This window comes from Cupressus sempervirens, chromosome 1, assembly GCF_028749045.1.
Source record: "Cupressus sempervirens isolate cs-2001-9-10 chromosome 1, ASM2874904v1, whole genome shotgun sequence".
NCBI classification, from domain to species: Eukaryota; Viridiplantae; Streptophyta; class Pinopsida; order Cupressales; family Cupressaceae; genus Cupressus; species Cupressus sempervirens.
The window spans coordinates 297,434,057-298,010,772 of record NC_143118.1 but is presented as its reverse complement, the minus strand read 5'-3'; the positions used below and the strand labels follow the sequence as shown (position 1 = coordinate 298,010,772).

Below are 576,716 nucleotides of genomic sequence, written 5' to 3'. Positions count from 1 at the left end.
ATGTTCTCTAACACCTTCTTTACATTTTCCATTTTGGTTGCTAGATCAACCTATCTAAATGCAATGACTCTAGATATCTTCTCCAAAACCTTGGTATGAAACTTCCTTTTAGACCATTCTAATAATTTGGCATGTGTGTCTAGGTCTTCATCCTTAATTTTGTCCACAATGCTGACAAGTTTCTCTATAATAGGCTTATCTTCATTTATTTCTGGGAGGCTGAAAGCATCAATAAATATGTCTTTGATTTCATGCAAAACTTTATTTTGATTTAAGTTCCCTCCTTAATATTTCTTGCCTCTTCTTCCTTTGTAGAGTGTCTTGAAGAATGCTCACTTCTTCAATAGTGATTGTATTCAAATCAAACTTTGGTAGCTCAATCACCTTATCTAAGCTTACATCTTCAAATGATGTAACATCAACACTCTTGGGTGTGTTGGATCTTGGCCTTGATATTTACAGTGGAGTATCCTATGTACTTAGCCTCTAAAGAGCTTGACTATTGATAGGAGATGTAGAGACAACTAAAGTTACTAGTGTCTATATGGAAATTTTATCCTCAGATGCAGTAGTCAACTTATAATCTTCAGTATTTTCTCCTTCTTGTTGAACTTCACACAATGATGGTGGAATAGGTATAGGACTTGCTTTCTTACCCTTGTTTTCTTCTATTCCATCCTTATCAACAATCACTATGGCTAGTAAACTTGAACCATGTAGGCTTGGCAATGATGTAGTTGTCAATTGTGCCTCTACCTCTTTTCTCTGAATGACAAATATTGGCATTGTAGATGGTGTTTTTGTTGTAACATATTTCCATTCAAGGTTTACACTTTGATCTGGATGTAGATCTGATGATTCCTTTCCCTTTACCTATGTAGCTTGTGGGGGCACATTCGATGTAACTTGTTGCTCCTCCCCTGTAGATACAACTTCTACCTTTTGAATCTCATCCACTCTCACCAATATTGGATTACTACATAGAATTGTTGTATTAGTAGAGTCTTGTAGTATTTTTGTCAAAACATCCTTAGTTTTTAAGGCCCCTTCCCTAGTACCTTACTAAAAACCCTAAATGTTATGGATATGATTAGGATTTAGAAAGAGCAAGGACATTAGATGATATGTTTTAGTTTCTTGTGAAGAGGATGTGAAGTATATATATAGTTATCCTTACATCTTATGATAAAATGAGGGTAAGAAGGTTTTAGAATTTATGTATGTCATGATGAGCAATAATTTACTTACCAATAATAAATTACAATATGTTGTCGGAGATGGATATAGATTTTTGTTATTGCTAGGTTAAATAACCTACTTAGTTGTATTAGTTTGATGAGTTAAGACCATATGGAATAAAGGTTCAAAATGTCATAACCTAGAAACTAGGTCAATGGATTCATGATATTTTATGGTCCATTAGGATAATGAAGTATTTAAGAAAGATGAATCAGTAGCACCCTTGTAAGAATTACCAATAGTGTAGATGGAAATTGTTATGAAAATTGGATAAGGGTCTACATGGTATAACTCAGTATGATGTAGTTGTAATAAGCCAATTATTGTGAAAGTAGTATTAGATGGGTATGTTGTGGTGAATGATATGTAAGATTTGATGTCTCATATAGATATAATATATTGACTAACAAATGTAATGGTTTTATTCTATGGTTGATTTTGAAACTATGAGACATGACTATGCAAACATTTTGTTTCTTGGACAAGGTATTACCTCATAATGATAATGAGATACTGTTAGCAATGAAACTATATTTAACTAAATCATGGATATTAGTTGTGATTTTTACATTTTGATGATTTTGACCTAAAATATGTGTTCAAAACTAAATTTCATGTTGGATGATTTAACAGTAAAGATTCAACATTTCATCATTATGATAGGAAATTGATTATGATGTGGTTCAAAATGTTAGTTGATCATTTGATTAGATATTAATTTCAATATGTAGATTCTAATATTTTAATGCTTTAAAAATTTTATATGAAAATGGTTAGAGAATGAAAATTTATTATGACATTAAGGTGAATTATTTGTTATACATACAATTTATATGATTTTTTTCATTGGGCTACTAATGTTTGAGTTTAGTGTGTAGGCAATTGAACCATGGAATTATTTGGGGAAACAAGGTCCATACTCATGTGAACATGGTTTAGCCAAGGTGAATCTTTGGGAGATTCAAAAGCCTCATTAAGATGTGTTTCATTTCATAAATATAAGCTTGCATGTGTGTGGAAAATTTAAATTCATGAGTAAGTAGGGACATGTTATTGTGATGTGTAATGTGTTTTAATGTGTCACTTGACACTTGTAATTTTTCATGTGTTGATGACATGTCACCTAGGGGTTTGGTCATGGTTATACTTAACCTTAAACTAATTTACCTTTCATAAGATAAAGGAAAACCACTTGGAGAAAGGATAGGATGGGTCACCATCAAGGGGAAATTTCGAATTTAAACTTGACAAGGACTTTAGAGAGTCAATAGGTGGTCCCAAAGTGCCCTTTTTGTGAAAATAAGCTGCCCATATGTTAGCATAACATGTTAGGGGTCTAAATTTGACCATTTTAGTGCTTAGCTAGCCTAGGGTGAGGCCTTAACCAATGCATTCCTCCATCAATTCGAAAATTGAGTTGCACCATGAGTTCATCCCGATCTTCCCACTTAGTCAAAAGTAACAAATTTGGTAGGGACATAGTTGTAAGAGACAATGGCTTGATGTTTTTGCCAAAAAGAGATAGTGGATGAGTCTTTTTAGTGGACGTGGAAAAAATAGTGAAGTGTTCATCCACTCTCTAAGTTTAGAGATAGATAAGGTTTTTGAAAAGGAGTCTAAGGAGAAGGGAGCTCTTCATCAACTATTATTGCCTTTATCTTGGACCAAGGTTGGTGCTCAAACCATGACCATCTTTTGCATTTGCATAATGATGTTGAAAGCATGTATTGTTGTTGTGGATTCATGTATTGTCATTGTGAATCCTTGTATTGTGTTGTGATGGTATGATTGTGATTTGTGTTACATTTATTTTTCTTGGTTTCCTTCTTGATATCCTTTATTTTGTTTTGGGATGTTGAATTGTAAATGGGCGTGAAGGCTTCACTCACCCTTGGGAGGGAAGAGATGCCTTGGGTGAAGGGGTTAATTGGGCTCAACATTTAAGTTGAGAGATTTTCCTCTTGGAGAGGGTTTTGTTGTTCATGGAGTATGGGCTCCATTGAAGCCATATGCCTTGTTGTTATTATGGAAGGTATAAGTGTATTGATGTGATGAGGAGGATGTATTTTGATAGCCTTGAAGAGGCATTATGCAATTGTAAATGTATATGTGTATATGGATATGGCATTCTCCTCTTTGGAGAGCCCACCTTCACCCATTGTTTCATGATTCCAATGGTGAATCATTGTGTTAAACCTTGGAGGGTTGTAAATGTCTTGTGATAATGTGTTTGCATGCATTCTGAAATGTTTGATTGCAGCCCCATTTGAGCCTTGTTTCCCATGATTGGTGGGTGGCTTCTTAGAAGCCTATATGGGAGGTGAGCCTCCATGGTTCTTGTGTAAATGTTTTGCAGGTTCTGTGCTTTTGGATCTATGAAGGCAATGAGAAAATTTTCCTTGCATTAGTGAAGCAAAAGTTGTGACAATGTGAAAAGTATCTGGAAGGAGCATTCTTTTTTCCTTCAAGCTATTATGCATTGAGTTGTGATAACAAGGACTCCATTGTTGTTTTATAAAATGTGTTGTAAAGGAGGATGTTCATTTAAATGTGTATTATTGTGAATATAGTCTTGTGAAAATGGACAAAGGAATTTGGGATATGATTATAAGTATTTGTATTGTGAGATTTAATGTTATGCATTTAGTTGTATTAAAATAGAAGGATTGACTTATCATAGAAGATTTAATATTATAGTTGCATTAAAATGGAAGGATTTACTTATCCTAATGGACATAAATGAGATGTAAATGTGATTCATTGTAACAGCCATTATTTTAATACTTAAGGAATTATCTAGTTGAGTTCATAGTTGATCTTGTTCAAAAGTATTACAAGGGTTGGATTCATAGTTGCAAATAATTAGTGTGTACAAATTCTTAAGGTTCAATGGTTAATCTTAAATTATTTCAATAGGCTCCAATAGATTTTTCAATTGATGCATTTACTAGAATGTTAGTATTAACATGGAACTCAATAACATAACCACATTTCATGACACAATACTTTAAGTAAGGAAAATACACTAAGTAGAAGTTATTGCACAAGAATATATGAGAAAACAAAACAAAGTCTAGAAGTGAGCATTTTGCTCTCTAGATTTTGTATGGGGATGAGAAAAATACACTGTCAAATATAGTCCACTAAGATATTCAAAAGCAATATTCCTCAAAACCTTCAAAATAAGAAGTCAATAAAATGATAAAAGCTCTTGAGAATAAAATCTAAACAATTACCTTAAAATATATTGATATGATATGATATGCATGTGAAGACTCATGATAGTGATGTACCTAATAAAGTGACCTAACAATCATGTTTTAAAAAAAATATTAAAAAATAAAATTTTATATAGTATCTATGCCTAAGCGATATCACTATCAAGGGGGTTACATACCCTTTTAACCAAAACATAGACATTAAATAATTAAGGTTGATCTCGGGAGAGGGGCCCCTTTGGGGTTGATGACCCCTCTCCACACATTTAACACCTTACTTGGGTGGCACAAGGGTCATGTAGGGAGAGTAGAAGGGACATAAACTCTGCCACACCTCCACCTCACCTCGGTTAGCGCATAATAGGGACCCCAAACCTATCAACTTCCTCTCTCCATTCACCAACACCACCACTTCATGATCTCACAATCCCATGCAGGCCACCACTCAAGATGTTTTGGTTTTGGGAAGATAAGTGTGTTTTAAGAGTACAAGGGTGGGGAGAGTACATGAGTGGGCAGTGCTTGGGGGAAGCACTAGGAAGTATGCAAGTGGAGTGGGAGATTAGTTAAGTTGTTAGGGGAAAGTGAGATTGAAGTTTTCGAGAGTTAGTGGTTAGGATAGTTAATAGTCGAGTGGAGTGTAAGGTAGTTAGGAAATTTAAGAGTTAGAATAGACTTAGTTTATTAAATTGACAATCACATGTGTTCATGGGAATTACATTGAGATTGGTGTAGGTCTTTAGTTAGTATTAGTAATAAAATGATTTTTGGTTAGGAGTAGTAGATATTATGTTATATAGTGTATACATTTTTATATTATATAAGTACAATAATTTAGTATAATTATTTCATACCTTAATTTATAAGTTAATGCTCTTAAGGTATATGTAATGTGTTGAAATTGATTATAGGTGTAAATGATGAATTAACTATCTTAGGTTATTTAATATATACAATTGATCCTCATTAGTTAGTTTTACTTTGGGGTATATTGAAATTTAGTTAGTAAATAACCTCCACAACATAGTTAGTAGGTTATTAGTGTGACTAAAGTTTTATTAAATGATAAAGTGTAAGTGTATTAGTATTGGTTGACATTAGTAGTACATAATTAAGGGTCAATAGTTCCATAGTAGCATAAGGGTTTATATTTTATTATCATAAGGTAATAATTAATCTATATACTAAGGGTGTAATACTATAATTGTATGCAAATACTTTACATGCCAATAACCTATGATATCCATACCTAGAAATTGTAAGAGTTCATTTAAACATCCTTTGGAAATATGGAATTTTGGAATTCATAAATAATGAATTGAGGTTTCCTTATGAATGTTGGAAACATTTATATGTACTAGAATGAATATGATTATCTATCCTCGATACATCACCATGATTATGTTTTTAACCTATAAAAAGACTTGATACCTCCCCCCCCCCCATTTATGAATACAATATCACTTATCAACACATGTGCAACAAGGCCTCGAGAAAAACCTATTACTCTGGAATTAATTATAATCTAGCCCATGTGTCATAACCTAAACTCTAATAAATGATATAAGATCTCCCGTTAAATTATCTATATAGTAATATTAAAGTATCGAATGAGAAAATCATCTAACAATGCCACAAAGCTATTCAATAACCTGGTTGTAACATGGACATGTCAATATGTGATACCTTAAGTTTAGATTATTTTTATTTTTATATTTAAAAAAATTTGTGTTTTGCCCTGTAATTTTGGACATGACACAATCAAAGGATTTAAATTCTATGATGTAGTATCAAGAACATCATTGGTGCTCACTGAGTCTTCTTGACTCTCTTGGTCATCATGTGGGGGATGAGCCCTCAGTACTTGTACATCCTATTGCTCTTCTCCAATTGTGGTTTCCTTTATTATTCCTTGAGTTCCCTCCATATTACCTTCATTGACTAGGTTCTCTTTTTTAGTATTTACTACTTCTTGCTCACCTTTCTCAATTGTTGCTTTAGTGAATAACCCATAAATAGATTTCCAAATTGATGTACTCTTGGTTACCACATCTTCTATTTTCTTCTTTAAAATATGGAATGCTCAGTATTTGGGATAAATTTCCCCTTTGTGCTTCTCCATTGACTTGGCAATCATCTGTTTATCCAATTCAAGCATCACTTGGGCTAAAGTAGTTTCTCTAATTTGTCTTTCAGTATTTAAACTGAATTGCCACTTTTGCTCAACTCTTTCATATAAACTCTTTGGTAATGAGTTGGAAATATCTAGAAGAGTGGGCTTAAATATTACCATCATTTCATACATGGCCTCCTCTATATTATTTTTCTCTACACTTCCTAAGTTATCAAAATCAACATGTGTGAAACTTGAGAAATATGCATTGATCTTAATATTTTCACACAAGTTATCAATCTCAAAAGAGGGATTGTGGCTTACCACTTTGCATTGACTCAAGTCATCAGACTCTATCTTCTCCTCATATGTATCCTCTTGTGGCTTGTATTTATTCCTCGATCTCTTGAAAGTCTTTTGATCAAGTTGGCTTGGCTCTACTATGACATTAGCTCTTTTCCCTTTAGGCTTTGCAACTTCTTTAGCTTGTGTAGTGGCTGCCCTAGTGCTTGACCTAGTTAAAGGTATAGTTGGCTTTTATTGTGACTGCTTCACAATATTATTTGGTTTCTCTAGTACCTATTTCTTTGCTTTCCTCTTCTTCTTGGCAACCTTAGGTTCTTCCTTGGCTTCTTCTTCCTCGGCACCTTCTAGATTAGCATCTTCACTCAAACCTTGTGTAAGTTCCAAAGGTCCTTGACCTTGTGCTTCTTCTTCTTATTCTTATTTTGCTTCCTCACCTCCTTCACCAAACTTCTCTTTAAGCTTCTTCACTATCTTTTTCTTCTTTCTTATTACTAAGGTAGTTTGTAAATTCATTTTTATTCTTGATTTAGCCTCATCATAGTTTCTGACGGATGTAGCATCCTTGTCAGTTTTCTTGGCCAATAGAGTTGTGATGCCTAAAGAGGCTTCATCCACATTAATTTCATATGGAAATGGTTTTAACTATCTAACCTTGGGTATTATAGCTTGTACATATGTGTAATCTTCATCAACTAGGAAACACGTATCATTGTAATGTTGTTCTACTAATGATATAGGAATCCTCAATCTTTGCTTTGTGGATTTCTTGAAATCCTCAAAATAGCTAGTCATTACTTACTCAAAATTATCTCCAAGTTGCTCAATGAACTCTATTATCTATTGGGATAGTGATCTATTTGTATTCCAAGCTATTTTACTAAAAGTGGGGAATGTATTTTGCACATAGAAAAATATGCAAACAATCAAACAACCAAACTTACAATATGCACTTTTAGCCTTCCTGATGAATTCCATATTTTCTAACAATTATTGAAGTTACAACTCAGCTAGGTCATAAGAATGGTCTCTCTTACAATTTTATAACCTAAATCAACTACCATATAGGAAACATATTCAGTCGGCTTGACTGAAAGAATTTGACCTATATCTCTGATTGCAAAGGCTACCAAGGGGTCTAAAATTGTATCAATTAACATCCCTTGCTTGTTCCATATAGCACATGTGTTCTTCTCAATCACCTTCTTTGCATCATTCCACATGCTCTTTGGTCTATCAAGGGTATGGTAAGCTGATAGTAATTCTAATTGGTCCATTTTCTAACCAAATTTGATTGTCATGTATACAAGTCAACACAATTTTGATCCCTTTAGTTTTAAAAGCTTGAGGAAAGTCAAGGGCATGTGTCAACCCTTTTTGCTTGACAATCTTATTTTACTCTTTCAAAACTCCATTGTCACATAACTTCTAGTAGGTTTCTCTAATCTCCGTGTCTCCAATTTCTCCAATCTTTCTAGTGTAGCAACATCTCACATCTTGAATCATTAAGACCTTTGGTGGTATCATGGATAATGCACCAAATGAGTCTCCCTTGTATGCAATCTTAGGAATTTCTTAGAATGGGGGTTGTCTCACATCATTACTAATTAATAGAACATTGAAAACTTTCTTCCCCTCTTTCCAAACTATTGTAGAAGAGCTAGCTACCATTTTGACTTCCTAGGATTTGTGAAAAACAAAATAGCCTAACTTAGCACAAGTTAAATACTTCTCAAATATGATGGATGATGTTGAGTATTTCTTGAATCTTGTTTGCAAATACTTGAATCACCTTTTTCAATTCACTTTCATTCTCTGCATGCTCTCCAAACTCTAGTAGGTGCAAATGAGTCAAAATTTGACTATATAACCCTTCAAATTAAGCATTAATTGCTTAGTGCTTACATTGTTGTAAACTCGACTATCATAGGATTTTCAACATGCTTGGCTAACATAGTGAGCTCAACTCACACTACCATATCTACACTACTCAACAACAGCTACAATTCCTTTGATGCTCGGCAACAACTATAATTCTTTCCATGCTCAGTAACAACATACAAAACAACAAAATGATAGATTTTCTATTGGTTCTAATCACTTCATTTCATCATAATTCATGCTAAAATGATCTTTTCATATCTTATATATTTGGAACTAATGCATAATTTAACTTTTCAAATGTCAATTCCACACATACCTTTGATTTCCTAGTTGGGGTTGATGTGATCACCTAATCCATTGGATGAAGTGACCTCATCTACATTTGATGTGCTATAATCTTCCATATTTTTCCATGTCTTATTCATTTGTATCTTCACATTTTTAGCATCAACCTTTCCTTTTCCTTTGTTGCCTTCATTTCCCCGTGTAGGTGACCGAGTTGGACAGTTTTTGCTAACATGACCAGTCTTAAGACAACTAAAGAAAACAATCTCATTCAACCATATATTGTATTTACCTCTAAAATGTGTTCTTATGAAATTTTCAAAAATGAGACCATATTCTTGGCAATAGTGACAATTGTACCTTGTGTTGTAATCCCAATCATAAGAGTTTCCATTGTGGTGTACTTTTGTATGTTTGTTTGATGTGCACTTGGATTTAGATTTGCATTCATATGCCTTGTGTCCATACTTTTGATAGTTCTAACAATAACCTTCAAATCTTTGAGTGTTGGTGGTCTTGGTCATGCATTCATGTGCCTAATGTCCTTGCTTCTTGTAGTTGTGACAGTGTCCTTTGAATTTCTTCTTAGGGTTCTGATTTCAAGTATTGCTCCTACAAAAATTTGTTGTATGAACCAATTTTCCATACTGATGACAAGTGGGTTTGTTGTACTTTCCTTTATTGTTCCTTTATTCACCAATTTTAGATGATTCTCCTTTTTTAGTTGTGGAATACCCTAAACCAGCAATGTATTTCTTTGGCCTTAGTATCTCCATTGGATTCTCAAAGTACTTGATGGCTTCACTAGGAATGTTAAGCTTTTCCTTCTTAGCCTTCAATTCATTCTACAGTAGGGTATTTTTTGTTTCCAAAGTTTTAATTTCAATGTCTTTCCTATTCAGTTCTTGATTTGCAATCATCAGTTGATTCATTGTATCCAATTGCATGTTTGCAAGCTTTTGCACATCTAATGTCTCCTCTTCAAGTTTGTTAGCTAGTAGTCTTTTATCTTCTTCAATCATGGCTATGTTTTCTTTATCTTTCTTTTTCAGTTCAGCTATCTCACACAACAATATTGATTTAACTTCTTGTTTTATTTTCAGGTTCCTGACTTCTTCACTTAGGGCATTGTTCTTTTCCATTAGATCTATAATCGTTGCATCAAACTCTTCTAAGTTTTCATCTTTAAATAATGTAGTTGTTCCTACTTCTTGATATTGATTGTCATCTTATTGAATAAATATCTCCTTCTTTCTCTCCAATGAATTATGCAGTTCATCTCTTGCCTCCTTGAGTTGATGTGGGGCAAGCTATATTTCAATCTTCTGGTTCTCAATAGTCTTTCCCAACTTGTAGACTTCCATCTTCAAGACCTTACCTCCAAATCTATGAAACTTTCCTTTTTAGAGAACAAAAATCTGATAATAATTGTTGGAAATAACAATGGGAAAGTAAGTTCTGAGAGGGGAGAGTGAATCAACACTTAAAACCTTTTCCTCTAAAGCATATCACCAACATCCATCTCATAACTTAACATATAAATTGAAATAACTTAACATGCATCACATCCATAGCATAAAGTAAATAACACATAACACAATAAATTGGTAACCCATAAACCCTCCAATGAGAAGGTAAAACTGGGGTGGGGATGACACCCACAAATCTTCACTATGCAGTTGACAATTGTGGCCAATTATGGCTACAAATTTTTGATCATAAACTATAATCTACCTTGTAAGGGGTCTTTTTTTTTAAAGGCTTACAAAGATTGTTAGGTCTCAGCTTGATAAAGGATTTCAACTTACAATTAAGTAAGAACTCAGTTAAGAGATTTACAATAGCCTATTAGGACTACTCAGTTAAGATATTGACTCTACATCACCTATTAGAATGATTCAACACCTAATCTTTAGTTAGCACCTTACTTCTTGATATTAGATATCATCTTTGCTAATTATTTCTTGATCCTTCTGATTAGATTTATCCTTTCTAAACCTGTCATTGGTTGTCTATGTTTCTCTTAGACTGGTTCTACTTTTCATAACTCTATCATAGCTATCATAGCCACCATGAATGTCTTATCAACTCTTAGCATTCATCTCCTTATGCATCCTTAAACTCTCTAAGGTTTTTTCTTTCTTAAACAAACATAGGTGGAGATGGGTTAGGTTATAATCAACAGTTTTGGTTGATCCTTATTGCCACCTTATGTTTCCCTTAATCTAATTGGTTTCATGTATTGCATAGGGATTCATAATATGACTCCATACTTATCTCTTATTATCATAAATTAATCATTATGTCAGCTAAAAATGGTTTACATAGGATTTTGTACCATAAAAAACAACTATACCAAAAATTGTTCACTCGGCATCCAAAGGATTTGATGCTCGACCTTCGTTGTGCTCTGAATGATGTAACTCAACTTCTATAGAACTTGGCACTAATTGTTACTTGGCACTTGAATCACTAGGCACTTGAGTGACTCAACATATACTATCTACTTGGCACATACTAGTGCTCAACACATACTAGTAATTGACACTTACTAGTCATATTACTTTGCATGTAATGTTTGGAAACTTATGCTCAACATGCTTTGATCACTCGGATCACACTTATTTCTCAGCTCACTCTGATCACTCGACATGAAGTATGTGTTAGGAATATATAGTCTACTAATATAACTGGGGGGGTGAATCAATTATCCAACTATTATCACAAACATTAACCTTAAACAAACTTAACCATGTTAGTAATATAAATTGAAACCACAACAAGATACTCATACATAATTAACAGCAAATATGTTAACTAGGGAAACCCCTGATTAGAGGGAAAAACCTTGTGGGGATGGCACTCATAAGATAATGTTCTAATATAAATATTCCTTATTAGAGGATAGACCCTATTAGAAGTATGTTACAACATTCAATACATGAGTCCCTATTAGGAGACTTTGAATCCTTGTTAGGAGATTCCAACCTTGTTAGGAGTTGTGCCAACCCTGTTAGGAGTTGTGGAAGATAGCTGGACCTTCTGCCCAAACAACGTCAAGGTTAAGATCAAAGAACCCACTGTCCAAATGATCTGTGTTTTATTCCTTGTAGAATAATAGAACTAAAATTTACTTCCTTCCTCTATCTCTATCCTATCAACTAGACTCCTACTCCTTCAGATCTTGTAACCAGATCTCATTATGTGTATCCAATGTTCCCTTGGATCACTTCCACACATTTAGCAAGCATTCTACTTCTTCTTACATTGTGCACTAATACTTCACATTCCACTTGATCCTCTAAATCCAAGTCTCATTACAAATAAAGAAAACAACTTTCCTTTATACCATATCTTCATAATAATTCCTTGAGTTGGCCTTGAGGATTTCTTGATTAATTAAAATAAGATAATTAATTAATTCACAATTGTAAACAATATTGTCAACTCACAGTCTATACAAAACTTCATACATGTGAAACCACATCTTGCGCACATGTTGTCATCACCGCACAATTTTCCTCTATCACTATTATTTGCGCATCACCTTCATTACATCTTAGATGAAAGATAGTGATAGATCATAAGAACTTTGTTTTCCAATGCTTTGTTTCTGCACTGCTTCTAGTAAAACAAGTGTAACTTCCATAAAACATCAAATTAGACTTGGTCCTTTAAACCACATTAGACAACCTTAGGAACATGTCCTCCATTTGCATCATCTAAAACTTCCTTAGCTTCTACACATCTTAAGATTACTGACAATTATTCTTCCAGTCCGAATAGAATTATTGTTATATTGACATAAATGGAAAATATAGTCATGAATTCAACATATCAATACTCTATAGTTCTTAGGAAACTCCCCAAATGTAGTATCATCAGCATTCATGCTAAAAATCTCCCCATTTGGCATTGATGGCAACATAGATGAAACATCTAAGTTCCAAGAATACCAAACTATACTCTATTGTTGTCATCTTGTCAAATCCTCTTCATCAATCTAAAATCTTCTAGAACATTTTATTGTTCTTCTTCTTCTTTTAGGATCAGCAACAATTATTCATAGTAAAAAAGTTCCAATACTTTCTAGCTACATTTGTGCACTTACACATCCTTTTGCACACTTGCATATTCTTATGTGTACTTACACATCCTTCTATGCAGTTACATGAATCTTTCTAAATTTTCCTAAAGAGATAACTCTTTCGCATTGCCATCTCAATAGGTGCTTCTCTTCTTATTGCTCATGTACATTCTCTCCCCCATTGACATCAATGTTAAAGGTGTTAATCATAATGTCAATTGTAACATACCAATTTCTAATCAGTTTCTCAAATCATCAACTAGCCCGAGTGTCCAAAGGCATTGTTCAATACCAAATATCAATTACCAAGATTCCTTCATGTTTCAATACATATCAAATACTCCCTCATACAGGAAGCATCAACATTCAGTCTAGTCTAACTATAGTACTCTATAATACTAGACTGATGCACTCCTTGCATCAACTAATTTGAAGTAGGTAGGGGCATAACCCCTAGCATACCTCTTAGGTACTCAAAAGTATCTTTAGGCAAAGACTTCATAAAGATATCTGCAATTTGATCTTTAGTTCTTACATACTCTAACCTTATTTCTTTCTTTGTTTCCATCTCTCTCAAAACATGATACTTTATGGATATGTGCTTTTTCTTAGAATGTAATACTAGATTCTTAGACATACCTACTATACTTGTGTTATCAAAATAAATGATAATAGGTTTTGTAAAATCAATTCCAATATCCTTAAATATTTGCTTCATCCACATAACTTGATTACAATTATTTTTTGTTGCAAAATACTCTGACTCAGCTATACTCTGATATATACAATCTTGTTTCTTGCTCAACCATGAAACCAATCTTCCTCCAAGAAAGAATGCTCCACCACTACTGCTCTTTCTGGCATCTATACTACCTACCCAATCTACATCAGTATATGTGCATAAGGTAAAATCACTTGATCTATCATACCATATTCCATAATCAAATGTACCCATCAAATATCTAAATATCCTCTTTACTTCTGCATAATGATACTCTTTTGCATTAGCTTGAGATATTGCTACAATCCCAACTGCATTTGCTATATCTAGTTTGGTGTGAGTAAGATATTGCAATCCTCTAATCATAGATCTATACTTCTTCTACTCAATTGTAGGTGTCTCATCTTTACTGGATAACTTGTGACCAATTATCATGGGTGTACCAATAGATTTGCAACTTTCCAAACCAAATATTTTCAAAAAATCTTTTAGATATTTAGTTTGTGAAATAAATATCCCATATTTGTTTTGTGCAATCTGTAATCCTAGGATAAACCTCATTTCTCCTATCATGCTCATTTCAAATTCATTTTTCATATATTCGAAAAACTTGTCACTTTCTTCATCATTTCCTCCAAATATTATGTCATCCACAAATATTACAATGATAAATAGGCCATCCTCATTTTTCCTCAAGTACAAATTACCATCTATTGTACCTTTGATAAATCCAAGCTTTGATAAATATCTATCCAACCTTGCATACTAGGTTCTAGGTGCTTGCTTTAGACCATATAGTGCTTTCTTTAGTCTACATACAAAATATTTATCTTCTGTCAGAGGGAATCCATCAAGTTTCTCAATGTAGACTTCTTCTTCAAGTTCTCCATTAAGAAAAATTGACTTGACATCCATCTATTGAACCTTGAAATTCTTGCTTGCTACATAAGCCAATAACATCCTTACTGTTTCCATTCTTGTCATGGGTGCATAGATTTCTTCATAATCTATGCCTTCTTGTTGTGAGTAACCTTTACAAACAAGTATGGCCTTGTTTCTGACAACTTCTCCTTGCTCATTCATCTTATATCTGAATACCCATTTGGTTCCTATCACATTCTTCTCTTTAGGTCTAGGAACTAATTCCCATGTCTCATTCTTCTCAATCTAATCTAGTTCTTCTTTCATAGCTTGCATCCACTGATCATCCTTACATGCCTCATTTGTGCTCTTAGGTTCCACTTTAGAAATTTGACACAATTCCTCAGTCACTCTATTCCTTGTCATCACACCTTTATCCTTGCTCCCAATTATCTGCTATGAAGGGTGATTCTTTGTCATGTTTTTGCTGGAAGTAGGAGTTGACATCTCAACTCTAATCTCTTCCCTAGGTTCAGATCTCTAATCTTCTCTATGCTCAATAGATACATCATTCTACAAGTCATTGTTAGTCTCAAAAAGAACTTTAGCATTCTATCTAACAATTCCAAAATTATCCTCTCCTTCATAATCATCAATAATAGTTACCAAGGCTATATCTTCTAATACATACTCTTTCTTAGCCAATTTAAGCTCATTATCCTTATCATCATGATCATTCAAGAATCTTTCCATACTTTCTTTAAATTCTTCATCTTCATCAGAAAGAAAACTCTTTCTATATTTTATTACTCTCTTAGGACAACTAAATGAAAAATGACCAAACTCTTTACATCTCCAACAACAAAAAAATTCCATACCTTCTAGCTCCCTTTTCATAAGCAGATTAATACCTTCCTTGATCTTCATGTCTTCTTTGGATCTAGATCTATCTTTACTTGTGCCTCTACCTAGAAGCTCAATGCTCAATTCTATACACAATTATGATCTCTCACTAAGAAACTTCATCTTCTTGGTGAAAAAGTTTCCTCCATAAGACTTAGGAGTATTCTTTCTAAAATAACTCACCACTAATCTCCCAAAGCTATTAAGCCTTATCTTCAAGGACCTCATACTATGATACCAATTGTTAGAATATATAGTTCACTAATATAACTGAGAGGGGGGGTGAATCAGTTATCCAACTATTATCAAAAACATTAACCTTAAACAAACTTAACCATGTGAGTAATATAAAAAAACAACAAGATACTCATACACAATTAACACTAGATATGTTAACTAGGGAAACCCTTGATCAGAGGGAAAACCATGGTGGGGATGGCACCCAGAAGGTGATGTACTAATATAAATATTCCTTGTTAGAGGATAGACCCTATTAGGAGTTTGTTACAACATTCAATACATATGACTCCCTGGTAGGAGACTTTGAATCCCTGTTAGGTGATTCCAACCCTATTAGGAGTTGTGGAAAATAGCTAGATCAACTGCCCAAATAGCTTTAAGGTTAAGATCAAAGAGCCCACTATCCAAATGATCTTAGTATTATTCCTTGTAGAATAATAGAACTAAAATGTACTTCCTATATCTCTGTCATGTCAACTGGACTTCTTCTCCTTCAGATCTTGTAATCAGATCTCATACTGCACATCTAATGATCCCTTGGTTGCTTACACACATTCAGCAAGCATTCTAATTCTTCTTACACTATGCACTAATACTTTGCATTCCACTTGATCCTCTAAATCCAAGTCTCATTACAAATAAAGAAAACAACTTTCCTTCATACTATATCTTCATAATAATTCCTTGATTTGGCCTTGAGGCTTCCCCAATTAATTGTAAACAACACTTTTGGCTCATAGTCTATATAAAACTTCATACATATGAAACCACATCTTGCACACACGCTATCATCACCACACAATCATGATCCTCTATCATTTTTATCTGCACATCGCCTTCATTACATCTCAGATGAAAGATAGTGATAGATCATCATAACTCTATTTTCCAATGCTCTATTTCTACGCTACTTCTAGTAAAACAAGTGTAACTTTCATACAACATCAAATCAGACTTAGTCCTTTAAACCACATCATCAAAACAACCTCAGGAACATGTCCTCTACTACACATCATCTGAAACTTCCTTAATTTTTGCACATCTTAATATTACTGACTGATATTCTTCTAGTCCTAGTAGAATTACTACTATGTTGACATAAATGATAAATATAGTCATGAATGCAACATATCTATACTCTACAATGCTTAGGATACTCCCACAATGTAGTATCATCAGCATTCATGCTAACACTATGCACTGCAATTCTACTAGATAATGACTAAGTGTTTTGTCACTACCTTGTCAAAACCAAAATGAGATCAACAAATGGGAGGTAATTATGAGCAAGCAAAATAAGAAATTGTAAAATACATGACCTCAATGCCCAGCCAAGAAAAATAAAGCAAGGACTTAGGGGAAAAAATCCCTATAATTCAAGCACAAGTAGAAGAAAAGGTTAAAGGAGCACCATCAACAATAGCAACTACATACACAATGATGAGAGAGGTAGTGACCACTCTACATGTAACCATTGTCACTAACACTATGCAAGTTGAAAGTACAAGAATTACCTTGGACACAGTAGAGGATCCACTCAAGGATAGTGGACCATCCATTGTTGACAATTTGGTGGATTATACTAGTTCTAAGGATTAAGAAGAGGAAAAGAGGAAGAAAGAAGAGGAGGAAAGAAAGAAAGATGCAATGAAAAAGAAGAGGTTAGAAGAAAGAAGAATAGAGAAGAAGAAAAGATAAGAAAAGAAGAAGAGAAGAAGAAAGTAAAAGAAGAGAAGAAGAAGAAGAAGAAGAAAAGAGGAAGGAAGAAGAAATAAAAAGAAGAAAAGGAAGAAGAGGATAAAGAGAACAAGAAAGAGGAAGAAAAGAAAAAGAAAGAGGAAGCCAAGAAAATAAAGGAAAGTGAACCTAGCTCTTCTAGGTCACCACTTGAATCTTCATTGGAATTTTTTTTAGGGAATAAGTCAGATGATCATGATCAAGTTGAATTGATCTCATTGCTCAGCAAGTTGTTGGAGAGGAATAAGAAGGTGAAGAGTCTAGAGAAAAAAATGGAAGAAGTATCAGAAAAGCTATAACATGTCATATTAGCTAAGGTGATAGAAGCAAATCCCCAAGAATGAGCAAGGAAATTGGTCAAAGCTTTCAACAATGAGTTCACCCAATTATCAGAAATAGCTTATACACAAGCATAGGCAAAGCATGATGCAAGGTTATTTGATACAATATGTACAATTATCAGAAATGACCTCGAAAAATTTGATACCTGTATGAAGCAACTAAGAAGATGCTTAATAAAAGGAAGGAAGTGGTATGGACAGAGTACCATGTCATAAAATTATGTTAGAGACATGAATAACAAGCTGAATGGAAAATAGAATGAATTGCAGAATCTGGTAAATAGAATGAATAACAAGCTGAATGGAAAATAGAATGAATTTGCAGAATTGTAGAATGAATTGAATGAATACTCGTATAACCCTTGATTACTAAGATAACACCTAAAATTAAATATTGGCAATCTACAAGAATAGTTGGATGAATGTCTCACAGCAAAGACATCATATAAAAAGTTCATTTATTTAGATCTTAATGTAGTACAAGTAGTTTCATATGGACTATGCATCTAATTAGTGTATTTGAGGTAGTTAAGGACACTTGGAAAAAAAAAAATTTAGAACCCAAAGATAAACTTCATACATTGCATCTCTAGGATAACAAACTCAATATGAAAAGAAAGGTAATGCAATTTTGGCATGTATTTAAAATTTTATGGCTTTGCCATTGATGTAAAAGAGAGAGAAAGAGATAGGGAAAATTTTATGTATATATATGTAAGGGGGAGTAGTGTAGAAAGTTGTAGTTAAGAGATATCACATGAATTTATATTATAATTAGGAGATATAAGGAAAGATGGTATATTAAATGATGATCCACAGTTTTGAAATTTGAAAAGGCCACAATTTTTTAAGTTTTGTTTTGGGACTTAGCCAATTTTCCCATATGTTGTCATTAATGCCAAAGAGCGAAATCACTTACAATTTGGCTAGGTTAGTAGACATAATGTTATCATGTATGGAAACATATAAGTCATGTGGAGTTAGCATATTATAAGAATGAAGTTTTAGGATGTATACATAGAAAATTGTCTAAGTGTTATGCAGTTCATCTAACTGAATAGTTAAAGTTTTGATCAATGCAATTTAGAGAAGCAATATTGACACGTATGGAGTTAGGTAGGACTAAAAAAGACTATGATGATGATGATGTGTATAGAGTTATAATAGTTTTACCAGTTGTAGTTGTACAAGCATAACAGAGCATGATAAGGAAATAAGTATTTTGGGTTAAGGAATTATTTTGTTTACCAAAATAATTACTTAACTAATTAGGTACAACATCCTAGATGTTAATGTAGAAGTTGATGATGAACAAATAGATAGATTCTTGGATATCTTGCATGCAAATAACTTGTTACAAGGAAGAAAGAAATGTAGAGAGAGAGAAGGGTTTCCTCGATAAACAAGAAGATTGAATTTACTTGTGCAAAATAGAATGAATGAATTTACAACCGATCAATCCTTATAAAGGAGATAAAAACCCTAAAAGGGAAACTCTAAGAGGTAAATGATATTTAATAATTACTAATTATTTATTAAATGGAAATGCAAGGTGCATAAACTAAAATCTTTAGACTTGGGTAAAGGTAATTTAATAAATGAAATTTAATTAACTTTTTACTCTAACACCCCCCTTTAAGATGAGCAAAAATGTAGCTACAAACAATGCAAAGAAAACTACAATGCAATGCTGAAAGAAAACTTGGGTCTCGAAAACAAGGCCTGATGAGGTACCCAATCACAACCAAGTCTCTATGAAATGAAGAAATAGAGAAAACCTAGTGGGAAAAACCCTACTTCAAAAAGAAATAGAAAAGGATGCACAAATGAAACATCTCAAGAGATTCTCTCAAGACCATAAGTACAATGAAAACCCCCATGATAGAAGCTTGAGACTCCATAACCTCCCCAGAATGGCAGAACCCCTCTATCAATGAAAATCCCAATGTGGCTCCAATCTGAAGGAAACAAAGGAAGTGGGAAAGGATGATAAAACCCATGTATGTAAGGTGCAACTGGAAGCCCTATATGATGCTCAAAGGAGAATCCATGAGAATACTGAAATAAAATCTCCAATGGAGGTAGGATAATAGGTGTGTTAAATCTATCATGTGAGAGGTGTTATATTGTGGTGAGTGATTAGGAAAGTATTGTACAAAAAAAAAATTGGGTTGTGGCCAACATGGTAGCCGACATATTATGGCCGACATATGGCCGACATGTTATAACCCTAAAGCAGTTTAATACTTGTATAAAAGGGCTTAGGGTTGGGTATTTTTCATTATGTTGTGATGCGAAATTGGTTCTTGCGGCGGTATTGAGCTATAAGGGATTACGGATTGTAATCAGGTTGTAATCACTGGATTGTAATAAGATCAAACTTGTTGTTTGGTGGACATAGCCCAAGGATTGGGTGAACCATGTTAAATCTTAGTGCCTTGTGTTCATTTATGTGTGTTCTATTATTTTTTGTTATTGGTTATATTTGCATGTACTTTTTATTTATGTCCGTAGTTTATCCTAACAAGAGGAGATGTGTATCCTCTAATATATCCTTAATAACTATAGTAGGTGGCTCAATGATTGGAGCTCCAATGGTAGGAAATGTTGAAGAGTAATCATGTACAAGAGATGGAATCTAAATAGGAGGTGGAGGTTTAGAAGCAAAAGCATTGATCTCAGGAAGAACACATAATTTCAAGTTACCTAACTTCACCTCAGTAGTCTCTCATGAAGAAGAAGAGTGAGTCTCCAATAGTGGAGATGGTGGACCAATATGATCAGAGTATACTCAGGAAGAATGATCAACCATCCCTATAGAAATAATATCACTTGTCTAACTATCTTTGATGTGTACTAAATCTTGTGCAAACTCAACTATCTTCCCTATGCCACTGTGTGTAATCTGATAAATAGAGAGAAGGTTAGAGGACAAAGATGGAACACAAAGTACATCATGGAATGTACCATCATCAATTCCAATAGAACCTTTCCCAAATATAGTCATAACAGTGTCATTCCCCATCAAAATGTGTGGAGTAGGAAAAGCCTCAAAAGAAGAGAACAAATCCTGAGAAGATGCCATATGGTGTGAAGCACCTGAATCTAGTAACCATCTAGAAGAATGTGGAATAGTAGCTACACAGTGCATGGACCTTTCCTATATCTTTAACATCTAACTGAAATGGTGATGATGAAGATGATGTGTGAGAAGTAGAAGGAATATCAATGTTGCTCTTTTGAAGGAGAGTTATGAAATCTGAAACATGTTTGACATAGCCATCTAACTTCTTCTCATAGCAATGTGACTCATCATGATTAGGCTTATTATAATAAGCACACTTCATTTTTTTGGCTTTGGTTTATCCCCTTTAGGAGGAGGTGGCCCTGATGAACTGTGAGTGCTAGAATCAATCTAAGACTTTGTAGAATCAGATTTTTATATCTTCTCCTTTGTCCCTGAATATGGTCAAGCTACCAATGCATAAGTTTGTGAGCCTATGAGAGAATAAAACTAAGAGAGCTTAGCCTTCTCTTGAGTCAAAAGATCACAAAAAATCTCAAAGGATGGCATGGTAAATCTATTACCCAAAGCATCTTTAGTGGAATAAGAGTTAGAAGCAAAAATCTGAAAGTTTCCATGAAGCTTACAAAGAATCAGGTAGATACACTTAGCGTCAATCTTGGTTTTCCCACAACCTTGTAATAAAGATCTCTATTAATTAAACTTCATCAAGAAGTCCTCAATGGAAGTAAAAGAATTAGGTACAAGAGAGGTAAGATATGCCTCAGTCCAAAGTGTCCATAACTCATTCACTGTACCAAACAAGCCTTCAAGCTTGGTCCACATAGCTTGAGGGGTATTGTGCCCATCAAGATGAAATTGAACACTATCATATACCTATAAATAAATCAACCCCATTGCCTCATCCATCTTTTTCCTATGTTGCATGATCTCAAAAGGCCTTTGTAAAACTAGTTTCATTACATCTAAAAAAGACCTCAACCCTTTTGACCAAAGAAGTTGTGTCATCAAGGTCTTCCATGTGTGATAGTTATGAGGGGTCAAAAGTTCTAGATAAGAAGATATCTTGACCATTATTTTAGAATGTTTTGGATTATTATTTTTAAATTTTCTAGTTTACTGATGTAAATAACAAAAAAAAATACAAAACACCCCCACAATAAATAAAAATTGAACCCCAACTACTAGAAGGAATGCGTAAACAAGAAGAGAGAAAAAATACTTTAGTTTAGAATTACATGTACCTCTAAAGAATACTAACAAAAAATATTAGATAATCTAGAGAGGGATTGGGAAGATCTTTCTGCCACTTTTTTTGCATCGAAAAATGGAGCTATAACGAACAAGTTACGCCCCTCAAAAGAATGAAGACATCATGGGACTTCAAGCATAAAAAATAGGTACCAAACTAGAAAAAAATGTCAAAAATTACCTACACCATCACCTGCATCTCTAGATCAGCTTTCTAGCACTTCTTTTGGATCGAAAAAATACCCTTGTATGCTCAAGTTAGAGGTAAACAACCGACAAGGCCCCCATAGCAAAAAATATTTGCAAAACCCTTTTGAAAAATTGAACAGGGGTTGAAACTTAATGCCCCCCACCCCCACCATATGACTGTAGGTTAGTGGTGGAGGCTAGGTGGAGCATGAGTAGCGCATAGCTAGCCATGGTCGTAGGAGCAGCTCTACGGTGGCATGCGAGTGAGGTAGCTAGAGAGCGGCACTGCACCAGCCGAAGGGCGGCTCTTGGGTGGCGCGATGGCAGCCGCTTGGTGGCACATTTTTTTATAACATGTCATGTTATTTTAAAATGCATTTTTTTAATTTTTTATTTTTGTGATTTTTCACAAAAAAAACCTTGATTCATGTGCCAAGGGTCGTATAGCCCTAGTAGGCAAAAAAATTTGCCTCAGAATGAAATGTTGGCCAAAATCAACATATTTTATATGAAAATGGGGGTTTTGATGCCTTAGGAATCCAATTGTGAGGTATGTTTGGCCTCAAAGTGCTTTGAAAATTAGAGACCCCCTATTTTCACAAAAAATACCAGATCCGTTACGTCTAACCTATTAGAATTCTTTAGAATAACAGAGAGGGGGGTAAATTAATTATCCAAGGTCCAAATGTATAGATAAAGCTTTTTAGTACTTAACAAATACATGTACATGCATTAATCATCCAATATCTCAAACCATAGTATATTATTGTCCTAGGTCAAATGAACTTTGCCTAAATGTAAACATGAAATACCACAAAATCATTCACACAATTTGACACAAGGATTTTATGTGGAAACCCAATTTAGGAAAACCACCAATAACATGCTACCAATTTTCATTCTTTTAAAGTGAGTTCTATGAGGAGACAACCCTATTAAAGGTTACAATGCACACTACTAAATGTGACCTTGATTAAAGCATTTCAATCACCTTATTAGGAGTGAGCCTTATTAGATGACTTTAGAACATTCTATTAGAATGTCACCCTTATAAAGGATTTACTCATAACTGCTAGGTCAACCTTAATCCAAAGGATTTATCCAAATTGATACAATTATTAGAAAGTAATAGTGTGATTTGATCTAATAACAAAACAACTCACTTGTAGATTACATATCTCTTGTTCAATCCTCCATGCTGCTTGGCATTCAATCTCCTTCATCTCTAATAGCTTGTTCACTCTTCAAGCCTTCACCTCCTTAAGCCTTCTTGATTAGTATGCCAACTACAGGTTTATCCCTTCGGCCACCAAATGAAGCAATAGCTCAAGACTCCTTGTCTATATCTAGTTTGCACTATGACACTTCACTTCTAGCATGTTATCTCCTTATATAGATAATTTAGATCTTTTGTTGCTTCACCATAATTTTCCATCTTAGGGTTAGGTTAGATTCATCAAATCTACCCTCTTTTCCATTTTGTTCCCTTCTAGAAACTTCCTTACAATCCTTTTCAAATTCATCTTCAAATGGTTTATCTTGAATTTTGTGCCACCACTCATCATACTTACCTTCCACACACTTCACACAATTCATGAAATAAACTGTGTCAGCTTAGATTTGTCAAATCTTTGATCAAACTTATTTTATTGGCAATCAAGAATAACATGTTGTTTGCTCGACAATAACTATCTTCTTATGCTCAGTCAACACTAGGTTGTGTGACATACTCTAAGTCTTACTAGTGCTTGACACATATTAAACTTGCTTGACTCAGCACCTACTAGATTTCTCTATTCTTGGCACATACTAAATTTGCTTCACTCAACTTCAACTAACTTTTTTCTCACCCTACACTAACTTTCTTGGCTTCCACTATTTGCTCAGTCAGGCTTAGCAGATACTTTTTTTTTCTTATTCTTCTTCATGTCTTTTCCAAGTATCCTTTCATTATAGCCTTAAGTAGATAAAGAATACACTATATCATCAAAGTATTGCTTGGTCTTAGTGCTTCTTTTATGCACCATATAACTCAACCTTTCTCTAGATACTCTTGTTATCCTTTCTTTTCAAATCCTCTTCATCAATCAATCAAATAATAGCATTCAAACCAAATCAGCAATTGTCTCACCAACAACTAGTATGTTTAACATTAGTAACAAAATAATGATTGTTCCATAATAGGATTCATCAATATTCCTCATTTCTATACTTCAACAATCTTCTTCATTTCAACAAAACCCTCATTCTTCTTTTTCTTCAAACAAGAACAGTCAACCATAGGAAAGGCTCTAACACCATGTAGAATTTTATGATGAACAAATTCATAGATCCCTGGATATCTTGCATGCAATTAACCTGTTACAAGGAAGAAAGAAAGGCAAAGAGAGAGAGAAGGGTTTTCTTGATAAACAAGAAGATTGAATTTACTTGTGCAAAACATAATGAATGAATTTACAACCGATCAATCCTTATAAATGAGATTGAAACCCTAAAAGGGAAACCCTAAGATGTAAATGACATTAATAATTACCAATTAATTATTAAATTGAAATGCAAGGCACATAAAGTGAAATATTAAGAAGGGAGGAAAGGTAATTTAATAAATTAAATTAAATAATCCTTTTACTCTAATAGTTAACCCTAAGATAGCGGAAGTCAATTTTGTATTTTGATAAGTGCAATAAAGGTGTGAAGGCCGACAAAGCATATATTTGTGAAATTGAAATGTATAAAGGAAAGATTGAAAATGTGAAGTTAAGTGTAACGTTTTTTTGTGATTGAATATGATGCAAATTATAATGTATTATTAGAGGAATGTGTTTTGTGATAAAGTTTTTTGAAGAGAAACATAGGCAATATCAGATATGGAAGATATTAGTAGCATTGCGAAGATTTTTGTATCAAGCTTTTGTATTGAAGAACTTTATTGCACATTGCATGTTTGGGAAGTGGAGTCATCTTGCATACATTTGTAAATTGTATAACAACTCCTAATAGGGTTGAGGATTCTAACAAGGCCTAAGTCTTCTAACAAGGACCGAGACACTATGCAAATGTAATAGACTCCTAACAGGATTAATATCTTTAACTAGATACTTTTAATTAGTGGATCATTTTGTGGGTACCATCCCCACCAGGGTTTTCCCTTGGTCAGGGTTTCTCTAGTTAACAAAATATGGTGTTATGAGTTACTTTATTTCATGGTTATGTTTATTTTTCAGCATAGGTTACTTTCATATGCAAGTTATAAAGTGGTTAATGATATCTAGTTTTGGGCAAAAAAATTTGAAATATTGATTCACCCCCCAACCACCCCCCCCCCCCCCCCCCCCCCCCTTCCCCGCCTCTCAATATTTCCTATTTCCAACAAGAATAGAATCATGTCACTTCATGATTTTATTATTAGTAAATTATATATTTGGTCATTTTACTTCATTGATCTCCATGGTGCACACATTCTAATATTTATTCCTTGAATTTCCTTTTCTAGATTAGGTTTACATATTTGTATCTTGCTTGTATTTATACTTGGGGTCAAATTTAAGGAATCCACAAAAAATGTAAGATTGGGGTCTCATGCTCTAGACCTTTTGTATTAGTGGATTTTACTATATCTACTTGGTGGGTTTGATCTCCTCCTCTCAATTTCCAATTATAAACAGGAAGTAATCACCATTTTCATGTTTAAATTTTGGTGAACCTAACTTCTCATATATCCATTTTCTTTTAGTCTTAGATTGTCTTTCTAATATAGATCTACTTTGTTCCATTTTATATCTTAGTTTTATTTTTCATTATTTTTTCATCATTGTATGAATTAATTCATCAATTACATTTTAGTGAGCTTGTACCATTCATGCATTTTATACCTTTTGTATGGCTAGTTAGATCTTACATGTATTTCACTAATTTTTTAACTTTCATGTTTCTTGAGTTTTCCTCTTTCTTCATTGTAAAAATTATTGTCTTCTACTTTATCTCATATCATTATCATCCAACAAAATAACAAAAAATTATCATTTTTGGCATTTTTCATGGGGTCATTCAATGTTTCATTTTCATGCATATTATGATTGCTTAGTCCTTAATTTCAGTGATAATTATACTATTTTCACTCTAAAAATTAATTCTACCCATGAGGAAAAATTATCAAAAGAAGATTCCATTAACATTCCTTTAAAGAATATCCCTCTAAAGAGTAAGATCTTGAAGGATAATTTAGACACTTCTTCTAAAATGTACCTCTCGCATGAATAAACTTAAGAGATAAATTCTTTACCTTTCTTTCTTATTGTCTTACTTCTAAGGATCAAATTTGTGTGATTAATGATAATTCCCATCCTAAAGTGTGTCTTATTCAGTACAAGATTCCTCCACTAAATGATTCTCCTATATGGGATAAATCATTGGACCAGGACATCGATTACTCACTTCCTCACGAAGAACATTTGATAAAATAATATGATATATTGGTTGACATTTCTTATATAGATGACAGATTCATATACAATGGTAACCCTTTTCCTAAAGCATATCCCACTTATGAGGTTATTTTAGAGAAATAAGAGGATATTATTAATGCTTTTCTTAATATTACCTTACCTTCTTTTAACACTCCTTCTAGGGATAAAGTACTAAAGTATATTCATCATCCATTTTCTAAGGATATCTTGTGTAAAAAGGGTTATGTCATTCCTAAACTAATGAAGAACCACTAGCTTGGTCGATTCAATGTTATTTTTAATGCTCAACCTATCATACCTAGTACACCATTGGTAACTATTAATGGATGTACTTAATAAAATACATCTCAAACATCTAACAACCCTATGGTTAGTATTAAATTTTATCTTCAACAATCCTCTCAAACTTTCACTAAACCTAAGATCATAGTTAAAGGATACGATCAACAAGGTTCCTTTCAAAAAAATCCACTTATACCTAAGAAAATAAAATCCAAGGAGTCCTTTGGAGTGCTTTAAAGAACATAATTACACAAGAAACAATCCTCAACCTTCCAATATTTCTTCTACTCCAGCTTTCTAACCCATGCTTCCAACTCAACCACCTAATTAGCACAATATCAATTTCTTTATTCTATGCATACATGTTTCTCATGTCCGCACTCTTTTTGTGTTTACTCAAGATGATTTACCTTCTAAAATAGGTTAAGACCAACATGATTCCCTAATGTTTTCTATCCTTATTAATAGTAATTGCATTAATGAGACCTTAATTGATACTAGTTTAGGAGTTGATATTTGTAGCATTAAAACTTGTTTCATGAAATAAAGGATGAAATTTCAACTAGAAAACCTTATCCTATTCCTATTTGTGCCTCTTATAATGTCACAAAAAAATTTTTGGGTGTTCTCATTTTTCTTATTCAAATAGGCCTTGTTATTTTGCCTACACCTATTAATGTTATGCCTAGACCTATTCACTATAATTTTATTTTAGGGTGACCATGGTTATATTCCATGCATGTTGTTCCCTCAACTCTTCATCATAATGTAAATTTAATCTATAAAAAATCATGTACACAGTATTTAGTTAACAAATGAAATCACTTTAATAGAGTGTAGGCCTCCACTTGTCACAATATAGCATTCAAATATGTGCATGGGAGAAGGAGGATCTACAACTATGATTCCTTCCTAAATCCAAATTATATTTTCAAGACCAAAATGAATGAAGGGATGCCAATGATGAACTTTGAATTGTGGAAAGGAATTCAATTAAAGGAAATACTCTTTATCCCATGTGTGTGATAATGTGTATGCAAAATTGAACTAATTGACTAAGTAATGTAAATCTAGATGTCAAATGTATACAATTGGCCTAATTAAGATACAAGTTTATGTTAAAATTATGAATTAAAATAAAAGATAGATGGCTCACCTTGAAATATGAATAGGAAAGTATTTTTTCATTTGAAAAGTTTGGATATCGACCTTTCACTAAAAATCAGATCGTAGATCTCTAAATAGAATAGAAAACTAAGAGAACCCCAAAAACTATTTTTTCAATTAAAGCTTAGAGAATAGGTCAACCTTTTGGAAATTATTTTAGATGCTTTTCCACAAATTCATCATCTTTTTTATGCACTATAACTAGGTTAGCACAATTTTTTTAGAAAGCTTTCAAGGAGTTATTTCTAAATCTACAATCATAAATTTGCTAACGTACTCCTACACAAAATAAATTTGAATTTTTGTTTTTGGGTGGATGAGGGCTTACCTTGATCAAGCCCTAAATTAAGGGATCAGCCTTGAATTGTATTTTAAATGTAATAATAAAGGAAATTCTAACATGTAGGATTATTGAATATGTTAAATGAAATATATAATTACCTTTATAAATGTAATTGAATTTGATATGTGATCAAGTATGTAAATGAAATAGCCTTGACTCAATGAACCAAAAGGAAATCAAAGAATCCAAAACCTCATGGATGGGAATGTATGTTACATTCCATGGTCAGAGATAGAAGAACTTTGAATGATGAATCTCCTCATTTGAATCCAAACTCCACTACTACCTTGAATTATGAAGCTTGATGCAAAGAGTAAATACTTGAACTTGATAGATATTTATGCATACTTGCTTTCTTTCTTGAATGTCATTATTTGGTTACTTGATGTATTGTGGATGTGTGATGTGAAGATGAAGCCTCCTTATATACTATATTTCATGCAATAAAACAATACAAGCTGACTGAGAATCATATAATTAATAATTGGAACCCTGAGACATTTCAAGCCTTGTGCCCCATAATCAATTGACCTCTTCCTAAATAGTTCAACTTGAGGTCAGCCTATTCCAAAATAGGTCAACTTGAATTTGACCTATTCTAGAATAGGTTAACCTATTTGACATATTCCTAGAGAAGAGGAGGGGAAGGGCATCCAAAACTCTTGGAGGAAGTGCAGATAGCATTGGCAAATAATGTAACCACCGAAAGATATGACCAAAAAGGTGATAATGCAACATTTAAAGGCCTAGATCAAAAGGTGAAAGATTATCTATAAGCATGATATGGATTACAGGAGGAAAAGGAGAAACCAAAACCACACTAAGGAGGGATAAAAGGTCTCAAAATGAAGTGCATCCATTTTAAGATGGTACACACACTTCTTCTTGATGATCAACTTAATGCTTGTTTGTGAACTAAATACGATTCCAATAACATATTTAAAGATTCCCCTTTAGATGTTTATTATGGGTCATTTTTATTGCATGAATACAATATTTTTAATGACAACATGAGATCTTTTATAGAACTTTATATGTCATTCATTCCACTTGATTCGCAAACTAATTCAACTCATACTTTAGAACATGATTTAGATGTATGCAACAAAATATTTAGAATAGTGAGGAACCTAATGAAGAATCTAGTTTTGAATCTCCTTCCTTGTCCACATCCTATTCTTTATATATATCTACACTTTATTAAGATATCTTTTTCCCTAAACTTTTGTGTGCTAGGTGATTACTAGACCTAAATGCAAAAATAATACATTAACAATCTTATGAATCTCCCTTTTTCCATCTATCAAAATTATAATGATTACTCAACTAGTTAATGTCAAGCTTTACAATATAAAATTAAACAATCCATTGATACTAATATAATTCACATAACTGGGCACATTGAGTTATATTTTGATCCTAAATTATTTGGATAATATCTAAATCCCTATTATGTTTTTGATAAGATAAATTGGTTTTATAGGGATCCTAAAACCCAAAAGTAGCTACATAAACATGCTTGAAAATAAGCAATAGAATCCCAGCTAGAATAAAACAATTCTAATGGCTGATAATAAGCACAAGGCCTAGCCAACAATAGAGACCAACGGAAAGGCCAAAAAAACAAATTGTCTTTAACATAACTTAGCAAAAGCTAAAACCAAAAGCCAAAAAAGAAACAGCCAAATAACAAAAAGACAGAACAAGAGGGCTACTCTTCATTCTTCCTCTCAAGATCCTACATGGTCTAGGTAGCCTCATAAATCTTCTAGTGCTCCTTGAACATCTGCTACTGGGCTTTTTGCGTATCCTAGTCCAAGCTAGTAAAGGTGATATCAGTGGCCATATCTTCATCAGACCTAGCTCTACCTCTGTCCTTTCCATCCTCACCTACCAATAGGCCTCTACCTTTGAGCACATCAATTAATGAGAGAATATTATCATTGATCGAATTGATGAGAGAGATCATTTGGCTAGCCAAGTTGTGATTGTATTTTTCCAGATTCTTAGTTCTCCTCTCAGCCAGACTGACTCTCTCCTCCTAATCCTCCTAGTTCTCATTATCTGTATTCTTCTTGCTACCCTCCAACTAACTAACCTTCTCTAACCTCTTCCAACTCATGGTATAGCCACTTGATTGATCTAAAATTATCAATCATATTATTACGAGCATTGTTCAAAAGATTCATTCCTGTCTCCCTAGCATTATTAGTGATTGCCAAAATAGCAAGGTCAATGAGCTCTTCAAGACAGGGCTATTCTTGGTTATCCACCAAAATCTAAGGATTCATAGCTTCTCTAAAAATTATCATCATCACAATCCTAACATTGAAATTCCCCCAAGATTTTCTCCTATTTTTGAAAAGCACTTCCCCCTCTTTACCACTAGTATCAGCCTTTTCCTTATCCTCAGGATGAGATTGAGGATGAACAAGGGAGAGAGGGAGAATCATAACATCCAGCCCCTGATTCGTAGCCCTCTCATCATCTGCATCATCCCTCTTATGTTTCTTCCCTGCATGTTCTTCCATTTTCCCCTCTTTCATCTCCTTGCCCTCCTCATTAGAAGCCATGTCCTCTCATCCTCATTATAATCCATATAATCTTTACCAAAGATTTGGCCATGGTCCCTTGGGGTCTTTCTTCTTGGGTTTATAACAGAGGGTGATTTCTCAACTTGACCCTTAATTTTCTTACTAGAAGAAAAATTCCCCTCCCCCTCTGAGCTTATGCTCTGAATGTCATTAGAATAAAAAAAGTAGCTAGAGCTACCATTTTCATCCTTTGCTTCCAACAAGGGAATGGTTCTAACTATTTGAGCTTTGAAGTGCTTGTGGATTAGAAACAACAATCCCTCATGAAGAGCAGGGTTGACAGTAGGTTTCTTCTTAAAACTTCAAAGTTAATAAATAGTAAGGGAAAGAAATTTTACTATCATGGAAAAAATGATTAAGAAGAATGAAATGATGGGTTCTTACTTGATCAAACCTAGGGTCTAGAGTAATATATTCAATGACAGCATGCAAAACATACCTCCAGAGCTTCTTGATGGATTCCATAACATAAAATGTCTCACTTTTAACTAGTTCATTCATTTCTTCAGTGCTCTTCACAAAATCCTTCACTACATTGGTAGACAGTTTTTTATCCCTCTAAAACTTGAAAACCTCCATCAGAATCTATGTAACCATAGCTACAACCTCCTCTGTGATCATAAACAAGACACCATTCACCTTTACCTTGCCATCTTTCCACTAATTCACCATGTTGTTGGTGACCTCAAGATCAAACCCATGATAAATCCCTATTAAGTTGCTCTATCATGTAATATTGTTATTCTATCCTTTGGGGTCTCATTGTTTTGCATGGTCTACTTTGTGAGTATCATAATAGGTCCTCTTTTCCCTTTCTTATACACTTGAAGAGAAATGACATCATATCCATCCCTCTCTCATTCTCTCAAGGATCCATGTTTCCCTTGGTTAAATGTTATTTGTTTATCATGTGACATTGAATATTACATCATTTGAAATTTTCTTAAAATAGTGCTTATCATTCACAATTATCCCTTTTCACTTCTTGCTTGGTATTGCATTGCCCTCTTCCCTTCCATGGCCTCATAGGACTTGTGACCTGTGTGGATTGGATTAGGTGTTTCTTATGAATACTATCTTAATGTAAAAATTGTGTTATCCTTGTTCATATCTTACTTAAGATTTCAAAATAAGCACTTACTTTTCCATCTTAAGGAGGGGGGAATCCAAATTCTCCTTATTTCATATATTTGTGTTCCTTTCAAGCATGAAATATAGAGTAAACTATCATAACACTATTGATCTCTAAGCCTAAATTTCATATTATTATCCAAACACTTAGTCATTTACTAGGCAAGGATGTAACGTCATCACTATGACTAAGTCATCTAGTAAAGGTCAAAGACTTATTTATTTTGAATTACATGTTAAGAAAGTCAAAGATTATTGAGCATCCCCAGTTAAGGTCAAGCATATATATAAGTTGAGCATACACAATTTAAATCGAGTAAATTGGAAGACAGTTTTTGTCAAGTAAACAGAAAAGATCAAGTGTTAGAAGATAAGTGTCAGCATGAATGTTAGTAACAACCAAGCATAAGAACATTTAGATGCCAAGAAAGCCAATTTTTTCATATGAGTTTGTAATCACACAGACACCTATGAAAACCATTTTTGGCTAACTTCTATATACATTAAATGATTGTAGATATAGTTAAGATATATTTTATGCATCTTTACAGGAGGAATTAATCCTGAGAAAAGGAAATCACCCAATCAAAAAATTAGAAGAGAAACAACAAAAGAGATGAATTGTGCCCTATCATCAATTCCACCCATATTTTTGACTATACAGGATATTAGAGCCTATTATATGTGCAAAATAGGAGAAATTGGAGATTTTGAGATAAGAGTAGCTTATGAGAAGCTATGCAGCAATGAAGTACTAAAGGATGAATACAAGATCATAGCTAAGAAAGGGCTTACCCATGCCTTAGGTTTTCTTAAAATTTTCAAGGTTGAGTGGATAAAGATTGACCTAACTTGTATTCATGATATGTAGGTAAGGTTAGAAGGAGGCCCAATCAAAATTAAAAAGGCCATAATATGCCAAGTTACTGGATACCCTACCTTGGACAGACTGAAGAGCATAAGGAGCACTGCATGAAATGAAATTGACAAATCAACCAAAGTAAAGTGGAATGTCAAGGGGTGTGAATTGATGGGATTGAAGAACCTGTGATTGAATTTATAGTACATGAGATAGCACACAAATTCTACCAATCCAGCAGATTGAACAGTGTGTCATGCGTTGTAGTATACCTAGGCTACAAAATTGTTAAAAAGGAACATACTTATGATCTTGTCGAGATGCAACTACAACAACTGGTAGAGAATTTGGGAGCAATTCAAAATTCTAAGAATACATCATGTAAGTTTGGATCTTTGTTAATTTGTAAATTCTTTTATGTATAGAATTATTTTCCTACCATTAGTACTATAGTGTGGGATAGGAACAAGATAGCTATGGAATAGATAAATGAATTGATAAATCAATTGAGAGAGAATTTTAAAGAAATTATGGTAACTACTTTAAGGAATTCAAAAGAAAAAGGAAAAATTGAATGAGGATTCCCAAATCTATTGTAGATAGATACTTTGATGAGATATATTTTATGGTAGACACAGATTTTGTTTATGCATAGGTAGTGCTACCTAGAATTGCATGGTTAAGACATATGTATTATGAGGTTAATGTTGATGAATTCATAGCAGTAGTAATTTCACTTTTATCAAAATATATTGATGTAAATATCGATCCATTCAACAAATATGACTAGATAAAGGATCGAATGAATGTGGAGTCAAGTGAGCCCAAGACAAAAGGAAAAGGAAGAAGAAGATTCTTAAGGATAAGGATGATGAAGAAGAAAAAGAATTTGAGAGAATACTTGAACTCAAGGAAGGAAAAGGCAAAGAGCTAGTTGTTGTTGAGCCTAAGGCAACTAAGCAAAAGAAAGTGATAATTGTTGACCCCAAGTTTAAAGTTGATCTTAGGAAAAGTGCGCAAAAGGTTGCTACACCTCAGGAGCCTAAAAGGAAAATTATAATGAGATCAAAAATAGCCCAGCCCCCATCTATTAAAACAAAAGGAAGTCATGCAAAGAGGAAACAAGCCAATGCACCTAAGCAAAACATTCCTAAAAGGCTAAAGAGAAAATTAGTTGAAGTAGAGGAGGAAGAAGATGATGAAGAGACCAAGTTTGATGATCTAATAAAATTATAGATTGTGTCAAGACCACTTCCTATATTTTTTGATAAGGTATGTCAATAGATCACTAAACTTGCAAGCTTGACAAGATTCAAAGACATCAATTTTGATTCCTTAAATAAAGAAGATCAAGAAAAACTTGAAAAAACTTTAATAAAAATGATGATACAATTTAAGACTACACCTATAGAGCTGGAAAAAGGCATTCCAAAGAATTTGTACAATAAGGTTGATGCTAAGTGGAAGTGGGCATTATCTACTAAGAGACAGATCAGGGAGACCACCTTAGCACAAACAATGCTAGACTTAGGTAAGACACATATTTCTATTGCCGTAAAATATTTTGTGAAGAAGTTCATGCCAAAAGAAAGGGCATATAAAATTTTGATGAATAAATCTCATAAATTTGAGCAAGCGAGTATTAGTGTATGGAGAGAAGCATTTGAACTTCTTAATCCATCAATGAATAAAGGAGATGAAGAGGTAGAGGAAGAAGGTGAAGTAAATAAAGAAGAAGAGGATGATGCAGAAGAAGTTCTAAAACTCATTGAGGAAATAAAGAAACTTATAGAAGGGTGTGAACAACAAGATGTTGTCACCATTGAAGACATTCCAAATTCATCACCACATGATCAGAATGTGTTAACATAAGAAGACAAACAAAATGTTGAGCCTGACATATCTCTACCCAGCACCAATTGAATATTGTTACAAATCATACATTATACAAGCATTGAAAGTACAAAGACTAATAGTTTTGAAGTTACATTATTCATTAACGATAAAAGTGTCGAGCAATAAGGCAAGGCTATAATTTTGTTTCCACAATTTAATTGTATGCCTATGTCTTAGACTAAAGTGAAGATTGCAAAAGTTAAGAAAACAAAGTCAACATAAGAGAATGATAAATCAAAAGAGCAAGAAGTTACACAAGCTATTATACAGTTTTTGAGTACAAATCCATTAGACCCATTAACTAGAACACCTAAATAGTAGGTGACGCCCACTATAGAGGAGGAGGAGCAAGTCTCTAGATTGATTGAAAAGGGAAAACAATTGCAAATATCACTACCTAGTGATATAACCCCATGATCTTATATTATGACTCAGTCAGAAGAAATGACAAATGAGTGAGTAAGTCTAGATGAGATAATTGCTTTTCCCATGCATGACTTAAACAATTTGACATTGGAGTAAATATAGGAGCTGCAAAATTTGCTAAGTCGTAAGGCAAAGCAAGAATAGTTAAGGAGAGAGCACAAAAAGAAACAAGTATTACATACTATTAAAGATATTTTTGTAGATGCATTTGGCATAATTGGCATCAAATTTTGGATTAGTTAGTGCACATAATTCATAAAGTTCAATCAAAAGGCATTAAGACTAATGAAAAATTGATGCAATGGTTTGAAAGAATATTTGAGCACAAAGTTTTGGAGAAAGTCTCTAGAAAACTTGTACATATATGAGCAGAACTTTCTAATTTTGTCACATAGCTAGAAGTAGTTTTGAAGACTATTCATACTTTGTATATGAAACTTTGTGATGTTGAGTTCTTCACATTGGAGAATCAATGATCTATTGATTTAATAAATGTTAACATGAGGGCATGTATAGTTTCATTGGGCAATAATGTAAGTTTGAGGTCACCCTCATATAGTAAGTTAACATTTGGATAGTAGAGGTTAGTCAAGCTCATAGCTTGAATTAGTGACATGAGAAATAAACTGATATTAATTTAATTCCATATGCTACCACATTTAGAAATTATTCAGAAGGAATTGTCTATAGCACAAAATATCATGAAGAAAGACACACATTTCTCAAATATTGAAAGCCTAATTGATCTAGCTGTCAAGCTAGAAATTCAAATTCAAGTTTTGGAGAAACTAAAGGAGCAGTGGAATAAAGGCAAACCCCAATCCTTAAGTGACAAAAACAAGGGAGAAATAAGTCAAATAAAAGGGGAAATAAGAGAAAATAAGAGTATTAGAAAGAAATAAGCGGAAATATAACAAGGAAAAATATTAGAACTCGTAAACAAATTCATCACAGATTCATTAGATGGAAAAGTATCACTAAATCAAGATTGCAGATCCAAATTATAGTCTTAGAGGGAGTATTATAGAATGAAATGATAATTCATGAAAAAGTATTTTTGCCACTAATGTCAAAAGGGGAGATTTTTGATCTCTAAGCCTGAGTTGCCTATTAGTGTCCAAACACTTAGTCATTTATTAAGTAAGGATGAAAGGTCATCACTACGACTAAGTCATCTAGTAAAGGTCCGAAGACTTGTTTATTTTTCATTACATGTCGAGCAAGTTAGAGATTTTTGAGCATCCTTAGTTGAGACTAAGCACGTATATAAATTGAGTATACACAATTTAAACTGAGTAAATTGAAAGACATTTTTTTCCAAGTAAACAAAAAAGATAAAATGTGGAGAAGTTGAGTGCTAGCATGAATGTTAGTAATAACAAAGCATCAGAATATTTAGATGTCAAGCAAACCAATTTTTTCATATGAGTTTGTAATCATATAGACACCTATGAAAAACATTTTTGGAAAACTTCTATATACATTTAAGAATTGTAGAGATAGCTAAGATGGATTTTACGGGTCTTTATAGGAGGAATTAATCCCAAGAAAAGGAAATGAACCAATCTGAAAATTAGAAGAGAAACAGAAAAAGAGATGAATTGTGAACCATTGATTATGATCTAGAAATTTTGAATATTGTCTATTTAAAGAGGGTTCTAACCCTAGGGTCATAGAGGAGAAGAAATAAGAGAAGTGTGTGTGTATGTGTGTGTGTGTGTGTGTGTGTGTGTGTGTGTGTGTGTGTGTGTGTGTGTGTGTGTGAATGGATGAATGCGCAAGTGAAGAAGCAAACAAGGATAGAAAAAAGAAAGAAATGATAATTCTGAAAGGAAGTTAGATAGAGCAATTCAACAAGTGAACAATAGAATGAAAATATCAGATTAAGAGATTAGATTGAGACATTGAATAGAGGAGATCCAAAATCATTTTTCAGAGAAAATTGAAGGTCAAGTACTGAATTATTTTTAATAGATTGAGTCAGGGTAAATCTCTTAATTGAGTGATCTTAATACATTTATGTAAATATTATAATAGATTCCTTACTTGATTGTAAGTGTAAAATCCTTTAACAAGGTAAGACCTAATAGTCTTAGAGCTTCTAACAAGGCATACCCCTCACAAGATAGATCATGTTTTATGATCAAATATTGTAACCCTAATAAGTTAACTTTATTGTTTCAATAGTGAAGATTTATAGGTTTCATCCCCACCCAAGTTTTACCTTCACATTGAAGTGTTTCTAGGTAACCAAATCATTTGTGTTATGTGGTGAACCCTTTTCATGGATGTGATTTTTTCATTTACATCTCAGCATTACATTTTTTATGTTAGATCTAAGATATGAGATGTATTAGGTGTGAAATAAGTAATTTGTTTTTACAAGAAAAAGTTTAAGATCTTGATTAATCCTTCCCCCCCCCCCCCCCCCCTATTGGTATCTTTTTTCCCATTAGACCCTTCCAACAAACACAACTTTCTTGGGATAGTTACTCTCCCTTTTTACATATTTAGGATTGGTTGAGTAGTATAACACAATTTTCTATACTATTTGACCTATCTTAGCATTTTCAATCCTCATGGTGATAGATTTATTGTTCTTTTCTATGGGCATACACATGCACACAAATATACTAGAAGGTGCAAAGTTGTATAGGATTTACTACCAGGAACACAGCCCCTCTAGACCATTTGATCATATCTTTTGTTTTCATAGTATTGACTATTAGGAACACAAACCTGTTAGACTACTCAATCTCACCCCCTTTATAGGATTGACTATTGGCCATAAAAATATGCTAGAGTATTCAATGCTATCCTTTTGGTATTTCAAAGTAAGACACATAAATATTATTGGAAAATATAATCTCATTACCATTTCTCTCTCTCTCTCTTTTACTCTCATGGTAGCAGATATACATCATGGAATTTACATTACCTTTGGTGATGCTCTTATTTTTCCTATGTGATCATTTATTCTCTTGCAATAGGTATACAAACATAATATTAGTAGGCGAGGCATTTCTTAGTTGAGAACTCTTTCATAACGGAGCTTTTTTAAGCATTAATTACATCTCTTTTTTTTTTTCATGCTCTTGTTTATGAATGTCAAGTTAGGATCCTTAGTTTTGGGTCTAATTTCCTTAGGTTGGGTGATGTCCTATCTCTTTTCAATTTATTTCCTTATTCATCATCTATAATATTCTCTCTCTTCCTTTATCATGCTTATGACTTGTTGCATATTCTTGCTAAATTGAGGGATAAATGTACCATCTCAAAACAAAAATAACTTTATCTTAAGACCTTATATCCCTTCTTAGCATGGTTTGGTACATTAGGACCTCCTTTTATATTTAGTCACTTAATTCAAAGTCCTTTCTTCTTCTAACCTTGCTCAAAAATCTATATTGGCACAAATTCCCATGATTCTCTTTTCATTTATCCTCTCAACCACATAAATCATGGTTTGAATGAATTTTTTACCATTTTCCCCACATATGTGACTATTTTTTCTTGATCTAGAAATATTTATTAGATTCAAGGCCCATTTTTGCACCTGTTCACCTCCAGGTTGAAGACTACATCATCCCTCTCCTTGGGTAAGGGGTGATGTTGTCTCTTACCTAGGTTATTAAGGATGAACTTTTCCATTACATGGGTAATTTTCCCAAGGAAATCTTTCTTGATGTTAAATATTCATTTTTTCCACCTTTTAGAGTTGGCCCTTCTTAGTGTTTATTTCAAAATTTTGATAAGATATGGCATTGTCTCCTCATTTGGGAATCTGCTAGCATCCATTATCATCCATTTTCATTCATACTATATAAAATATATCCATGTTCAAGCTCTCAAGAAAGTGTGTTCAAGGAATTTCAAGAAAGCAATGCATTCTTCATTCAAGTATTTAAGCTATTCATCCCTCATCATGTTGATTTAATATTGGTTTTGACAAATGAGTATCTATACACTTAAGTCATCTACTTAGTTCATATCGAACAAGTAACATATGTCAAGCATAACATATAAGATAGAGCATGTCGAGTAAAAAATGAGTGTCGAGCCACTCAAGTGCCGAGTCACTCACATGTCAAGTAGATAGTATGTGTTGAGTGATTCAAGTGTCAAGCAAGAAGTGCATGCCGAGTGATAGCATTGAAGCTATTGTTAGTGTTGAGCACTAGGGACTTCAAATTTCGAGTAATATAGTTTTGACATAGTTGTTTGTATTGGCACAAACTACTATGTAAATCATTCTTGAGCTGACTTAAGTATTGTTTTACGATCTTTTATTGATAAGAATGAATCTTAAGTGAGAATCCCTATGTATTACATGCATCCGATCAAAAAAAGAGAAGGTTTAAGCATCAAAATGGGTGAATCACTATCGTTGATTCATACCTAACCCTAAATCACTTAGGTCTTCTTAAGGAAGATAAACCCAAAACTCTAACATGAATGTGGAGGAGAATTGAAGAAAGTTTGCATGTGAAAATAGAGCATTCATTGTGATTAAATTGTTATGAATTGAGTTACATTGCAGAATCAGTTAGAAGGAGAATAGAGGAAAAGAATTAGAGGACAATAGAGGTACATCTGATTAGAAATGATCAAGTACACATCAGTGTAGAGGTGATCTAACATCAAGCAACAGAGTGCTAACCAAAGGATCATTCTTGAGATATTTTAATAGGTGAATTAGTAAATCTCTTAATAGAGTAGTTTTAACAAGTTTTTGCAAATCCTTTAACAAGGTACTTACTTCATTGTAAGTTAAATTCCTCCTACTAGGAACACTTTTAGCAAGGTGTTTAAATCCATTAACAGTGTAAGATCTAACAATCTTGTAAGCCTTTAACAAGGTAGACCTTTCACAAGGTAGATCATGTTTCATGGTCAAACATTGTAACCTTCATTAGATACATTTATTACTACATAGTGAAGATTTTTGGGTGTCGTCCCCACCCCAATTTTACCTTCTCCTTGGAGGGTTTCTGGGTAACCAAATATCTTGTGTCATACATATGTTGAATATTTACTTTCATGCTATGAATGTATATGTTTAATTTAGTATTTCAATTTATATGCATAGACTGTGAGATGGATGTATGGTGAATAGTTTTAGAGGTTGAAAGTTTTAAGTGCTAATTAAACCCCCTCCCCCCCTCGCAAAGTTTAATTTCCTATTGTATTTCCAACAATTGGTATCACAATATAGTTCTCTGAAAGAAAAGCTTTGCAACTTTGAGGAAACATCTTGGAGATGGAAGTCTAAAAATTGGGAAAGACTATTGAGAACCAGACAATTGAAATACAACTTGCCCTATATCAGCTGAATGAAGCAAGAGATGAGTTAAAGAGATCATTAAAGAGAAGGAAGGAAATTCCTATCCAAGAGAATGACACACAATACCAAGAGATTGACACTATTGAATTATTTGTAAATGGAAACTCTAATGAATTTGATGCAGCAGTTGCAAATTTGATGGAAAATAATGGAACCCTAACTGAAGAGGTCGAAAATCTAAATAGAGAACAAAATATCCAATCAATATTGATAAGTGAAGTGATCGAGAAAAAAAGGAAAGTTGAAGAGGAAAAAGTCATGATTGAAGATGACAAAAGGATTTTGACTAATAGACTGGAAGAGAAAACATTAGAGGTAACTAAGATTGATAACATGCACTTGGAAACTTTGGGTCAAATGATGACTACAAATCATGAACTAAATGCAAAGGATATTGAGATCACAACACTAAAGTTGCAGAATGAACAACTAAGAAATGACCTGAAAAGAGAAAAGGAGTTTGTTGATAGTTTCAACAAAACTAGTGAAGCCATCAAATACTTTGAACAATTAATGAGATCCCATAGATCCAACAATGATACTTCTTGATTGGGATACACTAGTACTAAAGAAGGAGAATCATCTAAAAGTGGAAAAGAGAGAAATAACAAAGGTAAGAACTCAAAACCTACTTGTCATAATTGTGGTAAGTTAGGTCATACTACTAATGTTTGCAAAATCAAGACTGCAAATCATAATTCTAACTAGAAATTCATGCGTCATTGCCATAAATGTAACAAACAAGGACATCAAAAACATGAATGTAGAACCAAGACCATAATCTCACAAAGATTTGAAGGATACTGCTATAACTATCAGAAGTATGGACATAGAGCATATGAATGTAGATCCAAGCCTAAAAGGTCATTGAACAAGTAGAAAAAGGTAAGGCATAATGACAACTCTTATAATTGGGATTATAATACAAGGTATACTTGTCATTACTGTCAAGAGTATGGACATGTTGTTGAAAATTGCATAAGAACGCATTTTAGAGTGACTATAGTAGATGGTTGGGTCAAACCACATGTTTTAGTTGTTTGAAGACTGGTCACATAAGCAAAAATTGTCCAACAAGGTCAAAGGCACCAAACAGTGAGTTCAGAAAAGGCAAAGAAAAGGTAGATGTTGAGAATGTCAAAGATGAAATGAACCAAACATGGAAGAGAAAAGAAGATTGCAACACATCAAGTGTAAAAGGGATCACTTCACCCAATGGATCAAGTGATCACACCTCCTCAAATTAAGAAATCAAGAGGTAAGTGGGACTTATATCTAAAAGGATATACTTTACATCAGTTCCAAGGATTTAGTTCTTAAAATATTACATATGCATGAAGAAAGATACAAAGTGTTGTTAAGAATCAAGAAGAAATATTTAAATTTTGTTAATTTTCATGTTACTTCCAAGCATGAAAAGTTTCACTATGGGTGCCAAGTGAAATGATTATTTGATGCTTAGCTATCAAATTGTTAGTGTTGATTGAGCATGTAGTCATTTTTGAGTGGAAAGGAAACTTCATGGAAGCTGAGTGAGTCAAAATCTTTATTGAAGCCAAGCCTATAGTTGTATAAGCACTAAGCATTAACTGCAAGGTTTTAAGGTCTATAGATCAATTTCTACTCATTTGACATCATTCAAATATAAAGGAGAGCATGAAGAGCTAAAGATGAACCAGAGAAGTTGTTTTGAGCTTTTGTAAATAGATTCAATAGTCTCTCGACACCATCACTACAGATTCATAAAGGTATTTATCGAGTGTCGAGCTACGTAGTTTGAATTTTTGCAAAACCTAGTTTTATGAAATGGCATCTAGTTCTTTAGCAGCCAAAGTTGTAGAGGGAAAGGAAGTTTGAAATGTTTAATTGATAAGTAATGAGATTAAAGAACCTAATTCTAGAGCTACTCGTGACATAGCTTATAAACAAGATCCATCTAGTGCATTGTTAATGATACCACCGCAAGTCTTAATGATACAAGATGTTAGATGTTGCTATACATGTAAGGTTGGAAAAATAGGAGACATGGAAATTAGGGAGACATATGGGAAATTGTGTGAAAACTAAGTGTTGAGGGAGGAATTCAAAATTGTTGAGAAGAAAGGGTTAACCCATGCCCTAGATTTTCCCAACGTCTTCAAGACAAAATGGATAAAGATAGTTTTGAGCAAGATACATGAAAATTTTGTATGGTTAGAGAATGGACTAGTGAAAATCACCAAGAAAATTATACATAGAGTTATAGGTTATCCAACCCTAAATCGGTCAAAGACATTGAAAAGTGAAGAAAAAGAGGTAATGGAAAGGAATACAAGGGTTGTATGGAATAAACAAGGGATGAAAATAGATACAATCATAGATCCCTTAATTGCTTTTGTAGTAAGGGTTATAGTACATAAGTTTTATCAATCCAACATGCCTAACAGTGTTCCATGTATTGCAGTGGATACAAGATAGTGAAGAAAGATCATACTTATGATATTGATGAGTTTCAGTTGCAACAATTGACCAAGAATTTGGGAGCCATAAGGAAAACCAAAAGTGAATAATTCAAATTTGGATCTATTCTTGTATGTATATTCTTTTATGTACATAATACATTTCCTACTTTTGGTAAAGTTGAATGGAAGGTAAACAAACCTATTGCAGTGCAAATAGGTGAATTTATTGAGCAACTAGGTGATAATTTTGAGTCAGTCATGACAAGCTACTTTGAGGACTTCAAGAAGAAAATGAAGAAAAGATTGAAGATACCAGTTTCACTAGTAGAGAAAAAATTTTATGATGTTTGCTTCCTAGTTGACACTGAGTATACATATGTCCAGGCAGCAGTTCCTAGAGTTAGATTGTTAAGGCCATTGGGATATGAAGCCTCTGTAGCAATAATAAAATCACTTGCAGAAGAAGTGAACAAGGAGGCTCCACTTTTTGGAACTACGATATGGCCAAGTCAAAAATCACAATGGACTTGAAGACTACTTTAGTCATTAGAAAGAAGAATAAGGTGGTAAAGAAACTGAAAGATAAATTAGGTGAAGGGGTAGAAGAAGAAGATGATGATGACGATGAAGAAGAAGAAGAAGAGAATGCACCTATCCAAGCACCACATTTCATCACCCAAGGTCAAGGAGAGGACCAACAAGAAAAGAAAGTAGAAACTATAGAAGGTGCTAAGTGAGAAGAATTTGATCAAGCACTTACTTTGTGAGAATCTTGTACTAGTGAGTATTGATGAGATTGAGAAGCAAAATAAGCTATCTATAGGGGAGGAAGTACATTAAAAAATTACATCTTTAGCCCCTCCTCAATTCACAATGATACAACCAACATTACCCCTTGTGGTATATCAAAGGAAGGAGATAGCTACTTCTACCATTAGTACATTGGCACAAAGTACTCCAGTCTTAGTCACTATAGAGGAAAGTGTACATGACAAGGGTGAGACAAATAGAGAGCTGAAAGTTGAGATAGAAAAGAATGAAGAAACTCAAGTTCAAATAGGTTAGGTAGACACTCCTACACCTACAACACATACTTGTTGGAATTCTTTAGAATAACTAAGAGCAGGGGTGAATTAGTAATCCAAGGTCTAGATGTATAAATAAAACTTTGCACAGATTAATGAACCCATAAAATATTTATCCTCATGCATGCGTCCATAAGATTATGCAATCACTTAAAACTTGTAGGTTACATTCAAATCAACTTGCAAATATGTAAACATGAAACATAACAGAATCATCAACACACATGACACAATGATTTTCGTGGAAACCCAATTTGGGGAAAAACACCAGTAACATGCTACTCTTTTTACTCTTTTGAAGTGATGTTCTATAAAAGGCCAACCCTATTAAAGGTTAAAATATACACTCTTAAATGTGACCCTGTTAAAGGATTTTAATCACCCTATTAGGAGTGAGCTTTGTTAGAGGACTTTAGACCATTCACTTGGAATGTCACTCAGTTAAAGGATTTACAAATGACTATTAGGTCAACCTTAATCCAAAGGATTTACTCTAGACAGATACAATTGTTAGAGAGTACCAGTAAGGCTTGATCTAATACAATTTACAACTTTATTTGTAGATTATAGATCTCTATTTAGTCCTCCATTCTGCTTGGCTTTCACTCATTGCAGCTCTGATAGCTTGTTCACCCTTCAAGCATTCATCTCCTTAAGCCTTCTTGCTTAACATGCCATTGTAGACTCTTCTCTTAGGTCACTTGATGAAGAAAAACCCTTTGACTCCTCTTCCTTAGGTTCTCACACATGACAACCTTGCTTCATGACCAGCCATTCCTATAAATAGGAAATTAAGATTTTTTGCCATTCATTCTCCATCATCCAATTTAGGGTTTGGATGGATTATGTAGGATACAAAGTATCTACCTCATATTCCATATCTCTTCTAGAAACTTCTCCTAGAATCCACTTTGAATTCACCTAAAAATGGTTTACCTTGAATTTTGTGCCACCAGCTCATCATCCTTATCTTCCACTTGGTTTACACAATCCAAGAAAACAAACTTGTTGACTCAAATTCATCGAATCCATGATCTTTAAAATAATGCAGCAGCTCGACATTATCTGTAGGGCCCATTTGTCGTTGCACCAAAAGCCATGACTGTTAGTGAACATGGAACACCACATAATTAACCACCTGTGGGCAGGGGAGCGCGTCGCATCACCCAACAATCTCCCCCTTAATGCGCATACCAGGTGCTTACGCGGATCGGGAAGGCACCAGGGAGATTTGAACCCATGACCAAGCCAAAACCAGGCTCTGATACCAATTGTAGGGCCCATTTGCCGTTGCACCAAAAGCCATGACTGTTAGTGAACATGGAACAATACATAATTAACCACTTGTGGGTAGGGGAGCGCGTCGCATCACCCAACATTATCAACCTTTTGATGCTCGACACACACTGTGTTACTCGACATCCTCTATAAAATCACTCAACATGAACTAAAGTTTACTAGTGCTTGGCATCAACTAAACTTTACTCGGCATCAACTGTCTTGCTTTTACTCTACTCCAACTAATTTTTTGCTCAGTACCTACTATCCACTCGATCAAGCTTAGTAGACAAACTTTGTATAACTTGTTCTTCTAATATTTCTTAGTGTAGCCAACATTTGTAACCTTAAGTAGATTATCAATAGATCATGTTATCACTGGCTTAACTGATTATTGTACTTCATTACATAATCATAACTCAACCTTTCCTCTAGGTGCTATTGTTACATCTTTTGATCAAATTCTCTTCATCAATCAACTGAGTGATTGTGCTTAAATCTTATAAGTAGTTATCTTACCAACAAATAGAAGGTTTGACATTAATGACAAAACAATGATTGAAACACATAGTCTTCTTCATTAATCTCTCAACAAACTCCCTCTTTGATTAGCTTCTTCAATCTATTCTCAACAATCTCATTCTTTGGCATTGATGGCAAACCAAACTGATCAACCAAATCAATCAAACGATGAAAATTAGCTTGTTCAACCAAACTAACTAGGTTAAAATAGTAAGACAATACCAAAAAGAAAATTTCTCCCTCTATCAGCAACTTCCATCTTCTGATTAGATTACAAAAACTCTTTCTTATATCTCCCACTTACTAGGTAGATTAGGATTTCTCCCTCTTTCTTATATTCTTTGCTATATCCCTCATCATACATGTGTTCCTTTCTTATCAGCAATTATCTCCCTCTAAGATTAGTAACCTTCTTCAACATTTTGACAACAATCTCTTGATATCTCCATCTAATATACTGGCTTGATCAGCAAAATATCTCCCTCTTTGACAACAATGCCAAAGACATATCATCTTTACATGTACATATAAACTTTTTTAGTTTCTCCAATTTCTTCAATTTCTCCCTTTGTCACCTTGCATGTGACTGATTTGTAGTTCCAATACTTTGATTACTTTAGGCAACTCCTATAGTAAGATCCACTACATCAATTTGTAACATATGAACATTAGCTTGTTTGATGCAGGGCACTCCTCTTGTTACTTAGATAGCCTTTGATAGGGGTATCACCCCTAATTTACCTCTTAGATACTCATGAGCATCCTTAGGTAATGCTTTTGTGAAGATATTAGCAATTTTCTCCTTTGTGTTAACATATTCCATCTTCACCTCTTTATCTTGAACTAATTCTTTCAAGTAATGATACTTGATTGCAATGTGCTTAGTCTTTGTGTTCATCACTGGATTCTTTGATATATTGATAGAACTTGTATTATCACAATAAAGTGTCACTAGTTTTGTGATCTCTTCCTTCATTCTTTTGAATAACTATTTGATCCACACAATGTTTGTAAAATTATAGTAGCAGCAACATATTCAACTTCAACAGTAGATTGTGAGGTGCAGTTTTGTTTCTTGCTAGTCCATGTAACTAGCCTTTTGCCTAAGAAAAATGCTCCTCCACTGGTGGTCTTTTTGTCATCAATGTTTCCAGTCCAATCAGCATCAGTGTAGGTTCTCAATTCAAATTTTTCATTCTTCTTATAGTATAGACCAAACTCTTATGTTCCTTTTAGATATCTCATTATTCTCTTCACAGCCATTAAATAATTCTCCCTAGGATTAGTAAAGAATCTTGAAACTATCCCTATAAATAATGCAATGTCAAGTCTACTATGTACTACATATTGTAATTTACCAATCATAGACCTGTATAATGTTTGATTCACCTCAGTTGAATCATCATTCTTTGACAACTTGTGTTCTATCACCGTAGGTGTACTTACTAGTTTGGAAGTTTTCAATATTTCCTTGACATAATTTGACTGAGTGATGTATATACCATATTTCATCTAATATACTTGCAAACCTACAAAGAACTTGATCTCTCCAAACATAGACATCTCAAATTCTTGCTTCATCTAATTTGCAAAATATTTACATAAAACATCTTAACCTTCAAATATGATATCATCAACAAATATTTCAGATAACAAAATACCTTTTCCTTTCTCTATCTTCATGTACAAATTTGTGTTATCATTAGTCCTTTCAAATCCAATCTTCCCAAGATAATTATGAAGTCTCTCATACCATGCTCTTGGTGCTTGTTTCAAACTATATAGAGCTTTGTGTAGTCTACATACCATGTTCTTATTGTTAACATTAACAAATCCTTCTAGCTATTCTATATAAACTTCTTCCTCTAATATGCCATTCAGAAATGCAAATTTAACATCCATTTGATAAACTTTGAAACCTTTATATGTAGAATAAGCAAGTAGAGTTCTTACTCGTTCCAATCTTGCAACAGGGGCAAATGCCTCTCCATAGTCAATTCCTTCTTCTTGTGCATATCCCTTGCAAATTAATCTTACTTTTTTCCTTGTGACTTCACCATTTTCATCTAGCTTGTTTCTAAATACCCAGTTGGTGCTAATCACATTTTTTTCCTTCTAGTCTAGAAACTAGACTCCATGTTTTGTTCTTCTCAATTTGTCTAATCTCTTCTTCCATGGCTTTACTCCAGTCAACATCTTCTAATGCATCTCTTACTAATTTTAGTCCATTCATGCTTAGCAAACATGTATCACTTTTGAATCTGTTTCTTGTCATTGGCCTAGCATCTTTATCTTCAATGATTTGAGTAGCAAGATGATGTCTTTGACATATTTGGACAATCCTGGCTCAACTCTTATTTCTTCATTTTGTCTTTTAGCTTTAGAATCACTGTGTACATCTCTGTCAGGTATCTAAGCTTCTCTTTCATGTACACCAACTTTAGAATTAGAATGTGCACCCACTCCATTATGTAACTCGGCATTTAAATATAGCTCAGTTCCTGAATGCAACTCAACACTCATAGGATGTGACTCAACAATCATTGAAACTTGTTGCTAGTTTGTAGCTTAATTTGTAGCATCTTCTTTAGTAGGCATACCTTTATAAACGTATACAAATAATTTGTATTATTTTGGTTCTTTCATAGGTTCAACCTCATGTACTTATGTATATTTATGAAATTTCACATTTGCACTTTCCCCAACTTTGTTAGTGCTAGTATTCAAACACTTATAAGCTTTACTTCTTATGGAGTATCCAAGGAATATACCTTCTTCACTTTTTGCATCAAGTTTTCCATTCCTAAAATCTTTAAGAATGTAACATTTTCTCCAAATACCTTAAAATATTTTACATTGGGTGGGTGTCCATACGAAAGTTCAAAAGGTGTAGAATGAGTACCTTTCTTGACTTACACACTCAAAAGATTATAGTTTAGTCCTTCAACACAGTAAGCATTGTCACATAGAATCTTGTATGTGAGCTTGATAGAACCTTTTCCTTTTATCAAACATGGTGCATCATTACCAAATTTTACACTATTTCCTTCATAACAATTTAAGGTAATGAACTTACTTTTGTCTCCAGTCATATAATGTGAGCACCCACTATCAATGATCCATTTATCATTTTTGTTCACACAAGTCACAAGTGTAGTTGCCTCATCTTCATCAGATTCATCCTTCATTGCAACATACACCACTTCATCATCATGTTCATCAAATTCATCCTTTGTTTCCTCTTTAGCAATGTAGTGTGACTTCTCACCTTTATCTTTGTAATCTTTGTTGTCATCTTCTCTTTTGTGTTTCTACTTGTCACCACCTCTATAGTTCTTCTTCTGTGTACATCTTGCAGCAATATGACCAACCTCATTGCAATTGAAACAAATGATAGGTAACTTTCCTTTACCTTTGTGGAATCTTCTTGCCAATTTCTAGTTGTTCAAAATCTTTCTCATTTGTATCACTGTCACTAGACATATGTCATCTTTCTCTTCTTCTTCTACTTCACCTCATCAAAATCTTTCAATAACAACTTAGCTTTGAAAGTAGATTTAATACTCTCAGGTTTGTAATTATCAAAGTTAGATAGCTAAAAAGCAATGAGCCTACCTACCAGACCTTGAAGGGTTAGATTATTTCTTGGTATACATCTCAGTTCTTGAATTGCAGAAACTCTAATAGCCTAAATAGGTAGTAGTGTTCTTAAAAATTTGCTTAGCACAGTGTTATCTTTAATTTGACCAATAGCTCCTTTTATTGCATTAACAACTTCTTTTATCCTAGCAACATATTGAGCAATATTCTCACCTCTTTCCATTCTCATATCATCAAACTTACCTTTGAGACTTTCATCTTTGACTCTTTGAACATTTGTATCTCCTCCATAGATAGTGGTTAGGGTATCCCACATTTTATTTTTAGTTTCAAGACCTTTGATATCATCAAATTAAACATAGCTTAGGGCAGAGGCAATCTCCAACATTATCTGATTGCGTTCTTTCTTCTTCTTCATATCCTCAATAGTTAGGGCTCCAATTGGGTCAACATGCTCCACTGAAATGGTAGATTGTGCATGATCTGTAAGTCCTCCAAGGTGTAGCTTTATCAAACTTTGTCATGCAGGAAAGTTACCTCTATTGAGCTTGGGTACATCTCTTTTCAACATCTTGATCTTTGTGCTTCTAGTACCTTCAAACTAGTCCTCTTAAGAAGATGGCTCTGATACCATTGTTGGAATTCTTTAGAATAATATGGGGGGTGAATCAGTTATCCAAGGTCCAGATGTATAAATAAAACTTTTCACAGCTTAGTGAAGCCATAAAACATTTATCCTCATGCATGCATCCATATGATTATGAAATCACTTAAAACTTGTAGAAATGTAAACATGAAACATAACATAATCATCAACACACATGACAATGATTTCCATGGAAACCCAATTTGGGAAAAACCACCAATAACATGCTACTATTTTCACTCTTTTGAAGTGATGCCCTATGAAAGGCCAACCCTGTTAAAGGTTACAATACACACTGTTAAATGTGACCATGTTAAAGGATTTTAATCACCCTATTAGGAGTGAGCCTTGGTAGAGGGCTTTAGACCATTCACTTGGAATGTCACCTGGTTAAAGGATTTACAAATGATTGTTAGGTCAACCTTAATCCAAAAGATTTACCCTAGACTGATACAGTTATTAGAGAGTACCAATATGGCTTGATCTGATACAACTTACAACTTCATTTGTAGATTATAGATCTCTATTCAATCCTCCATTCTACTTGGTTTTCACTCATTGTAGCTCTAATAGCTTGTTCACCCTTCAAGCATTCATCTCCTTAAGCCTTCTTGCTTAACATGCCATTGTAGACTCTTCTCTTAGGTCACTTGATAAAGAAAAATCCTTTGACTCCTTGTCTTCCTTAGGTTCTCGCACATGACAATCTTGCTTCATGACCAACCATTCCTATAAATAGAAAATTAAGATCTTTTTCCATTCATTCTCCATCATCTAATTTAGGGTTTGGATGGATCAGGTAGGATACAATGTATCTACCCCATATTCCATATCTCTTCTAGAAACTTCTCCTAGAATCCACTTTGAATTCACCTAAAAATGGTTTACCTTGAATTTTGTGCCACCAGCTCATCATCCTTATCTCCCACCTGGTTCACACAATCCAAGAAAATAAACTTTTCAGCTCAGACTCATTGAATCCATGATCTTTAAAATAATGTAGCAGCTCGGCATTATCAACCTTCTGATGCTCAGCACACATTGTGTTACTTGGCATCCTCTATAAAATCACTCAACATGAACTAAATTTTACTGGTGCTTGGCATCAACTAAAATTTAACCAGCATCAACTACCTTGCTCAACATCCACTAGAATTTTCTTTTATGACTCTCCAACTGATTTTTTGCTTGACTTGTACTAACTTTTCTCGGCACCTACTATCCACTCAGTCAAGCTTAGCAGACAAAATTTTTATAACTTGTTCTTCTAATCTTTCTTAGTGTAGCCAACATTTGTAACCTTAAGTAGATTATCAATAGATCATGTTATCACTGTCTTAATTGATTATTGTACTTTATTACATAATCATAACTCAACCTTTCCTCTAGGTTCTATTGTTACATCTTTTGATCAAATCCTCTTCATCAATCAACTAAGTGATAGTACTTAGATCTTACAAGTAGTTGTCTTACCAAAAAATAGTAGGTTTGACATTAGTGACAAAACAATGATTAAAACGCATAGTCTTCTTCAACAATCTCTCTCAAAAAACTCCCTCTTTGATTAGCTTCTTCAATCTATTCTCAACAATACTCAAGGTGTTACATATAATATAGATTAAGAGAAGGACATGACTGAAGAGTAAAGTTTGATAATAGAGCTAGAGGAGCAATTAGTAATACAAACATTGGTAAAATTACCAAAATCTACCACTCCTTCTAGTCAAGCTCTTCAGAGGCCAAGTATAGAAGCTACACCATTACAATCCTCAAGGTTGAGTCCAAGTACATCCAAGGAAGCTAAAGTTACATCACTTGTTGATGTAAACTTGGATTAAGTAATTGAGTTGCCCAAATTTGATTATGTACCTCTTACTATTGAGCAGATGGGCATACTCCAGGAGCCCCTAGCAAAGAAGAAAAATCAAGAATTACTCAGATAGGAGCATAGGTAGAAGCAAGATTTGATTGATATCAAAAACATTTTTATTGATGCATTCAGTCTACCAACTCCAGAGGAAAAAAAAAGTTAATCATAGAATAGTTAACCAGCTTACTGGAGAAGCTGAATGACATAGACCTAGATTCTAATGTCAAATTACTTGATTTGTCTAAGAGAAAGTTCCAACATAAGGTTGATGAAAAGATATCAAGTGTTATTACATTGACACAAGTTGAATTAGCAACCAAAATAGACAATGTGAAGAAGACACTAGAGAATTTTTTCTCTTTGTATAACAAATTGAATAATACTACACTCTTGAAGTTAGAATTCATATCCTAAACTTGGAGAGCATTATGCAAACATCTAGCATAACTCTACCAAAATCTCCAGCCCAAAATGAGAAACACTTTAGCACCCTCTTATAATCCCAAAGTCAGTTAGCAACATTACATGTAGATGAAGCCAACATCAGGGCTAAACTGATATGTGTCCAATCTACATTGACTCCACACATGGAGATACTGCACAAGGAACTATCCTATATTGAAATGCTTATGAAGAAAGATACTCATCTTTCTACACATGAAGGCTTAGTTTTGTTAGCAGGAATGTTGATACTATGAAGACTGTGTTTTTCATTGATGACAACATAGTATTAAGTTTGATAGTGCATCAAACTATGATGTTATTCTTAAGGACAATACATTATGTATCTGCATATGCAAAGTTACTTTGACACATTATAGTATGTATTGGACACATGGCCAAGTGTGCAGAACCTGAATCGACAACGTAGAAAAGATATGATTGATATATAGAGAATTGTATGGAAATAGAGTTTTAGGAATGCAGTTCCTATTTTTTGATTGCTATAGTTTACCAATGATGTAGTGAAGGCTTCCACAGTGAACTGGAAATATTTTACTGACCATTGATGACATCAGAAACTGCTCATGTATAGAAGTTTCACGTGTGAAAGTTTGTGTATAACTCTAAGTTGACAACATTAATTAAATTTGTATTTCATTTAATTAACATATGTTAATGAAGTATGGAGCTGACTGAAGGATTTTTTATTGAGCACGATATAAAGGAAAGATGTTTGTCATATTTTTTATGTGGTTTGGATATTATGAGAGCAAAGAAGACTTGCAAATTATCAAGTAGCAAAGCTAAGCATTTTATCAATGCATGTAAGTGAACTTAAGGGTCATTGTTGCTGAGTGTAGAGTTCTAGATCTGATTACATGATCTAAAGGTGAAGAAGTTTGAATTATTGGATAGAGGAAGAATCAAAAGATTGTTCCACATCTATTATTCCAAAAGGAATGGTACCGAGGTCAATTGGATAGTGGGTTCGTTGATTTGATCCTGAAGTTGTTTGGATAGTGGGTTCAGTTGCTTTCTACAACTCCCAACAGGGTTGGAATCTCCTAACAGAGATTCAAAGTCTCCTAACAAGGACTCTTTGTGTAGACACCTAAAAATCCTTTAGAAAATTAAATATTTTTATTTTTTGAGAAAAGTTCTTGATGACATCATCATTTATTAATTATTTATTTATTTAATTAATTAATTAATTTTTATGTCATTAAATCCCTTTATCTTAATTAAAAATATTTAATTAAGGAATCCCTCCCAAAAATGTTTAAATCTTATTTAAATATTATTTTCTTGTTTATTAATTATTTAATTAATAAATTGACCAAAAAATTCAAAATAAATAATTTATTTATTTTTTGCCCAAAACTTGGCCAATTTCCTTAAGACCACTAACCTCTTCCAAAATCTTCTAATCCTTCTTTAATTTCAATTAAAGGCTAATCCCATCATTTCCTACCCCTAATCCCAACTCAAAATATTTAATTAAGATTAAATATTAATCCTCATGTTTATTAAAAATCTTTTAATAAATATCTCCTCAACCCAAACCCTTGAAATAAATAAAACTTTATTTATTTCCTAAAAACCTTATTTATCCTCATCCTAGAAAGTTCTAGACTCTTCTAGAAAGTCTTCATCCTCATCCAAAGCTTAGAATCTTCTAGAAGATGTCAATCCTTATCTTTAATCCTAATCCTAATCCCCTCCTAACCTTGTCACATTCCCTAAACATGGGTTAAGACTTGCTAACCCAAGCCAAAGTTAACAAATATCTCCTCCTTCACCCACCCTCATTAAATGCCATCCACTTGCCCATCTCTAACATCCCTAATCTAATCCTAAGGCATCTCTAATCCTACCCTTAATCATTTGCACAATCCTAAACAAGCTTAAGACTTTCCTAAGCCAAGCCAAAGTCTATCCCCTCAAAATATACCAACCATAAAACTTTATGAAGCGCACAAAGCGATAAATGACTCTTACAAGCCCATTCATTGCTCTTACAAGCCATTATGAGGGTCTTTATGAGCTTTGAGCCTCCTTTGTTGACCCCTCAACCCCTCTTGCTCTAACCAATGACCTTGTGACATGTGTCACTCCTTGATTGGCTATAGAGAAGCACAATCTATGTGCTCTCCTCTCATTCAATCTAAACCTTCCATAAGCTTTCTCTCATCCTTGCATCCTAGCCCTTGATCCCTCAAGCCCTTTTCCTATTTAAGGAATCCTCTCCCAAGCCATTTTAACACAATCTAGAAAGTAAAGCCATAATGCCATTTTGAGAAGCCATTTTTACATCAAATCCATTCACCAAAATCTATCAAAAATCTTTCATTGAAGCTCATTTGAGCATTTGAGCATACATACATAATCAAGCCATCTTAGCTATTAGACACACCTCTACATCAAGTGATCATCCTCATTGAGAGAGCCTATCCATGGCTCATATTCTCATTTGAGGACTTCACTTTGTCTCTCATGAAGTTATGTTAAATTAGTATGAAAATATTTTTTATTATTTTAATTTAGTGTTTCTAACATACTAAAGTAGCATATACATTTTGGTACACCCGGTGGGACCCCGCATGGGTCATCTTTATTAGCTTTTTTAGTCAAATTTGTATGTCATTTGCTAATTTTGGCTAATTTTTCTTTTTTTTTTGATTGGTAGGATTGTATAAATTGGTTTTGCAGGTCCACATGAGCATGAAGAAGACAAAGGAACTCATAGTCTATCTCATAGTGTTTGCAGATTTTTCAAGCTTATAGGTGGACAGAGCACTTGGAATTCTTCTTCCTCTTCTTGTCTATATTCTTCTTCTATTCTGTCTACTTCTTCTTGAGGGATCTTGGCCTTTTTTTTTAAAGAAGCAAAATCATACACACTTTTTTTAAAGTTCCTAAAATGAACCCCCAAATCATACTTAAATCCATTAAAAACTAAAAATTTGCAAAAAAAAAAAAAAAAAATCTTTTAACAAGTGAAACTAAACCAATCCAATCATTTGCATCCTTGCAACATCAAGGTTTTAGATGCATTCATGCAAAGTTAAGAACACTTCATTTTTGAAAATTTAAAAAGAACTTCAAGTTTCCATTTCAAAAGGTTCAAAATCAACACTAAGTGCACACTAAAATCTAAATCAAACTCAAAGCATTAATCAAGGATAAAATGAACCTCATTTGCAAATATTTTTAAAGTTTTTTTTAAAATCTCATGAAAACTAAGAGTCCTAAATGGTTGCCAAAATTATCCTAAAAGCTTTGTTATTTGTTCCAAACAAATGTCTTGTTGCAAAATCTTGAATGTTTCCTAGGTTTTTCATGCATCAAAACAATCTAGGAATATCATTTTTTTAGGCTTAAAACATGCAAACTAGAACACAAAATCTTGAATGAAAACCAAAGTCCAAAGAGTCATTTTCACTTTTGAGTCCAAAAAAATCTTGAATGATCTAAGGTTAAAACAAAGCACTTCAAAGTTCTTAAAACAACATGCAAAATCTCAATCTTGAATTCTCAAAGGAAAAAACTTGAATGTTTAATCACTTGTCTTTGAATGCATGTTGCTAAAATCACTCTTGAGTGCCATGGATTAAAATCAAGTTCATTTTTTTTATGAATGCATGATTAAAACAAAAAATCCAATCTTGAATGCCATAGATCAAATAATAATCTTTTGGGGCATAAAAAGAATCCACATTTTAGAAACTTTCTAAGTTATAAAAACAAATAAAGACACTTTGAGTAAATTTGTTGTTGGAATCACCCTCTTTAATCACCCATCATTCTAACCATTGGTTGCAATATCAGCGCCATATATGGGGATGGGTCTACCTAAGAAGGTGTTAAGTGCTCCACAAAAATCAAATTCCACTCACTTGAGTTTTTATTGGTTTTTCTAAGATAGAAAATTTTTTGAATGCACATTAGTCTCTCTAACACTTCATTTGGGCATAAAAATTGAACAAATCTTGACATGGAGGGCCTCCGGGCATGCGCTTGAAATCAAGTTTTACACACATCTTTGTTTTGGGCTTAAAACAAACTCACACTCAATCTTGAATGTCTTAAAGAAAATCAATTGATACTTGACATGGAGGGCCTCTGGGCACACAAGTTTACTTTTTTTTTACCTTAAATCTTCTTGGTGCATTCATTCTTCGATCACTTCTCTTTTGTTGGTGCATTTCAAATTGAAATTGAACCTTTGCATCTTAAATCACGTGTGTTTTCAAAAGGTCTAGATCAAAAAACTTAAGCATCAATTGGAAAAGAACTCTATCTTTTAGCCCAAGATCATCCAAGTATTCTCTCCCCTTGTCGTCTTTCGAGGCCATCTTGGGTGCATAAGATCAGGATCCAAAATCTTGTCTTAGCTTTTAGGAGGCCTTCTTGGGGATTTCATCACCCCTTGGGATGACCTCAACTCCAGCATTCCAGCGGAGTATAAAGATCGAGAGGTGAATCCAATGACACCTCTCTTGGGATCAAAATTATGTCACTCGGGCTAAGCCTCAAGGAACTTTATACCATTGAGAAGTGAAAGAGGAGAAGTGGGTTACCACTCCTCTCGGCTATGTGACATCTTTTTGGTTTCATCTACGAATTTGGGCCTCACGTACCTTGCGTATATCGAGGACTCCCTAGCTAAAATATATTTTATCCTTGTAGAAAGCTTCCTAGGATGTTGGTGTGTTTTGACATGCTTGCTCCAAACTTTTGTCTACTTGTTTGTTTATAGCTTTTCAATGACTGTTTGCCAACTTTGGTCAAAATCTCAGAAAAGCAAAAATCTCTTAGCTTAAGGCATACTTAGCATAGTCACTGCCTCATCAAAAAATCATCCAAGCTCCCCCGCCACAATCGAATCTATCTAGTTCTTTGCTTTAGAACAATCCCAAATCCAAAGTCCATCCAAATCATCCCCCCAACCAGCTAGCAACCCAATCCAAAATCACCCAAGCCTTTAAGAAATTGTTGTTACTCTGCCAAAGTTTGCTATCCAATCAATCTATCCAAATCCCTCAATCTCCCCAAGGTTATCCCTTTCACAGAGCTTTGTCTAGGGTAATATAGCTTTGTCACTTGTCATCCCTCATCACCTTAAGCTAAAGGTTGGGATCCACAAGTGGTCAATCTCGTGTCATGCCCATAGGATCATTTGTCTATCCTCAAGTTGACACCAAAAGCCACCAATCCTCCACATAGGAAAGCAAAACTCTCACTTTTTGATAGCATACCCTTGAAGTCTTCCATCCACAGGAAAGCCAAAAATCTCTAGCAAATCCTCCTTAGGTTTGTCATGTAGCTTTGACTCTCCCTAGGAAATCTTTCATCAGCCAATCCAAAATCTATGCTTAATCCAAATCCAACCATGAGCTTCTATGTTCATCCATATGCAAGACCCCATCCCCATCCAACTCATCATCAAAACATGAAATCCCTACCCTATCATGATGAGTTTGGTCGCATTGTCCTTTCTCCTGCTACATCCTATTCCAATGATGATGAAAATCTTGTTGACTATGACAGGTATCTTGAGAGCCTTAGATTCCTTCTGCCAACCATCCCCCAAAATCCAAGCATTCCTCCAAACTATCTATTCATGCCATCTCATATCCTAGCTTCTCCTCCATCACCTAATCAACCAAGCTTCCAATCTTCCACCCCCATCACACTAGCTATTCCTGTCAATACACCACCTCCACCTTCGACACACGAGTCTCCCAAGAATCTCCTAGAGGAAATATAAGAAAAGCCACCTCCAACAGTCGATAAGCCATGTCATCTAATCCGACCATGTGAAGTAGTAAGTGATGAAGCTTCCCCATCTATAATATCACCTCCATCTCCCATAGCTATCATCCCCATACCATCCATCAAATTGCTTAAAATCCTTCCACTTCCCGCAAGCATCAAAATCCCACCACCTATCAAATCCCTCCAAATCCTATCCACATCACCTCCAAGCATTTCCCAAATCTCCCATAATGACCCTTATGCATCCATCTTCTACTCACCCATCTCCACTACCAAATCTCCCATCTATCCATCAGCTACCTTTGAAGAATCCATCCCTTCACCTCCTATCGCACCATCCACTCCAATCCAAACCTATCAAGATCCTGCCCAAAAGCATGTTGACATCCCCCAAAGCATAAATGAAGATATCATCGTACCATGTCTTCCATCCATGGTGCAGCCACCATCCCCTCCATCTCCAAAACCTCAAGCCATACCTCCTCTACTGCAAGATATCTTTTCATCCCATTAGCTAAATCAAGATCCTATCCTACCATCTCCTCCACTCCATGCTTCCATCTTACCACCTATCCAAGCTATTCCACTATCTATAATCTACCCTCTTGGTTCACTTACATTCATCCATGGTGGACCCCTCTCAGCAGAAGAATTAAGAACAGTATCTCCCCATTGTAGTACATCTAATAAAGCACTTCTACCACTTTTTACAAGCAAAAAGTTTCCTCAGCTCGTTCAAATGCTCAATCGATGGCATTATCAAGGTCAAGGTTTAGGACCATAAGAGCAAGGAATCAGAAAGCCTATTATTGCACAAAAGAATCCAAGATTTCATGGTCTTGGATATGTATCCAAAGGCTCACCATCTAAAAGTGTTGGTACATGCCATCCCCAAACCAAGCCTACCTCCAGGCCCACCATGCCAGCCTCCCATCACTCCTTCAAGAAATCTTATGTCATCCCCCCTCCACCATCTTTGCAACCCAAAACAACCTACCATATCCCCCCTTCATTCGCTAAATCCATTTTGGGTCCCTATGTCCCAAAATCTACCATTCTCCATCCTCCTATCAGCCATCATAAAAATCCTATTCCCTCCATTCCTACGCAAGATCAAAAAAGGTACATATCGGGGCACATCATCCATCATCATCCCCCTACATGCTCTTCCATATCCTTTCCATCTCACAAAGCTTCTCCTAACCATCTTCCCAAAGCTTACCACAGCAATGTGAATGCCAACTTCAAAATGCATAAAGCTAAAAATCCACATCCTAGGCAATCATATGTCTATTCTAAAAGACATACTCCAAAAAGGAAAAATTCAATCAAAGAATGCAAAACAATGCAAAAGCCTATGAAAAGAAAATCCAAAACCATGTGGATCCCAAAGAAAAAAGTTGAAACCCAATGCATAATGGAATCCACCATTGCTAATCCCCCATCCAGTGACTCATGAGCCCCATCTCCTAACTCCATCTTGGGTGCCTATATCCCCAAGTGCGCTTCCACAAATCCTCCATCAAGCCCGCATCTACCATTTATCCCCCATATGCTCTTTTCACACCCGTCCCAACATGTGCCAATGTTGATCCTACAAGCATCCCCATCTCATGCTCCTTTCCAGCCTTTTCATCCCTCCATCTCCTACCATCAATCCCATCTAATCCGATCTATTGCATAAATCACACATTCGGTGTACCAACAGCTAGCAACAAAATTGAATAGTCCAATAGCCAGTGAAAAATCCCAAAAAAGCCAAAAATAGCTGAAGAAAGCCAAAATCATTCCAGCTAAGTCCAAAGTCAAAAAGTCAAAAAAAAAAAAATAAAGCATCCATTGGTGAAAACTTGGCAATTCAAGCGCCTTGGACAAGTACCATGAAGAAAACTTGGCAAACAAGCGTCATGCGTAATCCAGCCATCCCCAGCTTAACCTATCATCCTCATGCTTTTGGTCACATCTTGCCATCTAGCTCCATCTTCCAATTTATCCACCTATCTTTCATCCTCCATCTTTTATCTATCACTATCCACTTATCTTCTGCAACCTCACCCCATCATTCTAGCTATCATCTATCTCCCTAATGCCTTTAGCTTTTCCATCCTAGCTTCAATCCTATCACATCCATCATAAGAGTTCCTTTTGCATGTCATCTTCTGATTGGGGTACTGTATTCCTTGGAGATCTTGTCTTCTCCATCCTCCCTTGTCATTGGTATCTCGCTCTAGGCTATACTCATGCAATCCAATGTCATCCTCTCATTTGCCATTCACTCTAGCGCCATCTATCAGCTCAGCTACCACCAACCTTAGCATTGTCCCCATCCTTGGTCATACATCTATCATCATCATTAGATGCATCCTACCAAATCCATATCTTCCATTATCACATCATCCTTAGCTTCTGCATCTTGCACCAACTTGAGCCATCCCGCTATCTTATCATCCAGAGCTTCTGTACAGCTTGTAAATAATCTTGTATCCAACGCTTGTATCATACCTTGTATCATAGCTTGTATATCCAATCTTTTCCAAAACAACTTGTACGTTTGTACCATATCTTGGTCCATCAGCTTGTACATCCTCTTTAGCTTAGTACCATTGTATCTATTCAACTTTTGTGTCAGTTCATCCTTGATCAACATCTTGCACACATCACACAAATCTTGGTTAGCTATTCCAATACATCCTTTAGCTAGATCTCCTGTCACCAAAGTGTTATCTTTCTTAGTTCAGCTTGCCAGATGCATCACTCATCCAAATCCACCAGCTTAGGTGCTCTCTGATAGATCCTTGCAGGATATAGCTTTTCTCATGTCTGATCTTGGTCCGTTAGTACCTCATCTTACCCATCTCATTGGCAAATGGTTCTCTTTTGGATTTTCGCTTTCTTTTGATTTGAAATCTTCCCTTTTGGGTCTTGAAGTATCTTTTCCAAGAAATCTCCTTGTTCTCTCCTCATGGTTGCCACGATCTTCCATATCATGGTATGCTACGAATGGGGCACTCTAAGCATACGATTTTGATCAAGTCTTTCATTTGTTTCTTTTTTGCTTGTAGGTTACCTAGTGTTAGTTCCACGTTGTTTCCTCTGGGTTTCATGTGTGATGCTAGGGCAATCCTTGTGTGTTTGTTTTGAGTCAATCCATCAGTCCTTTGGATAGTTGGTGACATGGCCTTGATGTTCTTGGTAACCTTGGAAATTAACCAACAGTTCTGTAGCAAATCTAGTGCTCAACTACATGGTGGTACTTCTCTTTGAAGTATCCCCCTACTCAAAAAGCTTCAATGGAATCCCTTCATCTCCATTATCCCCCATCCATATCTAGCATCTATCTCTCCTACCCCATCTTATGCATCAGTATCTCTTTGAATCAATCTTCACTTTTAGCTTTAGGGATCCACAATCCTAGTCTTAGGGATCCAATCAATCCACCAAGCCTCATCTTTCGAGATCCACAATCCTAGTCCTAGGGATCTCTGACACCCATCTTCCATCAATCTAACTCTTTAAAATCCTGTTGCCTCAGCTTTATCTCATCCCATCATCCCTTCCCTTATCCTGGATTCCTTTTTATGGCGCTCCACTCCTTTATCCTCCATCTCCCCTGAAGTCTTAAGCTTATTTACTCTTGTGCCTCTGATTCTCCCTTTCTCATTCTCCCATAGTGAGAGTTTGAGCTAATTCAACCCCTTCTCTTTGCTAATCTGAGTCTCCTTGCTCATCTCAAATTCTTGTATTTTTCAAGAAACCGTCGAGCCTCGCTTTCTCCCCGTCGCCTTCTTGAGGGGGCATCTCGCAGTCCATTCTCTCCTCTTCTGCTCTAGCCTTGGGCATCTTATTTTGTTATCTTTGATGCCATGCCACTTGCGGCATCACATCAAAGAGGGGCAAAATGTAGACACCTAAAAATCCTTTAAAAAATAAAATATTTTTATTTTCTGAAAAAAGTCCCTGATGACATCATCATTTATTAATTAATTATTTATTTTATTTATTTATTTATTTTTATGTCATTAAATCCCTTTATCTTAATTAAAAATATTTAATTAAGGAATCCCTCCCAAAAATGTTTAAATCTTATTTAAACATTATTTCCTTATTTATTAATTATTTAATTAATCAATTGACCAAAAATCCCAAAATAAATTATTTATTTATTTTTTGCCCAAAACTTGGCCAATTTCCTTAAGACCACTAACCTCTTCCAAAATCTTCTAATCCTTCTTTAATTTTGATTAAAGGCTAATCCCATCATTTCCTACCCCTAATCCCAACTCAAAATATTTAGTTAAGATTAAATATTAATCCTCATGTTTATTAAAAATATTTTAACAAATATCTCCCCAACCCAAACCCTTGGAATAAATAAAATTTTATTTATTTCCTAAAAATCTTATTTATCCTCATCCTAGGAAGTTCTAGACGCTTCTAGAAAGTCTCCATCCTCATCCAAAGCCTAGACTCTTCTAGAAGATGTCAATCCTTATCTTTAATCCTAATCCTAATCCCCTCCTAACCTTGTCACATTCCCTAAACATGGGTTAAGACTTGCTAACCCAAGCCAAAGTTAACAACTATCTCCTCCTTCACCCACCCTCATTAAATGTCATCCACTTGCCCATCTCTAACATCCCTAATCTAATCCTAAGGCATCTCTAATCCTACCCTTAATCATTTGCACAATCCTAAACAAGCTTAAGACTTTCCTAAGCCAAGCCAAAGTCTGTCCCCTCAAAATATCCCAACCATAAAATTTTATGAAGCCCACAAAGCCATAAATGACTCTTACAAGCCCATTCATTGCTCTTACAAGCCATTATGAGGGTCTTTATGAGCTTTGAGCCTCCTTTGTTGACCCCTCAACCCCTCTTGCTCTAACCAATGACCCTGTGACATGTGTCACTCCTTGATTGGCTGTAAGGAAGCACAATCCATGTGCTCTCCTCTCATTCAATCTAAACCTTCCATAAGCTTTCTCTCATCCTTGCATCCTAGCCCTTGATCCCTCAAGCCCTTTTCCTATTTAAGGAATCCTCTCCCAAGCCATTTTAACACAATGTAGAAAGTAAAGCCATAATGCCATTTTGAGAAGCCATTTTTACATCAAATCCATTCACCAAAATCTATCAAAAATCCTCCATTGAAGCCCATTTGATCATTTGAGCATACATACATAATCAATCCATCTTAGCTATTAGACACACCTCTACATCAAGTGATCATCCTCATTGAGAGAGCCTATCCATGGCTCATATTCTCATTTGAGGACTTCACTTTGTCTCTCATGAAGTTATGTTAAATTAGTATGAAAATGCTTTTGATTGTTTTAATTTAGTGTTTCTAACATACTAAAGTAGCATATACACTTTGTACTAAATGTTATAATAGACTCCTAATAGAGTTCATCCTCTAACAAAGAATATTTATATTAGTACATCATCTTGTGGGCATCATTTCCATCAAGTTTTTCCTCTGATCAAGGGTTTCCCTAGTCAACATATCTGGTATAATTGTTGTGTGCATCTTATGGTGTTGTTTACTTTGGTTAAGTTTGTTTAAAGAGAATAAATGTTTTAATTGTTGAATAACTAATTCACCCCACCCCCCTCTCAGTTATCTCGGTGGACTATTGTTTCTAACAATTGGTATTAGAGCATCAGGTCCTTGAAGAAAAAGTTTAATAACTTTGGGAGATCCATGACGAACATGTTTAGAAAGGAAAGTCTAAAATTTGATGGCACAAATTATGATAGCTAGAAGGATAAAATGAAGACTCATCTCATGTGCATGGGTCCAGGATATTGGCTAGTAACCCAAGCATCTAAAAACATTGGAAAAGAAGACAATCTTGAAAGATGCACTGAGGAACAAAGAGAAGTATTTATGTGCAACATAAGGGCAAGAGAAGCAATATTGACAGCTCTACTTGAAATTGAGTATAATGAGGTAAAACAACTCAAAACATCTCATGAAATTTTGAAAACCTTAGAAGCTAATTATGAGAGTGATACACATGCAAAAAGAGTTAGATTACAAAATCTATATTTCACATTCCAAGATGCTAGAATGATGGAAGATGAATCTGTTAGAAGCTATATTGGTAGAATATCTGAGATTGTTGTAGGATTCATATCTCTTGGTGGAAAGAAATCTAATGATGTAGTAATATGGAAGACCTTGAAAAGTCTGACACCACCTTTCAAGACAATAACATGGATGATTTGAGTGATGATACCCTGTACTACTAATTTCACCAAGGAAACATTGCTTGGTAGATTGGAAGCTAAAGAATTGAATCTGAAAGAATCTACAGAATTAGCAAAATTTGAGACAGCATTTAGTCCATTGAACATTAAACTTGGTCTAGAAAGGAACACAAAAATGCAAGGAGACATTGCTAAGATGGTAAGAATATCTTTAAATGTTGGACATGTAATTAATATGGTCATTATGCATCTAAGTGTCCTAAAAGAGAAAGAAAGTTTAAGGGAAGATTCAAATCTAGAAGACCTATAAATTTTCTATATGCTAATGAATAAGAAGAAGAAGAATCTAATCAAAAAAAAAGTGAAGATGAATTAGGTTTCATAGCTATAAATGAGGATGATCTTAAGAGAGAAATTAGAGAAGAAAGTGCATTGATTTCACAAGTTGAAAAGAAAGATTGGATCATTGATAGTGGTTGTTTACACCACATGACTGGTGATATGAGAAAATTTGCCAAATTCAAAAGCCATGATGGAGGAATTGTCAGAGTAGGGAGCAATACAACCTGTCACATTACAGGAATTGGATCTATCACACTTGATGGTAAAACAAATACTGATGATGTTTATTTGGTTGATGGACTAAAACATAATTTGTTGAGTGTTGGATAGCTTATGGACAAAGGTTTCCAATTGTAGTTTGGTAATGACACATGTATCATCAAAGACAAAGCAAGAAAATTTCTTGGTACTGGCATAAGAACTAGAGGTAATGTTTTTCAGTTAAACACCACTAAAATAATATTTTTAGTAGATAAAGTTGACAACAATTGGTTATGGCATAGAAGATTTGTCACATAAACTTTGACAACATTGTGAAAGCTAGTAATATATTTTTTGTAAGAGATCTACCTAAAATCACTAAACCTACTGACATTGTCTATAAGGAATGTATCTTGGCTAAATAGAAGAAAGTCTTATTTCCTAGCAAGTAGTTTAGTACTACACAAAAGTTGGAATTCATCCACATTGATTTAAGTGGTCCCTCAAGAACAAGAGGATTCTATGGAGAAAGGTATTTTATGATTTTTTTTGACAATTTTCCTAGAATGATGTGGGTAACTTTTCTTAAAGAAAAATCAGAAACATTTGAGAAATTTAGAATATTCAAGAACAGAGTAGAGAATGAATCTAGAGTTAAAATCAAAAGCCTAAGATCTAACAGAGGAGGAGAATTCACTTCTAGAGAATTTAATATCTGATGTGAAGAGCATGGAATCAAAAGACAACTATCTTTACCCCCATACACCCAAGTAGAATGGGATTGTTGAAAGAAGAAATAGATCACTTGTTGAAGTAGCAAGAGCTATGTTATTCAAAAATGATGTATCAAAGACATTTTGGAGAGAAGCATTCAATATGGTAGTATACACTCTAAACAGAGTTCAAATCAGAAAAGGTATGGAGAAAACACCTTATGAGATATGGTTTGGATACTCACCATCAATCAAATATTTCAAAATATTTGGAAGCAAATGTTACGTCAAAAGAGATGATGATGTTGATAAGTTTGACCCAAGGAGTGATGAAGTTTTGTTTCTTGCTTATTCATTGAAAAGTAAAGCTTATAGATATTTCAACTATAGAACAAAAACTATAGTAGAATATGCAAATGTGAGAATAGATGAAAAGTTTGGTACCAAGGAGAAAGTGATGAATTATGACTCTAATGGAGATGATTACTCTTGGATGAACAATAGATTAAATGAATTATTTCTTAAGACTAACAATGACTTGTAGAATAATGTGCAAACTGAAGAAGTTAGAGAAGAATAGAATGCATCTCCTAAAATAAGATTTGAAGTAGTAACTCCCACCCCAAATAGAAATTTGATAAGAAATTATCTTGTTGATCAAATAATAGGAAGTAAAGAAAAAGGCATAATATGACAAGGAGCATAATCAATGAAGAACTATGCCTAATATCTCAAGCAGAACCAACGAACATAGATGAAGCATTCAAGGATGATCATTGGGTAAAAGAAATGAAAGAAGAACTTCAGAAAATAACAAAGAATGACACATGGGAACTAGTCCCTAGACCTAAGGACAAAAATGTGATTGGCACAAAATGGGTATTCAGAAACAAAATGAATGAACAAATAGAGGTAATAAGAAATAAAGCAAGATTGGTATGCAAAGGCTATTCTTAGCAAGAAGGAATTGACTATGAGGAAACATATGCACCTATAGCAAGAATGGAAGCAGTCAGAATGTTCCTGGCATATGCAGCAAATAAGAATTTCAAGGTATATCAGATGGATGTTAAGTCAGCATTCTTGAATGGAGAACTTGAAGAAAAAGTTTATATTGAGCAGCCAGAAGATTTTCCTTTGACAAAAGAAAAGGATATGGTTTGCAGATTAAAGAAAGCCCTGTATGGATTAAAGAAAGCACCTAGAACCTGGTACCCAAGGTTAGATAAATACTTAGCAAAGCTTGGTTTTTCTAAAGGAATAGTAGACAGTAACTTGTACTTGAAACAAATAGAAGATGGTTTGTTAATAATCATTGTATTTGTTGATGATATCATTTTTGGAGGAAATGATGAAACCAGTAACAAATTCTCAGAAGATATAAAGAATGAGTATGATAGGAGAAATAAAATTCTTCTTAGGTTTTCAAATTGTTCAAAACAAAGAAGGTATCTTTATTTCTTAGACCAAGTATTTGAAAGATTTTCTACAAAGATTTGGAATGGAAAATTGTAAACCTGTTGGAACTCCTATGGTAATTGGTCAGAAGTTATCAAGCAAAGATGAGACACTTGCAGTTGAACAAAAAAAATTACAAATCTATGATTGAAGGATTGTAGTATCTGACTCATAGTAGACTTGATATAGAAAATGTGGTCGAAATTGTGGCAAGGTTTCAATCCAATCCTAAAGAATATCACTATGTAGTAGTAAAAATGATATTCAGATATTTGAAAGGGACACCTGATTATGGCATTTGGTATGACAGAAGTAATGATTTTACTCTTTATAATTATACAGATGTTTATTGGGCTGGAGATAGGGATGACAGTAAGAGCACTAAAGGAGGAGCATTCTTCCTTAGAGGAAGACTAGTTTCTTGGCTTAGCAAGAAGCAAGATTGTACTTCACAAAGCACTGCAAAGGTAGAGTATGTTGTAACAACAAACAACTATAATCAAGTCATATGGATGAAGTGGATGATGAAAGATATTGGGATTACATTCATAGAACTTGTTAACATTTACTATGATAACACAAGTACTATTAACATCTCTAAAAATATTGTTTTGTATTCTAAAACTAAGCATATTGCGATAAAGCATCATGTGTTAAAAGAGAAAGTTGCAGACAAAGAAATCAGATTAGAGTACATTAGCACTAAGGAACAAATTGTAGATATTTTCACAAAAGCCTTACCAAAGGATACTTTTGAGTACCTAAGAGTATGCTTGGGGTTATGCCCCTGCCTACTTCAGAATAGAAGATGCAAAAGTGCATCAATCTAGGGTACAAAGCACCATTGTTAGACTGGACTGAATGATGATGCTTCCTGAATGGGGGAGTATTTGTGATGGATAGAGTCATCTAGGACTCTTGTTGGTATTGTTGTGAACAATTTCTTTTGACACTCAAGCTAGCAAATTGTTGCAGAGTTTGATGCAGAGATATTGGTTGTTGAAATCTTTGACATTGATGTCAATGGGGGAGAAGTATGGCATGAAAAACATTGTACTATGTGGGAGAAGCACTAATGAAGCAAGATTTCATTGATGAAGAGGATTTGAAAAAACTTGTTGGTATTATTGGAACTAGATGTTTTTCATCTATGTTTCCATCAATGCCAAAGGGGGAGATTGTTAGCCTGAATGCTGATGCTATGAAGACTGTGTTTTTCATTGATGACAACATAGTATTAAGTTTAACAGTGCAACAAAATTGTGATGTTTGTATTAAGGACAATACATTATGTATCTGCTTATGTGCAGTTACCTAGACATACTACAATATGTATTGGACACATGGCCAAGTGCGCAGAACCTAAATCAACAGTGTACGAAAGATATGATTGATATACAGAGAACTATATGGAAATATTTTTTTAGGAAAGTAGTTCCTATTGTTTGATTGCTATAGTTTACCAGTGATGCAATGAAGGCTTGTGCAGTGAACTGGAGATAGTTTACTAATAATTTATGACGTCAACAAGTGTGCATGTACAAAAGTCGCACGTGTGAAAGTTTGTGTATAACTGTGAGCTGACAACATTAATTAAATGTGTATTTCATTTAATTAACATATGTTAATGAAGTATGGAGCTGACTCAAGGATTTTTTATTGAGCATGATATAAAGGAAAGATGTTTTCCATATTTTTTATGTGGTGTGGATATTGTGAAAGCATAGAAGACTTGTGAATTATTAAGTAGAAAAGTAGAACATTTTATCAATGCATGTAAGTGACCTTAAGGGTCATCATTGTTGATGCAGAGTTCCAAATCTGATTGCATGACCTAAAGGTGAAGAAGTTTGAAGTACTATATAGAGGAAGAAGCAAAAGATTGTTCCACATCTATCATTTTGAAAGGAACGGTAGGAGGTTAATTGGATATTGGGTTCGTTGATATGATCCTAAAGTTGTTTGGACAATAGGTTCAGCTACCTTCTACAAATCCTAACAGGGTTGGCACAACTCCTAACAGGGTTGGAATCTCCTAACAGGGATTCAAAGTCTCCTAATAGGGACTCTCTGTACTAAATGTTTTAATAGACTCCTAACAAGGTCCATCCTCTAACAAGGAATATTTATATTAGTACATCATCTTGTGGGCATCATTCCCACAAGAGTTTTCCCTTTGATCAAGGGTTTCCCTAGTCAACATATCTAGTGTAATTGTTGTGTTCATCTGTATGGTTGTTGTTTGAATAAATGTTTTAATTGTTGAATAATTGATTCATCACACCCCCCCGCCCTCTCAGTTATCTTGGTGGACTATTGTTTCTAACAAGTTCACCTTGCTACCGAGCTGACCATCCAAATCAAGTCATTGGAGCTAGCTTGTGATAATTGGGATTCAACTCTAAAGATTATACTAGAGATCCACAAACCATTTTTTGAAAAATACACTATTAGTGTATAACCCATTGACATAAGTGTCAAAAAGGGGGAGTAAGGATAAAGGGGGAGTAATAATGAGAAAGAGTATGGGGAAGATAGTAACAGAGGTAAATAGACAAACAATCTACTCAGTAGGAGAAAGATTTTGTATCAAATATAGAGTTATCATAAAACAATCAACTCAGAGGGAGTTATGAAACTTTGAGGTATGACTAATAAGTCATGTGTTGCAAAATTTTGATATTTTGAAATTTTTGTATAGAATTTGAATAGATACTATATATCTATGTCATGCTCATAAGGATAAGATCATTAATGCATGACCAAGAGTTTTTGACACACATGTCAAAGGCAGAGATTATTGATCTCACATTAGTTTTGACAAATGAGTATCTATACACTTAATTCATCTACTTAGTTCATACCGAACAAGTAACATATGTCAAGCATAACTTATAAGATAGAGCATATCAAGTAAATAGTGAGTGCCAAGCAGATAGTATGCGGTGTGTGATTGAAGTGTTGAGCAATCAGTACATGTCAAGTCATTTAAATGTTGAGTGACAGCATTGAAATTATAGTTAATGCTAAGCACCAAGGACTTCAGATGCTGAGTAATATAGTTTTGACATAGTTGTCTGTATTGGCACAAACTACTATGTAAATCATTCTTGAGTCAACTTAAGTATTGTTTTACAATCTTTTATTGATAAGGATGAATCTTAATTGAGAATCCTTATGCATTACATGCATCTAATCAGAAAAAAGGGAAGATTTAAGTGGCAATATGGGTGAATCACTACTGTTGATTCATACCTAACCCTAAATCACCTAAGTGTTGTTAAGGAAGATAAACACAAAACTCTAACAGGAATGCAGAGGAGAATTGAAGAGAGTTTGCATGTGAAAAATAGAGAATTCATTTTGATTAATGTGTTATGAATTGAGTTACATTGTAGAATCATTTAGAAGGAGAATAGAGGAAAAGAATTAGAGGATAGTAGAGGTACATCTGATTAGAAAGGATCAAGTACACATCAATATAGAGGTGATCTAACATCAAGCAATAGAGTGTTAACTGAAGGATCATTGCTGAGACATTTTAACAGGTGAATCGGTTAAATCTCTTAATAGAGTAGTCTTAACAAGATGTTGCAAATCCTTTAAGAGGGTGTTTACTTCATTGTAAGTTAAAGTCCTCTTACCAAGCGCACTTTTAGCAGGGTGTTTAAATCCTTTAACAAGGTAAGATCTAACAATCTTGTAAGTCTTTAAGAGGGCAAACCTTTCACGAGGTAGATCATGTTTCATGGTCAAACATTGTAACATTCATTAGATACACTTTATTATTGCAGTAGTGAAGATTTGCAGTTGTCATTCCCACCCCAGTTTTACCTTCTCCTTGGAGGGTTTATGGGTAACCAAATATCTTGTGTCATACATGTGTTGAATATTTACTTTCATGCTATGAATTTATATGCTTAATTTTGTATTTCAGTTTATATGGATAGATTGTGAGATGGATGTGTGGTAAATAGTTTTAGAGGTTGAAATTTGTAAGTGTTGATACACCTACCCCCCCCCCCCCCCCCCCCTCCTCAAAGTTTACTTTTGTATTTTATTTCCAACACATCATGCATTTTCTCTTCTAAAAATATCTTCATTATGGAGTTTGGAAATAAAATAGGATATGTAATCTGAAACAAGAATTCATAATTTAGGAATATTGAAAGCATATTCATGCATGAGGTTTCTTCTTACATGATTTCTTTTTCAATTTTTATGTTGAATCAAAGTTATTGCATTCACATACTTGATCATGTTATTAAACATAATTTCATTAACATTTCTATAATAATCTACATTTTAATATTTTCTTCTACTAAATTTTACAATTCCTTTACTTATCTCTATTTCAATTTAAGGTTGATCCCAAAATCGAAGCTTAACAAAGGCAAGCTCCTCCCCACCAGCCAATTTTCCCTTCTATTGTGTGCAAGTACATATTTGAAGTACAATTTCAAGAATGGATCCAAGGACCACTTTTTAAGCTCTTCTCATATCCATATTTAGTTATGTGATTTTATATTCTAGGGTTGAATATGAGGTCATCCTAGAACCTATATTTTCAATGGCAGTCTAGTCATAGATTCAAATGTCTAGAGTGTGGATCTGAAGATTTTGGCATCATCTTGTGGTCCATGTAAGGGGTGAGGTCTTCCTTGCCCCTGGGTAAAGATTGCGTTCATCCTTGGCCTCTAAATTTTTCTATACCTATCTTAGAAATAAGCTTTAATATAGTTATATTTTAGATTTTTTGGGGTCTTAGAACAAAAATTAGGTCATTTCAAGATTTCAATCAACAATAAATTAACTATTTGGTCATTTTCCTTCATTTATCTCCATGGTGCACACATATGTATCTATATTCCTTGCATTATCTTTCCTAAATTATATTTTCATATTTTGTCTCACTTATATTTTTACTTAGGGTTAAAGCTAAGGAAGACACCATACTTACAAGGTTGAGGTCTTGTGCTCTGGACATTTTCTCTTAATAGCTCTTGTCGAGTCTACTTTGAGGGTTTGATCTCTTCCTCTTGATTCTCAATTGTAATGGTGGAGTTCTTACCATTTCACCTTTACAATAGATAACTTCCAAAGGGGATAGCTCCCTTACAAGCTAACCAAGCCCCGTTATTGGTTTGATGAACAAGACTCGTCAATAGCTTCCATAAGGAGACTTATAATTTGGATTAAATTCTCCTTCCTCTATTTCTTAGGTTTCTTCTCATTATCCAATACCTAAATTTTCAAAAATAGTATCAATTTATGGTTGATGTGAGTACATCCATATGGCTATGGTAAGGTAAACCATCAACTAGTACATTGATCCTGTCAAGTTGAGAGTCAGAGAAAATACCACTATTTGCAACAAAGTGACAAATAGAGTTATTTTTAGATTGGCTAGTCCTTTATGAAATAGAGTAAAGCTTGAGAAAATTATTTCTTCTTGTCCATAAATATAGCATCAAAAACTCCAATAATAATAAAAAATTTACAGTTTATTCCATTTGCATCATTGCAAATAAAATAGCATTTTTATACTCATCATGTAGTAATGTATTGGCCATCCTTGAATTTTGGTAACATCCTCCAAAGGATTCATCCACCATAGTAAAAAATATTTTTGATAAGACTCTATTATGTTAGTGACTAGATTAAATTGGCTTAATGACATACTTGATCAAAAGTAATAGGGATTTATCTTGGATCGTGAACAACATGCCTAGTTGGTTATCAATATTCTTCTCCCCATAGATGTAATATATATTAAAGTGAAGTTGTCCTTCTATAATTCTCTTTTAATAAACTTGCAAGAAGATACTATTATTCAATGTAAACATCTACGTTACTTTCTCCCTTTATATACCAAAACCCTCTCTTATCTCTATTAAAATATTATTGGGATTGCTAGAGGAGATTGCATTATATGTTTTGGCATTAATGTTTCATCATTGATGTCAACATATTTCTTTTTCTTAACAGTTTTATTAGTTTGACCAATGGAAATATTGGACCAGTCTAGTTTATTATTATGTAACAGATTGTGCATAATTACAAAGGGTTACATGGGTATCTATAGATGATCATTTTTTAGAATTAGAGGTTGGTATTATGATTTGAGTGAGTTATAGTATATCAATAAAAAATTGGTTATTGGACTTTTCTAGTTATTTTGTTAATTATAGTGTTTCAAATTCTGGATAAGTGTGTATCTTTATTAAATACATTATGGGTAAAAGCACAAACCTGTGTCACCCTTTTATAAAGGAAAAGGCTAACAAAAGTATAACTATTCATCTTCAATTACATAAACATGGTAGTATTATTTAGAATTTGATTATGAAGTAAAATAATGAAATGTGTAGAAATGGATGAAGTTTAGGATTATAATCTTTAACAATTTTTTGGAATAAGAATCGATATATTTTCCTATTTTTTAAAGACAATTTTTTACTTGTTGAAGAACACTGAAAATTAGGGGTCTAGTTCCCACCACAAAACTATATGGAAATAAACATATTTCCCTTTGATCTTAGACTATGTTATGGATAACATATATAGCTAGAACAATCAAAAAAAAAAATTGGCTTTAGAACTATATTTTATCTTTTATAATGATTCAAATTTCAAATCACCTGAAATCGATAGTTTTCATCTCCCACCACGTTTTTCAAAACAAACCTATTCTAACTAAAATAAAAATTATGCATTCTTGAAGAGGACTCTCTTCTCTAGAACGTCATGTGATTTTTAATTTTTTTGATATGATTTAATATTTTTTCCTTTCTCAAAATTGACATCTTCTCAAGTGTTAAAATACATACTTGTAGAATTTTTTAATTACAATATACAATATCTAATTAATCCACTATAAACTCTATATGAGAATATTCTTGACTTTTAGCACTATAAAATGGTGTTTATATGTTATTAAAAAAATAAACAAATAGTAATAGTTATTGAAATGTAGGTTTTCTGAAATTTTTTTTTTTTTAGTAATTAGATACAAACTAATATAAAATATGCATTTAATAGATATTTCTAATTGGAAAAGTGTGAGACCATATATAACTTAGCCAGAATGAATTTGTAGATCATATGTTTGAATAAAATTGATTTTTAGATAGATATACTCAAATTCAATCATTTTGATAAGTCAACTTGAAAGGTGACACAACTTTGTACTTTCACTCTTATGCTTTTAACCTAGTGGTGTGTTTAAGAATTGGATATGTGTCATTAGCTAGATTCATTCATTATTTGGAGCCTATCAAGCTACTTTTATTTAATGATAGATATTGCTCTTTGAATTGCACAATGAAAAATGTAGATTTGTTCATGGATTATAAGGTGATCTAAAGGATATTTCCACTGAATTTTGAAGTATCTCTAAAATTCCAATAATCAATACTAGATTGAAGTCCTTGAAATTTTGAATCCAACGCAACTCGAACAAGAAAAAAAGGATTTTGTATGCTCGAGATATGGCTAGTCAAAGTTTGGTCAAACCTTGGTCAAAGGCTATCAGAAAGGAAAAATTTTGAACTCCCCAAAATTGATCAAAGTTAGCATCAAAATGAAGGTCTCATCAAGAGCTTTCAAGAAATGTTCGTTTCGTCAAAACCAAAACTCGTACACAAAAGATATGCTTAGTCAAAGTTGGTTGACTGAAGAGGTTGATGACATGTCAAGTTTGTACGAATGATGTTAGCATGATGACATCGCAAGGAAGCTCATGTGGCATGATGATGTCATCAGGGAAGTTAACAGGCAGACATGTGGCATCTAGTGTACATGACACCGTGGCAGAAAACTTTTGTTTGGGGTCCACATGTCATGTCAAGAAGGTGTCCACATGGCACACAGTCATGGATTGGCCGAATGCTGATTTGGATGTCGGTAGCCAGGGTCAAACTCGTGACCACTACCAAAAAATTTAGGTGTCAATCGTTAGGCTACATGGTGTTCCTAACATACATATAACAAACTTGCTATTTAAGATTTACCTGTCACCAATTTGGGTTTAAGACAACAGGCCGAGTTAGAACCTGTGACCGGCTGGTTGTTACAAAAGTGTTGCAACAGGTGTGCCACTTGTGCACTCAAGAGTATATGGGGTTTAATTCTTATTTAAATTTTAAACTAAATGTTGCCACCCTTTTAAATAGGCTTTTATGGTTATGTTATTGGTTTGTTTTTTACCCCAAATTATTATAATGCCAAAATTATAAAAGGCAAAAGGAGTATTTCAAAAATGTTTTTTGTTAAAGGGGCCTATTTTTAAAATTATATGGTTTTGGCCTAATTTAGGAAAATTTTAAGTTTAAAAAGGGGGGGTAGGTTCATTTTTAAAACAAAGAATTAAGAGAATTGATAGAAAATTTGATAGAGGAATTGTGAAAAAAATTATTGAGAGCATTCAGTTGATGTAATTGAGGATTTTTAGCAATTAAATCCTTGAGGTGAGAGAAAATTTGGAGGATGTGTTTTCAATCCCGAACATTAGAGCAATGTTATGCTAATTTTCTACAAGGGATTGGTCTTGTAACACATTGTACTTGATTTGGAGTTAATCAGATCAGTCCACCAATTGGAGCTAGACCCAGAGACATAGAACTCCAAGATCAAATCATGTTGTGTCTCTTTTCTCATCTCTCTTTCAGTCAGTTATGTGATGTTCTTTTATTGCATTTTTCAATTATGTTAATTTGCTTCAATTAAAGCATTAATTAAATGCATTTAATTGGTTAGAATTCCTCTATATCAGTTCTTTAATCTTCTTCTCTATCATTTCAACAGTTTAAGGAACATAGCCATGCATTTACTGCCTAGATTGAGAAATTAAATCTGATTGTTAGGATTAAGTCATAATCTTATAGGTCCTAAATCAGATCAAGTTTGGTATCAGAGCCTATTTTTGCAAAGAAATTGTAGGTGGTGAATGTTAACTGGGTTGAAGTTGAAACAAGGAGAAGGTGAACTTGTAGAGTTCAATCTAGAGATTCGAAAAAGAAGAACTTTTTCACGAGTCATGGCATCTGAACAAAATCTTTCTGAGTTTGATGCAAAAGTCTTCCAGAGAGCTTTTGTGGAGTTGAAAGCTTTGGTGGACATTCTTCTTCAAGAGAGGCATGAATGATAGTTGAGAAAGGCGGACAAGGCTAAGAAGAAGAAAGAAGCTCAATCTTGAAGTAGGTGGAGGAAACATGAATTTTAGTTCAAAGAAGTAATTTTCTCCCCATGACAGCATCAAGAAAGGAAAGAAGGCAGCCATAGTAAAGAAAGAGGAAGGTGACAAGCCTACTTGTTCGCATTGTTAGAAGAAAGGACATGCAAAAGAAAAGTGTTGGAAGTTGCATTCAAATTTGAAACCTAAGTGGTTTAAGGATCGTAAGGGTAAGCAAAAGTCTATAGCTATTGTTCAAGATCTTGGATCAAATTCTGGTGATGAGGCAACAATATCAACTATGGGTTTGAAAGGTAAACTTTTGTTGATTCTACCACTGATGTTTCATATGCTTCCACTTCAAAAAGTCATGTTGTTCCTAAAGATAGTAAAAGGTGTGAACTTTTTCATATAAGGGTGATTTCTAAGAACACAAAAATTGACACATTGATAGATAGTGGTTCCCAAGTTAATCTAATCTTAGAAGAAATTGTTAAACAGTTGTGATTGGAAACTAAGCCACATAAGAGACCTTATCCAGTAGGTTGGGTGTGCAATGACAACAGATTGCAAGTCACGAAGAAATGTAAGTTAAGATTTGCAATAACATCTAAATTCGTAGATGAGGTTGAGTTTGATGTGGTTCCACTTGATATATGTGGAATTGTGTTGGGTAGCCCATATTTATATGATAGAAAAGCTATCTTCTACAAGGAATATAATAGGTATCATTTGTTTAAAGATGGAATTGAATACATTATAAGAGCTCATCACATGAAGAATGAAGGATCAATTGTAAACATGGGACATTTGAAAATGATTGTAAATGCAAGCAGTAAATTGACTCTCATGTCTGTAGCAACTAGTGAGGATCAGGTGCAAGCAGAATCAAGTCTTAGGCCAGTCATGTTAAAAGAGAATTTGATCAATTCATTTTCTAATGGTGTTCTTGTGTAGGAGATCTAGAAAGTTGATACCCTTTCTATTTTATTAGTTATTTCAGTTCTGTTGCTTCTATTTCTACTAGTTGGTACTATGTGGATAATGGATGTAACCATAGAAACTGGTGGATGTATGGTTGGTTGTATTAACAGTGTCATGTCATTCTTCGTAATGTGTTTGATGGTTCAGATATTCAGAATTCCAACAATTTGTACATGTGATACTAGACAAGTGAGACAAACATGCCCTCATTTTCATTCTATGTGAAAAATAAACTTTCAGAGGTCCAAAAGCTTCTTTTTAGTGGGGAGGCTTGATCCGGAGGATATTTTCATTAAATTTTGAAGTATCTCCAAAACTCCAATAATTAGTACTAGATTGAAGTCATCAAAATTCTAAATCCAATGCAACTCGAACGGGCAAAAAAGGAGTTTGTATACTCAAGATATGGCCAGTCAAAGGTTGGTCAAAGGTCATCAAAAAGGAAAAATTGTGAACTTCCCAAAATTGATCAAAGTCAGCATGAAAATGAAGGTCTCGTTCAGAGCTTTCTAGAAACATTTTTTTCATGAAAATCAAAGCTCGTACGTGAAAGATATGCTCAGTCAAAGTTGGTTGACTAAATAGGTTGACGACATGTCAAGTAAGTATGGATGACATTAGCATGATGATGTGGCAGTTTAAAATGATAACACGTGTGGCAAGAATCCCATGTGGCATGATGATGTCATCAGCGAATCTCATAGGCAAACACATGCCATCTAGTGTACATGACACCATGGCAAAAAACTTGTGTTCGAGGTCCATGTGGCATGTTAGGAAGGTGTCCATGTGGCGCGTAGTGATGGATTGGCCAGATGCCAATTTGGAGGTCGGTGGCCGGGGTCGAACCCGTGACCACCGCTATTTAAGATTTTCCTACTACCAATTTGGTTTTAAGACAACTGGCCAGGTTAGAACCTGTGACCGGCTGGTTGTTACAAAAGTATTACAACTAGTGCGCCACTTGTGTACTCAAGAGGATAAGGAGTTTAATTCTTATTTAAGTTTTAAACTAAATGTTGCCACCCTTTTAAATAGGCTTTTATGGTTATGTTATTGTTTTGTTTTTTACTCCAAATTGTTATAATGCCAAAATTATAAAAGGCAAAAGGGGTATTTCGAAAATGTTTTTGTTAAAGGGGCCTATTTTTAAAATTATATGGTTTTGGCCTAATTTAGGCAAATTTTAAGTGTAAAAAGGGGGGGTAGGTTCATTTTTAAAACAGAGAATTAAGAGAATTGATAGAAAATTCGATAGAGGAATTGTGAAAAAAATATTAAGAGCATTCAGCTGATGTAATTGAGGATTTTTGGCAATTAAATCGTGGAGGTGAGACAAAATCTAGAGGACATGTTTTTAGTCTCGAACATCGGAGCAATGTTATGCTAATATTCTACAAGGGGTTGGTCCTGTAGCACATTGTACTTGATTTGGAGTTAATCGGATTGGTCCATCAGTTGGAGCTGGATCCAGAGACGTAGTCCTAATAGAGCAAACTCTGAGATCAAATCGTGTTGTGCCTCTTTTCTCATCTCTCTTTCTTTCAATTATGTGATGTTCTTTTATTGCATTTGTCAATTACGTTAATTTGCTTCAGTTAAAGCATTAATTAAATGCATGTAATTGGTTAGAATTCCTTTGTATCAGTTATTTAATCTTCTTCTCTGTCATTTTAATGATTTAAGGAACATAACCATGCATTTACTACCTAGATCAGGAAATTAAATCTTATTGTTAGGATTAAGTCATGATCTTATAGGTCATAAATCAAATCATAAGGAAAGGATCTTTTTTCTTATGGTATTTCATGATGATTTTTTTTGTTTCTTAATGGTGTTCAATTCTTGGATTTCATTGTGTTATGTGATTTTATTCATAAGATCTCACAAAGAATGTTAAAATTAGCATTTGATCTTGAGCATGATTAATGCATCATGGAATGTTGGAGATTATTTGTTTGGGTCCTATCTATTTCTTAATCAACATGTCTTGTATAACATTGGTTAATTTTAATTTATTTTTTTAATTAAGGCCATGATTAAGCTTGAAATTATTTATGTTGATCTATTGTATATAAAGATGAGATCATTTGTGAATAAAACCAATGGATGATGAAATATGAGCATGTGATGTAAAGGTGTGTGAGAATTTTGTATAATATATTGTGAGAATAGGTTTGAGTGGAATCTACTGTTGGAATCATGATATATTTGTCATTAGTGCATACAATTATTCAATTTTGAATGCTTATCTAGCTTATCACTTAGTCTACAATGTATAATGAGAATTTAGTGGTTACCTTATAAGATCAGTAGGTAAACACCTCTCACCGAGCATTCCAGAGCATACCGAGTGAATGAGAAATTCAGCAGTGTTCACCGAGAAAAGCAAGGTAAATAAAGGACTCAGTGTTCACCAAGCTAAGCAAGGTAAATAAAGGACTCAGTGTTCATTGAGCTAAGCAAGGTAAATGAAGAACTTAGTGTTCACCGAGCTAAGCAAGGTAAATGAAGAACTCAGTGTTCACCAAGCTAAGCAAGGTAAATGAAGAACTTAGTGTTCACCGAGCTAAGCAAGCTAAATAAAGAACTTAGCGTTCACCGAGCTAAGCAAGGTAAATGAAGAACTCAGTGTTCACCAAGCAAAGCAAGGTAAATAAAGAAGTCAGTGTTAACTGAGCAAAGCAAGGTAAACGAAGAAGTTAGTTTCTACCGAGTGACACTATATCTACTGAGTCACCAATGGTTACCGAGTTCCAAGTAGTGTTGTGTGGCTAGTATGGACCGAGCCTCTACTTCTACCGAGTGCATGACAATGCCGAGTAATATAGTGGATGCCGAGTATCAGAAGGTCATCAAGTCAGCTTGAGGAACTCGAGTTTTCTAGTATCTAGCCGACTTAGTAATGTTTTGTTCAATTATGTTTTGGCCAACCTTGTAGTTGTAAATAATGGAATGGTATATATGTAATGTATGATACCATTTGTAGTATCAATGGTGTGTGTGGAAAAGATATAAAGAAAGAGATTAATGTTTGCATGAAAAGAGGATATTGAAAATAAGCAGCAGAATAAAAGGAATACAGCAAGGTCAACATAGGAGCAGAAAAGTTATATCTATCACATTAGGTGATCAATGCAAAAAGGATCTTATCAACAAACAGTTCTAAGTAGATCCACTGCTTCATCCTAACAGGTGAATCAGTTTATAAATCCTTTAACAAGGTAGACTTAACAGTCTTTTTGTAACAGAGTGCATACTTTATTGTATGTTTATAAATCCTCTAACAAGGTGGATCTAGCAGTCCTACTTGCTCCTAACAGGGCAGATCACCAAAAGTGATCATTGTAAGCCTTAATAGGCCAACTTTATCCTACAGTATTGAATTTTTATGGGCATCATCCCCACCCCAATTTTACTTTCTATTTGGAAGGTTTTTGGGTCACCAAATCTCTGTGTACATGTGCAATAAATGTTTGTTCTTTCAATTATGTAGTAGATTAGATGAATGAATGGTGAATGGTTAAAATACTGAATTGTTTGAAAGTTTTATAAGTTACTGATTCACCCCTCCCCTCTTAGTAACCTGTCTTATCTTGAATATTTCCAACAATTGGTATCAGAGCTTTGTGGTTCTTAGGATAAAGTTTGACAAGCTTGAGTAAAGATCAAGGACAATGGAGATATTCAGACTTGACAAATCTATTGAAAATGAAAAGCTAGATCTGGAAATGGCCATGGCTCAACTCAAAGAAGCAAAGGAGCATCTTTCTCAATCTCTAAAAAGAAGGAAGAAACTTGCAAGACAAATGAATGATCATCAATATGTTGAAGAAAAGATTGAAGACCTTTTACCATCAAGCAGTTCAAATGAAGCTAATGAAGCAATCAAGGAACTCCTAGCAAAAAATGGTTCTCTGCAAGAAGAAGTAAGGAAGCTTAAAAGAGAACAAGAAATCCAATCAATTAGGCTATGTGAAGCTTTGGAACAGAGAAACAAAGCAAATGAAGACTTAGAGGTAAGAAATAATCAATTCCTTCAGCATGAAAATCTTGTAGGTCAACTATCTAATGCAAATGAAGAAATTTTGAATCTAAGATCTGAGAATGAAAGTTTGAGAAATGATTTAATCACTGAAAGACAAATCAATGCAAGCTTACAAAGTGATCTGAGATCTGAGAGACAAATCAATGAAATTTTGGAAAATGACTTGATCACTGAAAGGCAAGTCAATGAAAGAATGATGAAATCTCAAACAGACATGAACCAATTGAATCAACAAAATGAGCAGAATCTTCATAGACAAAAAGGTAAAACCTATCTTGGATACAAGGAAGAAGGTGAATCCTCCAAACAAGGTGCCCAAGGGAATCAAAGACCCACTTGAAATCATTGTGGCAAGATAGGGCATACATCAAACAAATGTTGGAGTAATGGAAAAACAAAATTCAATGGTAAATGCTTCAACTGCAATCAGCATGGTCACAAAGCTAATGAATGCAAAGAAAAATCAAAATTTGAAGGCAAATGTCACAAATGCAAGAAACAAGGTCACAAGGCATCTGAATGCAAATCAAAAACATTCAATCCAGCAGAATAAATTATTAAAGCAATATTTGGTTAGGACTACAATACTTGGTGTAGGTGTCACTATTGTGGAGAATATGGACACATTGGGATAAACTGTGCAAGACATCACCTAAGAAAGAAGGATACAACTATAAGATGTTACACATGTACTGAACTTGGTCATATAGCCAAGAATTGCATGAATACTGGAAGAATTGAAGATGAAAAGAAAGCTAAAGCTGATAGCATTCAGAAGCAGATGAGACAATAATGGATTCCTAAATCTACCGAGCAAGACAATTCAAATGATGGTCATGTCACTCAAGAAATGGGTGACTCCACCATTTCCAATTAGATTTAAGAAGAATCAAGAACTGCATCATCAAGCCATATCTCAAGCAGTTCCAAAGTAAAAGAGTGCAAATGATCAAATTAGCATTTCAGATTCAAGGACCAAAGAAAGGTTACCATTCACCGTGTTGCATCTACTGAGCAAGGTTGGTTAAAGACCTTACCGAGCTAGGTCGAGAGTATCAAAGATTTTGTTTAACCACCGAGTTGCAAGGCTTTGCCGAGTAAATCAATGACTGACTGACAAGCACTATGTCATCTCATCTACCTTCGTACTAAGCATTAATGACAAAATTTCCATCAAAAGGGTAGAATTTGATTTCATTTTTCACCGTGACTTAAGAATACTCAGAGCTAAAAGATTTCCAATGAATCCAGAGCAAATCCCAAGCGATTTCAAGCAATTTTGAAGCAAAGAATTTGTTCAAGATTTTCTTATACTTACTGAGTAGCTATGGCATCCGCAAGCACCAGCAGCACCAAGGCGAAAAGAGGTTCAGAAATGTTGATAAAGGGTACAGAATGGAAAGCGCCCAACTTCAAGATTGTTCCGACCGTTGCAGAATCACTCGACCCAATTGGAACTCAATCACAAATACCTCCTTAGGTACTTCTTATCAATGATATTTGTACTCATTTCAAATGTTCTATTCAAGAAATTGGAAACCTAGAGATGGACAGTGCCCTAGGTGAAATGAGTGTAGATGGCTCTCTGAAACTTGAGTTCAAGCATCTTGAAATTGAAGGCTTGACTCATATCTAGCATATGCCTAGAAACTTTCAAACCAAATGGATTAGGTATATCTTGAGTCAGGTGCATAATGGAAAATTATGGTTAGAGCAGCCAGTGCTAATCACAAAGAAGATGATTCATAAAATCATAGGTCTCCCTATGCTCAATAAAGCAAAAGCCACCAAAACCCTAGGTCGGGAGGAGCTACATAAGAAAACCCTAGCTGAGTGGGACGGAGGTTTAAAGGTAAACACTGTATTAAATGTCGAACTAAGATTTGGCATTCATGTAATTGCATATAAATTATATAGTTCCAGTAGATTGAATAGTGTACCTTGTGAAGCTGTGGATTTGGCCCTCAAGATTGTAAAGAAAAACCTCGAATTTCATCTGTCTGAAATATTGCTAAAACAATTGAATAAAAATATGGATAGTATAAGCACTTCCAAGAATAACTCTTGTAAAATCAATTCTCTGTTGATCTGTTTATTTTTCTTCGTTCAAAAATTCTTTCCATTGAAAGGAACTGTCATATGGAGAAAAGACATTCCAATTTTGTATCAAATAAATGAGTTTGTAGCAGAGATGGGTGAAAATTTTGATAGTATCATGGACAATTATTTTGAAGATTTCAAGGAGAGAATGAATAACAAGTTTTGGATTCCACCAAAGTTAGTTGAAGATTACAGAGATGATGTATGCTTCATGGTTGATTGTGATAAGGTGTACATCCAGGTAGTCAGACCCCGAGTTGCATGGGTAAAACATCTTCCCTATGAGGTAAATATTGATGAAGCTAGAGACAGCATAGAAGCACTGGTAAATGAGCTAGTAGACCCAAGACAACCAATTTTTGGAACCTATGATGAAGCAAAGGCCAGAATTGAGCTTGAAATCAAGCTACCACAGGCCATAAGCAAAGGCAAGAGGAAGATAGCAAAATTGAAAACTGCATCTGGCCCTCTTATGCTAACTGAAGGAAAAGGTGAGGATGGAGGAGATGATGAAGAAGGAGGAGAAGAAGAAAAAGAAGAACAAGAAATTGGAGAAGAACCTCCGAAGAAGAAAGTTAAGGCAATAATTACCAAACCTAAGAAGAAGCCTACTACCGTATTCACAAGAAGAACCAGAAAAGGTAAGCAAGAACCTATAATAGTCAAGCCTGCGCCCACATTTGAGCAAAGGCTTAAACAATTGGAAGAAGGAGCAAGCATCACAAATTTCAAGGCATTGAAATTTGAAACTAGAACAGATGTTGACAAAATGCAAATAGAGGAACTGGTACTCAGCAAGATGGGAAAATGGAAATACTCCCCGAACCAACTTGCCTCCCAAATCTCAAAAGAACTATTGGAGAGATTGCAACCGAGATGGGAGTCAACCACCTAAATGGTAAAAGACATCTATGAGCAATCCCTGAAGAATCTTCAACCAAGTCTCACTAAGGCAGAAATAAAAATTGTAATGAAAAACCATGAAGGTAAGATGATGATAAGATTTCACACATGTTTAATTTTGATCAAAGACATTGAGCATGTTGTAAATGATGCTACAAACATGTGGAAAAACATCTATCATCTGCATAAGCCTAGTGAAGACCCAGTGGAAATCAAGGATGATGACAGCAGTAACAGTGATGATATTGATGGCACTCCATCCATCACAGACTCACCAGGTGAGCTACATGCATTAATGGGAGAAGATAAGGAGGAAGAAGCTAAAGAGGAAGATAAGGAGGAAGAAGTTGAAGAGGAAGATAAGGAGGAAGATGATCCAATAAAAATTGCAACAGCAGTGATTGCATCCCTTCCTCACTCTCCACCAAAAATGGTTTCATCCACTAAGGAGATAGATTCTACAAGTGAGATTGTGAGCACAATCGCCACATCAATTGCTCAATCTTCATCAGCCTCCTCCCAGCTGCAAGTATCTGAGACAGATGTGCCAAGCACTTCATCTACCAAGCTGAGTCCTGTTACTTCTTCAGCTACCAAGCCAGTCTCCTCAGATCCATCATCATCAGTCAGAAAAATAGTAAGTTCCACAATTTTTTCTTCATCAATTCCAGCTTGTTCTACAATTTTGTCAGCATTATCTGCATCTACTTCAAATCTAGTTAGATCAGATACTGCATTACCGAGTGTATCATCATTTTTGGGAAGTATTCTAGTTTTTGATCCGGTAAATACTCCTATTGGCACTCAATCCTCAAGTCCTATCCCAGTTTTCACTGTTAGTCCTTCCATCTCCACTATTGTGTCTACTCCTAAGGTCAAACCAGTATTCACAGAAGTCAAAAAAAAGCAACCATTAAGACTGTTGATCACTGGAAAGGAAATTCCTCAAGATATTGACTTAGACATAGAGATAGTGATTCCAAAGATTGACTATGAAAATGCTACCATTAAAGAAAAGGTATGCTAGTCAACTAATAGAGATGAAGGCTATGTAGAAATAGTTAAGTTCTGAAAGGGATAAGGAGTACAGAATAATTCAGAATGTCAGGAATATAATTGCTAAAACCATAGGTGTTGAAGTAGATTCTACTCAACACATTTTGATTCAGTTAGAAGAGGCTGTAAATAAATTCAATGAGGACACCTCTGGTGAAGAAAAATTGATTGAAAAGGCTGAAAGAAAATTTGATAGTAAGGTGCTTGAGCACATTGCTCAGCATATTGCAATAAAATAGATAGAATTGTCCACAATTTTGGTCAATCTTGAAAATTCTTTTAATAATGTAACTTCACTTTTTGCCAAACTTTGTGATGTTACCGAGTATACCAAGGAGATCAAAGAAAAATTAAATAAAATTGATGAGGATATGAAGGTCAGTGCCCAAATGTTGCAACTTGACCCCAATTCAAGTTCATCCCATCATCTTAGAATCAGATTTTTGTCAAAAAAGTAGGCAGAATTGTTGAGAGAGGAAGCAAGGATCAAATCTACCTTGATTGACATTCAGAATATGATCCTTCCTATCATGGACATAATGCAGAAACACATTGTATACTCCAAAACATTGATTCATGACAGCAATTTTTCAGTTGTAGACCATGTGATTGAACTTTCATCTAAAGTTCAAATAGAACTCTCCACCTACAAAAATTTTCAAGAAAATTGGGATAAGACTTTGGATCTTATTCTCAAGGTACATTCTAAGTTTATCTCTCATTTTGGTGTTTCTGTGTAAATACATATTGTTTATTTTGGCATTATTGTCAAAAAGGGGGAGATAAAGTACCAAAGAAAAGATAGAGAAAAGAGATGGAGATATATGTAAATAAGGAAGCCTTGTGTAAAGATAGAAATATTTATAAATATTTTGTGCATATTATATGGGGGAGATATATGTAAATCAGTACGTCAAATTTCATAAGTGTTTTCGTCACTAATGCCAAAGGGGTAGATTGTTGGAATCATGATATATTTGTCATTAGTGCATACACTTATTCAATTTTGAATGCTTATCTATCTCATCACTTAGTCTACAGTGTATACTGAGCATTCAATGGTTACCTTATAAGATCAGTAGGTAAACACCTCTCACCGAGCATTCCAGAGTATACCGAGTGAATGAGAAGTTCAGCAGTGTTCACCAAGAAAAGCAAGGTAAATAAAGGACTCAGTGTTCACCGAGCTAAGCAAGGTAAATGAAGAACTTAGTGTTCACCGAGCTAAGAAAGGTAAATGAAGAACTCAGTTTTCACCGAGCTAAGAAAATGAAGAACTCAGTGTTCACCAAGCTAAGCAAGGTAAATGAAGAACTCAGTGTTCACCGAGCTAAGCAAGGTAAATGAAGAACTCAGTGTTCACCGAGCTAAGCAAGGTAAATGAAGAACTCAGTGTTCACCGAGAAAAGAAAGGTAAATGAAGAAGTTAGTTTCTACCGAGTGACACTATATCTATTGAGTCACCAATGGTTCTCGAGTTCCAAGCAGTGTTGTGTGGCTAGTATGAATCGAGCCTTTACTTCTACTGAGTGCATGATGATGTCGAGTAATGTAGTGGATGCCGAGTATCAGAAGGTCATTGAGTCAGCTTGAGGAACCCAATTTTTCTACTATCTGGCCGACTCAGTAATGTTTTGTTCACTTATGTTTTGGCCGACCTTGTAGTTGTAAATAATGGAATGGTATATATGTAATGTATGATATCATTTGTAGTATCAATGGTGTGTGTGGAAAAGATATAAAGGAAGAGATTAATGTTCGCATGAAAAGAGGATATTGAAAATCAGTAGCAGAATAAAAGAAATACAGCAAGGTCAACATAGGAGCAAAAAAGTTATATCTATCACATCAGGTGATCAATGCAAAAAGGATCTTATCAACAAACAGTTGTAAGTAGATCCACTGCTTCATCCTAACAGGTGAATCAGTTTATAAATCCTTTAACAAGGTAGACTTAACAGTCTTTCTGTAAATCTCCTAACAGAGTGCATACTTTATTGTATGTTTATAAATCCTCTAACAAGGTGGATCTAGCAGTCCTACTTGCTCCTAACAGGGCAGATCACCAGAAGTGATCATTGTAAGCCTTAATAGGCCAACTTTATACTGCAGTATTGAAGTTTTATGGGCATCATCCCCACCCCAATTTTACTTTCTATTTGGAAGGTTTCTTGGTCACCAAATCTCTATGTACATGTGCAATGAATGTTTGTTCTTTCAGTTATCTAGTAGATTAGATGAATGAATGGTGAATGGTTAAAATGTTGAATTGTTTGAAAGTTTTATAAGTTACTAATTCACCCCTCCCCTCTCAGTAACCTATCTTATCCAGAATATTTCCAACATCTATTGGCCTAGAGAGGTGATGACTTCATTGAATTTGTTTTGGCATATCAGATGTTATAAGTTAGTCTATAACTCAATGGGTTTTCTATAGTAGAATATAGTCCATCTCGATATTATTTCCATTTTTGTACTCTTGGGATTGTTTCCCTTTTGAATCTTTGATTAGTGATCTCTAGGAAGCGTGTCTAAATATATCGACAATCCCCTTCTACCTTTATCAGGGTATATATGCTAGAATATTATCAAGTGGGTTTGATCTTTGCAATGGTTTCTTTCCTACAAGGGTTCCCATGCAAAAAAACATCATGTTATACATTGTAGTGTTGTTTTTGTTTATGGTTTAATGTTTATTTGTAGTGCTTATTTATCTTGGTAGTGAACTCTTTGAAGCATCATGTTTAGTAGCATAATTGATTCACTACCTCCCTCCCCCACACCCCACCCCCCCTAGTTGTGATTATCATCTTGGTATTCTTAACAATCTCCTCTCTAATCAAGGACATTTGAATCTCCTTCCAAAAAGCATAGAGAATAAATTTTGGGATACTATGTTTACTATCCACTTGTGATAGGAATATATGTATTATAAATTATATCTTGGGCTTAAAACAAATTTGAATATGCCTAGTTAAATTAACTATGCTTTGCATTTTCAAAGCATGATATAGATATGTACGAGTAACCCTCATTAGTATGTGCAATCTTTCATAAGTTTTTATAAGAGAATACTACTATTTATATTCCCAAAATATTCCTCTTTTTCATTTTTTAACCAAATCCATCACACCCTTTATATGGGAGTGCTTCTTTATAAATTTGACTTTCTTTATATTGGACCTTTTCTGATTTTCCAACGTGATTTATTTTCCAAATTATAATATTTTGAAATGGCAATATGCACCTTCCACCATATCGTAACCCTCATTCCTCTTTTATTTTAACTTTGAAAGAATTGGTAGTAAATGATATGATCATTTTGCAACCTTTCTATTAAGTTGTATATGCTCTCTTGTGAAATATTGATGTCTTCACTATTTCAAAAATCTTCTTCTATAGTAAAATATATATCTCATGAAATAGTAATGTCTTAATTATTCTTAAACCCCTTGGTTTTTAAAAAATGTGTATTTTTTAAAATTAAAAATTTAATGTGATATGTACATGTGGTTTTAATTTTTTTTTATAATTGTATCCATTACTTAGCTAACTAATAGATACATATGGTATAAAATGCATATGGATCCAATGGTGAATAGAGAATATGTAATTGGCATTGGTGAAGAAAATTTCATAGTTGGCATAGTCATTTATCAAAAATAAATATACATTTTATGGCATCTATCATGAAATTGTGGGTGATGAAATCATTGAATATCTATTTCATTTTATCGTATTCCTTCAAAATCCTTTAAATATAAGGAAAGAACAAAAATAAAAGCTACAACACAACCTATAGGCATTAAGAGGAAATATGATTCAATTAATGTTGGAACATTGAAGTCAAATATGGTAGATAGTACATGAAAGTATCAAAGAAATGGAGAGGTTCTAGAGGAATTTATGCTTAAATAGTCAAGAGTTAGACATGGCTCTCATTCAATGGAACAAAGCATAGTGGTTGCTCCTAATGTATTGGCATCTTGGAATCAAAGAGTGAATATTTTGATGGAGGAGAAAATTACTCTCAAAATATATTGAGAAAAGTGAGAACATAAAATAAAGATACATTGTGAAATTTGTGGCATTGATTATAGAATAGGAGAAGTGTCTACATTAGAGCAAACAATTTGTAAATTCAAAAATAATTATACGAAAATAATGACCCGTCTACTGGAATACCTGGATCACTAAGAGGGGGATTGATAGTTGATATATAAAACAATTTTTAACTTTTTAACTTAAAACCAATAGTGTATGCAAAAAATCATGTGATAACCTTAACAACATTAGGTGTATGGGCATCAAAGCATAAGATAACATAAACAACATAACATGTATACACATTTAGACACTTCACACATTATTTTTATAGTGGAAACCCTCTAAGAATAAAAACCATTGAATTAATTTTTTTATTGTTCCTCATTAGAAATAAATGATTTTTCACATAAAATACATGAGAGCCTTCCATTAAAGTTAATACCTCACATAGTATACATGACCTTATATAGAAAAAAGTACCTCACATAGCATATGCAGTCTTGCATATCTAAAATTATCTTAGTAGCATTCAACTTTTCCTCAATAGTAACTTATAGAAGTATCCACTTATTTATTAAATAATGAATTATTTAGATAATAGGGTTACTCTTTTTTAATACACTACATTTCAATACAATTTGTTCGAAACATAAATAACACTTCGTTCTTTTCAATCAATGAAAAACATGTCAACATATTGTTATCAATTCAATAACCTTTCTCAATGTCATTTCTTTGCATCCTTAATCAAACTTGAAACCATAGTCTTATCATGCACAACATCACTCAATCAATGTCTAGTCTTTATTGATTAATAATGCCATCAAGATTTCAATATAGACCAGTCTTTATAACTTGCAATAAGAGCATTATCATAATTCAAAATCTCTGCAAAAACTTAGTCATTAACTTTTTTCAAACTACAAATATACTTCCTAAACTAAAATATAATCAATTAATATCTCTATCAACAAATATCAGCAGTGATGATATTAACAACTCCAAGTAGCTTTATAAGTTTTTTGCCAATTAAAATTGCATCTTCACAACATTATACAAGCTTCTTATATATTTGTCAGAGAATCAACTTTAAATCAAGATTGATATATCCTCCTAACCCTAATTTAATATGAATAAATCATATAAGCATCAAGCTTTAAATTTTATAATGAATAAAAAAACTTTCAAAATTGAATTAGATAGTGCCTTACTATCATTGTGAGAGATTTGGAATAATAGTATTAGCACTCTTCCTCTTTTCTATAATGAACTTTTCATCTATCTCAATTGATTTTGTATCTTTTGTTAGATAAATGAGATGGGGTATGAATCAATTATACCCAGTTATCCTACAAGCCTTGAAAACACCTCAGTACTAATTCAAACTTCGTACACTTTCAAATCAATAACTCAGTAACCACATTCAACATTTAAAATTAGACTTATAACAACTTTACTTGAAAGTGTTATCTCATTGTTTCTTACTTATATCAAGTATCATAGAAATCACATAACTTATACCGAGTTGCATAATTATGTAATTAACATGAAAGTAAACTTACAATGCAATAGAAATCACACATTTGATACAGATATTTAACATGGAAACCCTATAAAAGGAAAAACCACCTAGAAATCGGTAATCCAAATAATTTCACTCTTCTAAAGTGATCTCTATTAGGATCCAACCTTGTAAAAGGTTACATGCACATTTTTTAGTGTGTCCTGGTTAGAGGATTTTAACCAAATATCATCTAGACCTTATCACTCATTGGCATTTCTAAAGACTATCCTACTCTAAAGGAATTACAAACATCATTAATGGATGCTACCATATAGGATTTCAAAGGCTTATTAGGTCCACTCAATTAAGAGATTTTATCTGCTACAATGGTATGAAAGTAAAACTAAAGTAATCTATTAGGTTTAGAACTACCTTTCTTGTTTAGATCTCTACTTCACTCTGTCTCTTCTTTCTCATCTCCTTCTAGCTGATTTACACACTCACACTTTAACTTAGCACTTCCTCTTGCTTGATCTTCTCAATTTTGATATCCTTGTTTCACCCTTTATCTTCTTTCTCCACTTCAACTCACATAATCAACAACAATCAGCAACTAAAAATAATCTTGTTCATCCCCTTAAATAGGTAACTTTGCCTTTCCAGAATCTTCTAGATTTTGTCTCTTGATTGCGATCATAGATCTCTTATACAATGAATCTAGACACTTAGTGTATACATCTTCTCCTTGAACTCTATGCTCATCTTCATTCTAATATATCTCCTTCATCATATCTTAATTGCATTTCTCTAGTCATAGATCTCATTACTAACTTTGAATTTATCCTTTGAACTTCTCAAACATTCTTAATTTTTGTCAAATGTTAACCTCAGATTAAATTATTTCTTAACTTGGTCTTCATATTCATGCTCAATGAATATTACAACATGACTTGGGCAATAAATCACTTGGTTAACACTAAACTTTAACTCTTCTTTGCTAGGTGTTTAGTGACAATTGTAGTAGCTCTATTAATACTATATTCCTTCATTCAATGATCAAACTATCTTGCATATACATGATCTTCATAACTTAATCATAGCATTACATGATTGTAAAACAATCAAATCAACATTATAGTGTCAGAGTCTAACTCATTCAAGTGCTCTTTGAATACCATACTTATTAACTCTTTCATCGTCATACTTTCTTCAAATCCTCTTCACCAATTAAATGATATGCCAATCTAATGAATTAGCATAATGTCTAACCAACTAAGGCTTGACATTGATGAAAACATAACAATTGATATGACTCTTTCACATACATTAACATCATTATTAGTTGGGGCTAACAATCTTCCCCTTTGGTATTGATGAAAATACATAAACATAAGATTTTATATTACAAAAAATTACACATAAAATAATTAAATGTATGTATTGAAAACAATACAACTTTTCAGCTCTCTAACTTTATTCATGTTCTATGCAATAGATTTTAGCATCAGATTTGTTTGGTCTATATCTTCATTTTTAAAAACTCTCCTCATTTGGGTATTATTCATTAACAATTTAATTAGATCAAAGACCTAATGGCGAGAATTTAGCATAAAAATTGAAGACCCTTGGGGATGGCATCATTTTTTTATGCAAATTTGAGCAAAGATGAAGATTGATCCTACATTAGTATATATTGGATTGCATGCAATTTTATGGTCATATATGATTATAAGAGATTGATCAATTTACTTTTTTTAATTATGTTTTTGGTAGTTAGGTTATGAGTGGCATTTAATGACTAAATTAAAGGGATAAAAATAGGAATCTAACTCATATTGCTTATATTATGACTTGAATATCTTGGAGAGAGCAACTAAGAGGTGATTTGGTGATTGATTTGAGTAGTTTCTCATATTTTCAAGTGTGTGTTGGTGTTTTGAACCCCAATTTTGAACTTGGAATTTCAGACTCCCTAAGGAGTTTCCTCTAATTTATATTGAAAGGTGCTTTGTGAAGTTGTGTTGTGTAAGGTAGTTTTCAGAGGAGATTCCATGACAATGAACCAAAATGCTCAAGCACACGAGTTCCAAACTTTCCTTTGGAACCAATTGAACAATGTTCAAATGGTTCAACAGGTTCAAATGGTTCGATGTGGTGCAACAAATGTGTTCAGATGATTTTTTTCAGAATGTGCAAGACCATTCTCAGATCCTTAAGTGTAGAAATGTAGTTCAATGCTTCAAGTATTCAAGTTTATATTGACTCCATTCTTGATCAGGATCTCGAACTTCATATATTTAGTATTATGCACTAGTTCATGGTTCAGAGTTTGAAGACTCAATCTCTATTGGTTCAGGATTTCATGTGGGATACTCAGAATTGTAGATCATCAAAGGCAAAAAAGATGGACATTTGAAGTTCATAAAAAGAACCCAATAGGTGTGGTGAAATTTTTTTCATTAAATAACTTGTTTCAATTGATGATGGCTATGACATGATTGGTATATAACCAACATCAAAACTGCAGTATGGTCTCGCCTTTATGTCATAAGTCACATTGAAAACCTAATGACAAATGGAAATGATGCTTAATATGGGCCGACATTAGGGGTTTTAAGCATTTAAAACTATAAGTATTTTGAGCCTCTCTTATGGATAGTGGTATATCAAGAGTTGAAACTCTCAAAGGGCATGAGACAAAAAAGGTGATTAAGTCACCCATATGTGATATTTTCCTGGGTGGAATGAAATACTAACTAGGTTAAAGAAGGCACTAGGTGTCAATATTTAATGGTTTGTTTGACAAATGCCAATATACCATGGAATATATCATGCATACAGTTGAATCAAGCCCACAGTAAACATGAGTATTAAAGGCGCCCAAATCCCATGAAGAAGGTATCTTCCTTATCATGATCATTATGCTAAATAAATGAACCCATGTGCAAAATATGAATCAAATTATGTCTTGGTGTGGCTTTGGTTTCGACATCGAACCCATATTTGTCATTGGGTCTGCATAAGGTTCGTGAAATTAAGAAGCTAGAGCCAAAGTCTAAGATGATGGACATTTGTAGAAAGTTCTCATAGCCAGTGAGAGAAATGAAATGATGATATTTTTCAACCTAATTGTGTGTACATATAAAGACCTAAGGTGATTTGAGGTTTGAATGCAATATCATTCATCATTCTTGTAAGGACACAATTGTATTTGCAATACCAGTGGTGAAAATTGGTAATCCCAATTCTAGTTGGCATCCATCCAAAATGGAAAAATATTCAATAATGTGACTAACGATATGTCATCACTTCCTCCTACTGTCGGGTGTTAGATATTTTCATCACAAAAGGCAAATGAAGTATTCATGGATACATGCAAACTGTTTAACAGAATGGCATTCTTGACAAAATAGGAAAATCCCAAGTATCTCGATGGTTACAATCATTGACACATGCATATAGACACTGAGAAGGAGAAGATCTTAAACATTGATGATTATATAATCATCGGATTCAACCAAGTTATGGTGGAACTTAATTACATTAGCAAGCTCAAAAGTTATGTTTCCACGCAAAAATGTGAATGAATAACCATCAAAAGTATGCTACTTCGTGAAGTATAGCAGATGACTACATGGAGAGCCATGGGTTTTGAAGGTGACTGTGTAGGGATGATGTGTCAATTGTTCACCAGAATGCTCGATCCATCTCCAGATTGTCATGTAACATACTCCACATGAGTCAAGATTTGTTGAACTCCATTTATTATCAAGCAAAACAAAGTTGAGGATATTAACACCTTCAAAACTTGTTCACGCCCGAGTAGAAGAATGCAACCCGATGCCTTATTCATGGTCAACTACCGGTTATATCCCTGATACAACTTACAACATCACCTCGAGGAACCAGGCACATAGGAGTATGTTCACAATCACCTTACTTCGTGAAGTATAGCAGATGACTACATGGAGAGCCATGGGTTTTGAAGGTGACTGTGTAGGGATGATGTGTCAATTGTTCACCAGAATGCTTGATCCATCTCCAGATTGTCATGTAACGTACTCCACATGAGTCAAGATTTGTTGAACTCCATCTATTATCAGGCAAAACAAAGTTTAGGATATTAACACCTTCAAAACTTGTTCATGCCCGAGTAGAAGAATGCAAACCAATGCCGTATTCATGGTCAACTCTCGGTTATATCCCTGATACAACTTACAACATCACCTCGAGGAATCAGGCACATAGGAGTATGTTCACAATCACCTTACTTCGTGAAGGAGCTTAAAAGCTCATGGTGTATGGCAGGGGATGAAAGAACAAGGGTCAAAGTTTCATCGACTCTCATGGTTAAAGCACTGCCAATCGAGTATGTGCAATATGTTTGACATAATGCCCGATATCAAGTTGGATCATTGAAATCATAGGCAAATCAAACTTTAAAAGACCACACAGTTTGACCTAATGAATTCTGATCTTTCCTCCTTCTATGCTCTCGCGTGGTTCACTTTCTTCCCATTTTGAAGGTAATACGGGATGAAGGTTTAAAGACAAGCAACATGTAAACAATGGATGTGTGCACCTAGAAGGTGGTCGAGACTTTTAAAATGTCGATAGATGAATGCATAATGAGATCATAAATTCAAATAATTCACATCAATGAGCAAATCAAATGTATATTCTCAAAGGCTCTTATATAAGACTGCTGATATATTTTGTCACAGTTCATAGATATAAATTACAGGAGCTGTTGTCAACAAGAATAATTGATTCAGTGAACTAGTGATTCCATGTGTCATGAGGAAAATAATAGATGTCAAGATCAAGTTACTATCTGAGCATATTCCTTCAAAGGATGAATGTCCAAAGATGTGCCTATGAATGGAAATTGAGCTTAATATATCCCTTTGAAAGCATTCAAATACTTTAATTGGCAATTTGGAATTTAAAGTTATAAAACATGGGCACATATTTAATACTTCACTCGTGTAGTTAAATATTAAATGAACTTGAAAAAGTTCCCCGAGTGTTGAAAATGGAGCTTTTAAAGATTCGGTTTCAACAACTAAAAAGGAAGCTTACCAAAGGAAAGTAGTTAAGAATCAGTTATTTTGTGACTGAAAGGTGGAGACTTTATTTATTGGAGAACTTTGTCCGTTGAAGGGGTTCTTTTTTCAAAGGAGGCAGACTCTGGGTTGCATGTGAGGGGAACGTATAATGTATAGGTAGGGGGCAGTTTCTTATGGTGATCAGAGATGTCTTTTTTAATTTAGTTTTTATTCTCTAGTTTTTAGCTAGTATTTTGATTGTCAGTAGTATTCAGAAATAGTATTATTTTTGGGTTGAATGAGGATTCAATTATTTTGAATATTGTGTGCTTCATATTGTTCTCATTCTTGGTTTAGGGTGCATGTAGGGGTGGGAAGATTGCATGCTTCCATCACTATATGTTGAGTCTTTTCTTTCTATTTCAATTATAATAATTTTCCCCCTATCCAAGAATAGTGCAAGTAGCCTTCACTTTCAAGTTAAAAGCATTCCTTAAATTCCATTCTTTGTATATTCAATGGGGGAGCTATACCCTACAAAATTCAGAGGATGCTTGCACAATTCCATTACAATGCAATCCAACTATTGGTCCTATTTTGCCTTCAAGTCTGGGTGTCCTTGAATCATTTTGTAAGCATTTTATGTGAAGACAAATCTATTTACCAACAACAAGCAAACCCTAGTAGACTAGAAAATGTATTTACTGAATAATTCACATCTATCTTTTGGTATTATTATGGATACACCATATATTTTTAGTGTTTTGGAGAAGCCAAGGTATGTATTTGAATTACACCCTTTTAAATTAATGGAATATGACCTTGAAGGCACATCTTTGTATGTACCCTATGGTGTTATGCACATTTATGATATACGTGCCTATATTTATTGAAAAATGGAGGAAATTGGTACTTTGGATATCCATAAGCAGTATAAGTCCACGTGTGAGAATAAATATATAAAAGATAAGTTATAGAAGCTTACGGAGATTAACCTGCTTTAGTATAAGGACTTTGTGGAGTTCAAAAAGCCAACATCGATTAAGATTTTTTTGAGAAGGATTTGAATTCAATTACTCTAGATTGATGATTATCTAGTTAAGATTACAAAGGAGCCAATTTGAGAAGTTACTAAATTTAGTACCAGTTGTGAGACCTCTAATCTAAAATCTACCAAACAAAAGATTGTTGGTGAGATTAATTAATCAAGATGGGATCAAAGAGAAATGAGAACCAATGATACCATTCAACTAGATATCAAATTTTCTTTAATGATTCTTGATTACAAGGTACACTATAGTAGAAAACTTAACTCTATTTCCACGACTATTATTCATATTAGCTATTGAATATTGAAAAAGGACGTGTAGTTTGATATACATGTAATATTTTAAGGACTCAATTCTTGGAAAAGCTAGATAAGGTTAAGAAGGAAAGATAAAATATATTCAAGTGTGATTCTTTAACTATGCACATCTTTATCTACTTGATGAACTTCATTCTTAGACTGACTTGGCAAGAGGATGTACCAAAAAGTCAAAACATATCTTAGTTCTATCATTCACAAGATAAGGATCAAATTAATATTCTACTTTTAGGAAAACTAAGATGTTTCAAAAGAGAATATAGAATAGAGAAAGGATTCCTAGAGCTTGATTGTGAAGAGGTATGCATATATAGTTTGTTTCATTTTTTAAAATTGACCAATGTTTCATTAAAGAAGTTGATCCAAGAGAAATGTGGATACAACCAATGGGATATGAGACCATCCTAAAATTATAGTTCAATATGTTGAATAAATTCTTAAAAGTCCTAATGATCTAAAGGTAGAAATATTTGGTACATGTGAAGAGAAGTATGTAATGGTTATATCAGAGCTATCATAAAAAACTAGAAATAAGAAGATCAAGAATCTAGTTAATAATATTATAGAAAAGGAAACAATTACTAAACAAGATATGGAAAATATTTGTAAGCAAAGAGAGAAGGAAAAAGATGCATCTATTGATGTGGGTGAGGAATTATCGAATCCACCACCTATCTCAATGCCTAGAACTACAAGTAGTTTTGTAAGGGCTAAAAGTTCACCACCATTGAAGAGATCATTAGCACCATCTAAGGCCATCAAGTCTAAGGTTAGGAAGTCAAAATTGGAACTAGATAAGAAAAATAGTATTGGTCCAAAAAGGAGTAAGGGAAAGGATGATGGTTTTTTTGTAGAATCAAACAATTTCAATAATAAAATATGAACCAAAAGAGCCACCTCAACAAGAATTATTCATACTGAGGATATCTACACCATTGATAAGATTCTTGAGAAGTTCATTAAACATATAATTTTAGTATACTTGATAGATAATTTTGATTTATTTCAAGAAGTAAAAAAAAGAGGGGGTTAGAGAGGGGAGTTATTCAACATTTGTTGAACTTCAATAAAACATTGGTAGAAATTAAGGAGCAGCCGCCAAAGGAATTATATTATAGTTTGGAGGAGAAGAGGTTAGTTTCATTTGAGGAAGATTAAAATAATATAGTGGCATGTATCACTCATATTTCAATCAAGAGAAGGATTACAACAAGAGAAAACTTCTTACAAAGAAGAGGATAAATGATGCAAAAACATCTTGGGTTGTATTTCTATCCTACTCAGTAGATGTGTGCTTGGTTATACTTGTTGACCTAATTAATAACTTTATTGTTGTTTGGCTTAGTGGAGGTGATTCTACCTTCATTTTCCAAGTGTCTTAGGTTCTTCCTCCATAAATTTTTTTGTTTCATATTCATTGAGTGCCTTAGTGACCTTTGTTTTTGTTGTTCGGTGATGTCTTTGACCAAGTTTTATATTTGGTTCTTATTTATGAGCCAACTTATATATTTAATTTGACGCCATAATTTAATGTGGTGGATCAATCAGTGGGATACATGTAGACCATTATGAGGTTGGCCTTCTCCATATGATGATCCAGAATCTTCTATAAGACATTTTGGCAAGTATAAATAGAGGGTCTTGGTAGATTTAGGCATGAGTTATCAGTAGTTAGAAACTGGAAAAGGAAATCATAGATCTCACATGTTGGAGGTTATTTTCCTATGTACTTAAATCTTTGTATTGGTTGTAACTTGGAAGGCCTCATAGTCAAGTGTGTATGATGAAGGTTTTATCTCCTTTCTGGCATTGTCTCTTGTGATTTTCTTCTGTCGTGTTAACTCTACAAGGTTAGTTAATTTCTAGGCATGCCTTTTGATTCTAGTCTTTGTTTCACCTTGTGTCAAGTGTTATCAAAGTAAAGTTTCATCCTTGTGGAAATTGGATCATGTAGAGCCATAAGTGAATTTGGTTATAGGGTGGCAGATATAATATTTGACCTATAATGTGCAGAGGGTTACAATCTTACAAGAACCTATTGTCAAAATGGTTTGTGGTAGAGGAAATTTTGATAATGCCATTATGGACATGTTGAGACAAATTCAAGCCAGAATTGATGTTAATGTTGAGACAACCCAAAGGGGAGGAGTACATCTTGATAATGTGAATGATGATGAAGGAGAACCTAGAGCACCAAACCCTAACCCTGAACCTAAAGTAGAATCTAATGAGGAAAGAGTAATGAGATTTTTTTCTAGGGCACATTCTAAGCCTGATGTTGAGGTTTGCAATTTATGATGGAAGATTGGATGCTAACACTCTATTGGATTGGATCTCTGAGACGGAGAAGTTCTTTGAATTTAAGGGTACCCCTGATAATAGAAAGGTAAAGATAGAAGTCACCAAGTTGAATATTCATGGTTCACTTTGGTGGGAACATTTACAAATTGATAGACAAAGAAAGGAGAAGATCAAATATGGTTGAAGATGGTGAATAAATTTAAGAATTTCATCCTTGATGATTATCAAGTCAATTTGTTGAGGAAGATGCAAAATTTGAGACACAAGGATATGAGTGTGAAAGAGTATACTAAGAAATTCTAGAGATTGGACATGTTGATGATGAGCTAGAGAAAGTGCCTAGATATTTTAATGGTTTGAGAAATATGATTCAAGATGGAACTGGTTTTGTGAAATTGGGTATTGTGGAAAAAGCATATCAATATGCCTTGAAAGATGAAGAGATCTTGACAAAGAAGCATGAGAAAAGACAAAGAGATAGAGGAGGAATATTTCAAAGAGGTAGAGGTATATCTTATGGAGAAAATACCAGATCTGAGAATATTGTAAGATAAGGGAAAAATCAAGTGGAAATGTGATGAGAAAGACAAGACCGGGCGGAAAGGTGGTTCTTACCAAGGTAGTTATGGAAGAGGAAGATTTCATAGAACCTTCTTAGAATGTGGTGAAGAATGACATATAGCCTTTGAGTGTAAGAAAATTGAGGTTAGTAGAAGTAATGCTTTAGTTCAAGGAGAATTTGTGAGTCTAGTGAATGAACCTGAAAGGGGAGAGAATTTGATGGTGAGAAGAAATTTATGTAATGAGAGAATTGATAAAGAATCCCTTCTAAGGAGAAGTATTTTCAAGACCATATGCAAGATTATAGGAAAATGTTGCAAGGTGATCATTGACAGTGGTGGTTCAAAAAATTTGGCATTAGAAGAGTTGGTTAATAAGTTGTAGCTGCAAAGGGTGAGACACCCTAAACCATATCAAGTTTCTTGGATCAGGGATGAGCATAAATTATTGGTAAGTGAACAATGCCTTGTGAAATTCAAGATTGGGAATTAAAATGATGATTTTTTGTGTAATATTATGCATATGGATTATTTCCATATACTTTTGGGTAAACCTTTTAGCAGTATGAAAGACAAGCATTGCATGATGGTAGATTGAATCTGTTGGCTCCTGATTTAATAGTGTGTCATGTCCCCAATTTTCGGTGGCAGTCTGATTAATTAATTTGATTAACTTGGTTGTCTAAAATAATGAATATTTTATGAGGATGACTAATTAATCATTTTAATTAAATAAATAAATGATATTAATTTAATTACTTATAAAGTTATCAAATAAATAAATATTAAAAGATAACTTTATATTTAATTAATTTAATAAAGTGACTTGGATTATAAAATATTTAATAAAGTCACTTAAGAGATAAGATCAAAAATGTTCTAGAAGTCTCTGGAGAAGATGGAGAGAAAAGAATAAATAGGCTCCCCGGGGCTCCATTCGAATCAGGCAGTTGTTTATCTCTCTTGTTATCAGATTGTGATTCAATCATAGGTGCATTGTGGAACCTAGGGTTTTCACAATTATCACAGTTGGCCATTGAGAACGATAACTCTCAATAGGTACGCAATTTTGAGGGTGTGAAATATCATCTGAATTATTGCAGATTGGAGGTGACATTCAGTCATTTCATCAAGACGATTATCTGTGGCTTAAAGCCAACTTTGTGGTTCTTGTATCACTATTTTTGGAGGATTCGATTTAGATCATCAGGACAGGGGCAGAATTGAAGATTCAAGGCAGAATTGAGGAATTGTAGCGTAGGCAAGTTTCAGTTTCAGTGGGCTTCGAAGGGGTTCGATTGCTGATTAAAGAAGAAAGGTTTTGATATCACTTAACTAGGTGGATCGAATCTTAACTGTCGGGCTCCAATCGCAAGTTGCGAATCATATTAACTTGCTCATAATATCCGGTGGCAGCGATAAACTGATGAGGGCGGATAAAACTGGGATCCATCGGCTCTGAATATTCAAATAAGCAGACCCGACGGATTTTAAGATCAGAGGGCAAAGGTGCATTGGGTTTTTCCAACCGACTTTGATCTCCTTTACAACCAGTTGTTTCGTCTTCCAACAATTTGGGTGCCTTCGCAAGTCGCGATTTGATCTAACATTATTACAGTCAGAATGAATAACCTTCGCAGCAGCACTAATAACTAGTGCGACTTCAAGCCACCGGACCCAACAACATTTTCGCACATTGATTGGGTGTTTTCTTAATCGACGGCAACTGTATTGCATAGATATCAAAGACTCACGCGCTTTCAAGACACCGCTCCAGTATTTGGGAATCTGACAGCAATCGACCGCTGCCTCAGAGATACAAACTCCTGTCTTCTTCTGCAGGTTCACACGGTTTGTTTTTTTCACCGTCGGCAGCATCAGTCCGAGTCTCGCTATTACCTAGTCGACATTACTCACTCATCCTTGCAAGTTTGATCTCGCATAACACCCGACAGTACACGCGAGGAAGTCCAAGGAGCTGGGTAATCATACAAGAATTAGTCTTATCACAGAGGTGTTTGGGGTTCTCATATCAGCTACAAATCCCCTTGCGACCCGCGGCTCAAGCATTAATTCGCCGATTATATTGGGGAAAGAACGACTACAGAACCAGCCAGCATACAAAATGCAGAGCTCCAGAGTCGACCAGTAAAATGACACTCAGACGGGACAGAGGCTGGGCAGTAAGTTAGCGGCATCAGTTTGGGATCAGGCAGATTCGATATTAAATCAACAGCCCTTCATAATAATTGACGGAGCCGGCAATCTCAGGTTTTTATTCCTATATAGTCCGGGTCATTGTTTGATTATTGGATTAAGAAACATTGATTCTTTCCTAAACATCATTGGCATTATTATCTATTGCTTTGGTGAATTATTTGAGATACTCCCCTTTGCATGACAAAATTCATAGTACATTGTCTTTCATAGTACAACTCCGACTACAAATTTGACATCAGTTCATCACTGGTTCTTAGCGACCTTGATTGCTAATTGTTTGACGAAATGTCAAACCCTTGAAGTTTAGTATTTTGGTGTTTAAGAAGCAATAATCTTGTCGGGGATATTTCATAGTGTTTAAACAACCAAGTATGCAAGGCAAGAATGCATCTATGGGCAGCTATCTCCAATAATGGACACACTTCACCAAGAACCTAGGCCAACTATAAGACTTAACTCCTTCTTTTCAGGCTCTGCTAGACCTAGGCGAGTGGACCTATAGATTCTTTATATGGTACCAGTTATCAAAGCATACACTGAATCTAATATAAAGCAGATAAAACCCTTATTTCTCCTAGTGACTCATGAAATGACACAGATCTACAGTAGCTAAATGCAAAGCTATGAATGTCATAAGCTGAGTGAGGGTTAAACATTTAGATCCTTCAACATGAAAGGCAAAGAACTTTTGATTATTGATGTTGATATCAACAAGACCCGGGTATGAGCAACAAAGCCTAATGATCCTATCTTTGATCAGTGCCTTACCTATTGGGCAATTAAATGAATTATAACCATACATCTTCTGGAAATCTCAGACATATCTCTACATCAAGATCCCTGATCTATCCTTCACCTTGTGAACAGACATCTGCTTCAGATTTGAATCTCATACTCAAATTATCCCATCATGAAATCTACAAACCCTGTGATAAACACCAAGCAATTACATGGCTCTTTGTTCCATCAGCATGACATTTTAATTACATACATTCCAAAATGAAATGCAACCTAATTCATGCTCTTGGTTCACAAATTAGAAAAGATTACATATCCATGAGCAAGATACAAGATTTAGATTGAATTTGAAACCCTTTGATGTGCTTTTTTTGTTTTCCTTGAAACCAAATACATGAGAAACGTACAAAAATACTTCACAAATCACCTAACAAATATGAACTATCTGCATAAAACATAAATTTCTATTCATACAAGAAGAAATGTTGAAGAATGGTGTCTCAGTAGTGAGTGATTTTCTTCTCAAAACTGGAACCCTCAATATGGATCAGCGAAAGAAAGATATAGACAGGAAAGAATTCTCAGATTTGTTCTGAACATGACATGTGTCCACTTGGAATCCAATCCCTTGCAACTAAACAACTTCTCTCTCCTCTCTCCCATGCTGATCTGATTTGGTTTCATCATTTTTCTGTTACTGATTTGCAAAATATCTCAACTAAATAATGAAATCCCTTGTTTACCAAAATATCTAATATGCCTTATGAAAATGCTGGTGAAAACCCCATTTAACTGACTTAGAAATGACCCCCACTTCATTTTCACTGTTGGTTACTAATCTTGTAACTGCATTTTCAATTTTAACTCATTCCACTGAGAAGGCCCCAAATTTCACATTTCTGGTTATATCTTGAGCTGATGAATCCCTATACAGAAAGTAACTCCAAAATTGAAAAATTCAGATTCTCACGATTCTGACGATATATAACATCGCATATCTAGCCTCTCGGAAACCTCCAGAAAGTTGAATTGAAAATCACTCCCCTGGCTATAAATGTCAGGTCTACAACTTTGAATATTTTCAAAAATTCAAAATTTCTAAAGTTTATACTTTAGAAAATAACTTTTCTGCATTAAAAAAAATGTTGCACATATACTTTTTGAAAACAATTTTAAAATTTTTTTTTTTTTTTAAATTATTTTGTTTTTCCACCCCCTTCAAATTTGTGGTCAAACCAATTTTGACCAGCACCACATGGCAATGTTTGATTGGTTAAGTCTTCTACATCATTTTCCAGATCAGTGCCACCGAGACCCATGCCACGTGTCGCCATCCTGCAATTTCGCATTATTTATCCCGTGAGCACTTTGGAAATGCAGATTTGCATTGACCATTGGATCTGCCATGTGGCAGCATCCTATACATCCACTGTTTGATCTTCTATTTGACACCACGTCATCTCCAAGTGGGACCCATTGCCACTTGTCAAATTTTTGCATGCCTGCATTTTCTAACTTCCTTACATCTCTATTTTGCAGGCATACGCCCACCGTTGGATCATGACACATGTCACGATCTGGTCGATTCTCACCTGCACCTACTCTGATTTCCATGTCAGCATCGATTGGGACCCGTCGCCACATGGCACGATCTCACATTCCTACAATTCTTATTAGTCGAGCATTCTGGAAATGTGGACGTGCGCCCCCCCTCGGATCCAAACACATGGCGAGATCTAGTGCATTGTGGACGTGCGCCCCCCCTTGGATCCAGACACATGGCGAGATCTAGTGCACTGCCTCCAGAACCCACCACATCATCGTCATTGCATTCTCATTTAAAATTTTGCTAATGTCACCCTACCAGTTGTCTTCCTCATTTGGCACATAGGAGGCCCACCTGCACAAGCAACCTTTCAAAAGGCTCTTATCTTTTAGACATAACACATATTGAGTTGTTTTATTTTTAAAGACTTTGAAATGCCCACCCACGATGAATGTGGGATTAACAGTTCAGACTATTCCCTACGACTACCTTCCTCAAACTCATGCTTTCCCCTGCCTTTCAACGTGCGGGCTCTGACTTATCTCAAACCATGGAGCTCCTTGTCTGATGTGGACTAATGCCCCTTTTTCATGAATGCTGATCTTTATTGTATTTTCCTTTCAAATCTGCTCTTAACGTAGGCTTTCACAGTGATTTCCTCTGGCGTGGTGGTCTTCAAACATTTTATTGGCTACCTCCCCTGTCATATCTTGCCTTGGACTACCCTGCCTTTTGGCATAGGTAACTCTGATGCCAGGCGTGAGAGTCTCCTTTTATGGCATGGACGCCCTTCCATTTCTGTCACATGTTATGGATGGCTTCAGCTCCAAACTCGTGGTCTTAGCTTTGATGTGAACTGTCTTTTCTTCCACGACATCTCCTCTTTGACTGCCCACACAACTTCCTCTACTTGGAGCTTCCTTGCAGATTTCTATACAAGGAAGCATAAGGCATGCTCGTGTTCTTTTTGGCACAATACTCTGCTCTTGCATGGGTCTTTCTTGTTCATGGATTCGATCTTAGATTCTCCCAACTGTGGGATGTTTGCGCAGGATGCTAACTCAATCTGCAAATTTTGCTAAAAATGTGGTGTTGGGCGGATTGCCTTCAATGTAAATGCCCCTTCTTTTGACATGGATTGCCTCCATCTCATGCTGATGAGACTCCCTCATGGAAATGGTCTTCCATGCTACGACTTCTTTGTCTTTCCTCATATCTGAATCTTCACCATTTTCACTGTTAGATGCATTTTTACATGTTTTGAGATCCATGTTGTCATCCTTTTGATCAATGACATCTATTTTAACCTTTCCTTGCTCTAAATTTATATCCTTCACATCGCAATAAGAAATAGATCCTCTTGTTTGAGTCTGATCTTTCGAATCTTTGAACCATGCCATTGGAGCTTAAAACAAATAATGCTATAAACAGCTTGTTAATGAGTTGGAGCGTCACCTGCCACCTCCCCTTTGACCACTTGAAAACATAAATTCTTCTTGAGCTACCTCCATCAAGGTGCATGCCTATGTAAGGAAGACATCATCGTGGGAATGAGTACAAGCCATTTAAAAATAACATCCTCATTAATTGTCAAAAAATTACTTGTCCTAATGCCACCATCATCTATATTACCATTGGAACATGATTCTTCAATAAGACAAAAACCCCTTTCTTATCCACTTTTAGTGTCTCAAAAATCTCATGACATTCGAGACATGGATGCTTAATATTACCTCTTTGATTATACGAACTTTCCTCTTATTTAATTGTGCATAACTTTTCACCTTTAGAATATCCTTTATTCACCTCGAAACCTATCAATCCTGGCAGAATTAGTTGGGCCCCAAAGTGGGTTCGACTAAAAAAAATTTCATTTTCGAACAACTGAACTATAAAACTGACTCACAGAACATCTGATACTGAATTGATGAAGAATCAATCAGTTTGCATCATTTTTTCAACCCCTTTAAAACTCATCTCACCTCTTTCTGCAAACTGCCAATTTAATGCTAGGAGGTCTGTTGACTGGCCTTAAAAAACTAACCAAAACACTTGACCGGGCTCTAAAAACTGGCATATTGATTCTCTCTTCTGCACACTTTTACCCTGTCAAATATCGTCTCATGAAGAATTTGAGGTCAAAAGATATTGACCATCAAAGTTTCCTTCTCAGATTTGCCTGCAAGAAAACATGTCAGAAAACAACAAAACTGGGTTCGAATTTGGCCTTGAAAACTTGGCAAATGGACACTTGGGAAAATGAAACTTGGGGCGTTAAATCTTTGTCATGAGGTGAGTATGAATATGTGATTTGGGCTTATGACGAATAACAGTACGTAAATGGAAATCAGTCAAAATAGGCTACTTAGATTTTGCAAACTGGGAACAATGACAGAAAGCGATTTTTGCAAATGGAATGGACCTGGAAAAGTGTGCATATGGATTCGTCATGGCTTACAAACTGACACACTTGGAGTATTTTTAGAGGAAAATATAGTGGCACAATCCATTTGATCTCACCTATCATGGATCTCAAGTTATAACGTCTCGGACAGGGGTCCTGACAAATCTGCAAATGCTGACATTAGTAAAAAGATAAAAATTACATTTGGAATCGCATTTGAAAACTGATCAAACAAATTCGTCATAAGCTAAAACTTGAAACATAACAAATCTCTGACATCTACAATGTAACGCAAAATGAATTTTAACATTTTGGTCAACTAGTCAAAAGTTATTACTCGTCAAACAGGGCTTCCCAGAAATGTGTGCAATTTGCAAATGTGTGAAAATAGTAAACTATCAACTTAGAGGGATTCAAAACCTAGTCAAACAGATTCAAAATGACTCAAAATCTGAAACATAGGTTCTTTGATATGGACATTAGATACTCCCAAAGTGGTGAATCACAAAACATTCTTGGTTGCAAGTTATTTGATGACAAACACAGCCTCCTGTCACTGTTTGACACTGGTGAAAATGCAAATTTGATAATTGCTCAAAAGAGGACTTCACAGGAAGGCTCAGAATGATAAATGAACTTCATGGAACATGCAAACACACTGAGTGAAAGGTGCTAGAAGCATTAAACACCTCTTAGGCCTCAGACTGACAGTTAGGTACAAACTCATCAAAAAGCGTTTAAGGGGCTTGATTTCTCAATAGTGCTCAAAATCGGGCCTTCAATTTTGAGCACCAACAGAATCGATATACTATTTGGGAAAAATGAAAGAGACAAGTCTTGTTACCTTTGATAGAGGCACCTAATGACAAACATTGTACAACAGTATGAGTTTGCATGGTTAATGGAAATCAGTTTGTGAAGTATATGAGAAAAGAGAAGGTTTGTTTTGTTGTGATTCCTAGTGCATTGAGTAATGCTAGTATTGATCAAGTTCCAATAGAATTGGAAAATTTATTTATCAAGAATTAGGAGATTATTTTAGAGAAGGTGCCTAATGGTTTACCACTAGCAAGAAGTATAATTTATTGTATAGATCTTATTCCTAGAGCTAGTTTTCTAAATAAATAACCTTATATATTGACACCTACCGAGAATAAAGAGCTTCACAGTCAAGTACAGGAGTTGTTGTGGAAAGGTTTGATCAAAGAAAGTTTGATTCCACGTGTTGAACATGTTGTATTAGCACCTAAGAATAATGGTGAGTGGGAGATGTGTACTAATTCTAGAGCTATTAACAAGATAAAAGTGAAGTATAGGTTTCCTCTGTTGAGGATGGATGATATAATGGATTGTTTGAGTGAAGCAAAATATTTTACCAAGATTGATTTGAAGAGTGGGTATCATCATATTAGAATTAGAGAAGGTGATGAGTGGAAGACTACTTTCAAGACAAAAGAAGGTTTGTATGAATGGTTGGTTATGCCTTTTGGTTTGACTAATGCACCGAGTACTTATATGAGGTTAATGAATGAAGTCTTGAAGAAAATCTTAGGTAAGCTTGTGATTGTTTATTTGGATGATATTTTGATATTCAGTAATACTAAAGAAGAACATCTAGAGCATATTAGGCAAGTGTTACAAAGATTGAAAGAGGAGAAGTTATTGATTAATTTGAAAAAAGTGTTCATTCATGAAGAGGAGATTGTGTATTTAGGATTTGTGATTTTAACTAATGGTTTGTGGATGGATCTTGAGAAGTTTAAAGAAATTTCCAAATGGCTTGCACCTAAGAGTGTGAGTGAGATTAGATCATTTCACAGTTTAGCTAGTTTCTATAGAAAGTTCATCAAGACTTTCAGCTAAGCTTGAAATGTTATGACTAAGACAATGAGGGGAGATAAAAAGGATTCCAAGTGGACACATGGAGTTGATAAGAGCTTTGAGACTTTAAAATAAAATTTTGTTGAATCACCTTTATTGGCTTTACCTGATTTCAATAAAGTATTTCAATTTGAATGTGATACCAGTGGTAGTGCAATTGGAGTTGTATTGAGTCACGAAGGAAAAACTTGTTGCTTTCTTAAATAAAAAATGAAATAATGCTAAAAGGAAGCATTATGTGTATGATCAAGAGTTCTATGTTATTGTTCAAGCCTTGAAGAAGTGGAGACATTATTTGATTCCTAAGGAGTTTGTGTTGTACATTAATCATAAAGCTTTACAATATTCAGGAAGTCAACATACATTGAATCATTGACATATGAAAAAGGTTGAATGCTTGCATAATTTCACATTTGTGACTAAGAATATGAGTGGAGTATCTAATTGAGTTGGAGATGCATTGAGCAGAAGAAGATCTTTGTTGACCAAGATAAAGGTTGAAGTTCTTAGCTTTGATGAGATGAAGGATTTGTATGACACTGGCCCTAATTTTTCTAAGGCATGGACAGAGTGTAGAGCACCGAATATACCAGATCAATTGAGTAAGTACCAAGATTATTTTATTGAGGAAGGTATGTTGTTCAAAGGAGTTAAATGATGTATACCAAGAGGATCTATGAGAGTTAATTTGATAAAATAAAAACATAGTGGTGGATTGGTTGGACACTTTGGTATTGATAAGACAATGAGTTGCTTAAGGAAAACTATTATTGCCCACAATTGTATAAGGATGTTTGAAAGTTTGTAAGGGGTTGTGAATTTTTTCAAGTTGCAAAAGGAGTAAGTTAGAATACTAGATTGTATACACCTATTTCAATAACTGAGAAACACTGGAGTGATATTAGTATGGATTTTGTGCTTGGCTTACTAAAGACTCCAAAAGGGCATGATTATGTGTTACTTGTAGTTGATAGATTTTCTAAGATGACACATTTCATACTATGTAAGAAGACATCTGGTGCAAAACATGTTGTTGAGCTTTTCTTTAAAGAGGTTGTTAGATTGCATCAATTATCAAGGATTATTGTATCTGATAGAGATAGTAAGTTTGTTGGTTATTTCTAGAAGAAATTATGGAGGAAGTTGAATATCGAGTTGAAGTCCAATTCCACATTTCATCCACAGAATGATGGACAAATAGAGGGTGTGAATAGAAGCTTGGGTAATTTTTTGACATAATTAGTTGGAGATAAACCAAGTAACTAGAATTTCATTTTGGCACAAGCAAATTTTTCCAATAATTCTCTGAATAGGAGCACTAATTGATGCAACAGGGGACAGCGGAAGCCTTCAAATTGTGAGAAATGGTGATGTTTCCAATCCCTCAACACCCAAGGTGAAGGGTCCAAGTGTTGAATACCTATCATAGGTATGGAAAAGGGCTTGGATAAGGTTATCACAACCTTACAATGCGAGGTAACCTGATCACTAGGCTTACCAAGGTCCTACGCACCAAAACTCACAATTGCACTGAGGGATCTCTTCAACAAAAAGAGGGATCAAACCCCAAAAAGTGGATACTAAGACCATGGGTGGCCTAAAATCACTATTATAGCCTATTTATTTCTTATTCACAAGGACTCAATTTTTCTTTCCTTAAAAAACAACCCATAACATCAAAATGCTTCACAACCTCTGGATTTGGCTTGTAGCCCTTCCTAATCTGAAATTTGAGCATAAGTCTTGATGTTCCCAAAAGGGATGATTTTTTATTAGGGATTATAATACCCTTTTTGGTTTTATAAGACATACTTTAACACCAAAGAATGGAAGTTCATGGAAGTTGTTGTTGTTACAATGTTAGACCGAGCTAATAGGCCTAATTAGGGCTCCAAATACACTACAAGTGCTCTTTCTCCTATGCCAAGATAAAAAATAAGCATGGATACATGTGTGCATATGAAAAACAACCTGAAATCCAAGCTTTTATTCTTTTAAGAATCCCCAACCAAGTTCTAAGGGTGACTATTCTAAATTGTTGATTGGTGTACACATAGAGATGCACACCTAGAGTATGGTGGCAAATCCAACCCTCTGCATTTTAACACTTCTAAAATAAAAAGTTTGAAATTGCATTGATAAATCTTGTATTCCACCAAGGGGCTTCAATTTCCCATCATGGAATGTGCCCAAACAATTAGGTTGTATGAGAACCCTGATTTTTAGCCTTAATTCTAGGCAGGGAGAGTAAAAATTGAATATCTTCCAAACTAGAAAAGATCAAAGCATGAAACCAATTGAAAAAGAGAGAAGACTCAATGCTTCAAATTTTGGATTCATTGACACATGCCCTCACCTTCATACCTATTTGTACAACATCTTGGAACACAAAATCTGCAGAGAAATGTTGTTTGTTTTATTGATATTTTCCAAAAATTACATTGTCCTTCCTACCACCAACCTATGAGGGATATGTAGGGAATTCCCAATCATTACATGACTTTTTTGAATAGTTTTAGCCATTGGGAGGAGTGATTACAAGTTTTTGAAAAGTTTTAAGAAAGTTGCTCAAACTTGCATGACAACTTTTAGAGCAACTTTTGTAAAATTTGCAAAATTGCAAATCTAATGACCAAACTTGGTCCTAGCACTATGCTAACGATCCAACATGGATCTAAATCTTAGAAACATGGAAACACCTAAGATCCTATGATTTTTAGGCCCATAGACCACTTTTGACCCTAGTTAGCCAAGGGCTTATAATTATGCCAATCCTAGAACTAGGCCTTACAACTAGGTCTATGTGCCTGAATAGAACTTCTAACCTAAGTAGAATGTTTAGGAATCCTAGGTACATTTTTTGATGAGTTTAGAGTAGGTGCTCCTGCACCACTAATTTTAGTAAATAGATTTGTCTTCTATGAAAATCCTTCACAAGTAACTCTAAAATGCCCATATTGAAAGACAATTATGAAACCAACAGTTTAAGTCACTTGCAATTATTTTTTCAAGTGCTCTCTGAATTTTTGAAATGAAGGTAGAACTCCCTCCTTTTGATTTAATAATTAATTTTATGATTAGCCTTTAACCAAAAGGCACTTAAGGAATACTAACATCCATTCATTAACATGATATGAATGTGAAGCTTGATTCGAATAACTTAAAAAGAAAATCAAATATACAACACACATTCTATCTAATCAATCTTTTTGTTTATAGAGGAACAAAAAGAGAGACTTGACACTCACTACACATATGATGCATAAAACCATAAGATTCCATGACACACAATAACCTTCATAAATGAGAGCAAGATGATATTTTGAATATGATAAGAATGATCACAAGATCATTCCAACTAGAGAAACATACATTCAAACCATATGATCTAAAGGTAAAACTTTCTTCATTCCAAATATACAAGCAAATAACCATATAATTATTTGTCCTTACACCATAAAAAAGTTGCAAAAAAAATAAAATCTCCTTCCTTCCCTTCTCTGTTAGCAATTTTAAAACTAAAAATGCCTTCCCTTTCTTGAAAAGTGCACCCGTATGTCCAAACCCCAGAAGAACCCTTTACAATTAATTTTGCCCCATTAAATAATTTCCCAAAGAAGTTTGGCAACTACCACAATTTCTTACTAAACCAATTTTATCTTCTCAAACACGTTACAATAATAATCAATTCTATTAAAGAATTAATTGTTTTACATTTTTCAAATTTACTCCACTCCCATAAACTCATCTAATTTATTTATTTTCACATAATAATAGTAAATTCTTGTAGAATTAATTATGTGAGAGATTAATGTTCTTTTTTAATTAATTTGACATTTAATTATTTTGCATTTGAAAATATTAATATTTAACTCTTTTAAGAATTAAATATTATATAAAGAAATATGATTAATAAATGATTAATTAAAAAGCTTTCCTTTTAATACTTTTTCACATATTTGAGTTGGAGGGAAATACTTAGGGTTTTAAAACCCTAGGTAACAGTGGCTCTCTCTAGGGGCTGTGTTTGTGCCAGGACGCAGAGAACTCCAGAATCTCCATCTGTTGATATCTAGTGCTTTATTCATTGGGTTGTAGAGTCATTTATTCCACTTTCACTCAAACTAAAATAATGTATTCTCTCTCATCTAAAATAATGTATTCTCTCTCATCTTTGTGGAACAAAGTCATGTGTAACAAACATTAAGGAACATGGAAAACCTTAGCATAATAGGCTTGAACCTAATATTGTGTAGTATTTTGTCATCACACTCTTGATCTTTGATAATCACCTTCAATTATAGCACCTTGAAGAAGAGCTTCTCGTGTTGGTCATGCATTTACTAATACTTATCCTTTGAGCACTTTCAGGCTTTGGTTTCTTTATTGTTTTGTCCACACTAAGAAAAAGCTTATGTGGTAGCATTGATTACATCTACCTTTACAGCTACAGGTTCCCACACAAAGTTAGCAAGAGAATCAATTTTACTTTCTCTATTTATATCCACACCGTGTAGTGCACCCACACTAGAAGGAAATGCATGCTTTTGTCTGAGCTTATTTAGAGCTTTCATCATTGAACTGCTCTGCCCCATCACATAAAACTATGGTTTATGTCAACTTGGATGTGCACCTACTAAATACATTAAAATTCTCATTTCCCGATCATCACTTCTCTCCACAAAGTTCATAGGTTCCAAGCACCTTAGATGTAGGAACGAAAATCACATCCGGCAAAAGCTGAGACATTGTCAATTAAAGAGTTCATGGCCACTGACCTCAATGCACTCATGGACTATATGTTTGTCTCCACTCAATCTCCTAACCTCTGATTGTTCAAAACTGAAACCATGTGAAGCATCAAATTCATAGATAATTGACACATAATGAACAAGGCACATTCCCTCTAATTCTTTCAGAGCAACCCGCAAAATTTGACATCAATAATCAGATTCAAGTTGATCGAATGCTTCATAACAAGTTTCCTACATAGTATCATCACTGTAATTCAACCCATTTGGTATGCACTACAATAGTATTATCTCATTCGTAGCAAGAATACTAATTAGTTCAGAAATGATGAGTAATAATGGAATATGTGATCACTCCAACTGTCCATCACATAGCAAGGCATGATGTGGCAGAGCCACTAGAAGATCTTGCACCACTGTTTCAGTATCTTATGAATGTCATGTATTCCCATGATGGGGTTGGTTTTGTTGGTACCAACTCCTTTCTTGCACCTGTTTTCCTCCCCAACAAGCACAGCAATGTCTCGTGGCTCTATTGTAGATTTCCATGTAGTATTTCCAATTGAGGTGGGCATACTGTAGGAGAAGATACTCCATTGTCATAACCAGGAGGAGTAACTGTGCATGGCCCCATAGAATTTCATCCATCATTTCACTATATTGACATGTATGTATCATTGTTGCTTTGGAATTATGATTACATTTTAACACCTTAAGGCTCGCGATCATACACTTCATCTTCATTAGAAACTAATACGTGAAAATGATGGTGTCACCCTAATTTTATATCATTTTGTATTTTATCCCTCAATATGGCTGCAAGTAGAATGTGCCAAGAATATACGGTGCAAGTACTGGATGAACTTGAACCTGGCCTCAACCACTTCAACAACTCAATATGCATTATCGATATCCCATCGTAATGGTTGAGTCCTTCAAATATTTTCAAACTATCATGATGCAAGCTTCTGTTTGCTTCATTAATGAACTATTCTACCCCACAAAGTAATGCTAAAATTGTCGTCAAGCTAGATGGGCACCCACTGAATGAACAAATTTAATCTCTAACTTCTAATTGATTTCAAAATGTTCACATGCTCCAAGTACCTCGGGCACACTATTATTCACAAAATTTTGGGTTAATTCCCTTACCACAGTAGCATCACGTTGTAGATCTCAAAAGTCTTGTAAAAGCTTGGTACTGCAGGTGAGTGCACTAATGGATTATTACTCCTAGTCGATTTCTCTTATCTTCTAGTCATCAAATTTTGTATTTGCCTTACATGTCAACCCTAATTAGGGATTTTTTTAAACATCTTTAACATCATTGAAGCATCCAAATAATTAGGGCGTTCAATCATGTATGAGGTTAGTATTATATTAAGCTCATAAAATCTTCACAAAATGTTTATTCTATCATAACATCTGATTCAAAAGATTCTTATAATATCTAGGTACGACCATTACAATTATGAGATCATAGACTATTTTCAAATACCTCTGCAAGCCTGTGTGATATATAATCACACCATAACTATTAGATGATTTAATTTATCTCATAAGGGAATTGATTGAAGAGATAATTTGAAGGCAGGGGTGTACATTCAAGATCCCTTCACAAATTGAGTGTACTTGAATCTGCATATCAGAATCTAAAATTGAACTTGAATTTGAAGCTCGAACTATGCATCTGAATCTTTGAACTTTAAACTGAACTTTGAACCTACATGTTGAGATTTAAAATTAAACCTTGAATCTGAACTCGAATCACTAACTTTGCAAGCTTGATGAAGTCGCAAAAGACTAAAGAACAGTCATAAAATTTTAAATATAACTTTATGACTAGGACCTCGAACCCTAAATATTTTCAAAAGCTCTAGCACCTCCAAATACAAATGCAAAAGTATGTGGGCATCAAATTTTGAAAATTTACCTTGGAAAAATATGTTCACTTCTCAAGTGAAAGGAACCAACAAGTGGATGTTGCAAATCAATGAAGAGGGCCTTTACTTCCTTGAAATTTCTCAGAATATGGATTGACTCAAGGAAAGGGGGAGGTTCAAAGATGATGCAACTTTATTGGAGGGAAACAATAGGCAAAACAAAATAGAAACAAACCAAGCCAAAATTGTAAAATGGGGCAGTTATTTACAATGGAGAGGGGAAAACCCTAAAAACAATTGTAGCCATTTACAGGATGGAAAAAGTATGAGCCTTTTCGAATCATTTTTTGGAAAAATGAATGCATATTTGATTGAAGGGAAAGCAACACGGCCAAAGTAAATTTCAAATCATCTATGAAAGATATATGCATGGGGGGAAAATTAAATACAAAATTACAATCTTCTTCTACATTTTTCAAATCAATATCATCTTTCACAAAGGTAGATGAAATGTGAATAAAGGTTTCCATACCTTGGGTCTCTTGATCTTTTGATTTCTTAGGTGATATTTCCACTATAAATTGTTGCATTGGTTCCACCAAAGGAAGAGAGGGGAAACGATTTGTAAGAGGCTGAAAAACATATGAATTGATAAGTAGGAGATGATTTCCACAGCTAATCAAATTGTGATGTGAATATCAGGATTTAACTGTGTGATTTTGAGTCAAACTCGATGACCCATGTTTCATGAGTAGTGATTCAACATGAATCCATCTCTCATGAGAATAAATGGAACACTTAGCACTCATTGGATCTAGGTGATGCTCACAGGGGTGAAGCACCGGGACTTCCCGGGAGGTCACCCATCCCAATACTACTCCAGCCTGAGCGCGCTTAACTACGAAGTTTCCTCCTACTTAACTGTGGAGGTTGCAAGCTTTGGGTTTAACTATGGAGGAAACTCTGTAGTTAAGCGTGCTCAGGCTGGAGTAGTACTGGGATGGGTGACCTCCTGAGAAGTCTCGGTGCTTCACCCCTGTGAGCATCACCTAGATCCAATGAGTGCTAAGTGTTCCATTTATTCTCATGAGAGATGGATTCATGTTGAATCACTACTCATGAAACATGGGTCATCGAGTTTGAATCAAAATCACACAGTTAAATCCTGATATTTACATCACAACATATGAATTTTTTTCTTCCTCTTGATTGTCACCCGATTGCTACTCAAGATCCTTTTCTTGTTCATTTGTCATTCCTTCAATTTCTTCAACTTTGAACATTTTCTCTTCCTTTTTCAACTCTTTCACAGGAGATTTTATTTGGATAAGGATAGCACCATAAAAATACTTTAGAAATGCTACATTTTTTGTCAAATCCCCTGCAACTTCTTAGATTGGATCCTCTTTGAATTGAGGAATAAAAATAAAGATATCCACATTAGTTTCATTTCTTTCAAGAACCCAATCCTTCAAGATTTCTAGATATCTTTGAAATACTTTCTGATATTCAACTTCAATAGAGCCACCAACCTCCATCCTTGGGGAGGTACCTCAAAAATTTTAAAAATCAATTGCACAAGGCACTCGAGTTTGTTTCCCCAGCAGAGTTGCCAAAAATCTGTTAGTAAATAGATTTGTCTTCTATGAAAATCCTTCACAAGTAACTCTGAAATGCCCAAACTAAAAGACAATTTTGAAACCAACAGTTTGAGTCACTTGCAATTATTTTGTCAAGTGCTCTCTGAATTTTGAAATGAAGGTACAACTCCCTCCTTTTTTATTTATAATAAATAATTTACTGATTAGCCTTTAACCAAAAGGCACATAAGGAATACTAACATCCATTCATCAACATGATATGAATGTGAAGCTTGATTTAAATAACTTTAAAAGGAAATCAAATATATAACACACAGGCTATCTAATCAATCTTTCCATTTACAGAGGAACAAAATGAGAGACTTGATACTCACTACACATATGATGCATAAAACCATAAGATTCCATGACACACAATAATCTTGATAAATGAGAGCAAGATGATATTTTGAATATGATTAGAATGATCACAAGATCATTTCCAACTAGAGAAACATGCATTCAAACCATATGATCTAAAGGTAAAACTCTCTTCATTCCAAATATACAAGCAAATAACCATATAATATTTTTGTTCTTACACCATAAACAAGTTGCAAAACACATAAAGTCTCCTTCCTTCCCTTCTTTGTTACCAATTTTAAAACTAAAAATGCTTTCATTTCTTGAAAAATGTACCTGCATGTCCAAACCCTAGAAGAACCCTTTATAATTGATTTTCCCCCATTAAATAATTTCCCAAAGAAGTTTGGCAACTACCACAACTTCTTACTAAACCAATTTTATCTTCTCAAGCACGTTACAATAACAATTAATTCGATTAAAGAATTAATTATTTTACATTTTTCAAATTTACTCCACTCCCATAAACTCATCTAATTTATTTATGTGATTTTTCAAATTTACTCCACTCCCATCAACTCATCTAATTTATTTATTTTCACATAATAATAATAGATTCTTGTAGAATTAATTATGTGAGAGATTAGTGTTCTTATTAAATTAATTTGAAATTTAATTATTTTGCATTTGAAAATATTAATATTTAACTCTTATAATAATTAAATATTATATAAAACAAAATAATTAATAAATAATTAATTTAAAATCTTTCCTTTTAATACTTTTTTACATAGTTGAGTGGGAGGGAAATATTTAGGGTTTTAAAGCCCTAGGTAACAACTAGAAAGATGCCTTTTGAGATTGTTACTAGGATGCAACCTAGAGGTATATCACATTTGGGGGATATTGTTGGAGAAGAGAAGAGAAGTACATAAGGTGATGAATTTATTGAATTCATGAAGTCTTTGCATGAGGAAGTGCAACATAAGCTGGAATAGAGTAATCATAAATACAAGGAGAATGCAGATAAGTCAAGGAAACATATGAGTTTTGAATTTGGTCATGAGGTGATGATTCATCTAAAGAAGGGAATGTTTTATGTTGGTACATATAGTAAGTTGAAGATGAAGAAATTTGGTCCTTGCAAAATCTTAAGGGAATTTGACAGTGGTAATGCTTATGAAGTTAAGTTACCTAATGACATGGATATATCTTCTCTATTCAATGTTGTTGATTTACGCAAGTATCATAAATCTCATGAAGAGATGATTCTATCAACTGATTATCCTAATAGACTGATAAGTAGAGCAAATTTTAGATCAGGGAGTTGGTAAGAGTACAAGGGGAACAAATTACTTTGAGTATTTGGTAAAGTGGACAGATAGGCTAGTTGAATATGTTGTGTGGATTTCTTAATCTAAGCTAGATTCAACTCAGATTGTGATGCACTCATGATTCAAGAGAATTGTTTCTTTTCAACCCCGATTATCTGATGCAGAAGCATCCTGGGTTGCATTTCTATAATGCTCGGTAGATGTGTTCTCAGTTATACTTGTGGACCTTCTTGGTGACTTCATTATTCTTTGTCTCGGTGGAGGTGATTCTACCTTTGTTCATTGAGTGGATTGGATTCTTCTTTTGTTGAGTGTTTTGTTATGTATTCCTCAAGTGCCTTCATAGCCTTTTCTTTTATTGTTCGGTGATGTCTTTCATTGAGTTATTTGTTTGGTTCTCATTTGTCAACTAACTTGTGTATTTAATTTTAGACCATAATTTAATTTATTGGATCAATCATTGGGATACCTATAGACCATTATGAGGTTAACCTTCTCTATATAACTATCTAGAATCATTTGTAAGTCATTTTGGCAAGTATAAATAGAGGGTCTTGGTCTAGATTTAGGCATGAGTTATCGAGAGTGAGAAACTAGAAAAAGAGATCATAGATCTCACATGTTGGAGGTCATTTTCATGTGTACTTGAATATTGGTATTGGTCATAACCCGAAAGGCCTCATAGTTGGGCATGTATGATGAAAATTTGATGAATCAATGAAAGATTCCTAGTTCTCTAAAAACAAATATTAGTTAATTTAAAAAGAAAATTATTAAAATATGATGATATTTAATTAATTGGAAATTAACCAAACGTGTGCTTTAAATTAATAGATTTGATTTAAAAGTCATAATAAGCTTACACCATAATTTAAATGGTAATCACCTCTACTTTGTAACATTAGGCTTCAATCCTAATTTTTTAGCAAATTTCATCTGATATTTAGCTCCTAGGAGGTAGCAAATTGTGAAAGGATTAAAAAATATATATAGCAAAGTGAAAGGTAGGAATAAGCAGAGCGAAAGGTGCAAATTAGTAGATTTGAATTAGTAAACATCGCAATTGAAAAAATAAAATTTTAGAAAAGAAAAATAATGTGAATGTCAACTTCGGTTATACTTTAGTGTTTTGACATTGCAGAAAGTAGTCATAGGACCTACATCAAAATCGTGTGATACCTATAGGTATTGCTTTGGGTGTGAGGGAAAAATTATGTGTTCAATTCATCAACCTTCTCAATCTTTGGTCACCAAATTTTGAATCGACTCATACATTCCTAGTTCTATTAAAAATTGAATAGCTGAGATATTTTCCAAGTTACAAGTTGCAAAAAATAAAGTTACTACACTAACTATCAGACATAAAATATCTAGAGGTTCGGTCAACCTTCAGAGTCTTTAGTATCTAGTGGAACTTGTAGATGATCTTCAACACTAATATCCAAGAAGATTTGGCTCATGAAAAATAGGAAGATTTTAAAGCACTTTGGTCTATATCAGAATATTCACAGAAGAAACATCACATGCAATCTGAGAAAAATAGAAAATTACATCCCTCTATTTGGCAACAAATCCTCATAATTAATAGTGAATTGGCTCTATATCTGGTAATGATTTTCAAATTGGAGAAGGTCGTAATTTTATTAATAAGGCAACAAATTGCCTAAACAAGAGAAGATATACTTCAAAGCTTAGAGGATTTACATTAGCAACCCAAGTTTGGAGAAGGCTTTGAAATTTTTCAAAATTGGATTTGAAAAAAACAAAAGGATTTGGGAAGGTATAACTATTACAATGATCATGAACATGACTTGTGCAAGCTGAAAATATCATAGGCAAGAAGATTTAACACAACAAACTTGACATTTGGGACAGTGAACCAAGCCTGTAATTCTCAAAGAGGAGTATTTTGCATTGCACCATTTTGATCTAAGGCTATAGGCAAAAATAATTACTATGGGAGTATTGTTTGAAAAATAAAAAAAATAAAAAATTAATACAAAAAGGATCTTGGTCCTTGCAAAGACAAGGATTGCTAATACCAATTGTTTTCACTTGCCAATAGATTGCATCAAAGTAAGAAATGGATTAAAAAAGGCTACCCTCTATGAAGCTCCTTGCACTAGCCTATCGAAACAATCTCCGCATAGTGGTAATAAATTGAATTAAGGAACTCAACAATCGGGTGATATAAACTTAACTCTTCTTCTCAGTTTAGTTTAGTTTTTTTTTTTTTTTTTTTTTTTCTTGAAAGAAAATATACTTATTCCTAAATCTAACTAACGAATTATAAAACTAGTTTGAAATTATCAAATTATTGGGTAAAAAATAGTTTGGAATTAATGAATTTCTTCAGCCCTAGATTCAAAGTCAATAGAACATCAATTAAGGTTATTTCCTATCAGGAAAATCCAACCACTAGTCCAATTAAATTGAAGGTGATTGCATTCAAATTATGATAGAAAGAACTATTCAAGGGCAACGTGCTTTCTACTCAAAGACCAAATATGCATAGAAAAAATAAGTAGATGAAATCCACCAATGTCTTAGATTAGTATCAAACATAACAAGGGCCAAGTAAGTAATCAAAACTAGGATTAAATTTTTGGTAAAGTGTTTAATAAATATAAATATAGCATCAAATTTTGATTGGATAGTGAAAATAGATGGACAAACATCAGTAAAAAATCAAAAGATCATGCAAAAAATACATAAAATATCAAAACAAATAGGACTAGTTTTGGCCATAGCATTAGTTTGAATCTAGATTTTAGTAAGTTAGGTCATTCTACTAAAGGGAGCAAGATGTCTAAATCATGGCACTGCCTGAGCACAAATTTAGATAATGTCCCCTTGGTAGTTATAACACCTTGGCACAAAAACAAAACTAAGGAAAAGATGAATGATTTAAGTAAGAAAATGTAGAGGAAAGTAATATAAATCCTTTCTTTTGAAATAGTCTAAGGAACCAACAAATATTGAATGAAAAGAACAATAGAGCTCAAATTAATACTAAAGACTACCTAAAAAATAGAGCAATTAATGAAAACCAAAGGTTTATCATGAAAACCCCTTTAAGCACTAACAAAGATATAGCATTTTAAAATAGCCTATTAAATACAAATAGAAAATAGTCTAAGGTTAACCCTTTCAGCAAAGCAACAATAGCAAAACCTCCAATGACCACATTAGACAATATAAAGCAGGCTATAGATAACTCTGATAACGGGGACAAAAAAATGACAAAATAATAATTATTAGTAGTGAATGGAGTGAAAATAGATCATTTGAATGCGAGAAATATGGCATTTTTGCTTTCTAGAATGACCCTAACACATTAAAATCAAATTTGGTGAATTGGTTAAAGGAATCATGCAATGGTCAGGCAAATATAACACCATATTCAAATCAGTCAGTATATATACATTGTAGAAATATGAAAATTAGAGATGCATTGCTTCCAAATTTTCACTACTTTTACAAAGGATATAGTGTGAAATTTTGTACTTGGAGTTCGAACATGAATGAAAAATTCAGAAAGGAACTAAACTTTCCAATATGAATAATACCTTAATCACCATTTGCAGAGTTATTAAATTTTCACATACTAGAATGCATAGGTTCATCCATAGATGAATTTTTAGGTTTTGATGATAACTTCAAAGAAACAAATGATGTTAAAATGTTAGCAAAGACAACATTAAAATGTTTTGGACTTTAGATCAATCAAAATAATAGCAAATATATCTATATATAAAGTAAATTACATAAAATGTGAAGAACACATTAATAGTATAAGTATATTAGAAACTAAAAAAGGAAAGGAATCAAATATCACAAGTTTTAATAGCTATAAGAGATATACTAATAGATAAAATCTTCTTTCTTTAAATGATAATTTAAATAAAAATAATCTAGCAAAGTCAACTCAAATAAATAAGATGAATAAGGCCAATATAAATTCAGTAATATCTCAGTTTAACACCCCTAAACCTATTTCAGCTAGTAAAATTTTCATTACAAAAACTAATAGAGAAGAAGGGGAAATAGTGTGGGTAGAGGTGGGGAGTAGGGAAGAGGGGGGGGAGAGAACACCCCAAGATCAAGTTTATAATATTAGTCTAAGGAACAATGAGATGATAACACACGATCAATTAATAAAAAACAATAAGGAAGATGGTAAAACACCCCTCAAAAATAATTTTTTGAAGAAAACATTAATATACTCAAAAATACAAACAATGTAGAAGCCAAAGTGAGTATATCCAAGATATCAAAGAGAACTTGAGTAAATATAAACAATTGACTAAAGATTTGAATTTAATCCAAATCTATATAAGTGGTCAAATAATATTATGGGGAGAAGAACATAAAATTCATCAACAAATAAATAATCAAACATTTAGAGAAAAGGGGGAGAATATGACCAAACTTGATAACAACCTAATTTAGATATCAAATACAAACAATGGTCAAAATAATTAAGGATGGGAATCAACTAGTTCACCTAAAAGACATGATAGAGGTGACAACGAGGAAACACTAAGAGAAGAGGAAATAGCTAATCTAGAAGGAAAAAAAGAAAATAATTTAAAGGGGGGTAAAATTAGAAACTCGTCTAAAATAGAGAAGGTAAGAGGAGAAAGTATACAATACAATAGACCAAAAAAGAGAAAACAACCTAGGGTGAAAGATCATAAGATTGGTATTAAGATATCAATCCAATGTTAGAAAATGTAGAAGTAGAGAATACAGGGAAAGAAACTCAAGAAACAAAAAGACAACCAGATAATGAGGGTACTAATCTAATTAAAGAAAAATAAAAAAAGAATCAAATGCTATATAAGTAATGGCAAACACCAATAGGAGGTAGACATTCTTTTGAAGAAGAAACTATGCTTGGCAACCACCTAGATACAATAGGGGGAAAAATCTTATATTAAAAATGAAATTTAAACAAAATCTTGTATTTATGCAAACTCTACTCTTCTCTATTTTTACTTTGATCCTTGGCACTCACCTATCATAGTTAGTCCAACTTCTCTCTCTGATCATTCCCCTATCTCTATAAAGATTGGGTTACAAGATGAGACTCTAGTTTCTAGCATGAAGGTTAACAAGCCCTTTAAACTTAATCTTTCTCTTTTTAAAGACTAGAATATTATTGTTGGTCTCAGGCAGGTCACTGGTATTTATAAGCTGGTTAGTGGTGATGTTCAACCAAGAGAAATGTGGGAAGGATTAGTTGATGTTTGCCAAAAGATTTTCTAGATTATTGGTAAAAAAAAATGGATTTAAATGTTGAAGAAACTAGGGCACAGACTAATCTTAACCTGATACAAAGAGATCTCCATATCAAAATTCAAGATTTGGAGTTAGAAGTTTAGTTGATTAAGACTAAACACTCTTTAAGGAAGATCTAAAGCTATAAGATCCAAGGTCAGAGAGCTAGATCCAAATTGAATTGGAATCTAGAGGGAGATAGGGGGTCTAAATACTTCTTCAATATTATCAAGGAAAATAATAAAAGGGAACTCATTGAACATATTCACTTTAATGGTGGAAGATCTTCAGACCCAGAGTTAATGCAGTCAGCTTTCTTTGAGTATTATTCTCAGCTTCTTTCATCTGAGATGTCTGATGCTAACTATGATGCACTTGATAAATATCTTCGATTGATTCCCAGAAAAGTGTTAGAAGATGATAGTAATAGACTAAACAAACATATTACTTTGGAAGAAATTAAATGTGCTATTAACTCTTTAGCCAATCACAAATCACCAGGATGTGATGGTCTTCCTATTCAGTTCAACAAAACTAATATAGATTGGGTTTCTAGTGATTTGTTGGCACTCTATGAAGACTCATTCAGTACAGGATCCCTTAGCAAAAGCATCAATAAAGGCATGATCAAATTGATCCCAAAGAATGGTGACAAATCTGAAATAAAAAAATTGGAGGCCAATAACATTATTGAACATCTCTTATAAGATCATTGCAAAATTGCTAGCTAAAATAATTGAGAATTTTCTCAATAAGTTTATCTCAGTTACATAGACAGGTTTCATTAAGAGCAGGTATATATTGGAAAATTTAATAACTAGTTGGGAAGCAATGCATTGGGCTAAGAAGAGAAAGCAAAATGTGGCTATGATATTACTTGATTTTGAAAAATCCTATGATCGAATTGAATGGCCTTTTGTTATTGGGATGTTGCAAGATTTTGGATTTCCTAAGTAATTTTTTAGATGGATAAAGGTATTGTTCAAGGACTCTTCCATTGTCATAGATGTGAATGGAAATCTTACCAGCCCTATTCCTCTTGGGAGATCAATTAGACAAGGTCATCCCATTGCCCCTTCCCTATTTGTGATTGTTTTTGATGCTCTATTTTATTTTCTTAGAGCTCCCTCCCTTAGTCCTCCTATTAAAGGTCTCCTCCTTCCTAATAATGATACTCTACTAAACTCTTAGTTTTTTTATAACACTACTTTGTTCTTGGAACTTGAGGAGATGAATTTTCATAATACCTTGGATAGAATTGAATTCTTAGATTTAGCCTCAGGTGCCAAAATTGTTTCCTCATAAATCCTCAATTCTAGGTTGGTCTGAATCTCCTCCTAATTAGGTTCAGTTGATGTCTTGGAAATGGAAAGGCCCTAATGAGATTATCAGATACCTTGGTATCCCTTTTGCTATTAATCATTCTACTAAAGCTATGTGGGAGTGGGTCTTTGAAAAAATTCAAAAGAAGCATGTTAAATGTAAAACTCACTATCTCTCTTTGGTAGGAAGAGTACAAGTTGTGTAGAAAGTTTTGTCATCTCATCATCTTTACTTTGCTTCTAATTGGTTATGACTAATCAACAAATGGATAAAATTGAGAAAATTTTGAGAGACTTTATGTAGTTTGATTGGATAAAACAAAAAAAGTCACTGTGTGAATTGGTAGTGGTGTTGTAAACCCAAGTAGTATGGTGGACTGGGTTTGAAGGTCCTAAAAAATCATGTTATTGCTCTTGCCTCTAAGTGGATTCTTAAGGCCATATATAGTAATGAACCTTGGAAAGTCTTAATTAGAAATAACATTCAACATTTTATCATCTCCAAAGGTAAAAGTTAGATGAATATTCCATTTTGTGATTTTCTATTAGGTGACTTCAAGATCAAGGTCTTTGGTTCTAATGTTTTTGCTATCCTCTAGAAGGCTTGGACCCATTCAAGGACACTCTTACTAGTTAGAGTTGTTGGCTCATCCCCATCTTATGTTTTCATAGATAGAACAATTTTGTGGGCGTTGTACATAAATGGAAAACCTTTGGCACTTACACAAAGTTGCTTAGCAAAACATTGGAATGCATTGGGAGTGACTTTAATTAGTGACTTAATGATTGATAATCGGATGGGTACTTGGGATGAAATTATAACTAGATATGGTATCATACAGACTCAGAAGAAAACTTATACTTTAATTTGCAAGGCACTTGGTACATGTAACTTCTCGAAGGCTATTGACTCAGACAATTTTTTCAAACAATTGTTTTGGAAGGATGAAACAATGCTTAATGAAGTAACAGTTAAACAATTATATAATATGCTTGTGTCTGATCCTGAAATCTTTCAAAGAGTGATCCAAGGGTGGGGATTGTGTTCTCCTTTTTCTGAATAGTCTTTCTTTTTTTAGTACTTATGGCAATCAAAAGTGGAACCAAAAAAAGTTTATTTTTAAGTGGCTTTTATTGCTCAAAAAACTTTCCTTAGGATCTAACTTAGAGTCTTTAGGTCTTACTCCTGGTCATTGCAAAGTCTGTGATACAGTTGAGTCTTTTGAACATGTTTTCTTTAGTGTGATTTTTCTATTATGATATGGTCAATTTTTTTTGGGCAACCCTATTGTATGAGATTCAAAACTAGGTCTTTCCTAGAGTGAAATTTTAGTTGGATATGTTGAAGCTTTTGACTCTAAGGTTAACTCTTTTTGGTTTGTTCTTACATGTGAGATTTTATGGTTCCTTCAAAAAGTGAGAAATGAAGAGGTCTTTCAGTAGAAGGATAGAGGACTTACCAAGTTTACTTATAAACTCACACATTTTTCCATTATGTCTTAGGTGTCACTTTCTCTTGAAATCTCAATGGTTCAATTTATGACACTAGTCAAGGATGGAATGCTACTTATTCATAAATACAAGGTCAAGGCTTTCAAGTACCTTGATTAATTCAAGGATACGATGGACCTGAATGATATTAAACAAATTGAAAGAATGATGGAGAATCTGCACAATTCCACTAGTACCCAACAGCCTATTCCAAATGTTTCTACTGGTGAAGAGGTTCAGTTGACTAATGATTTTGTTCTAGCGGGATAGAATGATGAATTTTTCGATGCAACTTTCTTGCAAGCATTGGATTCTAATGATGGATGGGGCCCGAATATAAATCAATAGCATGTTTAATTTTGATAATCAACACTATGTAAATCTTTTGGATATACAGTATAAATCATATAATATTTTGGTAGTTTTTCAAGTGAAACAAATGAGTTGACTACCCTATAAGTCATCTTTAGTGGTCATATGGTAGTGGTAAAAGTATGATACTCCAGTAGCTTCCTTGGTCTCCTTCACTTTTATGTTGAGCAGTTCATGATGAACCTGTTGTATTTAGTTTTTTACACTATTCTAATCGAAAAAATAATAACAATACTTTGTCTTTATTTAGAACTAAAAATCCTCGAAAAGGTTCAAGAATTTGGAACTTTATGTTGAACTGTCATCCATTAATAACTAAGAACTTAACTAGGGACATTGGTTTAAGGAAGGATGCTTTATTTTGGGAAGACTCATGGGATGGGTTCCCTTCTCCAGATAGTGTAAATCTACCTATAAACTTTAAAAATACTCTTTCAGCTTTTTGGGGTAAGAATGTGAGTGATTATAAAATTTAAACTAATGATAATCAGTATGGAGGATGGTAATGGAAAATCCTAGATGAAACTCCACTTTCATTACAAGAAAAGCACATTTTAAATCAATTTTTTTTTAAATAGATAGGCAAATCATAAAGATAGGAAAGATAGATTACTTTGGGGAGCTTCGAAAGATGAAAAATCATAAAATCAAACTAGGGTACAAAAAGATAATAAATTATCAACAATTGGATAAGATTGACACCCCTCTAAATCTATGTTCGAATCCAACATGTCTTCTAAAAGCAAGTATCTTCCTTTGAGTTGCTCGTCGAAAGAGAATTCTAACAGCAGATAGGTTTACCAAGATGGATTTTGAAGGAACGTCTAGATTCACACTTTACAAAAAAAAATGAACACTTGCCTTATGACCGTCCCTATTGGGAGTGAAAATTGCATGGTCAATTTTCACTCACATATTGAAAATTTTTAAAAAATCAATGCCCTACGGATGCTTTTTATGCATATGTAGTCAGTTTTTAGTTTGAGGCCTATATGGTGTTTGAGTGGCCTGACACCTTTCATTTGATATGTGCATCTAATCCATAATGTTATTTTTCCATCCCGAATCATTCGGTGAAGTCTCATTTTGAGCTAGTGTCAAAATTTGCAATTCTACCCAAGTGTCAAAATGCGTATAGTAGCCGAGTTTGTCTTTGAATATATTTTACCCACAAATTTTTCATGACCCACCACTTTGGGGATGTTTAATATGCATATCAATGAACCTATGTTTCAAGTTTCAAGTCATTTTGACATGTTTTGACTAGGTTTTGAATTCTCAAAGTTGATCAATTGCCTCTGCTGTAAATTTGCATATTGTTCATAACTCCAGGTAGCCCTATTTGATGAGTTATAACTTTTGACCAGTTGACCCAAATAAGAAAGTTCCTTTTGCATCATTTTCTAGGGCTCAGAGACTTTCTATTCTTTAGAATTGAGCTTATTATGAATCTGTTTGATCCATTTTCAAATGCGATTCTGAAGGCAATTTATAAGTTTTATTGGTAATCAGAAATGCAGAATGGTCGATAGCACTATTCGGGATGTTATATCTTTGAGTTTGTGATTGGTGGGACCAAATGGATTGTAACCATACATTCTGCTCTAAAAATACTTCAAGTGTGCCAGTTTATAAACTTTGATGAATCTATCTGCACACTTTCCCAATTCCTTTCCATTTGATAAAACTGCTTTTCTACCAGTGCTTTTGGTTTGCAAATTTAAGTAGCCTACTTTGACCATTCGCCAAATGCGTCCAGTTATTCATCATGAGCCCAAATCACAAAATTATACTCTTCTTGTGATAGTGAATCAACGCCCCAATTTTTGTGCCCCCAAGTATCTGTTTACCCAGTTTTCAAAGCCAAATCCAAAAGCATTTTATGGTTTTCTGACTTGTTTTCTTACAGGCAATTCTAAGAAGGCAACTTTGATAGTCAATATCCTTTGAATGAAGATTCATTATGAGACAAGATTTGATAGGGTGCAAGTATGTGGAACAAAGAATTGGTGTGTCTGATTTCGAAGCCCAGCCTGGTGTTTTCATCAACTTTTAAAGCTAGGCAACAGGCATCTTGACACAGAATTCACAGTGGTGCAAAAATGATTTAAAATAAGTATTCAGTGGTGAATTTATGTTTGATTTTAATTTCAGACAGTTTGAAATGATCAATGAATCACTTTGCCATATCAGTTGTTCAAAAATGAAAAAAAATTAGCCAAACCCACTTTTGGGCCCGACTGATTACTTCAAATAGACAAAATTATGTATGGATTGAAGATTTTCAAATTGCAATTGATTTATATAAAGATTCTCCATGATTTAAATTATAAGTCTATGAATAAGAGATCCATATGTTTGAAAGGGGGGTGTCGGTTAAAACAATGTACTTACAACCAACTCCATCTTTTGTCCACTTTGAAACAGGGCCCTTCCACAGATTCATTACTGCTCTGATTTTAGAATCAGAGAATGTAATTCTTTTTATTCACAAACATTGGTTGAATCCAAGAAACAATAAAAACCCAAAGGGCGTAAGGAAGTCACAAGTTGTTTTAGAGTAGGTTTTACATAAGATGGAAGAGATGGCCGAATTTATTTTGGATGAAAGAGCTGAACGCACTAGGATGATTGAGGCATATGATATAATGGAGGAGAAGTTATAATATTCAATGTCTGATAAAGCACACAATACAAGGAGAAGACATGAATCCTCCTTGAAGAGGAGAAGCGGCAAAGTAATAGCAATGGTAGATGGAGGTCCACAATAACCAACGTTTTGAAGCAAGGGGATTTGGTGCACTCACAGCTTGAAAGGATGAGCATCCCATGCATCTAAAATAGAAGAGTCAACGACAGGTAAGAGGAAAGATGGCAGGGTAGAAAAATAAGTGCCAGAGCTATGACAACTCACACTAAGAAGAGACAGCATGTATGGAAAAAGAGCACCCACATTAGAAGGGACAACACTAGCAAATGAAAAGGAGCAACCTAGGCATCCTTAGCCACTGCATATATAAAAAGCTGCAGCTTGTAACATGGTAGAGGAAAGTGTGGCAAAGCCCATGAAAAAGGCAAAAAGACAGAGCCCACATGAAGGAGAGGGGAGCATTTCCCAGCTCCACGCATGCATAAGTAAAAGGAGTCAGCCAGCATCTGCAAACAACAAGGCATCCACATTGGGAGGCGTGTGATAAGGCAGTGGCATACCTTTTATTTTTATATTCTCATGAACTCTTAAGAATGTATGGATCGGGTGTATTGAATAGAGGGTAGACGTGTTTCTGTCCATGGCAGTAGAGCTGAAGGGAGCTATTCACAACAAAAATGAAAATATAGAGCATGTCACGCTAAGGAAAAAACATCCACGGCTACTTAAACTGGGTGCTCCATGTTTTGGTAGGGGAAGAGTTTTACAATGGTGTTTCCCATGTGTGTGAATGAAGAGAAAACTGCAACCTGAATGTGCAGCCTACAAAGGACAGGGAGAATGGAGATAAGTCATGTCGACTTTATCCCACATGCTTGGTGAGAGGGCCAGAGGGCATCCTTTTATACCTGATCATATGATAGTCAAGTGTCTTCAATGACACGTTGGTTCATGACTAGCACAACAAATCCTTGGAGGGGTCCAACTGTCATTGCATGATCATGGTCAGCAAAAATTTCGACCCACGTGATGCATTTCAAAGACTTACTGTGAGATCGGGAGACTAACTTCATAAGCATTATGACACTACAAAAAGTGAAGTTTGGCATATGAGTGGGAGGTAGAGTGTAAAGGCCTTACGCTCCTATGAATAGCATAAGCATGTAAAGATAAAGCAAAAGGCTCTACAATGCTACCAGAGAAGCTTCTACTGTGTGGTCAAAAGGTAATTTTTCAAAGGTCCCGATATTACGAGCCCAACATAGGATTGTGACGCATTTTCAATAGACCTGTGATATTAAGGACTGATCGAAGGATCGTAAAGGATTAAGATCGAGGCATCATAAAGGATTAATATATTAAAAATATATTAATGTGTTCAATTGTCTTGTGATTAGAGATCAAAGGAAATTATGATGGAATAGTAGAGAGTAAATATTAAAATTAAAATAATTCAAATACATAATAAATGTGGGGCCTACTAGGTGCTATGGCCAATAGAAAATTGACAAGTGGCAAAGGGATATAAACAAGTAATAAAATTGAAAACTCAGAAGTATGTCATGCATGAATTTCAAAGTTGAAACATTTAAAATGAATTTAAGTTTTTATATAGTTTCAACTATATACACTTTTAAATTTTTCATTTTAAATGACTGTTCACAGTCTGGGAGCCAGATTTTTAAATTGACCATAGGAGGGCAATTTTTATCCAAAATATATAGTGCAGCATACTGTTGGAACTAGGAGGAGATAAATTTTCTAGATTTGGGGTTAGATTTTGCACAGGTTTTCACTAGTTTGCTCTACAAGCAGATTTGTGTATTTTGGGGCATTCTTAGCAAAATGGGCAGAATTCATCATGGAACATCAAAATCAATTGGGAGGCAAATATTGAAGTTTGTTGAAGCCTAAAGTGATTCTAAAAAGTTTTCTTGGCTTCTAGAGTTCATTTTAAATTGAATTTTCACTTGTCTTGAGTTCAAATTAGGCATCATAATCAGTTATCATTTCCATCAAATATATGAATTACTTTATGTTTTTGGGAGGGCAAAGTGATGGGGATTTGATATACAGTTACAGAGAGAGATTAGAGAGATGTTTTAAACTTCTAAGAGATTTTTTCAAGGTGGACACATGTCAGATGCAAAATAGATCTGGGAATTCATTTCTCCTATATCATTTTCTTTTTCATTCTTTGTTGTTGTTGGCAGTTTTCTCTGTGATGCCAGTAGGGTTCTAGTTTTCATTGTGAAACCAAGGTTGATGTTGGTTTTGCTTCCTACCTATTGAGCTAAGCTCTAGCAATGAAGGCCACACATCCACTCTTGTGCAGATTTTTATTTCATTTCATGTATTATTTTTCTGAGATATTGGAAATTGATGGTAGATCATGTGAAGTATTCTAAGTTTCATTTAGTGTTACTAGTTTATGTATTCAGTCTTTCCAAGGATGAATATAAAAGGGGATTTACACAAATTATCAAGGTTTTCTTATTCTGTCTCCTAATTCTTCATATGCTATTGACTTTGAGATTAAATGAATAAGGTTCATTTGATTTAAGGCGGCTTGGATGAGTTGTATGTTAGATCTGTTGTTGCTTTTGACTCAAGGAGTTAAGTAAATGCTTCAATGTTTTGATAGGGTTTCTTGGTGTATGAAGGGGATATTTCATAAGAATGGAATTTGGGGATTTTAGTTGATAAACTTAATTGTAATGCAATCAAGTTAGGTCATCCTACTGGTAATGACTCTATGTTGCAATGGATAAGGCACTGGTCACTAAATCAGATGCAAGTTGGGGTGAAAGTTATTTGCGCAAATATTTTTAATCAAATAAATTCAATTTTTCATGTTTTGTAGTGGGCTGAAAAGAATTAACCCTCACTTAGCTTATGAGTTCATAGGTTATGATTTGTAGCTATTTTGTTCCTATGTTATTGCATAAGTATCAAAAGACAAAAGGGTTTCATCTATTGTTATGAGGTTCAGATTTATGTTCAAATTGCACTGGTACCATATTTCAGAACCTCAAGATTAATCCACCTAGGTCTTGCAGAGCCTGAAGTGAAGAAGGAGTTATTACTTATAGTTGGTCCAACATTGCAGTCGAGTGTATCCATCATAGGAATTTGCTAGCCTTAGATGCATTAGTTTGGTTTCTTTGTTATTTTCAAAACTGTTAAATCAGGAGCCAAAAAGATGGTGACTCTGTGGGGGACAAAGGTTGTAAATGCCAAAATTATGGAGCTAGAAACTTCTGATATATTTTGCATATTTAGTTTTGTACGCAAGGTTCATGTTCCCCAGTAAGCTTTATTCTCTTACAATAGTAGTTCTTAAATTGGATGCAAATTGTGTTGAGAAATGAGTATACCTTCAATCACTTCAATTCAATGTGAGTTGCTATTATAATTTTAGAGTCAAGAAAGTTATGTTTCAGCTTTGTGTAGAGGTTTTAAATCTGAAGAGGTTTCTTCTATCTATTGTTGTTTCATATTAGTTTGTGGTATCTTCAAGACTAATGCAATTCATGTCTCACTTAATGTGAGTGGTGACTCAAAATTAATCTCTGTACCAGTGCAGTTTTATACATGAAATGTGATTAGTTGCTATAGGGGAAGAGAAAATTCGAAGAGGTTGAAACATTCAAAAGCTTGGTAAGATTTGTGATGTGCTAGTTCAAACAGTTCAGTAAAGAATTGATGAGATTTTTTGGTCTGCTATTGTAAATAGTGGACAAAGAACTTTTAGCCATCTGGATCTTGAGGTATTTTATTTTCATGCATTATCTTTTCATGAAAATTGATTGTTAAAAGGAAGTGTTCTCCATCAAGTGAGTTTCAACACTAAGAGGAGGAGAATAGTTTGACAAGTTTCATACACTTCATTGGATTGAGTTTCAACTTGTTGTATTTAAGTTTGTGAAGTGTATTTGAAGAGGTTTTTTTTTGGTAGAAGGTTGTATCTGATCCACTACAAGTTATGAATCTGAGATTTATTATTGGCGAATGAGTTTCAAATCTTTGAAGAATGTCAAGTTTCCTTTCATCTAGTATGCAGCCTATCGGTGAAATTTCTAGATCTATTTCTACCAAGCAGTATATGCCATTAAATTTCAATGGCATTCATGGTTTCCCAAATGTCATTCTTAATGATGTTAGAAATAAATTGCCTAAGTTTGGTGGGAACCATCTTGTTTCAGCTAGTCATCATGTTGAGTTGTTTAGTAATTTGATGGGTGACCATGAGATTGCTCATGAGGATTCACACATGAAGTTATTTGTTCAAACTTTGGAAGGTAATGCTAGGGAATGGTTTTCTTTTCTACCAACATGTTCTATTTCATCTTGGGGTGAGTTGCATTCAGCCTTCATGGAGAAATTTGGAGAAAGGGTAAACATATCTAGTTCTTATAATAATTTTTTAAGGATTCACATTGAGAATGGTGAACTTGTTCCTCAATTTAATATTAGATTTGCAAGATTTTTGAATGAGATCCCTAAGAGTTATAGACCCGATGATCAAATGTGTTTAGTTGTTTACTTTGATGCATTTGACAAGAAAATGAACTATCTACTAAGGGATAAAGAACCGCAGACATTATATCAGGCTTTATGGCCACTAGGGATATTGAAAATAATTTGAAGTATGGATTGATTAGAGGTCATTTTTCTATGAATGATTCCTAGTATAATGGTTATGAAAGAAAAGTTGAACATATTGAAGTGATACTTTAATTCCAAATCAAAATATCAACACACCTATTGTAATGTATAATCAAATTAAAATTTCAAATCAAAGAGTGTGTGTGTGTGTGTGTAGAGAAGAATGAGTCTATTGCAAATGAAGACACATATGTTCATGATGTTACAGCAGTAAGATGTATTTCAAACTTTGATAGAAATGAGCACTGTGTTGATTTTTGAATCAAGGTTTAGTTATAGCAGTAAGTTCTTCTCATGATAATGATATGTATGATGGTGTAACTAATGCTTCAAGACATGAAGTCGTTGCACCTATATCTTAGTCTTGTGCAAGTGACGAGGCTGAAAGTTATGTCTATAATCATGAGTTTGATGTTGCTGATCGGACATGCCATGGAGAGATAACACAAGATGAAGAATGTGAGTCACATTTATCTTAGCCATAGTCAAAAGAACAAAGCACACATGTTTGTAATATTTTAGTAGTGGATGATAAGGTGGATTCACTTGATCAGTCAAATATGCAAGAAATGATTTCTCTTATTCATAGATTGCATCATGTTGAGAATGCTATAAAATCTGAAGTTGAAAGATATTCATCACAATATGAGTATGAAGAAGTTGAAAATCTTTTCTCAAGTGATGACAATAAAGTTGTTGATCTGATATATAGTCAAGAGGCATCATATGAAGAAGATGATGAGAGTGGTTACTCAAATCAAAGTGAGGAACATGATACTACATGTTCATCTTCATAAAAGTCTAGTGCTAATTGGGAAGAAGAGGGAAATGAGGAAAGTAAGTGTCCTTATCCAAGTAAAAGTATAATTTCTTCTTCTAGATCTAGAAATGGAAGTGAAATTCCATTTTTAAATTGTATAAACCAACATGTAGTTGAAATTTTTGAATAGGAATTGTGTAAACAATGTGAGGACAAAGAGATAATTTACAAAGATCAATTGCTTAGTTGTGTAGATGAAATCCATAGAGTTGTGTGCAACTATAATAATCAACATATAAATAATTCTGCAGTTACTGCAACAGTACCTAGTGCTAAAATAAGAGATGATTAGTGGGTAAGTCATTTGAATCATCTTAGTGAAGACGATGCTAAAAGATCTCATGAAAATGATGTCAAAAATGGTTTCAAGGTTTATACTAATACTTTATATGATGAAGATCGTGATGATGATCAGCCAATATTTTGTCAAGATGTTACAAATAGGATCATTACATGGAGTTATCAACCCATTGTTTGAAGAAGACATGGAATGTTTAGATTTGATTGAGGATGATTTTAATGATGATACTTTATCCTACTACTATGAGAGATCAGATTGTTCTTATTTCAAGTTTGATAGTGATTATGATGATGATGTTGCATCTCATAATATGGATAACAAGGTGTTTGACAAAGTTGTTGTTGAAAATCAACATACACCTTGTAATGATTTTTATGATGAATACTCTAACATGATGACTAATCCATTTGTTGATTTCAAAGGATCTTTTGAAGATTCTAGATTAGTTTCAAGTGCTAACATTGATGATATTTTTTAGTACAAATATGATTGTTCATTTGAGTACCATCCAGTCGTGCATAAGGATAAACAATTTCAAGGTATGTATGACCTTTTTTGCCAAGTTAAGTATGAAGCTTTCATATTCAAAACCGATAGCATGCATGATGTGTTCATTGGAGAATATTTTTAGTTTGATTCTGATATTTTTGAGCATGTTGATTAGAACTTTCATAATGAGCAAGTGGTTGAAAATGAAGCTAGTTTTTATATGCATTATGAAAATGAAGGTGTAGATTCAGTTTTGCGAAGTGGTGTGTTTCAAGATGTTAATCTGATTAGCAAGACTGATATGAATAATATTTCTAGCTTACCTCATGAGAATGCAAATGAAAATTAGATTTATGACAGAGGTAAATTTTTTGTTGAAGTTTGGTGGCCCAGGGCCATTATTTGTACATAGTAGTAGTTTTCTTGCTTTTAATAAAGTTGTGCAACAAGAGTTTTTGAAGTCAGGTGTGTGGTCTACTTCATCCAGAGATCTGAATCCTTGCCACATGTGTAAGGGGCATGCATCCCCAGACAGAGCCACTGTTGAGACTAAAAATTGCATGGTCAATTTTTAGTCACATATTGAAAATTTTGAAAAAATCAATGCCATATGGATGCTTTTTATGCAAATGTAGTCGATTGTCAGTTTGAGGCCTAGATGGTGTTTGAGTGGCTTGACACCTTTCATTTGACATATGCATGTGATCCACAATGTTATTTTTCCATCCCGAATCATTCAATGAAGTCTCATTTTGAGCTAGTGTCAAAATTTGCAATTCTACCCAAGTGTCAAAATGCGTATAGTAGCCCAATTTGTCTTTGAATATCTTTTACCTAGGAATTTTTCATGACCCACCACTTTGGGGATATTCAATATGCATATCAATGAACATATGTTTCAAGTTTCAAGTCATTTTGACCTATTTTGACTAGGTTTTGAATGTCTCAAAGTTGAACAGTTGCCTCTGTTGTAAATCTGCATATTGTTCATAATTCTAGGTAGCCCTGTTTGATGAGTTATAACTTTTGACCAGTTGAACCAAATAAGAAAATTCCTTTTGCATCATTTTCTAGGGGTCAGATACTTTCTATTCTTTGGAATTGAGCTTATGATGAATCCATTTGATCTGTTTTCAAATGCGATTTTTAAGGCAATTTATAAGTTTTACAGGTAATTAGAAATGCAGAATGGTCAGTAGCCCTATTTAGGATGTTATATCTTTGAGTCCATGATTGGTGGGACCAAATGGATTGTACCCCTACATTCTACTCTGAAAATACTTCAACTGTGCTAGTTTATAAACTTTGATGAATCTGTCTACACACTTTCCCAGGTCCATTCCATTTGGTAAAACCACTTTTTTGCCAGTGCTTTTGGTCTACAAATTTGAGTAGCCTACTTTGACCATTTTACAAATGCATCTAGTTATTTTTCATGATCCCAAATCATAGAATTATACTCTCATCATGACAGTAAATCAACGCCCCAGTTTTTGTGCCCCCAAGTGTCCGTTTACCCAGTTTTCAAAGCCAAATCCAAAAGCATTTTATGGTTTTCTGACTTGTTTTCTTGTAGGCAATTCTGAGAAGGCAACTTTGACAGTCAATATATTTTGATTGAAAATTTGTCATGAGATAAGATTTGACAGGGTGCAAGTATGTGGAACAAAGAATCGGCATGTTTGATTTCAAAGCCCGGCCAAGTGTTTTCATCAGTTTTTAAAGCTAGGCAATAGGCTTCTTGACACAGAATTCACAGTGGTGCGAAAATGATTTAAAATAAGTATTTAGTGGTGAATTTGTGTTCGATTTTGATTTTAGACTGTTTGAAATGATCAATGAATCACTTTTCCATATCAGTTGTTCAAAAATAAAACAAAAATTAGCCGGACCCACTTCCAGGCCCAACTGATTACATCAGATAAATGAAATTATGTATGGATTGAAGATTTTCAAATTGCAATTGATTCATATAAAGAGTATCCATGATTTAAATTATAAGTCTATGAATAGGAGATCTATATTTTTGAAAGGGAGGTGTCAGTTAAAACAATGTACTTCCACCCAACTCCATCTTCTGTCCACTTTGAAATAGGGCCCTTCCATAGATTCATTATTGCTCTAATTTTAGAATCCGAGAATGTAATTCTTTTTATTCACAAACGTTGGTTGAATCCAAGAAAAAATAAAAACCCAAAGGGCATAAGGAAGTCACAAGTTGTTTTAGAGCAATTTTTACATAAGATGGAAGAGATGGCCAAATTTATTTTGGATGAAAGAGCTGAACACACTAGGATGATTCAGGCATATGCTATAATGGAGGAGAAGTTATAACAGTCAATGTCTGATAAAGCACACAATACAGGAAGAACACATGAATCCTCCTTGAAGAGGAGAAGTAGCAAAGTAATAGCAATTGTAGATGGAGGTCCACAACAACCCACGTTTTGAAGCAAGGCACAACTTCATGCAGGGGAGTTGGTGCACTCACGACTTAAAAGGATGAGCATCCCATGCATCTAAAACAAAAGAGTCAGGGGCAGATAAGAGGAAAGATGGCAGGGGAGAAAAATAGGGGCTGGAGCTAAATGACAACTCACACTAAAAAGAGACAGCATGTATGGAAAAAGAGCACCCACATTAGAAGGGACAACACCAACAAATGCAAAGGATCAACCTTGGCATCCTTAGCTGCTACATATATACAAAGTCACAACTTGTAACATGGCAGAGGAAAGTGTGGCAAAGCCCACGGCAAAGGCAAAAATATAGAGCACACATGAAGGAGAGGGGAGCATTTCCCAGCTCCACTCATGCATAAGTAAAAGGAGTGAGCTAGCGTCTACAAACAACAAGGCACCCACATTGGGGAAGTGTGTGATAAGGTAGTGGCATACCTTTTGTTTTTATACTCTCATGAACTCCTAAGAATGTATGGATTAGGTGTATTGAATGGAGGGTAGATGTGTTTCTGTCCACGATAGCAGAGCTGAAGGGAGCCATTCACAACAAATGAAAATGCAGAGCATCCCACACTAAGGAAAAAAACATCCACAATTGCTTAAACTAGGTGCTCCACATTTTGGTAGGGGAAGAGTTTTACAATGGTGTTTCCCATGCGTGTGAATGAAGAGAAAACCATAGCCTAAATATGTAGCCCATAGAGGAAAAGAAGAATGGAGATAAGTCTTGTCGACTTTATCCCACATGCTTGGTGAGAGGGACAAAGGGCATCCTTTTATACTCGATCATATGATAGTCAAGTGTCTTCAATGACACATCGGTTCATGACTAGCGCAAAAAAATTGTGGAGGGGCCCAACTACCATGGCATGATCATGGTCCACAAAAATTTTGACCCACGTGGTGCATTTTGGAGACTCACTGTGAGATCAAGAGACTAACTTCATAAGCATTACGACACTATGACAAGTGAAGTTTGGTGTATGAGTGGGAGGTAGAGTGTGAAGGCCTTACGCTCCTACGAATAGCATAAGCACATAAAGATAAAGAAAAAGGCTCTACAATTCTACAAGAGAATCCTCCACCATGCAATTGGAAGGTAATTTTTCAAAGGTCCTGATATTACAAGCCCAGCATTGGATTGTGAGGCATTTTCAATAGACCTGTGATATTACGAAGTGATCGGAGGATCATAAAGGATTTATATATTAAAAATATATTAATGTGTTCAACCGTCCTGTGATCAGAGATCAAAGGAAATTACGATGGAATAGTAGAGATTAATATTAAAATTAAAATAATTCAAATACATAATAAATGTGGGGCCTGTCAAGTGCTATGGCCAATAGAAAATTGACAAGTGGAAAAGGGATATAAATAAGTAATAAAATTGAAAACTCAAAAGTATGCCACGCATGAATTTCCAAGTTGAAATATTTAAAATGAATTTAAGTTTTTATATAGTTTCAACTATATACACTTTTAAAATTTTCATTTTAAATGATTATTCACAGTCTAGGAGCCAGATTTTTAAATTGACCGTAGGAGGGCAATTTTTATCCAAAATATATAGTACAACATACCATTGGAACTAGGAGGAGATAAATTTTCTAGATTTAGGGTCAGATTTTGCACAGGTTTTCACTAGTTTGCTCTACAAGTAAATTTCTCTTTTCCGGGGCATTCTCAAAAAAAAGGTAGAATTCATCATGGAGCATCAAAATCAGTTGGGAGGCAAATATTGAAGTTTATTGAAGCCTAAAGTGATTCTAAAAAGTTTTCTCGGCTTCTAGAGTTCATTTTTAACTGATTTTGTTGTTGTCTTGAGTTTAAATCAGGCATCATAATTAGTTATCATTTCCATCAAATATTTGAATTACTTTATGTTTTTGGGAGGCCAAAGTGATGGAGATTTGATATGCAGTCATAGAGAGAGATTAGAGAGATGGTTTAAACTTCTAGGAGATGTTTTCAAGGTGGACTCATGTCAAATGCAAAATAGATCTGGGAATTCATTTCTCCTATATCATTTTATTTCTCATTCTTTGTTGTTGTTGGAAATTTTCTCTGTGATACCAGCAGGGTTCCAATTTTCATTGTGAAACCAAGGTTGATGTTGGTTTTGCTTCTTGTCTATTGAGTTGAGCTCTAGCAGTGAAGGCCACACATCCACTCTTGTGTAGATTTTCATTTCATTTCATGTATTGTTTTTCTGAGATATTGGAAATTGATGGTAGCTCATGTGAAGTATTCTGAGTTTCATTTAGTGTTACCAATTTATGTATTCAGTCTTTCCAAGGATGACTATAAAACGGGATTTACACGAATTATCAAGGCTTTCTTATTCTGTCTCCTAATTCTTCATATGCTATTGACTTTGAGATTAAATGAATAAGGTTCATTTGATTTAAGGCAGCTTGGATGAGTTGTATGTCAGATTTGTTGTTGCTTTTGACTCAAGGAGTCAAGTAAATGTTTCAATGTTTTGATAGGGTTTCTGGGTGTATGAAGGGGATATTTCATAAGAATGGAATTTGGGGATTTCAGTTGATAAACTTAATTGTAATGCAATCAAGTTAGGTCATCCTAATGGCAATGACTCTATGTTACAATGGATAAGGCACTGATCACTAAATCAAATGCAAGGTAGGGTAAAAGTTATTTGCACAAATCTTTTTAATCAAATAAATTGAGTTTTTCATGTTTTGTAGTGGGCTAAAAAGAATTAACCCTCACTTAGCTTATGAGTTCATAGGTTATGATTGGTAGCTATTTTGTTCCTATGTTATTGCATAAGTATCAGTCGACAAAAGGGTTTCATCTGTTGTTATTAGGTTCAAATTTATGTTTAAATTGCATTGGTACCATATATCAGAACCTCAAGGTTAACTCACCTAAATCTTGTAGAGCCTGAAGTGAAGAGGAAGTTATGCCTTATAGTTGGTCCAAGATTGCAGTCGAGTGTATCCATCATAGGAATTTGCTAGCCTTAGATGCAATCGTCTGGTTTCTTAGTAATTTTCAAAACTATTAAATCAGGAGCCAACTATCCCCTTGCTTTATAATTGTCCCTTTGATAGTGATTGATAGTATTGGTTATGTAAGAAACTAAATTTTCAAATTGCATTCCCCAATAACCAATTTTTTTTTTTTAAGTTGGCTAAAACATGGTTGTTCTAAAGTTTATAGTAATTTATGGAAAATATCCCCTTCCATACTTATATAGGAATTATGGAAAGAAAGGAATAGAAGAATTTTTCACAATGAAAAGATGGATCTAATATCTCTTTTTAATAAATTAGAGGCTTATATTATTGAGGTAGCTAACAATAATCTCAAAAACTCATTTGAGGAAGCTTCCTTTTCAATATGGGATGCAGATATGCATAAAAATTGGTTTAAACTAATTAATCCACCAATAATATACAAAATCCAACAATATCGCTAAGAAAGAATGTAAATGGGAACCTCCCCCTGCAAGTTGGTCCAAGTTAAATTTTGATGGAGCCTTTAAAGGTAATCTAGGACCGGTGGGCTTAAAATACATTGTTTACTTAGATAACATATCATGCTTAACTAAACACACCAAACTTTTAGGAGTAATGACTAATAACTTAGTCGAATTAGAGGCCCTGATAGTAGGCTTAACTCTTAGTAGAGAGATAAGTATTAACAAAATTAGTTATCAAAGAAGACTCTCAAATTATCCTAAATGCATTAAGAAAAAGATTGACCTTTAAACTGGATCCTTAATTCTAAACTTGAATATGCCCTAGCTAATGTTGACCAATTCAAAGAAATAATCATAAAACATATTTATAGGGAAGGTGATAGAGAAGCAAATAATCTCGCTAACAAAGGAGTAGATGGAGAAGAGATTCTAATAAGATAAGCTAATATGATAAGTATAAATTAGATGCTTGTTCTTGAAGCGAAATTGGTTTAGAATATTTAGTGTTAAATTTAGTTGATATCATGAAATTTTCATGTTTATATGTGACATATTTTTTATTATTCAAAACTTTTCCTTAAATTTGATTTGATTTTAAAATTAAAGTTAATAGTAGATAAGTTTCTTTTTTTAATTATGAAGCATACTTCTTTTCATTCTAACAACTTGATTGTGGCCAAGTTTAATTTTCAAGTTATATTCACAAGGAATCATTACGAACAAAGTTATAAATTTAGAAATAAAAAATAAGTGCTAAATTTGGTTAAATTACTCTGAAATATACATGTAAGGGCTATACTAAGGATACCTATCTTTGGCGCCCAATTGAGAAGGAAATACAATCTTGGGCCTCATGGCCTATAAAAATAATAATTTAATTTTAAAGTCTAAATTATAAATTTGAGTAAAAAGAGAATTAAAATATTAAAATATAAATACTAATTTATTATAATTATATAAGTAATAATAATTAAATTAGAGTGACATTTAAACAACGAACTTTAATTATTATTATTAATTAAAATATTAAATTATGATTCTAAAAGTATCATGCAAAGTAATAAGTGGGGAAAAAATAGTATTTTAAATTAAAGTGCTTTGTGTGTGCATGCAAAGATTTAATAAATTAAGTTATTTAATATTTAATTAAAAGTAAGTGACTTTGTATTAAATAAAAAATTAAGAAACCCTAGTTAAGGCTAGGGCTCTTTATTAGAGGTTTTTTGGTCATTTTAGAGTGAGACGGGTTTTTGGAGAGCAATCAGGGAGAGCAAAGTCAAAGAATTTCTTTAAAACTTTAGAGTATTTTAGATCGCGTTTTTGGGCTTGTGATGTCTTGAAAATTCTAAAGGCAAATTTGAGGCAGGGCTTGAGAACCTTGCAAATCTTTCCTTTAAAAAGATTCAAATCTTTGTGTTTGTTAGACTGTGTGGTAGTGATTGTTAAAACTTATGAATGATTTTTATTTCTAAAAATTTAGAAGAAAAATTACTTATATATTATATTATTTTTGAGACTTCAAGAGAAAACTAATTTATTGTTCTTGTATAGAAAATCTTGATAAAACTTAAATCTAGAAACCCTTGTTTTAATATTAGCAAAACTATGTTGCATAAAACATGTCAAAACCCTAGGTGCTTCTTGAGAAAATTTGGATGCAAGATAATTAGAAAATGTGATAATTTTATCCAATTTAGAGTTTGATTAAATATCTTAGAAAATGATTTATAAAATTAAAAAAATTAAAAAGTCCAAGATAAATTAGATATTATTATGCAAATTAAAAGTTAAATCTCATATCTAAAAAAACTAAAATAAAATTGAGAAAAATTATATGTGAATAAATATATTTATGCATGCAAAAATGAATAAATGCATGTTAGAAAAAATGATATATTAATCTTGCATGTTTAAGAGTAAATATAGGCATGTCAAAATAATGCATGCAAGTTTATGTGTGTGTGTGTGTGTGTTTGTGTGTTGGATTTTTAAAAAATTAATTTAAAAGATATTAATATTTATGTATTTTGAAAATTAAATAAATAATTAAAAATTATTTTTATAGGTGAGTTTTAAAAAATAACAATGCTTTTATTTATATAACTAAGTTTAGTTAACTCTTGGTAGAATATAATCTTATTAGATTTTTACTATACAAGTGTATTTACAAGTTAATAACTTTTTTTATTATGATTTAGTTATATTTTAAGTGAAATTATAGTGAGGTTAACTATATAATGATTCAATTACGGTTAGTACATTTTATAGGTGGAATTGTATATAATTTAATTATAATTATAATCTAATTTGAGTTATTTATAATTGAACTAAGGAAAGGAAAAGGAAAGGGGGTTTTATAGTCCACGACACTATGCCATAGTTTTTGGGTTTACATATGGTGACAGTGATATGGGACTACCTTGTACTCTTTTTCGAGAGGCGCTTGGCACTACAAACGAGGCATACATACCCTACCCCCCAGTGGGATTTGAACTTGCGACCTCTCTTTCAAGAGTACAAGTTCTCCACCACTAGGCCAACTCAGGACTATAAGTTCAATGGAAATTAAATATCAATATTGAGCTTATATGGAAGTTAAAGTAATACTCTAAGAATGATATTGATATTAATATTTAACATAATGCTTTATGTTACTAACTAACTCGTTTATAATCTAAGATGCTTTAAATCAATAACATTTTAGTATGTTATAGTGAGAATTGATAAAATATTAATGTGGTTAATATTTAATTAAGAGATAATTTTTTAGTTGAATATTAAATTATTCAATAAATTATTGAAAATAATATTATTATAATATTGATTAATCATGGTGATTTAATATATATTAAGAATTTATTTACACTTATAACATAGGAATTTATGCATGTTTTTTAACATAAACACTTATAGCCAAATTGAACTTTAAAATATAAATTAATTTTATTTTGTTGCAAAACTAAACTTGTACTATTATAGTTTTTTATGTCTTGATTAGTTTGTGTATGGTTTGGAGTGTAAATGTGAGTAATCCTTCTTGTTCCGATCATTATGTCTTTTAACCAAAAGGGGTGACAACCATTATTTTATAAGTTTGATTTACTTAGTCACCTTACGTTAGCATTTATGTAGACATGTATTTTGGATGGTTGTGTTGTGGATTATGTTACTTTATGATTTAATATAGAATCTAAATGGTTATCTTTATGTGTGATGTTCTTTATGATGGAGATGGATGTTATTGATATTGGTTTATCATTGTTCTCATGATTATGAAACTTTATGAATTGTTACTGCGATTGTGATAAATACATTATGGGAGTGACAATTATATAAGATGTTATATCGAGATGGACAATGAATCCTTATGTGGATGTGATATTCTTTCCTGTGTTTCATTAATTTACTTTGGTGACTTTCATTATAATGATTTATGATAATGTTTTTGGTATAATTTGGATTATTTTAAATGGAGCATTAGGGTAGGATATCTAGGTGTATAGAGGGGAAGTGGCTTGTAATGGGGGATGGGGCCCTAAGTGGTTGTTAGGATAGCTCATTGCAAGTATTTTAATTAAATGATAACACTACACATTAAATGAGGGGTTTTTTAAATAACTAAAAAGATTATGTGTTCCCTGTCCATGCCTTGAGTGCTAGTACATGCTAGGATGAGAGTGAGAGAAGATGCTTGATTGCAATCTTGCATAGTTAGTTTCCTTGTCTATACGAAAGGATTACTAATGCCGCATAGAGTCATTAGGGGGTCAGGGTCCAGAGAGAGTCTTAGGGTAACCTTAGAGTTGATTAATGTGATGACACTTCCCCATATGCATCTTAGGTTTCCTATTTATATTTATGTTTTTTTTTTTTTTGGGTTGCCTCTAGGATCATCTTTTTGTATGAGTAGTACCACTTGTTGTAGAGAGATTTCATGATCCTTGCCTATGATTTGTGTTGTTTATTGTGTGGTTTGATTTCCTATGTGTGGATCGTGCATTATCTCCCCTACATAGTGGGAGTGAGAGTCTAATTAGGTGACTATGTAGTTGTGAGGTAGAGACTTCTTACCATTTGGGCTCCCCTGATATTGACATTGATGTTGGATATTCCATTGATGTAATTGTACCATTCTTTCTTATTCTTTTCTTGGAGACTTCTATTTGGTTGATGTATCTATTGGAAACTACAATTGGGACAATTGCAATGTTGTCATTTATATCAAACCTTATTTGTAAGACATTTTCTAATGATGTAGAGTGTCATATTATTTGATTGATGAAGAGGATTTGAAAAGAGAGATAATAAGGTGAACTAGTCAAGTTGTTGAGTAAAGAAGAGTAAGAATGATGGAAATACAAAGGGCACTTGATCAGTTAGTATTTAACAAGACAATGTTTTGTTAAATCATTGTATTAAGTGAAGAAGAAAGTTGATTTGAAGTGTGTTTACCGTACTGGGTAAAGAAAACAATGCATACAAATAATAGACAGAATAGCAGAATTTCTTATTATTATTTGCATATGTCGGAACATTACATTATGCTTCATAAGATAAGATCAATCATCATTTACAATGACCCTAGACGGGATATAAATACTATCCTTCGAACCTTCTCGAAGGAGTCCGTCGGCCACAAACATTATGTCCACTACAAACTATTTACCTGTCAGCTACAGAATACAGAAATACTGACGATAATCACCCCGTCGGCTACAGAAACACTGATGACAATCATCCTGTCGGCTACATAAACACTAATGAAAATCACTCCGTCGGCTACAGAAACATCGACGACAATCATCTTGTCGGCTACAGAAACACCGACGACAATCACTCTGTCGGCTGACATAGTTTCTACTGACAACATCATCCCCCCCAAAAGAAAAAGTCTTCTTTGGATGACAATTACAAAATATCTTAGATGAATTAACAACCAAAATACATTAACATAGTGACTACAACAAAAAATTTGCTTATGTCACATCACTTCCACATTCATCTCGTCACATCTGTAGCCTCTGCTAACACAATACTGTCTCCTCAAGCTGACCTTGATAGCCACCCATGTTGCTTTCTCTACTTCCAACACTGGGTCCACTGAGCTAAGTGTTGTTGTACTGCCTCCAACTAGATGATCAACTCCTCCCGAGCTCTCTACACATCCACCAATACAACCTCTCGGCCAACACCTATTCCTAGTGCCTCTGGTATGCAGACACTCCATGCCTGCAACAGCTTCAAGTCTTCTCAACTAGTCACACTTCACGACTGATATCCACAACGACTGGGGGTCCAAGGGGCAACGCCCCCGACGGGGTTGAGGGGCAATGCCTCTCACTGTTAAGACCAAATTAACACTCTGAAACCCATACAAAACTGCATAGAACACACCATTTCTATCATTTTCTTCCAGTTCCACACTCTTTCTGGCAATCACTGATACTTCCCCTTCCTTGTGGCAATATTTGATACTCATTCCACACTGCTTGAATTTGTTGACTTTTTTTTTTTTTTTTTTTAAAGAAAACCTGCTGAGCTGACCCCCACGAAAATGGTGAACACCGGCTGCAGAACAACAATCGGGAAGTCCACGTGAGAACCAGTCCGTGGCTACATTGATAGCTGAATCCTCTTTACTTTGTAAAATAATTTTGAGAGCAATAAATTTCATAGCTCAAACCCTAGAGACCCGTTAACGGCTCCAAATATTTATTGTACTGGGTAAAGAAAACAATGCATAAAAATAATAGACAGAATAGAAGAATTCCTTATTATCATTCGCATATGCTAGAACATTACATTATGCTTCATAAGATAAGATCAATCATCATTTACAATGATCCCAGACGAGATATAATACTATCCTTCGAACCTTCTCGAAGGAGTCCGTCGACCACAAACATTATGTCCACTACAAACCATTTACCTGCCGGCTACAGAATATAGAAACACCGACGACAATCACCCCATCGGCTACATAAACATCAACAACAATCATCCTGTCAGCTACATAAACACCGACGACAATCACTCTATCGGCTACAAAAACACCGACGACAATCATCTCGTTGGCTACATAAACATCGATGACAATCATCCCATCGGCTACAGAAACACCGACGATAATCACTCCGTCAGCTGACATAGTTTCTACCCATGACAAAGTGTAGAAGATATGTTTGATAGAAGTCAAGAGGTTAAGTAAACATGAGCTTGATCAAGTGACATGTTACTAGGTCAATGAAGAAGTTAAGCATTATCGAGCAAAATATTAAGGAACTTAAGTAATGGCCAAGCAAAACAGTATTAGCTAAGTGATGTTAGAGATCGAACAAGATGAAGGAAAGCTAAAGTAATGACCGAACATAGAGATGACCAAGTCAGCCAGTGTAAGTCGAGTGAGAAAAATTAGTAGTGATTGAGCTACCTAGTGTTGTAATTCTTTAGAATAATTGAGGGGGGGGGGTGTTGAATCAGTTATCCAAGGTCTAGATGTATAGATAAAACTTTTCATAGCTTGGTGAACCCATAAATCATTTACACATATGCATACATCCATGAGATCGTGCACTAACTTAAAACTTGCAACTTATTGTCAAATCAATTTGCAGAAATGTAAACCATGAAACATAATAGAATCAGTAACACACATAACACAATGATTTATGTGGAAACCCAATTTGTGAAAACCACCAGTAACATTCTACCACTTTTCACTCTTCTGAAGCGATGCCCTGTGAAAGGCCAACCCTGTTAAAGGTTACAATACACACTGTTAAGTGCAACTCTGTTAAAGGATTTCAATCACCCTATTAGAAGTGAGCCTAGATAAAGGACTTTAGGCCATTCACTTGGAATGTCACCTTGTTAAAGGATTTACAAATGATTGTTAAGTCAACCTTAATCCAAAGGATTTACCTAAACTGGTTACAATTGCTAGAGAGTAATAGTAAGGCTTGATCTGATACAAACTTACAACTATACTTGCAGATTTCATATCTTAGTGTAAGTTCTCCATTTTGCTTGGCTTAAACTCTTTACAGCTCTGATAGCTTGTTCACCCCTTTAAGCATTCATCTCCTTAAGCCTTCTTGTTGAACATGCCATCGCAAACTCTTCTCCTAGGTCACTTGATGAAGCAAAACCCTCTTATCTCTTCTTCTCCCTTAGGTTCTCGCCCACGAAAACCTTTGCTTCATGACCAGACATTCCTTATAAAGGAAATTAAGATATTTTGCAGCTCATTCTCCATTGTCCAAATTAGGGTTAAGATGAATTAGTTAGGATATAATGTATCTACCCTATATCTTGTCTATTCTAGAAACTTCCTTTAGAATCCACTTTGAATTTACCTAAAAATGGTTTACCTAGAATTGTGTGCCACCAACTCATCATCCTTATCTTCCATTTGGTTCACAAAATTCAAGAAAAAAAATTGTCGGCTCAAATTCATCGAATTCATGATCTTTTAAATAATGCAGTAGCTCGACACTATCTCATTTATGATGCTTGGCACACACTGGGTTACTCGGCATCCACTAAAAAATCACTCAGCATCAACTAAAGTTTACTGATGCTCAACACCTACTAAACTTTACTCTACACTAACTAACTTGCTTAGCATCCATTAAAATTTGCATTTACTCGGCACTAACTAACTTGCTTAGCATCCATTAAAATTTTCATTTACTCGGCACTAACTAATTTTCTGCTTGGCTTACACTAACTTTGCTCAGCTCCTTCTATCTACTTGGTCAAGCTTAACAGACAAACTTTGTATCACATATTCCTCTTTTCTTTCTGAGTGTAGCCAACATTTGTAACCTTGAGTAGATAATCAATTCATCATGTCACCACTGTCTTAATTGATCCTTGTACTTCATTACATTAACATAACTCAACCTTTCCTCTAGGTGTTGTTGTTACATCTATTGATAAAATCCTCTTCATCAATCAACTAAGTGACAGTACTTGAATCTATAAGCAATTTTCTTACCAACAAACAATGAGTTTATTAGGTTTGACATATGTGACAAAAAAATGATTGAAACATATAACAATCTCCCTCATAACAATATTTTCCATCATATGATCTTTTCTATTAGATTTCAACACCTAGTGATGATCGACCTAAAGAACATAGTGATGTATGAGTGTCAGCAAATTAACAATTCGTGAAAGAATCAAGATTTGAGGCTAACACAATTGAATTTAAAAATCAGTCAAAACATGTGAAAGATAAGGATTGATGAGTTGGTGTATTTAATGCATGAATTAAGTTTGTTAAAAAATCTAAGGATAGGATTCAATGAGAAAAATCAAGAAGTTTCAAGGAAGAAGTAGAAGGAAAAAATGATGGACATACTTAATGAATATGATTAGACCTTAAGATCTATGGTTATGTTTAAGAGGCAAAAGATTAAACCCATCTATTTATGGAGGCATAGGAGATGATTTACAGTTGTTGGTTGGCTAGAAAATTTGTGAAGTGAAGAATAAAGTTGCAGAGAAAAAGTGAGAAGTTGGTGTATGCAAGATTGATTGAAGAGTTTCCATGAAGATTAGAGATGAAGATATGATGAAGACCATTCAATGGTCTAGAAATGATTCAAATGGATATCTAAACATACAGAGTGAGTTGTATTTTATCGTATCAACCTAGCTCTTACTTTCTAACCATTATGGCAGCAAAATCCTTTAATCAAGGTTGACCTAACAATCATATTGTAAATCCTTTACTCAAGGTGTCATTCTAATGGGATATTTTAAAGACCTCTAACAAGGCCACTCCTAATAGGGTGATTAAGTCCTTTAACAGGGTCATGCCTAATAGTGTGTTTTGAAACCTTTAGTAGGGTTGGTTCTTAACGAAGCTCACTTCAAAAGAGTGAAAAAGTGGTAGCATGTTGCTTGGTGGTTTTTCCCAAATTGGATTTCCACATTAAATCCTAGTGTCATACTTGTGTGAGTGTTGTTTTCATGTTTCATGTTATTTACTATTATATACTTCTGTTATTTGGCATATACTAAATAGAGAGCTAAATGTTGATAATAATAAGTTGGATTCGTAATGTTTTTCTATATGGACCAAGTGGATTTATGAGTGTGATTAAGTTGTTTGAAGTTGTTAAAAGTTGTATTGGTACATCTGGATCTGAGGATAACTCACCCTTCCCCCCCCCACCCCCCCCACTCTCAGTTATTCTAATCATTCTAACAGTATCTATATATTCATGTATCTTGAGATCCTATGGGATGATGTATTGTGTTATTTTGTACTTGTATTTTTTGTTACATACCCTACAACATGTGCATTGGATGCACTTCATTGTATCAATTTTACTTATGTATTTTCTTATGAGATTATATTTATGTTTTCATCATGGCTATGGAGATTGTACTTAAGATTAAAACTAATTAATAAAAATTTCTTAAACATGACTCAACATGAAGCCTTGAGGAATAAAATTTGTATTTGTATTGCATATGTGTAATTTATATGTATATAAATTGCTTCTACATTGTTATTTTGATGTTGTGTAAACTGTAGAAAGAAAAAAAATTGGTCCAATCAACTTTGCAACTTATTCAGTTAATTTATCTTGGGTTCCTGAGTGGGGCATTACAGAATAGTATACGAGAGACTCGAATTACAAATATCAACTAATTTAGGGAGTAAATATTCAAATGTTTTTAAGATGTAAGTATTTTTTATTAGACTTGTATATATGTGCGGGGCTTTGGAAGACATTTTTTGATTTTAGCCTTGCCTTTGCCATTAATTTTGAAGGGGTTAAGTGTGTGTGAAAAATGACATATCATTCCTAGGGGGAGATCATTTTGTGGACTTGGCATATTTTGGGATGGACACCAAGCCATTCTCCACTAAGTGTTTCCATTAATGGAAAATGGGAGATTTTTGGAAAGAGTGATCAACTAAGCATAATATATTGTCATTAATGGCAACCATTTTTTTTTTATCTTGGCAATTTTTGGGATCAGATACTTCACCAAAGATATTAGTACTTGGAGTTTTTCAATTTACTAGAAGCAAAGCTCAACTAGTTAATTAAACTAGTTCAATATGAAAATCCTAAGGAGTTAGAGGATGTGATTCTAAAGCATGGAAGTAAACATATGATTATATCTAATTCGATCATTGGAAGGCTTGGAGATATTTATTTGTAAGTATCAAGTTGATGCTTTTGTGAAGAATGCAGTAGTTCAATATTGATTTATTGGCATGATGAATTGATTAGAGATTAGTATCATTAAATGAAATATTTTGGTAGAGCCAACATTAGAGTTGTTTACTCTTAATCATCTCGCATTATTTTGATAAAGGATTCTTCACGTTTCATTTAGGGAGCTGACATGACTTAAGTTTTTGTGTTAGGATATTATATAAGAGATCAAGTTTTGTTTGTAAAGGTTATGAATGATGTATGGTTAACTAATATGATGCATAGATGAAAATCATATGATCAAAGATTTTATTTGATCTAGAAAATTTGTCAGAACTTCATCAAAATTGTTCAAGCATAGTAGTTGCCAGTAGTTAATTTCTAAAGGACAATTAGTCCAATATTGTTTTGTAATTTGATTTGTGAACCTAATTGAGTGCTAGATCTATTTTGTATATGAGCAGTGAGCTCCAAGAAAGTGCCTAAAAGCAATTGCATTCCCAAAACTTCATTTTTTAGTTATGTTTTTAAGATGACAATTATTACTACAAAACTTATATAATTGTGGGTACTATCACTGGTGAGGTTTTCCCTTAGCCAGGTTTTCCTTGAAAATAAAATATGGTGTTATGTATTCTCTATTTGATTTTGTGTTGTATTTTAGTTTACTTTATATATGCTTTATATAGTATGTGTATAATCAATTTGAGGTTAGTAAAAGAGATAGACCATTGATTCATCCCCCTCCTCTCACAGTATTCTTCAATCCTAACATGCCATAACTAATGAAACTGCTAAAATAAAAAAGGGTGGTCTAGTGTGCTAAAGATGTAGCATGACATGACATATTGTAAGGTTCTAAAAAGATGGTCTAGTTTTCTATAAATGTAACATGATAAAACACATTACAAAGTTCCACAAAATTATGGGAAAAAGATGATTATTCAATGGTTGTAGAAGATTCAAAAGAAAGGATCATGATGCATTTTGGGTAGAATGCAAAAGGTGCTTCTAATAGTGGTTTGATATCTATTTCAATTTTTTTTTCCTCCATTATAGATGACTCATATTTCAAGGTTTGAGGGGAAGTTTTTATATGAATCTATTTTCCCCCTTGCGTTTACATGTCGGGTATCTTCTTAACATGATAGTAAGGAATGCAGGCATTTCCAAAGGTAAGAGTTGTGTTTTGTGGTTCAAAAAGATGATTATTTGGTGCTATAAATAATGTAATAATTATTTGGATGTATCAATGATTATTCTTTATGATTTGTGTTCAAATTGGGTTGAATATTGTTGGACACAAATGATGTCGATGAAAGAAAAGTGAGATTGTTGGATAAAAGTGATGTTGACGAAGAACAAGGTCAGAATTGAGCTACAAAGAGTATGTAGAATAGTTAGAACAATTGTTATGTTGTCTTTGATATCAAGCTAATTGACATATTGCTAATTCATGTAAGTTGTAATCATCTAAAGGATGTGGTATTGAATAGAGAATGAAAGGAAAAGTAAGAAGATAAGATGTTAAGTATGTGAACTTAGTTGGGCAACTAATGAATTGTCCTATGACAATATAATTATGGTTTGATTATTTTACATGATTCATGAAGTCTTGAGCTAATGTACAAGAAAGCTAGTTTGGTCAGTAAAGGAAGGAATGAAGTTGTAGATAGTGATTGGTAAATGATGAAAAGGAGAAGGTCAAGTAAGAATAGTATTAACCAAGTAGATGAGTTAACTGATCAAGTTCAATGTTAAACAAGTGTAGTATTAACCGAGTGATGGAGGTGTTCAACAAAGGAAGAACATAGTTTGGTAAAGGAAGAATGGTTCGAGAAAGATCGAGTAAATGTAATGTCCCCATTTTTTGGAGGAGTTAAATTATTTATAAAGTTATCAATAAAAATATATTAGAAGATAACTTTATATTTAATTAACTCAATAAAGTGATATTTTATAAAATCATTAAATAAATCAATCTTCTAGAGGTTGCTAGACGAAGCGATGAATAAATAAAAAGGAGGCCGACCTATCGAGAAAAAAATAAATAAATAGGCATTGAGGGCTCATTGCCTATCATCGAGATTTATTATTTCTTTTTGTTGATGTGCATTGTGGAGCCTAGGGTTTCTGCAAGTAGTCACAATTGGCCATTGAGAATAAAAACTCTCAATTGGTACGCAATTTTGAGGGTGTGAAAGATCACCTAAATTATTGCAGCTGTTGGAAGGATATTTCAGTCCTTTCACTTGTGCTTAATTGCTGGTTTGGAGTTTCCAATGGAGTTGCACTTTTACCATATCATCTTCAGCAGTCAGTCTCCAGTATGGGATCAAATCCAGGTTCTTCATTTTAGTTTGTAGTTGTAACAAGTTCTCAATTGTATACATCCAATTAGGGTTTGCCTATAATGTGTCATGTCATAATATTTCAATGCTGAAAATTGCCATATCATTTGTAAAAATATTTGGTTTTCACTGAATGAATACATTGGCACTATCATTTCCTTATTTCAACAATATATTTTAGCAGTGTATTAAATTTAGGGTTTTTTTTAGTGGCCTATTAGTACGGGTCACTACAGTAAAGGATGACATAAAGAGAAGATCTAGAGTATTTTAGAAGATCCTAAGATGGGGACAAAGTCAATTAGCAATATAAATGGTTGACATAATTAAGGCAAGATTTGATGGTGAAGATTTCAAGCATATTTCATGATCCAAGGAGAAGTACAAAGTTTGAGGTTAAGGGATGTCTAGATTCAATGTATCTAAGTTGGATATGATTGGACAATTGTGATTAAGAAACAAAACTATAAGGAATGAGATGAAGTGGCAAAAAATTATCTATATAAGGAAGATACAATAAGGAAAGTGTTGTTGGTATATTTCCTAATCAAGTTGGTACAAAGTTGCCAAAGGAGATCATACCAAGCATAATTGAAGTGTGAAGTTAAAGTGGAGTGAAGAGTTGATGAGGTGGCTAGTTAGTAAGAAATGTTATGAGAAGAATGTGGATCGAAACAAGAAAAGTGAGTTGCATATTTATCAAAGGATTTCACTATTTCTCTCTTAGCACTATAGCAAGAAATCTCTTAACCGAGTGGACTTAACAATCTTTATTTATAAATCCTTTTGTAAGGTAACATTCCATTGAATATTTGTAAGTCCTTTAGATAGGTCACTCATTGAAGAGAAACAAGGTCTAGATGATCTTTGGTGAAAATCTTCTAACAGGGTGACACCTAGCAAGTGTGCTTGTAACCTTTAATAGGGTTGGCTCTTAACCAAGCTCACTTCAAGAGTGAAATATTTTTGGGTGACTACTATTGGAAATTACAATGGGAAAGTAAACTCTGACAAAACTTTAACCATAAAACATTCACCACACATCCATCTCACAATTTAACATGTAAATTGAAATAGATAACGAAACATGTTCATCCATAGCATGAAACAAATAACACATAGCATGATAAATTTGTTACCCAGAAACCCTCCAATGAGAAGGTAAAACTAGGGTGGGGATGATACCCACAAATCTTCACTACTATAGTTTTAAAGTGTAGCCAATTAAGGTTACAGGAAGTTTGACCATAAACTATGATCTACCCTATGAAAGGTATGCCCTATTAAAGGCTTACAAAGAGTGTTAGGTCTCACCCTGTTAAAGGATTTCAACACCTTGCTAAAAGTGTGCCTTGCTAGAGGACTCAAACTTACAATAAAGCAAGCACTCGGTTAAGATATTTACACAAGTATGTTAAGACTACTCTATTAGGAGATTTTTTTTGCATCACCTATTAGAATGATTCAGCACCATGATCCTTCGATTAGAACTCTATTGCTAGATGTAAGATCTTCTCTTTCCTAATGTGTACTTGATCCTTCTGATCAAATATGTCTCATATGCCCTCTCTCTGCTTTCCTCTATTCTCTCTAATTGATTCTGCAATTCAAAACATTATCACAACCTCCATAGCCACCATGAATGCTCTCTTTGCACTTAGCATTCACCTCTCTTATGTATCCTTCTCCTCCTTCACACATACAAATTGTTTAGGGTTTGTCTCCTTAAGTAAACACAAGTGGGCTAGGGTTAGGTAGGAATCAATGACTAAGGTTGATCCATATTGCTGCTAAGAACATCCCTCAATTTGATTGGTTGCATTTACTTCATAGGAAGTCATAATATACATCCATCCTTATTTTCTAGAATCGTAAAACGATCATTAAGTTGGCCTAAAAATGGTTTACATAGAAGTTTGTGCCATTACAAACAACTATGTCCAAAACTGTTCACTTGACACTTAAAGTTTCTGATGCTCGGCATCCACTATATCTTCAATATTGTAACTCGACTTCTGAATGACTCAACATGCTCTATTTACTTGGCTCTTGAATCACTCAACATGTATAGACTACTCGACTCATTAGTGACTCAGCACTAACTATCTACTTGACACATACTAGTGCTCGACACTGACTAGGTATATTACTCATCATGTATTCTCCAGGAACTAATGCTCGACATGCTTTGATCACTCGACTTGCACTATAATACTAATAGATAATGACTAAGTGTTTTGTCACTGCCTTGTCAAAACCAATATGAGATTAGCAACTACTCCTAGGTGGTTTTTACCTTAATTAGATTTCCACGTTGAAAATCATGGTGTTAATGTGTGCATGAATGTTTGACATGTTATTTGATTCTACATGTTAAAACTATCATTATTTTTGTAAGTCAGTTAATGAAGTTGATACTCAATATAGGAAGTGCAAATCTATTTACTACATAAAGTTGAATTAGTTTATTGTATTTATCGAGTTAAATTTCTGATAAGGATAAGTTGGTATAAGAGTGGTGATTTTTTTAAAAGAACTTGAGGATAACTAATTCACACCCCCCCAGTTATCTAACAATTGGTATTAGAGAAAAGATGCTTGGAGGAAAAAGTTTGGAAGACTTAAGCTAAAGATCCAAAAATGTATAAGAGAGTGGTACTGATGTTGAAAAAAGAGAACTTTCCATCATGGTAATGTAGAATGAGGCTTTACTTATTTGGCATTAAAGACTCTCCATTGTACAACTTGGACAATCAGTACACAAGGCCACACCTTCTACCTATGATTTTTGTGTAGATGATATAAAAATAAGAACACAACTATCTGATGATAGATTGCTTCTTCCCTGATTCATGTAGGATTTGTTGATATGAAAGATTGTGCTACTACTAAGGAGATGCAAGAAAAACTCACACTTGTTCATGGAGGAGATCAAAATATGCTACTTAAGGTAAAAGGCTAAAAGTTTTAGAGGTAAGTTTGATGATATGAGATTAAAAGAGAAAAGATGAGATATACAACTATGGAGAGATTCAAAGATGATTGTTGTCGAAAGGGATATAAGTTGTAGAAGAACATTGCATAAATGAAGAAAGAAGGAGGCACGATCAAAGGGGGACACTTAATGATAAGTGACATATATTGATGAGAAGATGATGAAGTTTGGTATTGGATGGTATATTTCATAATGTGTTTCCATCAATCTCAAAGGGGGAGATCGATCATATACTTGTTGGTTCAAAAATTAAAATACATTTGAAGCAGTTGGATAATACTGCTATGAATTGTAGAAGTTTCCTTCACGAGCTAATGATATGGTGAGCATGTGAGACTATATTTATCTAGTAGGTACTAACTAGTTTAAGGACTACAATCCTTGAGTTATTTCTACATATAGAAGATAAATCTTAAAATTATTTCATACTATAGTGAATCTAAGAGAATCTTGGGGTGCATTAGGGTGTTTCATATGTTTAGAGGGAGCTTTATAACTTATTTGTAATTTAGATTGATGACACTAGTTGTTATTAGTATTAGTAAGTATGTTCTTGTCCTTTTTCCTTGATGACAAAGGGGAGAAAGATAAGAAATTTATTTGTTTAGGATTTCTTTGGTTGTTTGAGTAAGAGGCACTTAACAGTGACTGATATTTTAGCCAAAACATTTTTGGTGGTTGTTTTTCATGAATGACAGAGTGGGTGATTGTTGGAAATATATGTTTTGTTAGTCCTACCTATAAATAGGTGGAGACTATAGCTTTCAATTTACTATTTGGCATTAATCTTCATTTTAATAGTCATGTAGTTTGCAAAAACATTCATTTATGCTATGGTCTAATTAATTTTTTTCATTAAATGAAAATCTTGAATTTAATTATTTTCTTTTTGATTGGTTGTGGCCATTTTTCTAGGTAGTCTTTTTATTTTCTCATTAAGGAAATTGAAGTGAAAATAGAGTTTCAAGAATGGTGACATTTGGAAAAGACAAAGGCAACAAGCATGTTATTTGGAAGTTTTGTGTGGCATTATGCTACATGCTCGATGACATGCCATCACATCATCCAAATTTAATCCACCTCCTCCGCATGTAACTTCCATTTTTGCAAAATCAATTGTGGTGGAGACTGTGTTGCTCCTTCTATACTTTTGCGCTTCCTTATTTCTCCATTTAATGTGAGTATTTTGATTTTGAAAATATATGACTATTTTTGTAGAAAAAATTGAAATAGTGATTCTTAGGCTAGATTCAATTTTAGAACAAATGTTGTTGATTTTTTTACGTCTAGATTTCAATTTTAGGATTTAGGGATTTGTTTGTTTTTTTGGGTTCTTCTCATAAGCAATTCTTAGGTCTTTTTTCAATTTGGAAAGAGTTATAGATTGAAATGGATAAATCATCTCGACCTATTTGACAAACGTGGAGATATTTTACTTAAAGATTTAATTCTCATGCTCCATTGACTCTATGAAACAATGTTCTCCAAAAATCTTAGGTTACTATCTTGCTTGACAGGTAATAATTAAATTATTTTAAGATCATATTTGTTGGTTTCAATTGTTCTATATTTTGTAATAGTTTATTGATATTGTTGAAAAATTAATCTTTGAATGAATTTAGGAAGTAGTTTCAATTCTTCAAAGGAATATAAGTTAAGCTAATTTAGTGCAACCATTAAACTGTAACATAACTATACTGCACATGAGTTAACACTATACTTTATGTAATACTTTTGTGTTACAATATTTTCCCACCTTTTTCCCTCTTTAGATTTTCAAGTATTTGTGTCAAATTTTTACATATTTAAGTGATGCTTTGTTCATTTGTATTGATTCTAAAGGAAGGACCTTGAAAAATGTTGCTTGTTAGCCCAAATGAGTAGTTGAATTCATTCTTTGTTCTTTCCTCTACTATAATATTGCAAGGCTCTTAATTTAAACAATATTTGAAATGATTTGTACATGATGGTTTTATATTTCTGCATAAGTCCTTTCTAGATTCTGTTTAACAATCTTTTACTAGGAGTTGGTTAAGCTAGACAAGCATACAACATTTGAATTTTTCAAAAAATAAAAAGACCAATTTTTAAAGGCAACCCAATAATTATAAATTCATGATACATTGCAGTAAAGACTCAACGTGAATGAGTTTTTAATGTAATATACATCATCATTACTTTACTTGGAACATCACATGAATTCTCTTTTAACTTTCTACTCAACTATGATTTAGCTTTTCCTCTTGTAATATAGAAATACAATAAAGCTTCCCAAGTTGTAAGTTGTTACTTTATTGGATAAGGTTTATAAGACAACAATCTATAAGAATGTAAAAAAATGAATAATACTTCATCATTCACTTTAATATAAAAATAGTTTAAAAGTTTATATTTATTAATTATTGGAGGATAATAAAAGTAATTAGATTGTTAATTTCTTAATCAAAGTTAATCATAATATATCTAATATTTAAAAAAAATTGAAGATAAATTAGGAATTTTTTTCAAATTTATAGGCTATAATTAATGGCATTGCCTTTATCAAAAGCAATCAAATAATCATTCCTTAAAGAAGGAAACAATCTAATTATATAAATGTAAATGCCCCAAATGACATATAATGTGGTTGTTTAAGAAAAAGTTTAATAATGTGGATCTGAAGAAATCACTGTGAGTATTGCTATTGCTCTTTCGCTCCATAATGCTTCTAATGTTGGAAATGACACTAAGTCCATAAATAAGTGACCTAAGTCCACTATATCATATGAAATAGAGAGTTATTGATATCCATTTTTTTACTTTTATACACACACAAAACTATAAATTCAACACTATACCAACATCAAAGTCTCAAAAGAATGTCACAATCTATTTCTTTATTACAAATAAATTTTTAGTATTATTTCTCTTTGCAATAAAAATGTATATCTTTAAATTATCAAGAGTATATAGTTTGAATGAATATTAATATAAACAAATGCAAGTGATTCTTTGGAAAAATAATATTGGAGTGGAAAAAATTCGCTAAACAAATAAGTCTTCACCATTAAAGTTAATAAAAAAGATTACAATTTCATTTTATAAAAAAAAAAAAGGAGACTTTTTTTTAACAGTTTCCCAATGAACATTTCATAAATCGTTTCTTCCTTGACAAAGTTATGAGTCCTCACCTTTTGATCAACCCCTCTGGTATATAGGAGTGTGAGTTCATTTGTAAAAGTTTTGGTGAATTTGAATAAGCTCTTTAAAGAAGCCAAAGATATGATAGAGAAAATAATTGAATATTTTAAATGTTGCGCACAATTCAGGAATTGTTACTGTTAAATAGACGAAGGAACAAACACATGCAGAGCCATCAGAAATACAAATATGGCCATTACAATAGTTGTAAATGACTGTAATTAGAAGACATTTGTTATATTAGGTTGGAACAATTTATTTTTCTTTTTCGAGAAGTTGAAAAGACTATTTATATAGAAATGAATGCAATGAAGAGGATTGACAATTTTTAATTCAAAAATTTCTTTTACTTTTGACAATTGAATTAGACTCATATTTTAGAAGGTATTTGTTTATATTTTGAAAGACAAAATAAATTGGCTTAATGGTATTAACATTTTGGTAAGATTAATTACATATAGGTGGGGAAGTTTATATTTTCAAATTAATGTTTTTCATTTTTCTATTCTAAAATTCTAAATTTATCACGTTAATAAAAAATGAGCACAAGAAAGCACATATATTTAATTTCTACTATTTAAAAAAAAACTCATGCACTTTTTATAATCTACGATTTAATTAAAAACTTAATTATTTTCAATTTTGACAAGTTTAATTTTGTTTAAAATCTTACAAACATATGACAAACTTCACAATCTATTTAATCATTAGGCGGGATGCCAGCTCTACGAAGCTCTTGTTGTTTGTTGTCATTGATGTCAAACATTGTATTTTGAAGGTGTTTGTAGCTACTCAAACACTATGATCTAGAAGTATTTTGTTCCTAGAGAAGTAAGTGTAGGTACTAAACATATAGAAATGTAGCAGATATGTATGTATCACATTATCATGTAAATATGTTGTTTCATAATGCTTCTATTATACTCTTTTGTCCAAAAGTTTGTGTGGCCTGGATTTTTATGGTTTAGTGAAGAAAGAAATATAGTTCTACAATTACAACTAAAAATATTAGATTTATGCTTTTCTAAAGGTTTCTACTATAAAAATTAGTGTCGAAGGTGTGTTGATATTGATGCAAAGGATTTTAGTTTTAGTCTTGGTTGTGATGTTCTTTACTAATCCAAAAAGTGTTCACTGTGGTCCAAAAATTGTGTTATCTAGTGTTACAGTTCTATTTAGTTGTTATTCTAATATGGAAATGTGTCATGTTGACTTTATACATAGATTATTAGCATGTGCCAATGTTTATGATGTGGCACCTGGATCTCCCCATGGCATGTAAAGGTCTAGATACTCTTGAAAAGTTAGGTGATTCATTTGCAATCTTGTTTCTACATGTTTAAGTTGGGCAAAGTTATTTTGATAATTTTAGATCTAGTATTGGGTTGAGTGTAGTGTGTTCATGGTCCTCCCTCTCTCTTTAGGAGTGGATCATACTTCTTTATTTAAGTCTAGGTTATATATTTAACGATTATTTCTTATCTAGATGGGGTTCATGCTATATGTGACCTATGCATTTAGTGTTTATCTCTCTTTTTAGTTGGGTCCATTCTAGCATCTAGGACTTCATTGCATCTTGTTGCTACCTTGGTCGACTTGTAACTTAAATTGCAATGTCCATTTGACATGCCTGACCTTGTTGCACACTCATTTTAATATCCAATTATCTATCTTTGTATAAATATAGTTTATATTTTGGAAAATGAAATGTGTGAAGTAAGTAAATGACATGCAAACCAATGAAGATCTACAATTAGTATAGTTCAATGGTAGTGCTAAAGAAGAAAATGTAGTAACAATATGTTGCTAAAGTTGACAACATTGTGTAGGTTAGTTGTATTATTGGGATAATATATCTTTATTCTTGTAAATAATTGTATATACCTTGTCCCTATGACAATGAGCCTTAGATGCATAAGCTTGTTATTGAATCTTGCTACTTTAGTGGTGAGCCTATATTTGGAAGTCCAAAGTAGCGAGATCTTATTTGTTATAAGCATTGAGCCTCTAGTTGCAAGTCTGGATCAACATGCTCCTACTATACTTATTTAATAATAAGTTTATACACATCAATGAATACTTCTTTATGGACAAGTGCTCATCGTGGTGTTTCTTAGTTTGGGGTTTTCACTTATAAAATATGAGTGTAAATATGTTGCTAGTTTTGTCCATTACTTGCTTATTGTTTCATGTGGTGACAATCAAAGTTATTTAGTGTGATTTTGGTTTATACTGATTCACCTCGTAGTAAATGGAGTGTATTCAATAGATCTACCTAGCATTTTACTTTATGATGGAGCTACCGTGCTATGTCAAAAAGGTGCGAGTAATGGAACACATATAATTGACTATGCTTGAGGTTTTGTCACTCCAAATGCATACAATCAAGTTTTTTAGAGTTCTTCAAAGGCTTCCCAAAGGGAATGCAAGACCAAATTGGATTATACAAAAGTACATTGACGACATCATATTTCAAATTGACAAAGTCTTCTTTGCTAGAAAATTGAAAAATTATAACCTATAATTAGTAAAAATCAAAGTTGTTTATAAAGCCATGCAAATTTCTTTCAAAGTCTAGTATCAAAATCTCCAAATTGAATCTAATTTAAAGGTAATGATCAACTTTGAGAATAATTTGAATTTTTTTTTCTGGTCTCTAGATTAAAATTAAGACACCGAAAAATGTACACTTAGATTTCTATTTAATACGAGAAGTTTTGAAAATTAATAAAATAAAATAATAAAAAGAACGGAAAAAAAAATGCTTTGTGAAGCGCTAGTAAATGGTTCGAATTTGCCAATCAAGAGACAAATGAGCTCCCGACTAAAACATGGTATTCTCTGCAATGCTGGGCGCCACTTTTCGACATTTTGGTTTGAAACAGGTTGAAAAAAATCGTTAATGAGAAGTAGACGAGCCAAAAAAATTCTTTGCAGCAGCCAATACTTCGTCGTAAACACTTCTTGTCAACATATGTATGTGTTCGATTCATTAATTTGATGTTCTTTATTTTCAACTTACTTTAATTTTTGGTCTATGGTGTTTATTATTGCAGTTGCATTGTAGAAAACGCGGATGCAACAGCTAAACGTGAGTTCGCGAGGTCCAATGATTTTACAGAGGGCTGCCAATCATAAAATGAATGCCAGCGGAATTTCCATACGACCTTTTACTTCAGCTGTCACACTTTTCACTCCCGGTAGTCAATCTCACATTGCACTTACAAACTTTTCTTAGAATTAGGCGAGTAATCCTTTTTTGGTATCAGTTCAGCTAAAAGTATATTGGACCGGCTCTGGGTCTTCGGAATTTCGGGTTGGGTAGGCGTTTGGTATTTTACCACGTCTCCTGGGGTTTGAATTTGGACTTCGATACATTTATTGGTTGAACTCGATTTACTCAGTTTAAAAACTTTAGCATATCTAGGTTTGAATTCGGAGCTTCACTTTGTTGGAAGCCTACTTGCTTTTACCTGTCATGTTCATTTTACTTAATCTAAACGCTTGGTTTTACTGATGAAGCTCATTTTATTTATGTAAACACTTTATCGTGCCTTTCAGAATTTGAAATCAGAACTTCAACTATGAGTCTCCTCTAAGTTTTACCATCTGAATTTATAGCTAATATATTAGTTATAAGGTTAATTTAAGAAGTTGTGCGTGTCTCTGTTACTACAAATGTTACCAGATTCTATTTGGTACTAGAAAATGGCCTTTTTCTGCCATGATAGAAGAAACTAACATTTACTTAAATCTTACTGAGGTTTGTTTTGAATTTGAAAGTCTTTTGTACGGACCATTTTGTTATTGATGGTTTCTTACTCTGGTCTATGTAACAGGAAAAGGAGACAACAGTATCGTAGGTGCTCGATTGGATTCTTTACAAAATAAGTTGAAAAGGTTGAATACTATTCCTCAATCACACGCACTTCGTGGTCAACATCAGAAATATCTCTGTCTACAGGTACACAATAAATTGCCCTCTGCCCTACTCATAATCTTGGCTTCAATAAATTGCCCCTGTGCACTACTCATAAGCTTCGTTGAAGTCATTTATGAATCTTTAATTTTATTCATTGGTAAAATCACAATCAGTACATTATATAGATGCAAGTCTAACCAAATTCCCAAAGATCACCTTACTTCTTGCTTGTATGTCTATGTGAATGATTTACCCTTCCATAGGTCACTAACTATGGAGGCACTCCATATCATAGAGGTGAAAGATGTGTGCCTTTGATACTATGTTGATGTAATGCTGCCTGTAGGGACTTGATTCAAGCTGCCATAAAATTCTCTTTTAGGGTATGAATATTGCTTGAGAGTGAGAGTTATCACTTCAATATCGTGATATTAGTCCTGTAACCAAGTTAGCATCACAAGATAAATAAGCAAATAAACCAACTGTACACAAATAGAATTCTAATTCACTATTATATATTGAACATGTGGGATTTCTTTGACATTCCATCTAGCCAACTTATTGTCATTATGGAGCACCAGTTGGGAGACCATACACAGCACCTCAGCCCATTCCACCCAGCCCAGGAGCATGTATTGGCACCTTCATCCGGCCTTGCATCTCTACTTGGCGTGTCTCAACTGGCATGGCTTCCTAGCTACTTGCACTCCTTCCTATGAACCATGTCTCCCCTCCAAAATGAGATAGCCCAATGGATACGAATCGCCAAGGGAATTACAATATGTGTCATAATACACACAGGTAGATATAGAGCATGTTAAGAACATTTAATATTAATGTCAACAGAAAAGAACATTCAGTAAAAATATCTACAATAAAGAACATTAGAATACTTTTCATCAGATGCTATTTCACTAATTACGATGGAATCTATTACAATACACAGCATACCATTAAAAAGTATTAATTCTGCAGGCACACACACATGTATATTCTGAAATTGTATTCTTTCTGTTTACTCAGCTTCTGATGCTTTTCTCCTCCTTTGGCACCCTCCTTTGAGTGCTAAACTCGTCTTATGTATATCCTCCAAAAGTAGCAAGGGTTAGTGTCTCTTTGATGGTTACAAACATAGCACCCTTCCAAGTGTAATGTTCCTTAAGTTTGTACGCTGCCTCTTAATGAATCATTGATTCATCATTAACGGTTAATAACAAATATTATTTTGGCACTCTTAACATGGAGTTAAGTTGGGTGACAGTTGTTCGATTTCATCTTTGTCTAGTACATTAGTCAACGGTGTTTAATGCTGATTGCTGCTGATAACACCGAGAATAGCTGCCTTTATATTTCTGTCTTCCTTAAAACAAGATTTCTGTTTAAAAGGGCAATTCGTATTACTTTTTTAATGAGGTCATGAGAATTGAGCTCGCATGATACTGCATTCTATGTTATAATTCCCAATCAAGAGCAAACACTAGCGTGTATGCCTAGAAGAAAGTGCATTAGTGAAATCCAGTACAGATTCAGTGTTGAGACCCAAGTTCTGCCTTCTCAGCCAAGTTATAGATCTCCATTATATTTTGTTTTGATTTTCTAGAGTTACAGTGCTTGATACATCTGTTGAAAAACTGACTCACAAGTACTCCCAAGTCAAAATACCAGGGGAGGAGTTATTGTTTCAAAAACTTGTTGGAGAGTTTTTGAAAAGCTCATGGTAATTTCTTCCTATCAATTGCTTGAGTAAATGCCAAACATCGCAAGTTTTGTGTTAAAAACTTGTCCAAATTCATACAATTTATTTTTAATCTCCAGCTGTTAAAAAACACAATTTTAATGGTAGTAAAGGTTTCAAATACCTCTCATTGAGGCCTCCACTCCCAAATTACCATAGTTATTTGAATCTGTCAAAAGAAGTTGATTATAATGAGGGGGTAGTGGGGAATTGGGATATAACTCTTGACTGTGCCTACTTAGATGTTATCATTTCTCAACTTGCCAAAAGTATCTTTAGATGAGGCAACTTCTACACTTCACATGGCTAGTGGAAGTGGCATTGTAACTCATTTAGAGTTGAACTTGTTTTTTTCCATGTGGGGAATAATACAATGCCTCGACGTTTGAGAATATCAATTGGATTTTTTTGGTTATCTTATAGATTAAATGCCTAAACTGCAAAGTAATCTCAGATTATCCAAAATCTATACATTGTATTGGACTAACGAGTACAATTGATTGCAGTTAGCGAAGAATTGGAATAAGCTTCTTTATTGTATTGCATGGAATAGTTTGTTTCCTTAACAGTTGAAGCTCAATTTTGATAGAGCTTCCAAGCAGAACCCATGGAAAGTGGAAACTTTAGAACAATTTGAAATTTTAAGGGTGAACTCATGCTTGGTGACCAAGATCATCAGAATAGGTGAACCATCCTAGGCTACCACAGAACCTTGGAATTGCATCAAATAACGTGGCTGCTGTTGGTCCTCTGTGTTGGAGTTAAGTTATCAAAACAGAGTGAGATGAACTGACAACTGACTGAAGTTAGCCCACAAATTGAGATAAAAAGTCATTTAAAAATAAATAAAACTAAGGTTTCGTGCCCCATCAAACATAAAACAGATAGAAGACAATGTTACTGGTATAATGGGGCTAAGACTGATTCAAGCAGTCAATTTGGTTAGAGTATTTCAAGCCTGTCAAATAATACACCAAAAGAAGCACTCCAGTGATGTGGCTGATGTGCTAGCAAATGAAGCATTCAAGCAGTACATTGTTGGTTAGCTTAATTTTTTAATAACACAGCTTAATACTCTGCTAATATCAAGTGTCAAGTGGACATAGAAAAACCAGTTGTCAGAAAATTTGTTAATGAGTGAAATCAAAATACTGCTGACTACTTCTATCCACCCGGAGGGGTCTTGATACAATGCTGACTTAATATCAATTTCTGTTTTAAGTCAAAGATTTTCTCGCTCATCTTTGTTTCTAAAGATTCAATTTTAGCTCTCATACTTCAGCTGTTTCATTCTACATTTTATGCAGTCATGCACTTGCTCATTCTACAGGTTTACATGTCATTTTCTAGCTTTTTGCATTCACACACTCTATCATTGATTAAAAAATGGGATAGAATTGTGTGCCATGCTCATTTTAGTAGCATTTTGAGTTTTAGTTTTGCAGAATGTGTGAAAAACTTGCTTTTTTCTAATGTTGTTGCAGTTTGGAGGAGAACATGTGGGGTGAGAAATCATTCACTTTTTATTCCTCAATATGGGTGAAAAATAAATTCTTAATATGATTTTAAGAATTGTTCTTGGACTTGGTCAACGCCTTTGTAGTGTTTTACCATGTTTTTTCTCTTGTATATGAAAATTGTTGCAGAAGTTTGGCTTGGTGGCAGTGCTCTAGAGCTAATTATAGCTGGAGTAGTCTGATAGAGGTGTGGTAATGGCATCATGGTTTTTCTTGGAATGTGTTATTACTTGCTTGATTGTAATTTAAGAAAGTTCCTCTTGAGATCTATTTTGCATTTTTCTGTCTTTATCAGATAAATAAAGAATCTATCAAGCTATTTTTTTAATCTAAATTATTCTCTTGGGCTGTAGAGTGGTTGTGTGCCAGCAATTTCATCCTCACATTTAGACACTGCAAGTTGTACCTCAAGTACCTCAAGTTGTGGAGTTCAGGCTAGACAGTACTTCAACGAAACAAATCTGCATTTACAGCAAGTTTCTAATGAGGTAAGTGCATCCAGGAATCATTTCTCTATTTTAACAATGTTTTTTTAAATTATTCTTGTCAGCTTGATATTTGAATTATAGTTAACATGAGTGCCCCCAATATTTTTGTTTGGAAGTGTACTCTGCCGTTCTTAATAAAATACATTGGGGAATGAACTACTGTAATAAAGTTTGAGGAATGCTACTTTGATATATTGTCTTCAAGACAAAACGAAAGCTAATATATTTTTGGGAAGCTCTTGAATACAAACATTAGAGAAGCTTTTGAATCCTAGAATAATGACAGCTGGTCCTAAATAATTTATTTCTCTGGGTAACATGTTTCTTTTTCGGGGGGCAACCCCTAGTGCGCATGGTAGACAGGTAGGCTTGAAGTCGTGGGTCACCCCCATGGTCTCGGGTTCGATTCCACCTCCGGATTTTACCGGTGAGAGTGGCTTGCGTGCTGTTGCTCTCACCCATGGGGGACTAGTCTCGCCCTAAGCTCGCATCGGCCGCTGGTCATCGCTGGGCTTAGGTCGTGGGGATACCTCTGTGATTTGGAAAAAAAAAAAAAAACTATGTTTCTTTTTCAAACATAGGCTGATGAGAAACCTTGAAAACACGGTCATTGCAATGTTCAATTTGTTTTAATCATTATTTACCTCTTTCATTAGTTTCTCCTGGACAGCAAATGTTAAGTATGTCTATAGGTGCAATTATAGCAAGGCAGTGATCTGAATTAAGTTCATAATATTGGGGACAATGCACCATGGAACTTAATGTACCATTAAAAATGGAAATTGAACTATACCATTAACCAAACAGAAATAACAGTTGCTAAATTGTTCAATAAAATAGGTTCTCATTGTAACCGAGAGTGTATATAATGAGGAAAATCTTTGTAGGAGAAATTAATGCTCTGAACTTTGAATTTACTTTTATGATTTAATTTTTCAAATCTTTGTAGGAGAAATTTATGCTCTGAACTTTGAATTTACTTTTATGATTTAATTTTTCAAATGAAACTTGAAACTAATTAAAATTTGTTTTGGTACCAAACAAAGTCCTTGCTCTAGTTGTGAAAATGATTGAAGCTTTACCTTAGCCTGCCTTCTTTTTCTTGGTTGAGAAGCCATATGATGCAATAAATTGAATAAAAACCTTTGGTAAAGTTGGCTAGACCCAATAAAGTGGTCTTTCATTGGGAAATATGTTGTTTATGTTTTATGCCTTTCTTGACCATTCATTCCTACATGGTCTCTCATCATTTGGCATTCAAACCAAGCATCAAAAACAAAATAAGAACTCAGAAATCAGACCTTGTGTGCAAATTGTTTGACGAAATGTCGACATCCAAAATTGAAAAAATAAAGCAGCTTGAGAAGGAAATCTTCCAGTAGTATTAGAGCCTGGATCCTGCCAACCTGTTGGGTGAAACTAATTGTGTACACTACAGTTTGGATTGTTTTTTTAGTTTGGGTAGCTAGATAAGTCATCTTGGAAAAAATGTATAGCTATAAACATATATGGAAAGACCTTGAACAAACACAATGACAGATCAGTCATGAATTGCAATGTTTAGATGATTCACTTTTAAGGAAATTTGGTACTCAAAGGTCTGATCTTCATTTACAAGTACAGATAAGAGATCTCACACCATGGCAACAAATGATGCAATTATGAGCAGCTACCATAAGTATTACTCCCTTCCTAAGAAGATCTGTGATCTCTTTTCCTTCACAATTTATGCATATACTGGATGATTATTTGGTATCTATCAGTTCATATCAAAAGAAAATTAAGAAAGAAGAATCAGAAGATAGAAAAGAAATCATTGGGAAAGAAGACTAGTTAAGGGTGCAAGAGCAAGTAAAGGAAAGGAATTACTTGAAGGTCATCTGCAGCCTACAAATGACCACAAAGAAATAAAAAATTCAACATCATGTGGGAATCATACAAAGGTTGGAATCCAGCTCAACAGTCACCTTGTAGAAGTTTGGTTCTAGAGGAGCTATGAAAGGATCAATCACTTGGGCTTGTTGGTTTAATGACACAGAGATATAACTATGATTCTGATTTTTATGGCATCAATTATACTTACATGCTTCATCATGAGTTGGCAGCAAAGTCACAAGAGAATAACAGTGTTGGAGTGTCTCCTAGTGTTGTTTTTCAGGATTTGGATGGTAAGGGTGAAGCATGCACAATGGATTCATGTTGTTTACCGCATAGATTAATTAAGAAACGCACACAGATAATGAACACGAACATAAACAGCAGAACTCTTCTTATTATTATTCGCATATGCCAATCAGTACATTATGCTTCGATGATCCCTTGATATGATGAATACAATGCTTCCCGAAGGGGTTATAAATACTTTTCGAAGAACTTTCCCGAAAGAGTCCGTCAGCCAGATACATCATGTTTGCTACAAACTATTTACCCGTTGGCTATAACAAGAATCTTTCCGAAGGGACCCGTCGGCTGATACACAATTTCCTTTCCGAAGGGACCCGTCGACTGACACACAATTTCCTTTCCGAAGGGACCCGTCAGCTGATATACAATTTCCTTTCTAAAGGGACCCGTCGACTGACACACAATTTCTTTTTCGAAGGGACCTGTCGGCTGATATACAATTTCCTTTCCGAAGGGACCCGTCAGCTGATACACAATTTCCTTTTTGAAGGGACCTGTCGGCTGATACACAATTTCCTTTCCAAAGGGACCTGTCAGCCGATACACAATTTCCTTTCCGAAGGGACCCGTCGGTCGATACACAATTTCTACCAATGACATCATCCCCCCCAAAAAGAAAAGTCGTCTCCTGACGACTACAGAACAAAACTCAAACAACTAATACAACAATATCACTTTCACATTCATCCCGTTGCATCTATAGCCTTTGCTAACACAATACTGACTCCAAAAGCTGACGTTGATAGCCACCTGTGTTGCTTTCTCTGCTTCCAACTCCTCGGTACCTTGAGCCAAGTGTCGCTGCACTGCCTCCAACTAGATGATCAGCTCCTCCTGAGCTCTCTATCATCCACCAAGACAGCCTCACGGCCAACACCTACTCTCAGTGCCTCTGGCACACAGACACTCCATGCCTGCAGCAGCTCCAAGTCTTCTCAACTGGTCAGACTCCCACGATTGATATCTGCAACGACTGGGGGTTCAGGGAGAACGCCCCCGGCAGGGTCCTGGGGTCGAGGGGCAGCGCCCCTCGCCGCCAAGACCAAATTAGCACTCTGAAACCCAGACAAAACTGCACGGAACACACCATTTCTGTCATTTCCTGCCGATTCTACACTCTTTCTGGCAACTGTTGATGCTTCCCCTTCCCTATGGCATCATCTGTTACTCATTCTGAGCACGCTTGATTTGTCGACCTTTTTTTTTTTTTTTTATAAAACCTTCTGTCACCCTTCTGTGCTACCAATGTACAGCTACACCATACATCCTGCCATTGTATCAACTCTTTCCTTATGCAATATCCTGTAATGTCCTCCAAAGTTTGAATGCAATAATAGGTAGAAGCTGTACGCCATATTTATCATTTATGCAAAACCCGTACACCATAGTATATCGAAAATCCGTACATTGGCTGCTTCAGAAAATCCGTACGGTGACCATGTTGGAAAATCCGTACGATGGCTGTTTTAAAAAAATCCGCACTGAGACTCCCGAATTCCGTACAAAAAAGAGAAAATCCGTACGGCAAGCTTTTTAACAAAGCCGTACGGCAACCTCAACCTCCAAAATCCGTACGGTGCCTATCTGACTGCATCTGATAAATCCATACGGTTACACTGCATCTGAAAAGTCCATACGGTGAAAAAGTCTGTACATTCTCAGGCTATTAACATTCGTACGATGGTCCCAATTCCAATATTCAGCTCTTGGAAAACCGTACACTACTTTAAAAAAAACTGTACCACACCTAAAAACGGTACATCAATCTTTAATCCTCAAATATGAAAACCGTACAGTGCTACCTTTTCCTTCAAATATGGAAGCCGTACGGTCTTATCCCCTTCAAATATGAAATCCGTATGGTACTGTTTTTCTTCAAATATGAGATCCGTACGACACTTTTTCCTTCAATCATGAAAATCGTACGACATTTCAATTATGAAAACCGTACGACACTTTTTTCTCTCTCTATTTTTTTTTATTTTTAAAAATTTTTTTGAACAACTATGTACAATATTTACATATGTACAGTACTTACAGTCTTTTTCTCTCAGTTGTTCGTCCATGGAGGTGCGTTACTTCTTTCATGGCAGACATTCAACTTCGACCTATTCACTGTGTCGGCAACTTCCTTTCCGTCTAGCATCCATTGTTTTACTGCTCCATTATCACCCACTTCCCGAATTTGATATGGTCCGACCCACTTAACTCTGAACTTGCTTGGGTTGATCTCATTCCGTCCATCATACCTCAATGCCAACTGTCCTGGTTGAAACTTGCTACGCCTGTTCTGTGTCATCTCCATATCGCCCAGTTTGTTCCCGAAGCTTCGTACCATGGACTCCGTCAGCTGCCCCTTCTGTCCGTCAATAACACTTTCACTCTGTACTGCTACAACTTTTATTGAACCCTTCCTCTTTGTTGCCTGTGCAGATCGTATCGTGTGTCTTCCTTGCCGCTAGTACCTTTCTGCTATATCTGTGGTTCAACATAATACTTTCTTCTTGCGCAGTCGTATAGTAGAATCTTTCCTTCTTTTGGGTTCGTACTGTATGTTCTGTCCTTCAGCTTCAGTCATATCCGCGTTTCCTTTTTCGGCTTCTCTGTGTTGCTTCGAACATTCATTTCCTCCTTCGGCTTCTCCATGTTCCTTCGGACATTCATTTCCTCCATTGGCTTCTCTATGTTCCTTCGAACATTCATTTCCTCCTTCGACTTCTCTGTGTTCCTTCGAACATTCATTTCCTTCTTCTTTCTTACCTTCGTCGATCCTTAGCATATTACAACTTGGAAAGAGCTCGTAATCCTCAATCTGCCAGTGGTAAAGACCATTTACTGAATCCAAATCGTCATCTCCTTCCAGTCATAGAACTCCCTCTTGATTTGGTTCCATACTTTGCCCCTTTTCATCCTCTTCTCCTTCAGAATCTGACGATAGGGTTTCTTCCCCGACCATCTGAGTGTGCAGATCGATGACATACTTCCGGTCTTTGCTTTCAAGTGATAAAGTATTTTTCTTTCAATCGTGTCTTGCCTTGGCTTGTATCAGCCACCCCCGACCCAGAATAGCATCGTACCCCTTCCGCCTGAGAGGAATCACAACGAAGTCCAACAGAAATGGTTGTGTTCCAATTGTCACTGGTTGCGCTGTGAGTATTCCCAAGGGCTTGATTCCATGTTGATTGGCTGTTAATAGTTGGAAGGTAGGTGGCCATAATGTCGGTTGTCCCAACTTTTTCCAAGTATCCTTTGGTAGCACATTGACACCGGATCCTCTGTCCACGATCGTGTCCGTTAGCATAGTCCCGAGAATGCCCATTTCAACAACCGTTGGATAGCATCCGGATGAAAGAGCTAACAGCATCGGGTCTTCTGCACTTGTACCCCCTTGTTTCTCCTTGTCTTGCTCTATGGGTTTCTTTGCACTCGGGGCTATATTTGTGAGGGCCGTACAGAGTTGAGGCATATTGAGCAACAGATCATTTATCTTGACGAGTATCTCAGCTTGCAATATTTGCCGTACAATGTTCTGTTCTGCACAGTTCCATACGGAGGTACTTGGTGTGTCCTTCAGGTGTGCCGTTTCTGCCTGTGTTGCTTTCTGGATCTTTGCCCGTGCTTCCTCCAGTCTCTTTTTTTTTCCACTGGGTCGGGGTACACTTTCGCTTCCTTCCGAGTGATTGCCAGAACTTCTTCCTCATCCAGCCCAACGGTAATCAAGTTTACTCCGAACTTTGAGCACCTAGCATCTTCATGATCGCTAGGTCCACACCATTGGCATAGCAACTTCGGTGTGTTCGCTGTTGTGCACTCTCGGGCGAAGTGACCCCACAGATTGCATGCGCGGCACTGAACAATTGGCCGACCATTCGCATCGTACTAAATTCTACTCCTTCTGCCATTATTGTTGTTGCCGCTATTGTTGTTATTGCTATTGTTGTTTTGACCGCGCCGGTTATTTCTGTATCCACCTGATGTGGCTCCTTCCGTACTGGTGTTCCCGTTCTCTCTTGACGGGGATGCCTCTTGTGTCAGGATCACTTGCTGTGGTGTTCTTGTTTTCAAATTGAAAGGGCATTCCTTTATCGAGTGTCCCAGAATCTGGCAAATCTCACAAAATTGATCTTTCGGACAGGATCCCTTCGTATGGCCTTCTTTCTTGCACTCCGTGCACCATAGGTCATTGCCCTTAGTCTCCTTGTTCATGTTTTTGAACTCCATCATCCGAATCATGTCCTTCTGGAGGGCACGGACCTTCTTGTTGCTTCCCTCGTCATTGCTGCTATCTTCTCCTAAAGATGCATCGTCATCTGAATCGGACGAGCTGTTCTTCTTCTTCTTCTTTGTCTTCTGGTCACTTTCGAGGTTCATTGCCCGATTGTACGCTTCATTGTATGTTGATGGTGGTACGATCTTCATCTTTTTCCGCAGCTTCGGGTGAAGGCCTTCAATGAACCATCTTTTCTGGAGCCCATCTGCCGGCTTATTCTCCATTTTACTGATTAAGTCCTTCAATCTCCTGGCGAAGACCCGTACTGTTTCATTCTTCTTTTGCTTGGTATTGAATATCTCTGCTACAATTTCATTATGATCACGCAAAAGTTGAAATTCTGCGATGAACTCCTTAATGTTATCCCAACTATTTAATTTTTGTGGATCAGCATCAGTAAACCAATCAATCGCAACACCTCGTAGGGTAGCGGGAAATTGTCGGATCCATTCGTTTGTATCTGTTATGCTATTTGCCCTCTAGATCGTTTCACATGTTTTACAATGTCGAATGGGATCAGTTGCTTCATCACCATCAAATTTAGGCAACTTTTCTTTCGGACCTGCCATGATCACTGTATGTTGAGGGTTTTGTTGTGTACTTGCGCTGTTTTGCACTCCCGCGCTGTTTCGAACACTCGCGCTGTTCTGAACACCCAGGGTGTTTTGAACACCCACGCTGTTCTGCACACCCGTGCTGTTTCCAACACTCGCGCTGTTTTGAACACCCACGCTGTTCTGAATACCTGCGTTGTTTTCAACACCTGCGCCGTTTTCTACTTCCGCGCTGTTTTCAACACCTGCGCCGTTTTCTACTTCCGCGCTGTTTTCAACACCCGCGCTGTTTTCGACTTCCGTAGTGTTTGGTGAAGAAGAGGGTTCGTCAACCGAAGCTGTTCGTTCCGGAAGTATATCTCGGACGAAGAGGTCACTCCACGCTCGTGCTCCCTTGGCACTCCAAGCCGTGCGAGTCGATCTCCTTCCGTCAGGATTCTCTTCTCGTGGCGTATGCAGGTTCAGAAACTCCTCCCTCACTTCTTCCACCAAATCAAGCCGTTGTCGAGTCTCCTTCAACAATCCTTCCGTGCTCCTGTTTCCGTCGGCGATCTTCTGAAATCTCCTTCGACGCTTTGTCTGCTGAGCCAGAATTAAATTTTCCTGTGCAACACGTATGTCAGCTTTTTCCTTCAGCTTATTCTTATCTTTGTTCAACTGATTCGGCATTTAATGCATATCCGCCTGCTTGCGTACCAGGTCCATCGGGCAACGGCGCCAAATGTTTACCGCATAGACTAATTAAGAAACGCACACAGATAATGAACACGAACATGAACAGCAGAACTCTTCTTATTATTATTCGCATATGCCAATCAGTACATTATGCTTCGATGATCCCTTGATAAGATGAATACAATGCTTCCTGAAGGGGTTATAAATACTTTCCGAAGGAGTCCGTCGGCCAGATACATCATGTCTGCTACAAACTATTTGCCCATTGGCTATATAACAAGAATCTTTCCGAAGGGACCCGTCGGCTGATACACAATTTCCTTTCCGAAGGGACCCGTCGACTGACACACAATTTCCTTTCCGAAGGGACCCGTTGGCTGATATACAATTTCCTTTCCGAAGGGACCCGTTGGCTGATATACAATTTCCTTTCCGAAGGGACCCGTCGGCCGATACACAATTTCCTTTCCGAAGGGACCCGTCGGTTGATACACAATTTCCTTTCCGAAGGGACTCGTCGGCCGATACACAATTTCCTTTTCGAAGGGACCCGTCGGCCGATACACAATTTCTACCGATGACACATGTCACAAACAAACATTTTGGTATCAGACCGTGGAAGAAAATCACCAGTTGATCGTCATGAGTTTCTTGGTTGGGAACATGGAGATCGAGATATCTAGGATGAGTGATCTCACTAGTTCTTTTAAAGATGCCTCCCAATCAGCAAATGAAGATGACTACATCATTTATGGGTGTTGATGCTTATGTCAGTCCTTGTGAACTTGGAGTTGATGAAAATCAGCCATTTATTACAGCTATGTCCAAGGAGGAGATTTCTTTGGTTAGCACTATTTTCAGTCATAGCAGCTGGTATGGAAGATAAAAATCAGTACAAATTCCTTGTGGATCAACACTTAATGATGTTTGGGATGGATTTCTCTTTGAACAAAATTCTGTCCTAACTTCTTCTGAACAATTAGATATGGATGTTCGCATTTTTACCAAAGATGGTGTTGATACTAGCCTCAGAAATAAATTAGACTTAAGAGTTACATAGTGCTTGATTGTCAATCTGGAAATGAAGATAAGTATCATGATGTCCAGATAATTGAAGAACCTTATTGCAGATAAAGGTAATGTGAGCAAGAGTCTCTTGGTGGGTGAACTAGACGTCATCATCGATGAACCATTTGAGGACATGCATTCTCCTGATAATTCTTTGGTTGCTTCTAAAGCTGTCCCTCTTCGTTTCTTTCAGGATAGTATGCCATCATCTCATGTGTTGGATGATTGGGATGATGTGGATGATTTTATTTTTGCAACAAACGTTGCCTTAGTTCCAAATCAGCAAGAGGACAAAGAGGAAATTGTGGAGGAAGATTTTGGAGAAAGTCAAATTCTCTAGGGTCAGTCACGCCCTCATTCATTAAATCCAGTCTGTTTCATAAGTCAAATTTGGAGAATCAATTGAAAGTGAGTGAATATAAGATTGTTGCAGCACTTTCTCATTTCAATAGCACTCACAAGTTGATGGAAAACCATCTATGGAAGGGTCCACTTGAGAGGAGACAAAAGGGTGTTGAAGAATCTTCTCATCAAAATTTTGAGGTGATCAAAACAACAATGGGAATAGTGAAAGCAGATTAGTTAAATTTACTATCAGATCATGATCATCTCCTTTACCTTGCTGCAATCTATTCTGAAGCATTGAAAATAAAGGAAGAGGAAGCAGATAAGCTAATCTTCAAACTTGTCACAGCAGGGATTTCTTGGAGGCTACTCAAGTAGCTCTTCATGAAACTAAAATCAAAGGAAGGAGCATTGTCTGGAGCCGAGTCTAGTGCATTCTACTTCAATTCAATCAGAAAATTTGCCTATTGTAACTACCCTTTTAGAAAGACAACAAACTCTTAAGAAGAATGAGAAGATGGTCAAGGGAGTGAAGGAGCTGATGCACTTAATGATGAAATCCCACCAGAGGCATGCATGTGAAGTTGGTGATAGTTACCATGAGATAAATACCCCATTTGAATTAGCTGATGAGCATGTTGCTCATCTCTAATCAATATTGAAAGATAAGGTGGTGTACCCAATTGGTAATAATAAGGGGAAAGCACATCAAGAACTTGAACTCTTGAAAGAGGAGAAAGATTCACACGGACTTGCAACTTGTAGCCACAAGGGAAAAGCTTTGACAGGGAATACATTTGATTTCCAGCAGGTTATAACCTCTTGGAGCCAGCTCGAGTGTGACTTCCCAATAAGGGAAGTTGCACAAGCTTTAGCTCATTTTGATATCATAGATAAATCTATTGAATATCTCATTTGGAATGTTCATTTTAATGAGAGACATAATGAGCATCAAGTTTGCAAACACCTAAATGAGCACTTGGAGTGATAAATCAAATTAATTGCAATTGCTTTCAGTTCGAGATCTTGCAATTACGTTTGCAAGGCAACTATATAGAGCATTTGTAGGAAATGAAACACAAATAGTTACTTCAAGGGCAACAGTGGTTGTGGTTCCATTATCATTAGGGGTATATATGATGATAACACAAGGGTAGAACAAGATGAATTTGATTGAGCTGGGCTTAGTAGGCAGATTGTGAATGATGATGCAAGTTTTTCACTCCATGGGGAGATTTCTAATTCACATAGTGAGGTATGAAATCCCAGTATTCTTTTTCATTAAGCTCACCTACTGATGACTTGATATTTCAAATGTCACATAAGACTGGGTTAGATGACTAGTATGAGGCGCTTTTTGTGGTGGAACAAAATCCTGTAGGGCTTCCTGTTTGCTTCTTTGACATTATCTTTATTCTGGGATATATGATGTGGAGTTTGTGTTGTGATAATTTGGCATTTCACTCATAGCCACTATAGAGAAGAAACAGTTTTTAGATATCGAGGAAGGTGGACTATCAATTTTTCTATGGGATCCAGGTGGAGTGTGTTGGAATATTGGCAAATATGTGCTTTTAAATATTTGAAAGATGTGTTGACATTAATGTCAATGTATTTCTTTGTTCTGATAGTGTTGTAGAGTTGGTGCAGGAATGTTCAGTAGAGTGATTGGATCAGTGAGACTACTGCGTTGACAACTAGAAGGTGCGAAGGAAGAGAGGTACTAAGGGATGTTTTTGGTTGACCTATGTCAAGTTATAGAGGTCTGCGATATGACTGAAGTGAGTTATGGGTGATTTATCAGACATTGGTATTCTAGTGCTCAGGAAGTGTTCAAGAAGAGACAAAGTGACAATAAATGCTTTGGTGTGGCAAACTTTTGGGATGCAATGGATATGGCATGTTCATGACTTGTAATTGTGTCCTTGACATGATTGGCTCGTTGGGTTGAGGATCGCAAGCTATGTTGCTGGAGTAACAGAGATGATTGATTGTTTTTCTTCATGTTCTTGGCCAACTTGATGTTGTAGCGTATTGCATAGGATCGTGGCGTGATTTATGGAGTTGTTGCGTGCTCGAGGATGTTGTTATGGATCATTGCTATGCCCTGGCCCACATTTAATGAATCACTTTGTAAATAGAGTTGTATTGAATAAATTTTTGTAGTTAAGCTTTTAGTGAAGTTGACCTTGTTTATTTCTACAAGGTTGATGAAATGTGTTGGTTTCTGGATAGGGTTTACACTACAAATGAGTAACCAAGTTGATCATTCAATTATCTATGGGGAAGCCAACTCCAATTTCAATAACTCCTGGACTTGGACCAACTGACAAGGATATCTCGAACCCTTCTGCACTTTGGGCTCTGCGAAACCAGGAAGGGTGTTCCCTTGATGCGTTTGCAATCTATGCACCATACTTGCGAATGACATTACAATGAAGAAGTTAATCTATTTAAAGGTTCAACATAGAGGAGAATGCTTAATAATGGCTAATTCCTAGTGATCCTCAACAGATTGGAGCATGAAATAAAATCAACATACAACATACATTAAATGGAAAATACTGTTTGATTTAACAATTTATAGCAAGTTGTAGGAGAATTTGAACACAATACTGACAATAAAATGAATGCAAGCTATGATCAGTTCCTTATTCTATTGGGGACTTGACATCTTAAGACATAAATGAAATGCGACAGACTCTTAACTGATAGCATAAGATCTACAATAATATTGCCTTACAATACATCTCATGAATAATACCAACCCATACTACTTATCAAAGTCCTTGCATAAGCTCTACCAATCCATATTTCTGATTCAACATTTTGATTGACCCATTAGATCAAAGCATAAACAAGAAACTACATACGCCATAACAATGCACAAAATGAGAAAATCCTTGATTCTTTTCATTCAAAATATGGTAGAGTTGTACATTGGAGAGAAATAGATCTGAATTATATTTCTATTAGGCTCAAAAGCTATCCCTATCACAAAACAATTTACAAATCATTCGTTCAAGCCCTTCACAAAACTTGACTCTAAAACCATCAACTATTTTCTTTGTAACTTTATGTAATGCCCCCACTATTAAGGTTAGTTTGGGACAAGTAATACCTGCAAAATAAGGGTTAGAATCACATCAATAACAAAACTAACTATTTTATTCTACCTTCTAATTTAACCCCAATCTTAAGGACGTCTCTAGATCGGGTTTCCTAGCTCACTGCTACCTCGCCGTCTTTCTGGGAGCGCATAACTTAAGATTCTTCTTGGATGGGACATCCTCTATCCAGGGCCAATCACATATGCATATGTTGACATCATTAGAATATTTTGGCACATGAAGATTATCTATTGATCCCGACCATGGTGGTTAGATGGAGATCTTAACATCTCACATACCCCATGCTTCGAGTCTCATTAATCTCCATGGTGTCAGTTATATAGATTAACACAACACAATTTAAGATCAACCCTTCATTTCACAAGGAATCAATTGCTTATCACAATTATAAACATTATATATAACAATAATAATATATATATTATTGTTACATATTATAGATAATACCTTCTTATTATTTATCATGATAAAATATCATATGTAAAATTAATATTTATCAAAGTGCAACACTATACCTTCAAAATAATTTATAAAATCTTACCTTTTTACTCGATGCTGTGGGGTCCACGTTTATACTTACCTAATCTCTTGGCCGTCGGTTAATTTCCAACATGACTACTCTCAATAATATATATATATATATATATTGTTGTTACATATTATATATAATACCTTCTTATTATTTATCACGATAAAATATCATATGTAAGATTAATATTTATCAAAGTGCAACACTATACCTTCAAAATAATTTATAATAATAATACATATCTTACCTTTTTACTTGATGGTGTGGGGTCCACGTTTATACTTACCTAATCTCTTGGCCACCGGTTAATTTCCAACATGACTGCTCTATGTTACAAAGTGTGTTTTCTCTCTTTCACGTAGCTTTCCTTTCCCCTCGTACTTTTTTTTTGGTTTCTCCTTTCCAAGGGTAAAAATATCTCCTTCCTTTTTCTTATATCCCATTAAATATGCCATTGTGTAACGTTTTGTAAAGTCACCCACCCCTTCACGAATAATATTATTTCTAATTAAATAGTAATATCATTTCTTCATTTAAAATGGTGTTTGAATTGGTAATTGCTTTTTTTCTAATTAGTAATGATATTCTTCTTTTTAATCGGTTATTCCACTTTCATTATTTTAACATTTATATATTTGAATAATGGTTACTAATTTATACTAACATATTATTACTAGTGTATTAATTAATTAATAGAATTCATTTAATTATTATTTTATATATTTAACATTATCTATTCCATCTTTATTAATTAATATTGATTTTTCTATCATTCAATTAATTAATTAATGAAAGTTTATTAAACTCTATGCATTACATTCTTATCTTTATGTAGAGTCATTGCACTTTACACTTAGCTCATTTTCACCTAGATTTGCTACTTGGAACCTAATTTGGAACCTTTATCAAGTGATCCTAGGATTCCTTTTATAGATTAAGTAATGTAACAAGCGTTGATCACTTGATGACAAAAATTGATTTTGTTTTGTTACATCTCTTGCTCATCCTGATGATGGATCACAGAGTGTGATCCGAAATGTTGATGCCAAAAATTCATACACATTCAAATCCAGAAAACTTTTATTATAACTAAATGTTGAATTGATCAAAATAGAATAACAATATCAACAATAATGTCAGAAAATTTTCAACTCCTTTGTGATGAGGCAACAACAACTATTATGATAATAGATAAGCTTCTATTATTAATAAATAGTTATCTATTTGTAAGCTTTTGTAAATATTAGAATGTTTTTTATATTTAGTCATTCTGTCGATAACTATTAGTTTTCTTTTAGCTAGAATAGAATGTTTCTATTCTTTACAATCGTTTCCTATGTAAACATCGTTTTGTTCTTTTGTATATATTGACCTCTCGGTCTTTGTTGATATCAATCTAGTATTTTATCAATTACATCGTAATATGGTATTCGAGCCAATGCTTTTAATTTTTTTGAAAAATTTATAATTTCCTTCGAAGTTATTTGCCTTAAATTTTTGAAATTATTTTTGAGATTTTCTCTACAACCTATCTAGGGTTTTCATTTTTGTGAGAAATTCGTTTATTCACTCCCAATTTTTGGCTAGGGTTTTTAGAAGAGAATGTCTGCAAATCACTTTTTTTTTCCTCTAAAACTCGAAATTGGAGCAATGTTTGCAAAGTGCGATTTTTTCTACACTACAAATTGCGACTTAAAAAATCGCAGATCTCTATAAATGCTTGCATTGCTGCTACTGGGGCTTGTCTTCCCTGACAAAAATTGCGGTATCCATTTCCATTCTCATATCGATTTCTTAGACTTTTTTTGAGGTCGCGCGTCTGTTAAAAGTGGCATTTTTAGGGTGAAAAAAACTCCTTTTGTGTCTTCTCTTCATCCTCAATGTCATCTTAGCACAAATGCCTCTATTCTGGAAAACATCAGACATCTTTTAGCTTGTAAACGACATTTTTTCTCTGCGACTTTCTCCTTCATGGCCGCCAACTGGGATTTTGCTCGAAACCCTAAATTTTGAGCTTGAATATTTTTTCTGATTACAGAGTCTTGGTGGGTTTTTCAAGGGCTCAACTGGGTTGTCCGATTTTTCTGGGTGCCTTGATTTTTTGCCTTTATTTTTGAGGCAATGGATCTAGAAATCGACAACATATTCTTTTTGGGTTTTTTGAGCTCTCGTGGGTACCCCTTCAAATTGTTGGGTGTTCCTTTTTTTGCCTTGAAGAATGTGCCTTCACGGATTTTCATGCCTTTTCATTGAAAAACGTGCTATGGTATCATTGAATAATATTTTGCTTGAGAGCAATTCAAAATTCAATGGTTAGAATGGAACTTGGAAGCAGCGAATAATTGCAATTTTTGAATATCGAAATATCGATCAAATTGTTTTGGGTGTTACATAGCGTCTGATTACCCCTGGTACTGATTCAAGATGCATGGAATCTAAATAATCGGTAGGTGGTGATGCTTCTCAAATTATCCGTAGCTGATGATAAACACTCTCAGATTCCATTTGGCAAGACTGCTGCCAAGATATAGGCACATCTCAAAAATCTTCATGAGTCTGACAAAGCAGAGCTTTCTTCCTTAAAAACACTCTGTTTTCTATTATCATGGATGAGCGAACATCACTCCAGGCTCACGTGAATAGGATTTAGGAAATCCATGAGCAATTGCTTGCCATTGGTCGCAAGATGGAGGAAAAGGACATTGTGGTTATCACTCTCCGGAGTTTACCCAAATCCTACGAGAACTTTATCGAGACTCTCAACATCACATCTTCTGGTGTGAAGTTCACCGATCTTTGCACACTTCTGCTTCAGTAAGATCAATGGAAACAACAGTTCGGTAGCAGTTCCAGCACCATCTCCATAAAGCACGCCTTTGCTACTAAATCCTTTCAAAAAGATAAAGGCAAGTCTCAACAGTCTTCTCAGCAGAAGTCCTCTACTCTAGCTTCAAAAGGCTCCCGAAAGAAGAACATTCAATGCAACTATTGCCACAAGTTCGGTCACATGAAGGTTGAATGTTAGAAACACTTGGCTGTCCAATCTAAGCAATTAGGTTTGCAACCCAAAGCAAACAGTGCAGAGCACACTGAGCAGATAAAATCTACCTTTTACACCTTATGGCTAAAAGACCTGTGAATCATGTGAAGTTGTCTACCCGATACATTGATTCAGGTGCCTCTCGTCACTTCACCCACCGCAAAGACCAATTCACTGACTACCAGCCTTACTTAGATTCTATTATTTTTGGCGATGGAGAAGAGTACATTGTTGTCGGTAAAGACAACTTTCAAATTCAGTCTACTGGGAGGAATCTCATTTTCCTCGATGTGTACTACGTTCCAGGGACGAAACTAAATCTACTCTCAGTCAGTTATTTGCTACGACATTCTCCATAGTTGGATGTCACCTTCAATGGTCGGGCGACTTAGTCAATTGTTGCAGTGGGTCTTGAGGATCATGGTCTTTTCCGACTTATGGATTATGGTTATTCTCATGACTTAGCTATGATTGCTTGGCGGTCTTTTGTTAGCACACTTTGGCATTAGCAGTATGGACACTTAAATGTGCATTATCTCTCTCAGCTTGCTTAGGAAGAGCTTGTCCTCGGTTTGCCAGAGATTTAGACTTAACAGTTTGGAGTTTGTTATGCATGTCAAGCTGGGAAGCAACATTGCACACCTTTCCCTTGTGGCAATTCATGACGAGCTTCTCAGGTACTTCAGCTTGTTCATGTCAATATTTGTGGCCCTATGGCCACTCTTCAGTTCTTGGGTCTAGGTATTTTTTGTTGTTTGTTGATGACTTCAGTAGACAGATGTGGGTGTATTTTCTTAAAAAGAAATCAGATGCATTTCTTGTATTTTAGAAGTTTAAACCTTTAGTTGAAAAAGAGTCTGGGAAATCTACTATTACTCTTAGGTCAGACAATGGAGGGGAATTTTGTTCTAATGAATTCTCTAGCTTCTTGGATACTCATGGCATCAAACACCAGTTAACCACACCCCACAGACCACAACAGAACAATGTAGTTGAACGTCAGAATAGAACAATCACCGAGATGGCTTGATCCATGCTCGAACACAAACATATTCCAAAGAAGTTCTAGGCAGAGGCAATTAACACCGTAGTTTATTTTTTGAATTGGTCACCCACCGTGGCGATCAAAGGTAAGACTCCAGAAGAGGCCTGGTCAGGTCACAAGCCCAGAATTAGTCACCTTAAGTTTTTTGGCTCCCTTGCTTTTGTTTGGATCCCTAATGCGTCACGCACCAAGTTGGATGCCAAGAGTCAAAAACTCATGCTTGCTGGATACAGTAGTCTTCACAAAGCCTACCGCTTGATTGACACTAAGACATCTTGTCTCCTGTACAGTCGTGATGTAGTCTTTGATGAGCAACGAGGACAATTCATGCCTATTTCTCCTGTTCCTGATCCATCAAACTAGCCTATGGAGGCTCATGATTTGGGATTTGGCTCCCATTAGGTCAACCTGATGGGAGGGCTCCAGTAGCTCTTGCAACTCCAATTACACTAGTGATCCCTGTACAGACACCTCCAACTTCTCCTGCAGGATCACTTCGATTTGTAGATGCTTAACTTGAGTTTGATCCAGATTCTTCTGATGAGGAACTTGAGCATAGAGCATCTCCTGATACTACTGTTGGTCATTTTCCTCCCCAACCTAAGTGGTGGGCTAAGACACTTGTTGATCTTTGTGATGATGAGCCATTGATGGGAGAATTGTTTGGGAAAAGAGCAAACGTACAGAGTCTGTTAACTTTGCTCTCATGGCCAACATTCATAGTGTGTTTGAACCTCAAACATATTCTGAGGCTAAAGGAATTCCAGAGTATGAATAGGCCATGACATGTGAACACCAAAGCCTGCTAAAGAATAACACTTGGGTCCTTTATGATCTTCCACTAGGGAAGAAACCCATTGGCTGCAAATGGGTTTACAAAATCAAATACAAATCTGATAGTACTTTGGATAAGTAGAAAGCTCATTTAGTTGCGAAGGGCTTTTCTTAGCGTCAGGGCATTGATTATGAGGAGACCTTTGCTCCTACTGCAAAGATGAGCACGATCAGATTAGTCGTAGCCATGATAGCACAATTTGGGCGGCAGGCCCATTAGATGGACGTCAAGAGTGCTTTCTTGAATGATGATCTCCACAAAGAGGTGTACATGATGTAGCCTCCTAGTTTCAAAGTTGCTAGTAAAGACCATCAGGTTTTCAGATTGGTGAAAGCTTTCTATGGCATAATGCAGGCCCCCAGGGCATGGTACATAAAAATTGATAAGTACCTCAATGATCAAGGCTTCCAGTGGAGTTCTTCAGAGTCAAATTTGTATATCAAGACTACTGATAGTGACATCATCCTTCTAGTTATTTATGTGGATGATTTGATCATCATTGGTAGCTTGACATCTTTGATTCAGGGAATCAAACAGAATTTATGCCAGTCTTTTGATATGACTGACCTTGGGCTCATGCATTATTGCCTAGGTGTTGAGGTTTGGCAATAGTCTTCTGGTATATTCATCTCTCAGTCCAAATATGCTAGGGCTCTGTTAGAAAAATTCCGTATGTAGGATTGCAAGCCTGCATCTACACATATGGAGAAAGGTCTCAAGTTATTGACCAAGTCTGATTCTCCTCTCGTTGATGATACTACATACATGCAACTAGTAGGCAGCCTCATCTACCTCTCTGCTACTAGGCTTGATATCAGCTTCATAGTTAGCTATATCTCACGCTTTATGACAGCTCCCAAGGCTGATCATTGGATGCCAGCAAAGCAAATCCTTCGTTTTTTGAAGGGCACTTCAAATTATGGACTTCTTTACTCTCTAAGTTCTAATCCTAGACTCTGTTTGTTCATAGATTCAGATTGGGTAGGCTCAGTTGACGATAAAAAGTCAACTTTTGGATATGTGTTCAGTTTGGGATCCGGTGCCGTCACATGGACCAGTAAGAAGCAGTAGGTGGTTTCTCTCTCCTTGAGAGGCCGAATACAGAGGGACTATTAAGGTAGGATGTGAAGCTGTTTGGCTTCGTCGGATGCTTGGTGATATGCAGGTGTCACCAACAGGACTGACTACTTTGTTTGTTGATAATGAAGGCGTTATCAAGTTAGCACAAAATCCAATCTTCCATGAACGAACCAAGCATGTGGATGTTCAATGCCACTACATACGACAACTGGTTGATGATGGGACAATAGACTTGTAGTATGTTCCTACCACAGATCAGACTGTAGACATTCTCACCAAGTCTCTTGGTCCTGATAAGTTTGTGAAAATCAGAGGACAGCTTGGTGTTGTGGATAGATTAACCATTAAGGGAGGGTATTATGATAATAGGTAAGCTTCTATTATTAGTTAATGGTTATCTATTTGTAATCTGTTGTAAATATTAGAATGTTTCTAATATTTAGTTAGCTTGTAGATGACTTTTAGTTTTCTTTTGGCTAGAATAGAATGTTTCTATTCTTTATGATCGTTTCCTATGGAAACATCATTTTTATTCTTTTGTATATATTGACCTCCCGATCTCTGTTAATATCAAGCAAGTATTTTACCAATTACATTGTAATAGCAGCAACCTGAGTAGCAACTGGAAACATGTATATGGGCACAACGGATCTTCAGATGTTCAGATCAGTTTATCTTTGCAAATGTGCAGGTCATCTGTAGCTTTTGACAACAAACTGAAGCTGCCTATAAATAAACTGATCTCCCTTTTAACAACATAGGTGCCCTGCCATAACAACAAAGGGAATAAGATAAAAAAATAAGTCAATAATCATTCTATTTAGGCCTTCTTTCCCTTTGGGAACAACTCCCATTTGCCAACCTCCTTGTCCTCTGGCCAGTTAAACTTCTTCAGTTATTTGAACTGACTAACTGCTTCGTTCCACCCGTCATCCGTTTTGGCTCTGGCATCTGAAATAAACTTGACAAAATCAACTTTAGCTCCGAACATGGCATCAAGTACATCATTTAAAGTTGGTACATCCACATCATTATTCATGTTCAACATTGTTTCTGTGCCCACAAAATCAAATCAAACAATCCACTCCAAACCTCCAAAGGCTTCAAATCATTAGTCTTGTCATAAATTGATGGAATAGACACACGATAGCCTTCAACAATAATTTCAACTTTCGCTTAATGAATTCATTTTTACCCTTAAAGAATGAGAACAAGGAATTTTCCATAGCCGCCCCTTAGTTTATTTAATAGTTTTTGGCAGATCATCCCTGAACATTCTAGCTGTTTCCAGCTTCTCCATCAATATATTCCTTCCAGACGAAGTATTGATTAAAGGCTCAAGAAACACTACAATTTCATCACAAATCTTTTCAGTTTGAATTAGGGATATATGATGCTCCTGAATAATAACCAATTTTCTCATAATCTTGTTTACTCTGTGCTCCATCATCTGCATTGATATAGAGACACCCCTTTTCTTCACAGCTTCCACTAGACTCTCAATTCTTCCTGCAGAATCTTCCAATTTCAACTTTACATCTCCAGGAACAGATAATTCAATAGGAACATGATGAACAACCACTGGTTGATCAGGGACAACAGGAACCCTCTCAGACAACTCTTTTACAATCATTTTTCATTAGAGTTTCCTCATATATCTATGTAAGAGCCATCATATCTAAGTACATCTCATGATGTCTTTTGTCCAAATCTTCTGACTTGGCTTGATTGAAAAAAGAGATGCGAGTCATTAAATCTGCAACTTCCTTATTTGAAGTATTCTACACATTCAGTATGATCCGGTCTCCCTTCCTCTCTCCTTCAATATTCACCATATGTGGCTTCGGTGTAGAGGGGGCCAATTATTTTAGATTTAGGATCAAATCCTCTAATGAAATCACCAAATTGAAATTCAGATTTGAAAAGAGAGTCTCGCTGTCTACTCATTTGATCAATAATAAAGGTAGATTGAATGTCCCAACCGGGAAGAAGTAACATACCACTGTCCTTCACCATGCTCGTTCTTGTTCTATTGTCAACTCAATTGTTGCAGGATCAAATTGTTGTAGTGCAGCTATAATCTGCTCATTTCTTTCAGTGTCATTACCATCTAAATCCATTCTTTTCTTCAGTTCGTTCTGCTCCATTTTACTTTTAAATTCATAAATATGAATGAAACTATCATCATTCATGAAAATCTGAGAAATACCAACTCCATTATCAGTTAAATTGAGTAAGGGCAAATCCTTTTCATCTCCTGATTCTTCTTTTCTTTCCTCTTTCAACTTTCTTTTGACAACTCTAAAATATTTACCACCTTTTTGAATAGCTACCTCTGCAATGTCCTTTGGAATGTGCTCCTTTGGTGAGTTGATTTTCTGTTTCTTCCGAAGGGGCACATGTGCAGATGGTGCATCGTCACTTGATCCTCCCCCTCTTCTCCACATGAGGATTCAACTTCAACTGCCAGTTGTTCGACAGTCACAATCCTTTTAGGGAAAATTTCCGTCATTGCATTATAGATATCAATCATCTGATCTATTCTCTCCAAAGAAGGCAAGTCATAATAGAAACCTGCACCACCTTAAAAAGTGTACACTCTCTTTGTAAGACCTTTTAGTCCTCCTCAGTGTGGTTCGGTATATTAGGACCTCTTATTGCATTTAATAACTTAAATTAAGGTCCTTTTCTCTCACCCAATCTTGCTCAAAACTCTAATCTGACATTAATTTCTATGCATGGTTCATTTATTCCTCTAATCTTGAAAATTAGGATTTAAGTATATTCTGACTGATTTTCCCAAATCTGTCATCACAGACCAATGACATTTCTGGGACCTGGGACCACCTTACCTTTGAGTCTGTACCTCTGGGTAGAGGCTGAGATCGACCTCTACCATGGGTAAGGGCCGAGGTCGACCTTTACCCAAGATGACAATTTTGATTCATTCTTGGGCCCAATGCCAAGTGTTATATCTTTTCCCGCCTTGTGCAGTCAGCCCTTTCAATTCTGATGCCAGAATTCCATATAGATTTGATCACTACATTTGATCATTCATTATCATTATAATCAATCTATGCTGAAGTCTCAAGGTGCATTCAAGGAGTTCTCAAGCAAGCAATCAAGCAAGCAAGACATTCTTCTTCGTCCATTCAAGTATTCAAGATCTTCATTCATCATGCATTTCCTTTCCTAGATCTAGCTTCTTTCTTTATTGGGGATAGTGGAGCTGGCCATTAAAGAGCAGATTTTAGTTTCATGCATTCATCAATCCATCATTAAGGCAAATTACAAGCATCTTCATACAGCACAAATACATATCATCACATATCAAACATGATTGCATCTACATTAGTATGATATTCTCCATTGTTAGATTTACTTCTACTACATGCTAGCATTTCCTTTATTTCAATTCAAGGTTAATTCCTAAATCGGGACTTGACTGTGGCAATCCCCTCCCCATAAACAAAATCCCCTTTTTCTTGTGTGAAGGTATAGGTTTCAGAGTTGGAGATTCAGGATTGTGAAGCTAGGATTTCACTTTCCATCTCGGCTTTGACCCTCCTGATTGACCTCTACCTGAGACCTCCAGATTCACAGATTCAGATCTTGAGAGTCTAGATCCAGCTTAGTTTATGCTTCTGTTACAGGCTTACAGTCCATTTTCAGATTTATATCTTGGTAAGCATATCTCTCCCCTTTGTCATCTGATAACATTTACTTTCATCATATTTCATTACATTATGATTCTTTCTCTTAGTGAAAGGAGGAACAAAACCCAAGGGACCTCTATACCAAGGGGATCATGCATTAGTACTCCTCTTTGTGCTAATCGGATTCTCCTTGTAGGGGAAGTCTTGGTATTCCTCCTCTATTTGTGGTGTGGGTGTGTATCACATTTCCCCATTGCAAAACCAAGGAAATTGCCATCAACATCTTTAAATTCTTGTTCAAATCTCTTAGATCTTGCCACTTTCTTCCTCTCTCTTGTACTTCACTTTTAATCATAAGATTTCTTACAATATACTTTTCATCTAAAGGTTCATGATTTAGAACCAGCTTCCAAGGAGTCAATTGATGAAGAGTGAACTTAGAATTTCTCGAGATCACAGATTCTAGTTGATGCAGTCCCCATTCTATATTGCTTAAGAAAAGTATTCACTAAACCTGCATGGGATCAAAGAAAGTCATCATAGGGCTTCATACGATCATTCTAACAGTTCCTATGTTGACAAGACATAATCATCAAGCATGGACATCTTCCATTCATTCTCAATTGAAGACAAAGAGTTAGTACCATTAGGATGATCAGGATACCAAGGTCTTGCTAACCCATATTTCAATTGAGCTGCTTGCCTAAGGATTCCAATTCTTCCAATGATTTCTTTCGTATTGATAAATCTGAAATATTCCATAACCTAGACAGAAAAGTGCCATTCTTGTGACCTTCAAGCATGGACATCTTCCATTCATTCTCAATTGAAGACAAGGGGTTAGTACAATTAGGATGATCAGCATACCAAGGTCTTGCTAACTCATATTTCAATTGAGCTGCTTGCCTAAGGATTCCAATTCTTCCAATGATTTCTTTCCTATTGAAAAATCTGAAATATTCCATAACCTAGGCTGAAAATTGCCATTCTTGTGACCTTCTAAATATTCTTTCTCAACCAAAAATTACTGCCACAAGAACTCTATAATAGAAATCCTCAGTAGAACAATTTTTGGTAGAATGTGTTGGTGCAGGAGCACCTAGGTTTTAGGTCCTCCAGTTTGGCAGTAAGCAAATAAGAGTCTTTGAGAGACTTAGGAGAAATCCTTCCTGAGTTTTGAGGTCCTTATGCATGTGGGGAAACAATGTAATGCATTTTAGACAATTTGGTGTCAAAATGTTGTGTTGCCAAAATATTGTCAACTAGGTCCATTATTGCTAAAAGTTATCTTAGAGGGCCAGTTTAGTGTAGGAGGGTAGTTAGGAGCGGAAATGGCCTAATCATGGTCTAAATAACTTCCATGTTTGATTTGGAGTCATGGTGTTGAGTTTCATAAAGATTAGAGTGTAAAAATGCAAAAATTGTCAATGTTGCAAAAGTTGCAATATGACAGTTTTGCAATTTTGCAATTTTCTTGTCCAAGAAGTTGCAAAAGTAGTTGGAGAGCACAAAGAGGTTACCAATGAGCAGGAGTTGGTTTAGTTAGTTGGAGAATGGAATGCTAAAGCCCTCCAAATCAAAATGGATGGGGTCAGAAGTTGTGAGGAGTACAGATGCTAAACAATTAATGGAAAAATGTTGACAGTTTTGAATGGAAGAGAATAAATTTGATGGCAATGAGATTCAACTAGTTTTTGGCATTTGGAATTAGTTTCCGCATATTTATTCCTTGCTTTTTGTTTTGGTTTGAGACTTCTAGCAATCTTTCGGTGTTCGTAATAAATGTTTTTGCGAACTGCCTGTTCACTGGCCAAAACTGGGGCAGACTTCACAAAATGGTGTCTAACAGCATTTCCCATGGTTGGAAATCTCTAAAACCCTGAGAAATGCTAGTAGACACCCTGTTCTTTGTATCATAAAAAGGATGGAGTAGGAAACACAAGGCTATGCATTTTCCTCGGAAGCCCTAGGCGAGACTGGGCAGTTCTCGGCTAGAATTTGAGACAAGGAGTGCTGATATCATGCAAGGGTAAGTTATTTTTGAAGAGTTGGTGTATTTGAATGGTAAGAGCATAGAGTGAAGGTGCTATGGGTGCAAGGAGAGGTGTTCCAAGTCATAGGTGAGGGAGAGAAGGCAGATTTTATTTTGGATTGTCATGAAACGCTGTCAAACCCTAGCAAACCCTTGAAATTTGGGTTAGGGCATCTGGTGTACCTTGGAAATACAAGACTTCAGGAATCTTGAATGTCTTTGAAAAGGGTATCCTGAATTGGGATTAGCTTGGAGCCTTATTAAGAGAATTTTAGCACAAACCAAGATTTAGTCCAATAGGAGGGCTAATTGAGGGCTATTAGGCCTAGAAGGAGTTTTCTCTTGTTTTGAAGAGATTGTATAGGAGTTAATGAATGAAATGGTAAAGATGGATGTAATCCTATCCAAAACACCCTAGGAAGAGCCTCCAACCCTTGCAAGACCAGATAAGTTAGTTGGGAGGCCTAGAAAGAAGTTGCAATCTAGTGAAGCAAGCCTAAAATGGTAGGTTGGTCTATTAGCAAAGTATCTTGTAGTGGTTAGAGTTAATCTTTGTGTGGGTAGAGCATATCCAAGGACTGTGCATCATCTAACTACACCTTACACCTATCCCTATCATGTGTGGTGGTTGAGGACAACCAATCAAAAAAGTAGAAATCACCCAAATTGCTTGAAACGTGCCACCCAGGAATAAAATTCCAAGGAGAATAATTTTCTAATACCCAAGAGCAATCTTTCTCTGTCAACACCCAACAAGTCAAGAATAGGAGTAAGAATCCATTTTTCTAAGTATAAAAAACAAGAGGAAGCAAAATTGCTTTCCTACACTTCGGTCCACAATTGAATAAGAATTGGCACACCAAACTCCTTAAGTAGAATCAACTCCTTATCCATTTTATTAGCATTATGAAGCAAAATTAAGTGGCATAGGGTTGAATAGAATTTGAAATCTACCTTAGTAGGGCTCTTCTGAATCTTTATTAATCCTTCATGTATATTCTTCATAGTTAACCAACAAAGTCATACTCTGTATATATCTCAAGGTTTTGTATAGCCATAGCCATCATCGACAAATTCTTAGTCATTGTTTTGTGTCCATCCATATGAAGCACCTTTGCACAATCCACACATTGTAAAAGTTTATGTAGTTGTGAAATCTACTTAGATCATAGGGCTTGTTGACATTCTTAGGAATTGGAATGAGTTTTCTCTCGGCCCTAATCATATACCTCAGAATTATAGATTTCTTCAACGTTGTGAGCATGATAATTTATCTCTCTATTAAAGTCTATATTCGCATATGTAGCACCTGAAATTTGAAGGCATCTACAAAGCTCTTTCTATTTATTGTAACTAGGGCTCCCTTGTCTTTTCTCTTGATAACCCAAGTGACCAAACATTAAGCTCTGGCCAATTCTCTCTGAAAATCTACATCTACAAATACATAAAAAATTACAAACTTGGCTAAATTCAACTCTCAAGGTGTAGACATTGGTACCCCTCTGAATTTGTCATAGTAAAAATAGTTGAAAAGAGAGTAGCCAGATGATGATGACGTTTGTGGGTTCCTATATTGGCTGCATGCATCTTTCTACTTGTATTCATTCATGGACTGACTATTGGTAGACTCTGGTCACAAATCTATAAACTTCTGCCAAAACACTAGTATCCTTACTCTAACCATACTTCTTCAAGCTAGTCAATGTACTTTGACTCATGCTGGAAGCAATTTTGTAGACAAGTCAGAACACAGTAAAACAAAATTTCCTACTAGATTTATTAAATTATAGTTCTTTCGCAGTTTGAACATAGTATTACTTTTGTTGTGCTTTGCACAAATTACCAGCTTTGTACTTCACCCTTTTTCTTAAATTTTGTGTCGAATGTGTTTGGAACCATGCATATTTAAACTCAATCTCATCATTATCAAAGCCATTTCTTTAGTCATAAATTTGCATGCTCTTGCCATCAACTTTCAACTAGTTGTGGCAAGTCCTTCTCTTGTTCTGTGTTGTCAACCTTATTCAAATGATGTATATGTGAGAAAGAATCCCACATCATCACAAAACAACGCCAAGAATGCCAAAGTCATAATCTTATTCGACAAAACCCCTCTTTCTGTAAGTTTGCAATCTATCCAAAGTTATGTTGCCACATGGCAACACTTCGCAAGCTCGTAGCCCCAAACACGTCTTTTTACTAACTACTGTGATTGACCACTAACAAATCGCCAAGCTACTTATTGCACAGTTGCAACCGTAAGCATGCTTTCTTATTATCACGGCAGGGTTGGGACGACTATCTTCCTTAACCTTTTACTCTTTATCACAGCTTTACAATCTCAAACTATTATCTCTCATAACTGCTGCAAACATGTGATAACATTCCTTACTAACACTTATTGCTCCACTCGCAACCGTTTGCTGTTTGTCCCCTTACCTACAGGGAGGATGGGATCATTATTAATTTCACTTGTCGCTATCTTAGCTGCGAGCTTGCAACTTGTAGAAATTTTTTCCACCAACTGCTGCAACCATAGGACAACTGCTACACTTTATCTTCGCAGTCTTTCTTGAGCCACGTAACAGCTTATCGCATGCTTGTGTCCATAAACACTAATCGCTAATAAACTTTGCAAGGCTGTGATAACATTAAAACTTAACCATTATGCTTGTGTAAAATTGCTATTTTTCATTTGCTCATAGGCTCGTGGCCCGAACACCTCACATCAACATAACCACCGTAATGGTGTGACTAAAAAAACTTAATTGACCTCCATGGTTCAGTCGCAACCGCTAGCCGCTTAGAATTATAATCGTGTTGGGGTTGCACAACATAAATTTCTAACCGCTCGCAACCTTGCGACCTCTAATGACTAAACCAAATAATGCCAGCGACGTTGTGACTAACAAAAAACTTGACCACTCGCAAGCTCGCAACTACAAGATGCAAAGACTTACTTCAATTTGCAACCATTTGACTATCGTGGAAATGTAGACCGATGCTTGACTCATTTAATGTTCTAACATGGATTAGACATGTAGGATTTTGACTTGACATGAAACCTTCTGGGTAAACCCTAATCGCTTACAAATATCGACCTTTATTGAAAGCCTTGAACAAAGATGCAAGAAGATCTAAAAACAATGATTAGATTGCAACAAAACTCACCATAATACCAAGGAATAAAGCATAGGACTTAGTTGATTTTACAGGTTCCACCAAAATGTATCAAGGAAAGAAATTGTTTGTAATTACAAAAGGTGTGTTTTTTGTGTGTGGATGTGAGCTGTGTACCAATGACTATTGGAAGAGGTATGAGCGAAATCTAATGTACTTCATCATAATTGATTAAACGTGTTGCAGGTGTACTAGGTAGTTTATAACTTGTAGATTGTTGTCCAAATGTATTTCTAAGGTAGTGAGCCTTGCCTTGTATAATTAAGTAGCGAGTTCTAGGCAATGTGCCTGAAAGCATGTGCATTTCCTTTATACTAAACCCCTTCATCAAGGATTACTTCTAATAGGGTAATTATTTGTGGGTTCCATCGCCTCTGTGGTTTTTCCTCAATCAGGGTTTGGACATCAGGAATCTTAGTGTTCTGTGTTCATGTGATGTTGTGGATCTATGCTTACATACTTAACATTCTAATCTATGGTTTAAAGGTTTAATTTAGCAAGTTGGTTAAAGTTTATGTGATTAGGACAGAGTTGATTCACTCCCCCTCTTAGTTGTGTGGTGCTGCTATGTTATAAATAATTGTTATTAGAGTGAGGTTCCTCTTTTGAAGCCTAACAACTTGAGGTGATCAGGGATGACAACTTTCAAGGACAATCTGAAGTTTGATGGTATAGGTTATGAATGTTAAAATGGTCGGATGGAGACGCATTTGAGATGCCTTTGAAATGAGCATCAGGGGATCACAAAGAACACTTACAACCCTACAAAGCTGGCAAAGGCTAGTGTTGATGAAAACAAAAAAAATTGATGTGAAAATTAGAGAAAATGAAGCTTTGTTGAGTGATTTATTAGTTTCAAAATATTTTGATGTTGTTAGATGCTTTTGAGCATACCCTTCGGAAATATCAACTATGTAAAATTTGGTCATGATTAGTTGTGCGTCTTGAACCTTTTAGTTCAAGTTTCAAAATTTAGTTAGTTGTTCTTCCTAAGTAGTTGGGTGTCGACGTCTTTGCATTCTTCAAATGCATCGCGTGTCTTGTAAGTTGAACCTTGAATCTTGAATGCAATGGTTCAAAGTTCAAAATTCGTTATGTTCTTGTCCAGTGTACGCGATGTGCTAGGACTTTTCTCCCCTGCACCATGGTATGCTCTTGTTGAACTTTGAACTTGAATCTTAAGAAATTTTGATTCAAAGTTCAAAGTGCACACTTCACCGCGTCACTTGTGGGTCCCACTCGTGTATTGTCGGTTTAAATTTTTATAGCATATTGAACCTCGAACTTGAACTTTTATGCTTCAAAGTTGGATGGTAGAGGGACATATCCCTCAAAGACTATATGCATTGCGAATGAAGTATTTGTCCTTTGAGGGTAAAGTACTCTATAACAATAATCTGAAGAGACAAATTGACAAGTGGCATGGCACTTTAAATTCTAAAGAGAATGGTGACATGCACCTAGATTCAAGGGGGATATAAACAAGCAACATACACTAATTGCCCTTTCCAATGGAAAACACCTAAACCTTTGAGATTGCCATAAAGATGAAGAGGACTACACAAATATCGTCGAACTAACACTTGTCAATCAACTCGATGTGGGTTTTATTAGTGGTGTGGGTTCTATCACTGACCCTCTGAATGAGCAGGCTCTACCAGTGGTTAATCAACTTCATGAAAATGCTACCAATGATCTCTTGTAAGAGCAACTACAATTGGTTGATTATGGAGTTCCTTTGGTTGTAGATGAGGCGTGCATGATAACAATCTCTCATTGTGAGGCACTTCCTCATGAAAACAATGAGATCTACCTAAACTATGGCATTCCTGAAGATATTGATAGCATGAAGGCTTTGAATCTAAGCATCAATGTGTTATATGATTCACTTCTATGGGATCTTGGTGACTTCGGGCATAGCAATCTTTATATCAGAGTGGTGTAACGGAAGATTGATGGCGATTTAGTCACCTTGATTGGAGACCACTACCAACATCTACGTATGGTTTGGGATCCTAGAGCTTCAAGTGGACAAAGGATGGCAGATTGCTTGAGGTCAAGCAGTCTCTAGGAAACAAGGATTTCTAATACCCCCAATTTCAATAGAATGTTTTCATTAAATTAATTGATAAAATAATTGATTAATAAGAGGGCCCCCAAATAATAAATTAATAAAATATTGTTAACCAATGTCATATTATAACTTTCTAGACTCTTGGAAGCCTTTATAAGGAGATGGATGAACATTGTAAATCATTAGGTAATGTGTTTGTCTCTTGTGTATATCGAGAAGTTGAAGGATGAAGGTAGTTCGTGCACAATTTTCGAGGTGGAAGATTCTCCCTAGTCTACATTCTGCATTGCAGTTTCGGTGGTTCATAACCACCCTAGTTTGCCAATGGAAATATCATTATGATGTTTCACTTTGTGTGTCAAGTTTGCGGAAGTCTTCATTCAAAGACAAATCTGCATTTGGCTTTGATCCGAAATTGATGTATTGAATATCTATTTAAGATAATGTGCAGTATTAATACATAATATCTTCTAGTTTCCAAATGAATAAATAAATCCAGTTCTGGCAAATTTGTACTTTGTAACAACATGCTCATTCAATATTTGCATTCGAATTCGATAGTGGATTCACTATGTATTGAAGACCATAAGAACAAGTTGCCGCATCGCACAAGTTTGAGGAAGGTCATACAAATCAATTTGTAGGAAGGAAAATAAGCCTGTGATGGCAAAGATTGCATGACAATTTAGGTACCATATGGACAAGTGTGGGTCACTGTATGGTGGGTTTGACTTAGCCAAGTGTGGGAGGACATACGTGTTAGAGTAAAAGGTTTTAACTTAGTTGTTTTATTAAGTTACCTTTTATGCCTTCTTAAGATTTCACTTTATGTATTGTTCACATTTAATAATTATGTTAATTATAATTTTTTTACTTTTAAGGGTTTACCTCTTAGGTCTTGATCTCCTTTTATAAGGATTGATTCTTTGTAATCTGTTATCCAACTCAATTATTTGTGAAATTAATATTTCCTATTTTCAGAGCCATCTTCTTACCTTTTGCTCCATTTTTCCCTATGACAGGTTATTTTGCATGTAGGTGTTTTCCAGGTTTAGTGAAGTTGTATTTGTCAACGTCTACATGGTATTAGAGCATTGACTTGTTGCTACCTATCCTGGTTTTGAAGAAATTTTGGAGCTTCAAGGGTTTGAAGGTTTTAGAGGTTTTTGTTTGGATATGGAGGTGAGCCTTTTCTTAGAGCACTTTTAGCCCAAACGGACTTCACAAATGGATTCGCAGTGCTTGAAGTGCCTGAAAACTCTTGTTTTCATGTTAAACACGTTTAATTTGGACACAATTGAAATCTGAGGACAAAATTTTGTTGCCCAAGGTTGCACAGACTACGAGGTAACAATTTTTTTTGATTAATCCAAAAGAGGCGTTGGCATTATTATGGGGAGTTATTTAAATTTTTTTGTAATATGTTGGGTTTTTTTTGAAGGTGAGCACACCTTTTTACAGGCATGGGTCACACCTTGTTCCTGCGCATGCGAGCATTGATGTAGTTGCGGTTAGTGTAGGCCACAGGCACTGTCCCTTCGTCTGTCATCCTTTGTCTGTACACACCTTTGTTTTCTTTAGTCCCCACACTGTGTTTTTTGATCTGTGCATCTATTTCTCGAGCTTCGTCAGTAGTCAACAAATTTTTGGGCTCCATCAGTGCTCCTCGGTCAAAGAGCCTACGTCAAAGCAAGGTACAAGCGCTAGTCAGCTTTATGTGCCTGCTCCTGCATTGGGCCTCACCACAGGCTCTTGCTTGGGCTCTGTGCCATGTGGCGTCCATGATCCTTCTCGCACAGGCGACCCACGTCCTTAGACACCACATTAGATACGCTTTTTTCAACGGTTTCGTTTTTTGAGACACTGGTATTGAGAAATTTTTAGCGTTTTTTACTTGCTTTCACGGGTGGCTTATCGTTTTAAAAGCAATTTTTTTCATGCAATATGTTTCTCATTTTTAGTGGCCAGTTTATGACATGTAACGACGGTTTCGGCCCCTTTCAAGGGCAATTTCGGTCTTTTCAAGGGTGGTTTCGCAGTGATTTTGGCAGTTTTGAGATTTGATAGGGGTTTCTCAGCCTAGCAATTTTCCACATTCTCAACATGCCATTTTTTTATGGCCATCAGATTTATTTTTCGGCTTCGACTAAATTTTTCTTGGCAACAAAGGTATTTTTTCGGCAGTACTACTTTGTTTTGGCAATGTTCGTTTGACCGTCAAATTTGGGCTTGTCATTTGCTAACGTCAACATTGCATCAGCATACCTGTTAACCCTTCTAAGCCAGTTTGGACCTACTTTCGAATTTTCACTCATATCTTAGGCATCCTTTTCTTGAAAACAAGATATCGTTGAAAAGCTAGTTCCTGTTGATGTGTGTTTTATGACCCACCAAACAGTAGAACAAAATACTGGAATATCTTATCCTCTCTTGAATAAAGTCTTGTGTATGCTAAGATTGCTAGAAGATCATACGATGACTTCAAGGTTCCTTTATTGCCAGGTCTTGACTGTGGATAAGATCATTAGTTGATGTGATTTGCTGATGATCACAAGGGGCCTTACGTGTTTATTCATATTCATTTCAAGCCATACTGGATGTGGAAGCTATATTAAGGTTTTGCAATGAAGTACTTTTTTGAGTTTTCACAAAATATGCAGGAATTATATAGGATAGGGTTCAGGAATTCTATTCTAATCCTAAGGGTAGTGATGACAATAAATGGTACTTTGGTGGACAAATTCCTCAATTTACCAAGCTCCGCTTCGCCAAGTTATACTACAATTACGTGTGAACTGGTGCAATCTTCAAGGGTTATGCCAAAGATTTTCATACCACCACATACACCATCATAAAGAACAATGTATACGAATGATAGAAATTAAACATATGCATGAAAGGGGTTCAGGCTAACTTTGCACAACGAATTAGAATCACTAAAACGTCAAAAGTATGAACTAGAGGAACTCATCAATACAATCATAATCTTCATTGTAATCACCACACGTTAACTAGGCTAAACTTAATCTAATTGAGGGAATTTAAGAGAACAAGCAAGCACTAAAACACATCAAGTGTTCACCAAGCTTCAACGAAAACTTTATTATCTTAGGAGCTCATAGCAATTATCTCATAAAAAATCCTCCTTACAAATGAGAAATGAGGCTTTTATATAGGTCCATGATTACAACGAGCGGCCCAGATGATTACAATAACCAATGACCAAGATTGTGCCACATCAACCCTAATTAGGGTTAGGGCAAAGAAAAGGAATCTACATTAAGGCAACAAGGAATCCACTACTGCAGTGGGTAATAAATGTCTACTATGCATGCTAGTTTCAGAAGGGTGTGGGGTGCAATAAATGACCACTAAGAACACCCACTATGCATTAAATGCATCTATCCTTGATTCCCCTTCTTGAAGGCATTAAATTGATCCAACATTGTTTCCAACTCCTCCGTATTGATGCTTGGTGTAGATTCTTGCTTGAATTCTAGAACTACAATTGCTCTTTCTGCTTTTACCAAGCTTTCCTCCCAATCTAGTAGCAAGTCCTAAGTAGTGTGCATTGTATTCGAGAAGATGGAGAAATTCTCAAAATCATCTCTTTCATAGACATTTAGTTAAAAGAATGAGTTTCAGATTATCAGTTGTCATTTCTTCTTTCACCAATCTCTGTGATAACAAGGATGCAATTGCGTTGGATATCCCTTGCTTGATGTTGTCAACAATCTTCTTCCATCGAGTGGATTCCTTGGTGAAGCTCTCAAACATTTCCTTAGTTATGATCACTGCACTATACCATCGAAGAAAATCAGAGACACCCCCCTCAATGATAACTTGACCATCGATCAATGCTTGTTTTGGGGTCTCCATTAGATTTTGAGTGTTGGAAATCACTTCATCTTGGTAAATATGTTCATCCTCCCATGATTCCTCCATGCATTAGATCTTGGAGAGTGCAGCGAATGCCTTACTATGCACTTGCATTAATTCTTCTGAATGTGTGAAGGCTTCCTCCTGAATTCCTTCGACCTAGACCTTTGCACCTTGAGTAGTCCGCTTGATCTTGTCAATGTTATCTACCACTTCAGTGGAAACACTTGTCAGAGGGACTAATGATGGACCTTCCTCTCTTACTAGATGAGGCAAGCCATTGATGTATTGACATAAGGCCCTGATTTCTCTTTTCTGTTTCTCGTACCCTTCTTCCACCTTCTTCAGTCTATCCTTCAAAGCCTGTGTAGTCATTAAATTCTTCTAATATTTTCTCCCAGGAGGCACGACCAAGATTTATTTCCGTAACATGGTATTGATCTCGAGAAATCTGAAATTTGCTCTTGTCAATCGTAGGAATCGCAATCTGCAAGATTCTGGACCCCAATTGTCCTTTGACAACTTTAGTATATCTTTTTGTTTTCCCTTGCTCTTCTGATTGGTTTGCTCAGTCCAAAATTTCCTGTAATTGAATTGTCGGATCAACCTCCTTTTGTTGACTCATCAGAATTTGTTGCCTCAACCATTCTGGAATGGGTATACTTTGGTCCCCTGGAATCACCAATTGCTCTTTCCTTTGGACTGCTCGAATGTCGATCCCCTCTTCATTTCTTGGACTATCCACCGTTACTTTAGGAACTACGGCTTCAACATTTGGAAGATGTATTGCTATTGCAGGAGCCTCTTCCTCTATTGGACCATCCCTAGCCTTCATCATTTCTCGCTCTAAGATTGTACCGATTCTTTCCTATGTAGCGATATCTTGATCTCTCCCTCTTTCTTGCATGAATTTTTCATAGGCATTTATACTTAGTCTATCATGTACTGGCCTATACAAATTTTCTTCTCACTCAAATCTCCTTATGCTTGTCTCTACCTCCTAACTTTCAAATTTTTCTATCTCTTGAACACCGGGAGTGCGACTCGGAGAAGGAGCATTTCCATGTTTCTACTTCTTATTTTGAGGCTCTTAGATGACTTCCTCAATCCTCGGATGCTTTTCTCGAGATACCTCTTTCCCTTTCTTGGTTCCTACATCCTCCGATGGAATTCCTCTTTCTTCAACAATCCCTTTAGATATTTGTCCTGATCTTTCATTCCTAAGTGGCCGGTGACCAAGCAACTTATATGTGAATCCATTGGCTGGTGCAACTAATTTTTCAAGCTTAATCCACCACTTTGTAGAATCCAAGACTGACTTTGAAAGAACTCCCAGATCTGTAACCTCTTTCCTTTTCCAATCATATGGCTGAGCTATCATTTCTGGATTGAATCCTTTTTGCATCATGTTTGGATCCTCCTCTATTTGATGAGGAACCTTGAATGTGTTGCATGTTCTGATAATGTTCAATGGTAATCTTGAATGCATCTTCTTTCTAATCTCATTCTCATCTGTAGCATTTGCCCAAAAGTCTTCAAGATGAACTTTGTGTTGGTACTTTGATCCTGCTACTGATGTGATCTTGTTGTAGGGATCAAAATCAGTCCTTTTCGGATAAAGCGGAAGACAAAATAAGTGGAGCTCATCTAATGATCTCTCTACAACCTTTAGACATGAGCATACCTCAGGTTTTCCTTCTCCTATTGAAATTGGGAACTGCAATCCCAACTTCTTCCCTTTGTCGATCTTGTCAAAGACTGTGAGTTGTTGAGTAAGCTTTAACAATACCATCTTATCCGTTGGATACCAGGGAAGTTTGTATGGCTCCATGGAAAATCCCTGAACTCGAATGTATGAAAGGGTAGGAACTGAATGAACCAGGCGCCGTAATCTTCGACCAACTTCATCGCGCCAACAGACAATCTCATATGTAGCCTCTTTTGTAGTGTTCTCACCATGCACATGGAAAAGGTATCATTAAACCTTATGTAATCATCCTTTGTATATAAATGCAACTGCGGGTAGCATTCATGAACTTTGAGGTGTTGGGTTCTACTTCCAATCGGTCCTTTGCATCGTAGTCCATCATAATTCATCCTTCGTGCTAGCATGTAGATGACATAAGAGCTCATGTAAAATTTCCTTCTATGCTCTAGATTCATCAACTATTCATTCAGATTGTCACTTATGAGCCCAACCCAATCTATTCTGTCATCTTCCTCCGTTACCTGCTCAACAAAATATCACATCCAAGATTCAAATCTATAAGAATGAGGCATGCCAAATATGCGAATCAGCGTCATGATCATGTCGCTATACTCCCTCTACAAGTCGAGCCATACTATTTCCTTAGGAATCTTGGAATGACACAGTCTATTCTTTTTCAACCATCTTTTGTTGATTATTTCTTCACAGAAATGGACTCCAAAGGTGTAGATTCTAAGTGCTTCAGAAATGGATGCCAGAGAAAAATCTGCCAAAATATTTCGTTCAAAATCCCTGATGGTTCTGTCCCTCAGACTGTAGTGTTTGGTGTATTCCACGATCAACTCTGGATGCTGAAAAGAAGGATGGAACCCAGCTATAGGCACAATTCCACTTCTCACAATTCTTGTAGCTAGGTGAGTTGGATGATGGTCATTGTATCCAAACATTCTTCGATTAAACTCTTTCAAATCAAGGCCGCTGAGGCTTGTATCTCCAATTTCCGCTCACTTTGACATGATTTTGGATTCGGGGTAGAATCCTCTCCTTTCGCTTTTTATCAATTGCCCATGTGTTTCTCCTGTTCCTCTAGGTTTTGCCATTCTTCCTTCCTACAAAATAGAAAATGTCCATACGTAAGAATATTCAGAAAAAGCATAAAAAGCAGATACAATTTGTGCAGAAGACAGAGATTTTGGAACTTCATTAAGATTTCCAAATTCTTTTTAGAATTCACTAAAAACATTCCTTTTTGATAAAATTCAAAATCCTTTGACACTAATTCCAATAAAATTCCTGAACCATCTCAAAAAATTTCTCCAAAAAGTCTTCGTTCCAACCTCTCAAGATTTTGCTCTGTTTTCTCAATTCACTTTTCAACTTTTTGGGTGTGAGAAAGAATGACATGGTTTCTTATATAAGTTTTCTCTCTGAAAAAGCTGCCATTAAAGCTGGAGGCTAAAATTAGGCGGCTACTTTTCTTAGCCACTAAGATTTCCATTTTTTTTGTGCCACTTGTTGCTTGTTTTGTTTGTTTTCAAAAAGTTGCCATTATTGATGCTTTTAGCTTTAGGATGAAGCTAAGTCTTCATTTATCCCATTTTGATTTTTTAAAAAAATTAACTAATTAAATATCAACTAAAATCAATATTTAATTAATTTCCATGTTTTAATACAAAAAATAAAATTTCTTTCCAACCTTTTCGCCAATATTTCTTTTTTTGGATTATTCTTTAAAATAACCAAATTAAATATCAATAAAATTAATATTTAATTTCCCATGTAAATCCAAAAAAAATCTCCTTGAAAGAAAATCCTTTTTAAAAAAAATCTAAAGTTTCCATTCTTTTGCTTTTTTGATTTTGATTGATTTCTTTTCTAATTTTTCTAATTTGAGATTTTTCTCAAATTTCCCAAATATTTCAACTTTTCATGATTTTTCACACTTTTGGGATTTTTTGCACGACTTTGGATTTTCATCCTCCAGAATTTTTTAATTTTCCCCAAATTTCTAAATTTAAAAACTTTTCCCAAACTTTTCTCATTTGGATTCCAAATTTTTTGCCCTTCGAAATTTTTAGGACGTCTTGGATTTTTTCACGTTTTCCAAGTTTTCATGATTTTTAAAATTAAAATTTTTTTTTCAACTTTTCCAAAACTTAAGAGATTTTTTGAACTTTTGGAAATTTCTTAAGTTTTCCAAATTTTTATGGTTTGGAAGAGGTGGGAATTTTTAAATAGAAGTCCATGATTACATTTTGTAAATGTTTTATGAAGGAAAAAAGTTGAGTTACCAGGTTCGGACCTCGGAGCTCGAGTCTGCTACGGGTCCGGGTAGGGTCCCTGTTTGGGACTGTGGGTCCCGGACCCGGGCGAATCTGGGAGGACCCATGGCATGTGGGGCCATAAAGTGGTCCAAAAAGCATTTTAAAATGAGTTTTTTAATTTTTTTTTCTTCAAACCCTAAAGGAAGGCATATTAGATACTTTTCATTCCTCTAATCTCTCATTTGCTTTCTCCTTTTGCTCACTCATTTTGGTGTGGCCATTTTGCAAGTTTGAAGAGAAGGTTGTAGACATTGTTTGTGGAGTCTCAAATCCTTCAAATAATCAGTGTTGAGTGTTCCAGGTATGCATTTGATCCTTCCTTTTGCTTTTTTCATAGTTTGTTTTTAGTTTTTTTATTGTTTTAAATTTTCATCAAGTTTTGTATAAATTCTGAAATATTTTTAATTTTTAATTTTTATAGATTGCAAGAATTATAGAATGAGTAGTCAGAGTTCAGTGGGTGGGGAGGGATCCCAAAGATTTAAAATTAATAAAAGTTCTCCTTTGTGGAAGTGTACAACAAGAATTGAGCAATGTGTTGGAGGGGGAGGGTATATATGGAAATGCAATTTTTGCCAAAGCCAATATAGAAGCTCATATTACCGGATTAAACATCATTTGATAGGCCCAGTAGGTCAAGGGATTATCATGTGTGAGGGGCCCCCAAAAGAAGGCAAAAAGGTGTTGCCGGCTTCTCAAATAGCAGGCATGTTAAAAGAATAACAAGAGGCTGATAGGTTAGTGTCAAAGGGGAAAAAAGATAGATCAAAGCAAAAACCACCAACACCACCCTCTCAAACAACCACTAGACCACATCCCTTCCTACCTACCCCATCTACGGAGGAAGATGAAATAGAAACACCCCCATCCCACAAGAGAGGCCCATTAGATAAGGCATTTCAAAACGAAAAGAGAGAAATTGCTGACATAAAGGTTGGGCGTTGCTTCATTACGAATGGTGTTTCATTCAATCTAGTGAGATCACCTTATTGGAGAGAGATGGTGCAAGCAATAAATGAAGCACCTCGTGGTTACCAAGCCTCTGGATTTGAAAAGTTGAGAACCACCATATTGCATAATGAGAAAGAATGTAGAAAACTTCCTCAAACCAATAAGAGATTCTTGGATCTAAATGGGGTTGAGCATTGTCACTGATGGATTCAAAGATTGCAAAAACCGTCCATTAATAAATGTAATTGCTGTCTGCCCCAAGGGGGCAATGTTTTTGAGGGTGGTTGATTGTGAAGGGCAGGTAAAGGATGCAAATTTTATTGCTGAACTTCTCATTGAATGCATAGAATCTGTGGGAGTTGACAATGTTGCCCAAGTAATAATGAACAATGCTAAAGTTTGTAAGGCTGCAGGTGCTTTGGTAGAAGCACGATATAAGCATATATTTTGGACACCATGCACCGTCCACTCCTTGAACTTGGTGATGAAAGTAATTGGCACGCAAATTGAATGGGTGAAAAAAGTGTAGGAGGAGGGTGAGGAGATCCAAATGTTTAAGATAAACCACCATATGTCACAAGCAATTTTCAGAACTTTCTCCCGCTTGGAGTTATTGAAGGTAAATTTTAAACATTATTTAGTTTCATTTATCATTTTGTGTCATACTTTACATAATTGAATACATATTTTTTTGTGTTGTTTACATATTTGATATTTGAAATGTGTTATTATATAACTTACAATTTGAATTAACACGGTAATAGGTTGCTGAAACAAGGTTTGCTTCACACACAATTGTCCTTAGACAATTTGTGAGGGTGAAAGAAGCATTGTGTCAAATGGTTATTAGCAACAAATGGGGTGGATGAAAGCAAGCCGATGCAGAAAGGGCTAAAACTGTAAGGGCCCGTTAGTTTTGCGGAATTAGCAAAACTAGGTTTTGATTCAAAACCTGGTTTTGTCAAAATCAGGTTTTGAATTTTAAAATCATGTCTTGAAAAAAAAAATTGTCTTGTTTGGTTAACCTGGAAGATGAGTGGGAAGATGCATCTTCCGCGTTTGGTTCGTAAAATTGGAATTGGAATTTAAATTTTTTTCCTTTTTTCATAAATTTTAAATTTTTTATTTATTAAGTTTGAAATTTTTTTTAATTTTTTAATTTTTTTCTATTTATTAATTTTTTTAATTTATTAAATATTAATTTTTTATTTTATTTATGAATAAGGTTAATTTTTCCAAGTTATAAATAAAAGCTAAAAAATGTTAGATTAATTTATTCTTTGACATTTTATCATACAAAAACTCCAAAAAACTAAAAAATGTATAATATTGATCATACAAAAACAAGTTATAAGTGAAATAGTATATTAATTTTATCTTTAATATTTACAATACAAAAACAAATTACAAAACATTTGTCCAATCTGATGGAACCCATAAACAAGTTTCAATAGAAGTCATATTTTAACAGTTATCCACATACGACACATTACAAAACATTTGTCCAATTTGACAGAACCCATAAACAAGTTTCAATAGGAGTCATATTTTAACATTTATCCACATACGATCCACTTATGGTTCAAACGAAGAAGTCAATCTCTACACAAAATCATAAGTTTATGCGCATTTTTGCATATGATCCCAGCAAAGAAGTCCAAACATAATACAAAGAAAGCATCATAGAAAAACAATTTCTGCCTTTGTCATAGAAGCAACCATGGCCCTATCCACCTCTCGAGCCTTACATAACTTGCACTCAAATTCCTCGGTATGTGGTACAGTTGTAGCTGGTTCATCCTTGACTGGTGCACCCTTGACCCAGTCAAAGTATCCGCATCCATTATTCCCCTACAATATCAAATCTGCATTAGTGCTTACAATAATATTAAATTCTTACAATAATATTAAACTCGACACAATATTTTTAAACAAAAATACATTAACCACCTTTTTTCTATTTGAACAACACCAAAATTGACGTCCGGGATTAGTTGGGGTGTTTGATGTCTTTAATAAGCATGGGACACCACAGCGACACTTTGGCACAGTCAACATAGCCATCAACCTATTATAATTATTGCAATTTCAAATATTACATAAGATATATGAATATTATGAGGGAAGCATCAATATAATACACATACACATAATAAAGATTTAACATTTGGCATATTACAGACTGACTTATAACCCAACTAAGCTATTTCAAATAGCATAAGATATGGAGATGTGAAATTTTAGTAGTGCATTATATTCATGTATATAAATCTCATACAAGAAACCATTGAAAAAATATGCAACTAGATAGAGATACATCCAAAAAAACGGACTGCACTAACAATGAAAAATAACATGCAACATAAAACATTGAATATATGTTCATCATGTTAACACAATAATCAAAAAATAAAGCCAAATGAAAGAGATGATTAAAAAGGACAGTTTGTGCACATTCATAGACAAAATAAAAGCACATGAAATACCAACTAAAATGGATATACTATCATACGAAATGAAACTCAAGTACAATCCAACCAACTATAAAATGAAAAGCACATTCATAGACGAAATAAATAACCATGTAAGAAATTGATATTGTTAAAGACAACAACACATAAACGTTGTTGTGGATGTAGTGCTGTCATGTCAAAAATAATCACAAATACTGCTGTTTTGTGACAGTGAATGTAGTGCTGTCATGTCAAAAATACGATTGTTAAAACATCAAAAAAACATTTTTTGTGATAGTGAATGTAGCGCTGTCATGTCAAAAATAATCACATGAAATGTTAGAATAGTCTCAAGAGTTTTAATCCATGCTCAATCTATAGTCCCCCAAACTTCAGCTGTACATATCTCGCTCTCTCCCCTTCAGTCATTCTTAGGAATCCTTTGGCTCTTGCGCTTTCAAGCAAAAAGCTATCAAAAGCCTGTAGCATGATATCTTCACTGAGATCGGGTATAACTTTGAGGGCATCATACACTTTATCATAAAGTGAATCTAAGTGTCCTTCATCCATTCTAATATGTTGAGTTTCCTTCAGACCAGCATTTAAACAATTGATAGCATCAGATATAACATCCATGGAACCAGCCATGCTGGCCTTCTTTCTCTTTGCCTTCCTTGATGTTGTTGGTGACACATTGTTTGCCGGTTGCACTAGATTGATTAGAAGTATTCATGTCATTATCCAAATCAGTAGCATTATCCATTGTTGTATTATTCATTGCTGCATTAAAGTCCCCATCATCATCTAAATCAGCCGCCTCATCCATAAAAAGGTTCCCTTCTTCATTGTCATGCGCTGTTGCAGCTGCTGTCCCTTCAGCTATGTCATTGCCCACAATGCAGGCTAACTCATTGAAATACTGAAATGGCTGCCTCTTATAAACTTTCACATTTTTGAAATCTTTTCGCTGCATGTTGGCATAATCAATGAATTAGTTTTTGAGTAAATACTATATAAGATAACTTATACTTTAAATTATAAGAATTTGAAATAACATATTACCTTGAGAAGCTCATCCCAGACACTTTCATCAGCATCCATACATTGAGTGGCCTCGTTCCATGTGAAGCCACTTGTATTTTTTAATTCTTTCATAAATCTATAGGCAAGCTTCCATGTTTTCAGCTTATTTTTGAAGTTATCTTTTGATAGATGAAGGTTCAATTCTGCATTGAACTTCCTTTCGATAGCAGTCCACGCATCTTTTCTAAATCCACCCTGTCCTTTTCTACCAAGGTGGACTTGCTTTTGCAATAATTCCAAATATTTGTGTTCCATTTCCCGTGTCCACAATACCTTCCTTGAACAAGAAGGTACATGGGTTGAACGAATTTCTCCATCCATGCTATTGACCAAAATTACAACTTCGAATAATGAGTCAAAATTGCATTAAAAAAATTGCAATCTCAGTCATATTTTACTTCCAAATGCACAAGTCCTAAAACAACAAAGCCGGCCATAAACCATATAAAAAGACAGTATACCAAACTTACAAGGTTTCTTGTCACAGTATGTTTGCAGCAGAACATATAAAAAGACTACTGGGAATAAGGCTCATAGCCAATGAAAAATAAGAAAGTAAATATGAATAAAATCATTTTAATAGGAAATCTTTCTTACACCATAGATTAAAAAGGGAATGCACAATGTCCAAAAAAGCAAACTAATATAGACGTTGAATTATGAGAAGACTGAATTGGTTTCCTCTATTAAGTCAAATAACATATAATAAACCTGCTCTTCATAAACCTGTTCGTTAGATTGCACAAGTTAGAAGATGGCAGAATATAAGATCTATTGTTTTGTCATTAGTCTATAAAAAGCATTGGTTGGTGCTGATCGGATGAAGAGTTATGCAAAGAACTTACAATGTGATTTTGAGATATCACAAAAACATGTGAACAATGCAAAGAACTTATTATGGACACTACATGTGAACAGCACAATTTCAAGATATCACAGAAACCCTGTTGCTTGACATCATTAAAACATGTTACTTCTAAATATCACAATTTCAAATATGGAACAACACACACATCATTTAAATCTCTCATCATCTCTACATGTGAACAACACAATTTCAAGATATCACTGAAAGCCTTCCTATTTTGTATGTTAACATCTATAGTAGAACAACAGGGCAAATACATGTAAACAGCAGGACAAATACATGTGAACAGCACAATTTCAAGATATCACTGAAAGCCTTCCTATTTTGTATGTTAGCATCTATAGTAGAACAACAGGACAAATACATGTAAACAACAGGACAAATACATGTGAACAGCACAATTTCAAGATATCACAGAAAGCCTTCCTGTTTTGTATGTTAACATCTATAGTAGAATAGCAGGACACTACATGTGAACAGCAGGACAAATATATGTGAACAGCAGGATAAATACATGTGAAAAAATTGAGATTACTAAGTACATGTGAACAACAGGACAAATAGAACAAGACACAAATCACTTACATTTGAATAGCTGTTGAAAAAAAAATACCATTACTGATCCATCATCAGGACAAAAACAGTAGGACACAAGATTTAAAACAGTATTATAGAAGTTACCTTTAAAACATCACTACATTATACAAGTTATATTTAAAACATATCAAGCCAAGAAGACCACAAAGTCATATTACAATTGACAAGAAAATAAATGGCCACCCAGTTCATGTAGCAATGTTTGATCTAAAAATGTTCACTAACAAAGTGCAATGTTCATGTTTTCTTTGACAAAACTATGCATGAGGTCTGTAGTCTTCCCACATTCTTCGTGCTATCTCATCTCGGAATTTTCCCCAATCATCTCTATCTCGTTGAGTCATTCCATACGTCTCAAGTATTGGTACATTTATCGCATTGCGATCATCATCCTCATCAATTTCGATTTCAAGTGGAACACCGTCCTCTATTGTAATGTAGTTGTGTAGAATGCAACATGCTAAAACAATCCTAGTTTGTGTCATGATTTGATAAGATGTTGCATGCCTCAAGATAGGAAAACGTTGCTTCAAAATCCCAAATGTACGCTCAATTATATTCCTAAGTGAGGAGTGCCGATGGTTATATAACTCCTGTGGAGTGTTTATTGGGTTTGCTCTAGAAAACTCCTTCAGATGATAACGTGTAGACCGAAAAGGGGCAAGAAATCCTGGTACATTTGGATATCCAGCATCCGCTAAATAAAATTTTCCTACAAAAATGCACAAGTTGGGTTCCTTTTATAATCATTACCTCATTTATCATAAATGTGACTTTATAACCATTTACAAGATGATTTGACATACCGGGGGGAACTACTAGCGGATCTGCTCTTGAGAGAGTTGAAGCAAGAACACGACTATCTGCAGCAGACCCTTCCCAACCAGCAAGAACTTATTGAAACTTATAATCAAATGAACACACACCCAAAACATTTTGTGACAAGTGACCTTTTCTATCACGATATTTAGCTTGTATATCCACATCAACAATAACTGGTAATGGGATCCATCAATTGCTCCAATGCAATCCTATAATAACCACTAGGATGGTCAAATGTGCAACAATATGATTAAATGTAAAACAAACAAATATGTGGCACTAGGCAATTTACCTTGAAGTACGGATCAAAACGATCCTTCCCAACAATCTTTGTAGGAGGGTTAGGACCGGGGGGAACCAGATAATCAACATGGAGACTTAAGATACCCTTCAACAATCTATGGAAATATCGACTAACTGTCTCTCCTGAGTGACCAAAGTTGTGAGCTATCTTACGATTCCTCAAATTGTGGCCAAGGGTATGGAGTAACATTACTAGTTGTTCCTCTACTGTTATGTTTAGTGTATATTCAATGCTTCCTTTTTGCCTTAGAATATTGGCTAGTTTAAAGAAAGCTCCTCTGCTCATACGAATTTGATCATGACAATCTGTCTCATTGGAGTGGACAATTCTCTTATAAAAAAGAATTTCATCTCTTTGGCGCTTACGCCTCTCTCTTCTACCTTCTTGTGCAGATTTTGCTATGACTACTGCAAGGTAGGCAAGAATAGCAGCAAGAACATGAATAAGCCTAGTCTTCCTAACAATGAGTGCTTGGATTCGTATATCTTTAATAGGAGCCATCAATAACCTGAAAATAAGCAACAAATGATATCAGAGACACTTAAACTGCTCACAGTTTAGGAAAATTAGGCTGACTTAGCTTACAGCTGCCCAAAGGGATCAACATCACCCATACAAAAACTAAGGATTAAAGATTTATTTTATAAATTTATGTTAGTTGGATTTATGAGCCACGCGCATGGTCAAGAAAACATCTATTTTTGGGGGTTTAAAATGCAGCATTGTACTTTTTCATTAGAGACAAGGAAAAGTCTCTAAACTTGGAACCTAAATCGGTAACCAATTTGATAAGTTGTAATTGAAGATTGAAACTTCAATGGCCCTTCTCTAGGATGTTATCATATTTTGTAGATTAGATTTGTATCCCCTGTGAAACTTCTTTGTATACAGGGTATGAAAGAACATTTCTTCTCAATCTTTAGCAGTATCTTTTACACTTATAAATTTAATCCTCTACACGTTTCTATGAATCCATTGGTAGATGTCTTTATTTTGAGGCAAGTTCTCTTATCCTTTGTGTATTCCCTCTGTCTACATGCTAGATGTCTTTATTCTGAGGCAAGTTCTCTTATCCTTTGTGTATTCCCTCTGTCTACATGCTAGATGTCTTTATGGTGAGCAAAGTTCTCTTATTTGTATCCATCTTGTGCCTCCTCTTTTATGGAAATTGGAATTATTAACCATTGTCTTGCTCTTTGGTGCTATCAGAATTAATACTCAAGTTTTAGTGTAACCTAAAAATTATCAATTAGGAGTTGCATAAAAAATAAAGAACATTGAAATAGAGCTCAAGAGTCAACAAAGTGATTATTAAAAGCACCATTGTTAATGATAAATAATGATAATGAAGTGTTGAAGAGATGTGATCAGAAGTTTAAGTATAAAGAGATGCAAATAGAATAGATAACTACTTGGTTAACTTATGGAAGAGGTGGTATGATTAACTGTGAAAGGAGGTGCGTCTCTTCCAATGTGTCCTATCATCTGCAGCATAAGATATAGGATGCCAATCTCATCTTTCATTCCATCATAACTGAATAGATATATATTACTCTTTTTTCTCTTATCCTCTTAGATATGCTCCTTTTAGAGCCAACAGCCTGATCGGCTTACTGCTGCAATTGCAAATAGAATATATTAGCTGAGATGGCATCTAAGGGATGACACAGTCAAATTGTATATAGAGAAAGCATCCCTTGAAGTACAAACATTCATCAGTGCAAGACACAACACTAATTGCTTCTATGTTCTAATCAATTACTTTCCATTGCATAATGTTATAGATATATCAGATATCGCAGAGTTCTATAAGCAATAAATATCAATTTTATATTTCCATTATAAATCAGAAAGACAAGAATGTCAAAATATTTGATTTACTGTCTCATTATTGTAAACCCAAAAACAAAGACAAGAAAGTTAAAATATGTAAACCCAAAAACAAATACAAGAAAGTCAAAATATTTGATTTACTGTCTCATTATTGTATCGATATAATGTCCAACTTTTTTGGTACCATAATCACTGTAACACATTTCTCTACATCAGCCCCATTCCCCTTTAAAGACTGCTGAACTTGATGTATTCAATTTCATCTCCGAAAATCAAAGAGAATTTTTTTACATTTATATTTATTTAATTTTGTCTCGGTGTTTCTTCTCATAATCCCCCACACACCCGAAAGCAATCCCGAATCCAAACAAAAGGAAATCATCTCACCCGTATTCATAAACAATGAACAATCTTAGAAAGAAAAACAAACATCAGATCTACCTATGGGAAAAGATATAATGGAGCTGCATTAGCAAGACGAATCCCCCTCTGGTCTGATTTACAGGGTTCCAGAATCTTTGTTGAGGGAAGACACGTCTCAGGAGTTATAACATCCTCAAGTCCTATTCTTGGGTCTTTACCATTTCAAAGTTAAGGAGGGATCGTCTATCCAGACGAAATCCCTCAAGTCGAAAGTGGCAAGAGACATCTTCCATAGAGCGTCCTCTTAACTGGAAACGGTATCATCCTCTGATGATAGATATTGTGAAGGATATGCTCAAGATGGAAAACCAGCTACCATTTTGGGCCTTGGAAGAAATCAGGCCGGATATTGAGGACTGGGTTGAGTCTGCACTAAAAAGCTTATCCCATCATGACACTAAACCCTAGCATATGGGGACTTTTTGAAAATGAGAATAGCCTAATAAAAGCTGCTCACGAACTATGTTTCCACTGTGTAGTAAAACCTTACGCAAATAAATAAAATAGCCTAATAAAAATTGCCCAAATTTGTGGAAAATTGCCCAGATTGAAAAGGAAGACCGAGTACCTGTAATGCTCCAGAGAACGACGAAGAATGGCAGCTAAATTTCAGGAAGGAGATTGTAAATACCCAGCAAATACCTGCAAAAAAAACAATAACACCCTTCAAATACTGGTTAAAATCAACAATGCCAAGCAAAAAATACTCGTTACAACGCTAACCAGAGCTGAACAATGGAGCCGAGAATTACCTCGTGTCACAAACAAAATGAAGTCGCAATCACAATCCCGTTGACATGGTAAGATAAAAAAACATGGTAAGATAAAAAACCTAATAAGATAGCTGCGGCCGGTTTTCACGGACGTAAAAACAAATTTCATTTCACTTTTCATCTAATCCTAAAAAACAAAACCTCGAATTGAATTCTCAATTCCACCTATTGAGATGGAAGACTACAAACCTCATTTTGACCAAAAATTAGAATACTGGAATTCTAATTCCGTTTTCAAAATTTCGCCCCAAACAGCAAGTTTGTCAAAACTAGGTTTCGCGTATGCCAATTCCAGGCTAATTCCGCAAAACAAACGGGCCCTAAAGGATATGATCTTGAGTGATGATTTTTGGAATAGGGTGGACTATGTATTAGAACTTACCAAGCCCATCACGTCTATGCTTCGGTATGTTGACACTGATGAGCCTTGTTTGGGGGACATAAATGATACCATGGACTCCATGCTAGAAAGAGTGAAATCCTTAAGTTTAAATTTTTATACAATACTTTATCCTTGTTTATTGAGAGATTTTTATTTTTTATTTAAATTAACTTATTAACACTACATCAAGATAAATTACATGTACATCATTTGACATCCCAGGTCATTCAGAGGAGAGAGTAGGATCTGAAGAATACCTTGTACAATAAGGTGAAGAAAATTGTTCTACACTGCTGGAACAAGATGACTACACCTTTACATCTCCTGACAGATGCACTTTCTCCCAGGTATTATAGCGGTGAAATACTTTCTATTCCTAGTAGAGTGGCACCATACAGAGATCCTGAGGTTGCTACTGGGTATTAGAGGGCATTTAGTAGGTTCTTTAGTGATCTTGCTGTGGCATCAAATGTTGGGAGAGAGTTTGTAGATTTTGTCTTAGGCAAAAATGCAGACCCTGATGCAATCAATGACCAAAGTAGAATGGATGCCATTGGATGGTGGTACTTAAATGGGCAAAGTTACATGCACCTCCAACCTCTTCCCATTAAGATCTTGTCACAAATATGTTTTTAAGGTTTTTTTTCCTTTTCTTGTGGCCACTTAGCTCGTCGAATTAACACTCTTAAATTCCTAATGTATTGTAAAATTATAATTTCTAATTTTTTAAAATTGTGTTGGTTGTCTCTCTATGTTACATCCCAAATTTTGCCCTAATTTTAAATTTGTTCATAATTGTTGGATTTAATGAATTATTTTTTCACGATCGTGTGAAATAGTTAGTTATTTATATACGTTGTATTAACTGTTAATGAAATGGATGGTAACCCATAACTGTTATTAGTTGATTAGCAGTTGTTTGAGATTAATCATGTACCATATGGACACTTTACTTTTCGTTCCTACTTTGGAGGCAACAACCTTCCATGTTCAATTGATCAACTCTTTAGGCTTGTAATGTTCCATTCCCCGCAGTTGAAGATGTGACTCCTTTGTATACCCAATTTTGCCTCAGTTAGAGGGCATCATAAGGGAGGGAGCAAATTGGAGGCAATGTACGGCTTGGAGGGAGAGTGTCTGAGTTGTACAGTGAAGGCTAAAGGGGCCGTACAGTTGAAATTGGGAGGCCGTACGGGTGAGATTGAGGGTCGTATGATTGGGACTGGGAAGCCATATGGTTGAGACTAAGGGCCGTACGATTGGGACTGGGAAGACTGTATGGGGTGATTGGAAGGCCGTACGGTGGTGTCTAGGAGGCTGTACGGTGCAGAGAAGATGGCATACAGTGTTGGAAATGAGGTGAACGGTGAGGAGTAAGAAGTCGTACGGTGATAGGTGATGTAGTGCGGTGTTCTTCCGATTTGTTACAGCTAAGTCCTCTAGGATGGAATTGACAACTTCGAAGAAATAGGAATAAAAAAAGACACCAAAGAATATTGAGATAATAATCGATAGATACAGATATATTCCAGACTAAAATGGTGTTTTGAGATTCGAAGCAAAGAAGTACAATGGATGGAATAGGGTGAGGGTTGATTCCCATTGAAATTGTAATAGTCAAGTAGGGAAGATCTTTTACTTCCGAAGTGATGAACAATTCTAAACTTCAATAGAAATTCACAATACAAATAAATAATCCAAATCGCATACCAACTACTACCTACATGTCGTGCTTAAATACCTTTCGAAGGAACTTTCTGAGGGTTTATAAAGATAGCCGACGACCACACCTACGGAACCAATTAGATAAAAATGGGTCCAAGATGTACTAAATCAATCCGCCCATACACAAGTTTGATTAATTATTTATTTTATGACGGGAACATTACAGTCCTCTCATCCCAAAATTTGCTTGTCCTCAAGCAAACACAATGCTAGATGCTGCAGAATGTGTTCACCTTCCCAAGTCATGTTGTCCAACAAGTGTTTCCAGCGTACCAAGTATTCCCTTAGGGTATGGTTCTGCAGAGTCTTCTCACGTACATCAATGATCTTGGTCGGTTTCAATACGAGCTTCCCTTCTTCATTGAGTGGCGGAAGATCTGTGGTTACTGCGATGTTTTGTCCCATGACTTTCTTCAGGCAGGAAGAATGAAAGATGTTATGGATGTGGCTTCCTTTTGGAAGTTCCAGTTCATAGGCAACTTCATCGATGTGGCGAGCTACACGATAAGGACCATAAAAAGGTGGCTTTAGTTTTTATTTCCCTTTTGCCTTCAATGAGAATTGCCTATATGACTAGAGTCTGAGATAGACCAAGTCTCCGTTTTCGAAACTTCTCTTGATCTAGTGTTTGTCGGTGTACATCTTTTGTTGATTCTATGCCCTTTCTAAGTTCTCCTTCAAGAATTTCAGGATGCGTTGCCCTTCTTGAAGCCAACCCTTCGCCCTTGATGTGCGGGTGTCACTTAGTACCATGTTGATAAATGAAAGGGTTTCATACCTGTATAGTGCTTTGAAGGGTGTCATCACAATGGACATGTGATAAGTGGTATTGTAACAGTATTTCCATAGATGCATCCGTTTGACCCATGCTCGTTGCTGTGCCGAAACGTAGTTCTGGAGGTAGCCTTCTAGCCACTTGTTCACAATCTCCATCTGTTCTGCCTGTCTGAGGGTGGTAGCTAGTACTTGGCGACAATTTTGTTCTTGCCAATCAAAACAATTCTGTCCAAAAAATACTGATAAACCGACCATCCTTATCACTAACAATGTTTCGGGGTAACTCGTGTAGATGAAAAACTTCTTTCAAAAATAAGTCGGCTATTTGTGCGGCTTGGAAATCTGAGGAGATGGCGAAGAAGTGTGCATACTTTGTCAGTCTGTCAACCATCACAAAGATACAATCCTTTCTGTTTACCTTAGGAAGTTTTGTGATGAAGTCCATAGAGATACTTTCCCACTTCTGTTTTGGTATAGACAAGGGTTATAGTAACCAGAGAGGTAAAGTGTGTTCGGATTTGTTTTGTTGATAGACTGCACATTCTCGTATGTACTACAACACATCTCTTTTAAGTTCTTTCCACGAAAACCTCTCCTTTAGCTGTCTATAGGTTTTGAGAAAACTCGGGTGTCTGGCCAAGGGTGAGGCATGTATTTCTATCAGGATTTCTGCTTTAGTTTGGATTCAGGCACCAAGTATATCTGATCCTTATACTAAATGATGTCATCCACCACCTTGTATCGGTCATCTTGAGTGTCGCTGTCTTTTAGCTTACATGCAAATGTGTTTTTGGAATATTCCACCAATAAGTGTGCTTTCCAGTCAGTTGAAATCTAAGATAGCAAACAGATGGCAGGTTTTCTTGATAGGGCACCTACAACCACATTATTCTTTCCCTTAACATATTCAATGCCGAAATCAAAAGCCTGAATCTTACTTACCCATTTTTGTTGCCTTTCGTTCAAATCCCATCACTCCAAAAAATATCTCAAACTATTATGATCGGTACGAACGAAAAACTTGGCACCTACTAGATATTGCCAGAACTTTGTTAGTGCATGCACCATGGCCAACATCTCTGTCATAAACGAAATATAGACACTCCACTTGTGTAAGCTTCCGACTCTCATAGGCTATATGGTGTCTATCTTGCATTAATACCACACCAATGCCTTATCCGGATGCGTCAAACTCTAGAATGAATGGTTGAGTGAAATTGGGTAAGGCGAGAACCGGGCAAGTGCTCATTGCTTCTTTTAACTTATCAAAAGTGTGCTGCGCTCTTTCATTCCACTGGAAGGAACCCTTCTTAGTCAGCTCTGTTAATGGTGCATTGAGTTGAGAGAAACCGTTTACAAACCTCCGATAATAATTGCACAGTCCCAAGAACCCTCGCAACTCAGAGAATGATTTTTGTGGGGGCCAATCTAGGATAGTTTGAATCTTCTCTTGGTGGACCTGCACTCCATATTTACTGATAACGTGCACTAGGTATAATGTTTCTGTCATTTCGAATTCACACTTGGATTCCTTGGCGAACAAGGATTGAGCCTTCATGATCCCTAGGACTTCATTCAAGTGTCTCAGGTGTTCTTCCGAAGTTTTGCTGTAAATAAGAATATCATCAAAGAATACCAGCAGGTGCTTACGCAATTGTTTGTTGAAGATGTGGTTCATGCAAGATTGAAAAGTAGCTGGTGCATTCGTTAATCCGAATGGGGCATGACCAGGAACTGATAATGCCCGTAGTGACAACGAAAAGCCATCTTCTCTACGTCTTATTCCCGCATGCGAATTTGATGGTCTCCAAAACGACGATCTATTTTAGAAAAATTAACCACACCATGCAACTCATCCAACAATTTATTGATCCTAGGAATAGGGTATCTATTTTTTATTGTCTTCTTATTCAGCGCACCTTAGTCCACACACATGAGCATCATCCCATCCTTCTTTTTTACCAATACCACTGATGATGCAAAAGGGCTAGAGTTGGGATGGATCCATCCTTTCTCGAGTAACTCCTGAATCGTCTTCTCGATCTCATCTTTGAATTTTTTGGGATAGCATGGCATGGTGATAACTGGTTTGGCACCAGCTTCCAAGTCGATGGTATGCTCAAACCTGCGTGGTGGGGTATGCTCGAAGGAATGTCTATAAAAACTTTATCATGGGTACTCAATATATTTTGAAGATTATCATCCTGGTGGGGTGCCTGTTGTCCTTTTATAGGTTCTGCCGAAATGAAACAATGTGCAGCCCATGCAATGTTATCATGCCAAAAAATGGTCTCCATTCGTTGCGCTGAAACTTCCTTCAGTCCCTCATCGGCCATCCCATAGAGAACAACCTTCTTTCCATTGACAACAAAAGTGAAGTCCATTCGCTTGAAACTTTGTGTGTATTCATCAAGTGTCTCCATCCATTGTATGCTTAGAATAACTTCCATATCATGTAGGTCCACTATGAAGAAATCCTCCGTTACTGTGTGGTTAGCCATGGTGATACTCAGTTGGGGAACAAGGTGCGTACAGGGTAAAAGTGTTCCTTTGGCAACCTTGACTTGGAATCTTGCATGCGTCTTAGTAGGTAGACCTCTTCTTTTCACCAAAGACAAGTTTATGAAGTTTAGAGTGGCTCCACTATTGAGCATCACAATGACCCTCTATCCTTGAAGAGTTCTCTATACACGAAATGCCGTACATCTCGGACTTCCAGCCAAGGGGAAGGCTCCCCCACGCCGTACCAATGCGGCGATTCTCTTCGTACGATTCAAATTAACCATTTTGGCATCCTCATGGGGGTGGTTGTCTTCTATGGGTAGATGTTCTTGATCATCCTCATCATTGGATATGACTTCAATATAGTGTATTTTCCCTTTACCGAGGCATCTGTGCCTAGGTTCCTACGGTCCCTTGCATTTGAAACATAATTTCTTCCTTCAGAGCTCTTGTCTAGTAGCTTCATCCAACGAAGGCTTCTTCGGCAGAGGTTTGTTATCTTTGCCCCTTTGAAATACTGGTGGTTTGGAGTGAGAGTAACCTCAAGAGGATAATGTCAATGATGATGCCATGTTTCGTGCCTTTTTTATAACCTCTGAGAGGGTGGCAGGATTGAAGCCTTTTACCCAACCCCTTAGTGGTTCTATCAGTCCGTCCATGAAGAGCACTATTCGTCTCCTTTCGGAAATGTCTGTAACCAAAACAGAGAGTTTCTGAAATTCTGTTATGTACTAGTCGACCGATCCGGTTTGCTTCAATTGTGTCAACTCTTTGAAATTAAGTTCCGGATCTTTACCATCAAATCGTTCTATCAATCTTTTAGTGAATTCTACATAAGTATTTTCTTGGTCATGCCCCAACGTGATTGTGCCATGATGCCACCATTCATGCGCCAATCCCTCCAAGTGGAGTGGTACAAATTTAATTGCTTCTTCTGGCATTGGATTAAGTTGGAAGTAAGTATTGGTCCTCATTACCCATGCTTGGGTAGATGTGGATCCAGATCCATCAAATGGTGACAAATTTACTTTACTCAACTTTCTTCTAGGATCGTCGTTTAAATATCCTCGGTTGCCGCCTCTGGAATATCTCATTCTCAATTCTGCACAGTCTTTGTAGCATATGTCCTATTCCAAATGTGCATTCTTCGAGTCTTCTTTCAATTGTTCTTGAATTTCCTCAAAGGTTGGTTGCCTTCCTCCATGTGGTACCTTCGTTCGTATAGGAAAAGTCGACATGGAAGGTTGAGAGCGTGCCCGATGAGGATTCTCCTTTCCCGAAACTGACTCAGAGCAGTGACCATTTTGTTCTCTAGATATCTTATTGTCTACCAATTTCCGGAGAGTTTCTTCCATAAGTCGTTGAGTGTCATATATCTGTGGCTGATTCCTCGAAAGATCCCTTGATAGTGCCATGACTTCTGCTGTAGTGGTTTCTTGGTCTGCCATTCTATCAACTGAGTAGGACCTCCTCTTCTGGCTATAAACTTTCATTCACTGTCCACAAGCTGGCAGGAACCTGGCTCTGATACCACTATAATGTTCCGTTCCCCACAGTTGAAGACATGACTCCTCTATACACCCAATTTCGCCTCAGTTAGAGGGCATCATAAGGGAGGGAGCAAATTGGAGGCAATGTGCGGCCTAGAGGGAGAGTATCTGATCCATACGGAAGTAGCTGCTAGGACATATAGTAAAGGTTGAAGGGGCCTTACTGTTGAAATTGGGAGGTCATACAGATGAGACTAAGGACCGTACGGTTGGGATTGGGAAGTCGTATGGTTGAGACTTAGGGTCATATGGTTGGGACTGGGAAGATCGTACGAGGTGTTTGGAAGGCTGTACAGTGGTATCTAGGAGGCCGTATGGTGTGCAGAAGATGGTGTACGGTGTTGGAAATGAGGCGAACGGTGAGGAGTAAGAACTCGTAAGGAGACAGAGGTGATGTAGTGCGGTGTTGTTCTTCCGATTCGCTATAGCTAAGTCCTCCAAAATGGAATCGACAACTTCAAGGAAATAGTAATAAAAAAAGATGCCAGAGTATATTGAGATAATAACCGATAGATACAGATATATTCTAGACTAAATTCTGGATTTGCTAGATCCGAAGCAAAGAAGGACAATGGACGGAATAGGGTGAGGGTTGATTTCCACTAAAACCATAAGAGCCAAATAGGGAAGATCTTTCACTTTCGAAATGGCGAACAGTTCTTAACTCCAACAGGAATTCACAATCCAAACAAATAATCCAAATCGCATACCAACTATTACCTACATCTTGTGCTTAAATACCTTTCAGAGGAACTTTCTGAGGGTTTACAAAGATAGCCAATGACCACACCTATGTAAACAATTAAATAAAAATGGGTTCGAGATATACTAAATCAATTGGTGCATACACAAAGGTTCGATTCATTATTTATCTTATGAGGAGAATATTACAATGCTTTGGTGTTTTATGCCATCTGTATCTTCGAGTTCAGTTGTTTGTTTTTGTTTGCCTCCTAATTCGAGTAGTATCATTTGAGGACATTCTTGAAAATTATAGTCTTCTCTACCTAGTCAGGTTTTATTTTAGTGGAGAGAGTTAGTTTTTGACAAAGCTTTGCAGCTTCTTCATGCTCCAGTGGTATTGTTCATAATCATTCTTTTGTTCCTATTTTTTGGGACATTCTCTTGTTTGGAGGATGTTGCAGTCCTTCACTACTATTTTAGTATTCTTTCTATCTCTTTTTGGAGTAGAGTTTTTCTCATTTGGTTTTCTCTAGTTCTCCGTTGTACAAAAAATTGGTTGTAATTGGGTACCTTATTAGGTCTTGTTGCCGGGACTTAAGTTTGCTTTCTGCATTGTCGTTTTCTTTGCTTTTATGCATTGTAGTTTTCTTTGCTTTCATGCATTGTTTGTAGCTACATTGTCACTCATCTTAAGGGGGGTGTTATAGTAAAAGTTTGTAACTTAATTGTTTTATTAACTTACCTTTTATGCCTTCTTAAGATTTCACTTCATGCATTATTCACATTTAATAATTATATTAATTGTTAAATGTTTACCTTTTAGGGTTTCCATTTTAGGTTTGGATCTCCTTTTATAAGGATTGATTCTTTGTATTCTGTAATCCAATTCCATTATCTATGACATATCTTTCCTATTTTTAGAACCATCTTCTTACCTTTTGCTCCATTCTTTTTGGTGACAAGCTATTTTGCATGCTGGTGTTCTTCGGGTTTTGTGAAGTTGTATTTCTCAACTTCTACAGTATGTACATCCATGTTTATGAGTGACTTGTGTACGTAGGACGATTTGCTGGCATTGTACAGAGCAACCGAATGGGGAGTGCATAGAGTACCACAATTTTGAGGGAGAATGTATACAGGAGTGCATACCATTCAAAGTGTTAGGAAGATTGCATGAGAATATAATAAAGCCCCGTATGAAGTATGTTCCTCCATTGCTCGTTGGGATCATTTTGCCAACAGGACATTACATGGGCTACTTGCTATCCAAATGGTTACCTATATCTTGTGCACATGATCTTTAGACTCGCTCCCCTTGAATTTTGGATGTTTTCTTTCTAGACTTGGATTGACTAGTAGTCACCATCTTCTTTCCTCGATATTTGTACATTTCACCCATTTCATCTTGAACATTTTAGTGCCTATCCTACACTCATGACCATGAACAAGTGCTTCATGTGTCCATCTTCAACATCCTTTGTACTATTGTTATCTTGAGGATCATTTCAACACTCCTTCCTTTTGGATTCTTGGACATGGAAATTTTTGGCTCTTCTTCGAGATGGATGGTTCTTAGATGTTGCTTATGTTATTCTAAAATGCTTTGCAAAATTCATGTCCAAGGTCTCTTTCTTCTCCATCGTCCAATGTTGTCTATACGAATGATTGCAGTGCTTGATCAATAAGGTCTTGGTATATTTCGTTAAGGAGCGGTGGGTTTTTGACAATCTTCTCCCCATCGGTGAAGGTTTTCCTCTCTTCTCGAGTACGGCTTCGACTTTTTCTCTAACCTTGAGAAAGGTTCTATCAAGATTTTTGTCAAATGCCTCTGGTAATCTTCTTCTTCATTCTCATTGTTCTATAATCCTTAGGGATCGCTTGATTGATTGTCATCTTTCACATTGTGGGAGTGGGTTCTGTTAGAGCAAATAATTAATTAATTATATATTCTATTTACTTAAGCTTACTTAGGTTCATGCATTTATTTAATACTTAGTATTTAATGCATGTTGAGGTTAGTTGTTGACAACACGGGAGTTTGTTCCCTTCTAGCATGTTCCACCTTTTGTGGATATGTGCTAAGTTGTCATCCTTATCTTCTACCACCTTCTAGCTTGTTCTACAAGCTTCCATGAGCTCTTTATATTCGGGCTCCCTCATTGTATTTTCATCACATAAGGCATTGTGCATATTGTAAATACATTTCTTCTTGTGTTTGCACACATATTGTCTCTCATGTCCGTTTAGGGTTTTACCCTTGCTCTATGCTCTTCCTTTCTTTGGCTTCTCTTTGACAGGTTCTCGCATGCAGGTGATCTTGGGCGTCTTCGGAGTTGGCTTTCTTCAACTCCAACATGGTATCAGAACCTTCCTGTTGCTGCTTGGTTGAAGAATTTGAAGCCATGATTTGAAGTCACAAACCCTAGTTTGTGCATTTTTTCTTCAAATCAGGGGATCAACAATTTTTCGGAGCACATTGGGGCCAAACGGACATCACCATTGGATCCGGAAGGCCGTTTGCAGTCAGGATTCACATAAAACTTGTCGAATTTGGAGAAAGCTCCGGGAGGCAAATTTTTTTAGTCCAGGGAGGTTCCGTACGATTGTACGGACGCACGGCGATTTAACAAAAAAAAAAAAAAAAGGGCGCAAGGCGTGCCGCCGCGGCACCGCCTAGCGGCCACCGCGGGGCCGCCCTCGCCCAGCTCCTCCGGCGGCATCTGCGTCATCTCTGCCTCCGGCCTATCGCCCTTCCGACTGAGCGGCTCCACCCAGCCGTTCTGTTTCGGTGCTCCGCTCTGTTCCGACTGCGGCCACCTCTGCCTCGGTGCTTTGCTCTCCTTTGCGCCGCTCTGCGGCCTTGTCGCCCCCTACTGCGTTTTTTGCCGATTCAGCGTTTTCTGACACGTCTGTAGCCACTCGCCGCTTGACACGTGGCACGGGCGCCATGTGGCACATTACCACGTGGCCCCTGCCACGTCAAAAGCCCGCCACGTGGCCTCTTTTTTGCCGTGATGGCTGACGGGCAGTCAAATTTTTCCCCGTCAAATGCTGACGTCAGCGCTGCATCATCATCCTTGCTTGCACTCGCCTTCTAGGTCATTTTGGACCTACCTTTGGTTTTTTAGCCATAACTTGAGCATACGGAGGTATTTTTCCGATCCGAAAGAAGCGCCGGAAAGCTAGTTCCGAGACGAAAACATTGGTGTAGGTATTTTTAGGTTTTGATTTTTTTTGTTGCCTATTTTTTCAGTCAAAGTCCGAAGTTGTGTTTTTGACTCCGACAAGCATATCTTTTGCGTCCCATGCCTGTTTTTTGAAAACTTTATATTTTTGGAAAGCTGGTTCTGTCACCTTTTCATAAATGTGGTCCTTTTTCTTAGTTTTTAGCCCATACTCTTTCTATCATAGTTTTGGCTTTTTTGCTATATGGTGGATATCTTGAATATTTTAAGCCCGAGGATCGTTTTCCTGGCATGGTTTCTCTTGTTTTAGGCTGTACTTTGTTTTGTTGCAGCTTGTTTTTAGTTTTGATCATTGTAGCTATCATTTTGAAACACTTTTATGTATCACACTGAGTTAAAGTGCCACTTTTGCATTCCGGGGATCATGAACGTTGTTTTGAGTCAGTTGTACATGCACTATTTTTATAAAGCACCATGTGGGTGATAGTTGTTTGCTGTTTTAGGTGTTCTCCCTTTGTCAAGTGAGTGTCTCTTCCACGACATTAGCCCCATGTAGAGTCAGTTTGACCGTGTCTTTATAGGTGTCTGTGCCTCTTTTCCTCTCTCGTCGTTCTTGGTTCGTCTACAGGAGACTTCGGCCCACCTTCTCAGTTGCCTATCATCACACCTCGTCTGCATTAAGGGGGGGTTATGCTATTGTTCTAATGCATCCGTGGTTCGATGGTTCGTTAGTGTGAACTATGTATTCAATGGTTGATCCTATGTACAAGGCGATTACAGTGGCTGGCTACCTATGCATTTCGGTGAGATGGATCATCTACCATATGGACATGCTCGGTTCGTGCCTTCTTCTTCTATGGAGGTTCTTCAGATCAACAGTTTGACAGATTTGTGGCTTCTTCATGCTTTAGTGATGCTCTTCATGATCACTCCTTGTTCCTGTTTTAGGGGACAATTTCCCTAGTTGGAGACTTCTTCAGTTCTTCACTAGGTTTACATCTTTTTGGAGGAGGGATTTTCCCATAGGGTTTTCCCTCTTTCTCCGTTTTACAGAGGTTGCATTTAGTTGCATTGTACTTGGGTACCTAAAATGGCCTAGTTGTCGGGACCCATTTTGCATTTTTTTCTTTATTTTGTGAGCTTAAGGCATTCCCCTAAGTTGCACTTAAGGGGGGGTGTTAGAGTAAATAATTAATTAATTATTTATTCTATTTACTTAAGCTTACTTAGGTTCATGCATTTATTTAATACTTAGTATTTAATGCATGTCGAGGTTAGTTGTTGACAACACGGGAGTTTGTTCCCTTCTAGCATGTTCCACCTTTTGTGGATATGTGCTGAGTTGTCATCCTTATCTTCTACCACCTTCTAGCTTGTTCTACAAGTTTCCATGAGCTCTTTATATTCGGGCTCCCTCATTGTATTTTAATCACATAAGGCATTGTGCATATTGTAAATACATTTCTTCTTGTGTTTGCACACATATTGTCTCTCATGTCCGTTTAGGGTTTTACCCTTGCTCCATGCTCTTCCTTTCTTTGGCTTCTTTTTGACAGGTTCTCGCATGCAGGTGATTTTGGGCGTCTTCGGAGTTGGCTTTCTTCAACTCCAACAAGGTCACATACATTGTCATACATAAACAAGACTACATTCTTGAATCAAGCAAGGCATTCTTCCATGAAGCAAGGAACCATTCATGAGTGTAAAGGAACTATTTGTGAGCACGACTAGTGGGGATCACTAGCTATCACTAGGGGGAGACTGACCTTACAACGGTTATTGTGGGTTCCATAGATCCTCCAACAGAAGATCACCTTTTGGCCTCTCCTCACCTTTATTATGCATACTAGGTATAGGAGTAAAATGTCTTTATTTTCTTATGAAATTATTACAGAAGAAGATTAGAGATGATCAACTAGAGATCGAAGTTGATGTGACGTTATACTACTTTCCTTGAGCATACAAAATATAGTTAAATGATTCAGTGGTTGCCAAGAGGAACAAAACCTTGAATCAATTGACACTTATAACTACCCATAGCTAACAAATAATAGAAACGGTTGATACATGGTTAGATAACCACTGTTATTGAACATAACAATAGACATTGTGTGCTGACTGCATTGAGACAAACACAAAAATCAGAAAAAGGGACCAAAATGTCAGCAGGGTAGAAATAAGCCTGGATGTCCTTGCACTATCAATTTTATGGCAATATAATCCCGCTTGATTGTGGATTGAATTGATGGTTTAGCATTTCAACCAATTACAGTGCATTCAAATTCACATACCCACAGTTGAGGAAGGAGATCTACATAGTAAACAGTAAAAATTGAGCTCTGCTTCAATGAAACTTGGCTCCCTTCCCCTATTCTCTCTCTCTTTTCATTGTTCAGCAGTTTGTTTTTTCTGCTTTTCTTTGGGCACCGTTTGGTCTCCGTGCTATGGCCCCTTGTCTTGTTTTCGGCAGTCCCCTGGATCCTCTTTTCTTGTCTTTTTTTGGACATTAATAAATCTATCTTATCTTATCACACACAACCTTCTCATCTTTAAATGAGTTAGTAGGGCAGGGAACAAACTTTATGCTACACATATTCTTTGTGATGTGGCCTAGCAGCTTGCTTTCTTTCAAACTTGATTAATCTTTTAACTATAAAATAAAATGGAGTTACTTTTATGGTTATAAGGGAGTAACAACTTAATTCTTTTCAAAAAGCTTTGCAATTATTATTTTGATATGTAACAATGAATATTTAACATGACATTCAAGTTGACCAATTCATATTGAAATGGTATGTTAAGTTTTTCTTGTAGCTGTGTTGATGCTATGAAGTATTTTGAATTTAAGTTGAAGTTTTGTTAATCAATATTATAAGAAGCACAGAAATCCTTTTTGGATAGTTTCCCTGTAATATTGTACAATAGCTGTTTTGCTTGACTTTAAACATTTTGTACTTTTAGTCTGGTTTTTGCACGTAATTTGTCTAAGCTGATTATTTATGATTCAATGGAACTCTGGGTATTTTTGTTCATTTCTTGTAGTTTTTATGATGGTAACTACACATCATGCATTACTCATAGTCTTATAGATGCTTTTTATGAAAATCATATTTCTTGTTACAGATTTCTGAATACTTTATGGAGCGTGGTATTTCTTTGGAAACACTTAGGAGGAATGGTGTTATGCAGATTTCACGTGCTAATAAGGTTGACTGAACTCAGGGTGAATCAGCTATATTAGTTGAATTTGTATAGTTTAATTTATAGTTTGGCATACTTGAAACTTACATATTTTTTTTCTACAGCCTGTAATTGCATTTACATATAGAAAGAATGGAATGATTGTCAATTGTAAGTACCGGGATTTACAGAAGAATTTCTGGCAGGTTAATTCTGAGCTTTTAATGCACTTATAATTATGAACAAAGTAGATTATTAATGTCAGTACTAAGAAACCTCTTGATTGCAATTTAACTTTTTGATATTTATTGCTTCTTCTCTATAGAAAGCTTATTATTGAGCCGCTAAATGGCCACAATAGAGTTCTTAAGTAGGAACTTGAATTTTTTGTTCTATGTGCAGGAAAAGCGTGGTGAAAAGATTCCTTACGGGCTAGATGATATAAAGGGAGCTCAAGACATCATAATTGTACTAATCCAGTTTTAATTTGATTCTTTGAAATTCATGTTGATGATCTTTTTGGTAAATAAGCTTCATGTTGTGTAGGTCGAAGGGGAAATAGATAAACTTTCCATGGAAGAAGCTGGGTATAAAAATTGCATTAGTGTACCTGATGGTGCTCCATCCAAGGTTTCATTAAAAGATTTACCACCTCCAGGACAGGTTTGTCCTACCATGTAATCCCCTTGAATACTGAATATTGATAACATATATTTATATTCATCTACTAATATGTCACCATAAGAAGTGTGTTCATAATTAGTTTTGGCTAAGATTGTTAAGATAATGACTTTTTCTTGAATAAATTTAATTACAACTAGGTGTTATATACAATTTATTTGGTATTAAATTTCAAGTTTTTAACTAATCAGTGTTTATAGTTCTTTATATTCATCACTCAACATGGGCTTTAATGTTGTCTTGCCATATTATAGTCATTATCTTATCAGAACATTTGGAAGAAATTTACAAGGAAACAAATAAGGATGAAAAAATTGGGATATGTAGGACCATGTTTGGCTTGCAGCCTATAAAAAACGTGATTGCATTTCTTTTTTCATTTTAGACAACTAAAAGCAGAACATATGGGATAAAACTGTTGGTCTGAATATGGTCTTGTACCTAGCTAGGTCCTAGAAGGGGATTTATTCACATGACTTGAATTTATTGTGGTCCTAGGTGTTATTTCTAGTTTTCCTTGTCTTTTTTGAGGAAGAAGGATTGTTGCAAATGTAATGGCACTTCTTGTGATTTATGTGTTTTTCAAATGCAGCTCTCTCTCTTGCATTCATATTGAGGATGAGGTAAGAAGAGACATGTCCCATGAAGGGATATGTGATTAATATAATGACAATTGATTTTACACACACACACACACACACAATATCTTTCAATCATTATTATATTAATTTCTCCTAATAGTAGTTTAGATATATATCTATATATATATATTATATCTCACATTATATATATATATATATATCTTCAATTGTGTAGTCTTATAGGATTTATCCAATCGAAGCTACAAAACATCAACACTCCCTCTTAGCTAGGGAGGATAAACACAAGATATGATATTACCTCAGCGTAATATCAAGAATGGTATGTTTAAGACTATCATTGATAAGAAGATATTGGCTGTTGAAATATAGCTTCTCTCGAAGTAATACTTAACAGATTAAATTTGATTCTGTGGTTATATTAGACAGACATATATACCTATATATATGTATATACACATGTGCATATACATATATATAGATATATATATCTGTATATGAAATTAACATCACTTCCTTTGACTCATATCAGGCTTCACTTGTTATTAAACATTCTCTATCACTGATTTCACATCGGGTATAATGCGTTGTTATATGGTTTGTATCGGGCAAGATAAAATACTGCCGCCGATCTTGAATAACATTGTTTTTGTTAAAGATAATCCACTAGTTATGTCAATGTAGGGTCATCACCCTACGTTGACGTAGCATCATGCCCCTACGTGGATGTAACTCTTCATTGAATATATATATTATAGCATTGGTGGGACTTCTCATATATCAATCACAAGTCATTAATGCAGTCCCAACGATCTATTCCTCTTGCAGATTATTGAAGAACAACTATACATTATCATTCAAGTAGAAGATTCTCCAAGTACTAAAGCGCTGTTTTGAATTGAAGATCTGCAACACAAATCTGAGAGCAAGTTACATATTCTATTACAGTCTGAAATACAGTTTATTCTATCAGAGATCCTATTGCATTAACATGGTATCAGAGCTATCCTCATAAGAAACTCTGTTATTCAGAATTTTAAATCTAAATCTCATTTATAAAACATAAATTTATCCTCTAAATTCAAAAATGGTTAATCACGTAAGATTAGAGGATAGATTTGAGAGAGCATCAAACTTCTCATCATGGAAAATTAGAGTCATGATAATATTAAGAGAAATGGAATTAGAAGAGTACATAGAATCAAACAAATTCATTCCTGAAAATGATCCAGATAAAATAACATGGAAAAGGCACAACAACAAGGCTATGAAAATCATTATAGACTTTGTAAAGGATCATATTCTTATTATAAGATTCAAGAAGAGGTGGCAGATTAACGGATTTCCGGATGATTGATTGATTAACAGAGAAACAAATGTGTTCCTTATAAAGAATTACAAGGACGTTGTTTCTAAAAGAAACAACGTAGACTGAAGACGGAATTAGAAACAAAACTAGAGACAGAATAGGAAACATTCCTATCTGGACTGAAGAAAAAAGAGACGGGATAGGAAACATTCCTATCTAGACTGAAAGACGGACTACAGACAAGTAGTTGACTATTATAGAAAGTATAAGATATTATCTTAATACCCTCCCTTAATGGTCAACGTACGGATTTCGGAACATTCTGTGATAATTGAGACCCTCCTTGGATCTACAGAATGTTGAAACCAAGAAGCTTTGCCAGGAAAGTGCTATGACTCAAAATAGATTACAAAACTTCGTTTTTGTGGAAAAACGGTAAAACCCAGAATCTCACACAACCTTGCGTATTACAGACAACTTGAAATGATTTTTGAGGAGAAAATCAACAAACCCAGAATCTCACGCAACCTTGCGTATTACAGACAACTTGAAATGATTTTTGAGGAGAAAATCAACAAATCCAAAATCTCACGCAACCTTGCGTATTACAAACAACTTGAAATGATTTTGAGGAGAAAATCAACAAACCCAAAATCTCACGCAACCTTGCGTATTACAGACAACTTGAAATGATTTTTGAGGAGAAAATCAACAAACCCAGAATCTCATGCAACATTGCGTATTACAGACAACCTGAAATGATTTTTGAGGAGAAAATCAACAAACCCAGAATCTCACGCAACTTTGCGTATTACAGACAACTTGAAATGATTTTTGAGGAGAAAATCAACAAACCCATAAAAGCAGGAACAAATTCAGAAGGCGAAAAATGTAGCTTCGCCTTGATCAGGACCCGGAGAAGTCGGACGCTGCGTAACACCCAGAACAAGTTGATCGGTGTTTCGATATTCGAAGATTGCGATGATGCGCTGCTTCCAGGTTCCATAATTGTGACCATTGAATTTGGAATTATGCTCGAGCAAAATATTTGTCAGAGATGCCATGGCATGTTTTTCAATGAAAATCTGTGAAGGCACTTTCTTTGAGGCAAAAATATGAAAGACCCAGAAGAGAGCTCGAAAAACCCAGAAGGAATCTGCCGTCGTTTTTTGGATCCGCTGGCTCGAAAATCGAGGCACTGAAAAAAGCTTGAAAAAACTTCAGATTTCTTGATGAAAAATGGTCGAATCTGCTTCCCAGCAAATGATTAGAGACTGAGACGTTGCAAGACAGAGTGTGACCTCCAAATGATGGCGGATTTGCAAAGGTCTGTAAAAAAAACGCAGAGCCGCGATTGATACCACGTGAGCTTGCTGAAGAGAGAAGCCACGATTTTCACCAAACACAGAGCTGTGAGTCTGAAGGACCAAACAATCCGTGGTAAAAAATACCAATAAAAAAACGCAATTTGCAGAAGATGTAGGCGAAAGAAAGCGCAATTTTAAGATATCAGCTAAGAATGGTACAAAACGACCACGATTTTCATGCAATTTGCAGAACTGTAATTCGGGAATTTCTCCAAGCAGAAAACCCTAGGTGGGTTTTGGAGAATTTAATTGAAATAATTTTGGAAAAATTTAAACAAATAATTTCAAGAAGAAATTATAATTTTTTCCGAAAAATTTAAGTATTTAGCTCTGATACCATATTACAAGATTCAAGAAGAGTTGGCAGATTAACGGATTTCCGGATGATTGATTGATTAACAGAGGAACAAATGTGTTCCTTATAAAGAATTACAAGGACGTTGTTTCTAAAAGAAACAACGTAGATTGAAGACGGAATTAGAAACAAAACTAGAGACAGAATAGGAAACATTCCTATCTGGACTGAAGAAAAAAGAGACGGGATAGGAAACATTCCTATCTAGACTGAAAGACGGACTACAGACAAGTAGTTGACTATTATAGAAAGTATAAGATATTATCTTAATAATTCTCCCCTCCATATGCAATCTGAAGACTGCATTTGAAATATTATCTACTATTAGGGATATTTTTGAAATCAATAATACTAGTAGACTGCTAACTTTAAAACAAGGTCTTCTATATATAAAGATGAACAATGGGGAGTCAATTACATCTTACTTCCTAAGAATTTCTGAACTAAAAGATCAACTTGCAGCAATTGAAAATCGAGTTGATGACAAAGAACTGAGCATGATAGCTTTAAGAGGTCTTCCTCTATCTTGGGAAACCTGTATTCGAGGTCTAGGTTCTCGACCTGAACTCCCTAAATTTGAATTACTCAAAAATGAGTGCACACAAGAAGAATCAAGACTAGTTTCAAGAGGATTAAGCATAAATCAAGAGGGAGAAACCCAAGCCCTTTATGCAAATTCAAACAAGAAAGGAAAATTCAAACGTAACAAGAAGGAATTTGACAACCCATATTAGAAACGAGATTGGTCGAAAATAAAATGTTTTAAATGTGACAAAATTGGTTATTCACACAACTTTTTCCCTGAACGGAAAAGAATTCAAGCAGCCCTAGTAGAAGTTAAAGAAGAGAAAGAGGAAAAAGAAAAATTTACATTTTATTTAGCGCTTTCAAGTGAATTAAATTCAAGCAAAAATACATGGATTATAGACAGTGGAGCATCTTGGCATATAACAGGTTTTAGAGACAAATTTGAAAGCTTCTCTGAATACTCCTCAGAAGAAGTAATTATTGGAGACAATTCTACTCATCCAATCAAAGGTATCGGGTCCTGCTCAATCCACCTAAATTCAGGTATTACTCTTCAACTTAAAAATGTTTTATACGTCCCTGGTATAAAAAGGAATTTGGTCTCTATCTTCGGTCTTGTTGACCAAGGTTTCAGAGTCACCTTTCAAGAGGACAGAGTTCTATCTTGGCCAAAGAACTCTAACATTAAGAAAGCTATATCTGTTGGGTTTAGAGATGAAAGTCTATATAAACTTTTTAATAATCAAAATTTAGCCCTAAGTCATGAAACCTCAAATTCTTCCAAAATTTGGCATAGGAGGCTAGGTCACCTTCACTATCATGCATTATCATCTATACGAAAAATTGTAAAAGGATTACCTAGTCTCAAAATTGATCATTTAAGCATTTGCAAAGGATGTGACCTAGGCAAAAACACTAAATAATCATTTCTTAAAAGTGTTCACAAATCAAAATCTATTCTTGAACTTATCCACACTAACCTTTGTGGTCCTATGTCTGTACCTTCCCTAAATGGGTGTCCCTATTATGTAATTTTTATTGATGATTATTCTGGAAGAACTTGGATCTACTTCCTAAAACAAAAGGAATCAATTGAAGTATTATCAAAATTCAAAGAATTCAAAGCTGTAGTTGAAAACTAGTCAGAATAGAAAACAAAAATACTAAGGTCAGACAATGGAGGTGAATACATCTCTGAGATTTTCAAAGATTTTTGCATTACTGTTGGGATTAAGAGGGAGTTTTCTATACCATATAATCCTCAGCAGAATGGAGTTGCAGAACTTAAAATTAGATTAATTGTTGAATCAGGTAGAGCAATGATGCACAATCAAAATCTTCATACTTCTTTTTGGGTTGAAGCATCTAACATTGCAGTTTACATTCAAAACAAACGTCCACACTCAGTATTAGAAAACACCACTCTTGAAGAAGTATTTACGAGTATTAAACTAGATCTAAGTCACCTAAGAATATTTGGGTGTCCTGTTTATATTCACATTCATAAAGAGAAAAGAACAAAACTAGAACCATCTGGGAAGAAGGGGATACTCATTGGATACAGTGAAACAACCAAAGGCTACATGATTTTTGTCTTGGGTAAAAGAACAATTGAGATTAGTATAGATGTGAAATTTAAAGAAGATATTGCTTTCAATTTTTCTAAAAATAGTGATGAATCACTTACATAACCTGTCACTGAAATAGATGAAAATCACTCAGCAGAAATTGAGAGGGAGAATGATACCAAACCTTCTTCTACCACTACATTAAATCCTGAGCATACTGAAAATGTTAACAATAAAAAGAGGCCACTATGGGCTAAGAAAATGATAGAAGAGAATCATGTTGAACCTGATGAAGTAATTTGAGAAAGTAAAAGAATAAGAAACCAATCATGTTATGTAGCATTATTAACTGAACTTATCAAAATAGAACCTTCAAATGTTGAGGGAGCCTTATCAAACAAACCTTGGAAAGAAGCAATGATTGAAGAATATAATTCTATATTAAAAAATGATGTATGGGATGTTGTACCCAAACCTAAAAACAAATCAGTTGTTTCTTTTAAATGGTTGTTCAAAATCAAGCATGCAATTGACGACAGCATTGAAAATTACAAAGCCAGATTTGTAGCGCGAGGTTTCTCACAGAAAGAAGGTGTTGATTATGAAGAAATATTTGCTTCAATTGCTAGATACACTTCAGTTAGGACTATCTTGGCTATCTCAGCATCCAAAGGATGGAAAGTTCATCAAATGAATGTTAAAACAACATGCCTAAATGGTGAAATTGAAAAAGAGGTTTATATTGAGCAACTAGAAGGGTTCTACACTCATGACAGGAAATCTCACGTGTGTAAGTTAAAGAAAGCACTTTATGGTCTTAAACAGGCTCCCAGAGCATGGTATGAAAGAATAGACAACTATCGAACAAAGTTAGGGTATTCTAAAAATGAAGCTTATCCTAACCTATACTTCAAGATAGATGGTGATGACATGATTATTCTTGTATTATATGTTGATGATTTGATGATAACAGGTGAAGAACATCTTATAAAGAAGTGCAAACAAGAACTAACGACAGAGTTTGATATTTAAGATCTAGGTCTTCTTTACTACTTCCTAGGACTGAAAGTCTGGCAAAAGGGTAACTACATTTTTCTAAACCAGGGAAAATATACTATTGATATTTTGACAAAATTTGGAATGATGGAATGTAAATCAGCAACTACTCCTATGGAAGTCAACCTACACAAGCTGAAGAATGATATGATCAAATCTAAATCTTTGGATGCTACTTACTACAGGAAAATTATTGGATCCTTAATGTATTTGGTGAATACTCGTCCTGATATATGTTATGCTACTAACACCTTAAGCCAGTTTATGTGTGCACCAAAGAAGATACATCTACATGCAACTAAATACATCTTGAGATATCTAAAAAGCACTATTGGCATGGGAATTAGATATGATCAAGTAGACATCAATCTTCATGGATATTCAAATTCTGATTGGGCAGGCAACTCTACTAAATGTAAGAGTACTTTTGGATGTTGCTTTAGTCTTGGATTTGGAATGATTTCTTGGTTCAGCAGAAAACAATCCTCAGTTATATTAAGCTTTATTGAAGCAGAATACATTGCCTCTTCTTTGGGAGCCAGAGATTTGTTCAAAAGGCCTTTGAAGCCCACTGTGATTCATTGCGATAATCAAAGTTGTATCAAGCTTTCAGCTAATCCAGTTTTCCACAATCGTTCTAAGCATATTGAAATTCCTTATCACTACATTAGAGATATGGTGGGTCGAGGTGTTATCAAATTGGAGTACATCAGTACTAATGAGCAAACAACGGATATCTTTACCAAGCCTCTTGCTAAAGTTAAGTTGGAATACTTTAGAGGAAAACTTGGTATGATTAAATTGTAATATTGGATATTGAATTTAAATTTTCAATTTATGTGTGTTTATGCTTCTATGGTTGTTTAGTTGCATCAAATATGTAATGAAAGGTGACGATCTTTCATGGACATATATATTCAGAAGGTAATCCTTTGTAAGGTAACGATCTTGCAAATGTGTTATCATGATGTTTGTTCCGGTTATGCTAGAAGTCATTGATAACAAATGCATTATGATTACTCTAGATATTGTTTCGGACAATTAGAGATCATAATATATGTTATGATAGTGTTCATAGCATGGTGATTTTAATTATTTGACTAGTCACTATTACAAAGTGTTAAAAGTCAGATAATATATTAAATATAGACATTTTGTATTCTTGTATCTATTGAGGAATCTATTACTTCTCCTTCGCTAAGAGGGAGTGTTGAAATATAGCTTCTGTCGAAGTTATACTGAACAAATTAAATTTGATTTTGTGGTTATATTAGACATACATATATACCTATATATATGTATATACACATATGTGCATATATATATATATATATTTGTATATGAAATTAACATCACTGCCTTCGACTCATATAGGCTTCACTTGTTATTAAACATTCTCTATCACTGATTTCACATCGGGTATAATGCATTGTTATATAGTTTGTATTGGGCAAGATAAAATACTGTCACTGATCTTGAATAACATTGTTTTGTTAAAGATAATCTAGTAGTTATGTCAACGTAGAGTCATGCCCCTACGGGGATGTAACTCTTCATTGAATATATATATATTATAGCATCGGTGGGACTTATCATATATCAATCACAAGTCATATATGCAGTCCCAACAATTTGTTCCTCTTGCATATTATTGCAGAACAACTATACATTATCATTTGAGTAGAAGATTCTCCAAGTTCCAAAGCACTGTTCTGAATTGAAGAACTGCAACACACAAATCTGAGAGCAAGTAAGTTACATATTCTATTACAGTCTGAAATATAGTTTATTCTATCAGAGATCCTATTGCATTAACATTGACCATTAGATATCATCTCATGATATTACGAGTAATGGTCTCAGAACATCAAGTCACATGATATTCACCAAATACTCAAAATGTCCATAAGGTATGTGCGCACGTATCTTCAATGATACTTACCATAAGAACATTAGATTCATGGGTTGTTTAAGGATGTTGATCCACCATGACATATATCTATACAATACAACACATAGATATCTATTGGATGATATCTCTCTCAGTTGATATTGACTTAAAAGATATAATCTATCATAATCTGCATAGACATCAACCATATGATATCCATCATGATAGAAGGTTAGACTATTGTAAGATCATCACCTTACTATAGTAACCACAAAGTCATGTTGATGCAGAGCATCTTGCAAACCAAGCAATAAGTGGGATACATGCTGATACCTTCAACATCTATTAAATAATTTCATTATTAGAGGCATCTCATGAGGTAAAACTAAATATATTTGAACTGAAGTTAATCAATACTTCACCATTCACGTGGTTTGACTTCTATTCCAGAGTATATTATTTATATCTTTCGTTTCTGATATTTTCTTGCAAACCCCTTTGGAGGAATTCTTAAAAGCTAGACCTATTAAAACATATCCAAATCTCAGTCGAATCCAATAAATAAACTACAAGTTATGGTCTTTGTACTGAGACCCATTTTCACTGTCATAAACCAGAAACAAAACTTGTAACCTTGCCTAGGGCATCCAATATCTTTCTCAAGACAAATCCAAATTATTCCAATCCAATTTCATAGTAACCCTCTATGAATCTAGTTTCTGCCTATGTAAGTCATTAATTGTTTCAATGCACAAATCGTTATGTGAGCACAAATCATTGCCTACAATTCCATTGAAGGTATTTAAAAACCAGTTTTCTCTAAAAGATGTATAACTTCTACAAATCTGAATGAAAATGACTCAAACCAAAAGGAAATAAAAGTGGATTCACATATCTTGCCAATGAATCCATTTAGAAGTTCTGATTATTCCAAATGTGTTCGTAAAAAATGCTTCAATCTGACTTTAGTTAGAGAATACAAAATCTGCAAACAACTACTTTTACCAAAATGCTCAAAACTTATTCATTTCTCCATATAATCGCTACAAACAAAAACCAAAAGGAATATTATTTATCCTAATATCAATAGATACAGATTATACATGTTTTTGAGATCTTACATGGCCATACAAGGCTTGGAAACAATACAAAAATTGAAACACCTATCAAAACAACAAGTCTTGAATACACCAATCAAAATAACTATATTAGAATTGCTCCAAAATGTTCCCTTTTTCTCATTTTCTTGGAACGACCATTACAATGCTTTTATAGATTTTTTGGTAGTTTACAACTTCCCAACTACCCTTTTGAGCCAACCTATTACATGCTTTTAACCCTTTTTTGCACTTTTTGCAAAGTTTTAAAGTTGCAACTTTTAATCAACTTTTACATTTTGAACATTTTGATCTCACAATTTTGTGCCGACCTTACAAACATGCCATAATGGAATATTGACCACCATTTACAAAATTTTTACCCTTGAGTTTACAAACACATTTTGACCTTATTGACCACATTAAGACCTCCTTGCACAATTACAAATGGCTTGTCTAGCCTTTACACCTTGACATAATGGACTGAAATACATTATAAATGGATCAAATGAATTTAAATATCTCACATTAGGACTATTGTAAGATCATCACCTTACTATAGTCACCACAAAGTCATGTAGTAACTCACATGACATTCACCAGGCCTTGGCGTAAAGGGTGGAACTATAAGGGTTTTCACCTCAAACTTCTCCTAGAGAAGAATGCATTTCCACCATGCTTCAACGTAGAGGGTGTATCCACCATACCTACTTGCATAGGGCGGAACAAGGGTTTTCACCTCAAACTTCTCTCACAAAGGAGAACTCATTAACAAGACATTTTACCTTGAACTTCTCTATTACAGAGAAGAAAACATTACAAGAAATTTCACCTCAAAACTCTCCCTTATAGAGAAGAAATCATTACCTGAATATCAATTTGTTAATCTTTGCATCCAAGATTGCTTATAATAAACTGTTAGACTCCCTTTGAATCTGATATCAATCTTCTGAGCTCCTCGTCCAAAGTTACCTTTGATGAAGTGTCAAACAACCTCTGAATCTGATATCAATCTTTTGAGCTCCTCATCTAATAATAGCTCTGATGAACTTTTGAATTCTCACTTTGCCTTTATTACTGTTTTAATTATCTGCTGACTTCTCTTTTTGTGTTCAATGCATCCCCTTTATGGGATTAGTGTCCTTCCTTAGACTATCATGCACTTTCCATGTAGGCCTCTTGGAGGTGATTCGATACTGAACTCTTTATTACCCGGTGATCCACGTCTAATTGTTTGCTCTCATTATACACCATTGCTCAACACGTGTATTACTCTCCTTATCGAGTGGTTTGCCCTCCAAACAATTGGTCTACACTCCACGTCACTTCCTCCTCACGTAGTGCACGCTTAAACTGCCGCTTAGTCTGTCTAATGTATTTCCGGCAGTAAATCATACTCCAAACTCCATACGACACTTTGATCTCCAAACTCCCCATGACATCTTACGTGGCTAATTAATCTGGACACTCCATGATGTGGAATGACACATAGTTGGCTGACTTAATACCATTGCATCTTTAATACTTATGCTGGCTGAAATGTACTTGATGGTATTATCATATTCATCAGACGTCCTCAAAAATATTATCGCTGACTAACATAGTTATTTTCTGCATATTTTGTTGCTCCTAATTACGCTTACTTTGATTGCTACCATTGCTAAATCCCCACTTCTTCATCATCCTTTGATTGTGTATCTCCAAATATATTTATCGCTGGATATGTTATTTAATATTTGAATTGGTCTCTAACATCTTTGCCTTTACATCGCCAGTATATTCTTTTGTTTTTAGTACTGCTCACTGTTGTGAGAAATTAATCATTGACAAATTCATTTCGTCCATCGCATATTGCTGTTATGTCTATGTATTCCGTCTCTTTTTATATCCTCTGATATATATAGAAGCTCTTTGTTTTATATATATATATATATATATATATATATATATATATATATATATATATATATATATATATATATATATATATATATATATATATATATATATCAATTTAATAAGTCTGAATATATATCCTTGATTTACCACTGATATTATTTACCCATTTATTCATTGCTCTTATCACACACTATCTTCTCTTCTGTAGTTTGACATCAATGGCAATATTTCCATCAATGAGTTGCATGGAGAAATCCATAGAGTTTGAACTGCTGCTGCTATTCCCAGAAGTTCGAATTTGCTTTGATACCATGTTGGGGAAAAATGATCGTCGCTGTGAAATTACTAGGACTGTTGCAAATGTAATTGCACTAGTTGTGTTGTGTGTGTTTTTCATGTGTGGATTCAAATGTGTGTGTGTGTGTGTGTGTGTGTGTGTGTGTGTGTGTAGGAGTAGAAGAGATATGTCTCTTTGTTAAATTAATATTGGTTATTGTAAGTTAATTGCCATTAGACAATATTAATAACAATACACACACATAGACACAGATGCACAAACACACACATAAAAGTAGATATGTTTAATTGACGATTAATCAAATACAAAAATGTTTAACCAATAACCATAGAGGGATCGTATCTAGATCAATTCAATACGACTGAAACTACAACATCAACACTCCCTCTTAGCTAGGGAGGATAAACACAATATATAATATTACCTCAATGTAATATTAGGATATCCATCATTTGGATATCACCTCATGATATCAAGAGTAATGCCCTCAGAATATCAAGTCACATGATATTCACCAAGTACTCAAAAAATGTCCAGAGGTAATGCATCCTCAATAATACTTACCGTAAAAACATTCATGCTCTGTTTGAGGAACTTAAACCACCATGCAAAATATAATCTATCATGATCTGTCTTAGACATCATAAGATGTCCATAACAATAGAAGGCCATGGTTTGTTTAAGGAACTTAATCCACCTTGTAAGTTATCATCTATCATGATTTGTTTAGACATCATAAGATGTCCATCACAATAGAAGGCCATGGTTTTTTTAAGGAACTTAATCCACCATGCAAATAATAATCTATCATGATTTACTTAAGATGTCCATCATAATAGAAGATTAAGTTATTTTAAGATTGTTACCTTTCAATAACATCTACAAATACAAGTGATAATCATTTGGAAGTCGTCACTTCCTCATGATGTACACAGGGGGTAGGTCCATCAAAATCATGCAGTCACACACATGGATTTTCAGACTTCCTCTAAATAGATATGATCAAGATCTTAGAAAATAAGTCAGCTGAAACATATCCTCTATCTACTCCCTCTCTTTCCAAGGCTGCCTCTAATGAAATGTCAAATTCCCTCTGAATGTGATATCAATCTTCTTTTCTTACAAGAGCATCCCCGGAAAAGATCAATGTAAATAACTCTTATAGTATATATAGCAATACAAATAAGAGGTTGACCACAAAAATAATAAGGACAACATTGAAGATATATTAATAAAAAATACTTCTCATTATTTTGGAGCAAATATCCAATGAAATCCTAAACGATGTGAGTACATTCTATATGTATGTAAAAGTCAGATTTGTAGTTTCTTCTAGCATCTGGTGATTACCATTTTGCACATGACTCAGAGTCATATATATCTTAAACATTATAAGATATAAGAAGTCATGTCTCTTTAGAAATAAATTATACCCTTTCTTTAATCATAATTGTACCAACTTATGTTGATTCTTGTAATTAACAAATTCTTCTCAACATTATTATTATGAATCATTCTTTATGGTAATTAATTAGTTTTCCTTGCACATGATATTTACCATTGTGTCTTTACAATTGGCGGGTCTCACTCTTATTGTAACTTTATTCTTTAATCATTATGTTCCGCTAATATTTATTTATTTCATTTAGACTTTCGATGACTCCAGGCGGCATCGCATAAGAAAGTTTGCTACTCGGATGACATGTGAAAATCATTTCGGTAGCATTTATATTAATTTAATCTTCTATATCATGCAGTTTGCCAAATTTCAACTGCAATATACTATGATCTTGCTAATATTATAATCCATGGTGAATGCTGACTTGGCATCTATAATTCTTCTAATTTCCTGATTCATCTGCAAACCTTTATCGCAGCTTGGTCAGGCTCCGATCCTTTGACCATATCTCTTTCTGTCTTGTCACTGGGATGAAGCTTTGTAAATATTTAATTGCTATATGTTATTTGACTTACAAAGCCGATAATCTAAAAATTATTAAACCATTCTCTTATACCGTAACCACACAAACTAGCCTTAATTGCTGACATGGAATATATATGATTTGGCAGTTCTTTTTAGTGGCATGTCTCTGCTCCTTTATTAAGTAAGCAAATGACAACTCTCCACTTCAGATTTCCATCAACAGTCTGCCGTATATCTTTTATCAGGCTTCATGTATTGACAATATTAATTGTTAAATTGTGTGTTCATTTAATGATACAGCCACTGCCTTCATTGATGTCAAAGTTCAAACAGAGTCACTTCTAGTGCCATTAATTGGTCTATTCAATCTTTCTCTTCATACCCATGTGTCCATCAAAGTTGATTGTATATTGTTGTCCATTTATCGCTGGGACTATATATATTTAATCGCTGCTGCTGTATATAATATTATCGATTTCAAACATTCATGAAATATATTGTAACCTCTGATGTAACAAAGAATGGTCTTCAAACTTAATGATTTCTCCAATAAGATTCAGATACGACACAGATGCACCTTAGTCACTAATTGAATTTTACAGGCTGCAAGAGAATTTTCTCTGATACTATGTTAAATGAGTAGGATCTCTGCAAATGTAATGGCGCATTTGTGTTGTATGTGCTTTCAAAGTGTGTGTCCGAATAGATAGATATATATATATATATATATATATATATATAGAGAGAGAGAGAGAGAGAGAGAGAGAGATGTCTCTACGTTAATCAATATTGGTTATTGTAAGTTAATTGCCATTAGACAATATTAATAACAACACACACACACACACACACACACAAGTAGATATGTCTAATTGACGGTTAATCAAATGCAATAATGTTTAACCAATAAATATAGAGGGATTGTCTCTATCTATCAATTAAATCTGATTGAAGTGACAACATCAACAGTTGCAAATGTAATGGCACTACTTGTGATTCATGTGTTTTACAAATGCAGCGATCTCCCTTGCATTTATATTGAGGATGAGGCAAGGAGGGACATGTCTATTATTATTATGTGATTAATATAATGAGAATTGATTATATATATATATATCTTCAATAATTTAGTTTCATAGGATTTATCCGATTAAAGCTACAAAACATCAACAATCTTGATAAGACACATCATATCTTATCTTTATTGCTTTTATGGTTGAGGCATCTCATTATACTATTTCATATTCAATCATTTAATCTTGCATAATGAAGTAAGCTATTTTTTGCCATTCTCTCATATAGAAGTGTTTTGTCGGGATTCTTGGAAGTGTTGAGGAGTCACCATAAACAACTACAAAAACTTCTTAAAATTACAAGTGGAAGCTCCCTTGGTCTAAAATAATCTATGACACTAAGCTATATACAAATTGTAGATATTTACATTGTACAACGTTTTCTAGTGGGTTTCGCAATAATGAAATAACTACTTGTCTTATTTCCGTTGGTACAATGACAATATTGTTGACAATGCTTGTAACACAAGCAAGATTCTAGAGATTTTGTGAACGAAAACATCTAATTTTAGATGCATTAGCAACACCTTTGAATTAGTTTAATCAAAGAGCACTAATTTAGTCCATGCAAGATTAGGAAAAGAATGATTTCATGGACGAATTATATCACATTATTTTAAGCGTTGTTGAAAAACTCACCAAAAGCAAAAACTAGCCAAGGCCCAAGGAAAATTTGAAAAAAACTTAAGGAAAATTTGACAAAAACTTCACAACTTTCAAACTTGCTTAAATTTAAATTGAAATGCATTTTTTTGGCAAAATTCAATGAGGAGACGTATCCAATAAGTTAGTATATGAGCAAACAAAAGAAACAAGCTCGCTCTAGACATATTTTAATGATCTAAATGTAAATTGGGTAAGAAATGGCATCCTCATGTGGATTGTTAATGGTTGGTAACCTAATAGCTTGAAGCAAATTAAAATGGCAATTTTTTTGGGTAAACTCTAAGAAAATAGTACATCAAGTCAATTTACATCTTCCCAACTCTAGTAAAAGCTAGGTGAGAGGTAGAGGGTCTAATCTTAGGAGTCTACTGCGGCTGTGTTTCCTTGCTCAACACAACTGTTGTGGCACGACCTTCATCCTAGATGTAGATGTTAGCCTCAATTGATAATGCAACTGAGAATGCTATTATTGTATGTAAAAGAGTCATCTGAGTTATTATGTTGTCATTGATGTCAAACCTTAGTTGATTAGACATTATGCTAACTTAGTAGAGTGTTATATATTTTTATTAATGAAGAGGATTTGAAGAAAGTATGATAATGATAGAGTTGATAAGTATTGGTGATCAATGGACACTTGAATGAATTGGACCCTGACAGTGTAAAGATGAAGTTTAGTGTTAATCGAGTGATTCTAGTGTTAACTAAGCGCAATGTTACCTGACTCAAGTTGTAATATTCATCTAGTATGAGATGGAAGAACAAGTTAAGAAAGATAAGATCTTAGGCCGACTTGTGATGAAAATAAAGAATGTTTGAGAAGTTCAAAGGCTAAAGTCAAAGTTTGTCACAAGATCTATGGTTGGGAAAATACATTGAAGATTTGATGAAGGAGATTTAAGTAAGATAAGGGTGGGCACAAAATTCTATTTTAAGACTATCTAAATTCATTGAATTTGACATTTATGGATTCGTTTAAGCGGCAAATTCTAGAAGGATCTAGAAGGTCGAAGCTAACTATTTAAGGAGATGATTAAGACCATTTTTGGTTGCTGATTGTCAATGATAGATGCAAACTATTGAAAGAGAAAATGAAGGAAGGAAGAGCAAGGAGCACCGAGCAGAACAAAGGAAGGAAGATCAAGTAGAGGAAGTGCAATGTGAAAGAGAGAGTTTGAATCAGCCAGACATAGATCCAAATGAAGAGGATTGATCAGAACAGAGATCTGATAAAGCAAAGGTAGTGCTAAACCTAAACAAATCATTTGACTGTTACTTTCTTACCATTGTAGCAAAAAATCTCTTAATCAAGTGGACCTAACAAGTCTACGAAACCCTATATGGTACATCGATTAGTGATGTTTGTAAGTCCCTTAAACTAGACTACTCTTTAGAAATATCAAGGAGTGATAAGGTCTAGATGATCTTTGGTTAAAATCCTCTAACCAGATTACACTAAAAATGTGCATTACAAGGTTAGCTCCTAGTAGAGCTCACTTCAAAAGAGTGAATTATTTGGGTTGCCAGTTCTAGGTGGTTTCTCCCTTTACAGGGTTTCCACATTAAAATTTTGTGTTCATTTGTGTGATTGCTTATGTGTTGCAAAGTTTATTTCATGTTTTATGTTTTATGCTGCAACTCAGTATAAGCTAAATTGTTATTCTGATACTCGGTATAATCATAAACAATGAGATATCAGTTTGAAGTAAAATGTTTACAAGTGAAAGTTGAGATGGTGAGTGTGGTTACCGAGTTAGTGTTGTGAAAGTTTAGTTTGGTGCTGAATTATTTTTAAGGCTTGTGGGATAACTGGATATAACTGATTCACCCCCCTCTTAGTTAGCTAACAATTGGTATCAAAGCTAAGTGTTTGATAGAATTTTTTTTAAAGATGTCGTACAACAAAGAGGCACCTAAGTTGAACAAGGAGAACTCCTCATGGAAAGACAAAATGAAGCTACACTTATTTGGAGTTGGAGGTCATGCTCTAAACAGGTTAGAAAATGCATATGTTGGTCCTACTGGTCCTATTAGTGTGGATGAAATGAATCAAAAAAGAGAACACAACAACTTGATGATTGAAATCTCATCTTCCCTAAATGATATGGAATTTAATGATATCAAGAACTGTAGAAACGCTAAAGAGATGTGGGACAAATTGATACTTGTACATGGTGGAGGTGAGAATGCATTGAGAGCTAAGTCTAAAAGTTTGAGAGGAAAATATGATGACATGAGAATGAAGAAAGATGAGAATGTTGCACAGTGTTTGAGCCGAATCAAGGAAGTTGTAAGTGCAAGTAGAGCTGTTGGAGGTGTTATCAGTGATGGTCAAATTGTAAGTAAAATTCTTAGAACACTCCTACCTATCTATGCTATAAAAGTGCTTGCAATTCAGAAAGTTGGAGCTATGAGTGGTAATGTTCTTACACTTGATGGTTTAGTTGGTCGGTTGACTGCATTTGAATTGAGCAATTATGATAATAGTATGCCTACCCTTGGGAATGCTTTCAAGCCTTCACTAACCCTTGGTAGTTCAAAGAAAGATAAGAGTAGTAAAGATGAAGGTGAGCCAGAATCAGAACATGATATAGCTGAGATTGAAACATTTCTTGCAAGGAGATTATCTAGAGGCAAAGGAAAATTACCTCTTATATGTTTCAAATGTAATGTAGTAGGACATTTTGCTGATAGATGCCCCAACAAGTACAAGGATGACAAGTATGACATAAATGACAAGAAATATTACAAGTATAGGAAGAACAAAGGCTACAAAGACAAAGGAAAGAAATCATATTACATTGTTAAGGAAGAACACACCGAGCCAAATACTGAAGATGAGAAAGATGGAGTAGAAGTGGTGTACATTGCAGTGAAAGTAGACCATAATGAGGAAATGTATGAAGAAGGTAAAGTACTTATTTTCAATGTTAGCAAGAATGATACTTGGATCATTGATAGTGGATGCTCACATCATATGACTGGTGATCTTAGTAAGTTTGACAAATTTGAAGAATGTGATGGTGAAATTGTTAAGCTAGGGAATGATATCCCATTGTTAAAGTGACTAAGATCGTTTCTGCAAATGTATAATCATGGCCATTGTAATTGATGATTTCCAAATGCAGATTTGGATCTCATATAAATATGAGAGGAGACATGTCTCTATAGTTAATCACCATTTAGTTAATAAATAACTATATGTATAACTCACTTTTAAACATATATATAATATTAATATATTAACCATATATGTAATATAATATAATATTATTATATAATAATATATAATGTATAATATTTATAATATATATTATATATATAAGATATATAATGCATAATATATATAATATATTACATATATAAGATATTTATCTTAAGGATAATTTATCATCAATGAGGTAGCTCTGATAAAATTAATCCGACAGAGGCTACAACCAAGTCATGTCTCGTAGAGACATGTAGTGGTGAAACAATTACATTCAAGAACTTTAACACTATAGTCTCTTTTGATCATAAGAGCCCAATTAGTTAAGTAATTTATGAATACATAGAAGTCTATATATATATATATATATATACACTTATCAATAATATGAGACACAAAAAAATGTTCATATAAACCATGAATACAAATACTCAATGTAATGAGTATATCACTTTGATTTATGCTATACTTCAACACTCTCTCTTAGCAAGGGAGAAGTGACAAAAAACATTTTATGAGATATCAGTATCAAACATATCTATACACAATATATTATCCGATTTTAACACTTTGAAATAGTGACTTGTCAAATAACTACAATCACAATGTTATAAACACTATCATAACATATATTCTACTTGTCCGAAACAATATCTAGAGTAATCATAATGCATTTGTTATCAATGATCTCTAATTGTCCAAAACAATATCTAGAAATTTCATGATAACAGGCCTATCATTTGGAAGATCGTCATCTTACAAAGATTACCTTCTGTCTGTTTATTATCTTGGTGTCCGACAAAATCCGGCCCAAAGAACCATGATAACAGGTCTACCATTAATAAGGTTATCTTCTGTTTATATATGTCAATGAAAGATCGTCACCTTTCATTACATATCATATGTAAAATACTAACCACCATGAACTCAGGCAGAGGGTGGTACAAAGAGTTTTCAACTCATGCTTCTCTCTCATAGAGGAGAGCACATTATAAAGAATCTCTCTTAGAACTTCTACTCAAGGAGAAGATATCATCAACAAAGGATTGTATTTCAAAATTTCTCCCTCTGAACATCGATCCTGGGAAGTCAGGTCCTCTAGTTACTTCCTCAAAAACTCACTTTACCAAAGATCCCTGTCAAACTAATCACTCCCTCATGATATATGTAGGAGTAGGCCATCATGCAGTCACCCACATGTATTTCTAGACTCCCTCGGAGTATCAATCTTCTAAGCTCCTGCATTGCCTTTGAAGAAGTGTCATACTCCCTCTTAATGTAGAAGAATCTCATAATCTCAATCATCAAAGATAAGAGCCTGATTTTATCCATTTTGATCATCAGGGTCTTTGAAGCTACTATCATTAGATTGAGTTTGCACAATTTTTTGTAGAATATGTAAAGTACCAACCTTCTTTTCTTGTAAGAATATCCTTAAACATAAAGGAAAAGATCATCGCAAATAACCCTTACAATATGTATAGAATTACAAATAAGAGAGAGACTACAAATTAGATAAATGCAAAAAATACAAGTACTTATCTACCCATGCGGGTCATGGAATATCTCCTTTTCTAAGGATGGTTCAAGTGGGAATGAAGCATTGGCTATTATTCCCCCCCACAATGTAAAATTTCCACTCTTATATTGTTGAATACTTTTACATCACATCAAATTTGACGACTTCTTTCTAAGTCCCAACTTGCTCTTTTCATCCATTGAAGCTCGAAACATTCATTAAGCTTAATAGTAGAAGCTAACACAAACTTGTCCACAATACACCAGTATCTTGATTGAGTATGATTGTGCCACTTGAATCCAACTCTACAACTCATACGTCAAGTTTCATTTATCAAAGATAGACTCGAAGATAGTTTAATTAATGTCACAACTTTCTTATGATGTACACAAGGGGTAGGCCCATTCACGTAGTTGCATGAATTATAGTCCTCTTGACTGTTACAATTTATCGATCGTTGAAGATTCCATTGCAACATTGGTTTGCTCCCTCTGAATCAATATGATCGATATCACTGATGGTTGATGAAACCATATCCTATATCTGCTCCCTCTGACAGATGTGTCAGAATCCCTCTGAACATAAATCTTCCAAGCTTCTAAAATAAACTTCCCTTTAACAAAGTGTTAGACTCTCTCTGAATTTGAAATTAATCCTCCTTTTCTTGCAAGAACATTCTCGGAGGAAAAGATCAAGGCAAATGCTCATATAGAAAAACAAGTAAGCGAGATATTACAAAGATTAGATAAATAGAATACTCAAGGATAATAAATTCTCATTTGTACATCAATAATCCTTATATTTGATCTTGCATTACATTAGACATTAATCTAAGAATGATCCCCATTATTTCAATATAATAAATATCTAATTTAAGTATATACATTAAACATATATGCATATGTTCCACTTTCTATAGATATACTTTAATCGATATTTTCAACATATTATTATTTTCCTAGATATAACTTAGGATGTATGTATTGTCCATATACCTTTATAACTTTCATGATGTATGTCATTATTCATAACAAATGTTTAGAAAATTTATTTTACTTTATATACATATATAATCACCATATATTTTCAGTTATACTATCTCATATAATAGAACTATGAAATTGTAACAAACGGATTTTCATAACAAAAACAAAGATAGTTAGATAAAGATTTTCCCAACATTCGTTGAATGGTTCACTGAAATGCCTTTTCATATGACATTAACTGTTTTTAACAATTAATTGAAATTAACCATAACCATATCAATGATCATCTGAAAGTAACTGAAAATAACTGTATTCATGATCATTTGAAATAATTAGAATAACGATTAACTGAAAAGTAACTGTATTAATGATCAATTGAAACAACTAACAGAAAATAACTATATTTATAATCATCTAAAATAGCTAGATTAACGATTAACTGAAAATAACTGTATTAATGATCAATTGAAATAACTAGATTAATGATCAACTGAAAATAACTGTATCAATGATTTAATTGAAATGACTAAGTTATCAGTTAACTATCTTTTCTACATACAAGTAAGTAAATGCTTAACAAGAAAAGAAGAAAAGAAACATAAAAGCATCTTTCGGAGGGTCTTTAGCTGGGTGTGCAAGCCTCGGCTTTTGGTAAGAGGAGAAGCATTGACATAGGCTTAACCTTCCAACCTTAGACCATACTTATCCCCACATAATCTATTGAATTAGAAAGACCCTCCCTACCTCGGGATCAGGCTTGGGATGTTCTTAGTCTAACCACCTGAGCATCCTAGTGTTTAGAATGTCTGCACAGTTATGAAACGAACATATCTACATAACTGACACCATTGACATCAAGTGATTATTAGATGACAAACATGCCTTTAAACTAGCTTGGCCAAGGATTTTTGATGGGTTCAACAACCCGATCGCCACCACTCGACTTGATAACAGGGTACATTATTAGGGACAAGCGTGAGCTAATTATAATATGTTTTTAATTCTTTATATCTAACTTTTATTCTCTATTATTTCCAAATTCCATGTCACCTCTTCACCTTTCCATGGCTATACAGCCGGTGAGTCCCAGGTGCCAATTCTTAGAGCAATCTACTCTATCCGTTGGTTCTCAACTGTTCATAAGTGATATATATATGTCAACTTATCACAATTTCTGATCTGAGTGTATTAAAGGTTGCTGAATTTATTGTTTAATTCTAATCTCTATTGACATGATGATTTATGAATCCATACTACGATTACTTGGCTTTCACTTGCCATGAACAAAACTAAATTAAAAGGAAGTTCAGTCTGTAAAATCAAATATGATATCAAAATACTGAACTTGGTGCTATGAAATTTGATGTTATTGCACATTTTATACAAGGAAATCAAATTAGAAGAATTGGTTTCGGGCTGTTTCACATAACCTGGACAAATTGAAGATATTGCCTTGCTAGCACTTAGCTACTTCGCCACACCTTACTTACAAATATCTAACATGGCTTCAAGCAAATAGTACTCATGAGCTTCCAGCAAAATGTTTGAATGGTATGAAATTGTGTAAAGAAAATGCAGATTGGTATTAGTGGAGATATCGGCACAAGAAGAATGAGAACGGGTGTTATGAGGAGGCGGAAATGATAATTGGAAAATGTAGCAAAAGTAGGGTAGTTGGGTGTTTGGAAAAGATGTCCGCCTTCTTCTCACGGCTTCAATTAAAAGGAATAAGAAGTGACTTCTTGGCTTCTGTAACATAAGAATATTTGTCAATTTATTATGCCAAGTGTTTAAACGGTTATAAACAAGGAAAAAAATAAAGATGGAAAAAGAGTTAGAAGGTTATAATTCAATTATTATTATAATTTATATTTATATATGTACAAGTAAATATATTAGTGAGGTGGCATCGTTTTATTATAAGAAAATAATTTAATGGTTCCACTTCATTTTTATATCTATATGTATGTACATATATATATTATAATAATATGGTGAAAGATCATTTTAAATCCTTTGAGGTACATTTTATATTTTAATTCAATTATTTTATGTTTTTAAAATTATTTATTTAATAGCTCATGCGGGTCCCACATATGTATCTTGTGAACAAGTCGTTAAGTCCTTACCAAAGAAGTTTAAGGCCATACTTGTCAATCCTGTTGACTGGACTAAGCAAGTATCCCATTTCGATGATTCTGTTTAGCAATGCTTCCCTCTTTCATCTTCTCCTACAATCACCCATGAAAACACTTCCACCATAATAACAATTCCATAATAATTTTCATATAAACATTTAAAATACTTTAAATTATTAACCATAATTCCAAAATCAAGCAACTGCTAAACATCATATAACAGTTAATATAAATAACTACCTATTTTACATGATCATGAAAGAAGAATTTGTTAAATCCAACAACTATAAGCAAGTTTAAAATTGGGTCAAAAATTTGGGATGCAATATAAATAATTATTAATAATGATATATATATATATATATATATATAAATAAAACCATGTACTTAATAACATAATTTAAAATAGAGATATAACAATAATAATGTAAAGGAAATACATTATCTCAGTTATTTAATAATGTAAACATACATTATCTTTTCATCCCTATCACTTCAATTATATGGGTGCCCTTTTTACAATTATATGGTTGTAGTTTATATTAGTTCCTTTTTGATTTGGTCTTTCTTTAGTGTAGATATGATACTGTTACGCTCTCTGGCAGTGAGAATTTAGTCTGCTGAAGGATATTGTATTCTTCTAATTCAATGTTCTTGCTATTTTCTTCAACTCCACCTTATGGCTAAGGTCTTAAATCTTCTCGGGGAATGGAGGAAAGATTCCGAGATAGTTGATTGCATAATCGTTAATGTCAGGTGACACACCTCTTTGATAATTTTCTAGCGCCAATTTTGCTGCAGTATAATTAGATCAACTTGTATTCATGTTTCGATGTTTTGATTGTTCCTCTCAAAAACATTGATCGCTCCTTATTTATGATGTTACTATTCCGTTTCTTCCTAGTTCGCTACATACTTCACGTTGTGTATGAAATTAAAACTGGTTGTTTTCAGGGTTTGTTCTCTGCCTTCACCATTTCTATCAACAAGTTTTATGGCCCATGAAGAATCTGTGACATTGAAGTGTAGATGGGTTGCACTACCATCCAGGTTGTGAAATCAGTTCTTATAATTATTATTCTCCATCCCCTTTGTTTCCACTACTGGGAGAAGTGAGAAAACTATAATCATATTTGATTCCCAGCTCACGAGGATTTTCTGATGAGGCGTATGTAGGAGGGATCAAGGTTATTAACCTTGGGATCTTCCAAAAGATTTCAACTGTGCCAGATCACAATGAATCGCTTAGGTGGACATACGAGCATCCTGGTTGCATAAGCTTGTGGGGTCCATTCGATACTTGAATGATCAATATCACCATGGGTGATGTGACAGAGAGTGTAGCCTATCTCCAACCAACTATTCCGATGTTGATTGTACTTGTATGTGAGTGTCACATGGATAGCACACAACGATATGTGGCCCATAGATTCTACAAATTTGTTTGCTCTTGTTATGCGCTTTGATTATTCCCGCGCTCCCTGCAATCTATGTCAACATTCCATATTCATTGTTATTGTTTTTCCTTATTGAGTCAATATATCTAATGGAAAACCATTGGAATGGATGAGAAGATTAGTCGCCCACATTCAATTTAAACCGTTGCATGACTCCATTGTCCAACCCCTTATTGTGGGGTCGATGCTTACCATCGTGCCTTGTTGCAAATCACTTCCTTCCTTACACGCCAGTCACTGTGTTGACTATTATGCACTTCTTTAATTTTGCTTTGCCCCGTCTATGTTAATGGAAGGTCACGTCCATCTATTTTGAACTCGCATCGTATCTAACTTGTACATCTTGTCCACAATCCCAAACTCGAGTACATAGGTAGTTTGTCATGCCAACAGCGTGCTTGCAGACTATTTTATTTTTCTTATGCTTTATTCATTGATTTTTTCAATACCTCTAGTTTGGTCTTCTTCATCTCTACACTATCATCTAATGACCAACACAATTTGAATACAACCATCCTCTAAATTCAGGTGTGCTTATGCACATTATACAACATATTCTATTTATTAATCTTTCATTACATATGCAGTTTGGCTCTGATACTATGTTAAAACAACTAAGATCATTTCTGCAAATGTATAATCATAGCCATTGTGATTGATGATTTCTAAATGTAGATTTGGATCTCATATAAATATGAAAGGAGACATGTCTCTTCAAAAGACACGAAGAGACATGTCTATATAGTTAATCACCATTTAGTTAATAAATAACCATATGTTAAACTCACCTTTAAACATATATATAATATTAATATATTAACCATATATGTAATATAATATATTATTAATATATTATTATATAATAATATATAATGCATTATATATATAATATATATTATATTACATATATACTATATATAATATATATTATATTACATATATACTATATATATATAAGATATATAATGATAATATATATAATATATATTATATATATAAGATACTTATCTCAAGGATAATTTATCATCAATGAGGTAGATCTAATAAAATCAATCTGACAGAAGCTACAACAAAGTCATGTCCCGTAGAGACATGGTGGTGAAACAATTAGATTCAAGAACTTCATAACACAATAGTCTCTTGTGATCATAAGAGCCCAATTAGTTAAGTAATTTATGAATACATAGACATATATATATGTATATATATATATATATATATATATATATACACACTTATCAATAATATGAGACATAAAACAATGAATACAAATACTGAATGTAATGAGTATATCACTTTTATTGATGCTATACTTCAACACCCATGTCCAATGAAATGTAGAGGATCATTTATGTTAATGATAAATTACAATGTGATAATGCATACTGGGTACAAGGACTAAGATATAATGTGTTGAGTGTTGCATAGTTGAATAATATAAGTCACAAGTTTGAATTTCAGAGCAGGAAAGTGAAAATCTTTGATGATGATGGAAATCTGGCTGGTACTGGTGAACAAACTAAAGGTAATTTGTTCTACCTTGATCCTACAGTTGATACACACTTGTTTGCAAAAGTTGAAGATGTATAATTGTGGCACAAAAGGTTGTCATGTTAACTTTGAGAACATAGTTAAGGTCAGTAGAAAGAAAAGAGTTAGAGGCTTACTAAATCTGCTAAAATCTGAGAATGCTATGTGCAAAGAATGTCAACTTGGTAAGATGAAAAAGTCAAGTTTTGCAAGTAAGTCACATACTTATAATGATATCGTGGAACTTGTGCATACTGATCTGTGTGGACCAACGAGAGTGGGAAGTTATTATGGTGACAAATATTTCATACTATATATTGATGATTATTTTCGGATGATGACTGCCATGTTCATGAAAGTTAAATCACATGCTTTTGATATGTTCAATTGGTACAAAGCTAGAGTTGAAAAGGAGATTGGTAAACAATTGAAGTGTTTTAAGATTTGATAGTGGTGGTGAGATGTCTGATGACTTTACTAACTTTTGTGCAGATAATAGAATCAAGAGACAATTGTTTGCACCAAGGACACCACAACAGAATGAAGTTGCTATAACGAGAAATAGATCTATTGTTGATTGTGCAAGGACACTAATGATTGAGAAAGGGATTGCTGAAATATTTTGTAGAGAAGCTGTTATTATTGTAGTTTATGCTCTCCACTGAGCTCAACTGAAGAAAGGAACAAAAAGGACACCCAATGTAATGTCCCCGTTTTTGGCGAAACTATGCAGTTGATAGAGTTAGCTCATCATAGCGGCCCTTGTGAGCTGACAGGGTGGTTTTGGGGGTCCCAATTGTGAACTGACTATTTTTAGTAATTCTATTTTTGGCAGTTGCTATTTTTGGCAGTGCACTGGGTGGCTCTGGCAGTTGGTCGTCACCTGCAATTGATCGGGTTAATAATTGCTTGAGCTCTTATTTAGTTATTTTTCATTGAGTTGCGTTATTATAATAATGTTTATATTATTATAATAATGACTTTAAGTGATATTTCTAAAAAGCAAGTTGGAAAGTTTCTACTGTTGATTTCTTTTGTGAAACTTCCACGATTTCTGAAGTGGAATTTTATGAAAACTTTTGCCAACGATAGCTTATAAATAATAGCTCATTTCATTGGGAAAGACATGCTTGAAGATATACCTTCTTTTGCTGCCTTTGTGGCTTTTTCTTGGGTTCTCAACTATATGCCCTTGCTGTTGTATAAGGGCTTGGAATTTCTTTTGCAATTTAGCTGCTAAGGTATAGCCAAGTTGTCCAACTTCTCTACTGTTCGTCACTATAGTTGAGAAGTGTTTTTTCCATTGCTGAAGTATAGTGGATTCTTTGAGTTTCTGGTTTGAAGTCTTTGCTAAGGTATAGTGGCTTCATTGGACAAATCTCCTAATTGTCATTATCTGTGTCTTGGAGATTGGTGTGAGGTTTTGTTTGGATTTAAAGCGAATCGAATTTGCTCTACATCTTTATGGCTGCATGTTGAGGAAAAAGGAATCGATATTAAAAGGACTGCTGAAATGCATCTGGAAGTAGTGTTTTGGCATTGCAATTGAGTTGACAGAATTCTGAACCAAATTTGTCCATCAAGGAGCTTAGACGACATAGCATTGGATCAACATCTTATTGCCAGTCATGTGGATCCTCCACCTCCAGTCACGAGAACTTCATTGAGGTCCTACGTTCTTGTTTGTGTTGCTAGGTGGGCTGAGCATTGAGTTTGAAGGGGCTGGCTTTGCATATTAAACAATTGCGATTTTGTTCAAAGGATAGTTTGGCATATCCAACAGTTATGTGAGTCTTGCTGATTGCTTGCGATTAGCATTGGGAGCAATATAAATCATTTCCAGACTTGTGCATTTGAGTCTTTGGCTTGCGTTGAGGAAGGAGTTGGTGAGTGCTAAAGCTGCCTTTATGTATTCTGGATTCTCCTCTCAACCAACAGCATAAAGGGTCATGCTACAGAGAAATCAGGTTTCATTATGAATTAAAAAATTGGAATTCAGTTCATTATAATTTGTCAAGTTCTGTCTTTTCTCTCTCCAATAAAAGTAATTCTGAAATTGAATGGTTAGATTCAGTATTTCTCTCTATGTGCCTATGATATCTATTGGAGTTTGTGGATCACTAAGCTTTAGCACAAATAGTGGCTCTAGTATTCAAACTGTTTTGAATTCATCACAAATGTTCTAAACGCAAAGCAATAAATAAAACTATAAGGTAGATTTGTCATTATGGTGATTTTGAGCCGGCTTTCCAAGTGTTTGACGAAATGTCGAGTAACTAGCTAATAAAGAATTAGTGTCTGTTTGAGCTATAACCAGTTAGGGTTTTTATAGTGGTATCAGAGCGGTTCCCCGCCAGCTTGCAGGAATTGGGCTCAGTGCTTGGTTTGAAGTGTAGTCAGTATTTGATTCGATATTTCTATCATGGTTGATGATAGGAGGTTTGTGCCGGGTATGCACTACACCCGAACAGGACGTACTTCTCCACTTAGGGAAGGTGAACCTGAGATATAGTTTGGTTCTGTTGGTAATTCAGGCAGTTCAGGCGGGTCTGGAGTTAGAGATGCTGATGTTGATAGAGAGGCTATGCAAACATTTAGGATCTTGGCAGCTGGACAACAACAGATGATAGGTGTACTGCAGCAGTTGTCTAATACTTTGCAACAGATAGCTCTTCCTCGAGGACAGAGTAGGGAGAGAGCTTGGGATGTTTATTTTGGTTCGTGTAGATCTCGAGTCGAGGATAGAACTCGAGATGGTGATAAGTACAGAGATATAGATTGGGTTCGAGTTGAGGATCGTGGTGGATTAGCTAATAGAGCTAACAAACATACTAGCACTCATGATAGGCCGTAGAGACCCACGTTTCTGAGACCTGAGGTGGATGCGGTTAATATTGAGTTTGAGGCTGCTCCTTTTGTTGATGACATGCTGGCGCACTTTGTGGAGTGGGATGCTTTACCACAAGCTGTTAAAGATCATTTGAATTTTGATAGATTCCTGACTCAGAAACGGGAGCATTCTACAGCGAGGTCGGGACCCCAGAGACAATGACCTCGATAGACTGAGTTACAACAAGTTGCCAGTAAGATGATGTTGGAGCACTTTGATGGCATTTGGAGAGTGATAGCTCAAGCTTGGATTCATAAGCTCGACACATATTTGGCTTTGTGTCCTATGTTTGAGGAGGACGCTATCAGATTTGGAGTATTGCATCTGGACGGAGCTGCCCATGACTGGTGGTACCATGGGTTAGTTTCCTTGTGACATGATCAGATTACTTCCTATTAGGATTTCGTGGATCGAGAAGAATGCTATTGAGTATCAGTCTATTTTAATTTTTACCTGAGCCACAAACAATACAGCCTGAGCAGAATGAAGAACCCCAATCGAGTGGAGATAATACTGGAGATAAGAGAACTAAACCTATCCTAGCCAAATATGTGAGAAAGAATCATTCACTTGAACAAATCATTAGAGATAGAAGCGTTGGAGTCATGACAAGAAGTAAGTCGAAGAACCCTTTATGTTTAATTGTTGAATTTGAACCTAGAACTGAGAAACCTGCACTTCAAAATGAAGATTGGATAAATTCTATGAATGAAGAGATTGACCATATTGAGAAAAATAACACAATTTTTGGTACCGAGACCTATTGATAAGAATGTGATTGGAACAAAGTGGATTTTTAGAAATAAATTGAATGAAAGTGGTGAAGTTGTGAGGAACAAGGCAAGATTAATTTGCAAAGGATATGCTCATAAAGAGAGAATTGATTATGGTGAGACTTTTGCTCCTGGTTCAAGATTGGAACGAGTTAGAACATTGTTGGCCTATACTACTTACAAGAGATTCAAAGTGTATCAAATGGATATTAAATCTGTATTCTTGAATGGATTACTTGAAGAGGAAGTCTACATAGAGCAACCAGAAGGATTTGTTGAACTTGATCAGAGGCACATGGTCTGCAGCTTGAACAAAGCATTGTATGGATTGAAACAAACACCAAAAGCATGGTATGAAAGGTTATACTCTACATGATTAAAATTGGATTTGCAAGAACTAGTGAAAATCGTAACTTGTACTCGAAGAGTGAAGTTGAAACCATGGTTTTGATTATTGAAATTTTTCTTGATGATTTTATATTTGGTGGTAATGATTTGCTATGTAAATCATTTGTCGATCAAATGGGCAAAGAGTTTGAAATGTCTATGCTTGGTGAGATCAAATTTTTCATTGGGTTACAAGTTCATCAAACAAAGAATGGTGTATTTTTGACTTAGTCTATGTACATAAAGGAGATTTTGAATTTTTTTGGAGATAGAAGTGTTGGAGTCATAACAAGAAGTAAGTTGAAGAACCCTGCATGTTTAATTGTTGAATTTGAACCTAGAACTGAGTAACCTGCACTTGAGAATGAAGATTGGATAAATGTTATGAATAAAGAGATTGTCCAGATTGAGAAAAATAACACACGGTCTTTGGTACTGAGACCTACTGATAAGAATGTGATTGGAAAAAAGTGGATTTTCAGAACTAAACAAAATGAAAATGGTGAAGTTGTTAGTAACAAGGCAAGATTAGTTTGCAAAGGATATGCTCATGAAGAGGGAATTGATTATGGTGAGACTTTTGCTCCTATTGCAAGATTGGAACGAGTCAGAACATTGTTGGCCTATGCTACTTAGTAGAGATTCAAAGTGTATTAAATGGATGTTAAATCTGCATTCTTGAATGGATTACTTGAAGAGGAAGTCTGCATAGAGTAACCGGAAGGATTTGTTGAAATTGATCAGAGGTGCATGGTCTTCAGATTGAACAAAGTATTGTATGGACTGAAACAAACACCAAAAGCCTGGTATGAAAGGTTACACTCGCACATGATTAAAATTGATTTGCAAGAACTAGTGAAAACAATAACTTGTACTTGAAGAGTTAAGCTGAAAAATGGTTTTGATTACTGAAATTTTTGTTGATGATATTAAATTTGGTGGTAATGTTTTGCTATGTAAATCATTTGTCGATCTAATGAGCAAAGAGTTTGAAATGTCTATGCTTGGTGAGAACAAAATTTTCATTGGCTAACAAGTTCATCAAACAAAGAATGGTGTATTTTTGACTCAGTCTAAGTACATAAAAGAGATCTTGAAAACTTTTGGTAAGGATAAGTCAAGGCCAATTGATACACATATGGTGAGTGGAGTGAAGTTATCAAAGGAGGATACTACAATTGAGGTAAATGAGACAATACAAATCTATGATTGGTAAACTACAATTTGTTGTGCATAGTAGACCAGATATTGCACATGTAGTTGGAATTGTTGCAAGCTTTTCCTTTAAACCTAAGAAAACACAAATGGTTGCTGTTAAGAGGACATTCAGATATCTTAAATGTCATCGATAAATATTGTGTAGCTGACGGGTTGATGTCGTCGGTAAATATTGTGTAGTCGACAGGTTGATGTTATCGGTAATTCTTATGTAGCTGACGGACCTCTTCGGTAATTGTTATGTAGTTGATGGACCCCTTCAGGAAGGTTCTTCGGAACGGTATATGTACACCGTGGGAAATCATTGTAAGCATAATGTAATGTCTTTGGCGTATGTGAATAATAAAAGGAGTACTTCTGTTCTTGTTCATTGTCTGTATGCATTAATCTATTGATCTATGCGGTAAACATTTGGCTCCATTGCCCGATGGACTTGGAACAAAGGTTGAGGAATGAAGATTAATGCCGAATCAGTTAAACAAAAATAAGAATAAGCTGAAGGACAAAGATGACATCCGCATAGCTCAAGGAAATTTAATTTTGGTGTAGTAGGTCGAATGCAAATGGAGGCTTCAAAAGATCGCCGATGGACACCGAAGCACTGAGGAATTATTGGAGACTCACCAGTGGGTGGAATTGGTGGAAGAAGCAAGGGAGGAATTTTTGAACTTGTATTCGCCGAGGGAAGAGAATCTAGATGGAAGGGAATTAACTCGCACGGCTTGGAGTGCTGAGGGAGCACGAGCGTGGAGTGAACTCTTCGTCTGCGATACACTTCCGGAAGGGACAACTTAAGAAGATCCTTCTTCACCAAAGTTCGCCGCTATTGCAAATAAGACACCTATACCAAACAATGACGGTGTGGGAGCGTAGATCGCCAGTGTGGGAGTGCAAAGCGCTAGTGTGGGAGTACAAAGCTCCCGTGTGGGAGTAAACAACGCAAGTGTTGCAGGACCAAACAATGCCTGTGCACAAAATCCAGTAGTGATGGCGGGACCAAAGGAAAAGCTGTCGAAGTTTGATGGCGGTGGTACGGCCGATCCAATCCAACATTGTAAAACATGCGAAACAATTTGAAGGGCGAATGGCATAATGGATATAAATGAATGGGTTCGACAGTTTTCGGCAACTCTAAGGGGTGTCAATTAATTGGTTCGTCGATGCAAATCCCCAAAAATTAACCACTTGGGACAACTTTAAGAAAGAGTTTACCATCGAATTTCAACTGCTTCATGATGACAATGAGATCGTAGCCGAGATGTACAACACAAAACAAGGGAAAAATGAAACAGTCCGAGTCTACGCTAGGAAATTAAAAGACTTGATAAATAAAATGGAGAATAAGCCGGCTGATGGGCTGTAGAAAAGATGGTTCATTGAAGGCCTACACCCGAAGTTGCGAAAGAAAATGAAGATTGTGCCGCCGTCGTCATACACTGGAGCATACAATCGAGCAATGAACTTAGAAAGTGAGCAGAAGACAAAAAAGCAAAAGAAGAGTAGTTCATTGGATTCAGATGATGACACGTCCTCGAGAGAAGATAGCAGTGATGATGAAAACAACAGCAAGAAGGTCCAAGCCCTCCAGAAGGACATGATCCGTATGATGAAAGAATTTAAGAACATGCAGAAAGAGACAAAGGGAAGCGAGCTGTGGTGCCCAAACTACAAGACAGAAGGCCATACGAAGGGATCCTATCCGTCTGCGAGATCTGCCAGATCATGGGACATTCTACAAGAGAATGCCCCTTCAATATGAAAACAAGAGGACTTAAACAAGTGTTCCTGACACAGGAGGCTTCCGTGTCAAGAGGGAGCGGAAACACCAGTACTGAGGGTGCCACCTTGGGAGGGTACAAAAATAATAGACGTGGGCAGAACAACAACAATGCGAACAATAACAATAATAATGGCAGCAGAAGTCGAGTTCAGTATGATACGAACAGTCGACCGATGGTTCAATGCCAAGCATGTAATTTGTGGGCCCACTTTGCCCGAGACTGTATAATGGCAAACACACCAAAACTATTATGCAGATGGTGTGGACCTGGCGATCATGAAGATGCCAAGTGCCCGAAGTTCGGAGTAAATTTGATCACTGTCGGGACGGACGAAGAGGAGGTTCTGGCAATTACACAGAGGCAAGCAAAATTGTAGCCCGACCTGACAGAAGAAAAGAGGAAATTGGAGGAAGCACGAGCGGAAATTGAAAAGGCAACATAGGCGGACACATCTCGGTTGAAGGACACCACCGACATCTCGATAAGGAACTATGCAGAACAAAACATTGTACGACAGATATTACAAACTGAGGTATCGGTTAGGATAAATGATCTACTTCTCACAATGCCTCAGCTCCAATCGGCACTTACAAATATCGCTCCAACTGCTAACTTGCTAGGAGAACCAGAAAGAGAGAAGGAAATTGCCGCAGGTGGAGAAGACCCAATGTTGCTAGCCCTCACATCCAGACGGCATTCGATGGTCGTCGAGGTGGGGATTCTCGGAAATGTTCTCACAGACACAATCGTTGACGAAGGGTCCGACGTCAATGTCTTACTCGATGATACCTAGAAGAGGTTGGGATAGCCAACGTTGTGGCCACCTACATTCTAGTTGCTGACAGTGGACCAACACGTCATTAAACCTCTCGGCGTTCTGATGGCACAACCGGTGACAATTGGCACACAACCATTCCTGCTCGACTTCGTCGTCATCTCGTTGAAGAGGAAAGGATATGACGCCATTCTGGGCCGAGGATGGCTCATGCAAGCAAACGTTAAGCATGATTGGAAGAAGAATACACTATCAATGGAGAGAAAAGGACGAAAATTCATCATTGATTTGCACACGAAAATGGTGGGCAAAGAAGCTTTGTCATCAGATTCTAAGGAAGAGGGTGAAGGGAAGTAGTGGATGGAACCAGCTAAGGAAGGATTCTACAATTGGAAGGTGGATCAACAGACGATGATTTGGATTCGGTGAATGGCCTTTTCCATTGGCAGATGGAGGATTACGAGCTCTTTCCGAGTTGTAATATTTTAAGGGTCGACGAAAGTGAGAAAGAGGAGGGAAATGAATGTTCGAAGGAATACATAGAAGTAGAAGAAGGAAAGGCGGTTGCGACTGAACCTGAAGGGAAGAACTTACAGTACGAACCGAAAAAAAGGAAAGATCCCACCATCCAGTACATGGTGAATGGACCGTGCAGAAAGAAAAGAATACACCACACCACGAAATTAGTAGAAAGGTGCCGACAGCAAGGAAATAATTTAGATGAGCGACGATCGCACGCGCAATGGGCCACGGAGGTGACAGAGAATAGATGCAAAGCGTGGCGTGAAAAGCACCTAGAACTTAATAGGTTTCAGCTGGGGCAGTTGGTGTTGAAGTATGACGGACGAAATGAAATCAAACTAGAGAAGTTTAAAATCAAGTGAGTTGGGCCATACGAGATCCGAGAGGTAAGTGACAATAGAGCAATAAAATTATGGACTTTAGATGGACAAGAAGTATCTCAAGCAGTCAACGGGTCGAAGCTAAAGATGTACCATGCCAGGAAAACTCCCTCATCGTCATAGAATGAAGAAGTTCGAACGACTCCCTCGTTGTCACAGAATGACGAAGTTTAGAGGAAGAACTGATTCTGTTAAAAAAAAAAAAAAAAAATTTGGGAAAAAAAGAAAAAAAGAAAAAGAAAAAAAAGAAAAAAGAAAAAAGTTAAAGTGAATGCCCGCGGATGGGGTCCCGCGGATAGGGTGTCCCGCGGTCTGTTCTGCGGACAAGGTGTCTCGCGGGCAGCGTGTTCAGCGGGAAGGTCTGCGGGTTTTTCATTTGTTCCCCGCGGATTGAACTCTGTCTCCCACGGGTGGCTTTTTAAATTTTCTATGGCCTAGCATCTCCTTTCCGCGGACGTGCATGGCTTTTACCTTTTTATCCCCGTGGATTGCATCTTTTGTTGGCAACTTCACCTTTTCACCGCGGCTTAGTCTTTTCTTCTGCAGACTTCATTCTTGTAGAGCCCCTCTTCCGCGGACGGTGCTATCTTGGCGAAGGTGTTTATGATTTCGGCAGGGGTGTTTTAGTCTTCCGTGGAATGAATTCCTATGGCTGATGTTTTTGTTAATCTCCCGTAGATGCATTTTAAACTCGTGCAACAGTAGGGTAACACTATATTTTCTGTGGAGGTTAGTAAATTGTTGCAAGTAATAGAGGAAAGTTCTTCGTGATAATATCCAGGGCATCACAAGCCTGCAATTAGGCGTCTTACCAGGAGTGTAGGCAGAAGGAAGTAGTCAGAAGTGGAGCAAAAAAAATAAAAAAAATGACGACAGATTGAAATAGTCCAGAATCGCGACGGGGAGCACGCCTAGGACCCCGCTGGGGGCGATGCACCCTAGACCCCTAGTCGGTGCGGTTATCAATCGTGGGAAGTGTGACCAATTGATGAGACCTAAAGCTGTTGCAAGCATGGAGTGGTTGTATACCAGAGGTGGAGAGAGCACTGGAGCAAGCCTTTCGAGAGGGATGTTATGCTTTGTGGCACTTGGAGTAGGTGTTGGACATGAAGCTGTTTTGGTGGATGCATAGATAGCTCGGGAGGAGCTGATCATCCAGTTGAAGGCAGTTCAGTGGCACTTGGCTCAGGGTACCTAGGAGTTGGAAGCAGAGAAAGCAGCACGGGTGGCTATCAAGGTCAGCTTGACTCAAGAGACAGTATTGTGTTAGCAGAGGCTACAGATGCAATGTGGGTTGGAGACCAGTTTGGTGCAGGCATGGGACGAATGTGAAAGTGATATGATAGAAACAGATCTATCTTTTTGTAGTTAATCACTTAATGTATTTTGTTGTTAATTTGTCTCGAATATTTTGTAATTGTCGTCCAGAGATGACTTTTTCTTTTCGGGGGGATGATGTTGGCGGTAAATATTGTGTAGTCGACAGGTTGATGCCGTCGGTAAATATTATGTAGCCAACGGGTTGATGTCGTCGGTAATTGTTATGTAGCCGAGGGACCCCTTCGGTAATTGTTATTTAGTTGACGGACCCCTTCGGAAAAGTTCTTTTGAATGGTATATGTACACCATGGGAAATCATTGTAATCATCATTGTAAGCATAATGTAATGTCTTTGGCGTATGCGAATAATAAAAGGAGTACTGTTGTTCTTGTTCATTCTTTGTGTGCATTAATCCATTGATCTATGCGGTAAAGATTAAAGAGACTGAAGATTTTAAATTGTGGTATAGACAAGATGGTGATTTTGATTTCAAGGTTTACATCGATGTTGATTGGGCTGGTAATGTGGATGGCATAAAGAGTACTAGTGGCGGAGCTTTCTTCTTAAGAGAAAGATTGATAACATGGTTAAATAACAAACAAAGCTGCATTTCACAATCTATTGTTGAAGTTTAGTATTTTGCTGCTGCAATCAATTGTTCTAATATTGTGTGAATTAAGCAATTGTTGGAAGGGATGCAAAAAGAAGTTACTGAGCTTGTTACTATTTATTGTGACAACACTAGTGCAATAAATGTATCAAAGAATCTAGTGATGCATGGAAAAATGAAGCATATATCTATCAAGTATCACTTCTTGAGAGAGGAAGTACAAGAGAAACAAGACTTGAATATGTGAAGTGTCAAGAACAAATTGCAGATAATTTCACCAAGCCATTGACTAAGGATGCTTTTGAGTATCTAAGAGGTAAGTTAGGGTGCTTCCCCTATCCAAGATTCACTAAGTGAAGATGCATGTTCCATCAATTCATGGATGATCAGATATATGAATATCTTTGTGGAGTTGATACAAGAGTTCACACTTTAAGAGCACTTCTAATGTTATGAAAATGTTTGTAATGAAATTGATGTAAACAATACATGCAAGGTACAAGGTATAACTACAAGGTTTTATAAGTTTCTTAGTTGGGACTTATAGTTACCTTTGGCATTGTTGTCAAAGGGGGATAGAGTAACTCAAAGGGGGAGAGAATTACAAAATGACAAACTAACTGAATGAGAGAATCAGAAATGTTAAGAATACTCGAAGGGGGAGAAATGTTGATGGTGAAGCTGATGAAGATACAAACTGAGTACCTAATGCTAAATCTATTGGAGAGAACTGGAATGATGTTAGAGAGTTGAAAAAATTGTATTGTTGTCAATTGTGTTGTTGTCAATGCATAGATTTGGTTATCTTGCATGTAATGTTTTGTAATGTAAAATCTTATGTTATGTGTTGCCATCTATGCCAAAGGGGGAGATTGTTAGCCTCAACTGATAATGTAACTGAGAATGCTATTATTGTATGTAAAAGAGTCATATCAGTTGTTATGTTGTCATTGATGTCAAGCCGCCATAGTTGGTTAGACATTATGCTAATTCAGTAGAGTGTCATATCATTTGTTTGATGAAGAGGATGTGAAGAAAGTACGATGATGATAGAGGTTATAAGCATTGGTATTCAATGGACACTTGAATGAATTGGACCCTGACAGCGTAATATTGGTTTGATTGTTTTGCAATCATGTAATATTTTGATGAAGTTCATGTTCACTGAGCTACAACAGTTATACCGAGTGTGAAAGGAGTGCAATATTGCCTGAGCTACTAAAATATTAACCGAGTGCCTAGTAAAGATGGAGTTTAGTACTAACCAAGTGATTGTAGTGTTAACCGAGCACAGTGTTACCGGAGTCAAGTTGTAATAGTCACCGAGCATGAGCTGGAAGAACAAGTTAAGAAAGATTTGAGGCCAACTTGTGAAGAAAATAAAGAATTTTTAAGAAGTTCAAAGGCTAAAGTCAAAGTTTGTGACAAGATCTACGGCTGGAAAAATACAATGAAGATTTGGTGAAGGAGATTTAAGCAAGATAAGGATGAGCACAAAGTTCAATAAGTTATATTTTCCGAGTGCCTAAATCATTGAATTTGAGATCTATAGATTTATTTAAGTGGTAAATTCTGGAAGGTTTTGGAAGGCCAAAGTTAACTATTTAAGGAGATGATTAGGACCATTTTTGTTTGCCGATTGTTAATGATAGATTCAAACTATTGAAAGAGAAAAAGAAGGAAGGAAGAGCAAGGTGAACCGAGCAAAACAAAGGAAGGAAGATCAAGTAGAGGAAGTGCGAGGTGAAAGAGAGTGTGTGAATCAGCCAGACATAGATAAAAAGGAAGAGGACCAAGGAGGTCATAGATTTGATAAAGCAAAGTAGTGCTAAAGATAAACATATCATTTGAGTGTTACTATCTTACCATTGTAGCAGAAAATCTCTTAATCGAGTGGACCTAACAAGTCTATGAAATCCTATATGGTACATCAATTAGTGATGTTTGTAAGTCCTTTAAAGCAAGCTACTCTTTAGAAATGTCAAAGAGTGATGAGGTCTAGATGATCTTTGGTTAAAATCCTCTAACCAGGTCATACTAAAAATGTTCATGTAAACCTTTTACAAGGTTGACTCCTAGCAAAGCTCACTTCAGAAGAGTGAATTATTTGGGTTATTTGGGTTGTCGGTCTCAGATTGTTTTTCCCTTTATAGGGTTAACACATTAAAAATCTGTCTTTATTTGTGTGCTTGCTTATGTGTTGTAAAGTTAATTTCAAGTCTTATGTTTTATGCTGCAACTCGGTATAAGTTCAATTGTTATTTTGATGCTCGGTATAATCATAAATAGTGAGATAACAATTTGAAGTAAAATGTTTACAAGTGAAAGTTGAAATGTTGAATGTGGTTACCGCGTTAGTGTTGTGAAAGTTTATGAAGTTTAATTTATTGTTGAAAAATATTTAAGGTCTGTTGGATAACGAGATATAACTTATTCACCCCCCTCTTAGTTATCTAACAATAGATGTTGTCGGCTCTGGAAATAATTCTTAATCATCCTCAACCTCTTGAGCATCCTCAACCTCATCTAGTGTGAATCCACCACTCTCCTTTAAAGTCTGCCTCTCGAAATCATAGATCCCATCTTCTCTAAACAATGAAGGCTTCTCCTCTGATGTCCATCCACTGTAAGGATCTATATCATCAAAATCAATTGAACCAGTTGGTGTTTCCTCTACCTTGTCCGCAATTGTAGATTGCATTTTACAAAGACAAGGTTGTTGAGGTGTTTTTGAGCTAACTTGTTCCTCTTCTTTGTGTGGATGACCTTGAACATGCTCCAATTGTGCTCACAACTAGATGAGCTACAAGGCTGACATAAGATACAAAGGACAAATTTTACAGATATTGATATTTCCACCTCAATTTCACTATCAAGCATGTGCAAAATAAAATATGAAGAGTCAGAAACCAAGGTGAAAATATATTTTAAATTTATCTTCTTATCATGCATGCGAAAAACTCCAAATTTTCCAAATATTATAATTGGGGATTGAGTGGTTCTTTCTCTCTTGGCCAACTCTAAAGAGAATAACTTACCACTTGCATTATGGTAAAGATCCATTTCAAACACAATGAAGTCTCACATCTCAATTTCAAGTGCTATCCTCTGATTGTGTGCAGTGGGGCCCCACATGACCTCTTCATCAGGATCAATAGGAGTTTGAGAAGAATTGAAGATGTAGTTAAAACTAAAAGAAAAAGAAAAAATGTGTTAGAGTTTGATTTTTTTTTTTGAAAAGTTCATGTTCCTCAGAAAACAATGAAAAACTAAGTAAAATTTGTCAAAAAATTGTAGTTAAAATAATGCCCAGTTGACTCAAAAGCAGTTTAGATTACTTAGGAACTGTCACTATTGAGTTTCTATAAAGTTAGATGCAACAAAAAAGAGATAAAATGAATCAAAAAAGGAAAAAAAATCAAGAGACCTACCTGGGAATCCAATTTTGCTTTGAAATCCATTTAAAATCTGTTTCAAATTGACTAAAACTCTTGTAAGTGATCTTAGAGTGCTTGGTGAGGTTGTTTTGTCCGTTGAGGAGCAAAATAAACAAAAACAAATGAAGGATTTCTTTGCTTTTTGACATTGTTGGGGATATAGTGGCAACTGTGGTTTTTAACATGGACTTGTACAATATTTTAGAAAAACTTAGTTTATCAGTGAGTCAATGTCATGATTACTTGTTGAGCATATAAAATCATGACGTTTTCACTATTGTGGGAGTATTTCATCTATGATTCTAAGAATTGAATAGGTATTTGTACAAATAACATCACACTATTCTGATACGGTAAATCGATGTTAAATAAAACTGAGATAAATACTCCTTATATAGATTTACAAAGATGATGTTTTTAAAAGAAACAATCGTGAACTAAAGATGAAAATGGAAACCGCCTAATAAATTAAATATTAACCAAGATGACCTTTAAAGAAACATTACAATGTTCTAATATCCTCTCATAGTTGTCATCGTCTAACTACCCTGCAGAATATTCTTGTCGTCATAAATTCTATAGAACTTTTTGCTATTGTTGAGACCCTCCCTGGATCTATAGAATGTGAATGACCAAGAGTAGCGAAAATTTGTCGAATAAAGGCCACTCCCTTCTTCATAATGCTCCACAACAAGAGACAAAAGCTTTTGACTAAAATGGGTCTAACGCTAACCCTCCCAAAATCTACAAAACTTTTGACTAGAAACCATCACAAAACTTCCAACCTGATGTTGGATAATAGAGTTGTCCCTGCTTGTTGTCAAAGACACCCATAAAAAATAACTGCCATGATTTTGAGGAAAATTGGCAAACCATCCAAATTTTTGTAGAAGAGCATGATGCCCTAGAAGAGATTGAGAGTTGTGATTTTTGAGGAAAAATTTGCCAAACCCAAGAGATTACAAATCATTGTTTTTTCATAAAAAGATGAAAATCCATAGAGGAATGCCACACAACTTTAAGAATTATAGAATGTAGAAACAATCTTTGACGATCAAATCAAAAAACCAAATATATAGTCGCCACAAAACCTGAGACATGGATCAATGTACAAAATATCACTTTTAAGGAAAAACGGTAAAACCTTTTAGAGAGCTCTTCATAACAACAAAAAACCCTTAATTTGTGAGGAAAATATTATATAACAAAAATATTTTTTTTTCAAGGGACAAAATTAGCAAGACCCACTAAATATTTTTAACGGAAAATAATTATGAAAATCCGTGAATTTTTTATTTAAGGGAAAGAATTATGAAAACCCAGGGGGGAAAAATTATGAAAACCCATCAAATTTTTCTTAAGAGAAAAAATTATGAATACCCTTCCGAAAAACCTTAATTCTTCAAAACATGAGACTCTCTGCGGCAAACAACATATGCAAGCAACACACAACTCACAAAAAGAACATACAAGCAACATGTAAGAACACGCAAGTACATGTAACAAATGCAAGTACATGCAATCCTTGAAAATAAGAGATGCTTTTGCTCAAACTACGAAATCACGTGATCAAACCCTTGCTCACACACAAATTTCAGCAAAAATCTTCATAGAACCACAAAATTTTCATAAAACACCTACAACAATTTTAATTTTGAAAAATCAAAAAATAAATTTTTGGAAAGAAATTCCAAATCGAAGAGGCCCAAATTTGTCAAATATGTCTTAAAATCTTTGATAGATCTTACGAAATCCCATCGACCTACTTTGATACCATGTTATGGTAAATCGATGTATTTTAAATAGAGGGAGATGAAAGCTTCTTATATATTTACAAAGATATTCCAAGAATTGAACAACTATGTTGCTTGCAAAGATACTACCAAGATATATAGATATCATCAATAAAAATCTTGATTCTATAATACATTTTCACATCTATTAATGAAACTACAATGTCATGTCCCCAATTTTTGGTGACAGTTTGATTTAATTAATTTAATTAATGGTTGTCCAAGGACGACTAATTAATTATTTTAATTAAATAAATAGTTATTAAAAGATAACTTTATATTTAATAAAGTGACTTGGATTATAAAAATATTTAATAAAGTCACTTGAGGGATAAGATCAAAAATGTTTAAGATCAAAAATGTTCTAGAAGTCTCTGGAGAGGATGGAGAGAAAAGAATAAATAGGCACCCCCGGGGCTCCATTCGAATCAGGCAGTTGATTATCTCTCTTTGATTTTTCAGATTGTGATTCAATCACAAGTGCATTGTGGAACCTAGGGTTTTCGCAATTGTCACAGTTGGCCATTGAGAACGATAACTCTCAATTGGTACGCAATTTTGAGGGTGTGAAATATCATCTGAATTATTGCAGATTGGAGGTGACATTCAGTCATTTCATCGGAGCGATCATTTGTGGCTTAAGGCCAACTTTAGGGCTTATGCATCACTGTTCATTTAGGAAGCAGCAAGGATAGAGTTCGTCATCGTTCCACGAATTGTTGCAGAGATTGGAGAGAATTTCGGGAGGAATTAACTTCAAATCAGCAATTCGATCCAGAACAACAGGACAAGAAGGTGCAATTTTTAGAAGATATTATAGGCATAGATTTATTTCACTTTGCATGAAAATTCGAGTGGCCGGGTCAGATTTGATATACGAATTTCGGGCCAGGCTAGGGTGACCAGTTAATGAAGGTTTAGGAGACGAGCTCCAGTCCGCATCTGCTGTACTCACAATATATAATGGACGCACTCAGTATTCAGACATTTCTCAATGACAAACCGAAGGCAAGAATAAATTTATTGGGCGTGGTTTAAATTGGATCGCACAGTCCTGACGGGTGGCGGGCTAACCATTGAATCCACATTCTTTGTGGACTGCCGAACTACACCGGAAGACAGCATAGCCAACACTACAGTCCAGCATTCGAATGACTGGTATTGGCAACTCCGACAGCATCCACGCACATTGTTAGGGTTTCGCACGACGACAGAGACCACCGTTTTATTTAACTTCATCAGTTTCTCATACTAAACGCAGAGCCATTATCGTACGTGGTTCTCAGGATGGTTATGCGGTTTGGAAGAACTGACAGTTTCTTAGAATCTTTGCCGGCTCAGACTTGGCGAACATTCAAGGGCAGATAGCGGAGTTGATACACATCGGGTCAGCTTTAAGACGGACGACTCCATCCACATTCAATCAAATTATGACCAGTGTTTAATCCTGAGTCTATAGCGATAACAGAAGGACGAAGGAGAGACTTGTTGACAAGATGACCATCAGAACAAATGTCATCATCTTTGGAAGCTCATGTAACTGCAGGTTCTTGTGACTGTTCCTATTGCCAGAGTTTATCAGGTTCCTGTTTCTAGCACTCCTCAGTTGTAATTATCAGATTCAATTACTCTCCTGGATTGCCAATAAAAATATAAGATTTGCAAATGAAAGGTCTGTGAGTGTTAGATGATATTATTCTGAAACATTTGCATTATTCAAAGTTCAAACATTATACTTGCCTACATATATGGTTATATGATAAGTATTTGACGAATTGCTAAAGATAGCACGGGTTATATTAAAAGGTCATTCCAGCAGTGTTAGAGTTGTTGGCTAACTGTTTGACAAAATATCAAACCCTTGAAGTTTAAGATTTTTTGGTGCTTAAAGAGTCGATAATCCGTTGGGGTTATTTCAGTGGTATCAGAGCCTGTTTGCAAATTATTTGACGAATTGCCATAGTACAATATCGGGATTAGTGCCCTTTATAGTAAGGGTTATTCCATACAAGCATTTAAATGCAAAAATAAATATTAAAAATATCAAAATAAATAAATATTACTAGCATAACTTTACTGCCACCTATCATTATGAATTCTTGTGCTCCAAACAAATGCTTATTTATAAGGTCTCCAAATACTCAGTTTTAGGGATTTAGGATAATAAATTGTTTATCCCAAAAATTAATGATTTTAAAGAAAAATCTTTAAATCAAAGAGATGGTATTTCAACAATCCATTATAGTTTATTAAATAGCTTTTTTTCGAAAACTATTTAAGATGATAAATCAGGGAGTTTGATTTGAAATGACAGCTTAAAAGATTATTCATATTTTTTGGCCAAAAGCTCTTAATAAAAAAGGTTAAAGCTGCCAAAAGCAGGATTTAATGAACTTTAAAGCAATGACTATGCTAAAACAAAGAATCAATAAACTTTAAATAAAAAAGAAAAACTTAAAATAGACTTTGGCCAATTGTCTAGGATTAGAAAGTTTGAAAGAGGGAGTACCTTTAAGAATAAATTTGGCTGAAATAGAAGTCTAACGCATGAACACTATGATTCTTATGCAACCCCTACTTTGAAACTTCACAAATCTTTTTGAAGAACTTGAATCCTTAGGTCCTACTTTTGACAGTCCCTTAAATATTGTCAATCCAATGATGACTTCAGCAATCAATCTTGATGACTCAAATTTAAAGTCTTTCGTGCAAGCATAAAAGGTTAGTGTTTTAAATCCCAGGTTCTTTTTATGGTTGTTTTCACTAAACCTAATTGTTTGTTCCATAGTTATAAAACTCATCCTCAACAATTACTTGGTAGTCCCAAAATTTTCAATGACTTGAGACTCGGCAAAATTTCAGTAGTAACTCAGCAATTTTATCAAGCATTTAAGATATATAAACTCTAGATATATTCTCTAAAAATACACATACTACAAAACTTGTAGAACATATAATTGATTTCAGTTATGTATAAATCAAAATTACATTTTAAGAAATATCATAGACCAAAAAACAAGCTCAACCTCTAAACAAGTGTCAATGCCACTTCCATTAGCCATGCCATATGTAGAAGGTGCCTCATAAATATATTTTTGTCAAGTAATGTGATAATAACGTCTAAGTCAACACACTCAAGATTTATATCTTAATTCCTTATCATGCTGTCATCCTAATGAAGTTTCTTATGTGAGAAAATATCCCAAATAACTGGAGGGAATTTCAGAAAGGAAGCCATAAAGGGGTTGAGCGGTAACAACCCTCATGAGGCTTTGGGACTAATGCCTTTGAAACCTTCACAAATCTTTGATTTATATGCCATTATCACAATTTTATCACTTAAGGGCGAAATTAGGTGTTTGAAGATCATTCGTTTGTATAAATGTTTTAAAAATCGTATAAATTTTGTAGCATTAGCTGGGAAAAAGGTAATCAATTGAGTTTTTGGCGAGTTTTAGTAAAACATTGCCTGGAGTTAAAAGGAAGAAGAATAAAATTGAAACATTCCATTTACAAAATAGAAAAGTCTATATTCAAAACACCAAGACAAACCCTGAGAAAATGGTGAGGCGAAGCAGGAAGTTGAAGAATGAATCAAAGGTAACGCCCAAAAATCAGGAATGTCTTCAAAAAACATAGAGAGCATATTTTTGTTTATTTCTTTGTTTACTTTTTTTTGTTCTTATAGTGTCTAAGATTTTAAATTATTTTGTCATTTTTGTATATTTATTCGTTTAATTTTTTATTTAGTTTTTAGTAATTAAATCATTTTTTTGGTTTCTGTTTATTTTTGGCTGTTTTGATTCTCTCTCTCTCTCTCTCTCTATATATATATATATATATATATATACACATACATATGTATATCCATTTAAGTGGTTTTGTATGTTATTGCTTATTTTTTTCTTTAATTGTATTTTAGCTTTAACCTATATCTTCATTTTATTTTTTCCTTCTTTTTATTTTGTTTTCCATGCAACATTCTCCTTCTCTCTTTGGTTATATTCATCTTCTTGTTTGTGATCTTTCATTCTTCTCCTTATGTTGTCTAATTCCTCGTGATGATGGATCGTAGGGTCTGATCCAAAACATTGATGCTAAAAAAATCTCACACACTTGAAGCCAGAAACAACATTTACAATTAGACATTATGTTCACCGAACATCCTTGGGCTTTGACTAAAAATGCCATTCGTGTCTTCTTATCACTCAAGTTTGATAATAAAGAATTGTATTGCCATAAAAAAAAAACTTCTCTGGCCGAGTCTCATTTGGATCCGATCCATTCTTTGATCTCAGCTCTACTAAGTATCTTTCCCACAATTAATTTGCCATACAAAAATATCTTTGTCAGCAATGTCTGTCATATCAACTTTGTATGTTTTTGGAAGACATCCTCGATTTTTGGGTATTACCTCTAATTCATTGTGCAACTTCCTCCTTCGCCTCACCATTTTCTTAGGGTTTGTCTTGGTGTTTTGAATATAGACTTTTCTATTTTATAAATGGAATGTTTCAATTTTTATTCTTCTTCCTTTTAACTCAAGACGGTTTTATTAGAACTCGCCAAAAACTCAATTAAATAGCTTTTTCTCACCTAATGGTAAAACATCTATATGATTTTTAAAACATTTAAAAGAAAGAAAAGAAAACTACAAAATGCAAATTAAAGCTTATAAAAAAATAACTATAATGTCCTGACCTTACTTATTTTACCATATATTTCTTGATTAGAGTTTGGATTGTAAATGTTTCCTGATAGGATTAGTTGTTCATCTTATTAGATTTAAGTTATCTTGAACACTCATATCCAAGCTTCTTACTTATCAGCTCAAAGATGGAAGGGGTAGATGTTATCCAAGTTGCCTAGACACTAACTTGCAATGGATATCCTCAAAGTTTACAGATCTAAGCCCTTAAGCCTTTCTTGGGTCGATGCACGAGGCACCTAGGGTTGTTGATACCCATCATATCTTGGGACAAAGAATCCATTGCTTGGATTTATACAAGCCCCTCGTTGGTAACATCCATACTCTGCTTATTATGTCAAATAGTATATAAGATATGGTCTCAATATATATATAGACCTAAAATATTTATTTATACATTTAAATATAATTATTTATATATAAATATAGTCATCACTTCTTATATATGGTTTCTTGTTGCAACATGGCTTGATATAGTATTGAATGAATTCCACAGTATATTCTTTATTACTGAGAGTACTGCTGATATGTATTGCTTTCTGAATACCAAATACTAATTTTTCTTATCTTAATCTATAGTTCCAGTTCCTTTGTTGATCGTTAGATCTTTTCCATAATGTCTTATCTATTGTATATTTCTTCTGCCATCCTTAAGAGCAACATAGGCTATATAAATTAATGCAAATAAATAAATATATAAATATATAAATATATAAATATATAAATTAATAAAATTTATCCACACACACATAGACACACATATATATGTACACCAAAGTAATGTGACTTGGACCTAGCTTGGACTCGCCAAGGGTAACTTGACTCGTGACCCAACTCGGACTCGACAACGACTCGACAAAGTGAAAACACCTCGAAATTTTCTGATTTTTTAAGATTTAAAGAACATTCCATGCACCCATTATTGAATAAAGCTTAAAGACACAATAACATCATGAAATAGAAGGTAATTTGGTTACAATGCACATACTTAAAAGTTAAACATACATCGATTACATAAGTACAAAGGTAATTTGCTAAATACTAAATAGTAGCTGAAGGAAATAGAAAAGTAAAAACATAGATATATAAAATGATAAATCTATGAAACCCATCAAAATGTATATCAAATCCATGAAATCCAACACATCAATAGTCATTATCAAACGTTCCAAATTCTGATTATATGTTAAGTTAAACAAAAAGTTAAAACAAGACTATAGCTGTGGCTCCTAGTCCTCATCCTCATCCCCATCCCCATCCCCATCCCCAACCTCAACCTCAGGCTCAATATAATCTATAAAATGCCTCTTAGTAAGGCATCTAAGGTAGGTCTTGGATGACTGATAAGCCATAGCATCAGCCTGTGAGGTGCCTCTAGGATCAATTGCAGTCTTTGCCAGTGCCTATGAGGTGCCACTAGGAACAACTGTAGCTCTGTGGTCCTCTGCTGCCATAGCCACGACCTTAGCCTCTCTGTTTAAAAAAGGTCCTCATCATCAAAGACAGGATCAATAGCCTCAGTGATCCACTCAGACTCTAGATCAACCTCCTCTAGATTAATCGGAGAGGTGTCACTATCCAAAATCTCCTTGGGCCTAATGCGTAGGTTGTAATGCACAAAGACTAACTTATTCATTTTCTCTAGAGACAACCTGTTATGCCTTTTCAAGTGAATGTGTTCGAACATGCTCCAGTTGCGCTCACATCTAGAAGCACTACTTGGCTGGCTCATTATGTAGATGGCGATTTGCTGGAGGTTTTTGGTTGAAGGCCCAAACATTTGCCACCATCTATCTGAATTTTGAAAAAAAGGAAAAGAAAAAAATATTTGTCTCATTTCAAAATTTGAACTTTAAAGCTAGAAATTTAGAAACTAGATTGTATAAGGCTTAAGTTGCAATTTTTACCTGGCTGCAATTTTGTACGACCTTCTTTGCAAACTTGAAAAAATGGGCCCTGTTGCATTATTATAGGCGTCAATCTCAAGCAATATATGTGTGGCATTAGTGGCCATCTTCGGTACATAGTGTATAGCCCACTAAGAACCTTCTCATCTACCTTGAAATCTTCACTGAAACGGTATGTTGGATTGAGTTAATAAGTTGCTGCGTGGATGGGTTTATGAAACTGATTTTGCCATCTCCTATCAATTATGTCCCAAATAGGGCCATACTTGTCTTCAACTCCTACGTATTTGACCTTAATAGCCTCCTTGGCCCTATCCATGCCCTCATATATGTAGCCCATAGTGGGCTTCTCCCCATCAACAACTTGTAGGAGGGCTACAAGGGGCTTAGTGATCTACAAAACAATTAAACAAAAAAACAATTTAGTGAATAATGAAACTTTGCAAAGTTGCACAATGAAAATAAAACAAAAATATGTATGAGATAAATTAGTTTATAAAATTTTAAGACTTAAGCTTTTAAAATTTAAATTACCTCCACAATCTCCTTACATGGCTCCCAAAAACTTTCTTCATCATGAATGCATTTTGTTGCATCTATCCCTGGACGGGTGGTGGCAAGGCAAGAGGAACTCCATTGTGGACCAACAAACATGCACCTCAAAGCTAACCTTGAACTCAATAAGGATTTTAGTGTGATAAAATTAGAGGCAAATTTTGTGATAGCGGGACGAGCCAACTCCTTTCCCTTCGTGTATTCCCTCATAATGTTGTGGACCAAGGCATGATTATAGATGAACTTGCAAATATTTTTGGCCTTAGCAACACATGATTCCACTCATTCAAGCTTGCCAATATCCTCTAATATGAGGTCGAGGCAATGGGCCAGCCATGGAGTCCAAAAGATTCTTGGGTGTCTCTCCATCAAAAGTTTTCCTGCAATAATTTTAAATTAGTTAGTAAACAATAAAAAATTTAGATGTGTTAAAACACTTTTAATTTTCAAAATTTAATGAAAAACTAAAATAATTTTTTTAGAAGTTAAAATTTTACTTGTAGCAACATAATTAGCTGCATTATTAGTCATCACTTGGACAACATTCTCTTCCCCCACCTCCCTTATGACCTCCTCAATAGCCTCACATAAGAATTTTTCATTTTTGACATGTGAGGAAGCATTTATAGACTTCAAAAACATGGTAGATCCTGAAAGTGAAAATTAAACACTATAATTATCATTGAATATTCAATAAAACAAAATTTTAGTTATTCAATAATACACTAAATTTTAGACTTTGAGAAGTAGAGGATGATGAATTACCTCCACTAGAAACAAGAAAATTTAGGAGAATCCTATTCCTCCTATCTGTCCATTCATCCGTCATAATGGTACACCCCCCTTTGGCTCCAAATCTTTCTATGGTCCTCCAACTCAAGTTTCATCTCCTCAACCATTTCTAGTTAGAGAGGGCCACTCAACTCATCTGCAGTGGGGGTTTTAAACTCTACACCATAGATGGGAACTGCATCAATCATCCCCTGCCAATAAGGAGTTTTGTTACATTTATAAAAACAAATTAATTAACATATTTCAACATCAAGTTAAAATTATAAAATTTTATTTTAAAAATTAAATTTAAAACTTAAAACATTAAACAATCAAATATAAATGAAGTTGAAGTACCTGGCTGCTATAAATGGAATGTTGCAGAAATACCAAAACTTGTGACTTCTTACAAGAGCCATGCCTTTTGTTACCGATTTGTCTGATTCCACAACAATCTCTAATTGCTGCTGCTTAGTATTTATTCATTTGACCAACACAACCCCTATTATTATTGCTTATTAAATATTATTTGACTATAGTAACTTCTCCTTGAAATGATCGATGCATAAATATCCTTGACAATGCATATTTCTTAATATCAAGGTTTGGAACATAATCTTATATTATATTATAATTTAATTTGATTCTTATTATTTTACTTTATTTAATTATATTTCAAGAGAGGGAAAAATTAGCTAGATCCCACATTTGTTTTGTCAAAGTTGGCATACTGTACTGATGTACGTGTTGCCGATTTGGCAACATTAGCTATAATCCAATGTCTTTGCAACACTCAATGCAGACATGCCGCAAGTTTGCTGGATCATGTGATTGGTTTCTTATTCACCCATGAACTCAGTCAATATTCTGCAAAGTAAAATAATTAGTTTGCATCCCTCAACCAATATAGTTTTGTTAGGATAGTAATTAAGGCAAAATACCAGTATTAATGAAGTTTAATTGGGTTCATTCTTCATGTATTACACTTGCACAGTACGTTGCTGGTGTCGTTTGTCATAGGGCACAATTCTTTATGTACAATGTAATTACTAAGGACATGCCTTCAATTAAAGTGAGAGCCTTTTTGCAAGGTAGCCATGTGATGGCATGATGTAGATGGTCATGTGGAAGCTCAAATTTTAGTAGTCAGTAATTCATATGAAACTATTAGATGACAAGACATCAGTTAGAAGGGATGAAAAAGAAATGAAGGCAAATAAGATATTATATATAATTGATGCAAAGTATAGGATGGTCTATTTGTATGCTTTAGTGTAGTTTCCCAATTTTTTTTTCCTGAACGCTTAATCTGGTATTTATAATTTAGTCATTATACAAGAAATTTTCAAGATCTCTTCTAGTGAATTGAAGTCATTGATTTCCTGCTTGCTTCTCGGTGTGAAGTTTTCGGGGCCGCGCTTTAGCTTGAGACCAGCTATTCAGTCCAGAGTTAATAAGGGCATCGGTTATCTGGCTTTGCTGGAAAGACAATGTTTCAGGCATCATTTCTAGGATGTTTCGTCCAAGTGTTCCCTTTTGGATTCCTTGGTTTGTTTGACAGTTCTTTGTGGCTCGGTGGTTTGGCGGCTTTCTCTTATTGCTTCTAATTAGGCTTCTATAGAGACGGTTCAGACGTTGATGTTGACGTATCATAAGATGTCACAGGCTCAACCCTCACAACATTGTTTTAGCTGAGTTTGGAGCTCATCCTCTCAAACTTGCTGCCATTTTTGACTTGGTTTGGTTCCTTCATCGGCTTTGTGGTTTTATGGAGTCGGGTGTTGACCGACACAGATACTCTCATCTGGCGTACTGTTCTTCTGTTGAGATTTTGAGGTCTGACACCTGTACTAGGTCTCGTTGTTGGTACGCCCAGGCCACCTCTTTTTTGGGTTCGATTGGTATTGATATAAATCATCTTCCTCACCAATTTTCACTTGATGGTCCTGCTCATCTTCTCCCCTCACATCAAGAGTTGAACGAGCATATCAGATAGGATATTTATAGACAACATTACCACTACCTAGAGTAATCCCCCGCGAGGTCTATGACCTAGGATGGCCTCTTATGTTGAGCATTTTCTTGAGATTCAGGATGGTATTATTGTTTGTCCCGCTTATCTCTATCGGCACTAGAATCATGCCTTATGGTTTTCTTTAGGCTCTTTCAGAGTTGGTTCTCACTGTCTCAGGGGTCGAATTGATCACCATATGGATCGGGATGATCGGATATGTTAGTTGTGTACTTTGGTAGAGGTTGAGTCTGAGATCCACTTCATATTTCGATGTCCTCTTTACTATGAGATCAGAGGGAGATTTTACTGCCTTTTCAGAGAATGTTCTTCTCTTTCGATGTTCTTCAACTATATTGATCAGAGGTGTCTGGCACTTTATCTTCAGGAGGCCACTCATCTTCGAGAGATTACCCTACAGTCTCTTATACCTTAGGGGCGTACTTTAGACCAACTCATAACTGTCTTTTCCTCTCCCTTGTCTCCTCCACGGGGTTTGAAAGGGCCTTCCAGTACTTCTCATTCCAGATTGGTTAGACACTGTACCAGTCTCTCCAGGCAGCAACAATTATACAATGGCTCTACATGACATTCTAAGACTATGGATCGTTCACGGGTTTACTCATTTTTTACTGATTTCTTTGTGACAAGGAAGGACCCTTAGTCCTTACCTTGTCTTCTTCCTTGTTTTTGTTTATTGCTTCCGTTTCTTCTTAGTCACCGTTTGGTGCTTCTGCTTTGGCCGGCTCTTCTGTTTGTATGCTTAGTCCCATAAACCTTGTTGATTTTTTGTGGACATTAATATTATTATCTTATCTTATCTTATCTTATCCAGATTTTACATGCTGAAAATCTCTGTTCAAAGAATTCATTGATTGGAAAATATTAATATTAGTTAAATAAACTTGAAAATGGACTCCATTTATCCAGTCAATTATATTATTTATTGTGACTATCCATATGAGCCAAACAATGTGATTTCTATTTCACCTTGTAAATATTCTAGAATAATGAGGAAAGAACAATTGTATCTGTGGAAATTAATGTAACAGCTGTTCTTTTATTCCATCATAATTATTGTCATTCAGTTCAATGAAATTTTTGAATATCACTAACATGGATATTGACTGCTTTAATTGTACGAATATTGTAGGACAAGAAATATGAATATCTGTGGAAATTTCAAGAATACTTTGATCAGGTAACTTCAAGATAGTCTACCGTGGAAGGAAGAAAATTCCTCTTCCTACTGCTTTTGTTTTTCTGCTGAAAAGTAGTCTCTCCTTTGATGCTTTGCTAGTATGTAAAGTTTCGGACTGGAATGCCAATAAATGAAATTTGAAAGTCATGAAGGTTCTGAAACCTTTTTCTAAACATATTATATTAATCTGGTTATTGCTTTTAATGGGATCTATCAATGAATTATTTTTGCCTGCAGGCAAGGCGTATTATTCTAGCGACAGATGCAGACGAACCTGGTCAGGCTCTTTCTGCAGAGCTTGCTCGACGTCTTGGGCAGGAAAGGTCTCAGTTTCCTCCTTTGGCTTGTTCTCAGATGTGTTTAAAGTGTTTTAACTCTTTAATACTTCTTCATTTCCTTTTTTATGACTTACAGTGGCCTTTATTTAGAATCTCAGGTGTTGGCGAGTTACATGGCCTCAAACAACACAAGAGAAGCTTTGCAAAGATGCAAATGAGGTATATTCTCTAATGCAGAGTACCTTATCTCATGCTTCTCTAATATGCATATTTTACATGGATGCATCTTAAAATTACAAACAAATACTTGTTTCAGAGGATCATTTTATTGATACAGTAATTACAGTTACTATATTTTGAATCAAATAACCATAAATGATTTCTTGATATACTCTCTGCTTGCTTGTTGAATTCTGCTACTAGGTTATATTGCAGAAAAAAAATGGAGGAAAAGAGAAAATATATTGATTGACAAGTATGAGATATTTTCCAGAGCAAGTCTGATTGCGATACTGCTATTAGGATTCAATTGTGTAGTTTTTGAGTCAAACTCATTGATCCATGTTTCATTGACTAATGAAACATGGATCAATGAGTTTGACTAAAAAACTACACAATTGAATCGTGATAGCAGTATGACAATTATAGTGATGTCCACAATTGACTAAAATTAGATTAATTGGACTATACGACAGCAACAATAGCAAAGGACTAAGGCAACAAAGGAAGCCCCAGGAAAAAAACGAACACATATGGGGTCTAACTGTTAAAAGCAAACCCCCAAGTAAATACAATAGCGCAAGAGTTGGGTAAAGACCTTAAGGTAGTAATTATTAGAAGTCCATTGTTTACTCCTGAATGGAACTTGTTATATTACGCAGAGTAAAGAGTAAATAGAATCATGCCATACAATGGTGCGACATAATAAATTCAGATAACATAATATTGCTAGAAATATATATCATTTATTCAAGAATGTAATGTGTACAATCAATGCTACCTTTTGAGACAACCATGAAGTACATATATGGTACTTGGCGGTTGGTTAAGGTTACCAACAATTGGCAACTACCAATTACTACTTGGGAAACACATTACGCTGCCAACTAGCCATTATTTGATTAACACACATTTATTTATCAACACGTCAAAACTGCTGGCTGCAATATTCCTCCACTTCCCCCAAAAAAAGTTGTCTTCTAGATGATGAAACAAAGTGGAGCTTGAACACAACAAATGGAATCAAACTACTCAAGGGATGGCAAGACCTCCTTGGACGTAGAGAAGATGGTGGGGTAGTCATTTGAGACTATTGCTCCTGCAGATGCTAGTTCTCTAGATGCTTTCACCATGCATGCCCCTTCCAACACCTACTTTGTCTTCTCCAACTCATAGTCTTTTGCCATCACACCGTCATCCTTTGCTACCAAGTGGGAGGTTTGTTAACTTAACTTCAACTCCTTCTCAGTTAGCTGCTCCCATAACTCTGCCATTGCGTTCGAGAGGGAAGTGACACGAGAGTTCTCTTGGCTCAATTGTGCCTTGAATTTCTTTGCTTCCTCACCTAGGGTCCTTTGATTCGGCTCAGCCTGACGGACAACCCTCTCCTTTAGTAGAGTGGGCTCATCAATGGTAGTTGCTAGCTGATTAAGTGACAAGAATTAGTTTCTAAAGCATATGTCCATGCCATGGATTGCTTAGAGTACGGGATCATGATGACCTCCTTCTTGGGGCCATGACAAATGCCATGCCTCCATCATCTTTGGTGTTTCCACCCTTGGTTGACCTTGTGAGGTGAAACATTGAAAAAATCCACACCGCACTTATCCAGCATAAATGCCAAGATTCATCCTATTATGTGTGGTACCAAAGGGTCATGGCTGATGTCCAAGTCTCTTGCTTGTTCCCCCATTTGACCCATTAAAGTGGTCATATCCTCTAGTTGAACTTGACGGATATTCTGTTAGACTATACGGATATGTCCGAGTGTTGAACAATGTCCTCCCAATTATCCGATGATGACTCTACTGCTATGGCTAGCTATGGAGTTGGTTGTGAAACTAGAGTTGTAGTCTTTCCCACTGGTCATGTTGAGTCAAGTTTGGATTATGGTATTGGTCTCTATGGTAGTGTCTCTTGGTCTGGTAGTGGTATGTGAGGAGGGTTGGGCAGTGACTCTTGGCCTGGTACCTTACAATAGTTTCTAGAAGTAACCCAATAGAATCAACTAGCGTGGAATCTTGTGGAATCCTCAACAACTACAACCACATATTAGTAGTCTCGTCAATCTCCATAGTGTTCTCAACTAGCATGGTAGGAACTATCAATGAAATCACTTCCCCTAATATAGACTAGTTGACAGGCAAGGTCATCGTGCATCTGTAATTGTCAGTGATTTTACCTCTGTAGTGTTTTTGGTGAAGCTACTCATGAGGCTATTGGTACCTCTATTGGTGCTACTGGTAGGAGTGCCATATCTAGTGGTGCTATTGGCTAATCTACCACCTTTGGTGTTGCTAATAGAAAAATTGCCAACTTTGGTAGTGCTACTATCAAAACTGCCATTTCTCGATTAGTATAGTGGACTCATCAATGCCAGCTTGCAATTGGTGATAATCATGTCCTAAATCTAAATTTTTTTAAGTCCACACACATACATGCTTATTGCTAATCACACCAAGTGAGACCAAGATCTACGAACCAAGAAAATACACCAAGCTACATAATTAACTATCTAGGTACTCTCCCATCATCCATCTCATTATCTCAAAAGAAACCATGCTAATGCACAAGTGACCATAGACAAGGCCAACTAGCAAGTCAACGTCAACATTGAACAACACTTGATGGATATAGACAATCCACATCTGAGTTATCCCTTTGTAATTGAATAGATGTTCAACTCGCAAAGCTTTATAACTTGTAGATCTAATCATTGGTACATACAAACTCATTGTCACATTAGTAAACAACAAATTTGGGATCCCTAAGAGAACAATCATTTAGACCACATGATCGAACACTGAATCAAGTACATATCAATTTTCCAATTATGTTGATATTGAGCACCACAATCTAGGAATCCATCAAAAATCAACACAAAATTGTTGAGTGACTAATTACATATCAATATCTCCATGTAGAGGAAGCATCACACCTCCTCTTACCTGCGCAAAGCATATAGGTAGAGTTACTACTATCTCATCCAAAGGCACTCCAAAGAAACTAGGTTATTGGAAATAGCTCTTCAACAGATCCACTCAACTGTAATTGTTTCTTGATCGCATAAAACATACAAAACCGTGGTGTTTAAGAACACCCATGCACATCCATACCCACTTCATATCTAGAAGACTCAAAAGTTCGAAAAGACCAAGAAAGGTTAAACAAAGACAATGGAATTATCATAGATGAGCATTAACATAGATTTTGAATGTTAAATCTATAAAACCTAAAAATCCAAGGAACTTGAGTCTAAGCCATGCAAGTACAACCATCCATAAGGTAAAAGTCTTTCAAGACCTCTAGGCCCATTTATAGTTCATGTTCACAACCACCATCAGTACGTGCATATAAAGGACATAGGCTATTCCAGATGCTTATGAATCATCTAATGATTAGTTCCATCGCCTCCATGCATTCAATGATAGTGAAACAATGCCTTCCAATATTAGGATTAAAAGGAGCATAAAATTTAAACACATTCACACCATAGTTCAGACAACCCAAGTTTCTCCATATTGTAAAGGAGCCTAAAACAAATATCTAACATTAAAACTCTGCTGTGCAGAACCATAAAATGTAACATCACCAACATGCATTAGACTTATAACACTATCAAACAGGTTCTCTAGATCAATATCATATTGATTGAAAGAGCATGATGAACTCCATGAAACTCCATGTTCACTTTAAAATGCCTGCTATCTCCTGGAAAACTAAATCAACTGCAAGGTTTCCACTCATCAAAGGATTAATCATTAGCGAATTTTTTCAAAACCAATTTCACTAGCTTTCCAAGCTAAGAAATCTTAATAGAAGAAATACTTCAAACTGGAAACATGGTGAATCCTCACATGCAAGTAACATGCAAATCACAGAATTGAGCTCTAATACTAGTTGAAGGGAAATGAGGGCATCCTAGAAAGTCATCTGAGATCAGTATGGACATCCAATAATTCTTTAAAAAACTGATTCCAACAAACTTATACAAGCACACACTACAATGTGATAAAAGCTGAAATAGTCATAGTTTATTTTTGAAGATTAGGAAAGTGATTGCAATTTTACAGATCTAAGAAATTTTCAGCAATGTTACAGCCTACATGTTTTATTTTTAAGAACCATGAAATAAAGAAGAATTTGATAGAAGGAAAAAACACAGATATACATGGGGAAAACCATTTTAAGTAAAAAATTCCACGCTTAAAACATCGAGCCAATGTATTATTCAACACGTTACAATTAATTTTCATGCTCTAAACCTTTACATGGAGTCTAGTGCTCAAACATTGAGGCTGGAAATCCTTACATTAGGTGGAAATGCAAAGGATGGAGGTTGAAAATTTGAAATTTTCACCATTTAAGTGGAAATGAAGAAAAGCTAGATTGGAAATTAAAGTTTTAGGTAGAAATCAATATGCAAGGAAGGTGGAAACTCACATTTTAGGTGGAAATGGGCATCCAAGGGAGTGAAATTTGCATTTTTAGCTGGAAATCTAACTTGGCTTGGCCAAATCTAAACCTTTGTGCTAGGAATGCCTTCTTGCAAGGTCAATGTTCCACATTTTAAGTGGAAATTCAAAGGCTAGGGTTGGGAAATTAGAGTTTAGGTGGGCATCCACACTATTCCTCCATTTTCACCTTGAAATTAACTTGCATTTTTCACCAAAGACTTAGAATTTATTTTTTCTCTTTACGTAGCCCTTTGAAATTGAGCATTTCCAACTTGAACTTGCATTGTGATTTTTCAAATGCCACCTAGACTTGACAATGCTTCCCAACTGCTAGGAGACTTAAGTCCCAAACTATTGCCAAGACAAGTCATAACTAACCCCACTTACGACAAACTAAGCCAAGAAGAGAAAAAAACGATGGGATCTGCATTTGCAATGGGGTGTGCGTGTTTACAGCACAACTAATATCTTCCCAAATCATAGCATCTTCCAACTGGGCTCCAACTTCCTAGAAAATAAGAAATATGCCATCTGCTTACCTGCCATGTAGGATGCCACATCACCAAGAGGCTCCACAGAGTGAATGAAAACTTAGGATAATCAATTATGAAATGATTAATTAGATAACATTTTCAGGACTCTAAATGGTTTTAACTAAATGGAGAATTTAGTTACAATACTAGGTATGCAGAAACTTGTAAGTATTGTTGAGAGAAATGGACAATAAAAAAACTTGTGACAAGAGTTGTATGTATAAAAAATCTCCATCTACCTATTAAAAATGAGTTTTATACACATCTAGAATCTGAACAATCTTAGGATTCTAGCTGATTTCGAATTAAAGAGTTTTGGAGAACATAACTATAAACAAAATTAATTTTTTTCAAAGAGCTACAAAATTGGAAACAGCAACTTGGCGGGGTCATAACTTTCTGCTTGGTTCTCAAAATTATAAACTGCTTACATCGTTGGCAATGTTATGATGTAGCTTTGGCAATGTTATGATGTAGCTTCGGTCAGATAAGTTTGATCAAGAGATAAATTGTTTTAATCAGTATATTGAAATAAATTATGTTTACCCATTAAACATTATTACCACTGATTAATAATTATTAGATCATTCATATCTATATATATCTATATACATACTTGACTATTACTATTTATATATGTATAAATATAAATATAAATACACACACACACACACATTGTATAAGGTCAAATAATATCAATAATTAATAATCAACGGTAATCATTGATCAATATTATATCAAACTAAATATCAATTGGACTGAATTGATGTATATAAACTGTTTGCAATAATAATCATATAAACTGATCCAATGCTGTGATCGATTTAATGAAATTGATATATCTAGAATGACTTTATAACATGAAGTAATTGATTGTAACTGTAAAAGTAGTACGATTTCTTATAGAGAATAGAAAGGAATGAATCTGCAATTATTCAATTACAGTTCTGATATAGTTTCTGATATAAATTACTAGGTACGTTTCAGGTCTATTAACAACTTTGCATGACCTGAATGTGACTGTTCGGAATGTGAATCTCCTTACTGGATTGTTACAGATATATGTACTAAATATATGATAAACTGCAGAAGGAATATTATATATATCACTGCTTAGAAACAATGCATTGCCTTTTGTTGATAATTGTGAAGGCAGTGGCGAGTTATATTAAAGATAACATGTAAAGCCATGTCTCACATGGATTTAGTCTAAGTTTTAATGCCCATCCAAAATAATTAATTAACTTGCGATTATCAGAAATAGTCCACTGCCAATAGCAATATTCAATCAGATGCTTTGTAAGTGATATTAGATATAGGTGTACAGTTATATATATATATGTGTGTGTGTGTGTGTGTATGTATATGTATATGTATATGTATACATATACATATAAACACACACACACATAACATTAAGTACAGATATATTACTAATTTACTTGCTTCAATTCAACTGAAGCTATACCTTTAACACTCCCTCATAGCGAGGGAGAATTGAATCACAAAATAGTATTGACTTGATATGTGCACTGGTATCAAGCAAGTGATGTCTATCAAGAGAATAAGTTATCTGATTTCCGGCACTCCGGGACAATTAAGTCGATCAGATAACAAGTGGTCAGAATGTCATGAGCTCTACCATGACAAGTGTCTTCATATCTAGCACTTTAGGACAATAAAAGTAGTCTAATCATGATACATTCATTACCATGACTTTCGGCACTCCAGGACAACAACTTAATGTACTTTATCATGGTAACATGTCCAGCTATTGATAAGATTGTCACCTTTCAATAACTCCTCTTCAATTATATATATCATTGAAAGATCGTCACCTTTCATGACATATTTCACACATGCAAAATAGTAACCACCATGAACCAAGTCAGACGGTGGCACAAGGGCTTTCACTTCAACTTCTCTCTCTCTCACAAGGAAGAATGCATTACAAGGAATTTCACAATTTGACTTAAGACTTTTTCCTCAAAATTCTCCCTCTGAACAATGATCTTGGGAAGTCAGGTCCTGTAGTCACTCCCTTAGAGGCTTTCTTCACTCAAGGATGCCTGTTAGACTCCCTCTAAATCTGAGATTGATCTACCGACTTTTTAGTGATAAGTGATTACTTCCTCATCACGTACATAGGAGTAGGCCAATCAAAATCATGCAGTCACACACATGTATTTTAGACTCCCTCTAAGTATCAATCTTCTAAGCTCCCGTGTAGCCTTTGAAGAAGTGTCGGACTCCCTCTTAATATAGAAGGATACTTATCTCACATAGTTCTGCACCAAAGCCTTTGTAACATACCTAATGCACCATTCTTCTCTTCCTGCAAGAGCATCCCAGTAGACCAACGAATGGAACAAAGGTACATCATGGTATAAGACTCTTATTATTCATACATATAGGCAAGAGACTATAATAAACAAATAAGTGTAATACTGAAAGATAATAAATACTTATCTGTACATCAACATCCTTGATACTATTTTCTCTAATGAAGGTCCATATGCATCAAATAAGATAATGCCTCCATATATAAGCATTTGTTAAACAATGGGAATGAAACATTGGTTATTGTTCCCCCCACAATGTAAAATTCCCACTCAATTCCATTTTTAGAGTTTTCAGTCACTGTCAAGTCAAATGAAAGACAATCATGACATTATTTTCTCCTTGCCTCTTTGATGTTTGTTAGTCTACAAATAATTCCAACATAAGGATGCATGCCCTTTCAATTTCATACAAGCATGTTTCACCTTGTAGTTTGATAATTGACTCTCCAGTTTACTGAGATGAGCTTGAAGTGAATGCCATCTCATGGTGACAAATATTACGAGTGACAGAAACAATGGTTCAGCGAGTCTCATGTTATTTGATTGCTAGAGACTTGTATTTATCTATAATTCATGTTCTTGGTATGAAGCCTCCAATATTATTGTTTACTGTACGGGGTAAAAGCTTAACACGTGTAACACAATTCAACACAGAACAGATACTTTATTCATATATGCACTTGCTGATTACAATCTGAATACAATGACTACAATGATCACAATGATTACAACCATTCCAACGATGATTCCAAAGTCCATCTTGGACGTGTACATATACCTTTCTGAAGGGGTGACTCAAGCGTCACACGCCCGTTCAGATACTACTCTACCCGTCAGCTACACTATACATTTTATCGACATCATCCCACCCAAAAAAAGAAAAGTTGTCTCCGGACGACAATACAACAAAATTTAAAACAAAATACATCAATGCATAAGTACTAGACAGAGGGATGCGTCCCTTGCGTAGTGGCTGTCTGCGTCCCTCTACTCGTTCACCTCTGCTCGTAGCTTGTAGACCTGTTCTTTCCTAATCTTCAGCTCTGCTTTTGCTTCCAACTGAAGCTCTAGGGCTGACTGCATCATCTCTCCGACCTCTCTCAACTCCTCTGCTGCCATCTTTTCTTTTTCTGCTGCCCACTGTTCTTTTTCTGCTAACAAGGCTGTCCTCTCGGATTGCCAGGTCGCCCTCTCAGATTCCTAGGCTGCCCTCTCTGAAGCTAACCTGGCAACTAACTCCTCTCGAGCTCTCTTAGCTGCTTCCTAATCCGCCTGACTCCTCCGAAGCGTATAGTACGCCTCTCTGTGTAACTTTGCTATCTCATGAATCAGAGCTTCTACCCAGCTCTCCATCTCAGGGTCTCGCATCATGGACCAGTCCTGCCGCATCTCCATGGTCTCCACATTTGGCCATTCCCTCTCCTCAAAACAAACTTTAAATGCAACTGGACATCCCAACCTCATGAAGGATATGACTCCCTCCAGCTCTTTCACCACTGACTCCAACGCTTGAGTCTTAGTCGAGGCTAACACTTGGCGAGCCCAAGCTGCTAGAATTGCGACATCATCAAGAAAAATTGCCTCTGTCATCATTGTCTCCTGCGCTACTGGGTGTTCCGGCTGTGCACCCATAGCCCTCTCCACAGCGTCCGCCATACACTCAATAGTGCTATGTGGTACTTCCTCCCTTTGTGCCTACCCAACCTCCTGTAGTGGGTTCTCCGGAATTGCTTCCCGTGTAGGTGTCGGCAAGTACGTCACTCGAGGTGCGGGGGTTCGATGGAACTTTGTACTCAGAAAAGCACTCAGCCTCTGGGATCAGCTCTCTCTATCTCGCTCCGGTGATGCCAATAGGGCCATATCTACTGTGACCACCGCATCAGAACCTACTACATCCAGTCGGACACTTGATGCCCCCAACTCCTCGCTTTTCGCTACCTCCATCATCCCTGTCTCTGTGTCTATCTCTATGTTAAGTACCAAAGTCTCTCCTTTATCTGGTAGTCTCACGAGCCGGCTCCATCGGTACCTCTTGGGCTACTAGCTTCGTCGGTGTCAGATATGACTCCGCTATAGCTCGTGTCTCTACGGTGGGCTGCGTCGTAGCTGAAACTGGTGTCATCACCACTGGCTGCCTAAGCTGTCCAAACCCTGGGATGCCATGTATGCCTATGGGAACTAAATGTGTCGTTGTTGAAAGTACAAGCCTCAAAAATCTCAAAGGCGTAGGCGTGATTACTTCTACCTCTTCGTCCTCTTCTTCTTCCCCCTTAGACCCACTCTCCTCTGAAGATGTCTCCTCTCGGCCACTATCTGCATTTCCACCATCCAGCCTTGGTCGCTTTTGTCCTACAGTTTTGGTGCCAAGAGTATCCAAATGCCTCCATTGCATAATAGGTGGTTCGCTAGGTGTGAGTGGTCCCGGTTTTGTCTCCGGTGCATCATTCGGGATCATGCACGTCGTCGCATCCAAGAACAGACCAATAGCATAATGTGGCATATAGAACGTTTTATGTTGCAAAGTGAGAAACTCCGACATCCACTTGGCCAATAATGCTGCCCAATCATAAACCCTGCCATGCAATTTCCCATTCATCATGGCTACTTGGGGAAAAGAAATATTCGAAGCGCAGCTCAAACCTATGAGGCGGCTCTTCACTATATCCATTAAACAATGCCAATGACCCTCTTGAATATTAGATTTCTTTAACCCTCTGCCCTTGGACGTGTTTGAAAGAGCCCCCTGTTCCGCCTGCGACAGGTCTTCGCACACAAGCTGTATCAACTTCAACTTCACTTCACGGCTCATCTTTTTTGGCTTACTATCTATTTTTCTCCCACCTTGAGCATGACCAGGTATGCCAAATACCCGTGTAAAATCAGCCGGTCTAAATGATACTATTAAATTGCGATCAAGATACTCAAATGCATTGGTTCGAGAGAACCTGTCATGTTTCAATCGTAATGCGCAAAAACCCTTCGTAGTTTCTGATGCAAAATACTGGCATTTGCACTACACATTCCACCTGAGCTTTTTTGATACTAGCTTTCACCAGATGGTTGTCTGAAGTTTCCTGCCACCACTTCCGGCATTTTGCACCATTTAACCCTTCGAATGTGATACTCTGTATTGTGGAATGTCTCCTGGCTGCTTTGGTTGCTTAGCTTTCTTCTTACTGGCACCTGCACTAGTCCCTGCACTAGTCCCTGCATAGGTCCCTCCTGCTACACGAATTCCAAAAGGTAGTGTCTTCGCGTTCTTGTTCATGGCAGTGTCTTCGTGTAGTTTCCTCTTCCAAGCCCTCTTTCCAGCTGACTGCATAACTGTCACTCTTTTGTCATTTTGTGAATAAATCTCAAACCGTTGTGGTAGTTACCTCCTGTACAAACTTTTAACAATTTCTTCTCTTGTCCTGGCTTCCGTACTATACGGCTTCTTCAAACTATGTGGAATGGCTTCTAGTTTTGATTTCTCTTTACCTCCTTGAGTACGGCCCCTTTTTTTTTCTCAAATTTTCGTACGGTATTTTGCTTTGAATCTTCTCTGTTCTCCTGTAGCTATACAGTTAATAAATTCCCTTCCTCACATGGTGTACGAACAACCTTTGTCCTTAATGGTATTCACACTGTCTCCAATACATTACTCCATAATTCGGGTTTATGCCTTCCTTGGCAATTGCCTTTCACCGTCCTGGGTTTCTTTCCTTGTTTGAGAGACTTCCAAAATATGCTGTACGAATTTCTTTTTATTTTGAACAATTTTTGAACTCTGACCTTCATACAGCTGTATCTTCTGCATCCGTACGGTCTCAATTTCCGACTGTTGTATCTACTTCCTTGCTGTACGGAAGTTCCTTCATTCCACTTATAATTTAGATTGCTCTTTTGGCACTTTTTGTTATCACACACATACAACCTTATATATTTCCTACTCCTGTCACCGTATGGACAGCCTTCCAGCATACGCTTATCCCTTTTTTATGAATAAGTCACCATAGGGTCACAACCCGTACGACTGTCTTGGTTAACGTACGATCTTTTTTTGTTTCCAGTCTCTTCAAACCGTACGCTTTAACTTCTTCCTCAATCCCGTACGATGCCTAGACTGATAGTTTGATTGTGTATTTTGTTCCCTTCTTACTGCCGTATGCTGTCTTCCACTATGCTATTGATACCTCCATTCGTATGGCTTTCATATAGGGTCCAATGAAATGTATATTCCTTATGCTGCTATACTGGACGTATGGCACGCCGTACAGTCTCAATTTTCTGTATGGTTTCAACTGATGTTTCAGATGTGACAAGCTCCCTTTATCCACATACATCCGTATGGTTTTTTTATAAATTTTCAACACAAGTCCTTTTGAGATTGTACGGCCATCTAGGAAAGGCGTATGGTCATTTAAACTGCTTCCAATTTTATCTTTTCAAGGCTGTATGACATTCTTCTCAAGACTTGTTCTCACTTTATTATTTTATTATTATTTTGCTCAAGCTTTTCTTCATACTTCTCCTTCATATGATATCTGCTAAGGCTGTATGGTAGGCCATATGACAAACTTTTTCTCCCCAATTACTTTTAATATTTAAAATTCCCATCTTAATATATTTACTTTATGCTTCATGTTTCATTATTTTATCACTTCATACTTTTAAAATTATAGTTTATCACTTGACGTTTTAAAACTATATTGACTTTAATATTATACATAGATACATTATTTATAGACATTTTTTCTCTTCCTTCAGTTGTTTGTCGGCGGGGGTGATTTTGTTCACGGTTTATTTTCAACTTCGATCCATTTACGACATCTGGTATTTCTTTTCCGTCCAGTGTCAACTTAATTGCTCCGTTATATCCAACTTCCCGTATCTTGTACGGTTCGACCCATTTTACTTTGAACTTCCCAAGCTTGATTTCATTTCGTCCATTATGCTTCAGTACTAACTGGCCGGGTTGAAAGTTGTTTAATTTTAAGTGCTTGTTATGCCATGCTTTCCTCCTATTTTGTGTCACTTCGATGGCTCATTGAGCTTGTAGCCATCGCTCATCAAGTTTGTTCAAATTGTACAGTCTCTCCCTTAAGTTCTCCATGTCACCCAATTTGTTCTCAAGTGCTATCCTTAAACTCGGTATCGTGAACTGTCGGTACCACTGCCTCCTGTCCGTACAGTAGTTGGAACGGGGTATGTCCTGTAGTTACTTTGTATGAATTATGGTACGCCCATAGGGCGGATGGTAACTTTTCTTCCTAGTCCTCTCCCTTAACTGCACAGGATTTATAAATTACTCCAACCAAGATTTTGTTCGTTGCTTTAGCCTGTCCATTAGCCCTTGGAATAGTATGGGCTCGACAATGAATGGTAAATCTTGAACTCAGTAGTGAGCACTCTGATAACATGGTTAACAAAGTGTCCTCCCCGATCACTTGTCAATTGGAGGGGGATCCCGAATCTTGTAATAATTTGCTCATATAAAAATCTTGCTATGCTTATTGCTGAATTGTTTGATAATGCCTGTGCCTCCATCCATTTAGTCAAGTACTTCGTTGCTACCACAATATATTGGCACCTTGTTTTACTTACCTTTAGTGGTCCAATGAAATCTAATCCCCATCTCTCAAAATGTTCCTGTACGTGCGAGGGATTCAAGGGCATAAAATCTCTCTTCAATGGTTTTCCAGCCCGCTGGCATGTATCGCATGCAACGACCCACTCCCTGGCATCGTTGTATACGGTCGGCCACCATAGTCCTTCCAGAAGTATATTCTGCGCAGTAGTATTGGCTCCATGTGTCCTCCTGCCGAGCCTTCGTGTGCTTCCTTTAGTACTTTTGGAATTTCCTCTTCGAGAACACATCGCCTCAGGATCTGGTCCGGTCCCATCTTATACAATAGTCCATTGATTAACTGGAACGTTCGGCTCCTTAGTACCAGTTTTCGTCTTTCATTTGGTGACATGTCACTTGGAAACTGCCCCGTCGATAGGTATTCTCCGATCCGTGTACCAAGTTGGTAGTACTGTAACATGAAATAGCTACGTATCCGAAAAATCATCATTAACTTCCTTAGGTGGCTCCCTCGATTTTATTCTTGATAGGTGATCTGCACTCACATGACTTTTTCCTGGACGTACCACAATCTTAAATGTGAACTCCTGTAATAATAACAACTATTGACTTATTCTTCCTTGAATAATTGGCTTATTCACCAAGTATAGCAGCGCCTGATGATCTACATAGAATACAAATGGAGTGGCCAACAAGTAATGTCTAAACTTTTGTACTGCATACACAATCCCCAATGCCTCTCGCTCTGTGGTACTATAATTTTTCTTTGCCTTCGACAATAATCTACTTGCAAAGTACACTGGATGGTCCAACCCTTGGTCACCATCTGCGCCACTGTTGCTCCGATGGCATAATTTGATGCATCTACATGGACATGAAATTCTTTATTCCAGTTTGGATAGGCCAAAATCGGAGCCGTAGCCAACCTTGTCTTCAGTCCTTCAAAAGCTTCATTCTGTTCAGCCTCCCATTTGTAGGATTTACCCTTGCAGGTGAGTTTGTCCAGTGGATAAGAAATTTTTGCAAAGTTTAAATAAATCTCCAATAATACCCGATGTGCCCTAAAAATGACTTCACTTCCGATACATCCGTTGAGGGTGGCATCTCTAAGATCACACGGACCTTGTCTTTATCTGTCTTCAATCCTTCTTTACAAACTATGTGTCCAAGCAGCTTTCCCTGTGGCACCATAAATCTACACTTCTTTGGATTCAACGCCAATCTTGCTCGTCTGCACCTCTCCATACATTCTCCTAATGCCATTATGTGTTTGTCCTCCGTGCTAAAAATTGACCAATCATCTAAGAACACCTTAAAATTTCCAATTGACATTTTATCAAATATGTACAGGATAATCCTTTGGGACGTCGTCGGGGCATTGCATAATCCGAACGACATCTTGTTGTATGCATATACTCCATTCTCCACAATGAATGTCATTTTTAACTTATCCTCCTTGGCAATGGATATTTGATTATATCTTGAGAATCCGTCCATGAATGAATAAATTTCATGCCTTGCTACTTCCTCCAAAATTCTATCTGTAAAGGGTATTGGAAACAGGTCTCTAATTGTTACGGCGTTCAAACATCGGAAGTTCACACATATTCTTATTTGTGTTGTGTCCTTTTTCAGGGATATCATTATCGGCGATACCCACTCACTTTTTTGCACTTTAAAAATGATTCCTGCTTCCAACATCCTGTCAATTTCCTCCATGACCTGCACTGCATAGTTCTTATTCATTCGGTACAGCCGCTTTCGCACAGGTACCGCACCTTCGATTAATGGTATCCGATGGACACATAGCTCTAGTGGTACTACTTTTAAGTCCTTATATGTCCAAGCAAAACATCTTTGTACTCCATGTATACTCTGAATGCTGTCGCCTTCAACACTGGGTTCCAATCATCTCCTACAAGAATGTTCTTCGGATTTTCCTCATCACCTAAGTTCATTGTTTTCACCGTTAGCTCTTCATACTTCATCGGTTTATCTTTATTGAATGTATGGGCCAGTGTTTCATCCACTTGCGTTTCAACCTCCTTTAGTTCACTATACTCCTTCGGAAACTCATCGGCCCTTTTTTCTTCCTCAACGCTCGAGACGTTGTAGCTTGGAAAAACCTCGTAATCTTCCATTTGCCAGTGTAGCAGTCCATTCACGGAATCTAGGTCGTCATGAGTTGACCCTCCTAATCTCAGCACCCTTTCTTCATCTGGTTCCATCCTCTTTTTCCCTTCGTCGTCACTCTCGCCTTCGCCTTCTGAGTCCAATGACGCTGCTTCTTCTCCTACCATCTGTGTATGTAAATCAATTATAAATCTCCTGCCTCCTTTCTCCATGGACAAGGTGTTCAGCTTCCAATCATGCTTTACTTTTTCTTGCAGAAGCTACGCTCGCCCGAGGATGGCGTCGTACCCTCTTCTCTTTAGTGGAATGACCACAAAATCTAGTAAAACAGGTTGTGTCCCAATTGTTATAGCCTATGCCATCAAAGTTCCCAACGGCTTTATCCCATGCTGGTTTGTTCTAAGTAACTGAAAAGTAGGCTGCCATAGTGTTGGTTGTCCAAGATTTTTCCAAATATCTTCCGGCAGCACGTTCACCCCCGATCCTCCATCTACTATTGTATTTGTCAGCGCAGTACCTAGAATGCCCATCTCTACCACTGCCGGGTGTCTACTTGTCGTAAGTGCCACAACATTGGGTCTGTTGCTGCCGCTGTTCTTTCCTTACTATCTTTTGCTTCCTCCGTCACCCTCAGGGATGGCGTCATATTTATAATAGCTGTACGCAACTGTGGCATCGTGAGAAGGTCATTTAGTTTAATCGGCGCTTCCATTTGCATTATCTGTTTCACCATGCTTTGTTTTGCCAAGTTCTTTTTTGATGTTTCGGTAGTGTACTTCTCTGATTTCATTTGCTTTTCTATCTCCATTCGGGCTTTATGTAACCTCTCCTTCTCTTCTTCTCCATTCGAATATTTTGCTTTCCTCGCCTGTTCCTGTGTGATCGCCAGTACCTTCTCATCACATGTTTCAATACTTAAGAGATTTACGCCTTGCTTAGGACATTTTGAATCTTCATGGTCCCTTGAACCACACCATCTGCACAGTAGCTGTGTCGTCTCCTTCGTAGGACAGTCCCTAGTGAAGTGACCCCAAAGATTGCATGCCTGGCACTATATCATCGGTCGTACGCTCGCATCGTCCTATATTCTACTCTGGCCTCCAATGTTATTATTATTGTTTCCACCCCTTCCGCTTCTATTATTATTTCGATATCCACCCGAAGTCGCATCATTGCTCGTGTTATTGCTGTTGTTGGACACTTCCTGTGTTAATAATACCTGCTGGTGCCCTTTTGCTTTCAAGTTAAAAGGGCACTCCTTCAGGGAATGCCCCGTTGCCTAGCATATGTCACAAAACTGCTTCTTTGGGCATGAACCCTTTGTATGGCCATCCTCTTTGCAATCTGTGCAACACAGTTCTCCCTTCATTGTGTCCGGGTTCTCTTTCAAATTCTTGAATTCTTTTGTCATCCGAAGCATGTCTTTCTGTAATGCTTTCACCTTCTTGTTCGACTCCTCATCGCTACTGCTACTTTCCGAGGATGAATCATCCAAATTAGAGGATTTATGCTTTTTCTTCTTACTCGTCTTTTGTTCACTTTCCAAATCCATGGCACGAGTATACGCGTTGGTGGTACAATCTTCATCTTCTTTTTAAGAGCCGATCGTAGCCCCTCCACAAACCACCGTTTTTTCAACCCATCTGCTGGTTGACTCTCCATTTTTCCAATCAGTTCTTTCAACTGTCTGGCATAAGTTCGGATTGTTTCATTCTTTCCTTGTTTAGTACTATATATCTCTGCCACTATTTCATTATCATCTCGGAGCAATCTGAATTTTGCTATAAATTCTCTTTTAACATTCTCCTATGTATTGAGTTTTTGAGGACTGGTATCGGAAAACCAATCTATCGACACACCCTGCAGGGTCGCTGGGAACTGTCTCACCCAATCGTCTTCATCTGTCACACCATTCGCTGTTCATATGGTTTCACATGTTTTACAATGTCTGATAGGGTCTGCTGAACCATCACCATGAAACTTGGGTAATTTTTCTTTAGGACCTGCCATCGTTACTTTCTTTTGATTCTGAGGTACTTGTGTACCCGCGCTGTTATGAGCTCCCGTGCTGTTCTACACTCCCACGCTGTTCTGGTCTCCTGCGATGTTCTGTATAACAGTCTTGTTTTCAACAACCGTGTTGTTTGGTGAAAGGTCTTCAAGTGATAATGTTCTATTCTCTAATTGTATCCGTTCGTCCGGTGTATCAGGAACGAAGAGATCACTCCATGCTCATGCTCCCTTGGCACTTTGAGCTGTGCGAGTTGCTCCCTTCCGTTCGGACACTTTCCTTTTGGCGTATACAGGTCAAGGAACTCTTCCCTTGTTTCCTCCACCAAATTTAAGCGTTGTTGAGTCTCCTCCAGCAATTCCTCGGCACTCCTCAGGTTACTAGGTGAGTGCACTCCCTCCGTCTGTGCCTCTTCACCCCTTCAGTGCCCTTCGGTAATCTGTTGAAGTCTCTGCCTGCGCTCTGCTTGCTGTGCTAGAATTAAAACTTCTTGCGCTGTACGTAGTTCATCCTTATCTTTCACCTTGTTTCTATCCTTGTTAAGCAAATTCAGCCTTAATCTTCATATCATTCCTTCGTTCCAGGTCCGTCGGGCAACGGTGCCAAATGTTTACCATACAGGCTAAAAGCTTAACACATGCATAACATGATTCAACGCAGAACAAATACTTTATTCATATATGCACTTGCTGATTACAATCCGAATACAATGACTACAATGATCACAATGATTACAACCATTCCAATGATGATTTCAAAGTCCATCTCGGACGTGTACATACCTTTCTGAAGGGGTGACTCAAGTGTCACGCGCCCGTTCAGATACTACTCTACCTGTTGGCTACACTATACATTTTACTGACAACAATTATAGCTCCAAGGAACATATATATATATATATATATATATATATATATATATATATATATATATATATATATATATATATATATATATATATATATATTCTTTACCAATAATTATATTTATGAATTATAAAAAGGCTTCTTCCAAACTGATGCCCACAGTAAAATATATTGGTGAGGTTTGTACAGTTCACAAATGACATATATCTTCCATTTTATTGATTCATATCTTCCATACCCATACTATTTTCCATGATACATACTCTGATTTGATCGATGTCTACTCGAAGAATGTTTCTTTCTTATTCACAACGCTCCCAATGCTCCTCCCAAGGTTCTGGAACAGATTATTGTCGTGTCTCTCCATTTTGTTAAGAGACTCGAGTTTCTATACATACGTGCCAATAAATTTATCTCCTCACACTATAAGCATTGTATCTATTATGTCTCTCTATTATTGTAGCTAAGAACCTGTGGTCAAAATGCCACATCAAATCTGTGTACAGCAAGGAACCTGTTGTGATATTAACACACCAAATTTCCTTACTTTCTTCTTGTTCTTAAACCTGTATAAGGAACTTAGGATTGGCTTCCTCGTAAGACAATAACTCAATGGGTTGTACAGATCCTCTATACTTCGAATATTATTATTATTTATAAGAATCTGGTAGTCTGATTGAATGGAACTTGTATAGGAACCAATAAATGCTTATGTTTGTAAATAGAAGTATTGATCAAATTGTTATTCTTAATATCTCCTAGCTTATATGTAAATTCTCTACTATTGAACAGATTTCCCCTTTATCAGATGTATCTCATTTTAAATGACAATGTTGTTTAATAGTTTTCAATCTATACTTAAGTGCTATGGTATTACTGTCTTCGATAGTTGCACCCCGTCTTGGACCTTCTTAGTAATATAGTTTTCTATATTTGACAACTGACTCTGTATTGTTCATAAACTATGTCGTCTCTTTGAAGGCTTTCATCCATATTCAAGGATTGTGGTTTTCTAATTTACTAAATAGTAATTTATTATTTCAATTATATTTTAATATCCTTTATGTTCAATATGATTGATTTAGAAATGATTAATATAGAATATATTTTACTGTGATGCATATTTCTGTATGATGTAAGTTTCTTTGTGTACGATAATCTCAGATGTTGTTTATTGAGTCGAATGTAATTTGAAATGCTCATTTATTGGTTCATTGACTGTAGATGTAGATTCTCATCGTTGTGTACAATACTGGGTTAATATATATGGTAGTATGTTCATGATTGAACTATGTCATTCAATTCTATGGATCTTTCATGCTTTAGTGACACTGAGGATATGATGCTAGGGATCTTTATTGTCATTCCATTTCTCTCCTCTGATTTGGAATTCACTTCTGCTATTTATTAAACTCCAACTGATGTTGTCCCGATCGCTGAGAGTATTATTGTTTCTATCTCTTGTTATTCACTTAAGTTGTTTAATGGTGATATCTATTGGTAAGTATTAAATTAATATCATTTGATTGTCCTTTCTGTGTTTTGCTTTGGCCTGTCAAAACATGGATTGCTGTTAATTACTTGTGTTGCTCCGTTGATATGTTTCTCATGTGGGCTGTTGTCCATCCTCATTGTCTGTCTGGGTGTGCACTATTCTTTAGAGTATTATTACTGATTTCTGTTCTCGTCGATGTTCAATGCTTCCTGTTTACATTTTATCTCTAGTCGTATTCCTTGGTTTGAGAAGTTTGTGCTGACTATAGAGAGATTAACCCTACTAATATTTTGTGTTAGATACCATATAGTGTTTGCAGAAGACACTGACTCATTATGTTGAGTTTGATTGTCGACCAGCTAATGAGATATATGGACACGCTTCATGTATTTAATCCCCTTATTGCCTGTAATGGTCTCCACTGATTTCCCATAGTAATTTCCATTTATTTTTAGTATCTTCTGTTGATTTGATAAAACTTCCCAATTGTTCACCATATATTTCAAATGGCTCTGGTGTGTGTACTGTTATTCTTCCATTTATTCGATAATGATTGGTAATTTTGCTTTCCTCTTCAAAAAGATGGTTGTGGACCCAGTGGGGTACTGAAATCTTTGCTGTAGGATGGAGTAGCAAGTCTGATTGTTTGTATTGTTAAAATTTTTCAGTGTATATTTTATATGAGAGTTGCTTTTATTTCCAAGGGTTCGAATCTGCTCCGATACCATGTCAAAGAAGTAGGATATCTGATAGAGAATAGAAAGGAATGAACCTGCAATTATTCAATTACGGTTCTGATATAGTTTCTGATATGAATTACTAGTATGTTTCAGGTCTATTAACAACTTTTCACGACCTGAATGTGACTGTTCTGAATGTGAATATCCTTACTGGATTGTTACAGAGATATCTACTAAATATTTGATATACTGCAGAAGGAATATTATAAATATCGCTGATTAGAAACAATACATTGCCTTTTATTTATAATTGTCAAGGCAGTGGCGAGTTATATTAAATAGAACATGTAAAGCCACGTCTCCATAGAGACATGACTCTACATGACACAAGTGTCACATAAGGTCATGTCCCTACGGGGACATGGATTTAGTCTAAGTTTGAATGCCAATCCAATATAATTAAGTAACTTGCGATTATAAGAAGTAGTCCACTGCTAATAACAATATTCAATCAGATGCTTTGTAAGTGATATTAAATATAGGTATACAATTATATATATATGTGTGTGTGTGTGTGTGTGTGTGAATTATAAATATATGTGTATATATATATGTAAATTATATATATACATATACATATATATATATACATATACATATATATATATATACATATACATATATATATACATATACATATACATATATATATATATATATACATATACATATATATATATATATATACATATACATATATATATATATATATATATACATATATATATATATATATATATATATATATATAGATGTATATGTATATGTATGTATGTATGTATGTATACATATACATATACATACACATATACATATACACACACACACACATAACATTAAGTATACATATATTGCTAACTTGCTTCAATTCGACTGAAGCTATATCTTTAACAGTAACAAGGATCTTATTCCTAGGTAAAGTGATCACTAATCAACAGCGATAATCACTGCCTTGAAATGACACTTATTAACAATGAAGTTTTTATGAATCAGTTTGCCAATGGTCACGGGGCATGTCTCATGTAGAGGCATGTCCCTATGTGGCCCAAGTCCACGTAGAGATATGTATCTACATGAGACATGCCTGTTTGACACACACACACACACTTAGATCTGCGAAGCACTTGAAACATACAGAATTACATCAGTGTTACTACAAGTTGCAGCGATCTCTAATTTATGCATTTGCATTTCATGTTCAAGGGAAGCCTACAGGTTGACAGCCCAAACTACTTGTATAAATCTGCAAGAAGAATTTAATTAGAATTTCATGTTCAAGAGAGTGCAGTCCTCACATCAAGGTATATATAAGGTATTACAATCTCATCCTATTTCCTTAACATGATATCAGAGCCTTGTTGGAGAAAATACCAAGATCAGATAAAGCTAAACATAAAATCTAAAACACCGTCAAAAGCAATTAGCAAAAATGGTGAGTGGAATTAGATACAAAGATAGAATTGAGGGAGCCAGAAATGTCGTCTTTTGGAAACTTAGAATAATGATGGCACTTAGAGAACAAGAATTAGAGTCATTTGTGGAAAAGGCTGTACCTATACCAGATGATGAGAATGAGAAACTTAAATGGAAAACTAACAACAAAACTATGAAGATTCTAGTAGATGCAATAAAGGATGATATAGTTCCATTTATATCACAGTTGGACACTGCACATGCCACGTTTACCTTCTTACAAAACATGTATGAAATAACCAATACCAGTAGAGCCTTTGCATTGAAACAACATCTGCATGATGTAAAAATCAACAAGGGTAAATCTATTACATCATATTTAATAAGAATAAGTGAGTAAAGGGACCAACTATCTGTAATGCCCTCTTCTCACAAGCACTCAGATTTAGTGGAGTTTGGCCTATAATCGGACCCTCGTAGGCCAAGGTGTTGAGGAGAGGGTCGTGTGGGCAGTTTATTACTGTTGTCATAGTGTTCCTGTAGCCACAACTTTTGGCAGCTATAGGATTCCCACATCCAGGGATTTCCTGTAGCCTATGATATTATTTGCACTTTATATTAATTTATATTTTAATTCTACTTTAAAGTGCAATTTGATATTATTGTGAGGAAAGGTGAATCTTTTAGAAAGTGAAATTAAATATTATTCATATTTCTTCTAGAAATAGGCCTGCCTCTTGAAGGAAAAAAATAAATAGGGAGGGAAGCCTCATTGTTGGGGATTGAATGTGCTGCCCTCTACTTTGCTTGATAACTTGTGGAGCAAAGAGTTTCTGTAGTTTGCTACATTTGTCATTGTGAATGAACACTGCCTTTGATTCACAAAACTTAGGTGGTTAAAGATCCTGCAAAGGGTTGCAACTATTGGAGAAGACAAATCAGTCTTTTCATTGTGCCAAAATTGTGGCCTAGGGTTAGATTTGTGGAGTAAGATTGAAGAAATAAGTTTGATATTAATTTTTGGATATATTGCAGTAGGGTTGGAATATTTGGATAATGGTGTTAGAAGAGTTTGGACGATTCTCTTATAGCTGTAGGTGAATAGTGTCGCTGCTACATTGTTGTTGCTATAGTGTTGTTGCCATGGTACCGCCAACTACAGTGTTGGTGCTACAGTACTGCGACTAGAATAACATTCAGATTTTTTCGGTAGTTTCTAGGTTTCCATCCATTTATAGTTTGCATTTTTTTGTGGACATTTTTATGTATTAGACAATCAGTTGTGAAAGTAGTGTAATTTGATTTATATCAGAATTTCATATCAGAAAGCTGTCATATAAAAGGATTAGATTATTATTGAAGTGCATAGTAGGCATTGCCCTAAAGGCTTATTGGTGTTGATGCATATTTTATCATCATTAATCCATGCTTATACATTCCATAAAAAATACAAAAACATTTGCATCTTCATTGTTTGATATTTTGGAGTTTTTTGCAAGTGTATTTGTTAAAGCTTGGCATTTACAAAGAAACAAAATTTAGACCAGCAATATATTCTTTGCGTGCAAAGTGTTTGACAGAATTCTAAGGTCTAGAAACCAGAAAATGAAATTCAGAATTGCAAGGGATATTATAGGGGTATCAAAGCTTTGATCCTGCCATCCTGGAGGGTTGAAGTTCATATGTTGCGACAACATTGAGCTCACCATAGGTATTACACTTGTTGGAGAGTAGAACAAGAGGAAATTCAGTTTGAGAATATACCCTTCGAAGAAATGGGTGATAGGGGAGGAGATATGCCAAGAAACGAAGGAAGAGATGGAGACAATGAAAAAAGAGAAGCACGAGAGTTCTTTAGACATTTGGTAGCAGGGCAGTAACAGGTAGCCGAAGCTCTTTGAGCACTTACTACAATGATACACCAAATGAATCCATAGGATAGACAAAACCAAGTGCTAGATGATGACAAGAGTATACCATGAAGAGTTTCCATCCATACCATTGATAGGCCTACGTGCCCTACCTTTCTGAGGGATGAACTCAAAGATGATAATGCTGAATAAGGAGAGGCAACATTTGCAAACCATCTTATGGCAACGAATGTTGAATGGGAATTGTTGACACCAGAGGTTAGGTAAGTCCTAAGCTTTGATAGATTTTTAAGTCAAAGGAGAGAGTATTACAAGACAAGGTGAAAGTACCAAAACAAAGATTTGAATCATGCAGCCAATAGATTTACATTACCTATGTTTGATGGAAGTGGGAAGAATACAACCCAATCTTGTATTCACAAGCTAGACACTTTCCTAAATCTTCGATCCATGGCAAAGGAGAATGGCATTATTTCTTCTAGTTCCATTAAGGTATGTAAAAATTTATATGATGAATTTGATAGACATGCAAATTTGAATCCGGAAAACAATATGACAGCCTTGGGCGATGATTTCTCTATATCATTCTTTCAAGGGGTTTCAGAAGAGGTTATGGTAGTGCCCGTGAATATTAACACAACTTATTAGTGTCATGAATGGTGATTGCGTAAACACTTAAGATTTTTATGACAGCAGTTACGGAACCATGCATCCACAAGGGCTAGCAGTGTAGGATGCTAACCTTGAGATGTCACATGGGAGTGCTCAAGAATTGGGTACTAATGACACAATTTATGATGCAGATTCATGTCATGGTGAGTCTGATCAGAGTTTAGAAAAGGAGTTTGAAGACATAATTGTTGGCATGGAGTCCTAGGGTTGCGAGCAAGATGAACATGCGGTTGAGTTATCTGTTGAGATATATAGCTGCAATACCTTGGATGTTGATATTTACATGGACGACAACACACAACATAATGCTTCTGATTCAGATTCATTTGAGTTGGAGAGCTTCTTTTGGAATGAACATGTACAAAGTCCTCATCATTTGATCGAGCCACTTAAGGTGGATATGAAAGTGTATCCTTTACTTAGAAGAGCAGTCTGTAGTGTTTTGATTACACATGGTGAAGGTAAAAGTTTACATTGGCATGATATCATTACTGATTTGTTTGAGGACAATTGTGTTATGCACCATCATTCTCATGAAATAGAAGCTTGTGATAATGAAAAAGTCAACACTATGATAACATCCATTGATGGCAGCCCAACACTTATTGGTAAACATGAAGATATCAAGCATATGAGAGCTGGTTTGTTTACCGCATAGGTTAATTAAGAATTGCAAACAGACAAAGAATACGGACCTGAACAGCAACAGTAGAACTCTTATTATTATTCGCATATGCCCACAGTACATTATACTTTGATGGTAAAATATCATCTCTACAATGCTTCCCGAAGGGGTTATAAATACTTTCCGAAGAACTTTCCCGAAGGAGTCCGTTGGCCACATACATGTCGTTACATAAAAACCTTTCCGAAGGGATCCGTCGGTTGATACACAATTTCCTTTCCGAAGGAACCCGTCGGCTGATACACAATTTCCTTCCCGAAGGGACCCGTCGGCTGATACACAATTTCCTTCCCGAAGGGACCCGTCGGCCGATACACAATTTCTACCGACGACATCATCCCCCCCAAAAAAGAAAAGTCGTCTCCTGATGACTACAGAACAAAACTCAAACAACTAATACAACAATATTGATCTGCCCTATTACTTTCACATTCATCCCGTTGCATCTATAGCCTTTGCTAACACAATACTGACTCCTCAAGCTAACCTTGATAGCCACTTGTGCTGCTTCCTCTGCTTCCAACTCCTCGGAACCTTGAGCCAAGTGTCAGTGCACTGCCTCCAACTGGATGATCAGCTCCTCCCGAGCTCTCTATGCATCCACCAAGACAGCCTCACGGCCAACACCTACTCTCAGTGCCTCTGATACACAGACACTCCATGCCTGTCGCAGCTCCAAGTCTTTTCAACTGGTTAGACTCCCATGACTGATATCCGCAACGATTGGGGGTCCAGGGGGCAACGCCCCCTCGAAAGACCAAATTAGCACTTCTCAACCCACACAGAAATGCACGGAACACACCATTTTTTTCATTATCTGCCGATTCTGCACTCTTTCTGGCAACCACGGATGCATCCCTTTCCCTTTGGCACCATCTGTCACTCATTCTGAACAACTTGATTTTGTCGTTTTTTTTTTTTTTGTAAAAAACCTCCTGTCACCCTTCTGCGATGAAATCCGTACGGCTTCAATCTTGCCACTGTCTTCTGATTGCATATGGATGCCTCCTTCCTGCACACGGGTTTTGATGAAACAAATCTGAAGGCGTCTTCACTATTTCAATCTTTTGAAAAAGCCGTACTTGTGTACAAAACCGTACTTCAAATTTGAAAACCGTACTGCACATATTAAATTATTTGAAAAATCGTACATCATCCTTCAGATGTGAAAAATCGTACGGTACTCCTTTACTGTGAAATCCGTACGGTGGTGCTCCTTCATATACTAATTACCGTACGATACTTTTTCCTAAAAACCGTACGGTGCTCTTTTCTCTAGAAACCGTACGGAAGAGTCCATCCTCTGAGAAATCCGTACGGTGCTTGTAGAAATCGTACAATGTCCCTTTACTGTAAAATACGTACTGTAGCAATGAAATCCGTACGGTGGCAATGAAATCCGTACTTGGCAATGCAATCCGTTCGGCAATGAAATGCGTACCTTGGCAATGAAATCCGTACCTTGTCTTAAAAAATCGTACTGCAAAAATCGTACTACAAAAATTGTACACCCTACGTCAGATATGAAAAACTGTACTTCCTTTTCCCTTCAGATGAAAACTCCGTACGGTGCTGTCTCCTGCAAATATGGAGCCGTACGGTACTTTCCAGAACCCGTACGGTACTTCCCAAAAACAGTACGGTGCTTCCCTGAAATCATACAGTGCTTTCCAAAAACCGTACGGTGCTTTACTTTACTACCTTTTTTTTTTCTCTTTTATTTTTTTTTGGTATGATAGAAAAGCAAAGTCAGTTTTCCCTTCGACCGTCATCACTGACGGTTTGCAATGACGAAGGGGTCTCCCGAAGGCCACTTTCTAACGCAGAAGTCTTCTGGTCGTGATATATCTTCAACTTCGACCCATTCACCGCCTGAGGCACTTCGTGTCCATCCAAAGTCCATAATTTGATTGTTCCATTGCCCCCTACTTCCCGGATCTGATACGGCCCGACCCACTTAACTTTGAACTTGCCTGGTTTGATCTCATTCCACTATTCGAGTTGAAACCTGCTACGCCTGTTCTGTGTCATCTCCATATCACCCAGTTTGTTCCCGAAGCTCCGTAGCATGGACTCCATTAGTTGCCCCTTCTGGCCACCAATAACACGTCCACTCCGTACTGCTGCAACTTTTATTAGACCCTTCCGCTTTGTTGCCTGTGCAGATTGTATCGTGTGTCTTCCTTGCTGCTGGTACCTTTCTGCTACATTTTTGGTTCGACGTAATACTTTCTTCCGGCGCAGTCGTATAGTAGAATGTTTCCTTCTTTTGGGTTCGTACTGTATGTTCTGTCCTTCAGCTTCAGTCATATCCGCGTTTTCTTCTTCGGCTCCTCTGTGTTGCTTCGAAAATTCATTTCTTCCTTCGGCTTCTCCATGTTCCTTCAAACATTCATTTCCTCCGTCGGCTTCTCTGTGTTCCTTCGAACATTCATTTCCTTCTTCAGCTTCTCTGTGTTCCTTCAGACATTCATTTCCTCTTTCGGCTTCTCTGTGTTCCTTCGGACCTTCATTTCCTTCTTCTTTCTTACCTTCGTCGATCCTTAGAATATTACAACTTGGAAAGAGCTCGTAATCCTCTATCTGCCAATGGTAAAGACCATTTACTGAATCCAGATCGTCATCTCCTTCCAATCGTAGGACTCCCTCCTGATCGGGTTCCATACTCTGCCTCCTCTCATCATCTTCTCCTTCAGAATCCAACGATAGAGCTTCTTCTCCAACCATCTGAGTGTGTAGATTGATGACATACTTGCGGCCTTTGCTTTCAAGTGATAAATTTCTTCCAATCGTGTTTTGCCTTGGCTTTTATCAACCACCCCCAACCCAGAATGGCATCATATCCTCTCTGCTTCAGCGGGATCACGACAAAGTCCAACAGGAATGACTGTGTTCCAATCATCACTGGTTGTGCTGTCAGGACTCCCAATGGCTTGATTCCATGTTGATCGGCTGTTAGCAGCTGGAATGTAGGCGGCCATAATGTCGGCTGTCCCAACTTTTTCCAAGTGTCTTTAGGCAACACATTGACACCAGACCCTCCGTCCACAATTGTTTCCGTCAATACAGTCCCGAGAACTCCCATTTCGACGACTGCTGGATGGCGTCCGGATAAGAGGGCTAACAACATCGGATCTTCTGCACTTGCGCCAGTTTCCTTCTCCTTTTTGTCCACTGTACTTGCTCCACTTTCCTACTTCCTTCCATGTTTTCCTGGTAGTTGAGTAGCGGGAACAAGTTTTGTGAGTGCCGATCGGAGCTGAGGCATAGTGAGCAATAGATCACTTATCTTGACAGGTATCTCGGCTTGCAAAATTTGCCGGACAATGTTCTGTTCTGCGCAGTTCCTTACGGAAGTACTCGGCATGTCCTTCAGGTGTGCCGTTTCTGCCTATGTTGCTTTCTGGATCTCTACCCGTGCTTCCTCCAGTCTCTTCTTTTCTTCCGCCGGGTTGGGGTACACTTTCATTTGCTTCCGTGTGATGGCCAAAACCTCTTCTTCGTCCATCTCGACGGTGATCAAGTTTACTCCCGACTTCGGACACCTAGCATCTTCATGATCACCAGGTCCACACCATCTGCATAACAACTTCGATGTGTTCGCCGTTGTACACTCTCGGGCGAAGTGACCCCATAAATTGCATGCGCGGCATTGAACAATCGGTCGACCATTTGCATCATACTGAATTCGACTCCTTCCGCCTGTATTGTTGTTGCTGCTATTGTTGTTATTTTGACCGTGCCGGTTGTTTCTATATCCGCCCGATGTGGCACCTTCCGTTTTGGTGTTCTCGTTCCCTCTTGACGGGGATGCCTCTTGTGTTAGGAACACTTGCTGCGGTGTTCTGGTTTTCAAGTTGAAAGGGCATTCCTTTACCGAGTGTCCCAAGATCTGGCAGATTTCACAAAATTGATCTTTCGGGCAGGATCCCTTCGTATGGCCTTCTTTCTTACACTCTGTGCACCATAGGTCATTGCCCTTAGTCTCCTTGTTCATGTTTTTGAATTCCTTCATCATCCGCATCATGTCCTTCTGGAGAGCACGAACCTTCTTGTTGCTTCCCTCATCATCGTCGCTGCTATCTTCTCCTGAAGGGTCATCGTCATCTGAATCCGATGAGCTGGTCTTCTTCTTCTTCTTTGTCTTCTGGTCACTTTCGAGGTTCATTGCCCGATTGTATGCTTCGATGTATGTCGATGGTGGCACAATCTTCATCTTTTTCCGCAGTGTAATGACCCTCACTATAAAGGCCACTGAAACCCTCAAACTGGACTTAGGAATTTTGTCAAACAGTTGGCATGTAATCGAATAAGGCTGCAATATTACTAATTGTTGTACAACGAAACCTCAATATATGATGCCAATAATGTATGAACAACAATTCCAGATTATAACACTACCAATCTAAGAGATAGATGACAATATAAAACTCAAATATGAAGTCCAATGCAATTCTGATTTTATGACAGCAAATAGAACTGATTACAATGAGAGACTGTCACAACTATGCACTTCTAATACATCAAGCTCTTGACAATGCAATGTTATGACATGAACAATAACCTAGTTCAGATTTGGAATGCAAATGACGAAACTTTTACAACAGTTATTAATGACTGGAAATAACTATTTATGCAATGACAGTGCTGACTGTTCTAATCCATAACATGCAATATTTTGGCAATCAAAACTTCAGTTTGTGCACCTGAAATAGCTCCAATTTTGCCGGATATGAATGCTGAATTAATGCCACACGAAGACCTCACAATCTGCCCCAAACCGACTCACAAAATTGCTGCTGCTGCCCAACTGACAGGGCCGTACAGGTACGGCCTGGTACGGCTGCTAGATAAAAATACTGCAGCGTTTTCTGTCACTCCAAAAGCAATAAATCTGGGCGCCTAGGGTTGCTGAATAACCCCCTAAAATATGAAATTCATCCGTCTAGCCAATTAGGAGTTATGAGCAAAAACGTGGGTCCAAACCCTCGACTGGCAGTCTGAAAATAATGCACAACTGTGTCTTCAAACCCTGTAAATCAATCCACAAATGCTAGGGCACAACTGAAACCCTTATTCCAACCAAAGTAAACCCTTATAACTGAATCTCAATGAAGTCCAAATGAGATGGCTGAATTACCAACTCCTCAAATGCAACAATTCAGGTGATATTTCACACCCTCAAAGTCGCCAATCCAAGGGAGTGATTCGTTCCCAAAGATCAAATAATAATTTGCAGACCCAAGAGACTACAAATTTGCTCCACAATGGAAGAAGTAGAAGAAATCTCAAATCCAAACATGTCCAAAATGAGAGGCCCAACCCTCTATTTATTCACTTTTCTAAGAAGTTGCTAGAACTTCTAGAAACATCCTTTATAAAATCTCATTATAATGCACTTTTTCTAGAACTTTTAGAAACATCCTTTATAAAATCTCATTATAATGCACTTTTTATAATAAAGTAATTTTATAAAATAAAAAGTGCAACTCAACTTAAAATTATAACATGTAGGCCCCAATAACACATAATAATAAAATATAACCTCTTAACACTTCTTCAAGAGCAAGATATGACCATCTGATCCGCAGAATTGACTCTCTCTCCACACCATTTGCCTACGAGAGTCTGGAATAGGCAAAATCCATGATCAATGTCATGTCGAACTAAAGAGGGGACATTACACGCAGCTTCGGGTGAAGTCCTTCAATGAACCATCTTTTCTGGAGCCCATCTGCCGGCTTATTCTCCATTTTACTGATTAAGTCCTTTAATCTCCTGGCAAAGACCCATACTGTTTCATTCTTCTTTTGCTTGGTATTGAATATCTCCGCTACAATTTCATTATCATCACGCAAAAGTTGAAATTCTGCGATGAACTCCTTCGTAATGTTATCCCAACTATTTAATTTTTGTGGATCAGAATCAGTAAACCAATCAATCGCAACACCCTGTAGGGTAGCAAGAAATTGTCGGATCCATTCGTTTGCATCTGTTATGCCATTTGCCCTCTAGAATGTTTCACATGTTTTACAATGTCGAATGGGATCAGCTGCTTCATCACCATCAAATTTAGGCAATTTTTCCTTCGGACCTGCCATTATCACTGTATGTTGAGGGTTTTGTTGTGTACCTGCGCTGTTTTGCACTTCTGCGCTATTTTGAGCACCCGCGCTGTTCTGAGCTCCTGCGTTGTTTTGAACACCCGTGCTGTTCTGCACACCCGCGCTGTTCTGGACACCCGTGCTGTTCTGCACACTCGCGCTGTTTTCTACACCTGCACAGTTTTCTGCTTTCGCACTATTTTCAACACCTGCGTTGTTTTCTGCTTCCGCACTGTTTTCAACACCCGCGCTGTTTTGGACTTCCGCGCTGTTTTCAACACCCGCGCTGTTTGGTGAAGAAGAGGGTTCGTCAACCGAAGCTATTTGTTCCAGAAGTATATCTTGGACGAAGAGGTCACTCCACGCTTGTGCTCCTTCGGCACTCTGAGCCGTGCGAGTCGATCTCCTTCCGTCAGGATTCTCTTCCTGTGGCGTATGCAGGTTCAGAAACTCCTCCCTCGCTTCTTCCACCAAATCAAGCCGTTGTCGAGTCTCCTTCAACAATCCTTCCGCGCTCTTGTTTCCGTCGGGAATCTTCTGAAATCTCCTTCGATGCTCTATTTGCTGAGCCAAAATTAAATTTTCTTGTGCAACACGTATGTCATCTTTTTCCTTCAGCTTACTCTTATCTTTGTTCAACTGATCCGGCATTTAATTCATATCCGCCTGCCTGCGTACCAGGTCCATCGGGCAACGGCGCCAAATGTTTACCGCATAGGTTAATTAAGAATTGCACACAGACAAAGAATACGCACATGAACAACAACCAGCAGAACTCTTATTATTATTCGCACATGCCCACAGTACATTATACTTCGATGGTAAGATATCATCTCTACAATGCTTCCTGAAGGGGTTATAAATACTTTTCGACGAACTTTCTCGAAGGAGTCCGTCGGCCACATACATGTCGTTACATAAAAACCTTTCCGAAGGGATCCGTCGGTTGATACACAATTTCCTTTCCGAAGGAACCCGTCGGCTGATACACAATTTCCTTCCCGAAGGGACTCGTCGGCTGATACACAATTTCCTTCCCGAAGAGACCCGTCAGCCGATACACAATTTCTACCGACGACATGGTTTAATATACTTTGGCATTAAAGAGGTAAAGAGGTTTAAAGAAATGAATGAAGAATGGTTGCAAAAAGCTAAAAATGCTAGATTGGTTGCTGCCAATGCAAGACAATGTCTTCAAGATATCAAAGGAAAGGTCAATCTCATCAACATAGGAAGGCAAAAGACGATGGATAACATTAGAAGACTCGTATTTCAAAGAGAATGAATCTGCAAATGCACCTTTTTCCAATGACAACAATGAAGTTGATGAGTTTGGTCGATTAAAGGATTTGGTAAAAATTCCAAACATGAAGAAATAAGAATGGTTTGGGGGTTCTTCATGTGCAGCTGAAGTTGTTCACGGTTTGGAGAATCAGTTGAAGGTGAAGGAGGATGAGATTATTGCTGCATCATCTCATCATGACATGATGCACAAACAAATTGAGGATCATTTGTGGGCAATCCAAAAAGAAGGAAAGGTAGATCCAAAGGGCAAATCAGCAACACCCTGACTTCAAGAAATACTTAATGATTTGAGTGGAAAGAAGTTGTTCTTTTATTACAAAGGGACATATGATGCAAACCATGATTGTCCATTAAGGCCTAACGGGAAAGCTAACCATGTTATGTGGGCATTTTATGAATCTGAAAATTTAGATCAACAATTTGATCAAGAAGAGTCTGATGTAGTAATAGGATCAGAGCACGAGGAATAAAAAGTTGAATGGGAAGAGACAATTCAGCTACAGGAAGCACATCTCACTAGCATACAACATGAGGAATCCTTTACGATGCATGGAGTTTTAGCTAGGTAGATATCATTACTTTGCTTGACACAGGAGCCACACATAACTTCATTGATGTCTGGTTTGTTGAGAGACACAACATACAAACAAAGGACCTTGATGGTATAAGAGTAAAGGTTGCAAATGGCTACACTCTTAGGTGCGACAGGAAGATTTCAGATCTGCCCATGCATTTGAATAAATTTGAGTTTAAGGTAGATTTTTATGTGGTGAACATGGGAAATAATGATATGGTATTCAGGGTGACATGGCTTCATGACATAAATGAGTTTATCCTCAATCTTTGTGACATGAAAATGAGATTTCAGATAGATGGGAAGACTTATGTGTTGAAGGCTCTTAGAGACACTAGTTGCAAGATTATATCTTCCAAGAGGATCGAAATACTCATGCGTCATGACATGATTGAGTGGACAACGAAATGTGTTCTAGTGCCAACTCAAGAGGAGCAAGAAAAACGTATTTATCATCTAGACATACATTACTTGAGGCAGTTTGTGCTATTTTCCTTGGATGAGATCTTGGTGTACAACAAATCATGGAGGGATCAAAGTGCAAATTAGGCCTTAAAGAGCTGTTGTACATAGGCCACATTATTAGCATACATGGAGTATGTATGATCTAGACAAGGTCAAGAGAATCATTGAGTGGCCTAAACCCGAGTCTCACACAACTTAGAGGATTTATGGGTTTATGTGGTTTTTACTACAGATTTCTTAACGGATATTCACGACATTTACCACCACTTACCGATCTAACCAAGAAGGGATATTTTAGGAACTACATTGCAAGACAACAAAAAGGGTGGGTTCAGTTGATATATCTTCATGAGTACTGCTATAATATCACCTATCCTCTTTCTATTCAGATGACACCAGTTATGGCCTTGTATGGTAATGAGGCACCTGGCTTTCTTGATTTATTGATGAGTGATAATAGAGTGCTTAGCTTTGGAACTATGCTGCAGGAAAATCAAGATATCATGAGAGCTTTTAGTTAGAATATTTAAAGAGTGTAGAACCAACATAAACAATATGTAGATTAGAAAGAATTGAACGTTCATTTAAGGTAAGGGATATGGCGTACTTGATGTTGTAGCCTTATAGACATTTTACACTCAAGAAGAATAGTGTAGAGAATCTCAAGCCACAATACTATGGACCTTTCAGAATCATTAGGCGTGTGGGGGATGTGGCTAATAATTGGACTTACCAGTTGATAGTTAGATCCTTTATGTTTTTAATTTGTCACACCTTAGGAAGGCATTAGGACATCGTGTGGTTCATTCTACAACTCTACCGCCCTTAGATGATGAGGGTAAGTTGATTCTAGTACAAGAGACTATATTGGATGTCAAGGAGAAACAATTGAGGAGACGAGTTGTCAAGGAATATTTGATCAAATGGAATTACTTGTCGGTTGAGGATGTTACTTGGGAAGGTGAGGAGATTTTGAAGCATCCAGAGTTGAGATTGCTTAAGGACAAGCAATTTTAGAGAGGGCAGACAATACTGTCCCCTTCTCACTAGCACTTAGATTTAATGGAGTTTGGCCTATAATCGGATCCTCGCAGGCCAAGGTGTTGAGGAGAGGGTTGTGTGGGTTGTTTCTTACTATTGTCACAGTCTTCTTGCAACCACAAACTTTTGGCGGCTATGGGCTTCCTACAACTATGAACTTCCTGTAGCCTATGATATTATTTGCACTTCATATTAATTTATATTTTGATATTATTTTAAAGTGCACTTGTATATTATTGTGAGAAAAGGTGGATCTTGTAGAAAGTGAAATTAAATATTATTCTCATTTCTTTAAGAAGGATGCCCACCTGTTGTAGCAAAAGAATAATGAGGGAGGGAAGCCTCATTGTTGGGAATCAAATGTGTTTCCATCTACTTTGCTTGTGGAGCCAAGGGTTTATGCAATTTGTGTTGATGTCAGTTTTGTACCACTACATAACATATAGCAATTGAATACTTGATATGGCATATCAAACACTCAATCCCTCTCTTGAAAAGTAAATACTCATGAAGAACATGAGAAAAACTCCAAGGTTCCTTACACTTGTGGATACTAACTCAGTTATATTAATGTGATTTGCTGTTTAATCACGTAGGCGGGCATACGTTGTTCTTTCAAGGATATTGGACTTTTGATGTGATGGTGATGAATCTAGCTTTGCAATGTATTCTAACACCAAATGATGTTGATGGTGATGATGATGGAGGGTATGTTTGCCAATGATGCTTCTCCTTTTCTAACTTTCTTCTTGAATGAACTCCAACTATTGAACTACTTGTTGCTTTACCTCTACTCCTATGAATGGAAAGATTAGCAAATGGACGGGGATCAAATATGATGAAAGCTTACTAGCGGCTCTATATCCATAGATGCAATGATTCAAGGGAAAAAAGACTAGATTACCACGCAAGGCTTCCTAACCAGTCGCTAGGATGCTAGTGATCTAGTTTATAGGTCCCTATCAACATCCACTAATATCACCATACAACTATCCATCTATTCTTACTCTTGCTTAACAACTTTCTTGAAATGAAATCTACTTTAACAACTTTAATGAAGTTTAACTCTAACTATTTGAAGTAGAAACCATGCAATAACACCAAGTGTTCTTAATCACCATGCAAGTCACAACAATGATAAAGAGAAGCAATTTTGGTATTATCTTAAGCGACAATTTTCTTCAACCCTTTACAAATGAGAGCAAATGGCCTTATATAGGGGCCAAAATTACAACCAACGGTAGAGATTAAGAGCCAAAATCAACGATTTAGATCAAATTCTAGAAACCCTAATTAGGGTTGCCACCCCATCGGCCAATGAGAAGACGCCACCTCATTAATGAACCAATGAAAAAAATGAAAAGTGGCAACCGATGAGAAGGCACCAAAATGGTAGCCAGTCAGAATCAGACACCTATCCTACCCAAGAAGAAAGGAGAATTTGCCACTTGGGCTTACATCAAATGATCATCTAATATAATTCTACCCTTTTTTTTCATCTCTTCAGCGAAGGCAATGAACTTGGCTAGCTTGTCGTTAATTTCTTTGATGGGAGGGCAAGGCGTGTGCTTCATCTTGAGCTCAGCTGAATTCATCATGTTGCTTGCTGCTTGTAGTGTCTTCGCATATTCTTTCCCAACTCATCCAATCTCGATCCAAACTCTGTCTCATTGACGTTCTCCTCTTTGATATCTTCAAAATCAAGTGCAACCCCAACATTGCTGATTATGGTTGAAATGGAAGTGTCAACGCTTGGGCTGTGCTGTGCAATCTCATTCCGTATCTCTTCAAGTATCCTTAATTTGATGGTCAAGGCAACATACGAAGACTCCACTGTACTCATTCCTCCTTCATCCACCAACTTGGTTCTCTCCAAATATCTCTCCAATAGCCCAATAAATGCTCGTAGCATGGGAATGACCAAGTCCTCGACTGAAAGGAAATCCTTCCACTCCCCTTCAAATGTTCTGAATTCGTCTCTAGTAGCCACCAATGAGCTGAATGTCGAGATAAAGGAAGGCAAGTAATTTCGCCCATCTTGAATTACATCATTGATCCAATCTCTGATTTCGTGTAGCTAAGCCAATATTTCTTCTATGTTGCTCCCGCTGTATTGTGGAAGGGCTACCTGATGCAACTGTTGGATAGGCTGGCAATCTCTCCAATACTTGTTTTCGGCCTCCAACTTTATAATCCTTTCATTTGCCTTCCTTAACCTTTCTCTAATTGAAACCATGCCTTCCTGGATCTCCTCACACTCCATGTCATCCGTGATTCTTCCCGAGTTATGCTCTACTATCTCATACTCCTGGGCTACAATCTCATCCATTGCCTTGCTAACCTTTGGAAAATAGCAATCTGAACTTTTCGGTGACCCTCATCATCACTCCTCATTACTTTTGCCACCATTTTTGCAATTTGTCTCTGTTTCTCACTATCTTCCTTTCCACTAACCCTTGAATATCTTCAATTGTTCGGGCAGTCACTACCTCGCCTCTTGGCATAAGCATTTGCCTTAACCATAGTAGTGCAGTGCATCTCCCCAAATCTGGATTCGGTTCGACTAGCAAAGCATCACCAATGGCCTCAGGTGCCTGGCTTATTTCCTCAATGTCAGTTGGCCTATCCTCTTCTTCACTAGTGACTGTCACATCATCTCCATGTTGGTTCTTCGAGAGAGGAGAGTATTCGGTGCTGTCACTGTAACCACTTGATTTCGCATCAAAGCTCACCTCTACCGCGACCCCTTGTCCACTTGTATTAACCTCTCGGCTCCTAGCCTCAATTATGCTCTCCCTTGACAGTGTTGCATTCTGTCTCTTTGCTGGAGGCCCCTGATGTTCTTTACTTTTCTCAACCTCCAAATTTCTCTTTTTGCTCTTAACTAGTCTTTGTTGTCGGCTATTGCCCCCACCTTTTTGTCCGATTGACTCTGGTGAACCTTTTTCTAGTTTCATCTTCTCATAAGTAAGGCGTACCTTCTGACTTTGTAATTGTCTTAACTTCTCACTGTACCATGACTTGGTGTGTAGATCAACTGTCCTTGTAATTGCCTCTAAGGAAGGATCCTGATGATCATTCCAATCCACTGGACCCAATTCTATTCCATCCACTGTATCATAATCTTCTCTTAGCACATTTTCATCATCTTCCAGTTGATTGGGAATATTAAGGCCTCTCCATTTGATTGCTCGCATCATGCCCACTGACAATCTTGAGAAAGATAACTTCCTCACATGAAAGTCATCCTGTGCATTGGCCCAAAATTCTTCTATAGTACAAATATGCTTAAATGTGTTTTCGTGAGATGCCTTGATAAGACCATTAGGATTGAATCCCCGTCTTGCTTTATACCATCCTAGATGATACCATTCTAACTCCTCCTCCACAGTTGCAAAGGCAATAGGATTGGGGCAAGTATCATTGCCTTTTCCAAATGAGAAGGTAATCTTTTTCTCACCTTTAAGTTTCATCATTTTGTCATAATGCTCAAGTTGCCTAGCCAACTCCATCAAAATTATCTTGATGGGTGGGTACCTTGGAAGTCTCTTGGGACAAATTGTACTTCCTACTACTCTAATATATGTGAATAGCGGAAATTGGATGAACCAACTCCCATACTTCTTAACTTTTGCCTCCGCTTCTGATGAGAGCCTCCTAGCAGGTGTCCCTTGTAATATCCTTACTGTGTTCATGGAAAAGGCGTCATAAAACATCTTATAATCTTTGGTGTTGTGCAAATGAAGGTGTAGATAGCACTCATCCACAAAACATTGCCCCGACCCATTGCTAATAACTTCTAAGGTCTGAAATCTAGGATGTTCATATAGTCTTGCAATTAGATAGAAAAGATAAGATCCCATGTAGAATTGCTTTTTGATTTTGTACCGTCTTAGGTTGCAACTCTAAATTTTCACTTATAATCCTAGCCCAATCAAGTTTTCTCTTTCCATTTTCAATCTCATCAATAAAATAGTACATCCAGTTCTCGAATTGCATACCTTGAGCCACACCCATGATTCAGCTGAGAAGCACAATAAGGTTGCCATATTCTGATTTGAAATTTGACCTAGTGAGCTTTGACAACTTGGTAACTCCCTTCTTGCCTTTCGTGTAACCAATTCTGCTTTAGATGAATGAAGTAGGCCTCCTGATTATCCTGAAAGAACTTGGTTGTTTGATCAATCATTACCACTGTCATGCCTTTATACTGGGGAATATTGAATACTTCTTTGACCACTTGTTCGTTGATGTTTGCCAACACTCTCTTCCTTTAATAAAAAATGATGGACTTAGTCACAATATCATACTGGGATGCACACTCCATTACCAATTTCGGACAAGGCAAGGTAGGAGGGAAAGCTGCCGTGTGTACAATTCCGTTCTTGTAGATCTTATTTGCCATGGGGGATTGTCCTTCCTTCAATCTATCCTTCAACTGTACCATGTTCACCGTGTCGATATTGGTATCACTTATTCGCCTCACTGTCGAGAAGAAGGTGGTTTTAGGTATCATGTTTTCCTTGGCTTTTTTTGGTATTTGTTCCCTTTGGGTTCTTGCATGCACTAACATCTACCATCCTAAACACTTATTTCAGCCCCTTCGTTCTAAATGATATGAACTACACTTATCAATCTCCAAACTTCTTTTTATCGATGTAATCTAGCTAATTTCTGCCTCTCCAAATCCTATCTCTACACTTATCAATCTCCAAGCTTCAATCCTTGGGGTGGGACTACCACTTATTTCTGCCTCTTTGTTACCTTAGGATGGACTACACTTATATCTCCCAACTTCAATTCTAGGGTGGCCTAGCTTATTTCTGCCTCTTCAAGTGTCCTATTATGAAATCTACACTTATATCTCCCAACTTCAGCTTATCAATGGAAATAATGAAGTGGTGGATGAAAAGTGCAATAAGAAGATAAGGAAAACAAACTAAGTAAAAACAAGGAATAATATCCACCTTGAACACCAATTTTCACCTCTAAAAATGAATGAGAATGTTACCTTAAATCTGCCTTTACCAATAATCCGGCCTCTTCAAGTTCAGATCAGATCTCAGAAATTTCAATCCTCCCAAAATATGATGCCCTAGCAAATGAATTGCTTGCAAAATCTGCCCTAAATCAGAATTTTGACCTCCCAAAAATTGCCCACACTTGCCAAAAATCAGACTTTAAATTGCTTTGCCCTTTCACGAAATAAAAATCGCCATAGCTGAAGAAAGAAAATCGTAGCCCCAAGAGGAAAAATCAGATCCCAAAATCGCTGCCAATCTCGCAAAAATCAGACTTGTCCTTTCAAATTCGACTTAGGGCAGAAATTGCCTAACTTACAAAAATCAGATCTGCTCCTTCAAATTCCACCTAGGGCAGAAATCGCCCATCCAAGGAAGAAGAAAATTGCTGACAAAATGCAAAATTTGGTACCCAAAAATCGCCTTAGCCAGAAATTCGCCTCTTTAGAAGAAAATCGCTCAATCTTGCAAGAGGAGGTGGAAAGAATGGATGAGGAAATAAGAGGGGGGAAACCCCTTCTTATATCCTCCAGTTGATCTCCTGAGTGGGCCGACCTGCTTGGAGGGAAACAAAAGATAAAATTAGACCCCCAAAAATGGCCCAGATTTAAATGAAACATTAATTGCCAGTTTGATCCAGAATTGCAAAATAGAAACAAGATAAGCCTAGGAATGTCAAAATTTTTATTTAATAACGTTTTTGTAATTAAGATATCATTAAAATTGAGTCTAGCAAGCCAAAATCAATTTTCAAGTCCAAATTACCAATTTTCTTTAACATTTCTAATATCTTCTAGGCAAAATTTCAACATAATTAACGAGATTTTGCAATTTAATCCAATTTCAATTTTGCAATACAATTTCAATTTTTGAACAAAATAAATCCTTTTCTTGGCAATCGAAATTAAAACTCTAAATCCAGTTTCACTATCAAAAATCCTTTTCATCGAAAAAAATTCAATATTTTCCAAAACGACTGTCTAACATATTTATTTTGAAAATGCTTAATCTCGTGCAATTATATCAAATTTTCAAAAGTCCATCTAAGTCCAAAATTTGCAAATTTGTCCTGCTAGATATTATTTTAACCATCAAAAAAATGTTGTTGAATTTTGCTTGGCCTAAGGACGAAATTACATGTTTTGGAAAATCAAGTTTCGCCTGGGTGAAAACAAACCAAATCAATTCCTAGCCCGAAGGCGTCCAAGGTGTAAAATTGTCAAAAAAACCTCTGGACAATTCCAAATATTGCTAAATCAACCAAAAAATTTTCAACACTGCGAAAATTGCCAAGGCTTGCCCGAAAAAGGTGGTCCTCAATTTTTTTGGTGCGATGGTGTGAAAACCTCACAACAATTTGCTACATTGATCTTTAGGAATCAACACTCCTATTGATTTGCGTAACTGAGGTGGTGAAAGATCCTCCAAAGGGTTGCAACTATTAGTGAAGACAAATTAGTCTCTTCATTGTGCCAAATTTATGGCCTAGGGCTAGATTTGCAATGTAAGATTGAAGAAATAAGTATGATATTAATTTTCAGATATAATGAAGTAGGGTTGGGATATTTGGATAATGATTCTGGAAGAGTTTGGAAGATTTTCTTATAGCTGTAGATGAATGGTGTCGCTTGTTGGGTGGATATTTTGCAACCGACAGTTTTGGGTAAAAATTCAGTTGCAAAATAGGATGACCAGCCACAGCATGTGAGACAGAGTCTCTCCTACCTTAAAGGGAAGGCTCCCCCTTCTCACTGTTCTTTGGTTCAACTCAAGGTAAGCAAGAAATTGAGAGATTTATAAAGAGGGTGTTACTATTATCCTTTCTTCTTAACTTTCAAGAAAGGATCCACTTATTCGTAAGGCGAATAATGGGCAAGGTGAATCTCTAATTACACTTCTATCACGAGCTGGAAACAGTGATATCGATAAATTTTAACTAACTCAAAGGCTAGCCAAAATGTACCAGTTTGGCTCTAAGTCCTGTTGTACTTCTATGTAGTAAAAGTTTTACAATTAGGGCACAAAGAGTCCTAAAAGTAAGAACAATCTAACTATTTTGCGAATTAAGGTGAAAATACAAGTTACAGACAAAGCTTCTAGCTATAGATTTTCACAATTGTTCCTGGTCAAAGCTCGGGATTCAATTGTTTCTTAACTCTTTTCTATCAATCACAAGATACAATATCAATGACAAAAGATAGTACGAATCAAAGGTAACTTGAATGAATTATAGACACAGCTTACAATTCACACAATTAACAATTTCACTTAATCAAAGTTAGGTCTCAAATGCTCCTTTGTATTCACTTTATTTGAAAATAGTGCTACACAAAGAAAGTTCTCCTGGCACAATTGCTCCAGAGCTCTCTTGTATAAAGATAATGATGATTTTACAATGAGGGGGGCACTCCTTTATATAGCCAAAGAAGTCGAGTAAAAGGGGGAGGAAAAAGTGGGAGCAACTCAACCAACTTTGACCAAGTCTAATTACAGAAACTAAAGGATTACACGCAATTGCACATACAACTCGCATTATATTGTTTACATACACATGTAACTCGCATTACATGTAATTACACTTTTTCATGTAATGCATCTTCTCCAACTACAAACATGAAAGAAGAAGAAAGAAGACGGAAGAGAAAAGAACAATTCTGAAAGGCCTTGTACTTGACGATGCAATACTAGATGATAACAGAATTGGGAGTTCTTGTACCTTGTACTGTTGCATTCACGTTGATAACCATAGTGTTGCATCTTTTGACAACCTCTAGCTCTCTTTGATGAATTGTCCATTATCATGTGGAAACTTGATGTAATCCATCTTTTCTGGCTCAAGTTGTCTTGAATTCTCCTTTGTAGATCAGCACAAATTAGAGTCTTTGACACTTTGAAAACCTTCTTGATGATGTTCAGATGTACACTTGAAACAACTTTCCATCAGCACCTTTAACTCCCCCCCCCCCTTTTTTTGTGAAGTAGAGTGCTTGGCGCATGGGAATGCGTGTATATGGAAATTACTGATTTTCAAAAAGTGACTTGGGCTTTCAAGATGTCACTGAACGGAAAATGGATTACATGTAAATGCACCATGCAACAAAAGGTGGAGGGTGAAATGAGATGCAAGTGTGAGTGAAAGATACACTTTACATGTATATGCGGATGAAGGCTAAGATGGAAAGCATGGAAAGATACGGAAACATGTATTTGCTCATGGAGGTGTGAATGCATATGGAGAGGAGAAAATTACATCTTTTTGACTTTACAAAAAGTGACTTTTAGTAAAAATTGGACCTTTTATATGCAATTACACGTAAGACATTTTGTGTAATCGTGTCGTGCAAATGGAAGCAAAAAATGAGATGGATGAAAATGGAAATGGAAAATGGGATTACATGCATGTGTGGATGGCGAATGGGATGAAAAACATGTAATCACATTTCATTGAGTGAGAGATGAAGTGTTGTGACATGGAAATGGAAAGTGAAGTGAAACGTGCTCAAGTTCTTGGGAAAGAACTTGCAATTTCTTCCAAATGGAGAAAAAACCGAAATGCAAACAAGCAAAGCATAAAAACAAACACAAAATAAACACATGCTTTTGGAAAAATACTCAAACATGTCAAGATGTAATGCACTCCCAAAGATGAAATTCGAATTTGGAACTTGGGGAAGAACCAAAGACATCAAAATGAAGAAGAAATTCATATTTAAAGAAGAAATGCACATTCTAAGGCAAAGATTTTCACAAATGGCATCCATCCAACGATTTCAAGCATCAAATCAGCAAGGATAAGCATGAATTAAAACACAAGAAAGAAGAAGTCCACTTACTTGATGAATAAGTGCCAAAAATGAAGGAAAAGATGCTCTTTCTTTGAATTTTTTTTCAAAAATTATGAGAATTTGTCAAATCTCCAAAATCCGAATGATAGAGGGCAGCAAACAAGGAGATTATTATGCAAGATCACATAACGTGCCCTAAATTAGCTCCTCATTGCCACATTTTAAAGATTGAATGTTCTTCAGCCATTTTTGTCAAAACGAGCAAAAAACGTGATCTTCAAAGTAAACTATTTTGATGATTTAACACTAAAATAATGATCCTCAACCAATGTAATCACTTAAAAAGGTAAAAACGACTTGATCTCATGCAACAACGTGATCAAACTTGGCAGATTTATAGATTTTTATGCAAAAAAAGTGCCTTAGCTTGAATTTTCAAACACGTTTTTGGGTGCAATAACTTGATTTTTGATGAGGGCAAAATGATCACCTCTCCAAAACATGATGAATGCAACTGATTTCATTCAAATCCATGGAGAAAATCAAAAGTTATGATCAAAATAGGAGGTTTTTGGAGCAAGAACATGTTTTCTTCACATAATAGGACATTTTTATGTTCATTACATATTTTAAAACATGTTGGAAGGCAAAAGAGGACCTTTTTGAGTCCAATGCATGTTTTAAAATATGTCTTGAGATATAATCTCACTTTTTGAAGCCCATTACATATTTTAAAATGTGCAAGTCTCCAAAATCTCATTTTTTGGACTCAGTTACATATTTTATAAACATATCTCACATTTTTCATGCACAAGCATGAAAACCCAACTTTTCGTGTCATTGCATCAAAAAGGTCCACTTCTACAAGCTTTGATGTAATGACTTGAAAAAGGTCCTTAAAATGAATTTTTATATGCATTAGCATGAAAAGTTTCCACTTTTCATAGTTTTTTACATGCATATGCACATAAAATGTCCACTTTTAGACTTTTAAGTTATGCATTTCACTTATTTTTATAAAAATGTCAACAATATGGGTCAAAAATAATATTTATGTATTATATTAATCAATATAAGTTATAAACATTAAGTTAAAGTGACATTTATATAAGTATTTGATTTAAAAATTAAAAATTTAAAAAGTAACTATATAGTTCTATAGTCACTTTAAGTGAAAAATTAAAAACTAACTCAACTTAAAATTATAACATAAAGTGCACTATAGTCACTTTAAGTTATAAATTTAAATGAAAGGTAACTTTAAAACATAACAAAAAGTGAGTAAAATGTTATACTTTCAAAAAGTGAATGTCAAAATGAAAATATAACATCATATTTTTAATTCGTGCTGTTGCACCTAAAATGTCCACTTTTGAGGCACTAAAATGACCATATCTTTTGACTGACAACTCCGATTGACCTCTAGGTTAGATCGAATCGAAGGGGAGATCGAAAGGCATGACATGAGCAAATTCAAAGGACTAAAAACAAGCAAACACAAACTCAAAAGAAACGAAAGGACTGTGAAGGCTTTAAAAATCAAGCAAAGGCTTGACAGAAAGCAAAACAAAAATGACTTGACGAAGGGCTTCAGTAAAACAACTTGATATTCGAATTGAAATGGATCAATCGATCAACATTAAGCAATTGAATATCAAATTCAAGCTTAGAGAGACACGAAACTAGCTTGGAAAAGTTTCGTGCTGTTACCAACATTTTGTGGTGACAAAATGTAGGACAACATCGCTGCTACAATGCCATTAATACATTGCCGTTGTTATAGTGTCATCGCTACAGTACCGTCGCTACAATGTTGCAGCTACAATACTGCTGCTACAATAACTCCAGATTTTTTGGGCAATTTTTAGGTTCTGATCTATATATATTTTGCATTGTTTTTTGACATTTGTAGGTATTTAGCAATCGGTTGTGAAAGCATTGTGATATGATGTATATCAGAATTGCATATCAAAAAGTTGTCATTTAAAGGGATTAGAATATCATTGAAGTGCATAGCAGACACTAGCCTAAGGCCTCATTGGTGTTGATGCATATTTTCTCATCATTAATCTATGCTTATACATTTCAAGTGAAAAATATAAAAACACTTGCATCTTCATTATTAGATATTTTGGAGTTTTTTGCAATTGTATCTGTTAAAGTTTGTCATTTAGAAAGATAGAGAATTTAGATCAGCAATATATTCCTTCTGTGCAATGAATTTGACAAAATTCTCAGGTCAGGAAATTAGAAAACTAATTTCAAAATTGCGAGGGATATTACACTATCTACTATTGGCCATATAAATGACAACAAGGAATTATAACAATGCTAGCTTTCTATGAACTGCCCACATCCTGGGAATCATTCATACAAGGGATATTGTTGGATCCAAACTTCCAAAATTAGATTGATTAAAAACTGAATGTATTCAAGCATAATCAATACTAACCACGAAATGGATTGGAATAAATAATTATTTTGATGTATAGATCCAAGTGTTGAACATAAACTCACAAAAGAAAGTGCAGCAAGAAAACTTAAAAAGAAATAGGGGAAGAGAGAGCAATAGACTTTAAATTAAAAGAAGAAGGGACATGTTTAAGGTACAATGCTATAGGTCTGACAGGTATGGACATCTTGCAGTAAAATGCTTGGAAAGACTCAAGAATCAAGCCTCACTAGCAGAAGTCAAGGATACAGAAAGAATGGTATTCTTTTCAGCTTTATCAAGTGAACTAATGACCAATAGAAATACTTGGGTCATTGATAGTTGAGAGTCCTGTAATGTCATTGGATTCAAAGAACAACTGGATTGTCTTGAAGAGAATTCAAATGAAGAAGTCACCATTGGAGATAACTCCACCTACCCTATGAAAGGAATCGAGACTTGTACAATTCAACTGAAATCCAGAGTTTCTCTACAACTAACTAAACTTGTTTCCATCTGAGCCCTTAAAGACAAAGCGTATCAAATCACCTTCTTGGATGTGAAAGTTCTTACCTCGCCTAGGAACTCAAACTTCAGGAATGCATATACAATAGGGTTCGTGATGGATGTTTGTACATACTTTGCAATGTTCAAACCCAAGCCTTAACTTACGATGTTTCCACTACAAATGAAATATGACAGAAGGTTAGGACATCTCACTTCTGTGCCCTACCTCCCATAGGAAAATCTGTTACAGGATTACCTTAATTAAGCCAAGAACATAATGAAATGTGTAAGGGTTGTGCCTTAGGTAAGAACTCTAAAGGGACATTTCATTGTAGTGAACACACATCCAAAAATGTACTTGAACTTATTCACAGTAATTTGTGTGGACCGATGATAGTACCCTCCATAGATTGATTTTTTACTATGTTTTGTTGATGAGTACTCTAGAAAAACTTGGATTTATTTTCTAAAACTTAAAGAATCATACTATCAAAATTTAAAGAATTTAAGGCCCTTGTTGAAAATATGACCAGGAAAAGAATCAAAACTCTAAGGTCAGATAATGAGGGAGAGTATATCTCTGAAAATTTTAAAGAAATTTCTAATACTACTGTGATTAAGAGGAAGTACATTGTTCCATATAACCCTCAACAAAACAGGGAGAATGAACAAAATCATAGTAGATGTTGCTAAAGCTATGATGCATGATCATAATCTTCATACCTCATTTTGTGCAGAAGCATCGAATACTGCTGTTTACATACATAATAGACGTCCTCATTCTATTCTTGACAAGATAAGTCTTGAAGAAGCTTTTACTGGAAACAAGCTTGACTTAAGTCAGTTAAGAATATTTGGTTGCCTAGTCTATACTCACATTCCTAAGGATAAAAGATCCAAACTACAGCCATTAGGAAAGAAAGGTATTTTTTTGGATATAGTGAATTATCCAAAGCCTATAAGGATATATGTTCTCGGTCTGAAAATAATTGAGCTTAGCAGAGATGTAACTTTTGAAGAAGACATCGCGTTCAAAATATCAAAAAACTTTACTGGGACAGATGAAAGCCTATAGGATATATGTTCTCGGTCCAAAAATAATTGAGCTTAGTAGAGATGTAACTTTTGAAGAAGACATCGCATTCAAAATATCAAAAAACTTTACTGGAACAGATGATGAGTCTCCTCAAGACATGGAAGAAGTTCCTGGCATTGAAGTTCAAAGGGATATACTTGTAGAAGATAATGAACCTATAAATTGTACTCCTGAACCTCATGAACTTGCTGCTAATAAGAAAAGATCACTCTAGGCAAGGAGGAAAAATGAAGCAGTAGAAAACTATACAGCACCAAAGGCTACATTTAGAGAAAGCAAGAAACTAAGTGTTTACTCAAACTATTTGGCTATTATGAGTGAACCCAATAAGTCCAAGCCTTCCAATGTTGATGAAGCACTAAAACACCAAGTTTGGAAGGATGCCATGATCAAATAGTCCCAATCCATTATGAAGAATGTTGTCTAGGACATTGTGCCTAGGCCTAAAGGAAAATCAGTTGGCTCATCCAGATAGCTATGTAATATCAAACATGCAGCAGATGGAAGTATTAAAAAACACAAAGCTAGAGTTGTTGCTAGAGGATTCTCCCAAAAGGCAGGAATTAATCATCACTGATTAATAATTAATAATTATTAGATAATTCACACACACTCACATACACATATACTTGAGTATTTGTACATACATACATATATACATACATACATAGACACACACACACACATTGTGTAACATTATTAATATCTAATATTTATTAATCAATGTCAAATCATTGATCAATACTCTATTACCTGAATAATCGATCATGTATCAAATGCTGCTATATATATATATATATATATATATATATATATGAACTTCATAACATAATTATCATGGATTGTATTCTGTGTTTTGGTTGACACTTCTCAAACAGGATTATCACTGTTAATGAAATGGTGCATATTATAATTGTTATGAATCGCAGCATTGGGATTATCAGGCATGTCCCATGTAGGGACATGTCTCTACATGGCTTGAGCCATGTAGAGATATATCTCTACGTGGGACATGCCTTCTCTCTCTATATAGACACCTTCAGATCTGCAGCACTTGGAGCACACAGATATAACAACAGTTTTATTACAAGTTGCAGCAATCTTCATTATTTGCATTTTATATTTAACAAACATTCAGAGATACTTGCAGGTTGGCACTCAATTATACTTGTTCAAATCTGCAAAAGAAATTTACATAAGTGATACCAACAAGGAGATTATATTAAGAGAGCAATTATGATATCAAGGAGCATATATATCAAATAAAATTGAAGAAGGTATTACAATCTGATCCTATTTTCCTAACACCAATAATATACTTCAATATTGTTCCTGTCAAGTCAAGCAATTAACCTAGAGCTGAACTCTTCACAAGAATTAATCAATCAATGATCTTGTGTTACGAGAACATGATGACACCAATCGTATGCTGCCTCCTCTAAATGCATACTAGAAAATTTAATAGCCTCTGTTTCCTTCATGGGTTAAGTGTCAGGAAGGTGTCTAACTTACGTATCCAAGCACGAGCAGTTTTCTTACCGCTGCCATCAAATGTAGGAAGGGTACATGCTTAAAATTTTTATAGGCATTGCCACTTCAATGTGATTGGCTTCCTCTTCATCACTACCATCAGCAAAAGTAGGCATCAAAGGCCTATCTAACGAGCAGGTGTGAACTCTTCTACCTCGTGGGGAACCAACTCTGCTACCACCAACATTATGACTCCGATGAGATCTTGTTGCACTTGACTGCTGAATAGCTACTGTAAGTTGATGAAGAACATTGGCCACCTGCTCCTCTCCTATTTGAATTCCTATTAGAGTATCTCTTACTTCCCTATCCTCATCCCGTGGTGGATTGTTATTCTTTTGGTCTCCCATACCTGCATCTTATCCTGAAGTAGAAGAAGAACCTCAAACCAGATACAGTTGTACCTTCAGGTACTTGTGGTGGTTCCATATATTGCATGGTTCCCTCCTATAATTCCTTAATTCTCTGTCATTTGGTTGCATCAATCTGTAATATACTAATAAGCCATCAGCTTTGATGCTCTAATACCACTATAATATCCCCTATTGGATTGAGACCTAGAATTTTACTTCTTTTTCTCTTCATGTAAATTTGTCATACATTTGGCATGATTAGGAATGTGAGGCTTCAATTTTAACATAGAAATAATGTCATAATTTGATCACAAATCGACTTAAAACGTATATGCACATGAAAGAGTTAAGGACAGAGATTGTACTAATGCTTGAGATTAAAATTGGAGATAAATTTTGACATACTTTCATAATCAAATTACATTGAATGTTTAGGAGTACTTTCTGACTTTAGTTCTGATCTGAATGCCAACCTTATAATACTCAGAATCTTCAGACTACTTGAAGCTGCCAAGAATAAAGTCCTAGAGATATCATGGTAAGAATGTCGAAGCTGCCATCAATTAGCAAGATTGATACTAGCAATAAAATAATGGAAATTTGGTTAGTCACACAGGCACAAACCCAAAGTTAGTAGATCCAAATCTGCTATGGCAGAAAGAAAGATTCCACAAAGCGAAAGTAGAAGTGGACCAAGTCATGAAAAAACAATGGTTGTGCTCTATTGGAAATGCAAAAACTTCAAACTTAAGTCTAATAAAAATATTACAAGGCAACTATTACAAATTACTGTACCCATCAAAATGGCAGATCTTTTGCAAATCATTTTACACTTAAGCACTGCAATTAGTACCACAGTAGAGATCCATTCAAGAGAAGGAAAAATGAGCCAAGAGAAGGGTAAAGATCTGATAGGGGAACTTGCCTTGCATGATGGCAAAGTAATAGATGATACGTTGTTGATGACAAATATGATTAAGAAACCTATTGTAGTGCATATGGAGATTCTCATGAAGAATCTAGTAAACACAATCCTAGATGGAAAAACCACAGTTAACCTATCATCTGACCACTAAATTTTTTATTGGTAGGTGTTGATCAACAAGGAATTAAAATGTTGGTCTCCTAATGACCTGAAGGCACTAATAGGAACTCAAGAGTTTCTCTATGTTTTGCTATTATTTCCTTACATAAAAAGGTATATGATGCATTGGAGTTGGGAATGCTTATTAGCAGCCAAAAGGTTAACCACAGTTGGAAGAACACAATATATATTGGAAACAAGGAAGAAAGTATGTAATAGAATGAAACTAGGTTGTGAGTGAGGAACCAACATGAAAAACTCATGTCCTGCAAGTGCAATAAACTTGTCTATGCCATCGAAATCTTGGGGCTTTGTTGTAATGAAATCTTCTATATGTAACCTTAATCCTGAGGGTTTGTTCGTTGTCAAATTGCCTTTTCTGTAGTCTGAATCTTGATGATCAATGCCTACAGTTTTCCAGTTTCTTTCATGTGATTATAAGGATATTATTTATCCTCAAAGCCCTATTCTCATCCAAATTAGGGTGCTGGCATAATCAATCTTTATCTTATCTATTCTTATTTTCCTCATACCTTGGAAGATGAATTTTACTTCTTCAGTTGTCTTCAGATCTGTACAATTTCTATTTATAATTAAGCCATGGAATGGTTGTTTCCGCAATAAGTCATCAAGATAGGAATTTTGGAAATATGGTCTCAAAAGTTGCCATTCAGTCGATACTTTGATAGCAACATCAAAATATGCATTTGATCATATGGTAACATAAGTCGGCATATTTGAGAGAGGAATTTATCACCAAACTATTTACATAGATTTCACTCTGAACTCAATATAACTAAAGACATATTTATTGCAGCTACGGAAAATTAACCAAAGAATGGAATGACTACTACAGTTACACTGTTTTCAGATTTGTTTTGACTACATATATAAAGGTATATACATTAACTGCATGCCGCATAGGTTGAATGCAATTAAGATTTCTTATTCGATCTGTATCTGTTCATTGATTACTAGAAATTTTGAGCTCTATGTCTGGAAAAGTAAAAGAGACAGGTTCAACATGTGAAGAAAATTTAAATTCATAAGCCTTACGTACATTGAAGTTCAATTATTTGGAGTACTTATACAGTTTCTCCTCATTAATGATTATGACATTCCGAATTTCAATGGCTTTGTTGGACTTGATTAGTGTAAAGCACATGATATTCTTGTTTGACGTTCGCATTATTAGTTAACATTTGCTTTATCTCAGGGTTTGTCTTATCTGTTTTAACTTTTATGCGATTCAGTTATTTGCAATTCAATTTATTTTATTCAAGTTAGACTTGAAGTTTGCAGTTACCATTTTCTGCTTTTCTAGATGCTATAGATTATGTGGTAATACACCTAAATGGAAAACAAAAGGACTTTTCCTAGGTACATATCTCTGTTAACATCAAAATAATTATTTATATGTTTGAGTAAACAAGGCTACATCTGGGATCTGGTATGCAGGTATTGATGCATTTGGGACCTCAAGCTTTGAAGGAGGTTATAAAAAATGCAGAGCTATATCCCATTCGTGGATTGTTGAGGTTCAGTTATTACTTTAATGAAATAAATTCTTACTATCAAAATTGCATGGATAATGAGCTTAGCATGTCAACCGGATGGGCCAACTTGGATAACTTATATCAAGTATGATTCTCCTTTTTCCTTCAGTTTTGGACAATTCATATTTTGATGGTTACCATTTTCTTAAAAATTATTTTTGTTGTTATTTTATTTGGCTATCTTGAATAAATTTGGAATGATACAGCTTGCAGTTCTTTCTCCAGAAATTAACATTAAAACGTAAGGCAAAAGTGTACAGTTTCAAAGGGCTTAAAGCTGAAATTTAGGGGGTTGCTTAATGGTGTATAGTTTAAACAACCTCGATGGCTTTGGAGCTTAACATGACACTGAGCTGTTCTGCACAAAGCATAAATGTCAGTCTAAAAATGACCCACTCATGAATGTACATCGAAAGCGATGGTTAATCATTGTTTAGATGAATAAGTTAAATATGTGAAAAGTGATTGCCATTGAGGACATAAATAAATGTCTTTTCATTATTACCATACAAATATTTTCGTACCTTAAAGATTAACTAAGATGTGTATTGACTCAAAACTCTTGTTTAACTATTTTCATTTGTCCTTGCACTATATGATTTTGATGGATTGCATTTTACTCAACGAATAGAGTTATCGTGTTTCGATTTGTAGAGAATATGAACCCTAGAGACCATCCTTGCTTTTGTGGGTGGCTCCGATGTTTGATATGGATTTTCATATCCTTATGTAAATTGCCTTGCTACTCTAGTTTGGTATTCTTGAGATTTTGTAGTTGATATTTACAGATGTTCTCTTAATCATTCCTCTTTTTTTCAAGAAAGAGTTTCAAGAAACTACAACTTTCAAACTTAACAAAAATGTCCTATTGCTACGGTAATATTGGTGGCTTGGGGGATGACGTAAGAACAACTCCAAAGATAGTAGTCTACTTTAATATTTTGTCGAATAAGTACGTGAACCCAAAGTCTCCTGCGATATTCCTGAATTAGGATTCAAGTCGAATAACCAGTAAGGTACAAAGTCTCATACTGCATACTCTTAAACTTAATAAAAATACTTAAAACTGAAGCCCAAAGTCTTCCGCTCCCAAGTAATTGCAGCCACTACTAACTATAACTATCCTTCCTTTTGAAGCACAAAGTCTTCAAACACCTGGATTGAATTATAACTCTGAATGCATTAGGTATCTTGATCCGGTGGATAATTTCAGTGAAAATTGAAGTGTCTTCAAATCTCTAGATTTTTGCACCATCAAAAAGATCTCAGCATCCTGATTCCAACGCAACTTGAATGGAGCAAAAAGGAGTTCGTTTGTGCAAGTTACGCTCAGTCAAAGTTTTGGTCAACAGGTAGACCAGAGGGCTAGATAAGAAGCGAAATCAAACCACCTCAAAAGTGGTCAACAATGGGTTTCAAATTAAAGATCTCGTCACAAGCTTTCTGACGACGTTCGTTTCGTCAAAAACATACTTCATATGTAAAAGTTATGGCAATTTGAATTTTGGAGGTAAAAAATATCATTTTGAATTCTGATGACATCATGATGATGTCATGGTGGCATTTACACATCATTGGCAAGTGGATGGAGGACTTGGGTCGGTGGGGGTCGAACTCCCAACCACCCTTCTACCAAAATAAGACTTTGTCGTTAGGCCACGCGGAGTATTCAAAATACATTTGTCAAACTTTCTATTTCAACCATGCATGCCGCCAAAGCCATTTGAAAACGTGCATCGGTGGGAGTTGAAACTTGGACCGACCGGGTCCTAAAATAACTAATTGCCACTGTGCCAAGCACGCGTTTTGAAATTTATATGGGTTAAAGCATGTTTATCCTGTGACTATCGACCGAGCCACCCTTAAAATAGGGATATATAGTTATTTTGTTAATTGTCTTTAACCTCAAATTCATGTAATACCAAAATTATTAAATGGCAAAGAGGTTAATGACGAAGCATGTATTGTTAATAGGCCTATTATTAAAATATTTTTGTTTTGGCCTAATTTAAGTAAATTTGTTGTATAAAAAGGGGGAGAGAGTGAGTGTTTTTCACTCATAATTTTCAAGAGTCTTTTTGGAGGAGAATTTTGGCCAAGTATTCTTGGAGGCAGATTTTATTCTCTTCAAGTGATGATTTATTGAAATAGGCATTGTGACAGAGAGGTCTTGTAAGGAGATTTGTGTACCATTCTTGTATCTCGGAGTCTTATTGCTGCCGAAGTGCTTGAAGGATTGGTCTTGGAGCTTTGTAATTGATTTCTGGAGATTAATCGGATCGGTCGTACTATATTGGAGCCGACCCAGAGACGTAGTCACATTTGTGGCGAACTTTGAAATCAAACTGTGTTTGCACCTTCTTATCTTCTTCTCTCTCAATTTTGTTTCTCACCTTAAGTTTTGATGCATAATTTCATTTATGTATAAATGTATTAAGACTTGCGCTGAGTTGTATTCTTATTTCAATATCCAATACTGCAATTAGTCTAGATCCGTCCATCAGATCACATCTCAAAGTCTATGCAATTGAATTCAAATCCCTCTTGAACAAAGCAACAAAACTCACAATCAACTCAAGTAAATGTTATTTGATAACAATTTGGATTCACACAAAGTCTCGGAACAACTTGCCTCTTTTATTGAAAGCAATCTGTTTTGTATCCAAGCACAAAGTCTTAGAGTGCACATACAAACTGATAAAGTTTTGTTGCATTGCCAAAAAATGAAAATTAAAATGAGCACCTTCCTATATTTATAGGTGAGGGGATGAGAGAGAAAGGTAGGAGAAACCCAACTAACTTTGATCTACTCCCTCACTAACTTTGACTTACTCAAACTGCAAGTCCTGACATACTTGCAATCTGATAACATGTTACAGCTTTGAATGTGACACTATTGCATGCAATTACAACTTTTTACACAATTACATGTAATTTGTGAACACAACTACATCCATTTATAAAGCATGCGGAAATGACTAAGTGTCAGACAAGACACAACTTTTAGTACATCATCCTGTGTATGGTCTTCATGCCGCTACATGATGCTTTGTCTTTGAAATGTTATGGTTTCTTGAAAACATCACAAACTGGAATAGGACTCTACTCGTAGGCTACAATATGGATTTTACTGAAAACACTATATTGATGGCATCAGCAAGTCGCTTGCTTGAAATCAGTCTTGAAAGCCTTCTATGCTGTTGTCATTCCATTCTTCACCTCCTCGCATGAGCACAAGGAGATTTCTCTCTTGTAAGTGGGGTTTCTAGGTCGAATTACATGTCATTTTGGAAAGCACTTTCTGCCCATTATGTACTCTTCAAAACAAAGAACAAATACTAACAAAATCATATCTCTTTGGAGAACCAAAGTGCGAAGAAAAACAAGTCTGAATTTTGAAGAAAACCCCCAAATTTTTTCTGTTTCAAATCTAGGGAAAGATCTCCAAATGTAGGCTAAATTGGAAACAGGATCTTGACCAAATTCTGTCAACAATCGATGCATTTTGAGTCCTCCATAGTCTCTTGACGAATGGCCAAGTATTGAAACTCAAGTGCATAAGAATAACAACCTCCAAGGCTCATTCAAAGACCAAATTCAGGTTTTGAGTTTGTTGTTACAAGCTGACTTGCAATGAAGGCAAAAAATGATGTCAATGGAGGATAACATAGTTTTCCTTTGATAATGCAAGCTTGAAAATAATCAATCTTCCCTAGGTTGGGCTTTCCTAGCAATGCTCCAACTCAGAACGATTCTTTTCTTTCAAAAGCGACTTGCTTCTGCCCCAATTGGGCTTCGAAAATAATGCTGCAAGCATAAACATACACCAAAACTGTCAAATTCTCAAGTACTTTGGATTTTTTGAGTCAATTTGCAAGGCAATATTTAGGCAATGTTTGAGATTGAGAGTGGACTTCGAAAGTCTGATGCTATTATATAAAACACAACTCCACATTCAAATGCTTCTATAGATGAGGAGACGTTAGGTATTTGGTGTCCTCTTTGAAGGTGTTTTAGATTTTGTAGGAGGGACAAAACATATAGTTGAGTTTTAGTAGCCCCATAATGTATTTAAAAATCTTCATTGAAGGGCAGCTTACTCGAACTTTAATGTTAGCCTTATAATAGTAGTGTGGAGCTCGGAAAGCCACCCTGGCCATCAGGTCAACTATCTATAATCAACTCGACTGCCGGGGACCTACTAGTAGATAAAATTTATGCTCTAGAAGACTGCACCCTACCATAGCCCTACAAGACTTTATAGAAAGTAATGCAATTAGGAAAAACATACTTCATAACAAAAAATGATGTTATTGTAAGAGGTCGTGTTTTTTCATAACGCTCTACAAGTCATTTTAAGTTTAAAAATAATGATTGTCGTTGGGCTTTAGAAGGCTGACTACAAGCACAAATATGTTTTTAATCTTATAATGAATTGTTGCGTCGAGGCTTTAAAAATAACGACTTAGAGCCAAAGGTGGGTTATAAAAATCATTTGCAATCCCATTTGAGTAGAAAAGGTATGTAATTGGGCTCTAAAAGCCTAATTACATATATAACATTTTTATTAAAATCTTTTTTTTACCTTTAAAAGTATTACTTCAAATGTAATGTTGGACTTTCATTTTTCAATTACAAGTGTATGCTTCTCAAAAAAAGTTGTAATGACTCACAAAAAGCCGAAGTTCATGGCTTAAGAGGTCTTTGGTGGACTTCTGATTCTGTATTGCAGGCTTTTAAAAAAGAACGATGACTTGCAGTCTGGTTTTAAAACCCCACTTTTCTTTATTATCTCTTATTATATAGCTCAAAATCAAACCTGTGATAGCTCAAAATAATCAGGATTCAAAAAGCAAGAAATCTAGGACAGAAAGAAAACAAAACAATCAAGGACTTGAAAATTACCAAAACAATTTCGTACTTGCAATCAGGAAATAAAAAACAATTGGGAAGCAATATCAATGAATGTGACTTGTTTTGCAATCTTAAATGATGTTGCAAAACAACTCTTGTTTACAAAGATTTGGGATATTCCAAATGCCATTGCCATTGGAAAAAATCTCAACAATTGGGAAGCAATATCAATGAATGCAATTCCTTTTGCAATCTTAAATGATGTTGCAAAACAACTCTTTCTTACAAGGATTTGGGATATTCCAATTGCCATTGCCATTGGAAAAATTCTCATAAAGCCGCATCCAAACCAATTTCAAAATGGTCTTTTCCTTTCAAAACAAAAAAAGGTCCTCTCCAAACTATGTCAAGAAAAACCAACAAACTAGAGCCCAAGGCCACAAAAAATGAAATTAACCAAAGTCTTGAAAAAAATACAAAGCCATTTATATCCACAAATACTAGTTTAGAAAACCTGGCTACAAACTCCTACCTCATGTTAACAAATACATCATCACCTCATAATATTCCTTCTAATGTCCATTGATTGCTTGGGAAAAAATTATATTGTTTCGGCCAAACCTTTCATTTAGTTTGTCAAGCACAAGCGCCATAGATGTTGAGTTTAGAAGATCGTTTTCTTCAAATGTAATAACATTGCCATCGTATTGATGTGTTCCAAATACAGATTTGAATGACTTATAAATATGAGAGGAGACATGTCTCTATGGTTAATCATCATTAAATAATATTATTAACAATAACACACACACACATATATATATATTGTATAATATAGCTATATATATATATATATAAGTAGATAGAAGAGTATTTTCTAAATGATGATTTACGAATAGCCATAAAAGATTTATCTCCACTTCAATTCAATCTAACTGAAGATAGAACCTTAACACTGCCTCTTAGCCAAGGAGGATTGTTATAGAATACATTATGCTTTCAAGTATATGGAGATATATCATCTCAGTATGATATTCCTGGAATGACATATTTAAGGATATCAATATCTATTGTAATAATCCCAATAGGTTATAACTTCTTCAAACACCAAAAATCTTTATACTTCAGTTGTTTGACATTTCGTCAAACACTTTGCATACAAGGGGTCATATGATTGATATAACTTTTCAGATTGCTGCAGTGATTCCTGTTTGGATTTGCCTCAAAGAGAATGCTTACAAAAGACTCCAAATTGTCTAAACAATAACCTAACATAAATATGCAACTAATTTTGGCAATAGTGAATGCATATATGAGTTCTAACCATGAAAATGATCACCTACAGCCAACTGGTATTTTAACAAACAATTGGTATGCAAGCTAACTGGCTGATAAGAAATGATATATTAATGCTCAAAGACAACTATTAATGACCAACAATTGTATCTCCTTATTTGAGAATGAGTATCCAATACAATATTCCTACTAAGTTAGCCAAGACTCTTGGCATTTACAAAGATATCAAAATATGACGATTGCTGATAAAGTAATATGCACCTACAGCTGCCAATGAAAACTAATGCAATACTAAATGTCTAACTTCAGTACTCTCCTACAGCAGTACGCTAATCACATGCATGATTAAATACAACTAAAGCCATGGATTGCTGATACCATTGTGAGAAATGTAAAAATGAATGATATATCAACACTCTATAGTGAAAGGCAACTATGAAAATACATCGAACCTGGCATATGAAGTTGCCTTAGAGAATAGATGTATTGCAATACCACTGAACAAAAAATAACCTTCTCAAGTGCTCAAGTTGTGCCTCTCTAGCTGCCGCCCTTGATTGTAGATGGCTGTAATAATTTTCTTTGCTTTTTTGAATTTGCTTTTTCGGATTGCTTTTTTCGGACTGCTTTTTCGGATTGCTTTTTCGGTTCTGCTTTTTCGGCTTGCTTTTTCGGTTCTGCTTTTTCGGCCTGCTTTTTTCGGACTGCTTTTTCGGCCTGCTTTTTTCGGACTGCTTTTTCGGCTTGTTTTTTCGAACTACTTTTTCGGCCTGCTTTTTCTGAACTGCTTTTTCGGACTGCTTTTTGTACCCAAATATTTTTTCTCAATGTAGCACAAATAGAAGACTGAAGTATCTTCCTCCCAGCTGCAATAATTCAAGTGATATTTCACACCCTCAAAATTGCGTACCAATTGAGAGTTTTCGTTCTCAATGGCCAGTTGTGACTATTGTAGAAACCCTAGGCTCCACAATGCACATCAACAAACATCAACATCAACAACAACAAATCTGGATGATTAGAATGAAGCCCGAGGTGCCTATTTATTCTTTTTCCTCCACTTTCTCCAGAAGCTTCTAGAACATTATTTTATTTTATCTATTGACTTTATAAAATATTTTATAATTCAAGTCACTTTATTAAATTAATTAAATATAAAGTTACCTTTTAATATTTATTTATTTGATAACTTTATAAATAATTAACTTAATACCACTTATTTATTTAATTAAAATAATTAATTAGTCATCCTCATAAAATATTCATTATTTTGGACAACTTAATTAATTAAATTAATTAAATCAAATTGCCTCCAAAATGGGGACATGACATCTATCCATCAATTTAGATGTTATCTTTCAACATAATCCGAAGCATGATTCAACAACAAGAAATGTCAATCATATGATATTCATTAAACTTATATTCTTTTGGTATGTGCACTGGCATCAAATCCTTGTTGCCCACCAAAATCAAAAAAGTTAAATCTTGGGAAGATGTGTGTTATCTGATCTCCGACACTTTGGGACAACTGAATGTAGTCTATTAGATAACAGTTATGATATCAAGGAAAACCACTTAATGTAGTCCATCATGACAAGTATCATGATCGCCGACACACTCCGAGACATCAAGTTAATCTAGTCTATCGTGATATGTTTATTATTATGATCTCCGACACATTTCGAGACAAAATTTAATGTAGTCTATCATAATAATAGAACAAGAACATAAAATATAGTAACATTAATGTTACGAATTGATGAGAGGAACTATCACAACATATATAGTAATATATACAGTCCGGTCAGCGCATGATCATTAAGTATCGAATAGCACGCGATATCAGTATGTAAAGTAAATCAAACATATACATATATGTATGGATATGTATTTGCATATGCATGTATATATATATATATATATATATATATATATATATATATATACATACGTATATGCATGTTCCATATACTGATATCAGATCCAACCAAAGCTCCATATACTGATATTAGATCCAACCGAAGCTATTACTTTAACACCCCCTCTTAGCGAGGGAGGATATGATTAATATCTTAATCTTAATTATCTCATATTCGTCTTTGCATAAAAATGCTTATACACAATTTTATCCCTTTTAAGAATATATACTATCTTATTTTTGGCACATTCCGGGACACATAGTCGATTAGATAGTCTATCTTGATCTCATGATTTTTGGCTCAATCCGATACTATCATGATTTACTTATTGTCATGACTTCTAGTATAGTTTGGGACAACAAGTTAATGTAGTCTATCATGACAATGGATCAAGAGTACAGCATAATAACCACAGTATCATGATTTCTGACTCATTCTAGGACAACAATTTAGTGTAGTCGATCATGATACATTTTCTTAACATGATTGGTGACACATTCCAGGACAACAGCTTAATGAAGTGTATCATGATAACATTGTCAAGCTTTTTCTCAAAATGTCACCTTACAAGAGCGACCTCACACATATATCAAATGAAAGATCAGATTCGTCACCATTCATGACATAAATCACAACATCATCATGTAGTAACTCACATGATATCCACCATGAATCAAGTTAGAGGGTGGACCTACTATAGCTGCTCGTAGAGGGTGGAACAAGGGTTTTCACTTCAAACTTCTCTCTCAAGGAATTTCACTTCAAACTTTTCTTTCATAGGGAACTCATTAACAAGGAATTGCACCTCGTAATTCTCCCTTAGAACAAAAGATCTTGGGAAGTCAGGTGCTCTAGTTACTCCCTTAAAAGCTCTCTTCGCCCAAGGATGCCTATCAGACTCCTTATGAATTTGATATCAATCTTTCTGACTTTCTGGTGATAACTCATTATTTCCTCATGATGTACAGAGTGGTAGGCCCATCAAAGTCACACACATGTATTCTGAGTATTAATCTTCTGAGCTCCTACATTGCCTTTGAAAAAATGCCAGACTCCTTAATGGAAGAATACTCATAATCTTACTCATCAAGAATATTCACTTCAAGAGCCTCACTGATCATCACATGACTAACGAATTCTAGATCACAACTTCTTTTGAGCTACTGTCATAAGATTAAGTCCGCACAATATTTGATAGCATGTGTAAAGTACCACTAGCCTTCTTTTCCTGCAAGATCATCTTCAGATACAAAGGAAAAGATCAAGGAAAATAACTCATATATTACATATAGAAATACAAGTAAGAGAGACTATAATGAGTAGATAAATGTAATACTTAAGAATAATAAATACTTATCTGTACATCAACATCCTTGATATTAATTTCTCCAATGAAGGTCCATATGCATCAAATCAGAAAATGCCTTTAATGGGAATGAAACATTGATTAAGGTAATTATTCACCCCTCACAATGTGAAATTCCCAAAGAGTTCATTTTTATAGAGTTTTCAGTCTTTTAGGGATAGATCATCGGAATAAGTTAATGTTTTCTTCATTTGTCTTTATCCCTTCTGGTAAAACATGAGACAAAAATTCACAGGTGTATGGCTCAGGCTTTCCCTTTATTGGTCCCTCTTTTAGTCCCCCTTTAGATTCTAAGGCTCACTAGGATGTCATCATTACACTGCTGAACATCTCTGTTAGCGACACCAGTAAGGCTCTCATAATATTTGTGTTGGGTGTTACATTGCTCCATACTAAGGAATAACATTGTTTTGCATATGATTTTTCAAAAATCACTAGATTTAGTACAAAGAATTAGGAATACACAAAATTTGGCAAGAGATAATTTGAATGGATTGAATTTGGCTAATGCTTTGTTCTCCATTCTTTAGGTGACCATTTTTTTTTGGTTACTTTCTAACAATTTCCTGTATCATTTATATTTGATTCAAGAGTCATTGATAAGTACTGATTGATACTATCCTTAGTGAATCACTAGTTTCATTTTCACCAAGAGACATCTAGATTCTCCTCTACTATAATATGTGTAATCATAGAGCGCTAGATGTATGTGACACCCGAACAATCCTGTTGCATATATCACTCAAAAATTGCACCAACGAATAAGGGAAAGAGCATACATATCAATTAGTATTGCTTTCCTTCAATTTATGAAATGTCCAATACAAAGTTCTTGCATCACAATCTTCAAATAATAGAACTATCACTATAGGGGAAGAGTGAAGATGCTTAGGCCCATAACTCTGCAAATACCCTTCCCCCGTTCTCTCAAAATATTTACGGGTTTAAAGAAATAATCACATGCCATGGCTAATAAGTTTCCATGCAGTAATTAGAACCATGATATTGTGGCTCAAATATCCTGTATAATTCACTGAGTCAAGGCATCAAGCAACTATTATCATACACGCCAAATAGAGGTTTTCGTGATGGATATTATGAATCGACGATATCCATCAAATTAATCTGCTTCTTTATTCTTGTAAATAGAGGATTTACTTCTAGTGAGAGCAGCCAATGAGTTCGATCACTGTATATTTCCCAAGGGCCTTTCCAAGATTTTGGCTTGCCTTTGATCTAATAATTTAATATTTAGGACTCAGTTTTGGTTGCTTGCTGAAGTTCTCAATAAGGATATGAAAAGTTACGGCAAAAACAATCTGCTAGATCCTTCAACGGTAGGAATAATGCTTGAATATGATAACAATTAACACTTGAATGCAATTAATCACTTCATTTAAGAATAAATATATGCTTGACAAAATGGTTTTGTGTCCCATGAAAATTTTAAATATTGGTGCCACTAACCCCTATATAAAGCATTTCACATTAATGTATTCGCAAGGACATTCAAATTTTGAAGTCATCGAACTTAAATGTTTAGTGTATAGAGTCGGGCCTGCCAATATATGTTGAGAAATTTAGCCTTATAGTGAATTGAATATCATACTGAGATGATATCTCTTCATATACTTGAGAACATAATGTGTTTTACAAATCCTCCCTAGCTAAGAGGGAGTGTTAAAATTGTAGCTTCAGTTGGATTGATTCGATAGACATTATTGTTATTGGTAAATCATCATTTCCTATATATACATATTGCTGTAATAATAATATATATAATTGCATATATTATAGTATATAATATATATACGTATTATATTATATATATATATATTATACAAATGATTATTATTAAATATATTAGTTAAATGATGATTAAACCTTAGAGACATGTCTCCTCTCGTATTTACATGAGATCCAAATCTGCATGTGGAACATATCAATTACAATGGCCATATTAGTACATTTGTAGAAAAGATCCATGTTACTTAACATGGTATCAGAGCCAAACTGCAAATGAAGAAAAGGAAATGAAATTAACAGAGATTTTTACAGATCGTTGTTAACATTGCTAACATAAATGAAATATACATATACAAGTAGAGGAAGACATCTGTTCTGTTCAAAAATACAAGCAAAATATTTCAAGATGGGACTATTCCTTTCTACGCGACGATTAAGAACTTGAAAAATAGCATCAAATAATCTCTTCAAATCTGCGATAAAGGAATCTGCATACTTATAACAAAGCAAACTGCCAGTGGAGGAATATGATGGTTTGTCTGCTCTGGAATATTTTGGGAGATGCACTAGAAACAATATATTGTCATTAATACCAAATCTATTTTTTCAGTCGTACATACACTATGCAAGCTTGTTTCTTATGCAGATGAAGGTGCCATATGAGTAGATCACCAACATCTAAACATAGCATGTATCCCTAGCTAGTCAAATCCAGTTTGTGCACACGAGCACACATAAGCATCATGTGGCTCGCACTACCAATAGAAAAGGCAGCTCCAAATCTATATATTTTTTAGAGATCCATATTGTAATGTCCCCATTTTTCCCTGCATTGGAGTTTTAGGGATTAGCCTATTATTGTGATCCTAGTAGGCTAATTATTGTGGATAGAGGGTCTTCTGTGGTAGTGGCTTGGCTTGGAAGGGTCTTATCTTCTCCACATCTCAGTAAGGTGCAAGTTGGTCTTCGTTTGGGCTTAGTTTTGTATACTTACTATTTGTGGTAAGTTGGTGTTGATTGAGATGGACCCTTTCTATTTTTGGAAAGTGCATTTGGTCACATGGAGAAATAATAGGTATGACTCCTATTTCAAATGACATATTTAAATGATGAGTATTTTGAGATTTATTATATTTTTAGTGACCAAATTATTATTAATTATTAATTGACTTATTATAAAGTTATAATTTAACTTTATAATTTCACTTAAGTTGAGAGTTGAGTTATCATTGGAAAGTGCCATTTATTAATTAGTTAACCCAAGGGAAGTGAGAGAATCTAATAGAAGCTTCTAATTAATGTTGTGTGGTGAAGCTTCCTGAGTGAAGTTACATTTTGGCAATAAAAGGGAATTTGGAGGTTATAAATACAAGCCCATCTGTTGAGGAAAGCATGCTTGGATAATTTATTTGCTTTTGTCTTTGTGGCTTTTTCTGAGGTTCTGATTTTCAAATCCCTTGCTGAGGTATAAGGGTTTGATTTTGAGTTGTGCATTGATTGCACAGCTGAGGTATTGTGGATCAAGTTCTAAGTACTTCACCAATTCTCCTTGTTGTGCTTACTGTATCTAAGGAGAGATTCATTTTGTGGTGTGATTTGAAGGAAGATTATTTGTTGGATGTTTGTATTGGATCTGCTGTGAGAAGTTTTTGAGAATTCTGAGAATTGCCTTGAAGGATAGCTTGCAAATTGCTGCTGCTGTAAAGTAATTTGCCAATTATTCTCACTGTGTCTAAGGTGGAATGTGTTCTCATTGGTAGTTGATTAAATTGGAAGTAATTCATTGCCTGAGGTTTGTTTTGGCACTAGAGATTGTAGCTGAGATTGTTTTGAATCTCCTTATTGTTTTGACTGTGGCTGGGTGAATAATGTTGTAGCTGAGATTGTTTGGAATTCTGATGCGTCTTCTTTTTTGTGTTTACTGTGGCTAAGAAGACGGTGGTTTACCGGAAGATTTCATTTAATTGTGAGAATTTGCGGTTACCATTAATCAATTGCGATCTGCATATCTGTGAGTGTCTTAATTACTGAACCTGTTATGCTTGAAAGACAAAATGAGGAGAAGCTGATCGATGTCAAAAGGAACCAACTGGGTTCCAAAAGAGTTTATAGACTGTTCATGCTATTGGTGAACGTGCATTTTGTTTAAGAGTTTCGCTGTGCATAAATAGGGGTTGTGTTTGATGGAACAAGGGCCTGTGTTTGAAGATAGCAGCCCTGTGATCTAATTGAAGGGCGGCATCGTCAATTGATGAGCCCGTGTTGGAAGAATTCAAGGCCTTGTTACAGCTCCTGGGCATTGGAAAATACTGTAGCAGGCGGGATGGAAAATTTAACAGTGTGGAAATGTGGAACAGTCATCACAGTCTGCACATTGGGTGACTTTCTTGCTAGTCTGTAAGTGCAGTTTTGGGCATCCATATCTCCGTTGTTGATAAATTGCAGACCAAATTCTGTCAGCAGGTTCTTTGCAAAATTAACAATATCATTTCAGTTCTATTGTGATTCAGTATTAGCTGCTAGAGAATATTTTCAATTCTGAATTTTGCATGCAAACCCGTGAGGAAGGGTTTATAACAGTTGTGTAGTATTCATCAATGTCAAAGTCTGGAAAGTCTGATTCATCTGGTGAATTATTAGTAGTACAGTACATTTCCTAGTGCTGTGATAAAATTTAAACACATACTTTGATAACTGAATTGCTAGCCAACTGTTTGACAAAATGTCAAACTTCTGATTAGTTAAGGTAATTGATGTGTTAAGGTTTATTTGTTGAACTATAACCAGCTAGGATTTTTTAACTTTTTACACATATTCTATAGGAATCGAGTATATAAGGAAACTCTTCATAAGTGTGCAACATATATAGTCTTATAAACAGAAGCAATGCTGCCATTTTCAGCAAGCAAAGAATGCCTTTGTTAGCGAAATTGGTGCTTGTGCAACAGATCAAGTTTGTATGAGGAGGGATAACTTAAAGATGGTACATACGTATTTGTATTGTCAAACAAGAAGCATAGAAGGCAAGTTTAAATCAGGAAAAGCAACAATCATTGCAAGTCTTAAAGAAATAATAGTTATCTGGTCTTAGAATTTATAGACCAAAATTTGAAATTATATAGAAGCACTGTTATATTTTCAAAGTACGATTCATATGTGAAGGAATTCAAATAGGAGTCATATTTTATTCAGAAAAGGAAGCTAATAAAGATTACCATCAACTGTAGCTAACGAGGGTCTGGACAAAACATGTGGGAAATATTGTTCATCGCATCCGATTGGGATCATCACCATAAGAAAACAGTGGCAAATGTATAGTACACCTGAGATATATATCATCAAACAAAGTATTATCAAAGTTGATCGTGTGATTCCAGCGAGCCTGATCAGATTAAAAGGGCGAAACATCAGTTAATATTGACAATCAATATGATATATTTTGATGGATCACATTGCAGTAAATAAACAGCACCAGGCATGTTATAAATATCTTTCTAAACATTTCGTAAATAATATATCGGGGTTAGCTTAAGATGAATTCACATGTACAATTGGGTAGAAGATTAAAATATTTCTTCTTTGAGATATCATTATTATCATTCTTGTAGCAGTGGACTCAAATGCCATGAGTTCTACAGTAGATCATACGGTAATGTTGAGGTCTAAGCAGCACATAAATCCATGACAAATAAATTCAGCAAACCAATAAAATTATACATTCTGACAGTTATCATCGGACAATGGATTTTATCACAAATAATTAAGTTGGTGAGGTCAGCATAAATCCAAGGAATATCAGCCAGTAAGCTTATGAACTCTCAAGTTTATGGCTGGACAAATACATAAATGACTCGGCATATTTCCTCTATTAGTAAAGATGACTTTAGTAGTATCTACTTGAAATCTCATAGCCATACATACATGAAATATCTGCTAGGAGGACTATTATCAAGTCTTGGTGGATTATCATTTGAATGCATAAATATAGAGGAAGAGCTTCAGCGCAGATCAAGCAACAGTAACAAATAAATAAGATTTAATTTAGAATGGTAATATCCAAGCCAACAATACAAGTCAGGGGCATATTAAAGACATCATATCTTTCAAGAACAAGTCAAAGGAGTGAGTCAAATGAAAGGAAAAGTATGAACAGATGTGATCATAGGTCCTCAAACACAATAGCCTATAAAGGCCAACATCCATCAATTGAAATCATTCGATGGTGATAATATGAGGATAGTAACAATCATGTCTATACAAATATATGCAGAGATCATAGATGGATTACAGGCTCACTCCTAAAGCAAATTGGAAGAAATTTTCCTTACTCTATAAAATAGAATAAGTGGGAATTTTACATTGTGGGGGGATAATAGTAATGTTTCATTCCCACTTCAACCATCCTTAAAAGGGGGAGATGTCGGGGAAGGGGCATCATCAGAGTTTCAAATTTGAATCATTACTCGATTTGATGCAAAATTATTCAAAAATATAAAAATGAGTGAGAATTTTACATGGTTGGGGGAATAATAGTCAATGTTCCATTCCCATTTGAACCTTCTTTAGAGGGGAGATGTTCCATTCTCAAATAATTTAAGAAGACAATTTCTGAATCTTCATGTGCAGATAAGTATTGTTATCTTTTACATTTAACTACTGATTGTAGTATCTCTCTTATTTGTAATTCTATACATACTATAAGGGTTATTTTCCTTGATATTTTCCTTTATGTTTGAGGATGTTCTTGCAGGAAAAGAAGGTTGGTACTTTATACATGCTACCAAATATTGTGCAGACTCAATCTAATGATAGTACCTCCAAAGACCTTGATGATCAAGATGGATAAGGTGAGGCTCTTGAAGAAAACATCTTTAATGATTTAGATTATGAGATCCTTCTACATTAAGAGGGAGTGTGACACTTATCTAAAGGCAATGCAGGAGCTTAGAAGATTGATACTCAGAGGGAGTCTAGAAATACATGTGTGACTGCGTGATTTTGATGGGCCTACTCTTGAATGCATCATGAGGAAGATTGATATCAGATCGAGAGTGAGTCTGACACAAATTCTTGGGGGAAGAGAGTCTCTAAGGGAGTAACTACTAGACCTGACTTCCCAGGATCATTGTTTAGAGGGAGAATTTTGAGGTGCAATCCTTTGTAAATGATATCTTCTCTATGAGGAGAAGTTCTAAGTGAAATTCCTTGTAATGCATTCTTCTCTGTGAGGGAGAATTGAGGTGAAAGTCTTTGTACCACCCACTGACTTGGTTCATGGTGGTTACTATTTCGCATATGATATGTAATGAAGGTGACAATCATTCATTGACATATATAAACAGAAGGTAATCATTGTAAGATGACAATCTTATAAATGATAGACCTGTTATCATGACAAACTACATTAAGTTGTTTTCCTAGAATGCTGAAAGTCATGATAACAAATGTATTATAACATACTTCATTAAGTTGTTGTTTTAGAAAGATTAAGTTTTTGCAATTGTGTTTTATGAAAGGTGACGATCTTTCATATGTGCGAGGTCACTATTGTAAGGTGATGACTTTATCAATGGTTGATCTATCTCCTAACACCAAAATGTGTTGGAGCAAGTGTTATCATGGTTCTTAGGGCTGGATTTTGCCGGACACCTTAATAACCAACTTATCATGGTTCTTCGGGCCGGATTTTGCCGGACACCATGAAAATCAATTGTTGTCATTCTTTGGGCCGGATATAGCTGGACACCATAACTTAAATCTGTCATAGACCACACTTAAGTGGTGTTCAAATCTTGTATTATATTTGCTTCAATTCTCTTTTGCTAAAGAGGGAGTGTTGAGAAATTTAGCCTTATAGCAAATTGAATATCATACTGAGATGATATCTCTTCATATACTTGAGAACATAATGTATTCTACAAATCCTCCCTAGCTAAGAGGGAGTAATAAAATTGTAGCTTTAGTCGGATTTATTCGATAGCCATTATTGTTATTGGGAAATCATCATTTCCTATATATACATATTCATGTAATAATAATATATATAATTATATATTATAGTATATAATATATATATATATATATATATATATATTATAGTAGTTAATATATATACATATTATATTATATAAATATATATGTGTATATATATATTTTATACAAATTAGTATTATTAAATATAGTAATTAAATGATGATTAAACCTTAGAGACATGTCTCTTCATTCATGACACATTTCTCCTCTCATATTTACATGAGATCCGAATCTGCATTTGGAACATATCAATCACAATGGCCATAGTAGTACATTTGCAGAAAACATCCATGTTACTTAACAATATATATAAACCATGTTCAATAATAAACAATGTTGCAAATATAAGCTGTTATTGTGAAGCTAAAATTTTATAATCAGTCCCTCTAAAACAAATGGGAAATTATTATTGAGTGCAGGTGCCCACTTAGCGAAACCATCCATAAAAATTTAGAATTAATGTTCAAACTTCTACAAAGTGTCTCTTAATAATACAATGCTTACCAAAACACCATTTATGACAATGTAATAACCCCAACTGGTTATAACTTAATCAAACATTAATTTCTTTCACAATTCAAAGGTTTGACATTTCCTCAAAAACTTGGCAGGCATCTTGTTGGGTTTGATTTTTTGTTTGACAATGATTTCTTATGATGATATTGATGCATATAAAAAGGAAGTTTGTCAGCCGACTGGATGGTCCTGGTGGTGTTTTTGTAGCCGACAGAATGATTGTCGTCGGTGTTTTGTATTTTGTAGCCGACAGAATGATTGTCGTCGGTGTTTTGTATTTTGTAGCCGACGAGTAAATAGTTTGTAGCGGATATAATGTTTGTGGCCGATGGACTCCTTCGGGAAGGTTCGGCGGATAGTATTTATATCCCATCTGGGATCATTGTAAATTATTTATCATCATCTACTATTACTGATTTTATGAAGCATAATGTATGCTGGCATATGCGAATATAATTCTGCTGTTCGTGTTCATTGTCTGTATGCGTTGATTTCTTTACCAGTACGGTAAAAAAAGTTAATATGGAATTCTGAAATGAAAGTATTTCTCTCAACACAAGGGTAGATAATTAGCTCAAAAGCAATTATTTTGAAGTTTTATTAAAATCAACAATGGCTGCAATGATGTAAATTATTACAAGAAATGAATCTGTCCAATGTATAGTTCGTAGAATGATTATTGTAGACTTCAAATTATGCACTCTCCATATACCAGCAGACCCAATTTGCAATGTTTGGATGTGTAGATTAAACACCAATAATGAGAGTAGGCCTTGTAAATGTAACTGTAGTTCCTTGGAAATTCCAAATGCAGATCTAAATGTTGAATGCAGACGCTCCGACTGTGAATGCGGACTATAGTAGAACAATCTCAAGCCTCAAACATGTAACCGCAACCCATAAGCAAGTCAACGTAGGTATAAGAGTTTATGGCAGCAGTTACAAATATCTGAACTGCTCCCATCAAATTTTTTTCAACACATAATCACTTCTCAAAAACAATTAGCAATAGAAGAGAAGCTAGGGAAAATTACTATACTTCAGCAGTAATTTGCTATTCTAATTCCCAAAATAATTTTCAGACTTCACAACTCTCAGCCAAATTCAAGATAATAATAAATATTGACTTCTAGCAACAGTAAGAATAGTATGAAGACAAAACAATTCCTCAAAATTAATTCACAATATCTCAGCCTTGAATTACTTGGTACTTCTCCAATCCAAACCCTTATACTTCAGCAAGGGCACAAACCACAAACTCAGAATTGTCACAAAGACAACAAAGGCAAATACATAATCAAATAATCAGATGCTTTTCTCATCAATTGTCCTCATATTTATAATCTCCAAATGGCACCGGTTTCCCAAAAGAACTCCAGTTAAGAAGCTTACTCTACACAACATTAGAATATATTAAAGGGCCATTAATATAATTTATTAATTGCTTTTGGCTCCAGAAAATGACCTTTACCGCCATAACTTAAAATTCTGACATGCAAAGCCACTGTTTCTTGTTCTCACGATTTAAAAGTTTTCGTCCCGGTTCCAACAAGCCCTTATACTGAGGTGACCAACAAACAACACCAACAAAAATAACAACCTCAGTGTATTTAGATGAATAATAATAATAATTCATTCGTCTTACGAAAACAACTGAAGAAGCATTAGATTCGAAATCTGACAACACCAAAGTGATCTTGATGATGAAAGACGATGAATGAACTTGAGGGACGGGGTGACTTACTATAAATAGATGCTCCCTCCAAGATTCTTGGAGCCCAAACCGGAAGCTAGAAATAAAAACAAAGAGCATCCTCCAACTCCTCTGACTCAACTTAGCTCATCAGAACCAACAGATTGACTTACTATAAATAGTACGTCCTTCAAACAGAGCCAAAACACACCATAGGCTATTGGAAAGCCTATAACCACACAATTGAGACCCTCAAATCCCACTGTTAGCTCACGAGGGTCGCGATGGTGAATTGACCTGGCCAACTGCAGGAACCTGCTAAAAAAGGGGACATTATAGACAATTAAGAACCATAATCAAATGCCCACAAATATAATTTCACCAGAACTATATGCTGCGTTTCCTGACAATAGAAATATTAATTCCTGTCTAAGGCGTTTCGATGTATTTTCAGAATAATCTATCCTTTCGTTTTTCCAAATCAAATAAATACTTCAACTCTTCATAATTGAATATCAAAATTCTTGAATATTTAAACACTGAAGTCTCTCTGTGGATAGAATAATTATTCGGACTTCATAATGCCATTGCTTAATGATCCAAGACTGATCTTCATTTGCTTGATAAAATAAAAAACTTCATTCTGTTTTTATTTTAAAATCCCAAATAAAGGCTTTTATTGGGTGGATACGGCTATTGTAATTTCCATTCGTGATGCGTCTAACTTGTCCTTGTTTGTTGTGTATACTATCCTCTGTCTCTTCCGCTAAGTGTTTGTTTTAAGTGCTATATATATATATAACATAGTTTGATGCCTCCCCTTTTTTGATGTGTTTTCCTTTCCATTCCATTCTAATCATTTGTAGCCTTGCTTTGATACCATGTTAAATTTTATAAGATCTTTTTTTGCAATTGTAATAACATTGCCATCATATTGATGTGTTCCAAATGAAGGTTTGAATGACTTATAAATATGAGACGAGGAGACATGTCTCTATGGTTAATCATCATTAAGTAATATATTAACAATAATATATATATATATATATATATAATATAATGTATATTATAATATATATAAGTAGATATAAGCATATTTTCTAAATAATGATTTACCAATAACCATAAAAGATTTATCTCCAGGTCAATTCAATCCGACTGAAACTACAACTTTAACAATAGTATGTTATGACAACATCACAAACAATTTAAAATCGATAAGAATAATATCACGAGTTATTTGGAACTTTAGAAAAATGTCCAACAATAAGAGAAAGTTTAGTAAGAGAAAGAATGTGTAAGGATAAGGGAAATGACTCTTTGAAAGCTGAGATAAAGATAAAGAAAAATTCTATACAACAGATCATAAAAGACAAACTAAAATCTATTGAACAATTTTTATTTTGAGGAAATAAAGATGTTTACAAAGGTGCGCTGAAAAGAGAAGAAATAATAAAATCAGGGAAGCAACGAGCCGAGAAAAATCTTGGGGAAAAGATAGAAAGAGATCAGCTCAGAAATAAGGTAAATTGTCAAACGACTGTTAAGAATTGATGCAATGAATGAGCTGACGGAAGTATTGTCATTGACGTCAAGGCATTCGAGGGATTTGTAATGTCCCTTGCTAGGACCTTAAATAATTCCTCTATTATATATTTCATTTTAAGCTTTTTGTAGATAAATTCTATATATCTCCGTATTTCTTCCTATCTGAATCCCCTTTTCTCAATGTTAATATTCTATATAAATAGTTTTTCATTCTTAGAGTCACGTCCTTTGATGAATACATATTATATTATATTAATAATTTTAATTATATTAATTATATATTATATTAATAATTTTAATTATATTAATTATATATTATATTTGTATTATATTAATAATACTATAAATTTTATTTCTTATTAATATATATTATTATTAATATTAATAATAATATTTTTGATACTATTGCACAATATATTTACTTTATATATTATTAATAATAATATTTAATTCTCATATTTTAATAGTGATATATTATGCAATGTTATTATAATAATTCATCAACTATTTATATCATTACTATTTTATTGATTTATTATTTAACTATATTTTTAATTATATGATTCTTATTTTGACGGAGATATCATAGTCCTCCCCTTTAGATTTTGTTTGTCCTCAAGCAACAATCATTTATACATGACTTTTTGTAGAACCACTATACAAAGCATATAATCGGATGCAAGAAGGTGTAAGGGATTTTGGGAGTATACATCATAATGCATGAAAACACAAAGCATACACGAAGTAGACACATGAATGTATGAAAACATGAAGAAGACACATGAATGCATGAAAACATGAAGAAGACACGATGTAGCCACATAATACATGCATTCTTGATTGATGCCTTATAGTTCGAGAAGATGATATACAATTTACTTTTTTTTGATAGAAACCTACAACCACAAGTGATCATTAGTACACATTTATATAAGTTTCAAAAAAAAAGATGAGTCATGATAAGCCGATCCCATACTAAGTCCAAGAGTGGAACTTTGCCCCCCTTGGCCTCGGTGGTGGCGTTTATGCATCCACACGAGGATGCTTGTTTTGTTTTTCTCTGGTGCAGGAGCACCTAGGGTAAGGTCAAACCCTAAGTTTAGATTTTGGTTTGTAAATGGTCTAACCAACCATTGGGGTAATAAGGACTAATAATAAAGTCCCAAGGTGTGCTTAGGAGGTTTTGAGTTACTAGGTTTTGGTTTTGGAGTCTATTTTGGTCAATTAGGTCCCGATAGATGAAAAATTGCAAAAGTTGCTCTAAAGGGAAAATGAAGTAAAATGTCAGAAAAGGGGGCAAGGAGTGTGTCAAGATGGCCCTTAGATGTTTTAAGGTCATCCTAGGAGGTTTGGGAACATTCTTTGCAAGTTTGGAGAGTCTAGGAGCAAAATTGCAAAAGTTGTCAAAAAGTTGCATTGATAACTTTGCAATTTTGCAAAATTGCTGACAACTTTTGAGGCAGTTTTGAGAACCACTGATTTGGGGCAGTTATGGTTCGAACTGTAGACTAGGAGGAGAGATGAAGTCTATTTAAGACTTTTCCAACTCAGTTCTAGGCGTTGGATAGTTGGGTGTATGGACAACACCAGTAACATGACAATTTTGAGCAATCTGAGTGTAGTTTGGAGTTTTTGGATTGAATAGTAGAGGAGTGTTTCTAATGAATTAGGATCTTGCTTCCGTGTTTTAATTCTGTGTGCAATTGTTTTGGTATCAAGCAAGCATCTTGATGGAGCTCCAAATTTAGAGGCTCTATTTTTGCACATTTTGTGAATCAGATAAAATTTTGAGTTAGAAGCCTCTTTGAAAAGGCAGTCATAAATAAAATCTGCTGAACCATGAGGAGTTGAAAGAGATTAATGATAAAAAGAGACTTCTTTTTCAAATCTTAATCCTATATGTGCATATTCCCTTCTAGAAAAATGTCATCAGCAAATCAGGGAGACAACAACACATAGTCATATTCAATGCTCTTGCTGTCTATAACGTTAAATAATAATAGACTGCAAAAGTATTTCAAAATAAATGGGTCTTCAACTGTTCTTAAGGTTTTATTTTGTGGCAAATGCAGATGAAATCAGACTGCTATGATGGGTTTTGCATTAGAGAAGTTTGGACAATACAAAGCTCATATGAAGCTTACCTTCAATATTTCAGATGAAAGAACATGGAAGAATTGAGTTTATGATATGCCTAAGATTGCCACTATAATCTTGTTTGATGAAAATGGTTTTGTTACAATCATTACCGAGTTCATATTCTGAGATTGGAAGCTCCAATGTTTGACGTGGGATGTTGGAAAGAAGTCAGGATTCAAACCTGGGCCATCAACGAGAAGCATATTGAACATCTCGGTTAATGTCATACACTCAACCGTATGAGTGACAAAGATGCCAATTTGTACAAGGGTTTCGAGTTCATTATTGTCATCAGAGGAAGGTCGGGTTTGCAAATGCCAGAATAAGAGAGTATGTGTCGTGTGTCTACAGATGAAGGCGGAAATGGAAAATTGCACCATATTTGCTTTTGAAACATCTAAAGTAATTCCAGTCTGTACGGAAGCACCCCTAAGTGCCTGCGGAAGCGAAGGATAAGGTTGCAATGTGTTCTTTGCTGCAGGAGTATAAGCCATTTGATTACTTCCAGCGCTCCGAATGGATGCCCCTTCACAATAGATTTTGATTTTTAATAGTCATGGCACCTAACTTATGTTTTATGATAATGTTTATACAATAGTTTGATATAAGGGAAGGCCCGATAATAACATAAGCCAAGATAATAAACAAATCTAATTTATTGGTGCGATTACCATAAGGAAGAGGTATGATTAATTAATAAAAGGACACAACTTTTTATTTTCAAAGGTCACACTTGCCCTTATACTCAATTATAAATAAGGGATAAGTTATTTGTAAAAAAGACATATTCGGACATTCACATTCATATTCTAAAAAAGCATTTTACATTACTTTTGCGGAGGGATAAGGAGTTTAATAAGACTTTGTAATATAAATTCCATTGTTTTATTTTTTATAATAAAATAAAATGTCTTTTGTTTATTTTTTAAATGGCATGGAGATTTAAACTGTAGATGAATCGTCCTTTGTAATTATTTTTTGGAATTCTGTATATAATTTAAATGTCAAATAAGTGGCATGGTCATTTAGCATTTTAAATTCGACCATCATAGATAGTGTGAAATATTAAATTGTTTCCGTATTTGTGTCCAGTTTGTCTCCCTGCCAGAGGAGTTAAAATTCAACCTGGACTAATTTAATATTTGGGCTGTTGCATCTTGATTATTTAATTATTGGCAGTGTAAGTGCATAAGAACTTTATGAAGTTGTACGTCGAAAGTCACTGAAGTTGACTCTATTGCCCAAATGAGCAGAGGCATTGGTCTTTTTATTATTGAAGTTAGAAAATCTATATATTCCTTCCTACAAGCATCAAATTCATTATTATTCAAACATTATACAAAACATCCAACCATTACTCAATATTCAATTTTATTTTAATTGAGTTCCAGGACCTTGCCAGCCGGAGAACTCCAAAGCTTAAAATTCGCTTTAGGAAAGCTTTGAACCAAGTGATTAGGTTCGAGGAGGTATACCCACCTAGGTGTAGCGGAGCCTGAAGTGCAGGGGAATCAAGGTGATTCTTGTTCGTTGGCCAGATTTGATTGCGGAATCCTATCGGAGAAGTGGTAGGCTCATGGAGTTCCAATCTACGGTTTTGGGAACCAACACATCCAATAAGGTTTACAAAATTGTTTGTTTTTGTTGATCCTGTTGTCCAGTTTTGAGTAGTAAACATGAAAAGGGCTATAGTTTGAGTGTCCTTGGTCTAATCACCATGGTTCTTGGAGACCAAGCAATAGCCTCTGTACATATTTTAAATATGGTTTGTGGAGTTCGTGGAAGGCCTTTTGCTAGTTTTGCAAGCGAGCCCTAGGCAAGTAGACAAACTTGGCAAGGTGCAGAGAGGAGCTTGTAAAGCAATTTGTGAGGAACAACAGATTGATATGGATCAATCTTGACTTGGCAATGTAGGAGTAGTGTATGAAGGTAGTAGAGCTCAAAGGAGGTTGGACAAGGAGTTTGACACCTGTGGAGGAAGAGACACTAACATTGCCCATAAAACCCTTAAAAGTAGGGTTTTCCAAATCCGTACTATATGGATGTTACTAGAGGCCAAGACCTACAAAATCTTCAAGGGTTGGTCATGTGAAACAAAAGTCTAGTATATACCAGGGTGCCTTGTTAAGGGATTTTGTGAGTTATAGCACTTTCCTTGTTTCTAGGAGGGCTAAAAGGGGTTCTTAGGGCTACAAGGTCTAACTAGTCAATTTGAAGGGTTATGAGGGTAAACCTTGGAAAGTTGGTGTAGAATGATGGGGAATGAGCCAAGAACCATAGTGGGGGAGTTCAAACTTGTTTTGGGAACACTTGGTGCATTTTGGTGAAGTTTTAGCAAACTAGGCCAAAGAGTACATATTGGGTGAACTTGGGGAATGGAATTGAGTTTTGAATTGTTGGGAGAGTTTCTAGGGTAAGGGTGTTGAAAACAATTGATTAATTGTGTATTGTCTTTGATGTTACACAAAATGTCATATCATTGCTAGTTAGTGTATGCCGAGCTCACTCGGGCATTGAAGATAGTTTCCTGTGTTTGCCGAGCATTCCTGAGTTTTCCTAGTTCATAAGTCAGTGTCTACCAAGTTCACTTGGTCATCAAAGGAAAGTTTGTAGAAGTTGAGTGTTAATTGAGGTCACTCGGTTAATGAAGGAAATGTTGGATGGAACCAGTGTTAATTGAGCTCACTTGGTTACCAAAGGAACTTCTGTGGATATGCAGTGTTAACTGAGTTCACTTGGTTAACACAGGGTAATCATTTTGAGTTAGTATCTATCGAGCAGGGTCGGCTAACGAAGGATTTTCTTGTTTTGGCATATTGAGTTCAATTGATTTGTTTGTTGGTTCTAGCCGACTGAGGAGATGAATATTAAGTATTCTAAGTTGTATTCAACCCGACTTGACAATGTGTAAGATATAAATATAGGGTCAAGTTGAAGATTGAATGTGTGGAACATAATAGAAGATTTGAAGATGCTTATAGGAAGTGAATTAGAAGGATAAGAAGAATATCCTTGTTGAGCTGCAATGATACATTCGATCAAGAAGGATCAAGTATAGAAGCTAGAATTGAGATATCAACAATTCAGTTGCATCAGAAATCAGGTCATCTCATTGTTACTTTCTAACCATTGTAGCAGTGATCTAAATCTCTTAATAGAGTTGGCTTAACAACTATTTGTAAATCCTCTAACAAGGTGGCATTTTTAGATTGAATTGTCTAAAGACCTCTAACAAGGCCACTCCTAATTGGGTGATCAAATCCTCTAATAGGGTCACACCTAACAGTGTGTTTTGTAACCTTTCACAGGGTTGGCTCCTAACAGGGCTCACTTCAGAAGAGTGAAAATCAGTAACTAGTTGCAATTGGTGGTTTTTCCCAAAATGGGTTTCCATGTTAAATCTTGGTGTCATTTGTGTTCATGCTATTTCTTTTGTGTGTTTGCAACTAAGTTAAGTAAGACTAATCACAAATAATATCTTAAGATTTTCATGTTAAGTAGTTCCCGAGTTATTTTAGTGTTTGCTGAGTTACAACATTTGCTAGTGTAAACCGAGTGTCTGTATGTTTGCCGAGTAACAATAGAATTCAGTTTAATTAGAGTTTATGTTTTGATTTACATCTAAGGGATCTGAGATTTATTTTTGTGGTAACTGATTCACCCCTTTCCTCTTAGTTACTTGTATATTTCCAACAAAGGGGATAGTAGAAGGATCCTCTAGGTTAGGGTTGGGAGAGAAAACCCTACAGTGGGCTAAGGGTAGCTTGAGAAGAGCTAGAAAACTCTTAGTTGAAGAAGCTCCCCATCATTCTCTTATTATCATTCTTAGTCAAGAAGAATACTTAGGCTGTACACATATTGTTTAGGCACCAAATCCAATGGTCTTCCTAAAGAATTCTTGGGATCCAAACCCTTAATCTGATCTTGGACAAGTCCTCAAGGCATCTTACAGGGACCCTGATCCTTACCCATCTTGGAAGAGCCAATTGGTTGGATTTACACTAGCCCGAATACATCTTTGTTATCTCTCTTGAGGCTACCCTTATAGGTAAGTAATAAACTAAATGCTAATTGAAAAGCTCATGTTATTCTGATTATAACTCTAGTGTAGAAGGATTGCTAAAATGCAATAGGTCGCTTTGATACCAAACTCAATGGTCTTCCTCAAAGTTTATCTGGATCCAAGCCCTTAATCTCATCTTTGAATAACATCAAGGCATCTTACAGGGATGTTGATCCTTACACATCTCAGAATAATCCCATTTGCTGGAACTCCACAAGCGTTTCCTGTATTGTATCCCTATTTATTTCTTCCATTGTAGACTTATAATTGATCTCAGGCTGGTATTATTGAAGTAAATCTGTTATGCACTTACCTTAGAGTTGCATAGGTCTTGTGTTTATTAACAAAATATCTTTCCTTTTGTGTTGGCGGTGTCAATACCTTGGTTGTAGCAGATGTAGACGATTGAATTTTTTTAGCAATATTTCGGTAGTCCTGTTTTTCCATTTTGCTAGTTCTGACTGTATAAGCTGTTTGCACTATTTCATTTATTGATCGCTGGTAGTCAATACCGTAAGGTACTGAAATCATGATATGCCAATAGGCAACTAGGGACTAGATACCGTTATTAAGCATTTCCACAATATGAAACTAAAAATGTTTAAACAATGCTATCCAGCAGACTGCCATCAATTGTTTCAGAAGTAGATACGTGTAAGTAGAATCACGTTGCAACCTTTCTACTAGTTCAAAATCTTAGAAGTCAGCTTGTTATGAAACTGGGTTTGAGTTTGTATTCTATGAAATTTCTTTGGGTTTGGGTTTGTTTTTGGTCCATCTGGATTCTGAATATAATCGCGCGAATTGCCAATTATGAATTTCCACAATAATGAATTGTTGATGATAGAATGTGTTTTATGGTGATGATAATGACAAATAACATCAATCAAATACTCCTGGGTGTATTTCAATTTACTCAGGCACAAGTACCTCCGGATTATATTGCTGTTATTGCACCATGTTGGATGTCTTCCTATGGATAAACTAGTTTTAACACTTGTGAATGGAGGACTTGATTGTCTTGTAGTGATGATGTGTGCACTGTATCAGACTTCTATTCTGCAAATATGTGGTTTCTCATTGGCAAATTTACGCAGGGATTTTATGCTGTACTTATCAACAACTCTTTTATAGTGGTTGAATACTATTCTTTTTAGTAGTATATGCGACATTGGAATGGGTGAGTTTGGGTTTGTGATGACATCCAATAATGATTCCCAGTGTATAGTATTCAGGTGATTATTCCATGATACCCTTGTTGTACGCTGATTTATAACTTCTGATGCCGTCTGTATATGAATCTGATTGTTCTTTTGACCAATGTCATCATATAGCTTCCTTTAATACAATTCAATTCCCTTCTTTATCTTATTGTAGGATGGTAATATGTTTGTGCAATGTCTTTGCAACATATTTTAAGATTTCTCTCTAATATATGCGTCGATATGTAGTGGGCTGACCAGTTGGCCACACCTTGCTGGTTGGTTTGGTCTACTTGTTCGAATGAAATTTAGTGTGTTCTCTTGATCGGTAGGTTGTACTTGTACACCCAGTTTAATTAATTGTAGAGACACTTACAGTTGTCACAAAATTCATGGAATGGCTAAACTAACCTCCTTGAAATTAATAGTAACAATTAGTTACTAAATAATAATGCAGTTTGAATGCTTACAATTGTTCTACACACTTGTTGTGGCGAACTACAGGACTATAGGCTGTTTGAGCAGATCAGTAACACTCAGGTTTGAGGATTTCTACTCATGGATCTGAGTTGATGTTGAATACTTGTTTTCCCTCCTTAACCACGGTGGCTCTCACTAAATTCTCCACGTGTGTTTGCATATGTTCTTCGGAACTTGTCCTTCTCACAAGCTTGGTGGTCCTTCGAATAGATTCGCTTGATTAGCCCCTATGGTGTTATGCCGGTTCTGTTATCTTCCACTCGTCACCTGTTATTTCCCATGAATAGGACCAGCATTTCAGTTGCAGCATCCTACGTCAACGTACGTTATTTGAGCTTGCTGTTATATACCCCATCTTCTTGTACTCTCAATCCCGTGCGACAATATCCACCCCCCTTCTATTTCTGTGTGTTTACGATGCAAGTCAAAGTTTCAAGACCATGGGAAATAGCGTCAAAGCTGTAAGAGTGCAAGGATTTTGTCTCACACACCTTGGATTTCCTGTTCAAGTTCTTCTCACCATGTTCTCCAAGACTTCAATTCACTTCTTTCTCTATCCCTTTTTGCCTCTGCATGATCCCACTTATTTCCCTTTGCAATACTGCATCCTCTTGTGTGCTTACATGACTCTAGATAAGGTTTCACGATTTTCCTTGATAAGATCTTGATGCTATTGATTTTTTCGGAAAAATATGCGTAACCACCTAATAAACTTCTAAATACTATGTTAAAATCGTCAATTTCTATTTACTGTCATGAGGTGTTCAAGGTCTACCATTCCTTGACTACATATGTTTTTCAGTGCTATCTTGTTCTAAGATGGGCATATCACAGACAATAATGAAGCTAGGGATCTTTTGCGCATATCTCTAAAGTTTTGGTTGGACAGACATAGTAGTACAAAATGAAGACCACTACCATGTGTCAGTAGTGTTATGAATAAAGTTAGGAACTAGGAGTAGTGAAAACACAATAGATGCTACCACTATCTGTGTGATTGTTCTTTTCTCCTATTCATAAGGAACTTTTATACATATGCCTCTCTTGGTGCTTTTTTTGTCTAAGGATTGCTATAGTTCAAGACTCAATTTTAGTTTGTGGATCTTTTTACACATTTCCTATAAATGCAAGGAGCCTAGGAGTATTTTGACTTTCGAGAAAGTAAGAACTAAAGTTTTGGAGTTCAAGAGATGCATGCTCTTAACTTGTACTTTCAATGTGGTCTGGCTGCTTAGAAGTCCTTCAAAAGTCCTTGTTGTCTTGACTAGATAATTTATTTGTAATGCTTTGCAATCTTTAAAAGATGAATAAAACTATGCTCCACGAAGTTTCCAGGATGGGGACGTTTTAGGGGACGGGAATGTGTTTCTAGTACGAGGATGAGTCAAAGCCAAATTTAGGGGACGGTGATTAAAAACACAGGGGATTTTTTTATGTAGAGAGACAGAATTCAAGTATGCATATCATAACATTGATAAACCATTTACCATAGACATTTAAGAAGATCAATACATGGAAAATTATCAAATGACATGCTAAGTACTTCCATTATAATTTATAACAATACTATATACATATATAGCAAAAATCAAAATACCTGAAGGCTCCAAGTATTATGCATGAAATCAGAATGGAATAAAAAGAGGTCCAACTAAAATAGTAAGGACAAAATACTATATGCAATCTTTCCTCACTGCTGCTGCTGCTGCTGTTGCTCTATGCTATTTTTCTTTCTCGTCTTTTCCAAACCTCTGAAATAGACATCTCTTATTTTGAAGTTGAAAGGGGTGCTAACCTCTACAAGAAGCTGCTTAGCATGGAGATGATCAATGCATGATTATTTGATTGATGGGAACTTTACTATTTAGTTTTTTTGCCCTCATTGTGCCAAGTCCTGGACTATGAAGTTGGAAATATTAAATTTCCCAAGTATAATATATATTTTTCCTTATATATTGTCATGTTTGCTAGGTATTGTTGTGAGGTTTTCACACCATTACTCCATTGTGATGGGGACCCCCTATTTTGCTTAGCACTAGGAGTAGTTGTCTTAGGTAGTCTTAGATTGGTGGCAATTATCAAGTCTCAAGTCGTAGATACGAGTTTGAGCAATTTTGGCTTGTTGGTTAGTCAAGTTGGTGAGGGATGTGAGTGAGAGCTGGGCTAAGCTAGTCAAGGAGGTGAAGTTGAAATCGAGGAATTTGTGACGAAATGAGTTATAATCTTTTGAAAACCCTCGTTCCAATTTCAATTTACTTGTAGAAAGTTAGGAAAGGTTGTGGGAGATAACATTGATGGAGGCATGCTAATTCCTAAAATTCGGCAATGTCTGGAATTTCTTAGAAACTCATGACATCTAAAAGCTTTATTATAACTCTTATGAACTTGAAGCCACTTTCAAACATCCTGACAGTATTTATATAAAATATAACTAGAAGTACAAGAAAATACTTAAATGTAAATTATACTAAAATGTTATATTTTATATAAATCATTTTGTCCTCTGAGATGAAGAAATTGAAGTGATCTTGGGAAGTCAACTTGCAAAATGAAAAATCTCTAGAGGAGGTTTGAATCCAATCTTGCCTCAGGGTTTGCAGTCTTGACAACCTGCAAAAGTCTGCCCAAGTCTATCTGGTTTTGAAGTGACCACAAGGTGAGATTCAGGTACGAAATGAAGAAAAAACGTAACGTGAATGAGTGAAAAGTAATGAAATGATGATTTTGGGAAGTCAACTTGCAAAAGTAAAGTAATCCCCTGATTAGGTTGGAATACAACAACCTCTCAAGATTCAAAATCATAACACTAGATTGGAAATTTACCATGTCTCAAGATTCTTAACCCTGAGAGACCTCACATTTCTACTCACTTTTTTATGTGCAAAGCCTGGACAGAGTGAAATTATGCCCAAGATTTGGGGCAAATTGAATACAAAAGTTTAATTTCCGATTGATAAAAATAATGGAGATCGAGGATGAAAGTTGAAAATCAGAGATCTTGGAGGAAATTGATCAATTTCAGAGATAATTGTGGAGAAAAAATCAGAATTTGGAACGGATTTCAATCAGCTAGGGGTAGAAACCAGACTGAAAATATAAATATAATCCTTGAAAATGACTTTGAAATCACAAAATAAGTGTTGAGAAGGCTAAAACGACAAAGTGCAAATAAGATAAAATCAGAATTTACCCTGACAGTAGGTTGGAATCTGACATCATGTCAGGACATACCCCAGATTTCCACCCTAATTTAGGTAGATTCTATGTGCCTAAAGGACAAGATTATAATGCAAAATTGATGAAAAGAAGAATTGGGTGGAGTAATAAGATAAATCAAGTTCAGGATTATGACTTTGAAAATTCAAATCTCTGGTAAAATTCAGTAAAGTCAGATGAAAATGAAAGAAGATTATCGAAACAAAGAGTAAAAGTAAGAAGAACAAGTGGAAACGATTAAGTGAATGGGTTGTGAGAGTTCAAGTGGATGAAAAATTATGCCGAGAGGGGTTCAAAATCCAAGCACCTATCTAGTTTCATAATCTCGAAAGGCCTTGAATTTCCACCTTGCTTTCCTAACAAAATCTCAACCACTCCAAAATCCAGCCCAAGTATGAAGATTTTCTTGATGGAAATTTTAACTCCAAGCTGGTCAAAATGGTAAAATAATGCAGGTTACAAACAAAGATAATAAGGATTGAAGGAAGAAAATCAAATTATTTTGAGCAAGTTGGCCTCTCCAAGAGCATTGAAAGGTTAATTCAAGTCAAATTGATTAGCCCAACCAAAGGCCCCCGTTTTCATCGAAAGGTGCCTATATAAAGGAGGGAGTTGATTTCATTTTACATTATACCGTTTCTCTTCTCCACAAGCAGGTCGAATTCACTATAAGAGGACAACAATTTCATCACAATGGGCAGGAATTTTATGATTGGAAAGACAATCTTGAAGAGGATTTTCAAAAGGATAAATCTTCGATTTTACTAGCAAAACAAGAATTTGGAGATCGCTGAAGAGAAATCAAAATTTCAAAATGCCAAAGTGTAGGCTAAAAAACAAGAGAATTAGAACTGAAATGTGGTAAATCAGAAATCTGGAAAGGAATAAAAAATCAGACCTCAGAAAATTGAGTACTGATCAAGTAGATAAAGGTTGATTTAATGTTCATCCAGGTGCGATTTCATATCATGTAAGCTCACAAGTCTCCTTCATCCCATTTATGCTTATCAAATTTGTAAGTTCAATGCAATATCTCTTTTTTTTTGCAAGGTAGCTATGAGGCAGGGAAGGGTGAATTGAGATTCACTCATTGAAGCAATTTGGAATATTAGAGCATGGATGGTATGCAAATACTCAATCATCACACCAAAAAATATGGATTCTACAAGATCAATTTCAAAACTTTAAGCAAGAACGTGCTTGAAGACAAGAGAGATGAAGCTCAAAGTCGAAAATGCAAATTCAAGGCAAGATCAAGATGGTGTCAACAAAAGTAGAGAAGGAGAAATAGAAATCAAGGAAAATTATCAACTTGAATTTCCTTTGCAAACCCAAGTCTACTTTGAAAGATCCCACTACATGAAAGATTTCATCACTAAGAAGATCATGGCCAAGAAAATCAAGATTTCAAGTTCAATCAGTGCAATGCAAAAATTTCCAAATAAAACAAGTATGGAGAAAATCTGAGCAGATGAAGAAATTTCGGAATATGCCATGACAATTGAATTCTTTATAATATTGAGTATCAAAAGACGTTTTCTCATCAGCAAAGAATTGATCAAGTGTATGAGACAAGGATGTTGAGGTGGTGCCCATATGTTTTCAACCAAACAGAAGGCTCTAGTTACATGTGTTCAAGCACGTTCAAATATATTCTGCAAAGTGTACACATAGAAGTCATTAGTGCCTCTACCTAATCAATTTTCGCATTGGCTCTGAAGAGCATTGTAATTTTCTTATTGGCTCATTGGGTGGTGCCTTCACGTAATTAGATGATAGTGGTGGAAACCCTAATTAGGGTTTGTAATTGTGAATATTTTCCCATGATTTTAGTTTGATCTTAGCCGTCCATTGTAGTTGAACAACTATAAGATGGCAAAGCCTTTTCATTTGTAACTTAATAGTTTTAAGTAGTGTATGAGGAGACTAGTCAAAATTGTTACCATAATGCTATCAATGTAACTATTGATTCATTGTTGGTCTTTATGGTTGATTACTTGTGTCGCTTTGGACTATTGCAAGGTTTCTTCAATTCCTCAGATAGATTTCATTTTATGTTTAGTAGAAGTAGAAATACATGGATGAAAGATATTGTTGAGTGGTGATTAATGGTGGAGTACCTTTTGGTACTCGGTGATAATAAGTAATACTACAAGGTTAGTTTGAGCCTAAATTGCTAGTGTTTAACTTTTATTGGAGATATTAATTTTAGAATGCGTTGTCATGGGGTATTTGAATGAGTATTGATAATGTGAAAACCATTCTCGCATCCATAGAAGATAACACCTTCCTATGTCTAATTAATACATTGAAACAAAAATTGGCTAGAGGCTCACCCCATAATCAACATTATCTTACATTCTTAGATTAGTTTTCTAATCCCGTTTGTTTGCAGGTTTTTTGATGTGAAGAAGTTAAAGTTAGATTGATATCATTGAATGAACAACATAATCCCCTTTGTGATAACCAAAATATCACATTATAAAATTGAGGGAAAGTTCATGCCTTAAGGTTGTCTCATTTGATGACACAATCCATATACATTGTTTAGCATGTGAGGATCCTTATTCAAGACATAGTTGGAGATTTTGTTTTGTTCTGGAATACTAAATATTGAATTCTGCATGTTGTAGTGGAACAAACTCACATCAACACGTAGCTTTTATTATTATTTTAAGGAAATGCTTGATTTCAAGAAAATGACGAGCATTATTGACAATGTTATTTGTGTTCCCTGACTTTGTGTATCATCCAATTTGTTTTCATCTGTTGTCTTAATGCACTTTAAATTTAAATTCTGTGTAGGTGGTTCCAGGGGAGTTAACCATTGTCACAGGAGTTCCTAATTCAGGAAAAAGTGAATGGATTGATGCTCTCTTGTGTAATTTGAATCATCATCAAGGCTGGAAGTTTGCTTTGTGTTCCATGGAAAACAAGGTCTGGGTTATTTATTCTCATTTTCTTAGCAAACATGGCTGTTTAGAGTTTAAATAGTGTTACATTTGAAACTTGCATGACTATCAGCAGAGAGTTTCTTATTTTTTGGTGTACCTTTGCACAGGTTGCAGATCATGCAAGGAAATTACTTGAAAAGCACATTAGAAAACCTTTCTTCAATGTAAAGTATGTATTATCAAGGTGCAATTTGGCTGGTGTATTTTAGTCTGATAATGCTAATATTTTGCCATTTAATTACTTTATTATTGTTTATTCTAAATTTTCATTTTTTTGTGGTCAGTGTTTTCTAACACACTTAACTCTTTTGACTATGTTGGAATTTGCGAAATCAAGATAATATATGTCAGACCCATGTCCAAATTTTCTTGAAAACCTTTCCTCAATATAAAATTGTAGCTTTATCATGGAATCAATTTGCTATGTTTCAATTTGTTATACTAACAAAATACTATATCAGTACTTGTTTGAAGTTCATGGTAAATCTTGAAATTTCTTTTGTTGTCTAATTTGACTACAGTAATTTTCTTGACCAGCTTTAGGCATTTAGGAATTGAAGAAATGTAATGGGTGTCTTGAATGCACTAGCATTTCAGAATTTTCTCGTCTCTTGTAATTGATTTTATATCATTTTCAATATGAAATGTCTTTCCAACTTTTGATAATTGTAGCTGTCTTGAAATAAGTTACAGTGCTATCAAAACTAAAAATTATTTACAACCTTGTGCAATTCATTGAATCAGCTTCAGGTCGTGAAAATTTAATCACCAATAATAAATACCAGTTATAGTCCCTTTTTGTTTTGGGATGAGCATCAAGTGTTACTTCTAGATCAAAGTTTCTTCTATTCTATAAAAAACTTAAGTAGGTTGGAAGTTTTCTTTGACTATATATAAAAGAAAGCGAAAAATTAGTTATTTTACAGTGCACAATTGATTGTGAATTGGTGAAAGGAATCGGAATGGACATAAGAGTTTTAAGAATTGAAGCAAAAGTGATTGTAAACTGGACATTAGATCTTTGAAGTAGACGATACAATTTCAGATTCTCGGACAATATAAATTTTTGAAAATGATAAGCATAAAAGCTGAAGTGAAAAGAAATCAATTACACAAGGAATCTTCAACACATTATGTATGAGGAAAACATAGAATGAGAAAAACCACAGCGAGCAATACTGCTAGGATCTACTCTCCCATAATCGAATCTCACAGGAAGATTGCGTACAGTGCTTTAAGGGCATCAACCTCTGAAACTGTAATAACCCCTACTGGTTATAGCTTATTCAAACCTCCATTTCTTCCACAATTCAAAGGTTTGACATTTCGCCAAACACTTGGAGTTGGCGCACAACTTTGTTTAACTGTATAGGGTGTATTTGTTTCTTCTTATGAAAGATAGCTTGAAATGCCATAATAGAAAAATAACTCTTTGACAACAAGTTACGCTTATTGCATTATTTCAAGGCCTCTTTCAATTCCTTATCCACTGAAAATATACTTTGCAAATTTTGAACCAATTATCAATACTCGCTAACTCTGAAATTATAATCAGACATACAACAAACCCTTACAAATTCAATTGGACATCCAAATTAATAAATTTCCAAGAACCTGATAATGCTGACCAAATGCAAGTGTTGTAGTTACATGAGCTGCCTTCCCAAAGCCTCTCAAGCATCACAAGTTGTAGACCTTCCCCATAGACTAGTGCAGCCTGATAATCTGAAATATGCCCAGAATGAAGACCCCAATGATGATTGCACGCCCAAATTCAAGCCGCAACCCTGCAATTTACTTTACTGTTACCCAAAATATGAAACGTTGGCTCTCAATATTAGATGCAGCCCTCCAAGAGAGGTCACAGGTTTCTTCGAAACAATTGCAGGCCTCTAATTATTAGCAGCAGGCCTTTAACTATTAACAGCATGCCTCACAGATTCGAACAGCAGGTCTGGAGAAAAACACATATATCTCCTGCACTAGCTGCACAAGGCAAATAAAGGAAAATGCTGGTGTGAACAGGAAGTCCAACGCCAAACAACTACTCCACCCACTAGCTCTTGCAATTGCTCAATTATAAATTCAACCACCTATTTGATAGCCAACAATGTCTTTCAACCATAGTAAGTACAACTTTGAAAGATGATGATAAATCTCAAAAGTCCACAATACCTCAGCTGTGGATTCAAATTTACTTCTCAGAATCTCAAACTCAACCCTTTTACTTCAGCAAGGGCATCAAATATCAGAACCTTAGAAAAAAGCCACAAAGGCAACAAAAGAAAATAAATATTCAAGCATGTTATTCCCAATGAAATGAGCTTGTATTTATAACCTCCAAATTCCTTTTGTTACCAAAATGTAACTTTACTCAAGACGCTTCACCACACAACATTAATTAGAAGGTTCCTCTAGATTCTCTCACTTGACTTGGCTTAATTAATTAATAAATGACAATTTCCCTATGTTACTCGAGGACGCGTTTCCAGCCCTAAGCCTTGAGTTTCGGAAACCGTCCCTATTTCGGGGACTTGGGGACAGCTAGAAATGTTTCCAAGCCATCCCCACCCAAGCAAGAAAATTGAAAACGCGTTCCCAAAACTTCGGAAACAGTCAACGCGTTTCCAGAGGGTGTTGACTGTCCCGGGGACTCCGTAGTCGTTTCCCATCCATCTTGAGGACTGCTTGAAGTTTTTGATTTTAAAATAAAGCTCAACTTTAAAAAAAAAGTTAAAAACCATTAATAAATGGTGATTTTCTGCCCATTCACTAGCCCCACATTAAAATAATAAAATATGTTAATATAACCCATGTTGGAAGATTTTGTTTGGAACCCATTACAAACTTAGCATCCAACTATGATTGAAAATTAAAACTTCAACTTTTGTTCAACAAACCAGACCAAATGATTGTAAATCAGACTTCTATTTGATATTCATATTGCAGACCTGAAAATGATTGTTGCTGGGTTGAGGAATACTCATTGTTTTCACCTTTGATAATCCTTTGATAATTCTCTAATAGCAGCAATAATTGCCCAGAAATGAATTGTTGTAGCTGATTACTGCCCAAACAAGATGGCTGGTACCCGTCTAGGAAGATTTGGCACAACAAATTTGGTTTTCCTCCAAAACCAACAAGAAAGGGCTCTAAAGTCTAATCTACGGCAGATTGATTCTCTCATTTGATGTCATCCTATGTTGCAATTCTTAGACGATGATTTGATTTGATGCTATGTTCTATGCTGATTTGATGAATGAAATTGATAATTTTAAACTATGTTGCTATGATGAATGTGACAATGTTATGTAATTTTGAAATTCATGAATATATATATATATATATAGCCGTCCCTTGTCGTCCCCTATTTCAGCCAAAAAAAACCATCTCGAAAACTTATTTCTCCGTCCCCCTATCCCTTCGTCTCGGAAACTTGGGGTAACATAGCACTTTCCAATGATAACTCAACTCTCAACTCAAGTGAAATTATAAAGTTAAATTATACATTTATAATAAGCCATTTAATAATTAATATAATTTGGCTACTAAAAATATAATAACTCACAAAATACTCATCATTTAAATATGTCATCTGAAATAGGAGTCATACTTATTATTTCTCCATGTGACCAAATGCACTTTCCAAAAATAGAAAGGGTCCATCTCAATCAACACCTGACTTATCACAAATAGTAAGTACACAAAACTAAGCCCAAACAAAATCCAATTTGAGCCAAACGAAGACCAATCGGTAGCTTACTGAATTGTAGAGAAGACAAGACCCTTTCAAGCCAAGCCACTACGTCAGAACACCCTCTATACACAATAATTAGCCTACGAGGATCACAATAATAGGCTAAACTCTCAAACTTTGATACTGAGAAAAAATGGGGACATTACAAAAACTTCCTCTGAAATTATCAAACTAGGTTGCTTCATTATATGTCTCTGGTTGTGGCTGAAAATTTGGGCTTCTTCCTTTAAATGTGCCTCTTCCTTTGAATGACTATCTTCCTCTACTTCTATTGCTATTCTCTTGTCTTCTCTTAATTTTCTCCACTTTCAAAGCTAGTTGGTAACATTTAACCACTGTGTTGGGACTCAACAACTGCAACTCCTCTTGTATGTTCATTCTCAAATCATTTTGGTATCTTGCTACCTTGACACTTTTAGGTTCTGCCAATTTTGATCTTAGACTCAATTTTTGGAATTCCTCTGTATAAATGCAGATATCCATATCTCTTTGTCTGAGGTTCTACCTCTTCTGGTGTAACTGTACTTCATAATCTTTAGGGAGATAAGTCTCTTTCACCATAGACACCATCTTCTTCCATGAACAAATTTTCTTCTTGTCTTCCTTTACTCTTTCTTCTTGTAGAAAATTCCACTATGTAAGGGCTGCTTCCTTCATCTTAGACTTAGCCAACTTGACTTGCTGTGATTCTGAATCTTCTCACATTCAAAGTAATTCTCTAAAGCTTCAATTCATTCCAAAACTGCTTCAGTATTCATCTTTCCTGTAAATATAGGTAACTCAATGGATTTTCCTCCCAAAGCCTTCAGAGCCTTAATGAATGGCTTCTCAGTTTCAGATACCTCATCCTTGTCATCATTTGGAACTTCTTCTTCCTCTTCTTCTTCTTTCATTTCTTTCTTCTCTACCACATTCTTCATGTGTTCCAACTTATTTGCTAATTCTGCTAATATCCCCTTCACTTCTCTATTCTCTTTCTAATAGAGCTCTTCTTGCTCCTCAACCTTTATGGCTAACTCTGCATTGGTCACCATCTTGCTTGACCCTACTGAGGACTCTGTTGATTAGGTATATACCACATGTAACTTCACACAATCTTAGGACTCTTTCTTTGATACCAAAACTGATGCAGAGCCTCACCTTGGAAAACTTAGGAGGAAATGAATTGCTCAACTAAGTCTGCATCAAGGGGTTCATACACTTTTAGGATCCATTATTTCTCTTAACTCAGATTGATATCTAACTGACTTTCTTAGTGCTAACTGATGTGCAGATATGCAACAGGAACCCACTCAACTTCTTGTAGAAACATAACTTTTAACTTAAACCGACCAGCTTCTTTATTGAAACAGAAAAAACATAGACAACTTGGTCACCTTAGAATGTAAAACTGAAGATCAAGCCAAATACAATTGATTACCAAGCAACATTAATCCATTTTCGGGTCTACACCACCTTTCTGCATGCATGGGTTTAGAACACGATCACAGACCGACCCTCGATCATGACATTCTCTGTTAACAATAAAAAAACTGCAACTTCATGGCTCAAACCAACCCTTATCAATATCACATATCAGGTATGTGATTTTAATACTTCGGTGAATACATGAATATATTCACTGTGTTTGAGAGCTTCCTTCCGTGTGGGTACAGACAAAAATAAAACAACAGATAAACACAAAAGAAAACATGAAAATATAATACACGATCCCTCTATGATCCTAGGAAATAGATCGCAGAGATTCTAGAAGACTCCCATTTGCTGTCGTGACCCTCAAAACAACAAAAATTTACATTCAACGACTCAAATCTAATTTTATGTAACAAAATTGCAGAACTTGAAAGGTTAGTTTAGATTCAAAAACTAGAATAATGTTTTGTAATGCAGCGACTAGATTATCGACATCTTCTTAGAGTTTAAACTTTCAAATTATGAAAAGAAAGTAAGAAATCACACATTCAATTCTAAACCCATGAAAAATAAAAAACAACACTCAAAAACTTTCTATTCCTCTTGCTATGCTTGATCCCCATTCGGTTACAAAAATCTGCCTTTTCAATACTTTCCCATCTTTGATGTTGGAAGATGAATCATCTACAGAAAAACAAAAATCGTTTTTGAATCATGAAGGCTCGGTTAGGCATCAGAATTTGCGACCAACTTTTCCTGCTGTTTTAAGTTTCCTGAAGCCATCAATTTCCAAATTGGCTTAATTATTTCAAACACACACAAAACACACTTAAAGAAACTAACTAAACTTAAAATGAAATTAACTTTGTCCTAAGTGGCTATAGTTGGAGAGTTTATTGATCACTATTCCATTTATGCTACCACATCATAGGACTTTATTACAAACATCAAAATTTAAAACACACTTAAAACATGACATTAACTTTCTTCATAGTTTCTGCACATCATGTAGCATCATCTTGGTATGTCTTCCTCTCACACAATTTTTATGTATTGTTTCATCCTTGTTTGTTCCTGTAGCATATTTAACCATGTTAGTTCCTGCAGCATAATTTGTCTGGTCTACTCCTACAACAAAATATCAATAGTATGTGTTTGTTCTCCATCACCAATTCAATTTGCATTTTGAGAAGAGGGTTTCCGCAGATTTTATGAATTGTATCTAATTTTTTAATGTAATTTGACATAATAACACTTTTGCTAACAATCACCCCATTTGTCATTGATGGCAAAACTTTGATCTGTAACATACTAACATGTAACAACAAACTGAAACCTGGAATCTGTATCACAAAGATCTGAAAATTAATCAACAAGAAACTCTCTCATGTGTAACAAGAAACTGAAATTCAAATCTGCAATCAACAAATTGCCATGACCACTAATCAACAACAAAACGCCACAACCAAAACTGAAACAATCTACATCACTGTCTAAAATATGCCTAAAACAATTTGTATCTTTGTCAACTTCAATAATCAATTTTCTCCCCTTTTGAAATCAATGACAAAGAGTGGAGAACTACTAAAGTTGACCATTAGGAACTGTTAGTAGAGTAAATTTTTTTATCTCCATATTTGATTTGATTTAATTTTTTTGCATTTTAATACTTAATTCTTCATATAATTAAATATTTAAACCAAAATGCAAATTAATTAAATGTTAAAATATGGAGGTAAGGTTGGGTTAGAATCTTCTATTTTGACATAAAGTAATTCCTTCAAGAATTAAGTTTGATTTCATATGCAAAAACATCTAAAATATCGGTGAACTGAAAAAGAGGCATTAGTGGAAAAGGTGAAATTGAAGGGAAGTCTTGGGAAGAGGAAGTTGAAAAGGTGGAAGTTGCAAGAAGTTACTCAATGGCTTCCTGTGGGAAGAGGCTTTTTTTAAAAGAAAATATTTTTATTGTAAAGGGGGCTGGTTTTGGTTTTTGCTCTCTCGGTCTCCATAAACAAGAGTTCTGTAACCAAATTTCAGCTTTTTATTTCTTTTAATGAAACTTTGTTGGACATTTATTCTTTCTCATGCATTTATTTCCTGTAATGGTCTTTGTCCTATCAAAGGGAAGTGATATGTGCATCACTATTTCTGGAGTTTATTGATGAACTGTGTTTTATCAATTTTTGCAATTGTGTATTTGAAGATTTGTGGATGTATTGGGAGACTGTATGCTGCCAATATTCGCATGTCTTTTCATTGATAGAATATATCTTTCATGTTCTTGATCATTAATGGACTTTGTTCTATCGATGAATATTCATATCCTTTCTGGTTGCAAGAATTTATTTTCTGGAGAAGAGAGATTATTTCAAATATAAATTCAAATTTGAGGGAGCTTTACCTCTCAATTCAGAGGAAGATTATCAGTTCAATGATAATCCATCCAATTGTTAGTGCTATATGTTCTTTTTGGGAATTTGGGATCAATTTATGTGTTTATTTATGAAAAACAAATCTGTTCATTAATAGATTTTTGGTGACTCTACTGGGAATACGAGAAGGTTGGTGCTTTCTTGCTTATGTTAGAGTCTTTCTAAGAATAAGGCTGGTGACTTTGTGTATTTGAAGATTTTAGAATAATGGTTAGTGACCAGGCCAAGAAAATGAATCAGTTTAAGAGGTCTATACCAACTCTTGAAGAAATATTGGCTATAGATGACTGGATACTTCGTCTATTTTGGAATGCTTGTAATGAAAACATTTGTGAAGTCGGAAGGAGCAATTTGAATCCTTATGAAGACCACTAGTGTACATGGCTGTTGAAGTGTGTTCATTAGAGATATTGTGTATTGAAGGATCTTGAGCAAGAGAAATATTAGGTTATGACACAAAATTTGTACCAAGCTGAAAGTAAAAGATTTGAGATTCCTTTTGTATGCATGCAAATAGACAAGGTGGAACAACTATCCATTACACCCATGAAAGAAGCATCATTCGAAGAATATAGAAATTTCTATGTTCCTCACCATTTCTTGAAGAGGACAAAAGCTAAGGAGTTTTAGTGTGGTATTTTAGATGCAAATGGTAATGTCACTGAAGTCGGGATTGATGAATTTAAGTGCAACTACAATGCTGCAAAGAAAGCTACAGATATTTCTATGTTTTCTCTTCCTTCTGAATTAGAAACCTTTTCTTTCAAGATGGGTGAAAAGGATGAACACAAAAATGATAAATTGCATAGGACCCTAAAAGAATCTTTTAGATTGTGATCTGGAAATGGAGGCTTTTTCTTTTTTTGAAGATGAAAAGATAACTGAAATCCTATAAAGGCAGAAGAAAGAAATCAATTAGATTTTCATATAGCTCAGCCTGAATATTTATCTTACAATTTAATTGATCATGAAAATGAACAAAAAGATCCAAAATGGAAAGAAAGATATTTTAAACCTCTGAAATTATTCCGCAAAATGAAGATGTTGAGCAGATTCAAAAGTTTACATTTCACTCTTTTGATGACTTAAATAATTAATTAAATCCCATAATGGAGCTAATGAAAATCTCTTTTCAAATTGTTCCCATGATATTGACACTGTTTGCATAGAAAGAAAAGAGTCTCCTGTAACCAAAGTTGATCTTATGTTAGAGAAATTTGGTAATTTGACGAAGTCTGCTGATATGGGTGAAAATGATGTTGCTTTCAGTGATAATCTTATTTGTGAAAAAAGAGAAGAGGTCTTTTGGGCCAAATATGACTTATATCTACAAAAAGTAATTTAAAAAAATTGCAGCCATTATTTATACATGAAGAAATCGGTTTCTTATGCAGTCGAAAGGGAGAAAGTTTGGTTCTTGAAGGTACAATGACATGTCTTAATGGATTTAATAAAGGCATCAATGGTTATGGGTCAAACAATCTTGTACAAGTGAGGCAGATGAATGAAACTGACTTAGATTTTTTTTATGAAGAATCGTTGTTTGGCCATGAATGCATTTATGAAAAACTTCTACATGCCATCAGTCTGAAATTTGATAGTGAAGCAGTAGCTGAAGAGATGTTCTTGGTTGTTCTTTGTGGCTATGATTCATTGTTGAGAAAAGGTTCATATTATTCCCACCCTATCAAATGTTTTGTATAAGTTGCTGTAAGTTTTCTTGAGGTAAGGGGTTTGACCTTTGTATATATTTGTAGATATGATTTTGTTGTGCTCAACTTTGGCTTATAGTTTTGGTGTGTGCTGATTTGCCCCTCTACCCTTGCAAGAAACTCCATGTTAACACTCTGGGGTTTGACCTTTGTATATATTTGTATATATGATTTTGTTGTGCTCAACTTTGGCTTATAGTTTTGGCGTGTGCTGATTTGCCCCTCTACCCTTGCAAGAAACTCCATGTTAACACTCTTTGTGATTCTATTGTCCAATGGACTTTAACACTAGCCTATCTTTTCTTTTCTGGGTTCTCAAAGTCCTTCGTAGCCGTCCCCAATCATAGCAAATGTTAGCCCTTTTCTTCCTAAAATTGGTTAAAATTCTAAGTTTTGTAATAGTCCTCATATTAGAACTCGCCAAAGTTGTTGGTCTTGTATGATAGGCATGGAGAAAATTATAGTTTCAAACAAGCTTAAGAGATTTTGGCTTCCATGTGTTGGTGGGAATGTGGATGGATAAGTAGTTGGAAAGGGGGCATTTGATGGAGTTTGGATCCCAGTACTGTGTCAGTTATTAGGCATTTTTGTGAATTCAAAACAAGTCAAGAGTTTGTGTTTCCTGCGACTTGGGGTTAATGTGTTATCGGGTATGAAGCTCTCTTTTAAAGTTTTAATTTCTTTGGTTTGCCGATATTATCGAGAGATGTACCTACTTTACAAACTATCAATATGCCCGACATGCTTCCAAGAATAAGCAAATATTTGATGGTGGGTATTTGAAGGACACTATTAATACATATGTATATGTATATATAAAAACTCAATTATATAAAGTCCATCAAAGAATCAAAAGTGAAAATGGTTTTAAATTGCAAAATATGCGATCAAAAACCATGAATATAATAGGCAAAATGTGGGTTGCGCTTCACAAAGTTCGAGAATTTGGAATGGACCCGATCGGTCATTCAGATGGGATTAACATTCTTTGGAATCTAGCCTAATGTCGGGTGAGAGACTTAGTTCGAAATTCACTCATGGATTTAAATAATATCGATGTCTTGCACCGATGGTTTTGAACGTTAAAGATTTGCAGAGCCATGTAACTTCTTTTTCTAATTTTTGGTGACAATTCTTTTTATTGGGTTATGAATATAGTTTTAAAGCTCATGAAAGGTCTGCAACATTTTGAAAGCTGCTACTCTTGCGATAGTACTTTCGTATTGTTACCTAGTTAGATTCAATTAATACAATGTTAATTTAGCATATAACTTAAAATTGCTGGAGTTCGTATAGAAATATGCCCGTTGACAATGTTTGCATCAACAACGAGCTCTTCAATGACGTACTAGTCCAAAACCAGGGACGGGTCCGACAAGGAATTTCAAATTTCCTAAATCTAGCGATCAATCGGCTATGGAGGGTACCGACACCTTCACCGAATTCTTCGGCACCTCCTCATATGACAATAAGATGAGGCATAAGCAATGATAGAGATTATAATGTGGAATTCTCAAAAGCCACAGTCTTGCTATGAAGTTTCATTTGTTTGCTCTTGCGGAAGCCAAGTGGAGGTGCACCCAATTCCCAAAAAGATCATGTTGGTTCTGAAAACCACAAATTGTAAATCCAAAAGCTTGCCAATTCTCTAATGGGATTCCACAATCAATTTTGGCCAACGAACGGGAATGACTTTTGTTCCACTACACTTTAGGCTTTGCTACACCTAGGCAGGTAAACCTTCACATAAAATGCTAACTACTTGGTTCAAGGCTTTTCTATAGCAAATTTAAGCGTTGTGAGTTCTCCGGCTAGCAGAATCCTTGAACTTGATCAAAATAAAGTTAAATGCTTGCTTGAGATAATTAAATGTTTTTGTTTATGGTTCTTAACAATTGGTTTGATGCTTGTAAGAAGGTAGATATAGATTTTATGAATTAAATATAAACCCAATAATAATACTTTAATGATTCAAAAGACTAGTGCCTTTGCTTATTTAGGCAACAAAGTTAACTACAATGAAGATTTTCATGTACAACTTTATAAAATTCTACACACTTATATAGTCAACAATTTAATAATGAAGATGCGACAAATCAAATATATATATAATCTTAAATTAGTCCACATTGAACTTTTACTAGATACAGTTACATAAGCAATTCGATATTTCACTATATCTATGATGATCACATTTAAGATGCTAAATGACTGTGTCTACTTATCTGACATTTCAGTTGTCTATAAAATTTTAGGATGATTAAAGCAAAAATCAACTGCAGTATAAATCTCTGTGCCTTTTAAATAAACAACCAAAAAAGACTTTTATTTATCATTAAAATATGATTTTTGAATTTTATGTTACAAAGCCATATTAAAATTCCTTACCCCTACCAATGAATATGAATGCTTTTATACTTCGTTTCCAATATGTTCTTGTTTTACATTTACCACTACTTATATCCCTTTCCAAAATTGTGAGCTTTCAAATGAATGGTCATATCCCTTTTAAAATATATTTGGCTTCCTCCTTGGTTAATCCCACCACTTCAAATGTTAGACAAATATTTAACGACACCTTACAACAATAATTTTTTTGTGGTTAAATCTCCCCTTTAATTATCCTTAATTGCAATAACTATTCATTGTCATATGATATGAGTTATTGTTTTTTATTGATTTGTAGTTGCCTCTTTTATGTTCCACTGCTTTCTTTGTCTCTTAACATGGGGCTTGCAAGCTGCATAATTTTATAATACTAATAAAGTCTTTTTAATATGGTCAGACATCAGGAACATTTTTAATATGGTCACGCAAGGCTGCTTTCCCATGGAGTGGACCACCAGTGTAGTTATTCCTTTCCATAAGAGCGGGGATGTCAATAACCCTTCCAACTACCACACCATCATGGTGAACCCCCTATTAAGAAATCTCTATGGAGGTATGGTAGAGTGGAGAATCAGCGGATGGGTAGAAAAAGAAGGGAAGAGAGCTATGGGATAGGCGGGTTTCAGACCAAAACATTCCACCATTGATCACTGCATTAGCCTAAGGTTCCTCATCGAAAAAGCATGGGATAAACAGGGGAAGAGGCTTTTTGCTTCATTGTTGACTTTAAGAAAACTTTCAACACCGTCCCTAGGGATAAGTTATGGAATAGGATGGAAGAATTGGAGGTCCCAGCAAAGTATAGAGTTGCTGTTTATAAACTTTACGAACAGGTTTAAACGAAAATCAGAACCAAGGTGGGCATGGCAGAATGTTTTGGCAGTGACATTGGGGTCAAACAGGGGGTGCCCGTTATCTCAAAAGTCATTCTCTCCTGTACTTGTTGTGCCAATAATTCCCATTCATCATTAGCGGCCATAAGTCCATCTGCAAATGTCCCATCCTCAGCCTCCTTTGCTGGCTCCTGTATAGGTTCCTCTCTAACAAAGGTAGGATGTGTGGGTCTGTCTGTTGTTCTAGAAAGAGTTCTATGAGCTCTAGGTGATCCCATTGCACTCTTGTTATCTCCTTGTTCCTGATTCTGTCTGTCCTGTGGGTTCATGCACTCAACCATGGTGGTGAGTGCATGCAAAGCCTGAGCCATCCACTCTTGTCCTATAACCATTGCTCTGAAAAATTCCCTTGTTTCCTGATCCTCATTCCTATTGTCTCTTGGTGAGCTACGCTCTTGCTTGTCACCAATGGTGTCTGGTTGCCTATCAAAATCTTGTTCTCTGTCAAACAAAGCTCGCTTGCCAGTGTAAAATCTGTGAGATCCAACCCCAAGTGGCTGCATGTGATTGCTAAACGCTCAGGACGACGGGATTTAGCTTTGATACCAATGTAATAACCCCAACAAGTTATAACTTCGTCAAACACAAAGTCTTCTATTCGCTTGTTTGACATTTCGTCAAACACTTTGCAAGCAAGAGATATATTGCATATCTAAATTCTTATTGCTTTCTGAATACCAAACTTTAATAAATATGCTTGCAAAGAATACACGAAACATCTAACAATGAAGATGCAATTGTTTTTGTATAACAACGATTATAGATAGGAAAATATGCATCTACATCAATAAGACATTAGGGCAACAAATTTTGATATAAAACTTTGATATAAATCAGATTACAACAGATTTTACAAATCCTACCAATGCCCTAAATATCTACTCTTAGACAATGCAAAATGTAGTAGGTAAAAATCTGGAATTGCTCCAAAACTATGAATTTTCCTGTAACAAATCACTGTAGCAACGGCATTGTAGCAGCAGTACTGTGGCAAAGTCACTATAGCAGCGTCACTGTAGCAGTGATACTGTAGCAACGGTACTTTAGCAAAGTTACTGTAGTAGTATCCAACTTAGTCCTTACTCCACAAATCTGGCCCTAGGCCACAAATTTGGCATAATTAAAAGACTGATTTGTCTTCTCCAATAGTCGCAACCCTTCGGGAGATATTTCACCACTTTGGTTATGCAAATCAATGGGAGTGTTCGTTCCCAATGATTAATGCACCAAATGCAGAAACCCTTGACTCCACAAGTTATCCAAAAGAGTAGAAGGCAACACATTCGATGCCCAACAATGAAGTTGCCCTCCCTATTTATTCTTTTCCTCCAACAAATGGACCTCCTTCTAGAAGAAATAAAATAATATTAAATTCCTCCTTCTAGAAGATTCTCTTAATTTATTTATTTAAGTTTAGTCACTTTAATTAAATTAATTAAATATAAAGTCACCTTTTAATTTTAATTTTATTTAATGACTTTATAAGAAATTAATTTAATCAATTTCTCCTTATTTCTCCACTTAGCGTTTGGAGAATGTAAAGGCTAAGAGCTCTATTGAGATGCTAAAAAGATGGGGACATTACAAAAGTTGGAAACATTGCGCCTCATCTCTTCTCAAAAATACAACTGTCTAAGGTTGGCAAGCATCTTCTTGACATCGGGATGTGTGGAGTATGGTACACGATATGCCTCTGACAAAACTAAAGAATGGAGCTCTCCTAACATGGACACATAAATGCGCTCCGAGTGTTGCAATAAGCCATCTAACTCCAAAGAATAATCCAAAAACCGCCCCTCAAGGGTACATCCAGACTCAATCTCCACTCTAAAAATAAAAACCTCTCCACGAGGATAAACTATTTGAAAGCAATGGCATAATAGTTGATGAGACAATACTACCAAGAATAGAAGGAAACTCCGAAAATGATGGAGCTGAAAATGAAAATGAATTTGGTATGGAAGAACTAGAACAAGATGATGTTTCTATACTAGCTGATTTGAAGGACCAATCAAACATTTCATTTCTAGCATATGATTTTGGGATGTATAATTTGGAGTATCAGCTGAAAGTTTCAAATGACATGATCAATGCTGCCTTATTGCATGAGGAAATCATGTGGGAGGTTCAAAGTTTTGAACAGGAGAAGGGAATAGTGAAGGGAGTCAATAGTGCAAACCTTCACACTCTTTAGAGGGATTGGAAAGAATGAAATCAAACTACTTGAAATTGCTAAATTATAGGGATATAGCCATCAAACATGCGGAAGATAAGGAAAAAGAGGTAGAGGAACTTTATCTTCAACTAAGATTGACACATTGTTGGGTGGATACTTTGCAACCGACAGTTTTGGGTAAAAATCCAATCGCAAGATAGGATGACCAGCCACAGCGTGTGAAACAGTCTCTCCTACCTTAAAGGGAAGGCTTCCCCCTCTTACTGTTCCTTGGATCAACTCAAGGTAAGGAAGAAGTCGAGAGATTTTGTAAAATGGGTGTTACTGATATCCTTTCTTCTTAACTTTCAAGAAAGAATCCACTTACTCATGGAGCGAGTAGTGGGTTGGGTGAATTAATGGGTAGGGTGAATCTCTAACTACACTTCTATCAAGAGCTGGAAACAGTGATATCAATAAACTTTTACTAACTCAAAGGCTAGCTAAAATGTACCAGTTTGGCTCTAAGTTCGGTTGTACTTCTATATGAAAAAAACTTTACAATTAGGGCACAAAGACTCCTAAAAGTAAGAACAATCTAACTTTTTTGCGAATTAAGACGAAAATACAAGCTACAGACAAAGCTTCTAGCTATAGATTTTCACAATTGTTCCTGGTCAAAGCTCTAGCTTCAATTGTTTCTTAACTCTTTTCTATTAATTTACGAGATACAATACCAATAACGAAAGATAGTACGAATCAAAGATAACTTGAATGAATTATAGACAAAGCTTACAATTCACACAAATAACAATCTCACTTAAAAAAATTTAAGTCTCAAATGCTCCTCTGTATTCACTTTCTTTCAAAATAGTGCTCACACAAACAAAGTTCTGCTGGCACAATTTCTTCAGAGCTCTCTTGCATAAAGATAATGATAATTTTACAATGAGGGGGCACTCCTTTATATAGGCAAAGAAGTTGAGAAAAAGGTGGTGGAATAAGTGGAAGCAACTCAACCAAGTTTGACCTAGTCTAACTACAGAAAATAAAGGGTTACATCCAACTACACATGCAACTCGCATTACATCATTTTACATACATGTAACTCACATTACATGTAATTACATATCTTCATGTAATGCATCCTAAACAACTACTAACATAAAAACTAAATAACAATCTTGGAGATTGTTTTTTAGTGCCTTGAATTTGACAATGATGTCATGCACTGTGGAAAGATCAGCAATCTCCATAGTCTTTGATATGGCTTCAATTCTTACTGCATTCTCATATGCTGACTGCACAACTTTGGAATTTTCTTCTATAGTATCTAACAAGTGTTTGTCAAAGATTTATACAAAACAAACTTGTTCATTGTGTGCGAAACAAAATCTTCAGAATCTACATCAACATTGATCCTGATTGTATATTCGGAAGTCACTCCCTCTGCTGCCAAAAGATTACCAAATCATCAGTAACACGGCATCTCATCTGTTCCAAATCACAAGTAACACTTGTCTCAACTACTTGACAATCTCCCAGGGCCACCTGCAACTTTGTAATCAGCTTCCTTAACGTCCCTTCCTTATAACCAATGAGCTCTTGAAATCTGAAGAACATCTCACATGATTGAAGAATATCACATGAGACCATAGCATCCAGACCAAATTTTATCATTTCATCCCAATCATCAAGGATTTCTTTCAAGTTATCTACTTCAAGGGTCAAAGAAGAAATCAAGTTTTGTTCCATATCGTTCATCTCTTTGACACGTCTAAGAACTGCAAATATCTCTGTGATGGCTCGAACTCCTTCAGAAATGATTTCTTGTATCCAAGACTTGGCAGCTTCAATTAACCTTTTCTCTTTAGATGTTTGAGATATTACAACACTCTGAGAAGATTGTTTCTGGATAACCTCATTTAAACAAGAAATCTCCTGTTTTAACTGATTCTTCTTTTCCCAAAGTTCATAATTGCTTTTCGATACATTTGTCAATGCATCTTGCAAATAACCCAAACGAGATTGCTTTCCAACTTCAACTTTAGTAAACTTGTCGTCAGAACGAGTAAGTTCTTCAACAGGTTTATCTACCAAAGGTTTAGCTATCTTAGCAAATTTGGTTTTATCAAAATCAACTAAAATTCTTGAAACAATCTTATCTTTTAAAGATTTGGATTTAGTCTTCTTCACAGGAAGATTGTTAGGAGGAACAACCACTTTTCTTCTTTTTGTTATTCTACTCAACCATACAGGCAGGCTGAAACTTTCATCTATAGAAGCAGGCACAGTGGAGACCATTGGCATTGATCCAGACTGTATGTCTGTAGTGACTAAACAGGATTCAGTTTGTACTATTGAAGGCATAGGAACATGTTGAGAAGACTCTGTCATGAGAGTTCAAATCCTATCAAAGATGTATCAAGTTGGGAAACTTGACCATTGGTAAAAGTTAGAAAATCTTCAAACACTTTTGCTAAGTGACCATATTGTTCATGTGTAGGAACACGAGGAGCAGCAGATGAAATAGGAAGAGCCATGGTGTTAACCTCCGAGACTGGAATGGAATGATTGAAAATAGTAGAGAATGAATCTACATCATCATCAACTTCCTATAAAAGGGGTTCTTAATGTATAGAAGACGTATAGGCTTTTGCAGGCGTTGGGGGAGATGTGATCATGATTTCCCCTTCTTCATCTGAAACTTCTTTATTAGATTCTGTTTCCAATTCTTCTTCTGATTCTGCTGCTGATTTTTGAATTGGCTCAGGAACTTGATATAATTTAGTTCATTTTCCGCCCTTCGATTTGAATTTGAGAGCACTCTTGACATTTGAAGATGAGGCACCATCTTTCCCTGTAATTTCCAGTTGTGATTTCCTACCACGAGGACCCAAACTTCCACAATCCAGACCCATCTTAGGATTTACTCTTTTAAGGCTTTTACTTTTCAACCATTTGTTAGTGTTTACTAAGATAGATTGAAACCTATCCATGATAAATGTACCTTCCTTTTGTTGCCATTGAATAGGGAAAGAGCACATCTTATCAAAACCGGCTTGATGAAATTCTGGATCAAGGATGTCGCCATCATCTTCAACTTGAAAATTTGGAGGGAATTCCAACATGTTAAGATCAATTATTTGCTACAAGGTTAACCTGCAGTAATCCATCTTCATAATGTCAAGCTTTGTTCTCATATCAATCCATGTATCCTCAATGCGATGAACATGAGTGTAGGCTCTTTTTATCTGAGAGTTCCTCTCTTGATAATCAAATCTAGCCATGAACTTCTTCAATGTAATCATTTGCAATTCTGCTTCCATATTCTTTGCTTTAGGCACAGAAACAATTGAATAATTGCCAATAGACAAAGGCTTAGCTGAGGTAATGCTAAATTCGGTCCTATGTGAAGCATGCTGATCACTCTGCACGTCCATGAGTTGTCTTCCTAATTCCATTAGAATGATTTGATCTATAGCATACTTAGGTAAGGCATACAACTCTCCCTTGAAATATCCAACTCTCAAGTATGTGAAAGTGGGAAACTGAAGAAAAATGCAGCCGTACTGGTTCACCTTCTCCCATGTTGCGTCATATACTCTTTTGATAGACAACTGCTTGTCGAACAAACATTTGTAATATCCAAAGAAGGCATCTTGAACTCTTTTGTAATGAAATTTACTATTAGCCAAAGTGATTTGGTCATAGTAATTCCAAATAGGTACTTGAAGACGGTCTCCTTTGGTAGAAAGACTAGAAAAAGATCCCATGGCAGCAGCAAAGTAAACTAGATAAGAATTCATATAGAAAGGCACTAATGTTCCTACATTGCATATCTGCTGGCAGAGTGCAGTATTGATAAGCTCTCCCCAAAAGATGTGTTCTTTATTCTACATAATTTGAAACATAAACTTGTACATCCATGGCTCAAAATGAGAAGAATCTTTAAAACCACAAATCCTGCTGAGAAGGATGATGAGATCCTTGTATTCCTGTTTAAAATTTGACCAATGAAATGTCTTTGGCCACTTGCAAAAATTGCTTCTTTTATTGTCTAACCAGTAAAGGTTGACATACTTCTGATAATTGCTCTTTTGCTCATTCCAACAAGCCAATGATGATTCTTTAGTCAAATCAGCACATTCTGATTTATGCGGAACTTTGAAGATTTGTTCAATAAATTCAAGGTCAAGGCTAATGATAACCTTGCCATCAACATCTTTGATAGTCCTTGTCTTAGGAGTAAACTGCTCTGCACATCCATAAACAAAGTCAGGTTCTATAGCCGCCATGGGAAACGTAGACACCAAATGGATGTGGCTTCTTCTAATGTGCTTCATTTCATGAGTAGCTCGAGCTTCAACTCTTTGTAGAAAATCAGCCACGTCTACATGATCAATCTTTGTGTCCAGCGCGTTGTCCAAGACAGATGTAACTGAAGAAGGAGATGCATGAGTCAATTCCTTATCATATAGATATTTCATTTTGCCTTTGGATTTGGATGGCGAGGACATATCTTGTGCTTGTGCTGCAACACAAAAATCCCAAAACATAAATACATTATCAGAAGGAATCTCCATGCAAGTGTATTTCAGAGCAGCAGTGAAGATTCTAAAAAGGAGTGACTTTCAAAGAAGGCATATGCATATGCAATGGAATGAAAAGTGAAATGAAATGAACAGAATGTGGAATGAAATAATATGAAAGTATGAAAATGGAAAATGGAATGGAATGAAAATGTGTGAAGATGAAACACATGGGAATGTGTGCAAAGTGAAAGTTGCTGATTTCAAAAGTGACATAGCGTTTTCAAGGCTTTATTGTATGAAACATGTGTACATATAAATGCAACATGTAACTCAAGGTGGAGGGTGAAATGAGATGCAAGTGCGAATGAAAGATACACTTTACGTGTATATGCGGATGAAGGCTACGATGTAAAGCATGGAATGAGGTGGAAACATGTATTTACTAATATAAGCGCGAATGCATATGAGGAGATGGAAATGAAAAATGCAGGTGAGATAATGAGTTTTATAGTCACTTTTGGAGAAAAGGAGAAGTCAAAGTACATGGGAAGTGAAAATGACATCTTTCTGTCTTTTCAAAACGTGACTTTTGATCAAAATCGGACCTTTTGGATGCAATTACACGTAAGACATTACGTGTAATCGTGTCGTTCGAATGGAAGTGAATAGTGAGATGGGTGAAAATGAAAATGGAAAATGGGATTACATGTATGTGCGAATGATATATGAGATGGAAAACATGTAATCGCATTTGTCAGATGAGATGTGAGATGTAATGACATGGAAATGACAATGGAATGTGAAAGATAATGATGCTTTCGCATGAAAACGAAAAAACTTGTAATTTCTCCAAATGGAGAAAAATCGGCAAACAAGCAGACAAAACAAAAGAAAAAAATGTACCTTTGAAAACAACTCAAAACATGCCAAGATGTAATGCACTCCAAAGTTCAAATTCGAATTTGGGACTTGGGGAAGAACCAAAAACATGAAAATGAAAAAAAACTTCATATTTAAAGGAGAAATGCACTTTCTAAGGCAAAGAGTTTTACAAATGGCAACCATCTAACGATTTTATGCATAAAATCAGCAAAGATAAGCATGAATTAAATTGGAAGAAGGAAGAAGTCCACTTACATGAAGAATAAATGCCAAATATGAAGGAAAAAGATGCTCTTTGTTTGAAAAATTCTTCAAAAATGGTGAGACCTTTTCCAATCTTGCAAATTTGAATGATAGAGGGCAACAAACAAGGAGATTAAATTGCAAGATGCCAAAACGTGCCCTAAATCCTCTCCAACTTCCAACGTTTTCAAAATTTCATGCTCTTGAGACGTTTTTGGAAAAAACGTTTTTCTTCAAGGTTTGCAAGTAAATTGTTTTGGTGTTTAAACACCAAAATATGGATCACAATGCAATGCAATCCACTAATGAGGCCAAAACAACTTGTCTCCAAGCAAAGATGTTTGGTAAAAATGAAGATTTGTGGAGCTTTTTTGCAAAAAAGTGCCCTAGATTGGGAGATCCAAAAACATTTTTGAGCTCATTAAACTCATTTTTTTATGGAGGCAAAATGATCACCAAGCAAAAACACCTTGAATGCAAGAGATTTCGTTGAAATCCATGGAGAAAATCTTGAGTTATGGCCAAAATCGGATTCTTGGGGAGCAAGAACACATTTCCTTCTCAAAATCAGACATTTTCATGGTCATTGCATATTTTAAAACATGTCTTCATGTAGAATCAGACCTTTTGAGGTCTATTACATGTTTTAAAATATATCTTTATGCAAAATCGCACTTTTTCGAGTGCATTGCATGTTTTAAAACATGCTCATGGGCAAAATTAGACCTTTTATAAGGCCACTTACATGTTTTAAAATGTGTCTTACCTTTTTGATGTTTAAGCATAAAAACTCTACGTTTTGTGTCATTGCATCAAAAAGGTCGACTTTCATAAGCTTTTGATGTAATGGCATGAAAAGTATCCTCAAAAGTGAGTTTTATATGTAATAACATGAAAATTTTTCACTTTTCATAGTTTTTACATGCAATTGTACATAAAAAGTCCACTTTGAGGCCTTTAAGTCATGTATTTCACTTACATTTATAAAAATGTCATCAATATGGGTCAAAAATAATATTTATGTATCATATTATTCAATATAACACATAAACATTATTTTAAAGTGACATTTTAAATAAGTATTTGATTTTAAAACAAAAAATTTAAAATGTAACTATATAGTTCTATAGTCACTTTAAGTGAAAAATTAAAAAGTAACTCAACTTAAAATTATAACATAAAGTGCACTATAGTCACTTTAAGTTATAAATTAAAAGATAAAGTAACTTATAAACATAACAAAAAGTGAGTAAAATGTTATATTTTCAAAAAGTGAATGTCAAAATGAAAATATAACATCATTTTTTTAATTCGTGCTATTGCACCTAAAATGTCCACTTTTGAGGCACTAAAACGAGCATAACTTTTGACTGATAACTCTGATTGACCTCTAGGTTAGACCAAATCGAAGGGGAAATCGAAAGGCATGGCATGAGCAAAACCAAATGACTAAAAACAAGAAAATGCGAACTCAAAAGCAAAGAACAGACTGTGAAGGCTTCAAAAATCAAGCAAAGGCTCGACAAAAAGCAAAACGAAAAAGACTTGTCGAAGGCCTTCAACAAACAATTTGATATTTGAATTGAAATGGATGAGTCGATCAACATTAAACAATTACACATCAAATTCAAGCTTAGAGAAACGCGAAACTAGCTTGGAAAAGTTTCGTGCTGTTACCAACATTTTGTGGTGACAAAATGCAGGACAACACACATTACTCCTTGTACTAGGCTGAAAATCAGACTTATATTGCCGCCATTCACAAGGAAGATGAACTTAAAGATAGGACTATGGGGGTGACACAAATTGTTGAAAGAATCAATACCATTTGTGGGCATGAAAAACAGAAAAATGTTTCCACCATTCTCCATAATGATGAGATACTTTATGCTAATGAAGACCATAAGGACCTGCAAGAAGTTAAAGACACGAGTTCTGATTTTTACCACAATAGTGATAAGATCTGACCATATCATGAGGTAGAAGATGAACCAAGTGACTTTAGTTCATAAACTATGTGTAAAGGTGATCATTTTATTGATGGAGACATTAATGAGTGATGATAGTCATGGTGATACTGAAAACTCAGAATTGTCCTTAATAAATATAGATGATTTGTACCGGATATCTAGAGACATCACTAAGTCTACATGAGGTTGCAGCTATTTATTTGTTAGGTGGTGATTTTATCTTTATGCACACTCCAACTATCAGTGGTTATTAGATTGGGTCTGCTATTATCTTTTCAGATTTGGTCCAGCCTCTTGAGGTTAGCGAGTTGCAGGTTGATTCGTGGAGATATCTCATCTTGAAGCGCACGCCTAATGAAATGGTTACCCTTCTAGTATGGGAGCACAATGACAACATTGTTATCTTTTGTATTGCTGGTTCAGTTTGTGACAGCGATTCGTGGACTTATTAGTCAAACTTCATGCATTTTCATTGTTTTGGCTTGGTGATTTGTTTGCTTAGTTGGTACATTCATTACTCCCCCAAGGATCGTGTCGATAGGATGGGTTGGGATCTAGGTGATGATCGGACGTATGCATGGCAGTTTGAGGATTCCGTTGTAGTACTGCACAGTTTGAGATTTGATGCAATTAGGATCAGAGTCGTACAGCCTATATGCGCAACTGTATTTCACAAAATCGACATGGGAAATAGGGATCTGGCTTGATATTTGATGTTACTCTTGTTCTTGGAGGAGATTTCTCTTCTTAGGGTGTGTGGGGATGAAACTTGTTAGTGACAACATCGTCCATGTTCATTACTCCCCCAAGGATCGTGTCGATAGGATGGTTTGGGATCCAGGTGATGACCGGATATATGCATGGCAGTTTGAGGATTCTGTTGTAGTACTGCACAGTTTGAGATTTGATGCAATTAGGATCAGAGTCGTGCAGCCTATATGCGCAATGGTACTTTACAAAATCGACATGGGATATAGGGATCTGGCTTGATATTTGATGTTACTCTTGTTCTTGGAGGAGATTTCTCTTCTTAGGGTGTGTGGGGATGAAAATTGTTAGTGACAACATCTTCCATGTTGAAAGATATGATTAGGGTGTTTCTTGGCAGTTTTATACAAAAATCACATTTGTGCTTCATTGGTGATTGATGATGTAATTCTAGTTTTCAGAGATCTAGACAAATAGAGATGATTTATGGTGGCTGATTAAGTCTTGTGGCTGTTTGAGTTTGGTTGCAGCTTTCATTGTTGGGCACACTTTTTGGGTAGGATGTATATGTTGGAGAAGAGGAGGTCGTTAGGTGGTTTGGGATCTTCTTGGGAGGCATTTAGAGTGGTCTCAACCTTCCCTATCCACCATGTAGTATTAAGAGTGTTCTTGGAGTTCAATGTCCATTTATGCAATGTCATATTGCAGATTTTGTGACACCCTTTCTGGATAAAGACCTCAGCTTCTGTGCAGTCAAGGACTTAGAATTTTTTATATGATATTCTGGGTTGAAACCTTGATCTGTCTTCTTTTTGCATGTTATTGCTTGTGAAGACTAATGTGTTAATCTGCTTCAGATCTCTAAGTGCATGTAATGCATGTTCGGTACATATTCAGAATTTTGAATGACCAGTAAGCACTTACAATAAAATGATTAATAACAAGAAGATCAGGTAGTTCCAGACATGAGATGTAGTTCTTTCTGTTTTTTATGAATTTTAACTCTTGGACATTAAAATTTTGATTGGAGAATTCAATCTTTTAAAGGGCATTAATTGGATATAACATTATATTGTTCAAAAAGTGCAGTTAGGTATAACATTCTTATTTCAAGAGCGTAACTACTTGAAGTTCTATCTAGTACTTAGTGTTTCATTACATTTTATAATTAAGTTATTTTACTGGCATTTTACCATTTTATGTTTTTCTTTTGTGTTAGATTGACCTACTTTTGGGGATATGTGGACGCTAATCCATCTCTTTTTCTCTTTGAGAATTATAGCTCTATTTAAAACATAAATATTATCATAGCTTCTATAAACTCTATTACTAGACTTGGATGAATACAAAGATTTATTAGTTTAAAAAACACTGCAGGAATTAGGCAAGAGCCTACAACATAATGGTATATTGTGAGCCTCTTATGTGGGAGGTCTTGGGGTCAAGTCTTCTTGAGTTAAACACATTATAATAAATAAACTCAACAAATAATAATAAATAAATAATAAACAATCAAGGCTTCGGCCCGTTACCTATCAAAAAAATAAACTGCAGGAATTGAGTACCCATCCCTGTAAACTGCAGTGTTTTGGGTAAACATTTTAACATGACAGTGGCACTGGCACAACGCACCTTCTGGTACCATGTGAGCTGGGGACAGATTGGACCTTGTGACATCATGTCCTCCATAGGAAGCACTTGCAAATCAAGCCAGGACCCCCACCCCTTAATATAATATAGTCTTATTTCTAGCATTTTCCTCTAAAAAAACTAGCTGTAGCTTCCAACTCCCTCTCCATTTTTCGTATCAAAATGTGGTTTTTGAAGATCACTGGTGGTTGTGGCAAGCATGAGCTTACCATGAGAATGTCCAGGGTCCTATATAAAAGATTATCAGGCTTGGATAAATTCTATCCAGATAAGGATTTGGCTACCTACTGGATGTATTGCCTAACTCGGGTCTTATATTATTATTTTATGGTTACTACAAAAACTAATTGTATGCAAAAGGAGCATTTGTATCTCTTTCAAATTATTTTTTAATTGATTAGTGGCTTCTTGTGACCTATATATTACACCTTGGGTCTTGTCTCTGATGAATTTAATATTTTGGTTTTGTTATTTTTCAAGTAAAAATTGTTTTTTGTGCATTGTTGCTTTACCTGTATTGGCAGAACCACTATTTTCTTATATAAACCTGTGCAATTTCTATGCATTCGGCACTGATTTGATTAGTTAGGGACTCTTGAATTAAAGTGTGTTTTTGTTTGTGATGTATTAATTCAATCTAGAATTCAACTATTCCTTCTATGCTTTGTATGACTGATGAGTCTTTTTATTTCCAGATATGGGAGTTCTTTACCGCGAATTGATACTGATGAACTGGAGAATGGGAAGCAGTGGCTAAACAATACATTTTATCTAATAAGGCAAGTTGGATTCTTTCTAACTAAAAGCTGTTAGCTTTTTTGTTTGTTTAACCTCATTGTATCTTATATGGTGCATTTGAAAGTACTCATTTGGAATGGGCAGTATGAAAATGTTTTCTCTTCCACCTAATTGAAGAACGCAATTCTACTACAAAGGGGGATGGGCTTGAGGGTGGCGGTGGGTCAGTCGTAGATGCAAACCTTTTAAGGGAATCATTGCAACCAATTCCTTCCAAAACACAGTTTTCCAAAAATTATATTTAGGGCAACAACCCAAAGAATCACCAAACCCCCTTATATGAGCACCAACCCAACCAAGATAAGATAAGATAATGATATTAATGTCCAACAAAAGACCAATAAAAGGTCTATGGGACTGGAAGATTACAACCATGAAGCTGGCTACAGAAGGAGCACCAAACGGTGTCCGGAAACTAAAGCAAACAACAAAACAGAAAGCAAGAAGAAGAAAAGAAGAGAAACATAGAGAAGGCCAAGAAAAGAACTAGGAGTCCTTTCTAGGCAGGAAGAAATCAGTCACAGATGGATACGCCTGCCAATGGGTAGAAGCTCTGCTCTGTCTTTGGGAACTCGTAGAGGAGTGTTGCTGCTGTGAATAGCCAGAACGGGATCTGACAGCTCTGGAATGACTGGAAGAGCTGATAGAGCTGGATGACCTTTTCACACCCCGCATAGGAGATAAGGGTGTGAAAAAGGCCATAATGAGCTGAGTAGAAGTATGCTGGTGAGGAAGAAGTGACTGTATGCCAGTGAGGAAGAAGTATGCTGGTGAGGAAGAGTACAATTCAATGATCTAAGCACCAACTTGGACTTCTCAAGAGCTCCAGCTCTAAGACTATTACAATAGACACAATTGATTACAAATTCCATAAACAAACATTTATATTTTGTATAGATTTTTGAGTTACCAAGATAAATGTTTTTGTAAACTGAATGTAATCTTAAGAATAATCTGCTATTATCTTCTCTGTTGTGTGAATTAGTTGTCTGAAATTTCAGAATATGATCACTTGATAAAATAAAATTAGACTTTCAATATTTATTGTTAACATAGATATCCAAAATCAGATACTGTTAAGAAACTCTGATAAGAAATAAATTATCACTGTTATACCTGCCAATTACCCTTAAAAATTACTTTCCTTCTTTTCTTAGATGCATATCAATCTTCAACCGTCAGCAAATGATGAAATCTTGAACTTTGGTTCAACCACTGATGTAGATAAGTTCTTTTGGATTTCCTACAAATGCACTGCAGGAAATAATTGAACTCAGTGGAACCGTTTGAGGAATTATATTTCAATTGTATAAGTGGTCATTAGATGCTTTTTAGCATGGTAAGATTATTATTCAGTTTTAAAGATGAGCTTAAACCACCAAATGGTTTTTGGGAGGAGGTTGGTGAAGTGGGGCAGGCAGGTAGAGTGAGAATTTTAATAATAATTTGATTTGGCAATGATGGGAGGTGAATGTTGATGTGATAGCAATGGAAATGTGTTACCAAGATTCTACCATATTTGGAACCATTGAGATGTAATGCTATAAAGTTGTGGACTAAAGAAATCAAATCAATATTTAAGGGACCTAAAATAGGCAAGCCAATCAGATCCATTGTATAAACTTAAGTTGCTATTTGGGTTCAAGTTCAAGCTTAAGTATAGGTACGAGTGTTTTTCTTATGCTCATTTAGCAGACTTCCTTGGTAATTGCATTGCATTCATACCATGTTTATATTTGTGACATGCATTTGAAGTGAACTAGTTTCTTTAACCTCAGAGACAGTAATGGGCATCATTCTGTAGTTTCCCATGAGAGAATCATGATTTTGTAATTAGAATCCTGGAAACTTGTTCTGTATTCACAGACGTCATTTAAAATTGAACTTTGGCTGGACCACTGATGTAGACAAGTTCTTTTTGGATGCCCTACAAATGCACTGCAGGAAATAATTGAACTCAGCGGAATTGGTTGAGGAATTATATTTCAATTTTGTAGAAGTGGTCACTAGATGCTTTCAAGCATGGTAAGATTATTATTCAGATATAAAGATCAGCTTAAACCAGCTGATGGTTTTTGTGGGGAGGAGGTTGGTGAAGTGGGGCAGGCAGGTAGAGTGAGAATTTTAGTGATAATTTGATTTGACAATGATGGGAAGTGAGTGTTAATGTCATAACTATGGAAATGTGTTACCGAGATTCTACCATATTTGGAATCATTGAGATGTTATGCTATAAAATTGTGGACTCAAGAGGTCAAATCAATATTTAAGGGACCTGAAATAGGTGAGCCAATCAGATCTATTGAATAAACTTAAGTTGCCATTTGGGTTCAAGTTCAAGTATGGGTATGAGGTTTGGGTACATGGGTACGGCAAGTGTTTTTTGCGTGGGTACGACACAGGTATTTCTACAGAACACATATGCATATATTATAAATTGACATGTGCTCAGACATCAAAGATATAAATATAAAAGGAAGAATGATACACATAAATCCATAACTGGCTATAGATAGGCTACCTTATATATCTATCATATTCATAGTTTTCAAAAATAATAATATTCAAGTCTCAAAATGTCATAACACAATTTAAAAAATAAGCCATATCTAATATGTGTATTCATATTTATCAGAAGCATCAAGGTCAACATTTGGTTCAACTTTATTTGAACCACAGTCCATTAGATTGCCACTCCCACTAGCTACAATTTTGTCATGTGCAAGAGCTGCCTCATGTTTCAACTATAGAGACTTGAGCAAGTTGTGCAACTTTGACATCTAAATCAGCACACTTAAGGGCTAGATCTCAATTCCTCGTCACACTGTAATTGTATTCTGATTGCTTCTGTAACAATGGATGAAGGTTGGAATGTATGTAGACAAAATCATCTGCTTTCTTTGCACCCAAACAATAGCAGTTTACTGAGTGGATGGGGTATCTACTCCAAGTCTACTTAGTTGAAGACCATGCATCCTATTGAGTTTGTATACAACATTAAGTACTCAATTTTATAATCAAGAATAAATTTTGTAATAAGTTAAAAGTATAGTTGCAGGGAGACGCATCACTGATCACATGGGACATGTCCTATGGATTGGAACGCTATCTCCAAGACTCAAAGTGAGGTGTTTCAAGATTGGGAGATGTTGGCAGGAGAAGGGAGGAAATTTTTGTGTTTTGGTCAGCAAAAATAAATAGAACCTAACACGTGAATGTTCTAAACCCTTTCAGATTGAAACCTAATACACTGCCGCAATGATTTTATCATGGTTTATAAGCTGCTTGAAGGATTTTATTAGTATTTTTCAGCTGTGTGAATGGGCTTATCAGTTTTTCAGCTGTGCGAAGGTTTCTTAGTCATCTCGCCAAGACTCCATAGGAAAATGACATTGTTTTTACAAGGGTCTGTAATTTTGTAGTAACCAATTTTTCTTTAAATCTCTGGAAACTAAGTAAATGGCATGGGAAGTGCAGCACACAATAGTATGAGAGTTGAGACTGACTGATTTTTTTCCAATTATAGTGCAACTTGACCAAGACCAAAAAACATAAACAAACTTAATAGTTCTTACAGAAAACATAAACGAACTTAATGGTTTATCCTTCTGATACTGTAGAAAGGAATATATTAATAATAAGAACTGAGAAACTTTAAGGTATTAGGCAACTTGAAGGTTTAGCAGCACAATACAACTTCACTGAGCTAAGCAATTGAATAATTTCCAATTTCATGTCAAGGGCACGGCTAATTATTTTTGACGCCCTGTGCCCTATCTGTTGTCATATGATGAATATTTAGTTTTAAGCTTGTTTGTTTCTTCTTTTTTTAATGCTATTGATTTTGATAGTTAGACAAACAATTTTGATAGGAATTGGTTAGTTCCAAGTTTAGTTTTTCATAGTGCAATTTGGTGGTAGCTTTTAAGGCATGTTGTATTGGGGTGACAACAGGTGTGAAGATGATGTTATCCCATCAATCAAGTGGGCTATTAATCTTGCAAAGACAGCAGTTTTAAGGCATGGGATTCATGGCTTAGTGCTTGATCCATACAATGAGTTCGATCATCAACGTGCCCCCTCACAGTAGGTGACATACTTTTGTTTGTTTCCGCATCTCAGATCTCATGGATATATTTTTAGTTGTTTTTGTTGGTGTTTTAGCTATATACTTCTATTGTCAATGTAGAGATACTTTTGTTTGTTTCCGCATCTCAGATCTCATGGATATATTTTTAGTTATTTTTGTTGGTGTTTTAGCTATATACTTCTATTGTCAAAGTAAGGATTATGTATAGGCTGGTGGGTTTTGCAAGATGAATTTAAGCATTCAAATATTAACTGATTTTGCTATTGTTCCTGAGGTTAGGTTTTTTAGTGTTATTAACCGTTGTGGGTCCTCTTAGAAATAGCATGCTAACACCTTTTATATCTATTGTGGAATCTATTATAGCTGTTTATTACTGTGTCGGATTCTAATGACTTGGACAAATGTTTGTGTGTGAAAATTGGTATTTTGTGATTCCATTTTGAACAAAAACAAACATATATGAATTTGGAAATCTAGATAAATATTTTGGGTTCACTCCTCAAAATTGTGTATAGATTCTTTGGACATTCCATTTTGTTATCACTGAATTTAGGGCTTAAGATTTGAAGGGTATGCCCACTTCATCAAGATCCATCTGAGCACAGTTCTAGGGGTTATTTCCCTTTACAGTTGAAGATACAAGTTAGAACAAGAAGCATGGGTTTTGGAATTATCGATACTACAATATCCTTTTGTATAATGTGGTAGTAGCCCACATGGAAGGATTTTCTCATAACCTTGAGTGTTGCTTTGTCCACATGACTTGTGTGGTTATCGTGGTAAAAGTTAGTGGCAAATGTAGAAGCTTCTAAAAGAGCCAAAAAAGTAAGGGGGCAAGTTTGGATGCACCATACTATCATGTGGGTGAATACATAGAAGAAATAGTAGTCTATTCAACTTGATAAGTGGTTTCATAAGCTGAGGTGGTGTTCTTGAGGTTTTATTAGAGATTGGTATAGAAAATGTGGTCCACACTGTGACAAATATTGCATGTGTGTTCTGCTAGGGAGACTACTTGTGGGGGGTGGGGGGGGGAAGTAATTATTGTGACCTTTTCACATCACCCCATTGCAAATGGGGATCCCCTCTTTTTGTGCCTAGTTGTAGATTTTTGGTGGTAGAAGTGTTGACTCAGAGCTTAACGAATTGAGGAGTGTTTAGGAGAACAAGTCATTAAGGCTGCAAGTACAAACAAGGGGTGAAAGGGTTTAGGATCATTGGGTCAAGTTGCAAAGGTTTGAAATAAATTTTCTCTATGTTGAGATACTTTAGCTAGTCAAGTGGTCCGAAAGATGTTATGACATATTTTAATATTTTATTTGTTAATTCGGGCAAAAATGATGAAGTCACGCATAAGAAATTCAAAATCCCTATGGAAATGAATTCCCACTCCAAAAATGGGCAAAATCTAGATGGAAGGTGAATCTGCTTTAAAAATGCATTGAGTCCTTGTGAAAATAGAATTTCCTCTCCAAGAAATGAGAAAAATCCCAATGGAAGGTGAATTTCCCCTTTGAAAATGCACAATGTTCCTGTGTGAATAGAATTTCCATTGCAAAAATGGGCAAAATCCGAATGGAAGGTGAATTCGTGAATTCTCCCTTTGAAAACACGTGAAGTCCCTATGAAAATAGAACTTTTACTCCAAAAATGGGCAAAGTCGAATGAAATTTGAATTTTCCCTTTTAAAATGCACAAAGTCCTTGTGTAAATAGGATTTCCACTTCAAAAATGGGCAAAATCCTGATGGAAGGTGAATTTCTCCTTTAAAATTGCAGAAAATCCATGCTAACATTGATTATACTGATACACTAAAAAAATGGGCAAAATCTAGATGGAACGTGAATTTCCTGTTTAAAAGTACTCAAATCTTCCCTTTGAAAATAATTTTTTCTCTCCAAAAATGGGCAAAATCTAGATGGAAGGTGAATTTCCCCTTTAAAAATACATTAAGTGTTTACCGTATGGATTAATTAAGCAATGCACACAGGAAATAGACATGAACACCGAACAGCAAACAACAGAACTCTTATTATTATTCGCATATACGAACAGTACATTATGCTTCGATGGTATGATGTGATGATGAATACAATGCTTCCCGAAGGGGTTATAAATACTTTCCGAAGAACTTTCCCGAAGGAGTCCATCGGCCACATACATGTCGTTACATAAAAACCTTTCCAAAGGGATCTGTCGGCTGATACACAATTTCCTTCCCAAAGGGACTTGTCGGCTGATACACAATTTCCTTCCCGAAGGGACCCGTTGGCTAATACACAATTTCCTTCCCAAAGGGACCCGTCGGCTGATACACAATTTCCTTCCCGAAGGGACCTGTCGGTTGATACACAATTTCTACCGACGACATCATACCCCCCAAAAAAGAAAAGTCGTCTCCTGACGACTACAAAACAAAACTCAAACAACTAATACAACAATATTGATCTGCCATATTGCTTTCACATTCATCCCGTTGCATCTATAGCCTTTGCTAACACAATACTGACTCCTCAAGCTGACCTTGATAGCCACCTGTGCTGCTTCCTCTGCTTCCAACTCCTCGGTACCTTGAGCCAAGTGTCGTTGCACTGCCTCCAACTGGATGATCAGCTCCTCTCGAGCTCTCTACGCATCCACCAAGATAGCCTCACGGCCAACACCTACTCTCAGTGCCTTTGATACACAGACACTCCATGCCTACAGCAGCTCCAAGTCTTTGCAACTGGTCAGACTCCCACGACTGATATCCGCAACGACTGGGGGTCCAGGGGGCAACGCCCTCGGCAGGGTCGAGGGGCAGCGCCCCGCGGGGTCCTGGGGCAACGCCCCTCATCGCCAAGACCAAATTAGCACTTTGTAACCCACACAGAAATGCACGGAACACACCATTTCTGTCATTATCTGCCGATTCTGCACTCTTTCTGGCAACCACGGATGTGTCCCCTTTCCTTTGGCATCATCTGTCACTCATTCTGAACAACTTGATTCTGTCGTCGTTTTTTTTTTTTTTTAATTTTTTAGAAAACCTCCTGTCACCCTTTTGTGATGAAATCCGTACGGCTTCCAACTTGACACAATTTGGATTCCAATCTGCTTAAAAAAACTGTACTGCAATATCTCGCCGTCTTGGAAAATTCGTACAATGAAAATTAACAAATTTTGGCTCCAGAAACCATACGTTAATCTTCTGAGGCACAAAGCAACTTTGAAGATGGAAACCGTACATTTCCTAAAAATTGTACTTCAAATTTGAAACCTGTACCTTGTCCGGAAAAAGCCGTATTGCAAAAACCGTACTACACAAACCGTACTGTACACCATTCTTCAGATGTTAAAACCGTACGGTATTCCTTCTTTATTGTGAAATCTGTACGGTGGTGCTCCTTCCTGCATATACTGAATACCGTACGGTACTCTCCCCTAAAAACTGTACGAAACTTTATTCTTTAAAAACCGTATGCCACTTTCCATCTTTAGAGAGATCCGTACGGCGGATGTGTGAATTCCGTACGCCGTACGGTGCTACTTCATTGTGAAATCCATATGGCTTGAGGAAGCCGTACGGTGCCCATATTTAACTTGTGAAACTTTTCTCTCTCTCTCTCTCTCTCTCTCTCTCTGTTTTTTTTTTTAATTGTATACAATAAATAGCAATCAGTTTTCCCTTCGACCGTCGTCACCGTCGGTCTGCAGTGACGAAGGGGTCTCTCGAAGGCCATTTTCTGACGCAGAAGTCTTTTGCTCGTGATATATCTTCAACTTCGACCCATTCACTACCTGAGGCACTTCGTGTCCATCCAAAGTCCATAATTTGATTGCTCCATTATCCCCTACTTCTCGAATTTGATACGGCCATTTAATTTTGAACTTGCCTGGTTTGATCTCATTCCGATTGTCGTACTTCAACACCCACTGTCCGAGTTGAAACCTGCTACGTCTGTTCTGTGTCATCTCCATACCGCCCAGTTTGTTCCCGAAGCTCCGTAGCATAGACTCCATCAGTTGCCCCTTCTGGTCGCCAATAACACGTCCACTCCGTACTGCTGCAACTTTTATTAGACCCTTCCACTTTGTTTCCTGTGCAGACCGTATCGTGTGCCTTCCTTGCTGCCAATACCTTTCTATTATATTTGTGGTTCGATGTAATACTTTCTTCCGGCGCAGTCGGACAGTAGAATCTTTCCTTCTTTTGGGTTCGTACTGTATGTTTTGTCATTCAGCTTCAGTCATGCCCGCGTTTCCTTCTTCGGCTTCTCTATGTTGCTTCGAACATTCATTTCCTCCTTCGGCTTCTCCATGTTCCTTCAGACATTCATTTCCTCTGTCGGCTTCTCTGTGTTCCTTCAGACATTCATTTCCTTCGTCGGCTTCTTTGTGTTCCTTCGGACATTCATTTCCTCCGTCGGCTTCTCTGTGTTCCTTCGGACATTCATTTCCTCCTTCGGCTTCTCTGTGTTCCTTCGGACATGCATATCCTTCTCCTTTCTTACCTTCGTTGATCCTTAGCATATTACAACTCGAAAAGAGCTCGTAATCCTCTATCTGCCAATGGTAAAGACCATTTACTGAATCCAAATCGTCATCTCCTTCCAATCGTAGGACTCCCTCCTGATTGGGTTCCATACTCTGCCTCTTCTTATCGTCTTCTCCTTTAGAATCCAACGATAGGGCTTCTTCCCTGACCATTTGAGTGTGCAGATCGATGACATACTTCCGGCCTTTGCTTTCAAGTGATAAAGTATTTTTCGTCCAATCGTGCTTTGCTTTTGCTTGTATCAGCCACCCCCGACCCAAAATAGCATCGTACCCCTTCCGCCTGAGAGGAATCACAACGAAGTCCAACAGGAATGGTTGTGTTCCGATTGTCACTGGTTGCGCTGTGAGTATTCCCAACGGCTTGACTCCATGTTCATCGGCCGTTAGCAGTTGGAAGGTAGGTGGCCATAATGTCGGCCGTCCCAACTTTTTCCAAGTATCCTTTGGTAGCACATTGACACCGGATCCTTCGTCGACGATCGTGTCCGTTAGCACAGTCCCGAAAATGCCCATTTCAACAACCACCGGATAGCGTCTAGAGGAAAGAGCTAACAACATCGGATCTTCGGCACTTGTACCCCCTTCTTTGTCGTTGTCTTGCTCTACGGGTTGCTTAGCACTCGGGACTATATTTGTGAGGGCCGTACGGAGTTGAGGCATCATGAGCAACAAATCATTTATCCTGACGGGTATCTTAGCTTGCAATATTTGCCGTACAATGTTCTGTTCTGCACAGTTTCGGACGGAAGTATTCGGCATGTCCTTCAGGTGTGTTGTTTTTGCCTGTGTTACTTTGTGGATCTCTGCCCTTGCTTCCTCCAGTCTCTTCTTTTCTTCCGGTGGGTCAGGGTATAGCTTCGCCTGCTTCCGAGTGATTGCCAGAACTTCTTCCTCGTCTGTCCCTACGGTAATCAAGTTTACTTCGGACTTTGGGCACTTAGTATCATCATGATCTCCAGGTCCACACCAACAACATAGCAGCTTCAGTGTGTTCGTCGTTGTGCACTCCCGGGCAAAGTGACCCCACAGATTGCATGCGCGGCATTGAACAATTGGCCGACCATTCGCATCGTACTGAATTCGACCCCTTCCTCCATTGTTGTTGTTGCCACCATTGTTGTTATTGCTATTGTTGTTTGGACCGCGCCGGTTGTTTCTATATCTGCCTGATGTGGCACCTTCCGTATTGGTGTTCTCGTTCCCTCCTAACGGGGATGCCTCCTGTGACAGGAACACTTGCTGCGGTGTCCTTGTTTTTAAATTGAAAGGGCATTCCTTTACCGAGTGTCCCAGGATTTGACAAATTTCACAAAATTGATCTTTCGGGCAGGATCCCTTCGTATGGCCTTCTTTCTTACATTCCGTGCACCATAGGTCATTGCCCTTAGTTTCCTTGTTCATGTTTTTGAATTCCTTCATCATCTGCATCATGTCCTTCTGGAGAGCACGAACTTTCTTGCTGCTTCCCTCGTCATCGTCGCTGCTATCTTCTCCTGAAGGCTCATCGTCATCTGAATCCGATGAGCTAGTCTTCTTTTTCTTTGTCTTCTGGTCACTTTCGAGGTTCATTGCCCGATTGTACGCTTCAATGTATGTCGATGGTGGCACGATCTTCATCTTTCTCCGCAGCTTTGGGTGAAGGCCTTCGATGAACCATCTTTTCTGGAGCCCATCTGCCGATTTATTCTTTATTTTACTGATTAAGTCCTTCAATCTCCTAGCAAAGACTCGTACTGTTTCATTCTTCTTTTGTTTGGTATTGAATATCTCGGCTACAATTTCATTATCATCACGCAAAAGTTGAAATTCCGCAATGAACTCCTTAATATTATCCCAACTATTTAATTTCTATGGATCAGCATCAGTAAACCAATCAATCGCAACACCCCGTAGGGTAGCAGGAAATTGTCGGATCCATTCGTTTGTATCTGTTATGCCATTTGCCCTCTAGATCGTTTCACATGTTTTACAATGTCGAATGGAATCAGCTGCTTCATCACCATCAAATTTAGGCAATTTTTCCTTCGGACCTGCCATTATGACTGTATGTCGAGGGTTTTGTTGTGTACTTGCGCTGTTTTGCACTCCCGCGCTGTTTTGAGCACCCGCGCTGTTCTGAGCTCCTGTGCTGTTTTGAACACCCGCGCTGTTCTGCACACCCGCGCTGTTCTGGACACCCGCGCTGTTCTGCAGACCTGCGCTGTTTTGGACACCCGCGCTGTTCTGCACACTCGCACTGTTTTCTACTTCCGCGCTGTTTTCAACACCTGCGCTGTTTTCGGCTTCCGCGCTGTTTGGTGAAGAAGAGGGTTCATCAACTGAAGCTGTCCGTTCCGGAAGTATATGTCGGACGAAGAGGTCACTCCACGCTCGTGCTCCTTCGGCACTCCGAGCCATGCGAGTCAATCTCCTTCCGTCAGGATTCTCTTCCCGTGGCATATGCAGGTTCAGAAACTCCTCCCTCGCTTCTTCCACCAAATCAAGCCGTTGTCGAGTCTCCTTCAACAATCCTTCCGCGCTCTTGTTTCCTTCGGAAATCTTCTGAAACCTCCTTCGACGCTCTATCTGCTGAGCCAAAATTTAATTTTCCTGCGCAATGCATATGTCATCTTTTTCCTTCAGCTTACTCTTATCTTTGTTCAACTGGTTTGGCATTTAATTCATATCCACCTGCCTGCGTACCAGGTCCATCGGGCAACGGCGCCAAATGTTTATCGTATGGATTAATTAAGCAACGCACACAGGAAATAGAGACGAACACCGAACAACAAACAACATAACTCTTATTATTATTCGCATATACCAACAGTACATTATGTTTCGATGGTATGATGTGATGATGAATACAATGCTTCCTGAAGGGGTTATAAATACTTTCCGAAGAACTTTCCCAAAGGAGTCCTCCGGCCACATACATGTCGTTACATAAAAACCTTTCCGAAGGGATCCGTCGGCTGATACACAATTTCCTTCCCAAAGGGACCCGTCGGCTGATACACAATTTCCTTCCCGAAGGGACCCATCGGCTGATACACAATTTCCTTCCCAAAGGGACCCGTCAGCTGATACACAATTTCCTTCCTGAAGGGACCCGTTGGCCGATACACAATTTCTACCGACGACATTAAGTGTGTATAAGAATCGAATTTTCACTGACTAGATATTAAAACCTAGTCAAAAGGCTAAATGTCCTTGTCCAAGTTGATTTTCCACTAGTTCTATGCCTAGAAGATTTTGAAAAAAATGGTTAGAGTGGAAACTTCTTATGGACAGGGATTTTCCTCTTTGTCCCTGTGAAGGTGGTTTTCCACTATTTGAACACTTGGAGTATTTTTTAAGCTTGAGATGAATTATGTCCCTATGAATGAGGAATCTCCACTTGACCTTGTCCTAGTGAAATTTCCACTTTGTCCCTGAATGACGATGCTTTCCACTTAGGATAATAAGGACTCCTATTTTTCGTTGTACCCATGAAATCTCCCTAGTCCATGCAAGGGTCAATTTCCCCCTTGACGGTATTGGGAACTAATGAGAAGGCAAAGTGTGGGAGTTTAATTAGTCCTTGAACACAGTGATTTTATTCTGGGATTTTGGATAAAGTGATAAAAAATCAGTCCTTGTGGAGGTGGATTTTCCATATTTTTGAAGGAATGAATGTAAGGAATGACAAGGACTGTGGCTGTCTCTATTAGCATCGAATCTCTCCTTTTGAGGGATGGATGTGGAAGGTAAAACCGATTTATAAGGTTCTGATTATCAAATCTCCCTTTGGAGTGGTAAGAAGAATGAGTGAATGGAATTTCAAATGAATCTCAGATGTCCTTGAGCTGATCAAATTTCCCTTGAGGATATGAAATGAAACTCAGTGAAATTAAAGAGAAATTAAGCTAAAACAAATTTGCATGAATATGTAGACTTTAAGAGGCAAAAACATTTATTCCACATTAGCTTAATGGGTGCAACTGAAAGTAAAAACCTCATTAAAAAGCCTACAAACAGCAGTAAAAAATTTTAATAAGAGAAGTTGACCAAGGTTTGAAGTCGAAAAGAACAAAGGAGAGCTGGGTGATCTTAGAAGGTGGTGCAAGGAAGTGTTTCCAAGAGGCAATCAGATTTATTCAAGCCTGATATAAATGCAAATACAGTCAGTGTAAGGGCAGCCATCATTAGAGGTGACAGTCTGAAGTGAAAGTGCCATAGAAGTCATTGCATTAAAGGGAGGTCAAGCTTGATCAAACATTCATCAAGACAGATGATTGTGAAGGGAGAAGTCAGCGGACTCTGTCTGGATATCCTCAAGATGCTACAATTTGCAAGGGAGAAAAATCAGAGGTACAACATAGAATTAACAAAACGAACCTAGGAGCAGAATCAGAATCAGAGTCAACACTCAAAAGAAAAGTCCACAAGGTCAAGAAGCTGCAAACTTAAGGATCTAGCGAGATTGGAGATGAGATTCCAGCATGAGGCCAGAACTGTGGTACTTAGAGGGCTTTCAGATGGAGGTTGCAGAGTAGTGTCCTTGAGGAGAATGCAGAGACTTTTTCGTCATGATGACATAGAGTGGGCGACAGAGTGCCACATTATGCAAACTTCACCAAAGCCACAAGAAAGGAGTCATCCACTAGATGTCCAAAAGATACTTGATAGACACGCTAAAGTATTTAGCGATATTCCTCATGGGGTTCCTCCTGACAGAGGGATGGAACATGTTATTGAGCTCGAGGAGGGAGCCAAACCAGTTATGATTACTCCCTATCGTCATCCTAAGAAACACAAGGATGAGATAGAGAAGGCGATTAAGGATTTGTTGGAGATGGGGCATATCAGGCCCAGTAAGAACCCCTTTGCTTCAGCAGTAGTATTGGTAAAGAAGAAGGATGGGACGATGCGCATGTGCATCGATTACAGGGCACTGAATAAGAAAACAATTAAAAACAGGTATCCCATTCCTAGGATTGATGAGCTGATTGATGAGTTGCATGGGGCATGCTTCTTCACCAAAATTGATTTGCGATCCGGATACCATCAGATCAGGATGAGAGCAAAGGACATTGAGAAAACAGCCTTCCGATGTCACTATGGCCACTTTGAGTTCATGGTTATGCCATTTGGTCTAACCAATGCACTTGCTACATTTCAAAGTTGTATGAACTAGGTATTCAGGAAGCAGCTGAGGAGATTTGTCTTGATCTTCTTTGATGACATCTTGGTCTTCAGTAAGACCTGGGAGGAGCACTTACATCATCTGGAGGAGGTGTTATCTATTCTGGAGAGAGAGTCATTGTATGCCAAGGAATCTAAATGTGAGTTTGGCATGACTGAGCTCCTTTACCTGGGGCATATCATTAGTGCAGATGGCGTTCGGGTTGATCCCGAAAAGATTAGAGCTATTGTAGAGTGGCCTACTCCAACAAACCTTACACAGTTTAAGGGATTCTTTGGTTTATGTGGTTTTTATAGGAGGTTTGTTAAGGGATTCTCACAGATTGCTACACCCTTGACAGATCTTACCAGGAAAGGAGCCTTCGTGTGGACAAGGGCAGCACAGAGGTGTTTTGAGCATTTTAAGCAGGTAATGTCTTCATGTCCAGTTCTAGCTCTACCGGATTTCAAAAAGCCTTTTGAGCTTCATTGTGATGCATCAAGTGATGGGATTGGAGCAGTATTGATGCAGGAGAAGCATCCCATTGCATTTGAGAGTAGGAAGCTCCGAGGAGTTGAGAAAAATTATTCTGTCTATGACCGGGAGATGTTGGCCATAATGCATGCATTGGCCAAATTTCGATCATATTTGGTAGGTGGACATTTTGTGATCAAGATTGATCACAACAGTATTAAATACTTCATGAGCCAGCGTGATCTTAATGACCGGCAACAAAAATGGGTGACTAAATTGCAGGCTTATGACTTTGACATAGAGTTTGTCAAAGGTAAGAAAAATTTGGTGGCTGATGCCTTATCTCGGAGACCTCACTTATGTGCTCTGGCAGAGATTTCAGGAGATTGGAGAGATCGGATTATAGCAAGCAGAGTATGTCGGAGATGCTTGGGCTTCTGGATTGATTTCAGGTACCATACAGGATGATCGCTATGAGGTGATAGATGGATTGATCAGAGTTCAGGACAGGGTTTATTTGATTCCGTCATCACATTTGAGAGAGGCGATACTGAAGGCATTTCATGATGCACCCACAGCTGGACATCCGGGGGTCTTCAAGACCTACAGGCAGATCCAAGAGCGGTTTTCATGGAAACGGCTCAAGGATGATGTTCAGAGGTATGTCAGGGAGTGTGTGGTTTGTCAACAGAATAAGGGAGAGCACACATTTCCTGCAGGTTTATTACAGCCCTTGCCCATTCCTGATAGGAAATGGGAAAGTATTTCGATGGACTTCATCACTAGTTTACCACGAGTGCAGGGAAGGGATTGCATCTATGTGGTGGTGGACCGCTTGACGAAGTTTGCTCACTTCTTTGCTATTCCGTCCACTTACACATCAGCACAGGTGGCAGATCTTTTCTTTAAAGAGATATTCAGGTTACATGGGCTGCCCAGATTCATTGTCAGCGACCAGGATAGTAAGTTTATGAGTGTTTTTTGGCAAGAGTTGTTTAGGTTGTGTGGTACAGATCTTACACCTAGCACTAGTTATCATCCGCAAAAAGATGGGCAAACAGAGATTGTGAATAAATGGGCGGAAGGATATTTGAGGAACTATGTAACTACACAACAAAAGGCTTGGATCAGATGGTTGCATATGGGAGAGTATTGTTATAACACCACTTATCATATGTCCATCAAGATGATTCCTTTCATGGCACTCTATGGTTATGAAGCACCTAGCTTCATGGATTTAGTTTTGGGGGACAGTAGAGTGCCCAAAGCCAAAAACTTATTGCAGGATAGTCAGGACATCCTGAAAGTGCTCAAAGAGAATATACAACAGGCCCAGAATCAACAGAAATTGTATGCTGATCAGCACCGAATAGAGCGTAGCTTCGAGGTAGGGGATACGGTTTACTTGAGGCTACAACCATATAGACAGTCATCGCTCAAGAAGAGCGGAGCTGAAAAGTTGAAACCTAGATTTTATGGTCCCTACAGGGTGATTCGCAAAGTGGGCAAAGTCGCCTATGAGCTTGAGCTTCCAGAGGGCAATCGAGTGCACAATGTGTTTCATGTGTCTAGGCTTAAGAAAGCCATTGGTCAGAGTGTAGTGCCTTCTGCAGATTTACCCCCTTTGGATGAGGAGGGGAAGCTTGTGCTAGTACCTGAGGCTATTCTGGATACCAGAGAGAGGAAGCTTAGAAACAGGATAGTGAAGGAGTATTTGGTCAGATGGAAAGATCTTCCGGAGGAAGATTCTACATGGGAGAGTGAGCAGGTTATTCAGCAGGCTGGACTGAGATTGCTTGAGGACAACCAATTTCAAGGGGGCTGGACTGTAATGTCCCCATTTTGGCAATTGACCAAGTGTATGTGCGTTAGCCTTGTTCTACATGGTCTCGAGGGCTAACAAAGGGTTTAATGGGATCTTGGAGTGTTTTGGCCTAGTCATTTCCAGTTTGGGCCAAAACGAAGTTGATTTACTCAGTTTCAGGCATACTTACTATTTTAGTAAGTCGGCAGGACACAGTGCAGGTCAATTTTGGTGATTGGATTCGATACTCCTCGGTGAGAGCTTTCCGATGAGCTATCACTCGCATTATTCGGAGTCCGATTGCTAATACATTTTAATGCCTGAAGTTTTATTAAAGTAACGTCTAATTTAATTGTAAAATATTAAAGTGTTACTTTAATATTTATTTTATGGTGATGTGTACCCAAGGGAGACATAAGGGGTATTTTAATATATGTTTTATATTACACATCTTTTATCCCACATTGCCCATATGAGTTGAGCGGACCCGTGGGAATAGAATAAAAGGAAGCATTTGTGGCTTCATTAGATAGGTTGAATATGAGAAGAAATTGGTGTGTGAGTTGCAGCTCTGTTCTTGGCATTTGAGGACGTCTATCCTCTCTTGTAACATTCTAGACGTCATTCCCTTGGGGTTTGGCCTTTGGAATTCTTTCTTATTGGCTTCATTATCAAGTAGTTTAGTTGCATTTCCGGCTACAGGCAGATTTGATATTTTGCTCATATCTTCTTCACTACTTGTCCGACGCTTATGCCGCTTGGAGGGAATGGTATTATGAAGGTAGTGGACTGATTGGAGGACAAAGTATTGTAGCAGCAAGTTCGTAAGCATGGGCTGGAGTATTATGACAATATTGCTGAAAGTAATTAGTGAGTTGATAAATCTGCCATGTATTTGGTTTTATGAATTCTGAAAATAACATTTTATTAGCAGCAATTCATTTCCACTTTGCATATTATTGTAGTTTCTTTTTTGTTTATGTTGTATGATACCAATTCCATGCACGAAACACAACAAACAAATAAACGTTTGATTTCCGGAGTTATAAGGGGTTTTAAGAAGTTGAATGCAAACTGTTTGACATAATTCCTTTCAGCAATTTGGTTTAGTTTTTTTGGGACATCCAGGGGTGCCCATTACATTAGCACTACATATACAAGGGTGGAGGAGGGTTTCGGGACGAAGTTCCAGAAATGTAGATTGTGGCTCTGTCTTGCATACTTTTTTGAATAAGAAGGCTCATGTGGCTGTAGCAAGTTAGTTTCCAAAATGTTGTAATGTTATTTTAGTGAAGATAATAGAAAGAAAATATTTCTGTTCTCACAATTATTTATTTATTTCTCTGGTATGTTGTGTGTGTTTGGTTGAATAAGGGAAGTACCCTTCAGCGCTCATGTATCTAAATACTACCCACACCATGGTCATGTGCTCTTTATGAATTAGTTGAATTCAACACAACATTCTATACTAACACTTATGTCACACCTGATGTATCCTGAAAATCCTAAGAAAGATATTTGAATTGGAAACTAACATGGTAGAGGCATTGGAAGAAACCTTGTGGAAGATGATTTTCCTATCATGGTGATTAATTGTAAAATAAACTATAGCTGAACAAGTTACCTATGAAATTTAAACATATAAGAGTGTCTTTGTCTAGGTGTAGCTAGGAAACCCTGCTTCTATATTCTAAAGGTTTTTGTTTCATACATACACATGCAGATGCATGTTTACTCATTTTCCCTTGTTGATTACTCTCTCCTTACCTAAGATCTGTACTCTATATGGTCAAGTCTGTCAAACACAAAACCCTTGCTTTGATTCACAATGTAAGAAAATACTACATTTTGACTTATAATTTATCTCAAAAATATTATTTGAACAGTATTTTTTGTTTTTTTGTTTTTATTAAGGGTGAAATAGCTTCTATATATTGAACTGTATAATAAGATGCATGCCTATCCAGTTCATGTGTGAAGCTTATAATAAGATGTTGACCTATCGAGTTCCTCTTATTATGAATATCAAGCTTTGCTTGTGATGTTTATACTTAAAATGCCTATGATAAGATGTTCTGGTTTGAATAAAGAGTGGAGGAGAAAGTAACACAAATGTTTGGTACTTTTACAACCATTACAGAACAGAAACTGAGTATGTCTCTGAGTTGCTCACAATGGTGAAGCGCTTTGCTCAGAGCCATAACTGCCATGTCTGGTTTGTTGCTCACCCAAGACAGGTATGTATCTTGAGCAATCATATTGAGATCATTTTTTCTTAATCCATTCTGTTATGGTAGTTGTGTTTTATTTGTTATATTATAAATGTACTACATAATCAGCATTGTAAAAATATATATTAAGGAAGCACAGTAAAGTTTCTAAAGGCTTTCTTGTGAGGGATGTTTTTTGATTTATAGCTGACCCTTTAGATATGCTTTGCAATCAGTTACAAAACTGGACTGGTGATCCTCCTAATATCTATGAAATTAGTGGTAGTTCTAATTTCATCAACAAGTGTGACAATGCAATTGTAATTCATCGAAATCGAGATCCAGATGCTGGTCCACTTGATGAAGTCAAGGTTATAATGAATAATATCTTGAAACAGATCATTTTGATTGTCAGGGAAGATTATTAGATTCCATATGTTTCCCCATCTCATTTTTTATTTTTTAATCACTGATGTAGGTTCTTGTTAGAAAAGTGAGGAACAAGCTAGCTGGGAGGATTGGTGAAGCCTACTTATCATACAACAGGTAAACATAGTGCTTATCCTTATGCAAATTACTAAGTGCTGATTAAGATCATTCTCATATTGTTCTTTCAAATGTTCATTCGTGAATGCTTTCGTTTAAGTTCTAGTAGTGGTTACTATTTCACCCAATTCTATTTCTTTGCACTTACGTTTTATTAACAGTTTTAATATTACATGACAGTTGCATGCTGATAAATGTTGTTTAACATTAGTCAAGTTGTGACAAGAAAAGCATTATATACTTCTAATCTCACTTTAATTGATATGCTTCAAAAATGTTGACACCAAGCACATGTTAGTTGTTAGTTGTTATACAACCATGATATTAAATGCATAGGGTTTGTTGATGATTACAATTCTTCAACACTTTGTTGATGCCTAGAGTTTCCCCTTGTCATTACCTTGTTTCTAGTTAAATTAATTGGAGATACTTTTCTTTTCCTATAGAATAAGGGATAAAGTTAGGAAAATGTTTTAAGAGTAATATCTAAGTTCAGGGATAATAATTAAAGAAATTGTAAAATAATAACTATTATTATTATCATCCAAATAAAGTGGGTATTTGTAATGTCCTTGTTATAGAATAAATCATTAATCAAACTATTGTTAATGGGCCGATTGATTTAATATATCTCAGACCCATTTCTGTTTTGTTTTCGTAGTTTGTGTTGCCGTCGGCTATCTTTGTACACCCTCAAATAGTTTTCCCAACGGGTATTTAAGCATGGCTTTTTGGTACTCATTAGGCATGCGATTTGATTATACTTCTTTGTATTGCGAATTCCTGTTGGGGTTCTTTGTTGTTCGTTATTTCAGCAGTGAAAGATCTTCTCTACTTGGCTTGTTCGGTTTCGATGAGATTCAACCCTTACTCTATTCCATTGTATATAATACTTCGCTTGGATTTGGCAAATTAGAGCACCATATTTTGACAATTATTAATTGAAGGATTATTCGTGTTCAAATCTCTATTTGGTTTATTTGATGATCTATAAGTTGTTGGCTTTTCGTCCGCACTCCATTAGCTATTCATGACACCTAGCACACCTTTCATGCCCCTCCACAACCTAGTCGTACGGCTTGCTATTTTCCCCATCCAACATACGATTTGTACTTTCCCTTACAGTACGGCCAGAACACTACCATATGACATCTACTGCCCCTCTTAACCGTACGACCTACATCATACAACCTTTATCTTCTCCCTAACACCACCCCCTACATCATCCGTATGACCATCCCTTACATACCGTATGGCCATTCACAACTACCGTACGGCCAACTTAATAGTACTGTAAAACCAACATTACATCTGTATGGCCCACCTTGTTTACAGATGTCATTGCCCTTGCCACACTGTACACCACAAAATCCTATGGCCTCCTTTCTCTCTGCACATAGCAGAAGAAAAAATCTTTTTCCAGAGAAGACATTGGTAAGGGAAAATTACAATGGTATCAGAGCTTCAATCTTAGCAGCTTGTGGACAGTGAATGAGAGTTTATAGCCGGAAAAGAAGAAGAACCCATTCCATTGATAGAATGGCTGCCAAACCAGAACCCATAGCCGTCGAACTCGTGACACTATTGAGAGAATTTGCGAGGAATTAGGCACAAATCAATGATACTTAACAACTCATGGAAGAGACTCTCAAGAAATTGACAGACAATAAACTATTCGGAGAAAAAAATGGTCCTAGCGCAGACTCGGTGTCGGGTAAAGCTAACCCTCATCCAGCACGCTCTTGACCTTCCATGCCATCTTTTCCCCCACGGACGGAGGCACCACCCGAAGGGAAGCAACCTACCTTTGAAGAAATGCAAGAACAACTGAGAGAAGATTGGAAGAATGCGAATTTGGAGGAAGATATATCATACAAAGATTACGCAAATCTGAGAATGAGATATTTGGGAGACAAAAATAGAGGATATTTTAATGATGGTCTCGAGAGGAAGTTGAGTAAAGTAAATTTGTCTCCATTTGACGGATCCGGATCCATATCTGCGCAAGCGTGGGTAATGAAGGCCGATACTTACTTCCAGCTTAATCCTATGCCAGAAGAAGAAGCAATTAAATTTGTGGCATTACACTTGGACATCTACCGTACGACATCTACTACCCCTCTTAACCATACAACCTTTATCTTCTCCCCAACACCACCCTCTACATCATTTGTACAACCATTCATAGCTACCATACGACCAACTTCATAGCACCATACGGCCAGCATTACATTTGTACGGCCCACCTTGTGTATGGATATCATTCCCCTTGCCACACCATACACCACAGAAACCGATGACCTCCTTTCTCTGTGCACGTAGTAGAAGAAAAAATCTTTTTCTAGAGAAGACATTGGTAATGGAACATTACAGTATTACAAAGTAATTGGAAAATATTTGCTTGTTATTAATAGAGACCGAGAGGTCTATATATACAAGAGATCGAACGATGTTTCCTTAAAGAATAGAAACATTCTATTCTAGAAACATAAAACTAGTTATTAGAAACATTCTAATATTTATACAAGATTACAATAGATAACTATTAGATACTAAACAGAAATAATATAAACTATCTATTATCGTAATACCCTCCCTTAATGGTTAATCTATCCAGAGCACAAAGTTGTCAAAAAGCGTAAAATGCAAATTCTGTCTGCTCAAGGTGCTCCACACTGTTCGTTGTGGGCTGCAAACCAAATTTGCTTGGACAAGGCAATTAAGCGCTTCTGACATTCAACCTTCAGTTGCCCAAACTTTTGGCAATAGTTGCATTGAATATTTTTCTTCAGGGAGCCTTCTGAATCTGGAACAGAGGATGTCTGCTGAGAAGATTGCTAATGGTACTTTGGATAATGCTCCAAAATTTTGCAAATGAGCATAATGCTCCAAAACAAATTGCAAGAAGCCATGATTTTTAGGAGAAAATAAAAAAAACCGAACACGATTTGTGGGGTGAAAAATCAATCAAAACCGAACATGGTTTTTGAGTTGAAAAATCAATCAAAACCCAACATGGTTTTTTAGGTGAAAAACAATCAAAACTTGACAATACAAAGCTTCATTTTTTTATAAGAAAAACGGTAAAACCCAATAGAAAATTTTTGAGGGAAAAATTACAAATCCAATAGAGGAATCCCACACAACTTTGTGAATTGCAAAATCAGAAAATTTTAAGGGAAAATTTATAGAAACCCATAAAATTTTTTTTTTAGAAAAAAAAATGAATAACCCATCAGAATTTTTTGTTTAGAAAAAGTTATGAAAACCCACCTTAATTTTTAAGGGAGGCAAAACACGAGACTTTGCATGGTAAAGCAGCACATGCAAACAACATGCAAGTACATGCAACCCTCAAAAAGTAGAGACCCAAAACAATTGAAGGGTGACCCAAAAGAGAGCTCGAAAAATCGAGAAACACAATGTTGTCAGTTTCTAATTGGTTGGCATGAAAATCGAGGCACCCAAAAAAAAAACCAACCCAATTGAGATCTCAAGAAACCCACCAAGAATTTGTAATATTTTTTTGATCCAGTTAAGAAAAATAGGGTTATGAACTAAAACAGCCTTGCTGCAAAACAATCACAAAAAATGGCGGAAATGTGTAGAAAAAACAAACGGATCTGGACAGACATGGGTTGCAGAACCGAACTAGAAGTCGGGGGATTTAGATCTCTCAAAACGGAAACCCTAGTTGGATTATAGAGAGAGTTGGAAGCAAATATGCATGTAAATAATTTCAAAAATAAAAGGCAGATAATTTCAACCAGGAAATTATAATTATTTTTGAATTTTTTTAGAGTATTGGCTCTAATACCATATTACAAAGTAATTGGAAAATATTTTATTGGTATTAACAGAGATGGAGAGGTCTATATATACAAGAGATTGGATGATGTTTCCTTCAAAAACAAACGTAAAGAATAGAAACATTCTATTCTAGAAACATAAAACTAAATATTAGAAACATTCTAATATTTATACGAGATTACAATAGATAACCATTAGATACTAAACTAAGATAATAGAAACTATCTATTATCGTAATAGTGGACTATCAAAGTGGGACATATTAAGTTCTTTTGTAACATTCTACTAAAATGTTTTTAAGTGAGCACTTTGGAGGGAAAAGGAAATTTAAAATATTGGTGCTGGAAATTTGTTTAGAAAAGTTGTTAGGAAATATATCATTAGGGCAAGATTTTTTGTAATTTTTACTGTTACAAAGTGTTTTAAACACCTTGCTAATTCTAGAGTTGAATTGTTTGGAGGAATTTGAGGACACCTTCCAATATATTTAATTTTTATTGCATGGTTTGGATGAAGAATATTTAAAAAACAATATTTAATATGTGTTTAACACTGAAATTCAATATGGTATCAGAGCTTACTAAGTCATCCTGAGTGGTGTCGAGTAACATTTGAAGGATGCATTGTCTGTGTGAGATTTATAGTAACTTTTGGAATTGGCATAAAGGAATCCTGGGAGTATTTTTCTTGTGTTTGCTGCACCTGCAACAAAGGAATCACAAGTGTCGAACTTAAATGCTTACGACATCTAATCTCAAAGATAACAATTTCTTGGTAATACCAAGTGCACAGTGACAAGGAAGGACGTTCACATGAAGCATTTGAGCTAACCCTCAATTGGCTATAGATCTTTAGGCATAAATCAAACTGAACATCCATCGCTTAATGTGTTTTGTCTAGAGTCTAGACTCTACTCTGCCCTTTCCTTCCACTCTAGGCAGTTATCATATCATTTGTGCGGGTGAGCTTCATACCATGTTTTTTTTCCTGTTATATAAATACATACATGTCCCTACGTTCCTGCTCCAACAATACTCCCTTTCTTGCTTCGTCTTCGATGCCTTGCATTGTGTTTCAATAAATTTGTAAGGGTTTTGATTGCTGCACGGGCTGCCCTATGATGGTTGAGGAAAATATTGAAGTGACGAGTGGTATGAGGTTTGTTTCCTTTTATATTTTGTATTGGGCTTTGTTGTTTCTTGTAGAAAGAAATTTTTATATAGTTAGGTTTTGATGCTAGTTGGATTAATGAGAAGAATAAGGAGTGTGAATCAGAGAGCAATCATTCAATTCCTAACATTAGTTTATGGTCGAGATATTTTAGGTAGAGGGAATGACTTTTAAGTTTTTATCCCTTCAAACAAAGCCGAGAAAGAAACATTTTTCAAATTGGTGGCTCCTCATTCCATTCAAGAGAGTGATTCAAATTGAGTAATAATAATATTTTGAGATTTTACTTGTCTAATATGGTGAGAGGTTCAATTTTCAATCATTTATTTTGACACTTTTAAATTTTAATATTAATTTTTGAGCAAAGACTATTGCAGGAAGCATTATTTTCAATTGTTTTCTAGGGCATTTTTAGAGGTAAATTTTTATAGAGAAATATGAAGGTTGAGATTTTCATACGTGGCAAATATAGATCTAGTTACACTTATAGTAAAAGATTTTTGGGATGTTGTCAAACCAAACTCAGTCATTCCAACTAGTAGGAAAAGAATTTGCAAAGTAGAACTTTAAAAAATTAAAATATTTTGGGAACTTATGTTGTTGGCTTGTTGAAACATACTTAAACCACGTGGATTTCATGAATATTGCAAATTAGATTTGGGAGCATTAAACAAGCTCTTTGGATCTGAAGTAGAAAATGCCAAAATGCCATTGAAGCAAAGACATTATGGACTGAAGATGGATAAAAGTGCAAAAGGGGAAGATCATATAAGTGAGTTTCACTCTATCCTAAATCAGCTAGCTTTAATGATGCCAAAGAAATACTTTCGAATAATTTTCCTAAAAGTATGTCTTGTATGGTGTTTATATTAGAGTAACATGAATCGCCGCAATTTAGGTGATTCGAGCGATTCGGCGATCCGACTAAGGCCGAGTGATTCATGGTGAGTTGGTGAATTGGCTCGCCGATTTTTGGGTCAGAAATCACCAAAATCGCGATTCATGGCGATTCACTAAAAATCGCCCAAAATCGCCTGAAATCGACTCGAAAAATCAGCGAATATTTCATTACTTGACAAATATTTCCCAAATCTGACAATCTCATTGACGAATTTGCATCAAATACTTAGTATGGATGCACGATTGAATCTCGTCCTATATCATGTTTGAATTCATGAGAGAATTGAATTAAAATGACAAGCATAATTTCCCATCAAATTTATGTAATATTATGAAGGCACTAGATTTAGCTAAAGAAGCTATGTCGATTCATGAAGAATATCAGAATGCAATTTCCTTTCAACATAAATCAATCCTACATTTTCTTATGGTAGCATCGACGCATATTCATCCACAGGAGCTTCATTTTTCTCAGAAAACCCTAATTTTTAAGTTAAAATCGCAACATCATGAAGCCTACTATTGAGAGCTTGCGAATACGGGAAATCGCAAGGGTAAGATTGGAGGATGCCGGAAATTGCGAAATGGTAAGTAAAACTGGTGAGTAATGTTTTTTTATATATATATATATATATATTTATTTCTTTAGGAGATTAAAAATGATGAAAAACATTCTTGTTCCTCATTTATACTTTCATATATGTTTTAAAAGGTAAAAGAAATTTGATCTTTATTAAATCTTTTTGAATTGAATATATTTACAAGTAAGAGATTAATATTAACTTGGAGATATTTATATAATCTTTCACAATGTAATGAAAATTTATAAATATCGACAACATTTATAATTCTACAATCTATATATCTATGTCATGACTCATTATGATCCTATGATTTTTATTTACTTAAGTTACAATTTACATTTTACGTATGTGATGGATTTATCAATTAGGTTTCTTGTTTATATATGTTAACTTCTATTTGATGTTGTTATAGTGTTTTTTAGTTATATTCAGTAAAGGGTGCATGAAACAAGTTTTGAATTGTTAAAATCTTTAAATTTCAAGGGTTTTTTCAGTTTGCTGATTCATAGCGGCGATTCATAGGTGATTCACGATTCGAGTAAGCCTTGTCGATTCCGATTTTTGGTTCTTTGGTTTATATTAAGAAAAGTAAACACTAATATTGTGTTGTCCTCAATTTTGACATCACAAAATTGAGGCAACCATACGCAGTTTTCTCATGAATTTATAGGTATATCCTCTTGTTTTTAATGTTTGGATAAGGTATCATTGAGACAAGTCGTTAAGCCTGAAGTGTACTCTATGTAACTTTATTGGTGCATCTCTTTTGAAGGTTTCCATCAAGTTTTATCCCCAAATGTTTCTAAGGAAGAGTTTTTCTTTGACTGTAGGGGGTTTGATTTTTGGTAAACATTCATGTCTTATTTATGTTTTTCTTTTTGTTGTATATAGTTTTGAGTCTTGGTTTTGCCCTATGTTAATGACTCTCAAAAAGGAAAAAAATAACTTAGGCCTGAAACGGAGTTCCCTAGCTCAAGTTAAGAAGGAAAAGATGAAGCTTTTCAGGCCAAAAGCAAGTCATGATTTAAAAACCTCCAAAAGTGGGGGTTTTTTGGCAAAAGCATGAAATAAAATTATATTTTATATGTAAGGTGGATTGTGGCATCCATTTTAAAATTTTAACCCATTTTGAGTTGATTTGACTATAGTTTTTAATGTTTTATGAAAATTAGCCTTTAATGTTTTAATGTTACTTTATGGAAAACTATAGTTTATTAACTTTAATTACACGAAACATAAAGAATGCATAATGGTGGGGTTTTTAACACTCAAAGCATAGATCAATATGCTAAACACGTCGTAAAACCCCACTACTAGTTAAAAAGTCCTAAAACCATGAAAGTGGACTTTTTCAAGATAATAACATGTTATTTTATCATTTAAGTGCTTATAAGTGGGGAATTGTGTTTTCAAAGTTTATTAATGTGTTTATTAGCTTGAGTTGGGATTTAAATGCATATAGGAAGGGAATTTGAACCCAAAAGAACATCTTATAAACCCATCTATGCTTCTCCACTAGAGGTGTTTGAACATGTTAAAGGATATGGTGGGTTTTTGAAGTGAAAAACGCATGCTTTTCTATTCTAAAAACACGCCATTACTTTCATTAACACTAGAAACTCATTAAGTGGGGAATTTAATGGCAATATTGTTAAGGCTTTGGAGATATTCACAATAATGTGAAGAATTAGTATTTTATTCAGTTGATGGATGAATCACTTTAAGGTAGATGTTGATGTAACTCTTCAAGTTGGATGATGGAGTTTTCTCAAATTCCAATGAAGATATTGGAGTTGTTCATAGATTTGCAACCCAATGAACTCTATGAGTGGGAATTTTTACATTGTGGGGGAGAATGTTAACCAATGTTCCATTCCCACTTCTACCATCTTTAGAAAGGAGATGTTCCATCCTCAAATGTTTATGGACCCTCATGTACAGATAAGTGTGATTATCTTTGAGTATTACATTAATCTACTCATTGTAGTCTTTCTCATATTTGTAATTCTACACATACTATAAGAGTTATTTTTCTTTCTATCTGAAGTTGATCTTGCAAGAAAAGAAGAATGACACATTAGGCAACTTATGACGGTAGCTTAAAAGAAGTTGTGATCAGGTTGGATAAAGTGAGGCCCTTGAAGCAAATACCTTTGATGATTGAGCTTATGAGTATCCTTCTACATTAAGAGGAAGTATGACACTTCTTCGAAGGCAACACAGGACCTTAGAAGATTAATATTCAGAGGGAGTCTAGAAATACATGTGTGTGACTGCATGATTTTGATGGGCCTACCCTTGAGTGCATCACGAGGAAGGCTTGACTTATCACTAGAAAATCAAAAGATTGATATTAGATTCAGAGTGAGTCTAACAAGAATCCTTGGGGGAAAAGAGTCTCTAAGGGAGTAACTACAGAACCAAACTTCCCAAGATCATTGTTTAGAGGGAGAATTTTTGAAGTGCAATCCTTTGTGAATGATATTTTCTCTATGAGGAGAAGTTCTAAGTGAAATTCTGTGTAATGCATTCTTCTCTATGAGAGAGAATTGAGGTGAAAGCCTTTGCACCACCCTCTGACTTGGTTCATGGTGGTTACTATTTCACATATGATATGTAATGAAAGGTGACGATCTGTCATTGGCATATATGAACAAAAGGTAACCATTATAAGATGATGATCTTATAAATGGTAGAGCTGTTATCATGATTGACTTCATTAAATTGTTGTCTCAGAGTGCTGGAAATCATGATAACGAAAAGACAGAAGGTAACCATTGTAAGGTGGCGATCTTATAAATAGTAGACCTATTATCATGGTTCTTTGGGCTGGATTTTGTCGAACACCATGATAACCAACTTGTTATGGTTCTTTGGGCCGGATATTGCCGGACACCATAGTTACTACCTAAGTTACAAGGTTCGAGTTCAAGTTCAAGTTTGGCAAGTATGAAGTTTGGATAAAGTTCGGCAGGATGAAAAAATTGACATAAAATTCATCTTATATAATTTTCAAAAATCTTAAGTATATCCAATAAACTATCAAAATAATTTATCATTACAAAATGATTTGAAATAAAATTAGTAATTAACATTAATAAATAAACATACCAAATATTAAACATTAATGTTTTAATTAAAATATATATAAACATAAAGTAATCTAACAATAAATAAAAATAATAGTGAATGGACATAAAAAATTTAAAAAATCAATATACTACCGATCAAAAAATATATATTAATATAGTAAATAATTTTTTTTTATTTTCTAATTTCTAAACAAACCCGAATGCTTTAATATTGTTAAACAAATAAATACATCATAAATTTAAATAAATTGAAACTTAGTATAATAAATATCTACCGCCGCTGCATCTGCTCGAACGGAAGATTTCAACATAAATAAGCGAATGATATGTTCATCTCTCCGGTTTCACTATCAAGAAGGATGGATCTGAGGATAAAGCCACTACTATTAGCAGCCAAGGGCGAATGGTAGAAGTCTCGATTTCCTGTCAAGAAGGTATCGACATCGCCAAATTTGACCTCAATGATGACGAATAGGGCATAAACAAAGGGGGATGATCTTTGACGTCTGTCTCAGCTATGTCTGCTCGAACAAAATCAACAAAAATTGCTTGCTTTGGACCTACTCCTACCTTTGCAGAAAGCAACAGTTATTTCTTTGGCCATACGAATTTAAGCCGAATTTTAACGAACTTTTTTCATTTTTTATGAGTTTGCCAAAATTCGACCTTGAACCTAAAAATTTGGTGAACTCTATGACTTCGGTTACCACTATAGACCACACTTAAGGTGATGTTTTAATGTTATGGAAATTGCTTCAACTGTGTGTTATGAAAGGTGAGAAATTTAGCCTCGTAATGAATTGAATATCATGCTGCGATGATATCTCTTCATATTTCTTAGAGCATAATGTGTTCTATAAATCCTCTCTAGCTAAGAGGGAGTGTTAAGGTTGTAGCTTTTGTCGGATTGATTTTATCATGAGATAGCTTGTTGATGGTAAATCATCTTTGAGATAAATATCTTATATATATAATATATATTATATATGTAATATAATATTAATTATATTTATTATACATTATATATTATTATATAATAATATATTTCATATATGGTTAACATATTAATATTACATATATGCTTAAGATGAGTTACATATATGGTTATTTATATTAATATGTTAACTAGTGATGTTTAACTGTAGAGACATGTCTCTTCATGAGACATGTCTCCTCTCATATTTATGAGTTCTCAAATCTACATTTGGAAGATCATCAATAACAATGGCTATGATTCTACATTTGTAGAAACGATCCTAGAAAAACAACAAATATAATGTGCTTTTGCATTCTAAAAACAAATCTTTACTTTTATTTGCACTATAAACTCATAAAATAGAGATTTGGAGAGCAAACGTATGTGTTTTGAGCACTAATGTGTCTTTACTCACTTTTACATGCATTTTTGTTTTCCCAAGCATGAGTGGCAGTTTTTAGCCCAAAAGCACATGTTCCAATTTTTTTTGCATGTTTTGAGAAAAGCGAGATTCACAGCAAAGAATCACTTATATCTTGGTCAATACTTGATGCTTTTTGAAGATCTTTAGGTTGTGTTTGGATAAAATCGTCCAAGGATCACATCTAGCTACTAAAAAAGGGAGTCTATTATGCTCATTTCACAACCTATCTAGGGCATATTTTTGCTGAAAAATGTCTTAGATTTGAGCATTTCTCTTTGTCAAATCAGCCACTATTTGGCTCAATATAAGTTCTAAAGTATTTCCTATCACTCTTAGCTTGCATACAACTCTTTCAAGTTACTTCTTGTACTTTGAATGCCATTTTCAATATGGTTTGCATTTTGCACATTGCCTGGTCAAAACAATTGCTAAAATGGTGCAATTTTAATCTCACTTTGTGCACTTGTAAAACAAGGGATTTTGACTCAAGAATTCATTCATTTCGCAAGGATTGAGTCAAGATTTGAAGTCTATATATGCTCTAAATCTGAAAATCTCTTGGATTTGCTTCAAATTTTGCACAAAGATTTGAAAAGACTTATCTTGTTTTTGGTGGAAAGAGATAAGATTTCAAGTGAATTTCACAGGGCAAAGTTATATAAATGTTTTCTTTCATTTTGTTTGCAATTCTCTTCATTTCATTTTCAGATTTGCATTGTTTTCTATAATATGTGCTCCTATCTATCTTCCGTCTAAATTTTCGATGTTTCACATGCTGTTGAATTTCTAATTTCTTTATGGTCATTTGTAGGCTCGTATGACCTTCAAGTAGTTCCTTTTTCTTTTCTTATTCTTGCACCCTTAGCTCTTCTTTCCTAATGTTTTCTTTTCTATCTTTTGATTCTTCTTTCTTTGTTCATTGCTGATATGAATTTGTAGATACCAAATCGTCATAATCTTCTTCTGATATACCCATAAATCTTGTGAAGGAAAGGAGGTCACGTATCTCCTTAGGAAGAGTGCAATACTTAGAGTAGCTGCTCATTGGCTTTCTTGGCATGAGGCCTCCTTGTACTTGTTGATGGAGATGAAAACTTGGAGTGCCCTGTTTTTACTGGATGTACATCATCTAAACGTTGTAATTTCCGATTCTTTTGTCATTGGCTTTCACTTTCTTTGCAATGTCTTTCATTACTTTCTCTTGGCTAGGTGCCTTGTTCTTCATTAGTGAAGCAAGAAGGAAAGTAGGTAATAAACTTCTATCCTTAATTCTGGCCATTGATGTAATTGGCGGCTGAAGCAAACTAATTTCTATACTCAGATGACAAAAGAAACACTCTGACACCACTGTCAGAGCCCTTGCTAATTGTGTGCTACTTTTTTAGTTTTGAATGTTTGACATTTTGTCAAACACTTGCCATGTAAACATCTGAATCTCAATTTTCTGGGTTTTATATGAATTTCGCAGTTTGTTGTTTACATTTTGGTTTGATTGTGTTTTAATTACATCAATAACTTAACATTACCAATGGAACCCTTTATTGGTGAAATATGAGGTCTGATTACAAATAATTAAGTCTTATATGGTGTATTTATGAGACTGTAGCAGCTAGTTAAGATGCTAAGTATTTGAGTGTTCAACAATTATGATATACCCAGTAGATGCATAACTCTAATAGCAATGAGATGAGTAATGTAGAAGACCATATGATGATGAAACAAACTCAAATCTACACTCCAACAAGTTTGAGATTTCTTTAGATAACTGGAAAGTTTGAAACACAATGCTGATTGGAATTTGGTAATGTCGAACTCTTCGAAAGTTCCTTCAAACTCTTGTATCTGTAGATCTGCAAATAATTGGTATTTCCAACTCTTCCTCAATGCCAAGTCCTGTGTAAGCCCCCAAAGAGATTTCCAACAATCCGGTAATGAGCAAAATTGTGAGTTTTGGATGAATACACACAAAAGAAAAGATGGATTTGGGTTTCCATCCAAACCACTGAGAACCTCCAAGGGTTTTTGTCCTTAGAATTCTTGTATTGAAAGCCAAGCTCACAAACTTCTTAGAGAGCAGAATAAAGTAAAACAAGTATATCAAAGGACTCCCTCAAACCCCCTTTTATAATCCTCTCATGATGTTTCTAGAAACCCCTATTTAAAATTCTCATGTTTTCATAATTAAGTATTTAAGTTGCATATGGTAAATAATAATAAAGGGACCCCTTAATATAGTTTCTTTATTAATATAAAGTCACTTTAGTATACATACAACTCCATAAGTTGGAACCCCATTTGACATAATAATTAAATACTTTATGACATTCATATATATTAAATGCACACTTGACCCTTTTATCCCCTTTAATAATAAAAATATGTTCCTTTAATTAATTAAATTAAGCATTAAACTCTATTAAAGGACAAATATTGATCCGGTGATTGATCCTACCAACTTATCGAATGTAGCCATGGTGCCCTCTGACTATTTAAATGACATATAAATATTATGGATCGAAACATCCAAGTGACTTAATAAAAATTGTTAGTGTAAACCACAAATAAACTAATGCACTAAGATGGAGAGTAATGAAATAGATGCCCAAATTGTCATCTGAATAACCCTGAATTTCCCTCAAAGAGTCCCCTAATCACCATATTAGCCTACAGGGACCATTGATAATAGGCTAACCTTTGAAAATAACTAATTCTTAGGAAGGCACAATAATAGTACATTACCATGAACATGAAATTGAGATTATGAGATTCTATTAAATATATGATCTTTTAACTTAAAAATTCACCAAGAGGTATGACACCTTGTATGATTTTAAAGTCTGTTGTCTTGCATTTTGTCACCACAAAATGTAGGTACAGTACAAAACTTTTTCAAATTAGTTTCACATTTGTTTGAGTTTAGTTCATTATTTAATTGGTTAGTATTGATCAACCAATCAATACCAATTGATATAACAGACTCTTTTACTAAAGCTTTCGTCAAGTCTTTTTCGTTTTTCTGTTTGTCGAGCCTATGCTTGATGTTTGAGGCCTTCAATGTCCTTTCTTTCTTCTTTTTGTGTGTGTGTGTGTGTGTGTTTCTTTGTTTTTAGTCCTTCGATTTTGCTCAATTCATTGCTTTCGGTTTCCCCTTCGATTTGATTTTACTTGGGGCTTAATCGGAGTTGTCAGTCAAAAGATATGGCCATTTTAGTGTCCAAAAAGTGGACCTTTTTGATGCAACAATACGAATTAAAAATATCATATTATATTTTTAATTTGACATTCACTTTTTGAAAAATATAACTTAAATTCACTTTATGTTATCTTTCGAAGTTACTTTATCAATTAAATTTTCACTTAAAGTAATTATAGTGCACTATATGTTATATTTTTAAGTTGAGTTGCTTTCTGATTTTTCACTTAAGTGACTATATTAACTATATAGTTCAATTTAACTTTTTATATTTAAATCAAATGCTCTAGCAAATATTACTTATTAAATGATATTTACACATTATATTGTTAATATAATAATGTAAAATATAATTTATATCCCACTTAAGTAATATTTTATCAAAATTAAATTGACGTGTGCTTATTAAAATCACTTAAAAGTGGACCAAATACATGCCATTACATGTAAAACTCAATTTAAAGTGTAAAATCACTTAGAAATGGACCTTTTTGATGCCATTGCATGTAAACTCACTTAAAATGTGCAATTACATAAAAAAAATGAGCTACATGTGTTATATGCATATGCACAAAAAATATAAGCTTTTTTTCTTGAGTTGCATATGCATGTAACTTAAACATGTCTTTACACTAAAAAGTTGAGTTTTTGCACCAAAGACATGTATTTGCACTTCCCAAACACGTTTTTGGGCAAAAAACATGTTTTTAAAACATGCATATGCACCAAAAAGGTGTGTTTTTGCCCTGGGAGAGCCCATTACATGTTTTAATGGCCTCTAAAAGGTGTGTTTGGGTCTATGTTGCATATTTAAAACATGTAATCACACAAAAAAGATCCGTTTTGCATTCCATTTCATGACATTGGCCTCCAAGAACCCGATTTTCGTGATTTCTTCTAGATTTTTCCATGAAATCACTTGAAATCTTACCCTCAAGAGGCTTTTCTTCATCCTCATGCATTCCCATGCATTTGGCAACCTCTTTCATGATAAAAATGTTTTGTTTCAGCCTCATTTGGAGCCTCGTTTTGGACAAAAACACCCAAATTTGGGCCTTTAAAAGTCATGTTTTGGCTTGAATAGAAGTCGTTTTGGCATTTCAATTCATTTATATGATATTGAAGAACACCTTTTTGTCATTAGATGTCTAAAAAGATTCATTTCATGCCTTTTATGAATCACTTTTTTGCTAAAAACGCTCAGAAAATTGGGGTTTTTATCCACTTTTATACATTTTTAAGTCACTCTTTTGCATTTGGATCCATGTATTAACATTTGGGAAAGTTGTTTTTGCATTCACAAATAAAAAATGACTCAAAAACATGCATTTTTTGGTCACGTTTTGGCAAAAACGGCCCAGATTTTTGCATAAAAAAGTCACTTTTGTTGAAAAAACTCAAAAAGGGGCATTTCCAGCCCATACCTTTGAATCAATAGGGGTTGTTTTTGAGTTTTAATGCTTGACGCTGCCTTTGGAGAAGACGTTTTTGGCAGTCTCATGTCAAATTCAACCTTTCATTGCTCATTAATATTTGTTGAATGCAAGTATGGAAGAAGTCAAAAAGTTGTTCGAAAATCCGGATTTGAGGAAAATTTGGTTTTCAAAATTTATAAATCTTGTTATTTTGGGTCATAACCAACAAGTGGACATTTTCAAACTTGCTCATCAATTCATGCTTATCTTGCTATTTTCATGCATATTATGGCTTGTTATTGCACATTTGTCCAAATATATGTCATGAATAGTGCATTTTTACTTTAAATATGATGAAATGGTTCATTTTCATGTTTTTGGTTTTTTCCCAAACTCCAAATTCGAATTTGCATGTTGAAGTGACTTGCTTGTTTATATGTTTGAGTCTTGTTCCAAAAGTACGTTCTTCTTTTGAAGTTTGTTTTTGTGTTTTGTGTGTTTTCTTTTTGGTTTTCTTCATTTTGAAGAAGTTGCAAGTTCTTTCCCAAGAACTTGAGCATGTTTCATTTTACTCCATCTTCCATTTCATGCAAGAGCACCATCACATTCCATTTCCATTTTTCCATGTCACAACACTTTGCATCTCATTCTTTACATGCGATTACATGTATTTTCATTCATCATCCGCACATATATGTAATCTCATTTTCCATTTCCATTTTCACTCATCTCACTTTCCACATCCAATCGCACATGATGATTACATGAAAAGTCTTACGTGTAATTACATCTTTAGAACCCGTTTTTGACTGAAAGTCACTTATTAAAAGGTTAAAAAACTATCATGTGCATGTTTTCCCATGTACTTGGACGTCACCTTTCCTCAAAAACGTCTATAAAAGTTCACTTTGCCTCAAAGCACATTGCATTCATTCTTTCCATATGCACTTACACTTCATGAGCAAAATATATGTAATTCCATCATTCCATGTTATAAAGCATTTCATCTCATCTTTCATATGCACTTACATGTAAGCTCATCCTCCATCCGCATCCGCATGTCATCTCACTTTCCATTCTTGGGTGAACCCACAATAATGGGTTCCACTTTAGTGAGACGAAGAAAAATGAAAAAACTTGCAAAATGAGAAATTGAGTTTACCATATGTTCGCATGAACATATGTGATAAATATGTTCACGCAAACATGATTTGCATGTTCTCGCGAACATACATTCATGCGAACATGGTAAACGTGTTCGCGCGAATGCCATGTTCGCACGAACATGCAAAATCACAAAAATTTTAACCTTTTTTTTTTTTTTTTGCTCTTTTGACTGCCATAATTGCAAGAGAATGATCTCCTATTGTAAAATTAAAAATGTCAAAATGTGCTGCTCAGAGCAAGCTTTCCAATGACTATAGTTTTATTACATAATTTAATCATTAAGACTTTCAAATATGAGTTTAACTCATTATAGGTTCATTACCGATTGAACATCAACCGAATTTGACACCTCAGGGAAATTAGTAAATTAGGTCAAAAATTTTTTGAAAAATATGGAGGCACTAGCTTATTGAGATACCTTTCTATTCAAAAAAAAAAAAAAATGGTTTATGATAAATTGACTTCAAATTATCTGTGTCAAACGGAACGTATGTCTGAATTACGGTTCATGTCACTTCAAAACTTCATAAACTATACAATATTCAACCAAAATAAATCAAACCAAATGCATTCTCTAGATATTGATGTTACAAATCTAACATCGAAAGAATTACTTCATTATCATTTCTAGAAAAAAAGTTGTGTGTGTCAAATGGACTGTCACTTTTTAAAATATTGAATTTTATTATGTACCACTTTTCGGAGGAGATTAAAAAAATTGACATAAATAATTTTTTTTTTTAGATTAAAAAATATGGTTACAAAGTAGGAACAAAGTACTCAAAATCACTATTTTATGTCATCTTGAAATTATTTATAGTTTTGGAGATATAGTCACTTGAACGTGACGTTTGTTGCAAAAATATTGATTTCAATGTCAAAATTGGTCAAAAAGTGGAACCCAATATTGTGGGATCACCCTCTTCATTACATGTTGCATATACGTGTAATCCACTTTCCATGCAATGACATCTTGAAAGCCCAAGTCACTTTTTAAACACTAAAGTCGTCATTTGCACACATTCATATGCATCCCAATTTGCATTCTTGGCCATACCCACAAAAACCCATCATTGTCCACATGCAATCCATATTTCCAAGTCCGACTTTGGCCCTTTTTGCCCAAATACATATGCTTTCCGGTTTATTTCCAGCCATTACATGTGTTCCATAAGTATCTAATCCACACTTCAAATACCCACTTCTCATGGATTCGTCATTATAACTCAAATCCAAAAGTTTTCATGGATGTAATCTCATTGGAAGATGTTTTTGTCTTTATGTTGCAGCACGCTTTTCTAGATATGTCAAAATTTCTTCAAAAAACAGTGGCATCCTGTCAAGAAGACGTGCTTCAAATCAAAGAAGTGGTAATTCTTCTGGTCACCATTTTTCCAATGTTTGTCTGAGAACTAGAGTTCGTGGTGGAATGCGCCAAGCACTTTACTTCAAAAAAAACACCAGAAAAGTTAAAGGTGTTGGTGGAAAGTTGTTCCGAGTTACATACGAACATCGTTGAGAAGGTCTTCTAAGTGCCAAGAGACTTTAGAATGTGTCAATCTACAAAGGAGAATTCACAACAACTCGAACGAGAAAAAGTTTGATCACATCAAGATTTCAAATGATATCGAACAATTCATCAAAGAGAGTCAGAGGCTATCAAAAGATGTAACACCATGATTATCAAGGTAAATGCAATGGCACGAAATACAAGAACTTCCGATCTTGTGATCATCTGGGATAGCATCGCCAAGTACAAGGCCCTTCAAAACAATCGCTAGGATTGTTTCAATTCTCTTCCGTCTTTCTTCTTCTTCTTCTTTCATGTTTTTAATTGAAGATGATGTATTACATAAAAATGTGTGATTACATGTAATACGACTTACATGTGTAATGACATGTAACCCAATAATTTCTCTTTTACTTAGACTAGGTCAAAGTTGGTTGAGTTGCTCCCACTTTTTCCTCCATCTTTTTCTCAACTCATTTGCTTATATAAGGAGATCATCTTTTGTTGTATACAAGAAAGCTCTGCCAAACTTGTGCAAGCATAACTTTGATTTTGTAGTATGAATTTGAGAGATAAGTGAATAAAAGAAGCAATTGAATTCGAAGCTTTGACTAGAAGCAATTGTGATAGTGCGAATTAGAAGCCTTGATTGTAATTAGTGCCTATTGTCTTTGATTCATGTTATTATTGTGTGTTCAATAATAGAGCATAGTGATGTAAGAAGCAATCAGAGCCGAAACTTTGACTAGGAGCTGTTGTGATAATACATAGACTAGGAGCTTTGACTGTAGCTTGTATTACCATCTCAAATTCACAAAAAAATAGTTAGAATTCCCTACTTCTGGAAGTCTTTGTGCCCCAAAGGTAGAGGTTATTCTTATAGAATAGGTTAAAATAGGACTTAGAGCCAAACTGGTACGCTTTCAGCTAACCTTTGAGTTAGTGTTAGTTTATCAGTATCATTGTTTACAACTTTAGATAGAAGTGTAGTTTGAGGTTTCATCTTGCCCATTGTTCACTCCATGGGTAAGTGGATTCTTTTTTGAAAGATAAGAAGAAAGAATATTGGTAACGCCCCTTACAAAATTTCTCAACTTCTTGCTTACCTTGAGTTGATCCAAGGAACGCTGAGAAGGAGGAGCCTTCCCTTTAAGGTAGGAGAGACTCTGTCTCACACGCTGTGGCTAGTCATCCTATTTTGCGATTGGATTTTACCCAAAATTGTCAGTTGCAAAATATCCACCCAAGAAAGTCTACCTTCAATATTTAGTACAGTAGCAAAATACACCATGTGACATTATTGGGAAGGATATAGTATGTAAAGGCATGTGATTCCCTTAATAATAATTGTTTTACTATCTTTGTTTTCAGCATATGATTGTTAGATGTGCTATGATCTACACTAATGATGTGGCTGGCCTTAGACTGTATGATTGGGATTGAGCTCAAAGTTGCAAAGTTATATGAATTGGCTCACTCAAATTTGCCACAAAGTTACCTGTTATGGGGGGTTATTTATTGATCAGAATTAAGAAGGGTAGCCCTTGCATAAACAACCTAGGCTATAGTAAAGGGCTCCGCATACACTGGGCCTATAGATACTAGGGCACGTAATCTTCATGAAATGTGCGCCTGCCCTATAATTTATATGGCTATGGCGGGGGGCTAAGGCCCATCATATGTGCTCCTATCGTCACATCCTTCTTTTGTATCCGGTTGACAATAGTGGCGAGATGATGCCATGCATTTGACAAATGAAACCTTGTCGGACCTAACTACTTTAGCTCAGTTTGAGGTTATCTTTGTTGGGCTCCAATTATCCCTTTACCCTCGGTTGGGCTTCTACTCATTGTTGAAGCACAACTGACCCTACAATTCTATGCCTACAATGTTATAGGGTTAACATGTAATCGCTCATTGTAGTAATATACCCCTATACGAAACTTCTGAAACAGTGGTTGTGCATGCAGAAGGTGCCTGGAGAACCCTACTATCTATAAGGGATTGCCCTTAGGTCTGGTTTGATTATGTTTCTTTCATTTTTTAATGGTTGGGTATAGAGAATACCCAATTCATGAAGTCATAAAATGATCTGCCTATATAAATGATAGTGCAGGGGCCTGCCCTATTCACCTATAAAGGATCAGCCTATATAAATGGTAGTGCAGTGGGGGCCTAGCCCTATAATTTGAAGGTACCTTACCTTATAATAGGGGCGGGCAATTCTAGTTGGAGGCAAAGTTATCTTGAGCTCCAATTATAGTTGGGGTGGGTGGGGCATCCATAGAATTGTAGGGCTTGGATTTTAAAATCAATGAAAGGCCCCGACCCCCCTATGGGCCTCCCTCCCCTGCTTGCATAGCTACTAAATGGGTGGAATTGCTGCCATAATTCATGTCCTTGAATTGTATAAATAGTGTCTCAGTAGAGGTGGCGTTTGATTCATGGTGCATCTATAGTGTATTTGTAATGCATCAACTTTGCACTAGTGAGTGAAATGATCTAGTTGCCCATATAATGGTAAGGCCGCATCCCATAGAATTGTAGGGAACCAATTTGTGTGTGCTTCCCCAGAAAAAACGAGTGCTACTGGCTGACAGAAGAAAGAGAGTGACTTTATCATCATCTTTTTTGGGTGTAAGCATGGTAAATAGACCAAAGATATGTATGATACTCATGGGGTTTTCACTAAAAAGGCAATACAATATCATGTGTGTTCATATTAGGTTGTTTAAAATAGGCAAAAAATGGGGGCAATATGTTACCTTAATAAAGGGGAAGCGTTCTCTGGTGGGGTGGGGGGGGGTTAGATAGGAATATAGTACAAGGGGTACTGGGTGGATATTGGGGCAGGAGAGGGACAAAAAAGAAGTTTCGGGCAATATTTTTTGAAAATAGAGGAATTCTTTAGTATGCCACAAATGCACATGCCATGTTTTAGGTTCACTAAGTGATGCCTCCGTGACAATACTCCACTATAGGAGTTAAGAATTAGCTAGCACACCCAAAGATCACCTACAAGACAAAAATATCCTTTCACAAGAGAGTAGAGTTATGTACAATGGTCAACATTCAACAATGGATCAATTCTAGTATATACCCTTATGATCTACACCTCCAATCATATGATTTGATGATGTGATATAATCTTATTATGCAAACGTACAAGAGGCCTTTGCTTGTGTAGGAAGATGAGAGATAGGAGTGAGACAAGATTGTGATGTGTCTAAATTCTATGACATGAGACAGCTAGCACAACAGATATTAAATTACCTGGGACTAAGACAAAGATAAAATCTTGACAACTAAGATTTCTAAGACTTAAGTAAATTTAACATGTGAATAGAACCTATTAGGTGAACTAGTTAGGTAAAATACCTTATTCACACGAATATCCACAAAAAGTGTGATGATGTATAGAACTTTGTAATGACCAGTTAATAGAATCAATCCCTCGAATGTTATGCTTGTCCATAAATGATCCAACTTACTATAACAATAGAAAATAATATGACATGGACATCTGGAAAATCTTATGATCTTTAATATGCTCAAAATGTGTTGATCCTTTTGTGCACAATACAATTCCGAAGTGAAATTATCCAAGGACTTGAGAATTTTCGCTTTTAAATCTGGTGATGGAACCCAAGAGGGTTTTTGTCCTTCAAAACATATTAACTTACTTTTTAAATCTTCAAAAGGGAACTCTTTCTTTATATGTTTTATTTCTTAAGAATCATGTCTCAAAAGACATCTCTCTTCTTTAAAACATAATTAATTATTTTTCTTTGATATACTTTCTTTAATCATAATCATATGATTAAATTTATCCTTGTAATTAAATGGCGTCTTAATTGATTTAATTATTCAAAGCTTCTGATAGTTACCCCAATGCATTGGCATACAGTGTCAACACCATCTGGCCTTTTCTGTGGAGGAGTCCTCTGATGTCACAGTCTCTTCCAGAATTAAGTTGCACCCAAAACATAACCGCTGCCTTAATAAGTAATGATGATTTTGAATGGCACTTTTTCAGTCTCTAATTTTAGTTCATTTGATTTAATTGAATCTATTACTATGATCACAGCTTCATCAAATAGTAACAATATACTTTCTAATATTGGAATGCAATCTTCATATATTGCATCGCACAAATCTTTATGATGACCTGGCAGAACTTCGTGTTGCTTGACGTCCTTAAGTATATCCATTTATTCATTTCTCATGCCTGTTGTATGACTCATGTCTTCCACTCACATCTGGGCAATATTTATTTTAAAATATTAATTTCCTTGCTCCACGATTCATTCGATACCATGCCTGTTTACCTGTCAGTGCATATATATGATTACCGCCTTTGTCTTGGTCTTACTGACGTGTTCTCATCCTGACATTTATTTGTCTTAATACTTCCTTGGACGGCATCGACACACATGACCAATCTTTTTATTAGTGTCCTGGCTTGTAATTGATTTTACCTATTTCAATATTCTCGGCACCACCCTATTATATTTATTTCAATTTATGAAGACTCCCGACTTCCATATAATTGCTGAATATGTATGATTTTCGCAGGCCAAAACTGTTTATGAATTTAATTATTTCTTTGGCACGCGACATCATATCTGATTTGTTGCTCTGCATATTTCATTTCACTAAATTAATAACTCTAGATGACACTTTCATTAACCCGATACTTTTGTTCATCGTACTTCGGTGGCTCTGTCTGATGGTTCTGATCATGATATTATCGTATGGCTTCGTATATTAATTGAATCTGGTATTGCAAAATAACTTTGCCTCAATCATATATAATTTCCAGAATAGCCGTCATAAATATATTGTTGCATGGTTGCTACTTTTATCCGTCTTTTATGGTCTTCATAGTTATGATAGCTTAATTGACTCATTGATGACTTACATTGCATCGCTCAATTGGACTGGCTTCATATAGTATCTTCACTGTTATAGATGACTTATATTGTAGATCTTAGGCTTGAAATCTTTATATATGCAACTGTTTTATTATATCCTTCTTATGTCAACTTATTCATTAGTTACTTCTTTGGATATAGCAAATGGTAATACTTCTATTTTCCATCACTAATCAATTCCTTATATTTTGCTTCAATTACAACTTCTCCTTCGTACCTATGACATTGATCACAATTACAGTTTAATTAAATATTAAACCTTTTGATATCAATGACAATAATTCCATCAATATGATCCAATTGGTACAACAAATAGTTTAACTTGAGAATATTGATAGTCTTTTATTCATCTGAAATTATCCACAAAATCCAACTGCACTGAAATCCTTGAGAAGCGTCAATCTCTCAGAATTATTGAGATTTTCAAATTGCTTGAAAATGTCAATCTTTTCGTCCAGGAAGAAATTCTGGAATGTAATCACCCAAGGTGGAGTTGTGTGGTTTTGCCTTCAAATGTGACAATGGAGCCCAAGAGGGTTTTTATTCTCCTATACTTCAGAAACCAAAGGTTTCATCCTTGTATAAAATAATTGAACATAATATCTAAATTCCAGAAAAATGAGTACAGCAATGATAAATAAATGTTTTCCTTTTATTCGATCACCCTTCCCTTATAACTATAGCTATCCATTTCAAGCTAATCATTTTGGACATCTTCTTTAAAAATTTAAAAAATTTAAAATACTTCTCATTTATTTACAATATGAAGTGTAAAATAAAAGGTATTTTTCCACTCTCCTCAAAGACTTGCGTGGATCAGTGGCATATAGGATGGAAGCTCCTAACTTTTATAGTTGGCTTTGAATGACCTTTTGGTTTTATTTATTTTCTTTGCTGCATTACCTTTATTTTAGAAGCCTTATTATTTAAAAAAAAATTGTTTTCAAATTTAATATATTTAATCTTAAATGGTTTTAATCGTTTTAAATATTTATATTTGAATTTTAACATGTATTAGTTGAATTTATTCATGAATATTTTTGGCAAATTTTCTCATTGTCAGAGTTGATCTCAATTTATCGTTGATGAACATGAATTTTGTGACATAGAGCACAGGCACTATTTTATCCTGAAGCCTCAACAAGTTTTAATAAAAATATTTACAAGACTATTTTATCCTGAAACCTCAACAAGTTTTAATAAGAATATTTACAAGAGTATTAAGATTATTAGAGCAATGCTATTATTTTCACGTCCAACTTAGAAGGATTTGTAGGTATCCATTTTAGGCTAAAAATGTTTTATTATCATTTTGTCAACTGGAGCATCATTTGCCATTTGTTTGTCCATTGCCAAGAATGATTCTTTATAATCTATAAATTTTCTTAAGTTAAAAATAGGTCATGATGCCTTGATTAAGTCTGGATGTAGATCTACTCGTTTACAATAAATTGTTCTATCAAACTACTAGTACTTTCTATGTTGGTATGTTCGATTGTTGGTTTAAACATTCGACGTTTATGTACGTGCGGAAATCATGAGTTAACTTCATACTGCAGTATACATCACCCACTGGAGATACCTGAGGTGGTGAGACAGTCTACAATTATTATTTCTTTGTAATTTTCATGTTTTCATTACACCACGTGCTGTTTTGAGATCATATATATGACTTTCTATGCCGATTGACTTCAAAGTTTTTTTTATATCCAATAATAAGCACAGTATAGTAAATGGTGATTATGTGATTCTGTGATTGCATAGATTGGACGTATATTTAAATTTAACAAAGTTGATATTCTCACAATTTATATGCAGGGTCACTGGGGAATATGAGGATGTTAGAAAAGAATGAGTCGATGGCACTGTAGAAGCAAACATTCCTGACTCTCATTCGCTGCAGATCAATTTGCATTGTATCTTTGTACAATACCCTAATACAGTTGTGAATTACTTCAGAATAATTTTAAGGCGTGTATCACAAAGAAGTCCGGCTCTTGTCATTTCAGCATTTTGTTCATTGGATTTCTCGTTGGAACAATTAAGTAAAAGAATGCAGAAATGCTGGAATCTTCCATTCCAACTCTTTTGGTGATTGAAGTTTGACTGTGAAGAGAAATCTGTAAATAACCCATTATGGCTAGAAAGTAGCAGCTTTCTCCTGAGTCGATTTGTTTCTCAAAAAGAAGAAATCTAATTTGATGGTAGGAAACAAACGCTGGAATCTGTGGATCTTGCAGCAGTGCCAAAGATTGAATCTTATTGTCATGAACATTAATGTGAATGTAAATGTATCTGAAGAAGCATCTCCTTCTAAGGCATTTTGTATCGAGTTTAGTAGAAGAATAGAATAAAACACTACATTTTCAAGGGTTGCAGCAGATATTATCAATCTGAGTTGTGTCACAGTTTTGAAATCTTGGACCCTTCAGGCAAGTTACATTAAATGCAGAAAACTTCTGCAATTTTGTACCTATTTAAGTAGATATAATCTCTTATCTGATTATAGAAGCAATGTAGATCTGTAATATTATCAAGTTTTTGTGTTGACATCGGAAATTTTATGTAAGATGGTCTGCCACAAAATTTGCCATTGGAAAACCTCCCCATTTTTTATGCTAAAATGTTGCTCCGGTGCAGAAGAATTGAGACATATTCAAAATGTTTTTGATATATGCGATATGAGCCAATTTTTGATTTCATAGCTAACATGTAAAGTTTCTATGGAACATTTTAGCCGATAGGCTATGAAATTCAATTTTTGATGGAAAATTCGCAAATCTTTTCGGTTAATTATTTATAGGTTAATTTTTATCTCCCTCCACTTTTAACTCTTGTTTTCATATTTATTAGTTGTTATCTCTACTTTTAACTTTTTTTTTTCTTTTTCTATTTATTAGTTGTGATTTCCACCTTAGCTATGTTGTGTTCTATTCATTTAACTTTTAATTTTTAAAATTGATTTAGATTTTAGTTTTTAAATTGTTTTAATTTATTTTTTTATATTAGTTTAAGGTTTTCTTTAATTTGCGTCGGTGTTTTTGGAAATCTTCTGCAGTCAATTTTAGATTGGGGTTTTATTGTTTGCATGGTAGGGCCTGGGATTTTTTCTCCGTTGGTGAGAACAAATCGTTCTTCTCCAACTATGCATGCAATGTGATCTGAATCGTTTTATTCAGGGGAGAGCTCCAAGCTGAAAAAAGTTAATGGTTGTTTTCCGCGTAGCCATGATCGCCCTATTCTGGTTATTCCTCCAACGGCTATAATGGAGGACATTGATTATTGGACCAAGCATGCTTTGATATGCAAATTTTTTGGAATCCGGATTTCCCTATCCGCTCTTGAGGCATGGATCCGCTGCTCATGGCAGGTGGAAGGCGATATGGAGATCATGTTGGCGGGGAATAGTTATTTTTTTGTTGTATTCTCTTGCATGTCTGATCGGGATCGTGTTTTTGAAGGAGGCCCTTATTTCTACAACCATGTGGGGTTATTTGTCAAACCTTGGCATTCAGGGTTTAATTCTGCTGAGGATCTCCCTTCAATAGTGCCAGTTTGGGTTCGCTTGCCTTGTCTTCCCTTGGAATTTTGGCGTGAAGACATCCTTCGACAAATTGCTGCTTTGTTGGGGAAGCCGGCTGCGATCGCACATCAATCCCTCAATAAAAAGGTTATTTCTTATGCTAGAATTTGTGTTGAAATTAATTTGAATAACCCATTACCAGATTCTTTGGAAATTTGTATGGGGGATTTTTCTTGAGTGCAGCAATTAGATTATGAATCTCTCCCTTTCCGTTGCCGAATTTGTCATGAGTATGGTCATTTACTGCGTCAGTGCCTCTGTAACTCAAGTTTCAAAGGAGTGGATGGTTCTACAGCTGGCAATACTGGTGGTTTGGCAGATACTACAGGGAAAGGACAATCTCAAATGGCTAATACTACCAAGGGGATGAATCCGCAAGATGCTACAGGTAAGGGTAAGGCTCAAATGCAGGATAAGGATGGATTTACCCCTGTTCGCCCTCGTGCTAAGGGTCGTGGTCAAAAGAGGCCTTTGAAAGAAAGATTATCTGATTCAAGTTTTTACCGCTTTGAGGTTCTAGATAGTATGGTTCTAGAGGAGGGTATTCCTCCTCTTATCTCTTCTGATCCAGTTTGCCCAAATGAGAGATCTGTTCCTAATGATGCTTGTGGGGCATCCCAAGTTGTAGTATATCAGAACTGTGAGGTCCCTATAGCTCCTGTAACAGAGGCTCTGGTGACTCCTGCAGTGTTGGAGGATAATGATGTTGTTTTAGCTGATTTGGTTAAGGATGTGCTACCATCAGGTAAGGGCAAGGGTTCTCCTCTCCCCTTGGGGTTGATGTCTCGACCCTTTAAGCAGGCTTCTTCTACTCCTCTAAAGAGTGGGCGCAAAACAGACCAAGAGAAGATTAAACTCACAGGAGATATATTGATTGAGTCTGGTTCAGTGAAACCTTTGGATTCTCATTTTCCCAATTCTACCCAATGATGATTATTCTCTCATGGAATGTAAGGGGGTTGAATAGCATCCCTAGACAAAAGGCTATTCATAACTTGGTGGTTGATCATAGCCCTGATGTTTTTTGTATCCAAGAGACTAAGCTCTCTGTGGAGTCTATGGTCCAACATGCCTCTAGTATTTGGTCTCGTGGCCAATGCCAGTGTGTTGGGGCAACAGGCAGTGCGGGTGGTTTAGCTATATTTTGGGATCCTCAAAAAATTTCTCCTCTTGGTTGGATGTCTTCTCGCTCAGCTCTCTCTATGGTAGCTTCTGCTCTAGACTCAGGAGAGGTAATCATGGTTACTAATGTGTATGCACCTGTTGATCTTGTGGGAAAGGAGGAACTTTGGGAACATATTCAATATGTTAGAAATTGTCATCCTTATCATCCTTGGGTGTTAGCAGGGGACTTCAATTCAGTTTTAAGTCTGGAGGAGAAGCATGGTGGTTTGGCTAGATTGGGACCTTCTTCTGCTCTTTTTCGGCAACATATATCTCTTTTGCATCTCTCTGATGTTAAGCCTTCTAATGGTCTCTATACCTGGAATAATCGCAGGACTGGTGTTGCTGCTATCTCAGAACGTCTGGATAGATTTCTTGTTTCTTGCTTCTGGGTTAGTGGCACCCTCACTATCTCTTCAGAAATCCTTGATTGGAGGGGTTCAGATCATTGGCCAATCAAATTTTTCACTATAGGGGCTTATGTTCTGAAGCATCCTCCTTTTAAGTTCCAGTTGATGTGGCTTCGGGACTCCTCTCTTCATGATTGTGTTTTCTATTGGTGGAAAGATGGTGCTCCTGCATATGGTATTGCAATGTTCTCATTTTCTAAAAGGCTTCAATATGTTAAAAGGCAGCTCAAGATATGGAATAGGGAATGCTTTGGGAACCTTCACTTTATGAAGAGGCTTGCTCAAGAAGATCTTGATGTCATCACAAGGGAGATTAGAGATCGAGGTTTCTCAGAGGATCTTGGAAAGGCTGAATCCCTTGCTTCTAGAGCTCTAGAAGAATGGGAACTTCGAGAGGAAATTTTTTGAAAGCAAAAGGCTAGAGTTGATTGGCTCCAGGAAGGTGATCGCAACACTGCCTTTTTCCATAAAACAGTGCAATCTCGCTGGAATCAGAGCACTATCTCTTCTTTGGTTAATTCTCAAGGTATCCAACTGAATTCCTTGCCAGCTTTGTTCCAGGAGGCTATTTGGTACTTCTCTACCCTCTTCTCTGAGGACTCTCCTCCTGCTGATAATGAAGAAAATCTTATTTTGTCCTGTATTCTTTCCCTTATCACTCAGGAAATGAATGATTATTTCTTTGGAAGAGTTGGAGGAGGTGGTCTTTGGCATGCCTAAAGGGAAGGCTCCTGGTCCTGATGGCTTTCCAGTTGAATTCTTTCAGGAATTTTGGGACATCATTAATCATGATTTGTTGGAAGTGGTTAAAGAATCCTATGCTAGCAAGCAGATGCTTCGAGCTTTGAACTCTACATTCTTGACTCTTATTCCTAAGAGAGAGGGTGCTAATCAATTGGAGTTTTTTAGACCAATTGCCTTATGTAATGTGGTTTACAAAGTTATTACTAAGTTGATTGCTGAGAGATTGAAAAGGTGGCTTCCCATTATTATCTCTAAAGAACAAGGTGGTTTTGTTGCTAGCAGACAAATTTTGGATGGGGTGGTTATTGCTACTGAGGCTATTCACTCTATGGCTACTTCAAGGGAGAGAGCCATGTTTGTTAAGCTGGATATGGCTAAGGTCTAGAGTTAAATGGAGTTTTCTAAGGAGTATTCTTCTTTCTTTTGGATTTAGCTCTGACTTGGTGAGTTGGATTATGAGTTGTGTTACTTCTGCCTCTTTTTCTGTTCTTATTAATGGTCAACCTTCTCAACTATTTGGTGCTTCTAGAGGCTTCCGCCAGGGTGACCCTCTCTCCCCATATCTATTCATCATCATGGCTGAAGGCTTGGGCAGATTCATTAAGCATCAGGTGTCCCAGAATTCTATTCAAGGCTGGCGGTGGGGTAATGGCTTACCTTCTCTTTCCCATCTTCAATTTGTTGATGATTCTGCTCTTGTTGGTCTTGCTAGGATCAAGGAAGCTGAAGCCTCTCAACATGCTTTGGACGTTTATTTGGCAGCTTCAGGCCAGAAAGTTAATGAGCACAAATCTTCCATTTACTTTTTTAACACTCCTGATTCTATTCAGCACAGGATTGTTGGTATCCTACGGTTTCAGATAGGATCACTTCCTTTGACTTATCTTGGCATCCCTATTACTGTTTCCAGGCAGCCACGTCTCTTCTGGCAAAATTTGATTACCAAGCTTCAGGATAAGGTAAATCATTGGACTCATAGATGGCTTTCTACTGCTGCCCGGGTTACTCTTCTTCAAGCTGTTATCCAAGCTCTTCCTACTTATCGAAGCATGGTTCACGCTGCACCTATTTACTTTCTCAAGGAGTTTGATGCTCTTTCTCGACAATTCCTTTAGAGTGGTAATTTGCGTAGTACTAAATGGAGCTGGGTTAATTGGGCAACTGTTTGTAGGCCTAAAAAGGAGGGTGGTCTTGGTCTTCGATCTGCTCTATTGAGTAGTCAAGCTTTGGCTGCTAAACTTTATTGGCGATGGTGCTCTGGACAACATCAACTTTGGGCTCGTATTATCACTCATAAATATTTTCATGGTGCTGATCCTTGCTCTGTTTCTGCACTTCCTCTTGAAGGTCGTGGCTCAATGGTTTGGCATACTTTCAAGACAGGTGCGATGTTGGTAAAGAGGGGTCTGTTTTGGATATGTAAAAGAGGTTCTCAGGCTTTGTTTTGGTCTGATGCTTGGGATGGATTCCCTTCCATTTTATCCATATACCCTCATCTTCAGCCTCTTTGTGACTCTTTTCTTGCCGCTGGATGGGATAAAGTGGCTCATTACAAGACTCCTTATCAATTGGGACCTGTTGTTGGTTACAGATAGAAGCATTCTTCTGATTGGCCTGCTGGAGGTACAAACATGGATCATCAGGAGCTTTCTCAAATTCTGGCCTCTAGAGAGTGTTCTTCTTTGCTTGGTCCAGATGTTTTGGCTTGGGGCGGTACCTTGTCTGATAAATATCATGTTTCTGTTGGGTATCAGGAGATAACTAGACAATTATTTGGGGATGCTGAGGTCCCTTGGTGGAAGTGCAAGTTTGGAATAAAGTTTCTTGGTCCAAGTGCAATTTTTTCATGTGGCTAGTGGCTCACAATCGTTGTCTTACCTGGGATAATCTTTGTAAACATGGATTTCAGGGCCCCTCTTATTGTGTTTTGTGTGGTAATGGAGAGGAGTCTATCTCCCATCTGTTCTTCCATTGCTCCTATTCTACTCAGATATGGCACCTTTGGTGGCGCGCTTGGGGTTGCTCTTGTCGGCATGCTTCCTCTTTGCCTGAGTTTTGGGCTCGCTTGGGTACTGCTCCCTCCAAGTCTTCTTTTGTCCATGCTGCTTGGATTGCTGGCCCATCTTTCATGCTTTGGAATATCTGGTTGGAGAGGAATCGTCGCATATTCCAAGATGTTCGGCTTGGTGTTTTGCATCTTTGGTGGAAAATATCACATTCTCTTCAGGAAACTATTCTTGTGAAGTGTGAGCTTGATGGGGGTATGGATCCAGTTGATCTTGCTATCTGTAATCGCCTCAATTTTCATTTGTAGGATGGGGTTGCAGCTCATAGGTTTCCTTCTATGTCTAGGCAGCTTCATCATCAGAGGAAGGGTCGGGTTAACCGGGATGGGCACTGGACTCCTTCCTGTGGAGTTTTGAAAATTAACACTGATGGTTCTTCCTGTGGGAATCCTGGTCCGGCTGGTATTGGCGGAGTGGCTCGTTGTAGTTCTAGGGATGTTAAATTTTTCTTCTCAGTTCATAAGGGTGATTATACTAACAATCTCATGGAAGCTCAGGCTATTTTATATGTTGTGGAATAGTGTTGCTTGCGGGGATGGAGTAAGATTATCTGTGAGTCTGATTCCCAGGTAGTGGTGAACATGCTTTTTTCGCAAGAGCTTGAGGATGTTAGTTGGCAGCTGGCTACTGTTGTTAAGCAGATTCTTTTCTTCTCTTCCTCTTTTTAGTTCATTAGGTTCACGTATATTCCTCGTGAATGGAATAGAACTGCTGATTGTTTAGCCAAATGGGCATCTAGTCATGATCCGGGTTGGAATATTAGGGATAGGAGGCAACTGTCCTTTGAGATGGTGCAAGAATTTGATGATTGTGTTGCTCAGGATCAAGCTCCTTGTTGAGCTCTCCTTGTTGTATTCCTTTCTGTCTTAATAAATTTTTACCCCTCTTTTTGCAAAAATTATTATTTTTTAGTTTTTATAATTTATTTAGTCAATAGAATATTTGTTAGACTTTTTTTTGTATTCCTCTTATTAATTTTTTATAATAGATTTTTTGATGGGCTTTTTAAAATGATTATTCTTTCATATTTGATAAATTTAATTTAAATAAATAATATTTAATAATCTATTTTAAAAAATTGATTAAATATTATGTTATTTAAATTAAAAATTATTAATAATCTAATTTGTTCACATAAGATTATATTTTAAATATCCACTTTTAACTATTGTTTTTCTTTTCTTATTAATTTAAAAAATAATTATTTGTGATCTTTACATTAGATTATGTTGTGAATCTCTATTTATTAAACTTTTGATTTTTTAAATTGAATTAGATTTTAGTTTCTAAATTACTTTATTTTTTTTATATATATTAGTTTAGTTTTTTCTTTAAATATTTTTTTTTAGTTTCTATAATTTATTTTTTTATTTTTGTTGGTATCTTTTATTAATTTTTTGATGGGTTTGTTTTTTAAATAATTATTTTTTTCATATTTGATAAATTGAATTTAATTGTAAAATCTTGAAATTATTGAACACGTTTCTTAAGCAATATTCAAATTTCCTAAATATTGGAAATTTTATATCTATGTTTTAATCTTCAATTTATTTATTTTTGTATTTTCATTTTAAAAAAACTTATACTTACATTATTTAATGTTCATTCTACATTTTTCTCTTAAATCTCATCTCTTATCGGTGCACTCGTTGCATGTACAAAAGCATGCGAGTGCTAGTTGATATTTTATGTCAATTTTTACCAAATTAAGTAGGGTCAAGTTAAAAATTTAAGTTTTTATCCTATGAACTATCAGTTAGAATATAATATTGTTATAAGTATAATATATAAAATATATTTTTAAATTGTGAAGTTGATAAAAAATTTAAAACTTATTTTAGAAGGGGAAATCATGAAGATTTGAGTTTTTTTATCTTGTTATCATTAAAATTCAAATATTATTTTATTGGTATTGATCAACAATAATTGTATATATCATCTTGATGTGTGATGCTTTCCACTACATTCATTTTTAGCAAATCTTATTTTTTTGACATTTAGTGCTAGTACCAATGTCTCTTGTATGTCAAAAGTCTATTGACTCTTCTTGATAGTACTTGAAATGATCATGTTGATATTAACTAATAAAAGGGTAGGTTTGTATGTGATATTAGCATTATTAATGATGCAAGGGCATCTAAGGTTCCTAAAGTGTCTGGTAGTTTCATCGATTTTTTGTGCAATGTTAACTATGTTCAATGTTAACAGAGTTCTTGTGTTAACCAAGTGTTCTTTCGTGTGTCAAGTGAACTTGATTGTTACTAATAGTCGAAAGTGGTTTTCTGATGCTCGATCATGTCTTGGTTCCATCTTTGCCCAAGTTGTCTATGTTCAGTTTCTAGTGTGAGCCGACCTTGGCATTTAATTTGGTTGTATGTATTTAATTTATGTTGTAATCCGACTTGTGGCTTAAATGTGCATTTAATGCAAAGGTTTATTTAATTTGTAACATACTAGGCCAACCTGTTGCTTAGTTGGGTATAAGTAGGGGTATTGTGGAGTTTTGAGTCATTATTCAATGTGGGATCCAACATGGAGAAAATGGAGTAGCTGAGTGAGCGAAGTTTTCTGAAGTTTGTGGATAGAGTGTTGAATGTGAGGTAGTTTACACCTGAATCTTGGGTAAAGTTTGAAAAGAGCTAGTAGTTGAGGCTTGGGAGACAAAAAGTTTGCTTGGTGGGCTTGTGAGCACAAGTTTAGATCTTTCTTAGAGGTTTCTACCAAAGTGTGGATTTAGACTTGCTAGGGTTTGGATTGGATCTTGAGGGATCTTGCATAACTATTACTTGCTTTGTGTTTTGCCGTAACTCAGAAGACCTTACAACCTGACACATTGCATATAATCAGTTATTTTGTGAATAAAGAGTTGTGTTTGGTATCAGATCTTGTATCTTGTGTTGTGTTTTCGCTGTGTGGTTATTTACCAGGGGCTAGGACATCTCTTTTGGAGATTTTCTTATCTTGTACTGTGTTAATTAATCATTGTTCAAGTACAATGGCTATTCTTTTGATGCACTTATATGTATATCTAACCCTTTTTAAACATTTTCAATTGATGCTCAATTTCTTGTCCACACACATATCAACTAGTTATACTTTAACTTAGGCCCTTTTGCATAAGCAATACTTTCTAGATATATAAAATCACATCACTAATTAACTCATCCTTATAAGTCAAAAGTGGGAAAAGAGATTAGGAATTTTCTCAAATCACTCATCAAAACTCAAAATAAAACTCCCATAAAATATGAAACCATCATAGGAATACAACATTAAACATTATGTCACATTGAAAATATTTTTAAAAAAAATTGAATGTGTAATCTGTGCATGAAGCTATTTAGAAATGTGAATGAGCCTCTACCTTTTGACCTCCTCTTTAGGCCCCTCATAAGTTATTACAATACATGATCATATTCCAAAAAGTTTTGAGTTTTTTTCTTATTTATGAGCAAGTAACATAATCTAAAATATGTTTTCACTCTTTTGTAAATGACAACTATATATGGTATTTTTAAAAACATAATAGCACTTCACAATGACCCAAAAGAAGAAGAGTACTTCAAAAACGAAAACAATATTTTCTATAATTAGTTTTTATAAAGCAATTGTGTATAATGGTCAAATTTCTATTAAAAAAATTGTTTCACAATATGCTCATTGGAAGAAAAAACCTTACAGTATACATGGACCGACTCAAAAAATGAACAATCTAGTTCAACAAAATTATTCTTAGACCATTTGTCAACCTTGGAAACTCACTTATAAAGGTGAGCTGCAAACAAGCTTCAAGCAACAATAGGACACATGTCATCCATTGATTTAACAATTTTACTTGTTACAACTAAAACACATGACTTACATTAGTATACAAACAATTCCCAAAATTACAAACAAGACTGGTGTAAAATGTGAGATATAACCACCTTTATACAAAATATTCCCCACCTATGAGAGAAAATTGATTTCACAATTAGCTATTTTGGTGGGTCCCTGTGTTTTGAATCATCATCTCAATCACATTTCTTTATCCACTCATGATATTCATCATCGGTTGGCCATGTGTGCTCAAGGATTTGATCTGCTACTTGTCTGTAGGAATTATACTTTACTGTAGCCTGAGTAACCTCCTTTTCAAAATTATCATAAAAAGTGCCAGAATTTACCAATTTGGAGATACATTCTTGGAAAAGTGTCATGTTCATATCACTCACTATAATTTTCACCATATCAATAATAGCTTTTGCTTTCCAACTAGTGAATTCTTTTATATTTCTATTAGTATCTAGAAGTGGTGGGACCAAGGTGTTCTGGTAACTCTCTACTGCATCTTTCAGTTCCATTAATCTATTTTCAATGTGATCAGGAAAATTTGAAAAGTTATTTAGTGATTTGACAAATTTTGCGATTGGCATGGCATTTTGGGAAGCATTAGGATCTATCCTTGCAGATAATTCTACCTTTTATATTTTTTGCACCCGGTTTATCCATTTTTGATAAGTTGGCTTAACCAATGTCCTATCATCTCCCATTTTACTAATTGCCAAGTATAATATCTTGTATGCTTCATAGAGGTTGAATAATTTTGCATTTATCTTTTCATGCAGAATCATCAATGCAATTTTGACAATAAGTTCTCTATCAAAATCATGTTTATCTTTACTATTTTCTAACTACATCTTTAAGTCTACCACTTCTTTATTAGTACATCATCCCTTTTGCTTCTTTTATCATGGGTCTGTTGTAACTAACCTTGTTGGGAAAATGGCACAATGCTTAGCTGCTTGGATGGACCTTCTTGATTTTTGATAGATGGCTCAATGGTACTTGGGATTTTAACCACCTCCAACTTAGATATTCTTCCTTCTAACAAGTTTTTTTTTTTTTTTTGTAGATCAATGGTCTCTTTTGTCTTTTTCTCATAACCAAAATACACATGTCTGTATTGTTCTTGTAAATCTTCATAAATCTTTTCCTTATCTAGGGCAACATCATGGAGATAAGAAACGTGTTCTTGTAGATTCATAGTTGAATCAGAGAGCTTACCATCATTTACCCTTTGTATAATAATGTTCCCCCTGACCCTAGTGTCTATCCCATCTCCTCTTTCTGATCCAGATGTAGTAAAATTCCATGTTGTCAGGGCACCCAAGTCTTTACTATAATGTGTCACTTGAAATGTTTTGTAGTCCCTTTAAATGTGGTCTTTTCAATCTCATATTCTTTATGATTGAATCAAATGCAATGGCATCAACAATTTTGAGATTAGGTGCCAACTAGACCCCTTCTTTCTTGACTATCTGTCTCCCTTCCTCTAGAATGATTTTCTCAAACATAGTCAGCATTTCATTGTTTACTTCCTGTTCTAAATCATTTGGGTCAGCATCTGGCTTTTGTTTTCGCTTTTCCTCAACTTTCTTTAGAGAATCCTCTTTGTAATGTTTCCATAGTAAGTGCTTGAATGTCATTGACTTTACAAATTCATTATCTTCCACGTTTACATCGCAAGCCTCTTTCTTCAGTTCTCTAGGGACAATCCCTTTTATCTCTTCTGTGGTGTTATCAAAAACATGGGCTATAGGGGTTTGAGGATCTATCACCCTCAACAATTCCTCAAGGGAATAGATATATTCTTCCTCTTCACCATCATCATAAGGCAAGTTTAATCCCCTTGGATGTTCTACCTCTTAAGTATGCTTTGTTTCTATGGTAAGCTTCCCTCCCTAAGTCTTTACTTCCTATTCTTTAGCTACATCTTCAACATGTTCTTATAATGTATGGGAAGCTATAGGAGGTGGATTGGGAGATTTAGGGGATGGAGATCTCCTTTCAAGATCATCTATTGTGATAGCTTCCATGCTTGGAACTTCAACTATGTTGAGATCAACATGCCTTTCTCCCAATCATCTTCTCTGATATATTCTCAAATTGGGCTGAGTTTTAGGATCTTCACCTATCTTAGTAGTAGGAGTTGGTGTTTCCTCTATGTCCCTCCTTTGTCCATTCTTCTCCTTTAGGACTATATCAATTGACTGTAATAATGCATTAATGCTTTCTTCACTATCCACAACTGTGAGCTTTATCTTTTTTCTCTTCCCCAATTTCTCATTCATTGTGTTATATATTTATGTGAAATTATTCAAGATTATCCTCAATCTTTTCTCCAAAATTTTTCAATTTGGGAGAGGGTCATAACTAGGATCCTCTTTATGGATCTCATTTAACATATCCTAATAAACATGCCAACCAATCTTTTTCCTCCTTTGAGACTCCAAGTCTTCATCATTTTTTATTATATCTTCAGGAAAATCAAACTCATGGTCACCCCTAGGGTTCATGTTTATCTTTCGCATTAGCTTGGCATAAAAACCCTCAATATTATTTAACCTCTTTCAACTGACATCCAGATTGTATGGCCTTAGCAGATGAACCAATTCATTCCTACCTTCCTTTATTATTGCATAGTGGTGAAATAAGGTGAGCTAAGGGAAGAAAGCTCCCTTTCTTGCTTTAGCTGGTGGGAAATCAATATCTTGTAGCATTGCAATCTGCCTCATGACCTCCAAAAATCCCATCCTCAAAGGAACATATCTGGGCAACACACTTGGTCTTCATAGGAAACCATATACTTTGATAACTATTGTGTGCTTGTAAAAGTAGATATCCCCCCATTGAGGACACATCTTTGGCTTGACATCAGAGTCACTTGGTCTAAAATATACCCTTAAGGCTTGAGGGAAATTCCTCACATTTTGTAAAATTCTCTTCCTTAACACTGATCCATACTCATTTTCAAAAAGGACAACATTGCCCTTCCAATTAGAAGACAAAGTGGTAGTCCACAATTGAACTGGTAGTGGTTCACCATCTCTTTCAAATTCTAAGTCCATATATTGTGCAAAATAATATTTTTTATGAAAAAGAATTAAATGCATCAATAATGAAAACCATCTGAAGTTTGGGGATTTCTGTCTTCAAAACTGTCAATCCCTCATTGATGTTTTTCTCTAAATAACTAGGGAAATCAAAGATCACTACTTCTCCATCCTTTTGGAGTCCAAAACACATCCACGTTGTAGCCTTATTGAATTTCCCATTATTTAGCAACCTTAAAACTTGATACACAATTGTGTGTGTATTCACAAAGGCATCATTGTAATGCTCATAGTTTCCCAAACTATATGAAATAGCCAGATGTGACAACTTTACACCATCCACCTCTTTAACAAAAGACATTATTAATTTCTATTGTCTTTCAGCTCCTGCATGGTTGAGAGCTTCCTCAAGCATTTTGAAATCAACTCTATCAGTTACTTCATCAGCTGAATGCAAGTTGAAAGCTTGCCTAATTGAATTTGCATCAATTTTAAGGAAAACATTTCCATCTACATCTCTGATCTCATGTGTGATGGGGTCATACTTCTCCACTAGGTCAAGAAGTAAATCAATATTTAAAAACATAGTAGGGACTACCAATTTCCCTAAATCATGTTGCCATACATTACTTAGTGGACTCCCCACATTTGCCTGGTTGTACCACTATTTGAAAATTTGTAAACCCTTGGTTGGCATGTGAGTGTTAGAAATGCTTCCAAATCTATCTTTTAAACTAGAACGGGTTTCATCTCCCAAGGTTTTCCAAAATTTTGTTGCCTCTTTACCCTCCTTAGAATTGGGCAATTGCTCTAGAAAATCATCTTGCAACCTCCTATCTTCGTAATTAAATTTACCAAAATACTTTCTAAGAGGCATTGTCTTTGTGTTTTATCTAATCACACTCCTAGGGTTTTTATTCCTTCTAGATTTCACTTGAACTTGAGTTCCAAATATTTCAAAAATGAGTATGCATAATTTACTAGTTCTTATATGAAGGAAGGAAATGACAGAGGTCAACTTTCTTGTTATTTCTCTACAATTATCTTCTTCAAATTTTTCGCCAACTCGTTGCACCAACAAACTTGACTACCTTGCAGATTGAATTATTCATGATTGATATCAAAATCAAAAGGATTTATCCATTTATGAGGAATTATATTCTTTACTACAACATTTATTTCATCAATTCGTGTGATACAACGTCTGTAATATCGAATTGGCAAGCTTTTTCCATATGTTATTCTAATTTTGAAATTTGATCGTAGATGTGATCTTGCTGGAATGCCAATGAATGTTATTTCTATTCCACCTTTCTTTCTAAGCCTAGCTCCTAGCGAATAGGAACAAAAACAACAACTGTTGAAAAGTCCTCAAAGCTGAGAAGAGCAGGACACGTGTCACCATCTCATTCAATCACCATACAACTGTCTTTTCTATGAGATAACATGTGGTCATTGATCTTCTATTCATCTGGTGAGCGGATGGATGACTACAACTTATCTCAGATTATATTTGTGTTGTTAAAATATCCTCTTGCATAAATCATCGCTTAAAACCTTTAACACTAAGCAAGACACATGGCACAATCATGCTTCATCTCAAAGAAAAGCTTATAGGCTTACGAGATAACACAATTCGTTGATTTCTTATATGCCTATCATACCTTATTTCATCTTATGTATGGGTCCCTCTGACAGTTTGTAAATGTGACCTAATTATCACTCAAGTCTGTTGATTCATCAGGTCCCACTGCCAGGATTTCTCATTCAAGGAGTTTCATGCGTCAACATCTCATATAGTAACAAACTTCATGTGTCAGTCAAGCGATGCAACACAAGCCGTCGATCCTACTTTAAAAGGAAACACAACCAATGGTTCCAATGCATCACGAGATTAAATTATTACCATGGATTTTGTCTCATGCTTAATTCATTACTTAAACAGTGCGAAGGATCTTCATCAGAGATGAGACACGTGGCTACATCTTGTTTATTCACTATAAACTCAAGATCCTTTGTGAGGGAACACGAGTTGTACAATCACCCTTAGTATTTGTCTTGTAGTTGAAACATGTCATTAAAATATTTTTCAGCAGCTATGTGGCCCAATCATATCTTAGGTCCTTGATAACAACACCAAGTCCCACTGAAAGTCATATTTCACCCAGGTCCACATGTCATCATTGCACTTAGTCACAAGATGTTCTATAACAATAGAGAACAAACGTGTGCTATCAATTTCCTCTATTACATTAGAGAAGACATCGGACCCTTTGAGACATGCATCACAATCCTACTACTTCTCTATGAGCCAAGGTCTTGCAAGGAATGAACGTGGACCACAGATCTTATCCCCTTTATCCTCTTCAGTGGTCATGCATGCCTCCATGTTTTTGCATCTCGTATGTTCGCCATGGAATGTGTCAGATCAACCACTAAACACAAGTTGTTTGATCTTAGGTCTTATAAAACACAAAAGGGGTCAAACCAAGGCACTTAGTCTTAGGAGGAACACAAGGAGCATGGGTTAGGAAAATAAAGAAATAAAACATGCAAGGACACAACTTAAGGTGATTAAACCTAATGAAGGGGCGCAATTTAAAAAAGAAAAAGGGAACCCCCACGGCCTAGGCAAAAAAGTAATGAATAAATTTTTTTAAAAGCTAATGTAAAACACATAGAACAAAGGCTTTTCCTCTCTCTAGGTTATTTTAGAATTAGGGTTTTCTGATACATAGGACACTGCAAAGCCAACATTAAGGAATTCTCTTCTGATTAAAGGAGAAATTGTAAAAACAAATAAACTCGCCAACACATTGTTCTATTGGAATTGACAGTTGTGTAGAGTGACATGGTGCACACTCCTCTTTAATGTGTCATAACTATAATGGTCCATACTACTAAAGTTTGTATGGAGTGAGAATGACAATTCCAAGTGTTCAATACAAACAAGTATTGCAAACCATTGTTGATAAAAGATATTAAAACTGTAATATCTGAGTTTGGTGATAATATGGTTATGTCTCCATTGAATCCAACTTATTAACAATTGGTTTTATAATTTTTGACAAGTTATTACATATCATGATTATATTGGTCATTTACATATAGTTCAATAACACTAACTCTTGTAAATGATTGCAAGTCTAATGTTTAATATATTGATTTCATTTCATATGCATAGCTAACACTATGAGACAAGTGTCTTAGCATTCAGTATTAAGCCAATTAATATCAAGGCTATGAAAAGTTGTTATTATCTTGTAAATAACAATTTCATAATGTTTTTCTTTCCTTGTAAATAAATAAATTTAATTAATATGCCTAAGCTCTAAGTAATAGCCTAAGGATAAAAGTGAAATATCCATAATCATAAATCCAACATCTAGAGGCCTTGAAATTTCTTTATAATTAGTGGCCTTTAGAGAATAATTTATCAATTTCAAATCAAGGACTGCATAAAAATCAAAAAATGAGAAATTGGCCAAATAGGTTGTAATAATTAACAATGATCTAAAAATGTAGTTCCAATATCACTTAATTCACCATGAAGAGTTTTGGGATTTGATTATATTTTAAACTTTCTACATTAATGTTTAGAACCACACCCCATGATCCATCATTAGGATGAGCATAAGAGAGCACAAGGAAAATGTATAAAGTTGACACTTGAGTTGTTGGCAAGTGACATTGGATAAAGGTACATATGTTTTCATTGATGTTGACATATATTATTGACATGGTCACTTGGTTAGACAATCAAATTTGTTCAAGGTTGAACATGAAAAATGTCTAAGTCTAGAGTAGGGATTTAGGATACAAACATATAGTTTTAGTCAGTGACAACAACAAAGTAATTAGATGTGGTTACAATTTCAGAAAGATGAAATATATAGTGTATATATGTTTCAGGTATGGTTTCCTATGTTTATGTGATAATTGACATATGGGTATCTATGGGATCATGGTCTGCCAAAAAGCGGCGATGTGAAAAAAGTAGAGTTTTAAAACATTTAAAAGTGTTTTAAAATCCACTTTGACATTTTTCCACCCATCTTGATACCAAGCCAAAACGGTTAGACCAACCCTTATTGGGTATTTGATCCATTATCGGGTATCCGATATGATATCGAGTACCTGATATGATATCGTATACCCGAAACCTATGAATAGGAATTAAAAAACTAAGAGCAAGATCATTCATTTTCGATCAACATTGTTTTTCCTTCCATTTCAGGAATAAGATACAAAAATGGGTATACGATTGAGGTAAGCAATTTTTTTTATTTGATGATTTTCAATGAATTTTATTTAAAATTAGGTTTTTTAATAGAAATTGTTGATTTGTTTTGCTTTAATTAAAAACTTAAAATGTTGTTTTACAATTTAATAGGTATGGCTGACCCGAATTATATTGATGACACTGAGCCACAAAAGAATGTTTCTCGAAATCCTCCACCAAATGATCCAGTACCCCCTCAAACTCATCCACCAAATGATCCCCTTCCCCCTCAAAACCCTCCTTGAATTGAAGATTTGATACAAAAAAATCTTACCGAACTGAGGGGTTTGCAAAACACATATAACACTATACCTACATTGGCTCTCATGTTATCCATATTAAACACCATAGTGGATAACATTCAAACACTTACCGATGAATAAAATGTTGCTCTTCACTAACTTGAGAAAATGCATGCCATGTTTGATGATGGCTTAGATTGTGATGAGGTTGCAGTCCTAAACATAAGTAAAGATGATATAGTTAACCTTTTTGCGAACCTAAAAACCGGTAAAATAGGAGACCACAAAAAGCCCAAATTATCAATTAAATGGTGCACAAATGAGGTTATGCATGTGAAATTTTGAGATCATTGGTGGATGGTTTTTTACAAACATCCACACAACAATTTAGAGGTGTCATTCTATTTCATTAAAAAATTGTATGTTGAATTTGTGTTGGGCCTCAAGGTGAGCCATGGGAGCATGAAGTCAAATATGGGTTTAGGAGGAAGAGCTCCTTAAGATAGACTCTTTTCCTAGTGGAAGAAGAATGACACTTTTGTTCCTCCTACTGGTGTCTCCCCCCCTCCTCTAGTGCAATATTATGATATCATTGCAGAGGCTAGCTCTCAAACTATTAGAGTCATCCATAGATTGAGTAGCCTATTGATATACCAAGCTAGGTCAGTGTTGCCTCCCCATGTTGATGATGTTGTCATGAGTTCATCATCGACAAGCTCATCACATGTTTGTGTGCCTGTCATGTCCCCTTTTCAAATAATTAAAAAAGAAAATCTTTGCTAAGGCAGGCAGGCCCAAGAAAGTGAAGTTTTGGAAAAAGGGGGTTAATCTTTGGAAACCGTTGGACTAATAAATGAAAATTATTATTAAAATAAGTTTCATTAACCTCTCTTGGACGTGAGTTACAGTTATGCCCTCTTTTAAGGGGTTTGGAGGCATTTTGGGCTCATTCCAGAACTTGATTTTTGCTCATTCTTTGTTATTCTTCAGAGGCTGCCAAACCTGTGGAGAAGGAGACCCAAGAACGGGAGTTTGCAGGTTTCCAGGGAGACCCAAGAACAGGAGTTTGTAGGTTTTCAGGAAGGCTAAGGACGGGAGTTTGAAGCCATTCCATGTGCATGCTCATACAGAGTATGCCTTTGTGCTGAACAGTGCAGATTTGTGAGTTTCCGGGTGTGTTTTTGTATGAGTTTAGTGTTTACAGTTGAGTATTTCATATCAGTTTGGGTTGCTGCTGTATATCAGACTTTAAGTTGTTAAAATAGAGCTGAATATATATATTGGGACGTGATTAAACTTCTGAGATAGATTATTAGTTTTTTTGTGGTGTTTTCGGGCATATTTTGTGCTATTTCGGGAGCCCGATGAGCATAGTTTTGGTCCTACATTTTCGAGCTGTTGTGTAAAGGCTATACGGATCTAGAAATGTCAATTTGTAGGCTGTTATGCTGCTGAAAGTTCTGTAAAAAATTTCCATTTTTAGATTCATTAATAATTTGTGAAGTTGTGAAGCTTTTAGCACTATTTTCAGCATACCCGATTTGGGGTTTCTTGAGGAATTTGGTGGATCTTTGGGATATTAGCTGTTTGATTTTAAAGATCTGATTAGAGGTTGGAAATATCATGTAAAATCAGAAAAGGGACATTTCAGTGGTATCAGAGCCATGATCTTTCCAGCCTGAGGGTTTGTAGAAGTTGCAGGTCAGTTTTGACAACTACCCAGATCTTGCATTTCAATTTTTAGAACTACCCAAATCTTGCATGCCATAATTTATGGTTGCATGTTGCTTCTAATCAGATGCATGTCAAAATTTATGGTTGCATGATACTTCAAATCATTTTCATGTTAGTTCTTGGTGAATTTGGTGGTTGTAGAAGTTTGCATTTCAGTTTTGACAAGTACCCAGATCTTGCATGTCAGTTTTGATAACTACCCAGATCTTGCATGTCATAATTTGGTGGTTGCATGTTGCTTCTAATTAGTTTCATGTCAAAATATATGGTTTCATGCTACTTCTAATCATTTTCATGTTAGTTCTTGATGAATTTGGTGGTTGTAGAAGTTTGCATGTCAGTTTTGACAACTACCCAGATCTTGCATGTCAGTTCTGACAACTACCCAGATCTTGCATGTCATAATTTGGTGGTTGCATGTTGCTTCTAATCAGTTGCATGTCCAAATCTATGGTTGCATGCTACTTCTAATCATTTGCATGTTAGTTCTTGGTGTTTGAAGAAGTTATATCCTATTGGGGTTACACTCTACTTTATCCAGAATGGACAGGTATAGTACAGAGTCTCAGAGGAAACGATCTTGGACAATTGATAGCCAGAGTCAAAACAATAGAAAGGATGGTTATTTAGACATTCGAGATAAACTTATGAAAATAAGCCATGACATGTCTAAACAGTTGGTTGAGCACCACCGTATAATGAATGACATGTTATCTGACCCAGCTAAGGTGGATAAGTTGACTGGATTTCTATTTCGCAAATTTTCTCACAGGACAGATGACACAATTCCCAAGAACTTGCATGAGGAGTTTGAGAAACTAGCTGATAGCCAAGTAGAGGTCTCAGATTCTACTCTGCCACAGGAGGTGGTGGGAAGGGATATTACACAGATTGATAGTAACGGTCAACTTGATACTCAAATTGAGACAATTGTTTATAGGTCGTCAAAGGGTGATGCCACAGGTATTCAGGATGGTATAGTTACAATAGGCAGTGACTACAGTGTAGTGGGCTCAGATGATGATTATGAGGATGTTGTTGTGTAGGATGGTGAGATACCTGGTAGAGATGAGCAGACATTGAGGATTCATGACTTTGCTGAGAAAGAGTACCAGACACAGTTAGATGCTTCATTACATGAGGTTGAGGCTGGTAGTACTTCACATGATTTGTCCAGCCAGCTGAAGGTGAACAAAGATAGTAGTGTGACTTCATTATCTCATCATGACAGGTATGTGGAGTTAGTTGGTATTGGTCATATTACTCAGGTGAGGAGTTTGCTTGAGTTACCAGTTGATTCTAGTTTACGGATATGGACTCGAGATTGTTATATTGGCATTTGGGATTCAGTTGACTGGAGATCTTTAACACTTTTTGGTAGCAGTGTTTGTTTGGGTGCTATCATGGATTTGATTAGCAGATTACATGGTGTTGTCTTTTCTTGTGCCAGTATCTTGTCTGATGTTGGTATTAGTTTTTATACACCAATGTTGGGCTTTGTTCATATATCCAGTCGGCCATACTTGCTGGAATGTGTTGATGATATTTCATATTTGGCAGTGTGTATAGATGAGTCCCAGGATCATATTGGCATTGATGACATCCAGAAGGATGCAATGGGCAGTTTTGAAGACTTAGTTTCCTTGGGTATAGAGGAGTTGGACAGCAATGCTAATGTTTTTGATACTCCGTATGTTGATATGAGCTTTAGATTTGATTCACAGGATATGGATGGTAATACTCTAGAGACTAGTAACTTTGAGGACACTCCTTCAGACAGTGCATCAGAGGAGGTTTGTAGGAGACAGTCAAGCCAGTGCCATCATGTGTCTAATCAGTTGAGAGTTAGTGACCAAGACATTGCTATCACTTGCCAACATTTCGATGCTGCTCGTCAGTTGTTAGCAGTTTATGGATGGGGTTCTCCTACTAGTGATGAGCAGGGAGGAAGTTATCTTTCCTTGACAGAGATCCACTCTTTATGGGAGGCTATCCGAATTTTGACACAGAATTATATGCAGTTGGTAGCCGATAGAGATTATCTTATGGAGTGGGGCAGTACAGCATATGATGCATTGTTGGCCAAGGAAGATGAGGTGAGTGATCTTACTGAGCAGCTTGAGGTGACTTCTGAGATTCTTGAGAGTACACAATTGGCTCTCAAGGAGTCACAGTTTCAATTGGCTAAGGTGACCATGGAGTTAGAGCGACTACAGTCTTTACTTGATTCTATACAGTCACAAGCTATGGTGTTTGGTGATCCGAGGATGTCCATGGCTGAGATTGTTAGAGATAGTGGAGATGGGGATGCATCCATCCTTGATACTAACATTGGCATATCAGGTTCATTCCCACTAGAGTCAGGTTCAATTGAGTTGGGTGCTGTAGCAGATTTTTGTGGTGTGCCTGACATGGTGGTGACCTCTAGTACTAATGGCATGAAGACTAGAGATGTTGTATCAAAGACCATGTGTGATGTTAGTGAGCTGATAGTTGGCATGGTTCCTACTAGTAATACTACTCCCTTCGCAATGTCTTCAGAGGTAGTAGTCAGTTCCAACTTGGTTAATGATCGATTGCAGTTAGTTACATCTGGATTGTAGTCTAAGCCACTGACTGAGAATGGTGCATTCTATCGGCATTACACTGTGAAGTATGCTCATCTATCTACCTTTGATGACCATGTTGATGAGATGATGATACAGAGATGTACTTTGGTTCCTAGTGCTTATCATCAGTTATGGGATAGTTTGATGCCTCGGGATGAGAGTTGTGATGGGCATGACATGGTGATAGGTCCTGCAATTGATAGGTTGATAATACATGACTTAGAGCAGGAGTTTTGGAGTGATGCTTTAGCAAGTGTTGTTATTGATTCTACTCCTTTGGCTATGACATCTCTTGACCTAGCTGGTGATCAGTCACAGTGGGTTGTATCACTTCTTCATGGTGAGCTGTTGACTGAGGTTGGTTTTTTTTATCAACATTATATTGGAGGGTATGTACATCAGTTAGCATTTGATCCTTGTGCTAAGGAGTTGATGGCAGACAAATTTGGTTTGGATTCCATTTCTTACTCTTTATCTTGTAATGTCTTTTCACCATCAGCAGTGTATGGGAGTTATGGTTATGAGATAGTGGTCGATGATTTGCAGAGTTGTGTTGATGGCAGGAGTTGTACAGTGTGTGGATTCTCCATACTTGGTACAGTTTCATTCGAGAGGGTTCACCATTGTTGCAGAGTTGGATTGTACATTCCATATAGGCCAGTGGGATGCGTTGATGGTATTTACTATGTTGGTAGTTTGATTTGTCCACTTTACTTGGGTTCTGATGTTCTAAGAGTTTGTGCCTCATGGGTTTTTGATTGTGGTAGTGGTGATTTCGGAGTTTGGTTGAGCTATAATTGTCAATTTGATGATGGATTCCTCTTGGTCATATTGCAGAGGATATTACAGGAGCCTGTGTTAATTGTTAGTAGTATAGTTCATGACTACATTTGGGATCCAGGTGGATTGATTGGTTTATTGTTCAGCCATTGCTTGAGGACAAGCAATGATTGGGAGGGGAGGACTTGTCATGTCCCCTTTTCAAATAATTAAAAAAGAAAATCTTTGCTAAGGCAGGCAGGCCCAAGAAAGTGAAGTTTCGGAAAAAGGGGGTTAATCTTTGAAAACCGTTGGACTAATAAATGAAAATTATTATTAAAATAATTTTCATTAACCTCTCTTAGACGTGAGTTACAGTTATGCCCTCTTTTAAGGGGTTTGGAGGCATTTTGGGCTCATTCCAAAACTTGATTTTTGCTCATTCTTTGTTATTCTTCAGAGGCTGCCAAACCTGTGGAGAAGGAGACCCAAGAACGAGAGTTTGCAGGTTTCCAGGGAGACCCAAGAACGGGAGTTTGCAGGTTTCCAAGAAGGCTAAGGACGGGAGTTTGAAGCCATTCCATGTGCATGCTCATACAGAGTATGCCTTTGTGCTGAACAGTGCAGATTTGTGAGTTTCCGGGTGTGTTTTTGTATGAGTTTGGTGTTTACAGTTGAGTATTTCATATCAGTTTGGGTTGCTGTTGTATATCAGACTTTAAGTTGTTAAAATAGAGCTGAATATATATATTGGGACGTGATTAAACTTTTGAGATAGATTATTAGTGTTTTTGTGGTGTTTTCGGGCATATTGTGTGCTATTTCGGGAGCCCGATGAGCATAGTTTTGGTCCTACATTTTTGAGCTGTTGTGTAAAGGCTATATGGATCTAGAAATGTCAATTTGTAGGCTGTTATGCTGCTGAAAGTTCTGTAAAAAAATTTCATTTTCAGATTCATTAATAATTTGTGAAGTTGTGAAGCTTTTAGCACTATTTTCAGCATACCCGATTTGGGGTTTCTTGAGGAATTTGGTGGATCTTTGGGATATTAGCTGTTTGATTTTAAAGATCTGATTAGAGGTTGGAAATATCATGTAAAATCAGAAAAGGGACATTTCAGTGCCCCATACTTGCATAACATGCAAGAATATTTGTCAATGTCCCATAGGTGATCTTGTTTAGTATCAATTTCTATTTGAGGAGGATGAAACAACAAACGTGCCTACAGAGACTACACACATTGACGTGAGAGAGGAGGGGTATGCAGAGCCATGAGATCCTTCTGTGTTGGTATGTGTATAAATTATCTTTTTATAGAATATGTGATTTAAAGTTAATGTTTATAATAGAGTAATTTTAACCCATACTAATTTATACATGTATGTGATCTTCATTCATGTTTACTTGATGAGTGAGGAGGAGATCATACAGGTTGATGATGACACACTCTAGGCTATTTTATTTGGCCTTGAGATATATATGGTACATTATGTTTTTTTCTCATTGTTTTTCTATTTGATATTGAAACATATATGGTTTCTAATCTTTCTTTTCTCTTGTAGGTATCACCTGTTAGTGTGGGGTAGAGTGCAGGGGGTGAGGCACAACCCATTGCCAAGGGAAAGGTAATTAGGTGCTTTTAAAGTGATTACATATCGATGCATTCTTGTAAATTTTTTGTGCTAATGAAATTTAATTACATTCTTTATTGTATAGGGCATGGCTATTGGTGATGAGACCAGGCATATTCAGCATCGCAAACCCTTTGGCATTTCTATTCTCAGCAAGAGCCCCATCGTATGTATAAATATCATTTATTTATTATTTTTCTTATTTTCATAAATAAATTCAAAAATAATTTCCGTGATATTAACAACTAGAATTTTGTATCTCATAGGAAACACCTAGTGCGCAGGAGGTTGGATGTCAAAGTTTTGTATCTTTGCTCACTCAACCATTATATCTAGAGGAGTCGACAAAGGTAAGTTTTAGTTTGAATTCTTGATTATATGTTATAAATTTAGTATTGATATGAATTATAATGTTATATTTTAAGTTGTAGATCCATTTGACAAACATACTTGAACATATATAGGCCACAACCAACCAGATTCCAAACATATGAGAGGACTCTTGACTGCCACAGGAGGTCGATGAGAGACGTATTTATGGTGAAAGTTTAAAACTATAAATCTTCATTAAAAAAAGATCATTATGCACTTGAGTAATTCAATGTTATATACATAGAATCATATAAATAGTAGTCTAACTTTGGGTTTTCCTTTTTTGTTTATGTAGGAGGCATCTGATCCACCTAGTCTAGTGAAGATTTTGCATTTTGATGATCCACCAGCAGCATAGGATAATATAGTTTTCACAAGATGCATTATGAGATATTTTGAAATGGCATATGCCACATTGTATACAGAAACATTGATATTATTCACATTTTGATGGCATGATCAGCCACATTTTGTATATGGATATATGTATTTTGATATATATTTGCATAATTCGTCTATGGATACATGAACTTTGATATATATTTACATAAGTTGTCTATGGATAGATGTATTTTGATATATATTTTTATCATTTATGTGCACAAGGATATACGTATTAATTTAGTATAGTATTGTTCAATTTATCGTGGATCATGTGTATTGTTCATGTTTATGAAATATCATTTATTTTCATCATGTTTTTTATATTTGATTCAAATGCAATAATTTGTTAAGAACATTTTAACAACCTTTATTATCAAATTTTGGTGCAATGTTTAATTTGAAATTATATCATATCTGTTTAATTTTAAATGATCTCTACAATCCCTTCAGATGTCTACAATTAGAAAAATCCATGGCCAATTTAGTCTTAGAAGCCCATCTTTGGTCTTACGAGACGTTTTAGTATGTACTAGTCACAAATATTATAGGGGCTCTATGGTCAATTAGCGAGAAATTTATAGTCATATATATTATTTACTTGAGAACAATTATATGTAATTATTATATAATAATATAGTACTATTATTATATAATATAGTAATGTATTATTATTATATTTATTATATTATAATAATACTAATATATAGTATTACTATATAATATAGTATTTATAATCATATATATTATTTATTATATAATCATATATATAGTTGAGAACAATTATATAAATATATAGAATTTAATATTATATATTATTATATAATATAGTTATTATATATTATATATTATTATATAGATTTATTATATATTATTTTGTAATCGATCATATGGGTTGAATGGGTTCGTAGGCTAACCTATGACCCCCTTTGACATATTTCATCATGAAATGCGTCCCTAGGGATCCTAGGACCCCTGGGAACATATGGTAATTAATCATATGGGTCAAATGGGGTCGTAGGCTATCCTACAACCCTCTTCAACCCATTTCATCACAACATGTGTCCCTAGGGGTCCTAAGACCCCTAGGGACATATGTCATCTGATCATATGGGTCAAATGGGGTCCTAAGCTAACCTACAAACCCCTTCAACCCATTTCATCATGACATGTGTCCATAGGGGTCCTAAAACCTTAGGGACATATGGTAATCCATCATATGGGTCAAATGGGTTTGTAGGCCAACCTACAACCCCATTTGACCCATTTTATCATGACATGTGTCCCTAGGGGTCCAAGGATCCTTCAGGACATATGGTAATTGATCATATGGGTTGAATGGGGACGTAGGCTAATCTACGACCCCCTTTGACCCATTTCATCATGACATGTGTCCCTAGGGGTCTTAAGACCCCTAGGGATATATGGTAATCGATGTTAAGGGTGGAAGGGGGTCGTAGGTCCTTTGACCTATTTCTTAAAGACATGTGTCTCTAGGGGTCCTAGGATCCCTAGGGACATATTGTAATCAATCATATGGGTCAAAGGGGGTTGTAGGCTAACCTACAACCCCCTTCGACCCATTTTATCATAACATATGTCTCTAGGGTTGTAAGACCCCTAGGGACATATGATAATCAATCATATGGGTTGAATGGGGTCATAGGCTAATCTACAATCACCTTCGACCCATTTTATTGTGACATGTATCCCTAGGGGTCTTAGGATCCCTAGGGACATATGGTAATCCATGTTAAGGTTTGAAGGGGGCTGTAGGCTAACCTACAACCCACTTCAACCTATTTCATCACGACATGCGTCCCTAGGGGTCCTAGGACCCCTAAGAACATATGGTAATCAATGATATGGGTTGAAGGGAGTCATAGGTTATCCTACGACCCCATTTGACCCATTTCATTGTAAAATGTGTCCCTAGGGGTCCTAGGACCCCTAGGGACATATTGTAATCAATAATATGGATCAAAGGAGGTCGTAGGCTAATCTACAACCCCCTTTAACCCATTGCATCGCAACACATGTCCCTAGGGGTCCTAGGACCCCTAGGGACATATTGTAATCGATCATATGGGTCAAAGGGGGTTATAGGCTAACATACAACCCCCTTCGACCCATTTCATCATGATATGTGTCCCTAGGGGTCCTAGGACCCCTAGGGATATATTGTAATCGATCACATGGGTTGAAGGGGATCGTAGGCTAACCTACGACCCCCTTTCATCCATTCCATCATGACATGTGTTCCTAGGGGTCCTAGGACCCTTAGGGACATATGGTAATCAATCATATGGGTCAAATGGGGTTGTAAGCTAACCTGTGACCCCCTTCAACCCATATGATCGATTTCAATATGTCCCTAGGGGTTCTAGGACCCCTAGGGACACATTTTACAATGAAATGGGTCGAAGGGGGTTGTAGGATAACCTATGACCCCCTTCAACCCATATCATCAATTACCATATGTCCTTGGGGCTCCTAGGACCCCTAGGGACATATGTCATGATGAAATGGGTTGAAGGGGGTCTTAGGTTAACCTACAACCTCATTCAACCCATATGATCATGATGAGATGGCTCAAAGGGGGTCATAGGTTAGCCTATGATCCCATTCGACCCATATGATTGATTACCATATGTCGCTAGGGGTCGATCATATGGGTCAAATGGGATTGTAGGCTAACCTATGACCCCCTTTGACCTATTTCATTGTGACATGTGTCCCTAAGGGTCCTTGGACCCCTAGGGGCATATGGTAATCGATCATATGGGTCGAATGGAGTCGTAGGCTAACCTACTATCATTTTTGACCTGTTTCATCACAACATGTGTCCCTAGGGGTCGTAGGACCCCAAGAGACATATGGTATTCAATTGTATGGGTCGAAGGGGGTCGTAGGCTAACCTACAAACCCCTTCGACCCATCTCATCACAACATGTGTCCCTAGGGGTCCTAGGACCCTTCGGGATATATATGGTAATGGATCATATTGTAATTTAATAAACTATATAATACTATGTAATAATTTTTAATACTATATTAAAATATATATTATAGTAGTATATGTAATATATATATTTAATGTTATATAAATAATAATAATATATAGATAATATTTATAATATTATAGATAATATATAACACTATATAATAATAATATATAGTAGTATGATCCTAATATACTATCTAATCATATTTAATATCATATATAATATTATAACAATAAAATTTGTTATATAATATATAATAATAAAATAAAAAATAATAATATTCAAATATCATTATATCTTAGATGTGAAAACTTATTTAAATATGTTTGTAAGCATTTTGGTTTAAAATGTACAATTGGTTCCCATTATCTCAAATTAAAAAATTTGTGTTTTGCTACCACATTTCAAGCACCTGATTAGGCTTGGTATTTACCAAACATCTTTGGTCAACTCAAAAATCATATTTGAGGCATTTTTCCCTGACATTCAGACTCTGACTGGCCATTTGATAATATTTTTTTCATCCAAATTCAATGAAATGAAAAGAGTTTTCTGGTAACACTCAAGATTCCATTGATATAATTGTTGTCAAATTATAAGTTCAATAAGTATTTAGTGGTTAATTTCTAATGAAGATGTCTGTAAACTATTGATTGACATACTAACTAAAAAGTAGCTATAACTTTCAAATAGTATAACATTTTTGAAATCCAAAAGTTGTGTCACATTCTATGCTTCACCTAGTATAAGAAAAAAAAATTTGTAAAGTTTTCAATTAGTTAAGGTGGTCAGACATAGGATTTTTTTAATTTGAAAAGTTATAGTAGAAAATTCATATTTAATTATTTATTTAGAATAAAAATACTCAAAAATATGTGTCACATCCGAGCATGAGTCTACTTTTAATATCTATAATTATATTTAAAAATATTACCATTTGATTTTGATTAAGGTGGTCATACATACACCTACTTTTTATTTTTCACCCTAAAAATTTTTTTGTATTGCATTAAAATCCAAAATTTTGACCAATCAAATAAATTTTTCTCCAAATAAGGCCTAGGAGTTTAGAAACTACATTCAATTTCTTACATATTCTTTTGTTACAAATTTTTGATATAAAGCCCATAACTACTTTAAAATTACATGTCAAGTTAACATAACCCTGATTTTTTGGTTTTCACTGCCACTTAAGGTCATAGTTTGGTTGACCATGATCCTGCACGTGCCCATATGTTTTGATAGAGCTAAGTGAAACCGACACATAATAGTAGTACAAAAAAAATTGAGTGAATGGACAAATTGGCATAGCAAATTGAATTGTTTGGACAATTCAGTTGCTTGGTAATGTAGGGACGACATCCTAGATGCTAACCCTTGGATAGCACAATTTTATTTTTCTTATTGAAGTTTTTGCTACACATTTTGCAAAAGGATTTGTAAGTTGGATGAATAAAGAATATTGAAGGATATAAAAGAAAAAAAAAATTGTATGTGAATATGATATATGATATGTGATGTGATGTTATGATGATGGTATTATTATATGTATGAGCCTTGATGCTGGATCAAATCATATGTAAGCTTCATTTAGGACTAATTAGGCATTGTGATGTTGAGTGATTTCTCTTTTTATTGTAATGTTTCCATTGTAATTGGACATGAATCTAGAAGGTGGATTTAAATTTAATTCTTGAGCTTGTGTGCTCTTCTTTTCTATCAACTTGTTACAGAGTTACATATCTCTAACAAGGTCTAGTCCTCTAACAAGGACTCCTGCACCAAATGTTATATAACAACTTTAAACAAGGTTGAAACTTTTAATAGAGAACTTTCAAATTGGTGCATAGTTGTTGGTATCATCCCTATTGAGGTTTTCCCTTAGCTAGGGTTTCATAAAAAAAAAAGTCTTGGTGTTATGAATTTTATATGCTTTACTTTCTTATATTGTTATATATGCATATTTATGGTTAAGTAGCAAAGTAATTAACTAGATTGAAAGTGATGTAACTGTTGATCTCAGATTGGTTTTGACAATTGAGTGTTAACACACTTAACCAATTTCTAAGATGATGTTGAGTACAATACAGATGTCAACCTATAGTATGTGTCGAGCCAGAGATTTAACAGGTACTGAGTGAACTTCAGGTGTTGAGAAAGATTCAAGTGTCGAGTGATAAGTGATTTCGAGTCACTATAGGTGCCAAGAAAGATATAGATGCCAAGTGAGATAGAGTTACTATAGGAGCTAAGCAAGACAAAATTCCTATATGTGTCAAGCGTCAGCAATCAGTAAGTGTCGAGTAACATAGAATCAAAAAATGAGTTTGTGCCTTCACAAACTTAGATGTAAACCATTTCTAAGCCGACTCAGGATGAATCTTGAAGGATCCAAAATGATAAGATCGAATCTTTTACATTCCTGATGTAATCAGCATACAACCAATTAGAAGAACGGGGAAAGCATGCAACCAATAAGTGAAAGAATTGAGCAAAAAAGATGGAAGAATATTGATCGTAGATTGATACCTAACCCTAAGACTTTGAAGCCTTTAAAAGGAGGAAAATACCCCATAATTCATATATATGAAAGAAAGTTGTATGGGAGAATGCTAGTAAAGTTTAGAGGGGTGTGAGTTCTTAAAGGAAGAGCAACATTGCAGAATTCAATTGGTTAGAATAGAGCATCAACACTTCAAGAAGAGACATATCAAATTAGGAAGGATTAGAATAGACTAAGTAGAACAAGGATCTGGAATTAGCAATTCAAGATTGTAAGTCATTAGGTCAATACATTCTAATACTTTCTAGCCATTGTATTAGGAATGAAAATCCTATGATGATAGGTTGGTCTAACAGCCATGTTATAAGCCTTTCAACAAGGTGCTAAATCTTTTAATAGGGTAACATTCCAAGTTAGTGTTTGTAAATCCTTTAGACGTGTCACTTTTAACAGAGTGTAAAGCCTTTAACAGGGCAGGCCTTTCACAGGGCAACCCATTGGAAGTGGTCAAATTTTGTAACCTTAAATAGTTACATATTGCTGCAGTGATCATTTGTGGGTGTCATCCCCACCCTAATTTTACCTTCACATTTTGGAGGGTTTTTGGGTGACTAAAATCTTGTGTTATCTATTTTCATGCATGTCTTTATTTCCATGGTTATTAGATATGTTAGATGTATGTGAATAATCTCAGTTAAAAAATTTTAAAGGTAAATGTTAGTTACTTTTGATTCACCCCCCCTCAGAAGTAAATCTTCCCATTTGTAAATTCCAATAATCGATATAAGAGCTGAGTTCTCACAAGAAGCCTCACAACTTGGAGAAAAGATCTAGAAATGGAAGTCTACAAACTTGGGAAGATCATAGAGAATCAAGTGATTGATATACAACTCATTCTACATAATTTAGAAGAAGCCAGAGAAGAACTGAGAAAATCCTTAAAGAGAAGAACAAAGATTGCAATAACTGAGAATGATACACAGTACAAGGAGATTGATACCTCAAAAGTGTTTTCAAATGGAGACTCCAAATAATTTGATGCAACAATAGTAGATTTGATGGAGAAGAATAGAGCTCAAGCAGAAGAGATTAGAACACTCAAGCTTGAACAAGAATCACAAGTCATGATGCTTTGTGAAGTGACTGAACAGAAGAAAAGAGCCATTGAAGACAAGGCTATGCTAGAAGAAGACAAGAGAAACCTTGCCAATAGAGTGGAAGAAAAGTCAATTGAGCTTGCAAGAATTTCCAACATCCAGCTGGACACCCTAAGCTAGATGATGAATGCACATCATGAACTGAATGTCAAAGACATTGAGATATCTACACTAAAGATGCAAAATGAACAACTACAAAATGACCTAAAAAGAGATAAGGAGATTATAGAGAGCTTCAATAAACCCAATGAGGCCATCAAGTACTTTGAACAACTACTGAAATCACCAAGAGCCAGTAATGACACTTTAGGACTAGGATACACTAGCACTAAGAAAGGAGAATCATCTAAGACTGCAGAAGAAAGAAGTGAAAAAGTTAAGAACTCTAAACCCACTTGTCATTTTTGTGGTAAAAAGGGACATACCTCTAATGTGTACAAAAGCAAAAATGTCTATTAGCATGAAAAACTTAAGAATATGGGTCACTATCACAAGTGCAACAAGCAAGGACATCAAGCACATGACTGCAAAACTAGGACTATTAGAACACCAAGATTTGAAGGTCACTACTACAATTACAAGAAGTATGGACATAGAGCTTTTGAGTGAAAATCAAAGCCTATGTGGACACCTAATCAACCAACAAGGGAAAACAATCATGGACATCACTACAATTGGGACTATAACATCAGGTATAGCTATCATTAATGTTAGGAATATGGACAAATCCCTAAAAATTGCATAACACACTTTAGTAGAAACTACAATAGTTGGTTGAGTCAAACCACATGTTTCAATTGTTTGAAGACTGATCATATTAGTAGAAATTGCCCAACAAGGTCAAAGGCACCCAACTTAGAGTTCAACAAAGGAAAAAGAAAAGTAGATGTTGAACACATTAGAGGAGAAATGAATAAAACTTGGAAAAAGAAAGATGGAAACAAAACATCCAATAAAGGGATCACTTCACCCAAAAAGTAAAGTGGTCACACTTCATCCAACTAAGCAAAAGAAGGTATGTGGGACTGATATACGAAGCTTTATCATACATCAGTTCCAAGACAAGCAAGTACTGAAAGTGATAGATCAACATGAATAGAGATGCAAAGTTAAAACTTCAAGTTTTCACCAGTATTGCCAAGTAAGTAAAGATTCCTTTAGATGATGAGTAAAATCCCAATACATGTCAAGTTTCTTGCTAAAGTCAATAGATGTTGAATGATTAGTAGCACCTAAGTTGGTAGTGGAAGCCAAGCAAAGGGAAATTTTAGTTGAAGCCGAGTAAAGGAAACTCCAGTGTATGCCAAGTAATTGGAAATCAATGGAAGTTGAGTAATGTAGAAATGCTTAAGGAGCCAAGTGGATAGCTATAAACGCACTAAGAATTTAATGCTACAAAATAAGAGTATATGATCACATTTTGAATCATCACGAACAAAGAGAAAAGATGAAGAAGAGTGCAAAACAATTTCCAAGCAAAGAATCCAACATTTGAGAATATTTCTATAGTGATTCAACATAGTTTCATCGATTCCAAGGTATTTATACTAGTGCCAAGTTATGCAATTTCAAGTAGCACAAGACACATTTTCTAAGGTTGACACTATAGCCATAGTAACTACTAAGGAGCAAGCTAAGGAGAAGATGGGACAGAAGGATACCTCTGTTCCTACAACACAAAGACAAGGTGCACCTCCTCTAATCACCATAATTGATCAAGGTAGAATAGAAGAAGACAAGAAGAGGAGAAAACCCCTAAGGAGAAAGAATAACAAGCAATACAAACGTTGGTTAACTTGCCTACTATAGGGACTCCTACTAAGCAGTCAAGCATTGATGCAGTACGACTGCAAATATCAGCACCAGGCTCAAGCTCCACCAAGGTAGCAAGGGTACTTCATTATGGAGACCCTACACTTGATGAACAAATAGTCATACCAAGTTATGACTACAAGACAATGAACTTAGCACAAATCAATGAAGCACAAGAGGCACTAGAGAGGAAGAAGAAGCAAGAAATACTTAGGAATGAGTATAGGTAGAGTTAAGCATTAATAGAAATCAAAGACATATTTCTTGATGCATTCAACCTACCTGTACCTAATGAAACAAAGCCCATCATGGAGCAATTGTCCAACATAGTGGACTAGGTACAAAATGAAGACCTAGAAACTAATGTTAAATTTTTAGAATGGTATAAGAAGAAGTTTCAAATAAAGGTGAATGAGAAGATATCTGGTGAAATAGCACTATCACAAGTGGACCTGGCTAAGAAGATAGAGAAAGTGAAAGTAGTACTTGAGAATATATTCTCATTGTATGCCAAGTTGTGTGATTACTCATGCTTCACACAAGAAACTATCCAGAGAATATTGAGCTTGGAGAGGAACCTTTAGGTATCAAGCATGCAACTACCAAAGGATCCAACTCAAGATGAGAAGCATTTTGACACAACACTTCACACTCAAAATGAGCTAGTTGTATTAACAATAGATGAGGCTAATATTAAGGCCAAATTGATACATATCCAGTTTGCAAGAACCCCACACATGGAAGTATTGCATAAAGAGATGGTTTATGCAGAGAATGTTTTGAAGAAAGATCCAAATCTTTCTACACTAGAAGGCCTAGTACACCTTGCAGCAAAGACAACCATCCAACTCAAAGCATTGCAAATAGCATTGGACAATTGGGATGCTTTTCTAAAGATTATAATGGAGGTAAATAAAACCTTTTTGGCTAAGTATTCCATTCATTCTTAGGACCCTTTGACATAAGTGTCAAAATGGGGGAGATATAATAAAGATAGGGAATAATAAGAATGGGGGAGATATAATATTTTGGGGGATATAATAAATGAGACCCAAAGGAGAAGATAATCAAATTTTGAATTTTGAACTTTGAGGAGAAACAAGGAGATATAGCCAAAAGGATACACAAACTGCAAGGAAGGTGTGTGAAAGGGGGAGCAGACACAGAGCAGAAATAGAGCAAATAGAAATAGAAAACAGAGCATAAAGGGATTTTGGATACAGAAATGCCACATCAACTCAAGGGGAGTTACCAGTTTTTTAGATATATAGTCTTCTAAAAAATTTTGAACAAGTTTTTTGAATTTTTGTACATATGTCGAACATGATGTGTATTATACTCATAGAGATCATATTCATAATGCTTAGTTAAGTGTTTTTGCCACTCATGTCAAAGGGGGAGATTGTTGGTCTCAGGTTGGTTTTGACAATTGAGTGTCAACATAGTTAACCAATTTCTAAGATGATGTCTGGTACAATATAGATGCAGAGCTATAGTATGTGTCGAGCTAGAGATTTAACAGGTGTCGAGTGAACTTCAAGTGTCGAGGAAGATTCAAGTGTCAAGTGACAAGTGATGCCGAGTCACCATAGGTGCCAAGAAAAGTATAGATGTCAAGCGAGATAGAGTTACTATAGGAGCCAAGCAAGATAGAATCCCTATATGTCTCGAGCATCAACAATCAATAAGTGTTGAGTAACCCAAAATCAACATATGAGTTTGTGCCTTCACAAACTCAAATGTAAACTATTTTTGAGCCAACTCAAGATGAATCTCGAAGGATCCAAAATGATAAGATTGAATCTCTTACATTCCCGATGTAATCAACATGCAACCAATAAAAAAAATGGGGAAAGCATGCAACAAATAGGAAAAGTGAAAGAATTGAGCCAAAAAGATTGAAGAATATTGATCATATATTCATACCTAACCCTAAGACTTTGAAGCCTTTAAAAGGAGGACGATAGCCCATAATTCATATATATGAAAGAAAGTCGTATGGGATAATGTTAGTGAAGTTCAGAGGGGTGTAGGGACTTAAAGGAAGAGTAGCATTGTAGAATTTAGTTGGTTAGAATAGAGCATCAACACTTTGAGAAGAGACATATCAAATTAGGAAGGATAAAAATAGACTGAGCAGAAAAAGGATCTGGAATTAGCAATTCAAGATTGTAAGTCATCAAGTTAATACATTCTAATACTTTCTAGCCATTGTATTAGGAATGAAAATCCTATGATGATAGGTTGGTCTAATAGCCATGTTGTAAGCCTTTCAACAAGGTGCTAAATCCTTTAACAAGGTAACATTCCAAGTGAGTGTTTGTAAATCCTTTAGATAGGTCACTTTTAACACAGTGTAAAGCCTTTAATAGGGCAGGCCTTTCACAGGGAAAACCATTGGAAGTGGTCAAATTTTGTAACCTTAAATAGTTACATATTGCTATAGTGATAATTTATGGGTGTCATCCCCACCCCAGTTTTACCTTCTCATTTTGGAGGGATTCTAGGTGACTAAAATCTTCTATTATCTATTTTCATGCATGTCTTTATTTTCGTGGTTATTAGATATGTTAGATGCATGTGAATAATCTCAGTTAAAAGCTTTTAAAGGTAAAAGTTAGTTACTTTTGATTCACCCCCCCCCCCCCCCCCCTCAGAAGTAAATCTTCCCATTTGTAAATTCCAATAGTAACACCCCTCCCCCCCCCCCCCCACCCACCAAACTTGTTAGTGTTTCTTGATTTTAACAATTGGTATTAGAGCCTAGTTCCTTAGAAGAAGTCTTACAAGTTGACGATGATTTGGATGGATGCAAGCATCTTACAAAGTAATTTTGATAGGAAACTTGAAGAATTGGATAGAGAAAATACAAATAAGGAAAGTTTAAAATTTTAAACTAAGTTATGCACAAGATTACATCAAGAAACTCAAACATTAGATTGTCATTTCAATAGTAAAAGGGAAATAACTTGTTGAGAAGATTAATGAACCCATATTAGATGATGGTGAATCAAATATGTTGAGCAAATTCAAAAGGAAAAACAAGCACTTCGACATGAATTTGAGATTACAACACTTCAAATGGCTAAAGAGATTAAAGATGAAAAAATACAAAGAGAAAAGCTTGAACATATCTAAAAAAGAAAACAACTGAATGTAATAGTTTGAGTAGTCAACCTAGACAAGTAAGAGTGGAACTTGAAGATTCAAGATTTAATTACTATGAACTTGAGAACTATACAAACATTATCAAAGGTGAACTTGTGGAAACAAAGCTACGTCTTGAAAAAATTAACTCAAGCAATTATAAATTTGACAAGCAATTGCAATAGCAGAAACCTAAAGGTGACATGATTGGAATTGGATATATGATGGTGAATGCTCTAAAGTTGTAGAAGAAATAAGATATTATTTGGTCAATGATTTAGAATGAAGAATCTAAGGAGAAGAAAAAGAATATCAAAGGTAGATGATATGCATGCAACAAGTATGGAAACATGAAGAAAGATTGTAAAGGTAAAATTAATACTTAGCCTTTTACTGGTTATTTTTTTAGTTGTTGTCTTTGTGGGCATAAGTGACATGAATGGCAAGAAAACTCTAATAAAAGGATAAATGAGAGATCTAATACTAGACCTAATGCTAAAATACCTGTTGGGAATGATAATTTTATATCTCTTGGAGTGACATGTTTCAAATGCAACAATTTTCAACACATTGCTAGAGATTATAAATTGCTAGTAAATCATAATGGACTAAGGTATAGAAATTCAGTTATTACATGTTTCAAATGTGATAATATAGGACACATAATTAGATACTAAAAATTTAATGGATTTGGGAACAATGGAAAAAAGTCTAATGTCAAAAGGAATAATTATACTAGAAGAAGGAATAATAGTGTAAACTAGACAAACTATGAGAATATCAATAAGTCTCTTGTGAAGGAAAGCCAATGTGGAAATGAGAAGGTTTCGAAGGAAAATGTGAAGACTATTACATCGAATGACAGAGAATCAATGCCAAGCACTAAACCCTCATCATCAGCTCAACTAGATACCATAGCCTTAACAAGAGAAATTGTGAAAAGATTATACAACCCTTTAATATTCCAAGTTAAGTATTGCAAGCTAGGAGGGAGGTGTATCAAGGTAGATAGACTTGATATCTCTGATTGTGAACCTTGTTGTCATGATATGAGATATCATTATGAGATTTCATGGCTACTATCTTGGAAGGAACTTTTTGCACAAATAAGACCTTGTCATGCCCAATTTTTGGGGCACAATTTTTTTTTGAAAGGTAAACTTAGGGATTCATGCATTGACATTTACATGTTTCATTTAGGTTATCAGTTAGTTACATGTTCAAGGAAAATCTACTCAAGGCGTTCAAGTGACTGTTATGTTCATTAGGTGTGGAACGTATTGGTATTTACTACTTGTGACTAATCTATGGAAAGCTCTTTAATTTTTGCATAAGCATGGAGAAATATACCTAACAATATTTGATATCATGTTGCATTACCATTTCCAATTATGCCTTAGGTACCATGGGTTTCATTCAAAAACCTAGTATCACAACCTTATTGCATATATAATGTAACCTTATATATGTGAAAATATGAAAGGTTATTATGTGTACCATATAATGGATATCAAATTAACACAATCAAGTCCTATGTCAAGTTCATGTGTGAAATATAGGTTCTAAATGAATCAATTTAATAAAACAAAAATATCAATTACATCTTTCAAGGTATTCTCACTTTAGTCAAGATCAATATCCCACTTACTAGGGCACAATAGGTCTAAGTTGAATTGATATTGCATATGCACCTATATTCAATAATGGTGATGGTATATATGGCTTGTTGGATTGTGGAAGTTTTTTCCATTTGAGTTCCTTGCAACATTCTATGTGGAGCCTAGTGAATGCCATCTAAATCCATATAGGTGAAATAATAGATGACTTACTAGCCAAGTAACCTTGCATTTGAACTAACAACTTAAAGGTGGTCTTAAGATATGGAGACAATACCTGATGGGTATTTAATTAATGAGAGGGACAATATTGAATCCTATATGGGTTGGTACCACCATACAGTTCCTTGCATTCTAATGATGTTAAGATCTGAATATGAAAACATATTACAAATTTTTTAATGGATGAAATGATAAAAATGCATGAATCCTCAATAACATCTAAATGTCTACATATTTATGTATATCATATTATACATTTCCTATTATATACTAAGTTCATTGATGATAGATTATGGAATGGATTACACACACGCGTGCGCGCGCGTGTGTGTGTGTAATATAAAAGAAATTTAACAACTCAACAATAAACTAACCTATTCTGCATATTAAAGAAAAATAACCTAGATGAGCTAACATCCTACTTAATTTATTAATCAAATTGCTAACACATATATTTAATACTAACTACTACTTACATTTCCTCTTCCTAATTTATTTAATCTATTCACGTGATTGGAGACGATGTGAATTTCTAGGAGGGACCCAAGGGGATCAAACTTGTTTTAAATATATATATATATATTTAACTTAAACATTTTTCATTCCCTTCTGATAGCAATGGGGACTATGTGGATGGGACATGCATGAAATGATCCCTTTGTCATATGTATGGTACAAGGAGTGGGCATGAAGTATTTGCATATTATATTGTTTAAATTATTTTTTGAATGAAAAGCCTAATCACATGTTAACATGGCATCACGCGACTCCTTTAGGAATTTCCCCATGTCATGTTTTTGTTGAAATATAGATGAAGTAACTGAGAGGGGAGGGGTGAATCAGTTACCATAAAATTCAATTCCAATAATAAATCCCTTAGATGTCTTTACTTACTATTGATACTCGATAAACAGTGCAGGAATACTGTAACTAATTATTGATTACCTAGCATTCATTAATATGCTTGCAAAGATTAAAATAAATGAACACAAGAGACACCAGATTTAACGTGGAAACCCAATATGGAAAAAACCACCAAGTAACTAGTCACCAATTTTCACTCTTTTGAAGTGAGCCCTATTAGGAGTCAACCCTGTTAAAGGTTACAAAACACACTGTTAGGTGTGACCTTGTTAGAGGATTTAATCACCCTATTAGGAGTGGCTTGGTTAAAGGTCTTGAGAACAATTCAACTGAACTATCACCTTGTTAGAGGATTTACAAAATGGCTATTAAACCAACTCTGTTAAGAGATTCTAGATTCACTGTTACAATGATTAGAAAGCAACAATGAGGTGACTTGAATGATATGCAACTTATCTTTTGCTGATTACAGATCTCTTTTCTTCTTTATTGAATCCTTACTGATCAAATACAATTTATAGCTCCTCCAGGATATCTAATCCTTCATCAGAATTTGCTCAATATTTGCCTATCACATCCTTATCTATGTATTCGCTCTCACACCAATTCACAACTTGAGCATCTATATATATACTCTTTAGATTATCAAGTCGGCTTAAATATAGGTTACAATAACTAAAAATCATTACATCAGTTGGCCACATGAAACAATTAAACTTAATATCAAAATAGTAAAATCCTTTGCTGGCCGACCTAGCTCGGTAACCACTACTCCAAAATGGTTTTCTAGTGTCAACCAAATGAAGCTTGGTAAACACTGCAAACCCTACAAAAATCCTTTGGAGAACGAGTGAGCTTGGTTAGCATTGACCTTCCTTTGCTAACCTTTGGAGCTCGGTAAAAGCTAACTTTTTTCCGCATTTCCTTTGATAATCGAGTGAGCTCGGTAGATACTGGTTTTTCTTTGTTAACTATGGGAGCTCGGTAGACATTAACTTTCCTTTGCTAACCTTGGGAGCTCGATAGACATTAACTTTCCTTTGTTAACCTTGGGAGCTCGATAGACATTAACTTTCCTTTGTTAACCTTGGGAGCTCGGTAGACATTAACTTTCCTTTGTTAACCTTGGGAGCTTGGTAGACATTAACTTTACTAAGTAATGTTCAGGAATGTTTGATAGACACTATTAATTTCTTTGTTGATCATCTGAGCTCGGTAGACTCTGTCTGATGACTGATATGACATTTGTGTAACATCAAAGACAATACAATTAAAAATTGTATCCAACAATCTCTCTCTTTGGCATTGATGGCAACACAACATGTCATAGTAGAATGGAATTTGAAAACAAGTCTAACAAGTCTTTCTGTCAAGACAACTTTCTTTATTAGATAGCAAACTCTCCCTCTTTTAGTAATCTCCTTTTGTGAAGGAATTCCATAGCAAACTCTTCCTCTCAAATAAATTTTAGAAAGATATGACAATAAAACTCTCTCTCTTTGACAACACATGCCAAAGACAACACAACTCAAATCGATTTTAATGTAACTTTAGTACTGATTCATATGCAATATTACCTGATTATACTACATCAACTGATAGATCTTCAACTTGGTATGCATTGATGCATCACTACAACTTTATTTTAGTGAACTTCAGATAGGGGAGTGACCCCTAACTTACCTCTTAGATACAAGAATGCATCCTTAGGTAATGGCTTTGTGAATATGTCAACAATTTGTTCCTTTGTATGAATATATTCCAATATGATCTCCTTGTCTTGCACCAATTCTCTAACAAAATGATATCTTATTGCAATGTGCTTGGTTTTGGAATGCATCACTAGATTCTTAGATATGTTGATTGCACTTGTATTATCATAGAACATAACAACTGGTTCTTTGATTTCTACCTTCATGTCTCCTAACAACTATTTAAACCAAACAATATTAGAACAATTTACTGTTGCAACAACATACTCTGCCTCTGCTGTAGATTGGGATGTACAATTTTGCATTTTTCTTGTCCAAGAAACCAACTTATTTCCAAGAAAGAATGTTCCTCCACTTGTACTTTTTCTGTCATCAAAGTTTCCTGCCCAATCAGCATCAGTAAAAACTTTTAAATCCAAATTACCTCCAAATTTGTACCATAAACCATAATCTTCAGTTCCTTTCAAATATCTCATTATTCTTTTGATTTCCATCATGTGATTTTTTCTTGGTTTTGCTGAAAATCTTGCTACAATACCAACTGCAAGGGCAATATCTAGCCTAGTATGAACTACATACTGCAACTTTCCAATCATAGATCTATACAATGTTTGATCTACTTCTTTTGATTCATCTTCCTTGGTAAGTTTTAATCTAGTACACATAGGAGTCCCAACTGGTTTACAATCTTTCATACCAAACTTTTTCAATATTTTCTTGATGTATTTTGATTGAGTGATGTAGATACCATATTTATTCTGTTGAATTTGAAGACCAACAAAGAATTTGATTTCACCAAACATAGACATTTCAAATTCCTTGTTCATTTGCTCTAAAAATTCTTTGCATAGATCATCATTTCTCGTGAAAACAGTATCATCTACAAATATTTCTGCCAAAATAATCTCATTATCTGGTCATTCCTTTATATACAAGCTACTATTATCATTAGTTCTTTGAAAACTAATCTAAATAAGATAGTTATGCAATATTTCATACCATGCTCTAGGGGCTTGTTTCAGACCATACAATGCCTTGTGTAATTTGCAGACCATGTTCTTCTTTTCTGGATCAACAAAACCTTCAGGTTGTTCAATGTAAACCTCTTCAACTAGTATACCATTGAGGAATGTTAACTTGACATCCATCTGATAAACTTTGAATCCTTTGTGTGCAACATATGCTAGTAAGATTCTGACTCCTTCCAATCTTGCAACAGGAGCAAAAGTTTCTCCATAGTCTATTCCTTCTTCTTGAGCATAACCTTTGCATACTAGTCTTGCTTTGTTTCTCGATACCTTACCATCTTCATCCAACTTGTTTCTGAATACCCACTTAGTTTCAATCACATTTTTATCTTTAGGCCTAGGTACAAGAGTCCATGTCTTGTTTTTTTCTCTATCTATTTTATCTCTTCATTCATAGCCTCAATCCAACTATCATTTCCCAATGCATCATTAATATTTCTAGGTTCAAAATTAGCAAGTAAACAAGTACCTTTCAACTTGCTTCTTGTCATAGTTCCTTCAGATTTGTCTCCAATGATCTGATCTGTTGAATGATGTCTCCTGACATATTTTGCTAATACAGGTTCCTTGCCTTTTGAAATAATTTCATTGTTATCCTTGTGTACTTCAATTTTAGGTTCTGGTTATTCTGGCTCAGTAGATATTGGCTCGGGTCCTTCAGACTCGGTAGACACTTGCTCAGTAGCATCTGAATATAACTCAGGTTGTTGTAGCTTGGTTTGAACTACCTGTAACTTGGTTACTGATGACTTGAGAGTAGAAGATTCCTAATTGACTGGTACTGTATTAGGTTCAGTGAAAACAAAACTTCTATAATCTTCTGGTTCCTTTTTGTTTTCTTCTTCAGTCCTTTCTGCAAACTCGTCAACTTTCACATGTGCACTTTCTATGACTTTGTAAGTAGACAAGTTCAAACATCTATATACTTTACTTTTGCAAGAGTATCTCAAAAATATTCCTTCATCACCTTTTACATCAAATTTTTCTTTTCTAGATTCTTTCAAAATGTAACATTTACTTCCAAATACTTTTAGATAACTTACATTAGGTTTATAGCCATACCATAGCTCATAGGGAGTTCTAAATGAGTCATTTTTAAGCTATACTCGGTTCAAGGTATGAACTACAGTGCTGATAGTTTCCTTCTAGTGTTTGATAGCAATGTTATTTTCAATCATTAAGGTTCTTGCACAATCCATGATAGATCTATTCCTCCTTTTAGCTATTCCATTTTGTTCAGGAGTTTTGGGGGCTGATACTTGTCTTTTGATTCCTCTTTCAATGCAAAAGTTATTGAACTCATGTGAAATGAATTCTCCTCCTTTGTCTGACCTCAAGAATTTCAATCTTTTTCCTATTTTCTTTTCTACTCTGGCCAAATACCATTTGAATTTCTCAAATGCTTCTGATTTGTTCTTTAGATACATGACAGTCATCATTCTTGAGTAATCATCAACAAAAAAAATGAAGAACTTTTCTCCAGTATAGTTTTCAATTCCAATGGGTCCACATAAATCAGTATGCACAATTTCTAATATATCTTTAGACTAATAGTTTTTACTTTTAAAACTAGTCTTTCCCATTTTACCAATCTAACAATTCTTGCATAAACCGACCTCAGGTTTCTTTATGTTAGGAATGCCTCTCACTTTCTTGAATTTTCTTATCTTTACCAAGTTATCAAAATTTACATGACACAACCTTTTATGCCATAACCAACTTTCTTCAATCTGAGCAATAAAACATGAACATTCACCAAGTTCAAGATAAAATAGGTTACCTTTTGTTTGAGTGTTTGATCCAATTAGTTTTCCTTTGTCATTCAGCAGTCTTGCTTTTCCATGCATGAATTCTACTTTGAATCCATTATTGAGTAGTTGTTACACACTCAACAAATTATGCTTTAGTCCTTCTACTCAATAGGCATTATCACATATAATTCCTTTGGTTAGAGAGATTTTTCCTCTTCCTTTTATACAACAAGGTTCATTGTTACCAAATCTTACACTGCCACCATCATAGCCTTCAAAGTATTCAAACTTGGTTTTATCACCAGTCATGTGATGAGAACAACCACTATCTATGATCCATGTCTCATTTTTTCTCATATGAGAAATGAGTACCATTTCCTCATCATTATCAAACTCATCTTTCACAACAATGTAGACAATTTCATCTTCTTCTTCATCATTAGAATCATTAGAATCTTTAGCCATAAAACATGTTTTCTTACCTTTATCCTTGAATGATTTGAAGTCTTTCTTGCCATTGTACTTGTAACCTTTCTTGTCATCTGTGTTCTACTTGTTTGGGCACCTAGCAGCAATATGACCAACTTCTTCACATGAAAAATAGATTAGAGGAACTTTACCTTTATATTTTCCTCTACCTCTAGAATATTTCCTTGCTAGTAGAGCTTCAATTACCTCAAGATCACTGTCTGAACTTTGGTCTAATTCATCTTCACTTTCTGATTGAGATTTTTTTTCTTTTTACTTTTCTCCTTGAGTGAAAGCTTGGCTTCAAATGCTGACTCAATGTTTTTAGAAGCTGGAAAATAGTTGTCAAAGTTGTCTAGTTCAAATGCAGTTAATCTTCCAACTATGGCCTCTAGATTTATCTTATGATTTGCTTCACATCTTCTTTCTTGAATTGCAGAAACTATGATTGCATAGATGGGAAGTAGAGTTCTAAGAACTTTACTTATAACTATCTCTTCTTTGATATCTCCTCTAGATGCTTTGATTGCACTGACACATGCTTTCACTCTTTCAACATATTTTGCAATGTTTTCATCCTCTCTCATCCTCATTTGATCAAATTGTCCTCTCAAACTTTCTGCTTTGGCTCTTCTTACATTATCATCTCCTCCATAGATTTCTTTCAGCTTTTTTCACATTTCAAAAGTAGATTTGCAGTCGTTGATGTCATCAAGTTCTTCATAACTTAGAGAAAATGCTATATCTATCATCATAATATTGTGAGCCTTCTTTTCAGCAATATCATTAACAGATAGTGTACCAGCTAGTTCTGCATATTTTTCATCAAGGTATTTTAGTCCTGTATCTCCAGTAGAAGCTAGATGAAGTCTCATCAACCCTTGCCATGCTGAGAAGTTGTCCCTATTAAGTCTTGGAATTTCCCTCTTATAAGACATCCTGATCTTTGGCTTAGATTCTTGAAATCTTGTCCTGCAAGCACCAAAAGCTCTGATACCAATTGTTGAAATATAGATGAAGTAACTGAGAGGGGAGGAGTGAATCAGTTACCATAAAATTCAATTCCAATAATAAATCCCTTATATTTCTTTACTTATTGCTGATACTCAGTAAACAGTGCAGGAATACTGTAACTAATTACTGATTATCTAGCATTCATTAATATTCTTGCAAAGATTAAAATAAATGAACACAAGAGACACCAAATTTAACGTGGAAACTCAATATGGGAAAAAACACCAAGTAACTAGTCACTAATTTTCACTCTTCTGAAGTGAGCCCTGATAGGAGCCAACCTTGTTAAAGGTTACAAAACACACTGTTAGGTGTGACCTTGTTAGAGGATTTAATCACCTTGTTAGGAGTGGCCTGGTTAGAGTTCTTGAGAACAATTCAACTAAACTGTCACCTTGTTAGAGGATTTACAAAATGGTTGTTAAACCAACTCTGTTAAGAGATTCTAGATTCACTGTTACAATGATTAGAAAGCAACAATGAGGTGACCTGAATGATATGCAACTTATCTTTTGCTAATTATAGATCTCTTTTCTGCTTTACTGAATCCTTATTGACCGAATACAACTTTGCAGCTCCTCCAGGATATCTAATCCTTCATCAGAATTTTCTCAATATTCGCTTATCTCATCCTTATCTATGTATTCGCTCTCACACCAATTCACAACTTGAGCATCTATATATATACCTTTCAGATTATCAAGTCGGCTTAAATATAGGTTACAATAACTGAAAATCATTACATCAGTCGGCCGCATGAAACAATTAAACTTAATATCAAAACTGTAAAATCCTTTGTTGGCCGACCCAACTCGGTAACCACTGCTCTAGAATGGTTTTCTAGTGTCAACCAAATGAAGCTCGATAAACACTGCAAACCCTGCAAAAATCCTTTGGAGCTCGGTAAAAGTTAACTTTTTGCCGCATTTCCATTGATAACCGAGTGAGCTCGATAGACACTGGTTTTTCTTTGTTAACCGTGGGAGCTCGATAGGCATTAACTTTCCTTTATTAACCTTGGGAGCTCGGTAGACATTAAATATCCTTTGTTAACCTTGGGAGCTCGGTAGACATTAACTTTCCTTTGTCAACCTTGGGAGCTCGGTAGAAATTAACTTTACTAAGTAATGTTCAAGAATGTTTGATAGACACTGTTAATTGCTTTGCTAATCATCTGAGCTTGGTAGACTCTGTCTGATGACTAATATGACATTTGTGTAACATCAAAGACAATACACAATTAGCAATTGTATCCAACAGTTTTGTTTTTAGCTAGGTGATTATTTTTAGTTTACTTGTTTTCTAGGAAGGGGATTATTTTAATGGTCTATATAGGAGATGAGCTAATTCTCACTTCTTGATACAAAATCTAGAGTGAAATTCACTCTCCCAAAACTTGCTTGGCTCATGAGTGCTTGTGCAATAACTTCCACCTAGCTTATTTTCCACTAATTGTTGTATTAGGATCATGAGTTTGATTTTAAATACTTGAGCTTAGATTAAGATTAGCTTTCCCATAGTGTAGTTTACATAAAACATTAATTTGAATACTTATTGAATCCTACAATACTCATTGATCTATTCTACATTTTTCACAACAAAAAAACTCAATCTTATGTTAAGACATGAACCTTCATAAACTCAACTTGTTCATTTATTCACTATTGTAGTGAAGCTTATAATACACTTGCATCTTGAACTAACTACATTATGAAATCTTTTACAAGAAGATGGACATAAATTAACATATACTTAATTACTTCCATAAAATACAATAGATTATCTATTTGGAATGATTTCTTTCTACATTTCAACTACATCTTAAATGATATTCAAGTCTTCATTTCATTACATATGAATGCACATTACTAAAACAATGATACAATTACATATGAATATTTCACAATTCCCTCATTTCTACCATGCAATCATGCATCACAATAACATGAATAAGATGGAGAGTTTTCCATTACTATTACAAATGTGCAATGATATGTTTTCTTCTTCTTGCTACATTTGACCAAATCAAAGCTTCTCCCATTGATCCCTTAAGCACAAAATCTGCAAATACATTTAAAACAAGAACCATGAAAAATCTCCTCCCAACCATAGGCCTTCAAAGAGACCACCCCAAGCTAGGGGAAACAAGTCTCACATAGGATACCACATACAGTCTTGTAAATACATAGACACCACAATAACATACTTGAAACAATCCCATCCCAAGGTATTTTAACAATGGTTCATAAATGGAACCATGAACATAGGGTGAAGGTGGGATTCTCAAAGAAGAGACTTGGCATATCAAACAATATCTACAATCAGAAATTTACATGTCCTTTCATGGCTTTCACAATCAGCAATTTTCATGCCCTTTCGAGGCTTTCACAATAATCCTCCTCTTCACAATAAATTCCCAAACACACTACCATCAACTACAAATTTCTTGGAGCCCATACTCCATAAACTTCCTCTCTCCACCATACTTCCCTTATCACTCCCAAAGAAAGACGTGAATCTTTATGGCTACAATGGATCCCATACTCTAAGTCTCTCAACTACATTGTCAAGCCCAACTAAGTTATTCACCCTAGACTTATCTTCCCTTCCCAAAGAGTGAGTGAAGTCCTCACACCCATGAATAACACTCATGTAACAAAAAAAGAAAAAAAAGGACAAGAAACCAGTACAACCAATCTTCATGCATAATACAACACAACAAAATGCAATCTACTTACAATATGAAATCACACTACTTCATGTTCATGAATGAAATACCATTATGCAAGATTTTTAGGAAAGAATAACTACATAGGAAAGAAGCACCAACCTTGGTCCTTTGCAAATGGCAATGAAAATTTGTATAAGAGCTTCCTTCTCCTTCCCTCCAAGCCTCCAAAACCCTAAGTGTCTCTAAAGTTAGAGAGTGAATAGACAACTCACTAGTTTCCGCCAAGGCCTCTAGAAAGGCCTCTAACTTCCCACTAGATAAAAATGGCCCTAATAAGATGCCTCCCTTTTCTTCCATCCTTGCTTCCTTCTAAAATGGTAACCTTGACTAGGTAGGAGGTGGTTGAAGAAAACATGTGAATACTCAAGTTTCAAAATGCTTAGAAAGTGAGTTGTTTAGAGGATCTCCAAAGTCATCTAGGCCCATTAAGGGTTAAAATTAGACACCTAACCCATACTACTCTCATGTGAGCACTTATTCTTCACCAAAATAACATCCTAGGATTACTCTTAGGTCCCCTAAACTCACTGGGAAGTTGGAATTCAAATTTCCCTTGATGGAGACTTCTCCTAGCACTCTTTCATGAGGGGTTAACTTGGGTATTACATTGGGTTAGGTTTAGGTTAAGTTACTCTTGCCCAAAACCCTAAATGACAAGCAATTTCCACATGTACAACACAAGTGTCAAGTAACATATAAAAAGATAGACATTACATTTATAATGATATGTCTCTAATTATAAATGAATTAAAATCTTTTACACACATACAATTCATGTCTACAAAATAAAACACATTACAACAAGGTTCGAATCTTTCCACAGACTCAACCTTGGCTATATTGTGTTCACATGGGTTTGAGCCTTGATTCCCTAGTTCCTTGGTTAATTTCCTACATACTAAAATTGAGCATCAGTGGTCCAAGAAAATTATATAATTAATATATAATACGTACAGTAACTCATTATTACATAATCACATTTAACATTAGATTTTGTATATTCAATTGATTAAATTAACTTTTCCTACCAACAATATCACATGCAATTCATATCATCAACATCAATTCCCACCTAAACATAACCGATTATCATTTCAAGCATTTCTACAATTCAGTTTCTATCAAAACAAATACAATGTTGAGAACATTAAATTGAATCATTAAAACTTATCGATTAGGTCCTAATACACAACATAAGTGTGGATTATCAAAATGCAGATATTAAAATAACATAACCGTAAAAGTCTTCGTCTATCTAGATCACAAGTGTGTCAGAACATCAAGTCATGCAATGTCAGAATGTATAATCTATGCTATGATGGATTTGGGCGAGGACTCACAAACCTAATGCATTAATTATAGAAAAACTGGCAATGATTTAACATGTAAATTAGATTCTTTCTTCACCTTTTATGTTTCCATAGTTTGAATAGAGATAGATAAAGGTGATTTGAGCATTTGTGCAAGAGATTTTAGAGGATTTTAAGAAAAAACTACTTTAATGACATAAGAGGTATTTTATTCATCCTACAAGCTTTATTTGAAGTTTCTTGAAGTTATATTAGATTGCACTACAACATTTGGGTTCAAATTGTGATGACAGTGTAATTTGTGGTGATTTTCATGTTTTTTTGGCAATTGTCCTCGACGTTGTCATAATATAGACATTGGCATCATAGTTGTGATACCCTCATGAGAATTTTTAAAAAAAACATTATGTTATAAATCATTTTTCTATCTATTTTTATTGTGAAGAGTTGCACGCAAAAGAGGTGGAGAGCTTCGAACAAGGGTGGAGAGTTGTGAATGTTGTTGTGCCCTTGTGATTAATGCATTTGGTTGTTGTGCCCTTGCTCTACAATTTTCTTTTAGGGAGAGAATAGGTACATATGCAAATGTTCTTTTCTTTTCCTTCTAAACATGTATCTCTTTATATATTCAGAGAGATCTTTTTAAAAGTGTTTATTACATATTATCTCACAATAGAAAAAATGATCCAACTGCATACATATTTTGGAATCCAAATAATAAAACAATAAAACTCACTCAACCCATGCTAAGTGACTTACCTCAAGATCTTGTACAAAAATAATGCAAACCACAAAAAATGGGCAGAGTTTGCAAGAAATTTTACAAAAACATATCATAGCAGATATTTTTAGAAAGAAACAAGCCATAACCCAATTAAATTGGTCTAATTGCTAATTAGGTGGGTTGATTACAATTTCCTATAGAACTGTCATCAGATTAGGTCAAATAAAATGAACAATCAACTATTCCCAGCTAGTAGGATCAAATACAATTTTTGAAGGTGATGAAATTGCATATGCAAATGCATCACTTGCATGCTAGGCATGAAGTGCATTCCCCAAATTATAATAAATGGTTGGATATGAAGGCTCCTTAAGTTGGCCCAACAATGGAAGCCAATGATGTAACCATGCATGTATTGGAGTCTCCCTATGAGCATCCCAAGTATCTAGTTCCAATTTTAATTATGGGTGGTTTCATTTTGAAATGTGGTTTGAAGGTAATGGTTTGTAAGCATTGGTACTCTCTTTTTTCTAAATGAAAAAATATACAAAGTCTAATTTTTATTTTTATTATTCTTACACATTACAAAATAGATCCAAACTTCACCCAAGTTCAAAACGAAACTACTAGATTAATGGACATGAAAATTTGTAAGTATTTTATCAGAATTGCATTCATGAACATCACTTTTATATGCCCTAACAAATAGATTATACATTATATGAACATCAAATATTAAATAGTATTATCATTTTTAAAATCAAATACCCTAATACATTATATTTTATTAGTAAAAATAATATCTCAATTTTTATCAACCAAACTCGAAATAATCTAAGTTTCAACATGAATAACTAAAATGTCAAATAGAAGTAATAAACATATTTAAACCATCTTTTGATAGGGAACTCTAAATTCCAAGAATGGTTTCCCATTGCTTATGATTGTACACTCATTCTATCAATCATCTTCATAATAACTTCCAAGGCACTTACACAATTCAAACAAACATAATTTATTTCAATTTTTATAATAGATTACAAACATAATCTATTTCCATTTTTGTAATAGATTTATTCCTAGAACTGAAATTCAAAAGAAATGGTGATGCTTCTTGCTTATTTTTTAAATTTTAATATTTTACTTCCTTATTTGATTATCTCACAATAATATTTACTTGAGCTTTCTCTTATTTTATTTACTAAATCTTAGATATATCTACCATTCTCTTATGATTTATTTACAAAAATTCATAAATAATTAAATAAATTCACCTTTCTTACCTTGGCTTTTGTTGACAATTCGTATATGTTGATGTGGGTACCATTTTATCTTATCCAATAGCCACATGAGCTTAGGTGTAGGGATGACCTATTTCGTTATTGGTTTCCTCTTTCACATTATCTCCCTTAAATCATTTTCTTATTTCTTTTTTTTTCATTGATGTTCATTATGGAGTATATCCATCTGCATTTATGTTGCTCCTATTTAAATAATATTTGTCTGTATCTTCTTCTATATTATTTTTGGTGATATTATTGACTTCCACATGTATTGTACTGGAAAATTCACGTGACGTATGGTTATAGATATTGGAATATTGTGTCCTTCCTTTTTCAAAACTTTATGCAGAACGTAGGTTTTCCAAGTTAGTCTTTTGAGTGAATGAGATACATATAAAACTAACGTAATCTTTAAAATTTATAGTATGATATTCTCTTTCTCATTTTCATGTTATTGATTTTGGTGTGGACTAACAAAATACATAGAATGATATTAAAATGTAAACAAGGTTGTATTTGATATTACGTTTAATTCATAATTATAGTTAGATACTATATGACTCCCTATTTGAATTTTGTTCCCTCTATTTTTTGCTAAAATTTTATGTACCAAGATCTTACATTGTGGATACTTTGATCATTATAAGTATATGATGATTAGTTAGTTTAGTATTTCATTAAATAACATCAGACAAACAAATTATTTATTTAATTGAACTCCTTTTTGAGTTCTTTATTCATATATTTGCAACCACTTTACTTAGTGTTATCCTAAGATGATATGGGATTTTCTATGCATCATAAAAACATGGAGAAAGAAATTGAAGATCTATTCTAGAATATATAACAATAGAGAAACAATAAAACTAGGAGAAGCAAGGATTTAGGTTACTTGAAGATGGAGAAATAATTTTTCAATTGAAAATAATTTAAATAATCAATTGTTCCCAGCTAGTAGGATCAAATACAATTTTTCAAGGTGATAAAATTGCATGTGCAGATGCATCACTTGCATGCCAGGCATAAAGTGCATTCCCCAACTTATAACAAATGGTTGGACATAAAGGCTCCATATGTTGGCCCAACCATGGTTGGCCCAAATTAATAGTATGATATTCTCTTTCTCAGTGTCATGTTATTGATTTTGGTGTGGACTAACAAAATTCACAAAATGAGATTACATTGTAAACAAGGTTGTAATTGATATTATGTTTAATTCATAATTATAGCTAGATATTATATGACTCCCTATTTGAATTTTGTTCCCTCTATTTTCTACTGGAATTTTATGTACCAAGATCTTACTTTGTGCATACTTTGATTGTTATAAGTATATGATGATAGTTGGTTTAGTATTTAATTAAATAACATCGGACACACAAATTATTTATTTAATTGAACTCCTTTTTGAGTTCTTTATTCATATATTTGCAACCACTTTCCTTAGTGTTATCCTAAGATGATATGGGTTTTTCTATGCATCATAAAAATATGGAGAAAGAAATTGAAGATCTATTCTAGAATATATAACAATAGAGAAACAATACAACTGGGAGAAGCAAGGATTTAGGTTACTTGAAGATGGAGAAATAATTTTTCAATTGAAAATAATTTAAACAATCATTTGTTCCCAACTAGCAGGATCAGATATAGTTTTTCAAGGTGATAAAATTGCATATGTAGATGCATCACTTGCATGTCAGGCATAAAGTGCATTCTCCAACTTATAATGAAGAATGTAACCATGCATGTATTGGCATAGTCTCCCTATAAGGATCCCAAGTATCTATTGTTGTTGTTAATTTTGGCATCACTGTATGATCCAAAATGTTATGAAGTATTGAATCCGATAGTAACTTCTCTCATGTCTCTAGAAAATGTAGCATAGGTTCAGGGTCCCTTGGCTTCCAGGAATTTGAAGAAATTATTCTCACTGCTGGAAGAATAACTTCAATGAAGAGTGGAGTGAAAGGAGTTGAAGAAGAAAGTTCTACTTTTGTGTAAATTCCATAATCATGAGGCTCATTCCATTGCAAAAGCCTCTGCCATAATGAAATTACCTCTAAACCATGCAAAGGATGTTGAAGTGGTTTCCAACCTTGAAACACTCTTATAAGCAATGGCAAAGAAAATGTAGATGCAATACATGACAAATTCCAAGGTGATCAGATGTTATTTCCAAGGTGATCATGACAAATCATAATAGCTTAATATCTTAAATACAATGAATTGGAGGGTAAGAATCTTGTGAGAAGTATGTTTTCTTTAAAGATCTCATGTACATAAACTTTTAAAGGAGAAACTAGATAAAGAAAATACACAAAAACCAACAAAATGTTTCAAATGAACAAATCTAAGAAACCAAAATTTAAGATATTAGGATATGTTAGTTTAAGAAAATGTAGATGTTATTTCCAAGAAGATCATGACAGAACAAGAAAGAATGTAATTCCTGTTATAGTTTGGTCAAACAAAGATGAAGTTTTGACACAATAATGACTCATGTTTAACATCATTCACTTGCACATGGATAAACCAATAGATGGCTAAGTTGAAGGAAAAAAGAATTTGATTGAAATATGAACTAATGAGGAATCACATGAACAACTCCCTGAATGTTCAAGAAAAAAAGAAGGCCAAAAAAAAATGGAGGGAGTGACAAGGAGTTAGAAACAAGAGGAATGGAGAGGAAGGGGATAGAGGACAAGGGGCATGGGTGTTTGATCCTCAATAGCTTTCAACTTCACATTGTGTTGTAACTCTGGAATAGGTGTTTGATCCTTGATAGCTTTCATTTCAATATTCAAGTTTTCAAGATTGGTCAACACCCTCGCTTGTAGATCTCTCATGTCAAGCACTTTCTGTATTATTTCAACACCATGTGCTTGCTTCTGAGCTAACAGTTCTTTAGGTGCATTTTTTTGTAAAAAAATAATTTTGTAAAACTTTCTATAGTGTTTAAACACCAAGTGTTTCTTTCAAAACCATATGTGTAGATATAAACATTAAGTACAACATGTCCAATATTTTTGCAAATATACACATTAATTACACCAAATTTTTCTTTCAAAATCATATTGGCAGATATAAACATTAAGTACAACATGTCCAATATTTTTGTAGATATACACATTAATTACACCAAATTTTTCTTTCAAAACCATATGTGAAGATATAAACATTAAGTACAACATGTCCAATTTTTTTGCAAATATGAACATTGATTACACCAAATATTTCTTTCAAAACCATATGTGCAGATATAAACATTAAGTACAACATGTCCAATATTTTTGTAGATATACACATTAATTACACCAAATGTTTCTTTCAAAACCATATTTGCATATATAAATATCAAGTACAACATGTCCAATATTTTTGTAGATATACATATTAATTACACCAAATTTTTCTTTCAAAACCATATGTGCAAATATAAACATTAAGTACAACCAACTCAATAATGGTACACAAATAAGTTATTCCCATGAAGAAGGATCATGTCAAATAATACAAGGGAGTTTGATAAAAATAGGAAGACAATTTCTAAATTGTTGTTTAACTTTCAAAGAGCAGGCGATGATGAATTTTATTGTCCTTGCAAGCGTTGTTACGGCTTAAAGACAAGAAGAATCAAAATCTAAATAGCTAAGAGACATCAAGGGAGAATGGTCACACTAAAGGGGGGTTTGATTATCATCCATTGGTAAGTTGTTTGTTATATTGTTTTTGTAATTAACATACATATGAACCACAGAATGGGGTTTTGATTATCATCATTTTTATATAGGTCAATCTCCCCAAGGTAGTACGTGATATGGACCAACACATCTTAAAGGAAAATGGAGGTGTGAATATGGAGGAACATGGAGGTGTGAGTATTGAAGGAGAAGATCATGATCCGATGGAAGATGATGATCATGCGGTAGAAAACACATTTGAAGATGATGGTACAAATGCATTGATCCATGACACATATGGTACTGGTGTTTCTAGTGTTGCTGACGATGATGATGATTATGATGAGGATGACATTGAGGTCATCCATGATATACCTCTAGTTGAGAAGGAAAGCATGGCCCTTTATGAAGGATCCCAATCAACTCTTCTCCCTGTTGTATTGTTATTGGTGAATTTAAAGGTTATGAATGGTTTATCCAACATAACAATGTCATGTATGCTAAGGTTTGTAATATACGTCATTATAGTCTATAAAAAGTGAAATATGTACCACTCAGATTATTTATACTAATGACTGATATTTTTTGTTGTAGATTGATAGGTGACTGTATGGATTGAATGATGTTAACATTCTAGTCATGGATTAAAATGGGAATCTATGTCTTCATTGGTTAAACAAGCTCATTGTAATGGAGATCACAATGTTACAAAAAAGGAAATAGATTTAGCATATGGTTTAAGATATCTCTAGGTCATTATAATTTTGTTAATCAATCGTACGTTTTTGAACTCATGATGGAATAATTTATACATGTTTGACATTATTTTAGATGAAACACCACAAGCCTATGTTTTGCAATGGTTATAAATTTCACATCAAAGATTTAGATGACATGAAGAGAACTTTTGATTCTGGGATAACTACAATCTTCCAGGTGACCAATATTTTATCTAGAAATGACTTACATCCTAGGGAATCTCAAAATTGATACTATGACATTTTGGTTGATATACTTGATTGTGACTTTAATTCCTTCAAATTAGTTCTCTTTTTCATCAAATGATACAGACTACAACTCAATCAAAATGATTTTGATAGAACTTTTATTGAGCATGAGAATGAATTTCCAATGATCAATATAAGGTTGTTTGAGCTAGTTGGGGATGATCCCTATGTGAGAAGGTATTTTACTCAGAGGTTCCACATAAATTGGGTTGTTCATTTGTTGTTAGACATGATCCAAGGGGAAGGCTGATAAAGTATAATGTGATGGAAGAAGAAGATACTGAGGAAGAGGAAGAAGTGGATCAAGATCAAGAGTTATTTGATGATGCTCTTGATGAAAATGATGTTGCTACTAATCATGATGATGGTGAGGACGATGCAGATGATGATGATGACGATGATCAAGATAGTGGTGGTGATGATGTCGACGATGACAATGATCTTGATGATGAGATGAATGAAGAATAATAACAATGACGGGGGTGCTTGATTAGCTAACATTGGAGGTGGATTTGATTATCAATGAGAAGAATCAAATATATAGTTATGTAATCAATACCTATGATATTCAATATTCAATTCTTGATAGATTAATGTGTCATGTACCTTTTACTATTTATAATTCATATGTCATGCTAATATTTGATGTAATTTTGAGTATATGTATCATGAATTTTTTAGCTAACATAAGACAATTGATTTACTATTACAGAAACCTAAAGCCCTTTCATGAGCATTCCCCATAGTCTCATGGGTCATTTGGTATTTTTTGGAGTGCAAGTACTAGAAAATAGGTATTTTTCTTCCTCAAGTGAGGAAAATGTAGGAATGGAAGAAGAAGGTGAGATATTTAGTACGTCTAAATCAAGGAGATCAATTTGAGGTAAAAATATTAGAAAGAAATTCAATAAGCACATGAAATTTTTCCTTGCTATCATGTTCTTATGATGATGAGAGTGAAGGCAACTCCAATGTACCCTTTAGGTACAAAAATCTACAAAAAAAAAAGGGTCCCCAATGAACTTCCTCCAATAAACATTAATTTTTTTGTTCAAGAGAGGATATATTGCATAGCACCATCTGCATTACATGGTTTGGACCTATTTCCCATGGATGGCATAAAGGTCTCTTACAACAAGGTTGTTGAATTGATGGAGTATCTCAGACCTTGCTATGATTATAGTAGTTGGATGCAGATTGTTAGATATAAAAAAAAGTATGTGTAGATATGCACTTGCGGAAAATTACATACAAAAAAAAGTTAGTGAACAAGGTAAAGAAATAGCTATATACATTGACAGAAGGCCAAAAGCATCAGGGAATATTGTAGGTTTCATTAATAGTACACGACATGCATCAACTAAGAAGTGACCCAATTGCATATTTGAGGCACACAAGGGAAATCATGTATTTGTATTTGTGATAAAATCAATACATGGAGGTGAAGAGCTTCTTATTGATTACAATTTGAATTGGGTAGATACAAACAAAGCCACTATCATGGGTGAGGTGGTACGCATTATGCACATTTAAAATCAACTCCAATCAATGAATCCAACACACCATTAAATTTTATTTTTTGCTAACATAGAATAATAACACATGTTTTAACATGTTTCAATAATTATTATTTTTAATGCAGGGCTACAATATGGATCAACAGCCACAGGATATGCACAGTGGCGATGGATCTTCTTCTCAATAGGAAAAACTCATTGTTGTTGTACAAATTAAATAAAACAAATATGTTGATGAATTTCTTTATTATGTTTTATTCTTCACTACTATTTTGGATTGATTTTAAATATAGATCTAATAATATTTCTCTTGCAAACGAGTGCTAATCATGAAAAGAGAAAGGATAAAGTAGTCCATGAGGATGAGGAGCCGCATGATGACCTAGCTAAATTTATTAATAATTTTGATTCAGCTGATGATCCTACATTGTCATTGAAAAATTTTATTAATGATATAGGAAAAAAGTTATCACAATTGGCATTAACTCAACCTCAGACTCCTGCATTACAAAATCAGATTGATAGTTTGGTGAACCTAGTTTGCACGTAATTTAGTTTTTAACTATAACAATAGTTCAATAATAGTTTTTATAGTATACTCTTTTATTTGTTTCATTAAATTAAATGCTTATATGTTATTTTTTTAGAGGATGTCAAGGATGTTGATGGACGATCCCCCAAAGGGTGATACTTTAGGTGGTTCAAGTACATTGCATGTCATTCTATCCTACACTTGTGTTTTTCTTGAACTATATTTTTTTTAATAGCTTTAACAATCTCATTTTTCAACTCCTACCATTGATCCTCTATTCACTATGTCACCTACTATAATGAACAGAACTGAAGAGGCACTATTGATTGCAAATTTGGCAACACTTAGCTTGGTGACAAATGTAGTGGCACTGCCTATTGGTAAGTAGATTCCTATTTTTCTCTCTCATTTTTCAAGTGTTTATTTCACTTGAACTATTATTTCTTAGGGGGCATTTTTTAATATTTCATTCATTTTATGTAGGAGGTGATGAGGACCTTCTTGGGTGTTCCCATGTTAGATGTATGAAAGTAATAAAAAATTGTGATCAATGGCTCGTTAGCAATGAAGATGGTCTTCCCCTAAAAGTACCCCAACTTCGAGGTACTTTAAAGATTGATCATTTCTTTTACTTTACAATATTATACTCATAATAAAATGCACTAACCTCTGATGCAGTCCCTTACAATAACTACTAATCACATTATTATTTTGTAGGGAATAATATATTTTATGAAAAACTTAATGATGAATGTTTGCATATATTTGGGCCGACTATATGCACAAGGTATCATATTTTGATTTCTTTGCTAAATCATGTTTCTTTAATTTGATTAATTTCTTCAAGTAAATTAAAAGGTAGCTTTAATTCATTTATGAATCTAACAACTTTTTTATTTTCTTAAAAAGTGAAATTTGCAAATGAAAGAGTTAAAGGACCAATTCATTGATGCCATGACAACACTTTTTGGATCCAACATCTTTCAAAGACTTAGGCTCCTTGAGAAATGGTACCAAGCTTTGAAGTATATTAGGTACAACTATAGGACCCAAATGAAAAAAAACCATTGTTATGAGTGGCCCCCCTATATTCCCATTATTGCGTGGGAGAATCTTAAAAAGGATGCCATAGAGAAAAAAACATTAGATAATGGAGAAACGGTACCACCCGAGGAAAGAAGGTATGTCATAATATTAAGAATGAAATTGTGTAACAATTACTCTTAATACTTATGTGATCTAACATATTTCAAACTTCACATAGGTTTCCTGACACATCAAAGGCAACTGAAGCAAGAAAACAAAAGCATGATTCAAAACTTACTACACGAGTTGTAAGTATAAGAAAATGAAAAATTATAAGCAAATATTTATAAATTGTAAACAATTTGGTCTTGATGAAATTGTTTACAAAAATATTCATGATAACAAGCAAAAATGTAGGTCATGGAGTTTTAAAAAATAATCTCTGAAGAGGACAAAAATTAGGCTTCACAAAAGGCTGTATAGTCATGGTTGAACGACTCTGAGCAATGAGTGTGCAAGGTTCTTTTTCTAGATCTATCAATGAGGTAAATATGTCAATTGATTTTTATTTCAAATTGAATACTTTAGCAAATTGTATTTAATATTAAATTCCAAAAATATAAGTCGTTATATTTGTTTTAAGGAAATAATGATTATATATTTGTTCAAAACTTTAAAGTGAATATATTTATATGTATTAAAATGAATGATTAAGATTTCTCAGTATTTTTCTTGTATTTATATGTATATATTGTTGATAAATTCACTAATTATTTACATTGGATTGTAGCCTACCAATCCTGATACATCAGCTGAGCATTGTGGAGGTAGCAATTCAAATGTGGATCCTAGTACTCAAGGTATATATTTTCTATTTGATTTTTTATTTCTAAATTTTAAATTGAATTCAGTGTAGTAATAAAAATTTAAATATAATTTTTTTGGGATTAAGAAAACATCTTTTATTGCAATTTCAGGGGATGTAAAGGTTGTTCCTGATGAGCATGTTGAGGTCCAAGCCGATGGGCAAGATGATGTGGTTGGAAAAGGTAAAGAGCACTACAATTTTCTTCAAAATCTTTAAAGTCTTGTTTTTAAAAAAATATAACCCTTTTATTTTTTATTGAAGGGGACTTTCTTTTGCAAAGGACAATGAGTGCATCTTCACGGGTGAGAAGAAATATCAAAGACAACATGGATATGCCTCTACAACAATATAGGGAACGACAAAAAAAAAAAAAGATTCATGCGATCTTATGTAACTTATTTGATAATGACTGATGTTTATGTATAGATGTTTTATTTATGCTCTATTGAATGTTCATGTGATTGTTATAATGAATTTTATGTTTCAATGTTAATGTGAATGTTCTAATGAAACTAATGTGTTAATGAATGTTATCATGTGATAATTCATGAATGTTATATTTTATTAATAGAATGAATGAATTTTAGACGTTAATGGGGAATTTAGATGTTAGGTGGGGGGTGGGGCCAAATGGGCTTCCACCTTCACGTGGTTGGCCCTAATTAGTAGAGAATATTAAACTATTCTTGAAACCAAGTGAAGCTCAACATTAATCTATGATTGCATGAAAACTAACTATGTGAAACTCTTGGTTTCAAAAAATGAAGAAGGATGCCATAGTCAAACTTATTTATTTATGAAATTTAGTTGCAGTGTATGAAGTATTCGAAAGAATGGCTTTCTATGTGATGGCCTCAAATTATTCCTCTCTAAGGTATTCTATTGTTTCTATTTATCTACAATCATGTTTGATTGCATTTGATAACTTTTTTTGTAAATTGGGAGACATGAAGAAGAATTTGAATAGCCGAAACAAATGATATTAGATCATTCTAAAGTATGCATTGAATCATTAACTATTCTCATTATTTCTTTTGAGTGTGCTGATATGTTGAATAATATTATAGGGAGGAAGCTAAGGATCCTAAAGTCTAGTGAAATATTTGTCTTCAAAACATGGTCAAATGTAGAAAAGGATGCCACCACAATACGTCTTGTACTTGAACCTATGTTTCATTTTTTTGATAGTGGGAAACACTAGTCCCTTCAAAATGGACTCATAATGTGTGTTCTACATGATATGCAATGCTTATTGAAGAAAGCATGTAACATTTATATTTCAATTACTATTTCCAAATGCCAAGTTCGCCTTTTCATTTTAATATTTTATGATACTTCATGCTTTTCTGTTGGTCAATTTGCAGGCCATTCTACTCATTTGCTATTGTCCATGATCATTAAACATCTTGATCACAAGAATGTGGTGCAGCAACCTCAAATGCAAATTAATATCATTGAAATTTATGTAGATTAATATGAGAAAGAGGAACCTCCAATTAAGAGACATGCAACGAAGACACACATCCCCCATTGAAACACCAATAGGCTGAGTGGACACAACATTGCAAGGACCAAGGAAAGGAGCTCTGGTGACACCATCAACAAGAGGAACTCAAACTATGACAAAAGCAACTGGAACCATCACAATGGGTTCTTGAATCATGCGATCTTCTATATATTGTTGTGAGTTATTAAGCATGATTTTAAGATCATACTCACAATATGTTAGTATACATTATTTAGAGGCAAGTGACTCTTGGAAAACACTCCACAAAATCACATTCATTGCTCATTGATTTTAGGGGATACTTATATAATGCTATGTATTAAATATTTTCTATTGAAACCAGCTATTATAAAAAGAGTTTTTTAAAAGTTCACAACTTAAAATTGGATTCAATCTCTTCTCAATTGAAACATGTATGATGAATAATGTAATACACCTTACATAAAAAGGAAAATATAATGAAAGAAAAAGAATCTTTATTAAGATCATTTTAGAGATTTCTATTAATTCAATTGAATTAGATTCTTAGTGCATTGATTTTTTAGTACCTTGGATATATTTAGTCTTATATTGGAAAACTGGTGTGACTATCTTGTTTATAGACTAGAGTTGCTTCAAAACACATTGGAGTTATATAGACATGGAAGGATTTCAACATCTATTGTAAATTTTTGTGCAAGATCATATTTTAATGTGTCTTAAAAGAGCTTCTTAATACTTTAATGTTGTCTATGTTTCCATTGAATATGATCATACCATACATTTGCATGGTTATAACATTCAACTTATTTGCTTAGTTCAATTAAGTGAAATAATTGACTCTGCATTGTGTTAAAGTAACTAAGATCATATCTGCAAATGTATTTTTATTGCCATTGTAATTGATTATTTCCAAATACATATTTGGATGTCATATAGGTATAAGATAGAGGAGGAGACATGTCTCTTCAAGAGATATAAAGAGACATGTCTCTATATTTAATCACCATTTAGTTTATAAATAACTATATGCATAACTCATCTTTAACATATATATAATATTAATATATTAACCATATATGTAATATTATATTATATTATTATATTATTATATTATAATATATAATGCATAATATATATATTATATATAAGATACTTATATTAAGGACAATTTATCATCAATGAGGTAGCTTTAATAAAATCAATCCAACAGAGGCTACAACAAAGTCATGTCCCATAGCTTATGTAAGTCATAGACATACATACATATATTCTTATCAATAATATGAGACATAAAACAATGTTCATATAAATCATGAATACAAATACTCAATGTAATGAGTATATCACTTCGACTGATGTTATACTTCAACACTCCCTCTTAGCAAGGAAGAAGTAAAAAAAATATTTTATGAGACATTAGATCAAGGATATCTATACACAACATATTATCTAATTTTAACACTCTAAAATAGTGACTTGTCAAATAACTATAACCACAATGTTATGAACACTATTATAACATATATTGTGATCTTTTATTGTATGAAACAATGTCTAGAGTAATAATGAAAATGTTATCTATGATCTCTAATTGCCTAAAGCAATGTCTAGAGATGTCCATAGTAATAACATGAAAAATTTTTACTCATGATCTCTAATTGCCCAAAGTAATGTCTAGAGATGTCCATGATCATAAAAAATGAGTTTGTTATCTATGTCTATAATTGCCTGAAGCAATGTCTAGAGATGTCCATGATAATAGGCCTATCATTTGCAAGATCGTCACCTAACAAACAATTACCTTTTGTTTTTTCGTTATCTATGATCTCTAATTGTCCAAAGAAATATCTAGAGATGTCCATGATAACAGGCCTATCATTTGCAAGATCATCACCGTACAAACAATTACCTTTTATTTGTTCATTATCATGGTGTTCAACAAAATTTGGCCTAAAGAACCATGATAATAGGTCTACCATTTACAAGATTGTCATCTTATAATGGTTACCTTCTATTTATATATGTCGATGAAATATTTTCACCTTTCATTACATATCATATGTGAAATAGTAACCACCATGAACCAAATCAAAGAGTGGTACAAAGTGTTTTCACCTCATACTTCTCTCATAGGGGAGAGTTTATTATAAAGGATTCCCCTTAGAACTTCTCATAGAGAAGATATTATCTACAAAGAATTTCATCTCAAAATTTCTCCCTTTGAACATCGATCCTGGGAAGTCAGGTCCTCTTGTTACTTCCTCAGAAACTCTCTTTTCCCAAGGATGCCATTCAAACTCATCACTCCCTTGTGATATACGTAGGAGTAGGCCCATCAACATCATGCAATCACCCACATGGATTTCTAGACTTCCTCTAAGTATCAATATTCTAAGCTCTAGCATAACCTTCGATGAAGTGTCATACTCCTTCTTAATGTAGAAGAATCTCATAATCTCAATCATCAAACGTACTTGCTTCAAGAGCCACACTTTATCCATCTTGATCATCAGGGTCTTTGGAGCTACTATCATTAGATTGAGTTTGCACAATATTTGGTAGCATATGTAAAGTAACAACTTTCTTTTCCTATAAGAACATCTTCAAAACATAAAGGAAAAGATCAAAACAAATAATCCTTATAGTATGTATAGAATTACATATAAGAGAGAAACTACAAATTAGATAAATGCAAAAGATAAGAATACTTATCTGCACATGAAGGTCATGGAATATCTCCTTTTCTAAGGATGGTTCAAGTGGGAATGAAAAATTTCCTATCATTCCCCCCCACAATGTAAAATTCCCACTCTTATATAATTGAACACTTATACATCACATCAAATTTGATGACTTCTTCCTAAGTTCCAACTTGCTCTTTTCTATCATTTATCATAGATGATTCAAATGAACTCACCACTTTCATATGATGTACATGAGGGATAGGTCCATTAAGATCACATAGTTGCATGAATTAAAGTCTTCTTGACTGTTACAGTTATCGATCATTGAAGATTCTATCACAACATGGTTTACTCCCTCTGAATCAATATGATTGAGATCATTGAAGATTGACTAAATCACATCCCCTATCTACTCCCTCTCTTTTAAAGTTTTCTCTAATGAAATGTCAGACTCCCTCTAAATCTCAATCTCCATCTTCCTGTAGTAACAATCTTAGAGGAAAAGATCAAGGCACATAGCTCATATAGAAATAAGAGATAATACTCAAGGATAATAAATAATTCTACAAAATTATATAAGATCGTCTCAATATAATATAGATAAATTTATATACTCTGAACATAAAGTATATCTTCCATTTTCTATATATATAAAATATTGATTAGGATGTTAGTAAATTTATCTCATATCTATTACTAACAACATAAATTTTTATAATACAACTCTTTATTTTATATTTTCAATCAAGATAACATAATAATTAATTTTTATTCATAACATAATACTCAATAATAATTAATTCATAACATCTATCATATATTTATATAATATGAATTAATTGATTTATAACATTGGAATAAAACACAAAATATATCATACCTTCACCAAAAATTGGTTTGACACTTATCCTTTCTACGATCAATGTATTACACAGGACATACAAGCAGACACTTGATTTTAGGTGAATGCTCAAATGGAGTCTTATAATGTTATCTTCTACTTACCTCATACCCAATAAGAATCTTAATGCACAAGCTTGATGCTTACGTGTCCCACATTTGAATCACCTTGTACTTGGAAGGAGAATTATTACTATTCAATCTTTTTGTCAAACTATTGTCCAAGTCTTTCACAAAAATATGTTTCCTTCAATGTTTAGGGAAAGTAATACTCCCTATATCTTTAATCTATGTCTGCTAGTTTCTATTGTTTGGAGCAACCTTGATGGTAAAAGGACCAATGCTACCGGTCAACATCCATGAAGCCCATCTCATTGTTGACATAGGAGAGTCCTTTAAACATATATTTTATCTAATTTTGGTTCTTGGTTTCTCCTCCTTCCTTAGTCCACCATATCTATGCTTGACCAAACTTAGGTAACTACTCCTATCATTTTTATCTTCAAGCATTTTTTAAAATAAAATTGCTATTTCCATAGAAATCTTCATTGTCACAGGAATCACATGAGTCATCTCCAATTATGTCATTCACGTATGCAAAAAAATGTTGGAAATCTGAATACATATCTACATAGGCCCATCCTTTATGCATACTTCATAATATGAACTTCACCAATATCAAAAACCATTAAGATAGAGCTTTCATTTTTAAATGATCAACTATTAAATGTCATTCATTCCACTCAATCTGGAATCCTCCTTGTGCAATTTGCATTGTATTTAAAGGAAGATTAGATGGTTATTATTGCATAAGTATTAAATCACTAATTGATAGTATGCAACTCAAAATCCATGTTGCTTCTCCTAAATGAGAGATAAACCACTATGAATTCCTGGATATCTGTGCCTTCAACTTTAGAAAACACCTACAATGGTATTCAGCCATAAGAAAAGATGGTATCTTTGCTGAAGGAATACAATTGGGAAATACAAGATTTTCAAACAGGTGCCCAATGTATTCAAGGCCTTCACGAATTCTGGTGTTGAAATATGATTGGCATGGATAATTTTGATTTGTAGAGCATGTCTCCCAACAAGAGTGCAGCGATGGAGTGGATGGATGAATAAATATTAAGTCCTATTATCATGCAACCAAAATCAAGTATATAATTGTGGGCAACAGACTCTTTCTACTCTTTCCCACACTTTCAGTACATGTGAATAGATCATACTCTGATGGGAGAGACTAACTATAATGTGTATAACCAATGAATGAGATGCTAATCACATGTAGTTGGGAGACTGAAGACTTTTATAAGTGCAATGTGTTATTCAATGCTATCTATAGAGGATATTATACATCCTCTTTTGTGTTACTACTGAATCAAACTTTCGATTTCAGATATCTCTTCCATGCATTTGCAACCCATCTATTGTATAGGTAGTTTCTCTCATGTCTTTGATGGTTTTTCTTACATTTGCAGCCTTACTCTGATACCCTGTTAAAGTAACTAAGATTGTATCTGCAAATGCATTTTCATTGCCATTGTAATTGATTATTTCCAAATGTAGATTTAGATCTCATATATGTATAAGATAGAGGAGGAGACATGTCTCTTCAAGAGATATAAAGAGAAATATGTATATAGTTAATCATCATTTAGTTTATAAATAACTATATGCATAACTCATCTTTAACATATATATAATATTAATATATTAACCATATATGTAATATAATATAATATTATTATATTATTATATAATAATATATAACGCATAATATATATAATACATATTATATTACATATATCATATATATTATATATATAAGATACTTATCTTAAGGATAATTTATCATCAATTAGGTAGCTTTAGTAAAATCAATCCAACAAAGGTGACAACAAAGTCATGTCCCATAGCTTATGTAAGTCATAGACATACATACATACATACATATTCTTATCAATAATATGAGACATAAAACAATGTTCATATAAATCATGAATACAAATACTCAATGTAATGAGTATATCACTGCAATTGATGCTATACTTCAACACATTACTCTACCTCTCTGTTCTATGTTCAATTGTTATCATACAATGGAATATATATGCAACAAGGAAACTTTTTAAACATGTTGTTTTGGCTAATAGTTTTTTGTTTATGAGTAAATCAAGAGAGTGTTATGATTAGAACAATTGCATTGACTTGTTCTTGAACATATGTATGAAAATAATTCTATAATGTTAGCATGAAATGTTTGTTCCTCAATACAATGGCATCTATTGAACTCTAGTACAACTAATAATAATAAGAAACATCTATCATAGAAGCAATCAATATATTCACTTTCTTTTTACTAATATAATAGAGATTTTCTTATGTGGTTTTTTTCTATTTACTTGGTTGTTTGACATTGAAGTATATCAACAATGTTTCTCTGTGATCCATTGAATATATACACCATATTAAAGACAATGGTTAATATTGTTCTCTGGTTAATATTGTTCTCACATATTACTATAATTTGAGAATAAAAAGCTCATAATATGATAGAAATCATGATCATGTCTCTCATGACCTTCCTTTGCCAAAGATTGATTAGCGCTAGAAACATATAAATATATACCACATCATTATTTAAATTTTTGTGTCTTCTGTAGGGGCCATAACTTGAAGCTTGCATGCAACCTATGCTCTTGTGCAAAGTATTGTTACTTTGAAATCTCCACCATTAAAATTCTTGCAATCATAGAAAATTTTATGAAATTTTAGAACCTAAAGTATCTGCCACCAAATCATAACAAACCTGCATGACTTTGTTAATTTGATGCATTAATAAATCATCCAAGACCCTTTAAGAAAATCCTCACAATTCCTAGCCATAAAAATATAATCTTTAAATAGTTGGAATCCTTATAAAATGTAGTAATAACACACCTCTTTATTCCATGCAAAGGTTAATCCATACTTCCTCAACCAGCTCCTTGAAAACCACAAGATATGGTTGATCAACAACAACATAAAAATTATACTCCTACTTTAGTTGGTCTTTTCAAAATTTGTTGAAGATCTTAGCCCTAAGCTCCTTTGTTGTGTCTAATCCTATGAATCCACAATTAAACCCAATTTCCAATGACCTCTCTAAGATGCACTAATCCCCACCAACATGGTTTTGTAGAGAGGAATTATCAACATTGTAATTGAATTCATCACCATGACTCAAATCAACATTCCTCAAAGCAGAAATAACATCTCCAAGATCACAAGAACAATCCATCTTAAGACCCTACAGAGACCTCGATGAAATAGAGGTAGCACTTGGAGAGGAACAAGAAATGTAAGATGTAGCACTTGGAGAGGGACCCTGCAGTACAATACATGACTCTTCCCCCATGCCCATCCACTTTCCTAATCTCAATTTTAAAAAAAAAAATTCAGCTGGTCATTGAAATTGTGATGGCGTAATCTGACAGAACGTCCTTGCACCAACAACACTATCATCGCATACACATCTCTGTTGCAACAAATAAATATGATGAATTGTCATCACACCCACAATGCTATTGTCGCATGTTGTTGCACGTGAGATAGCCATCTAAAATTTTAAGATGTCATACTTGCGACGATTGCATGTCGCAATTACGACATTGTGATGATAAACTCTTGGTCTTGTGTTCTTCCAAATTGTGATGACTTTTGGCATCGCAATTAGGATGGACAAATTTTTCATAGCAATGTTGACTCCAAAAGTCTAATTCTCATCCAACGAGAGCCAATTCTTGATACTATCCCTTAGGTGATGGGTAGCTATCACAATTGCAATGGTTTGTTGTCACAATTTGGGTCCAAATATAGTAGTGTTGAATATGGAATGGACAATCTAAAAATTTAGGATGTTAAGGAGAGAACTTGCTATCACTTTAAGAAACATTTATTTGAGTCCATGGGTGATTATCTTGAGGATGCACTCCCACAAACCCTCAATCATATGCTTTTGTGGAGGATATAAGGGCATACATTCATTTTAAATGTGAAACCATAAGGAATGCAGATATGTGGAGTGATTTGAAAGACGTTTACAATGAGGACATAACCTTTAAGGATGAATTATAACATCTAGAAAACTTAAATATCATGCATGTCATGTATTTTGAGGAATTTTATGAGTTGGAATAGATAAATATTGTGTTAAGTAGATTTCACAATAAATTCTTTTGGCTAAGAGATCAACTAGTTAAGATAACTAAGGAGCATATCCATTTAGGTACTAGATTTAATAATGTTGGAGTTATTCCCACTATGATCAAGTTAGTGAAGAAGGAAATGGAGAAGAACATGGGATCTAAATAGGACAAGAAAAAAATTACTCTCTTAGACATTAGGCAACAACATGCAAGGTTAATTACCAGTCTTTTGGGTTACAAAATGCATTAAAACAACAGATACAACTCTGTATCAATAGGAGTTATACATACAAGTTACACAATATTTATTAAATATGAGAATTTTGATATTTTTGAAATCCTAAGGAAATAGTTCTTAGCAAAAATAAGAGGATAGAGCATGATAAATCAAAAGTCTTTAGATTTAATTCTTTAATACATAATTTTTTTTCCCATATAATTTACAAGTTTTCTAACATGCATGCTCACATGGAGAGAAGACATTCCTACTGCGCAATTGATCACTACACACTATAGAATGCATGATAAGAAGATGATTGATGGTAATTTTTTTGTATTTTTTAAAGGTTTCCAAGGAGAGATACAACAAAGAGTGAGGATAGGTAGGAGCATTGTTGAGAATTATACAAAATCCATGCCTTTTATGGTAGAGAAAAACAACACTTGCATAGAGGTAGTTGAACCAAGTGTTCAATGGACCCCTCCCATGGTTTATGAAGTTGACCTCTTCATCATTCTACAAAATGTTGATGTGATTCTTGCATCAAGAAAATACCCTAATGAAAAGGGATGGGGCACCCATGAAGAGAAGTACAATAACTATAGAGAAGAGCTTACTAGAGGCTCTAGAAAGAAGAAACTTTAGAAGTTAGTTGACAAAATTATAGAAAAAGAAGGCATTACTAAAGAGAGAATGGTCAATCTTAGAAAGGAGAGTAAGAAAGAAAGACAAGCTAATATTAATGCACTTATTGTAGAGGAACATATTAAAGATATTACACATGATGTACACCCATTAGAAGTACTTGATGTACCATCAAAGGTGGTCACCAATATTAGGGTTACCCCTATGCCTCAAAGAGATGAAATAAAATCATCTAGGATTAGTCCACTTGAAAAGGTTAATAAATCAATTGGAAAACTAACAATGAGATCCTCTAGGACTCCAAGACCTAAGGCTAAGGCTAAGGGGCCTATTCCAAAGAAGAAAAAATTCACATAGACCAGTGAACCATTGAAGGAAAAGAAACCATCCACAACAAAGGTATTAAAAATAAGGGAAGGGGAGGATGGTGATAATAAGAAATGGAATCCAAACATGAAGAAGATAATAAAAAGAATTGAAAAAGGATGAATCACTCAACTAAAGAAGCACTACCACATGTATGAGGTAGATGATTATAAATTGTTAGAAGATTCAGTCATTAATTAATTATTGAATTTTAAGAGGAATCTACTAACTATATTGGATAAATTATTTGAGAGATTATATGTGAGAAAAAAAAAAATTAGAATAAGACCAAAGGATTAGAGAGAAAATATTGCATGACTTATGCACTCTAATCACCTTTGATCAGATGAAGTCCAATATTTTGAATAACGCTAATTAAGGAAAGGATGAGGCAAAATTTTAGGATTATCAAAATTATGGCAGATAAGTGTGAAGAGATTGGAGAGGAGACAAAAAAAATCTATATCCAAGGTCCTAATGGAAATATACTATAAAGGAATGCCAACACATAATCCTTAGGGACTAACTATCATGGAGAAAATAGTTAAGATTGGATAAAAGTGGGTTTCATGAAGGAGTAGCATTCCAACCATCATCATGATTAAGGTTGGTCATGTGATTCAAGATTTCTATGGATTCTAATAGTTTTAATTTTATATCTTGTCTTCTTTGCACACAAATTGGATATTGTCAAAGAAAATGTGGTGTTTGGTGGAAGATGAATAGTAGGCTAGAGTTGATTTGTGAGTCTGCTCATGTTTGATGTCTGGAATATGTTCTTTAATTCTATTACAAATTGAACGATCTATTTCTATTATGTAGGGATTGCTACAAGAGAAAATAATCTTGTAGACTCCAACTTCTAGAAGGATGTCCCTTAGGTCTTTTGGAGGAGGGATGTGATTCTTCACCAAAGAGAAAGGCTTGAATGAGAAATAGAGACCTTTCTTGAATATAATCTTGGTGATCTTATGGGAAATACCTTCAATGAAATGGATGGAAGCTCTAGGTAGGACATGAGGTTTGGGGGGCTTTAGCAATAGAGAGAAACCAAGGCTTGGGTTGGTTGAAATTTATATAAATATTATTTTTGTTGTACCTATTCAAATTTAAGACATATCAAAGATGGGAAAGCTCTTGGCCAATATTTTCCTCGTTATAAATATAATAAGAAGTCATGGTCTTAAGAATGCCAATTTTTTGGCTAGGGTAGTGATGAGAAGAAAAGTGAATGTAAAGATCAATTTGGATAGCTTTGCAATAAACCAAATGATCAAGAGATATATTAGGTTTATTTTTTAGAATAATTTCAGGGAACGAGAATTGGTTATCAATTTCTAGTCCCTTGGTAAATGAAATGCAATGGGCTATGCTATTTAGGTGGCCATGAATTTACTTTAAGATCTCAATATCATGCAGCCAACAAGTGTTGGTGTAATCCACAAAACATTTCCACCACTTTGTCTTGAGAGGAAAGGAGAAAAGGGCCACTTCTTCAAAGATCTCCATGTAAAGGTTTCTAATGATAGGATAGAGAGAGGACTTGTATCTGCACCATCAACTTGGTCATATATAATGTCTTGGAAGGAGAGAAAAAAATCTTAGCAAAATATCGACAAGGGAGGAAAATTCATCTCTAAAAAATTATTCTATAATCTCAGTTACGTCAGGAATAGGGATCTTAGTGAAGACTGAGACAACATCAAATCTCACCAAGAGATCATGTTCCTCCAATCTCTTGTCCTTGATAAAATAAACTAAGTGTATAAATATTTGATGAAGGACTCAAATTTTCTAGTAAGAGGATTGATTAATTTAACATTGTAGAAAGGTTGAGTAATTAATTTATGAAAGGGTGTGAGGGTTTGGAAACCACCCCTTGAAATGTTATAAACATCATTTATATGAGACTTGGAAGGGGCATGAATCTCACTCAAGAAAGAAGAAAGTTTTGGCTTCGTGTGCTATCAACTTTCGGGGAAGAGGGAACTTAGTTTCTCTAACCTGATATACAGTGTACACCTATGACTAACCTAGATAGGTCTTAGGGTAGAAATGCCTTTGTTTATATCTATATATAAGTAATTCAAAATGAATATTACAATCCTATAAGTCAATATTTGGTATGAAAAAAAAAGCTATAGATAATCAATGATCAAAATAGATAATGAATTTCATGATTTGATATTATATATTAGTGTCTTTACACTTTCACTAAAAAAAGAATTTTATGATCTATTAATTTAATTATTCTCAATACATGTTATTTATATTCTTCATGTACTTCTCGAATGAGTAAAATACCCTCCAAATGAGCATTTTCAAGAAAACTCAATGTGATAAAGGGAGGTATTTTCTATTCCATGGACTAGGGTTTATGCCTTAGTGATATTGTCTCTCAATGTTTACAGTGATCAAAAGTCATTGAGAGGCATTTATTCTTGTTGATTACCATTATGAGGTTGGCATAGTTATTTCAAGGGTGTGAGATGTGTATTTTTGTTGAATGGGAAACATTTTTTTGCATTTGTGGGTCTTTCTTTGCTATGTGGGTAGTGTTATGGGCCCTTCTATGGTACAAAGAAGATTTATTTTTCTTTCGTTGATCTAAGTGGAGTTATTTTTCTTGAAGGATTAGTGTATTTTGGGTCTCTCAAATTTCAAAAACAAATCATTTTCTCCTAGGTTTGTGGTTTTGATGTGAGTTGTGGTACTTTTTCCAAACAAGTCATTTTGTGAAGCTTCAATGAAGATATGTCCTTATTTTTTTCAAATGCATTGGAGAATCAATTCACTTAATTTCCCATATGAATGATAATTGATGTTATTAATGAAATAATCACCATGCATGGTATGATCAATACCCTACTTTTTTTCTTCTTTATTTATTGTTGTATCTTGGGTACATAATAAAATTCCTTTTTTTGACAAGTTGTTCTTCCATCCAAGATGATGATCAAGTTGATGCCCATTACTACATATCTAATATTAGTTATCATTAATTTCTCTTAGATGTTACCACTTTATAGATCATCCCTAGTAGTGTTATTCCATGTAATTAAGGTAGGAGACTTATATTTTTATCCTGGTTTTCAAATTAATTCATTTATTCAAAATTGTGTGTAACTATTTTACCTTATGGTCTTTACAAATTGTTCTATTAAATTGATATTGTTCACATTAATTTCATTTTTGTAATTGGATGTTTAGGTTTTTCCTAATGCATTTGTTAGTTTCCATACTTTTAACAACATGATAATGTTAGATGCAATATTTCTAGAAAAATTGTCTCCATAGATGTGCCTTATGCATGCAATACACAATGCAGTACATGTAATGTATACAAGAGACGATGGAAAAATGTGAAAATGGGCAAAAAAAATTAGATGGCTTGATTGTGTTTCTCCATTTCATATCTTGTCATCAACTCACCCTATCTAAGAGAAAAAATCTCCTACTTCTTCTTATATCACAAAGGGCTTCAATGTCAAAGTCTCTATTATCTAAATACATTACATTGAGCCCTATAATTCACTTTGCATTGAAAAATTCACTCTAAAAGCATGGAACTTTTCAAATTAAGGATTAATTGGAGAGAGAAATCCTTGTAAATAGTGTTTGTTTCAATTCGTTCCTGTTGATCTTAGATTGGTTTTCACAAATGAGTGTCAACACACTTAAGTTATTTACTTAGTTCATGCCAAACAATTAGTACATGTTGAGCACAACGTGTATATATCAGACCATGCCGAGTCATAGTGAGTGTTGAGACACTCATGTGCTGAGTCACTCAAGTGTCAAGTAGATAGTATATACCAAGTGACACAGAAGCTAAGTAAATAGTGGATGTTGAGCAATACAAATGTCGAGTCACAGTAGAGAGATTAGTGTATACCAAGCATCAAAAACTTCAGGTGCTGAGTAACACAGTTTTGACTTTTGTTTTTCTAATGGCACAAACAACTATGTAAACCATTTTTTAGCCGACTTAAGATTAGATTTTGATATTTTGGAGATAAGGATGAATCTCAAGTTGGATTCCTTATGCAATTACATGCAACCAATCAAAAAATGGGAAGGATTAAGTGGCAAAATAGATGAATCTAAGTTGTAAATTCTTACCTTACCCTAAGTCACCTAAGTCTTCTTAAGGAGAATGAAACCCTAAACTCTTTATGAGTGTGTAAGGAATTGAAGGAGCTAAGAGAGAAGTTTGCATGCTTAGAAGTTATAAAGTGAAACAACATTACAAAATCAGTTAAAGTAGAACAAATATAGAGAAAAGGATACAACAAAGAGACATTTGATCAAGAAGGATCATGAAGGCATTGTTTAGAGGTGATTTTTTATCAAGCAAGCAAGTGCTAACCACAGGATCAATGCTGAGACATTCTAATAGGTGATTTGAACCAAAATCTCTTAATAGATTAGTCTTAACATGCTGTGTGAAATCCTTTAACAGGGTGCATACTTAGTTGTGAGTTAAAGTCCTTTAGCAAGGCACACTTCTAACAAGGTGTTAAAATCCTCTAATAAGGTGAGAGCTAACAATTTTTGTAAGCCTTTAACAGATAGACCTTTCATAAAGTAGATCATGTTTCATGGTCAAAACATTGTAACCTTCATTGGATACATTTTATTACTGTAGTAGTGAAGATTTTGGGTGTCATCCCTGCCCTAGTTTTACTTTCTCATTGGAAGGTTTCTGAGTAATCATATCTGGTGTTATATGTGTGTGATTGCTTATGTGTTTACATAATTTAGATGTATATGCTTTACATGTTATTTCAGTTTACTCATTGAATGTATGAGATGGACATGTGGTGAAAGTTTTTATGGGTCCAAGTTTATAATATTGATTCACCCCCACTCCCCCCTCACTCTCAGAAGTTTACCTTTCCTATTATAATTCTAACAATTGGTATCAGAGCCTTGTTCTCTGAAAGAGAAGCCTTGCAGCTTTGAGGAAAGATCTTGAAATGGAAGTCTACAAGTTGAGAAAGACTATTGAGAATCGGCATATTGAAATACATCTCATTAAAGAATTCCTTGAAGAGAAGGAAAGAAATTTCTATTGTGGAGAGTGACACACAATACAAAGAAATAGACACTACAAAGCTATTTGCAAATGGAGAATCAAATGAATTCGATGCACCAATTGTAGATCTAATGGAAAAGAATAGAGCACAAGCTGAAGAAATAAAAAATCTCAAGTTAGAGAAAGAATCACAAGTTATACTAGTATGTGAAGTGGTTGAACAAAAGAAGAAAGCCATAGAAGAAAAAGCCATGATTGAAGAGGACAAAAGAATTTTGGCCAACAAATTGGAAGAGAAGTCAACAGAGCTAACCAAGATTTCCAACATGCAATTGGATACTCTAAGTCAAATGATGAATGCCAACTATGAATTGGATGCCAAGGACATTGAGATAACAACATTGAAACTACAGAATTAGCAATTGCAGAATGACCTAAAGAGAGAAAAGGAATTTTCTGAAAGTTTCAACAAACCAAGTGAAGCCATCAAATACTTTGAGCAATTAATCAGATCCCCTATGTCAAGATTAAACCTCAGACAAAAATAACAATTACATACAAATATAAACAATATCAAAAAATAATAGATCATAGAAAAGAACAAAAGACACCAAGATTTAATGTGGTTCACCCAAACCTTGGGCTACATCCACCAAACAACAATTCCAATATTATTATGATCCAATGATTACAATCTGTAATCCCTTACAGCTCAATACTGTCGCAAGCACCAATTTTTGCATCACTCACAATGAAATAATCCCTAACCCTAAGCCCTTTTATACAAGTATTTATATTATATTTTAGGGTTACAACATGTCAGCCATATATCGGCCACAACATTAGCTATGGGCAAAAAAAATTCGGGCCGCTACCCCAAACCCCAAAGAATTTATGAAGTATGTACAGTACTTCCCTGATCAGTCACCACAAACTAACAATCTCCCACTTGGGGATTGATTAGACTCTGCACTCGACAACAATCTCCCACTTGGAGATTGATCTTGTAGTAATAGCGCTACCACATGGGGATCCCATTGGATCAAATGACCTTGGACTTTTTTTTTATTCATGTTTAGTCTAAAAGACCAACTGAAGTTGAAGAGGAATTCAACTTCTCCCTTTTCATGATCTTGGTAAACATATCCACTAGATTGTCATCTGTATGTATCTTATCCAGCTTTAACTATCCATCATCAAAAACTAGCTGAATGAAATGGTACTGCAACTAAATGTGTTTTGTCTTTGAATATAGAGCTGAATTATTAGCAAGATGAATGGAACTTTGGCTATCTTAAACAAATAATTATCCCTTTGAGGGTGTCCTAATCCTTCCAACAAGAACTGAAGCCACATCATCTCCTTGGTTGCCTCTGTAGTAGTAACATACTCTACCTATGTAGTGGATAAAGCATTAATTTTTTATAACCTAGAAACCCAAGTCACTATTGCCCCACCAATAGTAAATACATAACTTGTAGTACTCCACCTGGTATCAATATCCCTTGCCAAATTTGAGTCAACATATCCTTGTAAATCAATAGTAGATCCCCCAAAATGTAAACACTTATTGGATGTTCCTCTCAAATATTTGAGAATTCATTTTACTGCATTGCAATGCTCAATTCCTAAATGACTCATATACCTACTAATGATTCCTACTACATGTGCAATATCTGGCCTTGTACATACCATAACATACATCAAGCTTCCTATAATTGAAGAATAGGGTACCTTGGACATCTTATCCTCCTCTTCTTGTGTCTTAGGACACATCTCTTTAGTCAACTTCAAATGACTAGGTAAAGGTGTGCTGATAGCTTTAGCATTCTCCATAGCGAAATGTTGCAACACCTTCTCAACATAATCAGCCTGAGATAGCATCAATTTCCTATTCTTCCTATCTTTGCAAATATTCATACCAATGATTTGTTTTTTTGCCCCAAAATCCTTCATAGAAAATGCATGTGCTAACTAGCGTTTCAGTCCCTTAATGTGATCCATGTTAGACCCAGCTAGAAGCATATCATCAATATATAAACATAAAATAATATAGCTATTATCATCCAACCTCTTAAAATAAACACAATGATCTGAATGACACCTACTATATCCATGCTCATGCATAAAATTGTCAAATTTTAGATACCATTGCCAAGGTACTTGCTTCAAGCCATATAATTTTTTTTTCAATTTGCACACTAAGTTCTCCTTACCTTTGACCTCAAATCCATGTGGTTATGCCATATATATATCTCCTCATCCAAATCACCATGAAGGAAGGTTGTTTTAACATCAAGCTGCTCTAAATGCAAATCTTTAGTAGCCACAATACTTAAAACAATATGAATAGAAGTCATCTTAACAACAGGAAAAAATATCTCATCAAAATCAATGCCTTTTTTCTATGCAAATCCTTTTACAACTAACCTGGCTTTAAATAATTTCTTACCTCCATCCTCTTCTTTTAACATGTAAACCCATTTATTTTGTAAAGCCCTTTTACTGGTAGGAAACTTGCATATATCCTATGTCTAATTTTTTAGTAAATAGTCCATTTCATCTTTTATTGAAAACTCCCACTAAATCTTAGTATCCACCTGCACAGCTTCATGATAACATTCAGGTTCACCAGCATCAGTAAGTAAAATAGAATACAAAGAGAAAATCTTTCTGGGGGTCTAATTAGCCTTTTTGACTATCTAACATTCACTGGTGTGAGTGGTATTTGTTGTTGTGGTTGTTGCACATCATGAAGAATTGTTGGAACATCATCTTTTAGAGTATCATCTAGCACTACATAATCATCTTCTTTCTTCTCATGTTGCTGCAATAGATCTTTGTACAACATTTTCTCATTGAATATGACATCTTTACTTCTTAAAATTTTATGATTTTTAAAATTCCAAAGCTTATAACCAAATTCATCAATGTCATATCCAAAAAATACACATTTCTTTGACTTAGCTTCCAGCTTGGTTCTATTTTCAAAATCTATATGAGAAAATGCTTCACAACTGAAGGTTTTGAGAAAAGAATAACTCGCCTTCTTACTAATCCATGCTTCCTCTGCAATACCACAACCCAAAGGAGTAGAGGGACCTTTATTAATCAAATATATAGTAGTATTGACAGCCTTTGCCCACATGTGTAAGGGCAACCTAGCATGCAACCTCATGCTCCTTGCATGCTCCATTATAGTCATGTTCATGCATTTAGCCACTCCATTTTCTTGGGGAATCCTTAGAATAGTTTTCTATCTATGAATACCATTAGTGGAGCAATAATCTTCAAATTCATGACTGCAATACTCACCACCATTATCAGATCTGAGACATTTTAATTTCTTACCAGTCTCATTTTCAACCAATCATTTCCATTTCTTAAAAGTTTGAAATATATCAAATTATTGTCTAAGGAAATAAATCCATAGTTTTCTGGTTGCATCATCAATAAATGTAACATAATAATGAGAGCCACTGAGGGAAGATACATGAGCTATTCCCCATACATTTGTATGCACAAGCTCTAATTTCTCCTTTTTATTTTCCTTCCTAGTCTTCATAAAACTCACTTTCTTTTGTTTTCCATACACACAACTTTCATAGAAATCCATATTAACACATTTTAGACTTGGTAAAACTTTCTTTGAATGAATTACTTTCATACCTTTCTCACTCATGTGCCCAAGTTTGTTGTGCCACAATGATGTATCAGAATCTACAACATCTACTTGTTTTTCCTACTCAACTGCAACAATTGTTCTTGAACATTCATGTTTCTCTAAAACAATTAAAGTAGAAGGAACAATATGACCTATACAAAGATATAAGGTGCCTACTTTCATACCTTTTGCTACTACAAGGGAACCTTTTGAAACTTTCCAATTTTTATCATTAAAAGTAACTACACAACCCTCATCATCAAGTTGTCTTGCTGAAATTAAATTCCTACTCAGCCTTGGAACATGTCTTACCTCATGTAGTAGCCAATGATTCCCATTCTACAACTTAATCTTAACTTTTCCCTTTCCAACAATCTGATAGGGTTCATTATCCCCCAAATAAATAAGCCCAAAATCCCCTTGGACATAATCAATGAAATAACCTCTATGAGGTGTAGCATGAAATGAAGCACTAGAATCTAAAACCCATGAATCATCAATACTTTCTAAAGATAGAAGCAAAGCATCCTCTTCAGATTTGTAACTTACCACATTTGCCTCCTTGTCTCCATCTGGTTTATCTCCTTCATTTTTCTTTCGACTCCAACAATCTTTCTTTTTATGCCCTAGTTTTCCACAGTACCAGTAGTCATTTGGTCCTCTTGATTGAGACCTCCTCCCTTTGACTTTCTTCTTAATTTCCCACGACTTTCGAAATTACTTCCTCTCTCAATTTTTTTGCCTCTACTTTGTGCATTCAAAGCACTTCCTAATGTGGATCCACTTGAGGATTTCCTACAAGTTTCCTCACTCAAAATAACATTGATCACATCATCATATTTTAGGGTACTAGATCCAAGAACAGAATTATTCATAGCCATTACCAAGCTATTCCAACTTTTAGGAAAAGAACACAAAATCAAGAGAACCCTAATTTCTTCATCAAAATTGACACCCACAGAAGATAGCTAACTAGTAATAGTATTAAACTAATTTAAATGATCTGAATAGATCCACCTTCTGTCATTTTCATATTAAATAAATGCTTCATGAGAAATACCTTGTTTGAAGTGGAGGGATTTTCATACAATTTCGCTAGGGTTTGCATCAACTCTTATGTCTTCTTCACTTGTGTAATATTAAATGTCACTGATGGTGCCAAGCATAATCGAATGCTTCCAAGTGCCTTTCTATCTAACATCTCCCAGTCCTCATCTGACATAGTTTGTCGTTTCTTGGATTTTCCTTCCAACGGCTTCCATTAGTCCTTCTGATAAAGATAGTCTTCCATTTGAATCTTCCATAACTGAAAGTTTTGCCCATTAAACTTTTCAACCCTCAGCTTACCCTCATTTTCCATCGCTCCCACTCAACTGTGAGACTTTCTTGCAAAGGACAACTAAAAAAACCAACCTCACTCTTATACCACTTGTTAGGATTAAACCTCAGGTAGAAATAACAATTACATGCAAATATAAACAATATCAAAAAATAATAGATCACTAGAAAAGAACACAAGACACCAAGATTTAACATGGTTCACCCAAACCCTAGGCTATGTCCACCAAACAACAATTCCAATATTATTATGATCTAGTGATTACAACCTAATTACAATCTGTAATCCCTTATAGCTCAATACCGCCACAAGAACCAATTTTTGCATCACTCACAATGAAACAATCCCTAACCCTAAACCCTTTTATACAAGTATTTTAATTCACTTTACGGTTACAACATGTTTTCCATATGTCAACCACAACGTCGACTATAGGTTTAAAAAACCCCAAAGAATTTATGAAGTATGTACAGTACTTCCCTGATTAGTCACTACAAACTAACACCCTAGATCTAACAAAGATACATCTGGACTAGGATACACAAGCACTGAAGAAGGAGAGTCATCCACAAGTACAAAAGAAAGGAACAAAAAAGTTAAGAAGTCCAAACCTACTTGTCATAATTTTGGTAAGAAAGGACATACTGCTAATGTAAGTAGGAGCAAGACTACAAACCAAAATGTCAAGTCTAAGAGCATGGTTCACTACCATAAGTGCAACAAGCAAGCTCATTAGGCACATGAATGTGGAACCAAGACCATGTATACACAAATATTTGAAGGATATTGCTACAACTATTAGAAGTATGGACATAGAGCTTTTGAATGTAGATCCAAACCCATGTGGTCATCAAACAGGAAAATAAAGGTAAGCAACAATGGTAACTCTTATAACTGGGATTATAATACAAGATATAGCTATCATTATTATCAAGAATATGGACATGTTCCTAAGAATTATATTAGGACACACTTCAGTGGTAACTACAAAAGATGGTTAAGCCAAACCACATGTTTTAGTTGTTTGAAGACTGGTCACATCAATAGATATTGTCCAACTAGGTCAAAGGCACCAAGTTGTGAATTTGATAAAAGCAAAGGCAAGGTAGATGTTGAACACATCAGAGATGATATGAATAAGACATGGAAAAAGAAAGATGATTGCAACACATCAAATGGAGAAGGGATCACTTCACCCAATGGGTTAGGTGATCACATCTCATCAAACTTGGCAATCAAAAAGTATGTGGGACTGATATCTAAAGGCTATATCATACATCAATTCCAAAGGAATCTAGTACTAAAAATACTACATTAGCATGAATAAAGATGCAAGATGTTGATTAGGAATCTAGGATAAATCTTTGAGTTTTTCATGTTGTTGTCGAGCATGAAAATGTTTCCTCTATCTGCCGAGTGGAATGCTAGAAGATGTCAAGCTTACAAACTGGCTAGTTGATGCCGAGCTCATAGTGGTTGTCAAGTGATGGAAATTTCAATGGATTTCAAGTGAGCCTAAAATTGGTTGATGTCGAGCTTACAGCTATGTAAGAAGTCAACATTAATCGCAGGGTTTTCAAAGGGTATTTGATCGATTTTAGCTCATTTTTCATCATTTCAAATTTAAGAAAGAGCGAGTAGAGCATAAGGCGATCTGGAAATCCATTCCAAGTGATTGCAGAAGATTCAAGCTACGATTATATGCCATTTCGACAAAATTCATAAGGTATTTATCAAGAGTCGAGCTATGCAGTTTAATTTTTGTAAACCCTAGTTTCACATTATAGCATCTAGTTTGAAGAATGTACAGGGGAAAGAAGTTTTGAATGTTTAGTTAGTAAGTAATGAGGTCAGGCAACCCATTTTCAAAGCTATTCCTGATATTTCTTATAAGCAAGACCCTTCTATTCACATCACAATTTGACTAGCTGTGGAAATCATCTCCTACTTATCAATTGATGAGCTTAAGGGGCTTTCTAATGAATGGTTCATAAGGCACAACACTTGGTGAAGGTTTTGCAAATGGGGTTGCAAGCTTTGGGTTTAACTGTGGAGGAAACTTCGTAGTTAAGCGCGCTCAGGCTGGAGTAGTACTGGGATGGGTGACCTCCCGGGAAGTCCCGGTGCTTCACCCTTGTGAGCATCACCTAGATCCAATGAGTGCTAAGTGTTCCATTTATTCTCATGAGAGATGGATTCATGTTGAATCACTACTCATGAAACATGGGTCATCGAATTTGACTCAAAATCACATAGTTAAATCCTGATATTCACATCACAATTTGACTAGCTGTGGAAATCATCTCCTACTTATCAATTGATGAGATTAAGGGGCTTTCTAATGAATGGTTCATAAGGCAGAACACTTGGTGAAGGTTTTGCAAATGGGGTTGCAAGCTTTGGGTTTAACTGTGGAGGAAACTTCGTAGTTAAGCGCGCTCAGGCTGGAGTAGTACTGGGATGGGTGACCTCCCGGGAAGTCCTGGTGCTTCACCCCTGTGAGCATCACCTAGATCCAATGAGTGCTAAGTTTTCCATTTATTCTCATGAGAGATGGATTCATGTTGAATCACTACTCATGAAACATGGGTCATCGAATTTGACTCAAAATCACACAGTTAAATCCTGATATTCACATCACAATTTGACTAGCTGTGGAAATCATCTCCTACTTATCAATTGATGAGCTTAAGGGGCTTTCTAATGAATGGTTCATAAGGCAGAACACTTGGTGAAGGTTTTGCAAATGGGGTTGCAAGCTTTGGGTTTAACTGTGGAGGAAACTTCGTAGTTAAGCGCGCTCAGGCTGGAGTAGTACTGGGATGGGTGACCTCCCGGGAAGTCCCGGTGCTTCACTCCTGTGAGCATCACCTAGATCCAATGAGTGCTAAGTGTTCCATTTATTCTCATGAGAGATGGATTCATGTTGAATCACTACTCATGAAACATGGGTCATCGAATTTGACTCAAAATCACACAGTTAAATCCTGATATTCACATCACAATTTGACTAGCTGTGGAAATCATCTCCTACTTATCAATTGATGAGCTTAAGGGGCTTTCTAATGAATGGTTCATAAGGCACAACACTTGGTGAAGGTTTTGCAAATGGGGTTGCAAGCTTTGGGTTTAACTGTGGAGGAAACTTCGTAGTTAAGCGCGCTCAGGCTGGAGTAGTACTGGGATGGGTGACCTCCCGGGAAGTCTCGGTGCTTCACCCCTGTGAGCATCACCTAGATCCAATGAGTGCTAAGTGTTCCATTTATTCTCATGAGAGATGGATTCATGTTGAATCACTACTCATGAAACATGGGTCATCGAATTTGACTCAAAATCACACAGTTAAATCCTGATATTCACATCACAATTTGACTAGCTGTGGAAATCATCTCCTACTTATCAAGACCCTTCTAGTGCATTGTTGATGATTCCACTAAATGTGATAATGGTGCAAGATGTAAGAAAATGCTATAACTGTAAAATTGGTAGAATTGGTGACATAGAAATTAGGGAAGCATACAAAAAATTCTGTGATAATGGTATTTTGAAGGAAGAGTTCAAAATCATTGAGAGGAAGGGATTAACATGAGCCTTAGATTTTTTGAATGTATTCAAGACAGAGTGGATTAGGATAGTGCTTAGTTGAATACATGATGGTTCATTATGGTTCGACAATGGACCTATCAAAATTACTAAGAGAATAATCCATAGGGTTACTGGTTACCCAACCCTAGATTAACCTAAGACACTGAGAAGTGACTCAAAGGAGGTGATTGAGAAAAATACTAGAGTTGTCTGGAACAAAGAGGTATGACAATAGACACAATCACTAATCCTCTAATAGACTTTGTTGTAAGGGTTATATCACACAAGTTCTATCAATCTAATAGAATAAAAAGTGTGCCCTATATAGCTGTGGATGTGGGATACAAAATTGTAAAGAAAGATGACACATATGATCTTGTAGAGCTACAATTGCAACAAATGATGGAGAACCTTGGAGCAATCAGGAAAACTAAGAGTGCATAGTGCAAATTTGGTTCAATTTTGATTTGTATATTCTTTTATATGAAAAACACATTCCCTTCATTTGGCACTGTGGGATGGAAAACAAATAGATTAGTAGCAGTACAAATTGGTGAGTATATTGAGCAATTAGGTGAGAATTTTGAATCTTTGATGACAAGTTATTTTGAAGACTTCAAGTAGTCAATGAAGAAGAGAATAAGAATATGAATATCCTTAGTTGAGCAACACTATGATGATGTATGTTTTCTTGTGGATGTTGATTACACTTTTGTACAAGCTGCTACACCAAAGGTGAGATGGTTGAGACCCTTAGGCTATGAAATCAATGTGGATGAAGCCACTGTAGCTATTACAGCTTTACTATCAAAAGAGATAGATAAAATATTTGGAAATTATGAGATGGTAAAGTCCAAAATTACCATGGAATTGAAGACTACCTCTACCATGAAGAAAAAGGAGAAGATGGTGAAGAAACTGAAAGCTAAGTTTGGAGAGGGTGTTGAGGAGGAAGGAGAAGAAGAAGAACAAGAGGATGAAGAGGAAGAAGAAACCCAAGCACAAGAACCTCTTGCATTAACTCAGGGTATGGGAGAAGATCGGGAAGAGGAGGAAATTGAAGGTGCCAAGGGAGAAGAAGTTGAGGAAGCACCTACTCTTGCCAAGCCAAAGAAAAGAAAGGCCAAGGCACAACCTATGGCAAGGGCTAAGAAAATTTCCAAACCAAGCCAAGCCAAGCCCACTACACCTACTACAAGGGCTAGTACATGTGCAACAACACAAAATCCAAGGAGAAGACCAAACCAGCAGAGCAAGGAGGTTAATTATAGATAAGGCCAAGAAGAAAGTATGTAGCACAAGTCGAGTCTAATGAAGAGAAAACAAAATCAGATGACAACAGCCAATTCAAGTTGGTGAGTCATAATCCTCTTTCAAAGCTAGAAAATTTATGTGAAAATGTTAAGAATAGTGCAGACTTATCAGAATTGAGTCATGTAGATTTTGAAAATTTGGGTAAAGTGGAGAAAAATCAAGTAGAAGAAGCCATATATGCTATGATGGCAAAATTCAAGACAAGTCCACTAGAACTTGCCAACTCAATGCCAAAGAGTCTATATGATAAAGTTGAGCAAAAATGGCACTATTACCTAAACTTGGAGAGACAAATTAGAGAAACATCTCTAGCCCAAGTGATGCCTAAATTAATTAAGGCACAAATTGCTAAGGTTGTGAAGAAGTATGTAGTTAGGTTTGTACCTAAATACAAAGCATTTAGCATTTTACAAAATAATATTGAGGATGTTATCAAGAAGACCACTTAAATGTGGAAACATACTTATGGGTTGACAAGAGTAAAGGAAGGAGAGGAAGAACCCATTGAATTAAAGTATGATGAAGAAGATGATGAAAAAGATAACATTGTTGAGGGAGGAGAAGAAATGACAATAGATGACAAGGCAACAGTTGAGGAATAGCAGTAAGAAGAACAGAGTGTGCAAGACACACAATTATCGAGTGTCATTCTTCAACATGTCACAAGTGAGACTACTAAGACAATAACTATCAAGGATGTTTCTGATCTATTAGCTTAGAACATCAATCCACTTACTGAGGAAGATTTGAAGAAGGTATTAGATCAATCTACACTGCAGGCCAAAGTTTTTGATAATCATGTTTTGGTAAGTGTAGATGAACTATAGAAGATAGTGACTGATATTGAAAGGGAAAAGGTGAATCCACAACAACCACCTTCCATCATCCCTCCAATCACTAATGTACAACCTTTGGTCTAAGTTCCAAAAAATACATCTAACAAGGTTGATACAATTGCTAAGATTGACACAGTAGAGAAGAGTATAGTGGAAACACAAGTTGCTACTATAGAAAATGGTTAGATAGACTTATATGCACCTACAACACAAGGACAAGGTGAAAGTCAAGTCATTGTAGTAGAATAAAGAAAGCATGAAGAGACAGAGCTGACATCAAAGGTGAAGGAGCAAGTTTCCATCCAAGCCTTGGTAACCTTACCAGCATCTGGCACTCCTTCTACTCAAACTCTTCAAAAGCCAAGCACATAAGCTACTCCATTGCAGATCTTAGTGTCGAGCCCAAGTTCATCAATGGCTGGCAGAGGAAGTGATCCAATATGGAGATGTGAACTTTGATGAAGAGATCATTTTTCTCAAGTATGATTATGATACCATGACTATAGAACAAATGGGCATATTGCAGTAGGCCCTAGCAAGGAAAAAGCATCAAGAAATGCTTAGAAGGGAGCACATGCAGAAACAGGCACTACAAGATATCAAAGACATCATTTTAGATGCATTTAGTCTACCAACTCCTGATGAGACCAAGCCACTAATGGAACAGTTGATAGACATAGTGGAGAAGGTCAGTAATGAAGACATGGATACAAATGCCAAATTACTTGAATGGTCAAAAAAGAAGTTTCAAAGCAAAGTCAATGAGAAAATATCAAGTGATATAGCACTACCACAAGTTGCATTGGCAACTAAGGTTGAAGATGTGAAGAATGTACTTGAGAACATATTCTCATTGTACACTAAATTTTGCAATCCCTCACACTTCACCCAAGAGACCAAAAGTCACATTCTAAGTCTAGAGAGCCAAATTACTGCATCAGGTACAAAACTACCAATGAATCATTTTAGGACATTGCTCCAAATACAGAGTTAGTTAGCTATATTGACAGTAGATGAGGCCAATATAAGGGCCAAACTAACTAGCATCCAAGCAACTCTCACCCCTAGTATGGAAATTTTGCACAAGGAGCTAGGCTATGTTGAAACCTTAATGAAGAAAGACCCAAATATTTCTACCTTAGATGGTCTAGTTCACATTGTTTCTGAGCTAGCAATTCAAATCAATTCATTGGATGTAGCATGTGATAACTGGGATGCAACTCTCAAGATGATATTAGATGTCCATAAATCTTTTCTGGACAAACACACTATAAGTGTATAGCCCATTGACATAAGTGTCAAAAAGGGGGAGAATAAGATAAAAAGGGGGAGACATATTTTTGAGGGAGAAATTGAGACAAAGAAAATGGAGGAGATATTACTTTTGAGAGTAATAAAGAGTAAGAAATAAGAGGAACAGAGAAAAGCCAGAATCAAATATCAGAAGTATCAAATGAAAGAGTATCAGCAAAACATCATGATCAAAGTGTATCAACAAAGACACTAGCAGGAATACCAAATTTTGGATATAGAATACACATATCAACTCAGGGGGAGTTATCAAATTTTGAGTTATACAAGTTATTGCAAAATTTTGAAGTTTTGAAGTTTTCTATATAAGTTGAGTTATAGATATGTTATGCTTGAGAGATTCAAGATATTAATGTATACTCAAGGGTTTTTGACACTCATGTCAAAGGGGGAGATTGTTGATTTTAGATTGGTTTTGACAATTGAGTGTCAACACACTTAAGTTATTTACTTAGTTCATGTCAAACAAGTGGTACATGTCGAGCACAACATGTATATATTAAACCATGTCAAGTCATAGTGAGTGTGAAGCCACTCATGTGCCAAGTCACTCAAGTTTTGAGTAGATAGTATATGCCAAGTGACACAGGAGCTGAGTAAATAGTGGATGTCGAGCAATACAGATGTCGAGTCACAATAGAGAGATTAGTGTATGCCAAACATCAGAGACTTCAGGTGCCGAGTAACATAGTTTTGACATATTTGTTTGTAATGGCACAAACAACTATGTAAACCATTTTTGAGCTGACTTAGGATTAGATTTTGATATTTTGGAGATAAGGACAAATATCAAGTTGGATTCCCTATGCAATTACATGCAACCAATCAAAAAATGGGAAGGATTAAGTGGCAAAATGGATGAATCTCAACTCTAGATTCATACCTAACCCTAAGTCACCTAAGTCTTCTTAAGGAGGATGAAGCCCTAAACTCTTTATGAGTGTGTAAGGAATTGAAGGAGCTAAGAGATAAGTTTGCATGCACAAACAGAGCATTCATGGTGGCTTAGAAGTTATGAAGTGATCAAGAAGACATTTTTTAGAGGTGATCTATTATTAGGCAATAAAGTGCTAACCTCAAAATCAATGGTGAGACATTCTAATAGGTGATTTCAATCAAAATTTCTTAACAAAGTAGTCCTAACAGTTGTATGGAATCCTTTAATAGGGTGCTTACTTAGTTGTGAGTTAAAGTCCTTTAGCAAGGCACATTTCTAATAGGGTGTTAAAATCCTCTAACAAGGTGAGACCTAATAGTCTTTGTAAGCCTTTAACAGGGTAGACCTTTCATAGGGTAGATCATGTTTCATGGTCAAAACATTGTAACCTTCATTGGATACACTTTATTACTGCAGTATTGAAGATTTTTGGGTGTCATCCCCACCCTAGTTTTACCTTCTCATTGGAGGATTTCTAGGGAATCATATTTGGTGTCATATGTGTGATTGGGTATGTGTTTACATGATTTAGATATATATGCTTTACATGTTATTTCAATTTACTCACTGAATCTATGAGATAGACATGTGATGAAAGTTTTTATGGGTCCAAGTTTAAACTACTAATTCACCCCCCAACCCCCCCCGCTGCGCCCCCCCCCCCCCCCCCCCCCCCCCCCCCACCAGAAGTTTATCTTTCCAATTGTAATTCTAATAGTTCCCATTTTCTAGCATTTTCCCTCATAAATGCAAGCATGGATGCTTAAACTGTTTAGTTTCTTGGTAAGTTTCCATTCTATTTATCTCCTTTATTATGTGGATTTTGGCCTATTTTCTAATTAATTTTTTAAAAGAAAGATATTTCAAATATTATTTTGAAGTTTTTGAGGGTTGAAATAGGAATTCTAGGTCAATATCATTGTCATCTAGAGGGCCTTCAAAATCATTGATTTACTTTCCATTAATTGATGAGAGCCTAATTCTTCAAATGGATTTATAACCTAGTTGAATTGAATTTTTTGAGGATTTATTTTTATCTTTTATCATTTATTAATGGAAGCACAATCATCCATTTTCTTAGCATTAAAGGTTGTTTCAAACCTTAGCATAAATTCATCATATTGTGGAATGATTTGAGGAGATTATCAAAGTATTACTAGTGTCATATGTTGAAGGGTGGAAAGGACCCATTGATAGTGGACCTTACTTGTTTGGGGATGTGGAATTGACAATGTAGAGGGTCTAATTATTGTCAAGGAGTTGCATTGGAGAGATAAGGGATAGATGGAGTGATAAGGTGGTGTTGATGGTGGTTCTTATTGTTTGTGTTACTTGTAGAGGCTGCCAACTCTAGATATCATTATTTGACAACCATGGCGGATAGGTCATTCAAGGGGTCACTATCAATTATGTGAGAGTCATAAGGTGTCTCAATGGTAGTACAAAATTTGTGATTTATAAGGAGAAAAAATATCCTATAGAAGTTCTAATCCACATTTTCAATATTTTTGGTAGCTACAAGGAGTTTAGAAGGAGATATAATGGGTTTGCGCTTGAAGAGAAAGAAGAAATAAAGAAAAATAAATAAATAATGTCTACAAGACTAAACATGGTCTATAAGATAGCCTGCCACTTTCAAAATATTGAGTCTTTTCCTATATAAAAAGATGATGAGGGTCCCAAGCTTCTCAATGTTCTTTTTAAAAGGTTATTCCAGGAAAAGGTAGTTAGAAAATTCATGAATTTAGCCTTGTTGTCATTAAAAGTAGCACATTCAACCACAAAATGGTGCTTAGTTTCCACATTTCTAGAGTTGCAAAAGGTACAGACCCTATCCTTTGAAGCCTCTTTAGGCCTTTTCCAATGCCCAGACTCACTACAGAGTTTATGCAAGTTAGTTCTCAACTGAGAAATAAAAAGTTTAGTTTTCCAAGCAATATTGGCACCAATGTAATGCTTTTGAAGTTTCTCACCTGTGGGATTAAACTTGTTGATATAATACTTTTTCTTCATGTCTATCCCTTTACCCCAATTCCTCTTATAAAATTTATCTAGAATGAAGACCTTAATTTTTTTTCTATTAGTGGGACATGTGTTGGAATGTATGTTCCATCTACTCATCCATTTGATATTTTACCACATCCATGTCCTCTTCCTTTTGCACAAAACATAATTAAAGGAAATCATACACCATCTACCATTTTCTATTTATTGGAATCTTTTAAGATGGCATAGGAGATGAATTATAGTGATAGCCTCAATGGGGAAAAATCTTGTTTCACTTAGCATGATATCATACTAGAACATGAACTTGATTTTAAACTTGCTAGTGATCAAACACTTTTGAATACCCTCAATTTTCTTCCACTGCAAAATGGAAGTGTTGCTAGCCCACACCTCACTACCATAAAGGACAACCAACACCACCAAAAGACTAAAAAGGGTTCAAGTAGTCTTCCAATCCCAAACCTTAGCCTCTACATTTATTTTGAAGGAAAAAAAGGCCTTCCAACTCCCCACAATATTTTTTTCCTATAGCTTTCCCATATTAGATGCTTGTTAAAGTCTATACCTAGATATTTGTAATCCATAACTTCTTCAAAAGTGATGCCGTTAAAATAAAACTTTGTTGATTCTACTTTTTGTTGGTGGAGAACACCACGGTTTTAGTTTTGTTGATATTGACTTACTTCCCCACCATAGTACAAAAATTCTCAAGAGTGGTTAGATGTTATTTCAAACCTCACATAGATTTGGCAATCAAGATAAGGTCATCGACATAAAGGATTAGCCTAATAAAAAATTCCACCAACTGAATGTCCTCACCATTTGTGTGTTTAGTCACTCTTAATGCTTGTCAATATAAAAACCAAACAAAGTAGGTCATAGGGGACAACCCTATTTGATCTTGATGTCACTCCTAAATCATTAAAAAGTACCAACAGAAGTCTTGATTTTTACTTTGACCTAATCATACAACCTATGAATAAAAGCTCTAAGGTGTAGAGGAATCCCAAGTTCTTCCATTATGAGCCACATTTTGTCCCTAAGGATTGTGTCAAAAGCCTTTCTAAAGTCTACGAAGCAACAAAATAATTCACACTTAACTTCCTGACTTTTTTCAATAATGTACCTTAAAGTTATGCAATGATTGATTGTTGAATGCTTGGGTTTAAAACTAGCTTTCCCTTTTGCCCTCTTATGTTGTCCTCCCACCCTTTTGTTGATCCTATTTTCAATCATATTGCCAAAACATTAGCAAAAAAAGGGCTGATCATAATCATCCTATAATTGGACAAATTGCTAACCTCCCCACTTTTAATGAGAGGAATTGCTAAACTAGTTGCCCACTCCTTAAGAAAGCCCTATTGGCTGATGTTATTGAAGATATTCATAATATGAGGTGCAATCACATGTATGCCCCATTTGAGATACTTATCTTCAAGCTTGCCTAAATTTTTAGCTTTACCACCTCCCAACTTCTTAATGCCTATCTCAACCTCTTAAACTATGAAAATATCTTCTATATTTTTAACTAAGGGTGGGGGGTCCACCACACAATCATGTTCATAAAGATGCCTTGCATAGTCAAACCACTATAAATCTAAAATATTATTAACAATTTTCTTTTTTCTTTTATGAACTCCCTTCCAAAGTAGTTTGGGGTTACTTTTACCAAGAAAGATTAAATCTTGTTGCCTTGCAGTTAGATAATCAACTTTTTTCTCTTTAAAATATATTTATAGCTTTTATGTTGAAATCCTCTTTGTTTGACTTTCTTAAATGTTTCTTAGTCATTTTGCATTCTGCATCAAACCAAACATTCATAGGAAAACAAAAAGAATCAAACTTAATTTTCTTTGACTATTTAAATTTGGAGAGAGCTCCATGAATCAAATTTGTTAACTCGTGATTGTTGAGAATATGTAAATGAGATGCTTTTTCCATAAAGAGCTTCTCAAGATTGAACTTGAAAGTACTACCATTATTCTGAGTTAAAAGAATTTTTCCCTATGAAATTGGTTATTGGGCACACTTTATTTCCCTCACACAATTCTCTTTGTCTATCCACATTTAATTAGTGTGAATAGGTTTGTGATATGTCCTCAAATTCCATATGTGGTCCTGCATCGTGACTACCTTGATTCTCCCATACAAATCTTGCAAACATATAGCATAGTCAACCATGTTTACCCCATTATAAGAGTTGCAAGTGAAAAAACCTAACTTTGCCCACTTATCTAAACCATTGCAAATAATTAGATTGAAAGTTCCACATGAACTAATCAATTCTTCCCCAAAATGATTGCAACCCTTTGTGCCCTGAAAAATTGTGTTCCATTGTTGTTTTGGGTCCTCCATGAGCCAAATAGGATTAAGATTGTCATTATTGTAGATGACACGAGCTTGTTCACTTGTTGTCCTAGCATTAAAATCTCCAACGAGGAGAACATCACCTTGCTTAGAGAACACAACAACTGCCTTTGTAAGGCTGCAAAATGATCTTTATCATCTAACCCATACTTTTTATATATTTATGAGACTTGAGGCTCAAAGAAACAAGCAACAAATTTGATCATGTTGTTGTTTTCTGAGACCTTGAACCAAATAAATTGCTTATTGTTGTCTTCTTTTTCTAGCTGAATTATATGCCCAACTTTTTCTTTGGCTAAAACCATAATACCACCATAGCCTTTCCCATTACAAGCCACTCCATTCCACATTGCAAACTTCGAATAGCTCTAAAGAAGAAGGGTCTTGCATCCTTCATACACACAAGTCTCAATGAGATAAATAATGCCTTAACCTTTAGCAATAGGTCCTAACCTAGGCCCTCATCTCCAAGGATAACCTCTACAGTTCCAGTAGACTAAGCTTAATAAGACCGGGTAGAGCTTAATCACTACTTGATTTACCTTGAAAGATTTAGTATTGAATCTAGAAATGTATGTGGTTGTGATACCCTTGCAATGTAAGTGTGTGCAATAGAGTTTTTTGCCAAATCATTGTTACCTCTTTGTTGTCCTTGGAGTGATAAGGGAAAATTATCAAAGGGATAAGGAGTTAGTGGGAGATGTAAGGAGATTTTTAGTGATGGAGAGATAAGGCGAGACTCAACAATATACGAGAAATAAGGCTAGTACCATAGGTAGTTTTGCTTATACTAAGCAATCATTGTTCCTTCAAACTTCAAGATGCACTTTATTTGCACATTCAAATCAACATTTACTCTTTTTCTTTTTGCATCGAGTAGGGACTCCAACTACAATAATTCTTTTTAAAAAATCACTCTAAGTTATATGGTAGAGTTGATTCTTTTAGGATACCCACTTTATGATTTCTATCCTTAAAACATTATATTATAATTTTTATTATTTATTAGTTATTTATTATTTTTATATGTGATTTTATTATTGGCTATCTTGTATTTATCAAATATATATATTTTATAATATTATAAAAATTATAATATCATAAATTATTATTAGCTATATTGTAATTATATTTTTATTATTAATTATTTATTTAATTAAAATATTTTGATATTATTAAAGATTCATTTATTTAATCCCTATTTATTATTAAATCTTTGACGAGGGCATCACAAGTTGTCTAAACACATGACATGAGAGACACAATACATCTAATATGTAGACCACACCACTTAATGCACAAATATCTCAACATGATAACAAATAATCACACATCCTTCCAAACACCTATGACTGGCATCACACAATCCACCAATGCATAATCAACAACCATAACCAAATCTATTAATAAAAATATAAATTTGAAACATTAACAAGAATTCAAGGCAACACATGCAAGAGCAATGTATTCATCCCATGATACACAATCACAAAAATAATGCCAATGACAAGAAACTCAAAGCAATAAACATAAGGTTGTTGAATTTTCCTTTGTCCACTTCACATACAATTTACTTGGAGGTGGTGCTAGGAGAGATGACGTCCTTTCTCTCCATTTGGTTGATCTAGATGACGATATCTCTTGAACCATCATCTTGAGAAGGAAGAGGGGGTTTTGTAACTTGGTTTCAAACTATCATCCAAAGGTTAAGGAGGTGATGATTGATAGGATTAAGTACGACATTATACTATGTTTGTGTTATTTGGTTTGAGGAGTTGAGATCTCTTGGTTGTATTTCATTGGAATTCGAGTATTGTAACCACATATATATAGTATCAAGAGCCCTTCAAAACCTATGGTTGTTTGGTTTGAGGAGTTGAGATCTCTTTGTTGTATTTCATTGGAATTCGAGTATTGTGACCACGTATATATATTATCAAGAGCCCTTCAAAACCTATGGTTGTTGGTTAATTATAAATGTGAGATTTTCCATCAATCATTTTGTAAAGGCTTTTGCCCCTTCAAAGCTAGTTTTACCTTTTATTAGAAAAAGGATGAGAGCATTACAAATGGTTTTTTACTTGTTTGACAAGTGTTTGTTGTATATGCATTATGTTGAAATCGAGGGGCTAATAAAATTACAAATACACAAAATTGAAAACAACTAAGTTAGATATGACAAAGTTTAGTTGAATGTTAAGATATAGAAATTTGCCTTAATTTCAAGTTAAATTAATAATAAGTTGAAATCATTTTTTCTCCTTTTTGGAACTACAAATGCGAAAATTATCTTGGAAAACTATAGAGGAGATTTATAAATTTTGTTTTGATTATTAAGAGAGCTTTGTAGAATTCTATGAAAAAATCAACTTAGATTTTATGTAGAAAAAAATAATTTTTCTTTTTAAATTTGTAGTTATATAATTATCTTGCTTATAATTTTGTTTTTTAATGGAAAATAGAGTTTTATAAATGTATAAATTCAGACAATATCAATATAATTATATTGTTGAACATATAAAGACATTTTAATACAAGACTTTAATAATTTTATGTTTAAATTACTTAAACAATTTTAAGTTAAATTTTAGTCATTGTTACTTATTATTTAACATTTATAAATTTATTTATATTTATTCATAAATTGTGCATTTTTTAACTAGCTTATATATATATATATATATATATATATATATATATATATATATATATATATATATATATAAGCCGAGAGATATCCTTCTCGAGGCAGCTATTTTCATAATTCCATAATTTTTATCATCCCATATTATGTGAGTCGAAGAGGCATGAAGAAATGATTCAAGACTCTTGATCTGCCTCATTTTTACTTTCATTTCCTCTCTGTAATTTTCATAATTTCAATTATAATTATATTTAGTTTATTTCTATTTTATTTTCTGACATGTAAATGAATGTCAAATTTTTTTCAAAATAGAAAATATTTACATTGAAGATTGCTGCCACTGTAGAAAGCCTCTCGACTTATTTAAATACAGATTACACTCATTATTTATTATTTAACAGTTATATATTTAATTATAACAAAATTATTTGCTTAGCTATTATGTAACATGTTCTACCAATAAACCATTTTAGAATAAATATGCTATTTAGGTGGTTGCCCATTCTTGTTTTTAGAATAAATATACTATTCTTGTAGAAGCCGTGGAAATATATCTTCTCTCGAACACTGACAGCATTTTTTTGGTGTTGCTTTTGAACAATTTTTGTCTTTCACTGAAATTCCAATATTGCTTTATGAAAAGGGAAATGAACTGATGAACATATATGCTCTTGCCTTTAACACAGAAAAAAACAACTTTACCCACTCTTAACGAGAAAGAGTGGAATGACAACTTATATGCTAAATAACTATTTAGTACACGATCTTTTACAGCCTCTTGAGTAGTACATTCATTTAAACCAAGCTGAATCAAGATGGGTCATTACAAAACCACAAGGAAATGAACATATCGGTTGGATTCATGTACTACAGCATGTTGGGATAGGGCAGAGATCGTTTCATAGTCAATTAAGGGAAAATGGATATCCTTTTGTTTTTCACTCTTAGCAGAAGATTTTCAGTCTACGACTCTGGTTCCCATCAAATAGCTAAAATGAATAGAAGTCCTTCATAAAAAAAATTGTTTAAAGCAAAAATATATGAAAAAACCCGGAATTCAATTTCAATACTGTTCATGGCAGAATGTTATTTTCTGCAACTTGCTGGATAATCTTAAAATGCACCAGCTACTCAGAAAAGACTCGGTATTTATCAATGTTATACTGACAAGACAAGACAATCAGCGCTCAAACCCTGATGCTACAACAGGCCGAAATACTTTCTAAGAAAATTTAAATTAATATATCTCCAAGATAATGTCCCATTTGTTTCGCATGGTTCCAATGATACATAGGTGAGCCCTATCAAAAGCCCTTTTTTTTACCTTCAATTTTGAGGTGGTGGTTAATGATACACTCTAGAAGGGTGATTATTGCATAGATGGATATATTTAGTCTTATTTCAAGTTTTAACAAAATCCATGGTGATTAATAAGCCATGTTGGGTCTTTGTGATCTTAAAAAAGCGTCCAGCTTATCCCAAAACTCCATTGCAGCAGTTTTATCCTGGTGTCGCTTGTGCTTGCTAATCTGCAGATAACAACGAAGTAAAAATTTAGGAATGTGTTTTAGTAACATGCATGCAACAAACTATGTGTAACTCTTATTAAAAAACTCTAATTCAAGAAGCCTTGCTTCAGAATAAAATTAAAGCTTAAACTGCCTTTATGCCAAATATATATATAGATTATGCACAAACCGAGATGATTTTCACATTCCACTGCTTCACTGCCTTCAAAGACTCCAAACTCTCATCTTCAAAACGAAGGTAGTATCCTTTGACTGCAAATACAAATAAACAGCAAATTAGCTGGCCTTCTGACCATCCTGGTCATTTAATCAAATCCTTGCCAAATATGTAAAAGTCATACAAAATCACATATTACATTACCCAACTTCAGTAAATCAATGTGATTGTTATAAGAAGTTATGGCTGTTTTACGTGTGTATATGGGAAGGAACAAAGAAAACCCTACAGTACTAAAACCTTAAAAAAGGTCATCTATAGAACAAAGTGGGCATCGTGGATTGGGAGAACCAGAAAAGCAAATTGTGCAATATAGCAAACAATGCCTACTTTTCAGATTCTTTGTCTCAACGGCATACATTCAATCAGCCAACCCTTTTAGCCAACACTAGCTGCCAAACAAAGTCAATGGACTGGGGAGTAGGATGGTAAACAATATGCCACATTACTGGATTATTATTTTTTGATGGAGATCCTCTACAAAATCTGTTTAGCTACCTAGTACGGAGTATAAGCCTGTCTGAACCTCTTTGGCTAAGAGTTAAGGACTAAAGGATATCCATTCTACCAAATTCACTCACACTTGATCCCAGTCTCATCCCTTTTTGATGTAAGTTATATATAGCAATTAATGGATTTTCAAAACAGACTCATCAATTATATCCACATTGTAAGTTATACAGAGCAATTGCATCTGAAGCCTGCAAACTATTTTTTTTATATAAGTTTCATCTGTTGGGTTACCTGAAAGGTGGGCCAACTGACTTTGGCAGGGCTACTAGGACACCCTACAATGGAAAGGCATTCTTATTTATTATGCATTTATGTGATAGACCCTCAAAACTGTGGGTGTCTGTAGAAAAATGCATATATGAGATAATACCCACAATCTAGTGTAATCTACCCGGTGACAATTTTTAGGACCCTAATATCTTGTGGTGAAGTAATCGCCAATGGTGAGTAGGATCAAATTATTTTATGATGTCATCCTGGAAGTGGACAGCATGCATAGCTTATTTGAAGTTGAGAAGATCAACCAAACTGCTGGATTTCGGTTAAGATACATAGCAGAAGATTGGAAATAAGAAGGGATATATAAATTGCTTAGTACTACATTCCTTTAGTCCCTTAAACTGCTTGATCTCGTAGATGTCATTAAAATCATTCATTCAGATTCAGTGAGCTCTGTTGATTGTATAAAGGACAGAACATCTGTCTGCGCTGTAATGACCTTCAAGGTTCTAACCTACCCCACTATTTTATGCTAGACTCCCATCTTATGAGTTAAATCTGTAGCCTGATTTGCCTTAAACAGCAGTATCCCCTGATGCAAATAAACTACATTCTGAGGCTAAAACCCATAAAGAAATAGAAGAAGCCATAAGGACCTTCAATGGTGGTTCATGCAAAATAAACTCACTCTTATTAAAGATCTCAACATGCTCCTTGAAAGGGAAGTCTTTAAACTGCCACTCTTTCCCTAGCACAAAAACAGCCACAACTCGATCCCAATCACTGGAAGCCAAAGCCGAGGGCTTATCTCTGATTTGGTACGCCACTGGCGTTTTCTCACGCCCAATCTTTCTCTGTATGGTAACACACTCGGGCTTCTGAGGCATTTGCTTGGCCTTAATATCAGGCGCAACATAGACTCCATCCTCCAAAAAGTCCTTTGCATTGTAAATGTTCAATCTAGTCTGAAATGCACTCGGAACCAAAATAATTGGCACACCATCGGGCTTCCCTTTACCACCCCCACCACCACTTCCAAAACCACTCCTGGGAGTGCCCTGAACTTGTGGCCTCTTTGCAAAACCCTTCTGCCCAATGTATGATTGTGTGGGATCAATACCGAGTTCATCAGTATCCGTACCCAAATGATCCTTCCAAAACCTCTTTTCCTCCGTGATTCCGTAATGGTTTTTCCTAGGGGTTTCCATGGGCCTCCCTTGTTTTCTATATAGATCCTCAGATTTCCGCCTCTCTTCATCTTTTCTAGTGGCCATGGACAAAACGGCCTGGAAATTTCTATTAGGGCATTCCAATAAGGACTCCCTGTCTTTAAGCGGTCTTTCTTTAGCCCTAACTAGATCTATAAGAGGCCCCGTCTCCGTTACAACTTGATCCGTCTCAATACCCCCAATCTCCCCACCTTCAATTCCATCAATCCTAATCCTTTTATTATTGCCATTATCAAAGAACCCCAGACTAGGATCCTCCGGCCTATACTCTTCCACATGGTCCGCTGAATCCCATATGGGTTTTTCAGGGGGAACATGAGGCCCGGCAGGGGCAACAAATTCAATGGCGTCGGTCGTATTGATTTTGCCTTCAAGGTAGTCTAAAAGCGGCTTCCTGTCCGTGTATGTCACAATCTGCAGCTTCTGTACACGGGCTTGTTGCATATACTCAGTATGTTTGAGGTGAGCATTTTTAACAAAGAAAACAAGGCATTCAAGAGTGTAGAGACTACCCTGTTTGGATCTGTATGCTGTGTCGATATTGCAGGGGAATCTGTAGTCTTCTCCAAAGTGGAACTCATCTCCTGAAGCTTTTACATTGTCCAAATCTCCCCTGATGGTGTAATCACGAAGAACCGATAGAGGATCCATGAAAGAAACTCAAGCCTGGATCCGTAGTATTTGAAATCCTCTGGTAGAAACAATTTGGGATGCTTTCCCAAACTTCACAGGGAACGGATTTTTTTTGCAAGAGGCCGAAATGGGGACAGAAATTTAGATATTTCAGCTAAAATATCATATGTGAAGAAGATAAAAATGCTTGAGCGGCCATGAATTTTAAAACAGAGAAGTTAGGGAGAAGTCTGACAAACTTCTACGAGCATATACCCATAGTGAAATTAACCTTCCTCTTTCGCTACAGTTGACCCCAAAATTAGCATCGAATAAACTTTTACAATATTGTTCTAAACCTCACAATAATATTCTGTGCGGCAAGATTTCTATATATTTTAAATCGGTAGTAACGAAGGTCATGCGGGTTCATGGAAGTCTTTTGGGTAGAGAAATTTAAGGATATCTATGACAGCTGTTGAAGAGGATTGAATAGTCATGCACTTCAATTTGCTTCTAGTTTTCTTTTAAACAATATATTAAAATTATAAACTAAAAATTAAAATCAAATTTGAAGAAAATATATGTTAATCTATAAAAAATAATTAGAAAATAAGAAAAAAATAATTGAAGAGGGGTAACATAGTTCTCTCATAAAGTCTATTGGCTAAAATAAATATTCAAAGCCTCACTACTAAAATATATTTTTTAATTCTATTTTTAAATGTGATAAAATAAATATTACTTTTAAAAAATAAATAAAATTGATATTAAAATTAATTTAAAAATATTTCCTATTGAATGGATGATGGTTCTTTGAATGACTTGGACTTTTTGTTTCTAACATTAACAAATAGAATAGAGTTGTATGCTTGTTTGGATGTTGGTTCCTTGGTGTTTTAAAATTTGTATGAATGGCATTATATTACTTTAAAGATCTTTTAAAGAAGAACTCTTCGACAAATACTAATATAATTAGTAATATAGGGTTGGGATATTTAATTCGAGAGCTTGTAATATGCACAAGATCACAAGGTCTAGTCTTCCCTTAGTTGTGATATATTATGTAATAACTTCTCAATACTTAAAATTTAACATGAATAATCATTTTTGGCTAATTTGATAGGTGATAAATAGTTGTTAATTATTTTTCTATAACTTTTGAAGTGTACTATAAACTCACTCATTCTTGGATATATTGTACGAATAATAGGAAAAATCTAAATCATGACATTCTAAATTTTTGATAAAGATTGGAATTGTCGTAGACTTGATAACATAAGTCATAATTGATCATGATTGAGAATATTCAATCATGGTTTATGGAATTGATCTTTTGTACACAAATTTGAGTTGAGAAGTTTTGTCACCCTCAAAATAATTCACCTCACCTAACTAGCGTATAAATTTGTAAGAAAAATGGTGTTTATAAGATCACTTAAGAGTATGCTAGATAAGTGATTATTCTCTTGTCAAACCCTTGTTTGGATTGAATTAACAACTTTTGAACAAAGATCAAAGATAGCAAACAACCATGTATAGTTGTTACTATATTGTTAGTTGAAGAGGCAGTATAATCTTCATAATGCAATTAAGTGCTTTTCCTAGAATGATTATGTGCTTCACAATAAGGATTCTTCAAACTAAATGTTGGAACCTATGTCCTTAAATACAATTTCCTAGCATGTAATTTCAAATATTTCACATTTAGTGGTTATGAGTAATTGGAATGAAACGTTTGTTGGAATTCTTTTAGAATAACTAAGAGGGGGGTGGAATCAGTTGTTCAAGGTCCAGATATATAAGTAAAAAATTTCACAACTTAGTGAACCCATAAACATTTATTTTCATGCATGCATCTGTAAGATTATGCAATCACTTAAAACTTATAGGTTACTGTCAAATCAACTTGCAGAAATGTAAACATGAAACATAACAGATTCATCAACACACTTGACACAATGATTTATGTGGAAACCCAATTTAGGAAAAACCACCAATAATATGCTACTATTTTTCACTCTTTTGAAGTGATGCCCTGTGAAAGGCTAACCCTGTTAAAGGTTAAAATACACACTATTAAATGTGACCCTATTAAAGGATTTCAATCACCCTATTAGGAGTGAGCCTTGTTAGAGGACTTTAGACCATTCACTTGGAATATCACCTGGTTAAAGGATTTACAAATGACTGTTAGGTCAACCTTAATCCAAAGGATTTACCCTAGACTGATACAATTTAAGAATAAGGCCCTTGATTTGATAACAACTTACAAATCCATTTGCAGATTATAGACCTCTATTTCAGTCCTCTATTCTACTTGGCCTTCATACATTCAGCTTTGATAGCTTGTTCACCCTTCAATCATTGATATCCTTAAGCCTTCTTGCTTAACATGCCAATGCAGACTCTTCTCTTAGGTCACTTGATGAAGCAAAACCCTTGACTCCTTGTTTTCCTTAGGCTCTTACACATGACACACTTTTCTTCTAACCACCCATTCCTATAAATAGAAAATTAAAATATTTTGTCGCTCAATCTCCATCGTCCAATTTAGGGTTAGGACGGATTAGGTAGGATACAATGAATCTACCCCACATTCCATATCTCTTCTAGAGACTTCTTCTTGAATCCTCTTTGAATTCACCTAAAAATAAGTTACCTTAAATTCTGTGCCACCAGCTCATCAACCTTATCTTCCACATGGTTCACACATTCCAAGAAAACAAACTTGTCAACTCAGATCCATCGAATTCACAATCTTTTAAATAATGCAGTTGCTCGACATTAGCTAGCTTATGATGCTCGGTACACACTGTGTTGCTTGGCATCCTCTATGAAATTACTCAGTATGAACTAAAGTTTACTAGTGCTCAACATCAACTAAACTTTACTCGACATCCACTGTTTTGCTCGGCATATACTAGAGTAAACCTTTTCTCAGCTCCAACTGATTTTTTGCTTGGCTTGCATTGACTTTGCTCAACACCTACTATCCACTATGTCAAGCTTTGTAGACAAACTTTGTGTAACTTGCTCTTCTAAACTTTCTTAGTGTAACTAGCCTTTGTAACCTTAAGTATATGATCAATGCATCATGCTATCATTTTCTTAACTGATTCTTGTACTTCTTTACAAAATCATAACTCAACCTTTCCTCTAGGTGCTATTGTTACATCTTTTGCTCAAATCCTCTTCATCAATCAAATAAGTGATAGTACTTAAATCATATAAGCAGTTATCTTACTAGCAAATAGCAGGTTTGACATCAATGACAAAGCAATGATTGAAGCATATTGATCATACTTGTATCAATCTGTTCTCAACAATCTCTCTCTATAATAGTCTTCTTCAATCTATTTTCAACAATGTTGTAAACCCCAATTGTTAAATCTAGGGCCAATTCAATATCATAGAATTGAAATTTATTTTATTTTATATCACAATCTCAATTAAAGGTGAGAATTGATAATTTATAAGATAAGCCTATGGTTTTGAAATTTGCAATGTCAAGATTAGTTAAAGATTTAAAAAACATGTTAATTTTTATGTTAAAATACATCATAAGTAAGTTAACTATTACATAAAGAAAAAATCAAGTCAACATTAATTAAAAATGTGTAAGCTAAATGCAACATAAACCATTGTACCAACAAACTTGAATCAAACTAAACTTATTAATACATACACCAAAACACATGTAAATAATCATTTTCAGGAAGATATTATTATATTTAAAGTACATAAATACAATTAAATCACCCAATCACCGTGAAGGTATTATTAGTGCTTAGAATCATATCCTACTTTCATGTTGATAAATATTTTCTTTTTATATCACAAATATGTCAATTTTAATATAGGCATTTGTTTTCTTTGGTCAAATTGTTATTTATACATCATATCTTTGTTATATTCTATTATCATGAAACACTAGATAATGTGGTATAAGTTTTATTGGATGCAAGTGCATATTACACTAATGTTATATTTTAAGATGTATTAAATCACATGTAGGTTATGATCTCAAAGAGCCTAATGGAAGGATAAAGTTATTGGTTGTGAGATAATACATACAATTTTTTATTAGAAAAATAAAATGTCAAAATATTATTAAGAAATTCTAATAATAAAATGATTTAAAGGATGTCGAGAGAGGTCTAAAGCAATATGAGGATGATCCAAAACATGAAATAATGTCTAGTAAAATTTGAGAATTATCCAAGTCATGTTGGGAAAGGTCCAAAGCAATCCAAAGATGATAGAACTATGAAAACTCAAATATATATATATATATATATATATATATATATATATATATATATATATATATATTTTTTTTTTTTTTTTTTTTTTTTTTTTTTTTTTCTTTTGTATTTTTGTATTTTCTAGTAAATCATATTTTTGTAGGTTTGTAGAATCTGGCATTAGAAGTGTCATTAATCCCTAAAATTTATAGAAAAATACATGTCTCTAAGGGATTCAATTGTGCTTGTTTAAGACCTCTCCAACAATGTGAGTAGTTTAAAATTCTAAGGGCTAAGTAAAAAGTTTTGACCTTGCCAAGATGGGAAGTCCAATTTTTTAGTTTTCTAAAAAATTATAATTGTGTTCATTGATTTATTCTTCAAATATATTTAGTTCAAATTAGTTGAAATTTGGGACTTTTGAGATTCTATATGTGAATAAAAGCTCATCTTGAATAATTTTATGAGACTTTTGATGCAAAAAGCCCTAATACCACTTACCTTAGAAGAAGTGATTGTCATTGCACCAAAAGATTTACTTATCAATATTTGTTACAATCATTAGAATTATAGAGTCCATATAAGGCATTAAAACCATGTCACATTATCCTGTGAGGGATGCTAGCACACTACCAACAACAACTCATGTTTTTAGTTTTGTTATTGTCCATTTTTAAAAATACATCCAAGTTTTTTAAAACCTTATATTATCTAACAAATTCTTAAATTCTCTCTTGAATTTATTTCATTGTTATCAAAGTAGGGACACTCTTATATGTTATATCACACATGGTCTAATTACAAAAGGTTATGATTAGAGACACATAACCCATCAATTTATCTCCCATTGAGACATAGTTAGCCAAAGATGTCAAACCCAAATACATCACCTATAAAACTATGGTGGAAGAAGCCCTAAATAAACACAGGGAAGATATGATAAGGAAATTATCTCAAATTCTTTAACATACCAAGCAATCAAATATGAAAGGAAAACTATTTAGAAATCACACTCCTTTCAAGGTATGGGTGAATTTGATACCCCAAATGCTCAATGTCAAATTGATTTATTTATTGAGAAAAAATGATTAACAAAGCTAGATAGATATTTATTTGTGAATAAATTTTAAATGTTAAGAAGATAAAGTTTGCACTCCTCAAAGTTGAAGCACATGTAAAGTATTTGCGAGAAGAAAAACTTACCCTAAAGAAGGACAACCCTATAATATACGAATAGGAAGAATTGGATGGAAGAATAGGTGGAAATCCTATATGGAGGAATTTTTTGGAATTCACCAAATAAACAACATTTCCCTAAAGAAACATATGAAAAAAAAAATGCATTCAATGGAAACTACTATGACAGAAAAAGACCAAAAGGTGCATGATTCCACCACCAAGTTTCAGGCTTTATCAACAAAGCTTTGTGCCAAGTTAGATGTGATGTCATTAATGTCAAAATATTTAATATTTTATGAAAAAATATTTTTAATAAAGTTTGGATGTCTATTCATATAAATTACATGTTTATTATATAATATAAATATTTGTTATGTTGTTTCACTAGTGACTAGGAGTATTTTGATAAGTTGTGTATGACTGTTACTGAAGGTGAGGATTTTCACACATCATCGAGTGATGTAGATGTTTTCTACATGTTGTATGTATAATTTTAGATGTTTACATGATGTTTTGGTTGAGTAATGACATCTTAGATAAAGATTGATTGTTTACTATTTGACAATGACATAATTGAACATATAAGAAGATACTTCATTGTACATATGGGAATGTGTTAAAAACATGATCATGTATCACAATTAGATGGGGTTTTTGTTTATGATAATCCACAAGGAAGATTTGATTATTTTAGTAAAGGGTGATAGTATTCTTGAGCTAGGGAATAATAATTGACAAATCTGTAAGGTGTTATGGATTTTATAATTTATTTGAGATTAATGATTCCTTAGGATGATCTAGGATTATGTACCTGATGATTTTGAAGATTACATGTGTGTAGATAGACAATTCAAGAAGATTTATGTAGTCATGTGGTTTACTTTTATGTTCTAGGATGACATGTTTAAGGATGATAATAATAGGCTATAAGAGATCAATGAAATGTTTTAGAGTTGTGATTATAAAATTGAGGTGTGCAAGATGGATATAAGACATGTTTGGAAGTGTGTATAAATATTGATGGTTGGTTTTGGCACCATGAGATGGATTCTTGAATATTAGGATTTGATAACCTAATTATCATCCAAGTAGACCACCTTGATGGATGCCTAACACTTGCCATCAAGGCCAAGGGGCTTAAATTCCTACCCTTAGGCTTATACTAGATAAAATAAATAAGGATATATTAATTATCTAAGTATACCACCTTGGTGGATGCCTAAACCCCTACCACTAAGGCCAAGAGGGCCAAAATCTCATTCTTGGGCTTAGATTGGTTAAGTTCATAACCCCACCACAATTCACCATTTCTACCATTTGAGATGAGGCATGAATAGAGAACTAAAACAAGTATCATGCTAAGTATGTGCCACCTCAAATGGATGGCTAATATCTACCACCAAGGCTAAGGGAGACAAATTTTTACCAAGGTATATTTTAGTGGCTAATATTTGCAAATTGGCTAATTTTAGGTTTTTTTAGCTACTAATTTGGCTAATAATATAAGATTTGATACAACCTAAATCACCATAGTTTTATAAAATTTAGTTCTAGAATATTTAAAATTGCTCAATAATGTATTTTATTGAAAAATTTTAACTCAAATATTCGCTACATGATAAGATTTGAGTCACCTAAATATAACATATTATTGGAGAAATTAAATTGAACTGACCAATAAATACCATAATTATTAGTTATTTTAGGGATATATCACCAATATTTAGTTTCCACTATTGATTGAAAGTATATGTAACGATCTTCATAATATTTCATGAGGTAAAATAATGATCAATTTTGATTTGTAATATTCCATAGTGATAAATGAACTTCCTATTATTATTGAGATTCATCAATATTTTATACAAAAAAATTATGATTAAAAAATAATCACCAATGTTAATCATATTTAGAATAAAAAATTGAGAGATTCGCCAATAGAAATAATTTTATTTTTTCAAAATAATGAAAGATTTACCAATATTTTATATCTTTTTTTGGAGGTGGCTTTCTTAAAGTTTACCCTAATTTTTACTCTTGGGCTTAGTAGGGGATTGACTTGGACTAGTTTATAATGACACACCTTTTCTTTGAAATATATACATATGTGTATATATGTATATTTATATACACACACTAATAATTTCCTTTTGGTTGTAGTGATCACAATTAGAAAGTATGATAAGGAAGTAAAATTTTGCAAATCCTTTGTCTAACCCTAAAAATGTAAATTATAGGTTCTAATCAAGGAATTGAAAAATATGTGTACTGTGTGTTTACATTATGTATGCTTTGTGTCATGTTCTCTTCGTGTCCTCATGCATTAGTGTATATACTTCATGTATGCTTTATGTTTCTATTTATACCATCTTAAATTGGAAACACTTCAATTTAATGATGGTTAATCACCCACTTAATGTGATTTCATCATAAATTACATTTAATTTGCATTATTCCCTTCTTATCTCTTCGCATTCCTCCCAGACAGAATTAGGGTAGGACCTAATACATCCTCCTTGGTATTCCTACTTCATGGTGAAAATATCAATGTAGGACCTATCCACTTGGGTCCTCTCTTCCCTTCCTCCAATCACTTAGAATCTCTTTTTTGCATAGAAATTGGGTTTTCTTGAGATCTACACCTAATTTCCTAAAGTCGGGCCTATTATGGGACCCTAAGGAAATATTAGGGTTTTTTGGACCTATGAATTAGGGATAGAGTGAATCCTAATGATGTATTGTGTCCTTGATGATGCAGTACATCCCTACTAGGGTCCTATTTTTGGCCCTCTTCTTGAGCCCTTAGTTAGGGTTGATCCAAAGCAATAATTTTGTGTTTGGTCGACTAACGAGAATATTTTTTTTGATCCCTTTATAAGCCTATCCATTTGCCTCATTTTGCATCAATAATACACATTCCAAGCATCTGTGAATCCAATCATGCACACATCCATCAATCGCATTCCAAACATCCATGCATCCACTAAGCACTCAAGAATTCTTCAAAAAATCAAGCATTCAAATATTCACACAAACGAGATGCTTTTGCAAACCATTAGAAAGGGTATCTCTTTCATTCAAGATGCTTTCAAGGAGCTTCAAGGATTTTATTTTGGTGATTCATCATTTCTTCAATGTTAATGCCACAACCTTTCAAGATCTAGCTTCCTTCATTGGTGATAGTGGAGCTTGTCATCAAGGAAGGGTTTCCACATTCATCCTTCTTCTATGTTTACATCTTCTTGATATGTTCAATTAGTAAAGTGAGCTTATTGTATTTGATTTGATAAATATTACTATTATAAGGTGAATTCATGCATTTACTTTATATTTCCAGCAATGAACAAATATTTCAATTTCAAGGTTAATTCATAAAGTAGGGTTTGACAAAGGGAAACCCCCCATCAAAAAAGAGAAGTCATTTTTCTTGTAGGTTGCATATTTTAGAAGATAGAATAGAGTGCAAATTTAGATATACTTTTCACATAACTTTAGCAATTCAATAATTGTTTCGTAGTCAAACACTAAAAATTAGGGATGCAATACATCATTGATTTTACTCTAGATCGACCTTGCTCCTCTATTTTTACCCCACTCCTCTATTTTTACCCTACTCCATTTTGACCTTGACCTAGAGCTATGATTTCTAGGTTTTGTAGATGTTGCACTTTAAGGTCTAGATAGTGGGTTTTGGTAGTTTTGGAGACCATATCACAACACATTTACATGTTTTTATTTTTTAAGGTAGGACTTCTTTCCTTTTCTATTTCAATACACATTTCCATTTCTCTACATTCATCTTTTATACATATATAAAACCCTCTCTTTATGGAGGTGAGGGAGAAGTAAGTCCAAGAAATGCATCCTTTTGCATTAGGATACAAATTGACACTTTACCTTGAGTTAATCAAGCATACATTAGGTGGCGAATCTTGGTTTTCACCCTTCATTTTTACATGGGGTAGTGGATTGATTTTCCCTCCACGCATTTTGGTGAACTTGACTACATTAGCTCTTTATTTTTGTGTTATATTCCTCTTTGTATTTATTTCATTTTAGAGTTAGTTTTCCTCTTGGTGTATCTACTCTTAGTAGTATTTATATCTCTTTTAATTTTATTGTATATGTACTTTTCATGTACTCTTTCTGGATGGTTCATTGGATCTTACATACATATCAATAAAAATATGATTAGTTAGATCTACTCTACATGTACTTAATTTTCCCTCATGTTGCACAAGTTATTTACAACATTTTCCAAACATAATTCTCTTCTCTTTGACATAAAACACCACCCTCCTATCAACTTATCTTTATCATGCAATCTTTATGAAGATAAGTACAAAAATCTAATATTTTACCTTCTCTTAATTTACATCTTGATAATGTGGATACGATTGGTTCAAGGTTTCTCTATATCTTCTTTCGATCCTTCTGCCTTTATTGATCTCACTTTAACTCATGACCATTCCTCTTCTATAGTGATATTTTGATACATGTGTTCCTTCCATCGATAATCACTATTTGTGATGAACCTCTCAATAATGATAGTGACTACTTTCTTCCTCATGAAAAAGATAAGATGATGATTGATACATTTTCTTTTGAACATGATAAGCTCTATGAATTTTCTTCTCCTAACACATATCCTCTTCTTAGTGATATTTAGAGAAAGAAAAAGGCATTATAAATACTTTCCTCAATGTGACCATGACTTCAATATTTGGTGATCCTAGCAGAGAGGAACCATTAATCAAAAACCACAAACCCTATTCTAACAATTCCTTAGAAATAAAGGATAATGGAAATCTCCTTAATGATATCCCTTCTAGTGATGAGTCTATGGTGAAGAAAGATCTGAATCTGGAGTTAATGTTGATTGACCTGTCTTCATTTTCAAGGGTTTCCCTTCATCAAATAAACCTCTTCTCACCCTTAAAGGTTTTCCTCAAATAGTCTTTAAGGGGAATACTAGTAATCATTTGGATTATCATGTGTTGTGTCACACATATTGTACTTGGAATAATCCTCAACTTACTACTTATCTCCCACTTTCTCAACTCCCTTCCTCCTCTAGCTCATCTTTATCAAAATATTGGGATGGATTATGATTTGGTATCACAATTATGTAATACCCCACCAAGATTTATCTTTGGGAACTTCTTCAAACATCTCCTACATATCATGAATTCATGAAACAATATCTAGTGACGCTTTCAATTCCACCTCCTAATCAAAATAACACTAATGTCTTTTAACATGCATGCATGCTACACTTGTCCCCCCTTCAATTATGTTTACTTATGATGATTTTTCTCCCAAGGAGTTAAATATTATTATGAATTTATTATAATAGTTGTGTCTATTAATAAAAATTACATACACATGATATTGATTGATAATGGGTCAGGTTTGAATTTTTGTAGTATGATTATCTTAAAGGCTATAAAAATTTGATCTTACATCTATTTAGCCCAATAACATTCCTATTTGAGGATTTGATAACATTTCTAAGAGAGAATTGGAATTATAACACTACTTATTAAAGTGGGTTTGTTGATATTGGATATTCCTATGCATGTTATGCCTCAACCCCTCAACTCTAACCTTCCCTTAGGAAGACCTTGGTGCATTATATGCATGTTGTTCATCTTCTACTCTTCATTACAAGGTCAAATTTATTTATAATAATATTATGTATATATAATAATATTATATATACACATCATGTTTATGACACACCTAAGCCTTGTTTAAACATGAAATATGCTCAAGTTTCCCCTCCTACATAGGAAGTGAAGGAACCTAAGACTAAACATGAACCTAAAAATAAAGAACCTTATTACTTTTCTCTATCCAAAGATGATTGGGGATCTTTAGATTTCATGCAAACTTCTATTGGAGAATATAAATTTAATGACCATTCATTCATGAAATATCGACCAAATCCACTTTCTAATAACTTTTTTGCTACTTCCACTCATGAGTAATCTCTTAAAACTAGTGATATGGCTTCTTGTTATGAATTCAATAAGAATTGCATTAGTAAACAATATTAAGACAATTGTATGACCTTTGGCATTAAGGGTCACAGGCATTGTTTTCACACTATTTTAAATCATACATTAGGATGTGTGCAACAAAGTGTTGAATCTCATTCTTTGTCCACATCATCTCCTACTAATGAAGAAATTGTTTTGCCTAAATTCTTTGTACTAAGGGAATTACAAGACCTCAATGTAGAAAGAAACATAGTCAAAAACTTATTAATCTTTCCTTTTGCATGTATCATCATTATGATGATCACTCTACTAATGGTTGTCAATATTTACATTATAAGATTCAACAACTAATTATTTAATGAGGTTATTCACATATCTCCTTATGTTGAGCTTTATTTCAACCCCGATTTCTTTAAATGAAATCCAAGACCCTAATATGTTTCTCCACACCATTTAACATTGTTAGCCTATCTCTTGGGGGCTCATTGTCATACATGGTTCAATTTTTGAGTAGAATAATAGGTCATGTCTTCCCTTTATTCCTACACTTGGGGAGAAATGGATCCCTATCTATTCTTCTCATTATTCTAAGGATTCATTATTTACTTTTGTTGTGTGTTATTTGTTTATTGTGCAACATTAAATCTTATATAATTTTATAATAGTGTGTTATCCCTTTAAAGGATTTAATTTTGCACTTCTTACACATAATCTCATTGCATTCTACCATTCCATGACCTCATAGGAGTTGTGACCTCTTTGGTTTGGACTAGGTGTTTCTTTTGGATATTATCTTGATGTTGAAATTTCTTTATCCATTTTCATCACTTCCTTAATATGTTAAAATAAGAAATTATTTTCCATCTTAAGGGGAGGCATACATGGTTCCCTTGTTTTCATATGTTTTTATTTATTTCAAGAATAACATATAGAGTATACTAGCATAACAAAACTTGTTAAGGCCAACTACTCTTCTTTTTTTACATGTATTAGATTGGTTGACTAGCATTATAAACACACATTTTATTCCATTAGACATATCATATCACATTTAAAACCCATCCTTATGGTATAAGAGTAGGTACAAAAATTTGTAGGATTTAATATCGGGCACACAAACTTGTTAGACCATAGAATCCTATCCTTTCAAATTCAACATGCTATGTCCCATGCATTGGTAGCACATTTTCTATTTTTATTTTTGTGTGACACAATTATATTTATACTTCTCATTGGTAAAATTAATCGCCCCCCTTTTTTCTCTACTTCTATATGTTATTGATTTCTCTCGTATTATGATCTAGAGTTAGTGAAGACTCAATCCCTTTGGGTCTTGATGGATTCTTTGTCTCCTTCATTATGATAAGATAATCGCATGCCTTGTGCTCTACTTTACCAAGAGTTTGGATTGATTCCACTATCACTAACTAGAGGATAAATGTACCATTTTAAATTGGAAGCACTTCAATTTAATGATTGTTTAGCACTTTGTAATGTGGTTTCATTATAAATTGCATTTAATTTATATTTTCCCCTTTCTTTTTATCTCTTCTCATTCTTCTTAGAAAAAATTGGGGTAGCACCAAATAGATCCTCCTTGGTATTCATATTTCATGACATAAAACTTGAGGTGGTACATATCCACTTGATCATATCTTCCCTTCCTCCAATCACTTACAATTTATTTTCTATACTGAAACTAGGTTTTCTCAAGATTTGGATTCGATTTCCTAAAGTCATGACCTATTATAGGACCTTGAGAGAATTTTGAGGGTTTTTGGACCTGGGAATTAGGGATGAAATGCATCTCTAATGATGCAATGTTTCCTTGATGATGTAGTGCATCCTTGACAAGGACCTATTTTTGGTCCACTTCTTAGGCCCTAAGTTAGGGTCGATATAAGAATCCATGAATCTAGTCATTTACACATCACTCAATCGCATTTCAAACATCCACACATCCATCAATTGCATTCCAAGCATCCTCCCATCTATTAAGAACTCAAGCATTCAAGTGGATTTAAGGATACCCATTATAAAATCATTGGAGAGGAGATCTCTTTCATTCAAGGTGAACTCAACGAGCTTCAAGGAGCTCATTTGGAGATTTTGTCATCTCTTATATGTTCATGTTGCAACCTTTCAATATCTAGCTTCCTTCATACATGATAGTGGAACTTGTCATAAAGAAAGGTTTTCTATAGTCATCCTTGTTCTACATTCACATCCTCTTGATCCATTCAATTGGTAAAGTGAGATCATTTCATTTGATTTGAGAAATCCTACTATTGCAAGGTGAATTCGTGCATTTGTTTTACATTTCTAGCATTTAAATTATTTCAATTTCAAGGTTAATTCCTAAATTGGGGTTTGACCAAGGAAAACCCCCAACCAAAAAAATAAAACAATTTTTCTTGTAGGTTGTAGATTTTGAAGATGGAACAAAGAGAGGATTTGAATACCCTTTTCGTAGAACTTTAGAGTTTCAAAAACTACTTCAAACACTAAAAATTAGGGATGTAGTGCGACATTTTTTTTGCTCCAAATCACCTTGCTCCCTCCATTTCAACCCTAAAATAGAGCCAAACAATTTTTGGATTTTGTAGATCTCACAATTTCATGTCTAGCTTGTAGGTTTTGGTAGTTTCAAAGATCACTAACAACTCATTTACAAGTTTTCATTATACAAGGCGAGTCTTCTTTCCTTTTTTATTTCAATTCACATTTTTGTTTCTCTACATTCAAATTTTATACATAGAACCCTCTCTTTATGGAGGTGAGGGAGAAGTCCGAGTAATTCACCCTTTTGCATTAGGTTGTGCAATGACACTTTATCTTGTGTTAATCTAGCTTGGATTAGAAGATGAATCTTGGTTTTCACCTGTCATATATGCATAGGGTGGTGTGTGTGTGTCTATATATACATATGGTAAGATCTATATAAATTATATTTCTTAAGGACAAGTAATTTTGGGAATATATGTGTGTGTGTGTGTGTGTGTGTGTGTGTGTGTGTGGTAAGATCTATATAAATTGTCATTGCTTAAGGACAAACAATTTTGGGAAGGGTGAATTATCACGACCCCTCCCAGAATGGAACCCAACTATTATAAATGATTAAAATATTAAATAAATATATAAGAATAATATGACATGATATATTATTATTTTTTACCATTATTTAAGTCATTCTGAATAATATCTCCAACAAATACAAGCATAAATTCATGATCGATTTAATAGGATAAAATATGTAATTATTCAATCTAATTATTAATTCATATTTTATTCAAGTCAGTAATGTTCTAAAATTACATATGTTGCTCAATAATAGTCATGTTAATAATCTCTAATTAAATAATTCTAATATATATTTAGTTATTTTGATCATACTCCAATGAATGGGGTGTCACCCCTTTAGGTCGGAAGCCCATGTCTAATGAGATATTGATTTAAACCAAATTTACTAAGTATATATCTCATCTAAGAGGGGGCATTGAAGAGTGTGAAGGATAATATAAAAGTAGAAAATGACAAATATAATTTAAATATGAGCAACAATACATGTAGAATTAAGAGAAGCCTTTCGTAAGACAAAAAAAGCATTGGGATAAATAAGAAGATATAAGACAATGAAAGGGAATGGACTAAGGGATAATGATTTAAGATAAGAAAGGAATTATAAGATATCAATAAGGAATAATAATATAATTATTACCACCACTTCCATTAAATTATGTTATATAGAGGAGATTTGAATGGAAGTTTAGAAAAATTAATAATTAAGAAAATTAATGAGGAGAAATAGCATTAAAGAAGGTTAATAAGGAATTAATTAAAGTGCAAGGAAGAATAGGAACACCAATTTAAGTTAAACTATTATTATGGGAAGAGTATAATAATAGATATACTTAGCTTTCATATACAAATAAACTTGTATATTTTGAGATAAACATATTATGTTAGGAAATAAATTCTTATAAATTTCCAATAGAAAATTGTAATTGTAATTCTTATAAGTTATTCACAATATAAATAGGATATATTCTAAACCTTAAGTTGAGAATTAGATATGAATTAAGTGTGAATCTAAAGATGGAACATTACAAATCACAAGTTATTTCCTCTCAAGCCAAAGAGTGCCACATGTAAAGGCTCAACATTTCTGTCTTTCCATGTGAAGGGACATACATATGCCAAATAAACACCAAGCATATGATCTAATGTGACTACTTGAATATAGAGAGGTCAACTTTAGGTAATAAAATGGTTACTCGACCTAACTAGACCATGGTCTTGCATTTGATAAGGCAAAAATGAGTCTTAAGCATGATCATAATCCTACACTTAGATCTATCTTTAAGCTCAAGAAGTCACTACAAGACCAAGTAGATTGATTCCTCTTCTAGCTTGAAGCTAGGCATAATACCTAGTTATGGTTCATTCAATCATACATATTTCCAACATAGAATATCGCAAGGAGGGATAACACACACACACACACACATATGTGCTCATCTAAATTTATGGCCAATAGGGTGTCAAAGAATTGAATAGGAAACTCTATTATCCGCACACCATGCTAGCAAAATAGAAAAGTTAGGGAACCCATAATAGAAGTGGCCCAAAGAACACTTAATGATAAATTTTTTAAAGAAAATAGTAGTTCATGAAACACCTCCATAATCACTCTAAAATAATTAAGGACAAAGGGAAGGTGTAGTATAAGTATCCACAACTGAGATTAAACTTCATAGATAGACTCGATCACACACAATCATCAAAATTAAGAAAATCCAAGCATGAGAACACACAAGATATCAATATCAAAATAAGGAAGCAATCAGAATCACAACAAGAAATCTTGATTAACTAATACCACACAAAATAAGTATTGATATTAATAGAAAATAATGATAATATCATGTTTCTAACTAATTCTCAAATTTAACCGCCACTTATTGGTGATTTGGTATGTTCCTTGAGGTTTACTTCCTTGAGGTCACAAGTTTGACTCCCCTTCATAGTGGAGAAAGGTTGTAGGCCAGTTTCCCTTACAAGACTTTCATGCCAAGTACCTGCTGCACTAGCCTGGGGTATAGGACTAGACTTTTCCCCAAAACTTTAAAGTGGAAAGGGAAGTTTGTAAGAGTCATGGTTAAAAATTTTATAGTTTTTCAATGATGGTGCATGGTAAGGGAGCATATGTCAAAGTGGGAATTGGAGAGATAGGAAATTTAAATTCTACATTAGGTGGTTTTGTCCAAGATGGAGCAGAGAAGGGTTTTGGGGCCTGCCAGGAGGAGGAAGAGCAGGGGAATATTATTCTGTCAAGGAATGAAGACCCATAGGAATTAAGGAAAGCCCTAGGGAAGGAGGATTTGAAATCTAGTCAAATAATGTTGGGCCTGCAAAATGCTCGAAAGGTCCCTAGCTCGAGTTTGCGAGGTAAATGGTCTTCTCTCTTTGGGACAAAACCTACAGGTAAGTCTTCCTTCCTAGAGATAAAAGACATCTTGGATAAAGAAAAAGGTATGTTCACTATTGGAATCCCTGATGAATGGGTAGATGATAACACTACTTCTATGGCATCCTCTCTGGTTGGGAAGTTTTTTGGCCCTAGGCCAAATATAGACATTGTGAGGACCCATGTGAGAAACAAATGGGACCTAAAAGGCCATGTGGAGATAGTGGCTATGGAAAAGGGCTTCCTCTCCTTTGAGTTCTCATGTATGGATGATCTCACAAGGATTTTGTGTGCTGGATCCCAGTCCTTTGGATGTTCGATGCTAGCCTTGTAGAAATGGACTTCAAAGATGGATCTCAATGATTCTTTCTTTGTTTAGGTGCCTGCATGGGTCTATTTGCCTAAACTTCCAATGGAATTTTAGTATGAGGACTTTTTTATGGAATAGCTATATGCATCCTAAAATGGTCGCCTAGACTATGGGCCCCCATTATTCAATTTATCAAATTTTCTGAATCAATAGTTTGCAATATTTTATTAAATCAATTCAAATCAATTTCTTTGATCAAATTATAATTAATTCAATTTTTTCAACATTTCCTAAGGTTTGATCATTTTTATCCTAAGTCTAATTTAATTGAAAGAAAACCTCTCTTTTAATTAAATAATTAATCCACATTTAATTAATTAAGAAAAAACCCCTCTTTTAATTTAATTAAATATTTCCTATTTAATTAAAAGATCTTGCTCCCTTTTAATTAAATAAAATCCCCTTTGAATTAAAAGAAGATCCCTCTTTTAATTAAATAAATAAAATCCCACTTGAAAAAAAGGAAATAAACTAAATAAAAATTAAATAAATCTTTTTTTAATTTTCCCTACACTTAAATGCACATATTTCTAAGTGGGATTCCATTTAATTTTCCTCCTCTTTTCTCATTGGTGGAATTTTGTCTCACACAAATCTTATTGCCTCTTAATCTTAATTGTCTATTCTTCTTTATAAGGGAGAGCCCTCTCCTCATTTCTAACATCTACGATTATGTTATTGTTATGTTGTAGGTTTGGAGAGCAATTTTTGGAGGAGTTTGAGCATTAAAGCTTTTTTTGGAGAACTTCTATCTTCTTGTGTTCTTCTCTCATGCATCCATGGCTTCCATCATCATGATCCATACTTTCATTTTCATATTAGCTTAGATCCATGTTTGTTTTCATAGATTAATATTGCATTATTATTTTCTTTCATAGATTAGATTTCCTTTCTTGAATTTCTTTGCATTGTCATCATCTATATTAGCTTGCATCTTCATTTGCATTCATATTTTGGTTTTTGAATCTCTCATTTTATGGTGTGCTTGCCTGGGCACAAACTAGGTCAAACTAAGGGCCTCCATCACAAACCCTTGCACTCCATGAATAGAGAGCTATGAGCCATTATTTGAGACCTCATTCTTGAGAAATCTTGGATATAATGACTCATAGAAGTATGCTCAAAGATGGATCTCGACAATTCTTTATTTGTTCATGCACTTGTGTGGGTCTATTTTCCTACACTTCCAATGGAATTTTAGTATGAAGATGTTTTTGATGGCATAGCTAAATCTTATGGGGAGATTTTATCCATAGATCTCGTTATGGTGTCAAGGACTCAGTTAACTTATGCTAGAATATGCATTGGAGTTAGTGAGGGAAGAGATATGCTAGAGGTGGTGTACCTCCACTCTAAGCTGGGAACGCATATTCAAAAGCTAGATTTTGAAAGTGTTCCTTTTGCTTGTTTTCATTACAAGAAGGTAGGCCATGTGGCTAAGATTTTCCCAAGGGTCTTAAAGGAGAAAGCTAGGAAATAGAAGCAGAATAAAAGTAAGTCCAATGGAAAAACAAAGGACTAAATTGATAGCTCTAAAGAGGGAGAGAAAGTGTAGAAACTAAAGCAAATAACTAATAAGGAATTAGTTTCAGAGAAGCAACAGGAGGCAATAGATTTTTCTCCTCCTTTGGAAGATAAGGGAGCCTTGTTAGAATCTAAAAATATTAATAACCCACAAAACTAGTGCAAAGAATAAATATCTAAACTATGATTGCAAATGATACAAAATCAAAATAGCAACATAGAGTTAGTCTCCAAGAGAGTAATGTAAATGCTAGAAGCAAGATACTACTAAGAGGATACAAAAAAGAGAGATGAAAATACAAGCTAGGTAGCATGCTTATATAGGCTAGGAAGAGGGAGGAGGTGGCAACACCAACCAATGAGGAGCAACCATCTATCAAACTAAAGATAGAAAAGTATCTTCCCAAGAGAGCTAATGGATGCTTACATGTAGGAAGGTGACAACTCACAACCATTCACCTAATAAGACATGCTTTATTAACCTAAATGAGATTATTAAAAGTGTAGGAAAAACCTAGCAATATAGGGAAAAGTAAATAACCTACTAGGAAATAAAAAACTACACTAACACCCCCCATAAGCAAAGCTTAGGTGGATGTAGAAATGGGTCCTGGCAAGTCAAGCCTGATGAGGTACCCATGTACATAAAATTCTTCCAAAATAGAGAGAAAAGAGACCCCCAAAAAAAATTCAGGACTTCGAGTGAGAGGAAGAGCTCCCCCCCAAAAGATTAAGCATTCCACACCCCCAAATGCTCACAAATGAAGGAACTTGCTCTCAGTAAAGGTTTTGGTGAAAATATCAACAACCTACTTGAAAGTTAGAAAATAGAGAAGGTCAATGATGTGACCATGGATGAGCTCCTAGATGTAGTGCATGTGGACCTCTATGTGTTTGGTCTGCTGATGATGAACTAGATTTTGTGAGATGTGAATGGCACTCTAGTTGTCAAAAAACATGATTGATGGCCATCTAATCTGGATACCAAACTCAGTGAGAAGATGTTGAATCCAAATGGCCTTAATGGTGGCATTTACAGCCCCCCGATACTTAGCCTCAGTAGAAGATAGAGCAACAATAGACTATTTTTTTCTCGACCAACAAATAGGACTTCAACCAAGTGAGAAGTTTTAACCTAAAGTAGACTTGTGATCCTGAGAATCACTTGCCCAATCAAAATTTGTGTAGCCCACCAAATCAAGCTCAATGCCTATTGTGTAGTGAATCCCACAACTATGAGAACCCTAAATGTGGTGAAGGATCCGATTGGCTGCTTTCCAGTGTAACTCATGATGCTCCTACATGAATCAAGAGACCATGCCTACAAGATATGAGATATCAGGTCTCATATGAGTCAAATAAATGAGACTCCCAACAAGTTGGTGGTACAAAGTGCCATCGACAAGTGGAGAAGAACATTGAGCCTCAAGTTTAACTCTAGAAAGAAAGAGAGTCAGAGAAAGCTTATAGTCAACCATATGAAACCTTAGAGTAAATCTAGAGCATACTTGGACTACGTGATGATGATCTTGGAAGGAGACAGAAAGATCTTAATCCTAAGAAAGTAATGCAACAAGCCCAAGTTAGTCAACAAAAAACTATCGTGAAGGGCCATTTTGATAGCCTTAATGGTGGGTGAAGAATTTTCTGTGATCAACAAGTCATCAACATACAAAACCAAAAATAGAAGTGAATCACCCTATTGCAAAATGTAGACATTAGGATTAGAATGGCACCAAGTGAACCCAACTGATAGAAGGAAGGAGTCCATCTTGGCATACTAGGCTCAAGGAGCCTATTTGAGTCCATAAAGAGACTTCCAAAGATAAGACACAAGTGAAGAATCCTGAAGGAAGCCCTGTGGCTACTCCATGTAGATCTACTCATGAAGGTCACCATGAAGAAAAACACTCTTCACTTCCATCTGATGTACTTCCCAACGATTAGCTACAAAAATAGCAAGAACAAGTTGAATGAAATTCATTAGGGTAACTGGCACAAAAGTCTCAAAGTAGTCAATCCCAGAAACCTGGGAGAATTCTTTGGTTACCAAGCGAGCCTTATGTTTGTCAACTGACCCATCTGTTGCAAATTTTGTCTGATAGATCCACTTACATCGAACAAGTTTTCTTCCCTTAGGAAGAGGGACAAGATCCCAAGTGTGGTTCCTCATCAAGGAATTATACTCTTCCTACATAGTTGCATCCCACTTAGGAATACCAAAAGCCTCATGAAAGGAATGTGGATCTAAGGCAGAATGAAGACACATGGAGCATCTTGGAATCATGAACAAGTCTGCTTGGTGTGTGATGGATCCCTGACCCAATCACCTTAAGACTACAACATCTGTCTAGCCCAAAGATGACTGGAAGATGAAGAATCTGGAGGGGAATCATTAACCTTTGAATGATTACTAGGAGAGGAAGGAGGTAGGTTCTCTAAATCACTCCTTGCATTAGAAGTGGAAGTAGAAGACTATTCAAGTGAATCTGAATCATTAGAAGATCTATCATGTATTCCAAGTGACTCCAATGTCAAAGTAGAAGGAGTTGGAGAAGTGATAGAAAGTGAGCTTGAAGATTTTCCTCAAACTAAACACTCCTCTCAATGAACAACTCATGTGTAGTAGGGTGAAGCAACTAATAACCCTTCACACCATCATGATAACCTACAAATATGCAAGGTCTACTCTACGGATCCAAGGCATTGAATTTTTCTATAGGAATGTGGGCCCATGCAGGAGAGACAAAAACTCAAAAGTGCTTAACTGATGGTTTTTGACCACTCCAAGCTTCAAAAGGAGTAACTTCCTTCAAGGCTTGGTGAGGAACATGGTTTTGGATGTAACAAGCACAGTTAATGGCTTTTGCCCAATACTGTGGTGCAAGAGATCTAGAGTGAATCATACAGTTTGTCAGTTCCTTCAAGGATCTATTCTTCCATTCTACAACACCATTTTGTTGAGGATTGTATAGAACTGTATGTTATAAATCAATCCCCTCAGAAGTGCAAAATCTTTCAAACTAATGGTTGACATACTCACCAACATTTTTTGTGCGCAAAAATTTTATGGCTTCCCAGATTTATTTTTTACAAAAAATTTGAAGTCCTAAAAATGATCAAATACCCTTGACTTCTATTTGAGAAAGTACACCCAAGTATATCGAGAAATGTCATTAATGAATGTGAGGACATAATAAGCCCTGCTAAAAGAAGGATGTTGAAATAGACCAACCAAATCACTATGAACTAACTCTAGCATCTGTGAAGCTCTCCATACCTTACTTTTGTCAAACTTTTCCTTAGGATGCTTACCAAGAATGTAACCTTGGCAAACACTGCCTAAGAACTGAACCGAAGGCAACCCTGTGACCATGCTCTGCTAGTTGAGCTGACACAAATAGAAAAAATTTAGATGTTCAAACTGCTCATGCCATAATTTACTTGCATCATTAGAGTGACTAAGAAAAATAATCAAAGGAGGATCAAGAACAAAGTGAGAAAATAGATAGAGTCATGATTGATGATCTACTCTCCCAACTATAACTGTAGAATCACTATGCAACTTACATATCTCAACTGAATCAGGAGTGAACTCAACCTTCTTGCCAAAACCTATGTGACTGATCTGGTATACTGATAGGAGATTAGTTGATAATGAGGGTACACAAAGAACATCATGGAATGTGCCATCCCCTAAATCAATAGACCCTCTCTCACACACCTCAACCAGAGTGTCATCACCCATCAAAATAGAAGACATAGTACACAGCTTTGAGGATACAAGTTCTTCCTTAGATGAAGCCATGTGGTGCGAAGCACCCGAATCAAGAACCCAAGTGGATGGTGAGGAAGCAACTGCAACAAGAGCCTTGCCCTTTCTTTTCCCCTTGATATTTTATTTTGCCTTGTTAGACCATTCATTAGAACTTTTTTTGATAGACTCAGGAACATTGATATTATTCTTCTCAAGAATGTATATCAAGTGATCAATTTGTTTCTTTAAACATTTATGTTCATCATGACTAGGTCTTTTACAATAGGAACATTTGACCTTTTCTTTCTTAGGCTTATCACCCTTGGAAGATGGGGTATCAATAGTTGCTTTTGAAGCAATGATAGCTGATCCTTCTTTTCCTCTCTATTATTTTGTTTCTCATCCTTACTATTTTTGTTACTACTTTGTCCTTTTTGTTCTTTTGTGCCTTGGTTGGAAGCCAAGGCATGTGACTTAGAGGACTTAAGAGTGCCCATCTAGATTAGCTTGTCCTGTTCTCAAGTGAGATTAACAGTAAAATCATCTAAAGATGGAACGGTGAATTGAGTACCAACTGCACCCTTAGTAGCATAGAAGGTAGAGACAAACACAAAATATTCTGAACTTAGCTTAGAGAGAATACTAAGAATCAACTATTCATCTTTATTTTCAATTCCACATTGTTTTAACTACAACTTAGTGATTTCAATTTGGTGAAGAAATCCTACATTATGTTGAAATTGCCTAGACTGAAACTAATTAGTTCATTTTCCAACATATGACCCCACATTGAATCTTGTGTGCCAAATAGTGTTTCTAGCTCTATCCATATTTCATTTGGTGTATCCAAAGACTCAATGTGTAATTGCAAGTTAGGAGAAACAGACAAACATATTGTTCCATATGCCTCATCACATTTGTTAAACCACTTAGGCTTATCTTCATCTTTATTAGGTTCGATTCCAAGTCCCATAGTTATCCTATTTAATCCATCTTTCCTTAAGTGAATTTTAATGTGTGATTTTCACTCAAAGTAATTTTATGGAGTTAGGATGGGCATATTTGTTTGATCCATGATGAAGAAATGCTAAAAATAAGAGAACCCAACCACAACAATGCCCCCCGCCTCCTGCACCGCCCCCCACCCGCTTTACTCAACCAAAGAAACCCCCAAAGAAATATGATTTGGCACTTTATTTTAGTGCATTTACAACTACCACTAGCAAGAAATACTAAGTGGTCTTGATTTCAATGCATTACAAAATCCCTCATGAAGAGCATATGCTAAAAGTGAAAATTGGGCACAATACTCAAGGAAACAAATAGAACCACTATAATCTAATTGAAAAATCATGCACTTTTAGAAAAAGAATCACCTCGATACGAGGTTGTATGAGAAAGTTATGATCCTCCAAAGTTTCTAAAATGAGAACTGTGCAAAGTCACTACCAAGAATCTGCAATTTCTGAAAAATTTATGCATGAAAATAAAAAAAAGACTACACTAGTAGATAGAGCACAAAAAAAAAGCCAAGATCATAACAAGAAACATTGAAATCAAAGTCCATATGAGGAAGAATGAGGCATTTGAAAATTGCATTCAAAACTGCGACTGCCAATAGAGAGAGGTATGGTTGTAGCTTTTTGTGCTCGATTCTGCAAAATATACATATTGCATGCAAAAACTAAAAGATACCCAGATGGTTTTTTAGAGTTGCAAACAAAACCCAAAAATTGTTTTTTTTTGCTGATGTACAAAACATGTAGTTGTAGTGTAAATCAGATGCCTTTAACAACAAAAAACAACCCCAACAACCAAAAACTGACCCTAGCAACCAAAAGACATCATGAAAAGATTGAATCAACTACCTAAGTCAATAAATGGTATTCTAGAACCTACAATATTGATTGAAAACACCAAATATGTAAGTTGGTTGTCAGATTTGAGATTGAAACCCTAGTTTTGCAACTTGTATGACAATCTTTGTTCTCAGTGAAATGAAAGCCAAATATGACTTTCTCAAGCCTCTTAGATGTGTTGGAACAACCAAAAATGTTTCCAGTATAACCAGAAATGTTGCAATCACCCAGAGATTAAAAATTTTTTTGTCAAACTTTTCTGATTCTCAAGATCATCCGAAGATGCAAGAGAAGAGCATACTGAGATTTTCAAAAACTTACAATAAAATTTATTAGCCCCCCCCCCGAATCTCTCAAATAATGAAACTAAAATCTACTCTTGCACATAGAAAAGCTCTGATACCATGTTAGAATCTGAAAAAAATTAATAACCTAGAAAACTAGTGCAAAGAATAGAAATCTAAACTATGAATGCAAATGATACAAAATCAAAACAACAACACAAATTTAGTCTCCAAGAGAGTAATGCAAATGCTAGAAGTAAAATAATATTAAGAGGATGCAAAAATAAGATATGCAAATACAAGTTAGGTATCATGCTTATATAGGCTGGGAAGAGGGAGGAGGTGGCAACACCGACCAATGAGGAGCAACCATCTATCAGACTAAAGATAGCAAAGTATCTTCCCAAGATAACTAATGGATGCTCACATGTAGGAAGGTGACACCTCAACCATTCACCTAATAAGACATGCTTTATTAACCTAAGTGAGATTATTAAAAGTGTAGGAAAAATCTAGCAATATAGGAAAAAATAAATAACCTACTAGGAAATAAAAAACTACATTAACAAGTCCCAAGGGTAGAACCTGTAGGTACCAAATTTTTTTGTGAGGAATCACAAAGGCCCATGTTTGAGGAGTAGAGGATGGTGTTTGAGCCAGATGATCTAGAAAACTTGAAGTAGTCATGTCGTACAAGGGAATTAATCTAAGAGGATCTTCCTAAGAAAGCGAGACCTGACCCAAAATTAGGTAGGGATATATCTAATATACCCATGACCCAAGTCATGGGTGAGAGGGAGGAGGTAGCTCTCTTAGGTAGTTTAATCCTCAAGTGAGGTGGAAATATCAAGATGAAGATTGCCTCTCCCAAGAAGATCTCAAGAGTGGTAGATATGGTTAGATCCTCTTTGCTAGGGAAACTTACTCGTATGGAGGCTCTGTTTGTGACTTGTATTGATGAATGCCAAGGGAAATGGACATCTGTAACAAATAAAAAGAAGAGTTAAGACCCTTCCCAAGTTTCCCTAGCTGTAAAAAGAAGCAGAGTAAAGCATAATGTTGGAGCAAAACCTAGGACTCTTGGAAGAAATAGTAATAGTAAGAACAGGAAAGAAGAGACTAGAAGGAATCTAGCAGATGGGAGCCAAAGGAGCATCCAAGAGACGTGGATATCAAAGAAGAAATGAAGATCATATCCTAGAACATTTGTGGGCTAAATGGAGCCCACAAACAAGAGGTAATAAGAAATATGATAAGGGATCATAGGCCAGATTTCATTCTTATACAAGAAATCAAAATGAGAAAGGAGGTGGTGGAAAGAATCTCTTTTAGTAGAAGTTTGGAGGGCTTTGCAACAAATTTGGAAGGGGCTTTGGGAGGTTTTCTTACTCTCTGTAGCTCATATCTTTTCAAGTCTCAAGTTCTATATGGTGAAGGTAATATTCTCCTCATTCAAGTTGATAATATTAGAAAAAAAGAATCCTAGTTTCTTTTGAATGTGTATGTTCCCAATACTAAGAATAGTAGGAGGAACTTTTGGGTTAAAATTAAGAATGTTCTATCTAGATTCCAAGTGGGAATGTGTATTTTCATGGGGGACTTCAACAACCCTTTAAGGGATGATGAAAAATAGGGAGGTTTGCATCCTGGTCTAGACTGCAGGTTGGACCTTTCTAACTTTATCAATGATTTGTCTTTTCTGGACGTTAACCTTCAGGGAGGTCTACTCACTTGGTCAAATAGAAGAATGGGTAGAGACTACATTAAGGTTTGTTTGAACAAGGCTCTCATATCTTTCGATTAGATGTCTTCATAAAATTGCAATCTTTCTTTAATGGTCAGGACTAGATCAAATCACTTGCCCATTTCTCTTACTTTAGTGATATCAAGTGTCACTTCCCCTTCAAATTTGAGAAAATGTGGACCTCCCACTCAAATATTTCTCTTTGTATCTTGGATTGGTGGAATATCCACATAGAGGGTTCTGCTATGCTTAAAGTGGCTAAGAAACTAAGAAATATAATGTTGAACATTAGAAAGTGGAACAAGTTTGATTTTGGTAATATCTTTCACTCCAAAGCTTAGATCTTGGAGGACCTTGGCATCATTCAAGATGCTATTCAGAAGGAGGGATATAATGAAGAGAGGCTGGAGGTGGAAAAATCTCTCTTTTTTGAACTTCACAATGTAATTAGTCAAGAGGAGGCCTATTGGAAACAAAGATCGAGGGTTGTCTGGTTGAAAGAGGGGGACTAGAATACAAGGTTCTTCCACACCTCTACTTTGAAACATAGAGTTAATAATAGAATTATCAAAATCAAGAAGGGGGAAGCTGTTTTGGAAGAAGAAAATGAAATAGTTGCTAAGGATATTTCCTTCTTCACTAATCTACTTTTGAAATATCAAAATCCAGTGGATCAAGATCAATTGGAAATCTTATCAAATATTCTGGATCTGATCCAACCCAAGGAGAATGTGATAATTAGGGCTATTCCCTCCCCTCTAGAAGTTGAGTAGGCTATCTTTTCTTTTGTAGCTCACAAGTCCCCGGGCCTAGATGGTTTCCCATATTTTTTCTTTTACATGTTTTGGAATGTAGTTCAAAATGATGTCACTAAAGTTGTGCAAGAAGTCTACTTAAGGAGGTTAATGCCACTTTCTTAGTGCTTATCCCAAAGGTGGCTAAGGTGGATTCTATGGACCAATTCAGACCTATTAGCCTGTGTATTTCTTTTTATAAGATTATCTCTAAAGTGTTGGCTTCAAGGATCATCAAGGTTCTCCCTTCCATTATAACACCTCAACATTTTGAATTTGTCCTGAGGTGAGAAATCCTAGATTCTATTATGAATGTCCATGAAGTTATCCACTCTTTGGAAGAAGGTAAGAGAGAAGGTTTCCTCATCAAGCTTGGCATGTCAAAGGCTTATGATCGAGTGGACTAGGCCTTTCTCTTCAAATTTATTAGGGCCTTTGGGTTTAATTCTAGGTTTATCCAACTAATTATCCAGTTGTTACAACTACCTCCCTAGCACTGCTGGTCAATGGCTCCCCCTTAGCTTTTTTCAACCCTTCCAAAGGTCTTAGGTAAGGTGATCCGATCTCTCCCATGTTAGATTGTGGTGACTGATCAGGAAAGTACTGTACATACTTCATAAATAGTGGGGTTTGGGGCATCGGCCCAAAATTTTTTTTTGGGCAGTAGCCGACATATTATGGCCGACATATGGCCGACATGTTATAACCCTAAAGTAGTTTAATACTTGTATAAAATGGCTTAGGGTTGGGTATTTTTCATAATTTTGTGATACGAAATTGGTTCTTGCGGCGGTATTGAGCTGTAAGGGATTACGGATTGTAATCAGGTTGTAATCACTGGATTGTAATAAGATCGGACTTGCTATTTGGTGGACGTAGCCCAGGGATTGGGTGAACCACGTTAAATCTTGGTGCCCTGTGTTCATTTCTATGTGTTCTATTATTTTCTATTATTGGTTATATTTGCATGTAGTTTTAATTTCTATCCGTGGTTTATCCTAACAAGTGGTATCAGAGCAAGGTTGTCTTTCAGTTATCCTCTGTAGGAAAGTCTCACGGTTAAGTGGGAGTCTCACAGTTGAGTGGGAGCGATGGAAGATGAGGGTATGTTGAGGGTTGACAGGTTTAATGGGCAGAACTTCTAGTTATGGAAGATGCAAATGGAAGACTATTTATATCAGAAGGATTTATGGAAGCCGTTGGAAGGAAAAGCCAAGAATTAGGGAACTATGTCAGAGGCTGAATGGGATCTTTTGGACAGAAAGGCACTCGGAAGCATTCGGTTATGCTTGGCACCATCGATGGCATTTAATATTACAAAAGCAAAGACGATAGAAGATTTGATGAAAACCCTAGAGACACTGTATGAAAAGCCCTCCGCTTTAAATAAGGTATTTCTCATGAAGCATTTATTTAATACGAAAATGGCAGAAGGTGGATTTGTTGCAGATCATTTAAATGAGTTTAATACTATTACTAGTCAATTATCTTCTGTAGGTATCAATTTTGATGAAGAAATTAGGGCTCTCTTGATTTTGTGTTCTTTGCTTGAAAGATGGAATGGCTTGGTAATGGCAGTGAGTAATTCTATTCTTGGATCTAGTACCCTAAAATATGATGATGTGATCGGTGTTATTTTAAGTGAGGAAACTCGTAGAAAATCCTCAAGTGGATCTACATCAGGAAGTGCTTTAAATGCACAAAGCAGGGGCAGAACGACTGAAAGAGGAAGTAACTTTGGAAATCGTGGGAAATCAAGAGGAAAGTCAAAGGGGAGGAGGTCTCAATCGAGAGGACCAAATGATTGCTGGTACTGTGGGAAACCAGGGCACAAAAAGAAAGATTGCTGGAATCGAAAGAAAAATGAAGGAGATAAATCAGATGGAGACAAGGAGGCAAATGTGGTAAGTAACAAATTCGAAGAGGATGCTTTGCTTTTGTCTTTAGAGAGTGTTGATGATTCATGGGTTTTAGATTCTGGTGCTTCATTTCATGCTACACCTCATAGAGGTTATTTCATTGATTATGTCCAAGGGGATTTTGGGCTTGTTTATTTGGGGGATAATGAACCCTGTCAGATTGTTGGAAAGGGAAAAATTAAGATTAAGTTGCAGAATGGGAATCATTGGCTACTACATGAGGTAAGACATGTTCCAAAACTAAGTAGAAATTTAATTTCAGCAGGGCAACTTGGTGATGAGGGTTGTGTAGTTACTTTTAATGATAAAAATTGGAAGGTTTCAAAAGGTTCCCTTGTAGTAGCAAAAGGTGTGAAAGTAGGCACCTTATATCTTTGTATAGGTCATATTGTTCCTTCTACTTTGATTGTTTCAGAGAAAAATGAATATTTAGGAACAATTACTGCAATTGAGCAGGGAGAACAAATAGCTGCTGTAGATTCTGATACAGCGCTGTGGCACAATAGACTTGGGCACATGAGTGAGAAAGGTATGAAAATACTTCATTCAAGGAAAGTTTTACTAGGTCTAAAATGTGTGAATATGGATTTCTGTGAAAGTTGTGTGTATGGAAAACAAAAGAGAGTGAGTTTTGTAAAGACAGGGAAGGAAAACAAAAAGGAGAAATTAGAGCTTGTGCATACAGATGTATGGGGACCAGCCTAGGTATCTTCCCTTGGTGGCTCTCATTATTATGTTACATTTATTGATGATGCAACTAGAAAAGTATGGGTTTATTTCCTTAGACAAAAATCTAATGTATTTCAAACTTTTAAGAAATGGAAATGCTTGGTTGAAAATGAGACTGGTAAGAAATTAAAATGTCATAGATCTTATAATGGTGGTGAGTATTGTAGTTATGAATTTGAAGATTATTTCTCCACTAATGGTATTCGTAGACAAAAAACTATTCCAAGGACTCCACAAGAAAATGGAGTGGCTGAACGCATGAACAGGACTATAATGGAATGCGCAAGGAGCATGAGGTTGCATGCCGGGCTGCCCTTACACATGTGGGCAGAGGCTGTCAATACTGCAGTATATTTGATTAATAGAGGTCCCTCTACTCCTTTGGGCTGTGGTATTCTAGAGGAAGCATGGACTGGTAAGAAGGTGAGTTATTCTTTTCTCAAGACCTTCGGTTGTGAAGCTTTTGCTCATATAGACTCTGAAAATAGAACCAAGCTAGAAGCTAAATCAAAGAAATGTGTCTTTGTTGGATATGGCATTAATGAATTTGGTTATAGGCTTTGGGATTTTGAAAATCTTAAAATTATTAGAAGTCAGGATGTCATATTCAATGAGTAAGTGTTGTACAAAGATCTGTTGCAGCAACATGAGAAGAAAGACGATGATTATGTAGTGTTGGATGATACTCCAAAAGCTGATGTTCCAGCCATTCCTCATGATGTGCAACAACTGCAACAACAAATACCACATACACCAGTGAATGTTAGATGGTCAACAAGGAAAATTAGACCTCCATAAAGGTTTTCTCCCTCTTTGTATTCTATTTTACCTACTAATGCTGGTGAACCTGAAAGTTATGATGAAGCTGTGCAGGTGGATACTAAGATTCAGTGGGAGTCTGCAATGAAAGATGAAATGAACTCTTTGCTGAAAAATAACTCATGGGATTTGTGTAAGTTGCCTGCAGGTAAAAAGGCTTTACAGAATAAATGGGTTTACAGGTTGAAAGAAGAGGAAGGAGGTAAGAAAAGATTTAAGGCCAGGTTAGTTGTAAAAGGATTTGCACAGAAAAAGGGAATTGATTTTGATGAGATATTTTCTCCTGTTGTTAAAATGACTTCTATTCGTACTATTTTAAGTCTTGTGGCTACTGAAGATTTGCATTTAGAGCAGATGGATGTTAAAACAACCTTTCTTCATGGTGATTTGGATGAAGAAATATATATGGCTCAGCCACAGGGTTTTGAGGTCAAAGGTAAGGAGAACTTAGTATGCAAATTGAAGAAAAGTTTATATGGCTTGAAGCAAGCACCTCGGCAATGGTATCTGAAATTTGACAGTTTTATACATGAGCATGGATATAATAGGTGTCATTCATATTACTGTGTTTATTTTAAGAGGTTGGATGATGATAGCTACATTATTTTATGTTTGTATGTTGATGATATGCTTGTAGCTGGGTCTAACATGGATCATATTAAGGGGCTGAAATGCCAATTAGCACATGCATTTGCTATGAAGGATTTGGGGGCAACAAAACAAATCCTTGGTATGAAGATTTATAGAGATAGGAAGAATAGAACATTGATGCTATCTCAAGCTGATTATGTTGAGAAGGTGTTGCAACGTTTCTCTATGGAGAATGCTAAAGCTATCAGCACACCTTTACCTGGTCATTTGAAATTGACTAAGGAGATGTGTCCCAAGACACAGGAAGAGGAGGATAAGATGTCCAAGGTACCCTATGCTTCAGCTGTAGGAAGTTTGATGTATGCTATGGTATGCACTAGGCCAGATATTGCACATGCAGTGGGAGTCGTTAGCAGGTATATGAGTCATCCAGGATTTGAGCATTGGAATGTTGTCAAGTGGATTCTCAGATATTTGAGAGGAACATCCAATAAGTGTTTACACTTTGGGGGCTCTACTACTAATTTACAAGGCTATGTTGACTCAGATTTGGCTGGGGATATTGATACCAGGCGGAGTACTACAGGTTATGTCTTTACTATTGGTGGGGCAGCCGTGAGTTGGGTTTCCAGGTTACAGAAGATTAATGCTCTCTCCACTACAGAGGTAGAGTATGTTGCTGCTACAGAGGCAACCAAAGAGATGATATGGCTTCAGTTCTTCTTGGAAGAATTGGGACATCCTCAGAAGGATAATTATTTTTTCACAGATAGTCAGAGTGCCATTCATCTTGCTAATAATTCAGCTCTGCATTCTAAGACCAAACACATACAGTTGCGGTACCATTTCATTCGGTCAGTTTTGGAGGATGGATAGTTAAAGCTGGAGAAGATACATACCAATGACAATCCAGCAGATCTGTTGACAAAGGTTGTAACATGAGAGAAGCTGAACTCCTCTTCAGCTTCGGTTGTTCTTTTAGATTGAACATGAATAAAAGAACAGTATAGTCTAGGATGGTTTGATCTAGTGGGAGCCCCATGTGGTAGTGGTATTGCTACAGGATCAGTCTCCAAGTGGGAGATTGTTGTTTAGTGTGGAGCCTGATCAGTCCTCAAGTGGGAGATTGTTAGATTGTGGTAACTGATCAGGAAAGTACTGTACATGCCGACATGGTAGCCGACATATTATGGCCGACATGTTATAACCCTAAAGCAGTTTAATACTTGTATAAAAGGGCTTAGGGTTGGGTATTTTTCATAATGTTGTGATACAAAATTAGTTCTTGCGGCGGTATTGAGCTGTAAGGGATTACAGATTGTAATCAGGTTGTAATCACTGGATTGTAATAAGATCGGACTTGCTGTTTGGTGGATGTAGCCCAGGGATTGGGTGAACCACATTAAATCTTGGCGCTTTGTGTTCATTTCTATGTGTTTTATTATTTTCTGTTATTGGTTATATTTGCATGTAGTTTTTATTTCTGTCTGTGGTTTATCCTAACATCCCATTCTTTTCATTATTTTGGCTGACTATCTTGGAAATATGGTGTCTTCTAATAGAATTTTGGGTACTCAATCTGGAATCAAACCTTCTTTTGGTCCCCTAGTTTTCTCCCACCAACAATTTTTTGATGATACTATAATGGGGGAGAAATCCACTTCTAGTGAGGCTAGGGTGGTGAAAAAGATATTGAACTCTTACTCTAGGGGTTCATGGAAACTTATTAATTGGAACAAGAGCTCTACTTTCATCATCCATAATCCAATTGAGTGTCAGAGGAAGATTGCTCCTATTTTGGGCTATAAAATGGGAAGCCTTCCTTCTAAATATTTGGGTCTCCCTATGGGCTTGAGACCCCCTAACTCTTTCTGGAATAACCTTAGACAAGTTTAATAAGAAACTTGTTGGCTTGAAAGGAGTCACTCTTAGCAAAACTAGCAAGATTCAACTGGTCAAATCTACCCTTAAGAATCTTCCAACCTATGTGTTGAGCCTCTTTGGGATTTCAAGCAAGTATGTAGATCTCACAAGAAGATACAATAGAACTTTCTTTGGTTAGGATTGGAAGATAACAAGTGGTTCCCTTGGTGATGCAGGATAATGTGTGCCTCCCAAAATAGAATGGTGGATTGGGGATAAGGAAATTGTGACCTTTCAACAAATATCTCTAAGATAAACAGGTCTGGACAATATTTTCTAGCAAGGGGGACTGGAGGCCATCTTGGAAGACAAATACCTTCAAAAACCTTTAATTAGAAACTTTCTCTTAGGTGAGTCAATTCCTAAAGAATCTAATATTTGGAACAATTTTCTTAGCACCAGAGAAGTTGCTAATAGTAGGGTGAAATGGAGTGTTGGGAATAGAGAGGATACCCTTTTCTGGTAGGACAATTGGGTGATTTAGGGGCCTCTTATCTTCATTCCTAATTTTGAAAGATGGGCCTACATTTGCATCCAACAGTTTGGAAGATTTGTTACTAATTACAAACAAGGCCAAGGTTGGAGGGATCTTGCTTCCATATCAAAAGACCTAAAATCTCTAATGAATATTCTTCACTCAGTGGTAATGAATGAGGATTAGGACAAGCTTATTTGGGAGAATACTTCGAATGGTACCTATTTAGTGGCCTTAGGATACCAAGCTATTATGAGGTAGGATTCAAGACCAAACTAAGCTAAGGCCTGGTTCCCTTTGCAAAAACTAGGTTGAGACTGTGGACCACCTATTTATACATTTCTCCTTTACTAGAGAGGTTTGGTCTTTTTTCAGTCAAGCTTTTGGGTTGAGTTGGTGTGCTCCTAACTTGACTATTGAATTCTTCAAGAAATGGGATAATTCTTGGCAGGGATGTGGGTTAGAAACTATAAGTAAAAGGACCTTGCCTCATTTTGGATGGGGTATTTGGAAGGAGCACAATAACCATATCATTAGGGATGTTATTAGATAAACAGTATCTTTAGGGATGCATAAAATAATCCCTAAAGATATAGTTTATCCACCAAGGAATAAAATAAATCACTAATAATGAAATAGATTCACAAAATATTGTGACAAATATTAGTCACATTAGAGTGAGTAGTTTTTTCATAGTACCAAGGAATACATCACAAAAGTGTTAGAGAACATACCCACAAATTCCAAATAATGAATTGTCTATGATTCCATTAATGTAAAACATTATAAACCTAATAAATGAAATAATATCCCTTTCTAATCAATATTCTATTATAGTTTCCATCTGACACACTAGTTTTAATTTGCAAGGTGTTAACTAGAATGAGGTCTCAGAAAATCCTCAAAAAATATATTGAATACATAACACAAGTTCACTAGGAGCACAACATTCACAATAGTATGGTCACATTCTAAAATACACACAAGTGATGGTTTCTCTCTATGGCCACTATGGTCTCATTATATTCAATGTAACATGGATAGAATGCAACCATCAATAAAATGCTAGATACATTAAAAGTAATAATTCTACAGTATGTTTCAAATCCACAAGCACATAGTCTCTCAAGAGATCAAGGTGAACATGCAATTTGGGGACATAATTCATTTATCCATATGATCTATAATATAATGACACTTTCACTCATCTTTAACAATGAATGTTTCTTTTCATAATTATAATAGTGTATTACTATCCCTCTTCAGGCATTTTAATGAGCTACATAACATGCCAATATTTATAAATATAAATGATTTATTACTCTCAAACTAATACAATACTTATAAGAGTTTACACCCATGCATGACATGTTATCCCTAGGAAACCTTCTGTAACATGGAAATAACCTCCAACTGTGGGACTTGTGCTCTGAGGTTGAATCTTTGAAGAAGTTCAGCTTCCTTACAATCAAGATTGAACTAAACTAAAACTTTGAGCAAGAAAGGAGAAGGAATGCATAAATTTAAATGATGAAAGGGACAGGGAGTGATGTACTAGACTGATACTTTGGTTGATCATTGCCTATAGATGCGCATGTCATTAATAAAAGGCCCTAAAGTAGACATATCTTAACTCTAATTTTTCCTTCAATGACTCATATGTAGATCACAACAACAAAAATGTTGCAAGGAAAGAAACTTTCACAATAAAACATCCATGAGTAGGATAAACACAACATAGAAACTTAAGTGATAAAATAGAAGCATTCAACACAAGGTAAAACATGCACAAGATAG

General features: G+C 35.2%; 2 protein-coding genes across 10 annotated transcripts; one reads left to right on the top strand and one right to left on the bottom strand.

Moving 5' to 3' along the window:
- The first annotated feature begins 164,099 nt into the window (after window positions 1-164,099).
- On the top strand, window positions 164,100-442,146 carry LOC149577301 (primase-helicase Twinkle, chloroplastic/mitochondrial-like). 9 transcript variants are annotated; one of them, XM_089823294.1, is made up of 22 exons: window positions 164,100-164,191; window positions 164,363-164,506; window positions 165,146-165,270; window positions 168,448-168,467; window positions 168,610-168,667; window positions 168,834-168,968; window positions 230,613-230,696; window positions 230,795-230,875; window positions 231,072-231,137; window positions 231,216-231,332; window positions 284,811-284,858; window positions 285,096-285,181; window positions 285,295-285,355; window positions 336,897-337,079; window positions 371,874-372,005; window positions 372,130-372,206; window positions 397,459-397,542; window positions 401,516-401,647; window positions 415,755-415,851; window positions 416,061-416,195; window positions 416,303-416,370; window positions 441,364-442,146. In XM_089823294.1, exons 2-22 carry the CDS (start codon window positions 164,383-164,385, stop codon window positions 441,398-441,400), a joined length of 1,950 nt encoding a protein of 649 aa, XP_089679420.1. In that variant the 5' UTR covers window positions 164,100-164,191; window positions 164,363-164,382; the 3' UTR covers window positions 441,401-442,146. The 9 variants fall into 9 exon arrangements, with proteins under 9 accessions (XP_089679420.1, XP_089679464.1, XP_089679433.1 ...); XM_089823307.1 differs by having other exon boundaries at window positions 164,114-164,259; window positions 372,130-372,191; XM_089823273.1 differs by having other exon boundaries at window positions 164,124-164,259.
- Window positions 442,147-538,133: 95,987 nt separating this feature from the next.
- On the bottom strand, window positions 538,134-541,640 carry LOC149577300 (protein CDC73 homolog). Its single transcript, XM_089823259.1, has 3 exons — window positions 540,084-541,640; window positions 538,616-538,698; window positions 538,134-538,446 (listed from the first exon to the last, which is right to left on the bottom strand). Exons 1-3 carry the CDS (start codon window positions 541,273-541,275, stop codon window positions 538,345-538,347), a joined length of 1,377 nt encoding a protein of 458 aa, XP_089679385.1. The 5' UTR covers window positions 541,276-541,640; the 3' UTR covers window positions 538,134-538,344.
- Between the last annotated feature and the right edge of the window lie 35,076 nt (window positions 541,641-576,716).

Coding starts and splice junctions, on each gene's coding strand:
- LOC149577301 (XM_089823294.1), top strand. CDS start 164,383: ATGCAACAGCTAAACGTGAGTTCGCGAGGTCCAATGATTTTACAGAGG. Junction 165,271..168,447: donor AGAAATATCTCTGTCTACAG/GTACACAATAAA, acceptor ATGTTGTTGCAG/TTTGGAGGAGAACATGTGGG. Junction 168,668..168,833: donor GCTGGAGTAGTCTGATAGAG/GTGTGGTAATGG, acceptor CTTGGGCTGTAG/AGTGGTTGTGTGCCAGCAAT.
- LOC149577300 (XM_089823259.1), bottom strand. CDS start 541,275: ATGGATCCTCTATCGGTTCTTCGTGATTACACCATCAGGGGAGATTTG. Junction 538,699..540,083: donor TGTTGAGATCTTTAATAAGA/GTGAGTTTATTT, acceptor TTGTATTTGCAG/TCAAAGGATACTACCTTCGT. Junction 538,447..538,615: donor GGAATGTGAAAATCATCTCG/GTTTGTGCATAA, acceptor TGTTATCTGCAG/ATTAGCAAGCACAAGCGACA.